Below are 567,224 nucleotides of genomic sequence, written 5' to 3'. Positions count from 1 at the left end.
AGCCGCTAAAGCTTATGGGTAAAGTAACCGCTGTTGTGTTTATAGTGTTATAGTTAAAGTTAGGATTTAGGTAATATTGTAACTTTGGTGAAAACTGTAATGTGTGTAATGTGTTCTTCTGACGTGTCTAGAAGGGCCATTACGATAATTAGTTTATTAAACAAAGACTTAAATGTTGCAGCACTCTCAAAGATGTAAACCGAAGGCAAATGTGGATGTTTAAATACAAAATCATATGTCAATTATTGTATCTATAAATAAAAGCACAAAGCTGAAGAGCCTTCTCTGATTATAAAAATAATTTTTCTTAACTCTTAATAATATTATACAGATTTTACTGTACTTAACAGACTTAACAGATTTTAGGGTGCAACTCTGATTTTAAATATTAAAGATTTAAAGAGTCTAATGCAAAAGTCATTCTCCGATCATTTCAAGGGTCACTCCTATTTACACCAGTTTCTGTAATGGTGCACAAGGCATTGTGCTATAAATTTGTTTCCATTATGTAGAATTAAAAAAAGGTCTGCTGTGTGTCTGCAATGAGAATCAACTGGGAGACTCATTAGTTGACTACAGAACAGTACCTAAAAATACCTTAAAATGACAGCATTATTTTCTACACCATCACTGTAGGACATCACCATGCACTGTCACGCTCCACTTCCCTGTCAGCCATCAGCGTCCTAACCCTCCCCCTAGCACTGAACAGTCGCTTTAGTCAGCTCACTAAGCTCTGGGCTTTTCTTCATTTTTTTTTAGAAAAGATCAGATATTTTATTTTGCTCATTGCCCTGTGTTTTTATTTTATAACCAGCTCAACTAAACATGAGGCTCTGCTTAAACTTGGATTGGTCTGATGGGTAAGTTCTTAAACTTCCTTGCAGAAATGCCTGTTTTAGTTGTTAATTTAATCTGATTTCAAAGCTGATTCTACTTGATTCCAGGTCCTTGTTTTTGATGTTCAGTACTAAATAAATGGAGTTAGATTAAATGAAAATGAAAACATGAAATGTTCAAATGACAAAATGTTCTTTACTCTTTTGGATTGACTGGACATTATGGCTGCTGAACATTGACAACATCTTCGTCAGCTTTTGCCCAGTGTTTCCTATTTAGTGGGTTTGATAAGTGTTTCCTTACCTGCAGCTCAGTCTGCACATGTTGTCGTTGTTGCTATGTGGACAGTCATTGACAAAATAACAATAAACATAAGATGCAAGTTTAGATCTTAGAAGAAGACACTTTAGAGTGTTGGCATGTCTATAAAATGTGTAAAAGTCAGTCAGATACTTCCAAAGGTGAAAGAAGGAAAGTCTGTGTCCTGTGACTGATGGATGACTGACACACGCCTGCTTGTTTTACAGGTGCAGCTAAAGGTGCACTGGGTGGGAATGGCTGTAGAATGAACACAGGAGACAGTGACAGTCATAAGGAAGTGACTTCATGTTATGATATGCGACATACTTTTATGTTACCATGTTTGGGTTTCTCAGGAATTTGTTATTATCAAATTAAGTACAGGATCCGTTCATATTCCCAACATGTTTCAGTGTTTAGATTACTGTAAATATACTCCATTTCATCTGCTAGTCTGCTCAGCTTGTATCACAGAGCTTCTATCACTCCACATTTCTATCCACATTTCTGCTTCCAGGGCCGGTCCTGGCCAAGTTGGCACCCTAGGCGAGATCATGATTTTCTACTTACCATCTCTCCACCCCCCTCCCAGCTTGTGATCGCAAACGTGATTTTGCATATGGGAGCACAATTGTCTCAGTGCTCTACGGGAAATCATGATTTTGCACCCTTCTCCTCCGCTCTTGGCACATTTACGCACGTTTTCTCTGAAGGCTTAGAGCCCCCCAGCAGGTGGTGCCCTAGGCGACCGTCTAGATCGCCTATGCCCAGAGCAGTCCCTGGCAAGTGATCTGGTCCAGCTTAGCGTGCTGGTACGACTCCTCCACCAGCTGATTCTAAAAAAACACTTCATGCTTTATTCTTGTCTTGCTTTTTAAAAGTCTTGACTCTCTTTCTCTCTGTCACATACATGTAACAACTGCCCCTTTGCGCCCCGCTTGAGGCGCTTTTTTGTTTTCCTCCACACCCTTTTTGTTTCTCTTTTCCTGTGTGTTGTCAGGGCTATTGTGTAATTTGAGTCACCTGTGTATTGAGTATTTAAGCCCTGCTTTTATTTTCAGTTTTACTGGTGTGTTGTGGCTGTAAGCTAGGAATCTATGCCCAAGTTACAGTCTAATTTAAAGAAAGGAGTTTTGTTTCATTTTTTTAAAACCTGTCCTTTGTCACCTGTGAAGGCTTGTGGTTTCACGGTTCATGTTTAGGATTTAGTTGCCTGTGGTAGTGGAGCGTGTTTAGTTTAGCCTGTTAGGATACAGTGCAGTTTCAAATTTAGTTCTCATTTGTTCAGTGTTTCTTTTGTGTTCCAGGTTTAGAGTTATTCTGCCCGTAAGTACGGAGCGTGTCTATTTAGAGAGTGACCTTAGTTAGCCGTTGACCTGCATCGCAGTGATTTTTAGTTCTTACATTTTATGTTAGAACTTTAATCCTGTCCTGCAGTGAGATTATGTTTATATTTAATACCAATATGACCATACATCAGCATTTAAATAACGTTGCCCCATCAATGTTGATTCAACTTTCAAACTCTAAACATAATCCAATGGTCATTCAACCATAATTATGACGCTGCTTCAGCGTTGAAATGCTGCTGGGACAGTTGAATCAAACAGCCCACATGAATATCACCAGCCACACCAATAAAAGTGGGTTTCATTTCCTCACATCCTTGTGTCTGAAACATTAAAGTCCTTTCGTTTACACCAGACCTTCCTGAGACTTGAATAGTGCAATAGTAAAATTCCCACTCCAAGAACCAAATGCTTGATGACCCCCCCAGGCAGGCACAGGTCAGACACGAGAGGTGAGTACAATACCAAAACGGCAGGCGAAGAATCGTGGTCAGGCAGGCGAGGTCGGTAACAAGCAGAAGCAACAATCAAGGCAGACAAGGATCAGGCAGGCTCAGAATCGGAGGTCAGAACTGGGAACACGGTACACGACAAGGCAGAACTAGAAAACGCTGGAAAGTGGTGATCTCACGCAACAATCTGGCAACTGGAGTCTGTGAGGGGTGGATGCTATATACCGGTGTGATTAGTTAACTGCTAACAGGTGTGTCATGATCCGGGGACTGAACTGAGAAAACAGGAAGTATACAAAATAAAACAGGAAGTCCTTTCAGTATGAGGGGCGGGTGACAAGCCCGGATGTGACAGTACCCCCCCCCCCAGGGCGTCTACCACGGCGCCCACGGGAAGTCCCCCCCCCGACCAGGGCGGGCGGAGGGCGGATCAGGAGGAGGGACCGGATCCTGGCGCTGTCCTCGTCGCCGCCTCAGCCTCCCGGCGGAGCCCTTCCGGGGCGGGAGCCTCCGGATGTGCCCGATGGAAGTCCCGGATGAGCGAGCGGTCCAGGATGTCCCGAGCCGGGACCCAGGACCTCTCGTCCGCCCCGTAGCCTTCCCAGTCGACCAGGTATTGGAAACCGCGGCCCCGGCGCCTGCAGTCGAGAAGGTCCCGCACCGAGTAGACCGGGTGGCCGCCCACCACCCGGGGCGGAGGTGGAGGCTGGGACGGAGGAACCAGAGGACAGGAGCGGTGGGGCTTGAGTCGGCTGACGTGGAAGGTAGGATGCACTTTCATGGACCTGGGCAACGAGAGTCTCACGGCCACGGGGTTAATCACTTGAGCGATGCTATACGGACCAATGAACCGTGGAGTCAACTTACGTGGAGATCCCGAGAGCCGCAGGTCCTTCGTGGACAGCCAGACCTGGTCGCCCACTTCATACGTGGGTCCCGGAGATCTCTTGCGGTCTGCTGCCTCCTTGTAGCGGGCCTGGGCCTGGAGCATCGTCCTCCGGGCCCTGAGCCACGTCTGTCGACACCGCCGTAACAACGCATGGGCCGAGGGGACGTGGACCTCCTTTTCTAAGGACGGGAACATAGGGGGCTGGAAGCCATAAGCACACTGGAAGGGAGTCAAACCCGTGGAGGCGCAAGGCAGGGTGTTGTGGGCGAACTCGACCCATATCAACTTCCGGGACCACGTCCCGGGACTTTTTGATGCCAACAATCGTAGTCCCACCTCCAACTGTTGGTTGGCCCTCTCCGTCTGGCTGTTGGTCTCCGGGTGGTATCCAGAGGAGAGGCTGACCTCTGCCCCCAGAAGTGTGCAGAACTCCCTCCAGAAACGGGACACGAACTGGGGACCCCGGTCCGACACAATGTCCTGCGGAAATCCATGTAGGCGGAAGACATGGTCCAGCATGGCTTGGGCCGTCTGCCTGGCTGAGGGAAGTCTGGGCAGAGGAATGAAATGTGCGCACTTCGAGAACCGGTCCACTACGGTCATGACGACCGTGTTACCTGCCGAGGGTGGTAGCTCGGTGACGAAATCCAGCGCCACGTGCGACCACGGCCGATGTGGGACTGGCAGCGGTCGCAGGAGGCCGGCGGGTCGCTGGTGGGACGGTTTATTCATCGAGCATGTGGGACATCCGGCCACGTACTCCCGGACGTCCGATTTCATGGATGGCCACCAAAACCGCTTGCCCACCCTGAACGTGGTGCGGGGTGCCCCGGGGTGGCAGCTGATGGCAGACGCGTGGGCCCAATGGATCACCTCCCCTCTAAGACCTGGGGGAACAAACAGACGGTTGGGGGGACATGCAGGAGGTCTGGGGAGACCCTGGGTGGCCTCCTGGACCCGTCTCTCCACCGGCCACGTAACTGCCCCCACCAGGCACCCCGCCGGTAGGATGTGCTCCGGCTCCACCGGGGTGTCCAGGTGATCATGAAGCCGGGAGAGAGCGTCTGGTTTCGTGTTCTTCGAGCCTGGGCGATATGACAGGTGGAAATGGAAGCGGCTGAAGAACAGCGCCCAGCGGGCCTGGCGGGAGTTCAGCCTCTTTGCGGTCTTTATGTATTCCAGATTTTTGTGGTCGGTGTAGACCAAGAAAGGCTGCGCCGCTCCCTCCAGCCAGTGCCTCCACTCCTCCAGTGCCGTCTTAACCGCTAGCAGCTCCCGGTTCCCGATATCATAGTTCCGTTCTGCGGGGGATAATTTGCGGGACATGAATGCGCAGGGATGTAGCCTACCTCCGGCTGGGTCGCGCTGGGAGAGCACCGCTCCTACCCCCGAATCCGAGGCGTCGACCTCCACCACAAACTGGCATTCTGGGTCCGGCATACGAAGCACAGGAGCGGTGGTGAAACTCTGTTTAAGGTGCTGGAAGGCCGACTCTGCTTCTTCCGACCACTGGAACGGAGCCTTCAGAGAGGTGAGTCTGTGCAAGGGAGCTGCGATACTACTGAACCGCCGGATGAAGCGGCGGTAGAAATTGGCGAACCCGAGGAAGCGCTGCACGTCCCTCCGACATTGGGGCGTCGGCCAACCCTCTACTGCCTTGGTTTTGGCCGGGTCCATCTGGATCCGGCCCTGTGACACGATGAAACCCAGAAATGACACTGTGCTGACGTGAAACTCACACTTTTCGGCTTTTACGAAGAGCCTATGTTCCAAAAGTTTCTTGAGGACCTGGCGGACGTGACCCTGGTGCTCCTCCTCAGTACTAGAAAAAATCAAGATATCGTCAAGATACACAAAAGCAAATCTGTTAATCATTTGGCCCAACACTTCATTAACAAATGACTGGAAGACGGCGGGAGCGTTGGTGAGGCCGAACGGCATCACCAGGTACTCATAGTGGCCGTTCGGGGTGTTGAATGCCGTCTTCCACTCGTCCCCTTCTCTGATGCGAACCAAGTGGTATGCGTTCCGTAGATCCAATTTTGTGAACCACTTGGCTCCCGACAGTAATTCGAACGCAGAGTGGAGGAGGGGGAGAGGGTACGAGTCCCTAATGGTAATGTCATTTAGGCCTCGATAGTCTATGCATGGTCGGAGTGTGCCATCCTTTTTCCCCACAAAGAAAAACCCGGCCCCCGCTGGGGAGGAGGATGGCCGGATGATGCCTGTAGCCAACGCTGAGTCCAGATACTCCTTCATCGCCTGCCTTTCGGCCGGAGCCAGCTGGAACAGTCTCCCCTTGGGGGGGTTGGAGCCGGGCCGTAGGTTGATGGCACAGTCGTGGGTCCTGTGGGGTGGCAAGGACATGGCCTTGGACTTACTGAAAACCGCAGCGAGGTCATGGTAGCAGGACGGCACTCCGGTCAGGTCCACTTCTTCCTGACCACTCCCGGTTGGTGGCTCCTCCGCCTTCACCGAGGGATGAAAACAAGTGCCCCTGCAGTCCGTGTCCCACTCGCTTACCTCCCCGCTTCTCCAGTCCAGCCTGGGGTTGTGCCGGCGCAGCCACGTGTGGCCCAACACCACCGGGTGGTAGCATGCCTCCACCACCAAGAAATGGATGCGTTCCGTGTGTCCGTCAGCAAACTCCATGGTGACGGCCTCTGTGTGGTGGGTCACCTTCCATAGTTTGCGGCCGTCCAATGCTGTGGTTTCCACCGGCGTCGCGAGCGGGGAGGTGGCGACGCCCATCCTCTCCACCAACCTGGCGTCCATCAGGCTAGCATCGGCCCCTGAATCGATGAGGACCGCCTGCTGGAGGGAATGGGAGCTGGTCGAGAGCGTGACTGTAGGCAGTGAGCGTGCGGAGGCGCTACCAAACATGGCTCGGCTCACCACGATCCTCCGTGCTCGTGGTGAGCCAGGTCTTTTAGCGGACATTTATTAGCGAAATGCCCGTGCTGTCCACAGTACAAACATAGTCCCTGGGAGCGGCGTCGTCGTTTCTCTGACTCCGTGAGACGCGCGCGTCCCAGCTGCATGGGTTCTTCTGGTGATGGCGGTGTACCTGAGCTCCGCGAGGGAGAACCTCCGTCGGTGAAACACTGACCTCTGGTGGTGACTTCCGCTTTTCCACGGTGCTCTCGCTCGCTGCTTCCCAGCCGCCGGTCGATCTGGATGGCCAGCGAGATCAGTGCATTCAGGTCGTTCGGCAGGTCCCGAGCCGCTAGACAGTCCTTCACACGCCGAGAGAGGCCGCGGATGAACACATCGCTCAAGGCGGTCGCGTCCCACCCGGCCTCCGCCGCCAGGGTCCTAAACTCGATCGCGTACTTGGCCGTGGTCCTCCCTCCTTGCCGAATGTTCACGAGTTTTTGTGCTGCTTCTCTTCCAGGCGTGATCTCCTGGAAGATCTGCTTCAACGCCGTTGAAAAGGCTCTGAAAGACGACATGCAGATCGACCCGTTCTGCCATTCCGCCGTTGCCCACGCCTCCGCTTCTCCGGTCAGGTGCGAAACCGCGTACGCCACCTTAGCTCTCTCGGTGGGAAACGCGGGAGCGTGTAGTTCATAGTGGATCTCACACTGTGTGAGAAATGCCCGGCAGTCGCCTGACTCACCGGAAAAGCGGGTTGGCGCGCCGAGGCGTGCGTCGGGTGCCGGAGGGAGAGCCGGCAGAGTCGCCGCGGGTGCGCTTGCCGCTGCGGTCGCTGAAACCTGGATCGGCGCGGTGTCATCGGCGTTTCCTGACGCGAGGCGACCCACCGCCTCCACGAGTCCCGCCACTGCGTTCTCCTGACGGCGGGCGCACTCCGCCAGATTCAGGAGCGCCGCGTTGGTCTTTTCCTCCTGCTCGCTGAGCCGTTGCTCCTGGGCGGCGAGCGCAGCGCGGAGGTTCTCGATGCTGGCTGGGTCCATTTCTGGCCAGATTGTTCTGTCAGGGCGGCGTAGATGACGGACCCACATGCACAGCACAAGACGAGGTTTACTGGTGTAACAGAATGACGTTTATTCCACAATGCAGAATCAAAATCCAGGCAGGGTCATACACGGGAGATCTAGCCGGTTAAACAGGATCAGGCAGAGGCGTAGTCAGGGACAGGCACAGGTCAGACACGAGAGGTGAGTACAATACCAAAACGGCAGGCGAAGAATCGTGGTCAGGCAGGCGAGGTCGGTAACAAGCAGAAGCAACAATCAAGGCAGACAAGGATCAGGCAGGCTCAGAATCGGAGGTCAGAACTGGGAACACGGTACACGACAAGGCAGAACTAGAAAACGCTGGAAAGTGGTGATCTCACGCAACAATCTGGCAACTGGAGTCTGTGAGGGGTGGATGCTATATACCGGTGTGATTAGTTAACTGCTAACAGGTGTGTCATGATCCGGGGACTGAACTGAGAAAACAGGAAGTATACAAAATAAAACAGGAAGTCCTTTCAGTATGAGGGGCGGGTGACAAGCCCGGATGTGACACAATGGCTATATTAAATCTATGAATCTATTCTGATGAGTATAATCGTAGTTATCTATTTCATAGTCAACAAATGAAAGCAGAGAGAAGTTTCCTTAGTAGCTGGTGTCTTTTATTTTCAACAGGAGACCTGTTAAACCAACACTGAGTCTGAGTGAGGTTCTGACTCCTGTTCATCTGCATTTAGTATTATTAATACACATCAAAGATTTTCTAAAAATTATTAGTGGTTGAATTAAAAAAAATTTCTGCATGAGCAAACTATGCTCATACATGGTGATCATTTATTGTTAAAGGTAAATTAAGCACTTTAATGTGAGGCTGAGCTGCTCTCTTCTACTAGTTGGACAAAGAAAGATCAGAAACATTCAATCAACAATTTTCATTCAACAATCATCTGTGAACATCTGGACGCTTCTTACTAATTCAACTCAGTCGTTTTTCTCTGATGTCACAGTTTGTCACATCGAACTGAAACTTCCTGATATTCACTATAAAACAACTTCACGACGAGTCATCAAAATTTGATCCTGGAATAATCAGAACTTCCATCTTTTTAAGGATGGCAGAAGGAAGACGTTCACAAGGAATCATTTAGAACTAGTTTAGAAAAAAAACAGTATTAATACATGAATCTGAAGCGAGACAGACGTGAACAGACAGAACTATATTCAACACTAACGTTTCTCTGACAGAATCAAACTCTTACTACGACACATCTCACAAAGACACTGAGGAACCAGGATGCAAGAACCTAAACCCAGGATAAAGAGGTTCAGTGAATGTGGTGTTGAAGGTGTGAAGGTGGATCAGTTTGTCAGAGGAGACTCTGTAGAAGGACAGAGAACCAGCAGGACAGTCCACATACACTGATACTCTGTCAGACACAGAGGAGGAGATGAATGTAAATGTGTTATTGTGTCTGACAGCAGAACGACCATCAGAGCAGATCAAACTCCAGGACTGATCATTAAATCCAAACCCACAGTAATCACAGTTTCCTTTCCTACTGATTCCTCTGTAACTCACTGATATATGAACCCTTCCTCTCCACTCAACCTCCCAGTAACAGCGACCAGTCAGACCATTACTACACAGCAGCTGAGGACAGACGTTAAATCTGTCTGGATGATCAGGATACGACTGATCCTCCTCCACACATGTCACCTTCCTGTTGTTGTCAGACAGTTGTAGTTTCCCGTTCACTGTGTTTGTGTCGATGGTGAGTTGACAGAAATCTGATGGAGAGAACAAGACACAATCCAGCTGCAGTTATTGATCTATCATCAGTTTGATGATGACTCATGAAAGTTTGAAGATGGTTGAATGTTGAATGATCTCAGTAAAAACACACTTACACTTGCTCAGACCTGGTGTCAACCATCGGACTCCACCAGGCTCCACCCTGAAAGGAGGAGGGGGTCAGAGACATGCAGACATGGACATTACATGGCTCTAACACACACATTGTTGTAGGATTGTGTTCAGATGGAGGCTTGTTTGTAGGGATGGACATTCAGCAACAACTAAAGAGTTGGATGCTTATCTTGGAACCTACAAAGCAGGAGGTGACGTGGAGAAAAGCTTTGACTTCTCTATTTCACTTCATTCACTTTTGGTGTCAGACACCTGCTTTCAGTCTCACTCTGTCACCACCAAACTGATGTGACACCACAGGAAGCAAAGTCTGAATGTGTTTATGATCACACACTCCAAGGTTGGGTTCTAAGTTCATAAACCCCCACATCCTTACTTCGTCCTCCATCAGACACTGTGTGTAGTTGTGTCCATACCTGAGAGTGTCCAGTCTCCAGTGTGGATCCGTGACTCCAGCAGACAGCAGCTCCACTCCTGAGTCTCCTGGATGATTGTAGCTCAGGTCCAGCTCTCTCAGATGGGAGGGGTTGGAGCTCAGAGCTGAGGCCAGAGAGACACAAGCTTCCTCTGAGAGCAGACAGCCTGACAGCCTGAACACACACAATGTTAAAGCACACTTACATACTACAGTTTGGATTAGAGGCACATTTGATCATCTACAGTGGAGAGAAACACTAAGAACTGTTTCACAGGTTCCTGCTTAAAATGTGATCCGATCATCGGCAACGTGACAATGAGAGTCTGGAAACTGGAGTCAGACACTGACAAACCAGGAGAACAACCAGTAAAACAAAGATGGAGGAGTTTAAATCATCTCACATCTCATTTAATATGTGATTAAAGAGTTTACACAGAAATGTAAAGTGTTTACTGATCCTTCACAGTTTAGACTTACTGCCTGTTTAATAACTCGGTTCTGTAGTTTGAGCTCATTAAAGGACTTTATGGACATCATGAGTGTTCTGTACATTTCTTAGATGATCTTTAGCTTCATGAATCCTGACCTGAGAGTCTCCAGTCGACAGTGAGGACTCTTCAGTCCAGCAGACAGTAGCTTCACTCCTGAATCCTGCAGGTTGTTGTTACTCAGGTCCAGTTCTCTCAGACTAGATGACTGAGGGCTGAGAACTGAGGACAGAGCTTCACAGCTTCTCTCTGACAGGTCACACACACTCAGTCTGAAAGATGAAGATGTGGGTTAAGAAAAACCATTTAGTGTCTCATGGTGTCGTCATGATTTCCTCAAGAACACATTTGTGTCTATATTGTGATTCATTGGTTTGTTCAATGTCGTCTTGATGGAGACAGAACCAACAATATGATCCTGACTAAAATGTTCTTGTCTAAACACCAGTAATTGTCAGGCTTCCTCACCAGCAGAGAACAGAGACACTTACTCCACACACGCTTTAGTGTCTCAAAGTGTCAAAGTGTCTCAATAGAATCCAAGCTTTCAGTGACCTTTGACCTTCTTCACTCCTCTGGAACAGCTGTGCTTTCTGCTGCAGGTGACGGTGGTTCTGTGGTGCTGCTAGGATTCATTTCCTCTTCTCTGCTGCTCCTCCAAGCAAACATCACCCAAGCAAACCAAGCAAACATCATCTGTGGTGTTTGATGATCATTAATGACCTTCACTCAACTATTTAGTTTGTGTGTCCTGTTCTAAAGCTGCTGCTGAGTCTCTTCTGCAGATTCTCTGTAGCTGCTTTATACAAGGGTCTTCATTTAGTCTCAGTAAGTTTAAAGAGTCACAGTCAAACATCTTCAAACATTTAAATCACATTTTCTCATTTAAACCATCGTCAACACTTACTGACTTTTTACTGCCTTCCTTTCAGTCATTGAAAAGTGAATTGTGAGTCAAAAGTGATCAGTTCTGACGGGGATTTGACCTCATGATAAACCTGCTACAGTTCACATCATATTAAGTTCACACAGAACTAAAACATGGAGTCTGACCTTAGAATCTCCAGTCCACAGTGATGACTCTCCAGAAAACCACACAGCTGCTTCACTCCTGAATCCTGCAGGTCGTTGTAGCTCAGGTCCAGTTGTGTCAGATGTGACTGGCTGGATTTCAGAGCTGAACCCAGTGAATCACAGCTGATCTCTGACAAACTGCAGCCACTCAATCTGAACAAAGAATCAAAGATGTGGATCAAAGCATTAATAATGAGTCAGATTTGTCCTGATCACTGATGTTTAGTCTAAAATGAGCAGAGTGACTTTGTGCTTGTGTTGTTTTGTCGTCATGATCTCAGCTTCTACACATCATCCACATGTCAGCACAACATTCATACACCTGTTGATGTCAGCAATGATTCACAAGCTGCTGCTGGAACCAATAGAAAACCAGACATTTTGGATCAAAGACTTTATCTGGTTCCTTTGATTCATCGTCTTCTCTCTAAATCTGAACTATTCTGTGTTGTCTGATGGAAAATTTTCAGACTAATGTTTGGATCAAACTCCAAACTGACCACTACTGATGAAGTGACTCATCTTGAAAACTGATCCCAGTCAGATGGATATTCTCTTCTCTGGTCCTACATGGAACCTAGAACCTTCTCTAGTATTATGTCTGCAGCCTCATCTTCATGCTCCTGTTTCCTGCTTGTGTCTCTACAAAGTGACATCATTGTCTGACAGGAAGCATCACACACACACACACACACACACACACACACACACACACACACACACACACACACACACACACACACACACACACACACACACACACACACAGGTTGAAGTGTCGCCTGTTGATGGAGACGAATCAGACGCCACTAAATATTCTTCAAACATGTCATTATGCTGAGTCTCTGCTGCTCTGTCAAAAGATAAAGGTGTCACAAACTTCTGTTCATGAGCTTAGACTTTATAGAGTCACGATAAACAATCAATCATTCCTGCAGGTTTCTGTCACATACATTCAAAAATATAATGATGCCTAAAAGTTGAACTCTATGTAATTTTATTATATGTTACATTTCCATGTAATTTTATCACAAATAAAATATAGTAAGAGGTGACATTTAAGGTAAGGTTTTTCAGCCAGGTAAGGGTTATGTCAATAAATAAAGGATTACATGCAATGAATGCAATTCTACACATAAACCTTATGTTTTTATTAAAATTCTGATTCCACAAACCAGCAACCTTCTGCTTCCCAGGCTACTAATACTAAAAGCACTAAACCACCAGAGGACTACTCATATTTTCAAAACATGATATATAAATATAATTTAAATAAATTTGGTTGATTATTTTTGGACACTGGAAACATACATTATAAACATACTTCAAAATTTTACAGTTAGTACTCTATTGCTTTTGCAAAAGCAATAAAGCTTTTGAGAAGCAGAAGGTTGTCAGTTCAAGCCCAGTTCACTCCAAGGCAATCAATGAACTATATCTCATCTTATTTTACCATAAACTAATAAAATAGTTAACGTTACTATGATATTTCTCATTACCTGTATATTAGGTATTTCAACAAAAAACACAAGTTTTGTGTGTAAAATTGCATTAACGTAATGTAATCTAATGACAGAAACTACTGACCAACCTGTTTAATAGATTTCAAGTGAAGGTTATTTTATTTTATTTTATTTTATTTATTTTTACACATAGTATATGTTTGAGCATATTTGAGTTATGTTTATTTCAAAATACTTAACCATTTGAAATACAATTTTTTATGTGTATAATACTTTAAAACTATAAATATGTTTTATTAGGGGCAAGAATCATTCTTTTGAGTGTATGAGTCTCTTTTCATTCTAGATTCAAGTAACGAGCTGAAAAACATGAACCAGGGAAAAACACTGACCTTAGAGTTTCCAGTCGACAGTGAGGAGTCACCAGTCCAGCACACAGAACCTCCACTGAGTCCTCCAGGTTGTTGTTACTCAGGTCCAGATGTGTCAGATGTGACTGGTTGGACTTTAGAGCTGAGGCCACAACTTCACAGTGAATCTTTGTGAGTTCACAGCCAGAAAGTCTGTGATAACAGAAAATATAAGGTCTATAAATGTGAAGTGACTTCATGAATGTTGATGCTGAAGCAGCTGTAGCTCAGTTGGTCTCATCCATCACAAAGTGTGTGGTGTGAACCTTATGTCAACATGATCGATGTGATGAAGAACAGATAGTTTGGACAGAAGCGTCTGTCACATCACTGCAATATCAATATGTCCAGTTGTGGTGACAGGAAGCTGTGATGTGTTTAATGTGATGGAGGCTGTAGATGCTCCCATATCAACTGGATGTGTTGCGCCGCCCCTGTTTCTTCTTAATGCCTCCTATTGAACCAATGCTAGAACCAGTAGATCTGAAGCTTCTATTGGTTCTAAAGCAGAGTTCAGATGTGACAGGTCAAAGGCCAGCATGTCCCCTGAACCTAGTAACAGAAGCTTCTCCTTTAGAGGAAAACACCAGACTGAAACCTTTCAAGTCAGAGCAAACACATGATGGTGGAGACAGTTTCATTCAGACACTCAGAGTCCAAGAATTTGTCTCTTCATTCACTTTGTAGTTTTCTCCCAGAGAACCTGACCTGGGAGGTTTCAGTCTGCTGCTTTTTTCTGGGGAGGACTGACCTTTGACCTCACACTTGTTTCCATGGCGTCTGATGAGAAGTTGCTTTTTATCTGGTTGGTTTGTTCCAGCAGAGACTCAGCTGTAAACACACAGACTGTAGCTGCTAAAGCAGTAACTCAGCACATGTGTTCTGTTCTGATCACATCAGGCTGAGCAGGTAGAAAAGAGACAAATGAGCTGAAAAACATCCCAACAACAAGCAGAACCATTTCAGTGTGGAGCTCTGTTGGTTCCACCAGATCCCAAAGATTAGAACCAACGTGTGTCTGGACAGAACCAGAAGAACCAAAGACAGATCATAAAAACATGTTGCAGATGCTTCATCCACTAAAAAAAACCTGACCGTCAGCTGTGATCAAACATCAACTGTCAAAAGCTTTTAGCAGAAACTCTTCAGCGCTAAAAGGTCTTTGTTGGATTTGACTTAAAGCTCCATCAAGCAAAGAAAGACAGAAGATCCTGATGTTCACTAAATGAACAGCTGCTTTGATCTGATCTTTAACAAAGACGTTTTCTAGGGACCAGTAGTTAGTAGTATGTTTTGACTTTGTGAACTTTTAGATTCTGTGTGTGAAGTTTTTCTCTTTAATACTGAGGCTTCCGCTTCATTTTGCTGTATAATATTAATGATCACATTATCACATGTTGGACTTACTGAGCCTTTCTGCAGTTCCTCAGAGCTGGGATCAGTCTCAATCTTCCCTCCCATGATGTGTTGTATTTCATCAGGTCCAACTCATCCAGAACCTCCTCTGACATCTGCAGCATGTAGGCCAGAGCTGAGCACTGGATGTCAGAGAGTTCGTTCTCTGATCTGTTTTCTGACTTCAGGAACTCTTGGATCTGCTGATGGACTGAGTGGTCGTTCATCTCCATCAGACAGTGGAAGATGTTGATGCTTCTCTCTGGAAAGATTCTATCACCGTTCATTTCCTTCAGCTTATTGATGATTGTCTGGATGGTTTCTGGGCTGATCTCTGTGTGACCCAGCAAGCCTCCTAAGATTCTCTGGTTGGACTCCAGACAGAGGCCATGAAGGAAGCGAACAAACAGATCCAGGTGACCAGTTTGACTGTGGAGGGATTTAGAGGTGGTTCTACGCAGGACAACATCCAAAGATGAATAATCATCATCATACCAGTCTTTCCTCAAAAACTCCTTCAGTTCCTCCATCTTCCCTTCTGTGTAACAGTGCATCATGTGAACAGCAGCCAGAAACTCCTGAACGCTCAGATGAACAAAACAGTAGACTGTTTTCTGGAAGATCACACTCTCTCTCCTGAAGATCTCAGTACAGACTCCTGAGTGAACCAAGGCCTCTGTGACGTCTAGACCACACTGCTCCAGGTCTTCTTGGTAGAACATGGTGTTTCCTTCCTCCAGATGTTTGAACGCCAGTCTTCCCAGCTTCAGGAGAACTTCCCTGTCAGCCTCCGTCAGCTCCTGTGGACTGGTCTCATGTCCCTCATGGTACTTGTTCCTCTTCCTCTTGGTCTGGACCAGCAGGAAGTGTGAGTACAGGTCTGTCAGGGTCTTTGGCAGCTCTTTCTTCTGCTCTGTAGTAAACATGTGCTCCAGAACCGTAGCAGTGATCCAGCAGAACACTGGGATCTGACACATGATGTGGAGGCTCCTGGACGTCTTGACGTGTGAGATGATTCTGCTGGACAGCTCCTCGTGGCTGAATCTCCTCCTGAAGAACTCGTCCTTCTGGGCGTCGGTGAAGCCTCGTACTTCTGTGACCCTGTCCACACACGTAGGAGGGATCTGATGGGCCGCTGCGGGTCGGGACGTGATCCAGACCAGAGCGGAGGGAAGCAGGTTCCCTTGGATTAGGTTGGTCAGCAGCACGTTGACCGATGACTTGTGTGTGACGTCAGACACAACCTTCCTGTGGCTGAAGTCCAGTGAGAGTCTGCTTTCATCCAGGCCGTCAAAGATGAACAGAAGCTTCAGGACAGTGAGCTGCTCTGCTGGGACCTTCTGGAGCGTTGGATGGAAAACATGGAGCAGCGTGAGAAGACTGTGCTGCTGATCTTTGATCAGGTTCAGCTCCCTGAACGACAGCAGAACCAGAATACTGAGGTCTGGGTTTTCCCGGCCCCCGGCCCAGTCCAGAGTGAACTTCTGTACCGAGAAGGTTTTTCCAACGCCAGCGACGCCGTTGGTCAGAACCAGTCTGATGGGTCTGTGTGGGTCAGAGGAGGCTTTAAAGATGTTGTGGACCTTGATGGGAGTCTCATGGAGGGTCTTCTTCTTGGAAGCTGTCTCCAGCTGCCTCACCTCATGTTGGGTGTTCACCTCTTCACTCTGTCCCTCTGTGATGTAGAGCTCAGTGTAGATGCTGGTGAGGAGGACTCCACTTCCTGTTTTACCTCCTTCAGTCACACGTTCACATCTGCTCCTCAGACTGAGCTTATGTTCATCTAAAGCCTCCTGCAGCACAGCATCTACTGAAAGAAGAAGAAACAAGTAGAGACTGAACTAAAAACCCCACTTCTTATGTTTATGACCCACAAACAATTCAGTGATTTAGAAAATGTGGGAATTTGACATCATAAAACACATGTTAAGTCTTACTTTGGACAGTGCTGGTCTGACAGCTCGTCAGAGGTCCAGATCTGGTTCTGGGTCGTTTTCCACAATGTGGACAGGAGGAGTCACCTGATGGTACACACTGGTCCCAGTATGAGGTGAAGCACTGTCTGCAGAGCCAGTGTCCACAGCTTCTAGAGACTGGATCCTTCAGAACCTCCTGAAACACAGCACAGCAGGACGGCTGCTCCTCCACCGGAACACAGCTCCTCCTGGTTCAGAACCAAACTGATGAGTCCAACACTGTAGAAGCTCAGATGGTCCAGAGACCAGGAAACGTGACCTACTGCTCCGTCTGAACTGAACTAAAAGTATAGTCTGGTTCCTCTGGCTTCAACTCTCCTGCTGCACAAACACTAATCTGCTGCTTTTCTTTCTCACAGTTACTGATCTGCTGGGATTTATACACACTCATCACTTCCCGCAGTTACTTCACAATAAAAGCCTCCACTACAGACAGCAGCCTCTGTCCTCTCCTGTTCTAATACTGAGCTTGGCTGAGTCAGGTCTGAACTGACGTTAGAACGATTCTAAAGACTGTGGCAGAGCAGCATCTGACACATGGAACAGTGCTGTCACAGGTTCTGGTCCAGACGGTTCCTTCCTTAGGTTTCATTTCTCTACTGTCGACTGTCAAATGAAAGAAAAATGCAGAACAAACACTGTGGAAAAGAGAAGTGGCCTGTCTCTTTTTGTCCACAGATAATGTGTTAATAGTGATGTGAAGATTCTGTTGATGTGTAAATTCTAACATGGAGGTTATGAGGTTTTACCACCATCAGTAGTTGGAGGATAGAAAACCCAGACTAAGATCCATGTCAGTCCGAAACAGTCTCTGCATCATGAGTAGAAATCTATAAACACAATATTTTGTCTTCATCTTCCATCAGGTCAGTTTAGTAGAAACTGCCTCTTACTTTTTGTTGACTCCAGGTTCATTACTGAAGTCAATAGACTTATGTTTTGACCAGTCACTCTTCACAGACAGACAGCTGGGTCCTGGAGGTTCTGCTTCTTCTCTCTGGATTTGCTCTCTGCAAACACACATTTTCATTCATATCACATCAGTCACTGATTAATTCTCTGAACATAGTAATTTCTATGGCTCTGAACACAAACTACTACTGCTGCAGATCATCAGGATGTTTCACACTTTGAATCAGTTTTCAGATCAGATTCCAGCTGTTCTCTGTGGTCTATAGCTGTCTGAGACCCAACAAATCATTTCTCTGTGTGTCATCAATCCTTACATTGTTCATCCTAATGATGACGTCTGCACACTTGAAGTTCATTCAGAAGAACATAAACATCCTGGATGATCACGGTCGGGTCAGTTTATAATGTCAGAGAATAAACTAACAATGATTTATATCAGTGAGTTCGGAACAGTTCTTACTTTGTGTCTGAGACTCCAGGTTCAGGACTGAATGATGAAGGCTCACATCTAGACCACTCATTCTTTATAGACACACATCTGGATCCTGGAGACTCTGCTCCATCCACTTCCTCCACAAAAACACTCATCATCTGAAAAAAAAACACACATCCAGAGCTAAACACCTGCTGTGACTTGTATTAGAGTGAATCTGAGTCGCGGCATCTCAAACACCTCAAACAGTGCGTGCAAACCCCGCCCACATGTAACCTGGAAACCTTCGTTTATAGTGTGAAATAACTTCAGCTACTTAGTAAAGTTAGCTAACTAATTCTCCACCGGTGCCACAGAAATTTTCCATTCAAACCTACTTAACTGCTTATTAATGGTGTTTAAGAAGGAACAGCAGTTTGAAGCGGCCACGCTGGCTTCGACTTCAGGTTTCTTTTCTGAAGTCAGATGTGGGCGGAGCTGTGCGCACTGTTTGAGGTGTTTGAGGGGTGGAGTCTACTTGCACATTCATGAATATTCAGTCTTACACTCGGCGAACATTTAACATTTACATTGAACATTTAAAATTTAAATTTATAATTTACACCTAAATGTAACATTTACATTCAACATTTATATTTAACATTTACATTTCTATTTAACCTTTACATTTATATTTAACATTTACATTTAGACTTTTGCAGATGTAACTAAACGTGAGAAAACATGTGCCATTTCGTTAAATGTGGGAAAACTAGTCAGAATAGAATAGAATAGAATAGAATAGAATAGAATAGAATAGAATAGAATGCCTTTATTAGTCCCACAGCGGGGAAATTCCCATCAGCAGCCAGGTTACCCGGCGCTAGGTGCCCCTTTTACATTTGGCACCACATAGTTGGTGGTCACCAGTTACTGTCTTTACTGGAAAACTCAGAACACAGACAGGAAAACAGAAAACTACCACATTTCTGGACCTTATTCAGTCTGAGTGGTCAGTACCACCGACTATGAACTCAGAACCAGAACCAGGACTAATAACAACCAGAGCCAGACCCTGAACACCATCAACTCCTCACATATGGTTCTTATCTGTGTTCATTGACAAAAGTAGATCATGTCCTCTTCCTCTACATTAACAAACAGACTCAGTAACATTGACATTGTTAAAAACTCACCTTCTCAACCTTTCCTAATTCTTCTTGGTGTTTAATTGTTTTGCCCTAATTCTGTTCGCTCTAAATGAGGAAGTTAAAGTTAGTCCCGCTTTCAGTTTCACTGGCCCCTCCCCCGCTTTACCGCGCCATGACGTCACGAGTCTTTTATTAAACTAGAGGTTGATGTGTGGACCTTTAACGATGTTCAGCACTTGAACTAAGCAATATTTTATTGTAAACATGTGTCAGTGTCTCTTTCAACTCCCCAGTTATATAATAAAGGCAAAACTCCCTCGTAGCTGCACGTCACACAAACTTTCCTCTGCTGCTATAAACCTATGCCTCAATGACTGACATTGTCCGCCAGAGGGCGGCATTTATATCAAAACACCATCAAGTTTCCCTGAAGTCCGAGAGTCAGTAAGACAAAGCAAGGAGGATGACTAATGTACACATCTCCACACACACATGGCTACAGGGTTGCGATGGTGCATGCAGTCTGATCGGGCTACACAGACGTTCCACTGTAGTCGGACAGAGGGGTTAAAAGACAGAAACAACTTTAGGATCGGAGGCTCTTTGCATCACCCCTTCGTGGTGTACTGTATGCACTGATCTCCCCAGCTGGTTTTTGGTTTGTTGATGTGCATGATCAACATCCATGTTTTTGATTTGCTTTCCCCATCATTTTTATTTTCCTTTATTTTTATAATGAATCACACAAAAGACCACTCTCTCATCTGTCTCTTTATGGGAAATTTCCACCTCAATTTCTGGAGAGAAGTGCTGATGCTGGTGGTGTTATGGATCTTCCATTTACTGTCAGAGAGCAGTAGCAGGGTTTGGATTCCTATTAGGAAACCAGGGAAGGATCTATCATGTCCTGTAAACTAGAGGCCAACAGCTCTGACATCACATTTAAGTTAGATAAAGGACAGAATGATCACTGACAGACTGACATGTTACCTAAAAACAACCTTTTCAGAGGAATGCAAATGAATGAATGAAATGCCACCAGAGATCCATCCTACTGGTGGCCATCAGCCTGTACAACTCCTTCTCTCTCTGTAAGGGTTAATGCAATAACATGTATAATAAATCTTTTGCTAGTAATTAGATGTATTAGACAATAGTAATTAAACTTGATGTGAGTGTGTGTAGATGTGTTACCATTCTTTTTTAAATCTCCCGTCCTTCATGTGTGTTGTAATGGAAGATTTTGCCTTTGTGCTATATCTTATCCAACACAGTCGTCATGTGCTGGTTTCGGCAATACTGAACATTCTTACACAAACAACTTATCTCTTGCGCCCTGTCGTACATCAAGTCTAAACATCTGAGGTTCCATTTGACTGACTAGTAATTTATGATATATGTTAGTCTTTTACACTCTGGCTCCATCCTATCTGACTCCCCACCAGACCCAAGGCTGTTAAAGCGAATGCATCTTGTCTTGGAAGCTCGGTGTTCCTTCCTTTGGATAACAAGACATGATGATGCAGAAGTGAGAAAGCAAACATTCTCACTCACAGCGAGATAATGACTCAACCTCAGTCAATTACTCCACTATCTAGCCAGTTCCGGTTTTATTTGGTAACTACTTCCTGTTTAGCTCCCATATCCAGTCTGACCAGCTTTACTTCCGGCCCTTGTTAACCCCATCTGCTTGATCTTCAAAACGCCTACCACCTGGTCCGCATTCGTAAGGGCAACGAATGGAAGACAGCTTTCAACACCCCTACCGGTCATTACGAATATCTTGTCATGCCTTTCGGCTTCACCAATGCTCCAGCAACTTTCCAAGCCATGGTAAACGACATCCTGAGTCCCATGATAAATAGGTTTGTGTTTGTGTACCTGGACGACATCTTGTTTTTTTCCCAAGACGAAGAAGAGCATAAGAGTCATGTCCGTCAGGTGCTGAAGAAACTCCTAGAACATAACCTGTATGTTAAAGCTGATAGTGGAGACGTGAAATGTGAGTTTCACGTCTCCACTATCTCCTTCCTGGGTTTCATCATGTCCCCCAAAGAAATCCAGATGGATCCAGCCAAGACCGAGGCCGTAGCAAATTGGCCACAACCGCAGTGATGTGCAATGTTTCCTTGGTTTTGCAAACTTCTACCGTCGTTTTATCCATCGGTTCAGCATGATCGCATCACCTCTTCACGCTTTGACTTCATCCCGAGTTACCTTTCAGTGGACGCCAGAGGCCGAGGCCGCCTTCCAGCAGCTCAAGGCAGCCTTCACCACAGCACCCATCCTTTGGATGCCGGACCCTCGTAGGCAGTTTGTGGTGGAAGTGGATGCCTCGGACTATGGAGTCGGAGCAGTCCTGTCCCAGCGAACCACAGAAGGTGGTCGATTACATCCTTGTGCTTTCTTGTCCAGGAAACTGTCCCCTTCCGAGCGAAATTACGACATCGGAGATAAGGAACTTCTGGCGGTCAAGGTGGCCCTGCAGGAGTGGAGTCACTGGCTGGAGGTGGCAGAACAACCTTTCCACGTATTTACCAACCACAAGAACTTGGAATACCTTAACACCGCCAAACGCCTGAACTCCCGCCAAGCCCGGTGGTCGCTATTCTTCGCCCGATTTAACTTTCACCTGTCATATCGCCCCGGATTGAAAAATGCCAAACCCGAAGCCTTGTCCCGTATTCATGAAGCCGAATCCAAAGCACAAGAGCCCACCACCATCCTTCCCGCGTCATGCCTTGTAGGGGCAGTTACTTGGTCCATACAGGGCAGACTCCAAGAAGCCACGAGGGGTCTGCCAGTTCTACCAGCCTGTCCACCTAATTGGCTGTTCGTCCCTCCGGAGCTTCGGGGGGAGGTAGTCCACTGGGCCCACACATCCTCGTTCAGTTGCCATCCTGGGGTCCAGCGGACTGCCTTCGTCATCGGCCGCCGCTTCTGGTGCCCGTCGGTAATTAAAGATGTCCGAGAATATGTAACCGCCTGCCCTGTCTGTTCAACCCACAAACCCTCTCACAGGCCACCTCCTGGGTTCTTTCAGCCGCTTCCCATCCCGCATCGTCCTTGGTCTCACATCGCCCTGGATTTCGTGACCGGACTTCCCCCATCCAGAGGCAACACCGTCGTACTCACAGTAATTGACAGATTTTTCTCACCCACTTTGTACCCCTTCCGAAACTGCCCACAGCCAAGCAAACCGCCCAAGCAGTTCTGGAGCACATCTTTCGGCTGCATGGGTTCCCAAAAGACGTCATCAAAAACCATCTTTTACTCAAGTATCGCTGTGCATTTGGGTCCTTCCACCATTGTGCCATTGTGACAAATAAGGTGGCACAAACAATTCCACTGCTGCAGAGAGACATTCCACCAGAGCCAGAGAAAGGGGTTAAAAGGCAGAGACAACTTGAGGATCGTGGGCTCTTTGCATCACACCTTCGTGGTGTGCGCACTGATCTCCCCAGCTGGTTTTTGGTTTGTTGATGTGCACGATCAACATCCATGCTTTTTATTTGCTTTCCCCATTATTTTTATTTTCTTTATTATTTCAATAAATCGCACAAAAGAACAACTCTCTCATCTGCTTCTTTATGGAAAATTTCCACCACAGTGTACCTCCATCTGTGACAATAATCAAAGTTTGCATATAATTTCCCTCTGGGATTAGTAAAGTTTTTTGAATCTTGAATCTTGAAAATAGTAATATTCTTGTTTAATAAGGTGTAATCCTTCTCGAGCAAGAAGAACTCTGTCCCAAGTCAAAATGAAACACAAAAACATCCTACAAAAAGGTAAGATTTGATTACACAATTACATGATCCATGTATTAAACATGTTTAACATATTCTTTCTCTTTTTTTTTTTTTTGTTTTTTTTTTTGTTCTGTCCAGCAGTTTAGCAAGCAGCATATATTACGCTGAATGCCATATTGTGATAGACAGCTTTGCTTTAACAAGAAGAGTATATATAATATACTGTATATACTCTTCCTGATTTATGGTTTATTTAATGCTTTATTTACCTAATCCAAAATGTGTGTGATGTTGCTGTGTTGGTGGACAGGTTAGGTTTCTGCTTTAGGGAGTGTATGCGGGAGGGGGGGGGGGGGGTTAAGGGGTGCAACCAGCTGCTGAAACCAAGCAAATCTGTTAAGTAAACAATCGGAGCAAAAAAAAAAAGAAGCAGGGATGTACCTTAGGCTAACACATTCATAACTGAACAACTTTTGTACTGTGGTTTACCTTGGAGATTAATACTAATACCAATAATAGTGCTAAGGTATGTGCACATACTCATACAAACATATACATATAATATACATACATATGTGCATTATTATACATATCCCATACTACAAATTCCTTATTCACACATTATTGATATTGGTAGTGATAAGTACCAATAATACTTACAGTTGGATTTGGAAAGTGTCCCACTACAAGGTTAGTAAGGCTGTAGCTTAATATTATTCACCCAAAGGATGAGGCAGACGTTGGTGCATGAACAATGCCACTTGTGGAAGCCAGGGTGATGTGAGGGGCTCGGCCACTACGCCCATCCAGCAAGCAGAGGAAGGAATCCCAGCAGCCAGGGAGCCCACACACCTTCAGTTCCAGGAGGGCAGGTGTTGCGACCCAAGCCGCCCACACAGCAGCCACAGAGACAGCACCCGAGGTCAGAGTGGGCCACCGGGGGTCAACGCTGTCCGCCCCATGAGAACCAGGGGCAAACACTCCCCCCGGCAGGAAGGTCGGCCTGAAAGAGTAGAGCCCGAGGACCCACGATCCGTAGGGAGCCCGCCAGAAGATGCCCCCGCGCCCAGAGTGGGGCCTGCCCCCAGTCTACCACCCCCATACGAGCGGAGCGGGGCCTACCCCATCGGCCTGACCTCATCCCCTGGCGCCACAGCGGCCTGCAGAACAAGGCCAGCAATTGGTGGGGGTCGGCAGAAAAAAGACCACCCAGGCAGACGATTATCGTACCCCGGGCGGAAAACCGGACCCCCCACACTTCAACCGCACCACACGCATACCAACTCACACAAACACAGAAGCATACACCCACCCACATGTGCAACACACATCATCACATCAACACACACACCATAGACTCTCTCACAACAAACTAGTCAATCATACGTGAACCAATGCACTCTCAGATACATTCTCGCACCCACACCATTCGCTTGATCACATTCGTGGGGAGGGTAGGTCTCCGGCCTGCCGTCCATGTGGCCCCAGGCAGGGACCGCAGCTCCTCCCGAGCCTCGCCCAACCCCTCCAACCCGGGGGAGGCAGAGGGCATCAGAAAAAGGTACCCCAGAACCCTGCAACCCAGCTTGGACGTGAGTGTGTGGAACTAAAGTGCACTGAAGGTGGGTGACACCTCCAGGAGCACAACCGCTGGCTGACGGTGTGTCCCCCGGACAGTGCGCCGCCTCGCCCTAAATGTCTTTTTGCAGTTAAAACTGGGTGGTGATCTCTCCACCAGGGCCAGTGGGCGAGGCCACAACTGGCCTCAGCCCCAGGCCCCAGTGGAACATATTCTTTCTCTAATGTAGCTAATAGAAAGCGTCGGTCGCGTTGCAGCTGCTGGGCCGGGTTCAGATACTCCAAGGGTGTCCCGGAACGGCAGAGAGAGGACTCAAATGCTCAGTGCAGACGCAGCAGACAGAGGGAGTAAGTAAAAGGGCTTTAATGCGGGAATCGTAGTCTCAAAACAGTCCGGGTCATACACTTGAAAACATGAAGGCATAGGCACAGAAGGAGCAGGCTAGGTCACTTACAGAAGACAGGCACGGGTCGGTAACAGAATTCACAAAAATATAGAAAAAGAAAAACAAACTTGTGGCGAAAAGGCCAAAATATTGCAGTATATTCATAGGAAAAGACTCAGCCGGAATATTCTTTTAATCTCACAAGTTCAATGTCAATAAAAAAAGAGAGATAATTCCAGGTAGACTGTCAATGGTTGACTGTTTCTGTTCAAAACATCCAGCTATTTAAAAAGGTTTTAATACAATAACAGAAGATATTGATATAAGCAGTTGTAACAAATTGAAATTGAGTAGAGAAGGCAAGCTGTTAAAGGAAATATGTCAAGAAGCTAACCTGAGAGATGCATGTATTAATCCCTATAGCCCCTAATTCCCTAAATATGACGTAAAGACGAAGACTAGAATTGACAGGATATATGTCTCATCAGACCTCATAGTTAAAAACTACAAAACTATACTGAACAACCTATCTGATCATCTTCTGGTTTCAACAACTGTGTTCTTTGATCAATGTATCAAAAAGCTCTTGAAAAAAACTGAAACAGGAAATACATAAATTGATCCAAACAAAATCTGATATAAAACTTAAAATAAAGAAAGCAAGACTTCTTCAAATGCCTGGAATGAAATAAACAGAAAAATACACATTAAAATAAAATTTGTACTCTTTATTTTAATGTAAATTCTGAGTATGTTTAATACTCTTTGATGATTATATAAAAAGCATGTTTTCAAATTTGAAAACACAGCTAGAGAATACAACAATGAACTTCTATTTAAAATCTGCAAACAAGCAAACGTGGACAACAGGGCAAATTTTAAAATATATTTAGCTTGTGTAGGACAGAAAACACTGGAAAGTTGTGGAATTTTTTGATCAGATTAGAAACAAGAATACTGTTAAAATACGGGAGGAAAGACAGAAAAGAGAAGCAAATCTGTGCCACAGCCTATACAAGTATAGAAACTGATGATCATAATACGAAATTATTAGTAAACACCCTCCCATCTGTTTACCTGTCTAGCTGGGGAAATTACCACTCATGGAGTAACTGAATCAAAAGTCGTGGTCCTGATGGTTTACCGACAGAATTTTATCAACTCCACATTTCGGGAGGTCCTAACCTTCCTATGACAGTTATTAACGAGGGACTGAATCAAGGTCCTATGGGCTCGAGGTTTAATGACGAGATCACGTGTCTTGATATTTAAAAAAGGGGAAGAGTGTGATGTGGACAATTATAGGCAGTTGACCAAACAGAATAAGTTATCCAAAATCATACTGAATAACATTTAAGATAATTATAAAGAACAAACGTATGTTCAATATAAGCATATTAAGAGAAACAATCCATAAACCAGAAGACCTTTTACATCTTTTGCTTAGATCAAAGAAAAGTCTAGAGACTATTTATGGGCCACAGGGGAGGCGTGTAACTAATGATTCAATGCTTAGAGAATCCCACGTTAATACAGAAATAAAAATTAAGCACAAGCACCTGAGCAACAGGTCTGTTGTTCTTCAGTTCAGTGTGTGGCTCTTAAAAGAGCCTTTGTGTTTTCTGGTGCTCGTAGCAGCGTCTACTTGGAGCTGGTGTACTTGGTCACCGCCTTGGTGCCCTCGGACACGGCGTGCTTGGCCAGCTCCCCGGGCAGCAGCAGCCTGACGGCGGTCTGGATCTCCCTGGAGGTGATGGTGGAGCGCTTGTTGTAGTGCGCCAGGCGGGAGGCTTCGCCGGCGATGCGCTCGAAGATGTCGCTGACGAACGAGTTCATGATGCTCATGGCCTTGGAGGAGATGCCGGTGTCGGGGTGGACCTGCTTCAGCACCTTGTACACGTAGATGGCGTAGCTCTCCTTGCGGGTCTTCCTCTTCTTCTTGCCGCCTTTAGCGGCGGTCTTGGTCACGGCTTTCTTGGAGCCCTTTTTGGGCGCAGCCTTGGCGGGTTCAGGCATCGTTGACGCAGTTAGGTAATGAATCGATGTGCTGCGTAAAACTAGAGCGGCTCTTCTTATACAGACTGTATGCAAACTCGGCTGTGTGGTCCCCGTGCCGTGATTGGCTGAGCTCATTTGTGGGCGAGTGCAGTTTCATGGAAACAACAGATAGCGCTGAATAAACCATATTGTACAGCTGCTAGGAACGCCGTTATTTGTAGAAAACCTGCAGTTCCACTTGAATAATTTATAAATGCAAAACGACCTAGATATAAAACACAATAGCAAATCTAGCACGTCTTCCTTTTTTCTTTTAACTCAGAAACAACCTAGAAAGAGGAGGATGGTGATTAGTATGATTTATTGCTGACATAACCGGATTAAGATAAGATAACATAGACCTTTATTAGTCCCACAATGGGAAAATTTCCATGTTGCAGCAGCAGTACAAACCAAGAGCGGAATCAAAATTACATACAATTTCAGTAAAATTAAAAATGTATCCTATACTGTATATACCCACATGCAGACTGAGGTGATGGGTAATTCCACCATGGATTGACCAGATATTGCACAAGGTAAAAGTTTGCCCAAACATTTGTATGGTGACCACAGTATAAGGTGACAATTGTAGCAACAATTACAATAATGAACAGTGATTAACTAGGAGCAGTTTAGGTTGTAAGTCTTACAGCTGCAGGTAGAATCAACCTACGATGACGCTCCTTCAGACACTTAGGATGTATCAGTCTGTCACTGAAGGAGCTGCATAGTAATGACACCGTTTCATACAGTGGGTGGGCATCGTTCTCCATCATGGATGATAGCTTACATGTAGTTACCATCCTCCTTTCTCCCACCCCCTGCACTGAATCAAGAGGCAGCCCCAGAACGGCCTTCCTGACCAGCTTCTCCAGTCGCCTCCTGTCTGCTGCTGAGATGCTGCTGCACCAGCAGACCACTCCATAAACGATGGCTGATGCCACCACAGAGATATTAAAGGGTTATATTATAAAAGAGTTATACTGATATATTGTTATAATTACACAAAACCTGATCTTAAGGCTGTATAATAATATTATCTTATATCTAATTATATGTAACAGCTGATAGTAACAGAAGTGGAGCCCCTTTTTATTTTTATTTTTTTTCTGCATTTGGGATAAACGTGGGCTGCACCCCCTCTCTGTCATGACTCTGGTAGAAGAGGTGGGTGCTTCATGTACCACAAGATGTGTTAACACTAGCTGTTGTACTAGTTGTACAAAGCAAGCGAACTTCAGTTATGCGTTTATGTCTGGTGCATGTAGGTGCAGGAGAGAGGGCGTGTTTCCACCCTGGTGTGGGTTGTGTTTTATTTGTTTGTCAGAATAAGCTGGACAACGCAGAAAGCCACCGGTCACATATGGATGCATGCATGTATGAGTGCATGTGTGATGTTTTTTTACTTGGTTGTATTGTGGATGAAATTTGTTATAATAGATGTGCTACTTGAATATTGTTAAAAATTGATTTTATGTTAATTGTACCCACCGTAACCAATGTCAGACAGGTTTTATACAGAATATACGTTTTTTGAAAATTTAAGGGGTGCAAACAGCTGCTGAAACCAAGCAAATCTCTTAAGTAAACAATCGGAGCAAAATAAATAAGAAGCAGGGATGTACCTTAGGCTAACATATTCATAACTAAACAACTGTTACTGTACTGTGGTTTACCTTGGAGATTAATACTAATACCAATGATGGTGTTAAGGTGTGTGCACATACTCATACAAACATATATACATGCATTGTTATACATATCCCATACTACTTAATAGAAGTTGACATACAACACCACAATTTCCATATCATACATTATTGATATTGGTAGTGATAAGTATCAGTAATAAGTACACCGTTTTTTATACTGTAGCTCAAACAAGGAAGCAGCTCACAGCAGAGTGAGTGGCTCTTAAAAGAGCCTTTGGTTGTGGTGGTTGTTTCGTGTTTAGCTTCCGAAGCCGTACAGAGTGCGTCCCTGCCTCTTCAGGGCGTAGACCACGTCCATGGCGGTCACCGTCTTCCTCTTGGCGTGTTCGGTGTAGGTCACGGCGTCACGGATCACGTTCTCCAGGAAAACCTTGAGCACGCCGCGAGTCTCCTCGTAGATCAGACCCGAGATACGCTTGACTCCACCTCGGCGAGCCAGACGGCGGATCGCGGGCTTGGTGATGCCCTGGATGTTATCACGGAGAACTTTACGGTGACGCTTGGCGCCTCCCTTACCGAGTCCTTTTCCGCCTTTGCCCCGACCACTCATGGTTGATCACTGACTACGAGCTGGTAGAATGAAGGCGTTGGAGGGGAGTCTGGTTTATATTCACGGTGTGAGGACGTGAGTGGAGACAGGGGCGGGAGGCGTTTCATTCGATACGGTCTGTTAAAGTTTACGTCAACGTCAATGTGCGTCACCCGATGGTCTTTCATTTTCCTATAATATAATAATCAAAAGATTATTTGATCAAAACACTCAATAAAATAAAACTCACAATAAAAAACACAATAATACTGTGATGAACACCTCATGTGAGCCATGTGGGCTCATAGTATAGAAAAATGTACATGCCAATTAATAATCATAACTAACTCATTATTTTATGATTGTTAAATGTTACGTTAACCACTAAAGTTGTCTTGAAGTGTGATTTTTTCCGCAGAGCATGAACACTACTAAAAGATACAATTGTTATTTAGTTTTATAATAATTTATATCTCTTTGAATGCAACAGGACGCAGCTTTTGTCAGAGTTACAGGTGAACATTTTTCGTATTTCATTGTGTTTGACATTTTTTTAAATCATTAAGTGTTTAACACAATGCCAAATGCTCTAAAATGACTCAGATGTACTTTGTAGGAAATGGGGATACAAGAAATTTACTGTGTGTCGTCATCGTTATGTTCATAATGTATGAGACACTCACCAGATCTAAAACTCTTTCAGTGGATCATCGCTACTTTATAGTCAAACTTTAGAAAAGAAGATGTACAACTGTACTAATACAAACAATAACAGACAGTGAGCTGATTATAATGCAAATATTAAATCAAATAGTTCAAAGTGGTTGAGACATTAAAAGTATAGCTGAATATATCTATAAAAGAAAAATGACAAAGCTGAAAATCTTTCTGTGGATGGGTAAAAATGGTTTTAAATTCTAATAGCATTAACATCTAGAGTAAATAAAAAAAGCTGAAAATTTTAACAGTATAATGCAGTGGCTGAAAATACAAAATAAAAGCAGAAATATTGCTAATAATAAGATTTTAATGGTTGCTTTCATACTGAAAGGATCTGAAGTGTGTGTTGGTAATTAACAACCTATTAACAAAGGTAGAAATAGTGATATTTAAACTAAAGATCTATTTATTTTGAAATGATTTAGAGGAAGTGTGTGTGCTAAATTACTAAAAAAATCAGTGCAATGAACTCATCAGCAGCATAGAGCTGCTGTGCACACTGAGCAGTAGGTGTTGGACCTGTCCGTCAAACTGTTTTGAGCTGCACAGTTAGTCAATTGGCATAGCTTAGCTCTCGCTAAATATTTATTTTATTAAGCAAAGACAGAGTCATAGAAGGTCTTTAGGAGTGGTCCCTGGACTCCAAAAGACCTCAGTCTCCTTAACAGATATAGTCTGTTCTGTCCTTTTTTATACAGTGCGCCTGTATTGTGTGACCAGTCCAGTTTATTGTTGAGGTGAACACCCACGTACTGTACTTGTAAGAGTCCACTCTCTCAATGTCCCTTCCCCGGATGTTCACCGGTGTTAGTGCAGAGTGTGTGCGCCTGCGAAAGTCTACCACCAGCTCCTTGGTTTTCCCTGCATTAATCTGGAGGTAGTTCCGCTGGCACCAGTCCACAAAGTTCTGAATCAGTTCTCTGTACTCTCTGCCATTGTCATCTGTAATCAAGCCGACAATGGCAGAGTCATCTGAGAACTTCTGCGGGTGACAGGATTCTGAGCTGGACATGAAGTCTGCGGTGTAGACAGTGAACAGAAACGGAGCCAGAACTGTTCCCTGTGGGGCTCCTGTGTTGCAGACGAGCATGTCAGACTCAGAGTGGCGAGCCCTCACATACTGCAGTCGGTTCGAGAGGTAGTCCAGCATCCATGCAGACAGATGTTGGTCCATCCCCATGTGCACCAACTTGTTCCTCAGCAGCAATGGTTGGATAGTGTTGAAAGCACTGGAGAAGTCAAAGAATATGATTCTCACAGAGCTCCCAGCCTGCTCCAGGTGTGACAGAGCGCTGTTCAGGAGGAAGATGACAGCATCCTCAACTCCGATACAGGGCTGGTAGGCGAACTGCTGCTCTTTGGTACTGGTACCACGCAGGATGTCTTCCACAGCTGTGGCATCTTTTCAATTCAGTTGCTTAAAACAGAGGCAAAACCAAGATATACAGAAAGAAAGAGCGTCTAATTACAATTTAACTGTTTAACATTTAGGTAGCTTTTCACTAAATATGGGTCATAAACACAGGGAACTTATTTCAGTTATGAACACTGATTAAGATTAGTTCAGTTACTGTCAGGGGACGCTCGGATGAGGACCCAAATGCACAGCGTACACAGGTTGACGGTGAACAAAAGGTGGTTTATTCCGGTTAAGCAGAGACGACGTCAGGGACAGGCAAGGTTCATACACGAGAGAAATCTAATACCAGAATCATCGAGCGTCAGATCGTGGTCAGGCAGGCAAGGTCGGTAACAGGCGGGTACAACACCAGGGCAGACAGAACAGACAGGGATAAGGCAGGCTCAGAGTCAACAGTCCAGAAACAAGGTACGTAACACACGGCCGGATAGGATCAAGGAAACTGGGAGCTATGACGGGTACACACAAACAACGATCTGGCGGGGAACTGAGGACACAGGTGGTGGTTAAATACAACGTGACTCGATTACTGATGACGTGCAGGTGTGAATAATGACCGGGTGAAACAAGAACAGCTGTGACGTGACATAAACCGGAAGTGAAGCTAGAACACAAAACAGAGACCGGGAGATTACCAAAATAAAACAGGAACTACTGTACTAAAACGGGACAACAAGAAACAAAACCCCAGATCGTGACAGTTACAAGTATAATTAGGTGTAATTAGGGGTTGAAATCATATCTTCAGTAAAGGTACATATTCAATAATAAGATCTGTGGATGGGAACATGTCTCCAGTCGAGGTAGTGATGGAGGAAATTCAGAAATGCTCACACAAATGGAGCAAGCGGACACATGAATCCACGTCGCCCTGGCCTCAAAGGGGACATTTGATCTGAGGCAGTGTGCAGAGATACAGTGTTTTATAAAAACCTATAAGATAAAAGACAAATCTGTAAAGCGAGGCCTTAAACGGGAAAGAGAAAATGCAGTTTTGCAATTGTTTATAAATTGTGCAAAAATGATGAGCAAAAAGACGGCTCAATGTTGTAATAATCAATTTAATCAGATCTCTATAATTAAGTCTCTTTCAGATCCGTCCCAGATGGATGCAGAAGAAACAAAACCTGGAAGGACAAAGAAACCAGTTCACCCAGTAGCTGATCCTGAAGGGACAGACAGGGCAGTGGAAAGGGATGAGTTATTAGAACTGCTCGACATTTATTTAAAAACAGAGAAAATCTCAATTGGAAATTCCTGCAGTGAAAGTGATCTGCGTGACAGAGCAGTTAGATCACTGTGGGCTGGGTCAGATGAGGAATTAGTGTGTGTGGGTGACGAACGGGTAAATGAGGTTTATAATGGACTTCCTTTGCTGGTCAAAGGGGCAAAGTGTCAAAATAACTGACCATGTGATTCATGCTGTTGAGCTGCGTCAGAAGCAGGCAAAGGAGGCAGTGAAAGAAGCAACACGCCAGCAGCAGCAAAAAGAGGGGGAGAAAAGAGAGACGAGGATGGTCTCTGCTCAACCAGCCAGCGTGCCTCAGACCCCACATACACCACCAGGCATGGCCACACCTCAGGTGATGTACATTCTACCAGGAGGGTGGACAAGACGACCTCCTGTGAGGAGGGTTCCCTGCAGACGAAGGCAGAGGAACAGGAGGCAGCCACAAAGGAGGCGTGAGATGCTACTGCTGTGGGAAGACTGGTCACGTAAGAAGCCATTGCTTTGATAGGCTACGAGGCTCACGAGGAGTGCCTAGACCAAAGGGGTCCGCTGATCAATGTGGAGGCCACTCAACTGGTTACTAGAGAGGACCAGACCCCTGCAGGATTCATGAACTTTGTTGATGGGCACCATCAAAAGCCAAAAAGCCAGAGGCCTCTGAATCTGTGACTTCACCTTGCTGCATACGTTAGTACTTTAAGACTCGGACAAATATCTAAAATTTGGAAACAAAATAAACAAGTCGAGATGGTGAGAATGACTTAGTCCTTAAACCTGCCAAAAGATTCAAAAATTAAAAATATGCCAATTTTACTAGGCAAGGAAAAGACAAAGGTATAGAGAATATTTCAAGATAAAGTTCCCAATTCAATCACTCTGCTGACAAATGCTCCACCTGATGCTCAGTGGTTGATGGTGTTTAAAACAATGTGTTTGTGAAGTATGTGGATGAAGAGACTGTGTTCACCAGACTTTGAGACGGGCCTCATTTCATCTCTCCAACTAACACTAACTGTAGACAGTTGTCTCATGATATTGGTAATGACTCATTCACATTATTGATTTGAAGAGGTAAGAAAGTTTCACTAGACAAGCTTCAACACTGTAGGAAGTGCCTCCTCCTCAGCTAAAAAGGGAATTTGAGGAGAGTGTAAATGTTTCCCTCATACAGTAAACAGCAGTTTGATCCCTACAGTATGTAAGCTAGTATAACGCATCATGCTCTCATGTGTAACAGAAAACATTAAACTTTAAGGTGACTAAAACCAGGTGTGCCTTTTACTGCTACTGTGCCAGTTCTCCAACAGATAGAAAAACCAAACCATTCAGAACCTGCAAGATGTAACTGTTGCAACAACGCTTAGCCTTCTATAGTATACGGATTGTGGCGCTGCGAGCAGCTACAGTTCACTACACTACACTTAGTACTTGCACAATACGTCTACGGTTTAAGTGGGGCTGCAGTTTTAATGATCACCTTGACATGTTTTATGGAATGACGTTCCTTTTAGTTCTTATCATCACTATCATTAACATATTCCAACAGAGCAGAAGACACATTTAGCAAATGTGTGAACCAGGTCCCAGTTCATTTTTTCTTTCCATCCTTTTGCTAAACAGTTAACATAGAGGTCATCAGTCTGCAGGCCTTAAACAAATGTGACAGGGCTGTGGTGTTTTTTACAGCATGGAAGGAGAAGGTCTGGGGAAGAGACTGAGTAGCAACAATGAGGGGTGAAGTAAACAGGGTTGACTGTATGTGGGTTTATATGGACTTTCTTTAATAAGTTACAATACTTCAGTTATCGTCCACAGCTGTTTTGTTATCACTAGAGATTCTGATAGTCACAGGGGAATTATCATTAGATGTAGCAGTAATTGTGGGGTTGTTTGTATTTCTAGGTTTACAGCTTTGCTCTTCCAACAGTTCACTAGGTTGTATTATTGTCCATGTGTCACTTCTGAAAGGTTGTGAGGATGCAGCTTATTTAGTCTGCGTTAATTTTTTCATAAAGGCACTTGATGCATGCATCCGCAACACTTCTTGAATTCAATAAGGTTTTCTACATCGCCGTGATTCTGTGTTTGTAATCGGGTTAGTTTCTGTCGTTGTAGTATATACTGAAGCTTAATCCTTCTTGTTCAACTTTCAACTGACATCCTTAATTTCACTCAGTTTTATTCATGGTTTGGTGATATAGTCCCCGGTAAGGAGGACATTTATCTGTCCATTAAGGGGGAAAGTCCACAGCTTATGGGGGAAATGCAGAGAGTGGATGGGTTCATGTGTGTCCTCATTTACTGGGGTTAAAAAGTTTGCTTGGACTGGGTTTGCAGAGTCTGGTGTTGCCTAATCATGTTTTTCCGAGCTGTTCTTAAGGAAACATTCAAAATGTCACGCCGACCTGGGAAAAGAGCTAGGAGGTCGATGGTGGTAGGATCCGGTAACTAAACAGATAACACGGCCAATTGCCAGGACTTTGTTGAAAAACGTTTTGATTATTGCTTGTGGGGTCCTTAGTAACTGAGGTTAAAGAGTTTGTTTTTGAGTAACTGGGGTTAAAGAATTTGTTTTTGAGTTTCAGAAGGTTTGTTCTTGAAAGAACATCTGCAGCTAGTGTCAAGCTGACCCTGGTCCATGGCCAAAGAAGTTCGGGGGAGTTCTAGAGTGTTCTGGGAACACTGGAATAACACAGTCTATTGCCAATCCTAGCCACGTAGACTGGTTTCTCTTGAGTAAACGTCTAGACTTCACGCCTTATTTGGACATGAGGAGAGAGCTGATTAAAACAGGTCCATTTTTTTGAGAGTGCACTTCTACTAATGTTTATAACATAAAACATTAACATAAAATAATAAACATATCACATTGATAAAATTTACAAAATTTTGGTTCCTAATGACCGAGATGCTCTACATGTTTTAGTCTTAATCTTTAGCTTTGCGATAAAAGGCATACAGTAGTAGATGCATGGTGGCTCCATGGTTGCCTAGTGTTAAATGGCTTAGAAGGCTTCAGCTTTGGTTCTCCCTGATTAGGAAATGTTTCTACTGTTTCTACGCCTAATATGTTTTCTGTTAATATGACGTGTGGTTGGCTTAGGGCCTATTGCTCCGTTTTTCTCTTAGGTATAATATAATTTGTATGATCACTTAGATGTGTCTTATCCCAACTTGATGAACTTAGTCGATGGAGGCAAGTGTATGTTTGAGCTGATGCAAAATTTGACTTGGTGTGTAAATTGCTTGCACTACAGAAGTATGTAAGAAGTATGATCTTACAACGGGACTCATAGTGGAGTGAGAGGAAAAGAGATGGTAGCATGGTGTGTGAGGGAGGAAAGGAGTTAAGGGAAATCAAGGAATGAATGAAAAGTAAAGTGTAAATGTGACAATGACAAGAAAGGGATGAAAAAGTACTGTGAACCTTGCATTTGAGTGTGTAGCTTTAAAAAAAAAATGCATAAACGCATAAACTAACATTGCATGAAGCTTCGCTCGACAGAATAGTGTTTTGCTAGACAGAATAGGGGGTAATGCATTAACCAAGTTTCTATATGAAACAGATAATTAACATACGCAGGAGTGCTGTGCTGTTCCATTGCAGGAAAGAAGAGGACCAAGAAGATCAGACTCCGGATCACCGATGGGCCCTGAGTGACACTGCTGACTCATTTAGCAGAACAAGGTCACAGGCTAGCCTTTCTAAATTATAGTTCTCATAGAGCAAGAGTCACTCTCTTAGCTCACGTGCACGATAAAAAACCCTGAGCTCATGACATTGACATGACTGACTGATATATGCTTTACGGACTGACCATGACACGTGTCAATGATATTTTATTGTTGTTGATGTTATATAATGAGGGTTTAACCATTTTCATTCTGCATCTCAGTGTGTTGTTGTACACAGGACGCTCAAATTAACAACTTAAACCATTCTCTTTAGGTGGAGCAGCAGTGGAGAAACTGTGTCAGCATAAACATCTCACTCAAACTGATTTTCCTTTCTAATTGATTTCTCTCCTACCCTTAACCTCCATCCACAGGTTATCAGTATCAGAGGAGGGTGTGTCTTATGACCTGCTACGACCGTGGGTTTTTATATTCTCTGGTCTTTTGATTTCTACAGCGACGACCTGAAACAAAAAGCAAGCTATTCCTCAAGCTGTTCTTTCAGCCTAACTCTAACCCTAGCTCTGTAGGATGGTTTATGCTGCACTATGGTGCAGATCTTTCTGCCTCCCAGCTATCAGCTCTCAGGTCACAGCTGGAGCACCAGTCTGAGGGGGACAGAGGATGGTGCAGCAGAAGTGTGCTGGAGCCCTGAACGGTCCAGAAATGAGGGACTCTGTGTTCAACGTGAAGGCGAGCTGGGCCAACTGGGTCGCTAGCAGAAAGGCAGGCCATCAGATGAGGTTCTGAAGACAACCTAGAGGGTGCACTGCCACAGCTTCCAGTTCAACCGTGACGGACGAAGGAAGAGCCGATGGAGCCGAAAGGGCCGATGGAGAGTCCAATTATTCCAATTCCAGCTACACCAAGAATTCTCACCCACCTAATATTATGGGGCTGCGCTGACCAACACGGCTATAGGGTGTGGGCAGAGCGCCGCCCTTAGCTGCATTGTTGATATACACAGATGATTGAATTTGCACGTGCATGAGCTGAAGATGCAGATGCTGGACGACGTGGGAGCACAGACCTTTATGATTGACTGTGGCAGCGTGTGAGGATCACCTGTAGGAGCTGAAAGAAGAGCTTAGGTGTTCTATTTACTATAGAATCTTTAACTTTGCTTTGTCATCTTAATGTTGAAGTTAAGTTTGTCAGGGACTCGGGCAGGCGGCGGACCCACATGCACAGCACGGAGTCGAGAGTATAATCAACAAAAGGTTTATTATCCAAAGGCACGGTCAGACGGTCCAGGTCATACACAAAATGGCTCGGCAAAAATACAGGCAGGGAACAGGCAAAACTCACGGTAAGTAGATAATCCCAGGTCGGGCAGGATACACGATGCAGACAGGAACAAAACACGAGGAACACGAACATTCAGGGGACTCAGGAAACTAGGGACGCTCAACTCAGGGATTCACAAGAAACACGGGACGCTCAACTAACAATCTGGCAAGTGACTACGGGAACAGGAGGTGACTAAATACACGGGTGAGTGATTACTGATGCAGTGCAGGTGAGGATAACGACCGGGTGAAACAAGAACAGCTGTGACGTGACATAACCCGGAAGTGAAGCTAGAACACAAAACAGAGACCGGGAGACTACCAAAATAAAACAGGAAACGGAACCTGGAACCAAAATAAGACAAGGAATCAACTAGAACAAAAACACAGATCATGACAAGAACAAAAACACAGATCATGACAGTACCCCCCCCCCCTATGGCGCCTTCCACGGCGCCCACGGAAGCCCCCCCCCCCCGAACCAGGGCGGGCGGAGGGTGGTCCCAGGAGGAGGGACCGAATCCCAACCCCTCAAGGCAAACGAGCAGGGTGGGTGGAGGGAGGACCGGAGGAGGGCCAAAACAAGAGTCCACACGAAAAACCCCAAAGTCCATGAACAGGAAAAACAAAAAAAAAGTCCAGGGATTCCGTCACGGAGGGTGACGGCATGGCGAGATCCTGCTCAGCAGCCGCTGAGCCAGGGTAGCACTCTTAGTGCCCTTGGGCTGGACCGATGTCCCCGGGAGCCACCCCGAATGGCAACGTCCTCCAGGCGGACGCTGATCCGATGGGCTGAGGAGTCGAGGCGGGCGTCGCCGCAGGAGGCAGCGCCATCCGGGCAGCAGGAGGCGCCGAGGGCGAGGCCACTCGTCCGGCGGCCGGGGCAAGGACGAGGCAGGGGCCAGCGGCGTCCTCTTTGGACCACCGCGACGAGAGACAGGAACCGATGCAGGTGCGGCCGGAGCCGGGCCGCCAGGAACCGATGCAGGTGCGGCCGGAGCCGGGCCGCCAGGAACCGATGCAGGTGCGGCCGGAGCCGGGACGGGAGCGACCCCCTCCTGGAGGTCGGCAGGGACTACGGCGGGAGCGACCCCCTCCTGGAGGTCGGCAGGGACTACGGCGGGAGCGACCCCCTCCTGGAGGTCGGCAGGAACTACGGCGGGAGCGACCCCCTCCTGGAGGTCGGCAGGAACTACGACGGGAGCGACCCCCTCCTGGAGGTCGGCAGGAACTACGACGGGAGCGACCCCCTCCTGGAGGTCGGCAGGAACTACGACGGGAGCGACCCCCTCCTGGAGGTCGGCAGGAACTACGACGGGAGCGACCCCCTCCTGGAGGTCGGCAGGAACTACGACGGGAGCGACCCCCTCCTGGAGGTCGGCAGGAACTACGACGGGAGCGACCCCCTCCTGGAGGTCGGCAGGAACTACGACGGGAGCGACCCCCTCCTGGAGGTCGGCAGGAACTACGACGGGAGCGACCCCCTCCTGGAGGTCGGCAGGAACTACGACGGGAGCGACCCCCTCCTGGAGGTCGGCAGGAACTGCGACGGGAGCGACCCCCTCCTGGAGGTCGACAGGAACTGCGACGGGCGCGACCCCCTCCTGGGGGTCCGCCGGGACTGCGACGGGCGCGACCCCCTCCTGGGGATCCGCCGGGACTGCGGCTGGCGCGACCTCCTCCTGGAGGCGCGCAGGAACTGCGGCTGGCGCGACCTCCTCCTGGAGGTGCGCAGGAACTGCGGCTGGCGCGACCTCCTCCTGGAGGTGCGCAGGAACTGCGGCTGACGCGGCCTCCTCCTGGAGGTGCGCAGGAACTGCGGCTGACGCGACCTCCTCCTGGAGGTGCGCAGGAACTGCGGCTGACGCGACCTCCTCCTGGAGGTGCGCAGGAACTGCGGCTGGCGCGACCTCCTCCTGGAGGTGCGCAGGAACTGCGGCTGGCGCGACCTCCTCCTGGAGGTGCGCAAGAACTGCGGCTGACGCGACCTCCTCCTGGAGGTGCGCAGGAACTACGGCTAGCGCGACCTCCTCCTGGAGGTGCGCAGGAACTGCGGCTGACGCGACCTCCTCCTGGAGGTGCGCAGGAACTGCAACTGGCGCGACCCCCTCCTGGAGGTGCGCAGGAACTGCGACTGGCGCGACCCCCTCCTGGAGGTGCGCAGGAACTGCGACTGGCGCGACCTCCTCCTGGAGGTGCGCAGGAACTGCGACTGGCGCGACCTCCTCCTGGAGGTGCGCAGGAACTGCAACTGGCGCGACCTCCTCCCGGAGGCGCGCAGGAACTGCCACAGGTGCTGCCTCCTCCTGGAGGCCGGCGGGCGCTGCGGCTCCAAGGGTGACGGGGACTGGAACGACCGCTACAGGGCCGACAGGAACGGGGGCTGGAACGACCGCTACAGGGCCGACAGGAACGGGGTCAGAGACAGGGGTGACCTCTACTTGGCCTACGGGAACGCCCTCAACTTGGCCTACGGGAACGCCCTCTACTTGGCCTACGGGAACGCCCTCTACTTGGCCTACGGGAACGCCCTCTACTTGGCCTACGGGAACGCCCTCTACTTGGCCTACGGGAACAGGAACTGGAACGACCTCGACATGGCCGACAGGGACAGGAACTGGAACGGCCTCGACATGGCCGACAGGGACAGGAACTGGAACGACCTCAACATGGCCGACAGGAACTGGAACTGGAACGACCTCAACATGGCCGACAGGAACTGGAACGACCTCGACTTGGTCGACAAGGACAGGAACTGGAACGACCTCGACATGGCCGACAGGGACAGGAACTAGAACGACCTCGACATGGCCGACAGGGACTGGAACGGCCGCAACATGGCCGACAGGGGCTGGAACGGCCGCAACATGGCCGCCAGGGACTGGAACGGCCTCTACTTGGCCGACAGGAACTAGAGCGGCGTCCTCCTCTGAGGAGCCGACAGGAACTGGAACTAGAACGGCCTCAATATGGCCGACGGGAACAGGAACGGCGTCCTCCTCTGAGGAGCCGACAGGAACTAGAACGGCCGCAACATGGCCGACAGGGCCTGGAACGGCCGCAACATGGCCGACAGGGACTGGAACGACGTCAACTCCGGAGCTGGCATGACAGCTTACAGCTGCCGAGCTCGACGGGGAAGACGTCGGGCCTGATTGGGAGGGGCTAACAATCGTCAGACGGACGGTGCCCTCTGACGGGGACAAGGACGGAACTGGGGTCTGGGCAACACACGACTGATCTGGGGTCTGGGCGACACACGGCTGATCTGGGGTCTGGGCGACACACGGCTGATCTGGGGTCTGGGCGACACACGGCTGATCTGGGGTCTGGGCGACACACGGCTGATCTGGGGTCTGGGCGACACACGGCTGATCTGGGGTCTGGGCGACACACGGCTGATCTGGGGTCTGGGCGACACACGGCTGATCTGGGGTCTGGGCGACACACGGCTGAACTGGGGTCTGGGCTAGGTTCGACTGGGCTGGGACCTGGAGGCGACAGGGCTGCACCAGGGCATGAGCATGGCGAGGCTGAACTGACTGAGAGGTGGGACATGAAGCGGCCGCTGGCTGCAGGCCCGGGAGCTGTAGGGCCTCACGCAGGGCAGGCTCCCTCAGGACGAGAGCGGCTGCTTCCGTGAACAGTTGTTCTCTCGCGCCCGGGTCTGCTGCCGAATCGGCGGTGTTCATGAGGTGGGCGAAGAGAAACGCCACCGGAGGAGAGCAGAGGAGGTGGACCCGTCGGGCGACGCTGTCTGGGATGCCCGCTATCAGAGAGACACAGTCAGTCAGAGAATCAAGGGACTCCTCTGTCGGAGAAGGAGACTGCTCGGTCCCCATGACCGAGACCGCGGGACCCGGAATCCTGGAACCGCGCCGCCGCCGGCGCCGTCCGGAGCAGCTGCGACTGTCCGTCGTTTGGGGCGCTGGGAGCGGTGTGGACCGGACCTCTGTACCGGGACCCGCATGGTGAAACGGGACCGCGGCGTCTGGAGCTTGGGCTGGAGACTGGGGAAAACATGACTGAACTGGAGTCTGGGCAGCGCGCGGCTGAACTGGAGACTGAGCAGCGCGCGGCTGAACTGGAGACTGAGCAGCGCGCGGCTGAACTGGAGACTGAGCAGCGCGCGGCTGAACTGGAGACTGAGCAGCGCGCGGCTGAACTGGAGACTGAGCAGCGCGCGGCTGAACTGGAGACTGAGCAGCGCGCGGCTGAACTGGAGACTGAGCAGCGCGCGTCTGAACTGGGGACTGAGCAGCGCGCGGCTGAACTGGAGACTGAGCAGCGCGCGGCTGAACTGGAGACTGAGGACCGCGTGAGAGCAGAAAATCCTCCCAGGGGAACAACCATGGAGCTGGGCAGGTCGGTGCAGGCACGACGATCCGACGAGGCGGAGAGGAGGAAACCGAAACCATCGGCGGTGCGACCGGCGCCGGCGTGGTGCAGCGCGCGTCGCTTAATTCGTCAAGCTTCATACTTCCGCGGGAGAGTATATTCGCCGTAAAAACAAGGAAAAAAAAACAGTCACTGACCTGACCGGAGGCTAAGTGCTGGCTGGGTCCAAGTTTGGCCAGATTGTTCTGTCAGGGACTCGGGCAGGCGGCGGACCCACATGCACAGCACGGAGTCGAGAGTATAATCAACAAAAGGTTTATTATCCAAAGGCACGGTCAGACGGTCCAGGTCATACACAAAATGGCTCGGCAAAAATACAGGCAGGGAACAGGCAAAACTCACGGTAAGTAGATAATCCCAGGTCGGGCAGGATACACGATGCAGACAGGAACAAAACACGAGGAACACGAACATTCAGGGGACTCAGGAAACTAGGGACGCTCAACTCAGGGATTCACAAGAAACACGGGACGCTCAACTAACAATCTGGCAAGTGACTACGGGAACAGGAGGTGACTAAATACACGGGTGAGTGATTACTGATGCAGTGCAGGTGAGGATAACGACCGGGTGAAACAAGAACAGCTGTGACGTGACATAACCCGGAAGTGAAGCTAGAACACAAAACAGAGACCGGGAGACTACCAAAATAAAACAGGAAACGAAACCTGGAACCAAAATAAGACAAGGAATCAACTAGAACAAAAACACAGATCATGACAAGAACAAAAACACAGATCATGACAAAGTTCATGTCTATTTAATATAATGCAGTATGATGAGTTAAAGAGGAGTTGTCTTTGCCTCTCGCTTTCAAGGTTGATGGGCATTAAAATGCCCATGAGGAGGGAAAGGAGGGGATTTGTAGTATATTTTATATCATCAGGTATCATATCATATATTATTATATAGGTAGTCAACAAATCTGTTCTGCACCATGTTAAGGTGCAGTGACTGTTCTATAACCCTTGTATTTTGGCAGAGTTACTGTCTAAGGAATGTCTGGGAAACACTCCAGGAAACAGACATTTACTTTTGAGTAAACACTTATTGTTGGCCAGTGGTATCAGGCCAGAAGTTAGAACGAAACCAGATGTCTAGCTGACGTAGGATCAGGGTCTATAAGTTTGTGCCTCAGCCTTAGAGGGGCAGAGCCCCACAGACCGATGGACGACTTGCTGTCATGGACGTTGGGGTTCTCAGGCTTCACGCTCCTGGAGGAGACCAGGCGACTTCTCATCGCTGCTCTGTCCTTTCTTACTTGTTGATAATATTATGTCACCACTTATAATAAATCTGAGATGTATCTGTTTAAACGTTAATGTAGTGGTGGTTTGAGTTTGTCCATTTCAATGTGGCAGCTGTAAATTTACTACACATTTAATGAGCATCCAGCTCACTTGAACATTGTCTACACCTGTTTGAGACCAGTACAACCAGTAAGAAGCTGTTTCAACGTTGTCAAAAAGTGACTCATGCCAATATCTTTTAACAAGAAGCTTATTTCTGCCTCATTTTAACTATATTATATTATATTAACAGAAAAAGCTCTTCTTGTTCATATTAACACATTCAAATTAACTTGATTGCTGTCTGTACCTGTCTAAGACCAGTACAACCAGTAAGAAGCTTTTTTTACGTTTTCAAAAAGTGATTCATGTCAATATCTTATCACAAGAAGCTTATTTCTGTTTCAATTTAACTATGTTATATTATATTAACTGAAAAAGCTTCTTACTGGTTGTACTGGTCTCAGAGAGGTACAGAGAGTGGTGAAGTGAACTGGATGTTTATTAAATCTGTTAATATATAACCAAGAAGCGATTGATGAAGTTAAAATGAGGAAGAAATAGGCTTTTTATTAAAAATATTGGCATAAATGACTTTTTGGCAATGTGGAAACAGCATTTTACTGGTTGTACCGGTCATTTTCCACACCTGCAGCTCATTCAGTAATCAGTCACCTTGGATTTAAGAACCACCTCTCACCCCAGTACCTTGCCAAATTGTTGCGTGCATTCACCATCATCCAGCGTTTTTGTTCTTGTCCCGACCCCTGTTTCCGATCTTGTTTTGCTTACCGTTACCGAGCCTTGCCTGATCCCTGCCTGCATCGTCTGCTGAACCTGTCTGGTAATTACCCTGCCTGTTTTATGACTATGATTCTGCCTCATCCTGATAGGTACTGCTATCTCTGCCAACACATGAACCCTGTCTGTCCACGTGTCAGGGCGGCGTAGATGACGGACCCACATGCACAGCACAATACGAGGTTTTCTGGTGTTAAAGAGTGTCGTTTTATTCCAATATGCAGAGTCAAATCCAGGCACGGTCATACACAGGAGGTCAAGCAGGTTAAATGGGATCAAGCAGAGACGTAGTCAGGAGCAGGCACAGATCGGATACGAGAGGTGAGTACAATACCAAACGTCAGGCGTTGAATTGTGGTCGGGCAGGCAAGGTCGGTAACAGGCAGTAGCAACAATCAAGGCAGACAAGGATCAGGCAGGCTCAGAGTCGGAGGTCAGAACTAGAAACACGGTACACAACAGGGCTAAACTAGGAACGCTGGAAAGTGGTGATCTCACGCAACAATCTGGCAACTGGAGTCTGTGAGGGGTGGATGCTATATACCGGTGTGATTAGTTAACTGCTAACAGGTGTGTTGCACAATCCGGGGACTGAACTGAGAGAACAGGAAGTATACAAAATAAAACAGGAAGTCCTTTCAGTGTAAAGGGTGGGTGTAAACGCCCGGACGTGACAGTACCCCCCCCCCCAGGGCGTCTACCACGGCGCCCACGGAGAGCCCCCCGACCAGGGCGGGCGGAGGGTGGATCAGGAGGAGGGACCGGATCCTTCCGCTGTCCCTGTCGCCGCCCCGGCGTCCCGGCGGAGCCCGTCCGGGGCGGGGGCCTCCGGATGCGCCCGATGGAAGTCCCGGATGAGCGAGCGGTCCAGGATGTCTCGGGCCGGGACCCAGGACCTCTCGTCCGCCCCGTAGCCTTCCCAGTCGACCAGGTATTGGAACCCGCGGCCCCGGCGCCTGCAGTCGAGAAGGTCCCGCACCGAGTAGACCGGGTGGCCATCCACCACCCGGGGCGGAGGTGGAGGCTGGGACGGAGGGACCAGAGGACAGGGCGTGAGCCGGCTGACGTGGAAGGTAGGATGCACTTTCATGGACCTGGGCAACGAGAGTCTCACGGCCACGGGGTTAATCACTTGAGCGATGCTATACTGACCGATGAACCGTGGAGTCAACTTACGTGGAGATCCCGAGAGCCGCAGGTCCTTCGTGGACCGCCAGACCTGGTCGCCCACTTCATACGTGGGTCCCGGGGACCTCTTGCGGTCTGCTGCCTCCTTGTAGCGGGTCTGGGCCTGGAGCATCGTCCTCCGGGCTCTGAGCCAAGTCTGTCGACACCGCCGTAACAAAGCATGGGCCGAGGGGACGTGGACCTCCTTTTCTAAGGACGGAAACATAGGGGGCTGGAAGCCATAAGCACACTGGAAAGGTGTCAAACCCGTGGAGGCGCAAGGCAGGGTGTTGTGGGCGAACTTGACCCATATCAACTTCCGGGACCACGTCCTGGGGCTCTTCGATGCCAACAATCGTAGTCCCACCTCCAACTGTTGGTTGGCCCTCTCCGTCTGGCCGTTGGTCTCCGGGTGGTATCCGGAGGAGAGGCTGACCTCTGCCCCCAGAAGTGAGCAGAACTCCCTCCAGAAACGGGACACGAACTGGGGTCCACGGTCCGACACAATGTCCTGCGGAAATCCATGTAGGCGGAAGACGTGGTCCAACATGGCTTAGGCCGTCTGCCTGGCTGAGGGGAGTCTGGGCAGAGGAATGAAATGCGCGCACTTAGAGAACCGGTCCACTACGGTCATGACGACCCGGTTACCTGCCGAGGGTGGTAACCCGGTGTCGAAATCCAGCGCCACGTGCGACCACGGCCGATGTGGGACTGGCAACGGTCTCAGGAGGCCGGTGGGTCGCTGGTGGGACGGTTTATGCATCGAGCATGTGGGACATCCGGCCACGTACTCCCGGACGTCCGATTTCATGGATGGCCACCGGAACCGTTTGCCCACCCTGCCCCCACCAGGCACCCTGCCGGCAGGATGTGCTCCGGTTCCACCGGGGCGTCTAGATGGTCATGGAGCCGGGAGAGAGCGTCCGGTTTCGTATTCTTCGAGCCTGGGCGGTATGACAGGTGGAAATGGAAGCGGCTGAAGAACAGCGCCCAGCGGGCCTGGCGGGAGTTTAGCCTCTTCGCGGTCTTGATGTATTCAAGATTTTTGTGGTCGGTGTAGACCAAGAAAGGCTGCGCCGCTCCCTCCAGCCAGTGCCGCCACTCCTCCAGCGCTGTCTTAACAGCTAGCAGCTCCCGGTTCCCGATATCATAGTTCCGTTCCGCGGGAGATAATTTGCGGGACATAAATGCACAGGGATGTAGCCTACCTCCGGCTGGGTCGCGCTGGGAGAGCACCGCTCCTACCCCCGAATCCGAGGCGTCGACCTCCACCACGAACTGGCACTCTGGATCCGGCATGCGAAGCACGGGAGCGGTGGTGAAACTCTGTTTAAGGTGCTGGAAGGCCGACTCTGCTTCTTCCGACCACTGGAACGGAACCTTCAGAGAGGTGAGTCTGTGCAGGGGGGCTACGATACTGCTGAACCGCCGGATGAAGCGGCGGTAGAAGTTGGCAAACCCGAGGAAGCGCTGCACATCCCTCCGACATTGGGGCGTCGGCCAATCTTCTACCGCCTTGGTTTTAGCCGGGTCCATTTGGATCCGGCCCTGTGACACGATGAAACCCAGAAATGACACGGTGCTGACATGAAACTCACACTTCTCGGCTTTTACGAAGAGCCGATGTTCCAAAAGTTTCTTTAGGACCTGGCGGACATGACTCTGGTGTTCCTCCTCAGTACTAGAAAAAAATCAAGATGTCGTCAAGATACACAAATGCAAATCTGTTAATCATTTGGCCCAATACTTCGTTAACAAATGACTGGAAGACGGCGGGGGCGTTGGTGAGGCAGAACGGCATCACCAGGTACTCATAGTGGCCGTTCGGGGTGTTGAATGCCGTCTTCCACTCGTCCCCTTCTCTGATGCGGACCAAGTGGTATGCGTTCCGTAGATCCAATTTTGTGAACCACTTGGCTCCCGACAGTAGCTCAAACGCAGAGTGGAGGAGGGGAAGAGGGTACGAGTCCCGAATGGTAATGTCGTTGAGGCCTCGATAGTCAATACATGGTCGGAGTGTGCCATCCTTCTTTCCCAAGAAGAAAAACCCGGCCCCCGCTGGAGAGGAAGATGGCCGGATGATGCCCGTAGCCAACGCTGAGTCCAGATACTCCTTCATCGCCTGTCTTTCGGCTGGAGCCAGCTGGAATAGTCTCCCCTTGGGGGGGTTGGAACCGGGCCGTAGGTTTATGGCACAGTCGTGGGTCCTGTGGGGTGGCAGGGACATGGCCTTGGACTTGCTGAATACCGCGACGAGGTCATGGTAGCAGGACTCCGGTCAGATCCACTTTTTCCTGACCAGTCCCGGTCGGTGGCTCCTCCGTCTTCACCAAGGGCTGAAAACAAGTGCTCTTACAGTCCATATCCCACTTGCTTACCTCCCCGCTTCTCCAGTCCAGCCTGGGGTTGTGCCGGCGCAACCACGTATGGCCCAACACCACCGGGTGGTAGCATGCCTCCACCACCAAGAAGTGGATGCGTTCCATGTGGCCGTCTGCGAACTCCATGGTGACGGCCTCTGTGTGGTGGGTCACCTTCCATAGTTTGCGGCCGTCCAGTGCTGTGGTTTCCACCGGCGCCGCGAGCGGGGAGATGGCGACGCCCATCCTCTCCACCAACCTGGCGTCCATCAGGCTGGCATCGGCCCCTGAATCGATGAGGACCGCCTGCTGGAGAGAATGAGAGCTGGACGAGAGCGTGACTGTAGGCAGTGAACGGGCGGAGGCGCTACCAAACATGGTTCGGCTCACCACGATCCTCCGTGCTCGTGGTGAGCCAGGTCTTTTAGCGGACATTTATTGGCGAAATGTCCGTGCTGTCCACAATACAAACATAACCCCTGGGAGCGGCGGTGTCGTTTCTCTGACTCAGTGAGACGCGCGCGTCCCAGCTGCATGGGTTCCTCTGGTGGTGGCGGCGTACCTGAGCCCCGCGAGGGGGAACCTCCGTCGGTGAAACACTGACCTCTGGTGGAGACTTCCGCCTTTCCACGGTGCTCTCGTTCGCTGCTTCCCAGTCGTCGGTCGATCTGGATGGCCAGCGATATCAATGCATTCAAGTCGCTCGGCAGATCCCGAGCCGCTAGACAGTCCTTCACGCGCCGTGAGAGGCCGCGGATGAACCCATCGCCCAAGGCGGTCGCGTCCCACCCGGCCTCCGCCACCAGGGTCCTAAACTCGATCGCGTACTTGGCCGTGGTCCTCCCTCCTTGCCGAATGTTCACGAGTCTCTGCCCCGCTTCCCTTCCAGGCGTGATCTCCTGGAAGATCTGCTTCAACGCCGTTGAAAAAGCTCTAAAAGACGACATGCAGGTTGAACCGTTCTGCCATTCTGCCGTTGCCCACGCCTCCGCTTCCCGGTCAGGTGCGAAACCGCGTACGCCACCTTAGCTCTCTCGGTGGGAAACGCGGGAGCGTGTAGTTCATAGTGGATCTCACATTGTGTGAGAAATGCCCGGCAGTCGCCCGACTCACCGGAAAAACGGGTTGGCGCACCGAGGCGTGCGTCGGGTGCCGGAGGGAGAGTCGGCGGAGTCGCCGCGGGTGCACTTGCCGCTGCGGTCGCTGAAACCTGGATCGGCGCGGTGCCATCGGAGTTTCCTGACGCGAGGCGGCCCACCGCCTCCACGAGTCTCGCCACTGCGTTCTCCTGACGGCGGGCGCACTCCGCCAGATTCTGGAGCGCGGAGTTGGTCCTTTCCTCCTGCTCGCTGAGCCGTTGCTCCTGGGCGGCGAGCGCAGCGCGGAGGTTCTCGATGCTGGCTGGGTCCATTTCTGGCCAGATTGTTCTGTCAGGGCGGCGTAGATGACGGACCCACATGCACAGCACAATACGAGGTTTTCTGGTGTTAAAGAGTGTCGTTTTATTCCAATATGCAGAGTCGAATCCAGGCAGGGTCATACACAGGAGGTCAAGCAGGGTAAATGGGATCAAGCAGAGACGTAGTCAGGAGTAGGCACAGATCGGATACGAGAGGTGAGTACAATACCAAACGTCAGGCGTTGAATCGTGGTCGGGCAGGCAAGGTCGGTAACAGGCAGTAGCAACAATCAAGGCAGACAAGGATCAGGCAGGCTCAGAGTCGGAGGTCAGAACTAGAAACACGGTACACAACAGGGCTAAACTAGGAACGCTGGAAAGTGGTGATCTCACGCAACAATCTGGCAACTGGAGTCTGTGAGGGGTGGATGCTATATACCGGTGTGACACCAGCGTTCTAACCCTCCCCCAGCACTGAACAGTCGCTTTAGTCAGCTCACTAAACTCTGGTCTTTTCTTCATTTGTTTTTAGAAAATATCAGATATTTTATTTTGCTTATTGCTCTGTGTGCTTTTATTTTATATCCAGCTCAACTAAACATGAGGCTTTGCTCAAACTTTGATGGTTCTGATGGGTAAATTCTTAAACTTCCTTGCAGAAATGCCCATTTTAGTTGTTAATTTAATCTGATTTCAAATCTGATTCTACATGATTCCAGGTCCTTGTTTTTGATGTTCAGTGTTAAATAAATGGAATTAGATTAAATGAAAATGAAAACATGAAATGTACAAATGACAAAATGTTCTTTACTCTTTTGGATTGACTGGACATTATGGCTGCTGAACACTGACAACATCATCGTCAATTTTTGCCCAGTGTCTCCTATTTGGTGGGTTTGATGAGTGTTTCCTTACCTGCAGTTACAATCAGTCTGCACATGTTGTCGTTGCTGCTATGTGGACAGTCATTGACAAAATAACAACAAACATAAGATGCAAGTTTGTATCTTAGAAGAAGACACTTTAGAGTGTTGGTGTGTCTATAAAATGTGTAAAAGTCAGTCAGATACTTCCAAAGGTAAGAGAAGTAGAGTTTGTGTCCTGTGACTGATGGATGACTGACACACGTCACTTTCTCATTGCATTTGACATTTATTTATTTTGATTATCTGCTGCTGGCTTTTGCATTTTACAGTTATACTAGTCATGTAAAGTTATAAAAAGGTTGACAAAATACTGATAAATTAATGTTGACATGTGGTTGAAATAATGTCAGGTCGTTTTTGTAACAGTGATATAAAATTGAGAAAGGCACAAAAAAAACCTGAACTGAAATTTAAAAAATTATGTAAAAATGACAGATTTTAAACATAACGTCGATCAAAAATAAATCAACGTAAATGTAACATTGATGAATGACCATACATCAGCATTTAAATAACGTTCCCCCATCAACGTTGATTCAACATTCAAAATCTAAACATAATCCAATGGTCAGTCAACCATAATTATGACGCTGCCTCAGTGTTGAAATGCTGCTGGGACAGTTGAGTCAAACAGCCCACATGAATATCACCAGCCACACCAATAAATGTGGCTTTCATTTCCTCACATCCTTGTGTCTGGAACATTAAAGTCCTTTTGTTACCACCAGACCTTCCTGAGACTTGAATAGTGCAAAAGTAAAATTTCCACTCCAAGAACCAAATGCTTGATGACGCCCCAGGAACAAGCTACAGACAAAAGGCACATAATACTGTCATCACACTTTAGACAAACTGTGTCTTTATGATAGAATTATGTGCTATATGCTGTGATTTTATGACATTATTATTTCAGTAGACTGTGGGCGGCATGGTGGTGCAGTGTGTGTGTGTGTGTGTGTGTGTGAAAGTGTGTGGCTCCAGCCCCCCCCGTGACCCGAATAGTAACAAGCGGTATGGCGGTAATGGATGTATGGATCCTGGAATGTGAAGGTTCAACAATGACTCTATTGAAACTATGAATCTATTCTGATGAATATAATCATAGTTATCTATTTCATAGGCAACAAATGAAAGCAGAGAGAAGTTTCCTTAGCGGTTGGTGTCTTTTATTTTCCACAGGAGACCTGTTAAACCAACACTAAGTCTGAGTGAGGTTCTGACTCCTGTTCATCTGCATTTAGTATTATTAATACACATCAAAGATTTTCTAAAAAATATTAGTGGTTGAATTTAAAACATTTGTCTGCATGAGCAAACTATGCTCATACACAGGTGATCATTTATTGTTAAAGGTAAATTAAGCACTTTAATGTGAGGCTGAGCTGCTCTCTTCTACTAGTGGGACAAAGAAAGATCAGAAACATTCAATCAACAATTTTCATTCAACAATCATCTGTGAACATTTGGAAGCTTCTTACTAATTCAACTCAGTCATTTTTCTCTGATGTCACAGTTTGTCACATCGAACTGAAACTTCTTGATATTCACTGGAAAACAACTTCACAACAAGTCATCAACATTTGATTCTGGAATAATCAGAGCTTCCATCTTTTAAAGGACGGCAGAAGGAATCATTTTTTTAGAAAAAAATAGTATTAATACATGAATCTGAAGCGAGACAGACGTGAACAGACTGAACTATGTTCAACACTGACGTTTCTCTGACAGAATCAAACTCTCACTACGACACATCTCACAAAGACACTGAGGAACCAGGATGCAAGAACCTAAACCCAGGATAAAGAGGTTCAGTGAATGTGGTGTTAAAGGTGTGAAGGTGGATCAGTTTGTCAGAGGAGCCTCTGTAGAAGGACAGACAACCAGCAGGACAGTCCACATACACTGATACTCTGTCAGACACAGAGGAGGAGATGAATGTAAATGTGTTATTGTGTCTGACAGCAGATCGATCATCAGAGCAGATCAGACTCCAGGACTGATCATTAAATCCAAACCCACAGTAATCACAGTTTCCTTTCCTACTGATTCCTCTGTAACTCACTGATATATGAACCCTTTCTCTCCACTCAACCTCCCAGTAACAGCGACCAGTCAGACCATTACTACACAGCAGCTGATGACATTGGTCAAATCTGTCTGGATGATCAGCATATGATTGATCCTCCTTCACACGTGTCACCTTCCTGTTGTTGTCAGACAGTCGTAGTTTCCTGTTCATTGTGTTTGTGTCGATGGTGAGTTGACAGTAATCTGATGGAGAGAACAAGACACAATCCAGCTGCAGTTATTGATCTATCATCAGTTTTAAGATGACTCATGAAAGTTTGAAGATGGTTGAATGTTGAATGATCTCAGTAAAAACACACTTACACTTGCTCAGACCTGGTGTCAACCATCGGACTCCACCAGGCTCCACCCTGAAAGGAGGAGGGGGTCAGAGACATGCAGACATGGACATTACATGGCTCTCACACACACATTGTTGTAGGATTGTGTTCAGATGGAGGCTTGTATGTAGGGATGGACATTCATCAACAACTAAGGAGTTGGATCCTTATCTTGGAATCTACGGAGCAGGAGGTGAGGTGGAGAAAATCTTTGACTTCTCTATTTCACTTCATCACTTTTGGTGTCAGACACCTGCTTTCAGTCTCACTCTATCACCACCAAACTAATGTGGCACCACAGGAAGCAAAGTCTGAATGTGTTTATTATCACACACTCAAAGGTTGGGTTCTAAGTTCATCTAAGTTCAAGCTCCACATCCCTACTTGTTCCTCCACCACACACAGTGCGTAGTTGTGTCCATACCTGAGAGTGTCCAGTCTCCAGTGTGGATCCTTGACTCCAGCAGACAGCAGCTCCACTCCTGAGTCTCCTGGATGATTGTAGCTCAGGTCCAGCTCTCTCAGATGGGAGGGGTTGGAGCTCAGAGCTGAGGCCAGAGAGACACAAGCTTCCTCTGAGAGCAGACAGCCTGACAGCCTGAACACACACAATGTTAAAGCACACTTACATAATACAGTTTGGATTAAAGGCACATTTGATCATTTACAGTGGAGAGAAACACTAAGAACTGTTTAATAGGTTCCTGCTTGAAATGTGATCTGATCATCAGCAACATGACAATGAGAGTCTGGAAACTGGAGTCAGATACTGACAAACAGGGTGAACAACCAACAAAACAAAGATTGAGGCGTTTAAATCATTTCATATCTCATTTACTGTAATATATGTGATTAAACAGAAATGTGAAGAGTTTATTGATCCTCCACAGTTTAGACTTACTGCCTGTTTAATAACTTGGTTCTGTAGTTTGAGCACATTAAAAGGACTTTACAGGCAATGTGAGTGAATGTGAGTGAGTGTTGTGCACATTTCTTAGATGATCGTTAGCATCCTGAATCCTGACCTGAGAGTCTCCAGTCGACAGTGAGGACTCTTCAGTCCAGCAGACAGTAGCTTCACTCCTGAATCCTGCAGGTTGTTGTTACTCAGGTCCAGTTCTCTCAGACTAGAGAACTGAGAGCTGAGAACTGAGGACAGAGCTTCACAGCTTCTCTCTGACAGGTCACACAGACTCAGTCTGAAAGATGAAGATGTGGGTTAAGATGGAAATTAAATCATTCAGTGTCTCATGGTGTTGTCATGATTTCCTCAAGAACACATTTGTGTCTTTATTGTGATTCATTGGTTTGTTCAATGTCGTCTTGATGGAGACAGAACCAACAATATGATCCTGACTGAAATGTTCTTGTCTAAACTCCAGTAATCGTCAGGCTTCGTCACCAGCAGAGAACAGAGGCACTGACTCCACGCATGCTTTAGTGTCTCAAAGTGTCAAAGTGTCTCAATAGAATCCAAGCTTTCAGTGACTGTTAGGGAAATTGTTAGTTTCCTTTGTAAATCTTAAATAAAGCAGACACAATCAGTTGAGACCTTCTTCAGGATTTTACCTGCAAGGAGTGAGCAGTTTACAGCAAAGGCAACTTCCTCTCACTTTTCACACCCTAAATGGTCGTTCACCATGTCCTCTAAACCTTTTTCTGTCACGTCCTCTCTGTCCACTGATCTTGCCAATAGCATTCTTCACTGTATACAACACACATTGTTGCTTTTGCTTCATTTCATTAATTTGTATTCAATATCTGAACATAGACTGTTAGTTTCATACATCACATAAAGTATTTTAACAATAAGGAATTATAACAATTCAATTTTTTCAATTCAATTCAATTCATGACGAATGCCTTTATATTTATATTTAAGCACATCAATTATATTATTATTGTTCTATTATAGGTTATTTTTTATATTAATTAATTAGCAATTATTAAATTATATCTATTATATATTTTCTATTATATTTCTATCATTCTATTAATATTTTTTATGTCTTCACTTAATTTGCTCCATAGTTTTACACCACTTTAGTGTTTACTTTTAATTCAAAATCTTGTTGTGCATATAGCATGAATTTTTATCTGGTCCCTTGAATTAAATTCCCCATCTCTTTCTTTAAACAGTTTCAGTTATCACAGTTATTTTATCCATCAAATTTTTAAAATTTCCATCAAATCCAAATTTCTTTTTCCACTGTGGTAAGATTTATATATATTATTACAGTCAACTGAGAACGTCTTTTAAACATGTATTTGGAATCACCTTCAAGGTTTTCACCCTTAGTGTTCTTTAATTTGCTTCACTACGAGGATTGAGATCAACGATCAGTCACAGTGTTCACAGAGATCATCGACTGTGCCAGGCTTCTACAGGAACTAGTTTCCTGTCGACACAGCTGTCTCAGTAAACCAACCTCTCAATTTTGATCTCAATCAGACACACAACACAAAAGGTCGCTGAGACTTCCTCTAAGAAGTTAAAATTCACTTAGAGACCGACAAACAATAACACTTATTTATATAGTCTTATTTACTTCAACTGATCACAGAGTTTACGTTGACACCGTTAGGTTTCCACTCTGGAAATCCACTGCTTCAATCAGACAAACTAACATTAATCTATTTTACGAGGACCCCGTCCTCTTTTACCTCTTGACCCCGTCACGGAACTTTTCTGAAGACCCAGTCTTCTTTTACCTCGTGAGCCACTCACGGAATTTAAGATTCCTTAGGATTTACTCTTTTCATACTCGCCTGATCTGTGTCCTGGCCCTGGTTCAGGATCCCGTCACCTCGCCTCGTCGGACCACCAGCCGATGTCTGACCTGGGCAGGAATTCACCTCCCAGGATTTTCTGCAGGTTCCAAACCTGGCTGTGCACAGACTTCAGTCGCCGACTCGATGTCCCGGCAAAGCGAGGATTTTGGGATCGTGCCCCCAATTATGTTAGGGAAATTGTTAGTTCCCTTTCTAAATCTTAAATAAAGCAGACACAATCAGTTGAGACCTTCTTCAGGATTTTACTTGCAAGGAGTGAGAGGAAGTTGCCTTTGCTGTAAACTGCTCCTTGCAAGTAAAATCCTGAAGAAGGTCTCAACTGATTGTGGCTGCTTTATTTAAGATTTACAAAGGGAACTAACAATTTCCCTAACAGTGACCTTAGACATTCTTCACTCCTCTGGAACAGCTGTGCTTTCTCCTTTCTGGTGGTTCTGTGATGCTGCTAGGATTCATTTCCTCTTCTCTGCTCCTCCTCCAAGCAAACATCACCCAAGCAAACCAAGCAAACATCATGTGTGGTGTTTGATGATCATTAATGAGCTTCACTCATTTAGTTCTGTGTGTCCTGTTCTGAAGCAGCTGCTGAGTCTCTCTTGCTTCTATCTGCGCCAAGCGGATTCTCTGTAGCTGCTTTATACAAGGGTCTTCACTTAGTCACAGTCAGTTTAAAGAGTCACAGTCAAACATCTTCAAACATTTAAATCACATTTTCTCATTTAAACCATCGTCAACACTTACTGACTTTTTTACTTCCTTCCTTTCAGTCATTGAAAAGTCAATTGTGAGTCAAATGTGATCAGTCCTGACGGGGATTTGATCTCATGATAAACCTGCTACAGTTCACATCACATTAAGTTCACACAGAACTAAAACATGGAGTCTGACCTCAGAGTCTCCAGTCCACAGTGATGACTCTCCAGAAAACCACACAGCTGCTTCACTCCTGAATCCTGCAGGTTGTTGTGGCTCAGGTCCAGTTGTGTCAGATGTGACAGGTTGGACTTCAGAGCTGAGACCAGAGAATCACAGCTGATCTCTGACAAACTGCAGCCACTCAATCTGAACAAAGAATCAAAGATGTGGATCAAAGCATTAATAATGAGTCAGATTTGTCCTGATCACTGATGTTTAGTCTAAAATGAGCAGAGTGACTTTGTACTTGTGTTGTTGTGTCATCGTCATCTCAGCTTCTACACATCATCCACATGTCAACACAACATTCATACACCTGTTGATGTCAGCACTGATTCACAAGCTGCTGCTGGAACAAGTAGAAAACCAGACATTTTGGATCAAAGACTACATCTGGTTCCTTTCATTCATCGTCTTCTCTCTAAATCTGAACTATTCTGTGTTGTCTGATGGAAAATGTTCTGACCACTATTGATGAAGTGACTCATCTTTAGAACTGATCCCAGTCAGATTGATGTTCTCTCCTTTGGTTCTACATGGAACCTAGAACCTTCTATAGCAACATATCTGCAGCCTCATATTCATGCTCCTGTTTCCTGCTTGTGTCTCTACAAAGTGACATCATTGTCTGACAGGACGCATCACACACACACGCACAGGTTGAAGTGTCGCCTGTTGATGGAGACGAATCAGACGCCACTAAAAATTCTTCAAACATGTCATTATGCTGAGTCTCTGCTGCTGTGTCACACTGTGTCTGTGTCACAAAGATAAAGGTGTCACAAACTTCTGTTCATGAGCTTTGTAGACTTTATAGAGTCACAATAAACACCAGTTCATTCCTGCAGGTTTCTGTCACATACTGTACACTCAAAAATACAATAATGCCTAAAAGTTAAACTTTATGTAATTTTATTACATGTTACTTTTCCATGTAATTTTATCACAAATAAAATATAGTAAGAGGTGACATTTAAGGTAAGGTTTTTCAGCCAGGTGAGGGTTATGCCAATAAATAAAGGATTACATGCAATGAATGCAATTCTACACATAAACGTTATGTTTTTATTAAAATTCTGATTCCAGAAACCAGCAACCTTCTGCTTCCCAGGCTAATACTAAAGCACTAAGTCACCAGAGGACTACTCATATTTTTAAAACATGATATATAAATATAATTTTAAATAAATGAGGTTGATTATTTATGGACACTGAAAACATACATAATAAACATACTTCAAAATTTTACAGTTAGTACTCTATTGCTTTTGCAAAAGCAATAAAGCTTTTGAGAAGCAGAAAGTTGTCAGTTCAAGCCCAGTTCCCTCCAAGGCAATCAATAAACTATATCTTATCTTATTTTACCATAAGCTAATGACATAGTTAACTTTAATATGATATTTCTCATTACCTGTGTAGCAATCCACGTCTGAACTGAGGTAACCTGACCTACATGTGAACTTAACTCCCTCATTGAAGAGCCTCTACGACCTTCCCAGTCCCCAGAGATAAGGGACCCTGAATCTTTCTCCACCACAGGAGACTGGCTTCTATCACAACAGGCACCAATTGGCGCCAACATCTGAAATGTCCATATCAAAGAACCGTGAGTCCACTTTGTTGATCTACCTGTAAATCTCTCAGGATTCCACCTCTGCTTATCCTTCCAAAAGGACAGGCTGTCACATTTATCACTGAGAAGCTGTCTCTCCCAGAACTGGGACCACCAGCCATAAGATGTGGAATGTGCTCATTAAGAGGACCAGAGGCTTCATTTGGACACACGTTCTGGTTCAGATGCACCAGAACTTTCAACTTTCATAAAACTGATGCCATGGTATTCTGTGGACAAAATGTTTTCATTTGGTATTAGATTGGTTTCTGTGTGATGTTTAATGCCTGATCTACAGATTTGCCAGGAAATTCCTAAAGTCACGAAGGGATTCCAACTTATCACCACGCTTTCCTTTGTGTGAAGGCACAAAGTTGAAATACTGATACTCACCTTCTTTACTTATTTTAATCTGTGCAACATACGCATAGACTATGTCCACCAGCTACAATTAGGTATCCTCATTATTATATTACATTTTTAAGTGTTACAATTGTTTAATTAGTAATGTCTAGATTAAGCCATTTATAATTTAATTTTGCTTGCATTTATTATTTGTGTATGTTTTAGTGTTTATTTGGTGTTACATAAGACAAGACCAGTCATCATGAATAACATTTCATTTGTTCATTCGTTTTAAGGGACCAGGTATAAAACTTTAATTATCTATGCATTTAATATTGCTGTTTAACCATTCTGACTTCCCTGCTTATTTGAGTGTCAAAGTGATCGTTACATGCATACTGTGTTATGGTGTGATGGAACTTTGAGCTTGATGAAAGTAGTTATCCCAGCACCGCCCTGCAGTGACCACTGCCCCAGGGGTATTTAAACCAGTGACACCCTAAGCGATTTTCCTCTATCTTCTTCAAACTTCTTTCACCTTATCTTTTGCGTCGCATTACTTTTGGTTAATTTTCCTTTGTTCTTAAATTTTGTAAACATAAGTTAAAATTAGAAACACGAACGAAAAATGAATTTTGTAACGTTAGAAAGTCATCAAAAAGAAACTCTGCGAAACTGAAACTATCACAAACAGTCCTTAATTGACTCGTTATTTTTGATCGAACTAATTAAATTAGATTCCAGCCCGTTTGCTTTTTGGGCTAGTTTTAGTAGCGCTGACGCTTTGAAACACCTTGGAAAGTCCAGTCTGGCTGACTGTTACTTTGCTGAACCCGAGCCGTCCTCATCACCGCGGGCGACGATTCCTGGCCCAGAGGCCGTGGCACCTAGACCAGAGAGGGCACGCCTGCTCAACCAACCAGTAACGGGAGACGCTGTACAGCGGCTACAGCTCCAAACTAAGGCAAGACGAACATCTCTAATCTTCTGAGAAGTCTGGTGTTTCTCAAAGCGCTAACATTGAACATTCCAAATTCATTAGTTATCCTTAGATTTGAACTAGTTAGAGACAAATAATCTTTTCGCTTGATCAAAGCCATCACACACTCAGGTCTTGACCATTCTTTGTGTTTTCACTCATTGATTCATTCACTGTCGATCATCTCATTCTGATTGCTTTCTAATTTTCTGTTCTGTTATTTGATTATTTCTATATTACGTTATTCATATATCCAGTAGTGTTAGATTAATGAAACGTTAAAAAGAATCTGGTTTTGTGTGCATTGTTCTTCAGATATAAGCAGAGGTCACTGAACCGCGACAAGAATTCACGGCATAAGAGACTGATTTGGTTTTATCACAAGAAAGTGGTTATAGTTGTTCATAACTGGTAACTCATTGAATTGACGTCTGGCGTTGACTAGATCGATACAAGCGTGGTTTCAGCTTTAAAACAAACCTGGTGCCCCAACTTCGAGGAATATTAATGTTTCTGCATTAATATCAAACTATTAATAATTTGAATCCGCTACACCTGTATATTAGGTATTTCAACAAAACACAAGCTTTATGTGTAAAATTGCATTAACGTAAAGTAATCTAATGACAGAAACTACTGACCAAACTGTTTAATAGATTTCAAGTAAAGGTTATTTTATTTTATTTTATTTATTTTTACACAGTATATGTTTGAGCATATTTGAGTTGGGTTTATTTCAAAATACATAACCATTTAAAAATAACATTTTTTATGTGTATAATAGTTTAAAACTATAAATGTGTTTTATTAGGGGCAAGAATTATTCTTTTAAGTGCATGAGTCTCTTTTCATTCTAGATTCAAGTAAAGAGCTGAAAAACATGAACCAGTGAAAAAGACTGACCTCAGAGTCTCCAGTCGACAGTGAGGACACTCCAATCCAACACACAGAACCTTCAATGAGTCCTGCAGGTTGTTGCTACTCAGGTCCAGATGTGTCAGATGTGACGGGTTGGACTTCAGAGCTGAGGCAACAACTTCATAGTGAGTCTCTATGAGTCCACAGCCAGAAAGTCTGTGATGACAGAAAATATAAGTCTATAAATGTGAAGTGACTTTATGAATGTTGATGCTGAAGCAGCTGTAGCTCAGTTGGTCTCATCCATCACAAAGTGTGTGGTGTGAACCTTATGTCAACATGATCGATGTGATAAAGAACAGATAGTTTGGACAGAAGCGTCTGTCACATCACTGCAATGTCAATATGTCCAGTTGTGGTGACAGGAAGCTGTGATGTGTTTAATGTGATGGAGGCTGTACAGTAGATGCTTCCATATCAACTGGATGTGTTGCGCCGCCTCCGTTTCCTCTTCATGCCTCCTATTAAACCAACACTAGAACCAGTAGATCGGAAGCTTCTATTGGTTCGAATGCAGAGTTCAGATGTGACAGGTCAAAGACCCAGCACTGTCCCTAGTGACAAAAGCTTCTCCCTTAAAGGAAAACACCAGACTGGAACCTTTCAAATCAGAGTAAACACATGATGGTGACAGTTTCATTCAGTCACTCAGAGTCCAAGAATTTGTCTCTTCATTCACTTTGTAGTTTTCTCCCAGAGAACCTGACCTGGGAGGTTTCAGTCTGCTGCTTTTCTCTGGGGAGGACTGACCTTTGACCTCACACTTGTTTCCATGGCGTCTGATGAGAATTTGCTTTTTATCTGGTTGGTTTGTTCCAGCAGAGACTCAGCTGTAAACACACACAGACTGTAGCTGCTGATTCAGTAACTCAGCACATGTGTTCTGTTCTGATCACACCAGGCTGAGCTGATAGAAAAGAAACAAATGAGCTGGAAAACATCCCAACAACAAGCAGAACCACATGAAGACATTTCAGTGTGGAGCTCTGTTTGTTCCACCAGATCCCAAAGATTAGAACCAACGTGTGTCTGGACAGAACCAGAAGAACCAAAGACAGATCATAAAAAAAAAACATGTTCCTGATGCTTCATTCACTAAAAGAAACGACCGTCAGCTGTGATCACACGTCAACTGTCAAAAGCTTTTAGCAGAAAGTGTTCAGAGCTAAAGGTTCTTTGTTGGATTCGACTTAAAGATGTTTACTAACTTTACAGCTGCTTTGATCTGATCTTCAACAAAGACATTTTCTAGGAACCAGTAGTTAGTAGTATGTTTTCACTCTGTGAACTTTTAGATTCTGTGTGTGAAGTGTTTCTCTTTAACACTGAGGCTTCCACTTCATGTTGCTGTATAATATTAACGATCACATTAATGTTGGACTTACTGAGCCTTTCTGCAGTTCCTCACAGCTGGGCTCAGTCTCAGTCGTCCCTCCCAGGTTGTATTGTATTTCATCAGTTCCAACTCATCCAGAACCTCCTCTGACATCTGCAGCATGTAGGCCAGAGCTGAGCACTGGATGTCAGAGAGTTCCTTCTCTGATCTGTTCTCTGACTTCATGAACTCTTGAATCTGCTGATGGACTGAGTGGTCGTTCATCTCCATCAGACAGTGGAAGATGTTGATGCTTCTGTCTGGAGATATTCTATCACCGTTCATTTCCTTCAGCTTGTTGATGATTGTCTGGATGGTTTCTGGGCTGATCTCTGTGTGACCCAGCAAGCCTCCTAAGATTCTCTGGTTGGACTCCAGACAGAGGCCATGAAGGAAGCGAACAAACAGATCCAGGTGACCAGTTTGACTGTGGAGGGATTTAGAAGTAGTTCTATGCAGGAAAACATCCAAAGATGAATAATCATCATCATACCCGTCTTTCCTCAAAAATTCCTTCAGTTCCTCCATCTTTCCTTCTGTGTAACAGTGCATCATGTGAACAGCAGCCAGAAACTCCTGAACGCTCAGATGAACAAAACAGTAGACTGTTTTCTGGAAGATCACACTCTCTCTCCTGAAGATCTCTGTACAGACTCCTGAGTGAACCAAGGCCTCTGTGACGTCTAGACCACACTGCTCCAAGTCGTCTTGGTAGAACATGATGGTTCCTTCCTCCAGATGTTTGAACGCTAGCCTCGCGAGCTTCAGGAGAACTTCCCTGTCAGCCTTCGTCAGCTCCTGTGGACTGGTTTCACATCCCTCATGGTACTTGTTCCTCTTCCTCTGTGTCTGGACCAACAGGAAGTGTGAGTACAGGTCCGTCAGGGTCTTGGGCAGCTCTCCCTTCTGCTCTGTAGTCAACATGTGCTCCAGAACCGTAGCAGTGATCCAACAGAACACTGGGATCTGACACATGATGTGGAGGCTCCTGGACGTCTTGACGTGTGAGATGATTCTGCTGGACAGCTGCTCGTGGCTGGATCTCCTCCTGAAGAACTCGTCCTTCTGGGCGTCGGTGAAGCCTCGTACTTCTGTGACCCTGTCCACACACGTAGGAGGGATCTGATGGGCTGCTGCGGGTCGGGAAGTGATCCAGACCAGAGCCGAGGGAAGCAGGTTCCCCTGGATGAGGTTGGTCAGCAGCACCTTGACGGATGATGTGTGTGTGACGTCAGACACAAGCTCCCTGTGGCTGAAGTCCAGTGAGAGTCTGCTTTCATCCAGGCCGTCAAAGATGAACAGAAGCTTCAGGACAGCAAGATGTTCTGCTGGGACCTTCTGGAGCGTTGGATGGAAAACATGGAGCAGCGTGAGAAGACTGTGCTGCTTATCTCTGATCAGGTTCAGCTCCCTGAACGACAGCAGAACCAAAATACTGACGTCTGGGTTTTCCCGGCCCTCGGCCCAGTCCAGAGTGAACTTCTGCACCGAGAAGGTTTTTCCAACGCCAGCGACGCCGTTGGTCAGAACCAGTCTGATAGGTCCGTGTGGGAGAGAGGAGGCTTTAAAGATGTCGTGGACCTTGATGGGAGTGTCATGGAGGGTCATCTTCTTGGAAGCTGTCTCCAGCTGCCTCACCTCATGTTGGGTGTTCACCTCTTCACTCGGTCCCTCTGTGATGTAGAGCTCAGTGTAGATGCTGGTGAGGAGGACTCCACTTCCTGTTTCACCTCCTTCAGTCACACGTTCACATCTGCTCCTCAGACTGATCTTATGTTCATCTAAAGCCTCCTGCAGCACAGCATCTAATGAAAGAAGAAGAAACAAGGAGAAACTGAACTTAAAAACCAACTTTTTATGTTTATGACCCACAAACAATTCAGTGATTTAGAAAATGTGGGATTTTGACATCATCAAACACATTCAGTCTTACTTTGGACAGTGCTGGTCTGACGGCCTGTCAGAGGTCCAGATCTGGTTTGGGGGCGTTCCCCACAATGTGGACAGGAAGAGTCACCTGATGGTACACACTGGTCACAGTATGAGGTGAAGCACTGTCTGCAGAGCCAGTGTCCACAGCTGCTAGAGACTGGATCCTTCAGAGCCTCCTGAAACACAGCACAGCAGGACGGCTGCTCCTCCACAGGAACACGGCTCCTCCTAGTTCAGAACCAAACTGATGAGTCCAACACTGGAGAAGCTCAGATGATCCAGAGACCAGGAATCGTGACCTACTGCTCCGTCTGAACTCAGTATAATCTGGTTCCTTTGGCTTCAACTCTCCTGCTGCACAAACACTAATCTGCTGCTTTTCCTTTCACACATATCACAGTTACTGATCTGCTGGGATTCATTCACACTCATCACTTCCCGCAGCTCCTTCACAATAAAAGCCTCCCCTACAGACAGCAGCTTCTGTCCTCTCCTGTTCTACTATTGAGCTTGTCTGAGTCAGGTCTGAACTGACGTTAGAATGGTTCTAAAGACTGTGGTAAAGAAGCATCTGACACATGGAACAGTGCTGTCACAGGTTCTGGTCCAGACGGTTCCTTCCTTAGGTTTTATTTCTCTACTGTCGACTGTCAAATGAAAGAGAAATGCAGAACAAACACTGTGGAAAAGAGAAGTGGCCTGTCTCTTTTTGTCCACAGATAATGTGTTAATAGTAATGTGAAGATTCTGTTGATGTGTAAAGTCTAACATGGAGGTTATGAGGTTTTACCACCATCAGTAGTTGGAGGAATGAAAACCCAGACTAAGATCCATGTCAGTCCGAAACATTCTCTGCATCATCAGCAGAAATCTATAAACACAACATTTTGTCTTCATCTTCCATCAGGTCAGTTTAGTAGAAACTGTCTCTTACTTTGTGTCTGAGGCTCCAGGTTCATTACTGAATTCGTTAAGCGGCTCTTTGGACCGATTACTTTTCACAGAGAGACAGCTGGGTCCTGGAGGTTCTGCTTCTTCTCTCTGGTTCTGCTCTCTGCAAACACACGTTTTCATTCATATCACATCAGTCACTGATCAATTCTCTGAACATAGTAATTTCTATGGCTCTGAATACAAACTACTACTGCTGCAGATCATCAGGATGTTTCACACTTTGAATCAGTTCTCAGATCAGATTCCAGCTGTTCTCTGTGGTCTATAGCTGTCTGAGACCCAACAAATCATTTCTCTGTGTGTCATCAGTCCTTACAGTTTTCATCTTAATGATCATGTCTGCACACTTGAAGTTCATTCAGAAGAACATAAACATCCTGGATGACCACAGTCGGGTTCATATATAAACTCATAGTCAGTTTATAACATCAGAGAATAAACTAATGATGATTTATATTAGTGAGTTCGGAACAGTTCTTACTTTGTGTCTGAGACTCCAGGTTTAGGACTAAATGATGAAGGCTCACATGTAGACCACTCCTTCTTTATAGACACACATCTGGATCCTGGAGACTCTGCTCCGTCCTCTTCCTCCACAAAAACACTCATCATCTGAAAAAAACACAGATCCAGAGCTAAACACCTGCTGTGACTTGTATTAGAGTGAATCTGAGTCCAGCTTCTCAAACACCTCAAACAGAACGCGTAAACCCCGCCCACATCTGACCTGGAAACCTGAAGTTTATAGTGTGGAAGTAACTTCGGCTAGCTAAAGTTAACTAACTAATTCTCCACCGGTGCCACAGAAATATTCCATTCAAACTACTTAACTGCTCATTAATGGTGTTTGAGACGGAACAGCAGTTTGAAGCGGCCATGCTGGCTTCGACTTCAGGTTTCTTTCCAGTATTGTTGTCCACCAATCCAGAGTCGGATGTGGGCGGAGCTGTGCGCACTGTTTGAGGTGTTTGAGGGGCGGAGTCTACTTGCACATTCATGAATATTCAGTCTTACACTTGGCGAACATTTAACATTTACATTGAACATTTAAAAATCACATTTAACATTTACACTTAAATTTAACATTTACATTGAACATTTAAATCTAACATTTACATTTCTATTTAACCTTTACATTTACATTTAACATTTACATTTAGACTTTTGCAGATGTAACTAAATGTGAGAAAACATGTGTCATTTAGTTAAATGTTGGAAAACTAGTTATAGGTGCTCCTTTTACATTCGGCACCCCATAGTTTACATCAGTTTGTTTAAATCCTGTAGTGACGGAAAAGCCAACGAGCTGCTTCCTGCTTCCAACAGAGAGCGACCGGCTGGTCACCAGTTACTGTCTTTACTGGAAAACTCAGAACACAGACAGGAAAGCGGAAAACTACCACATTTCTGGACCTTATTCAGTCTGAGTGGTCAGTACCACCGATTGTGAACTCAGAACCAGAACCAGGACTAATAACAACCAGAGCCAGACCCTGAACACCATCAACTCCTCACAAATGGCTCTTATCTGTGTTCGTTGACAGAAGTAGATGGTATCCTCTACATTAACAAACAGACTCAGTAACATTAATGTTGTTAAACACTCACCTCCTCAACTTTTCTGATTCTTCTTGGTGTTTAATTGTCTTTGTTTTCGTTCTGTTCGCTCTAATTGAGGAAGTTAAAGTTAGTCCCGCTTTCAGTTTCACTGGCCCCTCCCCCGCTTTACCGCGCCATGACGTCACGAGTTTTTTATTAAACTAGATGTTGATGTGTGGACCTTTAACGATGTTCAGCACTTGAACTAAGCAATATTTCAATGTAAACATGTGTCAGTGTCTCTTTCAACTCCCCAGTTATACAATAAAGGCAAAACTTCCTCGTAGCTGCATGTCACACAAACTTTCCTCTGCAGCTATAAACCCATGCGTCAAAGACTGACATTGTCCACCAGAGGGCGGCGTTTATACCAAAACACCATCAAGTTTCCCTGAAGTCCAAAAGTCAGTAAGACAAAGCAAGGAGGATGACTAATGTAAACATCCCCACACACACGAACAGAAACAACTTGAGGATGGTGGGCTCTTTGCATCACATCTTCGTGGCGTACTGTATGCACTGATCTCCCCAGCTGGTTTTTGGTTTGTTGATGTGAACAATCAACATCCATGTCTTTGATTTGCTTATTATTAGCATTATTTTTATTTTCCTTTATTTTTTATAATAAATCACACAAAAGACAACTCTCTCGTCTGCCTCTTAATGGGAAATTTCCACCACAATTTCAGTGAGAGAAGTGCTGATGCTGGTGGTGTTATGGATCTTCCATTCACTGTCAAGAACAGACAAGAGCAGTAGCAGGGTTTGGATAGAAGGAAGCAGAGATTATTCCTATTAGGAAACCAGGGAAGGATCTATCATGACTTGTAAACTAGAGGCCAACAGCTCTGACATCACATTTAAGTTAGATAAAGGACAGAATGATCACTGACAGACTGACATGTTACCTAAAAACAGAGGAGTCCCCTTTTCAGAGGAATGCAAATGAATGAATGAAATGCCACCAGAGATCCTTCCTACTGGTGGCCATCAGCCTGTACAACTCATCTTCTCTCTGTAAGGGTCAATGCAATAACATGTATAATAAAACTTTAGCTATCAATTAGATGTAATTAGACAATAGTAATCAGACATGATGTGAGTGTGTGCAGATGTGTGTACCTCCATCTGTGACAGCAATCAAAGTTTGCATATAATTTCCCTCTGGGATTAATAAAGTTTTTTGAATCTTAAATCTTGAAAATAGTAATATTCTTGTTTAATAAGGTGTAATCCTTCTCGAGCTAGAAGAACTCTGTCCCAAGTCAAGATGAACACAAAAACATCCTACGAAAAGGTAAGATTTGATTACACAATTACATGATCCATGTATTAAACATGTTTAACATATTCCTTCTCTAATGTAGCTAAAAGAAAGAGGGCAGAGGCTCGTCAGACAGGTGGGGGCACCACCACCTCCCCTCACCCCATCTGAGGAGCTGGCTCTGTCCCTGAATAATAGTATATATAATAGTAATAACTAGCAGATAGGAAAAATATATCAATACGTGGCCTTATGACCCTCTCGTGTTGGAAAAAAACTCTAATAAGCTGAGCCTCCACGTCCACAGGCTCATCAAACTTACCCAAAAACATAACCTGCTCCGGAGCAGATTACTTCCGTTTTTGGAACCAAAAGCTACTACAGCATTCATTCTAGTATGTCCTTTGTGTATCAGTTCTGGATCTTGTTTTTGACCATGCCTTGCCTGCTCCCTGTCGGTGCTGCCTTGGACTCTGCCTTGTGATTGAACTATGCCTGTAGATTGACTGCCGTTGCCTGACCCCTGTCTGTACCGTTGCCTGTATCAAAGCTATTCTGTGTACCAACCTCTGCCTGTCTGACCAAGAGCCTGCATTAAATCTTCACAACACTAACTATGTCTGTGTGTGCTGTGCGTTTGGGTCCTTCACCCTGACAAGAGGTAGTTAATGTGGTTGAGAAACGGTCACATTCAGAATCAGAATCAGAATCAAAGTTTAATGACCAACTTTGCACAGGATAACCAAGGAATTGTATTTGGTCTGACTCCGTCTTTTGTTCCCTCAGAAAAAAAACACAATTAAATAGAATTTTAAATATAGTTTTGAAAAACAAATAATAAACAATGAGAAAAACTGTGGCTTGCTATGTGACATTCCACGTGGTTGAAAGTGGTTATTGCACATATACTGTTAAATGAGCGGCTTCTGACGTTATCACGCCATTCAATTGTCATTATCAGTGGTTATCAGCCCATACGTATGAGCCAATAGGTGCCCATCTACCTGCTGGCAGCGGTGAATAGGTGCAGTAGGTTGCTGTCATTGATCCATAAGGTTGATCACGGCTCGGGTGATTTAACCAGCAGAGTCAGTAGGGGGCGCTGTTGAGCGGTTGTTGTTCCGACGGGAGGATCGAAGTTTTTGATTTTGATTTATTAGCGAGCATAACTTAGCAAGTAGTTAGCGGTATTGTGTTAGCTAACTGTAACCTGAACCCCCCCCACCCGTTATCCAGCCCTAACCCTAACCACAATAACCTCTAAAGCTGCTTAACATAGCAACTTAGCTAGCTATTAGCTGTTCGCGAGGAGGCAGAGCAGGCACCTTGCTTATCAGCGCATTCGCCCATACGAATGCGCTGATAAGTTCTGATCAGCCCATTCGTTATGGCTGATAACATCCGAAGCGGGTGGTTAAATTACACTGAGTCATTTCTGTATGTATCCGGTAGAGTTCAGCTCAAAAACAACCTGGGGGAAAAAGATGACTCTGTGTCTGCTGGCTCTGGTGGCTATGGCCCTGCCAGAAGAGAGGAGTTTAAACAGTTTGTGTGCAGGGTGTGTGAGGTCAGCAGTGACGCTGACAGCCTGTTTCCTGAGACTGGCCCGGTACAGATGTTCAATTGAAGGAAACTCAGTACCACAGAGTGATGGAGGTGCAGAGGACAGACTGAATGATGGCCGTGTAGAAGATGGTCAGCAGCTCCTGGGGCAGGTTGAACTTCCTGAGCGGTCTCAGGAAGCTCATCCATCTTATTTGCCAGGGAACGCACGTTAGCCAGGTGTATTGACGGGAGCGGTGTGCACGAGCCTCGCTGTCTTAGTCTAACGAGCACACCCGAGTGTGCTGCGGAGTTGGAGTTTCTCCAGACGGCTCCAAGGATCCAACCACAGGACGAACATCCAGCTCTAAAGGCATCTGTCAACAGAAGATCATCATCAGCTTTGTCCTTGTCACAAGCTGGAGATCAGCTTACCATCTGCTGACTTCAAAGTTTTACATGTGCATTAGTGTTTGTGTGACAGACGCAGGGAGAGAATCTTATTTAGTTAATTTAACCAAGTCAATATTTTTATAGAAATCCATTTGTTCAGCTCATGAAAAGACAGCAGCACACTGACAGGTGTGGTGGAAATTTTGGAATAAAGGCCGATGAGAGAGTCTTCCTTTTTGCGCGATTTATTGAAATAATAAAGAAAATGACAAAGAATGAGAAAAGCAAATCAAATAGCCAGCTGGGGAGATCAGAACATACACCACGGAGGTATAATGCTGAGATCACCCCGTTCTCAGGTTGTCTCTGCCTTTTAACCCTTCTCCTGGGGCTTGGTGGAATCTCCTTATCACACTGTGGGTGAAGATGTTTACATTCTCACTCCTGCATCCTGGGTGCCATGCTATCAGGAGGGAAGGGACACAGAGAATGCACACGGTTTACGGCCTTGGGTCTGGTGAGGGATCGGATAGAAAGGAGCCAGAGACCAGGGGTAAAAGGCAGACACAGACCATAAACAATCGGTCAGTCAAACACAACATTAGATGTCAGCACTTAATGTGCGACAGAACCTTGAGAGGGAGATAGATTGTTTGTCTAAGAATGTTCAGTGCTGAGTCTAATCAAGTACAGAGCACATGGTTGCTATACAGAGTCAGAAAAGAACACAAGAAGCATAAAAGTACAATTTTCCATTACACAGGACAGATAAGTTACAGTATTAAACACTGCGCATCCATCACTGGTTTCACCAGTGGGGAAACCAGCATTAAGTGCTCCCACCTCCTGTGTGCTTCAGCTTGATCTCTAGTCTTCCCTCACTCTGACTGACTCAGCTGTTTCCTGCCAAGTTTAAGATTCAGTTACAGTGTAACCACCAGCTTGGTTGTTGACTGATTCATGAGAACTGCTTTACCTGGGGGTGGATTGTTCCTCTGCTCTTTGGTCGTGTCACTATCCTCTGGTGGAGGTGAAACAGTTGGACAGTGTTACAATGCCCTGCTTCAAACAGGGAAGTGGTCACCAGGTTACACAGTCACTCCTTAATATGTAACACTGGTGATCAGTGGTTTAGAGTTTTATACTACCTCTTCTATCTACAACTCTCAAGTTGTTTCTGCCTTTTAACCTCTCTGTCCGACTATGGTGGAACGTCTGTGTAGTCCAATCAGACTACATGCACCATCTCATCCCTGTCGCTGTGTGTGGAGATGTTTACATTCTTACACCTGCACCACTGGCGTCTGACTATCAGAGGAAGGAGCACTACAGTAAGTCTCAACAGACAGAGACACAACTCCCCGGCCTTGGGTTTAGGAGCTAGAGTCCAGAGTCTATCAGGCAGAGACAAGCATTGAACAACGTAGGTGAAATGTCAAATACATAAAACAAATGTAAGACAAAACATAAGATATTAATTGCAGAACATAAGTCATAAATAATATAATAATAAACATTTTTTTCCCATAACACTCCCCCCTTTTGAATACACATGAATCAAACACTAAGAAGAAAAATTGTCAAACATCGCATTTTGTGATAGTAAAAGACTCTTGCAAATGACAAAATGAGTCACTGTGTACACTTACAGGCCCCACCATCCCAGTCCACCTGTGCACCCACTTCACTCCACTCTATATAGTTTGTTGATAACTTCATTTTAACTAATCTTTAATTGAACTAATCAAATACCATGTCATGTTGTATGCTGTACTGTCACCATGTCCTGTTGTATGTTGTACTGTTTGTACTTTTTCTTATGCTGAGATGCATTACCTGCCAACACCAAGTCAAGTTCCTCGTTCTGTAACGTGAGCTCTACAGAACCTGGCAATTAAGCTTTTCTGATTCTGATTCTGATGTTAAGCCAGAGGCTTCTTGGGCTGTGTTTCAGTCCTGTCCTCTTACATGACTTCCTGTTTTCAGTTTCCTGCCATTGTTGTGGTTCATGCTTGAACCTGTTGCAGTGGGTCTGTTCATGCTGTTACTTTGTGACTCTTGTTTGACGTACTGTATTGCTTTCTGTCAGGTCCTGTGTTTGCTCTCCGTGTTTTTCTGGTGAGTCTGTCCTACGTTTATTTATGTAGTTACCATATCTCTCTACGTTGTCATACAGTATGTTCCTCTGTTCAAGCTACTTGTAGATGTTACATTGTCCTCTGGCTGTGTCATTTTATTAATTACTCCTGTCTGTCATGCTATGTGTAATTAGCTGCTAGCTTCAGTTTCCTCTGCCTGTAACTTATAATAATTTTGAGTTTGCTGTAGTGTCTGTGGTTCTCTTGCGTTCAGTGAGTTTCTATTGGCCTAGCGTATGGAGCCTTTGAATGTCCCTTTTTGTGTCAGCCATTAGTAGCTGAACTCTCTCTTGTGTTTTTGGTGAAATTTATAACAGATAGTGGCTCGCTCGTTCTCTACCACCTTGGGAGGTGTTTCCCACTTTGACCTTGGGGTTTCCAGTCCATACTCTGCGCAGATGTTCCTGTATACTATGCCAGCCACTTGGTTATGGCGTCCCATGTATGGTTTCCCTGCCAGCATCTTACACCCTGCAGTTAGGTGCTGGACCGTTTCAGGGGCCTCTTTGCACAGTCTACACCTTGGGTCTTGTCTGGTGTGGTAGATCTGGGCTTCTATGGCTCTGGTGCTCAGGGCCTGCTGCTGTGCGGCCAGGATGAGTGCCTCTGTGCTGTCCTTCAGCCCGGCCCTTTCAAACCATTGGTAGGATTTGTTGAGATCAGCCACTTATAGTTATTTATAGCTACAGTTATATTCCGGTGGTACATCCCATGTAGGGGCTTGTCCTCCCATGATGGTCCCTCTTCCAGCATCTCATCCTCTGTTCTCCACTGCCTGAGACATTCACTCAGCACGTCATCTGTCAGGGCCTTATCCTTGATGTACTTGTGGATCTTGGATGTTTCATCCTCGATAGTGGCTCTCACACTCACTAGTCCTCGGCCTTCTTCCTTGCAGTTAGCGTATAGTCTCAGGGTGCTGGATTTGGGGTGGAACCCTCCATGCATGGTGAGGAGCTTTCGCGTCTTAACATCTGTGGTCTGTATCTCTTCCTTTGGCCACCTTATTATTCCCGCAGGGTATCTGATCACTAGCAGGGCGTAGCTGTTTATTGCCCGGTATTTGTTCTTGCCATTGAGCTGGCTTCTTAGGACTTGCCTTACTCGTTGGAGGTATTTGGCTGTTGCCGCATTCCTTGTTGCCTGTTCAAGGTTGCTGTTCACCTGTGGTATTCCAAGGTACTTGTAGTTGTCCTCATTGTTTGCTATTGTTCCTTCTGGGAGTGAGACCCCTTCTGTGTGGATTACCTTGCCTCTCTTTGTCACCATCCTCCCACATTTCTCGATTCCGAATGACATCCCGATGTCCGAGCTGTAGATCCTGGTGGTGTGGATCAGCGAGTCGATGTCTCGCTCACTCTTGGCGTACAGCTTGATGTCATCCATGTAGAGGAGGTGACTTATGGTGGCCCCGTTCTGGAGTCGATATCCATAGCCAGTCTTGTTTATTATTTGGCTGAGGGGGTTCAGACCTATGCAGAACAGCAGTGGGGACAGTGCATCTCATTGGTATATGCCACATTTGATGGATACTTGGGCAAGTGGCTTTCTGTTGGCTTCAAGGGTGGTTCTCCAGAACCTCATCGAGTTTGCAATGAAGGCCCTTAGAGTTCTATTGATGTTGTACAGCTCCAAGCATTCAGTGATCCATGTGTGTGGCATTGAGTCATAGGCTTTCTTGTATTCGATCCAGGCTGTGCACAGGTTGGTGTGTCGCACTCTGCAGTCTTGGGTGACTGTTCTGTCAACCAGGAGTTGGTGTTTGGCTCCTCTGGTATCCTTACCAATGCCCTTCTGTGCTTCGCTCATGTATTGACCCATGTGCCCACTTATCTTAGCTGCGATGATGCCTGACATGAGCTTCCATGTTGTGGAGAGACAGGTTATTGGCCGGTAGTTGGATGGGACTGTATCCTTTGAGGGTTCCTTCATTATCAGGATTGTTCGCACTTCGGTTAGCAATTCAGGGTGGGTCCCATCCCTTAGCAGCTGGTTCATTTGTGCTGCCAGGCGCTCATGGATTGCAGTGAGCTTCTTTAGCCAGTAGGCGTTGATCATGTCAGGGCCAGGTGCTGTCCAGTTTTTCATACCTGAGACTCTTTGTTGGATGTCTGCCACTGTGATAGTCACTGGATTCTGTTCAGAGAGGTTTCTGTGGTCTTCCCTCAGATCCACCAGCCACTGTGCATCGCTGTTGTGTGATGCCTCCCTCTCCCATATACCTTTCCAGTATTATTCAGTTTCCAGCCTTGGTGGGTCTGCTCTGCTGTTATTACCCTGCCATTGAGAGTACACTTTCACAGGTTGTGTTGCGATCAGCCGGTTTATTTGTCTGGCTTCGTTGTCTCTGGTGTATCTCTTTAGGCGGCTGGCCAAGGCTTGTAGCCTTTGCTTAGCAGTTTCGAGTGCTTCAGGTATGGGCATCTGGCTGTACCTCTTGGGCATCGGTCTTTTCATTCCACCTCTCTGGGCCTCTGTCATTTGGCTCACTTACCTCCGAGCTGCCTTGAATTTTGCCTCCAACCTTTGTTTCCATGGTGGGTATTGTTTCTCATGGCTCCCATGGTTGCTCTTATAGCCAAGCTCCTCTGGGATCACTGATGCTGCAGCGTATATCAGCTCATTGGTTTCTGTGATTGTTGTGGTAGGGATCGCTCTCAATGCTGCATTCACCCCTTCCATGAGACTTTCTGATGGTACTTCACTTAGCCGTTGTAGTTGGCTTCGAGGTTGCCTGTTCAATCTCGCCATGATCTTATGTTTTAGGTCAGTCGCTGCCTCGCTTAGCGTGTCTGTGCTCATTGGGGCTTCGTACCCAATTTCCGGTTGGGGAGATGGTGAAACCTCCCCTCTGACCTGGCGTCCTGGCTCCCCCTTGCCGTAGCATTTGTGTTGTATCTCGTCAATGTCAAGTTGTGATAGCAGTTGCCGTTTGTAGATGTTAGAACACTGAGCTACTAGTTGCTTCGCTGTCAGCCTTGAATGTGGGTTTCTCTGTTCCCATTCACCACACATTCTTTGCGTGTAACCCCTCTGACTAGGGTTACTTGAGAAGTAGCATTCCAACAGAGCCTTGTTCTCGCATCTTAGCCATTTCTTTCTTGTTTCAGCAGCCCACTTCTCGTCAAGGTGCTCTATTATTAAATATTATTAAACTATTATTATTATTATTATTATTATTATTATTATTATTATTATTATTATTATTATTATTATTATTATTATTATATAATTATATTATATTATATTATTATTATTAATATTATTATAAAGCACTTCACATATGTGGGCAAATTTCAAACTCCAGTTAGGTGTTGGGGAACTAGAGCACCTTGACGAGAAGTGGGCTACTGGAACAAGAAAGAAATGGCTAAGATGCGAGAACAAGTATAAGTAATAATAATAATAATAATAATTGGGCCAGTGCCCTTAAAAATGTCTGCGCATGGCCCTGCATGTAACAGCACCTAGGGAGCTAGAGGTGAGGTGTCTTGCTCAAGGACACACGTAGAGCCAAGGCAGGGATTGAACTGGGGACCTGTCAGTTTCAAGTAGAGCATGGGCCTTGGAACCGAAACGTTCCCGATTCCCTAGAATAAAGGTGATATGAGATTTGTCCCATGGCTCAATAGTACAATGAAAAGGAAAAGGAAAAGAAAACATTAACCAGGACATTGTGACTGTGGAGTAAAGGAAACGTTGAAGCACTTTGGACACTGCTACATTAAAGTTCATTCTGCATTGATTGTCCTCTTCGACCCTTCCTGTCCGACAGCATCAGGAAGATCAGACGCTGCTCCTTCAAACACGTGGGATTCTTGATGGAGCTGTTCAGAAGGGACACTGTGACATACAGGAAGTTTGTGTAGCTTGGCCACCATCCTGCTCTCTTCCACCTCCTGAACCGAATCCAGGCATGTCCCCAAACGGTCTGTGCAGCTAAATGCACCAGACAACAGGAAGTGATCATTATTCTAAAGTAACAAAAGGACATCTGCGTCTGGAAAACTACTGTATGACAGAGGAAGAAACAGAAAACAGCCATTTAATAGTGTAAAATGGGACAAATTTAAATTGATTTTTTATTAGGATTCCCAAATGTGGTCACATTTTAACAATGTCACAAACTCCTTCATCGCAGAGCTGTTCACACAGCAGTAAACTAACCAGACAGATTGTTTTCAAGTAAACATTATCATCATTTCTCTGAAGCCTGTGCAATAATGATCGAGTGCTAATAATCAATAACGTCATTAACAGAGAAGTTATTAGATTCTGGTTGGGTTTGACATTTCTGCAGTCAAAGTAACTTTAGTTCTGTGTTTATTGGAAGTGAACATGAAAGCTCAGCACTGAGCAGGTCCAGTGTCTGATGCCAGTGGTTTTAGTTTGCTTTACCATCGCTCTGCTGTGGCAGGTTCAGACTGAGGAAGCACACACACATTCATGGAGAGATAACAAACTTTTGGAGTGAATTCATAAGATTGTTATAAACTTCCTTTAACTACGTATAAACCTTGTAATACATCTACTTACATCTTTAATACAGTAATAGTGAACTTATACAGAACAAAATAAACTGACTTCATAAACCACTGACATATCACATTTTAAAAATAACTTAACCAATATAATAAAAAAAAAAATTAAGAAATCAAATAATTATATACTGACTAAACAAAACCCTTGTCGTGTATGGGTCGTAACTCGTCCATCCCCTATGGTTTCCTGCCTTGTTTGGTGAGATCTTGATGATTTGTAGAACGAAACCACCTGACGCTGAGTTCAGACTGACTACGCTTTAATGTTGTCACGTGACGTCTTGCAGTTTTTCCCTACCATCTACTATCCACTACCTCAGTCTCAGCTCAACTGCTAACATCTAATCTAATGGCTATTTAAAGTCATCATCATCATTCTACCTACATGTAAACATACAATGATACAATAATTACAACACACAAATTTATGCTATGTTCAGGATTAGAATGATGTTTTTTTTATTTGAAGAATAAATATTCTCTTATTTTCAAGGCAAATGATACACTTATACACTTTTTAAATAACTTCATGCACCAATAAATTCATTGAATATGATTCAGGGGATCATCTCCATGGTTACAACTCAACTTTGGTAAACAAGATACATTATGGTTTTAAAACAGAGAGTCATTGACAATGAAACTTCAAAATCTAAGAAGACATAGAACTGTGGACAAATGCAAATCTCTCCCATGGCATTTACTGGACATGTGAATATGCTCTTGTTTTCTTGTTTTAGTCAAATTATTAAGTCTGCAAAGTAATTTAGATATTGTTGGAATCCTCACTGTTAAGCGCATCACAATTATATTCTAATGGTTGGTGTTTTTATTATTAAGATGATTGCTGGGATTGAAGGTGATACTAGTGCTATTCAAAATCCATGGTAATAATATCTTGTCTTTTAATTGAAAATGATAGCTATTATGATGTTGATGAGTATGTGATATTGTACTGATAATGTGCATTTTTATTTATTGAATTGTTTACTGTTGTTTGGAAATTTTGTGTATTAATTTCGTTATTTCAATAAAGTTGTGTAAAGCAAACCCAAAAGGACAAGCAGACACAAAGTGTGCTACACACATAACCAGAAGACAAATACACGCACATGGGGGAGCCCCAGCACTAAGCAGGCTGCTACACAAGTAGTGATACTGTAGCGGTCCAGGAGTAGACCCACCTACCCAGGATTATGGGTGTAACTGGGATCAGGGTTACCAGTGTTTGTGTGTTTTGTAGTTATGTGTGTCAGTGCCCTGTGGCCTGTGTGGAGGATATGTGTGAGTGATCTTATGGTGCTGAGGTGCATTTAAGTGTCAGTCGGTGGAGATGTTTGAAAGTTGAGTCATGTTAACTGAATTCCTGTTATGTTCAAACAAGGCCTTTGTCATTCAGATGGAGACACACTGCTGAAACTTATGGTGTGTGAGTGTGGGAATTTAATTTAGTTATAACTAGGTATATGCGTCTGTGTTTGTGTGAGTTGGTATGCGTGTGGTGCGGTTGAAGTGTGGGGGGTCCGGTTTTTCGCCCGGGGTACGATGATCGTCTGCCTGGGTGGTCTCTTTTCTGCTGACCCCACCAATTGCTGGCCTTGTGCTGCAGGCCGCTGTAGCGCCAGGGGATGAGGTCGGGCCGATGGGGTAGGCCCCGCTCCGCCCGTGTGGGGGTGGTGGACTGGGGGCGGGCCCCACTCTGGGCGCGGGGGCATCTTCTGGCGGGCTCCCTACGGACCGTGGGTCCTCGGGCTCTACTCTTTCAGGCCGACCCTCCCGCCGGGGGGAGTGTTTGCCCCTGGTTCTCATGGGGCGGACAGCGTTGACCCCCGGTGGCCCACTCTGGCTTCGGGTGCTGTCTCTGTGGCTGCTGCAGCTCTGCCTGGGGGGCTCTGTGTGGGCGGCTTGGGTCGCAACACCTGCCCTCCTGGAACTGAAGGTGTGTGGGCTCCCTGGCTGCTGGGATTCCTTCCTCCGCTTGCTGGATGGGCGTAGTGGCCGAGCCCCTCACATCACCCTGGCTTCCACAAGTGGCATTGTTCATGCACCAACGTCTGCCTCACCCTTTGGGTGAATAATGTTAAGCTACAGCCTTACTAACCTTGTAGTGGGACACTTTCCAAATCCAACTGTAAGTATTATTGATACTTATCATTACCAATATCAATAATGTGTGAATGTGGAATTTGTGGTGTTGTATGTCATGACTTTTATTAAGTAGTATGGGATATGTATAATAATGCACATATGTATGTATATTGTATGTATATGTTTGTATTAGTATGTGCACATACCTTAGCACTATTATTGGTATTAGTATTAATCTCCGCGGTAAACCACAGTACAAAAATTGTTTAGTTATGAATGTGTTAGCCTAAGGTACATCCATGCTTCTTATTTATTTTTTTTTAATTTTTTTTATTTTTTTTGCTCCGATTGTTTACTTAACAGATTTGCTTGGTTTCAGCAGCTGGTTGCACCCCTTACCCCCCCTCCCCCCACCCTCCCGCATACACACCCTAAAGCAGAAACCTAACCTGTCCACCAACACAGCAACATCACACACATTTTGGATTAGCTAAATAAACCATTAAATAAACCATAATTCAGGAAGAGTATATATATTCTATATATACTCTTCTTGTTAAAGCAAAGCTGTCCATCACAATATGGCATTCAGCGTAATATATGCTGCTTGCTAAACTGCTGGACAGAACAAAAAAAAAAAAAAAAAAAAAAAGAATATGATTGTACAGACCATATTAGTAATGACATATTTTTTTGCCTACACAGGATGATGAAGATTTCAGGAGGAATAACCAGCTGCTCAACTAGAATCAATTCAGTCAATGAACTGAATGACCAATTTTTATCTGTGCAAATGTTGCCGTTACTCCAGTGGTTTGTCAGAACAGCTGACATACACGATAATGCAATATGGCTGACCTTTGACCCAGACAGAGGAGATTATGGCTCACATCATTATGGCAACTATGAAGGCTTGTCGGCACAATCTTGTCATGGATACAGTTACTACACTCTAATAATAATATTAGAGTGTAGAGTGTAATATTAATAATAGTAATATTTATCAAGACAGCCCTGTGAAACTTCCTAGAAATGTGGTCAATCACTACAGAAATCGTAATGGAAGAAACCGGGTGTGGATCATAGTTGGCATCAGAGGTCTGAATCCAGGACGGCAAGCACAGAGGATAGACCGATTGTACATAACACAGCTTTATGAAGGTTCTGCAGATGATGGAACAAGTTATGATCCAGAACATACCTACAAGATCTCTACCAAGTTCTTAAGACAGATGAGAGACAACGAGAGGTCACGGACACATTTAAAAGAGCAGTTGAAGAAGCAGTTACCAAGACACACTTCACAGTCCATCAAGTACGGGAACCACCGGCAGTGGAGGGTCTTGAAAGCTGTGATCAAAATCTCTCTTTTTATTTCACTCGTCTTTTTTTATTGTAATCATTTCAGCAATTTTGCCACAACCAAAAAGCAGATAGCATTAAATATAGAGAAGCATTGTTCAAAACCAAACCCAGATAATGCCAGCGCTTCAAGGGATATGGATCAACTATAAACAAATTAAATGTCAATAAAATCAGACAGGTAAAATTATATTGGCTCATTTTTATATATAATATATATAAACAAAATATAATATACTGTAGGCAACGTCATTGTAAAATACATTGTTGTAAATAAAAGAAAGCATTATTCTGATCTACTGTTTTCATAGTGGATGCTCGTCCTGCTGGGACCATGGGACCTTCTGGTGCAGCCTTAGTCACCTGTAGTGTCTTGAGTGAGAAAAAGCCTCACCCTGCACATGGTCTTGAATACTATCACTGGCTGCTGGCACCTGCTGTCAATCAGGCCAATCGGCTTCTCCTTCGTCTCATCATATTATCGCCTCAAAGCTGCTCTACAGACCAAAGTGACCCATTCTGTCATGATGAATCTTGTAGACATACATTGACAGCATTTATTTAAAATTAGTTTACAACTGTGTGTTTGCGCCTGTATCTAAAACTGGTTTATGATGTTAGTTTGAGTTAATGAATGACATTGCAACTATACTACTACTTCTTCTTCTTCCCTGTTTTCATCCTCTGTCCCACTTGTAGCGGATTCAAATTATTAATAGTTTGATATTAATGCAGAAACATTAATATATATTTCGATGCTGGGGCACCAGGTTTGTTTTAAAGCTGAAACCACGCTTGTATCAATCTAGCCAACGCCAGATGTCAATTCAATGAGTTATCAGTTATGAACAACAACAACAACTTTCTTGTGACAAAACCGAATCAGTCTCTTATGCCGTAAATTCTTGTCGCAGTTCAGTGACCTCTGCTTAAATCTGAAGAACAATGCACACAAAACTGGATTCCTTTTAATGTTTTATTAATCTAACACTACTGGATATATAAATAACATAATATGGAAATACTCAAATAAACAGCACAGGAAATGAGATCAGAACGATCAGAATGAGATGATGAACAGTGGATGAATCAATGAGTGAAAACACAAAGAATGGTCAAGATCTGAGTGTGTGATAGCTTTGATCAAGCGAAAAGATTATTTGTCTCTAACTAGTTCAAATCTAAGGATAACTAATGAATTTGGAATGTTCAATGTTAGCGCTTTGAGAAACACCAGACTTCTCAGAAGATTAGAGATGTTCGTCTTGCCTTAGTTTGGAGCTGTAGCCGCTGTACAGCGTCTCCCGTTACCGGTTGGTTGAGCAGGCGTGCCCTCTCTGGTCCAGGTGCCACGGCCTCTGGGCCAGGAATCGTCGCCCGCGGTGATGGCGGCTCGGGGTCAGCGAAGTAACAGTCAGCCAGACTGGACTTTCCAAGGTGTTTCAAAGCGTCAGCGCTACTAAAACTAGCCCAAAAGGGAAACGGGCTGGAATCTAATTTAATTAGTTCGATCAAAAATAGCGAGTCAATTAAGGACTGGTTGTAATAGTTTCAGTTTTGCAGAGTTTCTTGTTGACTTTCTAACGTTACAAATTTCGTTGTTCGTTCGTTTTTCTAAGTTTAACTTAGGTTTACAAAATTTAAGAACAAAGAAAAATTAAAGAAAAGTAATGCAACGCAAAAAGAAAAGGTGAAAGAAGTTTAAAGATAGAGGGAAATTCGATTCCACTAGGGTGTCACTGGTTTAAATACCCCTGGGGCAGTGGTCACTGCAGGGCGGAGAATTTAGTTCAACCAGTGGTGAAGAGTTCCACCTCTTCAGATCAGGAATTAAACTATTTGATTTGGATTGCTCCTAAATCTGGGATAACTAAGCTTTCCTCTTTTCATCAAGCTCAAAGTTCCATCACACCACAACACAATACACGTGTAACGATCACTCAAATAAGTAGAGAATTCAGAATGGTTAAACAGCAATATTAAATGCATAGAATATTAATGTCTTATATGTGGTCCCTTACAACGCTGTAACAAATGAAATGTTATTCATGATGACTGGTCTTGTCTTATGTAACACCCAGTAAACACTAAAACATACACGAATAATAAATGCAAGCAAAATGAAATTATAAATGACCTAATCTGGGCATTACTAATTAAACAACTGTAACACTTAAAAACGTAATACAATAATGAGGATACCTAATTGTAGCTGGTGGACATAGTCTATGTGTATGTTGCACAGATTAAAAGAAGTAAAGAAGGTGAGTATCTGTATTTCAACTTTGTGCCTACACACAAAGGAAAGCATGGTAATAAGCTGAAGTCTTTTTGTGACTTTAGGAATTTCCTGGCAAATCTGTAGATCAGGCATTAAACATCTCACAGAAACCAATCTAATATCAAATGAAAACATTTTGTCCACAGAATACAATGGCATCTGTTTCATGGAAGTTGAAAGTTCTGGTGCAACTGAACCAAAACTTGTGTCCAAATGAAGTCTTTTGTTCTTTTGATGAGCACATTCCACATTTTATGGCTGGTGGTCCCAGTTCTGGGAGAGGCAGCTTCTCAGTGATAAATGTGACAGCCTGTCCTTTTGGCATGATAAGCAGAGGTGGAATCCTGTGAGATTTACAGGTAGATCAATAAAGTGGACTCATGGTTCTTTGATATGGAGATTTGAGATGTTGGCACCAATTGGTGTCTGTGGTGATAGAAACCAGTTTCCTGTGGTGAAGAAAGATTCAGGGTCCCTTATCTCTGGGGACTGGAGAGGACGTAGAGGCTCTTCAATGAGGGAGTTAAGTTCACATGTAGGTCAGGTTACAGTACCTCAGTCCAGACGTGGATTGCTACACACTGTAACATGTCACCAGTCTTTTCTGTGTGTTATTAGTTGTGTGTTATTAGTTATCACTCCATTGGTGTTCCTGATGGAGGATCAGATCATATACAGTACCTGAATTCTATCAGTGTGCCTGGAGTCATGCTGAATGTGTCGTGTCCGACACTAAAGCCTTTAAATTTTGTATTCCAATCTGACTGAGCTTTTTATAAATCCAATAGGTGTAAATTATCCTTTATTGAGATAATAAAATTCTAAATATATAAATTCCAGAGATTAAATGGTAAATCCCAAAAAGAAGAAAAATGAACTAAATGCACAGTAGTAAGGTTCCAGAAAATTAGTAACTTCCCAAAGAGGTGAAGAGATAAAACTCCCAAAGTGTGGAAAATAAACTAAGTCCAAAGCAAGATCCTAAAATTATTCTAAGTCCCAGTAGCCAGATCCCAAAATTATCTCAAAAAAATGACTAAGTCCAGAGCAATAAGATCCAGGGTCGACAAAGCGTTTATTCCACAGAAAAGTGACAGAAGACAAGACAGACTGAGGATTTGTGGTCACAACATCACCTTATATACCTGTTGCTCACGGGGTGGGATTCAGCTCCCCAGAGGTTAGATCATCATCTTGACCTTTTAGGGTGTTTTTTGACCATTATTTTATTATATTTTTACCCAATCATAATCCCAAACAAAGTGAAGACACTTGTTGCTCTGCCCTTTTCTCCCCGGGCGGGGCAGCTCCCCTCCAAACCTTCACTTTCCCAAGGTCAGGTTACTGTAGGTCAGGAGCTTGCAGCAGAAGCTGCACTCCTCCCACCTGCCTTATCTAGGTCAGTAAAACACACTGTAGTTTTTAATGGTCTTGGTGGTACTACACTTCTGTTGCATAACAGGGTCTCCTCCTTACACACATGACCCCGTGAGTGCTATTATCCACACCTGCCACAGTGGGTGCTGTTGGGTGCTGTTGTAGTACAGCAGGTGCCATATTATAGCCATATTAGGTAACGACTTCATTAACCTGCATGGTATTTGGGTTGGAACACTGATATAACAGCTCTTTATAACTTCAGTGTTATTTCAGGATCATTAGAGTCGTCCGCTGTGTAAACAACAATCCTCTTAAATTTATTTAGTTATTATAGTGGGAAATTATTTTATTAAGTGGATGCTGCAACAATCAATATTTTACACATCGCTCTTAAGTGGGCGACTGTTATTTAGATATGTCAACATTTTTGAGGATTACATCTGCTCCTGTTCTTCCTGTTGATGACTGGTGTAGCGTCCACAAGTAAACAAATCCACATTCTACATATTGGACAGGAGCTGTTGTTAACTCTTGTATTAAAACGTTGTTTTTTGGTCAAACACTCTCCCTAACCATTCCCCAAGTGCAAGAGAAGAGAAATGCTTTAAATCCTAATGGAATCACACTATGTTATCAGTAACAGACTGTCTCCATAGTTCTTACCAAAGACAGACACACCAGAACCTTCAGGTGTCGTGAAACTGACAAGTGGACAATACAGTAGTGGACAATATGCAATTGATGTGACTTTGAATTCTGTACGATGAGCTTTCATGAACTTAAAGGTTTCCAGATTCACCACATTCCTTGTCGTCTTTCTTATAAAGTTAAAATAAAGTTGTTGTGCTTTTCTGGTAATTCTGTACACCATCCATATCTACTTATGTCCTCAGGTAAGGACCCATAGGCATGACACTGTACTTGTGTTATGATTTCATGTATCTCAACACTACAATATGTTTGATTGATAATATCCAGATTAAACCATTCCTACTAAAAAGTTTTTATTATTGTTACTTGTATGTCCTTCAAAGTATGTTACTAGATAGTGACAAAACAATTTATTATGTAATACTATTTCAGTTGCTGCAGCATCATCAGAACTCTATCTGAAACTTGAATACTCATATGTATTTGATTTTCATTGTTTATGCATTCTTAATCTTCATATTGATTAAAACGTCAGAATAATCGTTACATGTTTATTTTGTTATGGTGTGGTGGAACTTTAAGCTTGTTGAAAAGAGGAAAGTATGGCTTAGTCCAAATTTAGAATAATTCTAAATAGTTAGATAGTTTGATAAATTGATAGGTAGAACTTCTTCCTCAAGGTCTGCACCCATCCCCCTCCTCTTAATTAGCGTGCGCTTTCAGCAACAGAGTAATCTGTAGATGAAGCGCTTGGTTTACATTACATAACCCTAACAGGTAGATAGGTACCAGTAAGTGCTTCATCCACAAATTTCTCTGTTGCTAACAGGTGATCCACGTGATTTCTCAGACCAAGCTTTCTGCCCGTGTCTTTGGTATCAGTGACATCTTGAGAGATTCTGCAGCAACACTGGGCGTCTGTCTCCTCGTAGATGGTGTTGTCCAACGAGAAGCACAGTGATTCTGCACTGAAATCCAAGTCTGTCTGACAACTGCATTACATATCAGGCTGTTTAAAAGCATTGTTAAAGTAAACGTGTTTATTGTGGCCTGATAAACAATCACACAGAATCACAACGGTAGCGTTACAAGAACATACCTACCTTAACTCCAGCTGCATCATAACATGCTACATGAACGTCTGTCACACAATGAATGAGTATGAGCCGTCATGTCTGTCTGATCAATATATATAAATATAATTAAAGTCATGGAGCTTTGAGGATCTGCTGTGCCACCGTCAAAGGACTGTGACAACGTCCTTGTTCATTAGCCAATCAGAGGGTTGAGGCAAATTAAGGTCACGTTATTTTACTTGTAAATGAAGCGACGATTTGTGCGTAATTTTAATGCCCCAAATTATAAGTGTAAACATGGTATAGCCCACATGTGTTGAGCTCCGGTCCTCGAGGGTCAGTGTCCCTGCTGGTTTTCTAGCTCTCTTTGCTGATTACTTTGATCAGGTGATTAGGGTTTGATCATCCCTGGTATAGCAACACTAAGTCTACAAGTACAAATCTGATTACGCACGCACAGATCGCGTTACGCATGCACAGATTGGTTTATTCACGCACAGACTTGAGTACGGACGCACACATCTGGTTACACACGCACAAATCGGTTTACGCACGCTCAAATCCAATCTGACCCTAATTTGACTCCATACTGTACATCTAGAGAAAGCTGCAGACCGGTCTGGTAGTGGACCCTGAGCTGAGCCATGCCAGCTTTGTGGAACAAACATTAAAGGCAGTTTGCATCGGAGCCATCGACTGGACACGTCGCTATTAAAGTACCATCAAAAGATTAAACATGAGTCTACAGGGAACATTTTTATTTAATCAATGTACAAATAATTTGTGACATACAAATGCAGCTACAGTCAGTGATGCTGTAGCGAGGTGCCTGGTTTAACGATAATCCATTCATTGGAAAAGACTGAAAGCTGGTACCAGATCGGTGGCTTTTTGGACAATAAGTAATTTAACAGCCTTAGTATTGCTTCTTGTTGCACATAGAACCTGTGCACTCATAATAATCATCCTGTCTACGGCGTCAACACTAGTCGGTGGTTTAATGTAAACTTCCTAATACTTGCTGAACACAGTGTGAGGAGGTTGGTTCGTCTTCTCCTTCACCTCCGCCTGGTTTGGTGGTAAACTTTGCTAAACGTCTTCCTTTAAGTCAGACCACTTAAATTTTTTAATTTCTGTTACTGTGCGGAACCTGCAGCAATAATACCTGCATGCACGGTCCCGCTCAGCGTACTGCACAGACAAAGTAAATTAATTAACATATTTATATGGAGGCGTGTCATGGGCGGAGTCTGCTCAATTCTATATTATTTGGAATGTACAAAGGAAACAGCCATAACATGCACTTAGTAGTGATTGATACATATCTACTTATTCATTTTTCTGTATTTGAACTTATCCCAAGTTTAGTAGGAAATCTTTGCAAGTATTGCCTAGATTGAGGCCCCTGCTCTCCTGCAATCCACTGTTGCAGCAAACAGTTGTCCAGGCTTACTGAAAATAACTTTGAGCAACTTTAAAAGCCCACGCTCTCTGAGGCTGTTGCCTTGATTTCCTCTGTTCTCCCTGTTTTCTCCTCCCTTGTTCTCTCTCTTTCCGTTTGTCTTTTATCCCGTGGTACATTGAACACATCATGAAATAATAGACAATTAAATATATCTGGGTCTTTCTTTCTTATAAGAAGACAATAAACTCCTCCACAAAACGTTTTAACATTTCCAATGCATTTTTAAATTTTTATAACAAAGCTATGAAACCAATTATTATGGCAAAAATACATCCTTGTATAGAAAAGAAAACAATATTCCTTTTAACTCTTATTCATGCAGAATCAGATTCAGACCAGATTCCAACAGGATTTTATTTTGTGAGCACCAAATCAATCTTATGTCGCAAATTCTTCTTACTGTTTAAGGGACCTCTGACATTCTCTGAAAAATAATGAACACAGAACCAGAACATTTGTGTTTTATTATTCTACTGCTACTACAGGATATATAAAAATATAAATATTTGCAAATAAAAATTAATGAACAACAAACATAAGATAACCAGCATAAACATATAAGTGAATGTTAATATCTAAGAGGGTGATGAAAAAACCTCAAAGTAACCTCAAAAGTAACCTCAAAGTAAAAGGCAACTCATCGCATGTTTTTTTTGGCAAGTTGAGAGGATTTGAACTGGGCATCAGCAGCTCAATATGCTAACCAGTTCGCATCAAAGTAAAAAAAGTAAAAAAAAAAAAAAAAGAAAAGAAAAAAAATGGTGAAATTCAGGATGCCTCACTATCAGAGCTAGAGTGGACACTAGAATTCTCAATGAATTAAAAAGAGATGTTTGGCCTTGCTTGTTCTGTTGCTGTAGGTCGGTTTTTAGCGTCAATTGGCACAGTCAGGCTGCAGTAGCCTGGACTTTTATATCAAGGTGTCGTCCCACACAGGCCTGAGTCATGTTGGTGGATCAGTTGGTTGTGCCATTAATCAGCGCTGCTAACCAGCCAAAAAGGAAAAACTGTCTCGATAAAGAAAGTTTGACACGTCATGAGAATTAGAGGAAAACTAACAAATGTAAGAAGAAGCTGGGACACATCTAAAACAAAGTTTTCATTGATCAAATTATCCTGTTATAATTTCAGATGCTTTTCTCTTTTCATGAAGTTCCATCACAAAAAAACAACAACGTACTATGATTAGTCTATCATTTAAATCAATGTAAAGGTTGAAATTATTACACAAAATCAAAAACATGTGGTTATCAAAAGGTCGAAAATGGCATGTTTATTTTAACTTTCTCAAGTAAGAAAAGAGGACATGAGGAATGCGACCGTGGGACACTTGTTGCTTCCACCAAAGGATGGCATCGTCATTCCACATTACTCAATCTTGTCCCTGGGCGCTGCACTATGGCTGCCCATTGCTCCCCTAGGGGATGGGTTAGATGCATCAATTAGTAAACAACATGAAAACATTTGATAAGATAAAACTTTATTAGTGTATATCAAAAAATGTTTTTGTGAAATTAAATGTCTCACTAGTTTCCTTTTTCCCTCCTGACTGATTGTTTTGAGACTTCCCCTCACTTTGAACCTTCTTCTTGTGTAACGTTTGTGTTTCTCCTGCTTGGGTTTGATGCTGACATCATCATCATCAACAATATTAATTTCCTTGAATTCATTGACAGGTGAGAGCAGAATATTACTATACATCTGCTGACCAACGAGTCAAATGAAGTTACTTATTGAGAGAACGCTTTTCCAAAGTTAATATCAGAAACGCTTCTCTCCAGTGTAAACACATTTGTGTATCAGTAAACTTCTTCTGTTAGTAAATGATTTTCCACACTGTTGACATGAGTAAGGTTTCTCTCCAGTGTGCCTACGTTGGTGTGTCCGTAAAGAACTGAGTACAGAGAACGCTTTTCCACACTGTTCACAAGAGTAAGGTTTCTCCCCGGTGTGAATACGTTGGTGTACATGCAAATCATTGATAAAAGAGAAAGCTTTTTCACAATATTCACACGAGTGATGCTTCACTCTAGTGTGAACACGTTGGTGTCTCAATAACTCACTGATCAAACAGAACCCTTTTCCACACTCTGCACATGTGTGAGGTTTCTCACAAGCGCGATCACGTTGGTGTATCCGTAAAGCACTGAGCAGAGAAAACGCTCTTCCACACTGTTCACATGAGTAAGGTTTCTCTCCAGTGTGAACACGTTGATGTTTTAGCAGGTAACGGATCCGAGAGAATGCTTTTCCACACTGTTCACACCAGTGATGTTTCTCTCCAGTGTGAACACGTTGATGTTGCCGCAAGTTACCCATCTCAGCGAACCCTTTTCCACACTGTTCACATGAGTAAGGTTTCTCTCCAGTGTGAATACGTTGGTGTCTTTCTAAAAGACTCCTGCTAGAAAATGCTTTTCTACACTGTTCACATGAGTGACGTTTCACTCTAGCGTGAACACGCTGGTGTTTCAGGAAAAGACTCTTGCTTGAAAATGCTTTTCCACAGTGTTCACATGAGTGAGATTTCTCTCTTGTGTGAATTTGTTGGTGTTTCAGTAAACTACGTCTGCTAGAAAATCCTTTTCCACACTGTTCACACCAATAGGGTTTCTTTCCAGTGTGAACACGTTGATGTGCCTGCACGGCACTGATCCAATCGAATGCTTTCCCACACTGTTGACATGAGTAAGGTTTCTCTCCAGTGTGAACATGTTGGTGTTCCAGTAAAAGACTCCTGCTAGAAAATGCTTTTCCACACTGTTCACACGAGTGAGGTTTTTCTCCAGTGTGAACACGTTGGTGTCCCAGTAAGTGACTGAGGCAAGAGAATGCTTTTCCACACTTTTCACAGGAATAAGGTTTCTCTCCAGTGTGAACACGTTTGTGTCTCAAGAAACGACTCCTGCTTAAAAATGCTTTTCCACACTGTTCACATGAGTGACTTTTCTCTCCAGTGTGAACAGGACAGTGGATTTTCAAATGCTTTGGTTGGCGGAAAGCTTCTCCATATTCGGTGCAGGTGCATGGCCTTTCTTCTGTATGAATTAGCTGATGGATCTTTAGGCTACTTCTTGCATTAAAGGTATTGCCACACTTGTCACAGCTGTATGGTTTCTCTCCAAAATTAACCATCTGATGATTTTTTAACTTTGATGGTCTGGTGAAGGCTTGGTCATTTTGCCGATAGAGATACAGCCTTGAAGCCCTTCTTCCTCTGTATTCCTAAAGTGACAGATATAGAAAATTAAAAAAAAAAAATTAAAATCATGAAAAAATTAAATCATCATGGCACAAATAGCTACAATACCAAAAGGCAGCAAGGTCTCGCAGAACCTCGTGCTTTTGATTATACTGTGACATGTTTATTATGTGTTGCTGCTCTGTGTCACTGGGACATAATCTGTGATCGGCTGGAACACTCTAGCCATCACAAACACAGAGCAAAGGTGACACAGGATGAAATATTTCCAAACCGCAGGAAAACAAAAAATGGATCTCAATTTAAAGTGGGGCTGCTGCAGTGACACAGACCAGGTTTGAGTATGAAGTACAGCTGTAGCTAATGATTACCGATCCTCCAATTCATCTATTGAGGAGTTTTTGTTAGTTCAATTAACTTTTTTCACACAACCGCAATCAGAATTTGTATACCAAATTAAAAAGCCATTTTTCAGTTTCTTTTCATGTGTCCTAACAGTGGGACAAAAATGTTGTCTTTGCATTGTGTGTAACAGGATGTGACACTAACCCGTGTAATAAAATATGAATATGTCAAAAAAAAAATCAAATCTAAACTAATACAGCTTTTATTTGGCAAAGACATGATATCAATTGAGGCCAATTTAATTTGATGAACAGTTTACTTTTAGGCCTGTAAAATTGTTAAATTAAAAAGGTGTTTATTTTGTCATAATGCCACTTCCTGTATTTCTTTGCTGTGTACTGTATATAACCTTGATAAAGCGGAGTCTGTGAAATGTGCTCTATACATGAAGCTGCCTTGTTTTTGCCTATTGTGTTTAGTCATTTCCGTGTGCTTTTTAGTGTATGCAGCTTACTGATCCTCTGTGCTTGGTTTACAGACACAACCTTATTCTTGGCAGAGTTTATGTACTGTATAATCAAGATTTTCTCTGTCTGAGATTACGCTGTTAAAAGGATCATTACATGACTAAATACAACTTTATTAAAGCAGTGAAGGCGATACACTAAATTCTACATCAATAATATATTGTATAACAATATTTAAAAATTTTACACATGCACTCACATGTCTATACAAAACAATGATACCTAGCTTAAAAACAATATTAACCAAGATTACACTGACAATCATAAATCAATAATTTTATTGTTAGCTATCACCTTCATAATAGCTTTAACATACTTATAAAACCTTGATTCACACAGTGGTGGCTTCCAATGGAGGCCTGCTTTTTTTCTTTTTCATAAACAGGGACAGTGAAAATTGACACACATTAACAATAATTTCAGGTTTGTGTTATTGGAAAAATTGTTTCTTTCTAATTCTATGCAATTATTATATGTTTTATGACTAATGTATTATGCAATTAATATCCTATGTTTTGTCTTACTTCTGTTTTATGTATTTGACATTTCATCTACGTTGTTCAATGGTTGTCTCTACCTGATAGTCTCTGGAATCTAGCTCCCAAACCCAAGGCCGGGGAGTTGTGTCTCTGTCTGTTGAGACTTAGCACTTCTTCCTTGGACAGCCAGACCACACGCACGCGCACGCGCACGCACACACACACGCGCACGCACGCGCGCACACACGCGCGCACGCGCGCACACACGCGCACACACGCACACACGCGCACACACGCACACACACACGCGCAGACACACGCGCACACACAGGCGCACACACACGCGCACACACACGCGCGCACACACACGCGCACACGGTGTTACTAAAGACACTACTAAGCTACTGAAAGATTGGATGCTACAGGCCACAAAGCGAGCCTGTCTAAAAAGTTATTAAATACTAATGGCTTAGATACAGCACCACCTTGCTTAACATGCTGAACATTACTGTCAAGAGGTGCGATGTGCTTAACCCAGCCTTCCACTCCCTGATGATGGCGAGCCTCACAACTGTGTTGATGGCTCCGCATCTAGAGACCCTGCTTCAGGCCAATGTCAGGTTGGGTATGCAGTCTGCACTCCTCATGCCGTCTTGAAGTCTGGCGCTTTGCTAAGACACTACTCTGCTCAGGCTGGAGAGTTGATCGTGTTGACTGAAGGTAGTAATTAGCAAAAGGAGAGTCTGTTACCATCTACAGACTCCACAGATGCTTTTGGTGTCACACTTGGTGCTCTGTGGAAGCATAGGAAGCTTTTGAAGTCAGATTGCAAACCTTTCTTACATCCCGATAAGTATGCTGCTTTGTTGTTCTGCTGCGTACAGCTAATGCTGTTTGTAACTGTCCAACTTACACCATCAGTGAAGACTTTGTTTTGGCTGACATGCAGCTGTAGACACTGCTGCGAAGGTCGCTGCCCAGCAACCCCTCCCTCTCCTGATCCCTGAACACTTTTTCCCCAAAATTCAGATTTCCCAACAGGTGAAAACAGGCAACAGGACCATTACACACCATCCAACCAGGGGACTGGGTGATTGTTAAGGAGTTTAGGAAGAAGCACTGGGACTCCAAACGGTGGTGAGGCCCCTTCCAGGTCCTTCTGACGACCCACACGGCTGTGAGGACCCTGACAGAGGGTCTACACCGCACGGAAAACCCACTAAAAGTGAGAAGACGTGAGATGGACGACCTTCGCTGTGCTCACACACGCACTGAGGAAAGGCTACATTGACTGTTCAGCTAAAGGTGTGAGCCAAGCGCCGCCTGAAGCTGCGCTGGTGAATCACACTATCAGACCATACATCTACACACACGAGAAAGTTGTAACACAATTTAGTTAATCTCCCTGATCTCAAACCAGAGGCTTCCTCTCCAGCAGACTAGAACAATCACACAGAACCTCTAGATCCGTCCTTGTTTCTTTGGGCATGTTATGATATTTTTTACTAGTTAACGCATCAGAACTGACCTGTTTATCTTCGGGTCTAGCTCCGATGTAGCTCCGATGGTCCTGATTAGAGTTCTGTTCATTTATTCTAACTCTGTGGTAGTTGTGGTCGCTAATATTTGGATATTGGGGCTGTTCTTTAATGTCGCTCTTGATGTGGTTCTGGTCGCTGATATCCGGATCTTGGGTTTCCTCTTTAATGTCGCTCTTGATGATGATCTGGTCATAGTTCATAACATCCGAGTCCTGTTTCTCCTGCTTCACACCACAGCTCCAGTGTTGCTGGTCTACAAATTCCGGGTCTAACTTCTCCTCCTTTACCTCGTGCCTGTACGGATCCTGGTTGGTAAACTCGTGGCCCTCGTCCTCTTTAATTCTGACGTTTAACTGACTCGGGTTCATCAAAACCCACTCTTGTTTTTCTTCTTTTATTTCCTTCTCGATCGTGCCTTTGTCTGAAGCCGCCATGTTGCGTCTTTTATGTTCTCGCCACAATCTCGCGGTAACCGGATGCTCGCTTTTTTAAACTTTATTGATCAAAGAGCAGTATATCAGTGAACAAAGCAGAAAGATGACATGTTAAACTCTATCGTAACAACACGACAGCAATAATGCCTCATTTAAAATGTTGTAAATATTGTTAAACAGATTACACTACACGTGTGTTATTCAATCTGTTGATCACAAACATGCCTTTTACCAATTTAATCTGTTTTGTTTGTACTTTAGAAGTTACAGATGTCTGTTCTGCTCCTGTTTTCTTAGGTCCTTCTTTTACCAGGTCCAGGGTCCGTGCTGCTGCAGAATCAACCGCTCTGTTGAGCCAAACTTCACTGATGCAAAAGTGAGACCATTTTAGTAGTTTGATAGTTAGTATGATCTGTATGCATGTACATACGCTGTGTTTCAAAAAAAAGTTGTTGCTAAATTCACCTGTTTTTTATTATTATTTTTTTATTTATTTATTATTATTTTTTTTTGTTCTGTCCAACAATTTAGCAAGTAGCATATATTACGCTGAATGCCATATTGTGATGGACAGCTTTGCTTTAACAAGAAGAGTATATATAGAATATATATACTCTTCCTGATTTATGGTTTATTTAATGGTTTATTTAGCTAATCCAAAATGTGTGTGATGTTGCTGTGTTGGTGGACAGGTTAGGTTTCTGCTTTAGGGTGTGTATGCGGGAGGGTGGGGGGAGGGGGGGTAAGGGGTGCAACCAGCTGCTGAAACCAAGCAAATCTGTTAAGTAAACAATCGGAGCAAAAAAATAAAAAAAAAATAAAAAATAAATAAATAAATAAGAAGCATGGATGTACCTTAGGCTAACACATTCATAACTAAACAATTTTTGTACTGTGGTTTACCTTGGAGATTAATACTAATACCAATAATAGTGCTAAGGTATGTGCACATACTAATACAAACATATACATACAATATACATACATATGTGCATTATTATACATATCCCATACTACTTAATAAAAGTCATGACATACAACACCACAAATTCCACATTCACACATTATTGATATTGGTAATGATAAGTATCAATAATACTTACAGTTGGATTTGGAAAGTGTCCCACTACAAGGTTAGTAAGGCTGTAGCTTAACATTATTCACCCAAAGGGTGAGGCAGACGTTGGTGCATGAACAATGCCACTTGTGGAAGCCAGGGTGATGTGAGGGGCTCGGCCACTACGCCCATCCAGCAAGCGGAGGAAGGAATCCCAGCAGCCAGGGAGCCCACACACCTTCAGTTCCAGGAGGGCAGGTGTTGCGACCCAAGCCGCCCACACAGAGCCCCCCAGGCAGAGCTGCAGCAGCCACAGAGACAGCACCCGAAGCCAGAGTGGGCCACCGGGGGTCAACGCTGTCCGCCCCATGAGAACCAGGGGCAAACACTCCCCCCGGCGGGAGGGTCGGCCTGAAAGAGTAGAGCCCGAGGACCCACGGTCCGTAGGGAGCCCGCCAGAAGATGCCCCCGCGCCCAGAGTGGGACCCGCCCCCAGTCCACCACCCCCACACGGGCGGAGCGGGGCCTACCCCATCGGCCCGACCTCATCCCCTGGCGCTACAGCGGCCTGCAGCACAAGGCCAGCAATTGGTGGGGTCAGCAGAAAAGAGACCACCCAGGCAGACGATCATCGTACCCCGGGCGAAAAACCAGACCCCCCACACTTCAACCGCACCACACGCATACCAACTCACACAGACGCATATACCCACCCACATGTGCAACACACATCATCACATCAACACACACACACACCATAAACTCTCTCACAACAAACTAGTCAATCATTCGTGAACCAATGCACTCTCAGATACATTCTCCCAACCACACCATTCGCTTGATCACATTCGTGGGGAGGGTAGGTCTCCGGCCCGCCGTCCATGTGGCCCCAGGCAGGGACCGCAGCTCCTCCCGAGCCCCGACCAACCCCCCCAACCCGGGGGAGGCAGAGGGCAGTAGAAAAAGGTACCCCAGAACCCTGCAACCCAGCTTGGACGTGAGTGTGTGGAACTAAAGTGCACTGAAGGTGGGTGACACCTCCAGGAGCACAACCGCTGGCTGACGGTGTGTCCCCCGGACAGTGCCCCCCCTCGCCCTAAATGTCTTTTTGCAGTTAAAACTGGGTGGTGATCTCTCCATCAGGGCCAGTGGCCGAGGCCACAACTGGCCTCAGCCCCAGGCCCCAGTGAAAGAGCCCACCCCCGGCCCTAAATGTATGTGTATGTAGCTAAGTATGAGGAACTTTGGGAGATACCCAATTCTCCGGGGGGTCCAGCAGACAGAGCCATCAATGGGAAGTCTACTGGCCCCCCCGGAAGGAGCCCCCAGATTCCTGGACAAGTGTGTATGACTAATGCAATTAAAACTGCAGAGCATCCCACTTGGAAGGGACGGAACCACTTCCCAGTAGCCCCGGTCCCTCCATCAGCAGGACGCCCCTTGCAGACCTAAGTGGATGAATGCGGAGAAATGTAGTTGGGAAGCAGAGCACCAGGGTCCGCAGAGCCAGGTTCCCGACTGGCTCTGCTACCTATCCCACCACCCCCCACAACCCCCAGCCAGGAAGGGACAGCCGAGACCCAGGGACCACAGTACTACTGCCCAGGCGCCACACACAGCACAGCCAGAGCCATCCTCACCCTTCTTTCACACTTACCCATTCTCTCGCTCAAGTATGCCCATGCTCGCCCCGTGTAGTGTGACACTCAAACCCACACACATACTCTGCGGTTGTGCATTGAGGGCCAGCCTCCGCCCAGGGCCCAATGAAGGTTCTAGCCTGAGTAGTCCGCCAACCCCCCCTGCAACAGGCCCGAGCAGTTACCAGAGGGCGTCGGACCGCTAGGGCAGGCAGCGCCCCACCCGAGCAGGGGCAGCGCCCCAGGGGAGAGACACCCCTCCGGGCACAGGCAGGCACCCCCAGAGGGAGTCCCCCGGACGCAGGTTACCCAGGTCTCCACCCCCAGGTCCGCCCCCGCACACCGGCAGGGAGGCCCGCCTCCGGCTCCCCGGAGACAGGCACACGCCAACCCTCGAAATGGTCCCACCCCGGCACAGGGCCGCCGGTCCCAGCAGCCACCACACCCCCGCCGCAGGGGACCCATGCGGCCAGCCCAGAGTCCACCAACCCGTTGTCCCGGTTCCTTAGGCAGGCAGGCACCACCAACCACTAGTCACCCCCCCACCACTGTGCCAGACATGACGCAGCACCCGAGCCCCACGCATCCTTACCTGGAAATGGAATCAATCAGAGTATAGTTTTGGTCATTGATTTGATGAAGCAGACAATGTGTCTAAGGTGGTATGATCTAACAAGCTGTTCAGGTATTGAGTAAGTAATGCTTAATTTTTTTTTAGTTTTCCAGTTCATGAGGATGATTTTCTTTGCGACACAGAGGGCAGAAAGAAGTGTGTGTGATGAGTTTGTCTCTAGATCAAGCCCACTTAGATCTCCTAGAAGACAAAGTGCAGGGGCTGCTGGGATTGGACAGCTTAACTGGGTTGACAGGTGTTCACATACTCTTTGCCAAAATTGCTGCACAGGTGAGCATGACCAGAATGCATGTAGAATTCTATCTGCTGTGTTATCTGTACAGTGAGGGCAAATATTTGAGTTTGTGAGACCCATTTGGAACATCCTTTGTCCTGTATAGTGAGTTCTATGAAGAATTTTGTATTGTATTAGTTGTAAATTTGTATTTTTTGTCATTCTGAATAAATTAGAGCATATGTTATTCCAGAACGTGTAATTAGTGGTGATATTGAGATCAGCTTCCCATTTAGAGATCGGAAGGCTCACTCTCTGGTCTACATTGGAAATTAAGATATAGATTTTGGATACTGTCCTTTTCCCTGATATATCAATAAATCGCTCTATTACTGGTGGTGGTTGCATGTGGATGGCAGTATTCTTACTTTTTGCATTAAGTATTGACTTTAGTTGTTGGTATTCTAAGAAATTGGCACTAGTGATTTCATAGTGAGACACTAGTTCTTCAAAAGAGGTAAACTTGTCTCTTGTGAAAACATGTTTCAGATGTGTTATCCCTTTGATATGCCAAGTTGGAAAGTGTATTGCCTTTTTGTTTTGTATGATGTCTGGATTGTTCCAGAGAGGCGTGTTTTGGCAAAGAGTAAGCAAACACCCATTAATTTTAAGAAACTCCCACCAGGCTTGCAGAGATGCTTTTATGCTAATGTTCTGGTAACAACTATGATGTTTGATTTTGGTGCTGATAAAGGGCAGATCTGCAACTTTAATATTTCCACAAAATGTTTGTTCAATGTCTATCCAGGAGGAGTCTGCTGGCATGGGTTTTATCCATTTGTGGACATGGTTCAGTCTATTGGCAAGAAAATAGTGGTGGAAGTTAGGTAGTTCTAGGCCGCCGCAGCGTCTGGATTTTTGAAGAGTTTTTAAACTAATTCGTGGTGGCTTGGTTTTCCACAAAAACTGTGAGATGTAGGAGTCTAATGTCTTAAACCACGCCTGGGCTGGCTGAGTTGGAATCATTGAAAATATGTAATTAATTTTTGGCAGGATCATCATTTTTATGGTGGCAATTCTTCCCATAAGTGAAATGGGTAAGGACTGCCATCTTTTGAGGTTGGCTTCTATTTGTTTTAATAATGGATTGTAGTTTAGATCAATAAGCTCTGATAGCCTAGACGACAATTCAATGCCCAAGTATTTAATGTTCCCTGAATGGAGTGTGGTAGAGGAGATGTTAGTCACCTTAAGGTTAAGTGGTAGCACTATAGATTTGGTCCAGTTAATAGAGTACTCTGAAAGTCCTGAGAATTCATCTATGAGGCTGATAGTTGTAGGAAGAGACGTCTGTGGCTCAAGGAGAAACAGTAACACATCGTCAGCATATAAACTTATTTTATGATTTACTGATTTGGTCGATATTCCAGTAATTCCTTCATGCTGTCTTATTGCTGCGGCTAGAGGTTCAATAAATATTGCAAATAGTGATGGGGACAGTGGGCAGCCCTGTCTTGTCCCTCTATGCAGATTAAACCTTGGTGAGATCTGGTTGTTTGTTCTGACTGCAGCGTTTGCTGAGTTGTATAATATTTGGATCCAGTCTATGAATGTTTCCCCAATGCCGAATTTGTGCAGAGTGGCTAAAAGAAACTTCCAGTTTACTCTATCGAAAGCTTTTTCTGCATCTAAGGAGACGATGGCTGTCTCTAGTTTATGGATGGTGACATAATCAATTAAATTAATTAGTCTGTTCATATTGTTTGTTGACTGTTTACCTTTAATGAAGCCTGTTTGATTAGAGTGAATTATATATGGAGTGATTTTTTCTAATCTTCTAGCAAGTGCTTTACACACTATTTTTAGATCTACATTTATTAGTGAAATTGGTCTATAACTCGATGGGAGTGTAGGGTCTTTTCCTGGTTTTTGGAGCAGGCTTATGAAGGCAGAATTCATATTTGTGGGTAATGAATGTTGTTGTTTAATTTCAGCTAACATTTTGTAAAAGCTGGGTGCCAGCATGGACCAGAACTCTTTATAAAATTCAGTTGGGAATCCATCTGGTCCTGGAGCTTTTTTATTGGGCATCTCCTGCAGAGCTTCATGTAGTTCTGCCAAAGATAACAATGAGTCTAGAGTTGTAGATTGTTCTTCATTTAGCTTTGGCAGTTCTAGTTTATTCAGAAACGCCTCTATGGCTGAGGTGGGTGGATCTATTTGGGACGTATATAACTCTTGGTAAAAGTTTTTAAAAGGTATCATTTATTTCATGGGGATCACGAGTAATGTTGCCTTCCTTATTAGTTATTGAATGGATGATTTGTTTCTCTTTATTATTTTTTAATTGGTTAGCTAGAAATTTACCACATTTATTAGCATGGTCAAAGTTCTCCCAGCGTAATTGGTCTATCTGAAACTGAGTTTTGCAATCAATTATATTATTTAATTTCAGCTTTAGATTCTTTAGGTCTTCTAGGACATCATTGGTTGGAGAGGCTGCATATTTAATCTCTAGAGATTTTATTTTTTGCTCTAGTTCTAATTCAAGTAACATGTCCTTTTTTTTCTTGTGTGATGAATATGAAATAATTCTACCGCGCATAACTGCCTTCCCAGTCTCCCAAAGAACACAGGGTGAGATTTCCGGTGTATCGTTGATTTCTATAAAGGTTTTCCATTCTCTCCTGACATAACTGATGAAGTCTTGATCATTGAGTAATGATGTATTAAACCTCCAATTCCTGGTTGATGGTGTGGCTGTCTTAATCAACGAAATGGACATTGGTGCATGATCACTGATTGTGATAGAGTGAATATTGGTGTCAGAGACATCTTGTAAGACTGAGTTATTTACTAAAATATAATCTATACGGGAGTGACAGTGGTGAACTGGTGAGAAAAAGGTATATTCCCTGGATGTAGGATGAAGAGAACGCCATGTGTCACAGAGACCAAAGTCATCCATGTACTGTTTTAAGGTCTGTACTGATTGCCAGTTCCTGTTGCTCACAGCTTTGCTTAGCCTGTCCAACTCTGGGTTAAATACTAAATTAAAGTCCCCTCCTACTATAAGTTTGGAACCAGAGTGAGCAGACAGTGATGTGAAGAAGCTGTGAAAGAAAGAGGGGTCGTGAGCATTAGGGCCATACACATTAGCTATGCAATATTCAATGTTTCCTATCAAGATATTAATGATTATATATCTCCCTTCTGGATCTATAATGGTATCGTTATGCGTAAATTTAATCTTTTTATTTATCAGGATGGCGACCCCTCTTTGTTTAGAATTGTAACCGGCTAAGTAAGCATGTGGGAACTCTGCTGATGCCAGAGTGTAATTTATAATTTTGGGAATATGAGTTTCCTGTAGTAAAACAATGTCTGCTTGTAGGGTTTTCAAATGGTTAAATATTTTAAATCGTTTCTCCTTCTTATTGATTCCACGTACATTCCAAGTCACAATCTTCAGTGGTGTCATATCTTACCTGACTGCTGTGGATCACTAGTCTTGTGTGTATGTAGTGTGACAGACTTTAGGTGTGTGGCTAACCTTAAGTACCTGTGTATTCTGAGTTGTGTGTTATCTATGTATGTGCACGTGTTTCCCCTGTGCAGTAGATGTTTGTGTGTGGCTGCTGGAGGGCTACATAGCTGGCTGACTACGTGGAAGAAGAATAGAGAAAAGAAGGATGTAGACAGTGTGGAGTGAAAGTAGGTGAAGGAAAAAGAGTAAAGGGAAGGAAAATTAAAGTGAAAGGAAAGTGAGTGATTACGTATGGTGAGCGCTTTGCAAAGTGAGTGAGTGAGTGACATTAGAATGACAGTAAACATTTACATGAAACATCTGCGAGAGAACGAGTTTGAATACTGGATGTAAAGTTATAACACATATTTGCATTGCATCTATTATTTTTTTAACAAACCTTATACATTAAACCATTGTTTTTACATACCACCTGCTAGTAGAGCCACGGAGTTGCTTCCCGGTCCCGGTAGAGCTCTCCGTTGACGTACAGTTTGTCGACGCTGATGACAGCCCTGCAGCCTTCTGCCATGAACCTCTTACGGATGGGGAACAGTCGGCGGCGGCGGTCGAGGATCTCCTTGGGGAACTGGTCGTTGACGCTGTAGTCGGTTCCCTTCAGCTGTCTGCCCCGGCTCTTAACCAGTTCTTTCTGCTTAAAGTCATGAAACTTGGCAACGATGGGTCGGGGGCGCTGGCCATCCGGTCGTCTTCCTCCAAGTCTATGCGAACGGTGGAACGCCATCTTGTCGACAACTTCCGCTGGAATCTTCATCTGTTCTTTAATGAAGTTTTTAATTGTGGTTTCCGTGTTTTCCTCCGCCTGTTCTGGAATCCCCGAGAACACCAGGTTGTCCCTCATGCTGCGGGCCTGCAGATCGATGATGCCTTCTTTTATCTTTTTATTTTCGGCCGCTAGCTGAGCCACATCCTCCGTCAGGGACTGCACTGTTCCTTTCAGGGCCTCGTTCTCGGTGGCGAGAGAAATCACCTGCTGCTGGCTAAATTCCAGGGAGTCGCGGAGGGCCATAAACTCTTTGTGGAGGAGTTCCACTAGCGCCAGACGTGCGTCGAAACTTGATATTTTTTTCTCGATTGACTCCAGGATGTCCGTGATGTTTTTATCCGCCGAGCTAGCTCCAGGTGACTCAGGTGAGTCAGACGGACGGGAACGCTTGTTGGGAGCCGTCTCCTTTTTCCCCATTACCAGACGCTCGAAGCACTCGTTGATGTACTCGAAACTTTCTTCGGTGTTATCCAGAATGGTAGGGTGGTTGGTTATTTTCCGTAAAATAAGGTAGTTATTTATATAAATTGGCGGATAGTTTGTCGCGCTGTTGTTTACTACCGGTGTCGCGCCGCCTTGTTGAATTTCTCGTGCTGTTCTCGCAGAGTCTCGCGTTCTCTCACAGCATCGCGTTTTTTATTATAACCAACATGTACAGTGACTTATAGGAGCTTCTTCTTCTTCTTGTTTAATGGTATTTGGCAAATTTATTGGATTACCGTCACCTTCTGGCGGTAAACGCCAACCCTCAAAAAATCATTTTTTTCGTTAGTAAGAGAAATCGCAAGCGCAGATGCATCTCTGGAAGTTGTATCACATGGGGAGGCGAGCTGTGGTGCAGCTTGCATGAGGGCCTTGCTAGCAGTCCCCCTCTCAGCAGCCACTGATAACCATACAGCAGCGGCTCTGAGCTGAAGTTAACACCAACAAAAGAGAGATTATTCATAATATCTGTAGATGTAACCTGCACTCCATCTGGAGTGGAAATTATTGAAATACCTAATCTTACATACTGTAAGATCTCTTCCTCATAGTTTCACTGGGCATAAGTTTTAAAGCAAAAATAAATGTCTTGCCATCAGGGGCTGCAGAAGACAGTGAACAGTAAGTTTTTTTCTTCAATAGTCTAGTAAGTACAGTAATTATTATTACTCTTCTAGTTAGTTAGTCTTCTTCCCCTTTTAAAAGTCATTAATAGTCTGTTTCAGCCTTTTTAGTCTTTTTTTCTGTCTGTTTTCCTATAGTATGTGTGCCTCCCTTAGTCACAACGCGAAGGCTGGAGTTCCTTTTACAGATGTTTAATTGATAAATGCATCTTAACATTTATCAACGTCACCGTAGAACTAGATAAATGAGACGAATACAACAACGTCAGTCAAACATACAATTAAACGTGACACACGTGTATTAAATAAAAGAACAAAGCACATTCACGTACCACTTTGCCTACTTGTACACTAAGAAAGGGGTATAGACTTCAAATTCCTCTAGTGGACGGCCTTATTTACGTGCAGAACACTTGAAGACCTTTTGCGACAACTTATCGCTTCTTTCTCTTAGCGTGGGCCACAAACCAGGAAGTGATATCCGAAAGGTAAAATGGGAATAAAATAAAAACACAACCAACCTTGAAAACAATCAATCTTAATCAATAAAATAAAGAACAGTATTAAATCACAATAAACATTAAAAACAATAACCAAAAGTATGAAATATACAAATTAACGTAATCACGTTATTCAGCAATCAGCGATTGTCCAATGCACGAGCGCCACCTAATGGAAACAGATAGCAACTCAGACAATTAAAAATAAACTTTGAGGCAGCAACTACAGTCTGTTTTATTCTTTTCTTTTATAGTCTGGCCAGAAAAACCTATAGTGTACACGATTCTATTTTAGAAAAAAATGTTTCAAATTGAAATAGTTTGAACCCATCAGACTGTGAAGCAGCAGTTGTCATTTAGCTGTTTGTTATTTTTTTTGAAGAAAAAGTGAGAGTTGGAGAGAGAGAGACTGAAGAGCATCAACAAGTTATAATTATTGTGGTGTGAAAGGTTGTCAACTTATTCACTGACTGTCCGAACGGGGCCAATTGTTTTTTTTACTGCATTGAGGAACAGACTGGGCGCGGTAAGAGAATTTTACCGACGATGGTAGAGGAGCTAGCTTAGCTGCATCGTGCTATCTGCTGTTAGGACACGATTGCACGTGAGGAGAATCTGCTGCGCCAGCACCCGAGTGAAGCGTCTGTATGCGACCACAGACGCTTGATGGACGTCTCAGAAACTGCCAGTTAAAGGAGCCTGGTCTCAAGACTGTCGCAGGATCTTCTTCCTGGCATTGGAAAAGAGGAACATAGGTTTGAAAGCGAGAGTGGACGTCGCTCAGGATACCAGGAACAGTGAGTAGCCATCAAACCGCAACAAACCACATGAGCTCCAGCATTTTTAACATGTGTGTTTATTATTTAAAAAAAAAAACATCAGAGGGGAAATATTGTGTACAGTAAACTTTTGCAACAATTGCATTCTTTTATTTCAATCTGTCGTTTGTGTGTTCTCTGTTAAACTAATGTGTGATGTATTGTATAGATTAAACAGAAAATGGAGCCACATGTTTTCTGTGAAGCTACAAAGTAACTACACAGGCCTCTCAACACTTTAGCCAGAGTCGTCTCTTACTTGCTATTGGTTATTTTTACATTTAGTAGAACCTCTACTAATTCTGCTCCTGTGCTGTGGTGGAAATTTTCCATAAAGAAGTAGATGAGAGAGTTGTCCTTTTGTGCGATTTATTAAAATAATAAAGAAAGGATAAAATAAAAATAATGGGGAAAGCAAATAAAAAGCATGGATGTTGATCGTGCACATCAACAAACCAAAAACCAGCTGGGGAGATCAGTGCACACACCACGGAGGTGTGATGCAAAGAGCCCACAATCCTCAAGTTGCTTCTGCCTTTTAACCTTTTTCCCTGGACCTGGTGGAATCTCCTTATCACACTGTGGGTGAAGATGTTCATATTACACAGGGAATAAACAAAGCTACAGCCTTGGGTCTGGTGAGGCATCAGACAGAAAGGAGCCAGAGCCCAGGGTTAAAAGGCAGACTCAGGCCATGAACAATCGGTCATCTTGAGAGGGAGATAGATTGTCTGTCTGAGAATGCTCAGTTCTGGGTCTAATCAACAAGTACAGAATGCATGGTCACTATGCAGAGTCAGAAATGAACCCAAAAGCATTAAAGTACAATTTTTCCATTACATTTCCCCCCTTTTGATTACACATTAATCAAACATTAAAAGAAAAAAAATTGTCAATCGTGGCATTCTATAGTAATAAAGCATTCTTTAAAAATGATTCGTTAAATGTTTTGCTTATAAAAATGTAAATGGCGTAGGGATAAAAGATTGTGAGCTGTTTTTGTGGGTAGTTATACTAGAATAACCCTTGTGTATGAGCTTTGGAAAGACAGGGACATAAGCCTATAATTGATTCCAATCAGTTCATGTTCAATCATCCTGAATAAAGGTACAGCATGTTTTACCAAACTTGACACAAACACTTCCCATCTTTGTTAACAACATCTCTAAGGCCATTCTATTCTGCCATGTTGTCTTCGCTATGTGGGGCAATTGTTCCGTCATGGTCATCAGGTCTCTAATGGCACAAACTAAGCATGATCGATTTGTGGGTGACTCCGGTGTGCGGTGTATAAGAGTGTCTTCGGTTGATGCGAATGTCAGAGTGACCACGCATATTGCTGTCATCGTCGATATGACAATCATTTTTATCTTGTGTCGTCTGGTGGATGTCATTTTGCGTCAGTGGAAGATAAAATTTGTGTGAAAGTGTGAATCAAGTAGAAAACAACTCTAGATATGCTTGTCGTAAGATGTTTTCGTTCAAAAATAGTGGATAAAATCACAGAGAGGCATACATGTAAATCAACCACACAATTTAGAGCAAATATTAAAGTAACATATCAAAATCAACAGGGTCACAATCAATGTCTTCTTCTTCCTGTTGAACAGTAGCGTTAGATTGTTTCCAACCTGTTTGTTGACACCTTGACAGTTCGTTGGGGTTCTTCAGGTTGTGATCAGCTGATCACAGAGACACTTGGGATTCGTTATCACCTCCAGGTTTCCTCCCAATGTCGTCTGAGTCACTGTCACTCCCGTGATGTGAAGAGTCTACACGTCGTCCAGCGTCGGCAACTCAAGGCTGCTCGTGTGTGTGTTTTCTCAGGAGCGTGTGTGTAGATGTATGGTCTGATAGTGTGATTCACCGGCGCAGCTTCAGGCGGCGCTTGGCTCGCACCTTCAGCTGAACGGTCAACGCAGCCTCGCCTCAGTGCGTGTGTGAGCACAGCGAGGGTCGTCCTTCTCAATTCTTTTCGACAGTGGTGGTTTTCTCGTGTGGTGTAGATGGAGATGGAGGGTCGTCTGTCGGATCCGGGACCTTCCTGCAGTGGCTGGAGTGGATCCAAGTCGCTCTTTCTGCGATCTTCACAGCCGTGTTGGTCGTCAGAAGGACTTGGAAGGGACCTTGCCACCGCTTTGAGTTCCAGTGCTTCCTGCGAAGCTCCTTAATGATCACCCAGTCTCCTGGTTGAAATATGTGCAGTGGTTCTGTCGCCTGTTTGGGCAGAGCCGCTTTCACCTGTTTGGAGATTTGGGACAGAACAGAGGATAAGTTCTTACAGTACTGTAGCATTGCGTCTTCGCACATTTCAGTAGGTGGTAAAATCCTAGTCTCAGTCTCAGGGTGGAGTCCCATCATAGGAGGTCTACCAAATAGAATCTCATACGGGCTGAGGTTTGTTCTCATCCTTCTCCTCATTCTCATGTATGAGAGCACAATGGGAAGAGCCTGAGTCCACTTGAGACCAGTCTCTGAGCAGCATTTAGCCAGTTTGTTTTTCAAAGTGCCATTCTCTCTCTCTACCGCCCCTCCGCTTTGGGGGTGGTAAGAGCAGTGATTTCTGATGTCGATGTTCAGAAACTTTCCCACTTCCTCGAGGGCTTGGTTTGCAAAGTGTGAGCTGTTGTCACTGCTGATTTTAGATGGAATTCCCCATCTGGGAATTATTTCTGTCAGCAAGGCTTTGGTAACTGCATGGCTGTTAGCATGTTTAGCTGGGAAGGCCTCCACCCATTTTGACCACATATCAACAATCACTAAACAATACTTTTTACCTTCTGCTGGCGTTAGTTCGATGAAGTCCAGCATTAAATGGTCAAATGCCTGTTCCGGTGGTGGATGAGCTGCCAGTGGTTTGGCAGTCGTCTTACCTGGGTTGTGTTGGGCGCATGTCATACATGCTTCACAGTATTTTTGCGCATAGATTGAAAATCCCTTAGTGTACCAATGTTTTGTAAGAGCATCTAACATTCCCCCCTTTGATACATGGTCTAATCCATGTGTCAACTTCGCGAAATGAGGGAAAAAGTGTTTAGGTAGGCAAGGTTTGCCGTCGGGCCCATACCAAACGCCATGGCTACTGGTGGCGCCATTCGTCAGCCAGAGCTTGCGTTCCTGTGGGGTAGAGAACGTCTGAAGATCAGGGAGAGCAGAGGGAGGAGAGGGAGGTTGGGTAGAGGTGGAGGATAAGAGGCAGGGAGCAAAGGGAAGGGGAAGTCGGGCAGCTGCCTTTGCAGCAGCATCAGCGCGTGCGTTTCCAGCAGAAATGGGATCAGTGCCCCCAGTGTGTGCAGGGCACTTACATACAGCAATTGCAGCTGGTAACAGAATTGCGTCGAGCAGATCAGCAACCTTATCATGATGCAAGATAGGTTTGCCATCAGATTTCAAAAACTTTGTGTTTCCACAGAGCACCAAAGTCGTGTGTGACGCCAAAAGCGTATCTGGAGTCTGTGTAGATAGTAACAGACTTCCCTTCAGCCAATTTACAGGCTTCGGTCAGTGCAATCAACTCCGCAGCCTGAGCAGAGTAATGTCCTGGTAAAGCGCCAGACTGTAAAACAGTATGAGAGGTGCAGACTGCATATCCAACCTGACAGTGGCCCGAAGCAGGGTCTCTAGAGGCGGAGCCATCAACAAAGAGAACGAGGTCACAGTTAGGAATTGGCACCTCCGATAGATCTGGGCGCGGAGTGCAGACCTGGTTCAAGACCGAAACACAGTTGTGAGGCTCGCCATCGTCAGGGCCTGGAAACAAAGTGGCTGGGTTAAGCACATTGCACCTTTTGACACTAATGTTTGGCATTTCCAGTAAGATGGTGTTGTATCTAAGCCATCGGGCTGTAGAAAGATGTGATGTTTTCTGTTCCAAAAGGATCAAAGACACGGCATGAGGAACCAGCAGGGTGACATCAGAATAGCCAACAATGTCACGTGATGCCAGCACGGCTTTCTCTGCCGCAGCCACTGCTCGGAGGCATCGTGGGAGCCCCGCAGCGACTGGGTCAAGCTTAGCAGAGAAATAGGCTACAGGGCGTGGACGCCCTCCGTGATCCTGTAGAAGGACAGAGGTCATACAACCTGATTTCTCATCCACTGTTTGGGTGAAAGGTTGCATAGGGTCAGGCAGACCTAAAGTAGGAGCCGACTGAAGAGCAAGTTTGAGGTCGGTGAACGCCTGTTCAGCCTCAGATGTCCACGTGAGGCGGGTCGTGGATGCAGAAGACGTCTGCATCAGAGCTCTAAGCGGAGCCTCCAAGACGGCGCAGTTAGGAATGAAATTCCTGCAATAAGAGCACATGCCTAAAAAGGACATAAGCTGTTTGTATGTGCACGGTTTAGGCAGGTTCTGAATAGCTTCAGCTCTTTTAGGTGAAATGGATTTCCCTTCAGCGGTGATGATGTGACCTAGGAAGGTAACTTCCGTCTGCACAAACTGTAATTTAGACAGACTTGCTTTGTGTCCTGCACCATGCAGGTGTTTTAGCAGCTTGATCGTGTCTGCTGCGCAAGTTTCCTGATCCTCAGTGCAGATCATCAAGTCGTCAACGTACTGCAGCAGGGCGGTGCCTGGGGACAAGACAAGATCATCCAGGCTGTCTTTCAGTGCCATATTGTAAATTGTAGGGCTTTCTGAATACCCCTGGCACAGTCTGGTAAAGGTGTATGACTTTCCGTTGAATTCAAAAGCGAACCAGAATTGGCTGTCTTTGTGGACGGGCACGCTGAAAAAGGCATTGGCCAAATCAATTACTGAAAAAAATTTAGCCTTGGGCGGAACCTGAGAAAGAATGGTGTAGGGGTTCGGTACCGTAGGCGCATGTGGTTGGACCGCCGCATTTACTGCTTGCAGATCCTGGACAAACCTCCATTCTGTTGGCTGTCCTTTGTCTCTGATTTTCTTAACTGGGAAGAGTGGAGTCCTCACTGGAGAGTTGTCACATGGGACGATGACTCCTGCTTTCAACAGAGAGTTAAACACCGGTGTTTCCTTCAATTCCTTCAATTGCTTCTCTCTTTAAAGGGTATTGCTGTTTGCATGGTCTGTAGTCAGATTTAGGCGTGATGACCACTGGGTCACACCCTTTGATCAAACCTACATCATATTTGTGTGTGGCCCACAGGGAAGCTGGAACTTCCTGTAAGGCTGGATACTGCGTCAGAGCGTCCTCCGACAAAAACACGTGGTGTGGAGTGTGTGTGGAATGTTGAGGTACCAAGTGCACTGTACGCTGCGCATGAAAGCTAGACTGAAAAAGTTTTTTGTAAGCATGCAAAGTAGGTGAATACATCACATTTGGGTCGGAAGTCGTTTGCCAGTCTCCTTCCCGTTGACATCTGTCCACGAAAGGACCCAAGTCCTGCCATCTGTCTCCGTCATGTTTTGACAGAAGGACATGTGGATCTGTAGAATAAGCATCAACAAATCTCTCTTGTTCGTTAGTGAGAGAAATCGCAAGCGCAGACCTATGTTCATCCCAAAATAGAGAGGTTGAGGTCAGTTTGTCCGCATGTGTGCGTAACCATGATTTTTCAAACTTCTCATCAGGACCAGTGGACACATGTGCTGTACAAGACAGGTCAGATGCGTCTCTAAAGGTCGTATTCTGTGAGGAAACAAGCTGTTGAGCAGCCTGTATGAGGGCCTCAGTTACAGCCTCTCCCTTCAGCAGCCACTGATAAGAGTAGAGCAGCGGCTCTGAGCTGAAATTAACACAAACAAAGGAATAATTATTCACATTGTCCGTGGTTGTGACCTGCACTCCCTCCGGATTGGAAATCAGTGAAATACCTAAACTACACATGAGATCTCTTCCTAATAAATTTACTGGGCATAAGTTTGAAAGCAAAAATGAGTGTCTTGCCGTCTGATGTCGTGCAAGACAGAGGAACAGTAAGTTTTTCTTTAATAGTCTGGTACGTACAGTAATTATTATTACTTCTCTCTAATAGTCGTCTTCCCTTTAATAGTCATTTATAGTCTGTTTCAGTCAGTTTCAGTCTTCCTATAGTCTGGTTTTGTTTTTGTTTTCCTACAGTCTGGCCAGACAAACCTATATTGTGCACAAATATTTTTAGAAACATGAAGGATTTTATTACTGAATTTGTTGCAAATTAAAATAGCTTAAACCCATCAGACTGTAAAGTCATGCAGCAGTTGTCATTTAGCTGTTTGTCATCATTTTAAAATCACTCTGGGATTTTTTTTTTTTTTTTTTGAGCAAAAAGCGATTCTTCATTGCGAGCAGATAAGCATGAACATGAATTTGAGCGTGTATCAGCTGTAAGCGTGTTACTTCATTGCGTGTATGAATGTGTGTGTTTGTGTTTGCGGTACCGTCTTGTACGTCACGTGAAAAGGAACCGTCACCTTCCTCCTTCCCCAACCATCAGTCTGATGTGAGCGCCAGTGGGTGAAGCCTTTCAATGGGACAGTTGTTCCTCGATGACAGACCTTTCCTGGATCCTCGGATGCAGCTCTTTTGGGCCGATCACGTCTGAAGCCTCTCCTGTTGTTTCAACCAGTGTCTGTGTCAGAGCACGTCTTCTCTGCTGTTGCTCTGTCCTTGTTTTCCTTTGCTGATTGTCATAAGCAGGTGTCTGTGTCAGACACACACGCTTGTAAGACAGTTTCACGGCCTCTGAAGCTTCAGACACAGTCTTTAATGCTGGTGCAGGGCTTGTAGTAGCTGGTTCATCTGATGAGCCCAGAACGTGATGGCTGCAGACGTTGTGGGAGTCGCTGAGGCGTCTATGCTGTGGTCTGTGTCCTCCAGCTGCTGTGGTGTCAGAGCTTCAACCCTGTTCTGGTTGTTGGTTGGCGCTTCTTCTCCTTCGGTTCTTCTGCTGATGGTGGGAAAGGAGTCCAGATCTGGATTTACCCTCATCGCGCTCAGCTCTGCAAAAGGATACAAAGCAGAAACAGTGGGAGCGCTCTGTTTCTTATCATGTTGTGTGTGTGTATGTGTGTATAGTGGCGGTGTGTGAGCTTCCACAGAGTTGTTATCTTTTCTGCCAGCTACGTCACCACTCTCGTCCTTTCTCCCTCCTTTTGGCATTTCTCTTTTTGGCATTTCAGTCTTTCCCTGCGTTCTGATTCTTTAACCCAAATTTCAAGGCATCTGTTGTTTAATTCAATTTCTTCTAGGGTTTTAACTTTGATCGTTCTACTTTTACGGAGCTGTTTCTCCTTCTCTTCTAATTTTTCTTTTAAAGCGCATATGTCCTTCACACTGAGAGAACCACCTTCTTGAAACCCATAATGTTTTGTCCAGTCGTGAAGACATGACACGCACTCATCACCATATTTACGTCTCATTAATTTTGTAATGCTGCAGTCTGGTGGTGGAGACTTAGATCGCCCCGAACCCATCTTTCAGAGTCCCGGCGGTTTCCTGCCTTAGATTTTTATGTGTTCCGGCCGGAACCTTTTTTCAAAATTTCTCTTCCACGGACGTCTCCGTAGAAAGGGAACCGCTCAGATCAGCGACAGGGTTCTCGGAAGTGGTCCCTCACCGTCAGGCCCCTCTAAGACCCGGGTCCCTCGTATCTCAAAACCACTTCCCCCTGCAAACGCGCTCCGTATTTCAGAAGCCGTCTTTTATTTCCTGTCCACTCCCTTTGGACTGCGCTCAGATCTGCACACTGGTCTGTATCCTCAGTACAGACAAAACAAGCTCGGTCCCACGAGCCAACCCTTAGCAACCACCGTCTCGGCCACCAGGGCAGACTTTGACCTAATTAATTTTACCCGAATATTGAATTTAAAATTTAAAAAAAATATATATTATTTTTGGATGTTTTCAGCCAAATAGTCGGTTTAGAAATATTATTATCTCTAGTCCTAGTTATATTTTTCTTTTGTCGTTGTTTGTTTTAGTCTAGTTGGGGATTCTTAGAATTAATTGTTATTTGCCTTACTTTCCCTAAACCAAATGATCAGAGCCAAGTAAACCCCGAATAACTGAAACCAATTTCGAACCCGTTTCTTTTTTTTTTTTTTCAACAAGTCGCAACAAAACGGAATCTCTCTCACCGGACCGGGTAGAGGTTGCATTTTGTGTTCGTTGGATCTCGTCAGAGGCGATCCAGACGGGTGAGCAGTCCTCCCACTCAGAACAGCTGTAGAGGTTTGGAGGCTGAGCGACCCTAGTCCTCAGGACTATCGTCCCTGATCACACCGTCCAGACGACCTGCCGCGGGATCCTGTTCGTAGACGCCAATTTCTGTGGTGGAAATTTTCCATAAAGAAGTAGATGAGAGAGTTGTCCTTTTGTGCGATTTATTAAAATAATAAAGAAAGGATAAAATAAAAATAATGGGGAAAGCAAATAAAAAGCATGGATGTTGATCGTGCACATCAACAAACCAAAAACCAGCTGGGGAGATCAGTGCACACACCACGGAGGTGTGATGCAAAGAGCCCACGATCCTCAAGTTGCTTCTGCCTTTTAACCTTTTTCCCTGGACCTGGTGGAATCTCCTTATCACACTGTGGGTGAAGATGTACATATTACACAGGGAATAAACAAGGCTACAGCCTTGGGTCTGGTGAGGCATCAGACAGAAAGGAGCCAGAGCCCAGGGTTAAAAGGCAGACTCAGGCCATGAACAATCGGTCACCTTGAGAGGGAGATAGATTGTCTGTCTGAGAATGCTCAGTTCTGGGTCTAATCAACAAGTACAGAATGCATGGTCACTATGCAGAGTCAGAAATGAACCCAAAAGCATTAAAGTACAATTTTTCCATTACAGTGCATATACTGTAGTTTGTCAGGTTTAGAGGTCAACAGAAACCCCTTCCTGTGCAAAGAGATAACCGAAGGAGTGTGGACGGGGGACTACACATGAATTAGGATCAATTGAGCAAAGATTTTGGATTAATTGAGCGTCAATGTGGTGTAAGCATGTTTCTTCATTGCGTGAGTGGGAATGCAAGTGTGTTTGTTTGCGGTAATGTCTTCATCATGTGAAAAGGAACTGCACCTTCCTCCTTCCCCAACCATCAGTCTGATGTGAGCACGCATGCACATGAAGCCTGACATAACAAGGGACAGTTCTTCTTCTAATGCCCTTCCTGACCACAGCCATGACAGATGTTTCCTGGATGCAGCTTATTGGGCCAATCACGTCTGAAGCCTATCCTGTTGTTTCAACCAGTGTCTGTGTCAGAGCACGTCTTCTCAGATGGAGCTCACTCTGCTGTTTCTCTTTCCTTGTTTTCCTTTGCTGAAGATTATCTTGTGTGTGTGTGTGTGTGTGTGTGTGTGTGTGTGTGTGTGTGTGAGTTCGTTGGATCTCGTCAGAGGTGATCCAGACGGGTAAGCAGTCCTCCCAGCTCTGAATGTCTGTAGAGGTTTGGAGGCTGAATGACCCTAGTCCTCAGGACTATCGCCCCCTCACACCGTCCAGACGACCTGCAGCGGATCCTGTTCCATGTGGTCAAAAATGTGGTGGAAATTTCCCATAAACAAGCAGATGAGAGAGTTGACTTTTGTGTGATTTATTATAAAAAATAAAGGATAATGAAAATAATGGGGAAAGCAAATCAAAAGCATGGATGTTGATTAGGCACATGAACAAACCAGAAACCATTTGGGGACATCAGAACATACAGTACACCATTGAGGAAGATCATGCAGAGACAACCATTGAGCAATCTCCTGTAGGTGAAATGTCAAAGACATAAAACAGATGTAAGACAAAACATAGGATATTAATTACAGAACATAAGTCATAAATCACATAATAACCACATTAAATAAGGAAGAAAATATTTTTCCATTTCAGCATTTAGTAACATTAGTGTTACTGAGTCTGTTTGTTAATGTTCACCAGTGGTGATGGTATCTGCTCATGCTGCAAGTAGCTTTGTGTTTTATCTGATACTTTAGTCCACAACTGCAACAATCAAAGGAGTCTTACAAAGACAACGTTCATTAAAAACTTCCTAGAGGCAAAGACAAAAAGTTAAACTGACTGGGGGAAGCTGGTTCTTGGAATGAGGCAGGAACAGGGAGGAAGGAGGAAGGAGGAAGGAGGGCAGGCTTTCTCAATAAGGGACATTTTATTCAGTGGAGCTGTTTCCTCATTAGTTGTTCTTGTGTCTCAGTTAACAGCTCCTCTACATTGGTTACATTGTGTTAGCAACATTTTTTGGTGACATTTATTTTCTGCAAGAATTTGATGTGAAGTGTAGAATGTTTAATTGGTGACTAGTATCAGATGCTGCAAAAATAATCAGACAAGCTTCTCATACATGAATTATAGCAAAAGAAACAATGAACTGAAAGTAGCAGGAGCAGGTTTATGATCACACTGATGAGACGTCAGACATCAACCAGTCCAGTTGTTGGTTCAACCTGATTCTTTAACCAGAGCAGATCCATCACATGTGAACAGAGCGAGCAACAGAAGGATTCCAACTGAGCAAACAAAGGAAGATTCTCCACCTTGTTTCCATCTTTTTTGAGTGTTGTGGAGAACAGAACAACTCGGGGGGATGAGACATTCATCCAGGGACTGAAGGTTGTTAGTTCACATGATGTAGTTTATGGAAAAGAGCAGTGTCATAGTCTGTACGTTTGTGTGCACTTTCCTGTGTTTATTTTGACATTTCCTGTTTTGCTTCTTCTGGCTTTAAGTTCCCGTTTTACTTTTTTAGTCACATGTTCTGTCAACTGTTTTCAGTTTAGTAATTATCTCAGTGTATTTAGTTCCCAGTTTGTACCTCAGTTCTCTGCTAGATCGTAGCGTGAAGTTACCTGTATCCAGTGTTTCATCCTCAGTCTCAGCTCATGTAAGAACCTGTTTTTGTTATCATACCCGTCTTTGCCTGTGCCCTGTTCCTGCTTTTGCCTGTGTGCTGGATTTCCCGTTGCCTGTATGATCCTGATTTTTGTCTGCTGTTCTGCGAATTTGTTCTTTTATTAAACGGACACTCAATTGATTTCTGTCTCCGGCTGTGCATGTGGGTTCCATGTGAGTCTGTTTGTTAACGTGGAGGAAGAAGACATACGATTCACTTCTTTCAAACAAATACTGACAAGAACCGGATATGAGGAGTTGATGGGGTTAAGGGTCTGGCTCTGGTTGTTATTTGTCCTGGTTCTGGTTCTGAGCACACAGTCGGTGGTATTGACCGCTCAGACCGCTTTTCCTGTTTTCTTGAGTTTTCCAGTGACCACATTAACTGGGGACCGACTGGTCGCTCGTGGTTCAGCTGTTGGAAGCAGGAAGCAGCTCGTTGGCTTCTCCGTCACTACAGTATCTAAACAAACTGAGGTAAACAGTGTTTGGAGCCAAACTAGAATCAGTCCGAAGCTGTTTGAACGTTGCTCCTGTTGTAGTTACAAAGGAAGCAGCTGAAATTAAACCAGGACTGAGGAGCTCTGCTCGTGAACTGATCCCATCTGTAACACATCACTAATTAACCTATTGTGCATCACTACGTAAGTTGAACTCTTATTTTTTCTGCTGATGTAGAAGCATCTGAACCAGCGACGGATCAGCTTCTGTTTTAGCTTGTGAGCACAGTGGCTGTATTTAAAGAGCTTCACTGCCTGATACTGTTTGTCACATGATGGAAAACTAGAGAAGCAAAGTGTTCAACATGAGTCAGTGACTTTAAAAGCACAACATGAAACTCAAGAATTCGATCCATCCAACATCAGACTCCTATTAAACAAAGGCACAAAGTCAGTGTGTGAGACTCTGGACTCAGATTCACTTTAATACAAGTCACAGCAGGTGTTTAGCTCTGGATCTGTGGCTTTTTCAGATAATGAGTGTTTGGGTGGAGGAAGAGGACAGTGCGGAGTCTCCAGGATCCAGATATGTGTCTATGAAGAATGACTGGTCCAGATGTAAGCCTCCATCATTCAGTCCTGAACCTGGAGCCCCAGACACAAAGTAAGAACTGATCCAAACTGACTGTACAAATTTCTATATGAATCTGACTGTGATTGTCCAAAAGTGTATGATGATCATTGTTAATTTATTCTCAGGAATTACTGTATCTTTTAGATTCATCTCTGATTTTGATTTTAAACTGACTCATCCAGGATGTTCCTTTTCTTCTGTATGAACTTCATGTGTGTAGATGTGAATATTGAGCTGAACAATTTTGTTTTCATTTCTACTTAATCTTCTACTAAAAAAGAAATAATTAATGACACAGAATTATTCGCTTCTTCTTTGTCTCAATGTCTCTGACAGCTGTCAGTCACAGAGAACAGCTGTTTTCTGATCTGAGAACTCTGAGATAAAGTGTGAAACATTATGATGGTCTGCAGCAGCAGTAGTAGTTTGTGTGCCATAGAAATTACTATGTTCAGAGAATTGATCAGTGACTGATGTGATTTGAATGAAAACATGTGTTTGCAGAGGTCAGAACCAGAGACAAAGCGCAGAACCTCCAGAACCGAGTTGTCTGTCTATGAAGAGTGACTGGTCCAGATCATCTCCTCTGAACTTCAGTAGTGAACCTGGAGCCTCAGACACAAAGTAACAGCCAGTTTCTACTGAACTGACCTGATGGAGGATGAAGACAAAATATGTGTTCATAGATTTCTATTGATGATGTGGATATTGTTTCAGACTGAGAAAGACGGACTTTGTTTGTTAATCACTAAAATAACTTCACACCTAGTCAAAACTACCAAGCATTTTATGTTTATTTTACATACTTATGTACTCCAGTAAGGTGTGTAGACCGTATGATTGTGTTAGAATTACAGGAGCCACAATAGTTTGATCGCTAATGTCCAGATTCATTCATGACAGATCTCCTAGTTGTTATTTGAATGTGTTTATACAATGTGTTATTAGGTAGTAGACCATTTCATCATGTAAGAATAGATTAATTGTACTGGTATTTTAAGAACTACATATGAGACTTTCATAATCACATGTATAGTCCAACTATACCACTGGGAGCTGACTAGTACAACCAGTCTGATCCCAGCAGACTCCCTGTTCCAACACCTCAGCATTGATCGGTGATGGAGGCAGAGATATACATTGTTCAGAGCTGAGACTGAAACAACTGACTGACAGTAAACCTTCACCACTACAGGGAGGCTCTGACTCACTGCTCACATCCAACATCACTTCATGGACCTTTACCTTGTGTGTGTCTCTGTGTGGACTCATTCTTTATGGTTCCTCCACAGAGTGAACCAGCAGAGCTCAGAGGTTCCTAGTGCTCAGTCTGTCCAGCAGCACCAAACACACATGGACTCCATATTTATGGTCTGTACATGTACAACTACAATTGTTCATCTGTTGTGTTCAATCACCTCCATGCTGCACTTTAGTTGGATCAGGTCATTCATGTAGTTTCTGTTCCAGCTGCTTGAAGAAAACATTGTCACATTTGTGAAGAAGGAGCTGAAGAAGATCCAGCAGGTTCTGATTCCAGATTACCCAGAATGCTTAGAGAGTCACAGGGAGGAGGAGTTGGATGGTGAGGATGAAGAGCAGAGGAGGAGCAGCAGCAGAGATGCGTTTCTGAAGATCACAGTGAACTTCCTGAAGAGGATGAAGCAGGAGGAGCTGGCTGACTGTCTGCAGAGCAGTAAGAGGATTTATCTCAACATTTAACATCAGAGACACAATCACACATTTGCTGATGTGTTGGAGGTTACGTTAATTAAATGTGAACCAGAATTTAATAATCATTGTTTGTTCAGGAACTTCAGCTGCAGTTTGTCGGCGTCAGCATAAATCTCATCTGAAGCAGAAGTTCCAGTGTGTCTTTGAAGGCATCGCTGAAGCAGGAAACCCAACCCTTCTAAACCAGATCTACACCGAACTCTACATCACAGAGGAAGGGGTTGGAGAGGTCAACGATGAACATGAGGTGAGACACATTGAAACAGCCTCCAGGAAACTAGACAGAGCAGAAACAAGCATCAGAGCAGAAGATGTCTTTAAAGGCTCAGCTGGAAGAGATGGCGCCATCAGAACAGTGATGACAAAGGGAGTGGCTGGCATTGGGAAAACAGTCCTAACACAGAAGTTCACTCTGGACTGGGCTGAAAACAAAGTCAACCAGGACATACACTTCACATTTCCATTCACCTTCAGAGAGCTGAATGTGCTGAAAAAGCGAAGGTTCAGCTTGGTGGAACTTGTTCACCACTTCTTCACTGAAACCAAAGCAGCAGGAATCTGCAGCTTTGAACATTTCCAGGTTGTTTTCATCTTGGACGGACTGGATGAGTGTCGACTTCCTCTGGACTTCAACAACACTAAAACCCTGACTGATGTCACAGAGTCCACCTCAGTGGATGTGCTGCTGACAAACCTGATCAGGGGGAACCTGCTTCCCTCTGCTCGCCTCTGGATCACCACACGACCTGCAGCAGCCAATCAGATCCCTCCTGGGTGCGTTGACATGGTGACGGAGGTCAGAGGGTTCACTGACCCACAGAAGGATGAGTACTTCAGGAAGAGATTCAGAGATGAGCAGCAGGCCACAACCATTATCTCCCACATCAAGACCTCACGAAGCCTCCACATTATGTGCCACATCCCAGTCTTCTGCTGGATCACTGCTACGGTTCTGGAGGATGTGTTGAAAAGCAGAGAGGGAGGAGAGCTGCCCAAGACCCTGACGGAGATGTACATTCATTTTCTTCTGGTTCAGACCAAGGTGAAGAACATCAAGTATGATGGAGGAGCTGAGACAGATCCACACTGGAATAAAAAGAGCAGGAAGATGATCGAGTCTCTGGGAAAAGTGGCTTTTGAGGAGCTGCAAAAAGGAAACCTGATCTTCTATGAGTCAGATCTGACAGAGTGTGGCATCGATATCAGAGCAGCCTCAGTTTACTCAGGAGTGTTCACACAGGTCTTTAAAGAGGAGAGAAGACTGTACCAGGACAAGGTGTTCTGCTTCATCCATCTGAGTGTTTAGGAGTTTCTGGCTGCTCTTCACGTCCATCTGACCTTCATCAACTCTGGAATCAATCTGATGTCACAACAACAACCAGCATCCAGGTCTAAACGGTTTAGAAATAAGGAACATGAATGTACACAGTTTTACCATGATGCTGTGGACAAGGCCTTACAGAGTCCAAATGGACACCTGGACCTGTTCCTTCGGTTCCTCCTGGGTCTTTCGCTGCAGACAAATCAGACTCTCCTACAAGGTCTGATGACACAGTCAGGAAGTAGTTTACAAACCAGTGAGGAAACAGTTCAGTACATCAAGAGGAAGATCTCAGAGTCTCCCTCTGCAGAGAAAAGCATCAACCTGTTCCACTGTCTGAATGAACTGAATGATTGTTCTCTAGTGAAGCAGATCCAACAGAACCTGAGATCAGGACATCTCTCCACTGATGAACTGTCTCCTGCTCAGTGGTCAGCTCTAGTCTTCATTTTACTGTCTTCAGACAAAAACCTTGATTTGTTTGACCTGAAGGATTTCTCTGCTTCAGAGGAGGCTCTTCTGAGGCTGCTGCCTGTGGTCAAAGCCTCCAACAATGCTCTGTAAATATATGAATATATAAAGGTTATATTTGTTTATGTTACAATTATTAATTCTGTTCTATGATTGAATAAGAGAGACATATTTTTCATCACAATAGATTAAGTGGCTGTAAGCTGTCAAAGAGAAGCTGTGAAGCTCTGTCCTCAGTTCTCAGCTCTCAGTCCTCTAGTCTGAGAGAACTGGACCTGAGTAACAACAACCTGCAGGATTCAGGAGTGAAGCTACTGTCTGTTGGACTGAAGAGTCCTCATTGTCGACTGGAGACTCTCAGGTCAGGATTCATGAAGCTAAACACTCACTCACATTATCTGTAAAGTCCTTTTTTAATGAGCTCAAACTACAAAACCAAGTTAATTAATCAGGAAGTAAGTCTAAACTGTGAATGATCAATAAACTCTTCCCATTTCTTTTCAATCAAATTTATTAAACCAGATGCAATGATCTAAACTCCTCCATCTTTGTTTTACTGGTCGTTCACCAGGTTTGTCAGTGTCTGACTCCAGTTTCCAGACTCTCATTGTCACGTTGCTGATGATCAGATCACATTTCAAGCAGGAACCTGTTAAACAGTTCTTAGTGTTTCTCTCCACTGTAGATGACTCTCAGGTGTTTTTCCTCTTTTTCAGCTCATCACTTCAAACTCCACTTGAATCTTGAATGAAAAGAGACTTGTGTTAGAAACCTGCAGGAATAATTGAACAGTTTGTTGTGGCTCTATAAAATCTATGAAGCTCACGAACAGAAGTTTGTGACGTCTTTTTCTTTAAATGTGAAAGTAGCAGAGACTCAGAGTAAATTATGTCTCCTTAGTGACGTCTGATTCATCTCCATCAACAGTCTACTCTTCAACCTGTGTGTGATGCTTGCTGTCAGAAAATGATGTCACTTTGTAGAGACACAAGCAGGGAACAGGAGCATGAATATGAGGCTGCAGACATGTTACTAGAGAAGGTTCTAGGTTCCATGTAGAACCAGAGAAGAGAAGATCCATCTGACTGGGATCAGTTCTAAAGATGATTCACTTCATCAATAATGGTCAGTTTGGAGTTTAATCCAAACATTAGTCTGAACATTTTCCATCAGACGACACAGTATAGTCCAAATTTAGGGAGAGAAGACGGAGAATGAAAGGAACCAGATGAAGTCTTTGATCCAACATGTCTGGTTTTCTACTGGTTTCAGCAGCAGCTTGTGAATCAGTGCTGACATCAACAGGTGTATGAATTTTGTGCTGACATGTGGATGATGTGTAAAAGCTGAGATCATGACAACACAATAACAGAACACAAGTCACCCATTTTAGACTGAACATCAGTGATCTGAACAAATCTGGCTCATTATTAATGCTTTTGATCCACATCTTTGATTCTTTATACAGATTGAGTGGCTGCAGTTTGTCACAGATCAGCTGTGATTCTGTGGTCTCAGCCCTGAAGTCCAACCCAACACATCTGACACAACTGGACCTGAGTAACAACGACCTGCAGGATTCAGGAGTGAAGCAGCTGTGTGGTTTTCTGGAGAGTTGTAACTGTCGACTGAAGACTCTGAGGTCAGACTCTATGTTTTAGTTCTGTAGGAGCTTAATGTGATGTGAACTGTAGCAAGTTTATCATGAGTCAAATCACCGTCAGGACTGATCACATTCAATTGTTCAATGACTGAAATGAAGGAAGTCATTTAAACTAATCCATTTCTCCTTGTATGTTCGAATATGTTTACATTCTCACACCTGCACCACTGGCATCTGAGTATCAGGGAAGATTGAGTGTCAGACAGACAGAGAGACAGTGCCCCCCCGTGTGTGCAGGGCACTTACAAACAGCAATAGCTGTAGGTAACAGAATAGCGTCCAGCAAATAAGCAACCTTGTCGTGATGTAAGATAGGTTCGCAATCAGACTTCCACAGAGTCATGTGTGACGCCAAAAGCATATCTGGAGTCTGTGTAGATGGTAACAGACTTTCCCTCTGCCAGCACTAGTCCATGGTCAGTGTACTAACTTCTTACTTCAGAGATGGCATCTTCCACCATGGGCAAGCTGATTTCTGGAGCTACTGGTGTGTTGCTCCTCAAGGTACGGACACTGGTAGTTACAGAGGCAGCACTCGTAGTGGTGGTTGGTGCAGGGGCAGAGCTTGTAATGTTGACTGAGAGATAAAGCCGAAAGGTGAGGTGGACCAGAAATCGCCAACTACAGGATTTGGTGAGGCACCTACACTGCCATCCACATTCTCTGACTGCTTTAATCCCGATGTTGCAGCTTCTGGTAACAGAGGTTGGTCAAGCTGTTCATTAGGCAGTCGATGTTGGTCAGGCGCTTCACCCTGCTCGGCTCTCCTGAGGTAGAAGTAGTCCAGATCGGGATTCACCTTTACCGCGCTCAGCTCTGCAAAAGGATACAAAGCAGAAACAGTGGGAGCGCTCTGTTTCTCATTGTGTGTGTGTGTGTGTGTGTGTGTGTGTGTGTGTGTGTGTGTGTGTGGCGGCGGTGTGCAGACTTCCACAGAGTCGTTAGCTTTTCTGCCAGCTACGTCAGCACCGTCATCCTTTTTTCCTCCTAGTCCTTTATGGCATCTTAATCTTTCTCTACATTCTGATTCATTGGCAGAAATCTCAAGACATTTGTTGTTTAATTCAAGTTCCTCTAAGGTTTTAACTTTGATTGTTTTGTTTTTAATGAACTGTTTCTCCTTCTCCTTTAATTTTTCTTTTAAAACACACTGAGTGTTCCACCTTTTTGAAACCCATATTGTTTCATCCAGTTGTGAAGACATGACATGCACTAGTTACCATATTTACACCTCAATATTTTCATAATGCTACTGTCTGGTGGTGAATACTTATTGCCCAGAACCCGTCTTTCAGAGTTCAGCGGTTTCCTGTCTTCGATTCTTTTGTGTTCCAGCCGGAACTTTCTCAAACTTCCTTTTTATCAGACGTCTCTGTATAAAGGGAACCAACCAGATCTTGAGTTTTGCCTGACGCAAGACCTGGGTCCCTCGTATCTTGAAAAACCTTCACTCTGCAAACACGTGCCGTCTTTCTGAACCGTCTTTTATAGTCAGTCCCCCACTCACGGTGTGAACCACGTGCAGATCAAAAACCTTGTGGGTCCTCTCAGTACAGATGAAAACTCGGTTCCATGAGCAACTGTCGTCTCACCACCCAGAACAGACTTTGACTTAATTTATTATTTATTTCAACTGAATATTAGAATTGATTGTTGTTCCTATTTTTTCTCTATGGAAACCCAAAAAAACAGAACCAAAGTACCCCTTTTTTTCCTCAATGAATCACAGCAAAAAGAAATGATTTGGAAATTGAGTTCGATAGATCTTGTCAGAGGTTATCCAAACGGGGTGAGCAGTCCTCCCAACTCTGAACGACTGTAGAGCTTTGGAGGCTGAGTGAACCTAGTCCTCACGACTATCGTCCCTGTTCACGCCATCCTGATGACCTGCAGCGAAGATTCTGTTTGTGACGCCAAAGATGTCATGAAAATTTGTAATAAAAGGCAGATGAGTCGTCTTTTGTGAAATTTATTGTAATAACAGAAAAAAATAAAAGATAATGGGAAAAGCAAATCAAAAACCAGCTGGGGAGAGCAAAACATACACCACAGAGGTATAATGCAGAGATCACACAATCCCCAAGTTGTCTTCGCCTTTAAACCCCTCTGTCCTACTAGGGTGAAATGTCTGTCTAATCCAATCAAATTGCATGCACCATCTCATCCCTGTCACCGTGTGGGTGTTGACATTCTCACACATGCACCACATGCATTACAGTATCAGGCAAGACGGAGCGCTAAGTCTCAACCCACAGACACAACTCCCTGGCCTTGGGCTTATGAGTCCAGAGTCTATTAGGCAGAGACAACCATTGAACAATCTAAATGAAAAGTTAAGTGCATAAAACATATGAAAGACAAAACATAGGATAACATAAACCATAACCCAAAATGAAAATAGGAAAGAAACAATTTTTCCCATAACAGAGAAAATCAAGATGACACCATGAGACACTGAATGGTTTCAACTGACTTTGTTTTCTTCTGTTTCATTAGTTACTGCTTCATTTACTATTTATTCAGATTGAGTCACTGCGGTTTGTCAGAGATCAGCTGTGATTCTCTAGTCTCAGCTCTGAAGTCCAACCTGACACATCTGACACAATTGGACTTGAGCTACAACAACCTGCAGGATTCAGGAGTGAAGGAGCTGTGTGGTTTTCTGGAGTGTCCTCACTGTCGACTGGAGACTCTGAGGTCAGTTTTAGTTCTGTGTGAACCTAATTCATGTTATTGACAGTTGTCTTCAGGTGGCTGTTGAGTTGACACATGACAGAGCAGGAGGGGAAACCTCTGCTCAGCAGAACTAAACTGTTGCTGTACCAACTTAAATAACTACATGGTCTGAGAGATGAAGCCACATCCAGGTGAATGACACTATCTGAGCTGTGAGATCCACTAACCACACATTTAACATGTGATGAGAAAGTTTCTTCTATCTCTGTTCACTGTCTAAACAAAGACACAGAGAAACTGGAGATTGAGGCTTCGACCATTAAGAGATGAAACATTGAAGTTTGTGTTTATCAGAGTTTAAACAGGAACATTTCAGTCAGGATCATATTGATGGTTCTGTCTCTATCAAGACAACATGAAACAAACCATCCCTTCATCTTCTACCGCTTATTATGCAATTTCGAGCCAATCACAGCTGTCTTTGGTTGAGCTGTCTCAACCATCACACACACACACACACTCACATTAAGAGCAATTCAGAGTGACCAATTGCACTAATACCTGTTTTTGGACCGTGGGAGGAACCCACTTGAAAGAATAGTAATTGAAACAAGGCCCTTCCCGCTGTGAGGCAACAGTGCTACCCACTGCACCACCAGAGGCACAGTGTGTAAAGACACAAATGTGTTGTTGAGAAAACCATGACACCGTGAGACATTGAATGGTTTCATTTCCATCTTAACCCACATCTTCATCTTTCAGACTGAGTGTGTGTGACCTGTCAGAGAGAAGCTGTGAAGCTCTGTCCTCAGTTCTCAGCTCTCAGTCCTCTAGTCTGAGAGAACTGGACCTGAGTAACAACAACCTGCAGGATTCAGGAGTAAAGCTACTGTCTGCTGGACTGAAGAGTCCTCACTGTCGACTGGAGACTCTCAGGTCAGGATTCATGAAGCTAAAGATCATCTACGAAATGTGCACAACACTCACACTCACATTGTCTGTAACGTCTTTTAATGAGCTCAAAGTACAGAACCAAGTTATTTAACTGTGGAGGATCAATAAACTCTTCTCATTTCTGTGTAAGCTTTTTAATCACATATTAAATGGGATGTGAACTGATTTCAACTCCTCCATCTTTGTTTTACTGGTTGTTACCTAGGTTTGTCAATATCTGACTCCAGTTTCCAGACTCTCATTGTCACGTTGCTGATGATCAGATCACATTTCAAGCAGGAACCTGTTAACAGTTCTTAGTGGTTCTCTCCACTGTAGATGATCAAATGTGCCTCTAATCCAAACTGTAGTATGTAAGTGTGCTTTAACATTGTGTGTGTTCAGGCTGTCAGGCTGTCTGCTCTCAGAGGAAGCTTGTGTCTCTCTGGCCTCAGCTCTGAGCTCCAACCCCTCCCATCTGAGAGAGCTGGACCTGAGCTACAATCATCCAGGAGACTCAGGAGTGGAGCTGCTGTCTGCTGGAGTCAAGGATCCACACTGGAGACTGGACACTCTCAGGTATGGACACAACTACACACAGTGTCTGATGGAGGACCAAGTAGGATGTGGGGGTTTATGAACTTAGAACCCAACCTTGGAGTGTGTGATCATAAACACATTCAGACTTTGCTTCCTGTGGTGTCACATCAGTTTGGTGGTGACAGAGTGAGACTGAAAGCAGGTGTCTGACACCAAAAGTGATGAAGTGAAATGTCAAAGCTTTTCTCCATGTCACCTCCTGCTCTATAGTTTCCCGGATAAGGATCCAACTCCTTAGTTGTTGCTGAATGTCCATCTCTACACACAAACCTCCATCTGAACACAATCCTACAACAATGTGCGTGTGAGAGCCATGTAATGTCCATGTCTGCATGTCTCTGACCCCCTCCTCCTTTCAGGGTGGAGCCTGGTGGAGTCCGATGGTTGACACCAGGTCTGAGCAAGTGTAAGTGTGTTTTTACTGAGATCAGCAACATTCAACCATCTTCAAACTGTCATGAGTCATCATCAAACTGATGATAGATCAATTGCTGGATTGTGTCTTGTTCTCTCCATCAGATTTCTGTCAACTCACCATTGACACAAACACAGTGAACAGGAAAGTACAACTTTCTGACAAACACAGGAAGGTGACACGTGTGGAGGAGGATCAGTCATATCCTGATCATCCAGACAGATTTGACTGGTGGGCTCAGCTGCTGTGTAGTAATGGTCTGACTGGTCGCTATTACTGGGAAGTTGAGTGGAGAGGATACATTTATATATCAGTGAGTTACAGTGGGATCAGAAGAAAAGGAGTCAGTGAAGGATGTTTGTTTGGACACAACGATCAGTCCTGGAGTCTATACTGCTCTAATGGTAGTTACTCTGTCAGACACAATAACATAGTAACACCCATCTCCTCTTCTGTGTCTCACAGAGTATCAGTGTATGTGGACTGTCCTGCTGGTTCTCTGTCCTTCTACAGAGTCTCCTCTGACAAACTGATTCACATTCACACCTTCAACACCACATTCACCGAACCTCTTTATCCTGGATTTGGGATCTTGTATCCTGGTTCTTCAGTGTCTCTGTGTGATGTGCCGTAGTGAGAGTTTGATCCTGTCACAGAAACATTGTCACTGTTAAACATAGTTCAGTCTGTTCACGTTTGTCTCGTTTTTCAGATTCATGTATTAAACCAGTTTCTTTCTAAACCAGTTCTAAATCATTCCTTGGGAACTTCTTCCTCTTCTGTCCTTTACAGATGGAAGCTCTGATTATTCCAGGATCAAATGTTGATGACTTTTGAAGTTGTTTTCCAGTGAATATAAGGATGTTTCAGTTCAAAATGACAAACTGTGACAGCAGAGAAGAATCACTTTGCTAAATTAGTGAGCAGCCTCCAGATGTTCACAGATGATCGTTGAATGAAAACTGTTGATTGAATCTTTGATTGTTTTCTGTCTCTATAGTAGAAGGGACCAGCAGGAACTCACATTAAAGTGCTTAATTTACCTTTAACAATAAATGATCACGTTATAATCACAATATATAAATGCCCATCACTTTAAACTATGATAACATGAGGCATAACAGATTCAGAGATTCATGATGAATCTCCACATTCTGTATATACTGAAATAATAATGTAATAAAATCTCACCACGTCTGATTCAGGGTGTTTCTAATTCACTTTCCTCTGACACAGTCGTAATTAATGTTGAATCTATGTTAAAGTATTTTCTATTGTGATAGAATCCAATGTGTAGTGTTATTTGTTTGATGTGTCATGAAACATTGCATTCAGCATAAAATGATCAAATCTATGAACACTATTCTTTGTATGTTACATGTTTCACTGAGTTGTTACATTTTGACTCTTTAGCAACAATGGAGATATTAAGTGAGGCACAAAGAGAGATTTCAGAACTACACTCTCAGGGCAACTGCACTTTTTCCTGTGTACTTCTCTTCTTGCAAGAATAAACCAACACAAAAACAACTTTGATTAGTAATTCATCAGTTCCCAGCCTTTTTTGCCTCTACAATCTGGTGTCAGAACTGGGATCCGCCGGTGGTCATAAGAGGGGTTTGCTGACAAAAAAAAAAAAAAGTGAGACGGGGGCCAAAGGCTTCACCTCTGATCTCCATCTGACTGATCCTGCAAACTCCATCCATCCATCCATCCATTTTCATCCGCTTATCCGGGGCCGGGTCGCGGGGGCAGCAGTCTAAGCAGAGCGTTCCAGACTTCCCTCTCCCCGGACACTTCCTCCAGCTCTTCCGGTGGGACCCCAAGACGTTCCCAGGCCAGCCGAGAGACGTAGTCTCTCCAGCGAGTCCTAGGTCTTCCTCGGGGCCTCCTACCGGTGGGACATGCCCGGAACACCTCCCCAGGGAGGCGTCCAGGAGGCATCCGAACTAGATGCCCGAGCCACCTCAGCTGGCTCCTCTCGATGTGGAGGAGCAGCGACTCTACTCAGAGCTCCTCCCGGGTGACAGAGCTCCTCACCCTATCTCTAAGGGAGCGCCCAGCCACCCTGCGGAGGAAACTCATTTCAGCCGCTTGTATCCGTGACCTTGCCCTTTCGGTCATGACCCAAAGCTCATGACCATAGGTGAGGGTAGGAACGTAGATTGACTGGTAAATTGAGAGCTTTGCCTTTCGGCTCAGCTCCCTCTTCACCACGACGGACCGATACACCGACCGCATTACTGCGGCCGCACCGATCCGTCTGTCAAACTCACGCTCCTTCCTTCCCTCACTCATGAACAAGACCCCAAGATACTTAAACTCCTCCACTTGAGGCAGGAACTCTTCTCCAACCTGGAGAGAGCAAACCACCTTTTTCCGGTCGAGAACCATGGCCTCAGATTTGGAGGAACTGATTCTCATCCCAGCCGCTTCACACTCAGCTGCAAACCGCACCAGCGCACGCTGGAGGTCCTGGCCTGATGAAGCCAACAGGACAACATCATCTGCAAAAAGCAGAGATGCTATCCTGTGGTCCCCAAACCAGACCCCCTCCGGCCCCTGGCTGCGCCTAGAAATTCTGTCCATAAAAATTATGCAAACTCAAAACTTCATTAAAAGGGAACCTTTTAATGAACAACATTTGCAACATTTGAAGTATTATCACATGATAAATTGTTTTATCACTATTTAGCACCAAACAATAAGAACATACAGAATTAACAATCCCAATAAATTGCCTTGGCCTTGATATTAACAATCTAACACATTGTAGTGTAAGTTACCTGTTATCATAACACAAACATAATGTTTATGGATCTGAACTGACAGCAGTTTATGGATCTGACTGCTTGTTTTGAGACTTCCCCTCACTTTCAACTTTCTTCTTGTGTAACGTTTTTGTTTCTCCTGCTCGGGTTTGATACTGACATCATCATCATTGGTATTAGTTTCCTTGGATTCATTGACATGTGAGAGTAGAATATTACTATACTTCTGCTGACCAACAAGTCAAATGAAGTTACCTAATTGAGAGAACGCTTTTCCAAAGTTCATATCAGAAACGCTTCTCTCCAGTGTAAACACATTTGTGTCTCAGTAAACCTCTCCTGGTAAGAAATTCTCTTCCACACTGTTGACATGACTGAAGTTTCACTTCAGTATTAATACATTGGTGTGCCCGTAAAGCAATGAGGTAACAGAACGCTTTTCCACATTGTTCACATGAGTAAGGTTTCTCTCCAGTGTGAACACGTTTGTGTGAGAGCAAGTTACCCCTGTGACAGAAAGCTTTTCCACACTGTTCACATGAGTAAGGCTTCTCTCCAGTGTGAACATATTGGTGTCTCAATAACTGACTGATCAAAGAGAACGCTTTTCCACACTGTGCACATGTGTGGGGTTTCTCTTCAATGTGAATACGTTTGTGTGTCTGTAAACTGTTGAGCTGAGAGAAGGCTTTCCCACACTGTTCACATGAGTAAGGTTTCTCTCCAGTGTGAACAAGTTGATGTGAGAGCAAGTTACCCCTGTGATAAAAAGCTTTTCCACACTGTTCACATGAGTGAGGCTTCTTTCTAGTGTGAACACGTTGGTGTATCAATAATCCATTTAGCCCACGGAACGATTTTCCACACTGTGCACATGTGTGGGGTTTCTCTCCTGTGTGAATCTGTTGGTGTGTCCGTAAAGTACTGCGTTGAGAGAACGCTTCTCCGCAATGTTCACATGAGTGAGGTTTCTCTCCAGTGTGAACATATTGATGTTTTCGCAAATAACGGACATCAGAAAACCCTTTTCCACACTGTTCACACCAGTGAGATTTCTCTCCAGTGTGAACACGTTGATGTGCCTGCAAGTTACTCATCTGAGAGAACGATTTTCCACACTGTTCACATGAGTAAGGTTTCTGTTCAGTGTGAACATATTTGTGTCTTTGTAAAAAACTCGGGCTAGAAAATGCTTTTCCACACTGTTCACATGAGTGACGTTTCTCTCCAGTATGAACACGTTGGTGTCTCAGGAAAAGACTCCTGCTTGAAAATGCTTTTCCACAGTGTTCACATGAGTGAGGTTTCTCTCTTGTGTGAATATATTTGTGTCTCAGTAAACTTTTTCTGCTAGAAAATGCTTTTCCACACTGTTCACACCAGTGAGGTTTCTCTCCGGTGTGAACATGATGATGTTGCCGCAAACTACTGATCCAAGCGAATGCCTTCCCACACTGTTCACATGAGTAAGGTTTCTCTCCTCTTCTCGTGTGAACATATTGGTGTCTCAGTAAAAAACTCCTGCTAGAAAATACTTTTCGACATTGTTCACATGAGTGACGTTTCTCTCCAGTGTGAACAGGACAGTGAATTTTGAAATGCTTTGGCTGGTGAAAGGCTTCTCCATATTCGGTGCAGGTGCACGGCCTTTCTTCTATATGAATTAGCTGATGGGTCTTTAGGCTACTTCTTGCAGTGAAGGTATTGCCACACTTGTCACAGCTGTATGGTTTCTCTCCAGAATTAACCTTCTGATGATTTTTTAACTTTGATGGTCTGGTGAAGGCTTGGTCATGTTGCCGATAAAGATACAGCCTTGAAGCCCTTCTTCCTCTGTGTTTCTAAAGTGACAGATATAGAAAGGGAAAAATTTAATCATCATGGCACAAATAGCTACAATACCAAAAGACAGCAAGGTCACGCACCTCTTGCTTCAGATTATACTGTGACATGTTTATGTGTTGCTGATCTGTGGCACTGGACATGATCTCTGATCGGCTGGGACACACTAGCCATCACAAACACAAAAAAAGCCATTTTTCATTTTCTTTTCATACGTGTATGAACAGTGGGACAAAAATGTGGTCTTTGCATTGTGTGTAACAGGAGGTGGTGCGTGTGATAAAATATCAATATGTCCTAAAAAAATCTAATCTAAACTAATATGGCTTTCATTTGGCAAAGACATGATATCAATTGAGGATAATTTAATTTGATGAACAGTTTAGTTTCAGGCCTGTAAAATTGTTAAATTAAAGGTGCTTTTATTTTGTCATGATGCCACTTCCTGTATTTATTTACTGTGTATATAACCTTGATATAGTATCTGTGAAATGTGCTCTATACATGAAGCTGCCTTGTTTTTGCCTATTGTGTTTAGTCATTTCCGTGTGCTTTGTTGTGTCTGCAGCTCACTGATTCTCTGTGCTTGGTTTACAGACACAAGCTTATTCTTGGCAGAGTTTATGTACTGTATAATCAAGATCTTCGTAGTCTGAGACTAAATACAACTTCAATAAAGCAGTAAAGGCGATACACAAAATTCCACATCAATTATATATAGGATATTGCGGCTGTTCGCAACACAACCTGCGAAAGTGTACTCTCAATGGCAGGGTAATAACAGCAGAGCAGACCCACCAAGGCTGGAAACTGAACAGTACTGGAAAGGTATATGGGAGAGGGAGGCGTCACACAACAGTGATGCACAGTGGCTGGTGGACCTGAGGGAACACCACAGCAACCTCCCTGAACAGAATCCAGTGACTATCACAGTGGCAGACATCCAACAAAGAGTCTCAGGTATGAAAAACTGGACAGCACCTGGCCCTGACATGATCCACGCCTACTGGCTAAAGAAGCTCACTGCAAGGCAGCCCAAATGAACCAGCTGCTAAGGGATGGGACTCACCCTGAATGGCTAACCGAAGGGCGAACAATCCTGATAATGAAGGATCCCTCAAAGGGTACAGTCCCATCCAACTACCGGCCAATAAACTGTCTCTCCAAAACATGGAAGCTCATGTCAGGCATCATCGCAGCTAAGATAAGTGGGCACATGAGCCAATACATGAGCGAAGCACAGAAGGGCATTGGTAAGGATACCAGAGGAGCCAAACACCAACTCCTGGTTTACAGAACAGTCGCCCAAGACTGCAGAGTGCGACACACCAACCTGTGCACAGCCTGGATCGACAACAAGAAAGCCTATGACTCAATGCCACACACATGGATCACTGAATGCTTGGAGCTGTACAACACCAACAGAACTCTAAGGGCCTTTATTGCAAACTCGATGAGGTTGTGGAGAACTACCCTTGAAGCCAATGGGAAGCCGCTTGCCCAAGTATCCATCAAATGTGGCATATACCAAGGAGATGCACTGTCCCCACTGCTGTTCTGCATAGGTCTGAACCCCCTCAGCCAAATAATAAACAAGACTGGCTATGGATACCGCCTCCGGAATGGGGCCACCATAAGTCACCTCCTCTACATGGATGACATCAAGCTGTACGCCAAGAGTGAGCGAGACATCGACTCGCTGATCCACACCACAAGGATCTACAGCTCGGACATCGGGATGTCATTCGGGCTCGAGAAATGTGGGAGGATGGTGACAAAGAGAGGCAAGGTAATCCACACAGAAGGGGTCTCACTCCCACAAGGAACAATAGCAGACATTGAGGACAATTACAAGTACCTTGGAATACCACAGGCGAACGGCAACCTTGAACAGGCAACAAGGAATGCGGCAACAGCCAAATACCTCCAACGAGTAAGGCAAGTCCTAAGAAGCCAGCTCAATGGCAAGAACAAATCCCGGGCAATAAACAGCTACGCCCTGCCAGTGATCAGATACCCTGCGGGAATAATAAGGTGGCCAAAGGAAGAGATACAGACCACAGATGTTAAGACACGAAAGCTCCTCACCATGCATGGAGCGTTCCACCCCAAATCCAGCACCCTGAGACTATACGCTAGCCGCAAGGAAGGAGGCCGAGGACTAGTGAACATGAGAGCCACTATCCGGGATGAAACATCCAAGATCCATAAGTACATCAAGGATAAGGCCCCAACAGATGACGTGCTGAGTGAATGTCTCAGGCAGTGGGGAACAGAGGATGAGATGCTGGAAGAGGGACCATCATGGGAGGACAAGCCCTTACACGAGATGTACCACCGGAACATAACTGAAGTGGCTGATCTCAACAAATCCTACAAATGGCTTGAAAGGGCCGGGCTGAAGGACAGCACAGAGGCACTTATCCTGGCTGCACAGGAGCAGGCCCTGAGCAACAGAGCCATAGAGGCCCAGATCTACCACACCAGACAAGACCCAAGGTGTAGACTGTGCAAAGAGGCCCCTGAGACGGTCCAGCACATAACTGCAAGGTGTAAGATGCTGGCAGGGAAAGCATACAAGGAACGCCATAACCAAGTGGCTGGCATAGTATACAGGAACATCTGTGCGGAGTATGAACTGGAAACCCCAAGGTCAAAGTGGGAAACACCTCCCAAGGTGGTAGAGAACGAGCGAGCCAAGATCCTGTGGGACTTCCAGATCCAGACTGACAGAATGGTAATGGCGAACCAACCAGACATTGTGGTGGTGGACAAAGAGCAGAGGAAAGCCATCCGTGGTGGATGTGGCAATACCAAGCGATGGCAACATCAGGAAAAAGGAACATGAGAAACTAGAGAAATACCAAGGGCTCAGAGAAGAACTGGAGAAGGCTTGGAAGGTGAAGGCCACAGTGGTGCCTGTGGTGATCGGAGCACTGGGGGCCGTGACCCCCAAGCTGGAGGAGTGGCTACAACAGATCCCTGGAAAAACATCTGAAATCTCAGTCCAGAAAAGTGCAGTCCTAGGAACAGCAAGGATACTGCGCAGAACCCTCAAGCTCCCTGGCCTCTGGTAGAGGACCCGAGCTTGGAAAGTGGATGAGACCACCCGCGGAGGGTGAGAATAGAGTGTGTGTATATGCACTCACATACATGTCTATACAAAACAATGATACTTAGTTTAAAAACAATATTATCCAAGATTACACTGACATTATCAATACTTTTATTGTTAGCTATCAACTTCATAATAGTTTTAACATACTAATAAAACCACATAGTTGTTGATTCACATAGTGGTGGCCTCCAATGGAGGCCTCCTTTTTTTCGTTTTCATAAACAGGGACAGTGAAAATTTCCACACATCAACAATAATGTCAGGTTTGTCAGGACCCCTTCTGTCATCCACCTCCTGCACCGTGTTACTTAATGTAGCTGCATTTGCGAAACAACACCTAAACTATCCACCAATATATATAATTTCTACTTAACCCTTAAAAAACAATTAATTACTATCTTGGCACTCTACTTAGAGTGACAAGATAATAGAAACTACTTTTCCCCATGACGATACTGTCAAATCAAGTTTTGTTGTTCATGTTATTCAAACAGCCCCAATAAAGCTATCCCAACAAATCAGAGTCACTTGGCAACTCAGCAGATAAAAATATCACTGACAGCCTGGAGTTTCGATGCGTGTCTGGCGTCACTGAAGATTTTCAGGGATTTTTAAAAGAGTTCCATTCCCTCCATGAGTCCCTGGTATTTAGGCCCTGAAGACACGGCCAAGTTGGCGCCCTAGGCAACATCATGATTTTGCGCCCTCTACTGTAGTCACGACTACACGCCCCCCGGTTCGCGATCGTGACTATGCGAGCTATTTGTAAGAAGATATATGCATAGATGTATGTGTATGACTATATTTATGTTTGAGTGGATCCACACGCCTTAATATTATTACAGGTATCAACATTGAATTAACAGTCAATAACATTACAGCAGTGATTTAGTTAAGAATGTGTAACTGTATTTATATATTTATTGATTTGAGCCTGTTAATATTATGTTGCTTTGCTTTATTGATTTGTTCGGTTTTAGCAGCTGGTTGTGCTCTCTCACTTCTGAAATATAAATGGAGTGGCTTTACTTTATTGATTTGTTCGGTTTCAGCAGCTGGTTGTGCTCTCTCACTTCTGAAATATAAATGGAGTGGCTTTGCAACAACTGTGAATGTCCTTGAGTGGCCAAGCCAAAGCCCATATGTAAATACCATTGAACATCTATGGAGAGATCTGAAAATGGCTGTACACCATCGCTTCCTATCCAACCTGATAGAGCTGATGAGAGGTACTTCAAAGAGGAATGGGCAACACTTAAAGAAGAAGAAGAAGAAGAAGAAGAAGAAGAAGAAGAAGAAGAAGAACACCTGTATTCTAATACAACATACAGCAATCCTTACAGGGGTCACTCCGTCTCACTAGTTTCAGTTAGGGTGCCAACAGTTACTCATTATTGTCCATTACCCATAAAGCACTGCACTGAAAATCTGCATATATTAGTGAATGCTGTAATGTTGAATTTATTCCTCAAGAAATGCTGAAACAATAAAGCAAATAGCTGAAAGTGGTTAAGACATTAAAAATATAGATAAATATCTCTATGTAAGAAAACGAACAAAGCTGAAAGTGCTTTTTTAAAGGATTTTAAAGTAAGGGTGAATGCTAAATTACTAAAAAAAATCAAATAGTGTAATGAACTTATTAGTAATATGCATTAAGTTTCTGTGGACACTGAGCATTACGAGTTTGACCTGTAATGGAGCTGGTTCCCCAAAGACAGGAACCTCCACAGCTGACCCCTAATCTCACATCACTCACTCACTTTAAATCACAACTTAAAACATCTGTTTAGGCTCTTACTTTATGATTTAAGCTGCTCTTATGCAGCTTAAAGTTCACTTTGTGACAGGTCCCACTTGTGTGTTTGTTGACTTGTTGTTGACTGTTGTTTGTTGAGTTATGTGTACGACTAGAAATTTAGCCCAGTACTAAACCCCATCACACAGAACCTCTAGACCCCTCCTTGTTTCTTTGGGCTTGTTATGATCCTTTTTACTAGTTAACGCATCAGAACTGACCTGTTTGTCTTGGGGTCCAGTGGGGTCGTAGCTCCGATGATCCTCGTTCCAGCTCTGCTCATTTATTCCGCCACTGTGGTAGTTGTGGTCGCTAATATTCAGATCTTGGGTTTCCTCTTTTATGTCGCACTTGACGTAGTTCTTGTCGCTAATATCGGGATCTTGGGATTCCTCTTTAATGTCGCTCTTGATGGGGTTCTGGTCGCTGATATCCGGATCTTGGGTTTCCTCTTTTATGTCGCACTTGACGTAGTTCTTGTCGCTAATATCGGGATCTTGGGTTTCCTCTTTAATGTCGCTCTTGACGGGGTTCTGGTCGCTGATATCCGGATCTTGGGTTTCCTCTTTAATGTCGCTATTGATGTGGTTCTGGTCGCTGATATCCGGATCTTGTGTTTCCTCTTTAATGTCGCTCTTGATGTGGTTCTGGTCGCTGATATCCGGATCTTGGGTTTCCTCTTTAATGTCGCTCTTGATGATGATCTGGTCATAGTTCATAACATCCGAGTCCTGGTTCTCCTGCTTCACACCACAGCTCCAGTCTTGCTCGTCTACAAATTCCGGGTCTAACTTCTCCTCCTTTACCTCGTGCCTGTACGGATCCTGGTTGGTAAACTTGTGGCCCTCGTCCTCTTTAATTCTGGCGTTTAACTGACTCGGGTCCATCAAAACCGAATCTTGTTTTTCTTCTTTTATTTCCTTCTCGATCATGTCTTTGTCTAAAGCCGCCATGTTGCCGTTTTTTTAGTTCTCGTCACAGTCTCGCGGTAACCAGACGCCCGTTTTTTTTAACTTTATTGATCATAGACCGCTCAATCAGTGAACTAAGCAGAAAGACGACATGTTAAACTCCTTCGTAACAACACGTCAGCAATAATACCTCATTTAAAATATTGTAAATATTGTAAAACAGATTACATTACATTGTTATTTAATATCTAGTCGACCTGTTCACAAACATGTCTTTTACCCATTTAATCTGTTTTGTTTGTACTTTTTGTACTACAGACACAATAACATAGTAACATCCATCTCCTCCTCTGTGTCTCACAGAGTATCAGTTTATGTGGACTGTGCTGCTGGTTCTCTGTCCTTCTACAGAGTCTCCTCTGACAAACTGATCCAGCTTCACACCTTTAACACCACATTCACTGAACCACTTTATCATGGGTTTGGGTTTGATTCCTGTTCTCTTGGTTCCTCTGTGTTGTAGTGAGAGTTTGATCCTGTCAGAAAAACGTTGTCACTGTTGAACATAGTTCAGTCTGTTCACGTCTGTTTCGTTTTCAGATTCATGTATTAAACCAGTTTCTTTCTGAACCAGTTCTAAATGATTCATTGTGAATTTCTTCCTCTTCCGTCCTTTAAAGATGGAAGCTCTGATTATACCAGGATCAAATGTTAATGACTTGTTGTGAGCAGCAGCTCAGCCTAAAAAAATGCTTCATTTACCTTTAACAACATATGATTACATGTTATAATCACAGTATATAAATCTCCATCACTTTGAACTACGATTATATTTTAACAGTCATCATGATGTAACATGAGTCATATTAGATTCACATGATGTCACATGATGAACCTCATCATTATGTATATACTGAAATAATAATGTCATAAAATCTCACTACGTAAGGTTCAAAGTGTTTCTGATTGACTTTCCTCTGACACAGTTGAATCATTTTAGAACCGTGTTCTGACCCAGTTTCCAGCTGCTCTTTCTCTTCTCCTGCTTTGGTGTAAGTGTCCATCAGTCTGACATGAGTGACTCCCAGCTGGGTTCAGCTGTTCCTACTTCTCTCTCAGGCTCATTATCCTCATCACATTCACCCATCAACTGAAGCTGTTGCTGTTTTTCCATGTTGATTTATCTGCTGGAGAGATTCTTTCCTGGGAGGCTCCCTCACGTTGCTTCTTCTCTGATGGACACAAACTCTCTTTTCTCATTCCATCTATTTCTCTGTGTCCTGAATCCTCCTTTGGTTCCAGTTTGACCTCTGAGGCCTGTTCTTTCTCCTTATGTCTTGTCTCCAGCTCTGATCTTCCTCATCCTCCTGTTTTAGGCTTTACCACCAACTTATGTTTCTCTGAGCTCATCACAAACAAATGTTTGTTGAACTGTGACTCATTGTGAAACAGAAACATCAGCTGTGTTAATGTTACTACAGATCCTGTATGAATCCTTGGTGAGTGTGTGATGTAGTACAAGACATTGCAGCACCTTGTGTGTGAATTCTTGATCACGTGTGTTTCTAAGTATGAGCATAGTTTGACTATGCAGGCAAATGTTTTTATTCAATCCGTCATATCTCATATGTGTTTACTTATAATGACCAGTTTAATATATTCATTGTTCTGCCCCAACATTGTGTTGCATTTACTAATTGTTGTGTCTCATTATTGACTGTGGTCAAACACCGTCATCTAGTGGTTTGTGTAGAAATCAGCCTGTAACTGTCAAATAGAGGAAACGGCCCAACTGTGGCATGTGAGCTCTGGAAGTGGAAAGTCCGCTGTGTCTTCATGACTCAGAAAAAAATCTGTCAGCGTTCATAGGAGTGTTTTGTTCACTTCATGATTTATTTGTATTTGCTCCATGTTGATTTGGTGCGAGCTAACGACACGTTAGCATGTTAGGCTACATGTCTGCTATTTGCTAAATCATAAGCACATGCAAACAAAGACCAATGTTTATTTGTCTTTATTATGTTTTGTTACAGTTTTGAACAGTAAAACGCACCACAACACAAACACCCCCACTTTCTGTGGCTTGGACTTCAGGGACCGGCCAGAGCTTTGCACTGGTCTCCCTTCCTCAGCCACACAGTCCAGAAGCTGTGGTTTGGGAACAACTTCATTTTACTTTTCCTGCAGACTGATTCACTGGCGACTCCCAGGTCCCATTCATGCCACGGCATCTGAGTAAATAACAATTGTATAAATAAATAAATTAAATTAAATAATATAAAGTACAAGAATAATAAATGTATACAAGTTCCACTTCTACCAAGGTTTTACTATTTATTTTACTATTAAACCATAAATCTATAAAAGAGGTGGCATTGGTGATATACAGTCATATTTTTATGCACCCTGTGACAATACCCTGTACTCTATGTCATGTTTAATTAGAGGAAAAAGACAAAACTGTTTAAAATCTGCAGTGACTGACACTGGCTGTCTAAATACCTGGTTCTGCCTAGAACGGAGGAACACTGGCGTACGCTCCTACAGAGCAACAGTGACTCTGAGCTCCTCCTCTGAAGCCGAGTAAACTAAACCCTACACAAGGTAATCTAAAAGTTTATGGTCAAGACTAGTGAGGCTGAAACAGGGAGGGAGGACCCATACGCAACGACCACAACCACAAGTTACTGTTTCTTACATTTGTGTACATTTATTAAAACGTTGGACACCAGAACTTAATCAACAGAGCACACAGGACTATGTGGCATCAAGATGAACTAACATACACACACAAGGAGAAAACTAATGCTTTAAATGATATTGTATTGATCCTGCAGTATCCTACTGTTATGCTTGTAAATAGTTCAGTATGTGTGTTCTCCTTTAAGGGCTGGGCCAGGTGTGTTTTGGGAAGGGGGGGGGTCTCTTGAGGGCTGTTGTTGTGAAGGTGGCACGTGAAGCAGAAGCTGCACGGCAGGTTAGCAGATTGCTATTTGTTATTTTGCTGTGGAGTTGTTGGCGTGGTCACGGCCGACAGTCACTGTTTTGGTTGTTTTATTAAAGCGGACATTCTTGCAAGTAAAGGAGGAAATGATTGATGGTGATTATGAGGGAGTGTCGAAGCATGAGGAAAGATTTGATTTGTGTTCCGGAGCATGTCGTACACAGGAGAAAGATGGCTAGGAGCCTAGCTCTTCACCGTTCAGACTGATCACCCTGAACTCCAGTGCTTAATGCCCTGAAGAACCAGAAGGACCGATTGCACGCTGGCTGGAGGAGCTGGCGCCATACGTCTTCAGGGTGGAGGACAGGGCTGGAGCTCGCCATGCCAACACAGACACAATGTCCCAACGCCCCTGTGCTCCTGACAGATGTCAATATTGTGAAAGGAAGGAGATCCGGGAGGTGGAGCTCCAAGGTAAAGAGGGGCAGAGTTCCATTCCTGACAGCGAGAGGCTGTTCACGTTTATAGAGTGACACAAGTGGTTGACTCGACTGAATGGAGAATGCAGCAGAGACAGGATGCTGACCTACAACCAGTGCTGCAGTGGGTGGAGTCAGGTCAAAAGCCGCAGGGGAGTGAAGTTGCTGGCTACTCACCTGCCACTAAGGGACTGGTTGCCAAGTTTGAAGCCCTCCGGATGAAGGATGGGGTGCTTTAGAGATCCTCAAATGACTCTGCAACAGGAGAGGAAGGATGCCAGGTGGTGGTCACCAGAGCACTGAGAAAGTCTGTGCTGAGAGCCTGTCATGGAGCGACAGGGAAGGGCATTTTCACGTAGGCCTCTTACATTTTACAAATGCACTTGTATCCTGGGGAGTGACTGGTTTTGAAGAACTCCCTCCAGGAATTCCTTCAGCCCCTGCTTTCTATTGTTCAGGCTGAGGGCCATCTCCTCTGCATGCGTCAGTGCAGGTCCTCCACCAGTTGTTCTAGCCTCTGCCTTCTTTCTGTTGGCTGAGTAGAAGTCAAAAAATTTGATCTGATGGACCGGAGCCTCTTGCCAGAGGGGAGGGGCCGAAAGTGTTCATGTCCTGGGTGAGAGGGGTCGGCTACAATTCTGACTGCCCGTCTCCGGGTCCTGGAGATGTGCAGCTCCTGGAGAGACAGGAGGTGGCAACCGGTCATCTTCTCCTCAGAGTGGATGACACTCACTGCAGCTTGGCCTTGTCTCTGGCTGTGGCTGCAGCGACCAGACTGTGATGGAGGACGTGAGGAGGGATTCGATGATGGCAGTGTCGAAGTTTACCAACAACAAACTTCTTCAGTTGCCTCAGGAAGTACATCCTCTGCTGAGCCTTCTTAGTGATGGAGCTGATGTTCTGCTTCCACTTGAGGTCCTGGCTAATGATGGTGCCCAGGAAGCGGAAGGACTCCTCAGAGTTCACCGGGGTATCACAGGATGACTGTGGGAGGGGGGCCGGGTCCTTCCTGAAGTCCACTGTCATCTCCACTGTCTTTAGAGCACTGAGCTCCAGGTTAGCGCTAAACCATGACACCAGACTGGCTATCTCACTTCTGTAGGCCGACTCATCACCATCAGAGAGGAGGTTGATGAGAGTGCTGTCCTGTGTCCGGTGTTTCCTGCAGTGCACTGAATTTATGTTGTGTTATTTACTTACCTGGGTTACTTTGTTTTCCCTTGCTCTGTCTGAGTGTAGTTGGTCCATTTTCCAACTTGCCAGTTTGTTTTAGCTCAGTGAAATATCACTTTAATAAACAGTCTGGTAGAATTCCATAAATTAAGAGCCCAGTGAAGCAAATAGCTGACAAAGAAAAAAGCTTCTTGGTGAGAATCTAGTAGCAAACACACTCACCAGCATAGTGTTGATCACAGGTATGTTACTACCAGTACTGGTATTACACTGCAGTTCTTGGTTTTCACTTTATCCCACAAGACATTGGGTTTCGCACTTTGGGGTCCTGACTTCTGTCACTGACCTGTCTTCACTACAGTGCTGCATGCCTGCAAACGTGATTGAGGCTGTTCACTCAGAAGACAAAGTGGATCATTCAGAGTCAAAGTGTATTCATATTCAAAGTAACAGTATTAAATCACCATAGTAGTAGCCTGCAACTGTCACGCATCAGAGCAGTGAAGGACCCAAATGCACACCACAACACGCAGATATGATTTAATGCAGATGCTGGTCCGACAGAAAGATGGATAAACATGAAGGCAGGCAACAGTACAGACAGGGATCTGGCAAAAGGTAATCAGTTCTCCAAGCAAAGGTCCAGTAATCAGGCAGAGTCCAAAACGGTACAGACAAGGAGCAGGCAAGACACGGTCAAAAACATGATCCAGGGTCAGTGTGTCAGGACTCGAAGCAGGCGGCGGACCCACATGCACAGCACGGAGGCGCGATGATAGTAAAACACGGGTTTATTTGATAAGGCAGAGTCAGGCGGTCCAGGTCATACACAAAAGGGCTCGGCAAAAGTACAGGCAGGGATAAGGCAAACTCACGGTCAGATAGTTAGTCCAGGTTCTTTTACAGGCGGCGGTACAAACAAGGATCAGGCAGGATACACGGTCAAGACAATACAGGAACAAAACACGAGGGTCACGGAACACGGAACACGAAACACGGGAACAAGGAAACTCAGGGAACTCAGGAAACTCGACAATCTGGCAAGGGACTATGGGAACAGGAGGTGACTAAATACACAGGTGAGTGATTAACTGATTACAGACAGGTGTGGGTAATGAACTAGGGAGTGAACAACTGAACTGATAACAGGAAGTTAACAAAATAAAACAGGACATGGCGTGACAGCCGGAAACAACTAGAAACAAAACCCAAATCATGACAGTACCCCCCCCCTATGGCGCCTTCCACGGCGCCCACGGAAGCCCCCCCCCCCAAACCAGGGCGGGCGGAGGGTGGTCCCAGGAGGAGGGACCGAATCCCAACCCCTCAAGGCAAACGAGCAGGGTGGGACCTCCTCCTGGAGGCGCGCAGGGACTGCAGCTGGCGGGACCTCCTCCTGGAGGCGCGCAGGGACTGCAGCTGGCGGGACCTCCTCCTGGAGGCGCGCAGGGACTGCAGCTGGCGCGACCTCCTCCTGGAGGCGTGCAGGGACTGCAGCTGGCGCCGCCTCCTCCTGGAGGCGCGCAGGGACTGCAGCTGGCGCCGCCTCCTCCTGGAGGCGCGCAGGGACTGCAGCTGGCGCCGCCTCCTCCTGGAGGCGCGCAGGAACTGCAGCAGGCGCCGCCTCCTCCTGGAGGGTGGCAGGGACTGGAACGACCTCTCTTGGGCCGACAGGAACGAGGACTGGAACGACCGCCACAGGGCCGACAGGAACGGGGACTGGAACGACCGCCACAGGGCCGACAGGGACGGGGACTGGAACGACCGCCACAGGGCCGACAGGGACGGGGACTGGAACGACCGCCACAGGGCCGACAGGGACGGGAACGACCGCCACAGGGCCGACAGGGACGGGAACGACCGCCACAGGGCCGACAGGGACGGGAACGACCGCCACAGGGCCGACAGGGACGGGAACGACCGCCACAGGGCCGACAGGGACGGGAACGACCGCCACATGGCCGACAGGGACGGGAACGACCGCCACATGGCCGACAGGGACGGGAACGACCGCCACATGGCCGACAGGGACGGGAACGACCGCCACATGGCCGACAGGGACGGGAACGACCGCCACATGGCCGACAGGGTCGGGAACGACCGCCACATGGCCGACAGGGACGGGAACGACCTCAACATGGCCGACAGGGACGGGAACGACCTCAACATGGCCGACAGGGACGGGAACGACCTCAACATGGCCGACAGGGACGGGAACGACCTCAACATGGCCGACAGGGACGGGAACGACCTCAACATGGCCGACAGGGACGGGGAACGACCTCAACATGGCCGACAGGGACGGGAACGACCTCAACATGGCCGACAGGGACGGGAACGACCTCAACATGGCCGACAGGGACGGGAACGACCTCAACTTGGCCGACAGGGACGGGAACGACCTCAACATGGCCGACAGGGACGGGAACGACCTCAACATGGCCGACAGGGACGGGAACGACCTCAACATGGCCGACAGGGACGGGAACGACCTCAACATGGCCGACAGGGACGGGAACGACCTCAACATGGCCGACAGGGACGGGAACGACCTCAACTTGCCGACAGGACGGGAACGACCTCAACATGGCCGACAGGGACGGGAACGACCTCAACTGGCCGACAGGGACGGGAACGACCTCAACTTGGCCGACAGGGACGGGAACGACCTCAACTTGGCCGACAGGGACGGGAACGACCTCAACTTGGCCGACAGGGACGGGAACGACCTCAACTTGGCCGACAGGGACGGGAACGACCTCAACTTGGCCGACAGGGACGGGAACGACCTCAACTTGGCCGACAGGGACGGGGAACGACCTCAACTTGGCCGACAGGAACGGGAACGACCTCAACTTGGCCGACAGGGACGGGAACGACCTCACCTGGCCGACAGGGACGGGAACGACCTCAACTTGGCCGACAGGGACGGGAACGACCTCAACTTGGCCGACAGGGACGGGAACGACCTCAACTTGGCCGACAGGGACGGGAACGACCTCAACTTGGCCGACAGGGACAGGAACGACCTCAACTTGGCCGACAGGGACAGGAACGACCTCAACTTGGCCGACAGGAACGACCTCAACTTGGCCGACAGGAACGACCTCAACTTGGCCGACAGGAACGACCTCAACTTGGCCGACAGGAACGACCTCAACTTGGCCGACAGGAACAGGAACGACCTCAACTTGGCCGACAGGAACAGGAACGGGGACTGGAACGGCCGCAACATGGCCGACAGGAACGGCCTCAACATGGCCGACAGGAAGAGGAACAGGGACTGGAACGGCGTCCTTACTAGAGCCGGCGGCGCTGCTCTCAGGCTCCTCACAGGAGCCGGCGGCGCTGCCCTCAGGCTCCTCACAGGAGCCGGCAGGGACCGAAACGGCGTCCTTACTGGAGCCGACGGGGACAAGAACGACCCCTAACGGGTCGACAGGAACTGGGACGGCGTCCCCTCCGGAGCCGGCATGACTGCTTACAGCTGCCGAGCTCGACGGAGTAGACGTCGGGCCTGATTGGGTGGGGCTAACACTCGACAGACGGACGGTGCCCTCTGGCTGGAACAAGGCCTGAGCGTGACTGGACTGGACTGGGACAGGAACGTGACTCGACTGGACCTGAGCGTGACTCGACTGAACTGGGGCCTGGACGTGACCGGACTGGACTGGAACGTGACTCGGCGGGGCTGGGGCCTGGACGTGACCGGACTGGACTGGACCGTGACTCGGCGGGGCTGGAACCTGGACTGGGCTCGACTGGGCTGGAACATGGACTGGGCTCGACTGGGCTCGACTGGACTGGGATCTGGACTGGGCTCGACTGGACTGGGATCTGGACTGGGATCTGGACTGGGATCTGGACTGGGCTCGACTGGGCTGGGGCTGGAACCTGAACGTGACAGGGCTGCACTAGAGCATGAGCGTGGCGAGGCTGAACGGCGACTGGGGACTGGGCAAAACACGGCTGAACTGGGGACTGGGCAAAACACGGCTGAACTGGGGACTGGGCAAAACACGGCTGAACTGGGGACTGGGCAAAACACGGCTGAACTGGGGACTGAGCAAAGCACGGCTGAACTGGGGACTGGGCAAAGCACGGCTGAACTGGGGACTGGGCAAAGCACGGCTGAACTGGGGACTGGGCAAAGCACGGCTGAACTGGGGACTGGGCAAAGCACGGCTGAACTGGGGACTGGGCAAAGCACGGCTGAGCTGGGGACTGGGCAAGGCACGGCTGAGCTGGGGACTGGGCAAGGCACGACTGAGCTGGAGACTGGGCAAGGCACGACTGAGCTGGAGACTGGGCAAGGCACGACTGAGCTGGAGACTGGGCAAGGCACGACTGAGCTGGAGACTGGGCAAAGCACGACTGAGCTGGAGACTGGGCAAGGCACGACTGAGCTGGAGACTGGGCAAGGCACGACTGAGCTGGAGACTGGGCAAGGCACGACTGAGCTAGAGACTGGGCAAGGCACGACTGAGCTGGAGACTGGGCAAGGCACGACTGAGTGGAGACTGGGCAGGCCGACTGAGCTGGAGACTGGGCAAGGCACGACTGAGCTGGAGACTGGGCAAGGCACGACTGAGCTGGAGACTGGCAAGGCACGACTGAGCTGGAGACTGGGCAAGGCACGACTGAGCTGGAGACTGGGCAAGGCACGACTGAGCTGGAGACTGGGGCAAGGCACGACTGAGCTGGAGACTGGGCAAGGCACGACTGAGCTGGAGACTGGGCAAGGCACGGCTGAGCTGGAGACTGGGCAAGGCACGACTGAGCTGGAGACTGGGCAAGGCACGACTGAGCTGGAGACTGGGCAAGGCACGACTGAGCTGGAGACTGGGCAAGGCACGACTGAGCTGGAGACTGGGCAAGGCACGACTGAGCTGGAGACCTGGGCAAGGCACGACTGAGCTGGAGACTGGGCAAGGCACGACTGAGCTGGAGACTGGGCAAGGCACGACTGAGCTGGAGACTGGGCAAGGCACGACTGAGCTGGAGACTGGGCAAGGCACGACTGAGCTGGAGACTGGGCAAGGCACGACTGAGCTGGGAGACTGGGCAAAGCACGACTGAGCTGGAGACTGGGCAAAGCACGACTGAGCTGGAGACTGGGCAAAACACGGCTGAACTGGGGACTGGGCAAAACACGGCTGAACTGGGGACTGGGCAAAACACGGCTGAACTGGGGACTGGGCAAAGCACGGCTGAGCTGGAGACTGGGCAAGGCACGGCTGAGCTGGAGACTGGGCAAGGCACGACTGAGCTGGAGACTGGGCAAGGCACGACTGAGCTGGAGACTGGGCAAGGCACGACTGAGCTGGAGACTGGGCAAGGCACGACTGGAGCTGGAGACTGGGCAAGGCACGACTGAGTGGAGATGGGCAAGGCACGACTGAGCTGGAGACTGGGCAAGGCACGACTGAGCTGGAGACTGGGCAAGGCACGATGAGCTGGAGACTGGGCAAGGCACTGACTGAAGCTGGAGACTGGGCAAGGCACGGCTGAGCTGGAGACTGGGCAAGGCACGACTGAGCTGGAGACTGGGCAAGGCACGACTGAGCTGGAGACTGGGCAAGGCACGACTGAGCTGGAGACTGGGCAAGGCACGACTGAGCTGGAGACTGGGCAAGGCACGACTGGAGCTGGAGACTGGGCAAGGCACGACTGAGCTGGAGACTGGGCAAGGCACGACTGAGCTGGAGACTGGGCAAGGCACGACTGAGCTGGAGACTGGGCAAGGCACGACTGAGCTGGAGACTGGGCAAGGCACGACTGAGCTGGAGACTGGGCAAGGCACGACTGAGCTGGAGACTGGGCAAGGCACGACTGAGCTGGAGGACTGGGCAAGGCACGACTGAGCTGGAGACTGGGCAAGGCACGACTGAGCTGGAGACTGGGCAAGGCACGACTGAGCTGGAGACTGGGCAAGGCACGACTGAGCTGGAGACTGGGGCAAGGCACGACTGAGCTGGAGACTGGGCAAGGCACGACTGAGCTGGAGACTGGGCAAGGCACGACTGAGCTGGAGACTGGGCAAGGCACGACTGAGCTGGAGACTGGCAAGGCACGGACTGAGCTGGAGAATGGGCAAGGCACGACTGAGCTGGAGACTGGGCAAGGCACGACTGAGCTGGAGACTGGGCAAGGCACTGACTGAGCTGGAGACTGGGCAAGGCATGACTGAGCTGGAGACTGGGCAAGGCACGACTGAGCTGGAGACTGGGCAAGGCACGACTGAGCTGGAGACTGGGCAAGGCACGACTGAGCTGGAGACTGGGCAAGGCACGACTGAGCTGGAGACTGGGCAAGGCACGACTGAGCTGGAGACTGGGCAAGGCACGACTGAGCTGGAGACTGGGCAAGGCACGACTGAGCTGGAGACTGGGCAAGGCACGACTGAGCTGGAGACTGGGCAAAGCACGACTGAGCTGGAGACTGGGCAAAGCACGACTGAGCTGGAGACTGGGCAAAGCACGACTGAGCTGGAGACTGGGCAAAGCACGACTGAACTGGGGACTGGGCAAAGCACGGCTGAACTGGGGACTGGGCAAAACACGGCTGAACTGGGGACTGGGCAAAACACGGCTGAACTGGGGACTGGGCAAGGCACGGCTGAACTGGGGACTGGGCAAGGCACGGCTGAACTGGGGACTGGGCAAGGCACGACTGAGCTGGAGACTGGGCAAGGCACGACTGAGCTGGAGACTGGGCAAGGCACGACTGAGCTGGAGACTGGGCAAGGCACGACTGAGCTGGAGACTGGGCAAGGCACGACTGAGCTGGAGACTGGGCAAGGCACGACTGAGCTGGAGACTGGGCAAGGCACGACTGAGCTGGAGACTGGGCAAGGCACGACTGAGCTGGAGACTGGGCAAGGCACGACTGAGCTGGAGCTGGGCAAGGCACGACTGAGCTGGAGACTGGGCAAGGCACGACTGAGCTGGAGACTGGGCAAGGCACGACTGAGCTGGAGACTGGGCAAGGCACGACTGAGCTGGAGGACTGGGCAAGGCACGACTGAGCTGGAGACTGGGCAAGGCACGGACTGAGCTGGAGACTGGGCAAGGCACGACTGAGCTGGAGACTGGGCAAGGCACGACTGAGCTGGAGACTGGGCAAGGCACGACTGAGCTGGAGACTGGGCAAGGCACGACTGAGCTGGAGACTGGCAAGGCACGACTGAGCTGGAGACTGGGCAAGGCACGACTGAGCTGGAGACTGGGCAAGGCACGACTGAGCTGGAGACTGGGCAAGGCACGACTGAGCTGGAGACTGGGCAAGGCACGACTGAGCTGGAGACTGGGCAAGGCACGACTGAGCTGGAGACTGGGCAAGGCACGACTGAGCTGGAGACTGGGCAAGGCACGACTGAGCTGGAGACTGGGCAAGGCACGACTGAGCTGGAGACTGGGGCAAGGCACGACTGAGCTGGAGACTGGGCAAGGCACGACTGAGCTGGAGACTGGGCCAAGGCACGACTGAGCTGGAGACTGGGCAAGGCACGACTGAGCTGGAGACTGGGCAAGGCAACGACTGAGCTGGAGACTGGCAAGGCACGACTGAGCTGGACTGGGCAAGGCACGACTGAGCTGGAGACTGGGCAAAGCACGACTGAGCTGGAGACTGGGCAAAGCACGACTGAGCTGGAGACTGGGCAAGGCACGACTGAGCTGGAGACTGGGCAAGGCACGACTGAGCTGGAGACTGGGCAAGGCACGACTGAGCTGGAGACTGGGCAAGGCACGACTGAGCTGGAGACTGGGCAAGGCACGACTGAGCTGGAGACTGGGCAAGGCACGACTGAGCTGGAGACTGGGCAAGGCACGACTGAGCTGGAGACTGGGCAAAGCACGACTGAGCTGGAGACTGGGCAAAGCACGACTGAGCTGGAGACTGGGCAAAGCACGACTGAGCTGGAGACTGGGCAAAGCACGACTGAGCTGGAGACTGGGCAAAGCACGACTGAGCTGGAGACTGGGCAAAGCACGACTGAGCTGGAGACTGGGCTAAACACGACTGAGCTGGAGACTGGGCAAAGCACGACTGAGCTGGAGACTGGGCAAAGCACGACTGAGCTGGAGACTGAACAGCGCGCGGCTGGACTGGAGACTGAACAGCGCGCGGCTGGACTGGAGACTGAACAGCGCGCGGCTGGACTGGAGACTGAACAGCGCGCGGCTGGGCTGGAGACGGGGGACTGCGTGAGTGCAGGAAATCCTCCCAGCGGAACAAACATGGAGCTGGGCAGGTCGGTGCAGACACGACGGTCCGACGGGGCTGGGAGGAGGAAACCGAAACCATCGGCGGTGCGACCGGCGCTGGCGTGGTGCGGAGTGCGTCGCTTAGCTCATCGAACCTTGCGCACAATCGCTCATAGAGGCGACGAACACTGGGGCGCTCTAACACGCTGTCCTCGTCCTCCAAAGTCAATATCGCCACCTCCACGGCGCTGCGCTGGTTTTCCGGGTTACGCGCTCGTCGGTAATCCTCCGCGAGGATTTTAAAATAAGTCTGTAGATCGCTTGGTAGCTCGGCGCAGGTAAACTCCATGCTACCTCGGGTGAATAATTCTCGCCGTTAAAAAAAAAAAGGCAAGGAAAAACAGTCACTGACCTGACCGGAGGCTGAGTGCTGGCTGGGTCCAAGTTTGGCCAGATTGTTCTGTCAGGACTCAAAGGAGGCGGCGGATCCACATGCACAGCACGGAGGCGCAATGATAGTAAAACACGGGTTTATTTGATAAGGCAGAGTCAGGCGGTCCAGGTCATACACAAAAGGGCTCGGCAAAAGTACAGGCAGGGATAAGGCAAACTCACGGTCAGATAGTTAGTCCAGGTTCTTTTACAGGCGGCGGTACAAACGAGGATCAGGCAGGATACACGGTCAAGACAATACAGGAACAAAACACGAGGGTCACGGAACACGAAACACGGGAACAAGGCAACTCAGGGAACTCAGGAAACTCGACAATCTGGCAAGGGACTATGGGAACAGGAGGTGACTAAATACACAGGTGAGTGATTAACTGATTACAGACAGGTGTGGGTAATGAACTAGGGAGTGAACAACTGAACTGATAACAGGAAGTTAACAAAATAAAACAGGACATGGCGTGACAGCCGGAAACAACTAGAAACAAAACCCAAATCATGACACAGTGCACAGTAGAGATGTCCAACTTGAGACCTCCCACTCAACTCAGCATCGATCTTTTGAAGTGGAAGTGTCATCAAGTAGAATCTTGAGCACGTTCCAAATCACGTGACCAATGAGAGCGAGAGGTGTTGATACATCACGTGACGGCCGAGCGGCTTATCTGCAGTTTGAACGGACTGGTTGTTTCAATATGTCAGAGCTTTATTAACGTGGCAAGCGGCTCAGAGATGATCTACAGTATAAGCTGATAGATGATCTATAAGATAGACAAGTTTCACATTACAGATAGCACAGCACGAGAGTCAGAATTTGAATAAAGCTGGTTTTAATGGCATCAATTCTATTACAGCAGGCAAAAGTGTGGTCAGGCAGGCAACGGTCAAAATAGTAAATCCAGAACAGGCATGCAGGGTCAGGAAACAAGGACAGGTACGAGGTCATGCACTGGTAGAGATGTCCAACTCGAGACCTCCCACTTGACTCAGCGTTGATGGTTTGAAGCGGAAGTGTCGTCAAGCAGAATCTCGAGCGCGTTCCAAATCACGTGACCAATGAGAGCGAGAGGCGTTGATACGTCACGTGACTGCCAAGCGGCTTATCTGCAGTTTGAACGGCCTGGTTGTTTCAATACGTCAGAGCTTTATAAACCCGTCAAGCGGTCCGGAGATGATCTATAAGATGATAGATGATCTATAACATAGACAAGTTTCACATTACAGATATCTGTAATATATTTATGACAAGTTCAAAATGTAATTAAAGACTAAAACAAAATTTTGACAAGTCGCAATTCCAATATGATATCCTTATTAGTCAGACATCAGTGCCGTGCAAACGGCTCTTCTCCAAAGCTGGAGAGGTGGTGAGAATGTGATAAAGTCACGTTCTGTGGAAAAATAAAATGAATTGATTTTGATTTAACTAAATGACAAACATGTCTCCTCAATGTAGTAATAAACAGAGTTGCAGAAGCACCAAATGCAGCTCTAATAACATCAGACTAGCAAACATATTTACCATATCAAGGCTACTTATACATTATTATCCACAGAGAAACACAATTACACACCTTTGATTAAATCACTTTTATTTGACAATAAAACATTGACTGTGATCCTGAACAACCACGTATCAGTGAGGGTTTGATGGTCAGTCTGCTCTGATGCAGTTCTCACGCGCAACCAGCAGATGCCAATGTTCTGTGTCAAATGGTGTCGAGCAATGTGTCGATTTCAGCCCAACTGTGTCATAGTTGCTCAGTGGTTCATGAGGATTCGATCTCTATGCACTGAATGGCAACCAAAACAAGACGCTGGAAAGTGGTGACAACATGCAACAATCTGGCAACTGGAACATGACGTGATGAAATCTGACCCTCAAATACAACACTAATAGGTAAGTGGATGCAGCTGGTGAGATAACATGACTGAAACATAAAGCTACACAGAACTAGACAGACAGGAACTAAACCGGAAGTAGTCAAAATAAAACGGAACTAGACAGCACACAATCTGTGACACGTGATGTATGTTCTGATGTCCCCAGCTGGCTTTTTGATTTGCTTTTCTCATTGTCTTTTATTTTTCCCCGTTATTACAATAAATTACAAAAAAAGACAAGTCTCCCATCAGCCTCTTTAATTAGAAATTTCCACGACAACAAAGATAGAAATGAAGAGACATTAAGTCCACTTCACAGACACACCACTGCTGAGTGTTACACAACATTCAGAGAATGGCTGTCACAACAGACCTGAGAATGGAAAAAATGCAAATAGCAGAAACAGAAGTGAAAAAACTTTTTTGAGACAAAAAAGTGATGCTGAGTTGTACGTAGTGAAAACCGTAAATAACAGTCTGTCAGACTCAGGGTTAGAAGTCAGGTGTGTCCATTATCCCAGTGTCTGAACAAAGCACTCACATGTTTTGTTATTGTAGAGATCCACATTACATACTGAACAAACTAATGTTAAATAGATACCTTGCCTCTGTTCTGTTCATAGTATGTGGTATAAGTGAGGATGTGGATTTATGCTTCTATAAACTTTGTCGCCACGCCCCTGGGAGGTAGTAGGTCATAGGTCAGGATGTGTTTAGGCTTTTATTTCACAGATCCAGACTTGCTCCACTTCTGCACCTCAGGGAAACCATCTGTTAAACTCCTCAAGTATGCAGACGACATGACCGTCGTGGGCTGATCCAGGACGGTCATGAGTCAGCATACAGACGGGAGGTGGAGCAGCTGGTTCAGTGGTCTTGTCAGAACCGGCTGGAGCTGAACACGCTCAAGACTGTGGCAATAGCGGTGGACTTTAGGAAGAACCGCCTGGCCCCCCTCAGCATCCACAATAAAAGTGTCTATCGTGGACTCAGGTTCCTATGGTCCACAATCTCCCAGGACCTGAAGTGGTCCCCTCACATAGACACTGTCAGCAAAAAAGTTTTCTGCACTTTCTGAGACAACTCAGGAGGTTCAACGTGTCCCAGGAGCTGCTGACCATCTTCTACTCAGCCATCATCCAGTCTGTCGTCATCACTGTGTGGTTTGTTTCAGCCACCAAACAGAACAGACACAGACTGAGAGTGGTCCGGTCAGCGAAAAAGATCACTGGGACTGAGCTTCCTTCTATTGAGCACCTGGACTGGGCTAGATTCAACAAACAGGCAGCAAACATCACTGCTGACCTCACACACCCCGCACACAAACTAGCTTCCCTTCTGGCAGGTGTGACAAAGCCATAGCCACCAGAACCACCAGAACCAGCAGACACAGAGTCAGCTTCTTTCCCCAGGCTGTTTCTGAGCTCAACTCTACCGGTCACACAAAACAATGATTCAATGACTCTTACAAACATAACATACTATAGGACTAGACTGATGCTTTCATTCCACACATCCACACATCAGCTTCACTTGTGTTTTTTGTGTTGCAGACATTCAGGAGAATGGTATCTGTCCGTGTCATTGTCTCGGAGCTGAATATCTGATGATGTTTCGCGTAAAGCAGAGAGGAGGGGCCAGACAGTCAACGTTACCTCGAGCTGCCAGGCCCCTCGTGTCCCAGCATGATTGGTAATGGAACAGGCCCGTAAGGGAAGCTCTGCCACATACCAACATTTTCATTCACACTTTGCATCAGTTTACGTGTTCATCTGCAGGTCAATGAAGGAACATAAATCATCACATTTGTGACAGATCTTAGTATTTATTTCTCCTGCTGAAGTCGCTGTTTGAGCTGCATGCCATGTTGGCAGGCGTCGCTGTGACTGAGCATGTGCACAAACCAGCAGCCGCTGCATGTCTCACTGAGACTGAAGCTCCACACCTCTCTGAACTGCTTCACCTTCTGACCTTCATAAACATTCTGCTGAAGCTGACCTGGGTTATGATTGTACATATTTAACATGTACACACTGTTTAACCCTCATGCAGCCTTCGAGGGGGTTGGACTGACCCCACGAAGCCCCTCCCCGCCGCAGGGCCCACAGTGGCTCGGGTCAACCTCATCGTTACTGGGCAGAACCAGTACCGTTTCAGACTGGACTCAGAGATAGAGGCAGGAAACAGGGCAGACAAATGAGATGTAGAGTCTGTGTAATGTGATTCATGTGTGACTCCTATTAACCACGTTCCTCAGACCTGAAACACGAAGCAGCAGCTGGTGATGAACACAACAAAAATAATGCATTAATAGTAATAAATAAAGTAAAATGTAGGAATCATATGGGCGTGGTCTTTTTCAGCTTCACCTAGTTCGTATCAAAGCCAGGCGCAGGAAGACCTGACTCTGAGCATCAAGCGCTGCAGTGTCATGATCCCGATCTGGATCATCTGGTTCTGTCTGAGTCATGCTTCTTGCAGCTGCAGGTATCAACGTGCATTAGAATGTGAAAGTTTGAGTGGCAGACACTCGCTTTGCAACATCAAGACGTTTATTGCTGGGAATCTGGAAAAAGTCCTAAAGAACGACGGAAAGTTTAACTGAAACCAGTAAAAAAAAAACACTACCTGTGTTTATAAACCTGATTAATAAAACAGAACAGAATCAAAACAGTTCTACGGGTCTATGCTGGGCTGCATCAAGCTCAGTCCACGTACAACCAGAGCCAGCACCTCCAGCAGTACTCCTACTGGGAGCTCTGGTCTGTCCCACTGCTCACTCAGCTCTGTCAGCATTTGGGGGCTGCAACAGAGGAGCTGGGCTGCCCAGCGAAGCTCCCCCTCTTCCTGCAGGGGAGGAGGCAGCAGCTCTGCCAGCTGGATCTGACCGTCCACCTGCAGAAAGAAACACATGTGGTCAGTATGACACTGGTACCAGCGTCCTCCGTTATGGAGCGTGTGCTGAGACCAACCAGCTGGTTGAGAATGGTCAGGACGTCAGGATGGCAGCGGATCAAACGAGCAGGAACATCATCTGGTAGAGCTGCGAGTCAGACACAACAGGTTCTAAAGACTCGGTTCTGGTCACACGGCTGGTTAATGATGCTAGGAAAACTCACTGTTCATGGCGCTGATCAGCAAGTGAGCTGCGTCTCTCTGAGAGGTGGAGGCACCGGACGCTTCAAGAAGGTCCATGAACAATGAGACGGGCTGACATTTTGTATTACATGGTTCTGTGGCATCCTGATCCAGCTGGGGAAGGACAGGAGGAACGTCATGACCCGTTCCAGTGAGTGTCAGAACTCTTATGACCACAGCCGTACCGTTTGTTCCAGCAAAGCCAGAGCTCGTCTGTCCTCCAAAAGCTCGCTCATCGTTTTCAGCAAGTCCGAACGGGTCGACGCAGGAAGATCCTCCAGCGGCTGCAGCACACGTCCCTTCATCTGGATCTCTGCAGGAAACAGGACTAGCTCCTACTTGAAGCCCACTCAGACCTCAAACGCTACAAAAGTCTGCAGACATATTGGTTCTACATCTGACCAGAACCAGAATCCAAAACTAAACCCAAAGCCCACTGATGCTTTCATGCATTTACGTTTCATAGAGAGTAAAGATATTTTCTGAAGCAGCAGATGGTTCCAAACCAACCTCTGTTCACCTGAGGTAGAGTTGGACCGGGTCCCTCCTCCTCCCCATCCTGGCTGAAGTTCCACCATCCTGACCAAGTTTGGATTCAGTTATTACAGAGTTCAGATGTTTTTGCTTATTGTGATGAAACACTTCGTACCTTTGTTGTATTGTTTCAGTTTCCTGGTTCTTGGTGGAATTCCTGAACAAAAAAAGAAAGTATTTACAGAAACAGAATCTGCCTCCATTTGGACCTACTTTAATTAGAGACAGATTTTTGGCATTGACGCTGTGCAGAACACACGCAAACTCGCACAGATACAGGGGTTCTGACCCAGAGTCCCGTCCTCCGTGCTGATCTGCATCAGGCCATAAGCCAGCGTAGATTCCTGTGGCACGGTGAAAGTTGTCTCCTCCTCCTTAGTGTCCTGATGAAACCAACAGAAGCAGATCAGAACCACCGAGTCATCCTCGTTCAGATTACAGATCCAGATTGTAACACTCACCAACACGTTGAGCTTAAAGAAACTTTTGAAGTTTGTGGAGACGGAGGCGTGCTGTCCCACTTTCCCACAGAACTCCACACTGCTGCTGTTGTAGACAATCTGGTAGACGAACATCAGCTTCTCACATTTCTTCACCTTCAGCATTTCTACACTTTTCTTCTTGAGCTTCCTGAGAAGAAGCACAAAGAGCCTTTTTGTCACAATAAGACAAGTGTAGAACAAAGATACACGTTTCCTGGGTGGCTCATACTCGGATCAGAACCGGCACCATAACCCAAACTGATCAGCTCCTCATCAGCATCGTCTCCTGGACTTTGGTTCTGAAAACCTACTTGTTGCTGCAGTTTTTCCTCAGGTGTTCAATGTTCACGGTCTTTTTCTTCAAGCTGAAAGTTGACGCTTTGTCCACAACGTCTAAGCTGTGACTCACTTTGGCTTCGGCCTCGTTACAGTATATTGTGCAGCTGCGCAGTGACTCGAGTATCTGCCCGTGTGGTTTTTAAAATTCTCCGTCAAAACATCCTCCGTGTAATCTGCAGGTGAGAGAATTCGGATCATAACGTCCACAGTTTGAAAGACTCAACACTATTAAATTAGTATCAAACTTGTGTTTAACCAGCTGCTACCACATGGACCTGCTTTGATGTAGAAGTACTGACCCGGGGGCACGTCGGCCTCGTCCTCCAGAAGGTCCAGCAGGGTCTGGTCAATGATGGTGTATGTCACAACCGGCCAGAACCGCTTCTGTTTGACTTTGACCAGCGTCAGCATCTTGATGGTTTCGTTGATGTTCTCATTGTAGATGAGGTCGCCTTCGGCTCCCAGACTTTTCACCACGGCTCTAGTTCTAGCTGAAAACATCTGGACACAGCATACCACCAGATTCTACAGTCAAAGCTGAGTCAACACCGTAAAAGTCAGTGAAGCTCAGCGCAGGCGAGTGCAAAACTCAAATCCCTCTTATCCTGTGTCTGTGCTGCTATAATCAGTCAAACTAAGGAGAAGCTGGTCTCTGACCAGCAGCCAGCGTCTGTACGAGGCAGAGGTTCGACCCGAACTGTTTAATGAGCCTAAGAACGCAAACAAGGTCTTACCGTTCAGATGAGTCGGTTCTAGCAGTGTGAGGTGGTTGTGCCTCTGTCTCAGCCTCAGAAGACGGGTTTTGACTTGTAGATCAGGAAAGTCCTGGCATTGGTACACGTTGGTTGGAACAGGACTCGATGCTTGAACCACAAACGATCAGATGCTGAAGAGCTTTACTTGTACTTTCCCCACAGCACCCGCACTGAGCTGCTAGACAAATAAAACCGTAGATGCAAGTGGTTTGCTCGTCTCGTTTTTATGGAGTTCCTCATAGTATTATATAGTAACTAAATCTAACTATAGATGCCATGCTATTTTGTTCAGCAGAACCAATAGGCTGATGCGAATGGTGGGAAGGTGGCAGGCCGGGGTCTGATCTGACCTAAGTTTTATTTTATTTATTTTATTTATTTTCTCAGGCAACATACCTCCATCAAAATCACCAAGTAAGGAATCCTCCACCCAGGAATCGTCTTACCTGAGAACTTGGGACTGGCTCCCTGACCTAGAAAATCCTCCAACCTGGGAATTTCTGCAACCTGGGGAATCTTATAACTTGTGTTTGTGTGGGCTTTTACAGGCAAATCAGCACTACCCAAACGTAGCTTAGACTAAAAATATTCATAATTTCCACTCACACACACACACACACACACACACACACACACACACACACACACACACACACACACACACACACACACACACACACACACACACACACACACACACACGTCAAAAGCAAATGCTCCCATTGTTTCTGCTCTCTATCCTAATGCAGAACTGAGCGCGGTGGCAGTGTGCATTCCTATGTCTGCATGCCTCATCTGTGCCCTGTGAGCGGGTGTTTTTCCAAAGCAGGAGAAATATTGTGCAAAAAAAGAAATCACTTGAGTGAGACCTGCCACGGTGCAGAAACCGTTGTTTTTAAATAAAAACTCCCCTAAACCATCATAACCACCACCATAAACAAAGTCACTGGCCATACTGTACCTCAAAGTTACAAGTTTCAGTCACTGTCCATACCCCCACCCCCTCACCTCACTGTAAATAATCATTTCATTTTCATCATTTCCAAATAATCATTTGCCATACTGTCAGTGTGTGCGCACATGTGTTTATACTGCCAGCATAATGCCATCGCTAAAATATACATGTTTTGCATACTACATATTATGCTGACAGTTTTATTCACTGTCTCAAAGACAGTGAAGTCCCTGTTGTTACCTCTGCCTGTGTTTTGGATGTTTTCTTTCTCATGTTCTTTCTGTTTGGAACCTGGCTTCATCGAGAACCGATGAGGTGTTTGTACCTGTCTGAGCCTGTGTGACTCAACCTAAGGAATGTGAATTTCTCAGTCTCAGAATCAGGTAACAGATGTCAGCGTCTGTCTCTAGGTGTGTACAGCAGTTTCAGAAACACAAACACTTCATGGTGTGTGTCACATGCAATGAAGCGGAGAGTGTCAATCTGTCACTATCACTAAGTACAGACTACACATACTGTACTGTGTCAAAAAAAATGATCAACAAACCTTAACCCTCATGCCGCCTTTGGTACAATTTTGGCATTCTAAAACTTAAACAACTTCAGACCAGCCCAAAACTAAAACTGATTTTAACCCTTCAAATGTCAGTTGTCCTATGTGAAGTACTGCTTATTTTTCAAAAACACACTAAATAGTGGGGGGGGGATTCGGTGGTAATTTGACACATGACTTCGAAACAAGTCACATATCATTCGGCCTCTAACGATTTATTTAGAGACAATGATTGTTCGCTTATGCAAACCTTAGGACATTAAGGTCTGTGTAAGTTTGATGTCTCCACCAAAGTAAAAGCTGAGGTACCTAGAGAACGGCTTTTTTTTAAAAAAGAAAACATATGGAGTCAAATAAGGGTTACATTAGATTTGTGCGTGCGTAAACTGATTTGTGCGTGCGTAAACCAAACTGTGCGTGGGTAAACCAATCTGTGCGTGCGTAATCAAATGTGTGCCTGTGTAACCAGATTTGTACTTGTAGACTTGATGGGGCTATACCATGCTTACACTTATAATTTTGGGTGTTAAAATTACACACAAATCGTGGGCACAGGTACTTGTTAGCGTGCGCTCTCAGCGACAGAATAACCTGTGGATGAAGCGCTTGGTTTACATTACATAACCCTAAAAGGTAGGTAGGTACCAGTAGGCTCTTCATCCACAGACTACTCTTTCACCAACAGGTGGCTAACGTAAAATGGTGTTCCAGATAAAAGGATGACCACCTGAACTGATGACCAACTTCCAGTGAGTTGTTTTTTCTGGGTGACATCCTGTTAGCTGTCCCTGTCAATGCCTTGGTTTATGTTACCTCTGTTAGAGCGTGCACTCTCCGTGACAGAGTGATCTATGGAAGGAGCGTAGAGTTTAACTTGTGTTTTGTGTTGTGTTTTTTGTGAACAATTAGGAGCGCTTGTCGTTTTCCGACTTATCTGTTACCTGCTGGCAGGCGCTGTCTACAACTACAAATTTGGTTACGCACGCACAAATCGGTTTACGTGCGCAAAGATCGGTTTACGCACACACAAATCTAATCTGACCCTAATTTGACTCCATATATCTTGCCTGCTCCCTCAATTCTGGTCCTGGACACTTTTTTGAAGCACTGAAACTTGTGTCAAAAAAACTTTCGTTACTCAAAGCTTTTCAATACAGTCACATCATCATTTAGTGACATCTGGTGGCCAAAAAATACATATTGAAGCTTGAAGTTATTGCACTTATGGATCTTGGATGTTTCATCCTGGATAGTGGCTCTCATGCTCACTAGTCCTCGGCCTCCTTCCTTGCGGCTGGCGTACAGTCTCAGGGTGCTGGATTTGGGGTGGAACCCTCCATGCATGGTGAGGAGCTTTCGTGTCTTGACATCTGTGGTCTGTATCTCTTCCTTTGGCCACCTTAACATTCCCGCAGGGTATCTGATCACTGGCAGGGCGTAGCTGTTTATTGCCTCGGATTTGTTCTTGCCATTGAGCTGGCTTCTTAGGACTTGTCTTACTCGTTGGAGGTATTTGGCTGTTGCCGCATTCCTTGTTGCCTGTTTAAGGTTGCCGTTTTCCTGTGGTATTCCAAAGTACTTGTAATTGTCCTCAATGTCTGCTATTGTTCCTTCTGGGAGTGAGACCCCTTCTGTGTGGATTACCTTGCCTCTCTTTGTCACCATCCTCCCACATTTCTCAAGCCCGAATGACATCCCGATGTCCGAGCTGTAGATCCTTGTGGTGTGGATCAGCGAGTCGATGTCTCGCTCACTCTTGACGTACAGCTTGATGTCATCCATGTAGAGGAGGTGACTTATGGTGGCTCCATTTCGGAGTCGGTATCCATAGCCAGTCTTGTTTATTATTTGGTTGAGAGGGTTCAGACCAATGCAGAACAGCAGTGGGGACAGTGCATCTCTTTGGTATATGCCGCATTTGATGGATACTTGGGCAAGTGGCTTTCCATTGGCTTCAAGGGTGGTTCTCCACAACCTCATTGAGTTTGCAATGAAGGCCCTTAGAGTTCTATTGATGTTGTACAGCTCCAAGCATTCAGTGATCCATGTGTGTGGCATTGAGTCATAGGTTTTCTTGTAGTCGATCCAGGCTGTGCACAGGTTGGTGTGTCGCACTCTGCAGTCTTGGGCGACTGTTCTGTCAACCAGGAGCTGGTGTTTGGCTCCTCTGGTATCCTTACCAATGCAATTCTGTGCTTCGCTCATGTATTGACCCATGTGCCCACTTATCTTAGCTGCGATGATGCCTGACATGAGCTTCCATGTTGTGGAGAGGCAGGTTATTGGCCGATAGTTGGATGGGACTGCACCCTTTGAGGGATCCTTCATTATCAGGATCGTTCACCCTTTGGTTAGCTATTCAGGGTGAGTCCCATCCCTTAGCAGCTGGTTCATTTGTGCTGCCAGGCGCTCATGGATTGCAGTGAACTTCTTTAGCCAGTAGGCGTGGATCATGTCAGGGCCGGGTGCTTTCTAGTTTTTCATACCTGAGACTCTTTGTTGGATGTCTGCCACTGTGATAGTCACTGGATTCTGTTCAGGGAGGTTGCTGTGGTCTTCCCTCAGATCCACCAGCGACTGTGCATCACTGTTGTGTGACGCCTCCCTCTCCCATATACGTTTCCAGTACAGTTCAGTTTCCAGCCTTGGTGGGTCTGCTCTGCTGTTATTACCCTGCCATTGAAAGTACTGGCTTTGTTGTTTCTGGTGTATCTCTTTAGGCGGCTGGCCAAGGCTTGTAGCCTTTGCTTGCTTGCTTCAGGTATGGGCATCTGGCTGTACCTGTACCTTGGGCATCGGTCTTTTCATTGCACCTCTCTGCGCCTCTGTTATTTTGCTCACTTCCCTCCGAGCTGCCTTGATTTTTGCCTGCAACCTTCGTTTCCATGGTCGTTATTGTTTCTCATGGCTCCCATGGTTGCTCTTATAGCCAAGCACATCTAGGATCCCTGATGCTGAATCATATCATCATATATCAGCTCATTGGTTTCTGAGATTGTTAGATAGAATGCCTTTATTAGTCCCACAGCGGGGAAATTCCCATCAGGAGCCAGCTTGACCGGCGCTAGTCCGACAGTGGAAGCAATTGCAGTACAAACAATAAAAAAACACACGCACATACAGTGGCACACAGTACAAGTGGAAACCTTGCTGGAATTTTTTCATGGGTTCATCAGGACAGATAGATAAGGTCAGAGAGCAGACAGTGACACTGTAAGGTGGGGTGGGAGGGTGTGTTTCTGCATCAGTGTAGTGAGGTGTTGTTTATAGAAGTATGACCGAGGCCGACCAAGATGTTTACAGGTCAGTCCAACAGTTGTCCTTGAAGGGAGTCACAACAGGGGAAGAGGATAGATAGAGGCACAGCTGGTGAGCTAGATTGGACCCGGGAAGGGAGGGGTGAGGGAGAAGGGACAGAGTAATACACAGCCAATTCTAATACATTTTAACAATCCATGACTAATTTGTCTAGATCAATACTCCAATCGGTCAAAACTCAGTGCTTCATCGCCTCTTGTGGGACCATGGGTCACCCGTGACATCTCCTCAAGTATGTCAGACAAGGCTGTCAATACTCCAATCGGTCAAAACTCAGTGCTTCATCGCCTCTTGTGGGACCATGGGTCACCCGTGACATCTCCTCAAGTATGTCAGACAAGGCTGTCACCCTATTCACCAAGTGTTCAGTCTGTCTGCAGATGTTATCCCTCAGTCTCTTGTCTGAACATGCTGAGATCTTATTAGTCAGTCCTGCAATCCGGGCATTCGAACGAGCTGAGATGTTACTGATCAGTCCCTCAATCCGGGTCATCCTCCGATGCAAATCATCCGAACGAGCTGAGATGTTAATTGTCAGTCCTTCAATCCCGGCCAACCTCTGGTGTAATTCCGTCAGCAGAGTAACCATGGCCCCCATCGGCATTTGCAGCTCCACGGCCAGTGGACACGTCAATGAGCCGGCCATAGATTTTCCAATCTTTCCAATCTTCCGATAAAACAGGGCACCACCAAAGCCAATTATGAGTCATCCTGTTATCCAAGTCCAAAATATGAATAGATCCTCTGCATCCTCGATGGACAGAGGCTCCAGACACACGGGGCACCAGGAATCCCACGCGTCCCGCACGTAGCCGGAGGCAAAAGTCCCCCAGGGGCAGAGTGGTTCTCCCGGAGATTCTTTCCTTTTTGAAAACATTTTGTCCAATGCGCTGAGTGACCAGTTGATTAGCTCCATGTTCAAAAATGTAATTCCAGAATAGCAGATCAGGGTGCTCAGAAAAAGACAAGACAAGGACACTGCAAGCAAAAGCAGAGTGTGAGCAGAGAGAAAACACGTTTGCACTCCTCGAGAGGCGGAAGTAGAAGTTGTTGTTGTGGTAGGGATCGCTCTCAATGCTGCATTCACATCTTCTATTAAACTTTTTGATGGTACTTCACTTAGCTGTTGTAGTTGTCTTTTCGGGGTTGCCTGCTTCGCTGCCTCGCTTAGCGTGTCTGTGCTCATTGGGGCTTCGTACACAATTTCCGGTTGGGGAGATGGTGAAATCTCCCCTCTGACCTGGTGTCCTGGCTCCCCCTTGCTGTAGCATTTGTGTTGTACCTTGTCAATCTCAAGTTGTGATAGCAGTTGCCGTTTGTGGATGTTGGAACACTGACCTACTAGTTGCTTCGCCGTCAGCCTTGAATGTGGGTTTCTCCGTTCCCATTCACTGCACATTCTTTGCATGTAACCCCTCTGACTAGGGTTACTTGAGTAGTAGCATTCCAACAGAGCCTTGTTCTCGCATCTCAGCCATTTCTTTCTTGAAGAAACCAACTGAAGTAAACATCTGCGCAGAGTATGGACTGGAGACCCCAAGGTCAAAGTGGGAACCACCTCCCAAGGTGGTAGAGAACGAGCGAGCCAAGATCCTGTGGGACTTCCATATACAGACGGACAGAATGGTAATGGCGAACCAACCAGACATTGTGGTGGTGGACAAAGAGCAGAGGAAAGCCGTGGTGGTGGATGTGGCAATACCATATGAGACATATGAGAACATGAGAAACTAAAGAAATACCAAGGGCTCAGAGAAGAACTGGAGAAGTCTTGAAAGATCGTAACACTGGGGGCAGTGACCCCCCAAATTGGAGGAGTGGCTACAACAGATCCCTGGAAAAACATCCGACATCTCAGTCCAGAAAAGTGCAGTCCTAGGAACAGCAAGGATACTGCACAGAACCCTCAAGCTCCCTGGCCTCTGGTAGAGGACCCGAGCTTGGAAAGTGAATGAGGCCACCCGCGGAGGGTGAGAATAGAGTGGTATATACATATATATACATATAAAGTTACAATATGGTAATATATTACAATATGGTAATATATTATTATTCATTAAGAATGACTGAGTCTGATCACAGAGATCTCAGAGGGAGGAGTCATGAAGTCATGAATTGATGGCCACAAGAAGAAAAGACTTCCTAACTCCATCCCTACAATGTCACTTGCTTTACTGATGAGTTTGTTGAGTCTGTTCCTGTCTGCAGCTCTCAGTCTACTGCTCCAGCACACAGCAGTAAACAGAATAGCACCGGTAACCACAGACTCATAAAACAACCTTAGCATGGTTTGTCAGATATTGAAGCACCTGAGCTTCTGGTCACATTCCCATTGTTAATGTGGATTTAATGATATGTTGCTGGTTTCTTGTTGATGTTCTCTCTGCTCCTTTGGGGATAAATAAAGAAAAAAGACACTTCCATGTTTTAGTTGCTTTCAGAATGAATCCAGAGACTCAGCTATTGTTTCTGTTGTTACCTTCTTACAAGCTGATGATTAAACACATTAAAGTTGATGATGAGGTCACTATCAGGTTTGGTTACACCTTCTCCCAGGCTCCAGACTGGAGGTGGGAGCTCCTGAACAGCAGATTTATGGTTCGGCCCACGGCTCAGTCCTTCTGTCAGCTCAGCCCCAGTGTTTGTAACTTCTGCTGGAGTTCATGTTTCCGGCTTTCCTCCTACACGTACCTCTTGTTTGTGTTGTTTATAAGGACATTATTTTCTGTATGTGCTGTCGCTAATTAATGATTTGATTCACCTGTGTCTTGTATGGTATTTAAGCCCCGTCTTTGTTTTCATTCGAGGTTGGGGTGCCTTTGTTTGTGTCTGTGTCTTGCCCCAAGCATTCCAATGGCTACTATGCTACTATACTATTAAAGCAGGAACAAAGCTCCTTATCTTTCCTGTCAGTGCGTTGTTGTCTTTACATGAGTTGAACAAATGGATGTTAACATTCTTTAGAGTTTGACAGGAAATAATGTTTGACCGTTGTCATGTTGTAGTTAATGAAGCAGCTCAAAGACAATGAGGACTGAGTGAATCTGCTCCCATGTGTTATTAATAAAATATTAAAGGTCAAACCTCTGGATTTTGTCTGTAGAGCCTTGTTTGAATTAAACAGATGTTACTATAAAAATATTGACTAGGTTAAATTCTCTCCCTGCGTCTGTCACACAGCCACTAATATGCACATGTAAAACTCTGAAGTCAGCAGATGGAGAGTTGATCTCCAGCTTGTGACAAGGACGAAGCTACTGATGATCTTCTGTTGACAGATGCTTGTAGAGCTGGATGTTCTTCCTGGGGTTGGATCCTTGGAGCCGTCTGGAGAAACGTGATCCAGGTCCAGTGTTTGAATCACCTCAGCCTGATTCTGTCAGAAGATTATTCTAACATTTATATACTTGCAGAAAGAACCATGGTGGAGTTACTTTCACTGACTCTAGCAGAGAATGATGTTGGGGGACCTCATCTGTATAATCTGTTATTAACAGAATATTATTAAGGTCCCATATGCTCAGACAAAGGAGGCACTGCGGCCTGCATGTAAAGTCTTCATCCTGATAGTAGTGAGTGAAAACGAAAAGATTTCAAAATTGAGCGCCAAAACCAGGCGCCAAGCTGGGGACCCATACCTGGCTCCCCCGCCGAGACGCCCAAACTCCCGTTGATACAAGCGACAAACGGAGGAGGAACTTGGACGTCAGCCATCCTGATTGGACCAAACAATAGGACTGGCGTTACCGAAAACACGGTTATAAAAGCTGCCGTGACCAAAGACTCGTCCCGTCCCCCTTGTCTTCTCGCCTTCGAGTCCACTGCAGATCTTTCTTCTCTCCGTCCACCTGGAGCTTCCCTCTGCACCGGCACGCCTGGAGCCTCCACCGCAGCCAGCAGCTGAACCAACGTGGACATCGTCACAGAGAACGGGCCTGATCACCCATCTACTTCCAACCATCTGGCAGGAAACCACCAGCTTAACCGCCTCCCCGCTGCCGCCTCCGCTGATCACGATGCGATCACCGCGACGCACACCTGGACCGGACCGGACCGCAATAGCGCAAGCACGCACTCACGCACGCAACGCCGGATCTTCTCACCAGGATTAAGCAGTTAGGCAGAGGCATTCTTAGGTCTGAGCAGAGTAGAACTCTTAGGGGATCAGTAATTGTTTCATTGTTGTGTTGTTTCCTTTTCCGGAACACGCGACCTGATCACTGTGTATTTCCGTGATCACTTGACTGTAACGCTGTTATAGATCTGCGTGAATCTAAGAGATGCACATCAAAGTGTTGTAATCTGTGATTGTGCTATCTTAAGTGCTTTATTGTGGTACTGTGCGGTGCTCTGTTTCTGCTGCGACCACGCCAACTGCACGTTTCAACCACTGCATGCTTCCGTGATCACGTGACTATATCACCGAATATAGCCCCACCTGTTCGTGAGACCGCAAGCCTTATTCACGCTAGTCCCACTTCAAACTCCTACACGCATTTTTCCCTGTGAGTGCCAGACAGGCGCGCTCCATTCAAAGGGTTCACCGAACACGCGCGCAGCTGTGCCACCTCACCACGCCCCTAAAGGGGGGCGCTCTCTCCCTCCTCCTTCACTCACTCACTCACTCACTCACTCACTCACTCACTCACTCACTCACTCACTCACTCACACACACACCTCTTATCTCAGGTAATGCACATACACATACAGTACGTCCAGACGAACACACCATAGGATTAAATTAAATTAAAATTTTGCTGAGTTATTCAAGATAGTATTGATACTAGAGTTAATATTGATTGCTTAATAAAGCGTTCATAATATAATTGGTCATTGTCTGTGATTATTTGTATATGGTTTTACAGCACTGGTAAATTGAGTCGACTATGGTACGGAGTTCACCCTTCAACTAACTTAAATACAATTGAGACTGTATTGGCTTTTCCAAATTGGTTATTGGTCCCTGGTAATAGGGTGGTGCCCTGTAAATTAAGTAATTATTAATTCAATTAATAATTATTAAATCAATAATAGTTAAGTGTTTCACTTGCCAAACTATAGACCTTTGTCATATAGTTATAGATTTAAGATAATAACCAAAATTTAAACATAATTGGTGTCTCCACTCAGGTGCTATAAATCCAATTATTATAATTTGTGCTCCTCGCATATCCCCAACATAATTGGTGCAAACCTGTGAGGTTAATCAAACTCAGCCCTTTCTGAGACTAGGTGGTGTTGCTAATTCACTTGGCACTACCACAACCCTCGCACTGCCCCAACAATGTTCTCTGGTGCTGCTCCATGGACAACATTTCCTCTTTGACTTCTCGCTCTCCCAGTCGGCTCCTCTGCTCCTTCCTACATTTAGTAAGAATAAAACCACACTCACAAGAACTTCAGTAGTTTTACTTGCTCTATTGTTTTTGTGAAACCCCCACTTCGCTGATTTTTTTTCCTCCTCCTGGTGAACATTAGTGTTTTGATTTTTCTCACTGAACCTTTAAATCCCCGTGAATGTGACCGTTCCTCAACCACATTCACTGCCTCTTGTATCTTTTGTTTAAAACGTCTCATGTTTCTTTCTCTTTTCTGTAGGGCTTCATCAAATAAACAAGAATCAGTTTATATAAAAACCTCATATATCCAGATAGAAAGGCTTCTCTCCAGAACTCCAGCATGGGCTGTTCTAGTCATCCTTCTGCCTTTGTCTTACTGACTGTCGGACTTCAGGGAAACTTGATTGTGTTTTGGTATAAACGTCGCCATCTGGTGGACAATGTTAGTCATTGACGCATGAGTTCATAGCAGAGGAAGGTTTGTGTGACGTGCAGCGACGAGAGAGTTTTGCCTTTTATTATATAACTAAAAGGTTGAAGGAAACACTGAACATTTCACCACACTGAGATACTGTTTAGTTCAAGTGTTGAACAGGCGTTGAATCTTCAGACATCAACGTGTGGTTTAAGCAAGGTCTCCTGACGTCATGACGTCGTAAAGAAGGGGAGGAGCCAGTGAAACAAAACGGGACTAAGTTTAACCTCCTGATTTAGAGAGAACAGAGCAGAAGGAGCGAATATAACACCAAGAAGAATAAAAGCTGAGGTGAGTGTATAACAACATTACTGTTACTGAGTCTCTGTGTTAGGCGGAAGTGGAGAGACGCGAGGGAGCAATTAGGGTTATGCGGTTTGATGGAGAGGTTGGAGTAAATAAAAGTGACGAAATGTTTGCGAAACAAGATTGGAGAGATAATGTATGCAAGGATACTGAGTGATTGCAATCTGTTAATTCGGGTTAGGATTTTCAACTTCTCCATCTGTTGATGGAGAAGGTGAAAGTTACAGAGGTGGTTAGAGTGGGGGAGAAGCAAGAGAGGGGTGTGGTGATAAATGGCATCCCAGTGGGGGTCAGTATGGATGTACTGGTGGAGCAGTTCCACGTTAAGCAGAAGAATGTAATTGGGGCTAGGAGAATGAGAAGAGGGGTGGGAAGACGGGAAACAGAGCTGGTGGTGGAGCTGCCTCTGGATGTGTCTATTGGTTTTGTTAAGCGTTCAGTAAGACACTTGTTCTAAATCCAGTGAGATGTTATAACTCAGGGGTTTGGACACATGGCATTGGCCTGTAAGAGAAGGAAGAGGTGTGAAGGTGAACATGATTATGGGGAGTGTGGTTAAGGGTGGAGCCAAGTGCTGCAACTGTGGAGGAAAGTACAGCGTAGCGTTCCAGCGTTGTGAGGTTTTAAAAAAGGAAGTCAGAGTGCAGCAGGTTAGGAAGTATGTATGACACATGTATGACACATGCAGAGGCGGTAAGATGAATAATGTAGTAATGTGAGTAATGGAGATGAGTAATGTAGAGATCATGAGAAGGGAAAGACTTGAGAGAAGACTGAGAAAATGAAGCAGGAGGAGGAAAAGAGGGAGTGGGTTAAGAAGAAGAAGTTGGTGACTTTCAAAGCGAGAGTCAATGATACATCTGACGTGAAAAAGATAGATAAAATACAGATTATTGTTAAGGCTGCAGTTCACCATCTGGGAATTACCGGGTAAAGTGGGAGGAAGTGAGGGATGAATTTCGTGAGCAGGCGAGTCAGGAGGTACTGGCTCCAGGGCGTCAGGGGTAGGGCTATAACTAGTGGAGTGTTGGAAGGTGTTTGGTAGTGCACAGGGATGGATTTGGAGTTGCTGTTAGGTGGAAGGAGATAGGACAAAAAGCGGTGATTGAGTTTAGTGGACACAGGGTTAAAGGGTAGATTAAAGTTTATTTTCTGCATTGTTATGAATCTTGCAAAATCTAATACAGTAGGTGGCGGTACTGCACTACTAAGTTTGCCAGCCGCCAATACACAACAAAAAGAAGTCTCTATGTTAATGTAGAGGAAAAAAGAGACACGACGTACCACCGACTGAGTTCACAGTCGGTGGCTCTGACTAACTGAGGTCTAGAAATGTGGTGGTTTTCTGATTTTCTGTCAGTGTTCTGAGTTTTCCAGTGAACACTGGTGACCGACCAGTCGCTCGTCATTCAGCTGTTGGAAGCAGGAAGCAGCTCGTTGGCTTCTCTGCCACTACAGGATCTAAATAAACTGATGTAAACAGTGTTTGGAGTTAAACTAGAATCAGTCTGAAGCTGTTTGAACATTGCTCCTTTTTGTAGTTATGAAAACAGCTGAAATCAAACCAGGGGCCCGTTTCAAGAAGGAGGTTTAACAAACTCTGAGTTAAAACGAAACTCTGAGTTGATTTACTCTGAGTTTGCAAACCTGGAGTTTTCGGTTCCAGAACAGATGAAAAGAGTTGGTTTAAGCAACTCTGAGTTGTCTGACTCAGAGTTAAGCGTGTGCACCGCGACGATACAAAGCCCTGATCAATGGAGTGAAGATATTACGAGTCACCATGGCAACAGGACAACAAATGGATATGTTACGTCAAGCATATAGCGACTACGAGCCTATAATCCGTAGAAAAGGCAACATGGCTGCAGCGGCGAAAGAGAAAGAATTAGCTTGGAAGAAAATAGCTCCTCGAGTCAATGCGTAAGTTTACATTTTAATCATACAGCGTAACTAATTACTAAATAATTTTAGTATTGTTGTTATATTTCACTTGTAAAGTAAGGACTTTTTCACTCATCTAAGGCGTTACTTCAGTAATTGCATGAAATACCGACGTTTGTATGAATTAAAAGTGCAGTGTTATGTCTATGCATTTTTAAAATTCCTGTTGTGGTTGATGTGGGATTTGTAAAGTAATGATAATTCAATAATCCAATACGTTTTATGGAGAGCAAGTATTACATTAATCTAATTAGGTTTTTAAAAGTTACCCAAAACACGTAATAATATAAGAAATGTTTTTATGTAGGCGCAATCCTGCAGACATAAAGGAACGTGGCTAAAAATGGAATGTAAAAACATAATTCAAACAGGTATAAGGTACCATCATGTCATGGGTGTAGACTACCTGACTTTACAATATTTGATATATTAAATAACTAACAGGCATGCAGAGTATAGCAGTGCAGCAGCATTTTCAACATGGCTGTAATGTTTTCACAGTTAAACATTTGACTTCTACTCAGCCAACAGAAAGAAGGCAGAGGCTAGAACAACTGGTGGAGGACCTGCACCTCGCAGGAGGAGGTCAGTCACATTTGCTGCACAGATGCACACGGTTCAGTGATGTTCAGTAAATGCCAGAGTTCAATTCTGTAAGAGTAATGAGGAACATGTCATGTCAATTTGTCATGTAACTCTAAATCTTCTGTATTTTAAGTTATCGGTTATTGAGTTGTATAAACTAAATCTCAAGGAAATGTTATACTTGTATCACAAGATTGAGAAGCCAGATCTAGAAATTGAAATTCCCAAACACAAGCTGGAGATGAGTGTATAGTTAAAGGTGAATTGTATGAATTATTGGAAGAATCATAAAATCTAACATTTGCCTTTGTATTTGTAGGAAAGGAAAAAAAAACAAATAAATTATGATTTACATCTATTCAGTTTCTTTTATTGGTGGTGGTGGGGATGGTTGATTAAGACATTAAAGCAAATCTGTCCATCCACTCTGCAGATTACTGTAATGGAAGGAGTCTCCTCAGGGTCTTGTATTTGTAGGGCAGGGTGTTGCTCCTCTCTAATAATTGCAATAATGTGGAGAACAACACATGTCACATTAATGTCACAGGCCTCTCAGGTGTTTCCCTGAGGTGACGTAGACAATGAAGACGTGCTTTCAACAGGCCTATGGTCATTTCCACCCGGGCTCTTGTTCTGCAGGGCCACATTAAAGCGCTGCTGGGGGCCTGCTTCAGGTTCTGGGTCAGGCGTCAGTATTGTGCGCCTTCATGGGTAACCCCTATCTCCAGCAGAAACCTGTCAATCTCTCCTAGAAGAAAGTTCACATTACTTTAGTGCTGCATAGAAGTGTTCCTGTGAGTGTGAGTGCATGCATTGAAATAAGTGTATAGGACATACATGTACTTACCACAGTGCAGCCTGTTACTTAGGGTTGACTCACTATATATTCATGAGTTCACGTTTATGATATGTGCAGCATCACATATGATCTTGGTGATGTAAACAATGTAATGTCAGTTACAGTGACCATTAGAAAGAGTAGTCAGTGTACCTGCACATTTATCAGTTTATTTCAGATCACAGCAAGATATTATTAACTGATCATCATTCATTCATTCAAACTCAACGTCGTGTGAATTAATACAGCGTCCTCATCTACAGCATCCTCTAGAAACGGACATTTTGGTCTCTGCGCGAAGGAAACAGGTGAAATCTATGAATGAACTGAAAGATTAAAACAAGGTATTTAAACACTGTTCACTTTAAAAAGAGGCGGAGACCGAAGGAAACTCTGGGTTTCCCGAATAAAACCTGCTCGCGACCAGGTTAGGTTCACAGAGTAAGTTGCCATAGTAACTGACTCTGAGTTTCGGTTACCCTCGCTTCTTGAAACGGGCTTAAACTTACCCCGCTTACGGGTTTAAGTAACCCCGCTTTCTGAAACCGAAAACTCTGAGTTTTCCTCATTTCGGGGTTAACAAACTCAGAGTTTCCACAAAACCACCTTCTTGAAACGGGCCCATTACTGAGGAGCTCTGCTCCTGAGGGAAACAAACTTTGTTCTACCTTGTTTTGGACAATGATGAGAGACAGTGACTCTCAGCCTGTGAGACCTGCTCAGAACCACAATCTGGAAAATAAGAAGCTGATCAGCCACTAAAAGGCAACGTGGACTCTGTTCAGACTGATGATGATCATTCAGTGTCTGATGGACAGGAACTCAAAGCTGAGACCAGATGGTTGATGTAAAACTAACTGATAATCTAAAAAATAATCAAGATGACATCACTGTGGCCAATATTTTCTGCATATTTTCATTAGGCAGTCGGGATGACATCAGAGAAGCTGTTAAACATTCTAGAACACTTGAAAGATGAGGAATTCTCTAAATTCAACTGGTTCCTGCAGCCTGAAAGCCCGGATGACAGACCAATTAAAAGGAGACGAGTGGAAGGATTCACAGCCATTAAAACAAGTCGACTGGAACACGCATCACGATGTGACACCGTGGATGTGATGGTGCAGACATACGGACCTCATGGAGCAGTGGATTTGACCCGGAAGGTTCTAGAGAAGATCAGCAGGAACGACCTGGTGCAGAGTTTGTCTGACAGCAGCTCAAAACCAGACGGTGAGTCACACAAGTAACTCATTCAGTTGCTGGATCTTAAAGAAACATGTGGACTGATGAATGTACTGTAGGATCACACTGACCTGGGAACAGCAGCACCAATGGTTCCTCTGAGAACTGAACACAACATTCAGCAGATCAGATGTTTGTATTTAACACAGATTTAACTAAAGTGACTTCGTTCCAGTTTCTATTTTTTTGCTGGTTGTAGAAGCAGCATCAGGAGCAGTTTAGTGATCCACTACTCGCCTAATGATCCTTAAAAGCAGGAACTAACAGGCTGAATCTGTGTCTCTGTCAGTGGATGTCAGTGATGCTGGGGAGACGTCAGATACCAGACCACCTTCCTCCTCTCGGGTTCCTCTTCCTCAGACTGAAGGTGAAGCTGCTGGTTCCTCTGATAACCAAATCCAAGCATGTGAAGCACTAAATGAGTTCCTCGGTCAAACATTTTCTCACATTTGCTGGTTCTAGTCTAATCTTTTATTTGGGTCAAAGTTTTCTCGTCACTAGTTCTACTGTCTCAGGCTGTTCCCTTGTGTCCACTAACACAAAGACCTGAATCAGTGAACAAGACACCTCACACTTTGTCTTCTTTGTGTGATGTTGGACCCAGATGTGATGGTTCCAGTACCAGAGCCACGGCCCATCACATATTACCAGCAGAGGCTTCAATCAAACCTCGAAGACGAGTTTCTGTGTGTGAAACCAGGCTGGTCAGAAGTCGACCAACGTCTGGATGACATCTACACAGAGCTGTACATCACAGCTGGGCTGGATTCACATATCAACACACAGCATGAGGTCCAACAGGTTGAGACGACACAGCAGAAGCAAAGATCAGCAGAGGAGCCAGTGAAGCCCAGTGACCTGTTCAAACATCCCCCTGGTAAATACAGACGCATCAGAACAGTGTTGACCAATGGAATCGCTGGAATCGGAAAAACGGTCCTTGTGAACAAGTTTGTGTTGGACTGGACCCAACAAAGGTCCAGTCAGGACGTGCATCTGATTTTCCCCTTCACCTTCCGTCGTCTGAATCCACTGAAGGGACAGAAGTTTAGTTTGTCAGAGCTCATTCATGAATGTATCCCAGAAACTGTTTCCATCAGTCTGGAGGCTCTGAATTACATCTTTACACATCTACAGTCATCAGGAAACAACAACTATGACAAGAGCAGGTTTAAACTTCTGTTTGTGTTGGATGGACTGGACGAGAGTCGCCTCCAACTGGACTGTAGCACCAGTAAGAAGGAGACGGGTCGAGGTAAAGTAACAGAGTCCACCTCAGTGGACGAGCTGCTGACAAACCTCATCAGAGGAAAACTACTAAGCTCTGCTCGCATCTGGATCACCACACGACCTGCAGCAGCCAATCAGATTCATGGAGACTTTGTTGACGTGGTGACGGAGGTCAGAGGGTTCACTGACCCACAGAAGGAGGAGTACTTCAGGAAGAGATTCACAGATGAGGAGCAGAGCAACAGAATCATCTCCCACATCAAGACGGCCCGAAGCCTCCACATCATGTGCCATATCCCAGTCTTCTGCTGGATCACTGCTACGGTTCTGGAGGATCTGCTGGAAACCAGAGAGGGAGGAGAGCTGCCCAAGACCCTGACGGAGATGTACGCAGAGTTCCTGGGTTTCAGATGGATCAGACTAAAGAAAAGTACGAACCAGAACAGAGCAGCAACTACATCAAGTCATTAGCTAAACTGGCTTTTAAGCAGCTGCTAAAGGGAAACTTAATCTTCTATGAGGAAGATCTGAAAGACAGTGGCATCGATGTCAATGGAGCCTCAGTGTGTTCAGGAGTGTTCACAGAGATCTTTAAACAGGAGCGAAGGAGGAAAGCCAAGAACAAGATGTTCAGCTTTGTTCATCTGAGCGTTCAGGAGTTTCTGGCTGCTGTTCACATGATGCTCTGTTACACCAACGGGAAGATGGAGGAGCTGGAGAACTTCCTAGGAACCTCCAATGCTGCTCTGGATGTTGTCCTGAGTGAAACCATGTATAAATCCCTCCAGAGTCCAAGTGGCCACCTTGACCTGTTTGTTCGCTTCCTTCATGGCCTCTGTCTGGAGTCCAACCAGAGAATCTTAGGAGGTTTGCTGGGTCACACAGAGAACAGTCCAGAAACCATCCAGATAATCATTAAGAACCTGAAGGAGATGAACAGTGATAGAATCTCTCCAGACAGAAGCATCAACATCTTTCACTGTTTGATGGAGATGAACGACCACTCAGTACATCAGCAAATCCAAGAGTTCCTGAAGTCAGAGAACAGATCAGAGAAGGAACTCTCTGAGATCCAGTGCTCAGCTCTGGCCTACATGCTGCAGATGTCAGAGGAGGTTCTGGATGAGTTGGACCTGAACCAGTACAACACATCAGAGGAGGGACAATGGAGACTGATCCCAGCTGTGAGGAACTGCAGAAGGTTTAAGTAAGTCCAACATTAATGTGATCATTATTATTCTACAGCATAAAGCTGAAGCCTCAGTGTTAAAGAGAAACACTTCACACACAATCTCTAAAGGTTCACAGAGTGAAAACATCAACTACTGGTTCCTAGAAAACGTTGATCAAAGCAGCTGTAAACTTGGTGAACATCAGGAGCTTTAAGTCAAATCCAACAGAGTCTGTGAAGAGTTTCTGCTAAAAGCCTTTGACAGTTGACTTGTGATCACAGCTGATGGTCGCTTTTTCAGTGGAAGAAGCGTCTGTTTCTGTGATCTGTCTTTGGTTCTTCTGGTTCTGTCCAGACACACTTTGGTTCTAATCTCTGGGTGTCAGAACACACGGAGGAGGACCCAAATGCATAGCGCACAGACGTGATGAAGAAGGAGTCAGGGTTTATTTAGCACAATCGTAGTGAATCAGTCCAGGTAATACACGGAGAGGCACGGTCTTTAAGCACAGGCAAGGAGCAGACAATATTAGGTCCAGCAGGCAGGCAAAGGTTTGGTACACAAGGAAGCACAGCGACGATACAGGTAAGGACTAGACAAACTCACGGGTCAGGAGCAAGCAGGATCAAAAACAAGAGACGATACTAGGACGCTGGATAGAAGTGCTAGGACTTGACAATCTGGCAGCTAGAGTGTGTGAGAGGTGGAGACTAAATACTGGTGTGATTACTAATTACGGACAGGTGTGGGTAATGAGAACCGATGATGACAAAACAGCTGAGGTGAGACGTGAACAGGAAGTACTATCAAAGTAAAAACAGGAAGTGACACAGAACGTGACACTGGGATCTGGTGGAACCAACATAGCTTCACACTTTGACGAATGAGACCAACTGAGCTACAGCTGCTTCAGCATCAACATTCATGATGTCACTTCACATTTATAGACCTTATATTTTCTGTTATCACAGACTTTCTGGCTGTGAACTCAAAGTGACTCACTGTGAAGTTGTGGCCTCAGCTCTGAAGTCCAACCCGTCACATCTGACACATCTGGACCTGAGCTACAACGACCTGCAGGATTCAGTGGAGGTTCTGTGTGCTGGGCTGGAGAATCTTTACTGTCGACTGGAGACTCTGAGGTCAGTGTTTTTCCTGGTTCATGTTTTTCAGCTTGTTACTTGAATCTAGAATGAAAAGAGACTCATATTTGTCAGAAACCTGCAGGAATGATTGACAGTTTGTTGTGACGCTATAAGGTCTATGAAGCTCATGAACAGATGTTTGTGACGTGATGAAGTCTTTGATCCAACACGCTGGTTTTCTACTGGTTCCAGCAGCAGCTTGTGAATCAGTGCTGACATTAGCAGGTGTATGAATGTTGTGCTGACATGTGGATGATGTGTAGAAGCTGAGATCATGATAACACAACAACACAAGCACAAAGTCACTCTGCTCATTTCAGACTAAACATCAGTGATCAGGACAAATCTGACTCATTATTAATGCTTTGATCCACATCTTTGATTCTTTATTCAGATTGAGTGGCTGCAGTTTATCACAGATCGGCTGTAAATCTCTGATCTCAGCTCTGAAGTCCAACCCGTCATATCTGACAAAACTGGACATGAGTAACAACGACCTGCAGGATTCAGGAGTGAATCAGCTGTGTGGTTTTCTGAAGAGTCGTTACTGTCAACTGGAGACTTTGAGGTTAGATTCCATGTTAATTAATATGTTCATGTTATTGACAATTGTCTTCAGATGATTGTTGAGTTGAACATGTTCTCAGTGAGTGTGAGACACATGACAGAGCAGGAGGAGAAACCTCTGCTCAGCAGAACCAAACTGTTGCTACACCAACTTTTTCTTTAAATCACTACATGGTCTGAGAAGATGAAGCCATATCCAGGTGAATGACAGCATCTGTGCTGTGAGATCCACTAACCACACATTTAACATGTGATGAGAAAGTTCCTCCTCTGTTTCTGTCCAGTGTCTGAACCCAGACACAGAGCAACTGGAGGTTGAAACTTTGAGACGAGATATTGAAGTTTGTGTTTATAAGAGTTTAGACAAGAACATTTCAGTCATATTGTTGGTTCTGTCTCCATCAAGACGACATGGAAAAAAACCAATGAGTCACAATAAAGACACAAATGTGTTGTTGAGAAAATCATGACGACACCATGAGACACTGAATGGTTTCATTTCCATCTTAACCCACATATTCATCTTTTAGACTGAGTGTGTGTGACCTGTCAGAGAGAAGCTGTGAAGCTCTGTCCTCAGTTCTCAGCCCTCAGTCCTCTAGTCTGAGAGAACTGGACCTGAGTAACAACAACCTGCAAGATTCAGGAGTGAAGCTACTGTCTGCTGGACTGAAGAGTCCTCACTGTCGACTGGAGACTCTCAGGTCAGGATTCATGTAGCTAAAGATGATCTAAGAAATGTGCAGAACACTCACACTCACATTTTCTAAAGTCTTTTAATAAACTCAAACTATAGAACCAAGTGTTCAACAGGCAGTAAGTCTAAACTGTGGAGGATCAATAAACTCTTTACATTTCTATGTAAACTCTTTTAATCACACATTAAATGAGATGTGAAATGATTTCAACTCCTCCATTTTTGTTTTACTGGTTGTTCACCAGGTTTGTCAGTGTCTGACTCCAGTTTCCAGAATCTCATGGTCACGTTGCTGATGATCAGATCATGTTTCAAGCAGGAACCTATTAAACAGTTCTTAGTGCTCTGATCTGTAGATAATCAAATGTGCCTTTAATCCAAACTGTAGTATGTAAGTGTGTTTTAACATTGTGTGTGTTCAGGCTGTCAGGCTGTCTGCTCTCAGAGGAAGCTTGTGTCTCTTTGGCCTCAGCTCTGAGCTCCAACCCCTCCCATCTGAGAGAGCTGGACCTGAGCTACAATCATCCAGGAGACTCAGGAGTGGAGCTGCTGTCTGCTGGAGTCAAGGATCTACACTGGAGACTGGACACTCTCAGGTATGGACACAATTACACACAGTGTCTGATGGAGGACCAAGTAGGGATGTGGAGCTTTAGAATCAGAATCACAATGAGCTTTATTGCAAGGTCCTGTAGAGTGCACTTTACAGAACTAGGAACTTGTCTTGTTGTTGGCACACCCAGGCAGCCATTTATGGCACCACATCTCTGCTGACTGTGGAAGCAAGTTGCAGTACAAAACAATACAAAACAAAAACACGTACACACAATAGCACACTGTACAAGGGGAAATCTTGATGGAATATTTCTTGGATACATCAGGACAGATAGATAAGGTGGTACAGTCGTGCGGCTTTGCCGCAATCAGCTTCCATTTGCAGCGCGGTATAACCTTGTTTTAACCGCGTTGAAGCGTGTGTTACGTATTTTTGGCCTATATGTGGCAATGAGCCCCCACACTGGCCCCTATGACGCCGTACTAAGACCATGTTATATAGGCCCACGTAGAGTAACGTTACAATGTCTTGGTGGTGTAATGGTTAGTTATTGTTTAACAGTCTTGACCCGTCAGTTTTTTTGTCTCGGGTTCAAATCTGGGTGGAAGCAGAAGTTGTAATTACTGAACAATCAGCGTTGATATTTCATTTTTATATTTTGGCCTAAAAGATAATAACAAATGACTACTAGGGCTGGCTGCCTGTATTATTAAGCAGACTATTGTAGTATTTAGTATAGTAGTATTTCCAAGTTATGGCAGTTCAAAACCGAAATAAGCAGCTGTACTGTATGCTTAGACAGACGTAGTGCGCGCTCCCACGTACAGCGTTCGATTTTATTATGACATTATTCCTGCGGGAGAATCAGATGTCGCAAATAAATCTGAGCAATTCTGGATTTTGCTGACTTTGACAGCTTCGGTAAATAAATATGTTTTACGAAGCGTCCACAGTCTGTGGCGTTCTCGTGTGCTCTGGGAGAGCGTTCTACAGACTAGGTGCAGCTGAGCGAATTGTCCGATCTCCTCTTGAGTTTTGTCTTTGGCTAAATAAGTGTAAAACAGTTCTTATTACTTGTGCAGAATCAATATAAGCAGATAACACAACTTGCTGCACTAATGAGTTGGAGATCTGCTGACTCCCAGGGTTCTGACATACCATAGAGAGAGTTTAATACAATTTATTTATTTTTATTATATAATATCTTCTACAAGTTAGCATTGGTAGCCTGCCAGCCTTGTGTGAAATACTATAAGAAGAGCGTTTGGAGCCCCAAAGCTCCCATGGAGCTTTTTCTTTGTCTCGGAGCTAAAGTATTTCACATCTATTGGCCGAGTGGTGACAATATGTTAATGTCTCTGTGCCAATACGGAGTAGGGGGAAGGGATGTAAAGTTTGCTTTAACGACTTAACCAACATCAGACGCCGTGTTTTTCTGCAGATATTGTGATTAATGTCATTTTGGTAAAATGTTGGAGCTTTCGTTTAAAGTGGTTTATGCTGCAAAGCAGAAGTTATTTTCGTTTTCATCTAGTATAACCGTTAACATTTGGAAACACACTGTGTGTCTCTTCTCTTAATGTGTTTTCCCGTTTTTATGTTTTTTCCTCAAAACGAGAAAAAGGGGAAACGGCTTCAAATCCGATTCAGGGTCTAGTTTTGAAAACACTGTTTTCAGCTTGTTTATTTGTGTTTAACACGGTGCCGTGATTAAATTCAATTTTTCGCAACTTAACCAGAAAAAGGCTTGATTTCAGCCGATGTTGTCTGGAAAGGAAAATATAAATCCATTACTTACTGTAAGTTGCCCTTTAGCACCAGCTTCCTATCGTTGTTGTACAGTGTTTCAAAGTAAGAGTCTCACTTTCTTGCGTGTTCAGACACATTAACAGGTATTCTGATTCTAAAACGCTCTAAAATGACTGGTTTTCTCGTTTTCCCAGCTTTTATTCTGGAGGGGGAAATCAAACTGTCACAACGTACTGTACACAGACAGTTTTCTCGTTTCTCTTTATAAAAGTGACAAACGGCATTTAATCAAAGCATTGTTTTAAAAATGAATAAACAAGCTGAAAACAATGTTTTCAAAACCAGACAAATAGATTTGAAGCCGTTTCCTGTTTTCTCGTTTTGAGGAAAAAAACGGAAAACGAGAAAATGACTCGTTTTCCCAGCTTTTACTCTGGTGGGGAAATCAAACTTAGAATGTACACAGACCCGACACACCCGACAGTACTTAAACAGGAGGACATACTGTATAAAGACAGCAGAAACTTCAGGAATTGACAACAAACACTAGCGCGCATTAACAACTTGATCCAAGTCATCTGCCTATGAATAAGCGACTCCTCAGCACCAAATCGTTGGAACGTCACATCACTGTCTGCTTCAGACGGTGACACCACTTTCCCGATTCTCATACATGCGAATTTCTGTTTAAGCTCTATCTGGACACATCATCTGTCATTCGGGCTCTTACGTTTCATTCAAAGTCAGAGCAAACTATAGGTCATTGCAGTCTGAGTAAATTTTAAGAGTTTGGTTTCTCCACCAACTTAAAAGCTGCTATAACGAGAGAACAACTTATTTTTTGTTCTCTGCTTTTTTCTCAAAACAAAAAATCAGCTTTAAATCCAACTCCGTGCCTTGTGTCGAAAAAACAACAATACTTAAATTCCGTTTGTCGCTCGTTTTAAGAGAAACGAAAATCCAGTTTGTTTTGTATTTTTTCTTCAGATATACATATAAAATACATTTATAACACACATTGATGAATAAATATAGATTCCTACTGTATATGATGTTATTATACTTATATTGTCGTATTGGATTGGCTGGAGGAGGGACTGTGTCTCTTGGCTGGCCTGGGAACTGTGTAAAGACATCAGCAGCTTCGGCAATCGACAACAAAACTAGCGCGCGCTAGTGAGCAAAGACTCATAATAATCTATAATATTTAAAAATGAACTACTCTACATTTAATAATACAATAATATGAAGGAACAGAATAATACACAGCCAAGTTTAGTAACATTTTAACCATCCATGACTAATTTGTCCAGATGAATCGTTCAAATGGTCAGACCTCAGGGCTTCAGCACCTCTTGAGAGTCCAGGGGGTCCCAGTGACATCTCCTCAAGCCTGTCAGACAAGGCTGTCGCCATACTAACCAAGTGTTTAGTCTGTCTGCAGGCATTATTCGTCTGTCTCTTGTCTCCCTCCAAACAGGCTGACATGTTATTTGTCAGTCCATCAGTCCAGCCGTCCACTGGTGTAATTCAGCCGAGTATCCCTGGACCCCAGGGCCATTTGTAACTCCACGGCCGATGGACGTGCCAATGAGCCGGATGCAGATTTTCCAATCTTCTGATAAACCAGGGCACCACCAAGGTCAATCATGAGTAGCCCTGTTATCAAAGTCCATAATATGAATAGATCCTCTGCATCCTTGATGGACAGTGCCTCCAGACACACGGCACTAGGAATCTCACGCGTCCCACATGTAACCAGAGGCAAAAGTCCCTGAGGGGCAGAGCGGTTCTCCCAGTGATTCCTTTTTTTGTGAAAACATTTTATCCAATGGGCTGAGTGAACAGTTGATTAGGTCCATGGTCAAATAGATAATTAGATAGATATTTCAGAAAAGCAGATCAGGAAGCTCAGAAGAGACAGGACAAGGACACTGCAAGCAAAAGCAGAGTGCGAGCAAAAAACACATCTAGACTCCTCAAGGGGTGGAAGTAGAAGATCTTATGAACTTAGAACCCAACATTGGAGTGTTTGATCATAAACACATTCAGACTTTGCTTCCTGAGGTGTCACACTAGTTTGGTGGTGACAGAGTTAGACTGAAAGCAGGTGTCTGACACCAAAAGTGATGAAGTGAAACAGAGTCAAAAGCTTTTCTCCACGTCACCTCTTGCTCCGTAGATTCCAGGATAAGGATCAAACTCCTTAGTTGTTGCTGAATGTCCATCCCTACATACAAGCCTCCATCTGAACACAATCTTACAACAATGTGTGTGAGAGCCATGTAATGTCCATGTCTGCATGTCTCTGACCCCCTCCTCCTTTCAGGGTGGAGCCTGGTGGAGTCCGATGGTTGACACCAGGTCTGAGCAAGTGTGAGTGTGTTTTTACTGAGATCAGCAACATTCAACCATCTTCAAACTAGATCAATAACTGCAGCTGGATTGTGTTTTGTTCTCTCCATCAGATTTCTGTCAACTCACCATCGACACAAACACAATGAACAGGAAACTACGACTGTCTGACAACAACAGAAAGGTGACACGTGTGGAGGAAGATCATTCATATCCTGATCATCCAGACAGATTTGACCAGTGTTCTCAGCTGCTGTGTAGTAATGGTCTGACTGGTCGCTGTTACTGGACAGTTGAGTGGAGAGAAGAGGTTGAAATATCAGCAAGTTACAAAGGAATCAGTAGGAAAGGAGACAGTGGAGACTGTGTGTTTGGATTCAATGATCAGTCCTGGAGTCTGAGCTGCTCAGACGGTGGTTACTTTGTCAGACACAACAACATAGTAACATTCATCTCCTCCTCTGTGTCTGACAGAGTATCAGTGTATGTGGACTGTCCTGCTGGTTCTCTGTCCTTCTACAGTGTCTCCTCTGACAAACTGATCCACCTTCACACCTTCAACACCACATTCACTGAACCTCTTTATCCCGGGTTTGGGTTCTTGTATCCTGGTTCCTCAGTGTCTCTGTGTGATGTGTTGTAGTGAGAGTTTGATCCTGTCACAGAAACGTTGTTACTGTTGAACATAGTTCAGTCTGTTTATCTTGTTTTCAGATTCATGTATTAAACCAGTTTCTTTCTGAACCAGCTCTAAATTATTCCTTGTGAACTTCTTCCTCTTCAGTATTGGGTGAGATCTCTATCTTTAATCAAGAGCGTAGTTTTTCTAGAGTGCACTTACTAGCGATTTAATGTTAAGATTTTGTCATGCTTGATCTCAAAACCCTTCCTTCGCTTTAAAATTGTCTCTGCTCGTGCTCAGATTCACTCTGCTCGCGTTCAAATCTGTATTTGCACTCTCAGATTTCCAGCGCTCACGCTCAAATCCTCTCTGTTCTTGCTGCTCACTCTCAATTCGTCTCACGCTTGCTCTCGCTTCTACGACCCGAAATAATCCTATTAAAAGTCACAAGCTAATAGCAGGCCAGGGCTGCTGACCAATGACATGATGCTTACTTTTCCCATGCGGAAGAGAAGCAAAGTGACTTTAGAACAAGTGTTTCAGAGTCCGTGTATTAAAAAAAGTCAACTTTATTGTCAATTTCTACGATATGTTTTGTTTTAGATCTACAGATCTCTGACCCCTGGTATTATGATCCTATGATGCTTTCTTTTGCAGATGTAATAGAGAATTACACATTTACGTATCTCCCCATTTCACATGTGTTTATTTATAATGACCATGTTAATATACTTCTCCCCCAACATTGTGTTGCATTCACTAATTCTTATGTCTCATTATTTGTCTGTGGTCAAACACCGCTATCTAGTGGTTCGTGTGAAAATCAGCCTGTAACTGTCTAATAGAGGAAACGGCCCAACTGTGGCATGTGGGTAGTGAGTAGTTTTCTAGTTTTCCGTTTTTTCCTCAAAACGGGAAAAGGCTTTAAATCTGTTTGTCTGGTTTTGAAAACACCGTTCTAAGCTCATGTATTCGTTTTTAACACACTGCTTTGATTAAAGGGTCATATCATGCAAAATCCACCTTTTAGACATTTCGGAGTTTTCCTAAGACTATATGGGTCACATTTACACACACTGAACACGGTAGAAGTGCATTTCCTCCTATTTTTACATTTTGAGACTTTATCCAAGGTGGCACGGTGGTGCGGTGGGTAGTGCCATTGCATCACAGTGAGAAGGTTCGATTCCCGGAGTAGGGCCTGGTTCCTTTCTGTGTGGAGTTTGCACGTTCTTACCGTGTTTGCGTGGGTTCTCTCTGGGTTCTCCGGCTTCCTCCCACAGTCCAAAGACGTGCATTAGGTTTATTCCATTTCCGTAGGTCTAAGTGTGTGTTGCCCTGCAATGGACTGGCGACCTGTCCGGGGTGTACCCCGCCTCTTGCCCATAGCCAGCTGGGATTGGCTCCATCACCCCCGCGGCCCCACATATGTGATTCAGCGGTTTGAAACATGGATGGATGGATAGACTTTGGAGACAGACCTCGTCCTACTCTGAAACCGTTAACCCCCTGTCGTCACAGAAGCAGGAAGTCCTCCCTGCAAATCCTGAACCACCACCCCCTTGATGATACATAACCAAAACTGGACATTTCCCCCCTCTCATTCACCGTGAACAGACGAGCATGGCAGCGTCCAAGTCCTCCCATAGAAAGTGTTTATGTGTGTTTTAACCAACACCAAAGTCTATTCACTTTACCAAGGGATCAACAAGTGAGGACTTTGTGGGTCACTTTTATTTTAAACGGACGGGTGCCAGAAACACTGCCTCAGCATTTATACGTATGTGCATTTCAAGCGAGGGTGTGTACAATGCTGGATTTATTTTTTGTTTCACGGCTCCTGTTGGAAAAAAAGGATCTATTCCTACACTCCGTCATCCACTCACTGACGTAAGTACATGCTTGATACTTATAATGTTTTAAAATGTTAGTTTGTCTGTATAAACCTATGTGTGAGGCAAGTTAGTAGCTAGCTATGCTAATGGCTACAGCCAGTTGACAGAGCCTTTGTCTCCTTCAAATGTGTTTATGTGGGCTCCTGCAGCCACACACCTTTGTGGAGAAAAGCTAATAGCTATCGTCCTACAGGCAGGGAGAGGTGGGTCTAGCTTTTGGGCTTTTTTTGTAATCGCATACAACTGGGGGGAGCAGCCGATCGCTATCGGCCTTCGAGCGGCTACAGGCAGGGAGCGGTGGATCTAGCTCGCTGTAGCAAGTACGTGCTTGATCCTTGTGATGTCTTAATATGTTAGTTGGTCTGTTTAAAATGTAGTAACCCACATGTGAGACAAGCTTATAGCTAGCGTTGCTAACGGCTACAGCGAGTCAACCGAGCCTTTGTCCCTTTTTAAATGTGCTACTCTGAGTTGGCGCAATCACACACCTGTGTGGGGAACAGCTAATAGCTATGGGCATTTGATCGGTGACAGGCAGCGAGTGGTGGATCGAGCTTTTGTCCCGTTGACATGTGCTGCCGCTCCTATTTGTGTGTTGCGTTAGCCGCTAGCATGCCGTTAGGCCTTTGCACTTTAGAGCTACAGCTGGTCAATCGCTACAATAACAAATTGCAGATGAACGCGGTTATCTTTGTCATTACCCCGTCCTGTGTCACAGCCTAAATCAACTTGTGATTATGATTACGGGTTATGTCATTGTTCTATCAAATTCTAACACGATTAGTTGGAATGGTAACTGTGTTGTGTTGCGCCCCTAAAGCGGGGAGAAATTGTTACTCACGAGTAACAAGCATGTTTCCTCACTGGTGTCTTTACTCGATTGATTGTGCATAAACTTACACATACAACATACATGTAACAGTAAACGAAATAAATGAGTTAAACCATAACATTGTTTCTGTAACTATTACCAAATGGGGGCTAACCGCTAGCGCACTTAGGCCCCACACGCCACGTTGCTCAATTAAATGACTCCTCCGGAAGACCCGTGCATATTACTATATCTTAGTCCATGTCACGTATGTTTGGCACTTATCATTCTGCTTTTTTTTGTAAGGCCACACGCCTTCAACCTACCTAAAGTGGGGAGAAATTGTTAGTCACGAGTATCAAGCAATGTTTCCTCACTGGTGTCTTTACTCGATTGAGGAAAGCAGCGCGATGTTCCCAGATATGTGGGAGGAGACCCGACCAATCGATTTCAGGTCAATAGATTAAAGCAATTGCCTGGATGATCTACTTATTATTGGGTCTCACTCGTCACACAAGTGTAATGGGAAAAAAATTGTGCCTATGTGCTTTCTTATCCAATACAGTCATCATGTGCTGTTATGGTGCAATACTCAACGTTCTTACACAAACAACTAATCTCTTGCGCCCTGTCGTACATCAAGTTTAAACATCTGATATTCCATTTGAATATGGTTAATAGTTTATGATATATGTTTGTCTTTTGCATCTGGCTTCATCCTATCTGACTCTCCACCAGACCCAAGGCTGGTGGGGAGTCCGAATGCACCTTGTCTTCGAAGCTCGGTGTTCCTTCCTTTTGGATAACAAGACACTGATGCAGAAGTGAAAATGTAAACATTCTCACTCATGGCGAGATAAGGTGACACAAACAATTCTATTGGTGCAGAGAGACAGAAAGGAGTTAAAAGGCAGAAACAACTTGAGGATCGTGGACTCGTTGCATTATACCTTCGTGGTGTATGGACTGATCTCCCCTGCTGGTTTTTGGTTTGTTGATGTGCCTAATCAACATCCATGTTTTTGATTTGCTTTCCCCATTATTTTTTATTTTCCTTTTATTGTTATAATAAATCTCACAAAAAGACAACTCTCTCATCTGCCTCCTAATGGGAAATTTCCACCACAGCAAGCTTAGTTGCTAATTAGTCACATCTCTACAATAACTGCTGCTTATCTGGTCAGTTACCTATAGCTTGTGTACCATAGCCATTATAATTGTAGGACCATTACAATTTACAGTAAATGTAACATTGTCTTTTCTATACTGTAAGGGGTCACATCCCAGTTACCCACATGCAAGGAGGTGGTCAAACAGAGAAATCACTGCAGACTGTTGGTACACAAACATCTGCTGCCCAGCTCAGGAGTGAAGGTATGTACATTTGTATGTCCCAACAGTAAGATAGGCAATAAAAGATTTTAATTTTAATAGGTATAGACTGTTTAGATTTTATATTTGAATTGTAAGAACTGTTTATCTGTTGTTTTAGCACAGGCAGGCCTGTCCTCTTGTTTGGTTTAATTTTTTGTCTGGTATTGTTACATTAGAGAAGGTTTTGACCTACATAATACTGAATATATGTAGATTTTGATCTACATAATACTGAACACTACTTCCACCTCTTGAGGAGTGCAGATGTGTTTTCTCTCTGCTCACACTCTGCTTTTGCTTGCAGTGTCCTTGTCCTGTCTTTTCTGAGCACCCTGATCTGCTATTGTGGAATTTTTGAACATGGAGCTAATCAACTGGTCATTTAGCGCATTGGACAAAATGTTGGGACGCGTGGGATTCCTGGTGCCCCGTGTGTCTGGAGTCTCTGTCCATCAAGGATGCGGAGGTTCTATTCAACTACAACCAAAGACACTTCAATACAACAACAACAGCAACTTAATCAGCTTCAACAGAGAGATGGAGAGAACAGCAAAGAATCTACGAAAAGCAGATGTCGATTAGGCGGAAAACAACGAAAGATGTTGAACCAGATGAAGAGAACAGCAAAGAGTCAGAAACAGTAGACATGAGAGAGACAAATGATGGGGAGGACACAACATCTGGTTCAGGAGGTGCTGGAACGAATCAGACCAACATCCAAACAGGAGACTGCTTTAGCATTTAAGGGTTTTCAACCTTTTTACATCTATCTAAGATAAGCATAAAACATCTGAAATCAATAAAATGTTGTAAAATGGCTTGTGTTGCAGCATCATACTTTGTACTTAGATTTGTCTCATCAAGTATACTTTTTTGCTTTATTCTGTAAAACATGACTTGTTCAATAAACCTCATTCTGTTCATTGAGCTTTGTCTTCATGTACTCTGGAATGAACGACGATTAATGATGTTTAGCTCTGCTGATAGACACTGACTCAGTGTTAATAACTTCAACATTTATTCCTTTTTTCAGTTGACACCATCTCATTACATCATATCTCAATCATATATAACACCATTATGTCTTATATTGTATTTTTATGTATTGTACTCTATTCTCACCCTCCGCGGGTGGTCTCATCCACTTTCCAAGCTCGGGTCCTCTACCAGAGGCCAGGGAGCTTGAGGGTTCTGCGCAGTATCCTTGCTGTTCCTAGGACTGCACTTTTCTGGACTGAGATTTCGGATGTTTTTCCAGGGATCTGTCGTAGCCACTCCTCCAGTTTGGGGGTCACAGCCCCTAGTGCTCCGATCACCACAGGCATCACTGTGGCCTTCACCTTCCAAGCCTTCTCCAGTTCTTCTCTGAGCCCTTGGTATTTCTCTAGTTTCTCATGTTCCTTTTTCCTGATGTTGCCATCGCTTGGTATTGCCACATCCACCACTACGGCTTTCCTCTGCTCTTTATCCACCACCACAATGTCTGGTTGGTTCGCCATTACCATTCTGTCAGTCTGTATCTGGAAGTCCCACAGGATCTTGGCTCGCTTGTTCTCTACCACCTTGGGAGGTGTTTCCCACTTTGACTTTGGGGTTTCCAGTCCATACTCCGCGCAGATGTTCCTGTATACTATGCCAGCCACTTGGTTATGGCGTTCCATGTATGCTTTGCCTGCCAGCATCTTACACCCTGCAGTTATGTGCTGGACCGTCTCTGGGGCCTCTTTGCACAGTCTACACCTTGGGTCTTGTCTGGTGTGGTAGATCTGGGCCTCTATGGCTCTGGTGCTCAGGGCCTGCTCCTGTGCAGCCAGGATGAGTGCCTCTGTGCTGTCCTTCAGCCCAGCCCTTTCAAGCCATTGGTAGGATTTGTTGAGATCAGCCACTTCAGTTATGTTCCGGGGGTACATCCCGTGCAAGGGCTTGTCCTCCCATGATGGTCCCTCTTCCAGCATCTTATCCTCTGTTCTCCACTGCCTGAGACATTCACTCAGCACGTCATCTGTTGGGGCCTTATCCTTGATGTACTTATGGATCTTGGATGTTTCATCCTGGATAGTGGCTCTCACGCTCACTAGTCCTCGGCCTCCTTCCTTGCGGCTAGCGTACAGTCTCAGGGTGCTGGATTTGGGGTGGAACCCTCCATGCATGGTGAGGAGCTTTCGTGTCTTAACATCTGTGGTCTGTATCTCTTCCTTTGGCCACCTTATTATTCCCGCAGGGTATCTGATCACTGGCAGGGCGTAGCTGTTTATTGCCCGGGATTTGTTCTTGCCATTGAGCTGGCTTCTTAGGACTTGCCTTACTCGTTGGAGGTATTTGGCTGTTGCCGCATTCCTTGTTGCCTGTTCAAGGTTGCCGTTTGCCTGTGGTATTCCAAGGTACTTGTAATTGTCCTCAATGTCTGCTATTGTTCCTTCTGGGAGTGAGACCCCTTCTGTGTGGATTACCTTGCCTCTCTTTGTCACCATCCTCCCACATTTCTCGAGCCCGAATGACATCCCGATGTCTGAGCTGTAGATCCTTGTGGTGTGGATCAGCGAGTCGATGTCTCGCTCACTCTTGGCGTACAGCTTGATGTCATCCATGTAGAGGAGGTGACTTATGGTGGCCCCGTTCCGGAGTCGGTATCCATAGCCAGTCTTGTTTATTATTTGGCTGAGGGGGTTCAGACCTATGCAGAACAGCAGTGGGGACAGTGCATCTCCTTGGTATATGCCACATTTGATGGATACTTGGGCAAGTGGCTTCCCATTGGCTTCAAGGGTGGTTCTCCACAACCTCATCGAGTTTGCAATGAAGGCCCTTAGAGTTCTGTTGATGTTGTACAGCTCCAAGCATTCAGTGATCCATGTGTGTGGCATTGAGTCATAGGCTTTCTTGTAGTCGATCCAGGCTGTGCACAGGTTGGTGTGTCGCATTCTGCAGTCTTGGGCGACTGTTCTGTCTACCAGGAGTTGGTGTTTGGCTCCTCTGGTATCCTTACCAATGCCCTTCTGTGCTTCGCTCATGTATTGACTCATGTGCCCACTTATCTTAGCTGCGATGATGCCTGACATGAGCTTCCATGTTGTGGAGAGACAGGTTATTGGCCGGTAGTTGGATGGGACTGTACCCTTTTGAGGGATCCTTCATTATCAGGATTGTTCGCCCTTCGGTTGTACGCCAAGAGTGAGCGAGACATCGACTCGCTGATCCACACCACCAGGATCTACAGCTCGGACATCGGGATGTCATTCGGACTCGAGAAATGTGGGAGGATGGTGACAAAGAGAGGCAAGGTAATCCACACAGAAGGGGTCTCACTCCCAGAAGGAACAATAGTAGACATTGAGGACAATTACAAGTACCTTGGAATACCACAGGCAAACGGCAACCTTGAACAGGCAACAAGGAATGCGGCAACAGCCAAATACTTCCAACGAGTAAGGCAAGTCCTAAGAAGCCAGCTCAATGGCAAGAACAAATCTCGGGCAATAAACAGCTACGCCCTGCCAGTGATCAGATACCCTGCGGGAATAATAAGGTGGCCAAAGGAAGAGATACAGACCACAGATGTTAAGACACGAAAGCTCCTCACCATGCATGGAGGGTTCCACCCCAAATCCAGCACCCTGAGACTGTACGCTAGCCGCAAGGAAGGAGGCCGAGGACTAGTGAGCTTGAGAGCCACTATCCAGGATGAAACATCCAAGATCCATAAGTACATCAAGGATAAGGCCCCAACAGATGACGTGCTGAGTGAATGTCTCAGGCAGTGGAGAACAGAGGATGAGATGCTGGAAGAGGGACCATCATGGGAGGACAAGCCCTTGCACGGGATGTACCACCGGAACATAACTGAAGTGGCTGATCTCAACAAATCCTACCAATGGCTTGAAAGGGCTGGGCTGAAGGACAGCACAGAGGCACTCATCCTGGCCGCACAGGAGCAGGCCCTGAGCACCAGAGCCATAGAGGCCCAGATCTACCACACCGGACAAGACCCAAGGTGTAGACTGTGCAAAGAGGCCCCAGAGACGGTCCAGCACATAACTGCAGGGTGTAAGATGCTGGCAGGCAAAGCATACATGGAACGCCATAACCAAGTGGCTGGCATAGTATACAGGAACATCTGCGCGGAGTATGGACTGGAAACCCCAAGGTCAAAGTGGGAAACACCTCCCAAGGTGGTAGAGAACGAGCGAGCCAAGATCCTGTGGGACTTCCAGATACAGACTGACAGAATGGTAATGGCGAACCAACCAGACATTGTGGTGGTGGATAAAGAGCAGAGGAAAGCCGTAGTGGTGGATGTGGCAATACCAAGCGATGGCAACATCAGGAAAAAGGAACATGAGAAACTAGAGAAATACCAAGGGCTCAGAGAAGAACTGGAGAAGGCTTGGAAGGTGAAGGCCACAGTGGTGCCTGAAGTGATCGGAGCACTTTGGGCTGTGACCCCCAAACTGGAGGAGTGGCTACGACAGATCCCTGGAATAACATCCGAAATCTCAGTCCAGAAAAGTGCAGTCCTAGGAACAGCAAGGATACTGCGCAGAACCCTCAAGCTCCCTGGCCTCTGGTAGAGGACCCGAGCTTGGAAAGTGGATGAGACCACCCGCGGAGGGTGAGAATAGAGTGGTATACACAATATAATATGTTTGTTTATTGTCATATGCCCCAGTGTTCCCATATAACAGAATGCTCTTTCATCCTCGCAGGCTCCATGTGTCCTATATGTCACACACCACAAATCCTGCTAACGCTAAGGAAGCAGTGACATATGAACATAATATAATGTGTTTTGACTTTAGTCTGGAGAGTGATCAGCATTTTTGCCTGACTCTTGTCTGTACTGCTGCCTTCATCTATGTATCGACCTTTGCTTGCCTGACCACAAGTCTTATTAAACTCTCTGAACTCAAGCCTAGTCTGTGCTGTGCACTTGAGTCCCACACCACACCACATTCCTGACAATATGAAGCAGAAGTTTTTCGTAATCACACTGTAACGTGGTTCAGACACTGTACATCCATTACTCAGTGGTTCATACAGGACAGTTCACCTTGGTGGCTTTGTAGCTCAGTTGGTAGAGCATTGGCCTAGGTAAGCATAAGGTCCCAGGTTGAAGCCCACCAGAGCACCAAGTGTTTCCTTGAGTAAGGCACTTCGCACCAGCTCTTCAGGCGCCATCTATGGCTGCCACTCTCCCCCAGGGGATGTCTTAAATGCAGAGAACAAATTTCATTGTGGCATTCTAACTTCTAACTCTAATTTTTGTTCTTTTTTTTTAATGTGACTTATGCAGATCAGGACACAGTATATGTTCCCTCCACCTGTTGTACAATACCAAACATCTAAAATGAACTGTCATTGTGGATGCTCTGTTGTAAAGAACAACCAATAAACAGCAGAAGATGCAGAGTCGCTAGAATGTTACAACCAGTTTTAGTCTGCGACTTAATACAAGCAGTAATACAATTTGCAAAAATGTGCAACAAAATTTAACACTGATGTTCTATGTACAGAGAAAACAGGGAACACAAAAGTAACGAAGAACAACAACCAACTTGAACAGAACAAGGACAATAGCACCTCCAACAGCTACAGGGCTGGATTAAGATAAGATAAAATAAAACTTTATTCATCCCACAATGGGGAAATTATTTTATCTGCAGCAGCAAGGAGACAGCTGAAAAGTATAGTCGTATGGATGAACAGTAAAAAGAACGGACAGCAGCAGTATTAACTATACAACGAAAAAATTAAAAAATTAAAAACGTAATCAAGTAAAACAAGTAAAATCAAGTAAAATTTTCATATTGGACCATGACCTCAAGTGTGAAGCCCAGGACAGAGCCTGTTTTGTGAACCAGCTTGATCAGTCTCTTCCTGTCTCTGCCTATACTGTCCTGACCTGGTTCAGTGTGAGGCAGAGGAGGGTGGGCGGTGGCTGGTCTGGAGCTGTGGGTTGTTAGGGGGATGGGGGGGGGGGTCCTATTGTTGTGTTCGGAGGAGAGGCAGAGTCAAATCTATTGAAGAACTGATTTAACTCATTTGCCCAGGCTTAGTCACTTGACCATTTCCAGCCTCACCGTGGCCTGAGATGTGTTTCCGTCCCCTCCATACATCATGGATGTTGTTCTGCTCTAGACGATGCTCCAACTTCTTTCTGTAGCTGTCCTTGCAACTCCTAATTTTATATTTTAAGTCCCTCTGCACTCCTGCTCAGCTCCACCCTGTCCCCTGAGAGAAAGGTCCTCTTCTTCTGATTTAGTAGGGCTTTCAGCCCAGGGGTCACCCAGGGCTTGTTATTAGAACCACACTGTATTGTATTTTAGTTGGCACAGTGTTTTTCACACAAAAATTTATAGTGTCTGTTATGCAGTGTGATGCTGTCAATGTCCTCCCTGTGTGGACTACAGAGACCTCAGTCCACATCTTCACAGTTTTAACCTGTGGTGTCTGTTGTTTAACCACTGGAGTGTAAGCAGGAGAGAGATGAACCAGGTTATGGTCAGAGCGTCCTCTGACCAGCGTCCAAAGGGGAGAGGGGTGGAAGTATATGCCTTTTTGACGTTGGCATATAGAAGGTCCAGAGTTTTATTGTCCCTTGTGTGGCAGTTCCCATACTAGGTGAAGTTAGACAGGGCGGCGGAGAGGGGGGTACAGAGCGCAGGAGGTTTGGCACAAGCTGAAAGAGAGCAAATCAGATTCTTTAAAATAAAGAATATAATTCTGTTATGTAGAGAAGTAGAACTATAATAGAACTATAACAAACGTAAGCTTCCATGGCACTTGTTGGATTTGTAAATATTTAATATTAACATTTGTACTTTCTCTGATTTTAATTTCACTATTCATAGTATTGCCACCACTACATGCATTACAATTGTATTTTTTTTAATAATTATTAAGATGTTATTTAATGGTAAAAAATAGTATGTTACGGTAATCTCAATATTGCCCTGCCTTCCTTTAAAAATGTGATTGAGTGTATATGGATGTTAGTATATATATATGAGTGCACATGTGAAATGTTCATATATCATTTGTATATTGCAGATGTGGAATGTTATGTATTTGATGTGCTATTCTGAGTGTATTGAAAAAGTAAGGCATTAGGTTGAAGCAAACAGCCATGAACACAAAGGCAGAGCAGACATACCAACATTCACCAAGACATGGGTTATATCATGTGAACTTTAAAAATGTTTGGAAGCTACAATTGTGTATTTTAATGGTGACGGTTTATTAACAGTTTCTGGTTTATTGACGAGGTGATGTTAGTCTTTTTCTGCTTTCTTTGATTGACATGATTCACCTTTTCCAACATATTCCAGGTCCAGGTGTAGTCAGTAATTCTGTTATAATACTTTCACAGTCCTCTGCCTGATCATCTCACCATTTGCGGGAACAATACATTAAATACATTTAACAGGCACAGCTGAATTTAATGCATCACGCATTATGTGGTTCAGCTGCCTGTGATTATACACTTTGCCACTAGGTGGCCTTGTGTGCACATAAGTTTTCTAGAGATGAACCATTTTTGAACTGTTTGGCTCAGTAGTTCAATGCCTGTGTGTGGCTTCATCTCACCATCACTAATAACTCGTAACAATGACAACTATCACCCAAACACGTAAAAAACCTCAGAAACAGATCTATTTTCCTTTAGTTCAGTGTGTGGCTCTTAAAAGAGCCTTTGTGTTTTCTGGTGCTCGTAGCAGCGTCTACTTGGAGCTGGTGTACTTGGTCACCGCCTTGGTGCCCTCGGACACGGCGTGCTTGGCCAGCTCCCCGGGCAGCAGCAGCCTGACGGCGGTCTGGATCTCCCTGGAGGTGATGGTGGAGCGCTTGTTGTAGTGCGCCAGGCGGGAGGCTTCGCCGGCGATGCGCTCGAAGATGTCGCTGACGAACGAGTTCATGATGCTCATGGCCTTGGAGGAGATGCCGGTGTCGGGGTGGACCTGCTTCAGCACCTTGTACACGTAGATGGCGTAGCTCTCCTTGCGGGTCTTCCTCTTCTTCTTGCCGCCTTTAGCGGCGGTCTTGGTCACGGCTTTCTTGGAGCCCTTCTTGGGCGCAGCCTTGGCGGGTTCAGGCATCGTTGACGCAGTTAGATAACAAATCAATGTGATGCGTAACACTAGAGCGGCCCTTCTTATACAGACTGTATGCAAACTCGGCTGTGTAGTCCCCGTGCCGTGATTGGCTGAGCTCATCTGTGGGCGAGTTCAGTTTCCGTGGAAACAACAGACTGGGCAGTTGACTTCCTTTCATGGAGGAATTTAGCATCATTGTCTTTATATTGTATATTGATTATACGTTTGACCACAACTGTTAGAGTAAAATAAATAATATTAGTATGATACCGTTTAATTTATCCACCTACAGCAAAGAACTGAATGAACAGCTGCTAAAAACCATTTTATTTGTAGAAAACCTGCATCTCCACTTGAATCATGGATTTATAAACGCAAAAAGACCTACATACAAAACAATCAGACCTGGCACCTCTTCCTTTGGTCTTTTACCTCAGAAATAACTTAGAAAGAGGAGGAGGATTAGTATGATGTATTGCTAAATCCTAATACACAAACCTACTGTACAGATTCACCCACAGTTATCTGACCTACTAGTGTACACAGTGAAGTCCTCCACTGGATCCCTCCTTGAACAGTAGCTGCTTTGGTTTGTGTTGCCTTCTTCTCTCGTAAATGTGGCATCACAGCTCCCCATGAAATATGCTTCTTTTATAGAGAAGGGTCTCGGTCCAAATGACAAACATGTGTATGCTAATATATCATGTTGTAGGACTAGTGGCCAATGCTTGATGTAGGAACCTGTGGCTTTGTCTTTCTGTTCTCATACGAACATTTTTCCCTTTTGGGTCAGTAATAAACTGAGGCTGTTCTGTAACTTAATTCAGGCAGAGATTCTCTACAGAAAACGCTTTAAATTTGAGACTGGTGAATTTGACTCACATCAGTTAGGAATCAAACCTAAACATTAAACACGATGAGCACCGCTGCAATTCAAAAAGTGCCCTTGCTTCAAGATGTAGATGTACTGTAGTTTAAACCAGGAAGTAGCTCATAACAGAGTGTGTGGCTCTTAAAAGAGCCGTTGGATGTTGCTGTTCGGGGCAGTTTAGGCTTCCGAAGCTGTGCAGAGTCCCTGCCTCTTCAGGGCATAGACCACGTCCATGGCGGTCACCGTCTTCCTCTTGGCGTGTTCGGTGTAGTCAATGTCAAGTCAACGTCATTGTGCGTCATCCAATGGCCTTTCATTTTCAAATAATCTTTTGATTATTTGATCAAAACACTCAATAAAAACATATCAATAATACTGTGATACATGTAAAAACGTCCTGTCATTAATTGTGTCCTTTCTGAAAAGCCACTTTAAGCTTCATGTGGGCTCATAGTATAGAAAAATGTACATGCCAGTTACTAATCATAACTCATTATTTTATGATTGTTAAATGTTACATTAACCACTGAAGAGCATGAACACTACTAAAAGATACAATTGTTATTTAGTTTTTTATTAATTTATATTTCCTTGAATGCAACAGGACAAGGCTTTGGTCAGTTACAGGAGAACATTTTTCATATTTCATTGTGTTTGACATTTTTCGAAATCATTAAGTGTTTAACGCGATGCCAAATGCTCTAAAATGACTCAGATGTACTTTGTAGGAAATGGGAATACAAGAAATTTACTGTGGATCGTCATCATCATGTTCATAATGTATGAGACACTGGAAGAGAAATGGTCACCAGAACATCTGGAACTCATCGCTACTTTAGAAAAAAAGTAACACGTTACTAAAACAAACATTACACAGTGCAAAGATAGGGAGAAGACAGAAATAAATCCCCTCTCTATAGTGAAAGTGTGTAGTAGGCCAGTAATTATGACGGTGTTGCTGCTTCCTTTGTTATCAGTTATTATTGTGATTTTCCATTTTTGTGTGATGATGGATGTGCTTGTATGTTGTGAAACTTAATGCAGTAAAAGTAATAAAGTCACAACACACTCTGCTTTACTGCGTCTTCCCGCTGTTGAACAGGATTTGCTCTCCAGTTGAAGTGTTGGCTCTGAAAAGAGCCTTTGTGTCAGAACCGTTGTGGACCGAGCCGCTCACTTCTTCTTGGCCGCGGTCTTCTTGGCTTTGGGCTTCGCTGCCTTCTTGGCCGGAGCCTTCTTGGCAGCAGCGGCCTTCTTCACCACCTTCTTGGGGCTTTTTGCTGCCTTCTTGGGGCTCTTTGCCGTCTTCTTCGGGCTCTTTGCCGTCTTCTTCGGGCTCTTGGCCGCCTTCTTGGCCGCTGCGGGCTTCTTCGCCTTCTTCGGGGACTTCTTAGCGACCACCGGCTTCTTTGCTGCCGCTGCTTTGGGCTTCTTAGCGGCTGCGGGCTTCTTGGCTGCGGGAGCAGGCTTCTTGGCCGCTGTCTTCTTGGGCTTGGTGTCGGTCTTCTTGTTGATCTTGAAGGAGCCGGACGCGCCGGTTCCCTTGGTCTGGATCAGGATTTCTTTACTGACTAGGTTCTTGATAGCGATCTTGACCCGAGAATTGTTCTTCTCTACGTCGTAGCCTCCGGCAGCCAGAGCCTTCTTCAGGGCGACAATGGACACGCCGGTCCGCTCCTTGGACTCGGATACGGCTTTAACGATCAGCTCGCCCACGCTGGGGCCGCTCTTCTTGGGCTTGGTGGCCTTCTTTTTTGCGGCTTTGGCTGGAGCTGGAGCTGGAGCTTCTTCTGCCATTTTGTCAAAGTAGCTTCCTCCTCACGATACTAGAGTCAGAGTGTAAAGAATCCCGATCAGGAGGCGGCCCATAAACACAACATGAGAACCGTGGAGACTCAGTCGGCTCGAGCTCCTCTGGGCGCTGTGACATCGGGACACTTGTGTTTTCTCTGCACCGATTAAACCGCTAAAAGTCACCAAGAGAGAAGCGCTGAATGCGGACAGTGAAGGGAGCCGACAGCGGACACGTGTGTCTTCATGGCCAGATCGTGTGGAGCTCGGTCGGTGGCTGCGTTCCGTCTGTGAAGCCTTCAGAACGTCCGGAGCAGCGCTACTCTGATCATTTCTGTCCTAAATTTACTGAAACCGGATCGAACCACCACCAGAACCGTTTTCCTGCTGCTCCACATGTTCGTCCAGAGAGTGAAAGTCGAACCAGCATCAGTCGAAGGTCGTGTTGAAATAAACGGAAGTTTTTGTTGTGGCAGCAAACACACCAAACCCATGAGGACGATGAGTTTGACGAAGGTTTGTCTGTGCTTTGTTTGTGATGTTGTATTGTTGTTGTCACCTGTGTGTGCAGTCCTTATGTAAGATTTATCTTTTTGTTGTCGTTTGTGTAATTTCTGTTTGTTTATTCAGCTTTTAGCCTTTCGTGTTAGCTGCTTTGTCCTGTCATGCAGTGATTATTAGTTAATGTTTTGTCTTTATTATTTGTGCTCCTTATTAAATGTATTTATTAACATATGTGTGGTATGAGTTTGACGTCCTCCATAGTTGAGTTAATGTCTGGCCTCAGATCCAGGTTGAGCAGGCCTTGGTTAATGGGGTTATATTCCCAGGTTAAAGGTCCAATCAGCCTCAGCTGCTGACGTGCATCAAGTTTGTGAGCAGCGCACCTATTTGTAACACATGTGAACAAATATCAACACAGAGATTTGTAACACAATAACAAACTTTAGATGTGGTGATATCATTCAATACAAACACTGTACAAAGGTGTAAAAACTGAGGATAGTTTAGAATAAGGAGCTCAGAACAGGAGAAACCGTTGGCTGATGAGTGAGAGGAACTTCCAGTCAGGACTGTGATTTCATGGAGCCACAATGTATCAACTAGTCAGTGTCCCATGATGCATTGTGATGAAGATGAGTCTCAGCAGCGTCTGCTAATTGACTGTCACAGGGTCCAGAAGGTCTGGAACGTGCTGAAAGTCCTGAATTTAGAAATGACTTGCAGCTTGATAATAAGACACTGGAATAGACATGGATGCACGGTTAACAGTTAAACTCTGTAAAGAAGATGTATAATAGTATTAAAACAAACTAAAATATACAACAATGGACATGAATAAATCCTTGCACTGACAATGCAAATGAACTGACTCTATTTATTTATTATTGGTATGATACTATGACTAATAGTTAGAACTAAATTCAATTCCCACACTCACACACCATAAGTTTCAGCAGTGTGTCTCCATCTGAATGACAAAGGCCTTGTTTGAACACAACAGGAATGCAGTTAACATGACTCAACTCTCAATCATCTCTACCGACTGACACTTAAATGCACCTCAGCACCATAAGATCACTCACAGATATCCTCCACACAGGCCACGAGGCACCTACACACAAAACAAAACACACAAACACTGGTAACCCTGATCCCAGTTACACCCATAATCCTGGGTAGGTGGGTCTACTCCTGGACCGCTACAGTATCACTACTTGTGTAGCAGCCTGCTTAGTGCTGGGGCTCCCCCATGTGTGTGTACTTGTCCTCTGGTTATGTGTGTAGCACACTTTGTGTCTGTTTGTCCTTTTGGGTTTGCTTTATACAACTTTATTGAAATAACGAAATAATACACAAAATTTCCAAACAACAGTAAACAATTCAATAAAGAAAAATGCTCATTATCAGTACAATATCACATACTCATCAACATCATAATAGCTATAATTTTCAATTAAAAGACAAGATATTATTACCATGGATTTTGAATAGCACTAGTATCACCTTCAATACCAGCAATCATCTTAATAATAAAAATACCAACCATTAGAATATAACTATGATGCGCTTAACAGTGAGGATGCCACAATATCTAAATTACTTTGCAGACTTAATAAGAATTTGACTAAAACAAGAGAAAAAGAGCACATTCACATATCCAATAAATGCCATGGGAGAGATTTGCTGTTGTCTTTTTACAACTTCTGATTCACATGGTTTTGTTAAATGTTTATGTTGAATAAGTTCACGATATTTAAACGTCGTTATAATGTTATACATTATCTTCCTGGTGCTTTGGGTTTGCCTCACTCTGGCAAGGGACATGCGTTTGCCGTTCATCGTCAAATTCATCTATAATTCATCTCATATTGGAAAATAAGGTGTATTTTTTATTTAATGTAATAATAAAGTGAAAGTGTATTAATAAAATAATTAATTTTAAAAGGTTTTCACTTGATCTTTCTGAATTCAGATTAAATTCCAAAGTGACTCTTTACTAATCATATTTTATGCAGGTTAAATTTCGTATTTATTCGACAGAACTTTCCTATTTAAACAAAACCACCTCAGTGTGTTGACCCCAGCAACACTTCTAGACCCCAGATTTAAATCACTCTGCAGTTCCTCCAAGTGCAATGAGGCCGTCAGTAGACTGCAGTCAGAACAGCAGCTGTCTGCACCCACTTCAGGCATGTTATTCAGCATTATTTGTTTCTTGTTGTTTGGAAATGGTGTACTAAAATGGCAGTGTGTTGTTTCTAGATAACCTTTGGCAAGATCTCCTCATTGCAGTGGGCAGAGAGACCAAATTTGTTTAAAAAAAAAACAAAAAAAGGCATCTTCATTCACAACATGTTCACTTAGATTTTTACGTTATGATACATGTCCACTTTTTCGACTGTATCTAAAAATATAAATTTTAAATGTAAATGAAGATATGAAATAATACTATATAACATACAACAGCTTAAATTATATTATTGTATATATTAAGTCATCAAATCAGTGTCAGATGAGTCTGTCAACTAGGTTGCCTGTAGGGAGTTTTATTGTCCAGCAGGTGTCAGTATTCAGTGACACAGTATCAATACAATATCAACACAGTTTTGCAATGTGTCGAAACGTTTCATGACGCCTCATCTACCCATCACTAGTAACAACAACAAATACGCTGTACACAAAAGAAGGCTTTGTTCTTTAGGTTGTGTGCGTGGCTCTTAAAAGAGCCGTTTTTGTGGATCACAGCTGATCCAGGTCTACTTCGCTTTGCCGGCGGGTTTCTCCGTCTTCTTGGGCAGCAGCACCGCCTGGATGTTGGGCAGGACGCCGCCCTGGGCGATGGTGACTCCGCCCAGCAGCTTGTTGAGCTCCTCGTCGTTGCGGACAGCCAGCTGCAGGTGGCGGGGGATGATCCTGGTCTTCTTGTTGTCGCGGGCAGCGTTTCCAGCCAACTCCAGGATCTCAGCGGTCAAGACCGACCTGCGCTTCCAGAGCTCTGCCGTCATGGCTCTGCAGGAGGCCAGCGAGGCTTATCTGGTCGGTCTGTTCGAGGACACCAACCTGTGCGCCATCCACGCCAAGAGGGTCACCATCATGCCCAAAGACATCCAGCTGGCCCGGCGCATCCGCGGGGAGAGAGCTTGAACTGTCCGCTCCATAACAAACACAAAGGCTCTTTTAAGAGCCGCTACTTCCACTGAAGACGATCCTGTGTCATTACAAACAAGCGCGTTATTTATTCCTATAAAACCGCCTCCTAAAACTACAGCCACGTTTTTATCAGGTAAATCGTAGCCTATTTTTTCACTTTGCGCATAAACCAATAAAACAAATTGTTTTTGAGTGAGTCATGTCCAGATGTAGATGTTTTTATTGAAGTCTGCTGCCTTTCCTTTACATTAAACCATAATTTGATGTATTTATCTCTTAACCTCTCAATATAGCAAAATCGTTTTTTTGTAATAGTTTCTGTAAAATAGTTTGTATTAAAGACTAATTTAAACAACTAGTATTTGAGTTACATACTCATGATGTAGATGGTTTTGCCTGCTGCCACTATCACTATATTTAGTTATGCCAATATTTAGTGATCCCACAAGTTTCCCATTTAGTATACAGTCTTTGACAGTTTAAACAATTCAAAAAGAGTCAGATTATTCACATGTTCACCATGAGTTTTGTGTGTGGCCCCATTAACAATAAAAGTTAATGCTATTGACTTTTTTTAAGCGTGCTCTTATTTTATAAACTATGTAGTAGTAGTGGTTCTTCAGGTACTTCACGAGTAGAAGAACTGCTTCCAACAACAGAAATAGTTGTATTATGTTCACGTAGGTTTTATAGTATGTGTTTAGTAGTGAAAGTATGGTCCCACATTTAATACCACCAAATCTTGGTCTCCCCTTAGTTTATTCCAACAATTTTTTTTAGCTTCAGTAATTCTAAAAATAGAACGCAAATGCAGCAAAAAGATAAATGCTGGCAGAAAAAACATAAACACTGGCATGGTGTAAAAATTGCAAACTCTCACAACCAAGGACTTCTACATGTTTATGTCTATTGCTGTTTTCACTAGCCTTGTGCCTTTACATCACAGGTCAGATTACTGGAGGCAGCAGTTTCCATTTACCTTGTCTTTTTCCAAAGTAAGAAGATGTCACACAGCCGCTTTGAAGCCATCATGCGGTTTCTTCATCTAAGTGACCCTGATGAGGATGAAGAAAGTGAGAAAAAAAGGAACTGTGGTGGGCACGACAGGCTTTTCAAAATAAAGCCACTCTACACTGAGATGATAAATGCCTGCAAGGCTACTTTCCAGCCTTCAAAAATATTCCAATTAATGAGCGGATGGTGGGAAGAGAGTTACCAATGAATGACTTGCTGTTTTTGAACTGGAAGTACTCTAAACAGAGGACGATGTGTTCCACAGTCCATGAGGCTCCATGTAGCAGACAATCGGGAGGAAAGTGGAGAAGTTTGGACGAATAAATGCATCCCTGCTCCAGACTCCATTCCGGACCACAATAAGATCATGGGTGGTGTAGATTTGTCTGATGAACTCCTGGGTTTTCACACCATCTGCCATAAAACCGGAAAGTGTTATAAATCTTTGATCTTTCCAATTTATGGATGTTTCTGTGGGTTGTCAGAGCATATGCAGAGGTTTCCTGGAGACACGTCTTTGTGTCTAAACAGCTCTCACGTTTTCGACCTCTCAGTTCTCTCTGCAGAAAGAGCAAACCGGATGGGTTTGGACACGGCTTCTCTGTTTTAGTTTGGTTATTTTATTTATTATATGTAATAAATTTACAATTATTGAATTGAATTTTAAAGTTGTGTTTGTTTAAATTATCTTAAGAAGTAGATAAGATGAGATAACACAAACTGGAGGAGGCTGGTGTGGACCTCCATCTGACAGAGTGGATTATGGACTATCTCACAAACAGGCCTCAGTTTGTGAGAGCCAGGGACTGTGTGTCTGACACTGACTTGCAGTGTGGGGGCCCCACAGGGGACTGTACTGGCCCCCTTCCTCCTCACCCTCTACACGTCAGACTTCAGACACAACACGGACAGCTGTGTTCTGCAAAAGTTCTCTGATGACTCTGCGATCGTCGGACTGATCACACATGATGACGATGCAGAGTACAGAGGACTCACTCAGAACTTTGTGGACTGGTGCGAGCGGAACCACCTCCTGATCAATGCAGGAAAAACAAAGGATTGTGGTAGGTTTCCGCAGACAGCAGTCTGCTGTCATCCCACCGATGCACATCCAGGAAAAGGGACATTGAGAGAGTGGACTCTTACAAGTACCTGGGAGTGCATCTGAACAATGAACTGGACTGGACTCATAACATGGATGCACTGTACAGGAGGCGTCAGACAGACTCTACCTGCTGAGGATACTGCGGTCTTTTGGAGTGAGGGTGTCACTCCTGAAGACCTTCTATGACTCTGTGGTGGCATCAGCCATCCTGTACGTGTGGTCTGCTGGAGGAGCAGCATCACAGTGAGTAACAGGATGGACAGGGTCATCAAGAAGTCCAGCTCTGTCCTGGGCTGCACTCTGGACACAGTGCAGGAGGTGGGTGAGAGAAGGGTCCTGGCTAAACTCACATCCATCATGGACCAGGACTCACTGTCTGCTCTGGAGCATCTTTAGTGACAGACTGATCCACCCTCGCTGTGTGATCCTTCCAACCTGCTGCTGTCAGACTGTACAATCAGAACTGTTAACTACCTCTCACTACATTCACTCACCCACTGCATCAGTGGTTATGTAATATTCTCTGTACAATATTTGTGCAAACTCTGTGCATTATGATATATATGTTCTATATTTACACAATGTGCTGCAAATGTTTCTGTGCAACATTTGTTACTCACTTGTGTGTTACAGCATCGCTGTCTGTGACGTTACTCAGAATCACAGACACGTCTCTATCTGTCATCGTTGGATCTCTGCGCTTCGCTCGACCATGAAAAGAAGGAAGGTGGTAGTCATCATATCTCTGATTGTTGTTGGAAGAGTGGTCTCATGTCCAGGTTCTGCTTTCACCTCTGTTTAAGAATAAATACAGCAAAAGTTAAAAAAAAAACACATTTTTAGAAAACTCTGTGTGTGTGTGTCTTAGGAATATGTTGTCTTCATCAGCAAAAGTCAACGAGTCACAATTCATCAGACCGGTTTTACTGGTTAGTGAAATTATTTTTAATTTTACTCAGGAGCAGAATGAAGCTGGCCGACCTGCAGCGCTGTAAAAAAAGTGTTTGTGTCTGAGAAACAAAAGTGAAAAAGTCAGAACACGGAAGGACTTTACAGTTTGAGGTCAACAAGTTAGTACTGTGCTGAAATATAATTAAAACCCAACAATGACACTTAATTGCCACCACAGATTGGGTGGTCACTGGACTCTACCTACTCTACCTAACACCATTTGTCACACATGAGTGTTTTAAAGATATATACTCACTGCTGTTAGACTTGACAACTCAACAGTCTGACACTGCATGCAGATTCAGTCACTTCATCCTGGACACTTAATAACTGTACAATATGTGTGAGATGTAAATCCGTTATATGTTCTTTTATAAGTTGCATTAGTGTCGGACAACTGTACACGCAGGGTGTTATGGGAAAACTTTTTATTCTTTATTCTATGAGGTTATTATATAATTAATAGCTTATGTTCTGCAATTAATATCTTATGTTTTGTCTTACATCTGTTTTATGTATTTGACATTTGACCTACATTGTTCAATGCTTGTCTCTGCCTGATAGACTCTGGACTCTAGCTCCCAAACCCAAGGCCGGGGAGTTGTGTCTCTGTCTGTTGAGACTTACTGTAGTGCTCCTTCCTCTGATAGTCAGATGCCAGTGGTGCAGGTGTGAAAATGTAAACATCTTCACACACACACGGCGACAGGGATGAGATGGTGCATGTAGTCTGATTGGGCTACACAGATGTTCCACCATAGTCGGACAGAGAGGTTAAAAGGCAGAAGCAACTTTTTTTTTGTTTTGTTCTGTCCAGCAGTTTAGCAAGCAGCATATATTACGCTGAATGCCATATTGTGATGGACAGCTTTGCTTTAACAAGAAGATTATATAAAGAATATATATAATCTTCCTGATTTATGGTTTATTTAATGGTTTATTTAGCTAATCCAAAATGTGTGTGATGTTGCTGTGTTGGTGGACAGGTTAGGTTTCTGCTTTAGGGTGTGTATGCGGCGAGGGTAGCCGGGGGGGGGGGGGGGGGGGGGGTGGCTAAGGGGTGCAACCAGCTGCTGAAACCAAGCAAATCTGTTAAGTAAACAATCGGAGCAAAAAAAAATAAAAAAAAAAATAAATAAGAAGCAAGGATGTACCTTAGGCTAACACATTCATAACTAAACAACTTTTGTACTGTGGTTTACCTTGGAGATTAATACTAATACCAATAATAGTGCTAAGGTATGTGCACATACTAATACAAACATATACATACAATATACATACACATGTGCATTGTTATACATATCCCATACTACTTAATAAAAGTCATGACATACAACACCACAAATTCCATATTCACACATTATTCATATTGGTAGTGATAAGTATTAATAATACTTACAGTTGGATTTGGAAAGTGTCCCACTACAAGGTTAGTAAGGCTGTAGCTTAACATTATTCACCCAAAGGGTGAGGCAGACGTTGGTGCATGAACAATGCCACTTGTGGAAGCCAGGGTGATGTGAGGGGCTCCGCCACAACGCCCATCCAACAAGCAGAGGAAGGAAGCCCACAGAGCCCCCCCAGGCAGAGCTGCAGCAGCCACAGAGACAGCACCCGAGGCCAGAGTGGGCCACCGGGGGTCAACGCTGTCCGCCCCATGAGAACCAGGGGCAAACACTCCCCCTGGCGGGAGGGTCGGCCTGAAAGAGTAGAGCCCGAGGACCCACGGTCCGTAGGGAGCCCGCCAGAAGATGCCCCCACGTCCAGAGTGGGGCCCGCCCCCAGTTCACCACCCCCACATGGGCGGAGCGGGGCCTACCCCATCGGCCCGACCTCATCCCCTGGCGCCACCGCGACCTGCAGCACAAGGCCAGCAATTGGTGGGGGTCGGCAGAAAAGAGACCACCCAGGCAGACGATCATCGTACCCCAGGTGGAAAACCGGACCCCCCACACTTCAACCGCACCACACGCATACATACTCACACAAACACAGACGCATACACCCACCCACACGTCACATCAACACACACACACCATAAACTCTCTCACAACAAACTAGTCAATCATACGTGAACCAATGCACTCTCAGATACATTCTCTCTGTCAAGGACTCGGGCAGGCGGCGGACCCACATGCACAGCACGAAGGCAGGATTATGATCAAACACGGGTTTATTATCCAAGGCAAGGTCAGGCGGTCCAGGTCATACACAAGGGCTCGGCAAAAGTACAGACAGGGATCAGGCAAAAACTCACGGTCAGTAGTTAGTCCAGGGTCAGGCAGGATACACAGTGCAAACAGGAATAAAACACGAGAAACACGAACACTCAGGGAACTCAGGAAACTAGGGACGCTCAACTCAACAATCTGGCAGGGAACTAAGGACACAGGTGGTGACTAAATACACAGGTGAGTGATTAACTGATTACAGACAGGTGTGGTGACTGAACTAGGGAGTGAGCACTGAACTGGCAACGGGAAGTCTACAAAATAAAACAGGAAGTAGTGTTACACAGGACATGGCGTGAAACATGATAAGCAGGACATGGCGTGAAACAGGAAACAACTAGAAACAAAAACACAGATCATGACAGTACCCCCCCCCCTATGGCGCCTTCCACGGCGCCCACGGAAACCCCCCCCCCCAAACCAGGGCGGGCGGAGGGTGGTCCCAGGAGGAGGGACCGAATCCCAACCCCTCAAGGCAGACGAGCAGGGTGGGTGGAGGGAGGACCGGAGGAGGGCCAAAACAAGAGTCCACATGACACTACAAAAGTCCATGACCAGGAAAAACAAAGAACAAGTCTCATAATCAAAGAAAACTGCATTGGTTGTCCATGAGGTAAGTCCAGGGTGCATTAACAACAACAACAACAACGACGTCTCGCTGCTCCCTCTTAAGGCGGGTGGAGACGCGGCGAGATCCTGCCCAGCCGCCGCTGAGGCAGAGGGGCACACCCAGTGCCCTTGGGCTGGGCCAGCGTCCACGGGGATCCCCCCGAACGGCGATGTCCTCCTGGCGGACGCTGATCCAGGCGGTTGAGGAGTCGAGGCGGACGGCGCCGCAGGAGGCAGCGCCATCCCAGCAGCAGGATGCGCCGAGGGCGAGGCCACCAGTCCGGCAGCAGAGGCAGAGACGAGGCAGGAACCCGAGACGAAGACAGACGTGGAGACGAGGCAGGAACCAGCGGCGAAGACAGACGTAGAGACGTCCTCCTTGGACCACCGCGCCGAGAGACAGGAACCGACGGCGTCCTCCTTGGACCACCGCGACGAGAGACAGGAACCGGCGGCGTCCTCCTTGGACCACCGCGACGAGGGACAGGAACCGGCGGCGTCCTCCTTGGACCACCGCGACGAGAGACAGGAACCGGCGGCGTCCTCCTTGGACCACCGCGACGAGAGGCAGGAACCAGCGGCGTCCTCCTTGGACCGCCGCGACGAGAGACCTGAACCAGCGGCGTCCTCCTTGGACCGCCGCGACGAGAGACATGAACCAGCGGCGTCCTCCTTGGACCGCCGCGACGAGAGACAGGAACCAGCGGCGTCCTCCTTGGACCGCCGCGACGAGAGACAGGTGTAGGTGCGGCCGGAGCCGGGCCGCCAGGGACCGGTGCAGGTGCGGCCGGAGCCGAGCCGCCAGGAACCGGTGCAGGTGCGGCCGGAGCCGAGCCGCCAGGAACCGGTGCAGGTGCGGCCGGAGCCGAGCCGCCAGGAACCGGTGCAGGAGGTGCGCAGGAACTGCGGCTGGCGCGACCTCCTCCTGGAGGTGCGCAGGAACTGCGGCTGGCGCGACCTCCTCCTGGAGGTGCGCAGGAACTGCGGCTGGCGCGACCTCCTCCTGGAGGTGCGCAGGAACTGCGGCTGGCGCGACCTCCTCCTGGAGGTGCGCAGGAACTGCGGCTGGCGCGACCTCCTCCTGGAGGTGCGCAGGAACTGCGGCTGGCGCGACCTCCTCCTGGAGGTGCGCAGGAACTGCGGCTGGCGCGACCTCCTCCTGGAGGTGCGCAGGAACTGCAGCTGGCGCGACCTCCTCCTGGAGGTGCGCAGGAACTGCAACTGGCGCGACCTCCTCCTGGAGGTGCGCAGGAACTGCAGCAGGCGCGACCTCCTCCTGGAGGTGCGCAGGAACTGCAGCAGGCGCGACCTCCTCCTGGAGGTGCGCAGGAACTGCAGCAGGCGTGACCTCCTCCTGGAGGTGCGCAGGAACTGCAGCAGGCGCTGCCTCCTCCTGGAGGCCGGCGGGCGCTGCGGCTCCGGGGGTGAGAGGGACTGGAACGACCTCTCTCGGGCCGACAGGAACGGGGACTGGAACGACCGCTACAGGGCCGACAGGAACGGGGCCTGGGGCGACCTCTACTTGGTCGACGGGAACGGAACCAGAGACAGGAACGCCCTCTACTTGGCCGACGGGAACGGAACCAGAGACAGGAACGCCCTCAACTTGGCCGACGGGAACGGAACCAGAGACAGGAACGCCCTCAACTTGGCCGACGGGAACGCCCTCAACTTGGCCGACGGGAACGCCCTCAACTTGGCCGACGGGAACGCCCTCATCTTGGCCGACGGGAACGCCCTCATCTTGGCCGACGGGAACGCCCTCAACTTGGCCGACAGGGACAGGAACTGGAACGACCTCAACTTGACCGACAGGGACAGGAACTGGAACGACCTCAACTTGGCCGACAGGGACAGGAACTGGAACGACCTCAACTTGGCCGACAGGGACAGGAACTGGAACGACCTCAACTTGGCCGACAGGGACAGGAACTGGAACGACCTCAACTTGGCCGACAGGGACAGGAACTGGAACGACCTCAACTTGGCCGACAGGGACAGGAACTGGAACGACCTCAACTTGGCCGACAGGGACAGGAACTGGAACGACCTCAACTTGGCCGACAGGGACAGGAACTGGAACGACCTCAACTTGGCCGACAGGGACAGGAACTGGAACGACCTCAACTTGGCCGACAGGGACTGGAACGACCTCAACTTGGCCGACAGGGACTGGAACGACCTCAACTTGGCCGACAGGAACAGGAACGACCTCTACTTGGCCGACAGGAACAGGAACGACCTCTACTTGGCCGACAGGAACAGGAACAGGAACTGGAACGACCTCTACTTGGCCGACAGGAACTGGAACAGGAACTGGAACGACCCCTAACGGGCCGACAGGGACTGGAACGGCGTCAACTCCGGAGCTGGCATGACAGCTTACAGTTGCCGAGCTCGACGGGGAAGACGTCGGGCCTGATTGGGTGGGACTAACAGTCGTCAGACGGACGGTGCCCTCTGACTGGGACAAGGACTGAGCGTGACTGGGCTGGACTGGGACGTGACTCGACTGGACCTGAGCGTGACCGGACTGAACGTGACTCAACTGAACTGGGATCTGGACTGGGCTCGACTGGACTGGGGCCTGGAGACGACAGGGCTGCACCAGGGCATGAGCATGGCGAGGCTGAACTGACTGAGAGGTGGGACATGAAGCGGCCGCTGGCTGCAGGCCCGGGAGCTGCAGGGCCTCACGCAGGACAGGCTCCCTCAGGGCGAGAGCGGCTGCTTCCTTGAACAATTGTTCTCTCGCGCCCTGGTCTGCTGCCGAATCGGCGGTGTTCATGAGGTGGGCGAAGAGAAACGCAACTGGAGGAGAGCAGAGGAGGTGGACCCGTCGGGCGACGCAGTCTGGGATGCCTGTGATCGGAGGGACACAGACAGTCGGAGACTCAAGGGGCTCCTCTGTCGGAGAAGGAGGCTGCTCGGTCCCCATGACCGAGACCGCGGGACCCGGAATCCGGGAACCACGCCGCCGCCGTCGCCGTCCGGAGCAGCTGCGACTGTCAGTCGTTTGAGGCGCTGGGAGCGGTGTGGACCGGACCTCTGTACCGGGATCTGCATGGTGAAACGAGGCCGCGGCGTCTGGAACTTGAGCTGGAGACTGGGCAAAACACGACTGAGCTGGAGACTGAACAGCGCGCGGCTGGACTGGAGACTGAGCAGCGCGCGGCTGGACTGGAGACCGAACAGCGCGCGGCTGGACTGGAGACCGAAGAGCGCGCGGCTGGGCTGGAGACTGGGGACTGCGTGAGAGCAGGAAATCCTCCCAGGGGAACAACCATGGAGCTGGGCAGGTTGGTGCAGGCACGACGATCCGACGAGGCGGAGAGGAGGAAACCGAAACCATCGGCGGTGCGACCGGCGCTGGCGTGGTGCAGCGCGCGTCGCTTAATTCATCAAACTTCGCGCACAGTCGCTCATAGAGGCGATGAACGCTGGGGTGATCTAACGCGGTGTCATCGTCCTCCAGCATCAATATCGCCACCTCCACGGCGATGCGCTGGTTCTCCGGGTTAATCGCCCGTCGGTAATCCTCCGCGAGTATTTCAAGATAAACACGTAAGTCGCTGGGTAGCTCGGCGCAGGTGAACTCCATGCTCCCTCGGGAGATTTAATGTTCGCCGTAAAAAACAAGAGGGAAAAAAAAAACAGTCACTGACCTGACCGGAGGCTAAGTGCTGGCTGGGTCCAAGTTTGGCCAGATTGTTCTGTCAAGGACTCGGGCAGGCGGCGGACCCACATGCACAGCACGAAGGCAGGATTATGATCAAACACGGGTTTATTATCCAAGGCAAGGTCAGGCGGTCCAGGTCATACACAAGGGCTCGGCAAAAGTACAGACAGGGATCAGGCAAAAACTCACGGTCAGTAGTTAGTCCAGGGTCAGGCAGGATACACAGTGCAAACAGGAATAAAACACGAGAAACACGAACACTCAGGGAACTCAGGAAACTAGGGACGCTCAACTCAACAATCTGGCAGGGAACTAAGGACACAGGTGGTGACTAAATACACAGGTGAGTGATTAACTGATTACAGACAGGTGTGGTGACTGAACTAGGGAGTGAGCACTGAACTGGCAACGGGAAGTCTACAAAATAAAACAGGAAGTAGTGTTACACAGGACATGGCGTGAAACATGATAAGCAGGACATGGCGTGAAACAGGAAACAACTAGAAACAAAAACACAGATCATGACACTCGCACCCACACCATTCGCTTGATCACATTCGTGGAGGCAGAAGCAACTTGAGGATCGTGGGCTCTTTGCATCACACCTTCGTGGTGTTTGCACTGATCTCCCCAGCTGCTTTTTGGTTTGTTGATGTGCACAATCAGCATCCATGTTTTTCATTTGCTTTCCCCATTATTTTTATTTTCCATATATTTTTATAATAAATCAAACAAAAGACAACTCTCTCATCTGCGTCTTCATAGGAAATTTCCACCGCACAGGGTAAATAATAAACACAGGTAAAGCAGGAAAACTGGATGGATTTAATTTGTCTAAAACAGGGAGGGACGTACATGTGAGGTAATGAGAGGTACAAAAGCACATGCAGTGTCGTTCCTCCTTCTATACCAAGCAACATACTTCAGTAGGTGAGTACAACATACAACTAATGTTCAGTAGAAGTCGGTCGGATAATAGTTCATATCATGAAGTAGTACATGTACCTAGGGTGTATCTGTATATCTGCCACTATCACTATCTGACAAAATTACTTTGTGTCCTTTTTTATTGTCATATACATATTGTAATATGTATATATGTAATATGAAGACTGCTGTCTTCCTGTTGACTAGAACACTTTTACAGTTGCTATATTTAGCAACTGTCAATAGTGGTTGCATTCATGGTTTCGTACATCTTTGTAGCTGAGTCATTGCTGTGCTTTCAAAGTGAGAAGACACTAAATTAAAAGGTGGTTACTCATTACTTAAGTCTTGTGATTTAAAGTTATTAGGGGATGTGTTGATATCATACGACTGGAAGTGTACAGTGCATATTGTCCAGTGTAAGGGTTGTTTCACTGCAACCAAGAGGAAACAAACCTGTGGATTAACTTTACTGCATCACTTTCATTTATATGAAGAATTAAGAAATCTAAAATAACTATCTGATTAAATAATGTCACACTGTGAGCAAAATAATAATTACATTTGTCTTGTCTGAATTCAGTTGAAGAATGTCTTTATGTGTGTGTAACCTAAAGTCGTGGCCAAAAGTTTTGAGAATGACACAAATATTAGTTTTCACAAAGTTACCTGATAAACTGCTTTTAGATCTTTGTTTCAGTTGTTTCTGTGATGTACTGAAATATAACATTGTGGAGTATATGAAAATTGCTCTTATAAAAACTTATTATAATACAATATTTATGTAATTCTCAAAACCTTTGGCCACGACTGTGTATTTAATCAATTACTTTTACTGCATAACCACTTCTCTACTGTTCAGATCTGGTGTTGCATTTATCTCAAGAATAACTAAACATGATTCAGCTGACCAGAAGATGCAAATAAGTTTTGACTGTGAAAATTATTACCAAAAACAAACAGTCCTCATCTAAACATTCTCAGATAAACTCAATGAATACTGATGAACCAAAAAACAAAATAATTTATTCATGTAACACTTGTTTTAACAATGGCTTGTTCTTTGGTTAAAGAACTATCTATAGCTCATTTAAACATAAATGGTCTCAGAAAAAAGACCCAGCCAGAACATTTTTCACATTTTAACACTTCAACAGATACATGTGCTGGCTCTTAGTGAAACCAAGTTAAACTCTTGTAGCAATGATCTAAAGATCAATGGTTACAAATTGTACAGAAAGGATAGAGAGGGCAAACGTGGAGGAGGGGTACCTCTCTATATTCAAAACAAAATTCAAGTTCATGAGCGGAAAGACCTAGAGTCTGATGTGGAGATCATCTGGGCTGAGATTCACTTGCTTGATGCTAAACCAATCTTAGTAGGTTGTTGTTACAGACCGCCGAGAGCCAGTCAGAGGTTTCTGGATCAAATCAGGGATTTAATTAAAACTATATCCAAAGAAAAAAAAAGTGTTTTCTTACTGGGGGATTTCAATATAAATTGCCTTTCAAACTCTTCAAAGTCCATTTTCTCAAAACAGTGTCTGAAACAAATCATTGAGATTCCTACTAGAGTGGATAAGAAACATTATACAATCACGTGTATCGATCACATCCATACAAATGTTCCAGAGCTTTGCTTTAATTTGACCTCAACAATCATTTACTTTAGTGATCATAACCTCATATCCTTCACTGTAAATATAATGGACAAAACTAACAGGAGTCTGACAGGCAACGAACTGAAAGATTTCTAAGATGTAATACAGAGAGTTTTTACACCAATTGAGACTGAAATGGTCGAAAATATTTTATCAGCACTCCCTGACAATAATTCAGATCTGATAAATGACGCCTCTATCAGAAGGCGCAAAGCTGAGGCGATATGTGAGATAATCAACAAATGCTTAAGTACTGCTGTGTTTCCAGCTCAGTGGACACAGAGGAAGACAGATTGCAACAACAGACCTGTCAACTTGCTTTCAGTCCTAAGCAGTATTACTGTGGACATTATGTTCAGTCAGATTAAACAGCACTTTATAAATAACAAGTTGTTTATGAGCATCAGTTCGCTCACAGACCAGGTTGTTCAACAGAAACTTTTCTGGAATATTTGACAGACCTGTGGTACCCAGAACTGCACAAGCATAAATCAGTAGGAGCTGTGAAATTAGATTTCAGTAATGCCTTCAGGATCATCTCTCATGATTTGCTGCTTAGCAAATTAAAACATAGGTATCAATTTTCAGAATTAGCTTGTTCTATGATTAAACATTACCTGTTTTGGAGTAAACAAACTATGTACTACAGTGATTATCTATCAAGTGACAAAGACTGTGGCTTAATACAAGGAAGCAGCCTCAGTCGTCTGCTCTTCTGTATATATACTGATACTTTTCCTGAAATTTTACAAAGGGCTGAGATTGTGATGTATGCTGATAATGTGTTGGTCTATTACTCAGATCGTAATATCGATGAGTTATTTAGAGTGTTACAAGATGATTTAGAAGCTCTGTGTGACCTCATTCCTCATTTTTCATTGATGGGAGCCACACTTACAGAAAAGCTGCGCTGTACGACGTCCTCTGTGTCACATTGGTACTGCACTGTCAAAGCGCATGAAGCCACACACACAAACAAACAAGTTAGGAGATTTAGACCATATTGAGACATCCAGGGCTAATATTTTAAAACCAGAATCAAGCAAAATTGAGGACCTTTAAAGGAATGTGGATTACATTATAATTTATGCACCATATGATTTGATAGGTACTATTACTACATATTTTGTTATTATTATATTTCAGCAGAAGCTGACTGAACTAGGCCAGCTGGACTTACGCTGCCACCACATCAGTCTACAACAAGGTCACACAGCTGTGAATGGCTTGAGAGGAAAGAAGATGATACACGACTAAGCCTGAACTCTGGGAGATGAAAGCTATGTTTCCGAAGACTGTTTTTTATATATTTCTAAATTAATCAGTTACCACCAGTTACAAACTGTGACAAATTAAAAATCAACCTGTAAATATGAGTGGTTCTGTCATCATACAGGTGTACATTGGCATATTTGGATGTTTTAGTAAGAATTATTTACCTTTTGTTGAATAATGTAAACACTTAACTAAATTATTTGTTCCATGACCTTTGTTTCTGGGACAAATTGTGCTGTACAGAACATCAGACTGTCCGTCCTGGAAGAGGGATCCCTCCTCTGTTGCTCTTCCTGAGGTTTCTTCCATTTTTTTCCTGGTAAAGGTTTTTCTGGGAGTTTTCCTCATCCGAGTCGAGGGTCCAAGGACAGAGGATGTTGCTGTAGAGCAGCTGGCGAAGTTTGTTTGCACTTTGTGCAAGTAATTTTAAAGGATTTGGTTTAATAATAGTTTAAAAATACTTAAGCTAGTAGGACTCATGCCTGTGGAAAACGTTTTTCTGTTGTGATTCTGTCCAGAATGTTCTAGGAGATCACATGTAAACGTTGAGTAAACATCTAGAATTTGTTCATGCCTTATTGCAACAAAGGCTGATAGCCATGGTGTTTAAAAGTGGACCACGGTGGCTGAGTTTCAGGGTGTATGCTGGAGTCAGCATTTGTGCTGCCTCTTCAACCTCTCACAAGAATCCCTTATGTAAGAAGGACTCATCCAGGTGGTCTTCTTCTGCTGCCTCCTCTCTATCTTTTATTGTGATTATTGGTTTATCATATGTAATAAATTGACAACTATTGATTTGAACTTCAAAACTGTGTCTGCTTGAATTTTCTAAAGAGGTTGATATCCTGAACCTACTACAAAATCATTGGCAGCTAAAGGAGCATCAGAACCAGCAGCAGTTCAGTAAATGCCTCCTGCTGCATCTGTGTCTCTGCTGCTGTTTCACCTGTCAGTCACTGGATCAGTGAGGAACCATTGGTGGAGAAAATCCTCCTGCTGCATAAATATGTAGTCGGTAGCATTCAGCGTTTAGCCCATGTGACTTTATGTTAGCACGTCTCTGGCTGCCAGACGCCTCCTTAAACAACACAACAGACCCTGCACCGACAAGCTGAGGATGAGAAGAGCAATAATTATATAAGCTGATATTTGCCACCAGTCTGTGAGCAGTTCGGACTTAGCAGGAATGTATGTCCTGCAGCCATGTGAGGATCAGGACGCATCGCAACAAATGGTTTAGAAAACCAGTTAATGTCACTTTACGGGGGAAAGTGAAATATAGTATATATATAGAAATATAGTATGGAATAACAGCATAACAACGGACAGCAGCGGTATTAACTCTACAAGGAAAAAAAATAAAAAAACATAATCAAATAAGTAAAATCAAGTAAAATATTTTGTAAAAAAAATCAAGCAATAATTTTCATATTGCACGGCAAATGATAATATAACCAGCAACTACCACAAGTATAAAAACAAGGATAGAACAGCAGCTAAAACAGACAACAAACAGCAACAACGAGTGGAATTGAATAAACTGTTTACTGTAGGTACAGTGTTCTGTTGTACATTCTGATGGCTGTGGGGAGGAATGACCTGCGGTAGCGCTGTTTCCTGCACTGTGGATGTAACAGTTTAGTGCTGAAGGAGCTGCTCAGAGCCTCTACAGTGGTGCAGGGGGTGGAGGGGTTCTCCATGACAGATGTTAGTTTGACCAACATCCTTCTGTCCACCACCTCCTCCATGGACTCCAGTGTGCAGTCTAGAACAGAGCTTTCTGAACCTGCTTGTTGAGTCTCTTCCTGTCTCTGCCTGTACTGCCCCCCCAGCACACAACTCCATACAGGACTACTGAGGCCACCACAGTGTCATAGAAAGTCCTTAGCAGCTGTCTGCACACACCAAAGGACCTCAGTCTCCTCAGCAGGTGGAGGTGACTCTGGCCCTTCTTATACAGAGCATCATCTGTGTTGTCCAGTTTATTGTTGAGGTGAACACCCAGGTATTTAACAGTGTCCACAGTCTCAATGTCTGAGTCACCGGTGTGTGTGGTGGAGGGGGCCTTCTGAAGTCAGGCACAAACTCCTTTTCTTTCCCGGTGTTAAGGATCAGGTGGTTACTCTCACACCAGCCCACACAGAGATGACTTGTACTACTGCTCATTCCCCCCAATACACAGTCGACAATGGCACTGTCGTCTGAACACTTCTGCAGGTGACAGTGTTGGGAGTTGTATTTAAAATCTGATGTATACAGTGTGAACAGAAAAGGGGGAGCACCGTCTCCTGAGGTGCACCCGTGCTGCAGACTACCACATCAGACACACAGTCTCTCAAACTGTGGCCTGTCTGTGCGGTAGATGATAGTCCAAGCAGCCATATGTGGGTCCACACCTGCCGCCCCCAGCTTCCTCCTCTGCAGTGATGGTGTTAAAAGCACTGGAGAAGTCAAAGCACATGACCCTCACAGTGCTCCCAGGAGACTCCAGGTGAGACAGGGCCCGATGATGCAGGTAGATGATGGCATCATGCACCCGATGCCTGGTTGATAAGCAAACTGTAACACAGCAGGCTGCAGATGCATTAGCGTCGTTACGTCGTCCAGCCTGTTGAAGAGAGAGCGGACGTCTCCCATAATGACGGATGGTACGTATGGCTTGTACCTCCGTTTCCTCTCCGTGTGCCTAACTCCAGCTCTGCAGCAGTGTCGCTTCCTCCGTATCTCCGCTGGAATCTCTGGCTTTGTGAAGAAACTCAGGTTTAGAGCTAACAGCTGGTTCCAAGTGTAAACAATGGAGCAGCGTCCTAAATGGTCCCCCGATGCTGCCTCAAAAAGTTGGCAAAAAATAATCCAACAAAGTGCAAAAGTAATTAAGTAAAGTGCAAAGTACCCTTTGCTGCACGACTCCATACAGATTTATATAAAACAACAAGGAAAGATAAAAAAACGCAAAGAAAAGGACACAAAAGGACAGGGCCTGCTGCCACACGTGCGGAGCCATCTTGATCTAAATGTAGTTAGTCAGACTTTACTGTAAAGGAATTAAATTTCAATTCAATTTTATGTTTATAGCACTAAATCACAACAGATTTATCTCAAGGCACTTTACAAGGTAAGATTTAAGACCTTACACAACTAAACCCAACAAATCTCACATACAGTACAACAAGCCTTTAATTGGAATTAATTACAATTTCAACAATCAAGGATGCTTTATTGTGATTGAACATGAGCCACGAAAAACAAAAAATTTCTACTCGAGGCTTCGGTAGGGTAAACAATATAAAAGATAGTAAAAGCATAATATTTTAAGAAAGTTACCTAAGCGTTTAGAACCATTAGTTTAAAAATAGAGTAAAAGCAATAAATAAAAAGCGACCTAATTCAAATATGTATAATTTCTCTAGATATCATACATTATTCTAGAGGACATTAATAATCCTAGTTGCAGCATTTCAGCCAATTTTCAGTAAAAACAAACAACAACAAAAACATTAATAAAATGTTTTAAAGACAGCAGCATGTGCGTGATAATGTTTACAATACGAACTGCATCGGGATAAAAACTGACCTTCAGTCTTTTTGCTTTTGCCTTAATGCTTCTCGGCCTCCTGCCTGAAGGGAGGGGGGTAAACAGTTCATGTGCCAGGTGCGTGGTGTTGTAAAAGAAAACATTGTTCCTTTGTGCTTTTTCTTATCAAACACAGTCATTATGTGCTGGTTAGGCGCAATACTGAACATTCTTACACAAACAACTAATATCTTGCGCCCTGTCATACATCAAGTCTAAACATCTGATGTTCCATTTGACTGACTAATAATTTATGATATATGTTTGTCTTTTACATCTGGCTCCATCCTATCTGACTCCCCACCAGACCCAAGGCTGTAAAACCGAATGCATCTTGTCTTAGAAGCTTGGTGTTAAACTAAATCATAATAAAACCCAAGGAGTTTGGATCGGACCAGAGTACAATAAAACAAACATTAACGTCCAGATTTAAGAAGAAATAAACATATTGGGCTTCACCATCTGTAACAACAGATGCAGTGAAAGAAACTGGGAAAACAAGCTGAGTGAGAAGAATACACCAATTCAAAAATTAATATAATTAAAGCATTCATCCTCTCCAAACTCCTGTTCTTAGCTAACCTCGTCCCCCCACATAAAGCAATAATGAAAAGAAATCAATAAGCAATGTGTGAATCTGACCTGAGAAACAACAAGAGAAGTCATTACGAGAGAACTGTTGTTTAAAAGCACCAAATATGGAGGACTAGGTGCCATGGACTTGGAAGTAAAGTCATTTATAACCTTTGTTAAAATGTTTCTGTTGCCATCTCCAATAACTCCTCCTGGCTCGGAGACTCATCCATGTGGCACAAAGGGATGGGCAGAGCTCACAGCGGCCCCTTTTACAAACTGCTCTATGGAGATTTTATTGCTTCACATAGACATCATCTCTATGGTCACTGTTCGACTCTGGAAAACAAGGTGCAAAATGTTTATAAATCAAACTGTAATTGATATGACAGTTATAAAACAAACACTCCAAGAATTAAGGAGACAAAGAACTATAACAAAGGCAGAGCAGACACACCAACATTCACCAAGACATCGGTTATATCATGTGAACTTTAAAAATGTTTGGAAGCTACAATCGTGTACTTTAATGATGACAGTTTATTAACGGTTTCTGGTTTATTGACACGAGTTGATATTGTTTGTCAGAATTTTTCTGCTTTCTTTGATTTACATGATTCACCTTTACCAACATATTCAACTTCTGCTCTGTGAGTAAGAGTCCAGGTTTAGTCAGTAATAGTTATATGAATACTTTAAATATACAATACATTAAATATAATAATTATGGACTTTCGGTCATACACTTTGTGATTCATAGCCATTTCTAACAAACATTACAGGCACTGTTCAATTCAATGAATCACGCATTGTGGTTCAGATACAGCTGCCTGTGATTATACACTAGGTGGCCTTGTGTGCACATGAAGCTTTCTAGAGATAAACTAGTTCTCGAACTATTTGGCTCAAGTGGTTTAATGCCTCATGTGGCTTCATCTCACCATCACTAGTAACATGTAACCATGACAATCACGTAAACAACCTCAGCAACAGGTCTAATGTTCTTCAGTTCAGTGTGTGGCTCTTAAAAGAGCCTTTGTGTTTTCTGGTGCTCGTAGCAGCGTCTACTTGGAGCTGGTGTACTTGGTCACCGCCTTGGTGCCCTCGGACACGGCGTGCTTGGCCAGCTCCCCGGGCAGCAGCAGCCTGACGGCGGTCTGGATCTCCCTGGAGGTGATGGTGGAGCGCTTGTTGTAGTGCGCCAGGCGGGAGGCTTCGCCGGCGATGCGCTCGAAGATGTCGCTGACGAACGAGTTCATGATGCTCATGGCCTTGGAGGAGATGCCGGTGTCGGGGTGGACCTGCTTCAGCACCTTGTACACGTAGATGGCGTAGCTCTCCTTGCGGGTCTTCCTCTTCTTCTTGCCGCCTTTAGCGGCGGTCTTGGTCACGGCTTTCTTGGAGCCCTTCTTGGGCGCAGCCTTGGCGGGTTCAGGCATCGTTGACGCAGTTAGGTAACAAAAGAATGTGCTGTTAGGAACTAGAGCGGCTCTTTTTATACAGACTGTATGCAAACTAGGCTGTGTGCTCCCCATGCCGTGATTGGCTGAGCTCATCCGTGGGCGAGTTCAATTTCCGAGGAAACAAGAGACTGGGCAGCTGACTTCCTTTCATAGAAGAATTTAGCATCATTGTCTTTACCTTGTATAGTGATTATACGTTTGACCACAACTGTTAGAGTAAAATAAATATTAGTATGATTCCGTTTAATTTATCCACCTACTGCAAAGAATTGAATGAACCATATTGTACAGCTGCTAGAAGGATTTTTATTTTTAGAAAACCTGCAGCTCTGTAGGACCTACATAGAAAACAATAGCACCTGGCACCTCTTCCTTTGGTCTTTTACCTCTGAAATAACTTAGAAAGAGGAGGAGGAGGATTAGTATGATGTATTGCTGATTCTAAGACACAAAGCTACTGTACAGATTCACCCAGTTATCTACCTACTTGGTTTGTGCTGCCTCCTTTGTAAATGTGGCATCGCAGCTCCTCACATAGAGAAGGGTCTCCGTCCAAATGACAAATGTATGTATGCTGATATATCATGTTGTACAACTAGTGGCCAATGCTTGTTGTAGGAACCTGTGGCTTTATCCAGTTTTTGTATTGTTACTTTGTTTCTGGTCCCTTCTTTCAGCATTTCTGTTCTCATACCAACATTTTTCCCTTTTGGGTCAGTAATAAACTGAGGCTTCTGTAACTTAAGTCAGGCAGAGATTGTGTACAGAAAACACTTTAAATTTGAGACCAGTCAATAAAACTCACGCCAGTTATGACACAAAGCTATAAATTAAATTGCTATATATACACACACAATGAGCACCGCTGCACTTCAAGAGTAACCTTGTCTCAAAATGATGTACACCGTTTCTTATACTGTAGTTCAAACCAGGAAGTAGCTCATAGCGGAGTGTGTGGCTCTTAAAAGAGCCTTTGGTTTTTGGTGGTTGTTTAGGGTTTAGCTTCCGAAGCCGTACAGAGTGCGTCCCTGCCTCTTCAGGGCGTAGACCACGTCCATGGCGGTCACCGTCTTCCTCTTGGCGTGTTCGGTGTAGGTCACGGCGTCACGGATCACGTTCTCCAGGAAAACCTTGAGCACGCCGCGAGTCTCCTCGTAGATCAGACCCGAGATACGCTTGACTCCACCTCGGCGAGCCAGACGGCGGATCGCGGGCTTGGTGATGCCCTGGATGTTATCACGGAGAACTTTACGGTGACGCTTGGCGCCTCCCTTACCGAGTCCTTTTCCACCTTTGCCCCGCCCACTCATGGTTAATCACTGACTACGAGCTGTTAGAATGAGGACGATGGCGGAGAGTCTGGTTTATATTCACGATGTGAGGACGTGAGTGGAGACAGGGGCGGGAGGCGTTTCATTCGATACAGTCTGTTAAAGTCAACGTCAATGTGCGTCACCCGATGGTCTTTCATTTTGAAATAATCTTTTGATTATTTTATCAAAACACTCAATAAAATAAAACTCACAATAAAATACACAATAATACTGTGATAAACACCTCCTGTCATTAATTGTGTCCTTTCTAAAAAGCCACTTTAAGCTTCATGTGGGCTCATAGTATAGAAAAATGTACATGCCAATAACTCATCATAACTAACTCATTAATTTTTGATTGTTAAATGTTACATTAACCACTGAAGTTGTCTTAAAGTGTGTTTTTTCCAGAGCATGAACACTACTAAAAGATAAAATGGTTATTTAGTTTTATATTAATTTGTATCTCTTTGAATGCAACAGGACGAAAAATGAATTTCAATGTTTGACATTTTTGAAATCATCAAGTGTTTAACGCGATGCCAAATGCTCTAAAATGACTCAGATGTACTTTGTAGGAAACGGGGATATAAGAAATTTACTGTGGATCGTCATCATCACGTTCATAATGTATGAGACACTGGAAAAGAAATGGTCACCAGAACATCTGGAACTCATCACTACTTTAGAAAATAAATAACACGGTACTAAAACATCATTACACAGTGCAAATACAGAGAGAGATAGGGAGAAGACAGAAATAAATCCCCTCTCTATAGTTAAAGTGTGTAGTAGGCCAGTAATTATGACGGTGTTGCTGCTTCCTTTGTTTTTATTGTTATTATTGTGATTTTCCATTCTTGGATAATGTGATGATGGATGTGCTTGTATGTTGTGAAACTTAATGCAGGAAAAGTCACAACACAGTTTGCTTTACTGCGTCTTCCCGCTGTTGAACAGGATTTGCTCTCCAGTTGAAGTGTTGGCTCTGAAAAGAGCCTTTGTGTCAGAACCGTTGTGGACCGAGCCGCTCACTTCTTGGCCGCGGTCTTCTTGGCTTTGGGCTTCGCTGCCTTCTTGGCCGGAGCCTTCTTGGCAGCAGCGGCCTTCTTCACCACCTTCTTGGGGCTTTTTGCTGCCTTCTTGGGGCTCTTTGCCGTCTTCTTCGGGCTCTTGGCCGCCTTCTTGGCCGCTGCGGGCTTCTTCGCCTTCTTCGGGGACTTCTTAGCGGCCGCCGGCTTCTTTGCCGCCGCTGCTTTGGGCTTCTTAGCGGCTGCGGGTTTCTTGGCTGCGGGAGCAGGCTTCTTGGCCGCTGTCTTCTTGGGCTTGGTGTCGGTCTTCTTGTTGATCTTGAAGGAGCCGGACGCGCCGGTTCCCTTGGTCTGGATCAGGATTTCTTTACTGACCAGGTTCTTGATAGCGATCTTGACCCGAGAATTGTTCTTCTCTACGTCGTAGCCTCCGGCAGCCAGAGCCTTCTTCAGGGCGACAATGGACACGCCGGTCCGCTCCTTGGACTCGGATACGGCTTTAACGATCAGCTCGCCCACGCTGGGGCCGCTCTTCTTGGGCTTGGTGGCCTTCTTTTTTGCGGCTTTGGCCGGTGCTGGAGCTGGAGCTTCTTCTGCCATTTTGTCAAAGTAGCTTCCTCCTCACGATACTAGAGTCAGAGTGTAAAGAATCCCGATCAGGAGGCGGCCCATAAACACAACATGAGAACCGTGGAGACTCAGTCGGCCCGAGCTCATCTGGGCGCTGTGACATCGGGACACTTGTGTTTTCTCTGTACCGATTAAACCGCTAAAAGTCACCGAGAGAGAAGCGCTGAAGGCGGACAGTGAAGGGAGCCGACAGCGGACACGTGTGTCTTCATGTCCAGATCGTGTGGAGCTCGGTCGGTGGCTGCGTTCCGTCTATGGAGCCTTCAGAACTCAGCTACTTCGCGTCCGGAGCAGCGCTACTCTGATCATTTCTGTCCTAAATTCACTGAAACTGGATCGAACCACCACCAGAACCGTTTTCCTGCTGCTCCACATGTTGGTTCAGAGAGTGAAAGTCGAACCAGCATCAGTCGAAGGTCGTGTTGAAATAAACGGAAGCTTTTGTTGTGGCAGCAAACACACGATACTCATGAGGACGATGAGTTTGACGAAGGTTTGTCTGTGCCTGTTTGTGATGTATTGTTGTTGTCACCTGTGTGTGCAGTCCTTATGTAAGATTTATCTTTTTGTTGTCGTTTGTGTAATTTCTGTTTGTTTATTCAGCTTTTAGCCTTTCGTGTTAGCTGCTTTGTCCTGTCATGCAGTGATTATTAGTTAATGTTTTGTCTTTATTATTTGTGCTCCTTATTAAATGTATTTATTAACACATGTGTGGTATGAGTTTGACGTCCTCCATAGTTGAGTTAATGTCTGGCCTCAGATCCAGGTTGAGCAGGCCTTGGTCAATGGGGTTATATTCCCAGGTTAAAGGTCCAATCAGCCTCAGCTGCTGAAGTGCGTCACGTTTATAGGTGTATTTGTAACACATGTGAACAAATATCAACACGGATCAACACATTTATAACACAATAACAAACTTTAGATGTGTCCCATGATTCATTGTGATGAAGATGAGACTCAGCAGCGTCTGCTAATTGACTGTCACAGGGTCCAGGAAGTCTGGAATGTGCTGAAAGTCCTGAATTTAGAAATGACTTGCAGCTTGATAATAAGACACTGGAATAGACATGGATGCACGGTTAACAGTTAAACTCTAAAGAAAATGTATAATAGTATTAAAACAAACTAAAATATACTACAATGGACATGAATAAATCCTTGCACTGACAATGCAAATTAACTGACTCTATTTATTATTGGTATGATACTATGACTAATAGTTAGAACTAAATTCAATTCCCACACTCACACACCATAAGTTTCAGCAGTGTGTCTCCATCTGAATGACAAAGGCCTTGTTTGAACACAACAGGAATGCAGTTAACATGACTCAACTCTCAATCATCTCTACCGACTGACACTTAAATGCACCTCAGCACCATAAGATCACTCACACATATCCTCCACACAGGCCACAGGGCACTGACACACATAACTACAAAACACACAAACACTGGTAACCCTGATCCCAGTTACACCCATAATCCTGGGTAGGTGGGTCTACTCCTGGACCGCTACAGTATCACTACTTGTGTAGCAGCCTGCTTAGTGCTGGGGCTCCCCCATGTGTGTGTATTTGTCTTCTGGTTATGTGTGTAGCACACTTTATGTCTGCTTGTCCTTTTGGGTTTGCTTTATACAACTTTATTGAAATAACAAAATTAATACAAAAAATTTCCAAACAAAAGTAAACAATTCAATAAATAAAAATGCTCATTATCAGTACAATATCACATACTCATCAACATCATAATAGCTATCATATTCAATTAGAAGACAATATATTATTACCATTGATTTCAAATAGCAGTAGAATCACCTTTAATCCCAGCAATCATGTTCATAATAAAAATACCAACCATTAGAATATAATTATTATGCGCTTAACAGTGAGGATGCCACGATATCTAAATTACTTTGCAGACTTTATAAGAATTTGACTAAAACAAGAGAAAAAGAGCATATTCACATGTCCAGTAAATGCCATGGAGAGATTTGCGTTTGTCCACAGTTCTATGTCTTCTTAGATTTTGAAGTGTCATTTGTCAATAACTGTCTGTTTTAAAACCATAATGTATCTTGTTTACCAAAGTCGAGTTGTAACCATGGAGATGATCCCCTGGAATGGTTCAGCTTTTTGTGGAGTCCATGTCTCTTCCAGTATCCCACACAGAACAGAGTTATAACTTATTTCAAAGTCTGGACCCAGGCCTTTCAGCCTAAACCGGACCTCCTGTGCTCGATAGCAGTCAATTAGGAGATGTTGCTGGGTTTCATCCTCGTCGCAGTAGATCATGGGACACTGCTTTGTTTTCACGTAGCAGCTCCAAGATACCACGGCCCTGACAGGGAGCCTCCCTGTGCTAATCAACCAGCTCTTATCCTTTCAGAAGGTTTCTTATCCTGCAATATTTTTACAACTCTTGATTCACTTGGTTTTGTTAAATGTTTATGTTGAATTAGTTCACGATATTTAAACGTCATTATGCTGTTATACCTTTACTTCCTGGTGCTTTGTGTTTGCCTCACTCTGGCAAGGCACATGCACACATGAACTGGAACCATGTCATATTATTCTGTGTAAAGTTTAGCACTTCACCTGTTAGTAACAACATTATCATCACAGTAGTTTGAGAACTACTGCCAATCATTTATTTTGAGGTCTTTGGGTGTAGATCTACATGCTCATGTATTGACTGTAAGCTTTCACGTACTGCGTTCAAAATCACTGACGTTAACAATTGTGAGTTTGAGCAGTGAGTCGGTGACGTGTGGTGAGTTTAGCTTCATGTTCTTACTGACTCATGCGTCCCCAAGCACTTGACAATCAAAGAAAACATTACAAAGTTTCACTCATATCAAAGTAATGTGTCATCTCTAAATACGCCGTACGTAAATGAAGGCTTTGTTCTTTAGGTTGTGTGCGTGGCTCTTAAAAGAGCCGTTTTTGTGGATCACAGCTGATCCAGGTCTACTTTGCTTTGCCGGCGGGTTTCTCCGTCTTCTTGGGCAGCAGCACCGCCTGGATGTTGGGCAGGACGCCGCCCTGGGCGATGGTGACTCCGCCCAGCAGCTTGTTGAGCTCCTCGTCGTTGCGGACAGCCAGCTGCAGGTGGCGGGGGATGATCCTGGTCTTCTTGTTGTCGCGGGCAGCGTTTCCAGCCAACTCCAGGATCTCAGCGGTCAGATACTCTAGAACAGCCGCCAAGTAGACGGGAGCTCCGGCACCGACGCGCTCCGCATAGTTTCCTTTACGCAGCAGCCTGTGGACACGACCCACGGGGAACTGGAGTCCAGCTCTGGAGGAGCGGGTTTTAGCCTTAGCTCTGGCTTTGCCTCCGGTTTTTCCTCTTCCGGACATTATATTCGATGTTTGTCTCAAACTTGTGTACGAATGAATGCCTCCAGCAGCCGGAACCCTCCTTTATATGTCCGACAGAGCGGGACGCGTCCTGCCTCGCCAACCGGTGAAAAGGCTCCGCAGAGGGCGGCCGCTCTGAGTGTTGGCGGACTTTTTTAAATACTTTCCTCCAATCAGCGGTGGAGGTTCAGGCGGGAGGCGCTCCTTCAGGCGGAGCCGAATCTCCGGAGGGACCGTCTGCCAATCACGAGCCGCAACGTCACTCGTTCGCGTCCGATCTCACACTTTAAGAGCACCAGTTCTTCACTTTATCCCTCATTATTCTGCAGTTCTAAAGAGGAGCTTAGGAATAAAATGGCTAGAACTAAACAAACCGCTCGTAAATCCACCGGAGGCAAAGCTCCTAGGAAGCAGCTGGCCACCAAGGCTGCGCGTAAGAGCGCCCCGGCCACCGGCGGCGTTAAGAAGCCTCACCGCTACAGGCCCGGTACCGTGGCTCTCAGAGAGATTCGTCGCTACCAGAAGTCCACCGAGTTGCTGATCCGTAAACTGCCCTTCCAGCGCCTGGTCAGGGAGATCGCCCAGGACTTCAAGACCGACCTGCGCTTCCAGAGCTCTGCCGTCATGGCTCTGCAGGAGGCCAGCGAGGCTTATCTGGTCGGTCTGTTCGAGGACACCAACCTGTGCGCCATCCACGCCAAGAGGGTCACCATCATGCCCAAAGACATCCAGCTGGCCCGGCGCATCCGCGGGGAGAGGGCTTGAGCTGTCCGCTCCATAACAAACACAAAGGCTCTTTTAAGAGCCGCTACATCCACTGAAGACGATCCTGTGTCATTACAAACAAGCGCGTTATTTATTCCTATGAAACCGCCTCCTAAAAATCTACAGCCACCTTATCAGTTAAATCATAGTCTTTTGTTTTTTTCGCTTTACGCATAAACCAATAGATAATTGTTTTTAAGCGAGTCATGTCCTGATGTAGATGTTTTTATTGAACTCCAACCAACAGAACAGTCACTCAGCTTAACCAGACTATTAAAAGATATGGGAATACACTGTAAAATGAGAAGTCATGGAGAATGACGCAATGTGTATGCGATCATATTTATTTGTATGCGAGTCGTTGCGCTTCATTTAAATTTGAGCCCTGTAGTGCATTGGAGGCTTCTAATAGACGCTGCGCCACCTGATGGTTAAAATGAGACTAGCTTCCTGAGTATTTTCAGCCGGCTGCAGGATTAAAAATATTACTCGGCGACATAACCATACTGCAGTGAAAACGCTAGTCACTGACTTGATACCACTGTAAAATCGCAGGCTGAACTCAACGCAATGTAAATAAAAGTATTACAAGCCTCTCTGCATGTTCTCTACAGCCGCCACCCCTTCTTAGTCTTAGTTATTGCATAGAGACTGTGTCTGCTCCCCGACCACCTAAACTATACAAGTCACAAATCAAAGAGGAGTGACTTACCAGAATTTAATAAACATCGAAACAGTTCCTCTTACAGAACAAAGTAACAGTAAGTTAATAAAGTGTGGTTTATTAAATATCAGATCTCTCTCATCTAAATCCTTTTTAATAAATGACTTGATACGTGACCATCACATAGATCTGTTCTGTCTCACTGAAACCTGGCTGCAGCAGGATGAATATGTTACTTTAAATGAGTCGACTCTATGAGTCACATCAACTATCATGTTCCAAGAAGTACAGGTAGAGGTGGAGGAGTAGCAGCAGTTTATAAATCAGATTTATTAATTACTCCTAAACCTAAACATAGTTATAACTCATTTGAGAGCCTCACTCTGAGCCTTTCTCACCCAGACTCTAAAACTCAGAAGTGTTTTGTATTGTTTACCGTCTGCCTGCTCTATAGAGTTCTTAACTGAATTCTCTGAATTCTTATCTGACTTAGTCCTTAGCACAGATAAAGTCATTGTAGTGGGAGACTTTAACATTCATGTAGATGTTGACAGCAACTGTCTCAGCACTGCTTTTAACTCCTTAATAGACTCTATTGGTTTTACACAGCAGGTAAATGAACCCACTCATCGTTTTAACCACACCCTAGATCTTGTCCTGACATATGGGGTTGAAATTGATAATTTAATAGTTCTTCCCCAAAACCCTCTGTTATCTGACCATTTCTTATTAACTTTTGAATTTAGCACAACTGACCCTATAACAGCTGGAAAGAAATGTTACTATAGCAGATGTTTATCTGACAACGCTGTTGCCAGATTCAAGCAGATGATTCAATCATCTTTTGCCTCAATGTCTTGTAGATACACAGAGAACAGTCACCTTAATCCTTATGAACAGGTTGACTGTCTTGTAGATGATGCTGCAGCTTCTCTACGTGCAATGTTAGACACAGTGGCTCCTCTGAAGAAATAGACAGTGAATCAGAGGAGGTTAGCTCCGTGGTATAACTCAGAGATCCGCAGCCTAAAGCACAGGACTAGACAACTAGAAGGACAATGGCGTTCCAACAAAATAAATGTAAACTGCATTGCATGGAAGGACAGTATAATGAAATATAAAAAAAGCACTTTGTGCTGCTAGAAAAACATATTATTCCTCCCTAATTGAGGAAAACAAAAACAACCCCAGGTTGCTTTTCAGCACTGTAGCCAGGCTGACAAAGAGTCATAGCTGTATTGAGTCTCTCCCCTTAAATCAAAGCAGCAATGACTTTATGAACTACTAATAAAATTATCGTCATTAGAACAAACATTCAGCAGCGACCTCTTCCAAATGACAGAAAGCACTGTCTAGATCCATCAACTTTAAATTTACCAAATCCTCTGTCTTACCTAGACAGCTTCTTCCCCATAACTCATATGGAGTTAGCTCAATAATCAACTCTTCCAAGTCCTCTACTTGTCTTTTAGATCCAATCCCAACCAGATTACTCAAAGAAGTTCTACCTTTAATCAGCTCGTCCACATTAAACCAAATCAACCAATCTTTACATTTAGGCTATGTACCACACGCTTTTAAGGTGGGTGTAGTCAAACCTCTATTGAAAAAAACAACCCTGGACCCTGGGAGAGACCCAGGATTTAGAAAACATCATAGCACAGAAACAGCTCTGGTTAGAGTCACTAATGATCTTCTATTAGCTTCAGACAATGGTCTAGTTTCTGTCCTTGTCCTGTTAGATCTTAGTGCTGCATTTGATACAATTGATCATAACATTCTATTACAGACACTAGAACATAGAATCTGGATTAGAGGAACAGCATTGGAGTGGTTTAAGTCCTATTTGTTGAACAGATTCCAGTTTGTTCATGTTAATATTATTATTACTATATTACTATAATTAAATATAGCTAAAATAAGAAGCATCCTCTCTCAGAGCGATGCAGAGAAACTGATTCATGCATTTGTTACCTCTAGGCTGGACTACTGTAACTCCTTACTCATAGGATGTCCTAACAGCTCCTTAAACAGCCTACAGCTTATTCAGAATGCTGCAGCCAGAGTTCTGACAGGACTTAGGCTGGCTGCCTGTAAAATGTAGGATAGAATTTAAAATTCTCCTACTCACCTACAAAGTACTCAATGATAAAGCTCCTTCTTATCTTAAAGACCTCATAGTTCCTTATGCTCCCAGCAGAACACTTTGTTCTCAGAGCGCTGGGCTACTTGTGGTTCCTAGAGTGTTTAAATGTAGAACAGGGGGCAGAGCTTTTAGCTACCAAGCTCCTCTCCTCTGGAACCAGCTCCCTCTTCAGGTTTGAGAAGCTGACGCACTCTCCACCTTTAAGATTAGGCTTAAAACCTTCCTTTTTGATAAAGCTTATAGTTAGAGATGGTTCAGGTCACTGGCAATTATTGTATTATATTATTATTGTATTTTATAGTATAGTATATATAGTATTATAGTCACAGGAACCATCTCTTAGTTAAGCTGCAATAGACATAGACTGCTGGGGGACTTAATTTATGCACTGAGCTCCTCTGTTTCCTTCTACCTCCTCTGTCCAATAACCTCTCATCATTGTCCCATGTTTAACTAACCTTGTCTCTTTCTCTCCAGTAGTTGTGCTTCTCCCCCTGAATTGAATTGAATTAAGAAAGAGTTGCATAGCAATACCACTGAAAAGGAATCTCAACCAACAGAACAGTCACTCATCTTAACCCCCAGACTATTTAAAGATGTGTGAATACACAGTAAAATGACTAGTCATGTAGAATGACCCAATGTGTATGCAATCATATTTATTTGAAAGCGAGTCGTTGCGCTTCATTTAAATTTGAGCACTGTTGTGCATTGGAGGCTTCTAATAGACGCTGCGCCACCTGGTGGTTAAAATGAGACTAGCTTCCTGAGTTTTTTCAGCCGGCTGCAGGATTAAAAATATAAGTCGGCGACATAACCATACTGCAGTGAAAACGCTAGTCACTTTAAACTGCTACCACTGTAAAATCGCAGGCTGAACTCAGCGCAATGTAAATAAAAGTATGACTGAACATGAAAACACAGATATAGAGATCTGTGTGTTCACGGTTTGGTAGGAAAATGGCTCAGATTCATTTGCAACATCTGAATTTTCCACAGGAAAAATATAGGCCCTCAATGTAGCAGAGCTGTCTGTAACGACACACCCCAGCTTCAGCGCATCCAGTTGTCTCTTAATGACACATAGAAACGCCAGCTCTAACTGAAACTCTTTCCCTTTACTTTAAAAATTGACATATTTCCTCACAATCTGAATTTATTAGTAATGTGTTTATCAATGTGTTTGTGACATTATTACTTTTCTGATTGCGCTAAAACTGACAGAGAAAACTCATGAGGGGAGGCTGGACAGGTCTGCGCCTCATCCAGAAGGGGGCGCTGCTACCACCCTTTAACACAGGGCATCCCCACAAATGGGTTTCTCTTTTCTAAAAAGACTTACTGAATGACATTATCCTAATGAAGAGAATACCTGTACAACTGATTAAAGCAGTATATAAAGTTTTGAAAACAATATAAAACTTCACTGAGGGTCAAAATTGAACATTTACACCTTATACTTTAGAATGAGTATGAATTGTGAAAAATACTTTGAGGTTCTCTTACTACTATTAAAGATATGTTACTTTAAGACCAAATATGTTCTTTTAGGTGAGATAGGAATGATAATAAAATGTAAAATGTGACCAGTAGTAATACTGACAACATTCTGACAATTAAATAGTGAAAATACACTCTTTAAAGGTATTATGTTTGTAAAATCTGCCTCCAGAGGACTTTGTGCCTCACCAGCCATGAACCTCACCGCACGCCTCTGAGAGATACCAACGTTGTCTTTTCAGAAATTAAAATCAAAAGACTGCTCTCACTAAGTCTCAAACTTGGGGAAAAAAACTTTGAAGGTACACACCTTAACCACTATAGTATCCAGGATTCATAGAAACAGTATCATCAACTGATTTATTGTTTTAGCACCGCATGGCAGGAGTGTCTGATGCCTTCCCCTACAGTTACGTAATAATATTTACCACCTTGGCTGCTCCAGCCAGTGACTATTGAGAACATCCTGATACACTTTTTAAATTGCAGCAAAAAAACACTGTCGACAGCGAACACAGACGGCTACATTCAACACCATGTCTGCATCGGCTTGCCTGCCACAAATCGAATGCTGCAGTTGGGAACACGCACCACTGAAGAAAGTCCAGTCTGTCTAAGTATGTAGCTGCGTATTTCAATTCTAAACTGGCCTAACTAGTAAATACTTAAAAATACTGTTGTACTAGATACTATAATCGTCTGCTCCCACTGAGTCTCCAACCCAGGAGAAAATGTTTGTACATGTTAACCACTATGCTGTCCAAGACAGAATTTCTACATGAGCCTATATAACACAGTTATACTACAGCATTGTAGGTCCAGAGTGGGAGCCGGTCGCCATCTACAGGCCAAAAAGTCGTGACACACACTCCTGCAGGCTGAAAATTAGGCGATAACGCAGGAGAAATGGAGACAAATTACAGTAGAGAACTTTTGGGGTGCTATGATTGTACCTGCAGCATCGGGCCCTGTCTCACCTGGAGTTCACTGAGAGCACTGTGAGAGATGTTTTTTGCTTTCTCCAGTGCTTTCAACACCATCCAGCCATCACTGCTGAGGAGGAAGCTGGAGGTGGCAGGCATGGACCACCATCTGCAGCAACTCCTACCACTGTCACTTGCAGAAGTTCTCAGATGACAGTGCTGAGCACGACTGACTTTGTGGGCTGGTGTGAGAACAACCACCTAATCTTAAACACTGGCAAAACAAAGAAGCTAGTTTCTTACTTCAGGTCCCCTCCACCACACACACCGGTGAACATCCAGGGCTCAGACATAACATCTAAACAATAAACTGGCCTGGCTAAAAACAACAGGTGCTCTGTATTAGAAGGGCCAGAGACACCTCCACCTACTGAGGAGACTGAGATCCTTTGGTGTGTGCAGACAGCTGCTAAGGACTTTCTATGACACTGTGGTGGCCTCAGTAGTCCTGTATGGAGTCGTCTGCTGGGTGGGGGGCAGTACAGGCAGAGACAGGAAGAGACTCAACTAGCAGGTTCAGAAAGCTCATTTCATTTTCATTTCTTGTGCTTGTGTAATTAAAAAAAAAATCTTGAGTAGAATAGAATAGGTAATACTGCTCTCTATTTCTATGCTCTCTTTGTCTATTTGTCTTAGTTAATGTCTCCTACTGCTGAAGACAAAAGGACTGCCCCATCGTAGGATTAATAAAGTTTATCTAATCTGATCTAATCTGATGTTGTCTGTATGTTCATTCCAGAGCAGTTTACAACACAGCTGGAGCTGGAAACTGTTCTCAACGTTCAGACTGACATGTTACCTGTGTAATAATAAAGAAATATTGTTTTCTCATTTTTTTTAACTGGAATAGTAATCAACTGTCCATTAAACTGAAGAGGGCACTTACGCCACAAATGTGCCTGAAAATAACATGCCTTAAAAAAAGTACAAGAAAAGGAGAAGTATTTACTGTTACAGATTCCTTCACCCTTGTTTTATTTTCACTCTGGCTGTCGAGCGTCGAGCTTTAGTGAATTTCCTCCATTTAAAGGTAATGTGACATTGCTGTAGTGAATCTTGATCATAGCTTTCACACCAACTGATAGTTTGTTTCGCTACAAGAGGAACTGAACACGTGATCCAATGGGACTTAATTCCTCTTTTTACATGTACTAATACAGAATATAGAGTTGTGACATCTGTGGGACAAATAAAAACAGATTCTATAAATATACTTTAGGTCGCATGACATGGACGTTATTGAAAGGTAACTCCTTTGGGATATTTCCTGTCAGCAGCGAATGATTTGCATGGTTGTTACTGGTTTTAAGTTTTTACAACGGATGCTCTTTCTGACACAACCCCTCTATTTATCCGGGCACAGAAGTCATTGGCTTGCAACTGCAATTCATATCTGTGACCTGGGCAGCACAACGCTAACGCTAACCCTGCACTAAACGGCCGGTACATGGAAGTTGTTAATATATAATTATAAATAGCCTTCAGTAAAAAGCAAGTGAGCTTCAGGGAGCAGACACTGGTCCTCAGTAGATGCAATGGGACAGAGGGTCTGTAAACCTGGATCAGGTCTCAGGTAAGAAGGAGCTGCTGATCTGATCTTTCTGCATGTAAGTTTTCATGGTATAATATGTAGCGGATTCAAATTAATATTTTAATATTAATGTAGAAACATTAATATTCCTCGAAGTGGAGGCACCAGGTTTGTTGAGTTGAGCAGGCGTGCCCTCTCTGATCCAGGTCCCACGGCCTCTGGGTTAGGAATCGTCGATGACGGCTCGGGGTCAGCAAAGTTACAGTCAGGCAGGTTGAACTTTACAAGGTGTTTAAAAACATCAGCACTACTTAAACTAGCCAAAAAGGGAAACGGGCTGAAATCAGATTTAATTAGTTAAATTTAAAAGTCAACTAAGGACTGTTTGTAAATTGCGTATTGTCTTGAGATGACTTTCTAAAGTAACAAAATGTTACTGGGGGGTGTTTTCCAACCATTACTGTGTTTTACCATGTCTGTGCCTCAGACAAACATTCCAGAAACCTGCTTATTTCATAGAAACACCCAGACATTTACCAGGTGAACACTCTGACTCTGGAAGACAACAATGAGCCACATCGTCTGATTCTGTCACAACTTTTACTCAGTGTTTAGAGTTTGAACACGTACAGTACTTGCAGAAACAACCATGGCGGAGTTACGTTCACTGACTCTAGCAGAAAATGTTCTCTGGTGCTGCTCCGTGGACAACATTTCCTCTTTGACTTCTCACTCCCAGTCGGCTCCTTGGCTCTTTCCTATATTTAATAATGAAACCACACTCCACCACATCACAAGAACTTCAGTAGTTTTACATGCTCTATTGTTTGTTCGTACATTTAAACCTCCACTCCACTGATTTCTTTCCTCTTCCTGGTGAATATTAGAGTTTTGGTTTTTCTCACTGAACCTTTAAATGCCCATGAATGTAACCGTTCCACAACCACATTCACTGCCTCTTGTGCCTTTGTTTAATACGTCTGATGTTTCTTCCTCTTTTCTGCAGCGCTCCATCAAACAAACAAGAATCGGTTTATATAAAAACCTAATTTATCCAGATAGAAACAGTAGTGGATTAATGCCACCAACCTGAGGGAACATTATCTACCAGATACTTTACAGACACAGACTTCCACCTCTGACCTGAATAAATGTGTTAATAACAAATCTTTGTTCTTCCTGAAATCTCTATTGTCTTTACTTTAATCACGAGTCCCTCCTTCCAAACCATCATTTATACAACTTTCTCACTGCCATTACTGATTCCTTCTATCAAACATACACTCGGGTCCATGGAGGCTCTGTCTCCTGATTCCTCTGATAACGGGACAGACTTCCCTTTGTTTCCAGGTAACATGTCAGTCTGTCAGGGATCGTTCTGTCCTTTATCTGACTTAGATGTGACGTTAGAGCTGTTGGCCTCTAGTTTACAAGTCATGATGGATTCTTCCCTGGTTTCCTAATAAGAATAATCTCTGCTTCCTTCCATCCAAACCCTGATACTGCTCTTGTCATTTATTGACAGTTAATGAAGGATCCATAACACCAGCAGCATCAGCACTTCTCTCCAGAACTCCAGCATGGGCTGTTCTAGTAATAACAACATTTACTGTTACTGAGTCTCTGTGTTGGGCGGAAGTGGAGAGACGACATTCAGACTGATTATGATCATTCAGGGCATCATGATCATGATGGGCAGGAACTCAAAGCTGAGACCAGATGGTTGATGTAAAACTGATAATCTAAGGAATAATCAACATAACATCACTGTGGCCAATAATTTTCTTTATCAGGGAGTCGGGATGACATCGGAGAAGCTGTTAAACATTCTAGAAGACTTGAAAGATGAGTATTTCTCTAAATTCAACTGGTTCCTGCAGCAGCATGGAAGCCTGGAAGGATTCGAAGCCATTAAAAAAAGGCGCCTGGAACACGCATCACGATTTGACACAGTGGATGTGATGGTGCAGGCATACAAAGAACATGGAGCAGTGGAGGTGACCAGAAATGTTCTAAAGAAGATCAGAAGGAACGACCTGGTGCAGAGTTTGTCTGACAGCAGCTCAAAACCAAGAGGTGAGTCACACAAGTAACTCATCCAGTTACTGGACCTTAAAGAAACATGTTGACTGATGAATGTACTGTAGGATCACACTGACCTGGGAAGTCAGTCAGATCAGATGTTTGTATTTAACACAGATTTACCTAAAGTGACTTTGTCCTTTTTCTAGTTTGTTGCTGGATGTAGAAGCAGCATCAGGAGCAGTTCAGTGATCCACCACTCATCTGTTTCTCTGTCAGTGGATGTCAGTGATGCTGGGGAGACGTCAGAGACCAGACCACCTTCCTCCTCTCAGGCTCCTCTTCCTCAGACTGAAGGTGAAGCTGCTGGTTCCTCTGATAACCAAATCCAAGCGTGTGAAGCAGTAAATGAGTTCCTCGGTCAAACATTTTCTCACGTTTGCGGGTTCTGGTCTAATCTTCTTTTATTTGGGTCAAAGTTCTTCTCGTCACTAGTTCTACTGTTTCAGGCTGTTTTATTATGTTTACTAACACAAAGACCTGAATCAGTGAACAAGACATTTGTTGACACCTCACACTTTGTCTTCTTTGTGTGATGTTGGACCCAGATGTGATGGTTCCAGTACCAGAGCCACAGCCCATCACATATTACCAGCAGACGCTTCAATCAAACCTCCAAGACAAGTTTCGTTGTATGAAAGAAGGCTGGTCAGATGACAAACAACGTCTGGATGACATCTACACAGAGCTGTACATCACAGCTGGGCCGGACACATCAACACACATCAACACACAACATGAGGTTCGACAGGTTGAGATCACACAGCAGAAGCAAAGTTCAGCAGAGGAGCCAGTGAAGCCCAGTGACCTGTTCAAACATCCCCCTGGTAAATACAGACCCATCAGAACAGTGTTGACCAATGGAATCGCTGGTATTGGAAAAACGGTCCTTGTGCACAAGTTTGTGTTAGACTGGACCCAAAAAAGGTCCAATCGAGATGTGCATCTGATTTTCCCCTTCACCTTCCGTCAGCTGAATCTGCTAAAGGGACAGAAGTTTAGTTTGTCAGAGCTCATTCATGAATGTATCCCAGAAACTGTGTCCATCAGTCTGGAGGCTCTGAATTACATCTTTAAACATCTACCGTCATCAGGAAACAGCAACTATGACAAGGGCAGGTTTAAACTTCTGTTTGTGTTTGATGGACGGTTCGGCTCACCGCTATTCTCCGCGCTTATGGGGTGCCAAATTTAAAAGTAGAACCTATAACTAGTTTTCTCACATTTAACTAAATGACACAACATGTTTTCTCACATTTAGTTAAATGTGCAAAAGTCTAAATGTAAATGTTAAATATAAATGTAAATGTTAAATATAAATGTAAATGTTAAATGTTAAATCTAAATGTTAAATGTTAAATGTAAATGTTAAATGTTAAATGTAAATGTTAAATGTTAAATGTTAAATGTAAATGTTAAATGTTAAATGTTAAATGTTAAATGTTAAATGTTAAATGTAAATGTTAAATGTTAAATCTAAATGTTAAATGTAAATGTTAAATGTTGGCCGAGTGTAAAACTGAATATTCATGAATGGGCAAGTAGACTCCATCCCTACCCTCAAACAGCGCTGGTCTCAGATCAGAGACGCGAACTCAAACACGACATGTGTGTCACTGTTTCCTGCACTGTGGAAGTAACAGCCTAGTGCTGAAGGAGCTGCTCAGAGCCTCTATAGTGGTGCAGGGGGTGGAGGGGTTCTCCATAACAGATGTTAGTTTGACCAACATCCTTCTGTCCACCACCTCCTCCATGGACTCCAGTGTGCAGTCTAGGACAGAGCTTTCTGAACCTGCTTGTTCAGTCTCTTCCTGTGTCTACCTGAACTGCCCCCCCCAGCACACAACTCCATACAGGACTACTGAGGCCACCACAGTGTCATAGAAAGTCCATAGCAGCTGTTTGCCCACACCAAAGGATCTCAGTCTCCTCAGCAGGTGGAGGTGACTCTGGCCCTTCTTATAGAGAGCGTCCGTTTTGTTTGACCAGTCCTGTTTATTGTGGAGGTGAACACTCATGTATTTAAATGAGTCCACAGTCACAATGTCTGAGCCCTGGAGGATCACTGATGTGGTGGAGGGGTTGTTATGGGAAAAATTGTCGCTTCTTTATTTCTATGTCTCTTCCTTACTTCTATGCAGTTATTATATGATTTATGACTTATGTTCTGCAATTAATATCTTATGTTTTGTCTTACTGTATGCATTTGACATTTCACCTAGACTGTTCAATGGTTGTCTCTGCCTGATAGACTCTCAACTCTAGCTCCCAAACCCAAGGTCGGGGAGTTGTGTCTCTGTCTGTTGAGACTTGGTGCTCCTTTCTCACAGATAGTTGGACGTCAGCGATGCAGGTGTGAGAATGTAAATATCTTCACACACACTGCGACAGGAAGGAGATGGTGCATGTAATTTGATTGGGTTAGAAAGACATTCCACCCTAGTCGGACAGAGAGGCTAAAAGGCAGAAGCAACTTGAGGATCGTGGGCTCTTTGCATCACACCTTCGTGGTGTGTGCACTGATCTCCCCAGCTGGTTTTTGGTTTGTTGATGTGCACGATCAACATCCATGCTTTTTATTTGCTTTCCCCATTATTTTTATTTTCTTTATTATTTCAATAAATCGCACAAAAGGACAACTCTCTCTCATCTACTTATTTATGGAAAATTTCCACCACAGGGGTTCTAACATGGCGTAACAATGGCACTGTCATCTGAGAGGTCCTGTACGTGACAGTGGTGGGAGTTGAACAGCGATGTTGTTCTGCTCCAGACACTGCTCCAACTTTCAGCTCAGGGGTCACCCAGGGCTTGTTATTGGAACCACACTGTATTGTATTTTAGTTGGCACAGTGTTTTCCACACAAAAATTTATGGTGTCTGTTATGCAGTGTGTGACACTGTCAATGTCCTCCCTATGTGGACTACAAAGACCTCAGTCCATATCTTCACAGTTTTAACCTGTGGTGTCTGTTGTTTAACCACTGGAGTGTAAGCAGGAGAAAGATGAACCAGGTTATGGTCAGAGCGTCCTAAAAAGGGGAGAGGGGAGGAAGAATATGCCTTTTTGACGTTGGCATATAGAAGGTCCAGAGTTTTATTGTCCCTTGTGTGGCAGTTCCCATACTAGGTGAAATTAGACAAGGCGGCGGAGAGGGGGGTGTGGGTTTTTATGATGGGATCTGTGTCTGATATTTAAAAAACGGTGAGGAGTGTGACGTGGATAATTAAAGACACTTGACCATCATGAACACAGACTATAAAATACTATCCAAAATCATGATGATTAGACTGAACAATGTTTTAGACAAAATTAGAGAGAAATAACAAACATGTGCAATTAAAGGGAGGATGATGTGGGACAATTTGAGCATATTAAGAGAAACAATCCATAAACCAGAAGAATAGAAGAGCTTTTACATCTTAGGCTTGGATCAAAGAAAAGCTTTTGATTATATATCTAGAGACTATCTATGGGACACAATGGTGGCATGTGGCTTCTCTGAAGTCTTCATAAAGATGATTCAATGCTTAAATAGAGAATCCCACATCAGAGTGAAAGTTAATGAAGCCCTAACAGACAGCTTTAAGGGGCAGAGAGGAGTGACGCAGGGCTGCGCTCTACGTGTTAGCCATCAGTCCGTTAATCCATGAGATCAACAACCACAGGAACATCACTAACAGGTACGTCGACAACGCACAGAGGGAAAGGAAAGTCAGTAAGAGAGAACTGTTGTTTAAAAGAACCAAATATGGAGGACTATGTGCCATGGACTTGAAAGCAAAGTTATTTATAACCTTTGTTAAAATGTTTCTGTTGCCATCTCCAATAACTCCTCCTGGCTCGGAGACTCATCCATGTGGCACAAAGGGATGGGCAGAGCTCGCAGCGGCCCCTTTTACAAACTGCTCTATGGAGATTTTATTGTTTAACATAGACATCTGAACTTTTCCGGGATTCGAAGTACCAACAAGGAAATCTATAACACTATAATAAAATAAAAATATGGTAAACAAATAGTATAACCATAACTATAGTATAAACATTTACCTACTTTACTGAACGCAGACGTCATCAGGAATGTTCAGGACAAGGATCTCTCACAGAAAAACAGAGACACTCGCTGGCTGATGAGTGTGGGAAGACTCCCAGTCAGAGCTGTGGTCTCATGGAGCTGTTACGTAAAGACCACACTGCCCCATGATTCACTGGACGGATGAGACTGAAAATTGTGCCTTTGTGCTATTTCTTATCCAACACACTCGTCATGTGCTGGTTAGGTGCAATACTGAACTGAACATTCTTACACAAACAAATAATCTCTTGTGCCCTGACGTACATCAAGTCTAAACATCTGATGTTCCATTTGACTGACTAATAATTTATGATATATGTTTGTCTTGTACACCCGGACTCTGGCTCCATTCTATCTGACTCCCCACCAGACCCAAGGCTGTTAAAGCGAATGCATCTTGTCTTGAAAGCTCGGTGTTCCTTCCTTTGGATAACAAGACATGACGATGCAGAAGTGAGAAAGCAAACATTCTCACTCACAGCGAGATAAGGAGGCACAAACAATTCCATTGCTGCAGAGAGACATTCCACCAGAGCCAGAGAAAGGGGTTAAAAGGCAGAAGCAACTTGAGGATCTTTGCATCACACCTTCGTGGTGTGTGCACTGATCTCCTCAGCTGGTTTTTGGTTTCTTGATGTGCACGATCAGCATCCATGTTTTTGATTTGCTTTCCCCATTATTTGTCATTTTCTTTATTATTTCAATAAATCGCACAAAAGGACAACTCTCTCATCTGCCTTTATTCCAAAATTTCCACCACAGAGACTCAGCAGCATTTTCTAATTGACTGGTACAGAGCGCAGGAGGTTTGGCACAGGCAGAAAGGCCTGATTTTGGGTTTTAAAATAAATAAAGAGCGAATTATATTCTTTATTTTAAAGAATATAATCCTGTTTTGTACAGGATACTGGAAGAAAGATGGACTCCTAAACAATCTGAACTCTTCCAGTGCATCATCTCCATGGTCACTGTTCGACTCTGGAAAACAAGGTGCATAATGTTTATAAATCAAACCGTAATTGATAGTGACACAGTTATAAAACAAACACTCCAAGAATTAAGGAGACAAAGAACGATAACAAACGTAAGCTTCCATGGCACTTGTTGGATTTGTAAATATTTAATCTTAATGTTTGTTCTTGTCTGATTTTAATTTCACTATTCTTAGTATTGCCACCACTACATGCAATATAATTTTATTGTTTAATTATTATTAAGATGTTATTTAATGGTAAAAATATTATGTTACTGTAATTCTTAATCTCAATTAATATTGCCTTGCCTTCTTTTAAGAATGTAATATTGTATTATTGAGATATTGAGTGTATATGGATGTTAGAATGTATATATATGAGTGCACATGTGAAGTATTTATATATTAGTTGTATATTGCAGAAGTGGAATGTTATGTATTTAATGTGCTTTTTTGTATAAAGTTGTATTTAAAAAGTAACTACATGTTAGGTTGAAGCCAACAGCCATGAACACAAAGGCAGAGCAGACACACATTCACTAAGGCATCAGTTACATCATGTGAACTTTAAAAAATTGGTTGGAAGCTACAATTGTGTATTTTAATGATGATGACGATTCATTAACTGTTTCTGGTTCAGTGACACAGGAATTGAAGTTGATCTTTTGTTGTTTGTCAGACCTGTCCTTCTTTCTTTAATTTACATGATTCACTATTTCCAACATATTCAGCTGCTGCTGAGAGACGGGGTTTAGTCAGTAATTCTGTAATGAATGTGTGGATTTTTTGGCAACTCCATGAACATGCAGTTATTAACTTTCTTCAGGAACAGATATAAACGAACTGCATTGACTCTTTCTTAAATCAAACACTCACCCATGTATTTGTGCTACATGCACGTTTCCGCGTTGCGCGCTTAAGCGCCTGTTTTATTTAGAGGAGGAGCTGAAAATTATGACGCGTGAAGCCTCCACGTGACTGATTCAGGAAGCGGTTCGGGTTGTGCCGCCAGTTTTGACAGCGAAATAAACTCCTCAAACTCCATTCAAGATGTTAATTAGCGTTGATACAGTTTAGAGTCAGTTGAGTGGAGTGAGGACAGGAGGAGTTGTGATAGAATGGAGCCAGCGATGAAAAGGAGGATTTCCCGTGTGGGAAATTTTTGTTTCTGAACAAAAATTAATAACTTTCCTGTCCTGTAAATAATTGGCCAAGTTACACAAGCACAACCTTTGCCCACAAGCACTTTCACTGTCCTCTTTCTGAAAATGACGTGGTCATAATCAGGCAAACAGCTTAACCTGCCATATTGTGATATTATTTGGAACAATACATTAAAATATGTTCATGGACTTGTGATTTATGTATAATAATATGTATTTGGTTAAACACTTTGTGATTCATAGTCCTTTTCAAGAGACATAACAGGCACAATTCAATTCAATGCATCACGCATGATGTGGTTCAGATACAGCTGCCTGTGATTACACACTTCGCCACTAGGTGGCTTCCTGTGCACATGAAGCTTTCCAGAGATTGAACCGTATTTGGCTGAAGTGGTTATATGCCTCAGCTCACAATTACTAATAATGTAACCATGACAACACGTAAAAAAAACCTGACAACAGGTCTATTGTTCTTCAGTTCAGTGTGTGGCTCTTAAAAGAGCCGTTGAGTCAGGTGCTCGTAGCAGCGTCTACTTGGAGCTGGTGTACTTGGTCACCGCCTTGGTGCCCTCGGACACCGCGTGCTTGGCCAGCTCCCCGGGCAGCAGCAGCCTGACGGCGGTCTGGATCTCCCTGGAGGTGATGGTGGAGCGCTTGTTGTAGTGCGCCAGGCGGGAGGCTTCGCCGGCGATGCGCTCGAAGATGTCGCTGACGAACGAGTTCATGATGCTCATGGCCTTGGAGGAGATGCCGGTGTCGGGGTGAACCTGCTTCAGCACCTTGTACACGTAGATGGCGTAGCTCTCCTTGCGGGTCTTCCTCTTCTTCTTGCCGCCTTTAGCGGCGGTCTTGGTCACGGCTTTCTTGGAGCCCTTCTTGGGCGCAGCCTTGGCTGGTTCAGGCATTGTTGACGCAGTATGGTAACAATTGAATGTGCTGTGTGGAACTAGAGCTGCTATTCTTATACAGACTGTATGCAAACTCGGCTGTGTGCTCCCCATGCCGTGATTGGCTGAGTTCATCCGTGGACGAGTTCAGTTTCCGTGGAAACAAGTGACTGGGCAGTTGACTTCCTTTTTATAGAAGAATTTAACGTCATTGTCTTTATATTGTATATTGATTATACGTTTGAACACAACTGTTAGAGTAAAATAAATATTAGTATGATACCGTTTAATTTATCCACCTACTGCAAAGAATTGAATGAACTATATTGTACAGCTGCTAGAAGGATTTTTATTTTTAGAAAACCTGCAGCTCTGTAGGACCTACATAGAAAACAATAGCACCTGGCACCTCTTCCTTTGGTCTTTTACCTCAGAAATAACTTAGAAAGAGGAGGAGGAGGATTAGTATGATGTATTGCTGATCCTAGGACACAAATCTACTGTACAGATTCACCCACAGTTATCTGACCTACTTGGTTTGTGCTGCCTTCTTTGTAAATGTGACATCACAGCTCCTCACAAAACATGCTTCTTACATAGAGAAGGGTCTCCGTCCAAATGACAAATGTATGTATGCTGATATATCATCATGTACAACTAGTGGCCAATGCTTGATGTAGGAACCTGTGGCTTCGTCCAGTTTGTCTGTTGTAATCTAGAGCCTCACTTCTGTAACTTAAATTAGGCAGACATTTCGTACACAAAATGATCCTCAAAAGGATCCACAAAAGGATCCTCAACATCACGTCATCACATCACATCAGAACATCTGGAACTCTTTCAGTGGATCATCGCTACTTCATAGTGAAACTTTAGAAAAGAAGTAACACGGTACTAAAACAAACAATAAGACAATAAGAGCGAATACAGAGAGATAGGGAGAAGACAGAAATAAATCCCCTCTCTATAGTTAAAGTGTGTAGTAGGCCAGTAATTATGACGGTGTTGCTGCTTCCTTTGTTTTTATTGTTATTATTGTGATTTTCCATTTTTGGATGATGTGATGATGGATGTGCTTGTATGTTGTGAAACTTAATACAGTAAAAGTCACAACACCTTCTGCTTTACTACGTCTTCCCGCTGTTGAACAGGATTTGCTCTCCAGTTGAAGTGTTGGCTCTGAAAAGAGCCTTTGTGTCAGAACCGTTGTGGACCGAGCCGCTCACTTCTTCTTGGCCGCGGTCTTCTTGGCTTTGGGCTTCGCTGCCTTCTTGGCCGGAGCCTTCTTGGCAGCAGCGGCCTTCTTCACCACCTTCTTGGGGCTTTTTGCTGCCTTCTTGGGGCTCTTTGCCGTCTTCTTCGGGCTCTTGGCCGCCTTCTTGGCCGCTGCGGGCTTCTTCGCCTTCTTCGGGGACTTCTTAGCGGCCGCCGGCTTCTTTGCTGCCGCTGCTTTGGGCTTCTTAGCGGCTGCGGGTTTCTTGGCTGCGGGCTTCTTGGCTGCGGGAGCAGGCTTCTTGGCCGCTGTCTTCTTGGGCTTGGTGTCGGTCTTCTTGTTGATCTTAAAGGAGCCGGACGCGCCGGTTCCCTTGGTCTGGATCAGGATTTCTTTACTGACCAGGTTCTTGATAGCGATCTTGACCCGAGAATTGTTCTTCTCTACGTCGTAGCCTCCGGCAGCCAGAGCCTTCTTCAGGGCGACAATGGACACGCCGGACCGCTCCTTGGACTCGGATACGGCTTTAACGATCAGCTCGCCCACGCTGGGGCCGCTCTTCTTGGGTTTGGTGGCCTTCTTTTTTGCGGCTTTGGCTGGAGCTGGAGCTTCTTCTGCCATTTTGTCAAAGTAGCTTCCTCCTCACGATGCCAGAGTCAGAGTGTAAAGAATCTCGATCAGGAGGCGGCCATTAAACACAACATGAGAACCGTGGAGACTCAGTCGGCTCGAGCTCCTCTGGGCGCTGTGACATCGGGACACTTGTGTTTTCTCTGTACCGATTAACCCGCTAAAAGTCACCGAGAGAGAAGCGCTGAAGGCGGACAGTGAAGGGAGCCGACAGCGGACACGTGTGTCTTCATGTCCAGATCGTGTGGAGCTCGGTCGGTGGCTGCGTTCCGTCTGTGGAGCCTTCAGAACTCAGCTACTTCGCGTCCGGAGCAGCGCTACCCTGATCATTTCTGTCCTAAATTCACTGAAACTGGATCGAACCACCACCAGAACCGTTTTCCTGCTGCTCCACATGTTGGTCCAGAGAGTGAAAGTCGAACCAGCATCAGTCGAAGGTCGTGTTGAAATAAACGGAAGCTTTTGTTGTGGCAGCAAACACACGAAACTCATGAGGACGATGAGTTTGACGAAGGTTTGTCTGTGCCTGTTTGTGATGTTGTATTGTTGTTGTCACCTGTGTGTGTAATTTCTGTTTGTTTATTCAGCTTTTAGCCTTTCGTGTTAGCTGCTTTGTCCTGTCATGCAGTGATTATTAGTTAATGTTTTGTCTTTATTATTTGTGCTCCTTATTAAATGTATTTGTTAACACATGTGTGGAGTTTGACGTCCTCCATAGTTGAGTTAATGTCTGGCCTCAGATCCAGGTTGAGCAGGCCTTGGTCAATGGGGTTATATTCCCAGGTTAAAGGTCCAATCAGCCTCAGCTGCTGACGTGCGTCACGTTTATAGGTGTATTTGTAACACATGTGAACAAATATCAACACAGAGATTTATAACACAATAACAAACTTTAGATGTGGTGATATCATTCAATACAAACACTGTACAAAGGTGTAAAAACTGAGGATAGTTTAGAATAAGGAGCTCAGAACAGGAGAAACCGTTGGCTGATGAGTGAGAGGAACTTCCAGTCAGGACTGTGATTTCATGGAGCCACAATGTATCAACTAGTCAGTGTCCCATGATGCATTGTGATGAAGATGAGTCTCAGCAGCGTCTGCTAATTGACTGTCACAGGGTCCAGGAAGTCTGGAACATGCTGAAAGTCCTGAATTTAGAAATGACTTGCAGCTTGATAATAAGACACTGGAATAGACATGGATGCACAGTTAACAGTTAAACTCTGTAAAGAAGATGTATAATAGTATTAAAACAAACTAAAATATACAACAATGGACATGAATAAATCCTTGCACTGACAATGCAAATGAACTGACTATATTTATTTATTATTGGTATGATACTATGACTAATAGTTATAACTAAATTCAATTCCCACACTCACACACCATAAGTTTCAGCAGTGTGTCTCCATCTGAATGACAAAGGCCTTGTTTGATTACAACAGGAATTCAGTTAACATGACTCAACTTTCAAACATCTATGCCGACTGACACTTAAATGCACCTCAGCACCATAAGATCACTCACACATATCCTCCACACAGGCCACAGGGCACTGACACACAAAACAAAACACACAAACACTGGTAACCCTGATCCCAGTTACACCCATAATCCTGGGTAGGTGGGTCTACTCCTGGACCGCTACAGTATCACTACTTGTGTAGCAGCCTGCTTAGTGCTGGGGCTCCCCCATGTGTGTGTATTTGTCCTCTGGTTATGTGTGTAGCACACTTTGTGTCTGTTTGTCCTTTTGGGTTTGCTTTATACAACTTTATTGAAATAACGAAATAATACACAAAATTTCCAAACAACAGTAAACAATTCAATAAAGAAAAATGCTCATTATCAGTACAATATCACATACTCATCAACATCATAATAGCTATCATTTTCAATTAAAAGACAAGATATTATTACCATGGATTTTGAATAGCACTAGTATTACCTTCAATCCCAGCAATCATCTTAATAATAAAAATACCAACCATGAGAATATAATTATGATGCGCTTAACAGTGAGGATGCCACGATATCTAAATTACTTTGCAGACTTTATAAGAATTTGACTAAAACAAGAGAAAAAGAGCATATTCACATGTCCAGTAAATGCCATGGAGAGATTTGCGTTTGTCCACAGTTCTATGTCTTCTTAGATTTTGAAGTGTCATTATCAATAACTGTCTGTTTTAAAACCATAATGTATCTTGTTTACCAAAGTCGAGTTGTTACCATGGAGATGATCCCCTGGAATGGTTCAGCTTTTTGTGGAGTCCATGTCTTTTCCAGTATCCCACACAGAACAGAGTTATAACTTATTTCAAAGTCTGGACCCAGGCCTTTCAGCCTAAACCGGACCTCCTGCGCTCGATAGCAGTCAATTAGGAGATGTTGCTGGGTTTCATCCTTGTCGCAGTAGATCATGGGACACTGCTTTGTTTTCACGTAGCAGCTCCAAGATACCACGGCCCTGACAGGGAGCCTCCCTGTGCTAATCAACCAGCTCTTATCCTTTCAGAAGGTTTCTTATCCTGCAATATTTTTACAACTTCTGATTCACGTGGTTTTATTAAATTTTACTATTGAATAAATCAACCATATTTAAACTTTGTTATACTGGTATACATTTACTTCCTGGTGCTTTGGGTTTGCCTCACTCTGGCAAGGCACATGCACACATGTGATCTGCTCTGGAACAGAATAAGGTGGAGAGAAGTTCAGAACTGACATGTAATTTTATTCTGTGTAACGTTTAGCGCTACACCTGGATCACTATTAGTTATAACATTATCATCAAAGTAGTTTGAGAACCAAATACAGCCGATCATTTATTTTTAGGTTTTCTGTCTTTGGGTGTAGGCGTACATGCTCATGTATTGATTGTAAGCTTTTACATACTGCGTGTAAAATGACTACTGACGTTAACAACTGTGAGTTTGAGCAGTGAGTCGGTGACGTGTAATTGTGTTTAGCTTCATGTTCTTCCAGACTCATGCGTCCCCAAAGCAGTGCAAAGAAAACAATAAGCAAAGAAAAAGATTTAAGTGAAGCCTTGTAACGTTAAGTCTTCCAAGTAGTGAATGTGTCATCTCTAAATACGCTGTACTTAAATGAAGGCTTTGTTCTTTAGGTTGTGTGCGTGGCTCTTAAAAGAGCCGTTTTTGTGGATCACAGCTGATCCAGGTCTACTTTGCTTTGCCGGCGGGTTTCTCCGTCTTCTTGGGCAGCAGCACCGCCTGGATGTTGGGCAGGACGCCGCCCTGGGCGATGGTGACTCCGCCCAGCAGCTTGTTGAGCTCCTCGTCGTTGCGGACAGCCAGCTGCAGGTGGCGGGGGATGATCCTGGTCTTCTTGTTGTCGCGGGCAGCGTTTCCAGCCAACTCCAGGATCTCAGCGGTCAGATACTCTAGAACAGCCGCCAAGTAGACAGGAGCTCCGGCACCGACGCGCTCCGCATAGTTTCCTTTACGCAGCAGCCTGTGGACACGACCCACGGGGAACTGGAGTCCAGCTCTGGAGGAGCGGGTTTTAGCCTTAGCTCTGGCTTTGCCCCCGGTTTTTCCTCTTCCGGACATTATATTCGAGTTGTCTCAAACTTGTGTACGAATGAATGCCTCCAGCAGCCGGAACCCTCCTTTATATGTCCGACAGAGCGGGACGCGTCCTGCCTCACCAACCGGTGAAAAGGCTCCGCAGAGGGCGGCCGCTCTGAGTCTTGGCGGACTTTTTTAAATACTTTCCTCCAATCAGCGGAGGAGGTTCAGGCGGGAGGCGCTCCTTCAGGCGGAGCCGAAATCCCTGAGGGGCCGTCTGCCAATCAGGAGCCGCAACGTCACTCGTTCGCGTCCGACCTCACACTTTAAGAGCACCAGTTTCTCACTTTATGCCTCATTATTCTGCTGTTCAGAAGAAGAGCGTTGGAACAAAATGGCCAGAACTAAACAAACCGCACGTAAATCCACCGGAGGCAAAGCTCCCAGGAAGCAGCTGGCCACCAAGGCTGCGCGTAAGAGCGCCCCGGCCACCGGCGGCGTTAAGAAGCCTCACCGCTACAGGCCCGGTACCGTGGCTCTGAGAGAGATTCGTCGCTACCAGAAGTCCACCGAGCTCCTGATCCGTAAACTGCCCTTCCAGCGCCTGGTCAGGGAGATCGCCCAGGACTTCAAGACCGACCTGCGCTTCCAGAGCTCTGCCGTCATGGCTCTGCAGGAGGCCAGCGAGGCTTATCTGGTCGGTCTGTTCGAGGACACCAACCTGTGCGCCATCCACGCCAAGAGGGTCACCATCATGCCCAAAGACATCCAGCTGGCCCGGCGCATCCGCGGGGAGAGGGCTTGAACTGTCCGCTCCATAACAAACATAAAGGCTCTTTTCAGAGCCGCTACATCCACTAAAGACGATCCTGTGTCATTACAAACAAGCACGTTATTTATCCTATAAAACCGCCTCCTAAAAATCTACAGCCACGTTTTTATCCGTTAAATCGTAGTCTTATTTTTTTCGCTCTAAGCTTAAACCAATAAAACAAATTGTTAGAGTGAGTCATGTCATAATTTAGATATTTTTATTGAAATCTGCCTTTCCTTTACATTAAACCATAATCTGATGTATTTATCTCTTAACCTCTCAATATAGCAAATAGTTTGTGTTAAAGACTAATTTAAACAACTAGTATTTGCCTGCTGCCACTATCACTACATTTAGTTATTTGTAGACAATGTTTTTATTTATTGTTTCAACATGTGATCCCACGTTTTTCCCATTTAGTATACAGTCTTTGACAGTTTGAATCATGTTTTTCCAAGAGTCAGATTATTCACATGTTCACCATGAGTTTTGGGTGTGGCCCCATTAACAATAACAGTTAATGCTACTGACTTTTTTTAAGCGTGCTCTTATTCTATAAACTATAGTAGTAGTGGTTCTTCAGGTACTTCACGAGTAGATGTTGAGTTTAATAAAAGCCCAGCAGAAGTCCCCCACCCCACTACACCTTCGACAACCTGCTAGCCAGCCTTTTCTGAAGGTAGAGCGCCCCCCCCCCCTTTAATGAAGCACTGCATGAGGTGTTGGACGGCCAAGAGGAGACCCTGCAGTTTAAGGTGTGAGGTTCCTCTCCTCAAAGAAGAACTGCTTCCAACAGCAGAAATAGTTGTATTATGTTTACGTAGGTTTTATAGTATGCATTTAGTAGTGAAAGTATGGTCCCACATTTAATACCACCAAATCTTGGTCTCCCCTCAGTTTATTCCAACAATTTTTCTCAGCTTCAGTAATTCTAAAAATAGAACACAAATGCAAATGCAGAAAAAACATAAACACTGGCATGGTGTAAAAATGGCAAACTCTCACAACCAAGGACTTCTACATGTTTATGTCTATTGCTGTTTTCACTAGCCTTGTGCCTTTACATCACAGGTCAGATTACTGGAGGCAGCAGTTTCCATTTACCTTGTCTTTTTCCAAAGTAAGAAGATGTCACACAGCCGCTTTGAAGCCATCATGCGGTTTCTTCATCTAAGTGACCCTGATGAGGATGAAGAAAGTGAGAAAAAAAGGAACTGTGGTGGGCACGACAGGCTTTTCAAAATAAAGCCACTCTACACTGAGATGATAAATGCCTGCAAGGCTACTTTCCAGCCTTCAAAAATATTCCAATTAATGAGCGGATGGTGGGAAGAGAGTTACCAATGAATGAATTGCTGTTTTTGAACTGGAAGGATTTTAACAGAGGACGATGTGTTCCACAGTCCATGAGGCTCCATGTAGCAGACAATCGGGAGGAAAGTGAAGGCTGGTGTTTGGACGAATAAACGCATCCCTGCTCCAGACTCCATTCTGGACCACAATAAGATCATGGGTGGTGTAGATTTGTCTGATGAACTCCTGGGTTTTCACACCATCTGCCATAAAACCGGAAAGTGTTATAAATCTTTGTTTTTCCAATTTATGGATGTTTCTGTGGGTTGTCAGAGCGTATGCAGAGGTTTCCTGGAGACACGTCTTTGTGTCTAAACAGCTCTGACGTTTTCGACCTCTCAGTTCTCTCTGCAGAAAGAGCAAACCGGATGGGTTTGGACACGGCTTCTCTGTTTTAGTTTGGTTATATTATTTATTATATGTAATAAATTTACAATTATTGAATTGAATTTTAAAGTTGTGTCTGTTTAAATTATCTTAAGAAGTAGATAAGATAAGATAACACAAACTGGAGGAGGCTGGTGTGGACCTCCATCTGACAGAGTGGATTATGGACTATCTCACAAACAGGCCTCAGTTTGTGAGAGTCAGGGACTGTGTGTCTGACACTCTGACCTGCAGTGTGGGGGCCCCACAGGGGACTGTACTGGCCCCTTCCTCCTCACCTTCTACACGTCAGACTTCAGACACAGCTGTGTTCTGCAAAAGTTCTCTGATGACTCTGCGATCGTCGGACTGATCACACATGATGACGATGCAGAGTACAGAGGACTCACTCAGAACTTTGTGGACTGGTGCGAGCGGAACCACCTCCTGATCAATGCAGGAAAAAACAAAGGATTGTGGTGGGTTTCCGCAGACAGCAGTCTGCTGTCATCCCACCGATGCACATCCAGGAAAAGGGACATTGAGAGAGTGGACTCTTACAAGTACCTGTGTGTGCATCTGAACAATGAACTGGACTGGACTCATAACATGGATGCACTGTACAGGAAGGGTCAGAGCAGACTCTACCTGCTGAGGAGACTGCGGTCTTTTGGAGTGAGGGTGTCACTCCTGAAGACCTTCTATGACTCTGTGGTGGCATCAGCCATCCTGTACGTGTGGTCTGCTGGAGGAGCAGCATCACAGTGAAGGACAGGATGGACAGGGTCATCAAGAAGTCCAGCTCTGTCCTGGGCTGCACTCTGGACACGGTGCAGGAGGTGGGTGAGAGAAGGGTCCTGGCTAAACTCACATCCATCATGGACCAGGACTCACTGTCTGCTCTGGAGCAGCTTTAGTGACAGACTGATCCACCCTCGCTGTGTGATCCTTCCAACCTGCTGCTGTCAGACTGTACAATCCGAACTGTTAACTACCTCTCACTACATTCACTCACCCACTGCATCAGTGGTTATGTAATATTCTCTGTACAATATTTGTGCAAACTCTGTGCATTATGATATATATATTCTATATTTACACAATGTGCTACAAATGTTTCTGTGCAACATTTGTTACTCACTTGTGTGTTACAGCATCGCTGTCTGTGACGTTACTCAGAATCACAGACACGTCTCTATCTGTCATCGTTGGATCTCTGCGCTTCGCTCGACCAAGAAAAGAAGGAAGGTGGTAGTCATCATATCTCTGATTGTTGTTGGAAGAGTGGTCTCATGTCCAGGTTCTGCATTCACCTCTGTTTAAGAATAAATACATCCAACCATCCATTTTCTAAACCACTTACTCCCTAGTGCGGGGTCACGGGGGTGCTGGAGCCTATCCCAGCTCACACCTATGGGCAATGGAGAGAAGACAATCAACCTAATGCTGTGGGAGGAAGCTGGAGAACCCGGCCACGAACCCACCCACCAGGGCCTCCTCCGGGAATCGAACCCAGAACCTTCTTGCTGTGAGGCGACGGTGCTACCCACCGCACCACCGTGCCACTCAATAAATACAGCAAAAGTTAAAAAAAAACACATTTTTAGAAAACTTTCTGTGTGTGTGTCTTAGGAATATGTTGTCTTCATCAGCAAAAGTCAACGAGTCACAATTCACCAGACCGGTTTTACTGGTTAGTGAAATTATTTTTAATTTTACTCGACCTGCAGCGCTGTAAAAAAGTGTTTGTGTCTGAGAAACAAAAGTGAAAATGTCAGAACACGGAAGGACTTTACAGTTTGAGGTCAACAAGTTAATACTGTGCTGAAATATAATTAAAACCCAACAATGACACTCACAGATTGGGTGGTCACTGGACTCTACCTACTCTACTCTAACACCATTCGTCACACATGAGTGTTTTAAAGAAACAAAAAAAGCAATCTCATAAAAGCACAAACTAATTCACTGACAACAAGGCTCGATGTGCAAAATTACACAAAACAAGACAAAGAATAAAACTGTGGTTACCAAGACATCACCTGAACACATCAAAGCTTCAGCCTGATAATAAGTTGCTCTTGTTGATGGGTTTGTTCAAAGAAGTGGTACTGCAGATCTATTATACTCACTGCTGTTAGACTTGACAACTCAACAGTCTGACACTGCATGCAGATTCAGTCACTTCATCCTGGACACTTAATAACTGTACAATATGTGTGAGATGTAAATCCCTTATACGTTCTTTTATAAGTCGCATTAGTGTTGGACAACTGTACACGCAGGTTGTTATGGGAAAACTTTTTATTCTTTATTCTATGAGGTTATTATATGATTAATAGCTTATGTTCTGCAATTAATATCTTATGTTTTGTCTTCCATCTGTTTTATGTATTTGACATTTCACCTACATTGTTCAATGGTTGTCTCTGCCTGATAGACTCTGGACTCTAGCTCCCAAACCCAAGGCCGGGGAGTTGTGTCTCTGTCTGTTGAGACTTACTGTAGTGCTCCTTCCTCTCTGATAGTCAGACGCCAGTGGTGCAGGTGTGAAAATGTAAACATCTCCACACACACGGCGACAGGGATGAGATGGTGCATGTAGTCTGATCGGGCTACACAGATGTTCCACCGTAGTCAGACAGAGAGGTTAAAAGGCAGAAGCAACTTGAGGATCGTGGGCTCTTTGCATCACACTTTCGTGGTGTGTGCACTGATCTCCCCAGCTGCTTTTTGGTTTGTTGATGTGCACAATCAGCATCCATGTTTTTCATTTGCTTTCCCCATTATTTTTATTTTCCATATATTTTTATAATAAATCAAACAAAAGACAACTCTCTCATCTGCGTCTTCATAGGAAATTTCCACCGCACAGGGTAAATAATAAACACAGGTAAGGCAGGAAAACTGGATGGATTTAATTTGTCTAAAACAGGGAGGGGCGTACATGTGAGGTAATGAGAGGTACAAAAGCACATGCAGTGTCGTTCCTCCTTCTATACCAAGCAACATACTTCAGTAGGTGAGTACAACATACAACTAATGTTCAGTAGAAGTCGGTCGGATAATAGTTCATATCATGAAGTAGTACATGTACCTAGGGTGTATCTGTATATCTGCCACTATCACTATCTGACAAAATTACTTTGTGTCCTTTTTTATTGTCATATACATATTGTAATATGTATATATGTAATATGAAGACTGCTGTCTTCCTGTTGACTAGAACACTTTTACAGTTGCTATATTTAGCAACTGTCAATAATGGTTGCATTCCACTGATGGGTGTCATGGTTTCGTACATCTTTGTAGCTGAGTCATTGCTGATTATTAGGGGATGTGTTGATATCATATCATCATATTTTAAGTGTACAGTGCATATTGTCCAGTGTAAGGGTTGTGTCACTGCAACCAAGAGTAAACAAACCTGTGGATTAACTTTACTGCATCACTTTCATTTATATGAAGAATTAAGAAATCTAAAATAACTATCTGATTAAATAATGTCACGCTGTGAGCAAAAAAATAATTACATTTGTCTTGTCGGAATTCAGTTGAAGAATGTCTTTATGTGTGTGTAACCTACAGTCGTGGCCAAAAGTTTTGAGAATGACACAAATATTAATTTTCACAAAGTTTGCTGATAAACTGCTTTTAGATCTTTGTTTCAGTTATTCAGTCTGTGATGTACTTAAATATAACATTTTGGAGTATATGAAAATTGCTCTTATAAAAACTTAAGCAGCAACTTTTCTAATTTCCAATATTTATGTAATTCTTAAAACCTTTGGCCACAACTGTGTATTTAATCAATTCCTTTTACTGCTGTGGTGGAAATTTTGCAATAAAGGCAGATGAGAGAGAGTTGTCCTTTTGTGCGATTTATTGAAATAATAAAGAAAATAACAAGTAATGAGGAAAGCAAATAAAAAGCCAGCTGGGGAGATCAGAACATACACCACGGAGGTATAATGCAAAGATCACCCCGTTCTGAGGTTGTCTCTGCCTTTTAACCTCTCTCCCGGGACCTGGTGGAATCTTCCTATCACACTGTGGGTGAAGATGTTTACATTACACAGGGAATACACAAGGTCTACAGCCTCGGGTCTGGTGAGGCATCAGATAGAAAGGAGCCAGAGACCAGGGGTAAAAGGCAGACACAAGCCATAAACAATCGGTCAGTCAAACACAACATTAGATGTCAGCACTTAATGTGCGACAGAACCTTGAGAGGAAGATAGATTGTTTGTCTAATAATGTTCCGTTCTGGGTCTAATCAACAAGTACAGAATGCATGGTTATTATACAGAGTCAGAAATGAACACAAGAGCATTAAAGTACAATTTTTCCATTACAACTGCATAACCACTTCTCTACTGTTCAGATCTTGTGTTGCATTTATCTCAAGAATAACTAAACATGATTCAGCTGACCAGAAGATGCAAATAAGTTTTGACTGTGAAAATTATTACCAACTATCTTAATATTGTTAATTAGTGAAAATGAATGATACAAACATATAGTAGTAGGGTGTTTAATTCTTATCTTATTTAGAAATGTGGATAAGTATTTGCACAATGAAGGGTCCAAAAATGGAATGGGTTTGAATATATAAGTTTGAGAATTACTTAACAAATTGGAACATTTTAAAATGATTCATCAAACACTATGTTATGCACTAACTAACTAACTAACACCTATTGTCTCTTTGATTTTATAGAGAAAGACGTGGACAATTCAGGGATCAGACAAGCTTCTCTTCTGCACATCAAAGAGGAGAGTAAACAGTCCTCATCTAAACATTCTCAGATAAGACTCAATGAATACTGATGAACCAAAAAACAAAATAATTTATTCATGTAACATTTGTTTTAACAATGGCTTGTTCTTTGGTTAAATAACTATCTGTAGCTCATTTAAACATAAATGGTCTCAGAAATAATAGCCAGAACATTTTTCACATTTTAACACTTCAACAGATACATGTGCTGGCTCTTAGTGAAACCAAGTTAAACTCTTGTAGCAATAATCTAAAGATCGATGGTTACAAATTGTACAGAAAGGATAGAGAGGGCAAACGTGGAGGAGGGGTAGCTCTCTATATTCAAAACAAAATTCAAGTTCATGAGCGGAAAGTCCTAGAGTCTGATGTGGAGATCATCTGGGCTGAGATTCACTTGCTTGATGCTAAACCAATCTTAGTAGGTTGACTACACTAAGGAATTACAATTTACGTCAGGACCCTTCCTTTTTCCACCAATTCAGACCGAAATGGTCGAGTACTGCTGTGTTTCCAGCTCAGTGGACACAGAGGAAGACAGATTGCAACAACAGACCTGTCAACTGGCTTTCAGTCCTAAACAGTATTACTGTGGACATTATGTTCAGTCAGATTAAACAGCACTTTATAAATAACAAGTTGTTTATGAGCATCAGTTCGCTCACAGACCAGGTTGTTCAACAGAAACTTTTCTGGAATATTTGACAGACCTGTGGTACCCAGAACTGCACAAGCATAAATCAGTAGGAGCTGTGAAATTAGATTTCAGTAATGCCTTCAGGCTCATCTCTAATGATTTGCTGCTTAGCAAATTAAAACATAGGTATCAATTTTCAGAATTAGCTTGTTCTATGATTAGACATTACCTGTTCTGGAGTAAACAAACTATGTACTACAGTGATTATCTATCAAGTGACAAAGACCGTGGCTTAATACAAGGAAGCAGCCTCAGTCGTCTGCTCTTCTGTTTATATACTTGTAACCCAGCGCAAAAGTAGAAATAGAAATATAATAATTGTAAAATAAAAGTAAGTGGCATAATAAACAAGATGAGGCAAATAAGAAATTGGGACAAGACACATTGTTAATGGGTTTACAAAATAAAAGAAAAGGGGTATATTGTTATACAATGTTTGTGGTTAAAATGTAAGTTTAGTATGTAAATGTGAAATAATAAGTATGTTTGTTTATGTTGTTAACCTCCAACTTTTTGAAGTTTAGTGTTAATGTTGCTAAGGGAATAATGCAGGATTTTATTTCGGCGATCGGGTTTTGTAAAAAAAAAAACTACGAAGAAGCAGGAGAAAAAAAAGTGAACGGGAGCAGACTGGAGACGGTAGGAGCGCGCGGTAGGGAAAGCTCGAAGAATATGCACCTCTCGCTTAAAAATGTTAAAGTGGAAGACTGTCAGTAAGAGAGTCTGAAGGTGCAAAGAACTGAGCGGTAAAGGAGGCAAACTTCAGCACGAAGTTGCGCAGACTATCGCCAGGACCTCTTGTCAGAGCGACGAGTGGGAAGGAGCAACTGCAGTCAAGTGAGCCGTCGTTCGTTCATCCGTCGTTCAGCCAGCCGCGCTTCAGAAACGTCTTGCGCCCGTATTACGCGCTTTACAGCAGAGCACAAAACACGCTCGTCGCGACTTCCTTTTCATAGCGAGACGTCTGGTTTGTTCAAAATTTGGAAAACTACGAAACAAATATTAATATAATATAATATTGCATACATAGAAAAACTGTCGCCTAATAAAGATCTGTGTACTTTTACTGTAAAATTAAGCACTTATTAGTATTTAAAAATACCATGTCATACTCTGAAACTTTTATAATTAATAACTTAACTTTGGTGCATAGTTCCAGGCCCAGACCACTTTCCCCTTGTTCTACTAGATGTGTACTATCACCCCACAAAAATTGATGTATTTTTACTGTATAGTTTAGGATTTAGCAGTACTTGAAAGTACTATGTCATACTGTAATACAGTCAACTTTGATAATCAATAACTTGACTTTGGTGCATAGTTCCAGGCCCAGACCACTTTCCTCTTGTTCTACTAGAGGTGTACTATTACCCCACAAAGATTCGTGTATTTTTACTGTATAGTTTTGGATTTATTAGTATTCAAAACTACCAGTTCATACTGTAACTGTATGGGCCGTATAGTCAACTTTAATGATCAATAACTTGACTTTGGTGCATAGTTCCAGGCCCAGACCACTTTCCCCTTATTCTACTAGATGTGTACTATTACCCCACAAAGATTCGTGTATTTTTACTGTATAGTTTTGGATTTATTAGTATTCAAAACTACCAGTTCATACTGTAACTGTATAGGCCGTATAGTCAACTTTAATGATCAATAACTTGACTTTGGTTTATAGTTCCAGGCCCAGACCACTTTCCTCTTGTTCTACTAGAGGTGTACTATTACCCCACAAAGATTCGTGTATTTTTACTGTATAGTTTTGGATTTATTAGTATTCAAAACTACCAGTTCATACTGTAACTGTATGGGCCGTATAGTCAACTTTAATGATCAATAACTTGACTTTGGTGCATAGTTCCAGGCCCAGACCACTTTCCCCTTATTCTACTAGATGTGTACTATTACCCCACAAAGATTCGTGTATTTTTACTGTATAGTTTTGGATTTATTAGTATTCAAAACTACCAGTTCATACTGTAACTGTATAGGCCGTATAGTCAACTTTAATGATCAATAACTTGACTTTGGTTTATAGTTCCAGGCCCAGACCACTTTCCTCTTGTTCTACTAGAGGTGTACTATTACCCCACAAAGATTCGTGTATTTTTACTGTATAGTTTTGGATTTATTAGTATTCAAAACTACCAGTTCATACTGTAACTGTATGGGCCGTATAGTCAACTTTAATGATCAATAACTTGACTTTGGTGCATAGTTCCAGGCTCAGACCACTTTCCTCTTGTTCTACTAGAGGTGTACTATCACCACACAAAGATTCGTGTATTTTTACTGTATAGTTTTGGATTTATTAGTATTCAAAACTTCCAGGTCATACTGTAATACTCTATGGGCCTTATATTCAACTATGATGATGAATAACTTGACTTTATTGCATAATGCCAGGCCCAGATTATGTCACTTTTCATATAAAAAACTGTGAGTGAGGCTAAGCACACACACATTAAATCCTTTTATTACCATCTGTTAGGACTCCAAAGTGTGACTTTTAGTATTGAAACTAAATGTTTAATGTTTAATATAAAGTCATGGAACAGTCAAAAACTGAATATTTATGTGTGAAACATACATTAACGTGGTGGAGGAGTTTGTGTGCCTGAATGACCCCGGGAGCTATGTTGTTGGGGGCTAAATGCCCCTGGTAGGGTCTCCCAAGGCAAACAGGTCCTGGGCTGGGCTGAACTGGAGGAAGTGTCCGGAGAGAGGGAAGTTTGGAGTTTGCTTAGACTGTTGCCCCCGCGACCCGCCCCCAGAAAAAGCGGTTGAAAATGGATGGATACTGAAATCGTTATTGGTTCTCATTGAACCATTTCCCATGTCTGGAGTTTGTTTTATCAAAGTTATTGCCGTCTCTGTTCTTACACATTGTAATATCTAGTTTTGAACACTAAAATGTAAATACAAAATGTATATAACCAAATCTTCAGGATTAGATTTAATGCAATTATTCTCTCTTCACAATACAGACTTAAAACAATAAAAAAGAAAGTTACACACTACACTGTTTGTAGTGCAGTACTTATTGGTTTTATGCTTGACTGTAAGGGCCATATTTCAGCATACCTTGGTACTACTAAAATCCTAAACTATACAGTAAAAGTACACAGATCTTTGTGGGGTGATAGTACATCTGTAGTAGATCAGGGGGAATGTGGTCTGAGCCTGGAACTATGCACCAAAGTCAAGTTATTGATCATCAAAGTTGACTGTATTACAGTATGACATAGTACTTTCAAGTACTGCTAAATCCTAAACTATACTGTAAAAATACACAAATCTTTGTGTGGTGATAGCACATCACTAGTAGAATAGGGAGAAAGTGGTCTAAGCCTGGAACTATGCACCAAAGTCAAGTTATTAATCATGAAAGTTGACTGTATTACAGTATGACATGGTAGTTTTGAATACTAATAAATTCAAAACTATACAGTAAAAATACAAGAATCTTTGTGTGGTGATAGTACACTTCTAGTAGAACAAAGGGAAAGTGGTCTGAGACTAGAACTATGCACCAAATTAAAGTTATTGATCATTAAAGTTGACTATACGGCCTATACAGTTACAGTATGACTTGGTAGTTGTGAATACTAATAAATCCTAAACTATACAGTAAAAATACACGAATCTTTGTGTGATGATAGTACACATCTAGCAGAAATAGGAGAAAGTTGTCTGGGCCTGGAACTATGCACCAAAGTCAAGTTATTTATCATTAAAGTTGACTATACGGCCCATACAGTTACAGTATGAACTGGTAGTTTTGAATACTAATAAATCCTAAACTATACAGTAAATATACACAAATCTTTGTGGGGTAATAGTACACCTCTAGTAGAACAAGAGGAAAGTGGTCTGAGCCTGGAACTATGCACCAAAGTCAAGTTATTGATTATCAAAGTTGACTGTATTACAGTATGACATAGTACCTCTAAGTACTGCTAAATCCTAAACTATACAGTAAAAATACATGAATCTTTGTGTGGTGATAGTACACATCTAGTAGAACAAGGGGAAAGTGGTCTGGGCCTGGAACTATGCACCAAAGTCAAGTTATTGATTATCAAAGTTGACTGTATTACAGTATGACATAGTACTTTCAAGTACTGCTAAATCCTAAACTATACAGTAAAAATACATGAATCTTTGTGTGGTGATAGTACACATCTAGTAGAACAAGGGGAAAGTGGTCTGGGCCTGGAACTATGCACCAAAGTTAAGTTATTAATTATAAAAGTTTCACAGTATGACATGGTAGTTTTAAATACTAATAAATGCTTAATTTTACAGTAAAAGTATACAGATCTTCATTAGGCGACAGTTTTTCTATATATGCAATATTTTGTTTCGTATTTTTCAATATTTTGAACAGACCAGACGTGTCGCTATGAAAAGAGAAAGTCGCGACGAGCGTGTTTTGTGCTCTGCTGTAAAGCGCGTAATAAGGGCGCAAGACGTTTCTGAAGCGCGGCTGGCTGAACGACGGATGAACGAACGACGGCTCACTTGACCGCAGTGAAGGAGCAGCACGTGGAGACGGGAGCAGCTAGCTAACCCAGCTGGACCAGCTTCTCTTCAGCGGCACAGAGTTGGACACCTGCAACATCCGGGTAGGAGGCAGCGGTCAGCGTCCTGCTGGACGATCGTGAGGAGGATTAAGGTATGGACTTGTTTTATTTATTGCTCGGACGTGAGTGAATCGGCCATTACGTTTTGGGTCTCAACGCTCACGAGCCACGCATCAGGCCTGCAACGGTTTGGTTTTCAGTTTAATATGGTTTAAGTGGACTTTGAAATTAATTGCATATTTGTGGCACTGTTATGTAAGTGTACTTTATGTTGTGCGTAAGATTTTGCACTGACAGGGTTAAGTTGTTATTAATTTACTTTATTTAATGTACAATTAAAGGGGGAAATTATATTTTTCTACAGTTATGTTCCTTGGTGGTTTGTGGTAAACAACTGTGCCTTAAGAAGTCAAGAGCTTAAATTACTACTGAAATTATCCAGGACTAAACAAGTACTAAATTCAATATGTATAGTAAAACTGTAAAATAAAACATGTAAAATAGGAACTCAGGGCCCTTTCTACTCCAAGACACAGTAGATGGGCTACATATATACTTTAACTCCCTTCTCACCCCACGCGGGTGGTCTCATCCACTTTCCAAGCTCGGGTCCTCTACCAGAGGCCAGGGAGCTTGAGGGTTCTGCGCAGTATCCTTGCTGTTCCTAGGACTGCACTTTTCTGGACTGAGATTTCGGATGTTTTTCCAGGGATCTGTTGTAGCCACTCCTCCAGTTTGGGGGTCACTGCCCCCAGTGCTCCGATCACCACAGGTACCACTGTGGCCTCCACCTTCCAAGCCTTCTCCAGTTCTTCTCTGAGCCCTTGGTATTTCTCTAGTTTCTCGTGTTCCTTTTTCCTGATGTTGCCATCGCTTGGTATTGCCACATCCACCACTACGGCTTTCCCCTGCTCTTTATCCACCACCACAATGTCTGGTTGGTTCGCCATTACCATTCTGTCAGTCTGTATCTGGAAGTCCCACAGGATCTTGGCTCGCTCGTTCTCTACCACCTTGGGAGGTGTTTCCCACTTTGACCTTGGGGTTTCCAGTCCATACTCTGCGCAGATGTTCTGTATACTATGCCAGCCACTTAGTTATGGCGTTCCAAGTATGCTTTCCCTGCCAGCATCTTACACCCTGCAGTTATGTGCTGGACCGTCTCAGGGGCCTCTTTGCACAGTCTACACCTTGGGTCTTGTCTGGTGTGGTAGATCCTCTATGGCTCTGGTGCTCAGGGCCTGCTCCTGTGCAGCCAGGATGAGTGCCTCTGTGCTGTCCTTCAGCCTAGCCCTTTCAAGCCATTGGTAGGATTTGTTGAGATCAGCCACTTCAGTTATGTTCCAGTGGTATATCACGTGTAAGGGCTTGTCCTCCCATGATGGTCCCTCTTCCAGCATCTCATCCTCTGTTCTCCACTGCCTGAGACATTCACTCAGCACGTCATCTGTTGGGGCCTTATCCTTGATGTACTTATGGATCTTGGATGTTTCATCCTGGATAGTGGCTCTCACGCTCACTAGTCCTCGGCCTCCTTCCTTGCGGCTAGCGTACAGTCTCAGGGTGCTGGATTTGGGGTGGAACCCTCCATGCATGGTGAGGAGCTTTCATGTCTTAACATCTGTGGTCTGTATCTCTTCCTTTGGCCACCTTAATATTCCCGCAGGGTATCTGATCACTGGCAGGGCGTAGCTGTTTATTGCCTGGGATTTGTTCTTGCCATTGAGCTGGCTCCTTAGGACTTGCCTTACTCGTTGGAGGTATTTGGCTGTTGCCGCATTCCTTGTTGCCTGTTCAAGGTTGTTGTTTGCCTGTGGTATTCCAAGGTACTTGTAATTGTCCTCAATGTCTGCTATTGTTCCTTCTGGGAGTGAGACCCCTTCTGTGTGGATTACCTTGCCTCTCTTTGTCACCATCCTCCCACATTTCTCGAGCCCGAATGACATCCCGATGTCTGAGCTGTAGATCCTGGTGGTGTGGATCAGCGAGTCGATGTCTCGCTCATTCTTAGCATACAGCTTGATGTCCTCCATGTAGAGGAGGTGACTTATGGTGGCCCCGTTCCGGAGTCGGTATCCATAGCCAGTCTTGTTTATTATTTGGCTGAGGGGGTTCAGACCTATGCAGAACAGCAGTGGGGACAGTGCATCTCCTTGGTATATGCCACATTTGATGGATACTTGGGCAAGTGGCTTCCCATTGTCTTCAAGGGTGGTTCTCCACACCCTCATCGAGTTTGCAATGAAGGCCCTTAGAGTTCTGTTGATGTTGTACAGCTCCAAGCATTCAGTGATCCATGTGTGTGGCATTGAGTCATAGGCTTTCTTGTAGTCGATCCAGGCTGTGCACAGGTTGGTGTGTCGCACTCTGCAGTCTTGGGCGACTGTTCTGTTGTTATTACCCTGCCATTGAGAGTACACTTTCGCAGGTTGTGTTGCGAACAGCCGGTTTATTCGTCTGGCTTCGTTGTCTCTGGTGTATCTCTTTAGGCGGCTGGCCAAGGCTTGTAGCCTTTGCTTGGCAGTTTTGAGTGTTTCAGGTATGGGCATCTGGCTGTACCTCTTGGGCATCGGTCTTTTCATTGCTCCTCTCTGGGCCTCTGTCATTTGGCTCTCTTCCCTCCGAGCTGCCTTGATTTTTGAAACAATATCAATTGATTTTTGATGTTTGAAACAATAGCATTGTTTCTCATGGCTCCCATGGTTGCTCTTATACCCAAGCACCTCTAGTATCACTGATGCTGAAGCATATTTCAGCTCATTGGTTTCTGTTATTGTTGTGGTAGGGATCGCTCTCAATGCTGCATTCACATCTTCCATGAGACTTTCTGATGGTACTTCACTTAGTCGTTGTAGTGGGGTTCGGGGTTGCCTGCTCAATCTCGCCATGATCTTATCTTTCAGGTCAGTCGCTGCCTCGCTTAGCGTATCTTCGTACCCAATTTCCGGTTGGGGAGATGGTGAAACCTCCCCTCTGACCTGGCGTCCTGGCTCCCCCTTGCCGTAGCATTTGCGTTGTATCTCGTCAATCTCAAGTTGTGAAGCAGTTGCCATTTGTGGATGTTGGAACACTGAGCTACTAGTTGCTTCGCCGTCTTGAATGTGGGTTTCTCCGTTCCCATTCACCGCACATTCTTTGCATGTAACCTCTCTGACTAGGGTTACTTGAGTAGTAGCATTCCAACAGAGCCTTGTTCTCGCATCTCAGCCATTTCTTTCTTGTTCCAGTAGCCCACTTCTCGCCAAGGTGCTCTGGTTCCCCAACACCTGACGCAGACCTTGTTAGACCTGAGCCGGTATCTCATGTGGTTCATTGTCTCTCATGATATGAGGTAGGCGGTAGCTTGAAGGGTCTTGCCCAAGGACCCACACTGGATGCTTATTCGCCCTAACAGGGATTCGACCCGGGAACCCCCCACATGCAAGTCCTGCAATCGGGCTGGGCTGGGCTGGGCTGGGCATCTATCATAAGAATGACTGAGTTTGATCACAGAAATCTCAGAGGGAGGAGTCATGAAGATTGATGGCCACAGGAAGAAAAGACTTCCTAACTTCATCCCTAAAATGTCACTTGCTTTACTGAGGAGTTTGTTGAGTCTGTTCCTGTCTGCAGCTCTCAGTCTACTGCTCCAGCAGACAGCAGTAAACAGAATAGCACCGGTAACCACAGACTCATAAAACAACCTTAGCATGGTTTGTCAGATATTGAAGGACCTGAGCTTCTGGTCACATTCCCATTGTTAATGTGGATTTAATGATATGTTGCTGGTTTCTTGTAGTTGTTCTCTCTGCTCCTTTGGGGATAAATAAAGAAAAAAGACACTTCCATGTTTTAGTTGCTTTCAGAATGAATCCAGAGACTCAGCTGTTGTTTCTGTTGTTACCTTCTTACAAGCTGATGATTTAACACATTAAAGTTGATGATGAGTTCACTATCAGGGTTGGTTACACCTTCTCCTTGTCTGAGCCTTGTTTGAATTTAACAGATGTTGCTATAAAAATATTGACTAGGTTAAATTAACTAAATGAGTGGAATTCTCTCCCTGCGTCTGTCACACAACCACTAATATGCACATGTAAAACCCTGAAGTCAACAGATGGTGAGTTGATCTCCAGCTTGTGACAAGGACGAAGCTGATGATGATCTTCTGTTGACAGATGCTTGTAGAGCTGAATGTTCTTCCTGTGGTTGGATCCTTGGAGCCGTCTCGAGAAACGTGATCCAGGTCCAGTGTTTGAATCACCTCAGCCTGATTCTGTCAGAAGATTATTCTAACATTTATATACTTGCAGAAAGAACCATGGTGGAGTTACTTTCACTGACTCTAGCAGAGAATGATGTTGCGGGACCTCATCTGTATAATCTGTTAATAACAGAATCATTATTAGGTTCTCACATGCTCAGACAAAGGAGGCACTGCGGCCTGCATGTAAAGTCTTCATCCTGATAGTAGTGAGTGAAAACGAAAAGATTTCAAAATTGAGCGCCAAAACCAGGCGCCAAGCTGGGGAACCATACCTTGCTCCCCCGCTAAGACGTCAGGACTCCCCGCGGCGACGGAGGAGGAACTTGGAATACAGCCATCCTGATTGGACCAAACAATAGGACAGGCATTACCGAAGACACGGTTATAAAAGCTGCCGTGACCAAGACTCGTCCCTTGTTCTCTCTGTCCCTTGTCCCGTCCCCCTTGTCTTCTCGCCTTCGAGTCCATTGCAGACCTTTCTTCTCTCCGTCCACCTGGAGCTTCCCTCTGCCTCGGCACGCCTGGAGCCTCCACCGCAGCCAACAGCTGAACCAACGTGGACATCGTCACAGAGAACGGGCCTGATCACCCATCTACTTCCAACCATCTGGCAGGAAACCACCAGCTTAACCGCCTCACTCGCCGCCACATTAGCTGATCACGACGTGGGGGCACACACACACACACACACACACACACAAACACACACACACACACACACACACACACACACACACACACACACACACACACACCTCTTATCTCAGTTAAAGTGCATACACATACAGTACTTACAGAAGAACCCACCATAAGATTAGGTTGTAATTTGCAGAGTTATTCAAGATAGTGGAGTTAATATTAATTGTTTAATAAAGCGTTCATAATTTAATTGGTCGTTGTCTGTGATTATTTGTATATTGTTTTACAGCACTGGTGAATTGCGTCGGCTATAGTACGGAATTCATCCTTCAACCAATTTAAATACAATTGAGACTGTATTGGCTATTAAAAATTGGTTATTGGTCCCTGGCAACAGGGTGGTGCCCCGTAAATTAAGTAATTATTATTTCAATTAATAATTATTAAATCAATAATAGTTAAGTGTTGCACTTACCAAACTATAGACCTTTGTCATATAGTTATAGATTTAAGATAATAACCAAAATTTGTGAATCTAAATTATAAACATAATTGGCATTTTGGAGCTATAAATCCAATTATTATAATTTGTGCTCCTCACACATACCTTTCTGAGACTAGGTGGTGTTGCTAACTTACTTGGCACTACCACAACCCTCACACTGCCCCAACAATGTTCTCTGGTGCTGCTCCATGGACAACATTTCCTCTTTGACTTCTCGCTCTCCCAGTCGGCTCCTCTGCTCCTTCCTTTTACTTGCTCTATTGTTTTTGTGAAACCCCCACTTCACTGATTTCTTTCCTCTTCCTGGTGAATATTAGAGTTTTAGTTTTTCCTACTGAACCTTTAAATTGCCATCAATGTGATTGTTCTTCAACCACATTCAGTGCCTCATGTGTCTTTTGTTTAATACGTCTGATGTTTCTTCCTCTATTCTGCAGCGCTCCATCAAATAAACAAGAATCAGTTTATATAAAAACCTCATTTATCCAGATAGAAACAGTAGTGGACTAATGCCACCAACCTGAGGGAACATTATCTACCAGATACTTTACAGACACAGTCTTCCACCTCTGACCTGAATAAATGTGTTAATAACAAATCTTTGTTCTTCCTGAAATTCCTGTTGTCTTTACTTTATTCACAAGTCCCTCCATCCAAACTATGATGCTCTTTCTCTACTGCCATAACTGATTCCTTCTATCAAACATACACTCGGGTCCATGGAGCCTCTGTCTCCTGAATCCTCTGACAAGGGGACAGACTTCCCTTTGTTTCCAGGTAACATGTCAGTCTGTCAGTGATCGTTCTGTCCTTTATCTGACTTAGATTTGACGTTAGAGCTGTTGGCCTCTAGTTTACAAGTCATAATGGATTCTTCCCTGGTTTCCTAATAAGAATAATCTCTGCTTCCTTCCATCCAAACCCTGATACTGCTCTTGTCATTTATTGACAGTTAATGAAGGATCCACCAGCATCAGCACTTCTCTCCAGAACTCCAGCATGGGCTGTTCTAGTCATCCTTCTGCCTTTGTCTTACTTACTATTTGGACTTCAGGGAAACTTGATTGTGTTTTGGTATAAACGTCGCCATCTGGTGGACAACGACAGTCATTGACGCATGAGTTCATAGCAGAGGAGAGTTTGTGTGACGTGCAGCTACGAGGGAGTTTTGCCTTTTATTATATAACTGAAAGGTTGAAGGAGACACTAAACATTTTCACAGTGAGATATTGTTTAGTTCAAGTGTTGAACAGACGTTGAATGTTCAAACATTAACGTTTGGTTTAATCTAGGGCTCCTGACGTCTTGACGTCGTAAAGAAGGGGAGGAGCCAGTGAAACAAAGCGGGACTAAGTTTAACTTCCTGATTTAGAGAGAACAGAGCAGAAGGAGCGTATTAAACACCAAGAAGAATAAAAGTTGAGGGGGTGAGTGTATAACAACATTACTGTTAATGAGTCTCTGTGTTAGGTGGAAGTGGAGAGGCGAGGGAGCAATTAGGGTTGTTATGCGGTTTGATGGAGAGGTTGGAGTAAATAAAAGTGACGAAATGTTTGGGAAAAAGATTGCAGAGATAATGTATGCGAGGGTACTGATTGATGGCAATCTGTTAATTCGGGTTAGGACTTTCAAAAGTGGGGGAGAAGCAAGAGAGGGGATGTAAAGGGGTGATAAATGGCATCCCAGTGGGGGTCAGTATGGATGTACTGGTGGAGCAGTTCCACGTTAAGCAGAAGAATGTAATTGGGGCTAGGAGAATGAGAAGAGGGGTGGGAAGACGGGAAACAGAGCTGGTGGTGGAGCTGCCTCTGGATGTGTCTATTGGTTTTGTTAAGTATTCAGTAAGACACTTTGTTCTAAATCCAGTGAGATGTTATAACTCAGGAGTTTGGACACATGGCATTGGCCTGTAAGAGAAGGAAGAGGTGTGAAGGTGAACATGATTATGGGGAGTGTGGTTAAGGGTGGAGCCAAAGTGCTGCAACTGTGGAGGAAAGCACAGCGTAGCGTTCCAGCGTTGTGAGGTTTTAAAAGAGGAAGTCAGAGTGCAGCAGGTTAGGAAGTATGTATGAAACATGTATGACACATGCAGAGGCGGTAAGATGAATAATGTAATGTGAGTAATGGAGATGAGTAATGTAGAGATCATGAGAAGGGAAAGATTTGAGAGAAGACTGAGAAAAGGAAGCAGGAGGAGAGGGAATGTGTTAAGAAGAAGAAGTTGGTGACTTTCATAGTGGGAGTCAATGATACATTTGACGTCAAATCAAAGACAGATAAAATACAGATTATTGTTAAGGCTGCAGTTCACCATCTGGGCATGACCGGGTAAAGTAGGAGGAAGTGAGGGATGAATTTAGTAGAATTTAGCAGGTGAGTCAGGAGGTAGGGCTACAACTAGTGGAGTGTGGGAAGCTGTTTGGTAGTGTACAGGGATGGATTTGGAGATGCTGTTAGGTGGAAGGAGATAGGACACAGAGCGGAAATGTGGTGGTTTTCTGCTTTCCTGTCGGTGTTAACTGGTGACCGACCGGTCGCTCGTCGTTCAGCTGTTGGAAGTAGGAAGCAGCTTGTTGGTTTCTCTGTCAGTACAGTATCTAAACAAACTGATGTAAACAGTGTTTGGAGTTAAACTATAATCAGTCTGATGCTGTTTGACCGTTGATCCTGTTGTAGTTATGGAAGCAGCTGAAATCAAACCAGGACTGAGAAGCTCTGCTCCCGAGGGAAACAAACTTTGTTCTACTTTGTTTTGGACAATGATGACACATCGACTCTGAACCTGTGAGACCTGTTTAGAACCCAAATCTGGAAAATAAGAAGCTGATCAGCCACTAAAAGGCAACATGGACTCTTTTCACACTGATGATCATCATTCAATGTCTGATGGACAGGAACTTAAAGCTGAGACCAGACGGCTGATGTAAAACTAACTGATAATCTAAGAAATTATCAAGATAACATCACTGTGGCCAATATTCTCTGTCTTTATCAGGGAGTCATGATGACATCAGAGAAGCTGTTAAACATTCTAGAAGACTTGAAAGATGAGGAATTCTCTAAATTCAACTGGTTCCTGCAGCAGCCTGGAAGCCTGGAAGGATTCACAACCATTAAAGCAAGTCGACTGGAACACGCATCACCATGTGACACAGTGGATGTGATGGTGCAGACGTACAGACCTTGTGGAGCAGTGGAGGTGACCCGGAAGGTTTTAGAGAAGATCAGCAGGAACGACCTGGTGCAGAGTTTGTCTGACAGCAGCTCAGAACCAGGAGGTGAGTCACACAAGTAACTCATTCAGTTGCTGGATCTTAAAGAAACATGTTGACTGATGAATGTACTGTAGGATCACACTGACCTGGGAAGAGCAGCACCAACGGTTCCTCTGAGAACTGAACCCAACTTTAAGCAGATCAGATGTTTGTGTTTAACACAGATTCAACGGAAGTGACTTTGTTCCAGTTTCTAGTTCTTAGCTGGATGTAGAAGCAGCATCAGGAGCAGTTCAGTGATCCACCACTCACCTAATGATCCTTAACAGCAGGAACTAACAGGCTGAATCTGTGTCTCTGTCAGTGGATGTCAGTGATGCTGGGAAGAAGTCAGAGACCAGACCACCTTCCTCTCCTCAGACTCCTCTTCCTCAGACTGAAGGTGAAGCTGATGGTTCCTCTGATAACCAAATCCAAGCATGTGAGTTCCTCTGTCAAACATTTTCTCACGTTTGACCCAAATAAAAGAAGATTAGACCAGAACCAGCAAAGGTTGTTTCATTATGTTCACTAACACAGACCTGAATCAATGAACAAGACATTTATTGACACCTCACACTTTGTCTTTGTGTGATGTTGGACCTAGATGTGATGGTTCCAGTACTAGAGCCACGGCCCATCACATATTACCAGCAGATGCTTCAATCAAACCTTCAAGACAAGTTTCTGTGTATGAGAGAAGGTTGGTCAGATAACGACCAACTTCTGGATGACATCTACACAGAGCTGTACATCACAGCTGGGCTGGATTCACACATCAACACACAGCATGAGGTCCAACAGGTTGAGACAACACAGCAGAAGCAAAGATCAGCAGAGGAGCCAGTGAAGCCCAGTGACCTGTTCAAACATCTCCCTGGTAAATACAGACGCATTAGAACAGTGTTGACCAATGGAATCGCTGGGATTGGAAAAACGGTCCTTGTGAACAAGTTTGTGTTGGACTGGACCCAACAAATGTCCAATCAAGACGTGCATCTAATTTTCCCCTTCACCTTCCGACGGCTGAATCCACTGAATCAATGAACAAGACATTTATTGACACCTCACACTTTGTCTTTGTGTGATGTTGGACCTAGATGTGATGGTTCCAGTACTAGAGCCACGGCCCATCACATATTACCAGCAGATGCTTCAATCAAACCTTCAAGACAAGTTTCTGTGTATGAGAGAAGGTTGGTCAGATAACGACCAACTTCTGGATGACATCTACACAGAGCTGTACATCACAGCTGGGCTGGATTCACACATCAACACACAGCATGAGGTCCAACAGGTTGAGACAACACAGCAGAAGCAAAGATCAGCAGAGGAGCCAGTGAAGCCCAGTGACCTGTTCAAACATCTCCCTGGTAAATACAGACGCATTAGAACAGTGTTGACCAATGGAATCGCTGGGATTGGAAAAACGGTCCTTGTGAACAAGTTTGTGTTGGACTGGACCCAACAAATGTCCAATCAAGACGTGCATCTAATTTTCCCCTTCACCTTCCGTCGGCTGAATCCACTGAAGGGACAGAAGTTTAGTTTGTCAGAGCTCATTCATGAATGTATCCCAGAAACTGAGTCCATCAGTCTTGGGGCTCTGAATTACATCTTTACACATCTACAGTCATCAGGAAACAGCAACTATGACAAGAGCAGGTTTAAACTTCTGTTTGTGTTGGATGGACTGGACGAGAGTCGCCTCCAACTGGACTGTAGCACCAGTGAGAAGGAGACGGGTCAACGTGACGTCACAGAGTCCACCTCTGTGGATGAGCTGCTGACAAAACTCATCAGAGGAAAACTACTACGCTCTGCTCGCATCTGGATCACCACACGACCTGCAGCAGCCAATCAGATTCATAGAGACTTTGTCGACGTGGTGACGGAAGTCAGAGGGTTCACTGACCCACAGAAGGAGGAGTACTTTAGGAAAAGATTCACAGATGAGGAGCAGAGCAACAGAATCATGTCCCACATCAAGACGGCACGAAGCCTCCACATCATGTGCCACATCCCAGTCTTCTGCTGGATCACTGCTACGGTTCTGGAGAATCTGCTGGAAACCAAAGAGGGAGAAGAGCTGCCCAAGACCCTGACGGAGATGTACGCAGAGTTCCTGGGGTTTCAGATGGATCGGACTAAAGACAAGTACGGACCAGAACAGAGCAGCAACTACATCAAGTCATTAGCTAAACTGGCTTTTAAGCAGCTGCTTAAGAGAAAATTAATCTTCTATGAGGGAGATCTGAAAGAGAGTGGCATCGATGTCAGTGGAGCCTCAGTGTGTTCAGGAGTGTTCACAGAGATCTTTAAACAGGAGCGAAGGAGGAAAGCCAAGAACAAGATGTTCAGCTTTGTTCATCTAAGCGTTCAGGAGTTTCTGGCTGCTGTTCACATGATGCTCTGTTACACCAACGGGAAGATGGAGGAGCTGGAGAACTTCCTAGGAACCTCCAATGCTGCTCTGGATGTTGTCCTGAGTATAACCATGAAGAAATCCCTCCAGAATCCAAGTGGCCATCTGGACCTGTTTGTTCGCTTCCTTCATGGCCTCTGTCTGGAGTCCAACCAGAGAATCTTAGGAGGTTTGCTGGGTCACACCGAGAACAGTCCAGAAACCATCCAGACAATCATCAACAACCTGAAGATGATGGGCAGTCACTCTCCAGACAGAAACATCAACATCTTCAACTGTCTGATGGAGATGAACGACCACTCAGTCCATCAGCAGATTCAAGAGTTCCTGAAGTCAGAGAACAGATCAGAGAAGGAACTCTCTGGGATCCAGTGCTCAGCTCTGGCCTACATGCTGCAGATGTCAGAGGAGGTTCTGGATGAGTTGGACCTGAACCAGTACAACACATCAAAAGAGGGGCGACTGAGACTGATCCCAGCTGTGAGGAACTGCAAAAAGGCTCAGTAAGTCCAACGTTAATGTGATCATTAATATTCTACAGCAACATTAAGCTGAAGCCTCAGTGTTAAAGATAAACACTTCATACACAGGATCTAAAGGTTCAGTGAAAACATCAGCTACTGGTTCCTAGAACACCTCTTTGTTGAGGATCAGATCAAAGCAGCTGTAAAGTTAGTGAACATTTGGATCTTGTGTCTTTCTTTGCTTGATGGAGTTTTAAGTCAAGTCCAACAGAGAAACTTTAGCTCTGAAGAGTTTCTGCTAAAAACTTTTGACAGTTGACATGTAATCATAGCTGATGGTCGTTTCTTTCAGTGGATGAAGCATCTGCAACATATTTCTATGATCTGTCTTTATGTTTTTTGGTTCTGTCCAGAGACGTGTTGGTTCTAATCTTTGGGACCTGGTGGAACCAACAGAGCTTCTTACTTTGTTATGGATGAGACCAACTGAGCTGCAGCTGCTTCAGCATCAACATTCATGAAGTCACTTCACATTTATAGACTTTATATTTTCTGTCATCACAGACTTTCTGGCTGTGGACTCACAAAGACTCACTGTGAAGTTGTGGCCTCAGCTCTGAAGTCCAACTTGTCACATCTGGCACATCTGGAGCTGAGTAGCAATGACCTGCAGGACTCAGTGGAGGTTCTGTGTGCTGGACTGGAGAGTCCTCACTGTCGACTGGAGACTCTGAGGTCAGTGTTTTTCATGGTTCATGTTTTTCAGCTTGTCGCTGAAGGAACTTGATGAAGTCTTTGATCCAACACCTCTGGTTTTCTAGTGGTTCCAGCAGCAACTTGTGAATCAGTGCTGACATCAACAGGTGCATGAATGTTGTGCTGACATGTGGATGATGTGTAGAAGCTGAGATCATGATGACACAACAACACAAGCACAAAGTCACTGCTCATTTTAGACTAAACATCAGTGATCAGGACAAATCTGACTCATTATTATTGCTTTGATCCACATCTTTGATTCTTTATTTAGATTGAGTGGCTGCAGTTTGTCAGAGTTCAGCTGTGATTCTCTGATCTCAGCTCTGAAGTCCAACCCGTCACATCTAACAAAACTCGACCTGAGTAACAACGACCTGCAGGATTCAGGAGTGAAGCAGCTGTGTGGTTTTCTGGAGAGTCATCACTGTGGACTGGAGACTCTGAGGTCAGACTCCGTTTTAGTTTTGTGTAAGTTTAATGTGTTCATGTTATCGACCGTTGTCTTCAGATGATTGTTCAGATGAACATGTTCTCAGTGAGTGAGACACATGACAGAGCAGGAGAAGAAACCTCTGCTCAGCAGAACCAAACTGTTGGTGCAACTTTCTCTTTAAATCACTACATGGTCTGAGAAGATGAAGCCACATCCAGGTGAATGACAGCATCTGAGCTGTGAGATCCACTAACCACAAACATGTGATGAGAAAGTTCCTCCTCTGTCTCTGTTCAGTGTCTGAACTCAGACACAGAGAAACTGGAGGTTGAAGCTTTGACGATTAAGAGACGAGACATTGAAGTTTTATCAGAGTTTAGACAAGAACGTTTCAGTCGGGATCATATTGTTAGTTCTATCTCCAACAAGACAACATAGGACAAACTAATGAATCACAATAAAGACACAAAGATGTTTTTGTCATGACAACACCATGAGACACTGAATGGTTTCATTTCCATCTTAACCCACATCTTCATCTTTCAGACTGAGTGTGTGTGACCTGTTAGAGCGAAGCTGTGAAGCTCTGTCCTCAGTTCTCAGCTCTCAGTCCTCTTGTCTGGGAGAACTGGACCTGAGTAACAACAACCTGCAGGATTCAGGAGTGAAGCTACTGTCTGCTGGACTGAAGAGTCCTCACTGTCGACTGGAGACTCTCAGGTCAGGATTCATGAAGCTAAAGATCATCTAAGAAATGTGCACAACACTCACATTCTCTGTAAAGTCCATTTATTTAGCTAAACTACAACTATAATAACAAAACCAACTCATTAAACAGGCAGCAAGTCTAAACTGTGGAGGATCAATAAACTCTTTACATTTCTGTTTAATCACATATAATAAATGAGGTGTGAAATGATATAAACTCCTTCATCTTTGTTTTGTTTACCAGGTTTGTCATTATCTGACTCCAGTTTCCAGACTCTCATTCTCATGTTGCTGATGATTAGATCCCATTTCAAGCAGGAACCTGTTAAACAGTTCTTAGAGTTTCTCTCTACTGTAGATGATCATATGTGCCTCTTTCCAAACTGTAGCATGTAAGTGTGCTTTAACATTGTGTGTTCAGGCTGTCAGGCTGTCTGCTCTCAGAGGAAGCTTGTGTCTCTCTGGCCTCAGCTCTGAGCTCCAACCCCTCCCATCTGAGAGAGCTGGACCTGAGCTACAATCATCCAGGAGACTCAGGAGTGGAGCTGCTGTCTGCTGGAGTCAAAGATCCACACTGGAGACTGGACACTCTCAGGTATGGACACAACTACACACAGTGTCTGGTGGAGGAGCAAATAGGGATGTGGAGCTTTAGAATCAGACAGGTCCTGTAGAGTGCACTTTACAGAACTAGGAACTTGTCTTGGTGTTAGGAAACCTTGCTGGAATTTTTTCTTGGATACATCAGGACAGAAAGATAAGGTCGGAGAGCAGACAGTGAGACTGTAAGGTAGGGGGTGTGTTGTTTATAGAACCTTGACCGACGCCGACCAAGTCCGAGCCAGTCCAACAGTTGTCCTTGAAGGGAGACACAATAAGAGAAAGAGGATAGATGTTACAAACACCCCCAAGACCAGACAGGACGGAACCCAAAAGCAGTAACAGGCAAGGATGGCAGAATACAAAACGATATTTATTATACTACACAAAACAGAGGGTCACTACAGAGTAGGAAAAGGGTTCATAAACTAAACTGAGGCGCACTGCGAAGCAGGGCCAAACAAACTAGACAGAGGAATAATACAAAACAGAAGCCACTACCAAACAAAACTAGGACACAATAGGTCGCTGCACTGAGTAGCCAAATTAGGAGTAACAGGGATAATGAAATAGTCCTCCAGTTAATGATGTTCCCGGAAGGAAACAGCTGCTCAGTGCCGCTCTTTGAGATTGGGAGGAGACTCACAACAATAGAGGCACAGCTAGTGAGCTAGATTGGACCCGGGAAGGGAGGGTGAAAGGGAGAAAGGACAGAATAATACACAGCCAAGTCTAGTAACATTTTAAATGGTCAGAACTCAGGGCTTCAGCACCTCTTGAGGGTCCAGGGGGTCCCTGTGACATCTCCTCAAGCCTGTCAGACAAGGCTGTCGCCATAGTAACCAAGTGTTCAGTCTGTCTGCAGGCGTTATCCGTCTGTCTCTTGTCTTCCTCCAAACGGGTTGACATGTTATTTGTCAGTCCATCAGTCCGGCCGTCCACTGGTGTAATTCCATCTGCCAAGTATCCCTGGACCCCAGGGCCATTTGTAACAAATACTGTAAGTTTCCAATCTTCCGATAAAGCAGGACACCACCAAGGTCAAACATGAGTAGCCCTGTTATCAAAGTCCAAAATATGAATAGATCCTCTGCGTCCTTGATGGACAGTGTCTCCAGACACACAGGGCACCAGGAATCCCACGCATCCCACACGTAACCAGAGGCAAAAGTCCTTGAGGGGCAGAGCGGCTCCCTGTGATTCTTTTTGTGTGGAAACATTTTATCCAAGGCGCTGAGTGACCAGTTGATTAGCTCCATGTTCAAACAATAGATATTCCAGAATAGCAGATCAGGGAGCTTAGAAGAGTGGGAGCAGAGAGAAAAGACGTCTGCACTCCTCAAGGGGCGGAAGTAGAAGATCTTATGAACTTAGAACCCAACCTTGGAGTGTGTGATTATAAACACATTCAGACTTTGCTTCCTGTGGTGTCACATTAGTTTGGTGGTAACAGAGAGACTGAAAGCAGGTGTCTGACAAGTGAAATGGAGAAGTCAAAGCATTTCTCCACGTCACCCCCTGCTCCATAGATTCCAAGATAAGGATCCAACTCCTTAGTTGTTGCTGAATGTCCATCACTACATACAAGCCTCCATCTGAACACAATCCTACAACAATGTGTGCGAGAGCCATGTAATGTCCATGTCTGCATGTCTCTGACCCCCTCCTCCTTTCAGGGTGGAGCCTGGTGGAGTCCGATGGTTGACACCAGGTCTGAGCAAGTGTAAGTGTGTTTTTACTGAGATCAGCAACATTCAACCATCTTCAAACTGTCACGAGTCATCATCAAACTGATGATAGATCAGTAACTGCAGCTGGATTGTGTCTTGTTCTCTCCATCAGATTTCTGTCAACTCACCATCGACACAAACACAGTGAACGGGAAACTACAACTGTCTGACAACAACAGGAAGGTGGCACTAGTGAAGGAGGATCAGTCATATCCTGATCATCCAGACAGATTTGACCTGTGGCCTCAGCTGCTGTGTAGTAATGGTCTGACTGGTCGCTGTTATTCGGAGGTTGAATGGAGAGGAGACGTTGAAATATCAGTGAGTTACAGAGGAATCGAAAGGAAAGGAGGCAGTGGAGACTGTGTGTTTGTACGCAACAATCTGTCCTGGAGTCTGATCTGCTCTGATGATGGTTACTCTGTCAAACACAACAACATAGTAACATTCATCTCCTCCTCTGTGTCTCACAGAGTATCAGTGTATGTGGACTGTCCTGCTGGGTCTCTGTCCTTCTACAGAGTCTCCTCTGACAAACTGATCCACCTTCACACCTTCAACACCACATTCACTGAACCTCTTTATCCTGGGTTTCTGCTCTATTCTCCTGGTTCCTCAGTGTCTCTGTGTGATGTGTCGTAGTGAGAGTTTGATCCTGTCATAGAAACGTTATTACTGTGGAACATAGTTCAGTCTGTTCATGTCTGTCTTGTTTCAGATTCATGTATTAAACCAGGTTCTTTCTGAAAGAGTTTCTCAATGATTCTTTGTGAACTTCTTCCTCTTCCGTCCTTTAAATGTGGAAGCTCTGGTATGGGTGTGAGTATATATCTGAGAGTGCATGGGTTTCTCGTATGATTGACTAGTTGTTTGTGTCTGTGTGAGTGTGTATGCGTGTGGTGCAGTTGGTGTGGGTGTCCGTTTCCTGCTCGCGGTTGTGGTGGAAATTTCCCATAAGGAGGCAGATGAGAGCGTTGTCTTGAGATTTATTTTAAAAATGATGGGGAAAGCAAATCAAAAACATGGATGTTGATCGTGCACATCAACAACATCAAGAGCAGCTGGGGAGATCAGTGCACACACCACGAAGGTGTGATGCCAAGAGGCCACAATCCTCAAGTCGTCTCTGCCTTTTAACCCCTTTCTCTGGCCCCGGTGGAATGTCTCTCCGGGGGCCGTTTCAAGAAGGAGGATTCACAAACTGAACTCTGAGTTGACTGTTGACTTACACTGAGTTTGCAAACCTGGACTTTTCGGTTTCAGAAGAGGTGAAAAGAGTTTGTTTAAGCAACTCTGAGTTGATTGACTCAGAGTTAAGCGTGTGCACCGTGACGATACAAAGCCCTGATCAATGGAGTGAAGATATTAGTGTCAGGGCGGCGTAGATGACGGACCCACATGCACAGCACAAGACGAGGTTTACTGGTGTTACAGAATGACGTTTATTCCACAATGCAGAATCAAATCCAGGCAGGGTCATACACAGGAGGTCTAGCCGGTTAAACAGGATCAGGCAGAAGCGTAGTCAGGGACAGGCACAGGTCAGACACGAGAGGTGAGTACAATACCAAAACGGCAGGCGAAGAATCGTGGTCAGGCAGGCGAGGTCGGTAACAAGCAGAAGCAACAATCAAGGCAGACAAGGATCAGGCAGGCTCAGAATCGGAGGTCAGAACTGGAAACACGGTACACAACAAGGCAGAACTAGAAACGCTGGAAAGTGGTGATCTCACGCAACAATCTGGCAACTGGAGTCTGTGATGGGTGAATGCTAAATACCGGTGTTGATTAGTAAACTGCTAACAGGTGTGCTGAGTGATCCGGGGACTGAACGGAGAAACAGGAAGTATACAAAATAAAACCGGAAGTCCTTTCCGTGTGAAGGGCGGGTGACAAGCCCGGATGTGACAATTAGGAGTCACCATGGCAACAGCACAACAAAAGAGGTCCGGAAATGGATATAATACCTCAAGCAAATAGCGACTACAAGCCTATACTCCGTAGAAAAAGCAACACGGCTGCAGCGGCAAAAGAGAAAGAATTAGCTTGGAAGAAAAGAAAAGCTGCTCGAGTCAATGCATAAGTTTATACTTTAATCATACAGTGTTCAGTGTAAACAATTACTAAATGGTTACTAAAAAGTTAGTATTGTTATATTTCACTTGTAAAGTAAAGACTTGTAAAGTAATTTTTCACTCATCTAAGGAGTTACTTCAGTAACTGCATAAAATACCAAAGTTTGTATGAATTAAAAGTACAGTGTTATGTCTATGCGTTTTTAAAATTCCTGTTGTGGTTGATGTTTAAAGTAATAATAATTCAATAATCCAATACGTTTTATGGAGAGCATGTCGTGGAAATTTGTAATAAAAGGCAGATGAGAGAGTTGTCTTCTGTGAAATCTATTGTAATAAGAGAGAAAAATAAAAATAATGGGAAAAGCAAATCAAAAGCCAGCTGGGGAGATCAGAACATACACCACGAAGGTATAATGCAAAGATCACACAATCCTCAAGTTGCTTCTGCCTTTTAGCCTCTCTGTCCGACTAGGGTCAAATGTCTGTCTAACCCAATCAAAATACATGCACCATCTCCTCCCTGTCGCTGTGTGTGTGAAGATGTTTACATTCTCACACCTGCATCACTGACGTCCAACTACAGTATCTGTGAGAAAGGAGCACCAAGTCTCAACAGACAGAGAGACACATCTCCCCGGCCTTGGGTTTGGGAGCTAGAGTTGAGAGTCTATCAGGCAAAGAAAACCATTGAACAATCTAGGTGAAATGCCAAATGCATACAGTAAGACAAAACATAAGCTATTAAATGCAAAACATAAATTAAAAATCATATAATAACTGCATAGAAGTAGGGAAGAAACTATTTTTCCCACAACAGAGCAGTTATTATTAGCAATTATATACATTAATCTAATTAGGTTTTTAAAAGTTACCCAAAACTCATCTAATAATATAGTTTAGTTTCAATTTTTATGTATTATGTACATATTAAATAACTAAATAGCATGCAGAGTATAGCTGTGCAACAGTATTTTCAACAGCACTGTCGCCTCACAGCAAGAAGGTTCTGGGTTCGATTCCCGGAGGCGACCCTGGTGCCTTTCTGTGTGGAGTTTGCACGTTCTCCCCGTGTTTGCGTGGGTTCTCTCCGGGTTCTCCGGCTTCCTCCCACAGTCCAAAGACGTGCATTAGGTTGATTGGCTTCTCTCCATTGCCCGTAGGTGTGAGTGTGTGAGTGAATGGTTGTCTGTCTATGTGTTGCCCTGCGATGGACTGGCGACCCGTCCAGGGTGTACCCTGCCTCTCGCCCATAGCTAGCTGGGATAGGCTCCAGCACCCCCGTGACCCCGCACTAGGGAGTAAGCGGTTAAGAAAATGGATGGATGGATGGATGATTTCTGATGTTTGTGTTGCGTAGCCTAAATGACGTAACTTGATCTCCAAGTATAGGGACATTATTATCTCCCCTCTGCCCTAGAGTGTGGAGGAACAGCAGGAGGAGGGTTCATCACACTCTGCTGCACAGATGGACACAGTTAAGTGATGTTCAGTAAACGCCAGAGTTTAATTCTGTAAAAGTAAGGAGGAACTATGTCATGTAACTCTAAGTCTTCTGTATTTTCAGTTACCGGTTAAGGAGTTGCAAAAACTAAATCCGCCAGATTGAAAAGACAGATCTATAAACTGAAATTCTCAAACAAAAGCTGGAGGTGAGTGTATAGGTTAAGGTTAATTGTATGAATTATTGGAAGAATCATAAAATCTAACAATTACCTTTGTATTTGTAGGAAATGTAGAAAACCAAATTAATTATGATTTGCATTTATTCAGTTTCTTTTATTGGTGGTGGTGATGGTGATGGTTGATTAAGACATTACGGCAAATCACATCTCTGACTGTCCATTCACTCTGCAGATTACCGTGATGTAAGGAGTCCTCCTCAGGGTCTTGTATTTGTAGGGCAGGGTGTTGCTCCCCTCTAATAATTGCAATAATGTGGAGAACAACACATGCCACTGGTACACTGACCACATTACTGCAGCCGCCGCACCAATCCATCTGTCAATCTCAAGCTCCTTCCCGAGTATGTAACACCCACAGTGAGGTTGGATCAGTCTGTTGCTGAATCTGCTCTCCAGGGCACACACTGTTTCCTGCAGTGGGTTAGAGTCATTCAGAACTTATCAGATGCTTCCCAGGTCATGAGGGAAGCAAAGTCTGGGAAACTCAAATACGCCTTCACGTGTTTAGTTTGTAATGGTAAAATTAGTTTTATTGCCGCTTCCCCATGAAAACCGATGCTTTGTGTTGCATATAAATCTACACCTTAAACAGTTAGTAACAAAAATTATTATTAGACACAAGTTTCACCATATTGACTTCAGTGAGATCAATCACATTGCGTTAAAACATTAAAGGACTCCACCAGTTACACCACACAGGTTAGTACAGTATTTTCCTTTTTCTACTCTTTCTTTCACTTAGCCTTCATTGACAGCTCCATGGGAGCAGCAGGCTGCAGGAGTCTTGATGGGTACAAAGCGTGCATTAAGCTGTGGCAGAATGGGTCAACGCTGTGCCTGAAATGCAGGATGGAGGAGCATGTGTACACTGAGGATTTGTCTGCAGCCCATAAGAGTTGTTGAAATGAAAAATTTGTAAGTTAGTGTTTGTTATCATGCAGTACCAGTCACCTGTTTTTCTTTTAAAAATATTTTTTTGTATTCAGAAAAAATAAATGTTTGAAACTGTGTATTTCATGGTTCAGAATGCTGGACAACACACTGTCACGTTTTCTGAGATGGCGGACCCACATGCACAGCACAGGAGGCAGACAGGTACTGTAGGTTTGAGGGTTTAATTGCAATCTCTACAGGCGAGGTTCGGTACACAACGTCAATCGGCGAAAACAGTGCTCTCCTCCACTAAGGTGTTCTATTACTTGGACCATGTCTCTACCAGACCACAACAGCCACCTGTTGCTATGAATGATGAGTTTACAATTATGGTTTTACTTATCTATGTGTAGACATAGAGAGGCCACATGTTGTCTGAGCAGCTTCATAGTCAACTGTAGAAGTCATATTTAAGACTTGAACAGCAAGCCTGTAACTGAATCATAGCTTAATAACAAGCTCTCACATCTGTTGGCTTGAGGTTCATAAATGTCAGCAAACTCTTATTCTCTCCTGAAATTGACATGTGTTGATAAAACAATATTTGTACGAGCCACTGAGTGTCATGGTTTCAGTGTCATGTCAGGCACTTATGCTCTTTTCCGGTTTTATTTTGTCAACTTCCTGTTTTGGTCCTGTTCGGCTCTGATTTCCTCCGGTTTTAAGTGCCAGTCATGTGACCTCTCAGCTGTTTTCCATTACTCATCTCGTCTTGTATTTAATCACCGTCTCTACCATAGCCCATTGCCAGATTGTTTGATCACCTCACTGTTTGACGCTCTAGGGTTCTTGTCTTGTAATTCCAGCTGTGTATTAGTTTTGGATTGTGTTTTGACCTTGCCTTGCCTACCTTCTGTCTGTACTGTCACCTGGATTTTGCTAACCTGTGTACTGACCTTTGCCTGTCCGACAACATCCAACATACCACTCAATATCACGTCCTGTCTGTGCCGTGCGTTTGGATCCTCCCTCGTGTGATCGCTGACATTGAGAAAGCATCTGTATTGGATAGCGTTGGATAGCGATAGCTGCCTAAGTGGCCTTTAAGGTTATGAATGTGGTAAACAGCCAGTAAAATATTTGACCTTGTAACCAGAGTTATGTGCATTGGTCTTATAAACGTTTGTGGGTCATCCCCCAAATGAGCCACAGAACCTATCCCCCACTCCCGTACTTCTACTATTGACCCTGTGGTCTGACCTGGTGACAGTCTGTTTCAACCTGTTCACCAACCTGTTCATCTGTGTCTTCCAGCTAGATCGATACAGCTGTGCATATATAAACATAAATGGATGGTGTAATGTGCAGAACAATGTTTATGAACAAGGTCTGCCAGTTTTAGAACTGGAGGAGCTGTTAATTTGTATACAACGTACTGGCAACACATCGCTTGGTTGTTTGGGTCAGCTGTGTAAAGTAGTCAGGACCACAGATCCCAGTAAGTCCAATACACTTAGATTGTAACGAGACCCCCCCCCCCCAACACACACACACGCAAAGTTTGATCTAACGATACACACGTTAATGTCAAACGCGCGGCCTAAGAATACGAGACTCCTATTTTGAAACCCAGTGAAATGAAGACAGGAAGTTGGTGCTCATGCGCAAATTAAGTAATGGATTTATATTTTCCTTTCCAGACCATATCGACTAAAATCAAGCCGGTTTCTGGTTAATTTGTCCAGAAGATGACATAGAAAACATTCTCGTTTCTCTTAATAAACCACCCTGTTAAAAACCAATAAACTAGCTGAAAATACATTTTTCAAAAACGGACAAAGAAATTGATTTGCCATGCTTTCAAAAACAGACAAAGAAATTGATTTGCCATGCTTTTGTTTAGGTGGGGAAATCAAATTGTAAAAACGTATGTGGACCCTTTAATAGTCCCACAGTGGGGAAATTCCACCTCACAACAGCATAGGCACAGTAAAGACATACAACAACAATCAAACCAAATTGGGGTGGTTTGGCAGAATACAATACAACACTGTGGGCAGAGTGGAGTACTGGGTAGGGTTATTGTATATTATATGTAGTATAAAATATGAATAGTATGTGGTTTGAATGACACCTGCTGCATCACCTTAGTGCATCATAATAAAAGGATTTTCAGCTGAATCATCTGTTTGTGTCATCTTTATATTTGCTGTATTTGCTGTCAAAAAAGCAAGTGTCTGTGAGCTGACCTCAGAGCAGCTAACTCACCTACACTCATTGAATACACTGAGTGATGTGAGTCTTGTTACAGCTTCACTTCACCAACTGACAGCTCCAGTGTTTGTGTCTGACTCCAGCTCAGGAGCTTCTGTCGGTACCGCTGTAAGGATCCTTCTTGTTTCTCAGTGAACATCAATGTGTTTCTGTGGAACCATTTACCAACCAAAGCCAAAACCAAACTAACTTTCCAATGCTTCAGTTCTTTCAGTGTATGTTGATGTTCACTTACACACACTAATGAAATTGATTGTAGAGTCTGGAGCTGCTGCTTTTTATCAGTGAGTCAGACTGAAAATGCTCTGCTGGTCCTGTATCAGTTCAAGCAGTGCAGGGCCCTTCATGAACAATAAGCGCCACTGATGTCTCAGCTGTGAGTAAACACAGACTGCTTTTTCTTCAGACCCTTCAGACAGTTCATTCACCTTCTCTCTTCTCCGCTGTCCTTAAAAATTGTCGTATTTGTCAAGTCTAAACATCTGATGTTCCATTTGACTGACTAATAATTTATGATATATGTTTGTCTTTTACACCCGGACTCTGGCTCCATCCTATCTGACTCCACACCAGACCCAAGGCTGTTAAAGCGAATGCATTTTGTCTTGGAAGTTCGGTGTTCCTTCATTTGGATAACAAGACATGATGATGCAGAAGTGAGAAAGCAAACATTCTAACTCACAGCGAGATAAGGTGACGCAAACAATTCCATTGCTGCAGAGAGACATTCCACCAGAGCCAGAGAAAGGGGTTAAAAGGCAGAAGCAACTTGAGGATCGTGGGCTCTTTGCATCACACCTTCGTGGTGTGTGCATTGATCTCCCCAGCTGGTTTTTGGTTTCTTGATGTGCACGATCAACATCCATGCTTTTTATTTGCTTTCCCCATTATTTTTATTTTCTTTATTATTTCAATAAATCGCACAAAAGGACAACTCTCTCATCTGCTTCTTTATGGAAAATTTCCACCACAGAAATTGGCGTCTACGAACAGGATCCTGCGGCAGGTCGTCTGGACGGTGTGACCAGGGACGATAGTCCTGAGGACTAGGGTCGCTCAGCCTCCAAACCTCTACAGCTGTTCTGAGTGGGAGGACTGCTTACCCGTCTGGATTACCTCTGACGAGATCCAACGAACACAAAATCCAACCTCTACTCGGCCCGGTGAGAGAGGTTTCGTTTTGTCGCGACTTATCAAAGAGAAAAAAAAAAAAAAAAAGAAAACGGGTTTGAAATTGGTTTCAGGTATTCGGGGTTTACTTGGCTCTGATCATTTGGTTTAGGGAAAGTAAGGCAAATAACAATTAATTCTAAAGCATCCCCTACTAGACTAAAACATAAAAGAAAACATAATTAGGACTAGAGATGATAATATTTCTAAAACGACTATTTGGCTGAAAACATCCAAAATATAATATTAGGGAAAAAAATTATGATTTTAAAATTTAATATTCTGGTAAAATTAATTAGATCAAAGTCTGCCCTGGTGGCCGAGACAGTGGTTGCTAAGGGTTGGCTCGTGGGACCGAGCTTGTTTTTGTCTGTACTGAGGATACAGACCAGTGTGCAGATCTGAGCGCAGTCCAAAGGGTGTGGACAAGGAAATAAAAGACGGCTTCTGAAATACGGAGCGCGTTTGCAGGGGGAAGTGGTTTTGAGATACGAGGGACCCGGGTCTTGGAGGGGCCTGACGGTGAGGGACCACTTCCGAGAACCCTGTCGCTGATCTGAGCGGTTCCCTTTCTACGGAAACGTCCGTGGAAGAGAAATTTGGAAAAAAGGTTCCGGCCGGAACACAAAAAAGTCTAAGGCAGAAAACCGCCGGGACTCTGAAAGATGGGTTCGGGGCCATCTAAGTCTCCACCACCAGACTGCAGCATTACAAAAGTAAAAAGTAATTAAAATTAAAAGTAAATATGGTTATTAGTGCGTTTCATGTTTCCACGAGTGGGAAACTGATTATGGGTTCAAAAAAAGAATCACTTAGTGTAAAAGACATATGCACCCTTAAAAGAAAAGTTAGATACAAAAGATGAGATTTGAAAAAGCAAAACTATCAAAACTAAAGCCCTAAAAGAAACAAAAGAGTGATGAAAGTAACAGAAAAAAGGAGATAACAACTCTGGGGAAGAATTGTTTGCACTCTGCCACACCACACACCACACACCACACACACACACACACACATCATGTCAAGAGCAAATGCTCCCATTCTTTCTGCTCTCTATTCTAATGCAGAACCGAGCGCGATGAGGGTAAATCCGGATCTGGACTCCTTTCCCACCATCAGCAGAAGAACCGAAGGAGAAGAAGCGCCTGACCAACAACCAGAACAGGGTGGAAGCTCTGACACCACAGCAGCTGGAGGACACAGACCACAGTATGGACGCCTCACAGACTCCCACAACGTCTGCAGCCATCACGTTCTGGGCTCATCAGATGAACCAGCTACTACAAGCGTGTGTGTCTGACACAGACACCTGCTTATGACAATCAGCAAAGGAAAACAAGGACAGAGCAACAGCAGAGAAGACGTGCTCTGACACAGACACTGGTTGAAACAACAGGAGAGGCTTCAGACGTGATCGGCCCAATAGAGCTGCATCTGAGGATCCAGGAAAGGTCTGTCATCGAGGAACAAGTGTCCCATTGAAAGGCTTCACCCACTGGCGCTCACATCAAACTGATGGTTGGGGAAGGAGGAAGGTGACGGTTCCTTTTCACGTGACGTAGAAGACAGTACCGCAAACACACACACACATTTCCACACACGCAATGAAGAAACACGCTTACAGCTGATACACGCTCAATTTCATGTTTATGCTTATCTGCTTGCAATGAAGAATCGCTTTTTGCTCAAAAAAAAAATCCCACAGAGTGATTTTAAAATGATGACAAACAGCTAAATGACAACTGCTGCATGACTCTACAGTCTGATGGGTTTAAACTATTTCAATTTGCAACAAATTCAGTAATAAAATCCTCCATGTTTCTAAAAAGATTTGTGCACACTATAGGTTTGTTTGGCCAGACTATAGAAAAACAAAAATAAAACCAGACTATAGAAAAACAAAAAAAGACTATAGGAAGACTGAAACAGACTATTAATGACTATTAAAGGGAAGACGACTATTAGAGAGAAGTAATAATAATTACTGTACGTACCAGACTATTAAAGAAGAACTTATTCTTTCACTGTCTCGTGCAACATCTGACAGCAAGACACCTTGAGATTAATTTTTGCTTTCAAACTTATGCGCCATCCCTGAATCTCCTATTCGATCTAGACGCAAATGTACAATTAAAGATCCGAAAGTATGAGATCTATCTTAAGATTATATGAAACAGAACCCCATCGGAAACCTATGGCTATCATACATTAATTGTCTTTATTACATTACAATCGAATGGCCGTAGACACGTTGTTAGCAGAGAAAAGAGGCGTTTATGTTATGTTTGGAGAGGCATGTTGTACTTACATCCTGTTCGTGACGCCAATTTCTGTGGTGGAAATTTTCCATAAAGAAGCAGATGAGAGAGTTGTCCTTTTGTGCGATTTATTGAAATAATAAAGAAAATAAAAATAATGGGGAAAGCAAATAAAAAGCATGGATGTTGATCGTGCACATCAAGAAACCAAAAACCAGCTGGGGAAATCAGTGCACACACCACGAAGGTGTGATGCAAAGAGCCCACGATCCTCAAGTTGCTTCTGCCTTTTAACCCCTTTCTCTGGCTCTGGTGGAATGTCTCTCTGCAGCAATGGAATTGTTCGTGCCACTTTATCTCGCTGTGAGTGAGAATGTTTGCTTTCTCACTTCTGCATCATCATGTCTTGTTATCCAAATGAAGGAACACCGAGCTTCCAAGACAAAATGCATTCGCTTTACCAGCCTTGGGTCTGGTGGGGAGTCAGATAGGATGGAGCCAGAGTCCGGGTGTAAAAGACAAACATATATCATAAATTATTAGTCAGTCAAATGGAACATCAGATGTTTAGACTTGATGTACGTCAGCACAAGAGATTAGTTGTTTGTGTAAGAATGTTCAGTATTGCACCTAACCAGCACATGACGAGTGTGTTGGATAAGAAACAGCACAAAGGCAAAATTTTTCCATTACAGATACACCTCCTCCAGCACTCAGTTGCCAGATTGTCAAGTCTTAGTACCACATTCCAGCGTTCTCGTATAGTCATCTTGTTTTCTGATCACGTCCGTCATTGACCTCTGATTCCTGCCTGTTCCATGTCTGTACCTTCGCCTTGGATCCAGTGGTATTATTCTGACCGTCTGACCTCGGGTTTTTGCCTAGCCCTAGTCTGTACCTCTGCCGTGTTAACCTGTGTACCAAACCCCTGCATGTTTCCCGGACCTGATCTTGCCTGCCTCTTTTGTGCCTTTAAACTGAGCCTTCACGTGTATGACCTGGATCGCCTGACTACGTTTTGAGCAATAAACGCTTTCTGTTATCCACACACCTTGTCCGCACTGTGCATGTGGGTCTGAGCACCCAATGTGTGTATGGGTTAAATGCAAAGAAAACAATTTCTCTAAGGATATAAATAAAGTATGTCTTATCTTATCTTCAGGTCCCAGTGAGTTCCCACATGCTTTACTTACTACTTATGGTAAAGGTCTGCACCTTTGTACCTGAGGCTCAAAGTGCTTGCAATATGTGCAGGGACTGTGCTGAGCAGCTCTGTAAGATAGTCGCACACACCTATACAACCTGAGCCTGAGTCTGGAGACGGTCCCTGAGATGTGGACAATCTCCTGTGTGGTCTCGTTCCCTAAAACACTAAGGAAACAAAGCACTACAGACCAGTAGTGTACGCGAGTATTGTTTTGTTTCATTAATTATTCAGTAATATTGTTGTATAAGAAGAGCTATGAAACCAGGGCTTTCACTACGTGAAGTCTCCCTTTCTACCAAAAATTAGGCTGCAGTGGTTTAGTGAAGCAAACACACAGAGCAAAATTTCCTGCAACAACAATTATCTTTTTCTCTGCTGCTACTTTTTCTCACTAATGGCATTCAGTTAAATGACTCGTTAGACAGAACCAGAGACAGCCGGCAACCAGAATGTTTCTAAAACCAAAATATCCAGCCGTTCCTTAGCTGTAACTTGATGACACGTTTTAAGCTTCCAGATCGTCCAGATTCCTTAACCCAGCTTCCAGATCTCCTCTCTTAACCACCATTACTTGCGCAATACCACTCCCATCACCCACCTCTGGACTGCAGCTTGTTATAGCTGGAAGCTTCGGGCTCAGTAAACATTAACTGCTTCTCATGTACAACAGATGAGAGCAGACAACGGCAGAAGAAGGAGAAAAAACGCTGCCATCAAGCCGCTGTTTGCAGAAAGACAGAAAGAGAAAAGTGCTCACATGCTGTGAGGTTAGAGACAGAACAAACACGTTATATATTAAAAATTTCTGTTGATATCTGTTTGGCGGCGATAGTGAGTTCATATAAATCATCATAAGGATAAATTATTTTACATGTAATGGCTTAAAAGAAAAATAGAAACACTGATGTTTATGCAGTCACTGAAAGATGTGGCATAAGTATAAGAACCGGGTCCGATCACTGGGGATCCAATCTGCTCACAACCTGTCAACGAGCCTTGGGTCTGCTCCTTCACCTCCACCTTAGTTATGAGGTCAGTGAGTTCACTTCCTGTCTCAGTCAGTTTATTATTACTGAGCTGCTCTAACATCAGTCTGCTTCTCACTGATGATGCCCTGATTCAGAGCCCAGTCCTGCCTCACTTGACTCAACCAGCTGCCTTTAAACAACAAACCCAGTTTGAACGCAACATTTATTGTTATTCACACTGAACTGCGTTTTTACAGCGTGTCCTGCTTCCTGTTGCTTCTTACAAATAGCGGTTTTGTTTCCTTCATGCTCAGTTCACCACTGTCAGTAAAACACTGTTTAAACCACAGCATGACTTCTGCTGAATTAGACAGTTTCTCTCTTCACCACCACATGCTACAATCACTAACATTTATCTCCAACAATGAAATCTCAGCTTTGAGTCAGTCATGGAACAAGATGTCTCTTATTGTGAAAATCTGCTCTGGTTTCCTGCTTCCGCTCTAGGTAACAGTTCACCTGTGTCAGGTGTGAAGAGAGTCGTCTTCTCCTACTGTGGAAAACACCTGTAAGTTTGCTTTGTTTGATTCTTTCCCTTTGTCTGGATCTTTAGTTTGTGTTTCCTGGAGTAGAAGGTTTTTAGCAGTTGTTTGTCTCGTATTGTTGAAATGTAAATTATATTTATTCATGGAACACATCAGTGATATTTTCTTGTTTTCACACTGACAGTAATAAAATCCTGTCAGACATTAACTGACTTACTATGTATAGAAAGTTAAACATTTGTGTCGTCAGTAGATTTGAATTAAAATTTCAAACATTCATGTTTAACTTTTGACATCAGGAAGAATATTTTATGTAAATTTTCTATCTCATTGAGTTTCTTATTTTTCCTGTTTTCCATCTTCTTGCTTTATGAATCTACTGGTGTGTGTATGTGACACTGTTGTTGGACTCTGACCAGGGTTTCAGAGTCTCAGCTGACAAAGTGATTTCAGATTAGTTAAAACCTTATTGGTGTACAAGGTTCATCTCTTTGTTACATATTAATCAGCTCATGCACACTGATGTGTTGTTATAGATGAAGCAGTTCAGTTCATACACTCACAAAATCAGCTCCAGCTTTTACTCACCAGACTTCACATTAGTTGAACTGTTGTTCTCAGGTGGAGGTATGCATCCGTCGGAATAGATTTGTTTGTGCTCCGTTGTTTTGCCAGACGTTTTCTCTGCGCCGTGTAAAGGTGAATCAGGCCGGCATCTCTGAAGCTTCGACAGTCAGTTTAGTCAGTTTAGTCTAGGTGTGCAGTAGGTATTTACACATGAATACATAACCGTGGGGGGAAAGGCTCCCCCATTCATTTAAAACAATGAAATGATGGAGGTGTTGCAAGTAAACGGAAGAAACGCTATTGGTCCAGCAAATCTGTGAGTAATCACAAAATAAACCACATGTTCGCAACTGATGTGAAATCTATGTTTGAGGACATAAAACTATATCCACCACAGAAAGCTCTGCTGTAAGCAGTGACATTATTGATCTAAGCCTCACTCCTGCAGTTTTGAGCAGACACAGTAAACATGTAGGAACCAACATGTTGCTGCAATCTTTATTAATAAATATTGAGTTAAATGAATATTGCATATACACCTAAAACAATAATCAGGCCTAAAACCTGGACTTTATGTAATTTTATTACATGTAAATTTTCCACGTAATTTTATCACATACCAGTAAAGACTAGGTAAGAAGTGACATTTAATGCAAAGCCTTTTAGTCAGGTTAGGGTTATGCCATTAAATAAATGATTACATGCAGTTAATGCAATTTTACACATAACTTACATGAAATAACATCACAAAGTCACACATCATTGATGCTGGTTTTTCAGCTCTCTCTGCTGATTACCTTGATCAGGTGTGTCAGTTGGCTTTTCCAGCTTGTCATTAACGAACACACCTGGTCAAGGTAATCAGTAGGAGCTGGCGCAGAGAGAGGTGGAGAGCAGGGCAGCTGCCTTTGTCGGCATCTTTGACACCCCTGACTTAGGGAAATTGAATTGTGTTCTCTCACTGGAGATGAGCAGCCACATATGGTCATCCCCATAAGTCATATGGTGTGATCAACTGGGTTTGAACTTGCAACTTCCTGTTTCCCAGGCTAACGCTCTACCCACCCACTGAGCCACCAGAGGACTGGAGCCACCATGTGTACAGTAGAAAAACACAATATAAATATAAAAGTATAATTGTATAAGGTTGATTGGTTATTTACAAACACTTAGACAATAGAGTATCAACTCCTTCAACATTGGCATAAGTAGTGCTCAGGTGGCTTAGTTGGTAAAGCTTTAGTCTGAAAAGCAGAAGCTTGTCAGTTCAAGCTCATATTGCTCCAACAGAAAAAGGAAAAACTTTCCAAGAGATAGATATTTCTCATAACCATAAACTGATGAAGTAGTTCATGTTAATAAGAAAATTATTATGGTCAGTAGGGTTTTGCAATTATATATTATTATATTAGATTTCAAGTAAGATTTTTTTTATCTTTTTTTGCAAATAAGTTGTCTTCGTCTTTTAACTCCTCTATCCTACTAGGGTGGAATGTCTGTCTAATCTAATCAAATTGCATGCGCCATCTCTTCCCTGTCGCTGTGTGTGTGCAAATGTTTACAATCTCACACCTACACCACTGGCATCTGAGTATCAGGGAAGACAGAGCGCTAAGTCTCAACAGAGAGAGAGAGAGAGACAACCACTGAACAATCTAAATGACACGTCAAGTTCGTAAAACATGTGAAAGACAAAACATAAATCATAACCCAAATGAGAATAGGAAAGAAACAAATTAGCCATGATTATTATGGAAGAAGCCCAAAACATGTTTTTTTTTCCAGCAGTTTAACAAGCAGCATGTATTAGGCTGAATGCCATATTGTGATGGACAGATTTGCTTTTACAAGAGGAGTATATAGGAAATATATATACTGCCCCCAGACAGGCTCTTGCAGCTAGATGTTTGGGGTCACGTTCCTAAAAAAAAGATTCTGTGATCCAAAGTTCTGTAACGCTCCACTGTGCTTTTGATTATGTACTTCTCAAAAAACTGTCTGTCCATAATCCCCTCAAAAATAATTATCCGTCCTGGTCCCCACCTTGAAATCATACCCAAAACTTGAAGTTTAAGGGGATGTTTAGGTTGCGGTTTTGAAATTAAGTGTCCTTTCCTTGTGAAGCTAATTCTTGCAAAGTGCTCCAGTCTAACAGTCGTTTTATCAGTAAACAGCACATTGTGAAACAGTTTGCGGTTTTCAATCCACTGTCCAGCCTGTCTCAGTCATGCTTCTTTGTTTTGTTCACGTATCATGGGAGGAAACTCTGTTTTGTTGAACTTCCATCCCATCTTTTTGCGTGCGTAGCATATGGAGCTCTGACTGACGTTTCCATAATCTCCATAATCTGACTGCAGGATCCTTTGCACATCTCTGGCCACTAATTCGTTATTCTTTCAAGTGAGGTCATCCAAGGCAGCCATAAAATGGCTAGAAAGACAAAAAGCACGCATGTAAATCGAAGTTTTCTAATGCTAAACACACATTTCACGTTATTTGTGTATTAACCACAAAAAGACATTTCACTTACCTCAACATTTTTCTCGGACGCCCACGCCTTATAGTGCCGCCTTATGGTCCGCTCGGACACGTAGGGCGTGTCTCTAGCCTTACGCATTGACTCTAGCGGATGCAAGATGAGCCCTGATCTCACGGAGAGTCTTCCCTGCCCCACGCCGAACGCGGACATCTTCAGAATGTGCTTTCGAAATCTTGGTCATTGTCTTACCTTTAACAACAAAGTAGCAACGACCAACAACCGATTGCACAATGCAGAAGCTAAAATCACTCAAAAATGTTCTGGGATTTATACAGCACCGCGCCGTGGAGGAAATAGTGACGTAGGGGCAAGGTTAGATCACTTGATCACCTGGTTAAGGTGAGCGACGCCTCGCACCACCCAAACACAAGACATATAAAAATAGCTAATTTTTCTCCGCAAATCATGCTTGGACCTCAACACGTCTACAGATCCCTGGACAGATGGATTCACAAACCTTCTATGGAAAAACCACCAGACCCAAAGGTACATATCAGCCATACTTACTTAAGTGCATGTATAAAATACAGCTGTATTTTCATTATTATTCTGTAATTTAATGTTTTTTTTTTTTTGTCTTTCTGCATTCCCAGCGGGCTGCATCTGCTGCAAAAGTCCCCTCAAAAATCCAGCTTGTGAAAAGAAAATCTGTACGTTTTATATATTATTTCTGTTATCCGTATTTCACTGAAGTTGATCATCTAGCGTGACATTCTATAATTATATGCTAATGTGTGTTCTTTTAATTGATAGGGCGCCATCTGTGTCGCAGAGAGGTCTACAGCCTCCATGTCAATGCATCACAGTTTGGTGGCAGAGCCACAGGCCATGATGCAGATGATGCTCGAGCAAAGATGCACCTGTGACCATCGCCAGAGCAGGAGGCGACTTTGGAATGACAGCCATCCTAAAGATGACTTTCCTGTCCTTCAGCTCTCATTGTCACCCATGACATTTGTGAAGCTCAAGGCAACAGATGAACAACCATGACTAGTCTGTAACAGTTGGGTCTGTGTTGTCTTGCTGTTAGTGAATGTGAGAGCTTGTTTTTAAGATACTGTGTGATCCAGTTAAACACCAGCCTACTTGGTGATCACAAACAAATATTACTTTGACAATTGACTATAAAGCTGCTCAGGACAACATGTGGTCACTAGATCTCTACACATAGATGAGCAAAACCCTATGAACTCCTCATTCATAGGAATGTTGTCATGTGGCTTTTGTGGTCTGGTAGAGACACGGTCCAAGTAATAGAACACCTTAGTGGAGTAGAGCACTGGGAGAGAGAAGGTTGATAGTGGTTACAGTGTGTCAGAGTGAAATACACAGTTCCAAACAACAGCTTTTTATTGTATTTTTTCAGAATACAAAAAACAATTCTTAAAAAAATAAAAACAGATTATGGTACTGCATGATAATAAAACACTAACTTACTGTACAGTTAGTGGCAGGTTACACACAATGAGGCTGTACTTCATACTCTGTACTCCGCAGAACAACATCTGTGATGTGATGGAGAGGACTGAAACACATCTCAGGCCACGGTGAGGCTGGAAATGGTCGCCAGGTCACGGGTCACACTAGTCACTTTGAACTGCTACCACTGTAAAATCGAGTGCTGAAGTTGCACAATGTACGTAAATAAAAGTACGACTGCACATAGAAAGACAGTGATAGAGATCTGCATGTTAACGGTTTGGTAGGAAAATGGCTCAGATTTATTTGCAACATCTGAATTTCCCGCAGGAACAATTTAAGCCCTCAATACACCAGAGCTGTCTGTAACGACACGCCAACACATCTACAGTTCCCCTACAGTTCCGTATTAATATTTCCCACCTTGGCTGCTAATAGTTAATACAGAACTGATCTGATCTGATCTGATCTGATCCTGTCTGTATGTTCATTCCAGAGCAGTTTACAACACGGCTGGAGCTGAAAACTGTTCTCAATGTTCAGAATGACATGTTACCTGTTGTTTACAGTTTACAATAAAGTGAAATTTTGCTTTCTTATTTATTTTAACCTGAATAGTAATCAACTGCCCATTGAACTGAAGAGGGCACTAATGCCACAAATGTGTCTAAAAATAACATGCCTAAAAATCAAAGTACAAGAAAAGGAGAAGTATTTACTGTTACAGATTCCTTCACCCTTGTTTTATTTTCACTTTGGCTGTCGACTGTTGAGCTTGAATGAATTTCCTCCGTTTAAAGGTAATGTGACATTGCTGTAGTGAATCTTGATCATAGCTTTCACACCAACTGATTTGTTTCGCTACAAATCTGCGGCACACATCTTAACCTTAGAATGTGATGTGATGATGAAAAGACATTCTCCTCCTTGTTGTGTTAACTAGAGTCAAAGCAGAAAAGTTCTTTAATTTTTAGTTGTTAAACTGATGGGGGAAATATTGAAGGCGGGTATTTGTAACAGTTTTTTTCTATTATTTATTTGTACACTGTTTAGTTTTATTTGTTAGTTTTCAGTTTGTTTGTGACGCAGCAGAACGTAGAAAGAGGAACTGAACATGTATCCAATGGGACTCAATTCCTCTTTTTACATGTACTAATACTGAATATAGAGTTGTGACATCTGTGGGACAAATTAAAACAAACTCTATAAATATACTGTAGGTCACATGACATGGATGTTATTGAAACGTAACTCCTTTGAGATATTTCCTGTCAGGAGCCGCCACAGCGAATGATTTGCATGGTTGTTATTGGTTTTAAGTTTTCACAATGAATGCTCTTCCTGACACAACACCTCTATTTATCCGGGCACAGAAGTCACTGGCTTGCAACTGCAATTCATATCTGTGACCTGGGCAGCGCAACACTAACGCTAACCCTGCACTAAATGGCCGGTACATGGAAGTTGTTGATATATAATTATAAATAGCCTTCAATAAAAAGCAAGTGAGCTTCAGAGAGCAGTCGCTGGTCCTCAGTAGACACTGGTCCTCAGTAGATGCAATTGGACAGAGGGTCTGTAAACCTGGATCAGGTCTCGGGTAAGAAGGGGCTGCTGAGCTGATCCTTCTGCATGCAAGTTTTTGTGGTATAATGTGAATGATTAACAGTTCATATCCGGTAGGTGTTGGTGAGGTCTTTGTGGTTTTTACATTGACTTTTGTTATAGTTGTGATGTAAAATGTTGTGGTGTTTTTGTTTTGATTTACTGTCCCACTGCTTTTCATTGTTGTTTGTTAGGTGTTTTAACCAGGCTAATGAATTTTAAGACTATAGATTAAAGTAGAATGAAAAACACCTATTTATTTCATCTTTTGTCTTGTGAAGCTGCAGTAAACCAGTGTCATTAGAAGCAACAGTAGAGGTAGAGCAGCTGATATTGTTATAGGACTAATGATGAAATTATTTGAACTACTGTAGTGTGCTGATGAATGATTTGTGTTTCTTCTCCACATAAAGGTGGAAAGTGTAAATCCAGCAGCATGAATCAATGTGAGGACAGAGAGGAGGGAGCCCCTCCCTCTAAAACTAGAAGAACGGAGAGAAAGAAGCAAGCTCAGAGGTGATGATTCTGTCTCCAAGACACAGACAAATCACTGATTTACTGTTACTGTCCATTTAGGACATGAGTGAGAGTCACTGTAGATGTTTTTCTATCAGGTCTCATCAGGGACAAGGATGTTCTGGAACTGGACCCAGCTGTGTGTCCTTCAAGAGTGACAGCTCAAAGGACCATCTAATTAATTTCAAAGGCCAACCTGTATCAGAGTCACAGTGAGTTGTTGTCACTTTGAATCATTCAAAAAAATCTTATATAAACTTTCTCTTATGATAAACATTTGTGTTGTTTCCATTTCTTGATTTGGTTGATTTGTGATTGAAGTGTTGATGTGAAGGAGAAGCTTTCTTCATTCTGATCATTGATCAAATCTCCATCCAGCCACTAGCTGCTCTGATCCTGTAGAGGGTCTCAGGGGCTGCTCCTCTTCTAATGAAGTGCTCACGTCAGAGGAACTGATCATATCTGATCAAATCTGTTTATTGACGTCTCTACATTAAGGTTTTGGTCAAATGTTTTAAGGCTTCTGCACTTGTAGCAGTAAATTGTTACTGGAGACTTCAGTTGTGATGTTGTTGGCAGTGGAGATGACTGTTTTCCCCAGTGTCGGCACCAGTCCTGACGTCCAACAATGAATGAATGTAGGAAGTAGTTAAATGATCCTAGTTCAACATATTCCCACTGGCAGCTGTCCAGTACAACCAGTCTGATCCCAGCAGACTCCTTGTTCCAACACCTCAGCCTTGATTAATGATGGAGGCAGCGATATACATTGTTCAGAGCTGAGACTGAAACAACTGACTGACAGTAAACCTTCACCACTACAGGGAGTCTCTGACTCACTGCTCACATCCAACATCACTTCATTGGCCCTTTACCTTGTGTGTGTCTCTGTGTGGACTCATTCTTCATGGTTCCTCCACAGAGTGGACCAGCAGAGCTCAGAGGTTCCTAGTGCTCAGTCTGTCCAGCAGCACCAAACACAACTGGACTCCATATTTATGGTCTGTACATGTACAACTACTATTGTTCATCTGTTGTGTTCAATCATCTCGATGCTGCACTTTTTAAACCAGTGGATTATCACTGTGTCCAACATGGATCTGATGTTTGGCTCCATGGTTTTAGTTGGATCAGGTCATTCATGTAGTTTCTGTTCCAGCTGCTGGAGGAAAACATTGTCATGTTTGTGAAGAAGGAGCTGAAGAAGATCCAGAAGGTTCTGAGTCCAGATTACCCAGAATGCTCAGAGAGTCAGAGGGAGGTTGAGGAGGAGTTGGATAGTGAGGATGAGGAGCAGAGGAGGAGCAGCAGAGATGCATTTTTGAAGATCACAGTGAACTTCCTAAAGAGGATGAAGCAGGAGGAGCTGGCTGACTGTCTGCAGAGCAGTAAGAGGATTTATCTCCACATTTAACATTAGAGACTCAATCACATATGTGTGTGATGTGTTGAAGGTTAAGTTTGTTAATTATGGAATATAATGTAATAATCACAGTTCATTTATTCAGGATCTCCTGCTGCAGCTAGTCATCAACTTAAATCTCGCCTGAAGAAGAAGTTCCAGTGTGTGTTTGAAGGCATCGCTAAAGCAGGAACCCCAACCCTTCTAAACCAGATCTACACAGAACTCCACATCACAGAGGGAGGGACTGGAGAGGTCAACGATGAACATGAGGTCAGACAAATTGAAACAGCCTCCAGGAAACCAGACAGAGCAGAGACAAGCATCAGACCAGAAGACGTCTTCAAAGGCTCAGCTGGAAGAGATGGAGCCATCAGAACAGTGATGACAAAGGGAGTGGCTGGCATTGGGAAAACAGTCCTAACACAGAAGTTCACTCTGGACTGGGCTGAAAACAAAGTCAACCAGGACATACACTTCACATTTCCATTCACCTTCAGAGAGCTGAATGTGCTGAAAAAGCAAAAGTTCAGCTTGGTGGAACTTGTTCACCACTTCTTCAAAGAGACCAGAGAAGCAGGAATCTGCAGGTTTAAGCAGTTTCAGGTTGTTTTCATCTTGGACGGACTGGATGAGTGTCGACTTCCTCTAGACTTCAACAACACTAAAACCCTGACTGACGTCACAGAGTCCACCTCAGTGGATGTGCTGCTGACAAACCTGATCAGGGGAAACCTGCTTCCCTCTGCTCGCCTCTGGATCACCACACGACCTGCAGCAGCCAATCAGATCCCTTCTACGTGCATTGACATGGTGACGGAGGTCAGAGGGTTCACTGACCCACAGAAGGACGAGTACTTCAGGAAGAGATTCAGCGATGAGCAGCAGGCCACAAAAATCATTTCCCACATCAAGACGTCACGAAGCCTCCACGTCATGTGCCACATCCCAGTCTTCTGCTGGATCACTGCTACGGTTCTGGAGGATGTGTTGAAAAGCAGAGAGGGAGGAGAGCTGCCCAAGAACCTGACTGAGATGTATATACACTTCCTTGTGGTTCAGACCAAGGTGAAGAGCATCAAGTATGATGGAGGAGCTGAGGCAGATCCACACTGGAATAGAAAGAGCAGGAAGATGATCGAGTCTCTGGGAAAAGTGGCTTTTGAGGAGCTGCAAAAAAGAAACCTGATCTTCTATGAGTCAAACCTGACAACGAGTGGCATCGATATCAGAGCAGCCTCAGTTTACTCAGGAGTGTTCACACAGGTCTTTAAAGAGGAGAGAGGACTGTACCAGGACAAGACGTTCTGCTTCATCCATCTGAGTGTTCAGGAGTTTCTGGCTGCTCTTCACGTCCATCTGACCTTCATCAACTCTGGAATCAATCTGATGTCACAACAACAACCAGCATCCAGGTCTAAACGGTTTAGAAATAAGGAACATGAATGTACACAGTTCTACCATGACGCTGTGGACAAGGCCTTACAGAGTCCAAATGGACACCTGGACCTGTTCCTTCGGTTCCTCCTGGGTCTTTCACTGCAGGCAAATCAGTCTCTCCTACAAAGTCTGATAACACAGAAAGGACATAGTTTACAAATCAATGAGGAAATAGTTCAGTATATCAAGAAGAAGATCTCAGACTCTCCATCTGCAGAGAAAAGCATTAATCTGTTCCACTGTCTGAATGAACTGAATGATTGTTCTCTAGTGGAGCAGATCCAACAGAACCTGAGATCAGGACGTCTCTCCACTGATGAACTGTCTCCTGCTCAGTGGTCAGCTCTAGTCTTCATCTTACTGTCTTCAGACAAAAACCTTGATCTGTTTGACCTGAAGAAATTCTCTGCTTCAGACGAGGCTCTTCTGAGGCTGCTGCCTGTGGTCAGAGCCTCCAACAAAGCTCTGTAAGTAAATGAAAATTACATTTTTTTTATTTAATTACAGTGGGTACGGAAAATATTTAAACTCTCTTAGTTTTTACTTTTTGTTATATTGCAACCATTTATTAAAAATGAAAGTTCATTTTTTCCTCAATGTACTCACAGCACCCCATATTGACAGAAAAACACAGAATTGTTGACATTTTTGCATTTAAAAAGAAAAACTAAACTGTTACATAGCCATAATTATTCAGACCCTGTGCTCAGTATTTAGATAGGGAATGATGCAGTATTTCCCCACCTGGATTTGGTCCTTTGCCATTACTCCTTGCAGATCCTCTGCAGTTCTGTCAGGTTGGATGGTAAACGTTGGTGGATAGCCATTTTCAGGTCCCTTCAGAGATGCTCAATGAGGTTTAAATCAGGGCTTAGAGTTGCTGTGAAGCCACTCCTTCATTATTTCAGATTTTCTTAGGGTCATTGTCTTGTCATTCATCTTCAATTGCAAACAGTCGTCCTGTGTCTGCAGCCCCCACAGCATGATGCTGTCACCACTATGCTTCAGTACTGGGACTGAAGCATAACGTTTAGAATTAAAGGGGAATGATTATACAAAATCCACTTTTTAGACATTCTGGAGCGTTCCTATGACTCTTTGGGTCACCTTTACATACACTGCATCCTGCATCAGAAACAAATCTACAAAATAACCGAGACATGGTCTGTTTACCCTACTTCCATCAGGTATTTCCACTGCAAGGCCCTGCAAAAGCTTCTGTCTTCAAAACCCCAGACTTCTCAACTCACTCAGTAACCTATACATTGCATACATTGCATTAAAAGATGAGTAAAGATAACAGTTTTTTCCAGCTTTGGAGTACTGGTTGCCAATCAAGTTAGCTTTGATTGTTACATATTTCACTGAACTCTGTTTTTATGAGGGGAAAACACTTTTATTCAGGAAATCATAGTATTAAAATTACATGTTTTTCTCTTTCTAATATGGTAAACTATAAAAGATGAGCCAACCATAATAAAAAAAGCATGTGTAAATATAAATTAAAAATTCAATTGTTTAAACACATTCCTTCTCAAATGGTAAATGACTTATTCCACAGGTGGTCTAAATCCAACATACATTGAGTGTTTTATTTTTCGGGAAACTCTGCCTTGATCTACAAACCATGCATGAAGAGATGACAACTCAGATTTCTCACCCCAGGAATCACCAGCACCAGCTCACTAGCCTCTGTAAGCTAGATACCTGTAACAACTTCAGATACAGAGAGATGTTACTGTCAGGTTTATCAAAAATGATCAAAAAACATTTCTAAAAAATTACTAAAAGCATTAAAAATATGTTTGGTCAATATCTAATTCGAACCAATTCTTTGTTTGTTCCCAGGTAGGTCATGCAGTGATTCGCCTGAATATATATCCACAATTTTTTAAAAACATTATATCAGAGCAGCAACACAAGCAGCTCAAATGTACTGTAATGTACAGTAAGTCGTGTTATGAATATTTAATCTGCACAGGCTATTTAGCAAACAAGTTCTCTTACTGAATACTTTACAAAACCAAACTCTACTCTGTCAGTCTTCTAACACCAATTACATTCTTCTGCTTAATTTGTAAATGATCCATTAGTAGTTCCATACTGACTCTTACTAGTATGCCACTTATCACCCCCTTACACCCCCTCGCTTGCTCCCCCCCCCACTTTAACCACCTTTGTAATGACCACCTTCTCCACTGTCCTCAAGTCCATTGTGTCAGTACCACGGAGATGCCGGACCCACATGCACAGCTTCAGACGAGGTTTTAGGTTTAAAAGGAACAGGCTTTATTCGTTTACAGGCAAGGTCAGTTTAGGCAGGGTCATACGAATCAAAAACAAGCAAGGTTGTTACCAGGTAGACTCGCCTAAGGCACAGACTTTGGAGTCTGGATTATGGAGGCCACTCTTCTCATAGGGGTGTTCTCACTTTGGTTCCACCCCCTCACCACACTAACTTATCTACAATCATGTTCCCCTCCACATAGTGCACACCTTTTCTTCCTTCCTTTTCTTACAGACCTTTGATATGTGTCCAAACTGTTGACAATGGTAACATCTCACTGGATTTGGAACAAACTCTCTCACTAAATACTTTACAAAACCAAACTCTACTACACCAATTACATTCTTCTGCTTGATGTGTAAATGATCCATTAGTACATCCAAGTTAAATACAGAGTGTCACAGCAAAGGGTCTGAATACCTTGACCATGTGATATTTCAGTTATTATTATTCATGTATTATGTTTTAAATATTTTTAATATATATTTTTTTCTCTGCTTACTAGACTGAATGTGTGTAACTTGTCAGAGAGAAGCTGTGAAGCTCTGTCATCAGTTCTCAGCTCTCAGTCCTCTAGTCTGAGAGAACTGGACCTGAGTAACAACAACCTGCAGGATTCAGGAATGAAGCTACTGTCTGCTGGACTGAAGAGTCCTCACTGTCGACTGGAGACTCTCAGGTCAGGCTTCATTAACTTATATACATTCTTTGTAGCTTGTCAACATGATCTTGTCAGATATCTGAACAAAATGTTTTCTGACTATATATAAGGAGACTGTAATTCTCACACTATAGAGCGCACCTAAGTTTAAGATGCACACTAGGGATGGCCGCATCGCTTCATAAGCCCCACAAGAGATGTTGCAAATTTAAACTGCAACGATTGAACTTACAAAATTAAACAGCCCCACAATTACTTTGTCATACACTTTAAGTCTTTCTTTCACTGTTTCATCAACTGTTCCCTCATAGCGGACAGAGCTGCTGAGGGAGTGTCCTGACAGGCGTTTTCGTCTCTGTTTCTTTGGGGTGGTGATTGTTTTAGCTTATGTTGAGTGCAGCAACTCCTGTGTGGTGTAAGAATAGAGGGAAACGTCTTTACAATATCATTTGGTGAACTAGCCATTTATTTAAGGCAGAAAGAATCCACTTTGTCGACTCTGACAAGGTGATGTGGTGAGCAAGTCAATCGCATATGCGTGCTTCCTTAAAAACATGTATGTAACACTGGTAGCAAGAGTCACAACGCAGGCCTCAACAGCTTTAAAGATCCATGCACACGCTTTTTTCATGCTCCACATTGCTAAAGAATTGGACCTTGATGTCTCAGTAAGGTGTCTGTAACTTTTCATGCCAAAAAGCGCTGTAGACCGCCCACACGGCCCGTCTGAAAATGTGTGTTTTTAGCTCTCGTCCACAACGCTCTATTTTTGGGAGTGTGTCGGAAGCTAAACTGATCGCCACACCCCTTTAAGGAAGCGCATAGCCGTGGGAATCAAACGTCATGGTCACTGAATCCATTGTAACAGTGACACTGGCTGACTCGTCCTCGTAGTGGAGTTCAACCATACGTTTGATCCAAAATCTGACTCTGAAGTTGAATGGGAGGCTGTTGAAGTGGTTACACTTCGACTGGTGCAAGGTACGTCTAACTGGCAGATTCACGTTTAATTTAATTTGATTTATATAATACGCAACTTGATTAGCTGCTAATGCTAATACTAATGGTTGCAAATTAGCAGCCTGAATTAATACAACAGAATATTCATAACACGACTACAGCTTGTTTGGGAGCATAGCTTGATAAACTAATATAAACTAATTTTTACATGTTTTTTTATTTCTCGTTCTGCTGCTGTGTGAAAATATTTTTTCTATAATGGGATCTTCAGCTGCAGCTTATATTTTGCCATATTTGTCTGTAATTAAGTGCCAATGTTGGAACAGTGAATGCCTACAGAGGCATGGTGTGACAGCAAATATTGCTTTCAAGATATTGCATGTCTTTATTACTTTTATTAATAAATTAAAATTTCGATAAATCTTACCTCAAGACGCCTGAACTAGTTGCCAAACCTACTGTCATGTATGGTTGATGATCCAGGACTGGAGCCAGTATGATTGAATGTGTATTCATTACAGAACACATTTAATATACAGTATATCAGACAATTACACATGCATGGAATAAATCAGTATCTCAGAAATTCATAAAAAACTTTAGAACATTTTACTATTTACAGATTAATCATAATGTACCTGGGAACTCTGTTTGTAAACCATAGTTTTGTTTCTAAATATATATTGACCTAATATTTTTTTAAATTGCTTTTAGTAAGGTGTATGATATATCAAGTGATAATATATAACAAATAGAAATTATTGTTTTTTACCTGTTGTTGTAGGTATCTAGCCTAGAAGTCTTGTCAGCTGGTGCTGGGGACTTCTAGGGCTAAGAGTCCAAGTCATCCCACCTTCCCTGGTCTGGATCAGGGCAGTGTTTCCTGAGGGACAAGGCACCTATGTTGGACTTAGACCACCTGTGAAATACCTAAATTATTGTTTTTTTTGGCAATACCTCAATAAAAGCTGAAATATTATAAAACATTTGTCTGTTTTCCCTCATTAGGTATATACATACAAAAATAGTTCAGTGAAACAGCAATAGTCAAAGCCAACTTTATTTTTAACCAATGCACCAGCACTATAATGCTGGATAAGTTACCATCACAGTTCAATTTGCAGACCACAAAATGAACGGGTAGGATTCATAGTTATGTTAAGTGTTGTGAGTCTCCTCCCAACCTCAGAGGGCGGCACTGAGTAACTGTTTTCTTCCGGGAACATCATTAACTGGGGGACTATTTAAGTGGAGGATGGAGACTCCTCCAGTTGTCAGTGCGTTATGGTGGACTCTCTGTTTGCATCTGGCTTCCTGCATGACGGTTGTTTTTTTGTTTAGTGTGGATTGTAAACAGCCCTACTACTCCTAATTTGGCTACTCAGTGCAGCGACCTATTGTGTCCTGATTTTGTTTGATAGTTACTTCTGTTTAGTATTATTCCTCTGTTTAGTTAGTCTGGTCCTGCTTCGCAGTGCGCCTCAGTTTAGTTCATGAACCTTTTTCCTACTCTGTAGTGACCCTCTGTTTTGTGTAGTATAATAAATATCGTTTTGTATTCTGCCATCCTCGCCTGTTACTGCTTTTGGGTTCCGTCCTGTCTGGTCTTGGGGGTGTTTGTAACAGAAAGCATAGTTTCTGGAGTGGAACAGGTACAGTCATGAGCAGTTGGCTGGGGAGATGTGAGGATCTTTTTTGTCTTCACATGTTGGAAGACATCAGAAGCAGTGCAGCTGCTGTACAGATGGAGGATGCAGCTGTTTTCCTTGACACCACTCTAGAAGGTATAAAGAATAGAATAGCAGATTAATGAAATGACCAGTATTTCCTATGTATCTCACAACATTTACAGATCTAAACAATAAATAGAGGTAGTTAGATCAGTTTTAATGTTAATGTTTGGAGCAGACAAGTTTTCAACTTATTTTATAGTGCTGGTTTGTTAAAGATTAACATGACATTAATGACCTCCTTTCTTTCAGGTTGCTCAAATTCCGCTCAGAGGGCCGGTAGGACAGGGATGTTTACAAGGTCCTATTGAAGATGGTCACATCACATTTTCCACATAATCTGCACCATAACACTAGAGTTACAAATTACCCGTCAACAGACTAAAATATCAAAATAAGTTGACCAACTGCATACAGAGTAAATACATAGACAATAATATAGATCATATTATGAACTACTAAAATGTGAAATGCAAAATCTCTGTCAAATAAAACTGCATATTGGCCAACAAATGATTATACTGTTGTTAAATGCGGCTACCTTGTCTTCTACAAGGTAGCCGCGTGTCAGTTTGAGAAGCAACCTCCTCGCGTTCGGTAGCTGGCATGTGTCAGTCTGTATATAAAAAATATGTCACGTTTACAGATAAAGTAGCTGACTAGACAACACACATGTTAGACTTGGATAGAACCTGCCATAACCCAAATTCACGGGTCTACTCGGGCTACAACATACACACGACAGGCTCGGTAGTAATTAGAAACACAGCTGACTCTCACAACTTACTAGCGCTAGCCGCTAACGCCAGCCGCTAACGCTGCGCTACTATCGCGCTAGCAGCTATAATGTGAGCTGAGTAAATGACCTCAGTACCAAATATCACACGATTCGAACCGGACAAATGCTGGAGAGGCTTGGACTCATCAAAATTGCGTGGTAACGCAACGGTTCTAGCAATTAGCATTCCTTACACAGGAGGGAAGCAACATTATAAACAGAGAAACTTCTGGAGTACATACATCAAATAAGTATCAAGCATGTACTTATGTTTGGGGAAGCAGCAAGTGGGCGCTTCTTCAACCTGAGTGACTTCTTCTTCTTTTGTCTTTTAAATGGCGAGTGGCAACCTACAGAAAGGCGCATTAGCGCCACCTCCTATGGTAGACTGCGCAGTGAGTGACTTATTCTTTTGTCTGTGCCTGGAGAGACTGAAACGAAATGTTTCAGGTACATTTAGGGGTCCAGGTTTGTCTGGGGGGGGCGAAGCTGGTTCTGTGATTGGTCAGCGCAAATGCAGACGTATCGAGGCCACCAAATTTAAACAAAGGTTCTTGAACCGGATTGGATAAACTCTCAAAAATGTGAAATAAGTAGGGGGCGTACTTCTAACACACCAGGAGTGTCTTAATATGACCCAGGGAGTGGAAAAAACGTACCAGAATGTCCAAAAAGTGAATTTTGCATGTGCATGGACCTTTTAAGTCGGATGTGCAAGGTGTACACAGCTCGGCAGCATGAAGCTTATAAGCCGGTAAAAATCCACAAATTAGCTACAGAATTGTTTAAGACACTGGGTTTAAAGTGCTGGAAAGAAATAGGAAATTACGGTAAACAAAGAACAAATCTTGATTGTAGAATAAATCTATAAACTGCTTAACATTATTTTCTATCCTTTTTCAGTCAAAACAGGAAAACTCAGGTTGCTTGGCAACGGCGCTGGCGGAGTCAGCTGCTGGTTGTTCTTCAAACTCTTTTTACTAACTTTTATAGTTAAATTGTCTCTACAATTTGTGTTTTTCTGTATGTATTGTTTACAAAGCCCAACTCCACAGGAATCAGTAGTTTATTTTCTCAGCTTTGGATTAACCTTTTTTTGCAACAATGTGTATCGGACCACACGCACGTTGTGTTTCCCAGAGACAGACACATTTTCCCGGAGGAGGACACGCAGATGCTATCACGCTGGTAGGAAACTTTAGGACTGCTTTAGACCTGCCCCCCCCCCCCCCTCCATGATCATGGGGAACGTTAAATCGATCTCTGACAAGCTCAAAACTGACAAGCTTGTCGCGCTCATAAGACATCAACCAATAAAGACAGAGCAGCATCATGTTGCTCATGGAGACGTGGCTGACCCCACACATGCCTGACTCGGCTGTTTCTCTGGATAACTTTCATCTGCCACATGCGGACAGAACAATGGAAAGAGGAAAGGAAGAGACCTGGCTGTGTTTGTTAATGTGCGATGGTGCAAACCTGGACACTTTACAGTTATAAAGCTATGTATATGTATATATATATACACTATACTATACTATACGACTATACTGATTGAACTATCCTGCCTGCATATTATATATATATAAAAACTCCCTGCTCACCCCACGCGGGTGGTCACATCCACTTTCCAAGCTCGGGTCCTCTACCAGAGGCCAGGAAGCTTGAGGGTTCTGCGCAGTATCCTTGCTGTTCCTAGGACTGCACTTTTCTGGACTGAGATGTCGGATGTTATTCCAGGGATCTGTTGTAGCCATTCCTCCAATTTGGGGGTCACTGCCCCCAGTGCTCCAATCACCACAGGCACCACTGTGGCCTTCACCTTCCAAGCCTTCTCCAGTTCTTCTCTGAGCCCTTGGTATTTCTCTAGTTTCTCATGTTCCTTTTTCCTGATGTTGCCATCGCTTGGTATTGCCACATCCACCACTACGGCTTTCCTCTGCTCTTTATCCACCACCACAATGTCTGGTTGGTTCGCCATTACCATTCTGTCAGTCTGGATCTGGAAGTCCCACAGGATCTTGGCTCGCTCGTTCTCTACCACCTTGGGAGGTGTTTCCCACTTTGACCTTGGGGTTTCCAGTCCATACTCTGTGCAGATGTTCCTGTATACTATGCCAGCCACTTGGTTATGGCGTTCCATGTATGCTTTCCCTGCCAGCATCTTACACCCTGCAGTTATGTGCTGGACCGTCTCAGGGGCACAGTCTACACCTTGGGTCTTGTCTGGTGTGGTAGATCTGGGCCTCTATGGCTCTGGTGCTCAGGGCCTGCTCCTGTGCAGCCAGGATGAGTGCCTCTGTGCTGTCCTTCAGCCCAGCCCTTTCAAGCCATTGGTAGGATTTGTTGAGATCAGCCACTTCAGTTATGTTCCGGTGGTACATCCCGTGTAAGGGCTTGTCCTCCCATCATTCAATTCAATTCAATTCAATTCAATTTTATTTATATAGCGCCAAATCACAACAAAGTTATTTCAAGGCACTTTACAAAGTAAGGTTTAAAACCTCACACAACTAAACCCAACAAATCCCACATACAGCAAGCATTTAATTTGACAGCAACAGTGGAGAGGAAAAACTCCCTCTCTAACGAGGAAGAAACCTCCAGCAGAACCAGACTGGATGTGGGCGGCCATCTGCTTCGACCGGTTGGGGTGAGAGGATAGAGAGATAGAAAAGCACAGCAACAAGCAACAACAAGCAACAACAGAGCATAGGCAGGATGGTAGGACCAGGGACTGGACGCAGGCAGAATGGTTGGATCCGCAGCAACCCATCACAGACACCAAACTTTGAGTCCAATGATACCTGTAGGTGAGGACAGAGAGGGAGAAAGAGTGGGGGTGGGGGGGGAGGGGAGAGGAGAGAAGCACAACTACTGGACAGAAAGAGACAAGGTTAGTTAAACATGGGACAATGATGGGAGGTTATGGGACAGAGGAGGTAGAAGGAAACAGAGGAGCTCAGTGTATAAATTAAGTCCCCCAGCAGTCTATGTCTATTGCAGCTTAACTAAGAGATGGTTCCTGTGACTAACAATAATTGCCAGTGACCTGAACCATCTCTAACTATAAGCTTTATCAAAGAGGAAGGTTTTAAGCCTAATCTTAAAGGTGGAGAGTGTGTCAGCTTCTCGAACCTGAAGAGGGAGCTGGTTCCAGAGGAGAGGAGCTTGGTAGCTAAAAGCTCTGCCCCCTGTTCTACATTTAAACACTCTAGGAACCACAAGTAGCCCAGCGCTCTGAGAACGAAGTGTTCTGCTGGGAGCATAAGGAACTATAAGGTCTTTAAGATAAGAAGGAGCTTTATCATTGAGTACTTTGTATGTGAGTAGGATAATTTTAAATTCTATCCTACATTTTACAGGCAGCTGTCATGATTCATGTTACGTGTCACATCCTGTTTTATTTTGTTAACCTCCTGTCACGCTCCGGTTCTCATCATCCACACCTGTTGCTAATTAGTAATCAGCACCTGTACTTAACCTCCACCTCTCACCCACACCAGTCGCCAGATTGTTAGTTCATGTACTCTTTCCAGCATTCTATCGTAGCCATTCGTGTTTTGACCGTGACCGCCTCGACCATTGATTCTTGCCTGAACCCTGTTGATCCCGCAACCTGTGAAAGACCTGTGCCTGATAATCTGACCGTGAGTTTTTGCCTGATCCTTGTCTGTACTGTCGCCAAGTCTGCTCGTGTACCGAACCCTGCCTGGACCTTGATTCTGAGATTGCCTGCTCCTTTGTATATTGCCTACTGGAACGTACTGTGTTTGACCTGGACTGCCTGACTCTGATTCACCGAATAAACCTGCACTTAATCACATCTGTGTTTCTGCGCCGTGCATGTGGGTCCGACACCTGCCCAAGCCTGACAGAACAATCTGGCCAGAAATGGACTCCGCCGGTGCAGAGAACCTCCGTGCTCAGCTCACGGCTCAGGAGCAGCGCGCAGCAGAGCAGGAGGAGAAAACCAACGCCGCTCTCCAGAGATTGGCCGAGTGTGTTTTGCGACAGGAGACGGCGATGGCAGGATTAACTGAGGCAATGAATCGCCTGACCCAGAGCTCGACGGGAGAGACGAGACCGACCCCGAGCGCCACTGCCGCGGCAGCGCCCCTGGCAGCAGCGGCTCCCATGGCCGTCGCTCCAGACGCCAGACTAGGCGCCCCGCTACGGTTCTCTGGTGAGTCAGGAGACTGTCGAGCATTTCTCACACAGTGTGAGATTCATTTTGAACTGCATTCACCCGCGTTTCCCTCGGAGCGCGCTCGGGTGGCGTACGCTATTTCGCACCTGACGGGGGACGCGGAAGCATGGGCGACAGCGGAGTGGCAAAACGGCTCTTCCTGCGTGTGCACCTTCGCCGCCTTCGCCACCGCATTGAAACAGATCTTCCAGGAAGTCACCCCGGGACGCGAAGCGGCTCAGCGGCTGGTTAATATTCGACAGGGCGGCAGACCGACGGCGAAGTACGCAATCGAGTTCCGCACGCTAGCCGCAGAAGCCGGCTGGGACGCCATCGCACTGGGTGATGTATTTATCCGCGGACTCTCTCGGCGGGTCAAGGACTGCTTGGCAGCGAGGGATTTGCCCAGCAGTTTGGACGCTCTGATCGCCCTGGCGATACAAATTGACCGCAGGCTGGGGAGCAACGAACGGGAGCACCACCGAGAGGAAAGCCTGCGGGAGAACCGTCGACTTCGCACCACGAGCCCCAGGAGGGGGCAGCGTGAGCCTGGCGGTCAGTCCGTTCCTCGGAACCCGGAAGTGGGACCGCAGCCAGAGGAACCGATGCAGATCGGCCGCGCACGGCTGTCAGAGGAGGAGAAGCGACGCCGACGCTCCCATGGACTGTGTTTGTATTGCGGTCAGGCCGGGCATCTTGCCCTGCGCTGTCCACTAAAAGACATGGCTCATCGCTAGCACGGAGGGTAGCGGTGAGCCGAACAATTTTAGGTAGCGCCTCCGCTCGGTCATTGCCTACGGTAACACTAGTCTCCAGTACCCGATCCGTCCAGCAGGCGGTCCTCATTGACTCCGGAGCTGATGCCAGTCTGATGGACGCCGGACTGGTGGAGCGACTGGGCATCGCGGCCATCCCCTTGGCGTCTCCCGTGGAAACGGCCGCGCTGGACGGACGACGGCTCTGGAGAGTCACGCATCGAACTGAACCGGTAATAATGACTTTTTCTGACACGCACACCGAGAAAATCACGTTTTTGGTCGTGGAGTCGTGCTACCACCCGGTGGTACTGGGCCACACGTGGTTGAGGCTACACAACCCCACACTGGATTGGCGCAAGGGGGAGGTGAGCCGATGGGATTCAGACTGTATGAACACTTGCTTTCAGCCCGCAGTCTCCCAACAGGCACCTGCAGGGGCGACGGCGACAATCGGTGAGGAGATCGAGCAGGCCGATCTGACGGGAGTCCCCGATTGCTACCACGACCTTCGCGCTGTGTTTAGCAAGGTCCGTGCGACCTCCCTTCCGCCCCACCGAAAGCATGACTGCGCGATCAACCTGCGCCCAGGGACCACGCCTCCCAAGGGGAGGTTGTATCAGCTTTCTCCCAAGGAAACCCGGGCCATGAAGGAATATCTGGACTCCGCGCTGGCCTCGGGTATCATTCGTCCCTCATCCTCTCCTGCAGGCGCAGGTTTCTTCTTTGTGGGGAAGAAGGACGGTTCCCTGCGGCCCTGCATTGATTACCGGGGCCTCAATGACATCACTGTAAGAGACTCCTACCCTCTTCCCTTATTATCCTCCGCGTTCGAGTTGCTAGCAGGAGCTACTCACTTTACCAAGTTGGACCTCCGTAACGCCTACCACCTGGTTCGGATCCGTGAGGGGGACGAATGGAAGACGGCCTTCAATACCCCGAATGGACACTATGAGTACCTCGTCATGCCCTTTGGTCTGACCAACGCGCCAGCGGTCTTCCAGGCGTTTGTAAATGAGGTACTCGGCCCCATGATAAATGACTTTGTCTTTGTATACCTTGATGATATCCTGGTCTTTTCCCGCTCCGAGGAGGAGCACATTGCTCATGTCCGCCAGGTCCTCAGGAAATTACTGGAACACCGACTATATGTTAAGGCAGAAAAGTGTGAGTTCCATGCGGACCAGGTCTCGTTTTTAGGATTTATCGTCAGCAGGGACAAGATCGAAATGGACCCAGCCAAGACCCAGGCAGTTCAGGAGTGGCCGGTCCCACAGAGCAGGAAGGAGGTGCAGCGCTTCCTAGGATTTGCCAACTTTTACAGAAAGTTCATCAGGAGGTTCAGCAGCATTGCCGCTCCATTGCACGCACTAACCTCATGTAAGACTGCTTTTCAGTGGACAGGCGAGGCAGAGGAGGCGTTTCAACGTTTGAAACGCAGTTTCGTCACGGCACCCGTGCTGCGGATGCCCGACCCACAGCGGCAGTTCGTGGTGGAGGTCGACGCGTCCAACTCCGGAGTCGGGGCCGTGCTGTCCCAGAGGGATCCCACGGACGGTAGGATCCACCCATGTGCCTTCATGTCCCGCAAGCTATCTCCCGCGGAGCGGAATTACGACATCGGGGACCGAGAACTGCTCGCGGTAAAGGTATCCCTAGAGGAGTGGAGACACTGGCTGGAGGGGGCAGACCAGCCTTTCCTAGTATATACAGATCATAAGAACCTTGAGTACCTGAGAACGGCGAAGCGGCTGAACTCACGCCAGGCCCGATGGGCACTGTTCTTCAGTCGCTTCAATTTTCACTTGTCGTACCGTCCTGGATCCAAGAATGTGAAACCTGACGTTCTGTCTCGTCTGCATGACGCGCAGCAGGAACCAGCAGAACCTGAGTCCATCCTACCGCCGGGATGTCTGGTGGGGGCAGTCACCTGGTCGGTGGAGCGTCGGGTACGGGAGGCCAACCGCGACCGTCCAGTCCCACGCGGCGTCCCGCCCAACCGGCTGTTCGTGCCACCCGACCTCAGGGGAGAGGTCATCCAGTGGGCTCACGCCTCACTAGTAAGTGGACACCCCGGGGTGGCTGGCACTCTGTTTAGGCTGGGGGAGAGGTTCTGGTGGCCGACGGTGAAGAAGGACGTCCGGGAATACGTCGCCGCATGCCCCACGTGTGCCATGGGCAAGGCGTCGCATCAGCGACCGGCCGGTCTGCTGCGTCCTCTACCGGTACCGCACCGCCCCTGGTCACACCTAGCCCTGGATTTCGTCACCGGCCTACCACCCTCCCAGGGGAAGACAGTCGTCATGACGGTGGTAGACCGCTTCTCCAGGTTAGCCCACTTTATATCCCTACCCAAGTTGCCGTCAGCCAAGGCTACGGCTCAAGCCATGCTCGAGCATGTTTTTAAACTCCACGGCTTCCCCTCAGACATTGTGTCGGACCGAGGGCCCCAGTTCGTCTCGCGATTTTGGCGAGAGTTCTGTTCTCTCCTAGGGGCGGAGGTTAGCTTATCGTCAGGGTACCACCCCGAGTCCAATGGACAGGCCGAACGGGCCAATCAGCAGTTGGAGGTAGGATTGCGGCTCCTCGCCTCCAGAAACCCGGGGTCATGGGCCAGCAAACTCGTGTGGGTGGAGTTCGCCCACAACACGCTGCCCTGCGCCTCCACCGGACTGACCCCGTTTCAGTGCGCCTATGGGTTCCAGCCGCCATTATTTCCGGCTTCGGAGGAAGAGGTCCGCGTCCCGTCGGCGCACGCCCTGGTCCAGCGTTGCCGTCGCACATGGTTGCAGGCACGGCGCACCATGTTGCGGGCACGGGACCAGTACAAGCGGGCGGCCGACCGTAAGCGGATACCGGGTCCAGAATACAAGGTGGGCGATCAGGTCTGGTTGTCCACCAGAGACCTCAGGTTGCAGGCCCAGACCCGTAAGTTGACTCCGAAATTCATTGGTCCATATACGATATCGCAAATTATTAATCCTGTTTCTGTGAGGCTCTCATTGCCCAGGACAATGAAGATCCACCCCACATTCCACATCAGCCGCCTCAAACCCTATCGATCGTGTCCCATGGTTCCTCCACATCAACCGCCTCCTCCTCCTCGGATCGTGGACGGAGGGCCTGTCTACACGGTTCGGGACCTCCGCGACTGCAGACGTCGGGGGCGGGGCTTCCAGTATCTGGTCGACTGGGAGGGCTACGGGCCGGACGAACGCTCTTGGGTGCCGGCCCGGGACATACTGGACAAGTCCCTTATCAGAGACTTTCATGCAGCACATCCTGAGGCCCCGTCCCCGGACGGGATGGGGCACCACAGCCACGGTTCTGCAGACGAGGAGGATTCCGGCGCTGGACCCTCCTCCTGATGTCCTCCCTCCTCCCACCCTGCTTCGTCGCCCGGGCGAGGGGGGGAGATTCGAGCCCTCCTCCTGGTTCCTCCCTCCACCCGCCCTGGGCGGAGGGGGGAGGGGCTCGTTGGCGCCGTGGAAGACGCCATAGGGGGGGGGGGTACTGTCATGATTCATGTTACGTGTCACATCCTGTTTTATTTTGTTAACCTCCTGTCACGCTCCGGTTCTCATCATCCACACCTGTTGCTAATTAGTAATCAGCACCTGTACTTAACCTCCACCTCTCACCCACACCAGTCGCCAGATTGTTAGTTCATGTACTCTTTCCAGCATTCTATCGTAGCCATTCGTGTTTTGACCGTGACCGCCTCGACCATTGATTCTTGCCTGAACCCTGTTGATCCCGCAACCTGTGAAAGACCTGTGCCTGATAATCTGACCGTGAGTTTTTGCCTGATCCTTGTCTGTACTGTCGCCAAGTCTGCTCGTGTACCGAACCCTGCCTGGACCTTGATTCTGAGATTGCCTGCTCCTTTGTATATTGCCTACTGGAACGTACTGTGTTTGACCTGGACTGCCTGACTCTGATTCACCGAATAAACCTGCACTTAATCACATCTGTGTTTCTGCGCCGTGCATGTGGGTCCGACACCTGCCCAAGCCTGACAGCAGCCAGTGCAGAGAAGCTAATGTAGGAGAAATGTGATCTCTCTTTCTAAGTCCTGTCAGAACTCTGGCTGCAGCATTTTGAATGAGCTGTAGGCTTTTTAAGGAGCTGTTAGGACATCCTATGAGTAAGGAGTTACAGTAGTCCAGCCTAGAGGTAACAAATGCATGGATCAGTTTCTCTGCATCGCTCTGAGAGAGGATGCTTCTGATTTTAACTATATTTCTAAGGTGGAAGTAGGCGGTTCTGGAGATTTGTTTAATGTATGATGTAAAAGAGAGATCCTGGTCAAACATGACAGCAAGGTTCCTCACAGTAGAATCTGAAGCTAATGTTATGCCATCCAGGGTGGCTATCTGACTCAATAGTGTCTCTCTCAGATTTTTAGGCCCAACAATAAGAATCTCGGTTTTATCTGAGTTTAGTTGAAGGAAGTTTTGGGACATCCAGGATTTGATGTCTTTTAAACAACCCTGAATTTTGACTAGTTGATCTGTTTCATTTGGTTCCAAGGACATGTATAGCTGAGTATCATCTGCGTAAAAATGAAAATTAATAGAATGCTTTCTAATAATCTCACCTAGAGGAGACATGTATAGGCTAAACAGAATTGGACCCAGCACAGAACCCTGTGGAACTCCATAGCTAATCCTTGTGCGTGTGGAGAATTTATCATTAACATGAACAAACTGGAATCTGTTCAACAAATAGGATTTAAACCATCCCAATGCTGTTCCATTAATCCAGATTCTATGTTCTAGTGTCTGTAATAGAATGTTATGATCAATTGTATCAAATGCAGCACTAAGATCTAACAGGACAAGGACAGAAACTAGACCATTGTCCGAAGCTAATAGAAGATCATTAGTGACTCTAATCAGAGCTGTTTCTGTGCTATGATGTTTTCTAAATCCTGACTGAAAAACTTCGTACAGGTTATTCCCACTAAGGTGGTCAGATAATTGTTTAGCCACGATTTTTTCCAGAATCTTGGAAATAAAGGGTAAATTTGAAATGGGCCTATAGTTGGCTAGTTGTCCAGGGTCAAGGGTTGTTTTTTTCAATAGAGGTTTGACCACAGCCACCTTAAAAGCCTGTGGTACATAGCCTAGTTGTAAAGATTGGTTGATTTGATTTAATAAGGATGAGCTGATTAAAGGTAGAACTTCTTTGAGTAATCTGGTTGGGATTGGATCTAAAAGACAAGTGGACGACTTGGAAGAGTTAATTATTGAGGTTAACTCCATATGAGTTATGGGGGAGAAGCTGTCTAGGTAAGACAGAGGATTTAATAAATTTAAAGTTGATGGGTCTAGACAGTGCTTTCTGTCATTTGGAAGAAGTCGCTGCTGAATGTTTTTTCTAATGATGATAATTTTATTAGTAAAGTAGTTCATAAAGTCATTGCTGCTGAGATTTAAGGGGATAGTAGACTCAATACAGCTATGACTCTTTGTCAGCCTGGCTACAGTGCTGAAAAGAAACCTGGGGTTGTTTTTGTTTTCCTCAATTAGGGAGGAATAATATGTTTTTCTAGCAGCACAAAGTGCTTTTTTATATTTCATTAGACTGTCCTTCCATGCAATGCAGTTTACATTTATTTTGTTGGAACGCCACTGTCTTTCTAGTTGTCTAGTCCTTTGCTTTAGGCTGCGGATGTCTGAGTTATACCACGGAGCTAACCTCCTCTGATTTACTGTCTTCTTCTTCAGAGGAGCCTCTGTGTCTAACATTGTACGTAGAGAAGCTGCAGCATCATCTACAAGACAGTCAACCTGTTCATAAGGATTAAGGTGACTGTTCTCTGTGTATCTACAAGACATTGAGGCAAAAGATGATGGAATCATCTGCTTGAATCTGGCAACAGCATTGTCAGATAAACATCTGCTATAGTAACATTTCTTTCCAGCTGTTATAGGGTCAGTTGTACTAAATTCAAAAGTTAATAAGAAATGGTCAGATAACAGAGGGTTTTGGGGAAGAACTATTAAATTATCAATTTCAACCCCATATGTCAGGACAAGATCTAGGGTGTGGTTAAAACGATGAGTGGGTTCATTTACCTGCTGTGTAAAACCAATAGTGTCTATTAAGGAGTTAAAAGCAGTGCTGAGACAGTTGCTGTCAACATCTACATGAATGTTAAAGTCTCCCACTACAATGACTTTATCTGTGCTAAGAACTAAGTCAGATAAGAATTCAGAGAATTCAGTTAAGAACTCTGAATATGGAGCAGGAGGACGGTAAACAATACAAAATACAACTGGCTTCTGAGTTTTAGAGTCTGGGTGAAAAAGGCTCAGAGTGAGGCTCTCAAATGAGTTATAACTATGTTTAGGTTTAGGAGTAATTAATAAATCTGATTTATAAATGGCTGCTACTCCTCCACCTCTACCTGTACATCTTGGAACATGATAGTTGATGTGACTCATTGGAGTCGACTCATTTAAAGTAACATATTCATCCTGCTGCAGCCAGGTTTCAGTGAGACAGAACAGATCTATGTGATGGTCACTTATCAAGTCATTTATTAAAAAGGATTTAGATGAGAGAGATCTGATATTTAATAAACCACACTTCATTAGCTTACCATTACTTTGTTCTGTAAGAGGAACTGTTTTGATGTTTATTAAATTCTGGTAAGTCACTCCTCTTTGATTTGTTTGTGACTTGTATAGTTTAGGTGGTCGAGAAGCAGACACAGTCTCTATGCGATAACTAAGACTAAGAGTGGGTCGCGGCTGTAGAGAACATGCAGAGAGGCGTGTAAGACTGCGACTCTGCGTCCTGGGCTCCACTCTGAGTTGTCACGGAGTGGGGGGACTAAGCAACATGGCCATATTACTAGAAAGCAGAGAGGCTCCGTTCAACGTGGGATGGACGCCGTCTCTTCTAATCAGCCCAGGTTTTCCCCAAAAAGTGCTCCAATTAGCCACAAAGCCCACATCGTTTGCAGGACACCACCTAGACAACCAGCGGTGAAGCATGGTCCCTCTTCCAGCATCTCATCCTCTGTTCTCCACTGCCTGAGACATTCACTCAGCACGTCATCTGTCGAGGCCTTATCCTTGATGTACTTATGGATCTTGGATGTTTCATCCTGGATAGTGGCTCTCACGCTCACTAGTCCTTGGCCTCCTTCCTTGCGGCTAGCGTACAGTCTCAGGGTGCTGGATTTGGGGTGGAACCCTCCATGCATGGTGAGGAGCTTTCGTGTCTTAACATCTGTGGTCTGTATCTCTTCCTTTGGCCACCTTATTATTCCCGCAGGGTATCTGATCACTGGCAGGGCATAGCTGTTTATTGCCTGGGATTTGTTCTTGCCATTGAGCTGGCTTCTTAGGACTTGCCTTACTCGTTGGAGGTATTTGGCTGTTGCCGCATTCCTTGTTGCCTGTTCAAGGTTTGCCGTTTGCCTGTGGTATTCCAAGGTACTTGTAATTGTCCTCAATGTCTGCTATTGTTCCTTCTGGGAGTGAGACCCCTTCTGTGTGGATTACCTTGCCTCTCTTTGTCACCATCCTCCCACATTTTTCGAGCCCGAATGACATCCCGATGTCCGAGCTGTAGATCCTGGTGGTGTGGATCAGTGAGTCGATGTCTCGCTCACTCTTGGCGTACAGCTTGATGTCATCCATGTAGAGGAGGTGACTTATGGTGGCCCCGTTCCGGAGTCGGTATCCATAGCCAGTCTTGTTTATTATTTGGCTGAGGGGGTTTAGACCTATGCAGAACAGCAGTGGGGACAGTGCATCTCCTTGGTATATGCCACATTTGATGAATACTTGGGCAAGTGGCTTCCCATTGGCTTCAAGGGTGGTTCTCCACAACCTCATCGAGTTTGCAATGAAGGCCCTTAGAGTTCTGTTGATGTTGTACAGCTCCAAGCATTCAGTGATCCATGTGTGTGGCATTGAGTCATAGGCTTTCTTGTAGTCGATCCAGGCTGTGCACAGGTTGGTGTGTCGCGTTCTGCAGTCTTGGGCGACTGTTCTGTCTACCAGGAGTTGGTGTTTGGCTCCTCTGGTATCCTTACTAATGCCCTTCTGTGCTTCGCTCATGTATTGACCCATGTGCCCACTTATCTTAGCTGCGATGATGCCTGACATGAGCTTCCATGTTGTGGGGAGACAGGTTATTGGCCGGTAGTTGGATGGGACTGCACCCTTTGAGGGATCCTTCATTATCAGGATCGTTCGCCCTTCGGTTAGCCATTCAGGGTGAGTCCCATCCTTTAGCAGCTGGTTCATTTGGGCTGCCAGGCGCTCGTGGATTGCAGTGAGCTTCTTTAGCCAGTAGGCGTGGATCATGTCAGGGCCAGGTGCTGTCCAGTTTTTCATACCTGAGACTCTTTGTTGGATGTCTGCCACTGTGATAGTCACTGGGTTCTGTTCAGGGAGGTTGCTGTGGTCTTCCCTCAGATCCACCAGCCACTGTGCATCACTGTTGTGTGATGCCTCCCTTTCCCATATACCCTTCCAGTACTGTTCAGTTTCCAGCCTTAATCTCGCCATGATCTTATCTTTCAGGTCAGTCGCTGCCTCGCTCAGCGTATCTGTGCTCATTGGGGCTTCGTACCCAATTTCCGGTTGGGGAGATGGTGAAACCTCCCCTCTGACCTGGCGTCCTGGCTCCCCCTTGCCGTAGCATTTGTGTTGTATCTCGTCAATCTCAAGTTGTGATAGCAGTTGCCGTTTGTGGATGTTGGAACACTGAGCTACTAGTTGCTTCGCAGTCAGTCTTGAATGTGGGTTTCTCCGTTCCCATTCGCCACACATTCTTTTCATGTAACCCCTCTGACTAGGGTTACTTGAGTAGTAGCATTCCAACAGTTCTCTGTTCTCGCATCTCAGCCATTTCTTTCTTGTTCCAGTAGCCCATTTCTCGTCAAGGTGCTCTGGTTCCCCAACACCTGATGCAGACCTTGCCCAAGTATCCATCAAATGTGGCATATACCAAGGAGATGCACTGTCCCCACTGCTGTTCTGCATAGGTCTGAACCCCCTCAGCCAAATAATAAACAAGACTGGCTATGGATACCGACTCCGGAACGGGGCCACCATAAGTCACCTCCTCTCCTGTGTAACGGACTACATAAACTTCTGCTGTGAAAACACTGTTCCCACCAGGCGGGTTCGGTGTTTCACCAACAGCAAGCCATGGGTCACCCCTGATATTAAAGCTCTGCTAAAGGAGAAGAAGAGAGCATTTAAATCAGGGGACAGGGGGGAGCTGAGGAGGGTGCAGAAGGAGCTGAGGAGGAAAATCCGTGAGGGGAAGTCCAGCTACAGGAGGAAGATGGAGAAGCAGAACAATGTCAGTGAGGTGTGGAGAAGCCTTAAAACCATCTCAGGCTTCAAAGCTCCACACCCACAGGCTGAGGGGGACCTGAGCTGGGTCAACGAGCTGAACTCACACTTTAATAGGTTTGACCAAGCACCCACTCACTACTCCCAGCAGCTGCCTCCAAACCTTTTGTCACGTCATACCACTGGATTACCAGCCCCCACAGCCCTTCACACCTTTACACAAAGCCCTCTACCCTCAGCCCTGACGACTGGTGACTCATCCCAACCACACCCCCTCACTTCACACCACACTGAGTCACTTCCTCAACCCCTCACTTCACACCACACTAAGACACTCCCTCCACCCCTATCCTTCTCCAGCACCCAGGTGAGAAGTGAGCTCAGGAAGATCAAGGCCAGGAAAGCAGCTGGACCAGACGGCATCAGCTCCAGACTCCTTAAGTCCTGTGCAGGCGAACTGTGTGGAGTTATGGAGCATGTCTTCAACCTGAGCCTCAAGCCGGGGGTTGGTACCACAGCTCTGGAAGACCTCCTGCGTGGTACCAGTGCCCAAGACACCGCACGCCAAAGACCCCAGCAGCTTCAGACCAGTGGCTCTGACATCACACCTGATGAAGACACTGGAGAGACTGGTCCTGGGTAACCTCCGCTCTGCGGTGGGAACCTACCTGGACCCGCTGCAGTTCGCCTACCGACACGGCATAGGAGTAGACGACGCTGTCATCTTCCTCCTACATCGAGCCCTTTCCCACCTAGAGAAGCCCGGCAGCACTGTGAGGATCATGTTCTTTGACTTCTCCAGTGCCTTCAACACCATCCAGCCGATGCTTCTGAAACACAAACTGGAGGAGGCTGGTGTGGACCTTCATCTGACGGAGTGGATTATGGACTATCTCACAAACAGGCCTCAGTTTGTGAGAGCCAGGGACTGTGTGTCTGACACTCTGACCTGCAGTGTGGGGGCCCCACAGGGGACTGTACTGGCCCCCTTCCTTTTCACCCTCTACACGTCAGACTTCAGACACAACACGGACAGCTGTGTTCTGCAGAAGTTCTCTGATGACTCTGCGATCGTCGGACTGATCACCGATGATGACGATGCAGAGTACAGAGGACTCACTCAGAACTTTGTGGACTGGTGCCAGCGGAACCACCTCCTGGTCAATGCAGGGAAAACGAAGGAGATGGTGGTGGATTTCCGCAGACAGCAGCCTGCTGTCATACCACCGATGCACATCCAGGGAAGGGACATTGAGAGAGTGGACTCTTTCAAGTACCTGGGAGTGCATCTGAACAATAAACTGGACTGGACTCATAACACGGATGCACTGTACAGGAAGGGTCAGAGCAGACTCTACCTGCTGAGGAGACTGCGGTCTTTTGGAGTGAAGGGGCCACTCCTGAAGACCTTCTATGACTCTGTGGTGGCATCAGCCATCCTGTACGGGGTGGTCTGCTGGGGCAGCAGCATCACAGCGAGGGACAGGAAGAGACTGGACAGGATCATCAGAAAGTCCAGCTCTGTCCTGGGCTGCACTCTGGACACGGTGCAGGAGGTGGGTGAGAGAAGGGTCCTGGCTAAACTGACATCCATCATGGACCAGGTCTCTCACCCACTGGAGGACTCACTGTCTGCTCTGCAGAGCAGCTTCAGTAGCAGACTGATCCACCCTCGCTGTGTGAAGGAGAGATATCGTAGATCCTTCCTACCTGCTGCTGTCAGACTGTACAATCAGAACTGTTGACCACATCCCACCACAGTCACTCACCCACTGCATCAGTGGTTTATATAGCAACCTGCTCTGCACAATATTTGTGTAAATCTGTGAACAATCATGTATATTGTTACCGGTACAAATCTTATACCCATTACTGTGCAATAACCCTGCAATGACCTCATACTCACTCTAACTGTACTGTACTGCTTTGTACTGTGCCAACACAAACTGTTCTGTACCTGTATTCTTGCTCATCTGTACTGCTGTTGTGAGAGGTAATTTCCCCACTGCGGGACTATTAAAGGTTTTCTTATTCTTATTCTTATTCTCTACATGGATGAAATCAAGCTGTACGCCAAGAGTGAGCGAGACATCGACTCGCTGATCCACACCACCAGGATCTACAGCTTGGACATCGGGATATCATTCGGACTCGAAAAATGTGGGAGGATGGTGACAAAGAGAGGCAAGGTAATCCACACAGAAGGGGTCTCACTCCCAGAAAGAAGAATAGCAGACATTAAGGACAATTACAAGTACCTTGGAATACCACAGGCAAACGGCAACCTTGAACAGGCAACAAGGAATGCGGCAACAGCCAAATACCTCCAACGAGTAAGGCAAGTCCTAAGAAGCCAGCTCAATGGCAAGAACAAATCCCGGGCAATAAACAGCTACGCTCTGCCAGTGATCAGATACCCTGCGGGAATAATAAGGTGGCCAAAGGAAGAGATACAGACCACAGATGTTAAGACACGAAAGCTCCTCACCATGCATGGAGGGTTCCACCCCAAATCCAGCACCCTGAGACTGTACGCTAGCCGCAAGGAAGGAGGCCGAGGACTAGTGAGCGTGAGAGCCACTATCCAGGATGAAACATCCAAGATCCATAAGTACATCAAGGATAAGGCCCCGACAGATGACGTGCTGAGTGAATGTCTCAGGCAGTGGAGAACAGAGGATGAGATGCTGGAAGAGGGACCATCATGGGAGGACAAGCCCTTGCACGGGATGTACCACCGGAACATAACTGAAGTGGCTGATCTCAACAAATCCTACCAATGGCTTGAAAGGGCTGGGCTGAAGGACAGCACAGAGGCACTCATCCTGGCTGCACAGGAGCAGGCCCTGAGCACCAGAGCCATAGAGGCCCAGATCTACCACACCAGACAAGACCCAAGGTGTAGACTGTGCAAAGAGGCCCCAGAGACGGTCCAGCACATAACTGCAGGGTGTAAGATGCTGGCAGGCAAAGCATACATGGAACGCCATAACCAAGTGGCTGGCATAGTATACAGAACATCTGCGCAGAGTATGGACTGGAAACCCCAAGGTCAAAGTGGGGAAACACCTCAACCCTACCAAGGTGGTAGAGAACGAGCGAGCCAAGATCCTGTGGGACTTCCAGATCCAGACTGACAGAATGGTAATGGCGAACCAACCAGACATTGTGGTGGTGGATAAAGAGCAGAGGAAAGCCGTAGTGGTGGATGTGACAATACCAAGCGATGGCAACATCAGGAAAAAGGAACATGAGAAACTAGAGAAATACCAAGGGCTCAGAGAAGAACTGGAGAAGGCTTGGAAGGTGAAGGCCACAGTGGTGCCTGTGGTTGGAGGAATGGCTACAACAGATCCCTGGAAAAACATCCGAAATCTCAGTCCAGAAAAGTGCAGTCCTAGGAACAGCAAGGATACTGCGCAGAACCCTCAAGCTTCCTGGCCTCTGGTAGAGGACCCGAGCTTGGAAAGAGGATGAGACCACCCACGGAGGGTGAGAATAGAGTGTGTGTGTGTGTATGTATATATATATATATATATATATATATATATATATATATGACTTGGATACGGGGGGGGGTCCGCAGGACTTGGATACATGGGGGGGGTCCGAACCCCGGGTTAGGGCAAATAAGCGAATAAGCATCCAGTGTGGGTCCTTGGGCATGGGGAACCAGAGCACCTTGGCGAGAATTGGGCTACTGGAACAAGAAAGAAATGGCTGAGATGCGAGAATAAGGCTCGAATCATAGGGCGGAGTGAGTGAGCATCCAGTGTGGGAGAGGTGCAATGAAAAGACCGATGCCCAAGAGGTACAGCCAGAGGCTACAAGCCTTGGCAAGCCGGTGCTGGTGGAACTGAGGGAAGACATAAAACATCGTCATATAGCCTGTTGTAGAACAATCACTTTACCAAGTGTCAGCTGGCCTAGTGGTTAAGGAGTGTGGCTGTAATTTTTTTCTTCCTGGGTTCGAGTCTCAGCAGGAGCACTCTTTTCAATTTTAATTATTGGAAAAACAGTGTCTCATCATTATCATTTGACCCACGAGATAACATCGTTGTAATATTTAGTGCATGGATCCCCAAGACTACGAACCACTGGTCGCCTGTGGGGGACAGTTATAGTATTTAGTATAGTTATGTACGTAAGTAAGTTATGGCAAATTACGGCAGTTTAAAACCAAAAATAAGAAGCTGAGCGGTGCGCCCTCCCGCGTGCAGCGTTCAATTTGTGGCAGACAAGCTACTGTAACCCTGATTTCTCCCTGTTGGTACGCGCTACAATTTTCTTTACGTTTTATTCTTCTTTAGTGCACCACACGGGAAGACAGTACGGCACATCTACACTTTTTTCTTTATGCCGCTCTTACTCAACGCGCGTCACCTTTTTCCTGTCCCCCGTCAACAAGGGCAGGTAGGAGCTAATGTTAATTACAAATAAAATCACAGTAGCTGAAATGCCACGTTTCCCAAACATAAAATAAAAAAAATAAAAAGGAATACTAACTAATGTTACACTTGTCAGGAACACGCTGAGGAGGACCCATATGCACAGCGACGACACAACGTGAGGCTTCAGAGGATTTATTGTGTCTCTGGGTCGGATATGGGGTGCCAAATGTAAAAGGAGCACCTATAACTAGTTTTCTCACATTTAACTAAATGACACAACATGTTTTCTCACATTTAGTTAAATGTGCAAAAGTCTAAATGTAAATGTTAAATATAAATGTAAATGTTAAATGTTAAATCTAAATGTTAAATCTAAATGTAAATGTTAAATGTAAATGATCGAACTGAATATTTAAGTAGACTCCACCCCCTATTATCCTAGATCAGTGACGCGGACTCAAACACGTCAAACAGTACGCATAGCTCCACCCACATCTGACTCTGGATCGGTGCACGAAAATACTGAAGAGAAGCCTGAAGTCGAAGCCATCATGGCCGCCAGCTCCGACTCCCTCCCGTTGGGGGAGATTGAAGGGGCTGTAACGGCAGGTGTGCGGGCTGAGGCTCTGCTTCAAACTGCTGTTCTGTCGTAAACACCATTAATGAGGAGTTAAGTAGGTCTAAATAGAATATTTCTGTGGCGCCGGTGGAGAATTAGTTGGCTAACTATACTAGCTAGCCGAAGTTACGTCCAGGCTAAAAACAAAAGTTTCCAGATCAGATGTGGGCGGGGTTTGCGCGCACTGTTTGAGGTTATTGAGTTCGCGTCTCTGATCTGAGACCAGCGCTGTTTGAGGGTAGGGGTAGAGTCTACTTGCCCATTCATGAATATTCAGTTTACACTCGGCGAACATTTAACATTTACATTTAACATTTACATTTAACATTTAACATTTAACATTTAACATTTAACATTTACATTTAACATTTACATTTAACATTTACATTTAGACTTTTGCAAATTTAACTAAATGTGAGAAAACATGTGTCATTTAGTTAAATGTGAGAAAACTAGTTATAGGTGCTCCTTTTACATTTGGCACCACATAGTCGGACAGGCAGAGGTCGGTACACGGGTAGGTCAAAGGCAGCAGTACAGACAAGGACAAGGCAGGCGGATGTCAGAGACAGGCAAGGGTCAGAACTCACACAGGCAGACAGGATAATCACAGGCTGGGCTGGAGACGTGGTCAGGTACAAAACAGGATCAAAAGCACGGCAAGGTAACGGTTACCCCGCTGAATGGGTGAGTGAGCCAACGATCTGGCAACTGGAGATTGCGTGAGGTGGAGACTATATACTGCTACTGATTATTGACAGGTGTGTGCAATGAGGACCGGTGGTGACAGGGAAAACACAGCTGTGGTGTGACATGAACAGGAAGTCCTTCAAAGTAAAAGCGGAACTAGAACTGGAACATGACAAGATGGAAAAAAATCAGACCTTTCAAAATAAAACTGGAAACAAAAACCCAGATCGTGACAACACTACTACAATTTAAAAAAGTGAATAAGGATGATCTAGATCAGGGGTCGGCCACTGGTAACACCCACGTTTTCAATGGGGGAAAAAAAAGGGCGGCAATGGAGGGCGGCAATATTATATAATTTGAGAGCATTCAACATTTGTTTTTTAATTCACAGAAGACATAAATGTCAGGGCTCAAAGGTTTAACATTTTATATTTTATTTACAGAAGATCGTAGCAAATAACAGCATACCTATTCAGTCCTTGTTTTCTTTTATATGGAATACGAGCAACGATCAAACTTATGTGTCATATTACGCCTTGTAAAAATATAAAAACTGTTCAGATCGTTTACAGATGATAAAACATTGTCAAGGCATCGACAAGGACAGCTAACTCGCTTTTCCCTGCTTAGACAGCTGCTGTAACTGAGAGCAACCCGTGCGGCATCACCAGTCAATCTGGAAACACATTCATTGGTTAGGACGCTTTAAGGTGTGTGAACTAGGGAGGAGACGGCAGCAGCGACTGAAGAGCGACTGAATAGAGTTGATGTCTTTCCCCGCTGCCAGGCGCATTCATTTGATAATGCACGTAGCTTGGCTGACAGTTCAGTTGAAAAACACACTGAATCTTTATCAAACCGTCCCTGAATAACATCTATGAACTGCAGTTTCTTCCTTGATTATCCATGATTATTATGGAAGATGCGCAAAACATTGCCGGTCCAAATTGTGCAATTAATACTGTGTTTACAATGAAGGTGATAAATAATAATTATAGTATTTTCAATTTAAAATGCACTGCATATTTTAAACAAATGTCGAAGTGCTACAAATAAATTAGACCAGAAAGCTAAGATAAATACATACGTTTACGTTTATGTAGAACAAACTACTTGCTGCAATAATGAGTCTTAGACCTGCAGCTGATCACGCCGCCCAATGCTGCCCAGTCTCCTACGGAGCTTTGTCCTGGAGCTGAAGTATTTCTCACCTGCTGATCGAGTGGCAGCAACACATTTGCATGTCTAGGCGCCTCTACGGAGGAGGGGGAAGGGGTGTGAAGTTTACCTTTGCGACTGTGAGCAAACATGAGACAAACAAAGGCTTGGTCGAACTCAGATCCAAGTCATCTGAGTATGAAACACATCACATATCATTCGATCTCGTGTGTCATTTGAGCGGTAGTCTGGAGCTCTCTGCTAAGACTGCTGCCTCGCGGGGCATCCAGGGATAAGCTTCGATTAAAAGTTAAAAGCAGAGTTTTTTGTTTTTCGTTTTTCTCTAAACGAAAAAACAGTTTTAAATCAAATTCCGTGTGTTTTTGTTAAAAATATTTTTGCTCAGTTTATTGGTTTGTAAGGCGGTGCTTTTATTCAAATCTGTTTGCCGCCCATAGCAAGAGAAAAGAGAAGTCGGTGAAGGCGGATGGATTGCCGCTCATCACAAGAGAAACGAAAACGCCGGAAAAGGGGCTGGATGGACGGATGGGAAATGAAAATGTTCAAACGTGCACGGGCCGATTAAGTAATCTCAAGTAATATCAGGAATAAGTAATCTCAAAAACTCCAGTTCCGTGTCTTTTGGTAAAAAACAAATATTTTTGCCTGGTTTATTGGTTTGTAAAGCGGTGCTTTGAGTAAAATCCGCTCATCGCAATGAAAACTGTTGAAATGTACGCTGATTACGATTGATCTCAGCCACTCAGTTACAATGAAACACGCAGTCAAAACAAGTCAAACTGCAGTTCTGCAGACACAGAGTAAACGGTACGAACAAACATGTTGTAACGCGTCGCTGTAGATCTGCTGATTTCTGGCGTCCTGTCAAAGTTACGATCGACAACTGCTGTAAATCAAATTCCTATGATTATTTACATAAAATCTACGACTATTAGAAAACATTCATTAACAAGTTGTGGAAGTTTAAAACTAAGTAAGTGGCTGTAATCGCAAATGGACTGCGCTCTACGTCTTTACTTGGCCATGCGCATTCAAATTATATAAAATAAACCGCGACCCATAATCATGGAATTATGTGAAGCCAATATGTTTTATCAGATGTTAGAGCGGTAGGTGTGTACATATTCTTAAGAGATGCCTGCTATCTAGCATGCCTGGATTGTTTTACTCCCCTCATGAACCTAAAGGGCAGTCAAAACTCTGCGAAGGTATACCTGACATCCCAACTCAGGTGTGAATTGCTCCCTTTGTTACGTAAAAGGGCCACCACAGGGGGGAGCTGGGAGCTGTGGTGGGGGGAACTGACCGACTTCAACAAAACTTGTGTGAACCTCTGTTTCACTTTGCCATCTCAGAGAGACATCAACACACCCGAGGTGCTTTCTTTTGGGACATTTGTTAATAAAAAAAAACATTTTTACACAAATGCAAATAATAAGAGGCATGTGACCCAACCAAAAACACACACTAAATAAACATGACAACAGAAAACCCTGGAAGCAGCGGATGAATAAGTAAAAATTAATAATACAAAGTGAGTAAATACATTTCAATTACTTACTGCTCTTTTCAGAGCAAAAAAATATAGTTTCATCATTAGAGCCCAGGCCAGGGAACAAACCATCAACCTTTCAATCTCAAGACAAGCGCTCTACCAAGTGAGCTATGAAGCTAGCTGTTGTGGTTAAATTCATCTACATGCATTGAATACAAGTGGGCGCGCGCTCCTTTCTGTAACAGAAAAACACAGGAGCAGACCTGCAACTTTTTTCCTTTTATGTCTTTTTTTTCACAGTGAAACATACAATAATTTTTACTGACAGAGTCTGAACTCCAATGTGGCCCATTCCAGTACTTGAGAGAAGCAGCTTCACTCGCTCTGTGGGTGAGCAGACTCATTTACATGCATTGAATACAAGTGGGCGCGCTCTCCTTTCTGTAACAGAAACACACAGGAACACACAAGATTTTGTGCTTCCTTCTGACAGACCTCAGACCTATTGGGCCTTATTTGGGCCTATTGGGCCCCAAAGTACCAGTGTTTTTGCTGTGTGTTTCCATGTCTTCATGAGAGGACCACAGCACAGCCTGTGACAGGGCTGGTGAACACAGGCTCACACAAAATTCTGTGCTTCCTTCTGACAGAACTCAGACCTATTGGGCCTTATTTGGGCCTATTGGGCCCCACAGTACCAGTGTTGGTTCTGTGTGTTTTCATGTCTTCATGAAAGGACCACAGCACAGCCTGTGGCAGGGCTGATGAACACAGGCTCACACACAAGATTCCGTGCTTCCTTTTGACAGACCTCAGACCTATTGGGCCTTATTTGGGCCCCACAGTACCAGTGTTGGTTCTGTGTGTTTTCATGTCTCCATGAGAGGACCACAGCCTCTGTCAGGCCTGTGTCAGGACTGAGAAACACAGACTCACACAGGTTTTGTTGAAGTGGCTTAGCGTGCCTCCCCCCTGTGGTGCGCAGGTAACGGGCCGTTAGTAGAACAATGGCCGCCGATCAGGTAAGGCAGCGTACGAATTGACTGCCTCGTAGGTAGTCCTCCCAAAGTGAGAGTTGGCTGCTCCGTAGGCAGTCTAGTGTTAAAGACACGAAAAAGCTGAGGAGAATGAAAACAAGAACGTTCTGCTGCTGTGGCGCAGGTCTGTTCTAAACCACACAGAACAAATATAACTTTGCAGTGAACAGAAAATAACTAAGCCATCAACGGGCAAAGTTGTTGCCCTTCATACTCCCCACATTTGAGCACACAACAGATACTTAATAGTAAAAACTTAATAGTAAAATAGAACTGGTGTAATATATGTGTTACAGGTAGAAATGAACAGTCCGACCTGAGTTAAGCTGTAGTGCTTTGTAGGGTTCTAATCAACGCTGCGCCACCTGGTGGTTGAAACGAGACTAACGTCCTGATTTTTTTCAGCCGACTGTAGGATTAAAAATCTTTAGTCAGCGACGCACTCGCTGCACCGTGGCAACGCGACGGTACTGCAGTAAAAACGCTAGTCACTTTGAACCTCTACCACTATATGTACCCGGGTGTTTACCTAAACTACAAGCTTAACTGGACTACCAACACAGACTACTTGCCCTTCCTGTACAGTACAGGAAGGGCAAGTCTCCCAAGGAGACTGAGGTCATTTGAATAAAGGGAATACTCCTTAGGACCTTTTATGATTTTGTGGCTTCATCGGCCATCCTGTACGGTGTGGTCTGCTGGAACAGCAACATCACAGAGAGGGAGAGGAAGAAGCTGGACAAGGTCATTAAGAAGTCAAGCTCTATCCTGGGCTGCACTCTGGAGTCGGTGAGAGAGGTGGAAGCCAGAAGGGTTCTGGCAAAACTTAAATCTATGCTGGACCACAGGTCTTACCCACTGCAAGACACATTGTCTGTCCTGGAGAGCAGATGCAGAGACAGACTGATCCACCCTTGCTGTGGGAAGGAGAGATTCCACGTCTTCCAGGTCTTTCCCTTGCTTCTGTCAGACTTTATAATAAACAATAATAATATAGTGCACATTTCCACCACACTGCCACATGCACACTACATTACCAGGGCAATTACAACAGTCACTTTAATACCTCAGTCACTTTATTTCATTGTCACGTACTGTATACATAATGTTGACAACCTGTGGAGTTCTCACCCTGTTTTTTGCCTTTACCAATTGTAGCAACTATCTACACCTTACATAGTCGCTGCTGATGACAGCGGGTCCTGGCAATAAATGATGTCATAGACATAATGCGTTGCAGCAGGTTTAAGTTTATTGTCCATACACAATTAACTTCTTGACTTCTTACAGTAGCTTTAGAGTGGCATAGCGGTAAAACATACCATTGTCATACACCTGGGCACGTTACTTTAGTAGCGTTCCAAGTCACCTACCATTGACTTCGCCCCCACATCACCCTGCACTGCCAAATAAGAAGCAACAACATTAATAAAACAGTATGGTAAAGATAATATTGGCTCCTACAACAATTGTGTTTCTACAGTAATGTTTTCTGTATTATTTGTCATGGCAATTTCCCCATCATCCGGCAATAAAGCTTTTTTAAACGTAGTTGTTTGTTTTGCACAGTCTGAAATCAGTTTTGTCACTACAAACGAACTACAAACTAAAATACTTATTGAAAACGTTTTTATGTGAAAGCTTGAACCAACCTACTTTACATTTAGTTTATTTCACTCCAGGTTTGACTCTGTTGTGGAAAAAAAATACCACGAAAGCTCCTGACGACTCAATGAAAAGAAGAATTCAAAAAGTTGTCTTTGTGAATTTACTTCTGCATATGCATGTAGAAAAATAAAAAAAAGGAAAAGAATAGGTAAAAGAAAAGAAAGGCACCCGGGTGGAGAAAACAAGTTGATGCTCACACAAAGTGCACACCAAGGTTCTTTGAAAACTTCTTCCTCCTGTCCCGAGTTTTAAAGCCTACAGATAACACAAAACCTCCACACATGAGCTCAAACCTCAGGACAATTTGCCAAGTCTACATGAGCAAAGGTGACAAAAGAGGAAGGCCTCACTCAAGGAGCATTCTGTTCCTTGTCTAAGTCGAACACTACATCACAGAGTCATGAAGTCAGACAGTCAGACACTGTCTCACAGAGTGATCAAATTAGAACTAGGCCTTCTGCTCAAAAGATAACTGAGGACCCCTCTTGCTCAGAGGCTTGCAGCAATATACTTGAACAATACATAGAATGTTTAAGGATGTATATGATCAACACTTATGAATATGAACATGAATCAAAAACAAACGGATCATTATTAAGGCATTAATAATGAAAATGATCGACATTAAGGGATAAAATAAAATTTCCATCACAACTCTGACTCTGTTAGTGACGTCAGAGGTGGTATGTAATTGTTATTTGTATAAAAAACATCCAGCCTTTTCTGTGTTGTTGTGTTGGCAGGCTGTCAGGTTGTCTGGTCTCAGAGGAAGGTTGTGCATCTCTGGCCTCAGCTCTGAGCTCCAACCCCTCCCATCTGAGAGAGCTGGACCTGAGCTACAATCATCTAGGAGACTCAGGAGTGGAGCTGCTGTCTGCTGGAGTCAAGAATCCACACTGGAGACTGGACACTCTCACGTATGTACACAACTACGCACAGTGTCTGGTGGAGGACCAAGTAGGGATGTGGAGCTTTATGAACTTAGAACCTAACCTTGGACTGTGTGGTAATAAACACATTCAGACTTTGCTTCCTGTGGTGTTACATTACTTTGGTGGTGACAGAGTGAGATTGAAAGCAGATGTCTGACACCAAAAGTGATGAAGTGAAACAGAGGAGTCAAAGCTCCAGGATAAGGATCCAACTCCTTAGTTGTTGCTGAATGTCCATCCCTACATACAAGCCTCCATCTGAACACAATCCTACAACAATATGTGTGTGAGAGCCATGTAATGTCCATGTCTGCATGTCTCTGACCCCCTCCTCCTTTCAGGGTGGAGCCTGGTGGAGTCCGATGGTTGAGACCAGGTCTGAGAAAGTGTAAGTGTGTTTTTACTAAGATCAGCAACATTCAACGATCTTCAAACTGTCATGAGTCATCATCAAAGTGATGATAGATCAAAAACTGCAGCTGGATTGTATCTTGTTCTCTCCATCAGATTTCTGTCAACTCACCATCGACACAAATACATTGAATATGAAGCTACAACTGTCAGAAAACAACAGGAAGGTGTCATATGTGGAGGAGGATGAGTCATATCCTGATCATCTAGACAGATTTAACTACTGGCCTCAGCTGCTGTGTAGTAATGGTCTGACTGGTCGCTTTTACTGGGAGGTTGAATGGGAAGGAAGAGTTCGTATATCAATGAGTTACAGAGGAATTAGAAGGAAAGATGGCAGTAGAGACTGTGTGTTTGGATACAACGATCAGTCCTGGAGTCTGATCTGCTCTAAGGATGTTGGTTACTCTGTCTGTCACAGTAACATAGAAACATTCATCTCCTCCTCTGTGTCTAACAGAGTATCAGTGTATGTGGACTGTCTTGCTGGTTCTCTGTCCTTCTACAAAGTCTCCTCTGACAAACTGATCCACCTTCACACCTTCAACACCACATTCACTGAACCTCTTTATGCTGGATTTTGGTTTGGAGTCTGGTCTCATGGTTCCTCAGTGTCTCTGTGTGATGTGTCGTAATGAGAGTTAGATCTTAGATTGATTAATTAAACCAGTTCCTGATGATTCCTATTAAAAAACCTTAATAGCCCCACAGTGAAAAAGTGGGAAATTACTTCACACAACAGCAAGTACAGATTAGAGAGTATACAGCGACAGAACAGTTTGTGTTGGCACAGGACATCGTAGTACAGTACAGGTAGAGTGAGTATGAGGTCTTTGGAAGGGTTATTGCACAGTAATTAATATAAATGTTGATGAATTGTGAGTTGATTTCTAGTGAATATCAGGATGTGTGCCTGTAATGGGATAATTGGGGTAATGTGTTCTTTTCCCATTCTGTATATTAACCATGTGTGCCGTTGATTAGGCTCAGCACTGAACATTTTTATACAAACAATCTCTCTCCCTCTCAAGGTTCAGTTGCACATCAAGTGCTGACATCTAATGCTCTGTTTAACTGACTGATCCCTCACCAGACCCAAGGCCGTAAACCTAGTGCATCTTGTCTTTAAAGCTCGATGTCCCTTCCTTTTGATAACAAGACACAGAGGATGCAGGAGTGAGAATGCAAACATTTTCACCCACGGTGAGATAAGGAGATGCAAGTGATGTGATTGGTCCAGAGAGAGATTCCCCCGGGCCCTGGGAGAAGGGTTAAAAGGCAGAGACAACCTGAGAACGTAATCTCAGCATTATACCCCTGCGGTGTATGTTCTGATCTTCCAAGCTGGCTTTGATTCCATTTCTTCATTTTTCATTTTCTTTATTATTTCAATAAAACGCACAAAAGGACAACTCTCTCATCTGCCTTTATTCCACAAATTTCCAGCACAGTGCTTTTCGGGGCCACACCATTCAGGACAAAAAACAAAGCAGTACAAAATAAAATATACATATAAAACGATTTAAAAATATTTAAAACCACAAAAGGAAATGCAATAATCTAAAAAAAGCTATCTTTAATAGGTGTGAGGTTAAAGTGGCCTCCATCAGTCCAATCTCACCTGATCTTGGAATATGCAGGGTTGGGCCTGGTTAGTAGTTGGAAGGGAGACCACTTTGGAATCCCAGGTGCTGTAAGTCTTTTTCACTACTCTTTTACCAAGCACTGACTGCTCTTGCTCCTCATTTTTTCCACTGCATATTTGAACAAGTGCAGGGGGAGCAGTTTTAGACCACCGCGACGAGAGCCAGGAACCAGCGGCGTCCTCCTTGGACCACCGCGACGAGAGCCAGGAACCAGCGGCGTCCTCCTTGGACCACCGCGACGAGAGACAGGAACCGAAGCAGATGCGGTCAGCGCCGGACCACCAGGAATCAAAGCAGATGCGGTCGGAGCCGGACCGCCAGGAACCGATGCAGGTGCGGCGGGAGCTGCGACGGGAACGACCTCCTCCTGGGGGTCGACAGGAACTGCGGCGGACGCGACCCCCTCCTGGAGGTCCGCCGGGACTGCGGCGGGCGCGACCCCCTCCTGGAGGTCCGCCGGGACTGCGGCGGGCGCGACCCCCTCCTGGAGGTCCGCCGGGACTGCGGCGGGCGCGACCCCCTCCTGGGAGTCCGCCTGGACTGCGGCTGGCGCGACCCCCTCCTGGAGGTGCGCCGGGACTGCGGCTGGCGCGACCCCCTCCCTGAGGTGGCGCGACCCCCTCCTGGAGGTGCGCAGGAACTGCGGCTGGCGCGACCCCCTCCTGGAGGTGCGCAGGAACTGCGGCTGGCGCGACCCCCTCCTGGAGGTGCGCAGGAACTGCGGCTGGCGCGACCCCCTCCTGGAGGTGCGCAGGAACTGCGGCTGGCGCGACCCCCTCCTGGAGGTGCGCAGGAACTGCGGCTGGCGCGACCCCCTCCTGGAGGTGCGCAGGAACTGCGGCTGGCGCGACCCCCTCCTGGAGGTGCGCAGGAACTGCGGCTGGCGCGACCCCCCCCTGGAGGTGCGCAGGAACTGCGGCTGGCGCGACCTCCTCCTGGAGGTGCGCAGGAACTGCGGCTGGCGCGACCTCCTCCTGGAGGTGCGCAGGAACTGCGGCTGGCGCGACCTCCTCCTGGAGGTGCGCAGGAACTGCGGCTGGCGCGACCCCCTCCTGGAGGTGCGCAGGAGCTGCGGCTGGCGCGACCTCCTCCTGGAGGTGCGCAGGAACTGCGGCTGGCGCGACCTCCTCCTGGAGGTGCGCAGGAACTGCGGCTGGCGCGACCTCCTCCTGGAGGTGCGCAGGAACTGCGGCTGGCGCGACCCCCTCCTGGAGGTGCGCAGGAACTGCGGCTGGCGCGACCCCCTCCTGGGGGTCCGCCGGAACTGCAGCTGGCGCGACCTCCTCCTGGAGGTGCGCAGGAACTGCGGCTGGCGCGACCTCCTCCTGGAGGTGCGCAGGAACTGCGGCTGGCGCGACCTCCTCCTGGAGGTGCGCAGGAACTGCGGCTGGCGCGACCCCCTCCTGGAGGTGCGCAGGAGCTGCGGCTGGCGCGACCTCCTCCTGGAGGTGCGCAGGAACTGCGGCTGGCGCGACCTCCTCCTGGAGGTGCGCAGGAACTGCGGCTGGCGCGACCTCCTCCTGGAGGTGCGCAGGAACTGCGGCTGGCGCGACCCCCTCCTGGAGGTGCGCAGGAACTGCGGCTGGCGCGACCCCCTCCTGGGGGTCCGCCGGAACTGCAGCTGGCGCGACCTCCTCCTGGAGGTGCGCAGGAACTGCAGCTGGCGCGACCTCCTCCTGGAGGTGCGCAGGAACTGCAGCAGGCGCTGCCTCCTCCTGGAGGCCGGCGGGCGTTGCGGCTCCGAGGGTGAGAGGGACTGGAACGACCTCTCTCGGGCCGACAGGAACGGGGACTGGAACGACCGCTACAGGGCCGACAGGAACGGGGACTGTAACGACCGCTACAGGGCCGACAGGAACGAGGCCGACCTCTACTTGGCCTACGGGGGCGACCTCTACTTGGCCTACGGGAACGCCCTCTACTTGGCCTACGGGAACGCCCTCTACTTGGCCTACGGGAACGCCCTCAACTTGGCCTACGGGAACGCCCTCAACTTGGCCTACGGGAACGCCCTCAACTTGGCCGACAGGGGCAGGAACTGGAACGACCTCAACTGGGCCGACAGGGACAGGAACTGGAACGACCTCAACTGGGCCGACAGGGACAGGAACTGGAACGACCTCAACTGGGCCGACAGGGACAGGAACGACCTCAACATGGCCGACAGGAACAGGAACGACCTCAACATGGCCGACAGGGGCAGGAACGACCTCAACATGGCCGACAGGGGCAGGAACGACCTCAACATGGCCGACAGGGGCAGGAACGACCTCAACATGGCCGACAGGGGCAGGAACGGCATCTACTTGGCCGACAGGAACAGGAACGGCATCCACTTGGCCGACAGGAACAGGAACTGGAACGGCATCTACTTGGCCGACAGGAACAGGAACGGCCGCAACATGGCCGACAGGGACTGGAACGGCCGCAACATGGCCGACAGGGACTGGAACGGCCGCAACATGGCCGACAGGGACTGGAACGGCCGCAACATGGCCGACAGGGACTGGAACGGCCGCAACATGGCCGACAGGGACTGGAACGGCCGCAACATGGCCGACAGGGACTGGAACGGCCGCAACATGGCCGACAGGGACTGGAACGGCCGCAACATGGCCGACAGGGACTGGAACGGCCGCAACATGGCCGACAGGGACTGGAACGGCCGCAACATGGCCGACAGGGACTGGAACGGCCGCAACATGGCCGACAGGGACTGGAACGGCCGCAACATGGCCGACAGGGACTGGAACGGCGTCCCCTCCGGAGCTGGCATGACAGCTTACAGCTGCCGAGCTCGACGGGGGAGACGTCGGGCCTGATTGGGTGGAACTAACAGTTGTCAGACGGACGGTGCCCTCTGACTGGGACAAGGACTGAGCGTGACTGGACCGGGCTGGGGTCTGGGCAACACACGGCTGAACTGGGGTCTGGGCAACACACGGCTGAACTGGGGTCTGGGCAACACACGGCTGAACTGGGGTCTGGGCAACACACGGCTGAACTGGGGTCTGGGCAACACACGGCTGAGCTGGGGTCTGGGCAACACACGGCTGAGCTGGGGTCTGGGCAACACACGGCTGAACTGGAGTCTGGGCAACACACGACTGAGCTGGAGACTGAGCAGCGCGCGGCTGAGCTGGAGACTGAGCAGCGCGCGGCTGAACTGGAGACTGAGCAGCGCGCGGCTGAACTGGAGACTGAGCAGCGCGCGGCTGAACTGGAGACTGAGCAGCGCGCGGCTGAACTGGAGACTGAGCAGCGCGCGGCTGAACTGGAGACTGAGCAGCGCGCGGCTGAACTGGAGACTGAGCAGCGCGCGGCTGAACTGGAGGCTGAGCAGCGCGCGGCTGAACTGGAGGCTGAGCAGCGCGCGGCTGAACTGGAGGCTGAGCAGCGCGCGGCTGAACTGGAGGCTGAGCAGCGCGCGGCTGAACTGGAGGCTGAGCAGCGCGCGGCTGAACTGGAGACTGAGCAGCGCGCGGCTGAACTGGAGACTGAGCAGCGCGCGGCTGAACTGGAGACTGAGCAGCGCGCGGCTGAACTGGAGACTGAGCAGCGCGCGGCTGAACTGGAGACTGAGCAGCGCGCGGCTGAACTGGAGACTGAGCAGCGCGCGGCTGAACTGGAGACTGAGCGCCGCGTGGGAGCAGGAAATCCTCCCAGGGAAACAACCAGGGAGCTGGGCAGGTTGGTGCAGGCACGACGATCCGACGGGGCGGGGAGGAGGAAACCGAAACCATCGGCGGTGCGACTGGCGCTGGCGTGGTACAGAGCGCGTCGCTTAACTCGTCAAACTTCGCGCACAGTCGCTCATAGAGGCGATGAACACTGGGGTGATCTAACGCGGTGTCATCGTCCTCCAGCGTCACTATTGCCACCTCCACGGCGCTGCGCTGATCCTCCGGGTTACTAGCCCGTCGGTAATCCTCCGCGAGGATCTTGAAATAATTATGTAGGTCGCTGGGTAGCTCGGCGCAGGTAAATTCCATGCTCCCTCGGGAGATTTAATGTTCGCCGTAAAAAAAAACAAGAGGAAAAAAAAACAGTCACTGACCTGACCGGAGGCTAAGTGCTGGCTGGGTCCAAGTTTGGCCAGATTGTTCTGTCAGGGCAGGCGGCGGACCCACATGCACAGCACGGAGGCAGGATTATGATCAAAAAGAAGTTTATTTTCCAAAACACGGTCAGGCGGTCCAGGTCATACACGGGAGGGTTTAAAGCAGTAACAAGGGGAGCAGGCAATCTCGAGTCCAATGTCCAGGCAGGGTTCGTACACAAAAAGGCTCAGCAAAAGTACAGGCAGGGATGAGACAAAAACTCACGGTCAGATGATAATCCAGGGTCGGGCAGGACACACGGTACAAACAGGAACAAAACACGAGAGACACGAACACTCAGGGAACTCAGGAACCTAGGGACGCTCAACTCAACAATCTGGCAAGTGACTACGGGAACAGGAGGTGACTAAATACACAGGTGAGTAATTAACTGATACAGTGCAGGTGAGGATAACGATCAGGTGGAGCAGGGACAGCTGTGACAAGACAAAAACCGGAAGTAAAGCTAAAGCAGGAACAGAAACCAGGAGACTACCAAAATAAAACAGGAAGTAGTGTTACACAGGACATGGCGTGAAACATGATAAGCAGGACATGGCGTGAAACAGGAAACAACTAGAAACAAAAACACAGATCATGACAAGAAACAAATCATTCATTCAATAACTAATAAGAAAGGCAATATTACTCATGATCCCCATGAAATAAATGATACCTTTAAAAACTTTTACCAAGAGTTATATATGTTTCCAAATAGATCCAGCCACCTCAGCCATAGAGGAGATTCTGAATAAACTAGAACTGCCAAAATTAAAGGAAGAACAAACCACAACTCTAGACTCATTGTTATCTTTGGCAAAACTACATGAAGCTCTGCAGGAGATGCCAAAAAAAAAAGCTCCAGGACCAGATGGATTCCCAACTGAATTTTATAAGGAGTTCGGGTCATGCTGTCACCCAGCTTTTACAAAATGGTAGTTGAAATTAAACAACAGCATTCATTACCCACAAATATGAATTCTGCCGTCATAAGCCTGCTCCAAAAACCAGGAAAAGACCCTACACTCCCATCAAGTTATAGACCAGTTTCACTAATAAATGTAGATCTAAAAATAGTATGTAAAGCACTTGCTAGAAGATTAGAACAAATCACTCCATATATAATTCACTCTGATCAAACAGGCTTCATTAAAGGTAGACAGTCAACAAACAACAGATTCATCAACTTAATTGATTATGTCACCACCCATAAACTAGAGTCAGCTATCTTCTCCTTAGATGCAGAAAAAGCTTTTGATAGAGTAAACTGGAACTTTCTTTTAGCCACTCTTCACAAATTCGGCATTGGGAAATCATTTATAGACTGGATCCAAATATTATACAGCTCAGCAAACACCACAGTCAGAACCAACAACCAGATCTTACCAAGGTTTAATCTGCATAGAGGGACAAGACAGGGCTGCCCACTTTATCCATCACTATTTGCAATATTTATTGAACCTGTAGCCGCAGCAATAAGACAGCATGAAGGAATTACTGGAATATCGACTAAATCAGTAAACCATAAAATAAGTTTATATGCTGACGATGTGTTACTGTTTCTCCTGGAGCCACAGACGTCTCTTCCTACAACTATCAGCCTCATAGATGAATTCTCAGGATTTTCAGAATACTCTATTAACTGGACCAAATCTATAGTACTACCACTTAACCTTAAGGTGACTAACATCTCTTCTACCACACTCCATTCAGGGAACATTAAATACTTGGGCCTTGAATTGTCGTCTAGGCTATCAGAGCTTATTGATGATATTATTGATTGATATTACTGATGAAAATGATGATTCTGCCAAAAATTAATTACATATTCTCAATTATTCCAGCTCAGCCAGCCCAGGTGTGGTTTAAGACATTAGACTCATACTGTCACAGTTTCGGTCTGGTTCCTGTTTTATTTTGAAAGGACTTCCTGCTCTGCTCACATCACATCACAGCCACGCCACTGTCATGTTTTAGTTACAGTTCCTGTCCCAGGCGGAGGTCGTTCCAGCCTCAGCTCCTGTCGGCCTCCAGGCGGAGGTCATTCCAGCCTCAGCTCCTGTCGGCCTCCAGGCGGAGGTCATTCCAGCCTCAGCTCCTGTTGGCCTCCAGGCGGAGGTCGTTCCTGATTTAGCTCCTGTCGGCCTCCAAGGGGGGTTAGTTCAGCCCTCAGACGTTCCTGAAGGGGTCGCCCCCCCATTCCGTCCCAGTGAGTCCGGGTTGGTTCAGGCCGGTCCGGAGCCTGGGGTTACAGTTCCTGTTTTACTTTGAAGGACTTCCTGTCTCATTCATGTCACACCTGTTTCCCATGCAATCCCCCGTTCCTCACGCACACCTGTCAGCAATCATTTAATCACCACCAGTATTTAGAGACCACCACACACACCAGTCAGATGCCAGATTGTTACGCGTGTACACACCACCTGCCAGCATTCCTGTATAGCTTACCTTGTTTTTTGATCCTGCCTGAACCTGACTTCTGATTCCTGCCTGCTCCTTGTCTGCACCTACATTCTGGAAAAGACTGGTAAAGTACCTGACTGCCTGACCACGAGATAGCCTGCTCCTTACCTGTACCTCTGCCGTGCTCATTTGTTATTGAAACCTTGCCTGTCCCCTGAACTGAGTTTGCCTGCTCCCTTTGTGACTTTACCTGAGACCAACTGTGTTTGCTCTAACCTGAACTTTACTCAGCCTGTGCATAATAAATCCCTTTACTCTTATCTGCAACTGTCTGAGCTGTGCATGTGGGTCTGTCATATCAGAATCCCCTGACACATACATCTCACAGTTTTTGTGGAAAACCAAGCCACCACAAATTAGTTTAAAAACTCTTAAAAAAACAGACGCTGCGGCGGCCTAGAACTACCTAACTTCCACCACTATTTTCTTGCCAACAGACAGAACCATGTCCACAAATGGATAAAACCCATGCCAGCAGACTCCTGGATAGACATTGAACAAACATTTTGTGGAAATATTAAAGTTGCAGATCTACCATTTATCAGCACCAAAAACAAACACCATAGTTGTTACCAGAGCATTAGCATAAAAGCATCTCTGACAACCTGGTTGGATTTTCTTTAAATTAATGGGTCTTTGCTTACTCTTTGCCAAAACACACCTCTCTGGAACAATCCAGACATCATACAAAACAAAAAGGCAATACACTTTCCAACTTGGCATATCAAAGGGATAACACATCTGAAACATGTTTTCACAAGAGGCAAGTTTACCTCTTTCAAAGAATTAGTGTCCCACTATGAAATCACTAGTGCCAATTGGAGTGGAGGCGGGCCTCCCTGCCAGTGTGCGGGGGCGAACCTGGGGGTGGAGACCTGGGTGACCTGTGTCGGGGGGGGCCCCTCTGGGGGTGTCTGCCTGTGCCTGGACTGCTGCCCCTGCTCGAGTGAGGCGCTGCCTGCCCTAGCGTAGCCCTCTGGTAACTGCTCGGGCCTGTTGCGGAGGGGTTGGCAGACTACTCGGGCTGCGGCCTTCATTGGGCCCTGGGCGGAGGTTGGCCCTCATTGCACAACCGCAGAGTATGTGTGTAGGTTTAAGTGTAGCACTACACGGGGCGAGCATGGGCATACTTGAGCGAGAGAATGGGTAAGTGTGAAAGAAGGGTGAGGATGGCTCTGGCTGTGCTGCGTGTGGCGCCTGGGCAGTAGTACTGCGGTCCCTGGGTCTCGGCTGTCTCTTCCTGGCTGGGGGTTGTGGGGGGTGGTGGGATGGGTAGCAGAGCCAGTCGGGAACCTGGCTCTGCGGACCCTGGTGCTCTGCTTCCCAACTACCATTCTCCACATTCATCCACTTAGGTCTGCAAGGGGCGTCCTGCTGATGGAGGGACCAGGGCTACCGGAAAGTGGTTCCATCCCTCCCAAGTGGGATGCTCTGCAGTTTTATTTGCATTAGTCATACACCCTCCGGGGGGGCAGTGGATGGAGCCTTCACATTGATGGCTCTGTCTGCTGGACCCCTCGGAGAATTGGCAATTTCCCAAAGTTCTTTATACTTAGCCACATACACATACGTTTAGGGCCGGGGGTGGGCTCTTTCTCTGTGGCCTGGGGCTGAGGCCAGTTGTGGCCTCGCCCACTCGTCCAAGCTGGGTTGCAGGATTCTGGGTTGCCTTTTCTACTGTCCTCTGCCTCTCCCGGGTTAGGGGGGTTGGGTGGGGCTCGGGAGGACCTGCTTTGGGCCACACGGGCAGCAGGCCTGAGACCTACCCTCCCCACAAATGAGATCAAGCAAATGGTGTGGATGCGAGAATGTATCGGAGAGTGCATGGGTTCACGTATGATTGATTAGTTTGTTGTGAGAGTGTGTGTGTGTGTGTGTGTGTGTGTGTGTGTGTGTGTGTGTGTGTGTGTGTGTGTGTGTGTGTGTGTGTGTGTGTGTGTGTGTGTGCTTCTGTGTTTGTGCGAGTATGTATGCGTGTGGTGCGGTTGGAGTGTGGGGGGTTCGATTTTCCACCCGGGGTACGTGGATCGTCTGCCTGGGTGGTCTCTTTTCTGCTGAGCCCCACCGATTGCTGGCCTTGTGCTGCAGGCCCGGTGTGGTGCCAGGGGATGTGGATGTGCAGCCGATGGGGTAGGCCCCGCTCCACTCGTGTAGGGGTGGTGGACTGTGGGTGGGCCCCACTCTGGGCGCAGGGGCATCTCCTAGCGGGCTCCCTTTAGACCGTGGGTCCTTTGGGCTCCACTCTTTCAGGCCAACCCTCCAACCGGGGGGAGTGTTTGCCCCTGGTTCTCATGGGGTGGACAGCATTGACCCACGGTGACCCACTCTGACCTCGGGTGCTGTCTTTGTGGCTGCTGCAGCTCTGCCGAGGGTCTCTGTGTGGGCGGCTTGGGTTACAGCACCTGCCCTCCTGGAACTGAAGGTGTGTGGGCTCCCTGGCTGCTAGGATTCTCTCCTCTGCTCATTGGATGGGTGTAGTGGCCAAGCTCCTCACATTACCCTGGCTTCCACAAGTGGTATTGTTCATGCACCAACGTCTGTTGTTAAGCTATAGCTTTACTAACCTTTTGGAGGGACATTCAACACCTGAGCTGATAAAAAGGCTTTCCAAACCCAACTGTAAGCATTACTGATACTTTATCTCTACCAATGTCAATAATGTGTGAATATGGAAATTGTGACGTTATATGTCATGACTATTTAAGTAGTATGGGATATGTATAACAATGCATATGTGTATGTATATGATATGTATATGTTTGTATGGGTATGTGCACATACCTTAACACTATTATTGGTGTTAGTAATAGTCTCCAAGGTAAACCACAGTACAACAGTTGTTTAGTTATGAATGTGTTATAAGGTACATCCCTGCCTGTTTATTTTGCACCGATTGTTTACCTAACAGATTTGCTTGGTTTGAGCAGCTGGGCTGGAGCCTGCATGTGACAAGACTGGACTAGAACCTGAGCGAGACTTGACTTGACTGGAACCTGAGCACGACATGACTGGACTGGAACCTGAGCGCGACAAGGCTGGACTGGAACCTGAACGCGACAAGGCTGGACTGGAACCTGAGCGTGACATGGCTGATCTGAAACCTGAGCGTGACATGGCTGATCTGAAACCTGAGCGTGACATGACTGATCTAAAACCTGAGCATGACATGGCTGATCTGGAACCTGAGCGTGACATGAGTGACCTGACAGAGGCGCAGGAACTGATGTGGCTGCTGGCTGGGCCTCACACAGGGCAGGTTTGAACAGTATTTCCTTTGTGCCCTGGTCAGCTGTTTTAGGACACGCAGCCGAACAGACGGGGGAGGGACAAAAAAAGGGAAAAAAAAACAGTCACTGACCTGGACGGAGACTGGGCACTGGCTGGGTCCAAGTCTGGCCAGATTGTTCTGTCAGGCTACGGCAGGTGAAGGACCCACATGCAGAGTGCAACCGAGGTGAACAGTTAACAAACAGTCTTTATTTTACACGTAGTTAGGGCAATCCAGGTCATACACGATGGTTCTCAGGTAAAGGCACAAAGGGAGCAGGCAAAACTCGGTTCCGGGGACAGGCAAGGTTTCAGCAACTAGTGAGCTCGGCAGAGGTACAGACAGTGAGTAGACAAAATCGTGGTCAGACAGTCAGGAACGTTACCAAGATCTCCAGGCGTAGGTACAGACAGGGTGTAGGCAAGAATCGGCGGTCAGGTACAGACAGGATCATGCAACAAGGTAGCTATACTGGAAACGCTAGAAAGTGGTACGGAAACTCGACAATCTGGCGACTGGCTATGGTAAGTACTGGTGCTTATATACTGAGGGCTGATTGCTAAATTATTTACAGGTGTGCATGGTGAACCCGGAGTGACATAAACAGCTGTGACATGAAAAAGCTGGAAGTCCTTCAACATACATGTAAAACAGGAAATGGAAACTGGAACCAAGACATGACAACATGGATGAAAACTAAGTCCTTTCAAAATAAAACTGAAAACAAAACCAAAACCTGACAGTCAGACATACACGCTTGTTTGACAGTTTCACGGCCTCTGAAGCTTCAGACACAGTCCTTTCATGCTGGTGCAGGACTTGTAGTAGCTGGTGAGTGCAAAGAATTCTTCAATCACCACAAAGAAATCTCTCTCACCGAGCCGAGCCAAGTTAAGATTTGAGTTTGAATTTGAGTTCGTGGATCTTGTCAGAGGCGATCCAGACGGGTGAACAGTCCTCCCAGCTCTGAATGTCTGTAGAGGTTTGGAGGCTGAGCGACCCTAGTCCTCAGGACTATGGTCCCTGGTCCAGACGGCCTGCACTGGATCCTGTTCGTGGACGCCAAAACTGTGGTGGAAATTTCCCATGAAGAGGCAGATGAGAGAGTTGTCTTTTGTGTAATTTATTATAAAATAAAGGAAAATAAAAATAATGAGGAAAGCAAATCAAAAACATAGATGTTGATCGTGCACATCAACAAACCAAAAACCAGCTGGGGAGATCAGTGCACACACTACGAAGGTGTGATGTAAAGAGCCCACGATCCTCAAGTTGCTTCTGCCTTTTAACCCCTTTCTCTGTCCGACTACAGTGGAACGCCCGTGTAGCCCAATCAGACTGCATGTACCATCTCATCACTGTCGCCGTGTGTGTGGAGATGTTTACATTTTCACACCTGCATTACTGGCGTCTGACTATCAGAGATGAAGAAGCGCTAAGTCTCAACAGACAGAGACACAACTCCCCGGCCTTGGGTTTGGGAGCTAGAGTCCAGAGTCTATCAGGTAGAGACAACCATTGAACAATGTAGGTGAAATGTGAAATACATAAGATATTAATTGCAAAAGATAAGTCATAAATCACACAACAACTGCATAGAATAAGGAAGGAACAATTTTTTCAGAGACAGAGACTTAATGATGGCAGATCCTTGAGCTGCTCTGAATGGGTCTATTGTTGGGTGGGTGAAATTGTCCTGATTGCAGGGTTTACTGATGGAGAGAGGGAGTGGGCGTGGTCCAAAGCAGGAACATGGAGGTGAGAGAGAGACTGACAGCCCAGGGGTCATAATATCCTTCACGTCCCCTGAAGGCCCCGTTTGCACTGCCTGTGCCCTGGTTAATGCAGCTCCCACTCAGTCCAGCACCTGATGTCAGACAGAGGACTGGCAGCCGGGGAGCAGCCAGAACCGATCAAGACAAAGACAGAACCTAATGTGTTGTAAACGGCTCTGAGCCTGTGTTTGAAGCTGACTGTTGCATTGTGTCAAACCAAGCCTGGCTAGTTGTAGTTGTCCGTCTTCTGTCTGGTGCTTCTGTTTAACATGTGCATTCATTCTCAGCCCAGGGGAGTCGGACACTGAGGCGCTGTCAAGTCCAGTTCAGGTTTTTTATACATATAAAGTATAAATAAATTATAAAATAAGTTTAGACCATACACAAGTCAAACATTTCACTTCTTGACACTAAAACAGGTCTCAAAATGATGCCATTGAGGGCCACTGCCCTGCTGGTTTTCCATCTCTCCTATTGACCAGGTGTGTTCAGTCAATGACAAGCTGATCAAGGTAATCAGCAGAAAGTTAACCCCTCCACCCCCTGCACCACACTGTAGAGGCTCTGAGCAGCTCCTTCAGCAAGACTGTTACATCCACATCATTGGATGTCATTCCTCCCCACAGCCGTCAGAATGTACAACATATCACTGCAGTGATATACAACATCTAACACATTGTGTAACCACACCTTGTCTCTGTTGTGTTTGTGCAGTGCCTTCACCATTTCATCAGTCATTGTTTTTGATTTTGTGAATTGTGTGAATATTTTCGTTTTTGCCTCACTCTTGCACAGCGTATTATTGTCTAATGTTTAAATATTAATGCATGTATTACTGTTGCCTATGCACATTTAATACTGTTTGTTGTTTGCTTTTCCTTTTTGTCCTGTCAATTGCTGCTGAAAACACAAACATTTTTCCATTGTGGGATGAATAAAGTCATATCTTCCTTCTCTGTTTGGTAATGTTTTTTTACAGTAATAAACTGTGATCTGGATCCAGGTGTAAAGGCTGCTGCAGTGTTTTATGATTGAGGAGGTGTCTGACAACAGACTCAAAGTTGAGACATCACATAATAATAGCAGGAAAGAATGAAAGGCTGCAGCTCTGAGAGTTAATGAATGAAGTGAACCCTGCTGTTGAGTCAAACCAGGAAAGGCCAAGTTACAGCTGATCAGACACAAGCTCATATTTATCTATCGACTCTGATTGTGTGGCAACAGGTGAGAAATGATCTTGAACTTTATTTTGACTGTAACATTCATAATTAAAAATGTTTGACAGCTTATCAAACTCTTAATAGTTTTTGCTGGGCCGGTGGTTGTAATTTTCATTTCAGCTCTTTCAGATGGACACAATGTTCAGATCTCAACCTGCTTCAGTCAACGCAGGAAAACTTCACTGTGCTTTTGTCTTTTTGCTCCTAACACTGACTTAAGCATGTAATGAATCAGTAATGACTCTTTGTCTTCAAACTAGCTAAGATGCTCTTGACTTTTCACATAAAAGTATTATGAACATTACTAGGATAGTTCATGTACTTTTTTCTGCATAATCACTAGTTCGCTCCTGTATATAAAGACAAATGTGTAAATTAGTTAGTTGTTATTTATTGATAGGTGAAGTTTGATTCAATTTAACATCACATTCTGTGTTTTGTCATTTAAGATGATTTCTTCCCTTAAAGTACATTCACCTGCTCCAACCATCATTGTTGTTGTTCTTGTACTTGTGGTTGTTGGATGGAGGTGGAGACACAAGTCCAGTAAGTCACTCACTCGTCATCTGAACCACTTTGAGATAATTGTAGATTGTTTTTATTCTCAATGGATTAAATATTATCTCATGGTGAAACTGATCAGCTGCATTAAAGGTAGAAACAAACAGGTTTTAATAATTTATTGTTAGTTGACATTTTCATTTGGGAAAAAAATGGTTTAGCAGAATTATTTAAAACAAAGATTTTACAAAATGACATTGTTTCTATACACAAACATCCCCATACTGAATTTGTGTTCATGGTTAAATTAAAATTATTTATAACATACAGTAATATATGATTTAGTATAATTAATGCTTTTGCATTCAGGTAAGAAGAAAAAACAATGATGAAGAATCACAAGGAAAAAGAAAAGAAGACAAAATATGTTCTAGTCCAGAAGAAGCAAGTTTATTAGAAAATGAAAAGAAGCAGAAATGAAAATTATACAAATGAAGGTCGACATCCGAACATCATATGATCCCAATGGAGACAAGAGGAATAAATGAAGCTGATGAAAGCGTACAACAAGACAACGTCACATCAGGAGAGAAGACAGTGAAGAGGAGAGAGAGACTTTGTCCTGATACAGAACATGAAGACGAGACGAACACAACGTCTGGTCCAGTAAAGCTTCAGCTGATGAGAACAAATACAGTGTCAACAACAGAGACACACACAGTTCAGGAAGTGGATAACAGAATCTCACTGTGGAAAGAAAGAAGAAACACATGAAGATCATCCAGAGGAGAAAGAAACCAGACATGGAGAGAAGGAAACAGGTCCTATGACTGATGAAACATCAAAACTGAAGGATGAGAACAGACAAAACCTGAAGATTAATGAAGGAGGAAATGGGGGGAAATGATCACAAGGAAAAACAAAAAAACATCTGTAGGTATCAAACCAGCAGCTAAGAATGAAGCTGATGGAAACAAACAATCAACTGAATCAACCAAAAATACTGTTTACCCCAAGAGAACTGCACCATTGACACCAACTACAACCAAAGACACTTCACTATACTGTAACAACAACAGCAACTGAATCAACTTCAACACAGAGAGATGGAGAGAACAACAAAGGGTCAGAAACAGTAGACATGAGAGAGACAAATGATGGGGAGGACACAACATCTGGTTCAGGAGGTGCTGAAACCGGACAGAACCCACGCGAACACTAGGAGAACTCCACATAGAAAAGGCACCCTGTCCGCCTCTGGGAATAGAACCCAGGACCTTAAGGGTTTTATGAATCTTTTTACATTTATCTAAGATTAGCATTAAAACATCTCAAAATCAATAAAATGTTGTAAAATGGCTTGTGTTGCAGCATCATTCTTTGTATTTAGAATTGTCTCATCAACTTTATCCTTTTTTGCTTTATTCTGTAAAACATGACTTGTTCAATAAACCCACTATTCTTTGAGCTTTGTCTTCATGTACTCTGGAATTCACCACGATCACTGATGTTCAGCTCTGCTGATAGACACTGACTCAGTGTTAATAACTTCAACATTTATTCCTTTTTTCTCCACATTAAACCATTTTGACCAGTTGACACAATCTCATTATATCATATCTCAATCATATCTCATACTATTATGTCTTATATTGTGTCTCAAGGTGAGTAAAACAAACCAACAGCTTCTTAGATGGTTAATGGGACGTTTATATGTGTCAGGAATCAGACTCTCAGCCATGTTTGTCACCATTTCTTGTCTTATTTTGCCAACTTCCGTTTTAGTTCCTGTTGGTCTAGTTCTGTGTAGCTTTATGTTTCAGTCATGTGATCTCTCAGCTATTTCCCACCATCTCTACCATAGGCCATTGCCAGATTGTTTGTCCATCTACCCCTGTTAACTCTCCAGCGGCATGATCTAGTAAGCCTGTGTTCTAGTTCTTGTTTTTGACCCTGCCTTGCCTGCTCCCTCGAGTCTGGTCGTGGACACTTTTTTGAAGCCCTAAAGCTTGTGTCGAAAAAGGGTTCATTACTCGAAACTTTTCATTGCAGTGACATCATCATTTAGTGACATCTGGTGGCCAAAAACATATATTGAAGCTTGAAGTTAATGCAATGAACCCGCTCCATTATGGTTTCAAACTCAAGTTGAAGGCTTCTTATTAATACCATTTGACATTTACATTTGATAGCATTGTGACGCTTTGAGCAAAATACACTTATGTGAAAATGAACTTTCCTTGTGTAAACATCTTTTTATGTGATTTTGTGGTGCTTGTGTCTTCTTGATATTAAAAAGTGCCTTCTTGATATTAAAAAATAATGTGTACATATATCTATAGATATAGATATATAGATATAGATAGATATAGATATAGATATAGATATAGATATAGATATATAGAGATATATAGATATAGGTATAGGACATAAAGTTATTTAATTTGTTTTTTATATAGAAATAGAATTTGTTCAATAGTACGAGGGCTGAAACTGCAATCAATTCAGTTCAAGTGTTCCCATAAAACTTCCTCGCAGGCTCCATGTGTCTCATATGTCACTTCCATTGAAATAAAATCGCCACCTAAACACACCACAAATCCTGCTAACGCTTCTCCTCCTCAAAGATTTGAAGCACAAATGGAAGTGGATGGACGTCACTAATCACATGATTTTTGCCAAATGAATCAAGCATTGGCACAGTGTTTCTGAAACGCTGTGTTGTTTTTTTTGATGCACGCTCCATCACCACTGGACTCTGCCTAATGTGTTTTGACCTTAGCCTGGAAAGTGAGCAGCATTTTTGCCTGACCCTTGTCTGTACTACTGCCTTCATCTATGTATCGACCTTTGCTTGCCTGACCATGAACCTTATTAAACTCTCTGAACTCTAGCCTAGTCCACACCACATTCCTGACAATATGAAGCAGACGTTTTAGTCATCACACTGTAACGTGGTTCAGACACTGTACATCCATTACTCAGTGGTTCATACAGGACAGTTCACCTTGGTGGCTTTGTAGCTCAGTTGGTAGAGCATTGGCCTAGGTAAGCATAAGGTCCCAGGTTGAAGCCCATCAGAGCACCAAGTGTGTCCTTGAGTAAGGCACTTTGCACTAGCTCCTCAGGCGCCTTCCATGGATGCCCACCCCTCCCCCAGGGGATGTCTTAAATGCAGAGAACAAATTTTATTGTGGCATTCTAACTCCTAACTCTAATTTTTGTTCTTTTTTCTTAATGCGACTTATGCAGATCAGGACACAGTAAATTTTCCTTCCACACGTTGTACAATACCAAACATCTGAAATGAACTGTCATTGTTATTGTCACAACTGCAGCGTGGACATTTGCACAATGGTCATTTCCTGTTTTATTTTAGTATTACTTCCGGGCTTTGTTGGTCTTCAATGTCAGGTGCTAACTTTACTTCCGGTTGATTTTCACATCACCTGTCGGCAATAGACAATCAGCTCAAGTATTTAACCACCAGTACTCACCTCAGACCTCCGCCAGATCGTCAGTTCACGTTTGCATGTCTTGACCAGCATTCTTGGATTCCTGTTGTTGTTTTTGAGCTCGTTCTGCTACCGATCTTGCCTCTAGCCCAGCCTCCCACAACCTTGTGCCGTAAGTCTGACCACCACCTGTATTTTGACCTCGCCTTTGCCTACTCCCTGTCGGAGCCTGTTTGCTGCCACAACGTGTACTGACCTCTGCCTGTCCGACCAAAAGCTTAAATAAATCCTCCGATCTCTTACGTCGTGTCTGCGCTGTGCGTTTGGGTCCTCCACTGTGTGTTTCCTGACAGAACAATCTGGCCAACCTCGGACCCAGACAGCCGTAAGCAGACGAGCGTTTTTTGGGTTTTGTTTTTCTTCTCCTGGTTTTCTTTTTTTAGGGAGCGCTTTTTTTTTCGCGCAATGCCTTTTACCTGCCCCCGGATTACCGGAGGATCTCGCGAAGGAATACGCGGAGGCTTCCAGCGTAAAGGCACGGCTCCGCGTGGTGAAGATCGCGGTGGAGATCCTCGAGGAGGAACACTGGTGGCTTCACTACCCGGGAGTAGGGGCGCTGCTCGCCAGGCTCCAGGCGCTGCGGGCAGATCTGAGACGTGCGCGGCGCGCAAATCTGAAACGCACGCGGTGTGCGGCGTCCGCCCGCGATTCATCGGTTGCTCCTGCCACGGAACCACCGTCTGCTCCTGCCACGGAACCACCGTCTGCTCCCGCCACGGAACCACCGTCTGCTCCCGCCACGGAACCACAGTCTGCTCCCGCCACGGAACCACCGTCTGCTCCCGCCACAGAACCACTGTCTGCTCCAGTACCGCAGCCCGACCCAGTCCCAGAACCGCAGCCCAACTACCCCACTCTCGCAATCCTGTCCAGCAGCACTATAGAGTGGCTTCAACTTTATTTCTCGCCCCCGATCATGTTTCGCCTAAAGGAGCTCCTTGACACCGGTACCTCAGCAACCGACCCCCAGACCCAGACGGATGCCCGTGAAGAGGTGGTGGCACTTCTTCGGAGGATTCCTGTCCTTAGGGAGGCACTGGAGAATACAACACCGCAGCCTGCCCCAGTACTGCAGTCGGCTCAGCCTCGTCACGCTCCGGTTCCAGCTCAGCCTCGTCACTCTCAGGACCCAGACCAGTCAGGCCCGACGTCTACTCAGTCGAGCTCGGCAGCTGCAAGTAGCCCTGCCAGCTCCGGAGAGGACGCCGTCCCGATCCCTGTTGGCTCAAGTGAGGAGTCACAAGCGGCGTCAGCCCCTGTGCTCCAGGCTACAGGCCCCTTTTCCTGTCGGTCTGGGGAGAGACAGCACTGCCGGCTCCAGTGAGGAGTCCGAGGGCAGCATTGCCGGCTCCAGTGAGGACGCCGCTCCAATCCCCGTCGACCCGGTAGAGGTGACGGGGACTGGAGCGGCGGGAGCTTAGTTAACTAAAAATCAGGACAAAAGGTTAGGAACAAAACGTACATCAACCCAAAATACTGCTAATGCAGGAACAGGAACTAACACCAAGACATTAACCAAAACCCTAAAGCATGACATGACCCTAAACACAGCACACAGGTAAAGGTGATCAACAGAATAGCAATGACCTCGTCAGGGAAAGAGAGGAGAAAACAAAGAAGACCAACATGAACAGACACCAAACAGAACATGGACAATAGCACCTCCAACAGCTAGAGGGCTGGATTAAGATAAGACAAGATAAAACTTTATTCAACCCACAATGGGGAAATTCTTTTATCTGCAGCAGCAAGGAGACAGTTGAAAAGTACAGTATGAACGAACAGTAAAAAGAACGGACAGCAGCAGTATTACCTATACAACAAAATAAAAAAAACAAATCAAAACATAATCAAGTAAAACAAGTAAAACAAGTAAAATCAAGTAAAATTTTCATATTGCACAGCAAATGATAATTTAACCAGGGAATATAACTGAGTATAAAACAACAATAGAACAACAGCAACAACAATTTAAAAATACACTGTGTTGGTACATTATGTGTGTCACTGTAGTGCCTGCGGTAGCGCTGCTTCCTGCACTGTGGGTGTAACAGTCTGGTGCCGAAGGAGCTGCTCAGAGCCTCTACAGTGGTGCAGGGGGTGGAGGGTTCTCCATGATGGATGTTAGTTTACAGCATCCTTCTGTCCACCACCTCCTCCATGGACTCCAGTGTGCAGTCTAGGACAGAGCCTGTTTTCTGAACCAGCTTGTTGAGTCTCTTCCTGTCTCTGCCTGTGCTCCCCCCCCCCCCCCCAGCACACAACTCCATACAGGACTACTGAGGCCACCACAGTGTCATAGAAAGTCCTTAGCAGCTGTCTGCACACACCAAAGGACCTTAGTCTCCTCAGCAGGTGGAGGTGACTCTGGCCCTTCTTATACAGAGCGTCCGTTTTGTTTGACCAGTCCTGTTTATTGTGGAGGCGAACACTCATGTATTTAAATGAGTCCACAGTCACAATGTCTGAGCCCTGGATGATCACTGATGTGGTGGAGGGGTTCTCACACCAGCCCAAAAAGTCAGAGATGTCCCCCCTTTACTCTTGCTCGCCCCAACACACATCCAACAATGGCACTGTCATGTGAGAACTCCTGTTTGTGACAGTAGTGGGAGTTGTACAGCGATGTGTACAGCGTGAACAGAAAAGGGGAGAGCAGTGTCCAATCCTCTTAATGGCCTTCATCAGGTGGGAGGTTAAGGCGATAGGTCTGAAGTGGTTTGGCTCCTTAGGACAGGGTACATTTGGAACCGGAACCAGACAGGAAGTCCCCCAGAGTACTGGTACTCTCTCCAGGCTCAGGCTCAGATTGAATATGGAGAGAACCACCTCAATGGGCTGGTCTGCACACTCCTTGAAGTCCCATGGTTGTGTTCGGAGAAGTGGACTGTGTGGTGCTGAGGTGTGAACAGCTGCAGGTGTGAAGAGGGGGCTGTGTAGATGGAGACTGGGGGCTGGACAGAGCAAAATCTTCAAATCTATTGAAGAACTGATTAACTAATTTGCCCAGGCCTAGTGACCCGTGGCCTAGCGACCATTTCCGGGCCTCACCGTGGCCTGGGATGGGTTTCATGGATGTTGTTCTGCTCCAGACACTGCTCCAACTTCTTTCTATAGCTGTCCTTGCAACTCCTGATTTTATATTTTAACTCCTTCTGCACTCCTGCACAGTTCCTCCTTGTTCCCCTAGAGAAAGGCCCTCTTCTTCTCATTTAGTAGGGCTTTCGGCTAACCCAGGGCTTGTTATTGTAAACACTGTGTATTGTATTTTAGTTGGAAAAGTGTTTTCCACACAAAAATGTATAGTGTCTGTTATGCAGTGTGTGATGCTGTGAATGTTCTCCCTATGTGGACTACAGAGACCTCAGTCCACATCTTCACCCGATCTTTTTGACCTGTGGTTTGTGTTGTTAAACCACTGGAGTGTAAGCAGGAGAGAGATGAACCAGGTTATGGTCAGAGCGTCCTAAATAGGGGAGATGGGTGGAAGTATATGCCTTTTTGACGTTGGCATATAGAAGGTCCAGAGTTTTATTTATTTCCCTTGTGAGGCAGTTACCATACTAGGTGAAGTTAGACAGGGCGGCGGAGAGGGGGGTGCGGGTTTTTATGATGGGATCTGTGTCTGATATTTAAAAAAGGTAAAGAGTGTGACGTGGATAATTAAAGACACTTGACCATCATGAACACAGACTATAAAATACTATCCAAAATCATGATGATTAGACTGAACAATGTTTTAGACAAAATTAGAGAGAAAGAACAAACATGCAATTAAAGGCAGGATGATGTGGGACAATTTGAGCATATTAAGAGAAACAATCCATAAACCAAAAGAAGAAAGACCTTTTACATCTTAGGCTTGGATCAAAGAAAAGATAAGAAGATAAGATAAGATAAGAAAACCTTTAATAGTCCCGCAGTGGGGAAATTACTTCTCACAACACAGTACAGATGAGCCAGAGTACAGCTACAGAACAGTTTGTGTTGGCACAGTACAAAGCAGTACAGTACAGTTGGAGTGAGTATGAGGTCATTGCAGGGTTAATGCACAGTAATGGGTATAAGATTTGTACCGGTAACAATATACACGAGCAATATACAAAAGCTTTTGATTATATATGTAGAGACTATCTATGGGCCACAATGGAGGCGTATAGCTTCTCTGAAGTCTTCATAAAGATGATTCAATGCTTAAATAGAGAATCCCACATCAGAGTGAATGTTAATGAAGCCCTAACAGACAGCTTTGAGGTGCAGAGAGGAGTGACGCAGGGCTGCGCTCTACGTGTTAGCCATCAGGCCGTTAATCCATGAGATCAACAACCACAGGAACATCACTAACAGGTACGTCGACAACGCACAGAGGGAAAGGGAAGTCAGTAAGAGAGAACTGTTGTTTAAAAGAACCAAATATGGAAGACTATGTGCCATGGACTTGAAAGTAAAGTTATTTATAACCTTTGTTAAAATGTTTCTGTTGCCATCTCCAATAACTCCTCCTGGCTCGGAGACTCATCCATGTGGCACAAAGGGATGGGCAGAGCTCACAGCGGCCCCTTTTACAAACTGCTCTATGGAGATTTTATTGCTTCACGTAGACATCCGAACTTTTCAGGGATTCGAAGTACCAGCAAGGAAATCTATAACACGATAATAAAACATAAATATGGTGAAAAAATAGCATAAACATTTACCTACTTGAGGGAACGCAGACGTCATCAGGAATGTTCAGGACAAGGATCTCTCACAGAAAAACAGAGACACTCGCTGGCTGATAAATGTGGGAAGACTCCCAGTCAGAGCTGTGGTCTCATGGAGCTGTTATGTAAAGACCACACTGCCCCATGATTCACTGGACGGATGAGACTGAAAATTGTGCCTTTGTGCTATTTCTTATCCAACACACTCGTCATGTGCTGGTTAGGTGCAATACTGAACTGAACATTCTTACACAAACAACTAATCTCTTGTGCCCTGTCGTACATCAAGTCTAAACATCTGATGTTCCATTTGACTGACTAATAATTTATGATATATGTTTGTCTTGTACACCCGGACTCTGGCTCCATTCTATCTGACTCCCCACCAGACCCAAGGCTGGTAAAGCGAATGCATCTTGTCTTGGAAACTCGGTGTTCCTTCCTTTTTAAGACATGACGATGCAGAAGTGAGAAAGCAAACATTCTCACTCACAGTGAGATAAGGTGGCACAAACAATTCTATTGCTGCAGAGAGACATTCCACCAGAACCAGAGAAAGGGGTTAAAAGGCAGAGACAACTTGAGGATCTTTGCATCACACCTTCGTGGTGTGTGCACTGATCTCCCCAGCTGGTTTTTGGTTTGTTGATGTGCACGATCAGCATCCATGTTTTTGATTTGCTTTCCCCATTATTTGTCATTTTCTTTATTATTTCAATAAATCGCACTAAAGGACAACTCTCTCATCTGCCTTTATTCCAAAATTTCCACCACAGAGACTCAGCAGCATTTTCTAATTGACTGGTACAGAGCGCAGGAGGTTTGGCACAGGCTGAAAGGCCTGATTTTGGGTTTTAAAATAAATAAAGAGCGAATTATATTCTTTATTTTAAAGAATATAATCCTGTTTTGTACAGGATACTGGAAGAAAGATGGACTCCTAAACAATCTGAACTCTTCCAGTGGATCATCTCCATGGTCACTGTTCGACTCTGGAAAACAAGGTGCAAAATGTTTATAAATCAAACCGTAATTGATAGTGACACAGTTATAAAACAAACACTCCAAGAATTAAGGAGACAAAGAACAATAACAAACGTAAGCTTCCATGGCACTTGTTGGATTTGTAAATATTTAATCTTAATGTTTGTTCTTTGTCTGATTTTAATTTCACTATTCTTACTGTAGTATTGCCACCACTACATGCAATATAATTTTATTGTTTAATTATTATTAAGATGTTATTTAATGGTAAAGATATTATGTTACTGTAATTCTTAATCTCAATTAATATTGCCTTGCCTTCTTTTAAGAATGTAATATTGTATTATTGAGATATTGAGTGTATATGGATGTTAGAATGTATATATATGAGTGCACATGTGAAGTGTTTATATATTAGTTGTATATTGCAGAAGTGGAATGTTATGTATTTAATGTGCTATTTTGTATAAAGTTGTATTTAAAAAGTAACTACATGTTAGGTTGAAGCCAACAGCCATGAACACAAAGGCAGAGCAGACACACATTCACTAAGGCATCAGTTACATCATGTGAACTTTAAAAAATTGGTTGGAAGCTACAATTGTGTATTTTAATGATGATGACGGTTCATTAACTGTTTCTGGTTCAGTGACACAGGAATTGATGTTGATCTTTTGTTGTTTGTCAGACTTGTTCTTCTTTCTTTAATTTACATGATTCACTATTTCCAACATATTCAGCTGCTGACGGGGTTTAGTCAGTGATTCTGTAATGAATGTGTGGATTTTTTGGCAACTCCATGAACATGCAGTTATTAACTTTCTTCAGGAACAGATATAAACGAACTGCATTGACTCTTTCTTAAATCAAATACTCACCCATGTATTTGTGCTACATGCACGTTTCTGCGTTGCGCGCTTAAGCGCCTGTTTTATTTAGAGGAGGAGCTGAAAATTATGACGCGTGAAGCCTCCACGTGACTGATTCAGGAAGCGGTTCGGGTTGTGCCGCCAGTTTTGAAAGCGAAATAAACTCCTCAAACTCCATTCAAGATGTTAATTAGCGTTGATACAGTTTAGAGTCAGTTGAGTGGAGTGAGGACAGGAGGAGTGGTGATAGAATGGAGCCAGCGATGAAAAGGAGGATTTCCCGTGTGGGAATTTTTTGTTTCTGAACAAAAATGAATAACTTTCCTCTGTCCTGTAAATAATTGGCCAAGTTACACAAGCATAACCTTTGCCCACAAGCACTTTCACTGTCCTCTTTCTGAAAATGACGTGGTCATAATCAGGCAAACAGCTTAACCTGCCATATTGTGATATTTTGAACAATACATTAAAATATGTTCATGGACTTGTGATTTATGTATAATAATATGTATTTGGTTAAACACTTTGTGATTCATAGTCCTTAACATAACAGACATGACAGGCACAGTTCAATTCAATGCATCACGCATGATGTGGTTCAGATACAGCTGCCTGTGATTACACACTTCGCCACTAGGTGGCTTCCTGTGCACATGAAGCTTTCTAGAGATTGAACCGTATTTGGCTGAAGTGGTTATATGCCTCAGCTCACAATTACTAATAAAATGTAACCATGACAACAATCCCCAAACACGTAAAAAAAAACCTGAGCAACAGGTATATTGTTCTTCAGTTCAGTGTGTGGCTCTTAAAAGAGCCGTTGTGTTTTCTGGTGCTCGTAGCAGCGTCTACTTGGAGCTGGTGTACTTGGTCACCGCCTTGGTGCCCTCGGACACCGCGTGCTTGGCCAGCTCCCCGGGCAGCAGCAGCCTGACGGCGGTCTGGATCTCCCTGGAGGTGATGGTGGAGCGCTTGTTGTAGTGCGCCAGGCGGGAGGCTTCGCCGGCGATGCGCTCGAAGATGTCGCTGACGAACGAGTTCATGATGCTCATGGCCTTGGAGGAGATGCCGGTGTCGGGGTGGACCTGCTTCAGCACCTTGTACACGTAGATGGCGTAGCTCTCCTTGCGGGTCTTCCTCTTCTTCTTGCCGCCTTTAGCGGCGGTCTTGGTCACGGCCTTCTTGGAGCCCTTCTTGGGCGCAGCCTTGGCGGGTTCAGGCATGGTTGTCGCAGTTAGATAACAAATCAATGTGATGCGTAACACTTGAGCGGCCCTTCTTATACAGACTGTATGCAAACTCGGCTGTGTGGTCCCCATGCCGTGATTGGTTGAGCTCATCTGTGGGCGAGTGCAGTTTCCGTGGAAGCAACAGACTGGGCAGCTGACTTCCTTTCATAGAAGAATTTAGCATCATTGTCTTTACCTTGTATATTGATTATACGTTTGACCACAACTGTTAGAGTAAAATAAATATTAGTATGATTCCGTTTAATTTATCTACATACATCAAATAACTGAATGAAACATATTGCACAGCCTCTAGAAGCATCTTTATTTGTAGAAAACCTGCAGCTCCACTTGAATCATGGATTTATAAACGCAAAAAGACCTACATACAAAACAATATCAGACCTGGCACCTCTTCCTTTGGTCTTTTACCTCAAAGTTATCTGACCTACTTGGTTTGTGCTGCCTTCTTTGTAAATGTGGCATCACAGCTCCTCATGAAACATGCTTCTTACATAAAGGGTCTCCGTCCAGATGACAAATGTTTGTATGCTGATATATCATGTAAGGCCAATGCTAATGCCAATGTAGGAATCTGTGGCTTCTTCCAGTTTGTCTGTTGCAATCTCGAGCCTCACTTCTGTAACTTAAATCAAACAGACATTTCGTACAGAAAATGCTTTAAGCTTGAGACTGGTCAATTTGACTCAAATCAGTTAGGAATTAAACCTAAACATTAAACACCATGAGCACCGCTGCACCCAAGTACCCTTGTCTCAAGCTGAAGTATAACATTTCTTACACTGTAGTTCAAACCAGGAAGTAGCTCATAGCGGAGTGTGTGGCTCTTAAAAGAGCCTTTGGTTGTGGTGGTTGTTTCGAGTTTAGCTTCCGAAGCCGTACAGAGTGCGTCCCTGCCTCTTCAGGGCGTAGACCACGTCCATGGCGGTCACCGTCTTCCTCTTGGCGTGTTCGGTGTAGGTCACGGCGTCACGGATCACGTTCTCCAGGAAAACCTTGAGCACGCCGCGAGTCTCCTCGTAGATCAGACCCGAGATACGCTTGACTCCACCTCGGCGAGCCAGACGGCGGATCGCGGGCTTGGTGATGCCCTGGATGTTATCACGGAGAACTTTACGGTGGCGCTTGGCGCCTCCCTTACCGAGTCCTTTTCCTCCTTTGCCGCGCCCACTCATGGTTGATCACTGACTACGAGCTGTTAGAATGAGGACGCTGGAAGAGAGACTGGTTTATATTCACGGTGTGAGGACGTGAGTGGAGACAGGGGCGGGAGGCGTTTCATTCGATACAGTCTGTTAAAGTTTACGTCAACGTCAATGTGCGTCACCCGATGGTCTTTCATTTTGAAATAATATTTGATTATTTGATCAAAACACTCAATAAAATAAAACTCACAATAAAATACACAATAATACTGTGATAAACACCTCCTGTCATTAATTGTGTCCTTTCTGAAAAGCCACTTTAAGCTTCATGTGGGCTCATAGTATAGAAAAATGTACATGCCAATAACTCATCATAACTAACTCATTATTTTTTGATTGTTAAATGTTACATTAACCACTGAAGTTGTCTTAAAGTGTGTTTTTTTCCAGAGCATGAACACTACTAAAAGATACAATTGTTATTTAGTTTTATATTAATTTGTATCTCTTTGAATGCAACAGGACGCAAAATGTATTTCAGTGTTTGACATTTTTCGAAATCATTAAGTGTTTAACGCGATGCCAAATGCTCTAAAATGACTCAGATGTACTTTGTAGGAAATGGGGATATAAGAAATTTACTGTGGATCCTCAACATCACGTCATCACATCACATCAGAACATCTGGAACTCTTTCAGTGGATCATCGCTACTTCATAGTGAAACTTTAGAAAAGAAGTAACACGGTACTAAAACAAACAATAAGACAATAAGAGCGAATACAGAGAGATAGGGAGAAGACAGAAATAAATCCCCTCTCTATAGTTAAAGTGTGTAGTAGGCCAGTAATTATGACGGTGTTGCTGCTTCCTTTGTTTTTATTGTTATTATTGTGATTTTCCATTTTTGGATGATGTGATGATGGATGTGCTTGTATGTTGTGAAACTTAATGCAGTAAAAGTCACAACACCTTCTGCTTTACTGCGTCTTCCCGCTGTTGAACAGGATTTGCTCTCCAGTTGAAGTGTTGGCTCTGAAAAGAGCCTTTGTGTCAGAACCGTTGTGGACCGAGCCGCTCACTTCTTCTTGGCCGCGGTCTTCTTGGCTTTGGGCTTCGCTGCCTTCTTGGCCGGAGCCTTCTTGGCAGCAGCGGCCTTCTTCACCACCTTCTTGGGGCTTTTTGCTGCCTTCTTGGGGCTCTTTGCCGTCTTCTTCGGGCTCTTGGCCGCTGCGGGCTTCTTCGCCTTCTTCGGGGACTTCTTAGCGGCCGCCGGCTTCTTTGCTGCCGCTGCTTTGGGCTTCTTAGCGGCTGCGGGTTTCTTGGCTGCGGGCTTCTTGGCCGCTGTCTTCTTGGGCTTGGTGTCGGTCTTCTTGTTGATCTTGAAGGAGCCGGACGCGCCGGTTCCCTTGGTCTGGATCAGGATTTCTTTACTGACCAGGTTCTTGATAGCGATCTTGACCCGAGAATTGTTCTTCTCTACGTCGTAGCCTCCGGCAGCCAGAGCCTTCTTCAGGGCGACAATGGACACGCCGGTCCGCTCCTTGGACTCGGATACGGCTTTAACGATCAGCTCGCCCACGCTGGGGCCGCTCTTCTTGGGCTTGGTGGCCTTCTTTTTTGCGGCTTTGGCCGGTGCTGGAGCTGGAGCTTCTTCTGCCATTTTGTCAAAGTAGCTTCCTCCTCACGATACTAGAGTCAGAGTGTAAAGAATCCCGATCAGGAGGCGGCCCATAAACACAACATGAAAACCGTGGAGACTGAGTCGGCTCGAGCTCCTCTGGGCGCTGTGACATCGGCACACTTGTGTTTTCTCTGCACCGATTAAACCGCTAAAAGTCACCAAGAGAGAAGCGCTGAATGCGGACAGTGAAGGGAGCCGACAGCGGACACGTGTGTCTTCATGTCCAGATCGTGTGGAGCTCGGTCGGTGGCTGCGTTCCGTCTGTGGAGCCTTCTGAACTCAGCTACTTCGCGTCCGGAACAGCGCTACTCTGATCGTTTCTGTCATAAATTCACTGAAACTGGATCGAACCACCACCAGAACCCTTTTACTGCTGCTCCACATGTTCGTTCAGAGAGTGAAAGTCGAACCAGCATCAGTCGAAGGTCGTGTTGAAATAAACGGAAGCTTTTGTTGTGGCAGCAAACACACGAAACTTATGAGGACGATGAGTTTGACGAAGGTTTGTCTGTGCCTGTTTGTGATGTTGTATTGTTGTCACCTGTGTGTGCAGTCCTTATGTAAGATTTATCTTTTTGTTGTCTTTGGGTTTGTGTAATTTCTGTTTGTTTATTCAGCTTTTAGCCTTTCGTGTTAGCTGCTTTGTCCTGTCATGCAGTGATTATTAGTTAATGTTTTGTCTTTATTATTTGTGCTCCTTATTAAATGTATTTGTTAACACATGTGTGGTATGAGTTTGACGTCCTCCATAGTTGAGTTAATGTCTGGCCTCAGATCCAGGTTGAGCAGGCCTTGGTCAATGGGGTTATATTCCCAGGTTAAAGGTCCAATCAGCCTCAGCTGCTGAAGTGCGTCACGTTTATAGGTGTATTTGTAACACATGTGAACAAATATCAACACGGATCAACACATTTATAACACAATAACAAACTTTAGATTTGGTGATATCATTCAATACAAACACTGTACAAAGGTGTAAAAACTGAGGATAGTTTAGAATAAACAGCTCAGAACAGGAGAAACCGTTGGCTGATGAGTGAGAGGAACTTCCAGTCAGGACTGTGATTTCATGGAGCCACAATGTATCAACTAGTCAGTGTCCCATGATGCATTGTGATGAAGATGAGTCTCAGCAGCGTCTGCTAATTGACTGTCACAGGGTCCAGGAAGTCTGGAACATGCTGAAAGTCCTGAATTTAGAAATGACTTGCAGCTTGATAATAAGACACTGGAATAGACATGGATGCACAGTTAACAGTTAAACTCTGTAAAGAAGATGTATAATAGTATTAAAACAAACTAAAATATACAACAATGGACATGAATAAATCCTTGCACTGACAATGCAAATGATCTGACTATATTTATTTATTATTGGTATGATACTATGACTAATAGTTATAACTAAATTCAATTCCCACACTCACACACCATAAGTTTCAGCAGTGTGTCTCCATCTGAATGACAAAGGCCTTGTTTGAACACAACAGGAATTCAGTTAACATGACTCAACTTTCAAACATCTCCACCGACTGACACTTAAATGCACCTCAGCACCATAAGATCACTCACACATATCCTCCACACAGGCCACAGGGTACTGACACACAAAACAAAACACACAAACACTGGTAACCCTGATCCCAGTTACACCCATAATCCTGGGTAGGTGGGTCTACTCCTGGACCGCTACAGTATCACTACTTGTGTAGCAGCCTGCTTAGTGCTGGGGCTCCCCCATGTGTGTGTATTTGTCTTCTGGTTATGTGTGTAGCACACTTTGTGTCTGTTTGTCCTTTTGGGTTTGCTTTATACAACTTTATTGAAATAACGAAATAATACACAAAATTTCCAAACAACAGTAAACAATTCAATAAATAAAAATGCACATTATCAGTACAATATCAAATACTCATCAACATCATAATAGCTATCATTTTCAATTAAAAGACAAGATATTATTACCATGGATTTTGAATAGCACTAGTATCACCTTCAATCCCAGTAATCATCGTCATAATAAAAATACCAACCATTAGAATATAATTATGATGCGCTTAACAGTGAGGATTCCAACAATATTTAAATTACTTTGCAGACCTAAGAATTTGACTAAAACAAGAAAAAAAGAGCATATTCACATGTCCAGTAAATGCCATGGAGAGATTTGCGTTTGTCCACAGTTCTATGTCTTCTTAGATTTTGAAGTGTCATTTGTCAATAACTGTCTGTTTTAAACCATAATGTATCTTGTTTACCAAAGTCGAGTTGTAACCATGGAGATGATCCCCTGGAATGGTTCAGCTTTTTGTGGAGTCCATGTCTCTTCCAGTATCCCACACAGAACAGAGTTATAACTTATTTTAAAGTCTGGACCCAGGCCTTTCAGCCTAAACCGGACCTCCTGCGCTCGATAGCAGTCAATTAGGAGATGTTGCTGGGTGTCATCCTCGTCGCAGTAGATCATGGGACACTGCTTTGTTTTCACGTAGCAGCTCCAAGATACCACGGCCCTGACAGGGAGCCTCCCTGTGCTAATCAACCAGCTCTTATCCTTTCAGAAGGTTTCTTATCCTGCAATATTTTTACAACTTCTGATTCACATGGTTTTGTTTATGTTGAATAAGTTCACGATATTTAAACGTCGTTATGCTGTTATAACTTTACTTCCTGGTGCTTTGTGTTTGCCTCACTCTGGCAAGGCACATGCAAACATGAACTGGAACCATGTCATATTATTCTGTGTAAAGTTTAGCACTTCACCTGTTAGTAACAACATTATCATCACAGTAGTTTGAGAACTACTGCCAATCAGTTATTTTGAGGCTGTCTGTCTTTGGGTGTAGACGTACATGCTCATGTATTGACTGTAAGCTTTCACATACTGAGTGTAAAATCACTGACATTAACAACTATGTGAGTTTGAGCAGTGAGTCGGTGACGTGTGATGAGCTTAGCTTCATGTTCTTACTGACTCATGCGTCCCTAAAGCATTGGACGATAAGCAAAGTAAACGTTACAAAGTTTCACTCACATCTTTAAGTAATAAAGTAGTGTATGGGGTGCCAAATGTAAAAGGACCACCTATAACTAGTTTATAGGTGCTACTAGAGCTGGCGGCCATGATGGCTTCGACTTCAAGCTTCTCTCCAGTATTTTCGTGCAGGGTCAGATGTGGGCGGAGCTATGCGTACTGTTTGACGTGTTTGAGTTCGCGTCTCTGATCTGAGACCAGCGCTGTTTGAGGGTAGGGATGGAGTCTACTTGCCCATTCATGAATATTCAGTTTTACACTCGGCCAACATTTAACTTTTACATTTAACATTTAGATTTAACATTTACATTTATATTTACCATTTACATTTAGACTTTTGCGCATTTAACTAAATGTGAGAAAATATGTTGTGTCATTTAGTTAAATGTGAGAAAACTAGTTATAGGTTCTACTTTTACATTTCGCACCCCATAGTAGTGACTGTGTCATCTACAAATACGCTGTACGTAAATGAAGGCTTTGTTCTTTAGGTTGTGTGCGTGGCTCTTAAAAGAGCCGTTTTGTGGATCACAGCTGATCCAGGTCTACTTTGCTTTGCCGGCGGGTTTCTCCGTCTTCTTGGGCAGCAGCACCGCCTGGATGTTGGGCAGGACGCCGCCCTGGGCGATGGTGACTCCGCCCAGCAGCTTGTTGAGCTCCTCGTCGTTGCGGACAGCCAGCTGCAGGTGGCGGGGGATGATCCTGGTCTTCTTGTTGTCGCGGGCAGCGTTTCCAGCCAACTCCAGGATCTCAGCGGTCAGATACTCTAGAACAGCCGCCAAGTAGACGGGAGCTCCGGCACCGACGCGCTCCGCATAGTTTCCTTTCCGCAGCAACCTGTGGACACGACCCACGGGGAACTGGAGTCCAGCTCTGGAGGAGCGGGTTTTAGCCTTAGCTCTGGCTTTGCCTCCGGTTTTTCCTCTTCCGGACATTATATTGGGCGTTTGTTTCAAACTTGTGTACGAATGAATGCCTCCAGCAGCCGGAACCCTCCTTTATATGTCCGACAGAGCGGGACGCGTCCTGCCTCGCCAACCGGTGAAAAGGCTCCGCAGAGGGTGGCCGCTCTGAGTCTTGGCGGACTTTTTTAAATACTTTCCTCCAATCAGCGAAGGAGGTTCAGGCGGGAGGCGCTCCTTCAGGCGGAGCCGAATTCCCGGAGGGGCCGTCTGCCAATCAGGAGCAGCAACGTCACTCGTTCGCGTCCGACCTCACACTTTAAGAGCACCAGTTCTTCACTTTATCCCTCATTATTCTGCAGTTCTAAAGAGGAGCTTAGGAATAAAATGGCTAGAACTAAACAAACCGCTCGTAAATCCACCGGAGGGAAAGCTCCTAGGAAGCAGCTGGCCACCAAGGCTGCGCGTAAGAGCGCCCCGGCCACCGGCGGCGTTAAGAAGCCTCACCGCTACAGGCCCGGTACCGTGGCTCTCAGAGAGATTCGTCGCTACCAGAAGTCCACCGAGTTGCTGATCCGTAAACTGCCCTTCCAGCGCCTGGTCAGGGAGATCGCCCAGGACTTCAAGACCGACCTGCGCTTCCAGAGCTCTGCCGTCATGGCTCTGCAGGAGGCCAGCGAGGCTTATCTGGTCGGTCTGTTCGAGGACACCAACCTGTGCGCCATCCACGCCAAGAGGGTCACCATCATGCCCAAAGACATCCAGCTGGCCCGGCGCATCCGCGGGGAGAGGGCTTGAGCTGTCCGCTCCATAACAAACACAAAGGCTCTTTTAAGAGCCGCTACATCCACTAAAGACGATCCTGTGTCATTACAAACAAGCGCATAATTTATTTCTATGAAACCTCTGCTGTCTGCTGCCTTTCCTTTACAATAAACCATAATTTGATGGATTTATCTCTTAACCTCTCAATATAGCAAAATCGTTGTTTTTTGTAATAGTTTCTGTTAAATAGTTTGTATTAAAGACTAATTTAAACAACTAGTATTTGAGTTACATACTCATGATGTAGATGGTTTTGCCTGCTGCCCCTATCACTATATTTAGTTATACCAATATTTAGTGATCCCACAAGTTTCCCATTTAATACACAGTCTTTGACAATTTAAACCATGTTTTTCCAAGAGTCAGATTATTCACATGTTCACCATGAGTTTTGTGTGTGGCCCCATTAACAATAACTGTTAATGCTACTGACTTTTTTTAAGCGTGCTCTTATTTTATAAACTATGTAGTAGTAGTGGTTCTTCAGGTACTTCACGAGTAGAAGAACTGCTTCCAACAACAGAAATAGTTGTATTATGTTTACGTAGGTTTTATAGTATGTGTTTAGTAGTGAAAGTATGGTCCCACATTTAATACCACCAAATCTTGGTCTCCCCTCAGTTTATTTCAACAATTTTTCTCAGCTTCAGTAATTTTAAAAATAGAACACAAATGCAAATGCAGCAAAAGCATAAACACTGGCATGGTGTAAAAATGGCAAACTCTCACAACCAAGGACTTCTACATGTTTATGTCTATTGCTGTTTTCACTAGCCTTGTGCCTTTACATCACAGGTCAGATTACTGGAGGCAGCAGTTTCCATTTACCTTGTCTTTTTCTTAAGTAAGAAGATGTCACACAGCCGCTTTGAAGCCATCATGCGGTTTGTTCATCTAAGTGACCCTGATGAGGATAAAGAAAGTGAGAAAAAAAGGAATTGTGGTGGGCACGACAGGCTTTTCAAAATAAAGCCACTCTACACTGAGATGATAAATGCCTGCAAGGCTACTTTCCAGCCTTCAAAAATATTCCAATTAATGAGCGGATGGTGGGAAGAGAGTTACCAATGAATGAATTGCTGTTTTTGAACTGGAAGGATTTTAACAGAGGACGATGTGTTCCACAGTCCATGAGGCTCCATGTAGCAGACAATCGGGAGGAAAGTGAAGGCTGGTGTTTGGACGAATAAATGCATCCCTGCTCCAGACTTCATTCCGGACCACAATAAGATCATGGGTGGTGTAGATTTGTCTGATGAACTCCTGGGTTTTCACACCATCTGCCATAAAACCATAAAGTGTTATAAATCTTTGTTTTTCCAATTTATGGATGTTTCTGTGGGTTGTCAGAGCGTATGCAGAGGTTTCCTGGAGACACGTCTTTGTGTCTAAACAGCTCTGACGTTTTCAACCTCTCAGTTCTCTCTGCAGAAAGAGCAAACCGGATGGGTTTGGACACGGCTTCTCTGTTTTAGTTTGGTTATTTTATTTATTATATGTAATAAATTTACAATTATTGAATTGAATTTTAAAGTTGTGTCTGTTTAAATTATCTTAAGAAGTAGATAAGATGAGATAACACAAACTGGAGGAGGCTGGTGTGGACCTCCATCTGACAGAGTGGATTATGGACTATCTCACAAACAGGCCTCAGTTTGTGAGAGTCAGGGACTGTGTGTCTGACACTCTGACCTGCAGTGTGGGGGCCCCACAGGGGACTGTACTGGCCCCTTCCTCCTCACCTTCTATACGTCAGACTTCAGACACAACACGGACAGCTGTGTTCTGCAAAAGTTCTCTGATGACTCTGCGATCGTCGGACTGATCACACATGATGACGATGCAGAGTACAGAGGACTCACTCAGAACTTTGTGGACTGGTGCGAGCGGAACCACCTCCTGATCAATGCAGGAAAAACAAAGGATTGTGGTGGGTTTCCGCAGACAGCAGTCTGCTGTCATCCCACCGATGCACATCCAGGAAAAGAGACATTGAGAGAGTGGACTCTTTCAAATACCTGGGTGTACATCTGAACAATAAACTGGACTGGACTCACACAGATGCACTGTACAGGAGGCGTCAGACAGACTCTACCTGCTGAGGAGACTGCGGTCTTTTGGAGTGAGGGGGCCACTCCTGAAGACCTTCTATGACTCTGTGGTGGCATCAGCCATCCTGTACGTGTGGTCTGCTGGAGGAGCAGCATCACAGTGAGTAACAGGATGGACAGGGTCATCCAGAAGTCCAGCTCTGTCCTGGGCTGCACTCTGGACACAGTGCAGGAGGTGGGTGAGAGAAGGGTCCTGGCTAAACTCACATCCATCATGGACCAGGACTCTCACCCACTGGAGGACTCACTGTCTGCTCTGGAGAGCAGCTTCAGTAGCAGACTGATCCACCCTCGCTGTGTGAAGGAGAGATATCGTAGATCCTTCCTACCTGCTGCTATCAGACTGTACAATCAGAACTGTTAACTATCTCTCACTACATTCACTCACCCACTGCATCAGTGGTTATGTAATATTCTCTGTACAATATTTGTGCAAACTCTATGCATTATGATATATATGTTCTATATTTACACAATGTGCTACAAATGTTTCTGTGCAACATTTGTTACTCACTTGTGTGTTACAGCATCGCTGTCTGTGACGTTACTCAGAATCACAGACACGTCTCTATCTGTCATTGTTGGATCTCTGCTCATCGCTCAACCATGAAAAGAAGGAAGATGGTAGTCATCATATCTCTGATTGTTGTTGGAAGAGTGGTCTCATGTCCAGGTTCTGCATTCACCTCTGTTTAAAAATAAATACAGCAAAAGTTAAAAAAAAAACACATTTTTAGAAAACTCTCTGTGTGTGTCTTAGGAATATGTTGTCTGCATCAGCAAAAGTCGACGAGTCACAATTCATCAGACCGGTTTTACTGGTTAGTGAAATTATTTTTAATTTTACTCAGGAGCAGAATGAAGCTGGCCGACCTGCAGCACTGTAAAAAAGTGTTTGTGTCTGAGAAACAAAAGTGAAAATGTCAGAACACGGAAGGACTTTACAGTTTGAGGTCAACAAGTTAATACTGTGCTGAAATATAATTAAAACCCAACAATGACACTCACAGATTGGGTGGTCACTGGACTCTACCTACTCTACCTCACACCATTTGTCACACATGAGTGTTTTAAAGAAAAAACTATCTCATAAAAGCACAAACTAATTCACTGACAACAAGGCTCGATGTGCAAAATTACACAAAACAAGACAAAGAATAAAACTGTGGTTACCAAGACATCACCTGAACACATCAAAGCTTCAGCCTGATAATAAGTTGCTCTTGTTGATGGGTTTGTTCAAAGAAGTGGTACTGCAGATCTATTATACTCACTGCTGTTAGACTTGACAACTCAACAGTCTGCAACTGCCTGCAGATTCAGTCACTTCATCCTGGACACTTAATAACTGTACAATATGTGTGAGATGTAAATCCGTTATATGTTCTTTTATAAGTTGCATTAGTGTCGGACAACTGTACACGCAGGTTGTTATGGGAAAACTTTTTATTCTTTATTCAATGAGGTTATTATATGATTAATAGCTTATGTTCTGCAATTAATATCTTATGTTTTGTCTTACATCTGTTTTATGTATTTGACATTTCATCTACATTGTTCAATGGTTGTCTCTGCCTGATAGACTCTGGACTCTAGCTCCCAAACCCAAGGCCAGGGAGTTGTGTCTCTGTCTGTTGAGACTTAGAGACTTAGACGCTAGTGGTGCAGGTGTGAAAATGTAAACATCTCCACACACACGGCGACAGGGATGAGATGGTGCATGCAGTCTGATCGGGCTACACAGACGTTCCACCGTAGTCGGACAGAGAGGTTAAAAGGCAGAAGCAACTTGAGGATCGTGGGCTCTTTGCATCACATTTTCGTGGTGTGTGCACTGATCTCCCCAGCTGCTTTTTGGTTTGTTGATGTGCACAATCAGCATCCATGTTTTTCATTTGCTTTCCCCATTATTTTTATTTTCCATATATTTTTATAATAAATCAAACAAAAGACAACTCTCTCATCTGCGTCTTCATAGGAAATTTCCACCGCACAGGGTAAATAATAAACACAGGTAAGGCAGGAAAACTGGATGGATTAGTTTGTCTAAAACAGGGAGGGGCGTACATGTGAGGTAATGAGAGGTACAAAAGCACATGCAGTGTCGTTCCTCCTTCTATACCAAGCAACATACTTCAGTAGGTGAGTACAACATACAACTAATGTTCAGTAGAAGTCGGTCGGATAATAGTTCATATCATGAAGTAGTACATGTACCTAGGGTGTATCTGTATATCTGCCACTATCACTATCTGACAAAATTACTTTGTGTCCTTTTTTATTGTCATATACATATTGTAATATGTATATATGTAATATGAAGACTGCTGTCTTCCTGTTGACTAGAACACTTTTACAGTTGCTATATTTAGCAACTGTCAATAGTGGTTGCATTCATGGTTTCGTACATCTTTGTAGCTGAGTCATTGCTGTGCTTTCAAAGTGAGAAGACACTAAATTAAAAGGTGGTTACTCATTACTTAAGTCTTGTGATTTAAAGTTATTAGGGGATGTGTTGATATCATACGACTGGAAGTGTACAGTGCATATTGTCCAGTGTAAGGGTTGTTTCACTGCAACCAAGAGGAAACAAACCTGTGGATTAACTTTACTGCATCACTTTCATTTATATGTACTGAAATATAACATTGTGGAGTATATGAAAATTGCTCTTATAAAAACGTATTATAATACAATATTTATGTAATTCTCAAAACCTTTGGCCACGACTGTGTATTTAATCAATTACTTTTACTGCATAACCACTTCTCTACTGTTCAGATCTGGTGTTGCATTTATCTCAAGAATAACTAAACATGATTCAGCTGACCAGAAGATGCAAATAAGTTTTGACTGTGAAAATTATTACCAAAAACAAACAGTCCTCATCTAAACATTCTCAGATAAAACTCAATGAATACTGATGAACCAAAAAACAAAATAATTTATTCATGTAACACTTGTTTTAACAATGGCTTGTTCTTTGGTTAAAGAACTATCTATAGCTCATTTAAACATAAATGGTCTCAGAAAAAAGACCCAGAACATTTTTCACATTTTAACACTTCAACATGTGCTGGCTCTTAGTGAAACCAAGTTAAACTCTTGTAGCAATGATCTAAAGATCGATGGTTACAAATTGTACAGAAAGGATAGAGAGGGCAAACGTGGAGGAGGGGTACCTCTCTATATTCAAAACAAAATTCAAGTTCATGAGCGGAAAGTCCTAGAGTCTGATGTGGAGATCATCTGGGCTGAGATTCACTTGCTTGATGCTAAACCAATCTTAGTAGGTTGTTGTTACAGACCGCCGAGAGCCAGTCAGAGGTTTCTGGATCAAATCAGGGATTTAATTAAAACTATATCCAAAGAAAAAAAAAGTGTTTTCTTACTGGGGGATTTCAATATAAATTGCCTTTCAAACTCTTCAAAGTCCATTTTCTCAAAACAGTGTCTGAAACAAATCATTGAGATTCCTACTAGAGTGGATAAGAAACATTATACAATCACGTGTATCGATCACATCTATACAAATGTTCCAGAGCTTTGCTTTAATTTGACCTCAACAATCATTTACTTTAGTGATCATAACCTCATATCCTTCACTGTAAATATAATGGACAAAACTAACAGGAGTCTGACAGGCAACGAACTGAAAGATTTCCAAGATGTAATACAGAGAGTTTTTACACCAATTCAGACTGAAATGGTCGAAAATATTTTATCAGCACTCCCTGACAATAATTCAGATCTGATAAATGACGCCTCTATCAGAAGGCGCAAAGCTGAGGCGATATGTGAGATAATCAACAAATGCTTAAGTACTGCTGTGTTTCCAGCTCAGTGGACACAGAGGAAGACAGATTGCAACAACAGACCTGTTAACTTGCTTTCAGTCCTAAACAGTATTACTGTGGACATTATGTTCAGTCAGATTAAACAGCACTTTATAAATAACAAGTTGTTTATGAGCATCAGTTCGCTCACAGACCAGGTTGTTCAACAGAAACTTTTCTGGAATATTTGACAGACCTGTGGTACCCAGAACTGCACAAGCATAAATCAGTAGGAGCTGTGAAATTAGATTTCAGTAATGCCTTCAGCATCATCTCTCATGATTTGCTGCTTAGCAAATTAAAACATAGGTATCAATTTTCAGAATTAGCTTGTTCTATGATTAAACATTACCTGTTCTGGAGTAAACAAACTATGTACTACAGTGATTCTCTATCAAGTGACAAAGACCGTGGCTTAATACAAGGAAGCAGCCTTAGTCGTCTGCTCTTCTGTATATATACTGATACTTTTTCTGAAATTTTACAAAGGGCTGAGATTGTGATGTATGCTGATAATGTGTTGGTCTATTACTCAGATCGTAATAAAAGTCACTTCCAGTTCTGTTTCATCCATGTGTTCCACTGCCTTGACTGGCCTGCTTCTTACCTGTACCTTTGCTGAATGCTCTTTCTTTGTGCTGAACTTCTGCCTGTCTACCGACCAAGATTACTGAATTAAACCTCATTATCATTCATCTGCCTGTCTCTGAGCCATGCATGTGGGTCCACCATATGTGAGATTGTGACAAGAAATGGTTCATCAACCCTCCACTGTGTGTGTGGATTTTCTCCTTCCACAGACAACAACATCCAGGTTGACTGGAGATGCTATAGTGTACAGTGGGTGTGAGTGCCAGAGTGAGTGTGTACAGTATATACATGGCCCTGTGATGCATGGACCACCTGGCCTCTCAACTGCCCATCAGGAATAGACTCCTGGATCCCCTTACAAAGCAGTAGAAAATGAGCCTGGGTGACTGACTGATGGAAAAACTGGTTTTGGTTTAGTTGATAAGATAAGATAAGATTTGATGACGATGGGGAAGTGTTTTTTGTCTGCAGCAGCAAGGAGACATTAAACAGTACAGCAGTATGGAATGACAGCATAACAACGGACAGCAGCGGTATTAACTATACAAAAAAATAAAAAAACATAATCAAATAAGTAAAATCAAGTAAAATATTTTGTAAAAAAAATCAAGCAATAATTTTCATATTGCACGGCAAATGATAATATAACCAGCAACTACCACAAGTATAAAAACAAGGATAGAACAGCAGCAAAAACAGACAACAAACAGCAACAACGAGTGGAATTGAATAAACTTATACAGAGCGTCGTCTGTGTTGTCCAGTTTACTGTTGAGGTGAACACCCAGGTATTTAACAGTGTCCACAGTCTCAATGTCTGAGTCCTGGATGTTCATCAGTGTGTGTGGTGGAGGGGGCCTTCTGAAGTCAGGCACAAACTCCTTTGCTTTCCCGGTGTTAAGGATCAGGTGGTTACTCTCACACCAGCCCACACAGAGATGACTTGTACTTCTGCTCATTCCCCCCAATACACAGTCGACAATGGCACTGTCGTCTGAACACTTGTGCAGGTGACAGTGGTGGGAGTTGTATTTAAAATCTGATGCATACAGTGTGGACAGAAAAGGGGGAGCACCGTCTCCTGAGGTGCACCCGTGCTGCAGACTACCACATCAGACACACAGTCTCTCAAACTGTGGCCTGTCTGTGAGGTAGATGACAGTCCAAGCAGCCATATGTGGGTCCACACCTGCCGCCCCCAGCTTCCTCCTCTGCAGTGATGGTGTTAAAAGCACTGGAGAAGTCAAAGCACATGACCCTCACAGTGCTCCCAGGAGACTCCAGGTGAGACAGGGCCCGATGATGCAGGTAGATGATGGCATCATGCACCCGATGCCTGGTTGATAAGCGAACTGTAACACAGCAGGCTGCTCTCTCGCGCTGCAGATGCATTAGCGTCGTTACGTCGTCCAGCCTGTTGAAGAGAGAGCGGACGTCTCCCATAATGACGGATGGTACGTATGGCTTGTACCTCCGTTTCCTCTCCGTGTGCCTAACTTCAGCTCTGCAGCAGTGTCGCTTCCTCCGTATCTCCGCTGGAATCTCTGGCTTTGTGAAGAAACTCAGGTTTAGAGCTAACAGCTGGTTCCAAGTGTAAACAATGGAGCAGCGTCCTAAAGGGTCCCCCGATGCTGCCTCAAAAAGTTGGCAAAAAATAATCCAACAAAGTGCAAAAGTAATTAAGTAAAGTGCAAAGTACCCTTTGCTGCACGACTCCATACAGATTTATATAAAACAACAAGGAAAGATAAAAAAACGCAAAGAAAAGGACACAAAAGGACAGGGCCTGCTGCCACACGTGCGGAGCCATCTTGATCTAAATGTAGTTAGTCAGACTTTACTGTAAAGGAATTAAATTTCAATTCAATTTTATGTTTATAGCACTAAATCACAACAGATTTATCTCAAGGCACTTTACAAGGTAAGATTTAAGACCTTACACAACTAAACCCAACAAATCTCACATACAGTACAACAAGCCTTTAATTGGAATTAATTACAATTTCAACAATCAAGGACGCTTTATTGTGATTGAACATGAGCCACGAAGAACAAAACATTTCTACTCGAGGCTTCGGTAGGGTAAACAATATAAAAGATAGTAAAAGCATAATATTTTAAGAAAGTTACCTAAGTAAAAGCAATAAATAAAAAGCGACCTAATTCAAATATGTATAATTTCTCTAGATATCATACATTATTCTAGAGGACATTAATAATCCTAGTTGCAGCATTTCAGCCAATTTTCAGTAAAAACAAACAACAACAAAAACATTAATAAAATGTTTTAAAGACAGCAGCATGTGTGTGATAATGTTTACAATACGAACTGCATCAGGATAAAAACTGACCTTCAGTCTTTTTGCTTTTGCCTTAATGCTTCTCGACCTCCTGCCTGAAGGGAGGAGAGTAAACAGTTCATGTGCCAGGTGCGTGGTGTTGTAAAAGAAAACATTGTTCCTTTGTGCTTTTTCTTATCAAACACAGTCATTATGTGCTGGTTAGGTGCAATACTGAACATTCTTACACAAACAACTTATCTCTTGCGCCCTGTCGTACATCAAGTCTAAACATCTGATGTTCCATTTGACTGACTAATAATTTATGATATATGTTTGTCTTTTACATCTGGCTCCATCCTATCTGACTCCCCACCAGACCCAAGGCTGTAAAACCGAATGCATCTTGTCTTAGAAGCTTGGTGTTCCTTCCTTTTGTTAAAGCCTTTGTTGTTATAAAAAAACCCAGAAAGAATTAGACTCGTTATTAAAAGATCTAGAATTATATGAACACTCCTCAGCAGGAGCAAAACTAAATCATAATAAAACCCAAGGAGTTTGGATCGGAACAGAGTACAATAAAACAAACATTAACGTCCAGATTTAAGAAGAAATAAACATATTGGGCTTCACCATCTGTAACAACAGATGCAGTGAAAGAAACTGGGAAAACAAGCTGAGTGAGAAGAATACACCAATTCAAAAATTAATATAATTAAAGCATTCATCCTCTCCAAACTCCTGTTCTTAGCTAACCTCCTCCCCCCACATGAAGCAATAATGAAAAGAAATCAATAAGCAATGTGTGAATCTGACCTGAGAAACAACAAGAGAAGTCATTACGAGAGAACTGTTGTTTAAAAGCACCAAATATGGAGGACTAGGTGCCATGGACTTGGAAGTAAAGTCATTTATAACCTTTGTTAAAATGTTTCTGTTGCCATCTCCAATAACTCCTCCTGGCTCGGAGACTCATCCATGTGGCACAAAGGGATGGGCAGAGCTCACAGCGGCCCCTTTTACAAACTGCTCTATGGAGATTTTATTGCTTCACATAGACATCATCTCTATGGTCACTGTTCGACTCTGGGAAACAAGGTGCAAAATGTTTATAAATCAAACTGTAATTGATATGACAGTTATAAAACAAACACTCCAAGAATTAAGGAGACAAAGAACAATAACAAAGGCAGAGCAGACACACCAACATTCACCAAGACATCGGTTATATCATGTGAACTTTAAAAATGTTTGGAAGCTACAATCGTGTACTTTAATGATGACGGTTTATTAACGGTTTCTAGTTTATTGACACGAGTTGATATTGTTTGTCAGAATTTTTCTGCTTTCTTTGATTTACATGATTCACCTTTACCAACATATTCAACTTCTGCTCTGTGAGTAAGAGTCCAGGTTTAGTCAGTAATAGTTATATGAATACTTTAAATATACAATACATTAAATATAATAATTATGGACTTTCGGTCATACACTTTGTGATTCATAGCCATTTCTAACAAACATTACAGGCACTGTTCAATTCAATGAATCACGCATTGTGGTTCAGATACAGCTGCCTGTGATTATACACTAGGTGGCCTTGTGTGCACATGAAGCTTTCTAGAGATGAACTAGTTCTCGAACTATTTGGCTCAAGTGGTTTAATGCCTCATGTGGCTTCATCTCACCATCACTAGTAACATGTAACCATGACAATCACGTAAACAACCTCAGCAACAGGTCTAATGTTCTTCAGTTCAGTGTGTGGCTCTTAAAAGAGCCTTTGTGTTTTCTGGTGCTCGTAGCAGCGTCTACTTGGAGCTGGTGTACTTGGTCACCGCCTTGGTGCCCTCGGACACCGCGTGCTTGGCCAGCTCCCCGGGCAGCAGCAGCCTGACGGCGGTCTGGATCTCCCTGGAGGTGATGGTGGAGCGCTTGTTGTAGTGCGCCAGGCGGGAGGCTTCGCCGGCGATGCGCTCGAAGATGTCGCTGACGAACGAGTTCATGATGCTCATGGCCTTGGAGGAGATACCGGTGTCGGGGTGGACCTGCTTCAGCACCTTGTACACGTAGATGGCGTAGCTCTCCTTGCGGGTCTTCCTCTTCTTCTTGCCGCCTTTAGCGGCGGTCTTGGTCACGGCTTTCTTGGAGCCCTTCTTGGGCGCAGCCTTGGCGGGTTCAGGCATCGTTGACGCAATTAGATAACGAATCAATGTGCTGCGTAGGACTAGAGCGGCTTTTCTTATACAGACTGTATGCAAACTCGGCTGTGTGATACCCGTGCCGTGATTGGCTGAGCTCATCTGTGGGCGAGTTCAGTTTCCGTGGAAACAAGAGACTGGGCAGTTGACTTCCTTTCATAGAGGAATTTAGCGTCATTGTCTTTATATTGTATATTGATTATCCGTTTGAACACAACTGTTAGAGTAAAATAAATATTAGTATGATACCGTTTAATTTATCCACTTACTGCAAAGAACTGAATGAACCATATTGTACAGCTGCTAGAAGGATTTTTATTTTTAGAAAACCTGCAGCTCCACTTGAATCATGGATTTATAAACACAAAAAGACCTACATACAAAACAATCAGACCTGGCACCTCTTCCTTTGGTCTTTTACCTCAGAAATAACTTAAGAGGAGGAGGAGGATTAGTATGATGTATTGCTGATTCTAAGACACAAATCTACTGTACAGATTCACCCACAGTTATCTGACCTACTTGGTTTGTGCTGCCTTCTTTGTAAATGTGGTATCGCAGCTCCTCACAAAACATGCTTCTTACATAGAGAAGGGTCTCCGTCCAAATGACAAATGTTTGTATGCTGATATATCATCATGTACAACTAGTGGCCAATGCTTGTTGTAGGAACCTGTGGCTTTATCCAGTTTTTGTATTGTTACTTTGTTTCTGGTCCCTTCTTTCAGCATTTCTGTTCTCATACCAACATTTTTCCCTTTTGGGTCAGTAATAAACTGAGGCTTCTGTAACTTAAGTCAGGCAGGGATTGTGTACAGAAAACATTTTAAATTTGAGACCAGTCAATATGACTCACGCCAGTTATGACACAAAGCTATAAATTAAATTGCTATATACACACACACACAATGAGCACCGCTGCACTTCAAGAGTAACCTTGTCTCAAAATGATGTACACCGTTTCTTATACTGTAGTTCAAACCAGGAAGTAGCTCATAGCGGAGTGTGTGGCTCTTAAAAGAGCCTTTGGTTTTGGTGGTTGTTTAGGGTTTAGCTTCCGAAGCCGTACAGGGTGCGTCCCTGTCTCTTCAGGGCGTAGACCACGTCCATGGCGGTCACCGTCTTCCTCTTGGCGTGTTCGGTGTAGGTCACGGCGTCACGGATCACGTTCTCCAGGAAAACCTTGAGCACGCCGCGAGTCTCCTCGTAGATCAAACCCGAGATACGCTTGACTCCACCTCGGCGAGCCAGACGGCGGATCGCGGGCTTGGTGATGCCCTGGATGTTATCACGGAGAACTTTACGGTGACGCTTGGCGCCTCCCTTACCGAGTCCTTTTCCACCTTTGCCCCGCCCACTCATGGTTGATCACTGACTACGAGCTGTTAGAATGAGGACGATGGCGGAGAGTCTGGTTTATATTCACGATGTGAGGACGTGAGTGGAGACAGGGGCGGGAGGCGTTACAGTCTGTTAAAGTCAACGTCAATGTGCGTCACCCGATGGTCTTTCATTTTGAAATAATCTTTTGATTATTTTATCAAAACACTCAATAAAATAAAACTCACAATAAAATACACAATAATACTGTGATAAACACCTCCTGTCATTAATTGTGTCCTTTCTAAAAAGCCACTTTAAGCTTCATGTGGGCTCATAGTATAGAAAAATGTACATGCCAATAACTCATCATAACTAACTCATTAATTTTTGATTGTTAAATGTTACATTAACCACTGAAGTTGTCTTAAAGTGTGTTTTTTCCAGAGCATGAACACTACTAAAAGATAAAATGGTTATTTAGTTTTATATTAATTTGTATCTCTTTGAATGCAACAGGACGAAAAATGAATTTCAATGTTTGACATTTTTCGAAATCATCAAGTGTTTAACGCGATGCCAAATGCTCTAAAATGACTCAGATGTACTTTGTAGGAAACGGGGATATAAGAAATTTACTGTGGATCGTCATCATCACGTTCATAATGTATGAGACACTGGAAGAGAAATGGTCACCAGAACATCTGGAACTCATCGCTACTTTAGAAAATAAATAACACGGTACTAAAACATCATTACACAGTGCAAATACAGAGAGAGATATGGAGAAGACAGAAATAAATCCCCTCTCTATAGTTAAAGTGTGTAGTAGGCCAGTAATTATGACGGTGTTGCTGCTTCCTTTGTTATCAGTTATTATTGTGATTTTCCATTTTTGGATATTGTGTTGATGGATGTTCTTGTATGTTGTGAAACTTAATGCAGTAAAAGTAATAAAGTCACAACACACTCTGCTTTACTGCGTCTTCCCGCTGTTGAACAGGATTTGCTCTCCAGTTGAAGTGTTGGCTCTGAAAAGAGCCTTTGTGTCAGAACCGTTGTGGACCGAGCCGCTCACTTCTTCTTGGCCGCGGTCTTCTTGGCTTTGGGCTTCGCTGCCTTCTTGGCCGGAGCCTTCTTGGCAGCAGCGGCCTTCTTCACCACCTTCTTGGGGCTTTTTGCTGCCTTCTTGGGGCTCTTTGCCGTCTTCTTCGGGCCCTTGGCCGCCTTCTTGGCCGCTGCGGGCTTCTTCGCCTTCTTCGGGGACTTCTTAGCGGCCGCCGGCTTCTTTGCTGCCGCTGCTTTGGGCTTTTTAGCGGCTGCGGGTTTCTTGGCTGCGGGAGCAGGCTTCTTGGCCGCTGTCTTCTTGGGCTTGGTGTCGGTCTTCTTGTTGATCTTGAAGGAGCCGGACGCGCCGGTTCCCTTGGTCTGGATCAGGATTTCTTTACTGACCAGGTTCTTGATAGCGATCTTGACCCGAGAATTGTTCTTCTCTACGTCGTAGCCTCCGGCAGCCAGAGCCTTCTTCAGGGCGACAATGGACACGCCGGTCCGCTCCTTGGACTCGGATACGGCTTTAACGATCAGCTCGCCCACGCTGGGGCCGCTCTTCTTGGGTTTGGTGGCCTTCTTTTTTGCGGCTTTGACCGGAGCTGGAGCTGGCGCTTCTTCTGCCATTTTCTCAAAGTAGCTTCCTCCTCACGATACTAGAGTCAGGGTGTAAAGAATCCTTACAGGAGGCGGCCCATAAACACAACATGAGAACCGTGGAGACTCAGTCGGCTCGAGCTCATCTGGGCGCTGTGACATCGGGACACTTGTGTTTTCTCTGTACCGATTAAACCGCTTAAAAGTCACCGAGAGTGAAGCGCTGAAGGCGGACAGTGAAGGGAGCCGACAACGGACACGTGTGTCTTCATGTCCAGATCGTGTGGAGCTCGGTCGGTGGCTGCGTTCCGTCTGTGAAGCCTTCAGAACTCAGCTACTTCGCGTCCGGAGCAGCGCTACTCTGATCATTTCTGTCATAAATTCACTGAAACTGGATCGAACCACCACCAGAACCCTTTTACTGCTGCTCCACATGTTGGTTCAGAGAGTGAAAGTCGAACCAGCATCAGTCGAAGGTCGTGTTGAAATAAACGGAAGCTTTTGTTGTGGCAGCAAACACACGATACTCATGAAGACGATGAGTTTGACGAAGGTTTGTCTGTGCTTTGTTTGTGATGTTGTATTGTTGTTGTCACCTGTGTGTGCAGTCCTTATGTAAGATTTATCTTTTTGTTGTCGTTTGTGTAATTTCTGTTTGTTTATTCAGCTTTTAGCCTTTCGTGTTAGCTGCTTTGTCCTGTCATGCAGTGATTATTAGTTAATGTTTTGTCTTTATTATTTGTGCCCCTTATTAAATGTATTTATTAACACATGTGTGGAGTTTGACGTCCTCCATAGTTGAGTTAATGTCTGGCCTCAGATCCAGGTTGAGCAGGCCTTGGTTAATGGGGTTATATTCCCAGGTTAAAGGTCCAATCAGCCTCAGCTGCTGAAGTGCGTCACGTTTATAGGTGTATTTGTAACACATGTGAACAAATATCAACACGGATCAACACATTTATAACACAATAACAAACTTTAGATGTGGTGATATTATTCAATACAAACACTGTACAAAGGTGTAAAAACTGAGGATAGTTTAGAATAAGGAGCTCAGAACAGGAGAAACCGTTGGCTGATGAGTGAGAGGAACTTCCAGTCAGGACTGTGATTTCATGGAGCCACAATGTATCAACTAGTCAGTGTCCCATGATGCATTGTGATGAAGATGAGTCTCAGCAGCGTCTGCTAATTGACTGTCACAGGGTCCAGGAAGTCTGGAACATGCTGAAAGTCCTGAATTTAGAAATGACTTGCAGCTTGATAATAAGACACTGGAATAGACATGGATGCACAGTTAACAGTTAAACTCTAAAGAAAATGTATAATAGTATTAAAACAAACTAAAATATACCACAATGGACATGAATAAATCCTTGCACTGACAATGCAAATGAACTGACTCTATTTATTTATTATTGGTATGATACTATGACTAATAGTTATAACTAAATTAAATTCCCACACTCACACACCATAAGTTTCAGCAGTGTGTCTCCATCTGAATGACAAAGGCCTTGTTTGAACATAACAGGAATTCAGTTAACATGACTCAACTTTCAAACATCTCTACCGACACTTAAATGCACCTCAGCACCATAAGATCACTCACACATATCCTCCACACAGGCCACAGGGCACTTACACACATAACTACAAAACACACAAACACTGGTTACCCTGATCCCAGTTACACCCATAATCCTGGGTAGGTGGGTCTACTCCTGGACCAGAACAGTATCACTACTTGTGTAGCAGCCTGCTTAGTGCTGGGGCTCCCCCATGTGTGTGTATTTGTCTTCTGGTTATGTGTGTAGCACACTTTATGTCTGCTTGTCCTTTTGGGTTTGCTTTATACAACTTTATTGAAATAACAAAATTAATACAAAAAATTTCCAAACAACAGTAAACAATTCAATAAATAAAAATGCACATTATCAGTACAATATCAAATACTCGTCAACATCATAATAGCTATCATATTCAATTAGAAGACAATATATTATTACCATTGATTTCAAATAGCAGTAGAATCACCTTTAATCCCAGCAATCATGTTCATAATAAAAATACCAACCATTAGAATATAATTATGATGCGCTTAACAGTGAGGATTCCAACAATATTTAAATTACTTTGCAGACTTAAGAATTTGACTAAAACAAGAAAACAAGAGCATATTCACATGTCCAGTAAATGCCATGGAGAGATTTGCGTTTGTCCACAGTTCTATGTCTTCTTAGATTTTGAAGTGTCATTTGTCAATAACTGTCTGTTTTAAAACCATAATGTATCTTGTTTACCAAAGTCGAGTTGTAACCATGGAGATGATCCCCTGGAATGGTTCAGCTTTTTGTGGAGTCCATGTCTCTTCCAGTATCCCACACAGAACAGAGTTATAACTTATTTTAAAGTCTGGACCCAGGCCTTTCAGCCTAAACCGGACCTCCTGCGCTCGATAGCAGTCAATTAGGAGATGTTGCTGGGTGTCATCCTCGTCGCAGTAGATCATGGGACACTGCTTTGTTTTCACGTAGCAGCTCCAAGATACCACGGCCCTGACAGGGAGCCTCCCTGTGCTAATCAACCAGCTCTTATCCTTTCAGAAGGTTTCTTATCCTGCAATATTTTTACAACTTCTGATTCACATGGTTTTGTTTATGTTGAATAAGTTCATGATATTTAAACGTCGTTATGCTGTTATACCTTTACTTCCTGGTGCTTTGTGTTTGCCTCACTCTGGCAAGGCACATGCAAACATGAACTGGAACCATGTCATATTATTCTGTGTAAAGTTTAGCACTTCACCTGTTAGTAAAAACATTATCATCACAGTAGTTTGAGAACTACTGCCAATCATTTATTTTGAGGTCTTTGGGTGTAGATGTACATGCTCATGTGTTGACTGTAAGCTTTCACATACTGCGTTCAAAATCAATGACGTTAACAATTGAGTTTGAGCAGTGAGTCGGTGACGTGTGATGAGCTTAGCTTCATGTTCTTACTGACTCATGCGTCCCTAAAGCAGTGGACGATAAGCAAAGTAAACGTTACAAAGTTTCACTCACATCTTTAATTTAAGTAGTGATCGTGTCATCTACAAATACGCTGTACACAAAAGAAGGCTTTGTTCTTTAGGTTGTGTGCGTGGCTCTTAAAAGAGCCGTTTTTGTGGATCACAGCTGATCCAGGTCTACTTCGCTTTGCCGGCGGGTTTCTCCGTCTTCTTGGGCAGCAGCACCGCCTGGATGTTGGGCAGGACGCCGCCCTGGGCGATGGTGACTCCGCCCAGCAGCTTGTTGAGCTCCTCGTCGTTGCGGACAGCCAGCTGCAGGTGGCGGGGGATGATCCTGGTCTTCTTGTTGTCGCGGGCAGCGTTTCCAGCCAACTCCAGGATCTCAGCGGTCAGATACTCTAGAACAGCCGCCAAGTAGACGGGGGCTCCGGCACCGACGCGCTCCGCATAGTTTCCTTTACGCAGCAGCCTGTGGACACGACCCACGGGGAACTGGAGTCCAGCTCTGGAGGAGCGGGTTTTAGCCTTAGCTCTGGCTTTGCCTCCAGTTTTTCCTCTTCCGGACATTATATTCGATGTTTGTCTCAAACTTGTGTACGAATGAATGCCTCCAGCAGCCGGAACCCTCCTTTATATGTCCGACAGAGCGGGACGCTGTCGCCTCACCAACCGGTGAAAAGGCTCCGCAGAGGGCGGCCGCTCTGAGTGTTGGCGGACTTTTTTAAATACTTTCCTCCAATCAGCGGTGGAGGTTCAGGCGGGAGGCGCTCCTTCAGGCGGAGCCGAATTCCCTGAGGGACCGTCTGCCAATCACGAGCCGCAACGTCACTCGTTCGCGTCCGACCTCACACTTTAAGAGCACCAGTTCTTCACTTTATGCCTCATTATTCTGCAGTTCTAAAGAGGAGCTTAGGAATAAAATGGCCAGAACTAAACAAACCGCTCGTAAATCCACCGGAGGGAAAGCTCCTAGGAAGCAGCTGGCCACCAAGGCTGCGCGTAAGAGCGCCCCGGCCACCGGCGGCGTCAAGAAGCCTCACCGCTACAGGCCCGGTACCGTGGCTCTCAGAGAGATTCGTCGCTACCAGAAGTCCACCGAGCTCCTGATCCGTAAACTGCCCTTCCAGCGCCTGGTCAGGGAGATCGCCCAGGACTTCAAGACCGACCTGCGCTTCCAGAGCTCTGCCGTCATGGCTCTGCAGGAGGCCAGCGAGGCTTATCTGGTCGGTCTGTTCGAGGACACCAACCTGTGCGCCATCCACGCCAAGAGGGTCACCATCATGCCCAAAGACATCCAGCTGGCCCGGCGCATCCGCGGGGAGAGGGCTTGAACTGTCCGCTCCATAGCACAAAACACAAAGGCTCTTTTAAGAGCCGCTACATCCACTAAAGACGATCCTGTGTCATGACAAACAAGCGCGTTATTTATTCCTATGAAACCGCCTCCTAAAAATCTACAGCCACCTTATCCGTTAAATCATAGTCCTTTATTTTTTTCGCTTTACGCATAAACCAATAGATAATTGTTTTTAAGCGAGTCATGTCCTGATGTAGATGTTTTTATTGAACTCTCAACCAACAGAACAGTCACTCAGCTTAACCAGACTATTAAAAGATATGGGAATACACTGTAAAATGAGAAGTCATGGAGAACTGGAAAAAGTAATTTCTCGAGAAATTACGTGGGAGAGCTGATCTGCTGCCGCAACGATGACAAACGCTGATTAAGCTGCTGACGTCAAAAAGTTGACTACGGCAAAACGATGAAAACGAGAAAACGTTGACAAAGATTAAGACGATGACAAAAGATGATGATTAAAAAGATGACCAAGGTCATACTATGACAATATTAAAGAGATGACAATGATTCAAAAGTTAACCACGGTTAAAAGATGTCGAAGATTAAAAGGTTGACCAATGTGCATTGTTGACAATCATAAATAAGCTGACTATCTTTTTGATTTGAAGAAAGTATTTGTAAATAATTACCTAACTGTGTAATATTTTAATAACTAGTAGAAATTTACCAGTCAGAAACAAAAATCTTGCCATTTAAGGTAATAAATTACATTGGTGCTTTTATTTTGAAAGGATTTAGACGTTGTGTGTGGGCGATTACTAAACTATAAAATAGTCATTAGATAGTCATAATTTATCATTCAATAGCAAGAATTGCCCTATTAAAGCAAAAGATTTAGATTTAGCCCTTTCAGAATAAAAGCACCCTAATAAGTTTGAGTGGTTATTTACTGAACTCTAAAGTAGTCCTATTAACGATTGGTAAGTATTCAGAACCACACATTTTTTTAATCAATCTTGCCATTAAAGGTAATAAATTGTAATTGGTGCTTTTATTTTGAAAGGATTTAGAGGAAATGTGTGGGGGTAATAGCGTAACTGTAAATTAGTCTTTAATTACCCATTCAAAGGCAAAAACAGTGCAGTTAAAGCTAATAATTGGCATTGGTGCTTTTATTTTGAAAGGATGTAGAGGAAGCACGTGTGGGTAATTACTAAACTGTTAATCTATCTTTAAATAGTCATAATTACCCATCTAAAAGTTGAAATATTGCTATTAAAGCTAATTATTTGGCTTGGTGCTTTTATTTTGAAAGTATTTAGAGGAAGTGTGTGCTTAATTACTACACAATCCAATAGTGTAGTTGAGTAATCAGTAATAAGCATGGAACTGCTGTCTACACTGAGCATCAGGAGTTTGACCTGTCAGTGAAATCTGCAGCTGCGCCGTCGCCATGGAGACGAAAGGCGGGAAAATCAGGCTCACTCTGCTCTGTAAAAGCAGAGTTTCAACCTGTATAAACAGGCTTGTTCCAGCTAAACCATAATAGTTATCACAAAGATTATTTCATTTTTCGAGTCCCAAGACTTCAATGAGCAAATGGTGTGAATTTTATGTTTGAGGACAAACGTTTGTAGCCACAGTCGCAATTTCAAAATATGTCTCCTCCTTGTTTTTCTCCAGACGTCTGCCAAAAATTATCTATGTCTAAGTCTATGGGAGAATTTCAGGATCTCTCTGTGCTTTGAGGTCGATAGCGACTAAAGTATAGGTCTGAGGGTATAGCCAGACACATCATTAGAAAGAAGACAAGTATGACTACGATTTAGTGAAATAATTACGTTCATAGAGTAGAAATTGTGGCTGTAGCGACGAGTTAAAGACCGAAGTTCTGTCTTTAAAAAGCGCACCCTCGCACTCTGGCTGTGACATCACGCACTCTAAATGACCCACTACACACTAATGGAAAAGCTGAAAATTTAACAAAAACCACACCATATTTAAACGCTCACTAGTCGAAAAGTATAGAAGATACGACAACGCTGATTTACGAGGAGAAAGTTGAGCGATGATGGACGCTTTTGAAGTTGAAATGACGTTTCTACGCCAAAGTATGACGATGATAGACGCTGATGAAAAGAGGGAAGTTGACAAAAGGTTTAACGATGATTCCCATAGACGACCATTATAAAAATACGATGAAAAAAGTTGAATAACGTTAAAAGTTGAAAAGCTGAAAACATAAAAAGTAATAGCCCACATCTCCTAAAGATGACACACGTTTAGAAAGTTGAACGACGATTCTACGATGAAGCGTTAAAAAGTAGATAGCAATCAAAAAAAGGGCGGAATAAGTAGAAGAAGAATAATAACTAGAAAAAGCATTTCCATAAGAAAATGCACAGTGAATGCTTCCAAGCTGAAAATATTCCTGAAGAGTTGCTGAAAGTAACTGAAACATTTAAAACAGATGAAATAGCTCAATCATGTAAAGCATAGTTGAATGTATCTAAGGAGAAATAGGAATTGATTAAACAGTGCTGAATATTTGCAGAAGAAGCTGAAGTAGTTGAATTTCATATGGAGGAAACACGAAAAAGATTTGCTGAAATTAACAAACTGCTGAAAATCAATTAATAATTTGTTGAATTATAGCCAAATGTATCAAAATGGCTAAATATTGTAATTAAATAGTTTTGATTTCAAGAGCTGAATGAGTAGCTTAACGTTTTAGAAATATTTAATACGGCTTAAATTTGCTTCAGAACAAGTATTTGGATTTAAATTGATAAAAGTTAAAGCTTTGAAGGAAGTGTGTGCAGATAATTGCTGAATAGTAGAATAGTTTCATTAACTGGTTATAATTAACTAGTCAAATTCACAAATGTGATATTTAGGCTAAATAATTAGATTGGTGCTTTTATTTTGAAAGTAATTTGAGGAAGTGTGTGTCCTAAATTGGTAAACTGGGAAAAGCGCTCATTAAGTTGTCCTAAATAACAAAAAAGCAGTCAAAAGCATAAATTAAAAAGGTTTAGAGCTTAGTTAGTTGCACTAAAAGTTTAGTATTCTTATTTTGAAATGACTTACAGGAAGCTTGTGTGAGTAATTTAAATTGTTTCATTAACTAGTCATAATAAACCAGTAATAACTGGTATAGACTTATTGCTGATTTACAATTGACCATTCAAAAGCAGAATTTATTCTATCAAAGCAAAAAAATTGGTTTAATGCTTTTATTTTAAAATGATTTAGAGATGTATGTGTTTATAGCTAAACTTTAAAATAGTCTCATTACTTGTCACAATTACCTATTCAAAAACAGAGTTTATGCTATTAAAACTAAAAATTTGGATTGGTACTTTTATTTTGAAAGGATATCGAGGACACCTGTGCAGGCAATTTCTAAACATTAAGATTGTCTTATCATCTAGTAACAATACACCAGCTGAACGCAGAAATATTGCCCTTTTTAGCTAAAGATCTGGAATGGGGCTTTTATTTTGAAAGGATTTGGAGAAACTGTGTGTGCAGTATTTTAGTCTAAATAAATAGTCATGATAAACCTGTTGAAAGCAGAAATATTGCTATCTTTAGCTAAAAATCAGGATTTGGGCTTTTATTTTGAAAGGATGTGGAGAAGCTGTGTGTGCTTAATAGCTAAACTGTAAAACAGTCACAATAACCAGTCACGATTACCCATTCAAAAGTATAAATAGTCCTATTAAAGCTAAAAATTCGGATTGGTGCTTTTATTTTGAAAAATATGGTAAAGGCCTGTGCAGGTATTTGCTAAACAGTATATTAGTCTAAATAACTAGTCATAATACACCTGTTGAAAGCAGAACTATTGTTATCTTTAGCTAAAAATCAGGATTGGGGCTTTTATTTTGAAAGGATGTAGAGGGGCTGTGTGTGCTTAATAGCTAAACTGTAAAACAGTCACACTAACCAGTCATGATTACCCATTCAAAAGCACAAATAGTGCTATTAAAGCTAGAAATCTGGATTGGTGCTTTTATTTTGAAAGGATTTAGAGGTTGTGTGTGAGTAATTACTAAACTATAAAATAGTCATTAGACAGTCATAATATGTCATTCAATAGCAAGAATTGCCCTATTAAAGAAAAAAAAATTAGGTTAAGCCCTTTCAGAATAAAATCACCCTAATAAGTGTGAGTGGTTATTTGCTGAACTCTAAAGTGTCTCATTAACGATTGGTAAGTATTCAGAACCAGAAATGTTCTAATCAATCTTGCCATTAAAGGTAATAAATTGTAATTGGTGCTTTTATTTTGAAAGGATTTAGAGGAAACGTGTGGGGGTAATAGCATAACTGTCAATTAGTCTTTAAATAATCATAATTAACCATTCAAAGGCAAAAATGGTGCAGTTAAAGCTAATAATTGGCATTGGTGCTTTTATTTTGAAAGGATGTAGAGGAAGCATGTGTGGGTAATTACTAAACTGTTAATCTATCTTTAAATAGTCATAATTACCCATCTAAAAGCAGAAATATTGCTATTAAAGCTAAATATTTGGCTTGGTGCTTTTATTTTGAAAGGATTTAGAGGAAGTGTGTGCTTAATTACTATACAATCCAATAGTGTAGATGAGTAACCAGTAATAAGCATGGAACTGCTGTCTACACTGAGCATCAGGAGTTTGACCTGTCAGTGAAATCTGCAGCTGCGCCGTCGCCATGGAGACGAAAGGCGGGAAAATCAGGCTCACTCTGCTCTGTAAAAGCAGAGTTTCACCCTGTATAAACAGGCTTGTTCCAGCTAAACCATAATAGATATCACAAAAATTATTTCATTTTACGAGTCCCAAGTCTTCAATGAGCAAATGGTGTGAATTTTATGTTTGAGGACAAATGTTTGTAGCTGCAGTCGCAATTTCAAAATACTTCTCCTCTTGTTTTTCTCCCCAGACGTCTGCCGAAAATTATCATTAGAGTCTATGGGAGAATTTCGGGATCTCTCTGCGCTTTGAGGTTGATAGCGACTAAAGTATAGGTCTGAGAGTAAAGCCAGACACATCATTAGAAAGAAGACAAGTATGACTACGATTTAGTGAAATAATTACGTTGATAGAGGGAAAATTGTGTCCGTAGTGACGAGTTAAAGACAGAAGTTCTTTCTTAAAAAAACGTCCCCTTGCACTCTGGCTGTGACATCACGCACTCTAAATAACCCAATACACACTAATGGAAAAGATGAAAATTGACCAAAAACCACCCAATATTTAAACTGCTATAAATCAGAAACTATTAAAGATATTTAAACGATTTCTGGAAGATTAATAGTTGAATAGTTGAAGATTATTTTGTAGTTTAAATGGTGTCTGTAGCTTAAAGTATGCGGAAGTAGTTAAAGCTGAAAGTAGACAAAGCTGAAGAGAATTTGAAAAGTTGTTCCCATTCATTTCAATGGGAAAAAAAAGTTAAAAAAAAGCTTAATAACTTGAAAAATATGAAACATATGAATGAGAAAAGTAATAGCACACTTCTCCTTAAAAAGCTGAACATTTTGATATTGGAATCGTTTCTGTAGCTGAAAGTATGCGGGACTAGTTAGATGCAGAAAAACGGGGGGAAGAAAAATAATAATAACTAGAAAAAGCATTTCCACAAGAAAATGCACAGTGAATGCTTCCAAGCTGAAAATATTCCTGAAGAGTTGCTGAAAGTAACTGAAACATTTAAAACTGATGAAATAGCTCAATCATGTAAAGCATAGTTGAATGTATCTAAGGAGAAATAGGAATTGATTAAACAGTGCTGAATATTTGCAGAAGAAGCTGAAGTAGTTCAATTTCATATGGAGGAAACACAAAAAAGATTTGCTGAAATTAACAAACTGCTGAAAATCAATTAATTAATTTGTTGAAATATAGCCAAATATATCAAAATGGCTAAATATTGTAATTAAATAGTTTTAATTTCAAGAGCTGAATGAGTAGCTAAACGTTTTGGAAATATTGATTACGGCTTAAATTTGCTTCAGAACAAGTATTTGGATTTGAATTGATAAAAGTTGAAGCTTTGAAGGAAGTGTGTGCAGATAATTGCTGAACAGTAAAATAGTTTCATTAACTGGTTATAATTAACTAGTCAAATTCACAAACGCGACATTTAGGCTAAATAATTAGATTGGTGCTTTTATTTTGAAAGTAATTTGAGGAAGTGTGTGTCCTAACTTGGTAAACTGGAAAAAGCGCTCATTAAGTTGTCCTAAATAACAAAAAAGCAGTCAAAAGCAGAAATCAAAAAGGTTTAGAGCTTAGTTAGTTGCACTAAAAGTTTAGTATTCTTATTTTGAAATGACTTACAGGGAGCTTGTGTGAGTAATTGTTAAATTGTTTCATTAACTAGTAATAATAAACCAGTAATTACTGGTATAGACTTATTGCTGAATTTGAATTGACCATTCAAAAGCAGAATTTATTCAAGTAAAGCAAAAAAAATGGTTTAATGCTTTTATTTTAAAACGATTTAGAGATGTGTGTGTTTTTAGCTAAACTTTAAAATAGTCTCATTACTTGTCACAATTAACCATTCAAAAACAGAGTTTATGCTATTAAAGCTAAAAATTTGGATTGGTACTTTTATTTTGAAAGGATATTGAGGACACCTGAGCAGGCAATTTCTAAACATGAAGATTGTCTTATCATCTAGTAACAATACACCAGCTGAACGCAGAAATATTGCCCTTTTTAGCTAAAGATCTGGAATGGGGCTTTTATTTTGAAAGGATTTGGAGAAACTGTGTGTGCAGTATTTTAGTCTAAATAAATAGTCATGATAAACCTGTTGAAAGCAGAAATATTGCTATCTTTAGCTAAAAATCGGGATTTGGGCTTTTATTTTGAAAGGATGTGGAGAAGCTGTGTGTGCTTAATAGCTAAACTGTAAAACAGTCACAATAACCAGTCACGATTACCCATTCAAAAGTATAGATAGTCCTATTAAAGCTAAAAATTCGGATTGGTGCTTTTATTTTGAAAAATATGGTAAAGGCCTGTGCAGGTATTTGCTAAACAGTATATTAGTCTAAATAACTAGTCATAATACACCTGTTGAAAGCAGAACTATTGTTATCTTTAGCTAAAAATCAGGATTGGGGCTTTTATTTTGAAAGGATGTAGAGGGGCTGTGTGTGCTTAATAGCTAAACTGTAAAACAGTCACACTAACCAGTCATGATTACCCATTCAAAAGCACAAATAGTGCTATTAAAGCTAGAAATCTGGATTGGTGCTTTTATTCTGAAAGGATTTAGAGATTGTGTGTGAGTAATTACTAAACTATAAAATAGTCATTAGACAGTCATAATATGTCATTCAATAGCAAGAATTGCCCAATTAAAGAAAAAAAAATTAGGTTAAGCCCTTTCAGAATAAAATCACCCTAATAAGTGTGAGTGGTTATTTGCTGAACTCTAAAGTGTCTCATTAACGATTGGTAAGTATTCAGAACCAGAAATGTTCTAATCAATCTTGCCATTAAAAGAAGTAAATTGTAATTGGTGCTTTTATTTTGAAAGGATTTAGAGGAAACGTGTGGGGGTAATAGCATAACTGTCAATTAGTCTTTAAATAATCATAATTAACCATTCAAAGGCAAAAACGGTGCAGTTAAAGCTAATAAATTGCATTGGTGCTTTTATTTTGAAAGGACATAGAGGTAGCATGTGTGGGTAATTACTAAACTGTTAATCTATCTTTAAATAATCATATTTACCCATATAAAAGCAGAAATGTTGGTATTAAAGCTAATTATTTGGCTTGGTGCTTTTATTTTGAAAGGATTAAGAGGAAGTGTGTGCTTAATTACTACACAAAACAATAGTGTAGTTGAGTAATCGGTAATACGCATGGAACTGCTGTCTACACTGAGCATCAGGAGTTTGACCTGTCAGTGAAATCTGCAGCTGCGCCGTCGCCATGGAGACGAAAGGCGGGAAAATCAGGCTCACTCTGCTCTGTAAAAGCAGAGTTTCACCCTGAATAAACAGGCTTGTTCCAGCTAAACCATAATAGTTATCACAAAAATTATTTCATTTTACGAGTCCCAAGTCTTCAATGAGCAAATGGTGTAAATTTTATGTTTGAGGACAAATGTTTGTAGCTGCAGTCGCAATTTCAAAATACTTCTCCTCTTGTTTTTCTCCCCAGACGTCTGCCGAAAATTATCATTAGAGTCTATGGGAGAAATCCAGGATCTCTCTGCGCTTTGAGGTTGATAGCGACTAAAGTATAGGTCTGAGAGTAAAGCCAGACACATCATTAGAAAGAAGACAAGTATGACTACGATTTAGTGAAATAATTACGTTGATAGAGGGAAAATTGTGTCCGTAGTGACGAGTTAAAGACAGAAGTTCTATCTTAAAAAAACGTCCCCTCGCACTCTGGCTGTGACATCACGCACTCTAAATAACCCAATACACACTAATGGAAAAGATGAAAATTGACCAAAAACCACCCAATATTTAAACTGCTATAAATCAGAAACTATTAAAGATATTTAAACGATTTCTGGAAGATTAATAGTTGAATAGTTGAAGATTATTTTGTAGTTTAAATGGTGTCTGTAGCTTAAAGTATGCGGAAGTAGTTAAAGCTGAAAGTAGACAAAGCTGAAGAGAATTTGAAAAGTTGTTCCCATTCATTTCAATGGGAAAAAAATATGAAACATATGAATGAGAAAAGTAATAGCACACTTCTCCTTAAAAAGCTGAACATTTTGATATTGGAATCGTTTCTGTAGCTGAAAGTATGCGGGACTAGTTAGATGCAGAAAAACGGGGGGAAGAATAATAATAATAATAATAATAATAATAATAATAATAATAATAATAATAATAATAATAATAATAATAATAATAATAATAATAAAGCTTAGAAAAACAATACAGTGAATGCTTTGCAGCATTCACTGTGATAAAGCTTAGAAAAACAATACAGTGAATGCTTTGCAGCATTCACTGTGATAATAATAATAAAGCTTAGAAAAACAATACAGTGAATGCTTTGCAGCATTCACTGTGATAAAGCTTAGAAAAACAATACAGTGAATGCTTTGCAGCATTCACTGTGATAATAATAATAAAGCTTAGAAAAACAATACAGTGAATGCTTTGCAGCATTCACTGTGATAAAGCTTAGAAAAACAATACAGTGAATGCTTTGCAGCATTCACTGTGATAATAAAGCTTAGAAAAACAATACAGTGAATGCTTTGCAGCATTCACTGTGATAATAATAAAGACCGAAGATAACAATAGTGTGAGAGCTGTTCAGCTCTCCCACTAATAATAACTAGAAAAAGTAATTTCTCGAGTAATTACGTGGGAGAGCTGATCTGCTGCCGCAACGATGACAAACACTGATTAAGCTGCTGACGTCAAAAAAGTTGACTACGTCCAAAAGTTCACTACGGCAAAGCGATGAAAACGAGAAAACGTTGACAAAGAATAAAACGATGACAAAAGATGGCGATTAAAAAGATGACCAATGTCATACTAGGACAAGATTAAAATATGACAATGATTCAAAAGTTGACCAAGGTAAAAAATATATCACAGATTAAAAGTTGACCTGAGTGCATTGTTGACAATCATAAATAAGCTGACTAGCTTTTTAATTTGAAGAAAGTATTTGTAAATAATTACCTGTGTAATAGTTTAATAACTAGTAAAAATTTACCAGTCAGAATCAAATATCTTGCCATTTAGGGTAATAAATTACATTGGTGCTTTTATTTTGAAGGGATTTAGAGGTTGTGTGTGAGTTATTACTAAACTATAAAATAGTCATTAGATAGTCATAATTTATCATTCAATAGCAAGAATAGCCCTATTAAAGCAAAAGATTTAGATTAAGCCCTTTCAGAATAAAAGCACCCTAATAAGTGTGAGTGGTTATTTACTGAACTCTAAAGTAGTCTCATTAACGATTGGTAAGTATTCAGAACCAGAAATTTTCTAATCAATCTTGCCATTAAAGGTAATAAATTGTAATTGGTGCTTTTATTTTGAAAGGATTTAGAGGAAATGTGTGGGGGTAATAGCGTAGCTGTCAATTAGTCTTTAAATAATCATATTAACCCATTCAAAGGCAAAAACAGTGCAGTTAAAGCTAATAATTGGCATTGGTGCTTTTATTTTGAAAGGATGTAGAGGAAGCATGTGTGGGTAATTACTAAACTGTTAATCTATCTTTAAAAAGTCATATTTACCCATCTAAAAGCAGAAATACTGCTATTAAAGCTAATTATTTGGCTTGGTGCTTTTATTTTGAAAGGATTTAGAGGAAGTGCGTGCTTAATTACTACACAATCCAATAGTGTAGTTGACTAATCAGTAACAAGCATGGAACTGCTCTGTACACTGAGCATCAGCAGTTTGACCTGTCAGTCAAATCTGCAGCTGCGCCGTCGCCATGGAGACGAAAGGCGGGAAAATCAGGCTCACTCTGCTCTGTAAAAGCAGAGTTTCACCCTGTATAAACAGGCTCGTTCCAGCTAAAGCATAATAGTTATCACAAAAATTATTTCATTTTACGAGTCCCAAGGCTTCAATGAGCAAATGGTGTGAATTTTATGTTTAAGGACAAAAGCTTGTAGCCACAGTGGCAATTTCAAAATATGTCTCCTCTGTTTTTCTCCCCAGACGTCTGCCAAAAATTATCATTAGAGTCTATGGGAGAATTTCAGGATGTCTCTGCGCTTTGAGGTTGATAGCGACTAAAGTATAGGTCTGAGGGTATATCCAGACACATCATTAGAAAGAAGACAAGCATGACTACGATTTAGTGAAGTAATTACGTTGATAGAGTAAAATTTGTGGCTGTAGTGACAAGTTAAAGACAGAAGTTCTGTCTTAAAAAAGCGCACCTTCTCACTGTAGCTGTGACATCACGCACTCTAACTGACCCAATACACACTAATGGAAAAGCTGAAAATTTAACAAAAACCACACGATATTTAAACGCTCACAAGTCGAAAAGTAAAGAAGATACAAAGACGCTGATTTACACTAATAAAGTTGAAAGATGATAGACGCTCTTGAAGTTAAAATGACGTTTCTACGCCAAAGTATGACGATGATAGACGCTGATGAAAAGAGGGAAGTTGACAAAAAGTTGAACGATGATTCCCATAGACGACCATTATAAAAAAACGATGAAAAAAGTTGAATAACATTAAAAGTTGAAAAGCTGAAAACATAAAAAGTAATAGCCCACATCTCCTAAAGATGACACATGTTTAGAAAGTTGAACGACGATTCTACGATGAAGCGTTAAAAAGTAGATAGCAATCAAAAAAAGGGCGGAATAAGTAGAAGAAGAATAATAATAACTAGAAAAAGTAATTTCTCGAGAAATTACGTGGGAGAGCTGATCTGCTGCCGCAGCGATGACAAACGCTGATTAAGCTGCTGACGTCAAAAAGTTGACTACGGCAAAAAGATGAAAACGTTGAAAACGAGAAAACGTTGACAAAGATTAAAGCGATGACAAAAGATGGCGATTAAAAAGATGATGATTAAAAAGATGACCAAGGTCATACTATGACAATATTAAAGAGATGACAATGATTCAAAAGTTGACCACGGTTAAAAGATGTCAAAGATTAAAAAGTTGACCAAGGGGCATTGTTGACAATCATAAATAAGCTGACTATCTTTTTGATTTGAAGAAAGTATTGGTAAATAATTACCTAACTGTGTAATATTTTAATAACTAGTAGAAATTTACCAGTCAGAAACAAAAATCTTGCCATTTAAGGTAATAAATACATTGGTGCTTTTATTTTGAAAGGATTTAGAGGTTGTGTGTGGGCGATTACTAAACTATAAAATAGTCATTAGATAATCATAATTTATCATTCAATAGCAAGAATAGCCCTATTAAAGCAAAAGATTTAGATTCAGCCCTTTCAGAATAAAAGCACCCTAATAAGTTTGAGTGGCTATTTACTGAACTCTAAAGTAGTCCCATTAACGATTGGTAAGTATTCAGAACCACAAATTTTTTAATCAATCTTGCCATTAAAGGTAATAAATTGTAATTGGTGCTTTTATTTTGAAAGGATTAGAGGAAATGTGTGGGGGTAATAGCGTAACTGTCAATTAGTCTTTAATTACCCATTCAAAAAGCAAAAACAGTGCAGTTAAAGCTAATAATTGGCATTGGTGCTTTTATTTTGAAAGGATGTAGAGGAAGCACGTGTGGGTAATTACTAAACTGTTAATCTATCTTTAAATAGCCATAATTACCCATCTAAAAGTTGAAATATTGCTATTAAAGCTAATTATTTGGCTTGGTGCTTTTATTTTGAAAGGATTTAGAGGAAGTGTGTGCTTAATTACTACACAATCCAATAGTGTAGTTGAGTAATCAGTAATAAGCATGGAACTGCTGTCTACACTGAGCATCAGCAGTTTGACCTGTCAGTAAAATCTGCAGCTGCGCCGTCGCCATGGAGACGAAAGGCGGGAAAATCAGGCTCACTCTGCTCTGTAAAAACAGAGTTTCACCCTGTATAAACAGGCTTGTTCCAGCTAAACCAAGATAGTTATCACAAAAATTATTTCATTTTACGAGTCCCAAGGCTTCAATGAGCAAATGGTGTGAATTTTATGTTTGAGGATAAAAGCTTGTAGCCACAGTGGCAATTTCAAAATATGTCTCCTCTGTTTTTTCTCCCCAGACGTCTGCCGAAAATTATCATTAGAGTCTATGGGAGAATTTCGGGATCTCTCTGCGCTTTAAGGTTGATAGCGACTAAAGTATAGGTCTGAGGGTATATCCAGACACATCATTAGAAAGAAGACAAGTATGACTACGATTTAGTGAAGTAATTATGTTGATAGAGTAAAATTGTGGCTGTAGTGACGAGTTAGAGACAGAAGTTCTGTCTTTAAAAAGCGCACCCTCGCACTCTGGCTGTGACATCACGCACTCTAAATGACCCAATACACACTAATGGAAAAGCTGAAAATTTAACAAAAACCACACCATATTTAAACGCTCACTAGTCGAAAAGTATAGAAGATACGACAACGCTGATTTACGAGGAGAAAGTTGAGCGATGATGGACGCTTTTGAAGTTGAAATGACGTTTTCTACGCTAAAGTATGACGATGATAGACGCTGATGAAAAGAGGGAAGTTGACAAAAAGTTTAACGATGATTCCCATAGACGACCATTATAAAAAACGATGAAAAAAGTTGAATAACGTTAAAAGTTGAAAAAGCTGAAAACATAAAAAGTAATAGCCCACATCTCCTAAAGATGACACACGTTTAGAAAGTTGAACGACGATTCTACGATGAAGCGTTAAAAAGTAGATAGCAATCAAAAAAAGGGCGGAATAAGTAGAAGAAGAATAATAATAACTAGAAAAAGTAATTTCTCGAGAAATTACGTGGGAGAGCTGATCTGCTGCCGCAACGATGACAAACGCTGATTAAGCTGCTGACGTCAAAAAAGTTGACTGCGTCCAAAAGTTGACTACGGCAAAGCGATGAAAACGAGAAAACGTTGACAAAGAATAAAACGATGACAAAAGATGGCGATTAAAAAGATGACCAATGTCATACTAGGACAAGATTAAAATATGACAATGATTCAAAAGTTGACCAAGGTAAAAAAATATATCACAGATTAAAAAGTTGACCAGAGTGCATTGTTGACAATCATAAATAAGCTGACTAGCTTTTTAATTTGAAGAAAGTATTTGTAAATAATTACCTGTGTAATAGTTTAATAACTAGTAAAAATTTACCAGTCAGAAACAAAAATCTTGCCATTTAAGGTAATAAATTACATTGGTGCTTTTATTTTGAAAGGATTTAGAGGTTGTGTGTGGGCGATTACTAAACTATAAAATAGTCATTAGATAGTCATAATTTATCATTCAATAGCAAGAATAGCCCTATTAAAGCAAAAGATTTAGATTTAGCCCTTTCAGAATAAAGCACCTTAATAGGTTTGAGTGGCTATTTACTGAACTCTAAAGTAGTCTCTATAACGATTGGCAAGTATTCAGAACCACAAATTTTCTAATCAATCTTGCCATTAAAGGTAATAAATTGTAATTGGTGCTTTTATTTTGAAAGGATTTAGAGGAAATGTGTGGGGGTAATAGCGTAACTGTCAATTAGTCTTTAAATAATCATAATTACCCATTCAAAGGCAAAAACAGCGCAGTTAAAGCTAATAATTGACATTGGTGCTTTTACTTTGAAAGGATGTAGAGGAAGCATGTGTGGGTAATTACTAAACTGTTAATCTATCTTTAAATCGTCATAATTACCCATCTAAAAGCAGAAATATTGCTATTAAAGATAATTATTTGGCTTGGTGCTTTTATTTTGAAAGGATTTAGAGGAAGTGCGTGCTTAATCATTACACAATCCAATAGTGTGGTTGACTAATCAGTAACAAGCATGGAACTGCTCTGTACACTGAGCATCAGCAGTTTGACCTGTCAGTCAAATCTGCAGCTGCGCCGTCGCCATGGAGACAAAAGGCGGGAAAATCAGGCTCATTCTGCTCTGTAAAAAGCAGAGTTTCACCCTGTATAAACAGGCTTGTTCCAGCTAAACCATAATAGTTATCACAAAGATTATTTCATTTTTCGAGTCCCAAGGCTTCAATGAGCAAATGGTGTGAATTTTATGTTTGAGGACAAACGTTTGTAGCCACAGTCGCAATTTCAAAATATGTCTCCTCCTTGTTTTTCTCCAGACGTCTGCCAAAAATTATCATTAGAGTCTATGGGAGAATTTCAGGATCTCTCTGTGCTTTGAGGTCGATAGCGACTAAAGTATAAGTCTGAGGGTAAAGCCAGACACATCATTAGAAAGAAGACAAGTATGACTACGATTTAGTGAAATAATTACGTTCATAGAGTAGAAATTGTGGCTGTAGCGACAAGTTAAAGACCGAAGTTCTGTCTTTAAAAAGCGCACCCTCGCACTCTGGCTGTGACATCACGCACTCTAAATGACCCAATACACACTAATGGAAAAGCTGAAAATTTAACAAAAACCACACCATATTTAAACGCTCACTAGTCGAAAAGTATAGAAGATACGACAACGCTGATTTACGAGGAGAAAGTTGAGCGATGATTGACGCTTTTGAAGTTGAAATGACGTTTCTACGCCAAAGTATGACGATGATAGACGCTGATGAAAAGAGGGAAGTTGACAAAAAGTTTAACGATGATTCCCATAGACAACCATTATAAAAAAACGATGAAAAAAGTTGAATAACGTTAAAAGTTGAAAAGCTGAAAACATAAAAGTAATAGCCCACATCTCCTAAAGATGACACACGTTTAGAAAGTTGAACGACGATTCTACGATGAAGCGTTAAAAAGTAGATAGCAATCAAAAAAAGGGCGGAATAAGTAGAAGAAGAATAACTAGAAAAAGTAATTTCTCGAGAAATTACGTGGGAGAGCTGATCTGCTGCCGCAACGATGACAAACGCTGATTAAGCTGCTGACGTCAAAAAAGTTGACTACGTCCAAAAGTTGACTACGGCAAAGCGATGAAAACGAGAAAACGTTGACAAAGAATAAAACGATGACAAAAGATGGCGATTAAAAAGATGACCAATGTCATAATAGGACAAGATTAAAATATGACAATGATTCAAAAGTTGACCAAGGTAAAAAAATATATCACAGATTAAAAAGTTGACCAGAGTGCATTGTTGACAATCATAAATAAGCTGACTAGCTTTTTAATTTGAAGAAAGTATTTGTAAATAATTACCTGTGTAATAGTTTAATAACTAGTAAAAATTTACCAGTCAGAAACAAAAATCTTGCCATTTAAGGTAATAAATTACATTGGTGCTTTTATTTTGAAAGGATTTAGAGGTTGGGTGTGGGCGATTACTAAACTATAAAATAGTCATTAGATAATCATAATTTATCATTCAATAGCAAGAATAGCCCTATTAAAGCAAAAGATTTAGATTTAGCCCTTTCAGAATAAAAGCACCCTAATAAGTTTGAGTGGCTATTTACTGAACTCTAAAGTAGTCTCTATAACGATTGGCAAGTATTTAGAACCACAAATTTTCTAATCAATCTTGCCATTAAAGGTAATAAATTGTAATTGGTGCTTTTATTTTGAAAGGATTTAGAGGAAATGTGTGGGGGTAATAGCGTAACTGTCAATTAGTCTTTAAATAATCATAATTACCCATTCAAAGGCAAAAACATTGCAGTTAAAGCTAATAATTGGCATTGGTGCTTTTATTTTGAAAGGATTTAGAGGAAGCATGTGTGGGTAATTACTAAACTTTTAATCTATCTTTAAAAAGTCATAATTACCCATCTAAAAGCAGAAATACTGCTATTAAAGCTAATTATTTGGCTTGGTGCTTTTATTTTGAAAGGATTTAGAGGAAGTGCGTGCTTAATCACTACACAATCCAATAGTGTGGTTGACTAATCAATAACAAGCATGGAACTGCTCTGTACACTGAGCATCAGCAGTTTGACCTGTCAGTCAAATCTGCAGCTGCGCCGTCGCCATGGAGACAAAAGGCGGGAAAATCAGGCTCATTCTGCTCTGTAAAAAGCAGAGTTTCACCCTGTATAAACAGGCTTGTTCCAGCTAAACCATAATAGTTATCACAAAGATTATTTCATTTTTCGAGTCCCAAGGCTTCAATGAGCAAATGGTGTGAATTTTATGTTTGAGGACAAACGTTTGTAGCCACAGTCGCAATTTCAAAATATGTCTCCTCCTTGTTTTTCTCCAGACGTCTGCCAAAAATTATCATTAGAGTCTATGGGAGAATTTCAGGATCTCTCTGTGCTTTGAGGTCGATAGCGACTAAAGTATAAGTCTGAGGGTAAAGCCAGACACATCATTAGAAAGAAGACAAGTATGACTACGATTTAGTGAAATAATTACGTTCATAGAGTAAAAATTGTGACTGTAGTGACGAGTTAGAGACAGAAGTTCTGTCTTAAAAAAGCGCACCTTCTCACTGTAGCTGTGACATCACGCACTCTAAATGACCCAATACACACTAATGGAAAAGCTGAAAATTTAACAAAAACCACACCATATTTAAACGCTCACTAGTCGAAAAGTATAGAAGATACGACAACGCTGATTTACGAGGAGAAAGTTGAGCGATGATGGACGCTTTTGAAGTTGAAATGACGTTTCTACGCCAAAGTATGACAATGATAGACGCTGATGAAAAGAGGGAAGTTGACAAAAAGTTTAACGATGATTCCCATAGACGACCATTATAAAAAAACGATGAAAAAAGTTGAATAATGTTAAAAGTTGAAAAGCTGAAAACATAAAAAGTAATAGCCCACATCTCCTAAAGATGACACACGTTTAGAAAGTTGAACGACGATTCTACGATGAAGCGTTAAAAAGTAGATAGCAATCAAAAAAAGGGCGGAATAAGTAGAAGAAGAATAATAATAATAATAAAGACCGAAGATAACAATAGTGTGAGAGCTGTTCAGCTCTCCCACTAATAATTACCTAACCGTGTAATAGTTTAATAACTAGTAGAAATTTACCAGTCAGAAAAAAAAAATTGCCATTTAAGGTAATGAATTACATTGGTGCTTTTATTTTGAAAGGATTTAGAGGTTGTGTGTGGGCGATTACTAAACTATAAAATAGTCATTAGATAGTCATAATTTATCATTCAATAGCAAGAATAGCCCTATTAAAGCAAAAGATTTAGATTTAGCCCTTTCAGAATAAAAGCACCCTAATAAGTTTGAGTGGCTATTTACTGAACTCTAAAGTAGTCTCATTAACGATTGGTAAGTATTCAGAACCACAAATTTTCTAATCAATCTTGCCATTAAAGGTAATAAATTGTAATGGGTGCTTTTATTTTGAAAGGATTTAGAGGAAATGTGTGGGGGTAATAGCGTAACTGTCAATTAGTCTTTAAATAATCATAATTAACCATTCAAAGGCAAAAACGGTGCCATTAAAGCTAATAATTGGCATTGGTGCTTTTATTTTGAAAGGATGTAGAGGAAGCACGTGTGGGTAATTACTAAACTGTTAATCTATCTTTAAATAGTCATAATTACCCATCTAAAAGCAGAAATGTTGGTATTAAAGCTAATTATTTGGCTTGGTGCTTTTATTTTGAAAGGATTTAGAGGAAGTGTGTGCTTAATTACTACACAATCCAATAGTGTAGTTGAGTAATCAGTAATAAGCATGTAACTGCTGTCTACACTGAGCATCAGCAGTTTGACCTGTCAGTCAAATCTGCAGCTGCGCCGTCGCCATGGAGACAAAAGGCGGGAAAATCAGGCTCACTCTGCTCTGTAAAAGCAGAGTTTCACCCTGTATAAACAGGCTTGTTCCAGCTAAACCATAATAGTTATCACAAAGATTATTTCATTTTTCGAGTCCCAAGGCTTCAATGAGCAAATGGTGTGAATTTTATGTTTGAGGACAAACGTTTGTAGCCACAGTCGCAATTTCAAAATATGTCTCCTCCTTGTTTTTCTCCAGACGTCTGCCAAAAATTATCATTAGAGTCTATGGGAGAATTTCAGGATCTCTCTGTGCTTTGAGGTCGATAGCGACTAAAGTATAAGTCTGAGGGTAAAGCCAGACACATCATTAGAAAGAAGACAAGTATGACTACGATTTAGTGAAATAATTACGTTCATAGAGTAAAAATTGTGGCTGTAGTGACGAGTTAGAGACAGAAGTTCTGTCTTAAAAAAGCGCACCTTCTCACTGTAGCTGTGACATCACGCACTCTAAATGACCCAATACACACTAATGGAAAAGCTGAAAATTTAACAAAAACCACACCATATTTAAACGCTCACTAGTCGAAAAGTATAGAAGATACGACAACGATGATTTACGAGGAGAAAGTTGAGCAATGATGGACGCTTTTGAAGTTGAAATGACGTTTCTACGCCAAAGTATGACAATGATAGACGCTGATGAAAAGAGGGAAGTTGACAAAAAGTTTAACGATGATTCCCATAGACGACCATTATAAAAAAACGATGAAAAAAGTTGAATAACGTTAAAAGTTGAAAAGCTGAAAACATAAAAAGTAATAGCCCACATCTCCTAAAGATGACACACGTTTAGAAAGTTGAACGACAATTCTACGATGAAGCGTTAAAAAGTAGATAGCAATCAAAAAAAGGGCGGAATAAGTAGAAGAATAATAATAATAATAATAAAGACCGAAGATAACAATAGTGTGAGAGCTGTTCAGCTCTCCCACTAATAATAATAAAGACCGAAGATAACAATAGTGTGAGAGCTGTTCAGCTCTCCCACTAATAAAGACCGAAGATAACAATAGTGTGAGAGCTGTTCAGCTCTCCCACTAATAAAGACCGAAGATAACAATAGTGTGAGAGCTGTTCAGCTCTCCCACTAATAAAGACCGAAGATAACAATAGTGTGAGAGCTGTTCAGCTCTCCCACTAATAATAAAGACCGAAGATAACAATAGTGTGAGAGCTGTTCAGCTCTCCCACTAATAAAGACCGAAGATAACAATAGTGTGAGAGCTGTTCAGCTCTCCCACTAATGACGCAATGTGTATGCGATCATATTTATTTGTATGCGAGTCGTTGCGCTTCATTTAAATTTGAGCCCTGTTGTGCATTGGAGGCTTCTAATTGACGCTGCGCCACCTGGTGGTTAAAACGAGACTACCTTCTTGAGTATTTTCAGCCGGCTGCAGGATTAAAAATATTACTCGGCGACATAACCATACTGCAGTGAAAACGCTAGTCACTGACTTGATACCACTGTAAAATTGCAGGCTGAACTCAACGCAATGTAAATAAAAGTATTACAAGCCTCTCTGCATGTTCTCTACAGCCGCCACCCACTCCTAGTCTTAGTTATCGCATAGAGACTGTGTCTGCTCCCCGACCACCTAAACTATACAAGTCACAAATCAAAGAGGAGTGACTTACCAGAATTTAATAAACATCAAAACAGTTCCTCTTACAGAACAACGTAACAGTAGGTTAATAAAGTGTGGTTTATTAAATATCAGATCTCTCTCATCTAAATCCTTTTTAATAAATGACTTGATAAGTGACCATCACATAAATCTGTTCTGTCTCACTGAAACCTGGCTGCAGCAGGATGAATATGTTACTTTAAATGAGTCGACTCTATGAGTCACATCAACTATCATGTTCCAAGATGTACAGGTAGAGGTGGAGGAGTAGCAGCAGTTTATAAATCAGATTTATTAATTACTCCTAAACCTAAACATAGTTATAACTCATTTGAGAGCCTTACTCTGAGCCTTTCTCACCCAGACTCTAAAACTCAGAAGTGTTTTGTATTGTTTACCGTCTGCCTGCTCTATAGAGTTCTTAACTGAATTCTCTGAATTCTTATCTGACTTAGTCCTTAGCACAGATAAAGTCATTGTAGTGGGAGACTTTAACATTCATGTAGATGTTGACAGCAACTGTCTCAGCACTGCTTTTAACTCCTTAATAGACACTATTGGTTTTACACAGCATGTAAATGAACCCACTCATCGTTTTAACCACACCCTCGATCTTGTCCTGACATATGGGGTTGAAATTGATAATTTAATAGTTCTTCCCCAAAACCCTCTGTTATCTGACCATTTCTTATTAACTTTTGAATTTAGCACAACTGACCCTATAACAGCTGGAAAGAAATGTTACTATAGCAGATGTTTATCTGACAACGCTGTTGCCAGATTCAAGCAGATGATTCATTCATCTTTTGCCTCAATGTCTTGTAGATACACAGAGAACAGTCACCTTAATCCTTATGAACAGGTTGACTGTCTTGTAGATGATGCTGCAGCTTCTCTACGTGCAATGTTAGACACAGTGGCTCCTCTGAAGAAATAGACAGTGAATCAGAGGAGGTTAGCTCCGTGGTATAACTCAGAGATCCGCAGCCTAAAGCACAGGACTAGACAACTAGAAGGACAATGGCGTTCCAACAAAATAAATGTAAACTGCATTGCATGGAAGGACAGTATAATGAAATATAAAAAAAGCACTTTGTGCTGCTAGAAAAACATATTATTCCTCCCTAATTGAGGAAAACAAAAACAACCCCAGGTTGCTTTTCAGCACTGTAGCCAGGCTGACTAAGAGCCATAGCTGTATTGAGTCTACTATCCCCTTAAATCAAAGCAGCAATGACTTTATGAACTACTAATAAAATTATCGTCATTAGAACAAACATTCAGCAGCGACCTCTTCCAAATGACAGAAAGCACTGTCTAGATCCATCAACTTTAAATTTACCAAATCCTCTGTCTTACCTAGACAGCTTCTTCCCCATAACTCATATGGAGTTACCTCAATAATCAACTCTTCCAAGTCCTCTACTTGTCTTTTAGATCCAATCCCAACCAGATTACTCAAAGAAGTTCTACCTTTAATCAGCTCGTCCACATTAAACCAAATCAACCAATCTTTACATTTAGGCTATGTACCACACGCTTTTAAGGTGGCTGTAGTCAAACCTCTATTGAAAAAAACAACCCTGGACCCTGGGAGAGACCCAGGATTTAGAAAACATCATAGCACAGAAACAGCTCTGGTTAGAGTCACTAATGATCTTCTATTAGCTTCGGACAATGGTCTAGTTTCTGTCCTTGTTCTGTTAGATCTTAGTGCTGCATTTGATACAATTGATAATAACATTCTATTACACACACTAGAACATAGAATCGGGATTAAAGGAACAGCATTGGGATGGTTTAAATCCTATTTGTTGAACAGATTCCAGTTTGTTCATGTTAATGAGAAATTTTCCACATGCACAAGGATTAGCTATGGAGTACCACAGGGTTCTGTGCTGGGTCCAATTTTGTTTAGCCTATACATGTCTCCTCTAGGTGAGATTATTAGAAAGCATTCTATTAATTTTCATTGTTATGCAGATGATACTCAGCTATATATGTCCTTGGAACCAAATGAAACAGACCAACTAGTCAAAATTCAGGGTGTTTAAAAGACATCAAATCCTGGATGTCCCAAAACGTCCTTCAACTAAACTCAGATAAAACCGAGATTCTTATTGTTGGGCCTAAAAATCTGAGAGAGACACTATTGAGTCAGATAGCCACCCTGGATGGCATAACATTAGTTTCAGATTCTACTGTGAGGAACCTTGGTGTCATCTGTGACCAGGATCTCTCTTTTACATCATACATTAAACAAATCTCCAAAACCGCCTACTTCAATCTTATAAATATAGTTAAAATCAGAAGCATCCACTCTCAGAGCAATGCAGAGAAACTGATCCATGCATTTGTTACCTCTAGGCTGGACTACTGTAACTGCTTACTCATAGGATGTCCTAACAGCTCCTTAAAAAGCCTACAGCTTTTTCAAAATGCTGCAGCCAGAGTTCTGACAGGACTTAGAAAGAGAGATCACATTTCTCCTACACTAGCTTCTCTGCACTGGCTGCCTGTAAAATGTAGGATAGAATTTAAAATTCTCCTGCTCACCTACAAAGTACTCAATGATAAAGCTCCTTCCTATCTTAAAGACCTCATAGTTACTTATGCTCCCAGCAGAACGCTTCGTTCTCAGAGCGCTGGGCTACTTCTGGTTCCTAGAGTCTTTAAATGTAGAACGAGAGGCAGAGCTTTTAGCTACCAAGCTCCTCTCCTCTGGAACCAGCTCCCTCTTTTCAGGTTTGAGAAGCTGACACACTCTCCACCTTCTCTCTCTCTCTCTCTCTCTCTCTCTCTCTCTCTCTCTCTCTCTCTCTCTCTCTCTCTCTCTCTCTCTCTTTCTCTCTCCCACTCTCGGTATCATTGGACTAAGTTTGGTGTCTGTGATGGGCAGCTGCAGATCCAACCATCCTGCCTGTATCCAGTCCCAACTGTCCTGTCTGTGCTCTGTTGTTGCTTGTTGTTGCTTGTTGTTGTTGTTGTGCTTTTCTCTCTCTATCCCCTCACCCCAACCGGTCGAGGCAGATGGCCGCCCACATCCAGCCTGGTTCTGCTGGAGGTTTCTTCCTCGTTAGAGAGGGAGTTTTTCCTCTCCACTGTTGCTTTCAAATTAAATGTTTGCTGTATGTGGGATTTGTTGGGTTTAGTTGTGTGAGGTCTTAAACCTTACTTTGTAAAGTGCCTTGAGATAACTTTGTTGTGATATGGCGCTATATAAATAAATAAAATTGAATTGAAAATTGAATTGAAATGAACTGTCTACTGTGAACTAGCACCGCCGCCTCACAGCAAGAAGGTTCTGGGTTTGATTCCCGGAGGCGGCCCTGGTGCCTTTCTGTGTTCTCCCCGTGCTTGCGTGGGTTCTCTCCGGGTTCTCCGGCTTCCTCCCACAGTCCAAAGACGTGCATTAGGTTGATTGGACTCTCTCCATTGCCCGTAGGTGTGAGTGTGTGTGTGAATGGTTGTCTGTCTATGTGTTGCCCTGCGATGGACTGGCGACCCGTCCAGGGTGTACCCTGCCTCTCGCCCATAGCCAGCTGGGTTAGACTCCAGCACCCCCGCATTAGGGAATAAGCGGTTTGGAAAATGGATGGATGGATGAACTGTCATTGTTATGACTCTAAACACAGCACACAGGTGAAGGTGATCAACAGAATAATATTGACCCTGTCAGGGAAAGACAGGACCAACAAAGAGGACCAACATGAACAGACAGCAAACAGAACATGGACAATAGCACCTCCAACAGCTAGAGGGCTGGATTAAGATAAAACAAGATAAAACTTTATTCATCCCACAATGGGGAAATTCTTTTATCTGCAGCAGCAAGGAGACAGTTGAAAAGTATAGTCGTATGGATGAACAGTAAAAAGAACGGACAGCAGCAGTATTAACCATACAACAAAAAATTAAATAAAATTAAAACGTAATCAAGTAAAACAAGTAAAATAGAGTAAAATTTTCATATTTCACGGCAAATGATAATATAACCAGGGAATATAACTGAGTATAAAACAACAATAGAACAACAGCAACAACAATTGAAAAATACAGTGTTGGTACATTATGTGTGTCACTGTTTCCTGCACTGTGGATGTAACAGCCTAGTGCTGAAGGAGCTGCTCAGAGCCTCTACAGTGGTGCAGGGGGTGGAGGGGTTCTCCATAACAGATGTTAGTTTGACCAACATCCTTCTGTCCACCACCTCCTCCATGGACTCCAGTGTGCAGTCTAGAACAGAGCTTTCTGAACCTGCTTGTTCAGTCTCTTCCTGTGTCTACCTGAACTGCCCCCCAGCACACGACTCCATACAGGACTACTGAGGCCACCACAGTGTCATAGAAAGTCCTTAGCAGCTGTCTGCCCACACCAAATGATCTCGGTCTCCTCAGCAGGTGGAGGTGACTCTGGCCCTTCTTATACAGAGCGTCCATTTTGTTTGACCAGTCCTGTTTATTGTGGAGGCGAACACTCATGTATTTCCAGCCTCACCGTGGCCTGGGATGGGTTTCATGGATGTTGTTCTGCTCCAGACACTGCTCCAACTTCTTTCTATAGCTGTCCTTGCAACTCCTGATTTTATATTTTATATAAAATCAGAAAAAAATATATTTTTTCTGCACTCCTGCACAGTTCCTCCTTGTTCCTCTGAGTGAAAGGCCCTCTTTTTCTCATTTAGTAGGACTTTCAGCTCAGGGGTCACCCAGGGCTTGTTATTGGAACCACACTGTATTGTATTTTAGTTGGCACAGTGTTTTCCACACAAAAATTTATAGTATCTGTTATGCCGTGTGTGACACTGTCAATGTCCTCCCTATGTGGACTACAGAGACCTCAGTCCATATCTTCACAGTTTTAACCTGTGGTGTCTGTTGTTTAACCACTGGAGTGTAAGCAGGAGAAAGATGAACCAGGTTATGGTCAGAGCGTCCTAAAAAGGGGAGAGGGGTGGAAGAATATGCCTTTTTGACGTTGGCATATAGAAGGTCCAGAGGGTCCCTTGTGTGGCAGTTCCCATACTAGGTGAAATTAGACAGGGTGGCGGAGAGGGGGGTGCGGGTTTTTATGATGGGATCTGTGTCTGATATTTAAAAAAGGTAAAGAGTGTGACGTGGATAATTAAAGACACTTGACCCTCATGAACACAGACTATAAAATACTATCCAAAATCATGATGAATAGACTGAATAATGTTTTAGATAAAATTAGAGAGAAATAACAAACATGTGCAATTAAAGGGAGGATGATGTGGGACAATTTGAGCATATTAAGAGAAACAATCCATAAACCAGCAGAATAGAAGAGCTTTTACATCTTAGGCTTAGATCAAAGAAAAGCTTTTGATTAAATATCTAGAGACTATCTATGGGACACAATGGTGGCATGTGGCTTCTCTGAAGTCTTCATAAAGATGATTCAATGCTTAAATAGAGAATCCCACATCAGAGTGAAAGTTAATGAAGCCCTAACAGACAGCTTTGAGGTGCAGAGAGGAGTGACGCATGGCTGCGCTCTACGTGTTAGCCATCAGTCCGTTAATCCATGAGATCAACAACCACAGGAACATCACTAACAGGTACGTCGACAACCATCTGTAACAACAGATGGTGAATTTTCCCAAAAATGGGAAATTAAAAAACACCAATTACAAATCAAGAATTAATATAATCAAAACTTTCATCCTCTCTAAATTTCTGTTCTAAACTAACATCCTCCCCCCATAAAAATCAATAAGCAATGTGTGAAGCTGATCTGGGGAACAACAAGGGAAGTTATTTATAACCTTTGTTAAAATGTTTCTGTTGCCATCTCCAATAACTCCTCCTGGCTCGGAGACTCATCCATGTGGCACAAAGGGATGGGCAGAGCTCGCAGCGGCCCCTTTTACAAACTGCTCTATGGAGATTTTATTGTTTAACATAGACATCTGAACTTTTCCGGGATTCGAAGTACCAACAAGGAAATCTATAACACTATAATAAAATAAAAATATGGTAAACAAATAGTATAACCATAACTATAGTATAAACATTTACCTACTTGAGGGAACGCAGATGTCATCAGGAATGTTCAGGACAAGAAACTCTCAGAGAAAAACAGAGACACCCGCTGGCTGATGAGTGTGGGAAGACTCTCAGTCAGAGCTGTGGTCTCATGGAGCTGTTATGTAAAGACCACACTGCCCCATGATTCACTGGACGGATGAGACTGAAAATTGTGCCTTTGTGCTATTTCTTATCCAACACACTCGTCATGTGCTGGTTAGGTGCAATACTGAACTGAACATTCTTACACAAACAAATAATCTCTTGCGCCCTGTCGTACATCAAGTCTAAACATCTGATGTTCCATTTGACTGACTAATAGTTCATGATATATGTTTGTCTTTTACACCCGGACTCTGGCTCCATTCTATCTGACTCCACACCAGACCCAAGGCTGGTAAAGCGAATGCATCTTGTCTTGAAAGCTCAGTGTTCCTTCCTTTGGATAACAAGACATGACGATGCAGAAGTGAGAAAGCAAACATTCTCACTCACAGCGAGATAAGATGGCGCAAACAATTCCATTGCTGCAGAGAGACATTCCACCAGAGCCAGAGAAAGGGGTTAAAAGGCAGAAGCAACTTGAGGATCGTGGGCTCTTTGCATCACACCTTCGTGGTGTGTGCACTGATCTCCCCAGCTGGTTTTTGGTTTGTTGATGTGCACGATCAGCATCCATGTTTTTGATTTGCTTTCCCCATTATTTGTCATTTTCTTTATTATTTCAATAAATCGCACAAAAGGACAACTCTCTCATCTGCCTTTATTCCAAAATTTCCACCACAGAGACTCAGCAGCATTTTCTAATTGACTGGTACAGAGCGCAGGAGGTTTGGCACAGGCTTAAGGGCCTGATTTTGGGTTTTAAAATAAATAAAGAGCGAATTATATTCTTTATTTTAAAGAATATAATCCTGTTTTGTACAGGATACTGGAAGAAAGATGGACTCCTAAACAATCTGAACTCTTCCAGTGCATCATCTCCATGGTCACTGTTCGACTCTGGAAAACAAGGTGCATAATGTTTATAAATCAAACCGTAATTGATAGTGACACAGTTATAAAACAAACACTCCAAGAATTAAGGAGACAAAGAACAATAACAAACGTAAGCTTCCATGGCACTTGTTGGATTTGTAAATATTTAATCTTAATGTTTGTTCTTTGTCTGATTTTAATTTCCCTATTCTTAGTATTGCCACCACTACATGCAATATAATTTTATTGTTTAATTATTATTAAGATGTTATTTAATGGTAAAAATATTATGTTACTGTAATTCTTAATCTCAATTAATATTGCCTTGCCTTCTTTTAAGAATGTAAAATTGTATTATTGAGATATTGAGTGTATATGGATGTTAGAATGTATATATATGAGTGCACATGTGAAGTATTTATATATTAGTTGTATATTGCAGAAGTGGAATGTTATGTATTTAATGTGCTTTTTTGTATAAAGTTGTATTTAAAAAGTAACTACATGTTAGGTTGAAGCCAACAGCCATGAACACAAAGGCAGAGCAGACACACATTCACTAAGGCATCAGTTACATCATGTGAACTTTAAAAAATTGGTTGGAAGCTACAATTGTGTATTTTAATGATGATGACGGTTCATTAACTGTTTCTGGTTCAGTGACACAGGAATTGATGTTGATCTTTTGTTGTTTGTCAGACTTGTTCTTCTTTCTTTAATTTACATGATTCACTATTTCCAACATATTCAGCTGCTGACGGGGTTTAGTCAGTGATTCTGTAATGAATGTGTGGATTTTTTTGGCAACTCTATGAACATGCAGTTATTAACTTTCTTCAGGAACAGATATAAACGAACTGCATTGACTCTTTCTTAAATCAAATACTCACCCATGTATTTGTGCTACATGCACGTTTCCGCGTTGCGCGCTTAAGCGCCTGTTTTATTTAGAGGAGGAGCTGAAAATTATGACGCGTGAAGCCTCCACGTGACTGATTCAGGAAGCGGTTCGGGTTGTGCCGCCAGTTTTGAAAGCGAAATAAACTCCTCAAACTCCATTCAAGATGTTAATTAGCGTTGATACAGTTTAGAGTCAGTTGAGTGGAGTGAGGACAGGAGGAGTTGTGATAGAATGGAGCCAGCGATGAAAAGGAGGATTTCCCGTGTGGGGATTTTTTGTTTCTGAACAAAAATGAATAACTTTCCTCTGTCCTGTAAATAATTGGCCAAGTTACACAAGCATAACACTTTCACTGTCCTCTTTCTGAAAATGACGTGGTCATAATCAGGCAAACAGCTTAACCTGCCATATTGTGATAATATTTGGAACAATACATTAAAATATGTTCATGGACTTGTGATTTATGTATAATAATATGTATTTGTATCACTTTGTGATTCATAGTCCTTTTCAAGAGACATAACAGGCACAGTTCAATTCAATGCATCACGCATGATGTGGTTCAGATACAGCTGCCTGTGATTACACACTTCGCCACTAGGTGGCTTCCTGTGCACATGAAGCTTTCCAGAGATTGAACCGTATTTGGCTGAAGTGGTTATATGCCTCAGCTCACAATTACTAATAATGTAACCATGACAACAATCCCCAAACACGTAAAAAAAAAACTGACAACAGGTCTATTGTTCTTCAGTTCAGTGTGTGGCTCTTAAAAGAGCCTTTGTGTTTTCTGGTGCTCGTAGCAGCGTCTACTTGGAGCTGGTGTACTTGGTCACCGCCTTGGTGCCCTCGGACACCGCGTGCTTGGCCAGCTCCCCGGGCAGCAGCAGCCTGACGGCGGTCTGGATCTCCCTGGAGGTGATGGTGGAGCGCTTGTTGTAGTGCGCCAGGCGGGAGGCTTCGCCGGCGATGCGCTCGAAGATGTCGCTGACGAACGAGTTCATGATGCTCATGGCCTTGGAGGAGATACCGGTGTCGGGGTGGACCTGCTTCAGCACCTTGTACACGTAGATGGCGTAGCTCTCCTTGCGGGTCTTCCTCTTCTTCTTGCCGCCTTTAGCGGCGGTCTTGGTCACGGCTTTCTTGGAGCCCTTCTTGGGCGCAGCCTTGGCGGGTTCAGGCATTGTTGACGCAGTTTTGTAACAAATGAATGTGCTGTGTGGAACTAGAGCTGCTATTCTTATACAGACTGAATGCAAACTCGGCTGTGTGCTCCCCATGCCGTGATTGGCTGAGCTCATCCGCGGGCGAGTTCAGTTTCCGTGGAAACAAGAGACTGGGCAGTTGACTTCCTTTCATAGAGGAATTTAGCGTCATTGTCTTTATATTGTATATTGATTATACGTTTGAACACAACTGTTAGAGTAAAATAAATATTAGTATGATACCGTTTAATTTATCCACTCACTGCAAAGAACTGAATGAACCATATTGTACAGCTGCTAGAAGGATTTTTATTTTTAGAAAACCTGCAGCTCCACTTGAATCATGGATTTATAAACACAAAAAGACCTACATACAAAACAGAAAACATCAGACCTGGCACCTCTTCCTTTGGTCTTTTACCTCAGGAATAACTTAGAAAGAGGAGGAGGATTAGTATTATGTATTGCTGATCCTAGGACACAAATCTACTGTACAGATTCATTCACAGTTATCTGACCTACTTGGTTTGTGCTGCCTTCTTTGTAAATGTGACATCACAGCTCCTCATGAAATATGCTTCTTACATAGAGAAGGGTCTCCGTCCAGATGACGAATGTATGTATGCTGATATATCATCATGTACAACTAGTGGCCAATGCTTGATGTAGGAACCTGTGGCTTTTTCTGTATGGTTACTTTGTATCTGGTCCCTTCTTTCAGCATTTCTGTTCTTAGACCAACATTTTTCCCTTTTGGGTCAGTAATAAACTGAGGCTTCTGTAACTTAAGTCAAGCAGAGATTCTGTACAGAAAACGCTTTAAATTTGAGACCAGTCAATTTGATTCACATCAGTTAGGAATGATACCTAAACATTAAACACGATGAGCACCGCTACACTTGTCTCAAGATGAAGTATAACATTTCTTACACTGTAGTTCAAACGAGGAAGCAGCTCATAGCGGAGTGAGTGGCTCTTAAAAGAGCCTTTGGTTGTTTCGAGTTTAGCTTCCGAAGCCGTACAGAGTGCGTCCCTGCCTCTTCAGGGCGTAGACCACGTCCATGGCGGTCACCGTCTTCCTCTTGGCGTGTTCGGTGTAAGTCACGGCGTCACGGATCACGTTCTCCAGGAAAACTTTGAGCACGCCGCGAGTCTCCTCGTAGATCAAACCCGAGATACGCTTGACTCCACCTCGGCGAGCCAGACGGCGGATCGCGGGCTTGGTGATGCCCTGGATGTTATCACGGAGAACTTTACGGTGACGCTTGGCGCCTCCCTTACCGAGTCCTTTTCCGCCTTTGCCCCGCCCACTCATGGTTAATCACTGACTACCAGCTGGTAGAATGAAGATGGTAGCGGAGAGTCTGGTTTATATTCACGGTGTGAGGACGTGAGTGGAGACAGGGGCGGGAGCCGTTTCATTCGATAAAGTCTGTTAAAGTTTACGTCAACGTCAATGTGCGTCACCCGATGGTCTTTCTTTATGAAATAATCTTTTGATTATTTGATCAAAACACTCAATAGCACATTTGAATACAACATAACATATCAATAGTAATCTAATACATGTAAAAACCTATCGTCATTAATTGTGTCCTTTCTGAAAAGCCACTGTAAGCTTCATGTGGGCTCATAAGTATAGAAAAATGTACATGCCAATTACTAATCATAACTAACTCATTATTCTTTTCCACAGAGCATGAACACTAATTAAATATACAATTGTTATTTAGTTTTATATTAATTTGTATCTCTTTGAATGCAACAGGATGCAAAATGTATTTCAGTGTTTGACATTTTTCGAAATCATTAAGTGTTTAACGCGATGCCAAAAGCGCTAAAATGACTCAGATGTACTTTGTAGGAAATGGGGACACAATAAATTTACTGTGGATCGTCATCATCACGTTCATAATGTATGAGACCCTGGAAGAGAAATGGTCACCAGAACATCTGGAACTCATCGCTACTTTAGAAAAAAAGTAACACGGTACTAAAACAAACATTACACAGTGCAAATACAGAGAGAGATAGGGAGAAGACAGAAATAAATCCCCTCTCTATAGTTAAAGTGTGTAGTAGGTCAGTAATTATGACGGTGTTGCTGCTTCCTTTGTTTTTATTGTTATTATTGTGATTTTCCATTTTTGGATAATGTGATGATGGATGTGCTTGTATGTTGTGAAACTTAATGCAGTAAAAGTAATAAAGTCACAACACACTCTGCTTTACTGCGTCTTCCCGCTGTTGAACAGGATTTGCTCTCCAGTTGAAGTGTTGGCTCTGAAAAGAGCCTTTGTGTCAGAACAGTTGTGGACCGAGCCGCTCACTTCTTCTTGGCCGCGGTCTTCTTGGCTTTGGGCTTCGCTGCCTTCTTGGCCGGAGCCTTCTTGGCAGCAGCGGCCTTCTTCACCACCTTCTTGGGGCTTTTTGCTGCCTTCTTGGGGCTCTTTGCCGTCTTCTTCGGGCTCTTTGCCGTCTTCTTCGGGCTCTTGGCCGCCTTCTTGGCCGCTGCGGGCTTCTTCGCCTTCTTCGGGGACTTCTTAGCGGCCGCCGGCTTCTTTGCTGCCGCTGCTTTGGGCTTCTTAGCGGCTGCGGGCTTCTTGGCTGCGGGAGCTGGCTTCTTGGCCGCTGTCTTCTTGGGCTTGGTGTCGGTCTTCTTGTTGATCTTGAAGGAGCCGGACGCGCCGGTTCCCTTGGTCTGGATCAGGATTTCTTTACTGACCAGGTTCTTGATAGCGATCTTGACCCGAGAATTGTTCTTCTCTACGTCGTAGCCTCCGGCAGCCAGAGCCTTCTTCAGGGCGACAATGGACACGCCGGTCCGCTCCTTGGACTCGGATACGGCTTTAACGATCAGCTCGCGCACGCTGGGGCCGCTCTTCTTGGGTTTGGTGGCCTTCTTTTTTGCGGCTTTGGCCGGTGCTGGAGCTGGAGCTTCTTCTGCCATTTTGTCAAAGTAGCTTCCTCCTCACGATACTAGAGTCAGAGTGTAAAGAATCCTGACCAGGAGGCGGCCCATAAACACAACATGAGAACCGTGGAGACTCAGTCGGCTCGAGCTCATCTGGGCGCTGTGACATCGGGACACTTGTGTTTTCTCTGTACCGATTAAACCGCTAAAAGTCACCGAGAGAGAAGCGCTGAAGGCGGACAGTGAAGGGAGCCGACAACGGACACGTGTGTCTTCATGTCCAGATCGTGTGGAGCTCGGTCGGTGGCTGCGTTCCGTCTGTGGAGCCTTCAGAACTCAGCTACTTCGCGTCCGGAGCAGCGCTACTCTGATCATTTCTGTCCTAAATTCACTGAAACTGGATCGAACCACCACCAGAACCGTTTTCCTGCTGCTCCACATGTTCGTTCAGAGAGTGAAAGTCGAACCAGCATCAGTCAAAGGTCGTGTTGAAATAAACGGAAGCTTTTGTTGTGGCAGCAAACACACGATACTCATGAAGACGATGAGTTTGACGAAGGTTTGTCTGTGCTTTGTTTGTGATGTTGTATTGTTGTTGTCACCTGTGTGTGCAGTATTTATGTTAGATTTGTCTTCCTGCCTTTGCAGTGATTTTGGGTTTGTGTAATTTCTGTTTGTTTATTCAGCTTTTAGCCTTTCGTGTTAGCTGCTTTGTCCTGTCATGCAGTGATTATTAGTTAATGTTTTGTCTTTATTATTTGTGCTCCTTATTAAATGTATTTATTAACACATGTGTGGTATGAGTTTGACCTCCTCCATAGTTGAGTTAATGTCTGGCCTCAGATCCAGGTTGAGCAGGCCTTGGTCAATGGGGCTATATTCCCATGTTAAAGGTCCAATCAGCCTCAGCTGCTGAAGTGCGTCACGTTTGTAGGTGTATTTGTAACACATGTGAACAAATATCAACACGGATCAACACATTTATAACACAATAACAAACTTTAGATGTGGTGATATTATTCAATACAAACACTGTACAAAGGTGTAAAAACTGAGGATAGTTTAGAATAAGGAGCTCAGAACAGGAGAAACCGTTGGCTGATGAGTGAGAGGAACTTCCAGTCAGGACTGTGATTTCATGGAGCCACAATGTATCAACTAGTCAGTGTCCCATGATGCATTGTGATGAAGATGAGTCTCAGCAGCGTCTGCTAATTGACTGTCACAGGGTCCAGGAAGTCTGGAACATGCTGAAAGTCCTGAATTTAGAAATGACTTGCAGCTTGATAATAAGACACTGGAATAGACATGGATGCACAGTTAACAGTTAAACTCTGTAAAGAAGATGTATAATAGTATTAAAACAAACTAAAATATACAACAATGGACATGAATAAATCCTTGCACTGACAATGCAAATGAACTGACTCTATTTATTTATTATTGGTATGATACTATGACTAATAGTTAGAACTAAATTCAATTCCCACACTCACACACCATAAGTTTCAGCAGTGTGTCTCCATCTGAATGACAAAGGCCTTGTTTGAACACAACAGGAATTCAGTTAACATGACTCAACTTTCAAACATCTCCACCGACTGACACTTAAATGCACCTCAGCACCATAAGATCACTCACACATATCCTCCACACAGGCCACAGGGCACTGACACACAAAACAAAACACACAAACACTGGTAACCCTGATCCCAGTTACACCCATAATCCTGGGTAGGTGGGTCTACTCCTGGACCGCTACAGTATCACTACTTGTGTAGCAGCCTGCTTAGTGCTGGGGCTCCCCCATGTGTGTGTATTTGTCTTCTGGTTATGTGTGTAGCACACTTTATGTCCGTTTGTCCTTTTGGGTTTGCTTTATACAACTTTATTGAAATAACAAAATTAATACACAAAATTTCCAAACAACAGTAAACAATTCAATAAATAAAAATGCACATTATCAGTACAATATCACATACTCATCAACATCATAATAGCTACAATTTTCAATTAAAAGACAAGATATTATTACCATGGATTTTGAATAGCACTAGTATTACCTTCAATCTCAGCAATCATCTTCATAATAAAAATACCAACCATTAGAATATAATTATAATGCGCTTAACAGTGATGATGCCACGATATCTAAATTACTTTGCAGACCTAATAAGAATTTGACTAAAACAAGAGAAAAAGAGCATATTCACATGTCCAGTAAATGCCATGGAGAGATTTGCGTTTGTCCACAGTTCTATGTCTTCTTAGATTTTGAAGTGTCATTATCAATAACTGTCTGTTTTAAAACCATAATGTATCTTGTTTACCAAAGTCGAGTTGTAACCATGGAGATGATCCCCTGGAATGGTTCAGCTTTTTGTGGAGTCCATGTCTCTTCCAGTATCCCACACAGAACAGAGTTATAACTTATTTCAAAGTCTGGACCCAGGCCTTTCAGCCTAAACCGGACCTCCTGCGCTCGATAGCAGTCAATTAGGAGATGTTGCTGGGTTTCATCCTCGTCGCAGTAGATCATGGGACACTGCTTTGTTTTCACGTAGCAGCTCCAAGATACCACGGCCCTGACAGGGAGCCTCCCTGTGCTAATCAACCAGCTCTTATCCTTTCAGAAGGTTTCTTATCCTGCAATATTTTTACAACTTCTGATTCACATGGTTTTGTTTATGTTGAATAAGTTCACGATATTTAAACGTCGTTATGCTGTTATAACTTTACTTCCTGGTGCTTTGTGTTTGCCTCACTCTGGCAAGGCACATGCAAACATGAACTGGAACCATGTCATATTATTCTGTGTAAAGTTTAGCACTTCACCTGTTAGTAACAACATTATCATCACAGTAGTTTGAGAACTACTGCCAATCAGTTATTTTGAGGCTGTCTGTCTTTGGGTGTAGACGTACATGCTCATGTATTGACTGTAAGCTTTCACATACTGAGTGTAAAATCACTGACATTAACAACTATGTGAGTTTGAGCAGTGAGTCGGTGACGTGTGATGAGCTTAGCTTCATGTTCTTACTGACTCATGAGCGTTGGAACAAAATGGCCAGAACTAAACAAACCGCACGTAAATCCACCGGAGGCAAAGCTCCCAGGAAGCAGCTGGCCACCAAGGCTGCCCGTAAGAGCGCCCCGGCCACCGGCGGCGTTAAGAAGCCTCACCGCTACAGGCCCGGTACCGTGGCTCTCAGAGAGATTCGTCGCTACCAGAAGTCCACCGAGCTCCTGATCCGTAAACTGCCCTTCCAGCGCCTGGTCAGGGAGATCGCCCAGGACTTCAAGACCGACCTGCGCTTCCAGAGCTCTGCCGTCATGGCTCTGCAGGAGGCCAGCGAGGCTTATCTGGTCGGTCTGTTCGAGGACACCAACCTGTGCGCCATCCACGCCAAGAGGGTCACCATCATGCCCAAAGACATCCAGCTGGCCCGGCGCATCCGCGGGGAGAGGGCTTGAACTGTCCGCTCCATAACAAACATAAAGGCTCTTTTCAGAGCCGCTACTTCCACTGAAGACGATCCTGTGTCATTACAAACAAGCACGTTATTTATTTCTATGAAATCGCTTACTAAAGATCTACAGCCAAGTTTTTTTTCCGTTAAATCGTAGTGTTTTATTTTTGTTTGCTTTACGCATAAACCAATAAGACCAGTTATTTTGAGTGAGTCGTGTCACATAAATGATTAAAGACTAATTTAAAAGACTAATATTTGAATATGTGAGTTACATACGTACTTTACATCTACATGATCTAGATGTTTTTGCCTGCTGCCACTATCACTATATTTAGTTATACAATATCGATTTGCAGACAATGTTTTTATTGTTTCAACATGTGATCCCACGAGTTTCCCATTTAGTATACAGTCTTTGACTGTTTAAATCACTTGTTTTTTCCAAAAGTCAGATTATTCACATGTTCACCATGAGTTTTGCGTGTGGCCCCATTAACAATAAAAGTTAATGCTATTGACTTTTTCTAGGCGTGCTCTTATTCTATAAACTATAGTAGTAGTGGTTCTTCAGGTACTTCACGAGTAGATGTTGAGTTTAATAAAAGCCCAGCAGAAGTCCCCCACCCCCACCCCCCTACACCTTCGACAACCTGCTAGCCAGCCTTTTCTGAAGGTAGAACTGCTTCCAACAGCAGAAATAGTTGTATTATGTTTACGTAGGTTTTATAGTATGCGTTTAGTAGTGAAAGTATTTATCATTCTTTCACATTGGTGTTTACAGTAATGAGGCACCATCTGCTTTATCTGCCTCTCTCTGCAAGATTCTGCTCCAGCTGCAAAAAAGGCTGGAAACAAGAAGCAAAATATAAAAAAGGACACTTCCACTGAGGCTGAAGAGGACAGATGGCATGATCGAGAGAAGGATATCGCTCCTGACAGTATGAGGTTCATGACAGTTAGAAGCCCTGGTCCCACATTTAATACCACCAAATCTTGGTCTCCCCTCAGTTTATTCCAACAATTTTTCTCAGCTTCAGTAATTCTAAAAATAGAACACAAATGCAGCAAAAAGATAAACGCTGGCATGGGGTAATAATGGCAAACTCTCACAACCAAGGACTTCTACATGTTTATGTCTATTGCTGTTTTCACTAGCCTTGTGCCTTTACATCACAGGTCAGATTACTGGAGGCAGCAGTTTCCATTTACCTTGTCTTTTTCCTAAGTAACATGTCACACAGCCGCTTTGAAGCCATCATGCAGTTTCTTCATCTAAGTGACCCTGATGAGGATGAAGAAAGTGAGAAAAAAAGGAACTGTGGTGGGCACGACAGGCTTTTCAAAATAAAGCCACTCTACACTGAGATGATAAATGCCTGCAAGGCTACTTTCCAGCCTTCAAAAATATTCCAATTAATGAGCGGATGGTGGGAAGAGAGTTACCAATGAATGAATTGCTGTTTTTGAACTGGAAGGACTTTAAACAGAGGACGATGTGTTCCACAGTCCATGAAGCTTCATGAAGCAGACAATCGGGAGGAAAGTGAAGGCTGGTGTTTGGACGAATAAACGCATCCCTGCTCCAGACTCCATTCTGGACCACAATAAGATCATGGGTGGTGTAGATTTGTCTGATGAACTCCTGGGTTTTCACACCATCTGCCATAAAACCATAAAGTGTTATAAATCTTTGTTTTTCCAATTTATGGATGTTTCTGTGGTGAACGGTTACATTTTACACAAGGAGCTGTTAAAGCACACAGGATGAGAAACAACTCCTCCTTCACATAGCTTTGAGGGAGCGGCTCGTGCAGGAGATGTTGGACTTTGTTGAAAGTCTAGCAGACGCACCCCCTGCAACACCTGCCACTACTTGCATGCCATCCTTTTATGCAAGTACTGATACGCAACATCAACATCATAATAGCAATCATACTCAATTAAAAGTCAGATATTATTACCAAGGATTTCAAATAGCACTAGTGTCACCTTTTTAACCATCTGCCTCGACCGGTTGGGGTGAGGGGATAGAGAGAAGCACAGCAACAACAACAAGTAACAACAGCAATAACAGAGCACAGGCAGGATGGTTGGACCAGAGACTGGACACTGGTCCAACCATCCTGCCTGAGACTGGACACATGCAGAATGATTGGACTAAACACAGGCACAGGCACATGATACCTGTAGGTGAGGACAGGGTGGAGGAGAGAGAGAGAGAGAGAGAGAGAGAGAGAGAGAGAGCGGGGGAGAAGCACAACTACTGGAGAGAAAGAGACAAGGTTAGTTGAACATAGAACAATGATGGGAGGTTATTGGGTAGAAGAGGTAGAAGGAAACAGAGGAGCTCAGTGTATAAATTAAGTCCCCCAGCAGTCTGTGTCTATTGCAGCTTAACTAAGAGATGGTTCCTGTGACTAACAATCATTGCCAGTGACCTGAACCATCTCTAACTATAAGCTTTATCAAAAAGGAAGGTTTTAAGCCTGATCTTAAAGGTGGAGAGTGTGTCAGCTTCTCGAACCTGAAGAGGGAGCTGGTTGCAGAGGAGAGGAGCTTTGTAGCCAAAAGCTCTGCCTCCCGTTCTACATTTACAGAATAACAGAATTTCCAGAACATGCAATGGCTCCAGCCATTTTCCCCTCTTGGAAGGGGAAGTAGCTCTCTTTACCTCCATCTGGGGTACAAAATCCATGGTGGAGCGACAAACCGGATATAGAAGTTCTGGCTCCTAGATCCTGGCAGAACTCTCTACTCTCTATCGGTACTAAAGAAAGCTGGCAGCTCCTTACTGTTTCAGAAAAGGGAAGACTAACAACTGTCTTGATTCCACTGAGAACGCTGGTGCTTCCCCAAAGCACTGTCTTTATTGTTATTCCACTCAGTATATATGCAATGCACAGGCTACAAGCTACCGAGGAAGAGATTCAGTAAACGTTTTTTTAAACTTTACATCCATCAGACACAAGATGTGAAGCAGAAAGTAACACGTCCTCACTCTGGTCAGGAGTGAGCATGTGTGAGCAGGAAGCTAGCTGTGCTAGTATGAATCATGTAGTGATGGGTATATGAGGCGTCATAAAGTGTATGGCTACTGTGTTACTGAATACTGATACCTGCTGGTCCTTAAAATCCCTACAGGCATCTAGTTGACAGACTCAGCTTACATTGATTTGATGACATAGTATATACAATAATATAATTTAAGTCATTGTATTTTATATAGTTTTATTTCATTTTCATTTTCATATTTTTGGAAAAAGTCAATAAATAATGTGAACATGTATCATAACATGAAAATCTAAGTGAACGTGTTGTAAATGAGACAGGATGCTTGAGAAAGGGGACTCTAGTGCAAGATAGAGCATTTTCATCATCGGGATGACCTTTGACCCTGACACTCACCTCTCTTCAGACACCTTCACTGAAGCTTGATGGACAGGAGCAAGTGTTTCTCCTATGATGGTATACTCATCAGCTGTAAGTGGAGTGAAATCTGTTTTTAGAGAGGCCGGAGATACTCACACTAGTTCCCTCTCATTATGTAGCCTCGACAGCTTTTCATATGTTAATCATATGTTCATATGTTCATCTGTTCCAGCATGTTCAGGGTTGTTCGTCCCATCTGTTGATGCACTCGACCAATTACGTCGTCGCACACTTTCTGGGTCTTTCTTTCGCTGTTTCGATGATGTTTTCTTCTTAGCGGAGGGAACTACTGTGGGTCGTGCCTTGTTTGACAGGCTTTTCTGTTTCGACTTCTTTAAGGTGGTGGTTGTTCACAGGTTTATTGGGCGCAGCAACTCCTGTGTGGTTTGCGCGTAAGAATAAGTGAAAGATCTTTACAATTTCTTTTGGGGAACTAGCCGTTTGTTTAAGGCAGAAAGAAGAATCCACTCCTCTGTGACAAATCAAACACATGCAGACTCTTGAAGAGCTTTAACGTAACACCAGAATTAAGTGAGAAAGGTCGCAGCTTATAGTCCGGATATTATGGTTCTTCATATTGACACTTAACATCCATCCATCCATCCATTTTCTAAACCGCTTACTCCCTAATGCGGGGTCGTGGGGGGGCTGGAGTCTAACCCAGCTGGCTATGGGCGAGAGGCAGGGTACACCCTGGACGGGTCGCCAGTCCATCGCAGGGCAACACATAGACAGACAACCATTCACTCACACACTCACACCTACGGGCAATGGAGAGAAGCCAATCAACCTAATGGGAGGAAGCCGGAGAACCCGGAGAGAACCCATGCAAACACGGGGAGAACGTGCAAACTCCACACTGAAAGACACCAGGGCCGCCTCCGGGAAGCGAACCCACCAGTGTTTCCAGCCTTTAATCTCAGACCCAAACATCCTTATATTGAGCACTACCCAGAACTAACAAAGTGTTTCGGACCTCTGGTTCACCTATGGACCATGAGGTTTGAGGGGAAATAGAATTTTTTTAAAAGGGTTCAAACCTTCTTCAGACTTCATACAAAGACAGATAGCCAAAACATACACAGAGTACCTCTGTCTCCTTCGGCCACGAGAGGACTGCTTCAGGAGTCCCTGGTAGTCGAGAGGGTACCTTCTTGGGGGTCCGGGCTGGTCCCCGCTGGCCTGGGATCCTGTGTCTTAAGCTCTTCTGTGTGCTGGTGTCTTTCCCAGAGGGCCTGGTGGTGCTCGGTTAGGCACGGCTGCCCTCGCTCTTGGCGGTCCAGTCTCATAGGTGGCCGCGCTACTCCTGGTTCCGGTGACCTCTACTTCTGGAGGACATCGTCACACCCCGTGGGGCTCGGGAGTCGGCTGTTTTCGGTGCCAGAGCCCACTGCTCACTGCTCACCACTGGAGTCTGGTGGTGCTCTCCCGGCCCAGTGGCTTCTAGGTCTCGCCTCGCTGCAGCTTCGTCCTCCTTGAGAGGATGAGTGGACTTTGTTGTTCAGTATATAGCCACCAGTACGTTCCTTTGTTCCCTGCCAGATTGTAAGTTTCGTTCGGTTCCAGCATTCTGTATTTCCTGCCTGCTAGTTTGTTCTGCCTGTCTGACCATGTCGAGCCTGGATCATCCCTGATGGTACCGTATAGCCATAATCAGTAATTGTTTTGACTAGTTTGCCTGTTTCTGACCTTCCGCCTGCCTGACATTTTTGTACTTTCTGCTTAGATGGTTCTGAACTCTGTCTGTACCTGATCTTTGAAAATATTAAACCTCCACTATCTGAGCCTGCGAGTCTCCTAAAGCCGTACGTGTGGGTCTGCCATCTTCGTTCACACCGATCTCGTGACACACGGTGCACACACTTTTTGGTCAGTTTATATATTATTAACAATTTAAGTAAATAAAGAAAATGTATGACAAAAAATGAACTACTTTTGGTCACATGTAATGAATATGTAAAGTTAAACAATTAAAAATTGTTTATTTAACGTTAAAAAGTCAATAAAATCAGTTAAACCTACATAAATAAAGGATTCATCACAAGATGAAGTTATGCTTACTTTAGTTTTTTGAGTTTCAACAATTTGTTTGAGTCCTATTAACCTATTGTCAGGTTTTACAGTGTGGTTAAACAACAGAAACTTTCCTGTTTTTTCCTGTATTTGTAATTTCTCAAAGGACATGACACACAGCAGCTCAAATCTTTTCCATATAATTAATTTAATATTGTTGCAAAAATCAATGTCTAATGTATATCTTCAGACTACGCTATGAATATCAGGACCATTATTTAATTATTATATTCTGATAGGCTTGGGTGTTAAACTGAACAATGGCTGTCAAAGCCTGTAATAATGTAACCAGTAAGTATTTTCGAGTCTCAGTAACATCACACTCATCTATTCATCGACAGCAGCCAACTGCTGACAACAACCTGAGCAGGTTTTGAGCTACCTAATCTATAATGCTGTTCTGGCAGATATTGTGGCTGCTGTTGTGGCTGCCACAACATCTAAAGACACGAAAATGCTGAGATGAATGAAAACAAAAGGTTTTGCTGCTGTGGTGCAGGTCTGTCTTAAATTAGACAGAGCTTTCCGAACTTTGCAATGAACAGAAATAACTACTAAAACTAATAACTAAATAATAAGACATCAATTATGTTGTTACGTAAGACAACTCAGAGTGAAGCCCAGGACGCAGAGTCGCAGTCTTACACACCTCTCTGCATGTTCTCTACAGCCGTGACCCACTCTTAGTCTTAGTTATCGCATAGAGACTGTCTGCTCCCCGACCACCTAAACTATACAAGTCACAAACAAATCAAAGAGGAGTGACTTACCAGAATTTAATAAACAAAACAGTTCCTCTTACAGAACAAAGTAACAGTAAGTTAATAAAGTGTGGTTTATTAAATATCAGATCTCTCTCATCTAAATCCTTTTTAATAAATGACTTGATAAGTGACCATCACATAGATCTGTTCTGTCTCACTGAAACCTGGCTGCAGCAGGATGAATATGTTACTTTAGATGAGTCGACTCCAATGAGTCACATAAACTATAATGTTCCTAGAAGTACAGGTAGAGGTGGAGGAGTAGCAGCCCTTTATAAATCAGATTTATTAATTACTCCTAAACCTAAACATAGTTATAACTAATTTGAGAGCCTCACTCTGAGCCTGTCTCACCCAGACTCTAAAAATCAGAAGCCAGTTGTGTTTTGTATTGTTTACCGTCCGCCTGCTCTATAGAGTTCTTAACTGAATTCTCGGAATTCCTATCTGACTTAGTCCTTAGCACAGATAAAGTCATTGTAGTGGGAGACTTTAACATTCATGTAGATGTTGACAGCAACTGTCTCAGCACTGCTTTTAACTCCTTAATAGACACTATTGGTTTTACACAGCATGTAAATGAACCCACTCATCGTTTTAACCATACCCTCGATCTTGTCCTGACATATGGGGTTGAAATTGATAATTTAATAGTTCTTCCCCAAAACCCTCTGTTATCTGACCATTTCTTATTAACTTTTGAATTTAGCTCAATTGACCCTACAATAGCTGGAAAGAAATGTTACTATAGCAGATGTTTATCTGACAACGCTGTTGCCAGATTCAAGCAGATGATTACATCATCTTTTGTCTCAATGTCTTGTAGATACACAGAGAACAGTCACCTTAACCCTTATGAACAGGTTGACTGTCTTGTAGATGATGCTGCAGCTTCTCTACGTACAATGTTAGACACAGTGGCTCCTCTGAAGAAGAAGACAGTGAATCAGAGGAGGTTAGCTCCGTGGTATAACTCAGAGATCCGCAGCCTAAAGCAAAGGACTAGACAACTAGAAAGACAATGGCGTTCCAACAAAATAAACGTAAACTGCATTGCATGGAAGGACAGTCTAATGAAATATAAAAAAGCACTTTGTGCTGCTAGAAAAACATATTATTCCTCCCTAATTGAGGAAAACAAAAACAACCCCAGGTTGCTTTTCAGCACTGTAGCTAGGCTGACAAAGAGTCATAGCTGTGTTGAGTCTACTATCCCCTTAAATCTCAGCAGCAATGACTTTATGAACTACTTTACTAATAAAATTATCATCATTAGAAAAAACATTCAGCAGCGACTTCTTCCAAACGACAGAAAGCACTGTCTAGATCCATCAACTTTAAATATTCCAAATCCTCTGTCTTACCTAGACAGCTTCTTCCCCATAACTCATATGGAGTTAACCTCAATAATCAACTCTTCCAAGTCATCCACTTGTCTTTTAGATCCAATCCCAACCAGATTACTCAAAGAAGTTCTACCTTTAATCAGCTCGTCCATATTAAATCAAATCAACCAATCTTTACATTTAGGCTATGTACCACAGGCTTTTAAGGTGGCTGTGGTCAAACCTCTATTGAAACAAACAACCCTTGACCCTGGACAACTAGCCAACTATAGGCCCATTTCAAATTTACCCTTTATTTCCAAGATTCTAGAAAAAATCGTGGCTAAACAATTATCTGACCACCTGAGTGGGAATAACCTGTACGAAGATTTTCAGTCAGGATTTAGAAAACATCATAGCACAGAAACAGCTCTGGTTAGAGTCACTAATGATCTTCTATTAGCTTCAGACAATGGTCTAGTTTCTGTCCTTGTCCTGTTAGATCTTAGTGCTGCATTTGATACAATTGATCATAACATTCTATTACAGACACTAAACCATAGAATCGGGATTAAAGGAACAGCATTGGGGTGGTTTAAATCCTATTTGTTGAACAGATTCCAGTTTGTTCATGTTAATATTATTATTACTATATTACTATAATTAAATATAGCTAAAATAAGAAGCATCCTCTCTCAGAGCGATGCAGAGAAACTGATTCATGCATTTGTTACCTCTAGGCTGGACTACTGTAACTGCTTACTCATAGGATGTCCTAACAGCTCCTTAAACAGCCTACAGCTTATTCAAAATGCTGCAGCCAGAGTTCTGACAGGACTTAGGCTGGCTGCCTGTAAAATGTAGGATAGAATTTAAAATTCTCCTACTCACCTACAAAGTACTCAATGATAAAGCTCCTTCTTATCTTAAAGACCTCATAGTTCCTTATGCTCCCAGCAGAACACTTCGTTCTCAGAGCGCTGGGCTACTTGTGGTTCCTAGAGTGTTTAAATGTAGAACAGGGGGCAGAGCTTTTAGCTACCAAGCTCCTCTCCTCTGGAACCAGCTCCCTCTTCAGGTTTGAGAAGCTGACGCACTCTCCACCTTTAAGATTAGGCTTAAAACCTTCCTTTTTGTTAAAGCTTATAGTTAGAGATGGTTCAGGTCACTGGCAATTATTGTATTATATTATTATTGTATTTTATAGTATAGTATATATAGTATTATAGTCACAGGAACCATCTCTTAGTTAAGTTGCAATAGACATAGACTGCTGGGGGACTTAATTTATACACTGAGCTCCTCTGTTTCCTTCTACCTCCTCTGTCCAATAACCTCTCATCATTGTCCCATGTTTAACTAACCTTGTCTCTTTCTCTCCAGTAGTTGTGCTTCTCTCCCTGAATTGAATTGAATTAAGAAAGAGTTGCATCGCAATACCACTGAAAAGGAATCTCAACCAACAGAACAGTCACTCATCTTAACCCCCAGACTATTTAAAGATGTGTGAATACACAGTAAAATGACTAGTCATGTAGAATGACCCAATGTGTATGCAATCATATTTATTTGAAAGCGAGTCGTTGCGCTTCATTTAAATTTGAGCACTGTAGTGCATTGGAGGCTTCTAATAGACGCTGCGCCACCTGGTGGTTAAAATGAGACTAGCTTCCTGAGTTTTTTCAGCCGGCTGCAGGATTAAAAATATAAGTCGGCGACATAACCATACTGCAGTGAAAACGCTAGTAACTTTAAACTGCTACCACTGTAAAATCGCAGGCTGAACTCAGCGCAATGTAAATAAAAGTATGACTGAACATGAAAACACAGATATAGAGATCTGTGTGTTCACGGTTTGGTAGGAAAATGGCTCAGATTCATTTGCAACATCTGAATTTTCCACAGGAAAAATATAGGCCCTCAATGTAGCAGAGCTGTCTGTAACGACACGCCCCAGCTTCAGCGCATCCAGTTGTCTCTTAATGACACACAGAAACGCCAGCTCTAACTGAAACTCTTTCCCTTTACTTTAAAAATTGACATATTTCCTCACAATCTGAATTTATTAGTAATGTGTTTATCAATGTGTTTGTGACATTATTACTTTTCTGATTGCGCTAAAACTGACAGAGAAAACTCATGAGGGGAGGCTGGACAGGTCTGCGCCTCATCCAGAAGGGGGCGCTGCTACCACCCTTTAACACAGGGCATCCCCACAAATGGGTTTCTCTTTTCTAAAAAGACTTACTGAATGACATTATCCTAATGAAGAGAATACCTGTACAACTGATTAAAGCAGTATATAAAGTTTTGAAAACAATATAAAACTTCACTGAGGGTCAAATTTGAACATTTACACCTTATACTTTAGAATGAGTATGAATTGTGAAAAATACTTTGAGGTTCTCTTACTACTATTAAAGATATGTTACTTTAAGACCAAATATGTTCTTTTAGGTGAGATAGGAATGATAATAAAATGTAAAATGTGACCAGTAGTAATACTGACAACATTCTGACAATTAAATAGTGAAAATACACTCTTTAAAGGTATTATGTTTGTAAAATCTGCCTCCAGAGGACTTTGTGCCTCACCAGCCATGAACCTCACCGCACGCCTCTGAGAGATACCAACGTTGTCTTTTCAGAAATTAAAATCAAAAGACTGCTCTCACTAAGTCTCAAACTTGGGGAAAAAAACTTTGAAGGTACACACCTTAACCACTATAGTATCCAGGATTCATAGAAACAGTATCATCAACTGATTTATTGTTTTAGCACCGCATGGCAGGAGTGTCTGATGCCTTCCCCTACAGTTACGTAATAATATTTACCACCTTGGCTGCTCCAGCCAGTGACTATTGAGAACATCCTGATACACTTTATAAATTGCAGCAAAAAAACACTGTCGACAGCGAACACAGATGGCTACATTCAACACCATGTCTGCATCGGCTTGCCTGCCACAAATCGAATGCTGCAGTTGGGAACACGCACCACTGAAGAAAGTCCGGTCTGTCTAAGTATGTAGCTGCGTATTTCAATTCTAAACTGGCCTAACTAGTAAATACTTAAAAATACTGTTGTACTAGATACTATAATCGTCTGCTCCCACTGAGTCTCCAACCCAGGAGAAAATGTTTGTACATGTTAACCACTATGCTGTCCAAGACAGAATTTCTTCATGAGCCTATATAACACAGTTACACTACAGCATTGTAGGTCCAGAGTGGGAGCCGGTCGCCATCTACAGGCCAAAAAGTCGTGACACGCAGTCCTACATGCTGAAAATTAGGCGATAACGCAGGAGAAATGGAAACAAATTACAGTAGAGAACTTTTGGGGTGCTATGATTGTACCTGCAGCATCGGGCCCTGTCTCACCTAGAGTCCACTGGGAGCACTGTGAGAGATGTTTTTTTGATTTCTCCAGTGCTTTCAACACCATCCAGCCATCACTGCTGAGGAGGAAGCTGGAGGTGGCAGGCATGGACCACCATCTGCAGCATGGGGGGCACCTCAGGGGATGGTGCTCTCCCCCTTTTCTGTTCACACTGTACACATCCGACTTTAAATACAACTCCTACCACTGTCACTTGCAGAAGTTCTCAGATGACAGTGCTGAGCATGACTGACTTTGTGGGCTGGTGTGAGAACAACCACCTAATCTTAAACACTGGCAAAACAAAGAAGCTAGTTTCTTACTTCAGGTCCCCTCCACCACACACACCGGTGAACATCCAGGGCTCAGACATAACATCTAAACAATAAACTGGCCTGGCTAAAAACAACAGGTGCTCTGTATTAGAAGGGCCAGAGACACCTCCACCTGCTGAGGAGACTGAGATCCTTTGGTGTGTGCAGACAGCTGCTAAGGACTTTCTATGACACTGTGGTGGCCTCAGTAGTCCTGTATGGAGTCGTCTGCTGGGTGGGGGGCAGTTCAGGCAGAGACAGGAAGAGACTCAACTAGCAGGTTCAGAAAGCTCATTTCATTTTTATTTCTTGTGCTTGTGTAATTAAAAAAAAAATCTTGAGTAGAACAGAATAGGTAATACTGCTGTCTATTTCTATGCTCTCTTTGTCTTAGTTGTGCCTGAAAATAACATGCCTTAAAAAAAGTACAAGAAAAGGAGAAGTATTTACTGTTACAGATTCCTTCACCCTTGTTTTATTTTCACTCTGGCTGTCGAGCGTCGAGCTTGAGTGAATTTCCTCCATTTAAAGGTAATGTGACATTGCTGTAGTGAATCTTGATCATAGCTTTCACACCAACTGATAGTTTGTTTCGCTACAAATCTTCCGCACACATCTTAACCTTAGAATGTGATAAAAAGACATTCTCCTCCTTGTTATGTTAACTAGAGTCAAAGTAGAAAAGTTCTTTAATGTTTAGTAGTTAAACTGATGGGGGAAATATTAAAGGCGGGTATTTGTATTTTTGTTTTTTTTTTCTATTATTTATTTGTACACTGATTAGTTTTATTTGTTAGTAAGAGGAACTGAACACGTGATCCAATGGGACTTAATTCCTCTTTTTACATGTACTAATACAGAATATAGAGTTGTGACATCTGTGGGACAAATAAAAACAGATTCTATAAATATACTTTAGGTCGCATGACATGGACGTTATTGAAACATAACTCCTTTGGGATATTTCCTGTCAGCAGTGAATAATTCGCATGGTTGTTACTGGTTTTAAGTTTTTACAACGGATGCTCTTTCTGACACAACCCCTCTATTTATCCGGGCACAGAAGTCATTGGCTTGCAACTGCAATTCATATCTGTGACCTGGGCAGCGCAACGCTAACGCTAACCCTGCACTAAACGGCCGGTACATGGAAGTTGTTAATATATAATTATAAATAGCCTTCAGTAAAAAGCAAGTGAGCTTCAGGGAGCAGACACTGGTCCTCAGTAGATGCAATGGGACAGAGGGTCTGTAAACCTGGATCAGGTCTCAGGTAAGAAGGAGCTGCTGATCTGATCTTTCTGCGTGTAAGTTTTCATGGTATAATATGTAGCGGATTCAAATTAATATTTTAATATTAATGTAGAAACATTAATATTCCTCGAAGTTGAGGCACCAGGTTTGTTGAGTTGAGCAGGCGTGCCCTCTCTGATCTAGGTCCCACGGCCTCTGGGTTAGGAATCGTCGATGACGGCTCGGGGTCAGCAAAGTTACAGTCAGGCAGGTTGAACTTTACAAGGTGTTTAAAAACATCAGCACTACTTAAACTAGCCAAAAAGGGAAACGGGCTGAAATCAGATTTAATTAGTTAAATTTAAAAGTCAACTAAGGACTGTTTGTAATTTGCGTATTGTCTTGAGATGACTTTCTAAAGTAACAAAATGTTACTGGGGGGTGTTTTCCAACCATTACTGTGTTTTACCATGTCTGTGCCTCAGACAAACATTCCAGAAACCTGCTTATTTCATAGAAACACCCAGACATTTACCAGGTGAACACTCTGACTCTGGAAGACAACGATGAGCCACATCGTCTAATTCTGTCACAACTTTTACTCAGTGTTTAGAGTTTGAACACGTACAGTACTTGCAGAAACAACCATGGTGGAGTTACGTTCACTGACTCTAGCAGAAAATGTTCTCTGGTGCTGCTCCGTGGACAACATTTCCTCTTTGACTTCTCACTCCCAGTCGGCTCCTCGGCTCTTTCCTACATTTAATAATGAAACCACACTCCACCACATCACAAGAACTTCAGTAGTTTTACATGCTCTATTGTTTGTTCGTACATTGAAACCTCCACTCCACTGATTTCTTTCCTCTTCCTGGTGAATATTAGAGTTTTGGTTTTTCTCACTAAACCTTTAAATGCCCATGAATGTAACCGTTCCACAACCACATTCACTGCCTCTTGTGTCTTTTGTTTAATACGTCTGATGTTTCTTCCTCTTTTCTGCAGCGCTCCATCAAACAAACAAGAATCAGTTTATATAAAAACCTAATTTATCCAGATAGAAACAGTAGTGGATTAATGCCACCAACCTGAGGGAACATTATCTACCAGATACTTTACAGACACAGACTTCCACCTCTGACCTGAATAAATGTGTTAATAACAAATCTTTGTTCTTCCTGAAATCTCTATTGTCTTTACTTTAATCACGAGTCCCTCCTTCCAAACCATCATTTATACAACTTTCTCACTGCCATAACTGATTCCTTCTATCAAACATACACTCGGGTCCATGGAGGCTCTGTCTCCTGATTCCTCTGATAACGGGACAGACTTCCCTTTGTTTCCAGGTAATGTCAGTCTGTCAGTGATCATTCTGTCCTTTATCTGACTTAGATGTGATGTCAGAGCTGTTGGTCTCTAGTTTACAAGTCATGATGGATTCTTCCCTGGTTTCCTAATAAGAATAATCTCTGCTTCCTTCCATCCAAACCCTGCTACTGCTCTTGTCATTTATTGACAGTTAATGAAGGATCCATAACACCAGCAGCATCAGCACTTCTCTCCAGAACTCCAGCATGGGCTGTTCTAGTAATAACAACATTTACTGTTACTGAGTCTCTGTGTCAGGCGGAAGTGGAGAGACGACATTCAGACTCATGATAATCATTCAGGGCATCATGATCATGATGGGCAGGAACTCAAAGCTGAGACCAGATGGTTGATGTAAAACTAATAATCTAAGGAATAATCAACATAACATCACTGTGGCCAATAATTTTCTTTATCAGGGAGTCGGGATGACATCAGAGAAGCTGTTAAACATTCTAGAAGACTTGAAAGATGAGGATTTCTCTAAATTCAACTGGTTCCTGCGGCAGCCTGGAAGCCTGGAAGGATTCGAAGCCATTAAAAAAAGGCGCCTGGAACACGCATCACGATTTGACACAGTGGATGTGATGGTGCAGGCATACAAAGATCATGGAGCAGTGGAGGTGACCAGAAATGTTCTAAAGAAGATCAGAAGGAACGACCTGGTGCAGAGTTTGTCTGACAGCAGCTCAGAATCAGGAGGTGAGTCACACAAGTAACTCATCCAGTTACTGGACCTTAAAGAAACATGTTGACTGATGAATGTACTGTAGGATCACACTGACCTGGGAAGTCAGTCAGATCAGATGTTTGTATTTAACACAGATTTACCTAAAGTGACCTTGTCCTTTTTCTAGTTTGTTGCTGGATGTAGAAGCAGCATCAGGAGCAGTTTAGTGATCCACTACTCACCTAATGATCCTTAAAAGCAGGAACTAACAGGCTGAATCTGTGTCTCTGTCAGTGGATGTCAGTGATGCTGGGGAGACGTCAGAGACCAGACCAACTTCCTCCTCTCAGGCTCCTCTTCCTCAGACTGAAGGTGAAGCTGCTGCTTCCTCTGATAACCAAATCCAAGCGTGTGAAGCAGTAAATGAGTTCCTCGGTCAAACATTTTCTCACGTTTGCGGGTTCTGGTCTAATCTTCTTTTATTTGGGTCAAAGTTCTTCTCGTCACTAGTTCTACTGTTTCAGGCTGTTTTATTATGTTTACTAACACAAAGACCTGAATCAGTGAACAAGACATTTGTTGACACCTCACACTTTGTCTTCTTTGTGTGATGTTGGACCCAGATGTGATGGTTCCAGTACCAGAGCCACAGCCCATCACATATTACCAGCAGACGCTTCAATCAAACCTCCAAGACAAGTTTCTTTGTATGAAAGAAGGCTGGTCAGATGACAAACAACGTCTGGATGACATCTACACAGAGCTGTACATCACAGCTGGGCCGGACACATCAACACACATCAACACACAACATGAGGTCCGACAGGTTGAGATCACACAGCAGAAGCAAAGTTCAGCAGAGGAGCCAGTGAAGCCCAGTGACCTGTTCAAACATCCCCCTGGTAAATACAGACGCATCAGAACAGTGTTGACCAATGGAATCGCTGGGATTGGAAAAACGGTCCTTGTGAACAAGTTTGTGTTAGACTGGACCCAAAAAAGGTCCAATCGAGATGTGCATCTGATTTTCCCCTTCACCTTCCGTCAGCTGAATCTGCTAAAGGGACAGAAGTTTAGTTTGTCAGAGCTCATTCATGAATGTATCCCAGAAACTGTGTCCATCAGTCTGGAGGCTCTGAATTACATCTTTAAACATCTACCGTCATCAGGAAACAGCAACTATGACAAGGGCAGGTTTAAACTTCTGTTTGTGTTTGATGGACGGTTCGGCTCACCGCTATTCTCCGCGCTTATGGGGTGCCAAATGTAAAAGTAGAACCTATAACTAGTTTTCTCACATTTAACTAAATGACACAACATGTTTTCTCACATTTAGTTAAATGTGCAAAAGTCTAAATGTAAATGTTAAATATAAATGTAAATGTTAAATATAAATGTAAATGTTAAATGTTAAATCTAAATTTAAATGTTAAATCTAAATGTTAAATGTAAATGCTAAATGTTAAATGTTAAATGTTAAATGTTAAATGTAAATGTTAAATGTTAAATGTTAAATGTTAAATGTAAATGTTAAATGTTAAATGTAAATGTAAATGTTAAATGTTAAATCTAAGTGTTAAATGTTAAATGTAAATGTTAAATGTTGGCCGAGTGTAAAACTGAATATTCATAAATGGGCAAGTAGACTCCATCCCTACCCTCAAACAGCGCTGGTCTCAGATCAGAGACGCGAACTCAAACACGACATGTGTGTCACTGTTTCCTGCACTGTGGAAGTAACAGCCTAGTGCTGAAGGAGCTGCTCAGAGCCTCTACAGTGGTGCAGGGGGTGGAGGGGTTCTCCATGACGGATGTTCATTCCAACATCCTTCTGTCCACCACCTCCTCCATGGACTCCAGTGTGCAGTCTAGGACAGAGCTTTCTGAACCTGCTTGTTCAGTCTCTTCCTGTGTCTACCTGAACTGCCCCCCAGCACACGACTCCATACAGGACTACTGAGGCCACCACAGTGTCATAGAAATCCTTAGCAGCTGTCTGCCCACACCAAATGATCTCGGTCTCCTCAGCAGGTGGAGGTGACTCTGACCCTTCTTATACAGAGCGTCCATTTTGTTTGACCAGTCCTGTTTATTGTGGAGGTGAACACTCATGTATTTAAATGAGTCCACAGTCACAATGTCTGAGCCCTGGAGGATCACTGATGTGGTTGAGGGGTTCTAACATGGCGTAACAATGGCACTGTCATCTGAGAGGTCCTGTACGTGACAGTGGTGGGAGTTGAACAGCGATGTTGTTCTGCTCCAGACACTGCTCCAACTTTCAGCTCAGGGGTCACCCAGGGCTTGTTATTGGAACCACACTGTATTGTATTTTAGTTGGCACAGTGTTTTCCACACAAAATTTTATGGTGTCTGTTATGCAGTGTGTGACACTGTCAATGTCCTCCCTATGTGGACTACAAAGACCTCAGTCCATATCTTCACAGTTTTAACCTGTGGTGTCTGTTGTTTAACCACTGGAGTGTAAGCAGGAGAGAGATGAACCAGGTTATGGTCAGAGCGTCCTAAAAAGGGGAGAGGGGTGGAAGTATATGCCTTTTTGACGTTGGCATATAGAAGGTCCAGAGGGTCCCTTGTGTTCCCATACAGAAATTAGACAGGGTGGCGGAGAGGGGGGTGTGGGTTTTTATGATGGGATCTGTGCCTGATATTTAAAAAAAGGTGAGGAGTGTGACGTGGATAATTAAAGACACTTGACCATCATGAACACAGACTATAAAATACTATCCAAAATCATGATGATTAGACTGAACAATGTTTTAGACAAAATTAGAGAGAAATAACAAACATGTGCAATTAAAGGGAGGATGATGTGGGACAATTTGAGCATATTAAGAGAAACAATCCATAAACCAGCAGAATAGAAGAGCTTTTACATCTTAGGCTTAGATCAAAGAAAAGCTTTTGATTAAATATCTAGAGACTATCTATGGGACACAATGGAGGCATGTGGCTTCTCTGAAGTCTTCATAAAGATGATTCAATGCTTAAATAGAGAATCCCACATCAGAGTGAAAGTTAATGAAGCCCTAACAGACAGCTTTAAGGTGCAGAGAGGAGTGACGCAGGGCTGCACTCTACGTGTTAGCCATCAGTCCGTTAATTCATGAGATCAACAACCACAGGAACATCACTAACAGGTACGTCGACAACGCACAGAGGAGCAGCCCTCGCTTACGCTGACGACCTCTGTGTTGTTATAAAAGACCCAAAAGAACTAGACTCGTTATTAAAATATCTAGAATTATATGAACAAAAGGAGCAAAACTAAATCATAATAAAATCGAAGGATTTTGGATCGGAGCAGAGTATAATAAACCAATCATTAACATCCAGATTAAAGAAGAAATGAACATATTGGACTTCACCATCTGTAACAACAGATGTAGTGAAAGAAACTGGGAAAACAAGGTGAGTGTGATGTAAAAAATGGGAAAATAAAAAACACCAATTACAAATCAAGAATTAATGTAATCAAAACTTTCGTCCTCTCTAAACTTCTGTTCTAAACTAACATCCTCCCCCCATAAAAATCAATAAGCAATGTGTGAAGCTGATCTGGGGAACAACAAGGGAAGTTATTTATAACCTTTGTTAAAATGTTTCTGTTCCTCTCCAATAACTCCTCCTGGCTCGGAGACTCATCCATGTGGCACAAAGGGATGGGCAGAGCTCGCAGCGGCCCCTTTTACAAACTGCTCTATGGAGATTTTATTGCTTCACGTAGACATCCGAACTTTTCAGGGATTCGAAGTACCAGCAAGGAAATCTATAACACGATAATAAAATATAAATATGGTGAAAAAATAGTATAAACATTTACCTACTTGAGGGAACGCAGACGTCATCGGGAATGTTCAGAACAAGGATCTCTCACAGAAAAACAGAGACACTCGCTGGCTGATGAGTGTGGGAAGACTCCCAGTCAGAGCTGTGGTCTCATGGAGCTGTTATGTAAAGACCACACTGCCCCATGATTCACTGGACGGATGAGACTGAAAATTGTGCCTTTGTACTATTTCTTATCCAACACAGTCGTCATGTGCTGGTTAGGTGCAATACTGAACTGAACATTCTTACACAAACAAATAATCTCTTGTGCCCTGACGTACATCAAGTCTAAACATCTGATGTTCCATTTGACTGAATAATACTTTATGATATATGTTTGTCTTTTACATCTGGCTCCATCCTATCTGACTCCCCACCAGACCCAAGGCTGTAAAACCGAATGCATCTTGTCTTGAAAGCTCGGTGTTCCTTCCTTTGGATAACAAGACATGACGATGCAGAAGTGAGAAAGCAAACATTCTCACTCACAGCGAGATAAGGTGGCGCAAACAATTCCATTGCTGCAGAGAGACATTCCACCAGAGCCAGAGAAAGGGGTTAAAAGGCAGAAGCAACTTGAGGATCGTGGGCTCTTTGCATCACACCTTCGTGGTGTGTGCACTGATCTCCCCAGCTGGTTTTTGGTTTGTTGATGTGCACGATCAGCATCCATGTTTTTGATTTGCTTTCCCCATTATTTGTCATTTTCTTTATTATTTCAATAAATCGCACAAAAGGACAACTCTCTCATCTGCCTTTATTCCAAAATTTCCACCACAGAGACTCAGCAGCATTTTCTAATTGACTGGTACAGAGCGCAGGAGGTTTGGCACAGGCAGAAAGGCCTGATTTTGGGTTTTAAAATAAATAAAGAGCGAATTATATTCTTTATTTTAAAGAATATAATCCTGTTTTGTACAGGATACTGGAAGAAAGATGGACTCCTAAACAATCTGAACTCTTCCAGTGGATAATCTCCATGGTCACTGTTCAACTCTGGAAAACAAGGTGCATAATGTTTATAAATCAAACCGTAATTGATAGTGACACAGTTATAAAACAAACACTCCAAGAATTAAGGAGACAAAGAACAATAACAAACGTAAGCTTCCATGGCACTTGTTGGATTTGTAAATATTTAATCTTAATGTTTGTTTTTTGTCTGATTTTAATTTCCCTATTCTTAGTATTGCCACCACTACATGCAATATAATTTTATTGTTTAATTATTATTAAGATGTTATTTAATGGTAAAAATATTATGTTACTGTAATTCTTAATTTCAATTAATATGGCCTTGCCTTCTTTTAAGAATGTAATATTGTATTATTGAGATATTGAGTGTATATGGATGTTAGAATGTATTAAAAAGTGTGCACATGTGAAGTGTTTATATATTTCTTCTTTCTTTAATTTACATGATTCACTATTTCCAACATATTCAGCTGCTGCTGAGAGACGGGGTTTAGTCAGTGATTCTGTAATGAATGTGTGGATTTTTTGGCAACTCCATGAACATGCAGTTATTAACTTTCTTCAGGAACAGATATAAACGAACTGCATTGACTCTTTCTTAAATCAAATACTCACCCATGTATTTGTGCTACATGCACGTTTCCGCGTTGCGCGCTTAAGCGCCTGTTTTATTTAGAGGAGGAGCTGAAAATTATGACACGTGAAGCCTCCACGTGACTGATTCAGGAAGCGGTTCGGGTTGTGCCGCCAGTTTTGACAGCGAAATAAACTCCTCAAACTCCATTCAAGATGTTAATTAGCGTTGATACAGTTTAGAGTCAGTTGAGTGGAGTGAGGACAGGAGGAGTTGTGATAGAATGGAGCCAGCGATGAAAAGGAGGATTTCCCGTGTGGGAATTTTTTGTTTCTGAACAAAAATGAATAACTTTACTCTGTCCTGTAAATAATTGGCCAAGTTACACAAGCATAACCTTGTCCTTTCACTGTCCTCTTTCTGAAAATGACGTGGTCATAATCAGGCAAACAGCTTAACCTGCCATATTGTGATATTATTTGAAACAATACATTAAAATATGTTCATGGACTTGTGATTTATGTATATGTATTTGGTTAAACACTTTGTGATTCATAGTCCTTTTCAAGAGACATAACAGGCACAATTCAATTCAATGCATCACGCATGATGTGGTTCAGATACAGCTGCCTGTGATTACACACTTCGCCACTAGGTGGCTTCCTGTGCACATGAAGCTTTCCAGAGATTGAACCGTATTTGGCTGAAGTGGTTATATGCCTCAGCTCACAATTACTAATAATGTAATCATGACAACAATCCCCAAACACGTAAAACAAACCTGACAACAGGTCTATAGTTCTTCAGTTCAGTGTGTGGCTCTGAAAAGAGCCTTTGTGTTTTCTGGTGCTCGTAGCAGCGTCTACTTGGAGCTGGTGTACTTGGTCACCGCCTTGGTGCCCTCGGACACCGCGTGCTTGGCCAGCTCCCCGGGCAGCAGCAGCCTGACGGCGGTCTGGATCTCCCTGGAGGTGATGGTGGAGCGCTTGTTGTAGTGCGCCAGGCGGGAGGCTTCGCCGGCGATGCGCTCGAAGATGTCGCTGACGAACGAGTTCATGATGCTCATGGCCTTGGAGGAGATGCCGGTGTCGGGGTGGACCTGCTTCAGCACCTTGTACACGTAGATGGCGTAGCTCTCCTTGCGGGTCTTCCTCTTCTTCTTGCCGCCTTTAGCGGCGGTCTTGGTCACGGCTTTCTTGGAGCCCTTCTTGGGCGCAGCCTTGGCGGGTTCAGGCATCGTTGACGCAGATAGATAACAAATCAATGTGCTGCGTAGAACTAGAGCGGCTCTTCTTATACAGACTGTATGCAAACTCGGCTGTGTGCTCCCCGTGCCGTGATTGGCTGAGCTCATCTGTGGGCGAGTTCAGTTTCCGAGGAAACAAGAGACTGGGCAGTTGACTTCCTTTCATAGAAGAATTTAGCGTCATTGTCTTTATATTGTATATTGATTATACGTTTGAACACAACTGTTAGAGTAAAATAAATATTAGTACGATACCGTTTAATTTATCCACTTACTGCAAAGAACTGAATGAACCATATTGTACAGCTGCTAGAAGGATTTTTATTTTTAGAAAACCTGCAGCTCCACTTGAATCATGGATTTATAAACACAAAAAGACCTACATACAAAACAATCAGACCTGGCACCTCTTCCTTTGGTCTTTTACCTCAGAAATAACTTAAGAGGAGGAGGAGGATTAGTATGATGTATTGCTGATTCTAAGACACAAAGCTACTGTACAGATTCACCCACAGTTATATGACCTACTTGGTTTGTGTGCTGTCTCCTTTGTAAATGTGGCATCACAGCTCCTCACAAAACATGCTTCTTACATAGAGAAGGGTCTCCGTCCAAATGACAAATGTGTGTATGCTGATATATCATCATGTTGTACAACTAGTGGCCAATGCTTGATGTAGGAACCTGTGGCTTTTTTGTATTGTTACTTTGTTTCTGGTCCCTTCTTTCAGCATTTCTGTTCTTAGACCAACATTTTTCCCTTTTGGGTCAGTAATAAACTGAGGCTTCTGTAACTTAAGTCAAGAAGAGATTCTGTACAGAAAACACTTTAAATTTGAGACCAGTCAATATGACTCACGCCAGTTAGGACACAAAGCAATATGATAAATTACTATATATACACACACACAATGAGCACCGCTTTAAGAGTACCCTTGTCTCAAAATGACGTACACCGTTTCTTATACTGTAGTTCAAACCAGGAAGTAGCTCATAGCGGAGTGTGTGGCTCTTAAAAGAGCCTTTGGTTGTGGTGGTTGTTTCGAGTTTAGCTTCCGAAGCCGTACAGAGTGCGTCCCTGCCTCTTCAGGGCGTAGACCACGTCCATGGCGGTCACCGTCTTCCTCTTGGCGTGTTCGGTGTAGGTCACGGCGTCACGGATCACGTTCTCCAGGAAAACCTTGAGCACGCCGCGAGTCTCCTCGTAGATCAGACCCGAGATACGCTTGACTCCACCTCGGCGAGCCAGACGGCGGATCGCGGGCTTGGTGATGCCCTGGATGTTATCACGGAGAACTTTACGGTGGCGCTTGGCGCCTCCCTTACCGAGTCCTTTTCCGCCTTTGCCCCTACCACTCATTGTTGATCCCTGACTACGAGCTGTTAGAATGAGGACGCTGGAGGAGAGTCTGGTTTATATTCACGATGTGAGGACGTGAGTGGAGACAGGGGCGAGAGGCGTTTCATTCGATACAGTCTGTTAAAGTCAACGTCAATGTGCGTCACCCGATGGTCTTTCATTTTGAAATAATCTTTTGATTACTTGATCAAAAAACTCAATAAAATAAAACTCACAGTAAAATACACAATAATACTGTGATAAACACCTCCTGTCATTAATTGTGTTCTTTCTGAAAAGCCACTTTAAGCTTTATGTGGGCTCATAGTATAGAAAATGTACATGCCAATAACTCATCATAACTAACTCATTATTTTTTGATTGTTAAGTGTTACATTAACCACTGAAGTTGTCTTAAAGTGTGTTTTTTTCCAGAGCATGAACACTACTAAAAGATACAATTGTTATTTAGTTTTATATTAATTTGTATCTCTTTGAATGCAACAGGACGAAAAATGTATTTCAATGTTTGACATTTTTCGAAATCATTAAGTGTTTAACGCGATGCCAAATGCTCTAAAATGACTCAGATGTACTTTGTAGGAAATGGGGATATAAGAAATTTACTGTGGATCGTCATCATCACGTTCATAATGTATGAAACACTGGAAGAGAAATGGTCACCAGAACATCTGGAACTCATCGCTACTTTAGAAAATAAGTAACACGGTACTAAAACATCATTACACAGTGCAAATACAGAGAGAGATAGGGAGAAGACAGAAAAAAATCCCCTCAATATAGTTAAAGTGTGTAGTAGGCCAGTAATTATGACGGTGTTGCTGCTTCCTTTGCTTTTATTGTTATTATTGTGAATTTCCATTTTTGGATATTGTGTTGATGGATGTTCTTGTATGTTGTGAAACTTAATGCAGTAAAAGTAAAAGTCACAACACACTCTGCTTTACTGCGTCTTCCCGCTGTTGAACAGGATTTGCTCTCCAGTCGAAGTGTTGGCTCTGAAAAGAGCCTTTGTGTCAGAACCGTTGTGGACCGAGCCGCTCACTTCTTCTTGGCCGCGGTCTTCTTGGCTTTGGGCTTCGCTGCCTTCTTGGCCGGAGCCTTCTTGGCAGCAGCGGCCTTCTTCACCACCTTCTTGGGGCTTTTTGCTGCCTTCTTGGGGCTCTTTGCCGTCTTCTTCGGGCTCTTTGCCGTCTTCTTCGGGCTCTTGGCCGCCTTCTTGGCCGCTGCGGGCTTCTTCGCCTTCTTCGGGGACTTCTTAGCGGCCGCCGGCTTCTTTGCTGCCGCTGCTTTGGGCTTCTTAGCGGCTGCGGGTTTCTTGGCTGCGGGCTTCTTGGCTGCGGGAGCAGGCTTCTTGGCCGCTGTCTTCTTGGGCTTGGTGTCGGTCTTCTTGTTGATCTTGAAGGAGCCGGACGCGCCGGTTCCCTTGGTCTGGATCAGGATTTCTTTACTGACTAGGTTCTTGATAGCGATCTTGACCCGAGAATTGTTCTTCTCTACGTCGTAGCCTCCGGCAGCCAGAGCCTTCTTCAGGGCGACAATGGACACGCCGGTCCGCTCCTTGGACTCGGATACGGCTTTAACGATCAGCTCGCCCACGCTGGGGCCGCTCTTCTTGGGCTTGGTGGCCTTCTTTTTTGCGGCTTTGGCCGGTGCTGGAGCTGGAGCTTCTTCTGCCATTTTGTCAAAGTAGCTTCCTCCTCACGATACTAGAGTCAGAGTGTAAAGAATCCCGATCAGGAGGCGGCCCATAAACACAACATGAGAACCGTGGAGACTCAGTCGGCCCGAGCTCATCTGGGCGCTGTGACATCGGGACACTTGTGTTTTCTCTGTACCGATTAAACCGCTAAAAGTCACCGAGAGAGAAGCGCTGAAGGCGGACAGTGAAGGGAGCCGACAGCGGACACGTGTGTCTTCATGTCCAGATCGTGTGGAGCTCGGTCGGTGGCTGCGTTCCGTCTATGGAGCCTTCAGAACTCAGCTACTTCGCGTCCGGAGCAGCGCTACTCTGATCATTTCTGTCCTAAATTCACTGAAACTGGATCGAACCACCACCAGAACCGTTTTCCTGCTGCTCCACATGTTGGTTCAGAGAGTGAAAGTCGAACCAGCATCAGTCGAAGGTCGTGTTGAAATAAACGGAAGTTTTTGTTGTGGCAGCAAACACACGATACTCATGAAGACGATGAGTTTGACGAAGGTTTGTCTGTGCTTTGTTTGTGATGTTGTATTGTTGTTGTCACCTGTGTGTGCAGTCCTTATGTAAGATTTATCTTTTTGTTGTCTTTGGGTTTGTGTAATTTCTGTTTGTTTATTCAGCTTTTAGCCTTTCGTGTTAGCTGCTTTGTCCTGTCATGCAGTGATTATTAGTTAATGTTTTGTCTTTATTATTTGTGCCCCTTATTAAATGTATTTATTAACACATGTGTGGTATGAGTTTGACGTCCTCCATAGTTGAGTTAATGTCTGGCCTCAGATCCAGGTTGAGCAGGCCTTGGTTAATGGGGTTATATTCCCAGGTTAAAGGTCCAATCAGCCTCAGCTGCTGACGTGCATCAAGTTTGTGAGCAGCGCACCTATTTGTAACACATGTGAACAAATATCAACACAGAGATTTATAACACAATAACAAACTTTAGATGTGGTGATATCATTCAATACAAACACTGTACAAAGGTGTAAAAACTGAGGATAGTTTAGAATAAGGAGCTCAGAACAGGAGAAACCGTTGGCTGATGAGTGAGAGGAACTTCCAGTCAGGACTGTGATTTCATGGAGCCACAATGTATCAACTAGTCAGTGTCCCATGATGCATTGTGATGAAGATGAGTCTCAGCAGCTTCTGCTAATTGACTGTCACAGGGTCCAGAAGGTCTGGAACGTGCTGAAAGTCCTGAATTTAGAAATGACTTGCAGCTTGATAATAAGACACTGGAATAGACATGGATGCACGGTTAACAGTTAAACTCTAAAGAAAATGTATAATAGTATTAAAACAAACTAAAATATACAACACTGGACATGAATAAATCCTTGCACTGACAATGCAAATGAACTGACTATATTTATTTATTATTGGTATGATACTATGACTAATAGTTATAACTAAATTCAATTCCCACACTCACACACCATAAGTTTCAGCAGTGTGTCTCCATCTGAATGACAAAGGCCTTGTTTGAACATAACAGGAATTCAGATAACATGACTCAACTTTCAAACATCTTCATCGACTGACACTTAAATGCACCTCAGCACCATAAGATCACTCACACATATCCTCCACACAGGCCACAGGGCACTGACACACTAAAACTACAAAACACACAAACACTGGTAACCCTGATCCCAGTTACACCCATAATCCTGGGTAGGTGGGTCTACTCCTGGACCAGAACAGTATCACTACTTGTGTAGCAGCCTGCTTAGTGCTGGGGCTCCCCCATGTGTGTGTATTTGTCTTCTGGTTATGTGTGTAGCACACTTTATGTCTGTTTGTCCTTTTGGGTTTGCTTTATACAACTTTATTGAAATAACAAAATTAATACACAAAATTTCCAAACAACAGTAAACAATTCAATAAATAAAAATGCACATTATCAGTACAATATCACATACTCATCAACATCATAATAGCTACAATTTTCAATTAAAAGACAAGATATTATTACCATGGATTTTGAATAGCAGTAGTATTACCTTCAATCTCAGCAATCATCTTCATAATAAAAATACCAACCATTAGAATATAATTATAATGCGCTTAACAGTGATGATGCCACGATATCTAAATTACTTTGCAGACCTAATAAGAATTTGACTAAAACAAGAGAAAAAGAGCATATTCACATGTCCAGTAAATGCCATGGAGAGATTTGCGTTTGTCCACAGTTCTATGTCTTCTTAGATTTTGAAGTGTCATTATCAATAACTGTCTGTTTTAAAACCATAATGTATCTTGTTTACCAAAGTCGAGTTGTAACCATGGAGATGATCCCCTGGAATGGTTCAGCTTTTTGTGGAGTCCATGTCTCTTCCAGTATCCCACACAGAACAGAGTTATAACTTATTTCAAAGTCTGGACCCAGGCCTTTCAGCCTAAACCGGACCTCCTGCGCTCGATAGCAGTCAATTAGGAGATGTTGCTGGGTTTCATCCTTGTCGCAGTAGATCATGGGACACTGCTTTGTTTTCACGTAGCAGCTCCAAGATACCACGGCCCTGACAGGGAGCCTCCCTGTGCTAATCAACCAGCTCTTATCCTTTCAGAAGGTTTCTTATCCTGCAATATTTTTACAACTTCTGATTCACATGGTTTTGTTTATGTTGAATAAGTTCACGATATTTAAACGTCGTTATGCTGTTATACCTTTACTTCCTGGTGCTTTGTGTTTGCCTCACTCTGGCAAGGCACATGAACTGGAACCATGTCATATTATTCTGTGTAAAGTTTAGCACTTCACCTGTTCGTAACAACATTATCATCACAGTAGTTTGAGAACTACTGCCAATCATTTATTTTGAGGTCTTTGGGTGTAGATGTACATGCTCATGTATTGACTGTAAGCTTTCACATACTGAGATGAGACACTGATGAGTCTAGCTTCATGTTCTTACTGACTCATGCGTCCCTAAAGCAGTGGACGATAAGCAAAGTAAACGTTACAAAGTTTCAGTCACATCTTTAATTAATTCAAGTATTGATTGTGTCATCTACAAATACGCTGTACGTAAATGAAGGCTTTGTTCTTTAGGTTGTGTGCGTGGCTCTTAAAAGAGCCGTTTTTGTGGATCACAGCTGATTCAGGTCTACTTCGCTTTGCCGGCGGGTTTCTCCGTCTTCTTGGGCAGCAGCACCGCCTGGATGTTGGGCAGGACGCCGCCCTGGGCGATGGTGACTCCGCCCAACAGCTTGTTGAGCTCCTCGTCGTTGCGGACAGCCAGCTGCAGGTGGCGGGGGATGATCCTGGTCTTCAAGACCGACCTGCGCTTCCAGAGCTCTGCCGTCATGGCTCTGCAGGAGGCCAGCGAGGCTTATCTGGTCGGTCTGTTCGAGGACACCAACCTGTGCGCCATCCACGCCAAGAGGGTCACCATCATGCCCAAAGACATCCAGCTGGCCCGGCGCATCCGCGGGGAGAGGGCTTGAACTGTCCGCTCCATAACAAACACAAAGGCTCTTTTAAGAGCCGCTACATCCACTAAAGACGATCCTGTGTCATTACAAACAAGCGCGTTATTTATTCCTATGAAACCCCCTCCTAAAAATCTACAGCCACGTTTTTATCAGGTAAATCGTAGCCTTTTTTGTTCGCTTTGCGCATAAACCAATCAAATTGTTTTTGAGTGAGTCATGTCCAGATGTAGATGTTTTTATTGACGTCTGCTGCCTTTCCTTTACATTAAACCATAATTTGATGTATTTATCTCTTAACCTCTCAATATAGCAAAATCGTTTTTTTGTAATAGTTTCTGTAAAATAGTTTGTATTAAAGACTAATTTAAACAACTAGTATTTGAGTGAGTTACATACTCATGATGTAGATGGTTTTGCCTGCTGCCACTATCACTATATTTAGTTATGCCAATATTTAGTGATCCCACAAGTTTCCCATTTAGTATACAGTCTTTGACAGTTTAAATCATGTTTTTCCAAGAGTCAGATTATTCACATGTTCACCATGAGTTTTGTGTGTGGCCCCATTAACAATAAAAGTTAATGCTATTGACTTTTTTCAAGCGTGCTCTTATTTTATAAACTATGTAGTAGTAGTGGTTCTTCAGGTACTTCACGAGTAGAAGAACTGCTTCCAACAACAGAAATAGTTGTATTATGTTCACGAAGGTTTTATAGTATGTGTTTAGTAGTGAAAGTATGGTCCCACATTTAATACCACCAAATCTTGGTCTCCCCTCAGTTTATTCCAATAATTTTTTTTAGCTTCAGTAATTCTAAAAATAGAACGCAAATGCAGCAAAAAGATAAATGCTGGCATGGTGTAAAAATTGCAAACTCTCACAACCAAGGACTTCTACATGTTTATGTCTATTGCTGTTTTCACTAGCCTTGTGCCTTTACATCACAGGTCAGATTACTGGAGGTTTCCATTTACCTTGTCTTTTTCCTAAGTAAGAAGATGTCACACAGCCGCTTTGAAGCCATCATGCAGTTTCTTCATCTAAGTGACCCTGATGAGGATGAAGAAAGTGAGAAAAAAAGGAACTGTGGTGGGCACGACAGGCTTTTCAAAATAAAGCCACTCTACACTGAGATGATAAATGCCTGCAAGGCTACTTTCCAGCCTTCAAAAATATTCCAATTAATGAGCGGATGGTGGGACGAGAGTTACCAATGAATGAATTGCTGTTTTTGAACTGGAAGGACTTTAAACAGAGGACGATGTGTTCCACAGTCCATGAAGCTTCATGAAGCAGACAATCGGGAGGAAAGTGAAGGCTGGTGTTTGGACGAATAAACGCATCCCTGCTCCAGACTCCATTCTGGACCACAATAAGATCATGGGTGGTGTAGATTTGTCTGATGAACTCCTGGGTTTTCACACCATCTGCCATAAAACCGGAAAGTGTTATAAATCTTTGTTTTTCCAATTTATGGATGTTTCTGTGGGTTGTCAGAGCGTATGCAGATGTTTCCTGGAGACACGTCTTTGTGTCTAAACAGCTCTCACGTTTTCGACCTCTCAGTTCTCTCTGCAGAAAGAGCAAACCGGATGGGTTTGGACACGGCTTCTCTGTTTTAGTTTGGTTATTTTATTTATTATATGTAATAAATTTACAATTATTGAATTGAATTTTAAAGTTGTGTTTGTTTAAATTATCTTAAGAAGTAGATAAGATGAGATAACACAAACTGGAGGAGGCTGGGCAGCTAACCCAGCTGGACCAGCTTCTCTTCAGCGGCACAGAGTTGGACACCTGCAACATCCGGGTAGGAGGCAGCGGTCAGCGTCCTGCTGGACGATCGTGAGGAGGATTAAGGTATGGACTTGTTTTATTTATTGCTCGGACGTGAGTGAATCGGCCATTACGTTTTGGGTCTCAACGCTCACGAGCCACGCATCAGGCCTGCAACGGTTTGGTTTTCAGTTTAATATGGTTTAAGTGGACTTTGAAATTAATTGCATATTTGTGGCACTGTTATGTAAGTGTACTTTATGTTGTGCGTAATATTTTGCACTGACAGGGTTAAGTTGTTATTAATTTACTTTATTTAATGTACAATTAAAGGGGGAAATTATATTTTTCTACAGTTATGTTCCTTGGTGGTTTGTGGTAAACAACTGTGCCTTAAGAAGTCAAGAGCTTAAATTACTACTGAAATTATCCAGGACTAAACAAGTACTAAATTCAATATGTATAGTAAAACTGTAAAATAAAACATGTAAAATAGGAACTCAGGGCCCTTTCTACTCCAAGACACAGTAGACGGGCTACATATATACTTTAACTCCCTTCTCACCCCACGCGGGTGGTCTCATCCACTTTCCAAGCTCAGGTCCTCTACCAGAGGCCAGGAAGCTTGAGGGTTCTGCGCAGTATCCTTGCTGTTCCTAGGACTGCACTTTTCTGGACTGAGATTTCGGATGTTTTTCCAGGGATCTGTTGTAGCCATTCCTCCAATTTGGGGGTCACAGCCCCCAGTGCTCCGATCACCACAGGTACCACTGTGGCCTTCACCTTCCAAGCCTTCTCCAGTTCTTCTCTGAGCCCTTGGTATTTCTCTAGTTTCTCGTGTTCCTTTTTCCTGATGTTGCCATCGCTTGGTATTGCCACATCCACCACTACGGCTTTCCTCTGCTCTTTATCCACCACCACAATGTCTGGTTGGTTCGCCATTACCATTCTGTCAGTCTGGATCTGGAAGTCCCACAGGATCTTGGCTCGCTCGTTCTCTACCACCTTGGGAGGTGTTTCCCACTTTGACCTTGGGGTTTCCAGTCCATACTCTGCACAGATGTTCCTGTATACTATGCCAGCCACTTGGTTATGGCGTTCCATGTATGGTTTCCCTGCCAGCATCTTACACCCTGCAGTTATGTGCTGGATCGTCTCAGGGGCCTCTTTGCACAGTCTACACCTTGGGTCTTGTCTGGTGTGGTAGATCTGGGCCTCTATGGCTCTGGTGCTCAGGGCCTGCTCCTGTGCAGCCAGGATGAGTGCCTCTGTGCTGTCCTTCAGCCCAGCCCTTTCAAGCCATTGGTAGGATTTGTTGAGATCAGCCACTTCAGTTATGTTCCAGTGGTACATCACGTGTAAGGGCTTGTCCTCCCATGATGGTCCCTCTTCCAGCATCTCATCCTCTGTTCTCCACTGCCTGAGACATTCACTCAGCACGTCATCTGTCGGGGCCTTATCCTTGATGTACTTATGGATCTCGGGTGTTTTATCCTGGATAGTGGCTCTCACGCTCACTAGTCCTCGGCCTCCTTCCTTGCGGCTAGCGTACAGTCTCAGGGTGCTGGATTTGGGGTGGAACCCTCCATGCATGGTGAGGAGCTTTCGTGTCTTAACATCTGTGGTCTGTATCTCTTCCTTTGGCCACCTTAATATTCCCGCAGGGTATCTGATCACTAGCAGGGCGTAGCTGTTTATTGCCTGGGATTTGTTCTTGCCATTGAGCTGGCTCCTTAGGACTTGCCTTACTCGTTGGAGGTATTTGGCTGTTGCCACATTCCTTGTTGCCTGTTCAAGGTTGTTGTTTGCCTGTGGTATTCCAAGGTACTTGTAATTGTCCTCAATGTCTGCTATTGTTCCTTCTGGGAGTGAGACCCCTTCTGTGTGGATTACCTTGCCTCTCTTTGTCACCATCCTCCCACATTACTCGAGCCCGAATGACATCTCGATGTCTGAGCTGTAGATCCTTGTGGTGTGGATCAGCGAGTCGATGTCTCGCTCACTCTTGGCGTACAGCTTGATGTCCTCCATGTAGAGGAGGTGACTTATGGTGGCCCCGTTCCGGAGTCGGTATCCATAGCCAGTCTTGTTTATTATTTGGCTGAGGGGGTTCAGACCTATGCAGAACAGCAGTGGGGACAGTGCATCTCCTTGGTATATGCCACATTTGATGGATACTTGGGCAAGTGGCTTCCCATTGGCTTCAAGGGTGGTTCTCCACAACCTCATCGAGTTTGCAATGAAGGCCCTTAGAGTTCTGTTGATGTTGTACAACTCCAAGCATTCAGTGATCCATGTGTGTGGCATTGAGTCATAGGCTTTCTTGTAGTCGATCCAGGCTGTGCACAGGTTGGTGTGTCGCACTCTGCAGTCTGTTGTGACTGACTGTTCTGTTGTTATTACCCTGCCATTGAGAGTACACTTTCGCAGGTTGTGTTGCGAACAGCCGGTTTATTCGTCTGGCTTCGTTGTCTCTGGTGTATCTCTTTAGGCGGCTGGCCAAGGCTTGTAGCCTTTGCTTGGCAGTTTTGAGTGTTTCAGGTATGGGCATCTGGCCTTACCTCTTGGGCATCGGTCTTTTCATTGCTCCTCTCTGGGCCTCTGTCATTTGGCTCTCTTCCCTCCGAGCTGCCTTGATTTTTGAAAAAATATCAATTGATTTTTGATGTTTGAAACAATAGTATTGTTTCTCATGGCTCCCATGGTTGCTCTTATACCCAAGCACCTCTAGTATCACTGATGCTGAAGCATATATCTGTTATTGTTGTGGTAGGGATCGCTCTCAATGCTGCATTCACATCTTCCATGAGACTTTCTGATGGTACTTCACTTAGTCGTTGTAGTGAGGTTCGGGGTTGCCTGCTCAATCTCGCCATGATCTTATCTTTCAGGTCAGTCGATGCCTCGCTTAGCGTATCTTCGTACCCAATTTCCGGTTGGGGAGATGGTGAAACCTCCCCTCTGACCTGGCGTCCTGGCTCCCCCTTGCCGTAGCATTTGTGTTGTATCTCGTCAATATCAAGTTGTGAAGCAGTTGCCATTTGTGGATGTTGGAACACTGAGCTACTAGTTGCTTCGCCGTCTTGAATGTGGGTTTCTCCGTTCCCATTCGCCGCACATTCTTTGCATGTAACCCCTCTGACTAGGGTTACTTGAGTAGTAGCATACCAACAGAGCCTTGTTCTCGCATTTCAGCCATTTCTTTCTTGTTCCAGTAGCCCACTTCTCGCCAAGGTGCTCTGGTTCCCCAACACCTGACGCAGACCTTGTTAGACCGGGCAAAGTCTGAGCCGGTATCTCATGTGGTTCATTGTCTCTCATGATATGAGGTAGGCGGTAGCTTGAAGGGTCTTGCCCAAGGACCCACACTGGATGCTTATTCGCCCTAACAGGGATTCGACCCGGGAACCCCCCACATGCAAGTCCTGCAATCGGGCTGGGCTGGGCTGGGCTGGGCATCTATCATAAGAATGACTGAGTTTGATCACAGAAATCTCAGAGGGAGGAGTCATGAAGATTGATGGCCACAGGAAGAAAAGACTTCCTAACTTCATCCCTAAAATGTCACTTGCTTTACTGAGGAGTTTGTTGAGTCTGTTCCTGTCTGCAGCTCTCAGTCTACTGCTCCAGCACACAGAAGTAAACAGAATAGCACCGGTAACCACAGACTCATAAAACAACCTTAGCATGGTTCGTCAGATATTGAAGGACCTGAGCTTCTGGTCACATTTCCCATTGTTAATGTGGATTTAATGATGTGTTGCTGGTTTCTTGTAGTTGTTCTCTCTGCTCCTTTGGGGATAAATAAAGAAAAAAGACACTTCCATGTTTTAGTTGCTTTCAGAATGAATCCAGAGACTCAGCTGTTGTTTCTTTTGTTACCTTCTTACAAGCTGATGATTTAACACATTAAAGTTGATGATGAGTTCACTATCAGGGTTGGTTACACCTTCTCCTTGTTTGAGCCTTGTTTGAATTTAACAGATGTTGCTATAAAAATATTGACTAGGTTAAATTAACTAAATGAGTGGAATTCTCTCCCTGCGTCTGTCACACAACCACTAATATGCACATGTAAAACCCTGAAGTCAACAGATGGTGAGTTGATCTCCAGCTTGTGAGAAGGACGAAGCTGATGATGATCTTCTGTTGACAGATGCTTGTAGAGCTGAATGTTCTTCCTGTGGTTGGATCCTTGGAGCCGTTTCGAGAAACGTGATCCAGGTCCAGTGTTTGAATCACCTCAGCCTGATTCTGTCAGAAGATTATTCTAACATTTATATACTTGCAGAAAGAACCGTGGTGGAGTTACTTTCACTGACTCTAGCAGAGAATAATGTTGCGGGACCTCATCTGTATAATCTGTTAATAACAGAATCATTATTAGGTTCTCACATGCTCAGACAAAGGAGGCACTGCGGCCTGCATGTAAAGTCTTCATCCTGATAGTAGTGAGTGAAAACGAAAAGATTTCAAAATTGAGCGCCAAAACCAGGCGCCAAGCTGGGGAACCATACCTTGCTCCCCCGCTAAGACGTCAGGACTCCCCGCGGCGACGGAGGAGGAACTTGGAATACAGCCATCCTGATTGGACCAAACAATAGGACAGGCATTACCGAAGACACGGTTATAAAAGCTGCCGTGACCAAGACTCGTCCCTTGTTCTCTCTGTCCCTTGTCCTGTCCCCCTTGTCTTCTCGCCTTCGAGTCCATTGCAGACCTTTCTTCTCTCCGTCCACCTGGAGCTTCCACCGCAGCCAGCAGCTGAACCAACGTGGACATCGTCACAGAGAACGGGCCTGATCACCCATCTACTTCCAGCCACCCGGCAGGAAACCGCCAGCTTAACCGCCTCACTCGCCGCCACATCAGCCGATCACGACGTGGGGGCACACACACACACACACACACACACACACACACACACACACACACACACACACACACACACACACACACACACACACACACACACACACACACACCTCTTATCTCAGTTAAAGTGCATACACATACAGTACTTACAGAAGAACCCACCATAAGATTAGGTTGTAATTTGCAGAGTTATTCAAGATAGTGGAGTTAATATTAATTGTTTAATAAAGCGTTCATAATTTAATTGGTCGTTGTCTGTGATTATTTGTATATTGTTTTACAGCACTGGTGAATTGCGTTGGCTATAGTACGGAATTCATCCTTCAACCAATTTAAATACAATTGAGACTGTATTGGCTATTAAAAATTGGTTATTGGTCCATGGCAACAGGGTGGTGCCCCGTAAATTAAGTAATTATTATTTCAATTAATAATTATTAAATCAATAATAGTTAAGTGTTGCACTTACCAAACTATAGACCTTTGTCATATAGTTATAGATTTAAGATAATAACCAAAATTTGTGAATCTAAATTATAAACATAATTGGCATTTTGGAGCTATAAATCCAATTATTATAATTTGTGCTCCTCGAATATCCCCAACATAATTGGTGCAAACCTGTGAGGTTAATCAAACTCAGACCTTTCTGAGACTAGGTGGTGTTGCTAACTTACTTGGCACTACCACAACCCTCACACTGCCCCAACATCTCTGGTGCTGCTCCATGGACAACATTTCCTCTTTGACTTCTCGCTCTCCCAGTCGGCTCCTCTGCTCCTTCCTACATTTAGTAAGAATAAAACCACACTCACAAGAACTTCAGTAGTTTTACTTGCTCTATTGTTTTTGTGAAACCCCCACTTCACTGATTTCTTTCCTCTTCCTGGTGAATATTAGAGTTTTAGTTTTTCCTACTGAACCTTTAAATTGCCATGAATGTGATCGTTCTTCAACCACATTCAGTGCCTCATGTGTCTTTTGTTTAATACGTCTGATGTTTCTTCCTCTATTCTGCAGCGCTCCATCAAATAAACAAGAATCAGTTTATATAAAAACCTTATTTATCCAGATAGAAACAGTAGTGGACTAATGCCACCAACCTGAGGGAACATTATCTACCAGATACTTTACAGACACAGTCTTCCACCTCTGACCTGAAAAAATGTGTTAATAACAAATCTTTGTTCTTCCTGAAATTCCTGTTGTCTTTACTTTATTCACAAGTCCCTCCATCCAAACTATGATGCTCTTTCTCTACTGCCATAACTGATTCCTTCTATCAAACATGGTCCATGGAGCCTCTGTCTCCTGAATCCTCTGACAAGGGGACAGACTTCCCTTTGTTTCCAGGTAACATGTCAGTCTGTCAGTGATCATTCTGTACTTTATCTGACTTAGATGTGATATTAGAGCTGTTGGCCTCTAGTTTACAAGTCATAATGGATTCTTCCCTGGTTTCCTAATAAGAATAATCTCTGCTTCCTTCCATCCAAACCCTGCTACTGCTCTTATCATTTATTGACAGTTAATGAAGGATCCACCAGCATCAGCACTTCTCTCCAGAACTCCAGCATGGGCTGTTCTAGTCATCCTTCTGCCTTTGTCTTACTGACTATTTGGACTTCAGGGAAACTTGATTGTGTTTTGGTATAAACGTCGCTATCTGGTGGACAATGTCAGTCATTGACGCATGAGTTCATAGCAGAGGAGAGTTTGTGTGACGTGCAGCTACGAGGGAGTTTTGCCTTTTATTATATAACTGAAAGGTTGAAGGAGACACTAAACATTTTCACAGTGAGATATTGTTTAGTTCAAGTGTTGAACAGACGTTGAATGTTCAAACATTAACGTTTGGTTTAATCTAGGGCTCCTGACGTCTTGACGTCGTAAAGAAGGGGAGGAGCCAGTGAAACAAAGCGGGACTAAGTTTAACTTCCTGATTTATAGAGAACAGAGCAGAAGGAGCGTATTAAACACCAAGAAGAATAAAAGTTGAGGGGGTGAGTGTATAACAACATTACTGTTAATGAGTCTCTGTGTTAGGTGGAAGTGGAGAGGCGAGGGAGCAATTAGGGTTGTTATGCGGTTTGATGGAGAGGTTGGAGTAAATAAAAGTGACGAAATGTTTGCCAAACAAGATTGCAGAGATAATGTATGCGAGGGTACTGATTGATGTTAGGGTTAGGACTTTCAAAAGTGGGGGAGAAGCAAGAGAGGGGATGTAAAGGGGTGATAAATGGCATCCCAGTGGGGGTCAGTATGGATGTACTGGTGGAGCAGTTCCACGTTAAGCAGAAGAATGTAATTGGGGCTAGGAGAATGAGAAGAGGGGTGGGAAGACGGGAAACAGAGCTGGTGGTGGAGCTGCCTCTGGATGTGTCTATTGGTTTTGTTAAGCGTTCAGTAAGACACTTTGTTCTAAATCCAGTGAGATGTTATAACTCAGGGGTTTGGACACATGGCATTGGCCTGTAAGAGAAGGAAGAGGTGTGAAGGTGAACATGATTATGGGGAGTGTGGTTAAGGGTGGAGCCAAAGTGCTGCAACTGTGGAGGAAAGCACAGCGTAGCGTTCCAGCGTTGTGAGGTTTTAAAAAAGGAAGTCAGAGTGCAGCAGGTTAGGAAGTATGTATGACACATGTATGACACATGCAGAGGCGGTAAGATGAATAATGTAATGTGAGTAATGGAGATGAGTAATGTAGAGATCATGAGAAGGGAAAGATTTGAGAGAAGACTGAGAAAAGGAAGCAGGAGGAGAGGGAATGTGTTAAGAAGAAGAAGTTGGTGACTTTCATAGTGGGAGTCAATGATACATTTGACGTCAAATCAAAGACAGATAAAATACAGATTATTGTTAAGGCTGCAGTTCACCATCTGGGCATGACCGGGTAAAGTGGGAGGAAGTGAGGGATGAATTTAGTAGAATTTAGCAGGTGAGTCAGGAGGTAGGGCTACAACTAGTGGAGTGTGGGAAGCTGTTTGGTAGTGCACAGGGATGGATTTGGAGATGCTGTTAGGTGGAAGGAGATAGGACACAGAGCGGAAATGTGGTGGTTTTCTGCTTTCCTGTCGGTGTTAACTGGTGACCGACCGGTCGCTCGTCGTTCAGCTGTTGGAAGTAGGAAGCAGCTTGTTGGTTTCTCTGTCAGTACAGTAGCTAAACAAACTGATGTATACAGTGTTTGGAGTTAAACTATAATCAGTCTGATGCTGTTTGACCGTTGATCCTGTTGTAGTTATGGAAGCAGTTGAAATCAAACCAGGACTGAGAAGCTCTGCTCCCGAGGGAAACAAACTTTGTTCTACTTTGTTTTGGACAATGATGAGACACATCGACTCTGAACCTGTGAGACCTGTTTAGAACCAAAATCTGGAAAATAAGAAGCTGATCAGCCACTAAAAGGCAACATGGACTCTTTTCACACTGATGATCATCATTCAATGTCTGATGGACAGGAACTTAAAGCTGAGACCAGACGGCTGATGTAAAACTAACTGATAATCTAAGAAATAATCAAGATAACATCACTGTGGCCAATATTCTCTGTCTTTATCAGGGAGTCATGATGACATCAGAGAAGCTGTTAAACATTCTAGAAGACTTGAAAGATGAGGAATTCTCTAAATTCAACTGGTTCCTGCAGCAGCCTGGAAGCCTGGAAGGATTCACAACCATTAAAGCAAGTCGACTGGAACACGCATCACCATGTGACACAGTGGATGTGATGGTGCAGACGTACAGACCTCGTGGAGCAGTGGAGGTGACCCGGAAGGTTTTAGAGAAGATCAGCAGGAACGACCTGGTGCAGAGTTTGTCTGACAGCAGCTCAGAATCAGGAGGTGAGTCACACAAGTAACTCATTCAGTTGCTGGATCTTAAAGAAACATGTGGACTGATGAATGTACTGTAGGATCACACTGACCTGGGAAGAGCAGCACCAACGGTTCCTCTGAGAACTGAACCCAACTTTAAGCAGATCAGATGTTTGTGTTTAACACAGATTCAACGGAAGTGACTTTGTTCCAGTTTCTAGTTCTTAGCTGGATGTAGAAGCAGCATCAGGAGCACTTCAGTGATCCACCACTCACCTAATGATCCTTGACAGCAGGAACTAACAGGCTGAATCTGTGTCTCTGTCAGTGGATGTCAGTGATGCTGGGAAGAAGTCAGAGACCAGACCACCTTCCTCTCCTCAGACTCCTCTTCCTCAGACTGAAGGTGAAGCTGATGGTTCCTCTGATAACCAAATCCAAGCATGTGAGTTCCTCTGTCAAACATTTTCTCAGGTTTGACCCAAATAAAAGAAGATTAGACCAGAACCAGCAAAGGTTGTTTCATTATGTTCACTAACACAAAGACCTGAATCAATGAACAAGACATTTATTGACACCTCACACTTTGTCTTTGTGTGATGTTGGACCTAGATGTGATGGTTCCAGTACTAGAGCCACGGCCCATCACATATTACCAGCAGATGCTTCAATCAAACCTTCAAGACAAGTTTCTGTGTATGAGAGAAGGTTGGTCAGATAACGACCAACTTCTGGATGACATCTACACAGAGCTGTACATCACAGCTGGGCTGGATTCACACATCAACACACAGCATGAGGTCCAACAGGTTGAGACGACACAGCAGAAGCAAAGATCAGCAGAGGAGCCAGTGAAGCCCAGTGACCTGTTCAAACATCTCCCTGGTAAATACAGACGCATTAGAACAGTGTTGACCAATGGAATCGCTGGGATTGGAAAAACGGTCCTTGTGAACAAGTTTGTGTTGGACTGGACCCAACAAATGTCCAATCAAGACGTGCATCTAATTTTCCCCTTCACCTTCCGTCGGCTGAATCCACTGAAGGGACAGAAGTTTAGTTTGTCAGAGCTCATTCATGAATGTATCCCAGAAACTGAGTCCATCAGTCTTGGGGCTCTGAATTACATCTTTACACATCTACAGTCATCAGGAAACAGCAACTATGACAAGAGTAGGTTTAAACTTCTGTTTGTGTTTGATGGACTGGACGAGAGTCGCCTCCAACTGGACTGTAGCACCAGTGAGAAGGAGACGGGTCAACGTGACGTCACAGAGTCCACCTCAGTGGATGAGCTGCTGACAAACCTCATCAGAGGAAAACTACTACGCTCTGCTCGCATCTGGATCACCACACGACCTGCAGCAGCCAATCAGATTCATAGAGACTTTGTCGACGTGGTGACGGAGGTCAGAGGGTTCACTGACCCACAGAAGGAGGAGTTTTTCAGGAAGAGATTCACAGATGAGGAGCAGAGCAACAGAATCATGTCCCACATCAAGACGGCACGAAGCCTCCACATCATGTGCCACATCCCAGTCTTCTGCTGGATCACTGCTACGGTTCTGGAGAATCTGCTGGAAACCAAAGAGGGAGAAGAGCTGCCCAAGACCCTGACGGAGGTGTACGCAGAGTTCCTGGGGTTTCAGATGGATCGGACTAAAGACAAGTACGGACCAGAACAGAGCAGCAACTACATCAAGTCATTAGCTAAACTGGCTTTTAAGCAGCTGCTTAAGGGAAACTTAATCTTCTATGAGGGAGATCTGAAAGAGAGTGGCATCGATGTCAGTGGAGCCTCAGTGTGTTCAGGAGTGTTCACAGAGATCTTTAAACAGGAGCGAAGGAGGAAAGCCAAGAACAAGATGTTCAGCTTTGTTCATCTGAGCGTTCAGGAGTTTCTGGCTGCTGTTCACATGATGCTCTGTTACACCAACGGGAAGATGGAGGAGCTGGAGAACTTCCTAGGAACCTCCAATGCTGCTCTGGATGTTGTCCTGAGTATAACCATGAAGAAATCCCTCCAGAATCCAAGTGGCCATCTGGACCTGTTTGTTCGCTTCCTTCATGGCCTCTGTCTGGAGTCCAACCAGACAATCTTAGGAGGTTTGCTGGGTCACACCGAGAACAGTCCAGAAACCATCCAGACAATCATCAACAACCTGAAGATGATGGGCAGTCACTCTCCAGACAGAAACATCAACATCTTCAACTGTCTGATGGAGATAAACGACCACTCAGTCCATCAGCAGATCCAAGAGTTCCTGAAATCAGAGAACAGATCAGAGAAGGAACTCTCTGGGATCCAGTGCTCAGCTCTGGCCTACATGCTGCAGATGTCAGAGGAGGTTCTGGATGAGTTGGACCTGAACCAGTACAACACATCAAAAGAGGGGCGACTGAGACTGATCCCAGCTGTGAGGAACTGCAAAAAGGCTCAGTAAGTTCAACGTTAATGTGATCATTAATATTCTACAGCAACATTAAGCTGAAGCCTCAGTGTTAAAGATAAACACTTCATACACAGGATCTAAAGGTTCAGTGAAAACATCAGCTACTGGTTCCTAGAACACCTCTTTGTTGAGGATCAGATCAAAGCAGCTGTAAAGTTAGTGAACATTTGGATCTTGTGTCTTTCTTTGCTTGATGGAGTTTTAAGTCAAGTCCAACAGAGAAACTTTAGCTCTGAAGAGTTTCTGCTAAAAACTTTTGACAGTTGACATGTGATCATAGCTGATGGTCGTTTCTTTCAGTGGATGAAGCATCTGCAACATATTTCTATGATCTGTCTTTATGTTTTTTGGTTCTGTCCAGACACATGTTGGTTCTAATCTTTGGGACCTGGTGGAACCAACAGAGCTTCTTACTTTGTTATGGATGAGACCAACTGAGCTGCAGCTGCTTCAGCTATAACATTCATTAAGTCACTTCACATTTATAGACTTTATATTTTCTGTCATCACAGACTTTCTGGCTGTGGACTCACAAAGACTCACTGTGAAGTTGTGGCCTCAGCTCTGAAGTCCAACTTGTCACATCTGGCACATCTGGAGCTGAGTAGCAATGACCTGCAGGACTCAGTGGAGGTTCTGTGTGCTGGACTGGAGAGTCCTCACTGTCGACTGGAGACTCTGAGGTCAGTGTTTTTCATGGTTCATGTTTTTCAGCTTGTCGCTGAAGGAACTTGAAGTCTTTGATCCAACACCTCTGGTTTTCTAGTGGTTCCAGCAGCAACTTGTGAATCAGTGCTGACATCAACAGGTGCATGAATGTTGTGCTGACATGTGGATGATGTGTAGAAGCTGAGATCATGATGACACAACAACACAAGCACAAAGTCACTGCTCATTTTAGACTAAACATCAGTGATCAGGACAAATCTGACTCATTATTATTGCTTTGATCCACATCTTTGATTCTTTATTTAGATTGAGTGGCTGCAGTTTGTCAGAGTTCAGCTGTGATTCTCTGATCTCAGCTCTGAAGTCCAACCCGTCACATCTAACAAAACTCGACCTGAGTAACAACGACCTGCAGGATTCAGGAGTGAAGCAGCTGTGTAGTTTTCTGGAGAGTCATCACTGTCGACTGGAGACTCTGAGGTCAGACTCCCTGTTTTAGTTTTGTGTAAGTTTAATGTGTTCATGTTATCGACCGTTGTCTTCAGATGATTGTTCAGATGAACATGTTCTCAGTGAGTGAGACACATGACAGAGCAGGAGAAGAAACCTCTGCTCAGCAGAACCAAACTGTTGGTGCAACTTTCTCTTTAAATCACTACATGGTCTGAGAAGATGAAGCCACATCCAGGTGAATGACAGCATCTGAGCTGTGAGATCCACTAACAACAAACATGTGATGAGAAACTTCCTCCTCTGTCTCTGTTCAGTGTCTGAACTCAGACACAGAGAAACTGGAGGTTGAAGCTTTGACCATTAAGAGACGAGGCATTGAAGTTTTATCAGAGTTTAGACAAGAACGTTTCAGTCGGGATCATATTGTTAGTTCTATCTCCAACAAGACAACATGGGACAAACTAATGAATCACAATAAAGACACAAAGGTGTTTTTGTCATGACAACACCATGAGACACTGAATGGTTTCATTTCCATCTTAACCCACATCTTCATCTTTCAGACTGAGTGTGTGTGACCTGTTAGAGCGAAGCTGTGAAGCTCTGTCCTCAGTTCTCAGCTCTCAGTCCTCTTGTCTGGGAGAACTGGACCTGAGTAACAACAACCTGCAGGATTCAGGAGTGAAGCTACTGTCTGCTGGACTGAAGAGTCCTCACTGTCGACTGGAGACTCTCAGGTCAGGATTCATGAAGCTAAAGATCATCTAAGAAATGTGCACAACACTCACATTCTCTGTAAAGTCCATTTATTTAGCTAAACTACAACTATAATAACAAAACCAACTCATTAAACAGGCAGCAAGTCTAAACTGTGGAGGATCAATAAACTCTTTACATTTCTGTTTAATCACATATAATAAATGAGGTGTGAAATGATATAAACTCCTTCATCTTTGTTTTGTTCACCAGGTTTGTCATTATCTGACTCCAGTTTCCAGACTCTCATTCTCATGTTGCTTATGATTAGATCCCATTTCAAGCAGGAACCTGTTAAACAGTTCTTAGAGTTTCTCTCCACTGTAGATGATCAAATGTGCCTCTTTCCAAACTGTAGCATGTAAGTGTGCTTTAACATTGTGTGTGTTCAGGCTGTCAGGCTGTCTGCTCTCAAAGGAAGCTTGTGTCTCTCTGGCCTCAGCTCTGAGCTCCAACCCCTCCCATCTGAGAGAGCTGGACCTGAGCTACAATCATCCAGGAGACTCAGGAGTGGAGCTGCTGTCTGCTGGAGTCAAAGATCCACACTGGAGACTGGACACTCTCAGGTATGGACACAACTACACACAGTGTCTGGTGGAGGAGCAAATAGGGATGTGGAGCTTTAGAATCAGACAGGTCCTGTAGAGTGCACTTTACAGAACTAGGAACTTGTCTTGGTGTTAGGAAACCTTGCTGGAATTTTTTCTTGGATACATCAGGACAGAAAGATAAGGTCGGAGAGCAGACAGTGAGACTGTAAGGTAGGGGGGGTGTATCTACATCAGTATAGTGAAGTGTTGTTTATAGAACCTTGACCGACGCCGACCAAGTCCGAGCCAGTCCAACAGTTGTCCTTGAAGGGAGACACAATAAGAGAAAGAGGATAGATGTTACAAACACCCCCAAGACCAGACAGGACGGAACCCAAAAGCAGTAACAGGCGAGGATGGCAGAATACAAAACGATATTTATTATAATACACAAAACAGAGGGTCACTACAGAGTAGGAAAAAGGTTCATAAACTAAACTGAGGCGCACTGCGAAGCAGGGCCAAACAAACTAGACAGAGGAATAATACAAAACAGAAGCCACTACCAAACAAAACTAGGACACAATAGGTCGCTGCACTGAGTAGCCAAATTAGGAGTAACAGGGCTGTTCACGATCCAAACTAAACACAAAAACCAACCGTCATACAGGAAGCTAGATGCAAACTGAGAGTCCACCACAACACACTGACAACTGGAGGAGTCTCCATCCTCCAATTAAATAGTCCTCCAGTTAATGATGTTCCCGGAAGGAAACAGCTGCTTAGTGCCGCTCTCTGAGATTGGGAGGAGACTCACAACAATAGAGGCACAGCTAGTGAGCTAGATTGGACCCGGGAAGGGAGGGTGAAAGGGAGAAAGGACAGAATAATACACAGCCAAGTCTAGTAACATTTTAAATGGTCAGAACTCAGGGCTTCAGCACCTCTTGAGGGTCCAGGGGGTCCCTGTGACATCTCCTCAAGCCTGTCAGACAAGGCTGTCGCCATAGTAACCAAGTGTTCAGTCTGTCTGCAGGCATTATCCGTCTGTCTCTTGTCTCCCTCCAAACAGGCTGACATGTTATTTGTCAGTCCATCAGTCCAGCCGTCCACTGGTGTAATTCAGCCGAGTATCCCTGGACCCCAGGGCCATTTGTAACTCCACGGCCAGTGGACGTGCCAATGAGCCAGACGCAGATTTTCCAATCTTCCGATAAAGCAGGGCACCACCAAGGTCAATCATGAGTAGCCCTCTTATCAAAGTCCAAAATATGAATAGATCCTCTGCGTCCTCGATGGACAGTGTCTCCAGACACACAGGGCACCGGGAATCCCACGCGTCCCACACGTAACCAAAGGCAAAAGTCCTTGAGGGGCAGAGCGGCTCCCTGTGATTCTTTTTGTGTGGAAACATTTTATCCAAGGCGCTGAGTGACCAGTTGATTAGCTCCATGTTCAAACAATAGATATTCCAGAATAGCAGATCAGGGAGCTTAGAAGAGTGGGAGCAGAGAGAAAAGATGTCTGCACTCCTCAAGGGGCGGAAGTAGAAGATCTTATGAACTTAGAACCCAACCTTGGAGTGTGACATCATAAACACATTCAGCCTTTGCTTTCTGTGGCGTCACATTAGTTTGGTGGTGACAGAGTGAGACTGAAAGCAGGTGTCTGACAAGTGAAATGGAGAAGTCAAAGCATTTCTCCACGTCACCCCCTGCTCCATAGATTCCAAGATAAGGATCCAACTCCTTAGTTGTTGCTGAATGTCCATCCCTACATACAAGCCTCCATCTGAACACAATCCTACAACAATGTGTGTGTGAGAGCCATGTAATGTTCATGTCTGCATGTCTCTGACCCCCTCCTCCTTTCAGGGTGGAGCCTGGTGGAGTCCAATGGTTGACACCAGGTCTGAGCAAGTGTAAGTGTGTTTTTACTGAGATCAGCAACATTCAACCATCTTCAAACTGTCACGAGTCATCATCAAACTGATGATAGATCAGTAACTGCAGCTGGATTGTGTCTTGTTCTCTTCATCAGATTTCTGTCAACTCACCATCGACACAAACACAGTGAACGGGAAACTACAACTGTCTGACAACAACAGGAAGGTGACATGGGTGAAGGAGGATCAGTCATACCCTGATCATCCAGACAGATTTGACCTGTGGCCTCAGCTGCTGTGTAGTAATGGTCTGACTGGTCGCTGTTATTCGGAGGTTGAATGGAGAGGAGACGTTGAAATATCAGTGAGTTACAGAGGAATCGAAAGGAAAGGAGGCAGTGGAGACTGTGTGTTTGGACGCAACAATCTGTCCTGGAGTCTGATCTGCTCTGATGATGGTTACTCTGTCAAACACAACAACATAGTAACATTCATCTCCTCCTCTGTGTCTCACAGAGTATCAGTGTATGTGGACTGTCCTGCTGGTTCTCTGTCCTTCTACAGAGTCTCCTCTGACAAACTGATCCACCTTCACACCTTCAACACCACATTCACTGAACCTCTTTATCCTGGGTTTCTGCTCTATTCTCCTGGTTCCTCAGTGTCTCTGTGTGATGTGTCGTAGTGAGAGTTTGATCCTGTCATAGAAACGTTATTACTGTGGAACATAGTTCAGTCTGTTCATGTCTGTCTTGTTTCAGATTCATGTATTAAACCAGGTTCTTTCTGAAAGAGTTTCTCAATGATTCTTTGTGAACTTCTTCCTCTTCCGTCCTTTAAATGTGGAAGCTCTGGTATGGGTGTGAGTATATATCTGAGAGTGCATGGGTTTCTCGTATGATTGACTAGTTGTTTGTGTCTGTGTGAGTGTGTATGCGTGTGGTGCAGTTGGTGTGGGTGTCCGTTTCCTGCTCGCGGTTGTGGTGGAAATTTCCCATAAGGAGGCAGATGAGAGAGTTGTCTTGAGATTTATTTTAAAAATGATGGGGAAAGCAAATCAAAAACATGGATGTTGATCGTGCACATCAACAACATCAAGAGCAGCTGGGGAGATCAGTGCACACACCACGAAGGTGTGATGCCAAGAGGCCACAATCCTCAAGTCGTCTCTGCCTTTTAACCCCTTTCTCTGGCCCCGGTGGAATGTCTCTCCGGGGGCCGTTTCAAGAAGGAGGTTTCACAAACTGAACTCTGAGTTGACTGTTGACTTACACTGAGTTTGCAAACCTGGACTTTTCGGTTTCAGAAGAGGTGAAAAGAGTTTGTTTAAGCAACTCTGAGTTGATTGACTCAGAGTTAAGCGTGTGCACCGTGACGATACAAAGCCCTGATCAATGGAGTGAAGATATTAGGAGTCACCATGGCAACAGCACAACAAAAGAGGTCCAGAAATGGATATGATACCTCAAGCAAATAGCGACTACAAGCCTATACTCCGTAGAAAAAGCAACACGGCTGCAGCGGCAAAAGAGAAAGAATTAGCTTGGAAGAAAAGAAAAGCTGCTCGAGTCAATGCATAAGTTTATACTTTAATCATACAGTGTTCAGTGTAAACAATTACTAAATGGTTACTAAAAAGTTAGTATTGTTATATTTCACTTGTAAAGTAAAGACTTGTAAAGTAATTTTTCACTCATCTAAGGAGTTACTTCAGTAACTGCATAAAATACCAAAGTTTGTATGAATTAAAAGTACAGTGTTATGTCTATGCGTTTTTAAAATTCCTGTTGTGGTTGATGTTTAAAGTAATAATAATTCAATAATCCAATACGTTTTATGGAGAGCATGTCGTGGAAATTTGTAATAAAAGGCAGATGAGAGAGTTGTCTTTTGTGAAATCTATTGTAATAACAGAGAAAAATAAAAATAATGGGAAAAGCAAATCAAAAGCCAGCTGGGGAGATCAGAACATACACCACGAAGGTATAATGCAAAGATCACACAATCCTCAAGTTGCTTCTGCCTTTTAGCCTCTCTGTCCGACTAGGGTCGAATGTCTGTCTAACCCAATCAAAATACATGCACCATCTCCTCTCTGTCGCTGTGTGTGTGAAGATGTTTACATTCTCACACCTGCATCACTGACGTCCAACTACAGTATCTGTGAGAAAGGAGCACCAAGTCTCAACAGACAGAGAGACACATCTCCCCGGCCTTGGGTTTGGGAGCTAGAGTTGAGAGTCTATCAGGCAAAGAAAACCATTGAACAATCTAGGTGAAATGCCAAATGCATACAGTAAGACAAAACATAAGCTATTAAATGCAAAACATAAATCATAAATCATATAATAACTGCATAGAAGTAGGGAAGAAACTATTTTTCCCACAACAGAGCAGTTATTATTAGCAATTATATACATTAATCTAATTAGGTTTTTAAAAGTTACCCAAAACTCATCTAATAATATAGTTTAGTTTCAATTTTTATGTATTATGTACATATTAAATAACTAAATAGCATGCAGAGTATAGCTGTGCAACAGTATTTTCAACAGCACTGTCGCCTCACAGCAAGAAGGTTCTGGGTTCGATTCCCGGAGGCGGTCCTGGTGCCTTTCTGTGTGGAGTTTGCACGTTCTCCCTGTGTTTGCGTGGGTTCTCTCCGGGTTCTCCGGCTTCCTCCCACAGTCCAAAGACGTGCATTAGGTTGATTGGCTTCTCTCCATTGCCCGTAGGTGTGAGTGTGTGAGTGAATGGTTGTCTGTCTATGTGTTGCCCTGCGATGGACTGGCGACCTGTCCAGGGTGTACCCTGCCTCTCGCCCATAGCTAGCTGGGATAGGCTCCAGCACCCCCGTGACCCCGCACTAGGGAGTAAGCGGTTAAGAAAATGGATGGATGGATGGATGATTTCTGATGTTTGTGTTGCGTAGCCTAAATGACGTAACTTGATCTCCAAGTATAGGGACATTATTATCTCCCCTCTGCCCTAGAGTGTGGAAGAACAGCAGGAGGAGGGTTCATCACACTCTGCTGCACAGATGGACACAGTTCAGTGATGTTCAGTAAACGCCAGAGTTTAATTCTGTAAAAGTAAGGAGGAACTATGTCATGTAACTCTAAATCTTCTGTATTTTCAGTTACCGGTTAAGGAGTTGCAAAAACTAAATCCGCCAGATTGAAAAGACAGATCTATAAACTGAAATTCTCAAACAAAAGCTGGAGGTGAGTGTATAGGTTAAGGTTAATTGTATGAATTATTGGAAGAATCATAAAATCTAACAATTACCTTTGTATTTGTTGGAAATGTAGAAAACCAAATTAATTATGATTTGCATTTATTCAGTTTCTTTTATTGGTGGTGGTGATGGTGATGGTTGATTAAGACATTACGGCAAATCACATCTCTGACTGTCCACTGCAGATTACCGTGATGTAAGGAGTCCTCCTCAGGGTCTTGTATTTGTAGGGCAGGGTGTTGCTCCCCTCTAATAATTGCAATAATGTGGAGAACAACACATGCCACTGGTAAACTGACCACATTACTGCAGCCGCCGCACCAATCCGTCTGTCAATCTCACGCTCCTTCCCGAGTATGTAACACCCACAGTGAGGTTGGATCAGTCTGTTGCTGAATCTGCTCTCCAGGGCACACACTGTTTCCTGCAGTGGGTTAGAGTCATTCAGAACTTATCAGATGCTTCCCAGGTCATAAGGGAAGCAAAGTCTGGGAAACTCAAATACGCCTTCACGTGTTTAGTTTGTAATGGTAAAATTAGTTTTATTGCCACTTCCCCATGAAAACCGATGCTTTGTGTTGCATATAAATCTACACCTTAAACAGTTAGTAACAAAAATTATTATTAGACACAAGTTTCACCATATTGACTTCAGTGAGATCAATCACATTGCGTTAAAACATTAAAGGACTCCACCAGTTACACCACACAGGTTAGTACAGTAATTTCCTTTTTCTACTCTTTCTTTCACTTAGCCTTCATTGACAGCTCCATGGGAGCAGCAGGCTGCAGGAGTCTTGTTGGGTACAAAGCGTGCATTAAGCTGTGGCAGAATGGGTCAACGCTGTGCCTGAAATGCAGGATGGAGGAGCATGTGTACACTGAGGATTTGTCTGCAGCCCATAAGAGTTGTTGAAATGAAAAATTTGTAAGTTAGTGTTTGTTATCATGCAGTACCATCACCTGTTTTTCTTTTAAAAATATTTTTTTGTATTCAGAAAAAATAAATGTTTGAAACTAGGAATTTCATGGTTCACAATGCTGGACAACACACTGTCACGTTTTCTGAGATGGCGGACCCACATGCACAGCACAGGAGGCAGACAGGTACTGTAGGTTTGAGGGTTTAATTGCAATCTCTACAGGCGAGGTTCGGTACACAACGTCAATCGGCGAAAACAGTGCTCTCCTCCACTAAGGTGTTCTATTACTTGGACCATGTCTCTACCAGACCACAACAGCCACCTGTTGCTATGAATGATGAGTTTACAATCATGGTTTTACTTATCTATGTGTAGACATATAGAGGCCACATGTTGTCTGAGCAGCTTCATAGTCAACTGTAGAAGTCATATTTAAGACTTGAACAGCAAGCCTGTAACTGAATCATAGCTTAATAACAAGCTCTCACATCTGTTGGCTTGAGGTTCATAAATGTCAGCAAACTCTTATTCTCTCCTGAAATTGACATGTGTTGATAAAACAATATTTGTACGAGCCACTGAGTGTCATGGTTTCAGTGTCATGTCAGGCACTTATGCTCTTTTCCGGTTTTATTTTGTCAACTTCCTGTTTTGGTCCTGTTCGGCTCTGATTTCCTCCGGTTTTAAGTGCCAGTCATGTGACCTCTCAGCTGTTTTCCATTACTCATCTCGTCTTGTATTTAATCACCGTCTCTACCATAGCCCATTGCCAGATTGTTTGATCACCTCACTGTTTGACGCTCTAGGGTTCTTGTCTTGTAATTCCAGCTGTGTATTAGTTTTGGATTGTGTTTTGACCTTGCCTTGCCTACCTTCTGTCTGTACTGTCACCTGGATTTTGCTAACCTGTGTACTGACCTTTGCCTGTCCGACAACATCCAACATACCACTCAATATCACGTCCTGTCTGTGCCGTGCGTTTGGATCCTCCCTCGTGTGATCGCTGACATTGAGAAAGCATCTGTATTGGATAGCGTTGGATAGCGATAGCTGGCTAAGTGGCCTTTAAGGTTATGAATGTGGTAAACAGCCAGTAAAATATTTGACCTTGTAACCAGAGTTATGTGCATTGGTCTTATAAACGTTTGTGGGTCATCCCCCAAATGAGCCACAGAACCTATCCCCCACTCCCGTACTTCTACTATTGACCCTGTGGTCTGACCTGGTGACAGTCTGTTTCAACCTGTTCACCAACCTGTTCATCTGTGTCTTCCAGCTAGATCGATACAGCTGTGCATATATAAACATAAATGGATGGTGTAATGTGCAGAACAATGTTTATGAACAAGGTCTGCCAGTTTTAGAACTGGAGGAGCTGTTAATTTGTATACAACGTACTGGCAACACATCGCTTGGTTGTTTGGGTCAGCTGTGTAAAGTAGTCAGGACCACAGATCCCAGTAAGTCCAATACACTTAGATTGTAACGAGACCCCCCCCCCCCCCAACACACACACACGCAAAGTTTGATCTAACGATACACACGTTAATGTCAAACGCGCGGCCTAAGAATACGAGACTCCTATTTTGAAACCCAGTGAAATGAAGACAGGAAGTTGGTGCTCATGCGCAAATTAAGTAATGGATTTATATTTTCCTTTCCAGACCATATCGACTAAAATCAAGCCGGTTTCTGGTTAATTTGTCCAGAAGATGACATAGAAAACATTCTCGTTTCTCTTGATAAACCACCCTGTTAAAAACCAATAAACTAGCTGAAAATACATTTTTCAAAAACGGACAAAGAAATTGATTTGCCATGCTTTCAAAAACAGACAAAGAAATTGATTTGCCATGCTTTTGTTTAGGTGGGGAAATCAAATTGTAAAAACGTATGTGGACCCTTTAATAGTCCCACAGTGGGGAAATTCCACCTCACAACAGCATAGGCACAGTAAAGACATACAACAACAATCAAACCAAATTGGGGTGGTTTGGCAGAATACAATACAACACTGTGGGCAGAGTGGAGTACTGGGTAGGGTTATTGTATATTATATGTAGTATAAAATATGAATAGTATGTGGTTTGAATGACACCTGCTGCATCACCTTAGTGCATCATAATAAAAGGATTTTCAGCTGAATCATCTGTTTGTGTCATCTTTATATTTGCTGTATTTGCTGTCAAAAAAGCAAGTGTCTGTGAGCTGACCTCAGAGCAGCTAACTCACCTACACTCATTGAATACACTGAGTGATGTGAGTCTTGTTACAGCTTCACTTCACCAACTGACAGCTCCAGTGTTTGTGTCTGACTCCAGCTCAGGAGCTTCTGTCGGTACCGCTGTAAGGATCCTTCTTGTTTCTCAGTGAACATCAATGTGTTTCTGTGGAACCATTTACCAACCAAAGCCAAAACCAAACTAACTTTCCAATGCTTCAGTTCTTTCAGTGTATGTTGATGTTCACTTACACACACTAATGAAATTGATTGTAGAGTCTGGAGCTGCTGCTTTTTATCAGTGAGTCAGACTGAAAATGCTCTGCTGGTCCTGTATCAGTTCAAGCAGTGCAGGGCCCTTCATGAACAATAAGCGCCACTGATGTCTCAGCTGTGAGTAAACACAGACTGCTTTTTCTTCAGACCCTTCAGACAGTTCATTCACCTTCTCTCTTCTCCGCTTTCCTTAAAAATTGTCGTATTTGTCAAGTCTAAACATCTGATGTTCCATTTGACTGACTAATAATTTATGATAATAAAAGGCAGAAGCAACTTGAGGATCGTGGGCTCTTTGCATCACACCTTCGTGGTGTGTGCATTGATCTCCCCAGCTGGTTTTTGGTTTGTTGATGTGCACGATCAGCATCCATGTTTTTGATTTGCTTTCCCCATTATTTTTATTTTCTTTATTATTTCAATAAATCGCACAAAAGGACAACTCTCTCATCTGCTTCTTTATGGAAAATTTCCACCACAGAAATTGGCGTCTACGAACAGGATCCTGCGGCAGGTCGTCTGGACGGTGTGACCAGGGACGATAGTCCTGAGGACTAGGGTCGCTCAGCCTCCAAACCTCTACAGACATTCGAGATGGGAGGACTACTCACCCATCTGGATTACCTCTGACGAGATCCAACGAACACAAAATCCAACCTCTACTCGGCCCGGTGAGAGAGGTTTCGTTTTGTCGCGACTTATCGAAGAGAAAAAAAAAAAAAAAAAGAAAACGGGTTTGAAATTGGTTTCAGGTATTCGGGGTTTACTTGGCTCTGATCATTTGGTTTAGGGAAAGTAAGGCAAATAACAATTAATTCTAAAGCATCCCCTACTACACTAAAACATAAAAGAAAACATAATTAGGACTAGAGATGATAATATTTCTAAAACGACTATTTGGCTGAAAACATCCAAAATATAATATTAGGGAAAAAAATTATGATTTTAAAATTTAATATTCTGGTAAAATTAATTAGATCAAAGTCTGCCCTGGTGGCCGAGACGGTGGTTGCTAAGGGTTGGCTCGTGGGACCGAGCTTGTTTTTGTCTGTACTGAGGATACAGACCAGTGTGCAGATCTGAGCGCAGTCCAAAGGGTGTGGACAAGGAAATAAAAGACGGCTTCTGAAATACGGAGCGCGTTTGCAGGGGGAAGTGGTTTTGAGATACGAGGGACCCGGGTCTTAGAGGGGCCTGACGGTGCGGGACCACTTCCGAGAACCCTGTCGCTGATCTGAGCGGTTCCCTTTCTACGGAAACGTCCGTGGAAGAGAAATTTGGAAAAAAGGTTCCGGCCGGAACACAAAAAAGTCTAAGGCAGAAAACCGCCGGGACTCTGAAAGATGGGTTCGGGGCGATCTAAGTCTCCACCACCAGACTGCAGCATTACAAAAGTAAAAAGTAATTAAAATTAAAAGTAAATATGGTTATTAGTGCGTTTCATGTTTCCACGAGTGGGAAACTGATTATGGGTTCAAAAGAAGAATCACTTAGTGTAAAAGACATATGCACCTTTAAAAGAAAAGTTAGATACAAAAGATGAGATTTTAAAAAGCAAAACTATCAAAACTAAAGCCCTAAAAGAAACAAAAGAGTGATGAAAGTAACAGAAAAAAGGAGATAACAACTCTGGGGAAGAATTGTTTGCACTCTGCCACACACACACACACACACACACACACACACACACACACACACACACACACACACACACACACACACACACACACACACACACACACACACACATATCATGTCAAGAGCAAATGCTCCCATTCTTTCTGCTCTCTATTCTAATGCAGAACTGAGCGCGATGAGGGTAAATCCGGATCTGGACTCCTTTCCCACCGTCAGCAGAAGAACCGAAGGAGAAGAAGCGCCAACCAACAACCAGAACAGGGTGGAAGCTCTGACACCACAGCAGCTGGAGGACACAGACCACAGCATGGACGCCTCACAGACTCCCACAACGTCTGCAGCCATCACATCCTGTGCTCATCAGATGAACCAGCTACTACAAGCATGTGTGTCTGACACAGACACCTGCTTATGACAATCAGCAAAGGAAAACAAGGACAGAGCAACAGCAGAGAAGACGTGCTCTGACACAGACACTGGTTGAAACAACAGGAGAGGCTTCAGACGTGATCGGCCCAATAGAGCTGCATCTGAGGATCCAGGAAAGGTCTGTCATCGAGGAACAACTGTCCCATTGAAAGGCTTCACCCACTGGCGCTCACATCAGACTGATGGTTGGGGAAGGAGGAAGGTGACGGTTCCTTTTCACGTGACGTACAAGACGGTACCGCAAACATACACACACACATTTCCACGCACGCAATGAAGAAACACGCTTACAGCTGATACACGCTCAATTTCATGTTTATGCTTATCTGCTCGCAATGAAGAATCGCTTTTTGCTCAAAAAAAAAAAAATCCCACAGAGTGATTTTAAAATGATGACAAACAGCTAAATGACAACTGCTGCATGACTCTACAGTCTGATGGGTTTAAACTATTTCAATTTGCAACAAATTCAGTAATAAAATCCTCCATGTTTCTAAAAAGATTTGTGCACACTATAGGTTTGTCTGGCCAGACTATAGGAAAACAAAAATAAAACCAGACTATAGAAAAACAAAAAACAGACTATAGGAAGACTGAAACAGACTATTAATGACTATTAAAGGGAAGACGACTATTAGAGAGAAGTAATAATAATTACTGTACGTACCAGACTATTAAAGAAGAACTTATTCTTTCACTGGCTCGTGCAACATCTGACAGCAAGACACCTTGAGATTAATTTTTGCTTTCAAACTTATGCGCCATCATTCTGGTTAAATCCCTGAATCTCCTATTCGATCTAGACGCAAATGTACAATTAAAGATCCGAAAGTATGAGATCTATCTTAAGATTATATGAAACAGAACCCCATCGGAAACCTATGGCTATCATACATTAATTGTCTTTATTACATTACAATCGAATGGCCGTAGACATGTTGTTAGCAGAGAAAAGAGGCGTTTATGATATGTTTGGAGAGGCATGTTGTACTTACATCCTGTTTGTGACGCCAATTTCTGTGGTGGAAATTTTCCATAAAGAAGCAGATGAGAGAGTTGTCCTTTTGTGCGATTTATTGAAATAATAAAGAAAATAAAAATAATGGGGAAAGCAAATAAAAAGCATGGATGTTGATCGTGCACATCAACAAACCAAAAACCAGCTGGGGAGATCAGTGCACACACCACGAAGGTGTGATGCAAAGAGCCCACGATCCTCAAGTTGCTTCTGCCTTTTAACCCCTTTTTCTGGCTCTGGTGGAATGTCTCTCTGCAGCAATGGAATTGTTTGCGCCATCTTATCTCGCTGTGAGTGAGAATGTTTGCTTTCTCACTTCTGCATCGTCATGTCTTGTTATCCAAAGGAAGGAACACCGAGCTTCCAAGACAAGATGCATTCGCTTTAACAGCCTTGGGTCTGGTGGGGAGTCAGATAGGATGGAGCCAGAGTCCGGGTGTAAAAGACAAACATATATCATAAATTATTAGTCAGTCAAATGGAACATCAGATGTTTAGACTTGATGTACGTCAGCAAAAGAGATTAGTTGTTTGTGTAAGAATGTTCAGTATTGCACCTAACCAGCACATGACGAGTGTGTTGGATAAGAAACAGCACAAAGGCAAAATTTTTCCATTACAGATACACCTCCTCCAGCACTCAGTTGCCAGATTGTCAAGTCTTAGTACCACATTCCAGCGTTCTCGTATAGTCATCTTGTTTTCTGATCACGTCCGTCATTGACCTCTGATTCCTGCCTGTTCCATGTCTGTACCTTCGCCTTGGATCCAGTGGTATTATTCTGACCGTCTGACCTCGGGTTTTTGCCTAGCCCTAGTCTGTCCCTCTGCCGTGTTAACCTGTGTACCAAACCCCTGCATGTTTCCCGGACCTGATCTTGCCTGCCTCTTTTGTGCCTTTAAACTGAGCCTTCACGTGTATGACCTGGATCGCCTGACTACGTTTTGAGCAATAAACGCTTTCTGTTATCCACACACCTTGTCCGCACTGTGCATGTGGGTCTGAGCACCCAATGTGTGTATGGGTTAAATGCAAAGAAAACAATTTCTCTAAGGATATAAATAAAGTATGTCTTATCTTATCTTCAGGTCCCAGTGAGTTCCCACATGTTTTACTTACTACTTATGGTAAAGGTCTGCACCTTTGTACCTGAGGCTCAAAGTGCTTGCAATATGTGCAGGGACTGTGCTGAGCAGCTCTGTAAGATAGTCACACACACCTATACAACCTGAGCCTGAGTCTGGAGACGGTCCCTGAGATGTGGACAATCTCCTGTGTGGTCTCGTTCCCTAAAACACTAAGGAAACAAAGCACTACAGACCAGTAGTGTACGCGAGTATTGTTTTGTTTCATTAATTATTCAGTAATATTGTTGTATAAGAAGAGCTATGAAACCAGGGCTTTCACTACGTGAAGTCTCCCTTTCTACTAAAAATTAGGCTGCAGTGGTTTAGTGAAGCAAACACACAGAGCAAAATTTCCTGCAACAACAATTATCTTTTTCTCTGCTGCTACTTTTTCTCACTAATGGCATTCAGTTAAATGACTCGTTAGACAGAACCAGAGACAGCCGGCAACCAGAATGTTTCTAAAACCAAAATATCCAGCCGTTCCTTAGCTGTAACTTGATGACACGTTTTAAGCTTCCAGATCGTCCAGATTCCTTAACCCAGCTTCCAGATCTCCTCTCTGAACCACCATTACTTGCGCAATACCACTCCCATCAGCCACCTCTGGACTGCAGCTTGTTATAGCTGGAAGCTTCGGGCTCAGTAAACATTAACTGCTTCTCATGTACAACAGATGAGAGCAGACAACGGCAGAAGAAGGAGAAAAAACGCTGCCATCAAGCCGCTGTTTGCAGAAAGAGAAAAGTGCTCACATGCTGTGAGGTTAGAGACAGAACAAACAGGTTATATATTAAAAATTTCTGCTGATATCTGTTTGGCGGCGATAGTGAGTTCATATAAATCATCATAAGGATAAATTATTTTACATGTAATGGCTTAAAAGAAAAATAGAAACACTGATGTTTATGCAGTCACTGACAGATGTGGCATAAGTATAAGAACCAGGTCCGATCACTGGGGATCCAATCTGCTCACAACCTGTCAACGAGCCTTGGGTCTGCTCCTTCACCTCCACCTTAGTTATGAGGTCAGTGAGTTCACTTCCTGTCTCAGTCAGTTTATTATTACTGAGCTGCTCTAACATCAGTCTGCTTCTCACTGATGATGCCCTGATTCAGAGCCCAGTCCTGCCTCACTTGACTCAACCAGCTGCCTTTAAACAACAAACCCAGTTTGAACGCAACATTTATTGTTATTCACACTGTGAACTGGGTTTTCACAGCGTGTCCTGCTTCCTGTTGCTTCTTACAAATAGCGGTTTTGTTTCCTTTATGCTCAGTTCACCACTGTCAGTAAAACACTGTTTAAACCACAGCATGACTTCTGCTGAATTAGACAGTTTCTCTCTTCACCACCACATGCTACTATCACTAACATTTATCACCAACAATGAAATCCCAGCTTTGAGTCAGTCATGGAACAAGATGTCTCTTATTGTGAAAATCTGCTCTGGTTTCCTGCTTCCGCTCCAGGTAACAGTTCACCTGTGTCAGGTGTGAAGAGAGTCGTCTTCTCCTACTGTGGAAAACACCTGTAAGTTTGCTTTGTTTGATTCTTTCCCTTTGTCTGGATCTTTAGTTTGTGTTTCCTGGTGTAGAAGGTTTGTAGCAGTTGTTTGTCTCGTATTGTTGAAATGTAAATTATATTTATTCATGGAACACATCAGTGATATTTTCTTGTTTTCACACTGACAGTAATAAAATCCTGTCAGACATTAACTGACTTACTATGTATAGAAAGTTAAACATTTGTGTCGTCAGTAGATCTGAATTAAAATTTCAAACATTCATGTTTAACTTTTGACATCAGGAAGAATATTTTATGTAAATTTTCTATCTTATTGAGTTTCTTATTTTTCCTGTTTTCCATCTTCTTGCTTTATGAATCTACTGGTGTGTGTATGTGACACTGTTGTTGGACTCTGACCAGGGTTTCAGAGTCTCAGCTGACAAAGTGATTTCAGATTAGTTAAAACCTTATTGGTGTACAAGGTTCATCTCTTTGTTACATATTAATCAGCTCATGCACACTGATGTTTTGTTATAGATGAAGCAGTTCAGTTCATACACTCACAAAATCAGCTCCAGCTTTTACTCACCAGACTTCACATTAGTTGAACTGTTGTTCTCAGGTGGAGGTATGCATCCGTCGGAATAGATTTGTTTGTGCTCCGTTGTTTTGCCAGACGTTTAGTGCCTGTAGTCCCTGTTACAGGATTGTTTGACTGAGAAAAATCCAACCGAGGTTGTCTCCGCACCGTGTAAAGGTGAATCAGGCCGGCATCTCTGAAGCTTCGACAGTCAGTTTAGTCAGTTTAGTCTAGGTGTGCAGTAGGTATTTACACATGAATACATAACCGTGGGGGGAAAGGCTCCCCCATTCATTTAAAACAATGAAATGATGGAGGTGTTGCAAGTAAACGGAAGAAACGCTATTGGTCCAGCAAATCTGTGAGTAATCACAAAATAAACCACATGTTCGCAACTGATGTGAAATCTATGTTTGAGAACATAAAACTATATCCACCACAGAAAGCTCTGCTGTAAGCAGTGACATTACTGATCTAAGCCTCACTCCTGCAGTTTTGAGCAGACACAGTAAACATGTAGGAACCAACATGTTGCTGCAATCTTTATTAATAAATATTTTGAGTTAAATGAATATTGCATATACACTCAAAACAATAATCAGGCCTAAAACCTGGACTTTATGTAATTTTATTATTTATGTAAATTTTCCACTTAATTTTATCACATACCAGTAAAGACTAGGTAAGAAGTGACATTTAATGCAAAACCTTTTAGTCAGGTTAGGGTTATGCCATTAAATAAATGATTACATGCAGTTAATGCAATTTTACACATAACTTACATAAAATAACATCACAAAGTCACACATCATTGATGCTGTTTTTTCAGCTCTCTCTGCTGATTACCTTGATCAGGTGTGTCAGTTGGCTTTTCCAGCTTGTCATTAACGAACACACCTGGTCAAGGTAATCAGTAGGAGCTGGCGCAGAGAGAGGTGGAGAGCAGGGCAGCTGCCTTCGTCGGCATCTTTGACACCCCTGACTTAGGGAAATTGAATTGTGTTCTCTCACTGGAGATGAGCAGCCACATATGGTCATCCCCATAAGTCATATGGTGTGATCAACTGGGTTTGAACTTGCAACTTCCTGTTTCCCAGGCTAACGCTCTACCCACCCACTGAGCCACCAGAGGACTGGAGCCACCATGTGTACAGTAGAAAAACACAATATAAATATAAAAGTATAATTGTATAAGGTTGATTGGTTATTTACAAACACTTAGACAATAGAGTATCAACTCCTTCAACATTGCCATAAGTAGTGCTCAGGTGGCTTAGTTGGTAAAGCTTTAGTCTGAAAAGCAGAAGCTTGTCAGTTCAAGCTCATATTGCTCCAACAGAAAAAGAAAAACTTTCCAAGAGATAGATATTTCTCATAACCATAAACTGATGAAGTAGTTCATGTTAATAAGAAAATTATTATGGTCAGTAGGGTTGTGCAATTATATATTATTATATTAGATTTCAAGTAAGATTATTTGATCTTTTTTTTGCGAATAAGTTGTCTTCGCCTTTTAACTCCTCTATCCTACTAGGGTGGAATGTCTGTCTAATCTAATCAAATTGCATGCGCCATCTCTTCCCTGTCGCTGTGTGTGTGCAAATGTTTACAATCTCACAACTACACCACTGGCATCTGAGTATCAGGGAAGACAGAGCGCTAAGTCTCAACAGAGAGAGAGAGAGAGAGACAACCACTGAACAATCTAAATGACACGTCAAGTTCGTAAAACATGTGAAAGACAAAACATAAATCATAACCCAAATGAGAATAGGAAAGAAACAAATTAGCCATGATTATTATGGAAGAAGCCCAAAACATAATTTTTTTCCAGCAGTTTAACAAGCAGCATGTATTAGGCTGAATGCCATATTGTGATGGACAGATTTGCTTTTACAAGAGGAGTATATAGGAAATATATATACTGCCCCCAGACAGGCTCTTGCAGCTAGATGTTTGGGGTCACGTTCCTAAAAAAAAGATTCTGTGATCCAAAGTTCTGTAAGGCTCCACTGTGCTTTTGATTATATACTTCTCAAAAAACTGTCTGTCCATAATCCCCTCAAAAATAATGATCCGTCCTGGTCCCCACCTTGAAATCATACCCAAAACTTGAAGTTTAAGGTGATGTTTAGGTTGCGGTTTTGAAATTAAGTGTCCTTTCTTTGTGCAGCTAATTCTTGCAAAGTGCTCCAGTGTAACAGTCGTTTCATCAGTAAACAGCAAATTGTGAAACAGTTTGCGGTTTTCAATCCACTGTCCAGCCTGTCTCAGTCATGCTTCTTTGTTTTGTTCACGTATCATGGGAGGAAACTCTGTTTTGTTGAACTTCCATCCCATCTTTTTGCGTGCGTAGCATATGGAGCTCTGACTGACGTTTCCATAATCTCTGACTGCAGGATCCTTTGCACATCTCTGGCCACTAATTCGTTATTCTTTCAAGTGAGGTCATCCAAGGCAGCCATAAAATGGCTAGAAAGACAAAAAGCACGCATGTAAATCGAAGTTTTCTAATGCTAAACACACATTTCACGTTATTTGTGTATTAACCACAAAAAGACATTTCACTTACCTCAACATTTTTCTCGGACGCCCACGCCTTATAGTGCCGCCTTATGGTCCGCTCGGACACGTAGGGCGTGTCTCTAGCCTTACGCATTGACTCTAGCGGATGCAAGATGAGCCCTGATCTCACGGAGAGTCTTCCCTGCCCCACGCCGAACGCGGACATCTTCAGAATGTGCTTTCGAAATCTTGGTCATTGTCTTACCTTTAACAACAAAGTAGCAACGACCAACAACCGATTGCACAATGCAGAAGCTAAAATCACTCAAAAATGTTCTGGGATTTATACAGCACCGCGCCGTGGAGGAAATAGTGACGTAGGGGCAAGGTTAGATCACTTGATCACCTGGTTAAGGTGAGCGACGCCTCGCACCACCCAAACACAAGACATATAAAAATAGCTAATTTTCCTCCGCAAATCATGCTTGGACCTCAACACGTCTACAGATCCCTGGACAGATGGATTCACAAACCTTCTATGGAAAAACCACCAGACCCAAAGGTACATATCAGCCATACTTACTTAAGTGCATGTATAAAATACAGCTGTATTTTCATTATTATTCTGTAATTTAATGTTTTGGGTTTTTTTGTCTTTCTGCATTCCCAGCGGGCTGCATCTGCTGCAAAAGTCCCCTCAAAAATCCGGCTTGTGAAAAGAAAATCTGTACGTTTTATATATTATTTCTGTTATCCGTATTTCACTGAAGTTGATCATCTAGCGTGACATTCTATAATTATATGCTAATGTGTGTTCTTTTAATTGATAGGGTGCCATCTGTGTAGCAGAGAGGTCTACAGCCTCCATGTCAATGCATCACAGTTTGGTGGCAGAGCCACAGGCCATGATGCAGATGATGCTCGAGCAAAGGTGCACCTGTGACCATCGCCAGAGCAGGAGGCGACTTTGGAATGACAGCCATCCTAAAGATGACTTTCCTGTCCTTCAGCTCTCATTGTCACCCATGACATTTGTGAAGCTCAAGGCAACAGATGAACAACCATGACTAGTCTGTAACAGTTGGGTCTGTGTTGTCTTGCTGTTAGTGAATGTGAGAGCTTGTTTTTAAGATACTGTGTGATCCAGTTAAACACCAGCCTACTTGGTGATCACAAACAAATATTACTTTGACAATTGACTATAAAGCTGCTCAGGACAACATGTGGTCACTAGATCTCTACACATAGATGAGCAAAACCCTATGAACTCCTCATTCATAGGAATGTTGTCATGTGGCTTTTGTGGTCTGGTAGAGACACGGTCCAAGTAATAGAACACCTTAGTGGAGTAGAGCACTGGGAGAGAGAAGGTTGATAGTGGTTACAGTGTGTCAGAGTGAAATACACAGTTCCAAACAACAACTTTTTATTGTATTTTTTCAGAATACAAAAAACAATTCTTAAAAAAATAAAAACAGATTATGGTACTGCATGATAATAAAACACTAACTTACTGTACAGTTAGTGGCAGGTTACACACAATGAGGCTGTACTTCGTACTCTGTACTCCGCAGAACAACATCTGTGATGTGATGGAGAGGACTGAAACACATCTCAGGCCACGGTGAGGCTGGAAATGGTCGCCAGGTCACGGGTCACACTAGTCACTTTGAACTGCTACCACTGTAAAATCGAGTGCTGAAGTTGCACAATGTACGTAAATAAAAGTACGACTGCACATAGAAAGACAGTGATAGAGATCTGCATGTTAACGGTTTGGTAGGAAAATGGCTCAGATTTATTTGCAACATCTGAATTTCCCGCAGGAACAATTTAAGCCCTCAATACACCAGAGCTGTCTGTAACAACACGCCAACACATCTACAGTTCCCCTACAGTTCCGTATTAATATTTCCCACCTTGGCTGCTAATAGTTAATACAGAACTGATCTGATCTGATCTGATCTGATCCTGTCTGTATGTTCATTCCAGAGCAGTTTACAACACGGCTGGAGCTGAAAACTGTTCTCAATGTTCAGAATGACATGTTACCTGTTGTTTACAGTTTACAATAAAGTGAAATTTTGCTTTCTTATTTATTTTAACCTGAATAGTAATCAACTGCCCATTGAACTGAAGAGGGCACTAATGCCACAAATGTGCCTAAAAATAACATGCCTAAAAATCAAAGTACAAGAAAAGGAGAAGTATTTACTGTTACAGATTCCTTCACCCTTGTTTTATTTTCACTTTAGCTGTCGACTGTTGAGCTTGAATGAATTTCCTCCGTTTAAAGGTAATGTGACATTGCTGTAGTGAATCTTGATCATAGCTTTCACACCAACTGATTTGTTTCGCTACAAATCTGCGGCACACATCTTAACCTTAGAATGTGATGTGATGATGAAAAGACATTCTCCTCCTTGTTGTGTTAACTAGAGTCAAAGCAGAAAAGTTCTTTAATTTTTAGTTGTTAAACTGATGGGGGAAATATTGAAGGCGGGTATTTGTAACAGTTTTTTTCTATTATTTATTTGTACACTGTTTAGTTTTATTTGTTAGTTTTCAGTTTGTTTGTGACGCAGCAGAACGTAGAAAGAGGAACTGAACATGTATCCAATGGGACTCAATTCCTCTTTTTACATGTACTAATACTGAATATAGAGTTGTGACATCTGTGGGACAAATTAAAACAAACTCTATAAATATACTGTACGTCACATGACATGGATGTTATTGAAACGTAACTCCTTTGAGATATTTCCTGTCAGGAGCCGCCACAGCGAATGATTTGCATGGTTGTTATTGGTTTTAAGTTTTCACAATGAATGCTCTTCCTGACACAACACCTCTATTTATCCGGGCACAGAAGTCACTGGCTTGCAACTGCAATTCATATCTGTGACCTGGGCAGCGCAACACTAACGCTAACCCTGCACTAAATGGCCGGTACATGGAAGTTGTTGATATATAATTATAAATAGCCTTCAATAAAAAGCAAGTGAGCTTCAGAGAGCAGTCGCTGGTGCAATTGGACAGAGGGTCTGTAAACCTGGATCAGGTCTCGGGTAAGAAGGGGCTGCTGAGCTGATCCTTCTGCATGCAAGTTTTTGTGGTATAATGTGAATGATTAACAGTTCATATCCGGTAGGTGTTGGTGAGGTCTTTGTGGTTTTTACATTGACTTTTGTTATAGTTGTGATGTAAAATGTTGTGGTGTTTTTGTTTTGATTTACTGTCCCACTGCTTTTCATTGTTGTTTGTTAGGTGTTTTAACCAGGCTAATGAATTTTAAGACTATAGATTAAAGTAGAATGAAAAACACCTATTTATTTCATCTTTTGTCTTGTGAAGCTGCAGTAAACCAGTGTCATTAGAAGCAACAGTAGAGGTAGAGCAGCTGATATTGTTATAGGACTAATGATGAAATTATTTGAACTACTGTAGTGTGCTGATGAATGATTTGTGTTTCTTCTCCACATAAAGGTGGAAAGTGTAAATCCAGCAGCATGAATCAATGTGAGGACAGAGAGGAGGGAGCCCCTCCCTCTAAAACTAGAAGAACGGAGAGAAAGAAGCAAGCTCAGAGGTGATGATTCTGTCTCCAAGACACAGACAAATCACTGATTTACTGTTACTGTCCATTTAGGACATGAGTGAGAGTCACTGTAGATGTTTTTCTATCAGGTCTCATCAGGGACAAGGATGTTCTGGACCCGAACTCAGCTGTGTGTCCTTCAAGAGTGACAGGTCAAAGAAACATCTAATTCATTTCAAAGGCCAACCTGTATCAGAGTCACAGTAAGTTTTTGTCACTTTGAATCATTAAAAAAAATCTTTATAAACTTTCTCTTATGATAAACATTTGTGTTGTTTCTATTTCTTGATTTGGTTGATTTGTGGTTGAAGTGTTGATGTGAAGGAGAAGCTTTCTTCATTCTGATCATTGATCAAATCTCTATCCAGCCACTAGCTGCTCTGATCCTGTAGAGGGTCTCAGGGGCTGCTCCTCTTCTAATGAAGTGCTCACGTCAGAGGAACTGATCATATCTGATCAAATCTGTTTATTGACGTCTCTACATTAAGGTTTTGGTCAAATGTTTTAAGGCTTCTGCACTTGTAGCAGTAAATTGTTACTGGAGACTTCAGTTGTGATGTTGTTGGCAGTGGAGATGACTGTTTTCCCCAGTGTCGGCACCAGTCCTGACGTCCAACAATGAATGAATGTAGGAAGTAGTTAAATGATCCTAGTTCAACATATTCCCACTGGCAGCTGTCCAGTACAACCAGTCTGATCCCAGCAGACTCCTTGTTCCAACACCTCAGCCTTGATTAATGATGGAGGCAGCGATATACATTGTTCAGAGCTGAGACTGAAACAACTGACTGACAGTAAACCTTCACCACTACAGGGAGTCTCTGACTCACTGCTCACATCCAACATCACTTCATTGGCCCTTTACCTTGTGTGTGTCTCTGTGTGGACTCATTCTTCATGGTTCCTCCACAGAGTGGACCAGCAGAGCTCAGAGGTTCCTAGTGCTCAGTCTGTCCAGCAGCACCAAACACAGCTGGACTCCATATTTATGGTCTGTACATGTACAACTACTATTGTTCATCTGTTGTGTTCAATCATCTCGATGCTGCACTTTTTAAACCAGTGGATTATCACTGTGTCCAACATGGATCTGATGTTTGGCTCCATGGTTTTAGTTGGATCAGGTCATTCATGTAGTTTCTGTTCCAGCTGCTGGAGGAAAACATTGTCATGTTTGTGAAGAAGGAGCTGAAGAAGATCCAGAAGGTTCTGAGTCCAGATTACCCAGAATGCTCAGAGAGTCAGAGGGAGGTTGAGGAGGAGTTGGATAGTGAGGATGAGGAGCAGAGGAGGAGCAGCAGAGATGCATTTTTGAAGATCACAGTGAACTTCCTAAAGAGGATGAAGCAGGAGGAGCTGGCTGACTGTCTGCAGAGCAGTAAGAGGATTTATCTCCACATTTAACATTAGAGACTCAATCACATATGTGTGTGATGTGTTGAAGGTTAAGTTTGTTAATTATGGAATATAATGTAATAATCACAGTTCATTTATTCAGGATCTCCTGCTGCAGCTAGTCATCAACTTAAATCTCGCCTGAAGAAGAAGTTCCAGTGTGTGTTTGAAGGCATCGCTAAAGCAGGAACCCCAACCCTTCTAAACCAGATCTACACAGAACTCCACATCACAGAGGGAGGAACTGGAGAGGTCAACGATGAACATGAGGTCAGACAAATTGAAACAGCCTCCAGGAAACCAGACAGAGCAGAGACAAGCATCAGACCAGAAGACGTCTTCAAAGGCTCAGCTGGAAGAGATGGAGCCATCAGAACAGTGATGACAAAGGGAGTGGCTGGCATTGGGAAAACAGTCCTAACACAGAAGTTCACTCTGGACTGGGCTGAAAACAAAGTCAACCAGGACATACACTTCACATTTCCATTCACCTTCAGAGAGCTGAATGTGCTAAAAAAGGAAAGGTTCAGCTTGGTGGAACTTGTTCACCACTTCTTCAAAGAGACCAGAGAAGCAGGAATCTGCAGGTTTAAGCAGTTTCAGGTTGTTTTCATCTTGGACGGACTGGATGAGTGTCGACTTCCTCTAGACTTCAACAACACTAAAACCCTGACTGACGTCACAGAGTCCACCTCAGTGGATGTGCTGCTGACAAACCTGATCAGGGGAAACCTGCTTCCCTCTGCTCGCCTCTGGATCACCACACGACCTGCAGCAGCCAATCAGATCCCTTCTACGTGCATTGACATGGTGACGGAGGTCAGAGGGTTCACTGACCCACAGAAGGACGAGTACTTCAGGAAGAGATTCAGCGATGAGCAGCAGGCCACAAAAATCATTTCCCACATCAAGACGTCACGAAGCCTCCACGTCATGTGCCACATCCCAGTCTTCTGCTGGATCACTGCTACGGTTCTGGAGGATGTGTTGAAAAGCAGAGAGGGAGGAGAGCTGCCCAAGAACCTGACTGAGATGTATATACACTTCCTTGTGGTTCAGACCAAGGTGAAGAACATCAAGTATGATGGAGGAGCTGAGGCAGATCCACACTGGAATAGAAAGAGCAGGAAGATGATCGAGTCTCTGGGAAAAGTGGCTTTTGAGGAGCTGCAAAAAAGAAACCTGATCTTCTATGAGTCAAACCTGACAACGAGTGGCATCGATATCAGAGCAGCCTCAGTTTACTCAGGAGTGTTCACACAGGTCTTTAAAGAGGAGAGAGGACTGTACCAGGACAAGACGTTCTGCTTCATCCATCTGAGTGTTCAGGAGTTTCTGGCTGCTCTTCACGTCCATCTGACCTTCATCAACTCTGGAATCAATCTGATGTCACAACAACAACCAGCATCCAGGTCTAAACGGTTTAGAAATAAGGAACATGAATGTACACAGTTCTACCATGACGCTGTGGACAAGGCCTTACAGAGTCCAAATGGACACCTGGACCTGTTCCTTCGGTTCCTCCTGGGTCTTTCACTGCAGGCAAATCAGTCTCTCCTACAAAGTCTGATAACACAGAAAGGACATAGTTTACAAATCAATGAGGAAATAGTTCAGTATATCAAGAAGAAGATCTCAGACTCTCCATCTGCAGAGAAAAGCATTAATCTGTTCCACTGTCTGAATGAACTGAATGATTGTTCTCTAGTGGAGCAGATCCAACAGAACCTGAGATCAGGACGTCTCTCCACTGATGAACTGTCTCCTGCTCAGTGGTCAGCTCTAGTCTTCATCTTACTGTCTTCAGACAAAAACCTTGATCTGTTTGACCTGAAGAAATTCTCTGCTTCAGACGAGGCTCTTCTGAGGCTGCTGCCTGTGGTCAGAGCCTCCAACAAAGCTCTGTAAGTAAATGAAAATTACATTTTTTTTATTTAATTACAGTGGGTACGGAAAATATTTAAACTCTCTTAGTTTTTACTTTTTGTTATATTGCAACCATTTATTAAAAATGAAAGTTCATTTTTTCCTCAATGTACTCACAGCACCTCATATTGACAGAAAAACACAGAATTGTTGACATTTTTGCATTTAAAAAGAAAAACTAAACTGTTACATAGGCATAATTATTCAGACCCTGTGCTCAGTATTTAGATAGGGAATGATGCAGTATTTCCCCACCTGGATTTGGTCCTTTGCCATTACTCCTTGCAGATCCTCTGCAGTTCTGTCAGGTTGGATGGTAAACGTTGGTGGATAGCCATTTTCAGGTCCCTTCAGAGATGCTCAATGAGGTTTAAATCAGGGCTTAGAGTTGCTGTGAAGCCACTCCTTCATTATTTCAGATTTTCTTAGGGTCATTGTCTTGTCATTCATCTTCAATTGCAAACAGTCGTCCTGTGTCTGCAGCCCCCACAGCATGATGCTGTCACCACTATGCTTCAGTACTGGGACTGAAGCATAACGTTTAGAATTAAAGGGGAATGATTATACAAAATCCACTTTTTAGACATTCTGGAGCGTTCCTATGACTCTTTGGGTCACCTTTACATACACTGCATCCTGCATCAGAAACAAATCTACAAAATAACCGAGACATGGTCTGTTTACCCTACTTCCATCAGGTATTTCCACTGCAAGGCCCTGCAAAAGCTTCTGTCTTCAAAACCCCAGACTTCTCAACTCACTCAGTAACCTATACATTGCATACATTGCATTAAAAGATGAGTAAAGATAACAGTTTTTTCCAGCTTTGGAGTACTGGTTGCCAATCAAGTTAGCTTTGATTGTTACATATTTCACTGAACTCTGTTTTTATGAGGGGAAAACACTTTTATTCAGGAAATCATAGTATTAAAATTACATGTTTTTCTCTTTCTAATATGGTAAACTATAAAAGATGAGCCAACCATAATAAAAAAGCATGTGTAAATATAAATTAAAAATTCAATTGTTTAAACACATTCCTTCTCAAATGGTAAATGACTTATTCCACAGGTGGTCTAAATCCAACATACATTGAGTGTTTTATTTTTCGGGAAACTCTGCCTTGATCTACAAACCACGCATGAAGAGATGACAACTCAGATTTCTCACCCCAGGAATCACCAGCACCAGCTCACTAGCCTCTGTAAGCTAGATACCTGTAACAACTTCAGATACAGAGAGATGTTACTGTCAGGTTTATCAAAAATGATCAAAAAACATTTCTAAAAAATTACTAAAAGCATTAAAAATATGTTTGGTCAATATCTAATTCGAACCAATTCTTTGTTTGTTCCCAGGTAGGTCATGCAGTGATTGGCCTGAATATATATCCACAATTTTTTAAAAACATTATATCAGAGCAGCAACACAAGCAGCTCAAATGTACTGTAATGTACAGTAAGTCGTGTTATGAATATTTAATCTGCACAGGCTATTTAGCAAACAAGTTCTCTTACTGAATACTTTACAAAACCAAACTCTACTCTTTCCTACCACCTTGTCAGTCTTCTAACACCAATTACATTCTTCTGCTTAATTTGTAAATGATCCATTAGTAGTTCCATACTGACTCTTACTAGTATGCCACTTATCACCCCCTTACACCCCCTCGCTTGCTCCCCCCCCACTTTAACCACCTTTGTAATGACCCCATTCTCCACTGTCCTCAAGTCCATTGTGTCAGTACCACGGAGATGCCGGACCCACATGCACAGCTTCAGACGAGGTTTTAGGTTTAAAAGGAACAGGCTTTATTCGTTTACAGGCAAGGTCAGTTTAGGCAGGGTCATACGAATCAAAAACAAGCAAGGTTGTTACCAGGTAGACTCGCCTAAGGCACAGACTTTGGAGTCTGGATTATGGAGGCCACTCTTCTCATAGGGGTGTTCTCACTTTGGTTCCACCCCCTCACCACACTAACTTATCTACAATCATGTTCCCCTCCACATAGTGCACACCTTTTCTTCCTTCCTTTTCTTACAGACCTTTGATATGTGTCCAAACTGTTGACAATGGTAACATCTCACTGGATTTGGAACAAACTCTCTCACTAAATACTTTACAAAACCAAACTCTACTACACCAATTACATTCTTCTGCTTGATGTGTAAATGATCCATTAGTACATCCAAGTTAAATACAGAGTGTCACAGCAAAGGGTCTGAATACCTTGACCATGTGATATTTCAGTTATTATTATTCATGTATTATGTTTTAAATATTTTTAATATATATTTTTTTCTCTGCTTACTAGACTGAATGTGTGTAACTTGTCAGAGAGAAGCTGTGAAGCTCTGTCATCAGTTCTCAGCTCTCAGTCCTCTAGTCTGAGAGAACTGGACCTGAGTAACAACAACCTGCAGGATTCAGGAATGAAGCTACTGTCTGCTGGACTGAAGAGTCCTCACTGTCGACTGGAGACTCTCAGGTCAGGCTTCATTAACTTATATACATTCTTTGTAGCTTGTCAACATGATCTTGTCAGATATCTGAACAAAATGTTTTCTGACTATATATAAGGAGACTGTAATTCTCACACTATAGAGCGCACCTAGGTTTAAGATGCACACTAGGGATGGCCGCATCGCTTCATAAGCCCCACAAGAGATGTTGCAAATTTAAACTGCAACGATTGAACTTACAAAATTAAACAGCCCCACAATTACTTTGTCATACACTTTAAGTCTTTCTTTCACTGTTTCATCAACTGTTCCCTCATAGCGGACAGAGCTGCTGAGGGAGTGTCCTGACAGGCGTTTTCGTCTCTGTTTCTTTGGGGTGGTGATTGTTTTAGCTTATGTTGAGTGCAGCAACTCCTGTGTGGTGTAAGAATAGAGGGAAACGTCTTTACAATATCATTTGGTGAACTAGCCATTTATTTAAGGCAGAAAGAATCCACTTTGTCGACTCTGACAAGGTGATGTGGTGAGCAAGTCAATCGCATATGCGTGCTTCCTTAAAAACATGTATGTAACACTGGTAGCAGTCACAACGCAGGCCTCAACAGCTTTAAAGATCCATGCACACGCTTTTTTCATGCTCCACATTGCTAAAGAATTGGACCTTGATGTCTCAGTAAGGTGTCTGTAACTTTTCATGCCAAAAAGCGCTGTAGACCGCCCACACGGCCCGTCTGAAAATGTGTGTTTTTAGCTCTCGTCCACAACGCTCTATTTTTGGGAGTGTGTCAGAAGCTAAACTGATCGCCACACCCCTTTAAGGAAGCGCATAGCCGTGGGAATCAAACGTCATGGTCACTGAATCCATTGTAACAGTGACACTGGCTGACTCGTCCTCGTAGTGGAGTTCAACCATACGTTTGATCCAAAATCTGACTCTGAAGTTGAATGGGAGGCTGTTGAAGTGGTTACACTTCGACTGGCGCAAGGTACGTCTAACTGGCAGATTCACGTTTAATTTAATTTGATTTATATAATACGCAACTTGATTAGCTGCTAATGCTAATACTAATGGTTGCAAATTAGCAGCCTGAATTAATACAACAGAATATTCATAACACGACTACAGCTTGTTTGGGAGCATAGCTTGATAAACTAATATAAACTAATTTTTACATGTTTTTTTATTTCTCGTTCTGCTGCTGTGTGAAAATATTTTTTCTATAATGGGATCTTCAGCTGCAGCTTATATTTTGCCATATTTGTCTGTAATTAAGTGCCAATGTTGGATCAGTGAATGCCTACAGAGGCATGGTGTGACAGCAAATATTGCTTTCAAGATATTGCATGTCTTTATTACTTTTATTAATAAATTAAAATTTCGATAAATCTTACCTCAAGACGCCTGAACTAGTTGCCAAACCTACTGTCATGTATGGTTGATGATCCAGGACTGGAGCCAGTATGATTGAATGTGTATTCATTACAGAACACATTTAATATACAGTATATCAGACAATTACACATGCATGGAATAAATCAGTATCTCAGAAATTCATAAAAAACTTTAGAACATTTTACTATTTACAGATTAATCATAATGTACCTGGGAACTCTGTTTGTAAACCATAGTTTTGTTTCTAAATATATATTGACCTAATATTTTTTTTAATTGCTTTTAGTAAGGTGTATGATATATCAAGTGATAATATATAACAAATAGAAATTATTGTTTTTTTTAGTAATATATCTGTGTGTATCTCAAGTTGTTGCAGGTATCTAGCCTAGAAGTCTTGTCAGCTGGTGCTGGGGACTTCTAGGGCGAAGAGTCCAAGTCATCCCACCTTCCCTGGTCTGGATCAGGGCAGTGTTTCCTGAGGGACAAGGCACCTATGTTGGACTTAGACCACCTGTGAAATACCTAAATTATTGTTTTTTTTGGCAATACCTCAATAAAAGCTGAAATATTCTAAAACATTTGTCTGTTTTCCCTCATTAGGTATATACATACAAAAATAGTTCAGTGAAACAGCAATAGTCAAAGCCAACTTTATTTTTAACCAATGCACCAGCACTATAATGCTGGATAAGTTACCATCACAGTTCAATTTGCAGACCACAAAATGAACGGGTAGGATTCATAGTTATGTTGAAAGTGTTGTGAGTCTCCTCCCAACCTCAGAGGGCGGCACTGAGTAACTGTTTTCTTCCGGGAACATCATTAACTGGGGGACTATTTAAGTGGAGGATGGAGACTCCTCCAGTTGTCAGTGCGTTATGGTGGACTCTCTGTTTGCATCTGGCTTCCTGCATGACGGTTGTTTTTTTGTTTAGTGTGGATTGTAAACAGCCCTACTACTCCTAATTTGGCTACTCAGTGCAGCGACCTATTGTGTCCTGATTTTGTTTGGTAGTTACTTCTGTTTAGTATTATTCCTCTGTTTAGTTAGTCTGGTCCTGCTTCACAGTGCGCCTCAGTTTAGTTTATGAACCTTTTTCCTACTCTGTAGTGACCCTCTGTTTTGTGTAGTATAATAAATATCGTTTTGTATTCTGCCATCCTCGCCTGTTACTGCTTTTGGGTTCCGTCCTGTCTGGTCTTGGGGGTGTTTGTAACAGAAAGCATAGTTTCTGGAGTGGAACAGGTACAGTCATGAGCAGTTGGCTGGGGAGATGTGAGGATCTTTTTTGTCTTCACATGTTGGAAGACATCAGAAGCGGTGCAGCTGCTGTACAGATGGAGGATGCAGCTGTTTTCCTTGACACCACTCTAGAAGGTATAAAGAATAGAATAGCAGATTAATGAAATGACCAGTATTTCCTATGTATCTCACAACATTTACAGATCTAAACAATAAATAGAGGTAGTTAGATCAGTTTTAATGTTAATGTTTGGAGCAGACAAGTTTTCAACTTATTTTATAGTGCTGGTTTGTTAAAGATTAACATGACATTAATGACCTCCTTTCTATCAGGTTGCTCAAATTCCGCTCAGAGGGCCGGTAGGACAGGGATGTTTACAAGGTCCTATTGAAGATGGTCACATCACATTTTCCACATAATCTGCACCATAACACTAGAGTTACAAATTACCCGTCAACAGACTAAAATATCAAAATAAGTTGACCAACTGCATACAGAGTAAATACATAGACAATAATATAGATCATATTATGAACTACTGAAATGTGAAATGCAAAATCTCTGTCAAATAAAACTGCATATTGGCCAACAAATGATTATACTGTTGTTAAATGCGGCTACCTTGTCTTCTACAAGGTAGCCGCGTGTCAGTTTGAGAAGCAACCTCCTCGCGTTCGGTAGCTGGCATGTGTCAGTCTGTATATAAAAAATATGTCACGTTTACAGATAAAGTAGCTGACTAGACAACACACATGTTAGACTTGGATAGAACCTGCCATAACCCAAATTCACGGGTCTACTCGGGCTACAACATACACACGACAGGCTCGGTAGTAATTAGAAACACAGCTGACTCTCACAACTTACTAGCGCTAGCCGCTAACGCCAGCCGCTAACGCCAGCCGCTAACGCTGCGCTACTATCGCGCTAGCAGCTATAATGTGAGCTGAGTAAATGACCTCAGTACCAAATATCACACGATTCGAACCGGAGAAATGCTGGAGAGGCTTGGACTCATCAAAATTGCGTGGTAACGCAACGGTTCTAGCAATTAGCATTCCTTACACAGGAGGGAAGCAACATTATAAACAGAGAAACTTCTGGAGTACATACATCAAATAAGTATCAAGCATGTACTTATGTTTGGGGAAGCAGCAAGTGGGCGCTTCTTCAACCTGAGTGACTTCTTCTTCTTTTGTCTTTTAAATGGCGAGTGGCAACCTACAGAAAGGCGCATTAGCGCCACCTCCTATGGTAGACTGTGCAGTGAGTGACTTATTCTTTTGTCTGTGCCTGGAGAGACTGAAACGAAATGTTTCAGGTACATTTAGGGGTCCAGGTTTGTCTGGGGGGGGCGAAGCTGGTTCTGTGATTGGTCAGCGCAAATGCAGACGTATCGAGGCCACCAAATTTAAACAAAGGTTCTTGAACTGGATTGGATAAACTCTCAAAAATGTGAAATAAGTAGGGGGCGTACTTCTAACACACCAGGAGTGTCTTAATATGACCCAGGGAGTGGAAAAAACGTACCAGAATGTCCAAAAAGTGAATTTTGCATGTGCATGGACCTTTTAAGTCGGATGTGCAAGGTGTACACAGCTCGGCAGCATGAAGCTTATAAGCCGGTAAAAATCCACAAATTAGCTACAGAATTGTTTAAGACACTGGGTTTAAAGTGCTGGAAAGAAATAGGAAATTACGGTAAACAAAGAACAAATCTTGATTGTAGAATAAATCTATAAACTGCTTAACATTATTTTCTATCCTTTTTCAGTCAAAACAGGAAAACTCAGGTTGCTTGGCAACGGCGCTGGCGGAGTCAGCTGCTGGTTGTTCTTCAAACTCTTTTTACTAACTTTTATAGTTAAATTGTCTCTACAATTTGTGTTTTTCTGTATGTATTGTTTACAAAGCCCAACTCCACAGGAATCAGTAGTTTATTTTCTCAGCTTTGGATTAACCTTTTTTTGCAACAATGTGTATCGGACCACACGCACGTTGTGTTTCCCAGAGACAGACACATTTTCCCGGAGGAGGACACGCAGATGCTATCACGCTGGTAGGAAACTTTAGGACTGCTTTAGACCTGCCCCCCCCCCCCCCCCCCTCCATGATCATGGGGAACGTTAAATCGATCTCTGACAAGCTCAAAACTGACAAGCTTGTCGCGCTCATAAGACATCAACCAATAAAGACAGAGCAGCATCATGTTGCTCATGGAGACGTGGCTGACCCCACACATGCCTGACTCGGCTGTTTCTCTGGATAACTTTCATCTGCCACATGCGGACAGAACAATGGAAAGAGGAAAGGAAGAGACCTGGCTGTGTTTGTTAATGTGCGATGGTGCAAACCTGGACACTTTACAGTTATAAAGCTATGTATATGTATATATATATACACTATACTATACTATACGACTATACTGATTGAACTATCCTGCCTGCATATTATATATATATAAAAACTCCCTGCTCACCCCACGTGGGTGGTCACATCCACTTTCCAAGCTCGGGTCCTCTACCAGAGGCCAGGAAGCTTGAGGGTTCTGCGCAGTATCCTTGCTGTTCCTAGGACTGCACTTTTCTGGACTGAGATGTCGGATGTTATTCCAGGGATCTGTTGTAGCCATTCCTCCAATTTGGGGGTCACTGCCCCCAGTGCTCCAATCACCACAGGCACCACTGTGGCCTTCACCTTCCAAGCCTTCTCCAGTTCTTCTCTGAGCCCTTGGTATTTCTCTAGTTTCTCATGTTCCTTTTTCCTGATGTTGCCATCGCTTGGTATTGCCACATCCACCACTACGGCTTTCCTCTGCTCTTTATCCACCACCACAATGTCTGGTTGGTTCGCCATTACCATTCTGTCAGTCTGGATCTGGAAGTCCCACAGGATCTTGGCTCGCTCGTTCTCTACCACCTTGGGAGGTGTTTCCCACTTTGACCTTGGGGTTTCCAGTCCATACTCTGTGCAGATGTTCCTGTATACTATGCCAGCCACTTGGTTATGGCGTTCCATGTATGCTTTCCCTGCCAGCATCTTACACCCTGCAGTTATGTGCTGGACCGTCTCAGGGGCACAGTCTACACCTTGGGTCTTGTCTGGTGTGGTAGATCTGGGCCTCTATGGCTCTGGTGCTCAGGGCCTGCTCCTGTGCAGCCAGGATGAGTGCCTCTGTGCTGTCCTTCAGCCCAGCCCTTTCAAGCCATTGGTAGGATTTGTTGAGATCAGCCACTTCAGTTATGTTCCGGTGGTACATCCCGTGTAAGGGCTTGTCCTCCCATCATTCAATTCAATTCAATTCAATTAAATTTTATTTATATAGCGCCAAATCACAACAAAGTTATTTCAAGGCACTTTACAAAGTAAGGTTTAAAACCTCACACAACTAAACCCAACAAATCCCACATACAGCAAGCATTTAATTTGACAGCAACAGTGGAGAGGAAAAACTCCCTCTCTAACGAGGAAGAAACCTCCAGCAGAACCAGACTGGATGTGGGCGGCCATCTGCCTCGACCGGTTGGGGTGAGAGGATAGAGAGATAGAAAAGCACAGCAACAAGCAACAACAAGCAACAACAGAGCATAGGCAGGATGGTAGGACCAGGGACTGGACGCAGGCAGAATGGTTGGATCCGCAGCTGCCCATTACAGACACCAAACTTTGAGTCCAATGATACCTGTAGGTGAGGACAGAGAGGGAGAAAGAGTGGGGGGGGGGGGGGGGGGGGGGGGGGGGGGGAGGAGAGAAGCACAACTACTGGACAGAAAGAGACAAGGTTAGTTAAACATGGGACAATGATGGGAGGTTATGGGACAGAGGAGGTAGAAGGAAACAGAGGAGCTCAGTGTATAAATTAAGTCCCCCAGCAGTCTATGTCTATTGCAGCTTAACTAAGAGATGGTTCCTGTGACTAACAATAATTGCCAGTGACCCGAACCATCTCTAACTATAAGCTTTATCAAAGAGGAAGGTTTTAAGCCTAATCTTAAAGGTGGAGAGTGTGTCAGCTTCTCGAACCTGAAGAGGGAGCTGGTTCCAGAGGAGAGGAGCTTGGTAGCTAAAAGCTCTGCCCCCTGTTCTACATTTAAACACTCTAGGAACCACAAGTAGCCCAGCGCTCTGAGAACGAAGTGTTCTGCTGGGAGCATAAGGAACTATAAGGTCTTTAAGATAAGAAGGAGCTTTATCATTGAGTACTTTGTATGTGAGTAGGATAATTTTAAATTCTATCCTACATTTTACAGGCAGCCAGTGCAGAGAAGCTAATGTAGGAGAAATGTGATCTCTCTTTCTAAGTCCTGTCAGAACTCTGGCTGCAGCATTTTGAATGAGCTGTAGGCTTTTTAAGGAGCTGTTAGGACATCCTATGAGTAAGGAGTTACAGTAGTCCAGCCTAGAGGTAACAAATGCATGGATCAGTTTCTCTGCATCGCTCTGAGAGAGGATGCTTCTGATTTTAACTATATTTCTAAGGTGGAAGTAGGCGGTTCTGGAGATTTGTTTAATGTATGATGTAAAAGAGAGATCCTGGTCAAACATGACACCAAGGTTCCTCACAGTAGAATCTGAAGCTAATGTTATGCCATCCAGGGTGGCTATCTGACTCAATAGTGTCTCTCTCAGATTTTTAGGCCCAACAATAAGAATCTCGGTTTTATCTGAGTTTAGTTGAAGGAAGTTTTGGGACATCCAGGATTTGATGTCTTTTAAACAACCCTGAATTTTGACTAGTTGATCTGTTTCATTTGGTTCCAAGGACATGTATAGCTGAGTATCATCTGCGTAAAAATGAAAATTAATAGAATGCTTTCTAATAATCTCACCTAGAGGAGACATGTATAGGCTAAACAGAATTGGACCCAGCACAGAACCCTGTGGAACTCCATAGCTAATCCTTGTGCGTGTGGAGAATTTATCATTAACATGAACAAACTGGAATCTGTTCAACAAATAGGATTTAAACCATCCCAATGCTGTTCCATTAATCCCGATTCTATGTTCTAGTGTCTGTAATAGAATGTTATGATCAATTGTATCAAATGCAGCACTAAGATCTAACAGGACAAGGACAGAAACTAGACCATTGTCCGAAGCTAATAGAAGATCATTAGTGACTCTAACCAGAGCTGTTTCTGTGCTATGATGTTTTCTAAATCCTGACTGAAAAACTTCGTACAGGTTATTCCCACTAAGGTGGTCAGATAATTGTTTAGCCACGATTTTTTCCAGAATCTTGGAAATAAAGGGTAAATTTGAAATGGGCCTATAGTTGGCTAGTTGTCCAGGGTCAAGGGTTGGTTTTTTCAATAGAGGTTTGACCACAGCCACCTTAAAAGCCTGTGGTACATAGCCTAGTTGTAAAGATTGGTTGATTTGATTTAATAAGGATGAGCTGATTAAAGGTAGAACTTCTTTGAGTAATCTGGTTGGGATTGGATCTAAAAGACAAGTGGACGACTTGGCAGAGTTAATTATTGAGGTTAACTCCATATGAGTTATGGGGGAGAAGCTGTCTAGGTAAGACAGAGGATTTAATAAATTTAAAGTTGATGGGTCTAGACAGTGCTTTCTGTCATTTGGAAGAAGTCGCTGCTGAATGTTTTTTCTAATGATGATAATTTTATTAGTAAAGTAGTTCATAAAGTCATTGCTGCTGAGATTTAAGGGGATGGTAGACTCAATACAGCTATGACTCTTTGTCAGCCTGGCTATAGTGCTGAAAAGAAACCTGGGGTTGTTTTTGTTTTCCTCAATTAGGGAGGAATAATATGTTTTTCTAGCAGCACAAAGTGCTTTTTTATATTTCATTAGACTGTCCTTCCATGCAATGCAGTTTACATTTATTTTGTTGGAACGCCACTGTCTTTCTAGTTGTCTAGTCCTTTGCTTTAGGCTGCGGATGTCTGAGTTATACCACGGAGCTAACCTCCTCTGATTTACTGTCTTCTTCTTCAGAGGAGCCACTGTGTCTAACATTGTACGTAGAGAAGCTGCAGCATCATCTACAAGACAGTCAACCTGTTCATAAGGATTAAGGTGACTGTTCTCTGTGTATCTACAAGACATTGAGGCAAAAGATGATGGAATCATCTGCTTGAATCTGGCAACAGCATTGTCAGATAAACATCTGCTATAGTAACATTTCTTTCCAGCTGTTATAGGGTCAGTTGTACTAAATTCAAAAGTTAATAAGAAATGGTCAGATAACAGAGGGTTTTGGGGAAGAACTATTAAATTATCGATTTCAACCCCATATGTCAGGACAAGATCTAGGGTGTGGTTAAAACGATGAGTGGGTTCATTTACCTGCTGTGTAAAACCAATAGTGTCTATTAAGGAGTTAAAAGCAGTGCTGAGACAGTTGCTGTCAACATCTACATGAATGTTAAAGTCTCCCACTACAATGACTTTATCTGTGCTAAGAACTAAGTCAGATAAGAATTCAGAGAATTCAGTTAAGAACTCTGAATATGGAGCAGGAAGACGGTAAACAATACAAAATACAACTGGCTTCTGAGTTTTAGAGTCTGGGTGAGAAAGGCTCAGAGTGAGGCTCTCAAATGAGTTATAACTATGTTTAGGTTTAGGAGTAATTAATAAATCTGATTTATAAATGGCTGCTACTCCTCCACCTCTACCTGTACATTTTGGAACATGATAGTTGATGTGACTCATTGGAGTCGACTCATTTAAAGTAACATATTCATCCTGCTGCAGCCAGGTTTCAGTGAGACAGAACAGATCTATGTGATGGTCACTTATCAAGTCATTTATTAAAAAGGATTTAGATGAGAGAGATCTGATATTTAATAAACCACACTTCATTAGCTTACCATTACTTTGTTCTGTAAGAGGAACTGTTTTGATGTTTATTAAATTCTGGTAAGTCACTCCTCTTTGATTTGTTTGTGACTTGTATAGTTTAGGTGGTCGAGAAGCAGACACAGTCTCTATGCGATAACTAAGACTAAGAGTGGGTCGCGGCTGTAGAGAACATGCAGAGAGGCGTGTAAGACTGCAACTCTGCGTCCTGGGCTCCACTCTGAGTTGTCACGGAGTGGGGGGACTAAGCAACATGGCCATATTACTAGAAAGCAGAGAGGCTCCGTTCAACGTGGGATGGACGCCGTCTCTTCTAATCAGCCCAGGTTTTCCCCAAAAAGTGCTCCAATTAGCCACAAAGCCCACATCGTTTGCAGGACACCACCTAGACAACCAGCGGTGGAGCATGGTCCCTCTTCCAGCATCTCATCCTCTGTTCTCCACTGCCTGAGACATTCACTCAGCACGTCATCTGTCGAGGCCTTATCCTTGATGTACTTATGGATCTTGGATGTTTCATCCTGGATAGTGGCTCTCACGCTCACTAGTCCTCGGCCTCCTTCCTTGCGGCTAGCGTACAGTCTCAGGGTGCTGGATTTGGGGTGGAACCCTCCATGCATGGTGAGGAGCTTTCGTGTCTTAACATCTGTGGTCTGTATCTCTTCCTTTGGCCACCTTATTATTCCCGCAGGGTATCTGATCACTGGCAGGGCATAGCTGTTTATTGCCTGGGATTTGTTCTTGCCATTGAGCTGGCTTCTTAGGACTTGCCTTACTCGTTGGAGGTATTTGGCTGTTGCCGCATTCCTTGTTGCCTGTTCAAGGTTGCCGTTTGCCTGTGGTATTCCAAGGTACTTGTAATTGTCCTCAATGTCTGCTATTGTTCCTTCTGGGAGTGAGACCCCTTCTGTGTGGGTTACCTTGCCTCTCTTTGTCACCATCCTCCCACATTTTTCGAGCCCGAATGACATCCCGATGTCCGAGCTGTAGATCCTGGTGGACAGTGCATCTCCTTGGTATATGCCACATTTGATGAATACTTGGGCAAGTGGCTTCCCATTGGCTTCAAGGGTGGTTCTCCACAACCTCATCGAGTTTGCAATGAAGGCCCTTAGAGTTCTGTTGATGTTGTACAGCTCCAAGCATTCAGTGATCCATGTGTGTGGCATTGAGTCATAGGCTTTCTTGTAGTCGATCCAGGCTGTGCACAGGTTGGTGTGTCGCGTTCTGCAGTCTTGGGCGACTGTTCTGTCTACCAGGAGTTGGTGTTTGGCTCCTCTGGTATCCTTACTAATGCCCTTCTGTGCTTCGCTCATGTATTGACCCATGTGCCCACTTATCTTAGCTGCGATGATGCCTGACATGAGCTTCCATGTTGTGGGGAGACAGGTTATTGGCCGGTAGTTGGATGGGACTGCACCCTTTGAGGGATCCTTCATTATCAGGATCGTTCGCCCTTCGGTTAGCCATTCAGGGTGAGTCCCATCCTTTAGCAGCTGGTTCATTTGGGCTGCCAGGCGCTCGTGGATTGCAGTGAGCTTCTTTAGCCAGTAGGCGTGGATCATGTCAGGGCCAGGTGCTGTCCAGTTTTTCATACCTGAGACTCTTTGTTGGATGTCTGCCACTGTGATAGTCACTGGGTTCTGTTCAGGGAGGTTGCTGTGGTCTTCCCTCAGATCCACCAGCCACTGTGCATCACTGTTGTGTGATGCCTCCCTTTCCCATATACCCTTCCAGTACTGTTCAGTTTCCAGCCTTAATCTCGCCATGATCTTATCTTTCAGGTCAGTCGCTGCCTCGCTCAGCGTATCTGTGCTCATTGGGGCTTCGTACCCAATTTCCGGTTGGGGAGATGGTGAAACCTCCCCTCTGACCTGGCGTCCTGGCTCCCCCTTGCCGTAGCATTTGTGTTGTATCTCGTCAATCTCAAGTTGTGATAGCAGTTGCCGTTTGTGGATGTTGGAACACTGAGCTACTAGTTGCTTCGCAGTCAGTCTTGAATGTGGGTTTCTCCGTTCTCATTCGCCACACATTCTTTTCATGTAACCCCTCTGACTAGGGTTACTTGAGTAGTAGCATTCCAACAGTTCTCTGTTCTCGCATCTCAGCCATTTCTTTCTTGTTCCAGTAGCCCATTTCTCGTCAAGGTGCTCTGGTTCCCCAACACCTGATGCAGACCTTGCCCAAGTATCCATCAAATGTGGCATATACCAAGGAGATGCACTGTCCCCACTGCTGTTCTGCATAGGTCTGAACCCCCTCAGCCAAATAATAAACAAGACTGGCTATGGATACCGACTCCGGAACGGGGCCACCATAAGTCACCTCCTCTCCTGTGTAACGGACTACATAAACTTCTGCTGTGAAAACACTGTTCCCACCAGGCGGGTTCGGTGTTTCACCAACAGCAAGCCATGGGTCACCCCTGATATTAAAGCTCTGCTAAAGGAGAAGAAGAGAGCATTTAAATCAGGGGACAGGGAGGAGCTGAGGAGGGTGCAGAAGGAGCTGAGGAGGAAAATCCGTGAGGGGAAGTCCAGCTACAGGAGGAAGATGGAGAAGCAGAACAATGTCAGTGAGGTGTGGAGAAGCCTTAAAACCATCTCAGGCTTCAAAGCTCCACACCCACAGGCTGAGGGGGACCTGAGCTGGGTCAACGAGCTGAACTCACACTTTAATAGGTTTGACCAAGCACCCAGTCACACCTCCCAGCAGCTGCCTCCGAACCTCTTGTCACCTCATACCACTGGATTACCAGCCCCCACAGCCCTTCACACCTTTACACAAAGCCCTCTACCCTCAGCCCTGACGACTGGTGACTCATCCCAACCACACCCCCTCACTTCACACCACACTGAGTCACTTCCTCAACCCCTCACTTCACACCACACTAAGACACTCCCTCCACCCCTATCCTTCTCCAGCACCCAGGTGAGAAGTGAGCTCAGGAAGATCAAGGCCAGGAAAGCAGCTGGACCAGACGGCATCAGCTCCAGACTCCTTAAGTCCTGTGCAGGCGAACTGTGTGGAGTTATGGAGCATGTCTTCAACCTGAGCCTCAAGCTGAGGGTGGTACCACAGCTCTGGAAGACCTCCTGCGTGGTACCAGTGCCCAAGACACCGCACGCCAAAGACCCCAGCAGCTTCAGACCAGTGGCTCTGACATCACACCTGATGAAGACACTGGAGAGACTGGTCCTGGGTAACCTCCGTTCTGCGGTGGGAACCTACCTGGACCCGCTGCAGTTCGCCTACCGACACGGCATAGGAGTAGACGACGCTGTCATCTTCCTCCTACATCGAGCCCTTTCCCACCTAGAGAAGCCCGGCAGCACTGTGAGGATCATGTTCTTTGACTTCTCCAGTGCCTTCAACACCATCCAGCCGATGCTTCTGAAACACAAACTGGAGGAGGCTGGTGTGGACCTTCATCTGACGGAGTGGATTATGGACTATCTCACAAACAGGCCTCAGTTTGTGAGAGCCAGGGACTGTGTGTCTGACACTCTGACCTGCAGTGTGGGGGCCCCACAGGGGACTGTACTGGCCCCCTTCCTTTTCACCCTCTACACGTCAGACTTCAGACACAACACGGACAGCTGTGTTCTGCAGAAGTTCTCTGATGACTCTGCGATCGTCGGACTGATCACCGATGATGACGATGCAGAGTACAGAGGACTCACTCAGAACTTTGTGGACTGGTGCCAGCGGAACCACCTCCTGATCAATGCAGGGAAAACGAAGGAGATGGTGGTGGATTTCCGCAGACAGCAGCCTGCTGTCATACCACCGATGCACATCCAGGGAAGGGACATTGAGAGAGTGGACTCTTTCAAGTACCTGGGAGTGCATCTGAACAATAAACTGGACTGGACTCATAACACGGATGCACTGTACAGGAAGGGTCAGAGCAGACTCTACCTGCTGAGGAGACTGCGGTCTTTTGGAGTGAAGGGGCCACTCCTGAAGACCTTCTATGACTCTGTGGTGGCATCAGCCATCCTGTACGGGGTGGTCTGCTGGGGCAGCAGCATCACAGCGAGGGACAGGAAGAGACTGGACAGGATCATCAGAAAGTCCAGCTCTGTCCTGGGCTGCACTCTGGACACGGTGCAGGAGGTGGGTGAGAGAAGGGTCCTGGCTAAACTGACATCCATCATGGACCAGGTCTCTCACCCACTGGAGGACTCACTGTCTGCTCTGCAGAGCAGCTTCAGTAGCAGACTGATCCACCCTCGCTGTGTGAAGGAGAGATATCGTAGATCCTTCCTACCTGCTGCTGTCAGACTGTACAATCAGAACTGTTGACCACATCCCACCACAGTCACTCACCCACTGCATCAGTGGTTTATATAGCAACCTGCTCTGCACAATATTTGTGTAAATCTGTGAACAATCATGTATATTGTTACCGGTACAAATCTTATACCCATTACTGTGCAATAACCCTGCAATGACCTCATACTCACTCTAACTGTACTGTACTGCTTTGTACTGTGCCAACACAAACTGTTCTGTACCTGTATTCTTGCTCATCTGTACTGCTGTTGTGAGAGGTAATTTCCCCACTGCGGGACTATTAAAGGTTTTCTTATTCTTATTCTTATTCTCTACATGGATGACATCAAGCTGTACGCCAAGAGTGAGCGAGACATCGACTCGCTGATCCACACCACCAGGATCTACAGCTTGGACATCGGGATATCATTCGGACTCGAAAAATGTGGGAGGATGGTGACAAAGAGAGGCAAGGTAATCCACACAGAAGGGGTCTCACTCCCAGAAAGAAGAATAGCAGACATTAAGGACAATTACAAGTACCTTGGAATACCACAGGCAAACGGCAACCTTGAACAGGCAACAAGGAATGCGGCAACAGCCAAATACCTCCAAAGAGTAAGGCAAGTCCTAAGAAGCCAGCTCAATGGCAAGAACAAATCCCGGGCAATAAACAGCTACGCTCTGCCAGTGATCAGATACCCTGCGGGAATAATAAGGTGGCCAAAGGAAGAGATACAGACCACAGATGTTAAGACACGAAAGCTCCTCACCATGCATGGAGGGTTCCACCCCAAATCCAGCACCCTGAGACTGTACGCTAGCCGCAAGGAAGGAGGCCGAGGACTAGTGAGCGTGAGAGCCACTATCCAGGATGAAACATCCAAGATCCATAAGTACATCAAGGATAAGGCCCCGACAGATGACGTGCTGAGTGAATGTCTCAGGCAGTGGAGAACAGAGGATGAGATGCTGGAAGAGGGACCATCATGGGAGGACAAGCCCTTGCACGGGATGTACCACCGGAACATAACTGAAGTGGCTGATCTCAACAAATCCTACCAATGGCTTGAAAGGGCTGGGCTGAAGGACAGCACAGAGGCACTCATCCTGGCTGCACAGGAGCAGGCCCTGAGCACCAGAGCCATAGAGGCCCAGATCTACCACACCAGACAAGACCCAAGGTGTAGACTGTGCAAAGAGGCCCCAGAGACGGTCCAGCACATAACTGCAGGGTGTAAGATGCTGGCAGGCAAAGCATACATGGAACGCCATAACCAAGTGGCTGGCATAGTATACAGAACATCTGCGCAGAGTATGGACTGGAAACCCCAAGGTCAAAGTGGGGAAACACCTCAACCCTACCAAGGTGGTAGAGAACGAGCGAGCCAAGATCCTGTGGGACTTCCAGATCCAGACTGACAGAATGGTAATGGCGAACCAACCAGACATTGTGGTGGTGGATAAAGAGCAGAGGAAAGCCGTAGTGGTGGATGTGACAATACCAAGCGATGGCAACATCAGGAAAAAGGAACATGAGAAACTAGAGAAATACCAAGGGCTCAGAGAAGAACTGGAGAAGGCTTGGAAGGTGAAGGCCACAGTGGTGCCTGTGGTTGGAGGAATGGCTACAACAGATCCCTGGAAAAACATCCGAAATCTCAGTCCAGAAAAGTGCAGTCCTAGGAACAGCAAAGATACTGCGCAGAACCCTCAAGCTTCCTGGCCTCTGGTAGAGGACCCGAGCTTGGAAAGTGGATGAGACCACCCGCGGAGGGTGAGAATAGAGTGTGTATATATATATATATATATATATATATATATATATATATATATATATATATATATATATATATATATATATATATATATATATATATATATGACTTGGATACGGGGGGGGGTCCGCAGGACTTGGATACATGGGGGGGGTCCGAACCCCGGGTTAGGGCGAATAAGCGAATAAGCATCCAGTGTGGGTCCTTGGGCATGGGGAACCAGAGCACCTTGGCGAGAATTGGGCTACTGGAACAAGAAAAAAATGGCTGAGATGCGAGAACAAGGCTCGAATCATAGGGCGGAGTGAGTGAGCATCCAGTGTGGGAGAGGTGCAATGAAAAGACCGATGCCCAAGAGGTACAGCCAGAGGCTACAAGCCTTGGCAAGCCGGTGCTGGTGGAACTGAGGGAAGACATAAAACATCGTCATATAGCCTGTTGTAGAACAATCACTTTACCAAGTGTCAGCTGGCCTAGTGGTTAAGGAGTGTGGCTGTAATTTTTTTCTTCCTGGGTTCGAGTCTCAGCAGGAGCACTCTTTTCAATTTTAATTATTGGAAAAACAGTGTCTCATCATTATCATTTGACCCACGAGATAACATCGTTGTAATATTTAGTGCATGGATCCCCAAGACTACGAACCACTGGTCGCCTGTGGGGGACAGTTATAGTATTTAGTATAGTTATGTACGTAAGTAAGTTATGGCAAATTACGGCAGTTTAAAACCAAAAATAAGAAGCTGAGCGGTGCGCCCTCCCGCGTGCAGCGTTCAATTTGTGGCAGACAAGCTACTGTAACCCTGATTTCTCCCTGTTGGTACGCGCTACAATTTTCTTTACGTTTTATTCTTCTTTAGTGCACCACACGGGAAGACAGTACGGCACATCTACACTTTTTTCTTTATGCCGCTCTTACTCAACGCGCGTCACCTTTTTCCTGTCCCCCGTCAACAAGGGCAGGTAGGAGCTAATGTTAATTACAAATAAAATCACAGTAGCTGAAATGCCACGTTTCCCAAACATAAAATAAAAAAAATAAAAAGGAATACTAACTAATGTTACACTTGTCAGGAACACGCTGAGGAGGACCCATATGCACAGCGACGACACGACGTGAGGCTTCAGAGGATTTATTGTGTCTCTGGGTCGGATATGGGGTGCCAAATGTAAAAGGAGCACCTATAACTAGTTTTCTCACATTTAACTAAATGACACAACATGTTTTCTCACATTTAGTTAAATGTGCAAAAGTCTAAATGTAAATGTTAAATTTAAATGTAAATGTTAAATGTTAAATCTAAATGTAAATGTTAAATGTAAATGATCGAACTGAATATTTAAGTAGACTCGACCCCCTATTATCCTAGATCAGTGACGCGGACTCAAACACGTCAAACAGTACGCATAGCTCCACCCACATCTGACTCTGGATCGGTGCACGAAAATACTGAAGAGAAGCCTGAAGTCGAAGCCATCATGGCCGCCAGCTCCGACTCCCTCCCGTTGGGGGAGATTGAAGGGGCTGTAACGGCAGGTGTGCGGGCTGAGGCTCTGCTTCAAACTGCTGTTCTGTCGTAAACACCATTAATGAGGAGTTAAGTAGGTCTAAATAGAATATTTCTGTGGCGCCGGTGGAGAATTAGTTGGCTAACTATACTAGCTAGCCGAAGTTACGTCCAGGCTAATAACAAAAGTTTCCAGATCAGATGTGGGCGGGGTTTGCGCGCACTGTTTGAGGTTATTGAGTTCGCGTCTCTGATCTGAGACCAGCGCTGTTTGAGGGTAGGGTAGAGTCTACTTGCCCATTCATGAATATTCAGTTTACACTCGGCGAACATTTAACATTTACATTTAACATTTACATTTAACATTTAACATTTACATTTAACATTTACATTTAACATTTACATTTAGACTTTTGCAAATTTAACTAAATGTGAGAAAACATGTGTCATTTAGTTAAATGTGAGAAAACTAGTTATAGGTGCTCCTTTTACATTTGGCACCACATAGTCGGACAGGCAGAGGTCGGTACACGGGTAGGTCAAAGGCAGCAGTACAGACAAGGACAAGGCAGGCGGATGTCAGAGACAGGCAAGGGTCAGAACTCACACAGGCAGACAGGATAATCACAGGCTGGGCTGGAGACGTGGTCAGGTACAAAACAGGATCAAAAGCACGGCAAGGTAACGGTTACCCCGCTGAATGGGTGAGTGAGCCAACGATCTGGCAACTGGAGATTGCGTGAGATGGAGACTATATACTGCTACTGATTATTGACAGGTGTGTGCAATGAGGACCGGTGGTGACAGGGAAAACACAGCTGTGGTGTGACATGAACAGGAAGTCCTTCAAAGTAAAAGCGGAACTAGAACTGGAACATGACAAGATGGAAAAAAATCAGACCTTTCAAAATAAAACTGGAAACAAAAACCCAGATCGTGACAACACTACTACAATTTAAAAAAGTGAATAAGGATGATCTAGATCAGGGGTCGGCCACTGGTAACACCCACGTTTTCAATGGGGAAAAAAAAGGGCGGCAATGGAGGGCGGCAATATTATATAATTTGAGAGCATTCAACATTTGTTTTTTAATTCACAGAAGACATAAATGTCAGGGCTCAAAGGTTTAACATTTTATATTTTATTGACAGAAGATCGTAGCAAATAACAGCATACCTATTCAGTCCTTGTTTTCTTTTATATGGAATACGAGCAACGATCAAACTTATGTGTCATATTACGCCTTGTAAAAATATAAAAACTGTTCAGATCGTTTACAGATGATAAAACATTGTCAAGGCATCGACAAGGACAGCTAACTCACTTTTCCCTGCTTAGACAGCTGCTGTAACTGAGAGCAACCCGTGCGGCATCACCAGTCAATCTGGAAACACATTCATTGGTTAGGACGCTTTAAGGTGTGTGAACTAGGGAGGAGACGGCAGCAGCGACTGAAGAGCGACTGAATAGAGTTGATGTCTTCCCCGCTGCCAGGCGCATTCATTTGATAATGCACGTAGCTTGGCTGACAGTTCAGTTGAAAAACACACTGAATCTTTATCAAACCGTCCCTGAATAACATCTATGAACTGCAGTTTCTTCCTTGATTATCCATGATTATTATGGAAGATGCGCAAAACATTGCCGGTCCAAATTGTGCAATTAATACTGTGTTTACAATGAAGGTGATAAATAATAATTATAGTATTTTCAATTTAAAATGCACTGCATATTTTAAACAAATGTCGAAGTGCTACAAATAAATTAGACCAGAAAGCTAAGATAAATACATACGTTTACGTTTATGTAGAACAAACTACTTGCTGCAATAATGAGTCTTAGACCTGCAGCTGATCACGCCGCCCAATGCTGCCCAGTCTCCTACGGAGCTTTGTCCTGGAGCTGAAGTATTTCTCACCTGCTGATCGAGTGGCAGCAACACATTTGCATGTCTAGGCGCCTCTACGGAGGAGGGGGAAGGGGTGTGAAGTTTACCTTTGCGACTGTGAGCAAACATGAGACAAACAAAGGCTTGGTCGAACTCAGATCCAAGTCATCTGAGTATGAAACACATCACATATCATTCGATCTCGTGTGTCATTTGAGCGGTAGTCTGGAGCTCTCTGCTAAGACTGCTGCCCCGCGGGGCATCCAGGGATAAGCTTCGATTAAAAGTTAAAAGCAGAGTTTTTTGTTTTTTGTTTTTCTCTAAACGAAAAAACAGTTTTAAATCAAATTCCGTGTGTTTTTGTTAAAAATATTTTTGCTCAGTTTATTGGTTTGTAAGGCGGTGCTTTTATTCAAATCTGTTTGCCGCCCATAGCAAGAGAAAAGAGAAGTCGGTGAAGGCGGATGGATTGCCGCTCATCACAAGAGAAACGAAAACGCCGGAAAAGGGGCTGGATGGACGGATGGGAAATGAAAATGTTCAAACGTGCACGGGCCGATTAAGTAATCTCAAGTAATATCAGGAATAAGTAATCTCAAAAACTCCAGTTCCGTGTCTTTTGGTAAAAAAACAAATATTTTTGCCTGGTTTATTGGTTTGTAAAGCGGTGCTTTGAGTAAAATCCGCTCATCGCAATGAAAACTGTTGAAATGTACGCTGATTACGATTGATCTCAGCCACTCAGTTACAATGAAACACGCAGTCAAAACAAGTCAAACTGCAGTTCTGCAGACACAGAGTAAACGGTACGAACAAACATGTTGTAACGCGTCGCTGTAGATCTGCTGATTTCTGGCGTCCTGTCAAAGTTACGATCGACAACTGCTGTAAATCAAATTCCTATGATTATTTACATAAAATCTACGACTATTAGAAAACATTCATTAACAAGTTGTGAAAGTTTAAAACTAAGTAAGTGGCTGTAATCGCAAATGGACTGCGCTCTACGTCTTTACTTGGCCATGCGCATTCAAATTATATAAAATAAACCGCGACCCATAATCATGGAATTATGTGAAGCCAATATGTTTTATCAGATGTTAGAGCGGTAGGTGTGTACATATTCTTAAGAGATGCCTGCTATCTAGCATGCCTGGATTGTTTTACTCCCCTCATGAACCTAAAGGGCAGTCAAAACTCTGCGAAGGTATACCTGACATCCCAACTCAGGTGTGAATTGCTCCCTTTGTTACGTAAAAGGGCCACCACAGGGGGGAGCTGGGAGCTGTGGTGGGGGGAACTGACCGACTTCAACAAAACTTGTGTGAACCTCTGTTTCACTTTGCCATCTCAGAGAGACATCAACACACCCGAGGTGCTTTCTTTTAGGACATTTGTTAATAAAAAAAAACATTTTTACACAAATGCAAATAATAAGAGGCATGTGACCCAACCAAAAACACACACTAAATAAACATGACAACAGAAAACCCTGGAAGCAGCGGATGAATAAGTAAAAATTAATAATACAAAGTGAGTAAATACATTTCAATTACTTACTGCTCTTTTCAGAGCAAAAAAATATAGTTTCATCATTAGAGCCCAGGCCAGGGATCAAACCATCAACCTTTCAATCTCAAGACAAGCGCTCTACCAAGTGAGCTATGAAGCTAGCTGTTGTGGTTAAATTCATCTACATGCATTGAATACAAGTGGGCGCGCGCTCCTTTCTGTAACAGAAACACACAGGAGCAGACCTGCAACTTTTTTCCTTTTATGTCTTTTTTTTCACAGTGAAACATACAATAATTTTTACTGACAGAGTCTGAACTCCAATGTGGCCCATTCCAGTACTTGAGAGAAGCAGCTTCACTCGCTCTGTGGGTGAGCAGACTCATTTACATGCATTGAATACAAGTGGGCGCGCTCTCCTTTCTGTAACAGAAACACACAGGAACACACAAGATTTTGTGCTTCCTTCTGACAGACCTCAGACCTATTGGGCCTTATTTGGGCCTATTGGGCCCCAAAGTACCAGTGTTTTTGCTGTGTGTTTCCATGTCTTCATGAGAGGACCACAGCACAGCCTGTGACAGGGCTGGTGAACACAGGCTCACACAAAATTCTGTGCTTCCTTCTGACAGAACTCAGACCTATTGGGCCTTATTTGGGCCTATTGGGCCCCACAGTACCAGTGTTGGTTCTGTGTGTTTTCATGTCTTCATGAAAGGACCACAGCACAGCCTGTGGCAGGGCTGATGAACACAGGCTCACACACAAGATTCCGTGCTTCCTTTTGACAGACCTCAGACCTATTGGGCCTTATTTGGGCCCCACAGTACCAGTGTTGGTTCTGTGTGTTTTCATGTCTCCATGAGAGGACCACAGCCTCTGTCAGGCCTGTGTCAGGACTGAGAAACACAGACTCACACAGGTTTTGTTGAAGTGGCTTAGCGTGCCTCCCCCCTGTGGTGCGCAGGTAACGGGCCGTTAGTAGAACAATGGCCGCCGATCAGGTAAGGCAGCGTACGAATTGACTGCCTCGTAGGTAGTCCTCCCAATCTGAGAGTTGGCTGCTCCGTAGGCAGTCTAGTGTTAAAGACACGAAAAAGCTGAGGAGAATGAAAACAAGAACGTTCTGCTGCTGTGGCGCAGGTCTGTTCTAAACCACACAGAACAAATATAACTTTGCAGTGAACAGAAAATAACTAAGCCATCAACGGGCAAAGTTGTTGCCCTTCATACTCCCCACATTTGAGCACACAACAGATACTTAATAGTAAAAACTTAATAGTAAAATAGAACTGGTGTAATATATGTGTTACAGGTAGAAATGAACAGTCCGACCTGAGTTAAGCTGTAGTGCTTTGTAGGGTTCTAATCAACGCTGCGCCACCTGGTGGTTGAAACGAGACTAACGTCCTGATTTTTTTCAGCCGACTGTAGGATTAAAAATCTTTAGTCAGCGACGCACTCGCTGCACCGTGGCAACGCGACGTTACTGCAGTATAAACGCTAGTCACTTTGAACCTCTACCACTATATGTACCTGGGTGTTTACCTAAACTACAAGCTTAACTGGACTACCAACACAGACTACTTGCCCTTCCTGTACAGTACAGGAAGGGCAAGTCTCCCAAGGAGACTGAGGTCATTTGAATAAAGGGAATACTCCTTAGGACCTTTTATGATTTTGTGGCTTCATCGGCCATCCTGTACGGTGTGGTCTGCTGGAACAGCAACATCACAGAGAGGGAGAGGAAGAAGCTGGACAAGGTCATTAAGAAGTCAAGCTCTATCCTGGGCTGCACTCTGGAGTCGGTGAGAGAGGTGGAAGCCAGAAGGGTTCTGGCAAAACTTAAATCTATGCTGGACCACAGGTCTTACCCACTGCAAGACACATTGTCTGTCCTGGAGAGCAGATGCAGAGACAGACTGATCCACCCTTGCTGTGGGAAGGAGAGATTCCACAGGTCTTTCCCTTGCTTCTGTCAGACTTTATAATAAACAATAATAATATAGTGCACATTTCCACCACACTGCCACATGCACACTACATTACCAGGGCAATTACAACAGTCACTTTAATACCTCAGTCACTTTATTTCATTGTCACGTACTGTATACATAATGTTGACAACCTGTGGAGTTCTCACCCTGTTTTTTGCCTTTACCAATTGTAGCAACTATCTACACCTTACATAGTCGCTGCTGATGACAGCGGGTCCTGGCAATAAATGATGTCATAGACATAATGCGTTGCAGCAGGTTTAAGTTTATTGTCCATACACAATTAACTTCTTGACTTCTTACAGTAGCTTTAGAGTGGCATAGCGGTAAAACATACCATTGTCATACACCTGGGCACGTTACTTTAGTAGCGTTCCAAGTCACCTACCATTGACTTCGCCCCCACATCACCCTGCACTGCCAAATAAGAAGCAACAACATTAATAAAACAGTATGGTAAAGATAATATTGGCTCCTACAACAATTGTGTTTCTACAGTAATGTTTTCTGTATTATTTGTCATGGCAATTTCCCCATCATCCGGCAATAAAGCTTTTTTAAACGTAGTTGTTTGTTTTGCACAGTCTGAAATCAGTTTTGTCACTACAAACGAACTACAAACTAAAATACTTATTGAAAACGTTTTATGTGAAAGCTTGAACCAACCTACTTTACATTTAGTTTATTTCACTCCAGGTTTGACTCTGTTGTGGAAAAAAAATACCACGAAAGCTCCTGACGACTCAATGAAAAGAAGAATTCAAAAAGTTGTCTTTGTGAATTTACTTCTGCATATGCATGTAGAAAAATAAAAAAAGGGAAAGAATAGGTAAAAGAAAAGAAAGGCACCCGGGTGGAGAAAACAAGTTGATGCTCACACAAAGTGCACACCAAGGTTCTTTGAAAACTTCTTCCTCCTGTCCCGAGTTTTAAAGCCTACAGATAACACAAAACCTCCACACATGAGCTCAAACCTCAGGACAATTTGCCAAGTCTACATGAGCAAAGGTGACAAAAGAGGAAGGCCTCACTCAAGGAGCATTCTGTTCCTTGTCTAAGTCGAACACTACATCACAGAGTCATGAAGTCAGACAGTCAGACACTGTCTCACAGAGTGATCAAATTAGAACTAGGCCTTCTGCTCAAAAGATAACTGAGGGCCCCTCTTGCTCAGAGGCTTGCAGCAATATACTTGAACAATACATAGAATGTTTAAGGATGTATATGATCAACACTTATGAATATGAACATGAATCAAAAACAAACGGATCATTATTAAGGCATTAATAATGAAAATAATCGACATTAAGGGATAAAATAAAATTTCCATCACAACTCTGACTCTGTTAGTGACGTCAGAGGTGGTATGTAATTGTTATTTGTATAAAAAACATCCAGCCTTTTCTGTGTTGTTGTGTTGGCAGGCTGTCAGGTTGTCTGGTCTCAGAGGAAGGTTGTGCATCTCTGGCCTCAGCTCTGAGCTCCAACCCCTCCCATCTGAGAGAGCTGGACCTGAGCTACAATCATCTTGGAGACTCAGGAGTGGAGCTGCTGTCTGCTGGAGTCAAGAATCCACACTGGAGACTGGACACTCTCACGTATGTACACAACTACGCACAGTGTCTGGTGGAGGACCAAGTAGGGATGTGGAGCTTTATGAACTTAGAACCTAACCTTGGACTGTGTGGTAATAAACACATTCAGACTTTGCTTCCTGTGGTGTTACATTACTTTGGTGGTGACAGAGTGAGATTGAAAGCAGATGTCTGACACCAAAAGTGATGAAGTGAAACAGAGGAGTCAAAGCTCCAGGATAAGGATCCAACTCCTTAGTTGTTGCTGAATGTCCATCCCTACATACAAGCCTCCATCTGAACACAATCCTACAACAATATGTGTGTGAGAGCCATGTAATGTCCATGTCTGCATGCCTCTGACCCCCTCCTCCTTTCAGGGTGGAGCCTGGTGGAGTCCGATGGTTGAGACCAGGTCTGAGAAAGTGTAAGTGTTTTTACTAAGATCAGCAACATTCAACGATCTTCAAACTGTCATGAGTCATCATCAAAGTGATGATAGATCAAAAACTGCAGCTGGATTGTATCTTGTTCTCTCCATCAGATTTCTGTCAACTCACCATCGACACAAATACATTGAATATGAAGCTACAACTGTCAGACAACAACAGGAAGGTGTCATATGTGGAGGAGGATGAGTCATATCCTGATCATCTAGACAGATTTAACTACTGGCCTCAGCTGCTGTGTAGTAATGGTCTGACTGGTCGCTTTTACTGGGAGGTTGAATGGGAAGGAAGAGTTCGTATATCAATGAGTTACAGAGGAATTAGAAGGAAAGATGGCAGTAGAGACTGTGTGTTTGGATACAACGATCAGTCCTGGAGTCTGATCTGCTCTAAGGATGTTGGTTACTCTGTCTGTCACAGTAACATAGAAACATTCATCTCCTCCTCTGTGTCTAACAGAGTATCAGTGTATGTGGACTGTCTTGCTGGTTCTCTGTCCTTCTACAAAGTCTCCTCTGACAAACTGATCCACCTTCACACCTTCAACACCACATTCACTGAACCTCTTTATGCTGGATTTTGGTTTGGAGTCTGGTCTCATGGTTCCTCAGTGTCTCTGTGTGATGTGTCGTAATGAGAGTTAGATCTTAGATTCATTAATTAAACCAGTTCCTGATGATTCCTATTAAAAAACCTTAATAGCCCCACAGTGAAAAAGTGGGAAAGTACTTCACACAACAGCAAGTACAGATTAGAGAGTATACAGCGACAGAACAGTTTGTGTTGGCACAGGACATCGTAGTACAGTACAGGTAGAGTGAGTATGAGGTCTTTGGAAGGGTTATTGCACAGTAATTAATATGAATGTTGATGAATTGTGAGTTGATTTCTAGTGAATATCAGGATGTGTGCCTGTAATGGGATAATTGGGGTAATGTGTTCTTTTCCCATTCTGTATATTAACCATGTGTGCCGTTGATTAGGCTCAGCACTGAACATTTTTATACAAACAATCTCTCTCCCTCTCAAGGTTCAGTTGCACATCAAGTGCTGACATCTAATGCTCTGTTTAACTGACTGATCCCTCACCAGACCCAAGGCCGTAAACCTAGTGCATCTTGTCTTTAAAGCTCGATGTCCCTTCCTTTTGATAACAAGACACAGAGGATGCAGGAGTGAGAATGCAAACATTTTCACCCACGGTGAGATAAGGAGATGCAAGTGATGTGATTGGTCCAGAGAGAGATTCCCCCGGGCCCTGGGAGAAGGGTTAAAAGGCAGAGACAACCTGAGAACGTAATCTCAGCATTATACCCCTGCGGTGTATGTTCTGATCTTCCAAGCTGGCTTTGATTCCATTTCTTCATTTTTCATTTTCTTTATTATTTCAATAAAACGCACAAAAGGACAACTCTCTCATCTGCCTTTATTCCACAAATTTCCAGCACAGTGCTTTTCGGGGCCACACCATTCAGGACAAAAAACAAAGCAGTACAAAATAAAATATACATATAAAACGATTTAAAAATATTTAAAACCACAAAAGGAAATGCAATAATCTAAAAAAAGCTATCTTTAATAGGTGTGAGGTTAAAGTGGCCTCCATCAGTCCAATCTCACCTGATCTTGGAATATGCAGGGTTGGGCCTGGTTAGTAGTTGGAAGGGAGACCACTTTGGAATCCCAGGTGCTGTAAGTCTTTTTCACTACTCTTTTACCAAGCACTGACTGCTCTTGCTCCTCATTTTTTCCACTGCATATTTGAACAAGTGCAGGGGGAGCAGTTTTAGAGACGCGATGCTGTGAGAGAACGCGAGACTCTGCGAGAACAGCACAAGAAATTCAACAAGGCGATGCAACACCAACAGTAAACAACAGCGCAATAAACTATCCACCAATAAATATATATAAATAACTACTTCAATCTACCGAAAACAATCAACCATCTTACCGTTCTGGATAACACCGAAGAAAGTTTCGAGATCATCGACGAGTGCTTCGAGCATCTGGTAATGGGGAAAAGAGACACGGCTCCAAACAAAAGATCCTGTCTATCTAACTCACCTGAGTCACCTGCTCTGTAGATAAAAACATCACAGACATCCTGGAGTCCATAGAAAAAAAAAACTAGCAAGTTTCGACGCACGTCGGTGTGAGTCTGTGTTCATCAGCCCTAAAGCTATGCTGTGGTCCTCTCATGGAGAAATGAAAACACACAGCACCAACCTTGCTACTGTGGGACCCAATAGGTCTGAAGTCTGTCAAAAGGCAGCACAAAATTTCATGTGCTCCTGTGTGTTTCTGTTACAGAAAGGAGAGCGTGCCCACTTGTACTCAATGCATGTAAATGAATTTAACAACAGGTCAGCCAGAGTGGCTGGGCTTTACAAAAGGAGCTATTCACACTTGAGTTAGGATGTCAGGTACACCTTCGCATTCATTTGACTGCCCTCTCAGTTTTTGAGGGGGGAAAGAAAAATCAAGGCATGCATCCCATCCATAAAAAGTTCATGGCGGAAGGCTGCAGGGCTGTCAAAAGCGTAGACAAACCGTACGTCAACTGAGAGCTCTACTTACTTTACTAAAAGAAACTCATATTCCCAAAACTATAGATTACACTCTGGCATCAGCAGAGTTCCCACATGCTTACTTAGCCGGTTACAATTCCAAACAAAGAGGGGTCGCCATCCTGATAAATAAAAAGATTAACTTTATTCATAATGATACCATTGTAGATCCAGAAGGGAGATATTTACTCATTAATATCTTGATAGGAAACATTGAATATTGCATAGCTAATGTGTATGGTCCTAATGATGACGACCCCTCTTTCTTTCACAGCTTCTTCACATCACTGTCTGCTCACTCTGGTTCCAAACTTATACAGTAGTAGGAGGGGACTTTAATTTAGTATTTAACCCAGAGTTGGACAGGCTAAGCCATGCTGTGAGCAACAGGAACTGGCAATCAGTACAGACCTTAAAACAGTACATGGATATCTTTGGTCTCTGTGACACATGGCGTTCTCTTCATCCTACATCCAGGGAATATACCTTCTTCTCGCAAGTTCACCATTCTCACTCTTGTATAGATTATATTTTAGTAAATACCAATACACCAATATTCACTCTATCACAATGAGTGATCATGCACCAATGTCCATTTTGTTGATTAGCCAGTCACACCATCAACCAGGAATTGAAGGTTTAATACATCACTCAATAATCAAGACTTCATCAGTTATGTCAGCAGAGAATGGACAACCTTTATAGAAATCAACGATACACCAGGAACCTCACCCTGTGTTATTTGGGAAACTGGGAAGGCAGTTATGCGTGGTAGAATAATTTCATATTCATCGCAGAAGAAAAAAAAGAACATGCTACTTGAATTAAATCTAGAAAAAAATCTCTAGAGATTAAATATGCTGCCTCTCCAACCAATGATGTCCTAGAAGACCTAAGGAATCTAAAGATGAAATTAAATAATATAATTGATTGCAAAACTCAGTTTCAGATAGATCAGTTACGCTGGGAGAACTTTCACCATGCTAACAAATGTGGTAAATTTTTAGCTAACCAATTAAAAAATAATAAAGAGAAACAAATCATTCATTCAATAACTAATAAGAAAGGCAATATTACTCATGATCCCCATGAAATAAATGATACCTTTAAAAACTTTTACCAAGAGTTATATATGTTTCCAAATAGATCCAGCCACCTCAGCCATAGAGGAGATTCTGAATAAACTAGAACTGCCAAAATTAAAGGAAGAACAAACCACAACTCTAGACTCATTGTTATCTTTGGCAAAACTACATGAAGCTCTGCAGGAGATGCCAAAAAAAAAGCTCCAGGACCAGATGGATTCCCAACTGAATTTTATAAGGAGTTCGGGTCATGCTGTCACCCAGCTTTTACAAAATGGTAGTTGAAATTAAACAACAGCATTCATTACCCACAAATATGAATTCTGCCGTCATAAGCCTGCTCCAAAAACCAGGAAAAGACCCTACACTCCCATCAAGTTATAGACCAGTTTCACTAATAAATGTAGATCTAAAAATAGTATGTAAAGCACTTGCTAGAAGATTAGAACAAATCACTCCATATATAATTCACTCTGATCAAACAGGCTTCATTAAAGGTAGACAGTCAACAAACAATATCAACAGATTCATCAACTTAATTGATTATGTCACCACCCATAAACTAGAGTCAGCTATCTTCTCCTTAGATGCAGAAAAAGCTTTTGATAGAGTAAACTGGAACTTTCTTTTAGCCACTCTTCACAAATTCGGCATTGGGAAATCATTTATAGACTGGATCCAAATATTATACAGCTCAGCAAACACCACAGTCAGAACCAACAACCAGATCTTACCAAGGTTTAATCTGCATAGAGGGACAAGACAGGGCTGCCCACTTTATCCATCACTATTTGCAATATTTATTGAACCTGTAGCCGCAGCAATAAGACAGCATGAAGGAATTACTGGAATATCGACTAAATCAGTAAACCATAAAATAAGTTTATATGCTGACGATGTGTTACTGTTTCTCCTGGAGCCACAGACGTCTCTTCCTACAACTATCAGCCTCATAGATGAATTCTCAGGATTTTCAGAATACTCTATTAACTGGACCAAATCTATAGTACTACCACTTAACCTTAAGGTGACTAACATCTCTTCTACCACACTCCATTCAGGGAACATTAAATACTTGGGCCTTGAATTGTCGTCTAGGCTATCAGAGCTTATTGATGATATTATTGATTGATATTACTGATGAAAATGATGATTCTGCCAAAAATTAATTACATATTCTCAATTATTCCAGCTCAGCCAGCCCAGGTGTGGTTTAAGACATTAGACTCATACTGTCACAGTTTCGGTCTGGTTCCTGTTTTATTTTGAAAGGACTTCCTGCTCTGCTCACATCACATCACAGCCACGCCACTGTCATGTTTTAGTTACAGTTCCTGTCCCAGGCGGAGGTCGTTCCAGCCTCAGCTTCTGTCGGCCTCCAGGCGGAGGTCATTCCAGCCTCAGCTCCTGTCGGCCTCCAGGCGGAGGTCATTCCAGCCTCAGCTCCTGTTGGCATCCAGGCGGAGGTCGTTCCTGATTTAGCTCCTGTCGGCCTCCAAGGGGGGTTAGTTCAGCCCTCAGACGTTCCTGAAGGGGTCGCCCCCCCATTCCGTCCCAGTGAGTCCGGGTTGGTTCAGGCCGGTCCGGAGCCTGGGGTTACAGTTCCTGTTTTACTTTGAAGGACTTCCTGTCTCATTCATGTCACACCTGTTTCCCATGCAATCCCCCGTTCCTCACGCACACCTGTCAGCAATCATTTAATCAACACCAGTATTTAGAGACCACCACACACACCAGTCAGATGCCAGATTGTTACGCGTGTACACACCACCTGCCAGCATTCCTGTATAGCTTACCTTGTTTTTTGATCCTGCCTGAACCTGACTTCTGATTCCTGCCTGCTCCTTGTCTGCACCTACATTCTGGAAAAGACTGGTAAAGTACCTGACTGCCTGACCACGAGATAGCCTGCTCCTTACCTGTACCTCTGCCGTGCTCATTTGTTATTGAAACCTTGCCTGTCCCCTGAACTGAGTTTGCCTGCTCCCTTTGTGACTTTACCTGAGACTAACTGTTTTTGCTCTAACCTGAACTTTACTCAGCCTGTGCATAATAAATCCCTTTACTCTTATCTGCAACTGTCTGAGCTGTGCATGTGGGTCTGTCATATCAGAATCCCCTGACACATACATCTCACAGTTTTTGTGGAAAACCAAGCCACCACAAATTAGTTTAAAAACTCTTAAAAAAACAGACGCTGCGGCGGCCTAGAACTACCTAACTTCCACCACTATTTTCTTGCCAACAGACAGAACCATGTCCACAAATGGATAAAACCCATGCCAGCAGACTCCTGGATAGACATTGAACAAACATTTTGTGGAAATATTAAAGTTGCAGATCTACCATTTATCAGCACCAAAAACAAACACCATAGTTGTTACCAGAGCATTAGCATAAAAGCATCTCTGACAACCTGGTTGGATTTTCTTTAAATTAATGGGTCTTTGCTTACTCTTTGCCAAAACACACCTCTCTGGAACAATCCAGACATCATACAAAACAAAAAGGCAATACACTTTCCAACTTGGCATATCAAAGGGATAACACATCTGAAACATGTTTTCACAAGAGGCAAGTTTACCTCTTTCAAAGAATTAGTGTCCCACTATGAAATCACTAGTGCCAATTGGAGTGGAGGCGGGCCTCCCTGCCAGTGTGCGGGGGCGAACCTGGGGGTGGAGACCTGGGTGACCTGTGTCGGGGGGGGGGCCCTCTGGGGGTGTCTGCCTGTGCCTGGACTGCTGCCCCTGCTCGAGTGAGGCGCTGCCTGCCCTAGCGTAGCCCTCTGGTAACTGCTCGGGCCTGTTGCGGAGGGGTTGGCAGACTACTCGGGCTGCGGCCTTCATTGGGCCCTGGGCGGAGGTTGGCCCTCATTGCACAACCGCAGAGTATGTGTGTAGGTTTAAGTGTAGCACTACACGGGGCGAGCATGGGCATACTTGAGCGAGAGAATGGGTAAGTGTGAAAGAAGGGTGAGGATGGCTCTGGCTGTGCTGCGTGTGGCGCCTGGGCAGTAGTACTGCGGTCCCTGGGTCTCGGCTGTCTCTTCCTGGCTGGGGGTTGTGGGGGGTGGTGGAATGGGTAGCAGAGCCAGTCGGGAACCTGGCTCTGCGGACCCTGGTGCTCTGCTTCCCAACTACCATTCTCCACATTCATCCACTTAGGTCTGCAAGGGGCGTCCTGCTGATGGAGGGACCAGGGCTACCGGAAAGTGGTTCCATCCCTCCCAAGTGGGATGCTCTGCAGTTTTATTTGCATTAGTCATACACCCTCCGGGGGGGCAGTGGATGGAGCCTTCACATTGATGGCTCTGTCTGCTGGACCCCTCGGAGAATTGGCAATTTCCCAAAGTTCTTTATACTTAGCCACATACACATACATTTAGGGCCGGGGGTGGGCTCTTTCTCTGTGGCCTGGGGCTGAGGCCAGTTGTGGCCTCGCCCACTCGTCCAAGCTGGGTTGCAGGATTCTGGGTTGCCTTTTCTACTGTCCTCTGCCTCTCCCGGGTTAGGGGGGTTGGGTGGGGCTCGGGAGGACCTGCTTTGGGCCACACGGGCAGCAGGCCTGAGATCTACCCTCCCCACAAATGAGATCAAGCAAATGGTGTGGATGCGAGAATGTATCGGAGAGTGCATGGGTTCACGTATGATTGATTAGTTTGTTGTGAGAGTGTGTGTGTGTGTGTGTGTGTGTGTGTGTGTGTGTGTGTGTGTGTGTGTGTGTGTGTGTGTGTGTGTGTGTGCTTCTGTGTTTGTGCGAGTATGTATGCGTGTGGTGCGGTTGGAGTGTGGGGGGTTCGATTTTCCACCCGGGGTACGTGGATCGTCTGCCTGGGTGGTCTCTTTTCTGCTGAGCCCCACCGATTGCTGGCCTTGTGCTGCAGGCCCGGTGTGGTGCCAGGGGATGTGGATGTGCAGCCGATGGGGTAGGCCCCGCTCCACTCGTGTAGGGGTGGTGGACTGTGGGTGGGCCCCACTCTGGGCGCAGGGGCATCTCCTAGCGGGCTCCCTTTAGACCGTGGGTCCTTTGGGCTCCACTCTTTCAGGCCAACCCTCCAACCGGGGGGAGTGTTTGCCCCTGGTTCTCATGGGGTGGACAGCATTGACCCACGGTGACCCACTCTGACCTCGGGTGCTGTCTTTGTGGCTGCTGCAGCTCTGCCGAGGGTCTCTGTGTGGGCGGCTTGGGTTACAACACCTGCCCTCCTGGAACTGAAGGTGTGTGGGCTCCCTGGCTGCTAGGATTCTCTCCTCTGCTCATTGGATGGGTGTAGTGGCCAAGCTCCTCACATCACCCTGGCTTCCACAAGTGGCATTGTTCATGCACCAACGTCTGTTGTTAAGCTATAGCTTTACTAACCTTTTGGAGGGACACTCAACACCTGAGCTGATAAAAAGGCTTTCCAAACCCAACTGTAAGCATTACTGATACTTATCACTACCAATGTCAATAATGTGTGAATATGGAAATTGTGACGTTATATGTCATGACTATTTAAGTAGTATGGGATATGTATAACAATGCATATGTGTATGTATATGATATGTATATGTTTGTATGGGTATGTGCACATACCTTAACACTATTATTGGTGTTAGTAATAGTCTCCAAGGTAAACCACAGTACAACAGTTGTTTAGTTATGAATGTGTTATAAGGTACATCCCTGCCTGTTTATTTTGCACCGATTGTTTACCTAACAGATTTGCTTGGTTTGAGCAGCTGGGCTGGAGCCTGCATGTGACAAGACTGGACTAGAACCTGAGCGAGACTTGACTTGACTGGAACCTGAGCACGACATGACTGGACTGGAACCTGAGCGCGACAAGGCTGGACTGGAACCTGAACGCGACAAGGCTGGACTGGAACCTGAGCGTGACATGGCTGATCTGAAACCTGAGCGTGACATGGCTGATCTGAAACCTGAGCGTGACATGACTGATCTAAAACCTGAGCATGACATGGCTGATCTGGAACCTGAGCGTGACATGAGTGACCTGACAGAGGCGCAGGAACTGATGTGGCTGCTGGCTGGGCCTCACACAGGGCAGGTTTGAACAGGATTTCCTTTGTGCCCTGGTCAGCTGTTTTAGGACACGCAGCCGAACAGACGGGGGAGGGACAAAAAAAGGGAAAAAAAACAGTCACTGACCTGGACGGAGACTGGGCACTGGCTGGGTCCAAGTCTGGCCAGATTGTTCTGTCAGGCTACGGCAGGTGAAGGACCCACATGCAGAGTGCAACCGAGGTGAACAGTTAACAAACAGTCTTTATTTTACACGTAGTTAGGGCAATCCAGGTCATACACGATGGTTCTCAGGTAAAGGCACAAAGGGAGCAGGCAAAACTCGGTTCCGGGGACAGGCAAGGTTTCAGCAACTAGTGAGCTCGGCAGAGGTACAGACAGTGAGTAGACAAAATCGTGGTCAGACAGTCAGGAACGTTACCAAGATCTCCAGGCGTAGGTACAGACAGGGTGTAGGCAAGAATCGGCGGTCAGGTACAGACAGGATCATGCAACAAGGTAGCTATACTGGAAACGCTAGAAAGTGGTACGGAAACTCGACAATCTGGCGACTGGCTATGGTAAGTACTGGTGCTTATATACTGAGGGCTGATTGCTAAATTATTTACAGGTGTGCATGGTGAACCCGGAGTGACATAAACAGCTGTGACATGAAAAAGCTGGAAGTCCTTCAACATACATGTAAAACAGGAAATGGAAACTGGAACCAAGACATGACAACATGGATGAAAACTAAGTCCTTTCAAAATAAAACTGAAAACAAAACCAAAACCTGACAGTCAGACATACACGCTTGTTTGACAGTTTCACGGCCTCTGAAGCTTCAGACACAGTCCTTTCATGCTGGTGCAGGACTTGTAGTAGCTGGTGAGTGCAAAGAATTCTTCAATCACCACAAAGAAATCTCTCTCACCGAGCCGAGCCAAGTTAAGATTTGAGTTTGAATTTGAGTTCGTGGATCTTGTCAGAGGCGATCCAGACGGGTGAGCAGTCCTCCCAGCTCTGAATGTCTGTAGAGGTTTGGAGGCTGAGCGACCCTAGTCCTCAGGACTATCGTCCCTGGTCCAGACGGCCTGCACTGGATCCTGTTCGTGGACGCCAAAACTGTGGTGGAAATTTCCCATGAAGAGGCAGATGAGAGAGTTGTCTTTTGTGTAATTTATTATAAAATAAAGGAAAATAAAAATAATGAGGAAAGCAAATCAAAAACATAGATGTTGATCGTGCACATCAACAAACCAAAAACCAGCTGGGGAGATCAGTGCACACACTACGAAGGTGTGATGTAAAGAGCCCACGATCCTCAAGTTGCTTCTGCCTTTTAACCCCTTTCTCTGTCCGACTACAGTGGAACGCCCGTGTAGCCCAATCAGACTGCATGTACCATCTCATCACTGTCGCCGTGTGTGTGGAGATGTTTACATTTTCACACCTGCATTACTGGCGTCTGACTATCAGAGATGAAGAAGCGCTAAGTCTCAACAGACAGAGACACAACTCCCCGGCCTTGGGTTTGGGAGAGTCCAGAGTCTATCAGGTAGAGACAACCAGTGAACAATGTAGGTGAAATGTGAAATACATAAGATATTAATTGCAAAAGATAAGTCATAAATCACACAACAACTGCATAGAATAAGGAAGGAACAATTTTTTCAGAGACAGAGACTTAATGATGGCAGATCCTTGAGCTGCTCTGAATGGGTCTATTGTTGGGTGGGTGAAATTGTCCTGATTGCAGGGTTTACTGATGGAGAGAGGGAGTGGGCGTGGTCCAAAGCAGGAACATGGAGGTGAGAGAGAGACTGACAGCCCAGGGGTCATGATATCCTTCACGTCCCCTGAAGGCCCCGTTTGCACTGCCTGTGCCCTGGTTAATGCAGCTCCCACTCAGTCCAGCACCTGATGTCAGACAGAGGACTGGCAGCCGGGGAGCAGCCAGAACCGATCAAGACAAAGACAGAACATAATGTGTTGTAAACTGCTCTGAGCCTGTGTTTGAAGCTGACTGTTGCATTGTGTCAAACCAAGCCTGGCTAGTTGTAGTTGTCCGTCTTCTGTCTGGTGCTTCTGTTTAACATGTGCATTCATTCTCAGCCCAGGGGAGTCGGACACTGAGGCGCTGTCAAGTCCAGTTCAGGTTTTTTATACATAAAGTATAAATAAATTATAAAATAAGTTTAGACCATACACAAGTCAAACATTTCACTTCTTGACACTAAAACAGGTCTCAAAATGATGCCATTGAGGGCCACTGCCCTGCTGGTTTTCCATCTCTCCTATTGACCAGGTGTGTTCAGTCAATGACAAGCTGATCAAGGTAATCAGCAGAAAGTTAACCCCTCCACCCCCTGCACCACACTGTAGAGGCTCTGAGCAGCTCCTTCAGCAAGACTGTTACATCCACATCATTGGATGTCATTCCTCCCCACAGCCGTCAGAATGTACAACATATCACTGCAGTGATATACAACATGTAACACATTGTGTAACCACACCTTGTCTCTGTTGTGTTTGTGCAGTGCCTTCACCATTTCATCAGTCATTGTTTTTGATTTTGTGAATTGTGTGAATATTTTCGTTTTTGCCTCACTCTTGCACAGCGTATTATTGTCTAATGTTTAAATATTAATGCATGTATTACTGTTGCCTATGCACATTTAATACTGTTTGTTGTTTGCTTTTCCTTTTTGTCCTGTCAATTGCTGCTGAAAACACAAACATTTTTCCATTGTGGGATGAATAAAGTCATATCTTCCTTCTCTGTTTGGTAATGTTTTTTTACAGTAATAAACTGTGATCTGGATCCAGGTGTAAAGGCTGCTGCAGTGTTTTATGATTGAGGAGGTGTCTGACAACAGACTCAAAGTTGAGACATCACATAATAATAGCAGGAAAGAATGAAAGGCTGCAGCTCTGAGAGTTAATGAATGAAGTGAACCCTGCTGTTTAGTCAAACCAGGACAAGGCCAAGTTACAGCTGATCAGACACAAGCTCATATTTATCTATCGACTCTGATTGTGTGGCAACAGGTGAAAAAATGATCTTGAACTTTATTTTAACTGTAACATTCATAATTAAAAATGTTTGACAGCTTATCAAACTCTTAATAGTTTTTGCTGGGCCGGTGGTTGTAATTTTCATTTCAGCTCTTTCAGATGGACACAATGTTCAGATCTCAACCTGCTTCAGTCAACGCAGGAAAACTTCACTGTGCTTTTGTCTTTTTGCTCCTAACACTGACTTAAGCATGTAATGAATCAGTAATGACTCTTTGTCTTCAAACTAGCTAAGATGCTCTTGACTTTTCACATAAAAGTATTATGAACATTACTAGGATAGTTCATGTACTTTCTTCTGCATAATCACTAGTTCGCTCCTGTATATAAAGACAAATGTGTAAATTAGTTAGTTGTTATTTATTGATAGGTGAAGTTTGATTCAATTTAACATCACATTCTGTGTTTTGTCATTTAAGATGATTTCTTCCCTTAAAGTACATTCACCTGCTCCAACCATCATTGTTGTTGTTCTTGTACTTGTGGTTGTTGGATGGAGGTGGAGACACAAGTCCAGTAAGTCACTCACTCGTCATCTGAACCACTTTGAGATAATTGTAGATTGTTTTTATTCTCAATGGATTAAATATTATCTCACGGTGAAACTGATCAGCTGCATTAAAGGTAGAAACAAACAGGTTTTAATAATTTATTGTTAGTTGACATTTTCATTTGGGAAAAAAATGGTTTAGCAGAATTATTTAAAACAAAGATTTTACAAAATGACATTGTTTCTATACACAAACATCCCCATACTGAATTTGTGTTCATGGTTAAATTAAAATTATTTATAACATACAGTAATATATGATTTAGTATAATTAATGCTTTTGCATTCAGGTAAGAAGAAAAAACAATGATGAAGAATCACAAGGAAAAAGAAAAGAAGACAAAATATGTTCTAGTCCAGAAGAAGCAAGTTTATTAGAAAATGAAAAGAAGCAGAAATGAAAATTATACAAATGAAGGTCGACATCCGAACATCATATGATCCCAATGGAGACAAGAGGAATAAATGAAGCTGATGAAAGCGTACAACAAGACAACGTCACATCAGGAGAGAAGACAGTGAAGAGGAGAGAGAGACTTTGTCCTGATACAGAACATGAAGACGAGACGAACACAACGTCTGGTCCAGTGAAGGCTTCAGCTGATGAGAACAAATACAGTGTCAACAACAGAGACACACACAGTTCAGGAAGTGGATAACAGAATCTCACTGTGGAAAGAAAGAAGAAACACATGAAGATCATCCAGAGGAGAAAGAAACCAGACATGGAGAGAAGGAAACAGGTCCTATGACTGATGAAACATCAAACTGAAGGATGAGAACAGACAAAACCTGAAGATTAATGAAGGAGGAAATGGGGGGAAATGATCACAAGGAAAAACAAAAAAACATCTGTAGGTATCAAACCAGCAGCTAAGAATGAAGCTGATGGAAACAAACAATCAACTGAATCAACCAAAAATACTGTTTACCCCAAGAGAACTGCACCATTGACACCAACTACAACCAAAGACACTTCACTATACTGTAACAACAACAGCAACTGAATCAACTTCAACACAGAGAGATGGAGAGAACAACAAAGGGTCAGAAACAGTAGACATGAGAGAGACAAATGATGGGGAGGACACAACATCTGGTTCAGGAGGTGCTGAAACCGGACAGAACCCACGCGAACACTAGGAGAACTCCACATAGAAAAGGCACCCTGTCCGCCTCTGGGAATAGAACCCAGGACCTTAAGGGTTTTATGAACCTTTTTACATTTATCTAAGATTAGCATTAAAACATCTCAAAATCAATAAAATGTTGTAAAATGGCTTGTGTTGCAGCATCATTCTTTGTATTTAGAATTGTCTCATCAACTTTATCCTTTTTTGCTTTATTCTGTAAAACATGACTTGTTCAATAAACCCACTATTCTTTGAGCTTTGTCTTCATGTACTCTGGAATTCACCACGATGACTGATGTTCAGCTCTGCTGATAGACACTGACTCAGTGTTAATAACTTCAACATTTATTCCTTTTTTCTCCACATTAAACCATTTTGACCAGTTGACACAATCTCATTATATCATATCTCAATCATATCTCATACTATTATGTCTTATATTGTGTCTCAAGGTGAGTAAAACAAACCAACAGCTTCTTAGATGGTTAATGGGACGTTTATGTGTCAGGAATCAGACTCTCAGCCATGTTTGTCACCATTTCTTGTCTTATTTTGCCAACTTCCGTTTTAGTTCCTGTTGGTCTAGTTCTGTGTAGCTTTATGTTTCAGTCATGTGATCTCTCAGCTATTTCCCACCATCTCTACCATAGGCCATTGCCAGATTGTTTGTCCATCTACCCCTGTTAACTCTCCAGCGGCATGATCTAGTAAGCCTGTGTTCTAGTTCTTGTTTTTGACCCTGCCTTGCCTGCTCCCTCGAGTCTGGTCGTGGACACTTTTTTGAAGCCCTAAAGCTTGTGTCGAAAAAGGGTTCATTACTCGAAACTTTTCATTGCAGTGACATCATCATTTAGTGACATCTGGTGGCCAAAAACATATATTGAAGCTTGAAGTTAATGCAATGAACCCGCTCCATTATGGTTTCAAACTCAAGTTGAAGGCTTCTTATTAATACCATTTGACATTTACATTTGATAGCATTGTGATGCTTTGAGCAAAATACACTTATGTGAAAATGAACTTTCCTTGTGTAAACATCTTTTTATGTGATTTTGTGGTGCTTGTGTCTTCTTGATATTAAAAAGTGCCTTCTTGATATTAAAAAATAATGTGTACATATATCTATAGATATAGATATATAGATATAGATAGATATAGATATAGATATAGATATAGATATAGATATAGATATAGATATAGATATATAGAGATATATAGATATAGGTATAGGACATAAAGTTATTTAATTTGGTTTTTATATAGAAATAGAATTTGTTCAATAGTACGAGGGCTGAAACTGCAATCAATTCAGTTCAAGTGTTCCCATAAAACTTCCTCGCAGGCTCCATGTGTCTCATATGTCACTTCCATTGAAATAAAATCGCCACCTAAACACACCACAAATCCTGCTAACGCTTCTCCTCCTCAAAGATTTGAAGCACAAATGGAAGTGGATGGACGTCACTAATCACATGATTTTTGCCAAATGAATCAAGCATTGGCACAGTGTTTCTGAAACGCTGTGTTGTTTTTTTTGATGCACGCTCCATCACCACTGGACTCTGCCTAATGTGTTTTGACCTTAGCCTGGAAAGTGAGCAGCATTTTTGCCTGACCCTTGTCTGTACTACTGCCTTCATCTATGTATCGACCTTTGCTTGCCTGACCATGAACCTTATTAAACTCTCTGAACTCTAGCCTAGTCCACACCACATTCCTGACAATATGAAGCAGACGTTTTAGTCATCACACTGTAACGTGGTTCAGACACTGTACATCCATTACTCAGTGGTTCATACAGGACAGTTCACCTTGGTGGCTTTGTAGCTCAGTTGGTAGAGCATTGGCCTAGGTAAGCATAAGGTCCCAGGTTGAAGCCCATCAGAGCACCAAGTGTGTCCTTGAGTAAGGCACTTTGCACTAGCTCCTCAGGCGCCTTCCATGGATGCCCACCCCTCCCCCAGGGGATGTCTTAAATGCAGAGAACAAATTTTATTGTGGCATTCTAACTCCTAACTCTAATTTTTGTTCTTTTTTCTTAATGCGACTTATGCAGATCAGGACACAGTAAATTTTCCTTCCACACGTTGTACAATACCAAACATCTGAAATGAACTGTCATTGTTATTGTCACAACTGCAGCGTGGACATTTGCACAATGGTCATTTCCTGTTTTATTTTAGTATTACTTCCGGGCTTTGTTGGTCTTCAATGTCAGGTGCTAACTTTACTTCCGGTTGATTTTCACATCACCTGTCGGCAATAGACAATCAGCTCAAGTATTTAACCACCAGTACTCACCTCAGACCTCCGCCAGATCGTCAGTTCACGTTTGCATGTCTTGACCAGCATTTTTGGATTCCTGTTGTTGTTTTTGAGCTCGTTCTGCTACCGATCTTGCCTCTAGCCCAGCCTCCCACAACCTTGTGCCGTAAGTCTGACCACCACCTGTATTTTGACCTCGCCTTTGCCTACTCCCTGTCGGAGCCTGTTTGCTGCCACAACGTGTACTGACCTCTGCCTGTCCGACCAAGAGCTTAAATAAATCCTCCGATCTCTTACGTCGTGTCTGCGCTGTGCGTTTGGGTCCTCCACTGTGTGTTTCCTGACTGAACAATCTGGCCAACCTCGGACCCAGCCAGCCGTAAGCAGACGAGCGTTTTTTGGGTTTTGTTTTTCTTCTCCTGGTTTTCTTTTTTTAGGGAGCGCATTTTTTTTTCGCGCAATGCCTTTTACCTGCCCCCGGATTACCGGAGGATCTCGCGAAGGAATACGCGGAGGCTTCCAGCGTAAAGGCACGGCTCCGCGTGGTGAAGATCGCGGTGGAGATCCTCGAGGAGGAACACTGGTGGCTTCACTACCCGGGAGTAGGGGCGCTGCTCGCCAGGCTCCAGGCGCTGCGGGCAGATCTGAGACGTGCGCGGTGTGCGGCGTCCGCCCGCGATTCATCGGTTGTTCCTGCCACAGAACCACAGTCTGCTCCTGCCACAGAACCACAGTCTGCTCCTGCCACAGAACCACAGTCTGCTCCTGCTACAGAACCACAGTCTGCTCTTGCCACGGAACCACCGTCTGCTCTTGCCACGGAACCACCGTCTGCTCCCGCCACAGAACCACTGTCTGCTCCAGTACCGCAGCCCGACCCAGTCCCAGAACCGCAGCCCAACTACCCCACTCTCGCAATCCTGTCCAGCAGCACTATAGAGTGGCTTCAACTTTATTTCTCGCCCCCGATCATGTTTCGCCTAAAGGAGCTCCTTGACACCGGTACCTCAGCAACCGACCCCCAGACCCAGACGGATGCCCGTGAAGAGGTGGTGGCACTTCTTCGGAGGATTCCTGTCCTTAGGGAGGCACTGGAGAATACAACACCGCAGCCTGCCCCAGTACTGCAGTCGGCTCAGCCTCGTCACGCTCCGGTTCCAGCTCAGCCTCGTCACTCTCAGGACCCAGACCAGTCAGGCCCGACGTCTACTCAGTCGAGCTCGGCAGCTGCAAGTAGCCCTGCCAGCTCCGGAGAGGACGCCGTCCCGATCCCTGTTGGCTCAAGTGAGGAGTCACAAGCGGCGTCAGCCCCTGTGCTCCAGCCTGAGTCAGCCCCTGTGCTCCAGGCTACAGGCCCCTTTTCCTGTCGGTCTGGGGAGAGACAGCACTGCCGGCTCCAGTGAGGAGTCCGAGGGCAGCACTGCCGGCTCCAGTGAGGAGTCCGAGGGCAGCACTGCCGGCTCCAGTGAGGAGTCCGAGGGCAGCACTGCCGGCTCCAGTGAGGAGTCCGAGGGCAGCACTGCCGGCTCCAGTGAGGACGCCGCTCCAGTCCCCGTCGACCCGGTAGAGGTGACGGGGACTGCAGCGGCGGGAGCTTAGTTAACTAAAAATCAGGACAAAAGGTTAGGAACAAAACGTACATCAACCCAAAATACTGCTAATGCAGGAACAGGAACTAACACCAAGACATTAACCAAAACCCTAAAGCATGACATGACCCTAAACACAGCACACAGGTGAAGGTGATCAACAGAATAGCAATGACCTCATCAGGGAAAGAGAGGAGAAAACAAAGAAGACCAACATGAACAGACACCAAACAGAACATGGACAATAGCACCTCCAACAGCTAGAGGGCTGGATTAAGATAAGACAAGATAAAACTTTATTCAACCCACAATGGGGAAATTCTTTTATCTGCAGCAGCAAGGAGACAGTTGAAAAGTACAGTATGAACGAACAGTAAAAAGAACGGACAGCAGCAGTATTAACTATACAACAAAATAAAAAAAACAAATCAAAACATAATCAAGTAAAACAAGTAAAACAAGTAAAATCAAGTAAAATTTTCATATTGCACAGCAAATGATAATTTAACCAGGGAATATAACTGAGTATAAAACAACAATAGAACAACAGCAACAACAATTTAAAAATACACTGTGTTGGTACATTATGTGTGTCACTGTAGTGCCTGCGGTAGCGCTGCTTCCTGCACTGTGGGTGTAACAGTCTGGTGCCGAAGGAGCTGCTCAGAGCCTCTATAGTGGTGCAGGGGGTGGGAGGAGTTCTCCATAACAGATGTTAGTTTGACCAACATCCTTCTGTCCACCACCTCCTCCATGGACTCCAGTGTGCAGTCTAGGACAGAGCTTTCTGAACCTGCTTGTTGAGTCTCTTCCTGTCTCTGCCTGTGCTCCCCCCCCCCCCAGCACACAACTCCATACAGGACTACTGAGGCCACCACAGTGTCATAGAAAGTCCTTAGCAGCTGTCTGCACACACCAAAGGACCTTAGTCTCCTCAGCAGGTGGAGGTGACTCTGGCCCTTCTTATACAGAGCGTCCGTTTTGTTTGACCAGTCCTGTTTATTGTGGAGGCGAACACTCATGTATTTAAATGAGTCCACAGTCACAATGTCTGAGCCCTGGATGATCACCGATGTGGTGGAGGGGTTCTCACACAAGCCCAAAAAGTCAGAGATGTCCCCCCTTTACTCTTGCTCGCCCCAACACACATCCAACAATGGCACTGTCATGTGAGAACTCCTGTTTGTGACAGTAGTGGGAGTTGTACAGCGATGTGTACAGCGTGAACAGAAAAGGGGAGAGCAGTGTCCAATCCTCTTAATGGCCTTCATCAGGTGGGAGGTTAAGGCGATAGGTCTGAAGTGGTTTGGCTCCTTAGGACAGGGTACATTTGGAACCGGAACCAGACAGGAAGTCCCCCAGAGTACTGGTACTCTCTCCAGGCTCAGGCTCAGATTGAATATGGAGAGAACCACCTCAATGGGCTGGTCTGCACACTCCTTGAAGTCCCATGGTTGTGTTCGGAGAAGTGGACTGTGTGGTGCTGAGGTGTGAACAGCTGCAGGTGTGAAGAGGGAGCTGTGTGGATGGAGACTGGGGGCTGGACAGAGCAAAATCTTCAAATCTATTGAAGAACTGATTAACTAATTTGCCCAGGCCTAGTGACCCGTGGCCTAGCGACCATTTCCGGGCCTCACCGTGGCCTGGGATGGGTTTCATGGATGTTGTTCTGCTCCAGACACTGCTCCAACTTCTTTCTATAGCTGTCCTTGCAACTCCTGATTTTATATTTTAACTCCTTCTGCACTCCTGCACAGTTCCTCCTTGTTCCCCTAGAGAAAGGCCCTCTTCTTCTCATTTAGTAGGGCTTTCAGCTAACCCAGGGCTTGTTATTGTAAACACTGTGTATTGTATTTTAGTTGGAAAAGTGTTTTCCACACAAAAATGTATAGTGTCTGTTATGCAGTGTGTGATGCTGTCAATGTCCTCCCTATGTGGACTACAGAGACCTCAGTCCACATCTTCACCCGATCTTTTTGACCTGTGGTTTGTGTTGTTAAACCACTGGAGTGTAAGCAGGAGAGAGATGAACCAGGTTATGGTCAGAGCGTCCTAAATAGGGGAGAGGGGTGGAAGTATATGCCTTTTTGACGTTGGCATATAGAAGGTCCAGAATTTTATTTATTTCCCTTGTGTGGCAGTTCCCATACTAGGTGAAGTTAGACAGGGCGGCGGAGAGGGGGGTGCGGGTTTTTATGATGGGATCTGTGTCTGATATTTAAAAAAGGTAAGGAGTGTGACGTGGATAATTAAAGACACTTGACCATCATGAACACAGACTATAAAATACTATCCAAAATCATGATGATTAGACTGAACAATGTTTTAGACAAAATTAGAGAGAAAGAACAAACATGCAATTAAAGGCAGGATGATGTGGGACAATTTGAGCATATTAAGAGAAACAATCCATAAACCAAAAGAAGAAAGACCTTTTACATCTTAGGCTTGGATCAAAGAAAAGATAAGAAGATAAGATAAGATAAGATAAGAAAACCTTTAATAGTCCCGCAGTGGGGAAATTACTTCTCACAACACAGTACAGATGAGCCAGAGTACAGCTACAGAACAGTTTGTGTTGGCACAGTACAAAGCAGTACAGTACAGTTGGAGTGAGTATGAGGTCATTGCAGGGTTAATGCACAGTAATGGGTATAAGATTTGTACCGGTAACAATATACACGAGCAATATACAAAAGCTTTTGATTATATATGTAGAGACTATCTATGGGCCACAATGGAGGCGTATAGCTTCTCTGAAGTCTTCATAAAGATGATTCAATGCTTAAATAGAGAATCCCACATCAGAGTGAATGTTAATGAAGCCCTAACAGACAGCTTTGAGGTGCAGAGAGGAGTGACGCAGGGCTGCACTCTACGTGTTAGCCATCAGGCCGTTAATCCATGAGATCAACAACCACAGGAACATCACTAACAGGTACGTCGACAACGCACAGAGGGAAAGGGAAGTCAGTAAGAGAGAACTGTTGTTTAAAAGAACCAAATATGGAAGACTATGTGCCATGGACTTGAAAGTAAAGTTATTTATAACCTTTGTTAAAATGTTTCTGTTGCCATCTCCAATAACTCCTCCTGGCTCGGAGACTCATCCATGTGGCACAAAGGGATGGGCAGAGCTCGTAGCGGCCCCTTTTACAAACTGCTCTATGGAGATTTTATTGCTTCACGTAGACATCCGAACTTTTCAGGGATTCGAAGTACCAGCAAGGAAATCTATAACACGAAACATAAATATGGTGAAAAAATAGTATAAACATTTACCTACTTGAGGGAACGCAGACGTCATCAGGAATGTTCAGGACAAGGATCTCTCACAGAAAAACAGAGACACTCGCTGGCTGATGAGTGTGGGAAGACTCCCAGTCAGAGCTGTGGTCTCATGGAGCTGTTATGTAAAGACCACACTGCCCCATGATTCACTGGACGGATGAGACTGAAAATTGTGCCTTTGTGCTATTTCTTATCCAACACACTCGTCATGTGCTGGTTAGGTGCAATACTGAACTGAACATTCTTACACAAACAAATAATCTCTTGCGCCCTGTCGTACATCAAGTCTAAACATCTGATGTTCCATTTGACTGACTAATAGTTCATGATATATGTTTGTCTTTTACACCCGGACTCTGGCTCCATTCTATCTGACTCCACACCAGACCCAAGGCTGGTAAAGCGAATGCATCTTGTCTTGGAAGCTCGGTGTTCCTTCCTTTGGATAACAAGACATGACGATGCAGAAGTGAGAAAGCAAACATTCTCACTCACAGCGAGATAAGGTGGCACAAACAATTCTATTGCTGCAGAGAGACATTCCACCAGAGCCAGAGAAAGGGGTTAAAAGGCAGAAGCAACTTGAGGATCGTGGGCTCTTTGCATCACACCTTCGTGGTGTGTGCACTGATCTCCCCAGCTGGTTTTTGGTTTGTTGATGTGCACGATCAGCATCCATGTTTTTGATTTGCTTTCCCCATTATTTGTCATTTTCTTTATTATTTCAATAAATCGCACAAAAGGACAACTCTCTCATCTGCCTTTATTCCAAAATTTCCACCACAGAGACTCAGCAGCATTTTCTAATTGACTGGTACAGAGCGCAGGAGGTTTGGCACAGGCAGAAAGGCCTGATTCATTCAGGCATTCAATTGATAAATTCAATTCCCACACTCACACACCATAAGTTTCAGCAGTGTGTCTCCATCTGAATGACAAAGGCCTTGTTTGAACACAACAGGAATTCAGTTAACATGACTCAACTTTCAAACATCTCCACCGACTGACACTTAAATGCACCTCAGCACCATAAGATCACTCACACATATCCTCCACACAGGCCACAGGGCACTGACACACAAAACAAAACACACAAACACTGGTAACCCTGATCCCAGTTACACCCATAATCCTGGGTAGGTGGGTCTACTCCTGGACCGCTACAGTATCACTACTTGTATAGCAGCCTGCTTAGTGCTGGGGCTCCCCCATGTGTGTGTATTTGTCTTCTGGTTATGTGTGTAGCACACTTTGTGTCTGTTTGTCCTTTTGGGTTTGCTTTATACAACTTTATTGAAATAACGAAATAATACACAAAATTTCCAAACAACAGTAAACAATTCAATAAATAAAAATGCACATTATCAGTACAATATCAAATACTCATCAACATCATAATAGCTATCATTTTCAATTAAAAGACAAGATATTATTACCATGGATTTTGAATAGCACTAGTATCACCTTCAATCCCAGTAATCATCGTCATAATAAAAATACCAACCATTAGAATATAATTATGATGCGCTTAACAGTGAGGATTCCAACAATATTTAAATTACTTTGCAGACCTAAGAATTTGACTAAAACAACAAAAAAAGAGCATATTCACATGTCCAGTAAATGCCATGGAGAGATTTGCGTTTGTCCACAGTTCTGTCTTCTTAGATTTTGAAGTGTCATTTGTCAATAACTGTCTGTTTTAAACCATAATGTATCTTGTTTACCAAAGTCGAGTTGTAACCATGGAGATGATCCCCTGGAATGGTTCAGCTTTTTGTGGAGACCATGTCTCTTCCAGTATCCCACACAGAACAGAGTTATAACTTATTTCAAAGTCTGGACCCAGGCCTTTCAGCCTAAACCGGACCTCCTGCGCTCGATAGCAGTCAATTAGGAGATGTTGCTGGGTTTCATCCTCGTCGCAGTAGATCATGGGACACTGTGGGACACTTTGTTTTCACGTAGCAGCTCCAAGATACCACGGCCCTGACAGGGAGCCTCCCTGTGCTAATCAACCAGCTCTTATCCTTTCAGAAGGTTTCTTATCCTGCAATATTTTTACAACTTCTGATTCACATGGTTTTGTTAAATGTTTATGTTGAATAAGTTCACGATATTTAAACGTTGTTATGCTGTTATACATTTACTTCCTGGTGCTTTGGGTTTGTCTCACTCTGGCAAGGCACATGCACTGGAATTATGTCATTTTATTCTGCGTAAAGTTTAGCACTACACCTGTTAGTAACAACATTATCATCACAGTAGTTTGAGAACTACTGCCAATCAGTTATTTTGAGGCTGTCTGTCTTTGGGTGTAGACGTACATGCTCATGTATTGACTGTAAGCTTTCACATACTGAGTGTAAAATCACTGACATTAACAACTATGTGAGTTTGAGCAGTGAGTCGGTGACGTGTGATGAGCTTAGCTTCATGTTCTTACTGACTCATGCGTCCCTAAAGCATTGGACGATAAGCATAGAAAACGTTACAAAGTTTCACTCACATCTTTAAGTAATAAAGTAGTGTATGGGGTGCCAAATGTAAAAGGACCACCTATAACTAGTTTATAGGTGCTACTAGAGCTGGCGGCCATGATGGCTTCGACTTCAAGCTTCTCTCCAGTATTTTCGTGCACCGATCCAGGGTCAGATGTGGGCGGAGCTATGCGTACTGTTTGACGTGTTTGAGTTCGCGTCTCTGATCTGAGACGAGCGCTGTTTGAGGGTAGGGATGGAGTCTACTTGCCCATTCATGAATATTCAGTTTTACACTCGGCCAACATTTAACTTTTACATTTAACATTTAGATTTAACATTTTACATTTAACATTTACATTTATATTTACCGTTTACATTTAGACTTTCGCGCATTTAACTAAATGTGAGAAAATATGTTGTGTCATTTAGTTAAATGTGAGAAAACTAGTTATAGGTTCTACTTTTACATTTCGCACCCCATAGTAGTGACTGTGTCATCTACAAATACGCTGTACGTAAATGAAGGCTTTGTTCTTTAGGTTGTGTGCGTGGCTCTTAAAAGAGCCGTTTTGTGGATCACAGCTGATCCAGGTCTACTTTGCCTTCCCAGCGGGCTTCTCCGTCTTCTTGGGCAGCAGCACCGCCTGGATGTTGGGCAGGACGCCGCCCTGGGCGATGGTGACTCCGCCCAGCAGCTTGTTGAGCTCCTCGTCGTTGCGGACAGCCAGCTGCAGGTGGCGGGGGATGATCCTGGTCTTCTTGTTGTCGCGGGCAGCGTTTCCAGCCAACTCCAGGATCTCAGCGGTCAGATACTCTAGAACAGCCGCCAAGTAGACAGGAGCTCCGGCACCGACGCGCTCCGCATAGTTTCCTTTACGCAGCAGCCTGTGGACACGACCCACGGGGAACTGGAGTCCAGCTCTGGAGGAGCGGGTTTTAGCCTTAGCTCTGGCTTTGCCTCCGGTTTTTCCTCTTCCGGACATTATATTGGGCGTTTGTTTCAAACTTGTGTACGAATAAATGCCTCCAGTAGCCGGAACCCTCCTTTATATGTCCGACAGAGCGGGACGCGTCCTGCCTCGCCAACCGGTGAAAAGGCTCCGCAGAGGGCGGCCGCTCTGAGTCTTGGCGGACTTTTTTAAATACTTTCCTCCAATCAGCGAAGGAGGTTCAGGCGGGAGGCGCTCCTTCAGGCGGAGCCGAATTCCCGGAGGGGCCGTCTGCCAATCACGAGCCGCAACGTCACTCGTTCGCGTCCGACCTCACACTTTAAGAGCACCAGTTCTTCACTTTGTGCCCTATTATTCTGCTGTTCAGAAGTAGAGTGTAGTAACAAAATGGCTAGAACCAAACAAACCGCCCGTAAATCCACCGGAGGCAAAGCTCCCAGGAAGCAGCTGGCCACCAAGGCTGCGCGTAAGAGCGCCCCGGCCACCGGCGGCGTCAAGAAGCCTCACCGCTACAGGCCCGGTACCGTGGCTCTGAGAGAGATCCGTCGCTACCAGAAGTCCACCGAGCTGCTGATCCGTAAACTGCCCTTCCAGCGCCTGGTCAGGGAGATCGCCCAGGACTTCAAGACCGACCTGCGCTTCCAGAGCTCTGCCGTCATGGCTCTGCAGGAGGCCAGCGAGGCTTATCTGGTCGGTCTGTTCGAGGACACCAACCTGTGCGCCATCCACGCCAAGAGGGTCACCATCATGCCCAAAGACATCCAGCTGGCCCGGCGCATCCGCGGGGAGAGGGCTTGAGCTGTCCGCTCCATAACAAACACAAAGGCTCTTTTAAGAGCCGCTACATCCACTAAAGACGATCCTGTGTCATTACAAACAAGCGCATAATTTATTTCTAAGAAACCTCTGCTGTTTGCTGCCTTTCCTTTACAATAAACCATAATTTGATGGATTTATCTCTTAACCTCTCAATATAGCAAAATCGTTGTTTTTTATTGTTTTTAATAGTTTCTGTTAAATAGTTTGTATTAAAGACTAATTTAAACAACTAGTATTTGAGTGAGTTACATACTCATGATGTAGATGGTTTTGCCTGCTGCCCCTATCACTATATTTAGTTATACCAATATTTAGTGATCCCACAAGTTTCCCATTTAATACACAGTCTTTGACAGTTTAAACCATGTTTTTCCAAGAGTCAGATTATTCACATGTTCACCATGAGTTTTGTGTGTGGCCCCATTAACAATAACTGTTAATGCTACTGACTTTTTTTAAGTGTGCTCTTATTTTATAAACTATGTAGTAGTAGTGGTTCTTCAGGTACTTCACGAGTAGAAGAACTGCTTCCAACAACAGAAATAGTTGTATTATGTTTACGTAGGTTTTATAGTATGTGTTTAGTAGTGAAAGTATGGTCCCACATTTAATACCACCAAATCTTGGTCTCCCCTCAGTTTATTTCAACAATTTTTCTCAGCTTCAGTAATTTTAAAAATAGAACACAAATGCAAATGCAGCAAAAGCATAAACACTGGCATGGTGTAAAAATGGCAAACTCTCACAACCAAGGACTTCTACATGTTTATGTCTATTGCTGTTTTCACTAGCCTTGTGCCTTTACATCACAGGTCAGATTACTGGAGGCAGCAGTTTCCATTTACCTTGTCTTTTTCTTAAGTAAGAAGATGTCACACAGCCGCTTTGAAGCCATCATGCGGTTTGTTCATCTAAGTGACCCTGATGAGGATGAAGAAAGTGAGAAAAAAGAGTTACCAATAAATGACTTGCTGTTTTTGAACTGGAAGGATTTTAACAGAGGACGATGTGTTCCACAGTCCATGAGGCTCCATGTAGCAGACAATTGGGAGGAAAGTGAAGGCTGGTGTTTGGACGAATAAACGCATCCCTGCTCCAGACTCCATTCTGGACCACAATAAGATCATGGGTGGTGTAGATTTGTCTGATGAACTCCTGGGTTTTCACACCATCTGCCATAAAACCATAAAGTGTTATAAATCTTTGTTTTTCCAATTTATGGATGTTTCTGTGGGTTGTCAGAGCGTATGCAGAGGTTTCCTGGAGACACGTCTTTGTGTCTAAACAGCTCTGACGTTTTCAACCTCTCAGTTCTCTCTGCAGAAAGAGCAAACCGGATGGGTTTGGACACGGCTTCTCTGTTTTAGTTTGGTTATTTTATTTATTATATGTAATAAATTTACAATTATTGAATTGAATTTTAAAGTTGTGTCTGTTTAAATTATCTTAAGAAGTAGATAAGATGAGATAACACAAACTGGAGGAGGCTGGTGTGGACCTCCATCTGACAGAGTGGATTATGGACTATCTCACAAACAGGCCTCAGTTTGTGAGAGCCAGGGACTGTGTGTCTGACACTCTGACCTGCAGTGTGGGGGCCCCACAGGGGACTGTACTGGCCCCCTTCCTTTTCACCCTCTACACGTCAGACTTCAGACACAACACGGACAGCTGTGTTCTGCAAAAGTTCTCTGATGACTCTGCGATCGTCGGACTGATCACACATGATGACGATGCAGAGTACAGAGGACTCACTCAGAACTTTGTGGACTGGTGCGAGCGGAACCACCTCCTGATCAATGCAGGAAAAACAAAGGATTGTGGTGGGTTTCCGCAGACAGCAGTCTGCTGTCATCCCACCGATGCACATCCAGGAAAAGAGACATTGAGAGAGTGGACTCTTACAAGTACCTGTGTGTACATCTGAACAATGAACTGGACTGGACTCATAACATGGATGCACTGTACAGGAAGGGTCAGAGCAGACTCTACCTGCTGAGGAGACTGCGGTCTTTTGGAGTGAAGGGGCCACTCCTGAAGACCTTCTATGACTCTGTGGTGGCATCAGCCATCCTGTACGTGTGGTCTGCTGGAGGAGCAGCATCACAGTGAGGGACAGGATGGACAGGGTCATCAAGAAGTCCAGCTCTGTCCTGGGCTGCACTCTGGACACAGTGCAGGAGGTGGGTGAGAGAAGGGTCCTGGCTAAACTCACATCCATCATGGACCAGGACTCTCACCCACTGGAGGACTCACTGTCTGCTCTGGAGAGCAGCTTCAGTAGCAGACTGATCCACCCTCGCTGTGTGAAGGAGAGATATCGTAGATCCTTCCTACCTGCTGCTATCAGACTGTACAATCAGAACTGTTAACTATCTCTCACTACATTCACTCACCCACTGCATCAGTGGTTATGTAATATTCTCTGTACAATATTTGTGCAAACTCTATGCATTATGATATATATGTTCTATATTTACACAATGTGCTACAAATGTTTCTGTGCAACATTTGTTACTCACTTGCGTGTTACAGCATCGCTGTCTGTGACGTTACTCAGAATCACAGACACGTCTCTATCTGTCATCGTTGGATCTCTGCTCATCGCTCAACCATGAAAAGAAGGAAGGTGGTAGTCATCATATCTCTGATTGTTGTTGGAAGAGTGGTCTCATGTCCAGGTTCTGCATTCACCTCTGTTTAAGAATAAATACAGCAAAAGTTAAAAAAAAAACACATTTTTAGAAAACTCTCTGTGTGTGTCTTAGGAATATGTTGTCTTCATCAGCAAAAGTCGACGAGTCACAATTCATCAGACCGGTTTTACTGGTTAGTGAAATTATTTTTAATTTTACTCAGGAGCAGAATGAAGCTGGCCGACCTGCAGCACTGTAAAAAAGTGTTTGTGTCTGAGAAACAAAAGTGAAAATGTCAGAACACGGAAGGGCTTTACAGTTTGAGGTCAACAAGTTAATACTGTGCTGAAATATAATTAAAACCCAACAATGACACTCACAGATTGGGTGGTCACTGGACTCTACCTACTCTACCTAACACCATTTGTCACACATGAGTGTTTTAAAGAAAAAACTATCTCATAAAAGCACAAACTAATTCACTGACAACAAGGCTCGATGTGCAAAATTACACAAAACAAGACAAAGAATAAAACTGTGGTTACCAAGACATCACCTGAACACATCAAAGCTTCAGCCTGATAATAAGTTGCTCTTGTTGATGGGTTTGTTCAAAGAAGTGGTACTGCAGATTTATTATACTCACTGCTGTTAGACTTGACAACTCAACAGTCTGACACTGCATGCAGATTCAGTCACTTCATCCTGGACACTTAATAACTGTACAATATGTGTGAGATGTAAATCCGTTATATGTTCTTTTATAAGTTGCATTAGTGTCGGACAACTGTACACGCAGGGTGTTATGGGAAAACTTTTTATTCTTTATTCTATGAGGTTATTATATGATTAATAGCTTATGTTCTGCAATTAATATCTTATGTTTTGTCTTACATCTGTTTTATGTATTTGACATTTCACCTACATTGTTCAATGGTTGTCTCTGCCTGATGGACTCTGGACTCTAGCTCCCAAACCCAAGGCCGGGGAGTTGTGTCTCTGTCTGTTGAGACTTAGAGACTTAGACGCTAGTGGTGCAGGTGTGAAAATGTAAACATCTCCACACACACAGCGACAGGGATGAGATGGTGCATGTAGTCTGATCGGGCTACACAGACGTTCCACCGTAGTCGGACAGAGAGGTTAAAAGGCAGAAGCAACTTGAGGATCGTGGGCTCTTTGCATCACACCTTCGTGGTGTTTGCACTGATCTCCCCAGCTGCTTTTTGGTTTGTTGATGTGCACAATCAGCATCCATGTTTTTCATTTGCTTTCCCCATTATTTTTATTTTCCATATATTTTTATAATAAATCAAACAAAAGACAACTCTCTCATCTGCGTCTTCATAGGAAATTTCCACCGCACAGGGTAAATAATAAACACAGGTAAAGCAGGAAAACTGGATGGATTTAATTTGTCTAAAACAGGGTAGGGCGTACATGTGAGGTAATGAGAGGTACAAAAGCACATGCAGTGTCGTTCCTCCTTCTATACCAAGCAACATACTTCAGTAGGTGAGTACAACATACAACTAACGTTTAGTAGAAGTCGGTCGGATAATAGTTCATAACATGAAGTAGTACATGTACCTAGGGTGTATCTGTATATCTGCCACTATCACTATCTGACAAAATTACTTTGTGTCCTTTTTTATTGTCATATACATATTGTAATATGTATATATGTAATATGAAGACTGCTGTCTTCCTGTTGACTAGAACACTTTTACAGTTGCTATATTTAGCAACTGTCAATAGTGGTTGCATTCATGGTTTCGTACATCTTTGTAGCTGAGTCATTGCTGTGCTTTCAAAGTGAGAAGACACTAAATTAAAAGGTGGTTACTCATTACTTAAGTCTTGTGATTTAAAGTTATTAGGGGATGTGTTGATATCATACGACTGGAAGTGTACAGTGCATATTGTCCAGTGTAAGGGTTGTTTCACTGCAACCAAGAGGAAACAAACCTGTGGATTAACTTTACTGCATCACTTTCATTTATATGTACTGAAATATAACATTGTGGAGTATATGAAAATTGCTCTTATAAAAACGTATTATAATACAATATTTATGTAATTCTCAAAACCTTTGGCCACGACTGTGTATTTAATCAATTACTTTTACTGCATAACCACTTCTCTACTGTTCAGATCTGGTGTTGCATTTATCTCAAGAATAACTAAACATGATTCAGCTGACCAGAAGATGCAAATAAGTTTTGACTGTGAAAATTATTACCAACTATCCTATTATTGTTAATTAGTGAAAATAAATGATATAAACATATAGTAGTAGGGTGTTTAATCCTTATCTTATTTAGAAAGGTGGATAAGTATTTGTCCAATGAAAGATGCAAAAATGGAATGGGTTTGAATATATCAGTTTGAGAATTACTTAACAATTTAGAACATTCTCCAATGATTCATCAAACACCATGTTATGCACTAACACCTATTGTCTCTGTGATTTTATAGAGAGAGAAGTGGACAATTCAGGGATCAGACTTGCTTCTCTTCTGCACATCAAAGAGGAGAGTAAACAGTCCTCATCTAAACATTCTCAGATAAGACTCAATGAATACTGATGAACCAAAAAACAAAATAATTTATTCATGTAACACTTGTTTTAACAATGGCTTGTTCTTTGGTTAAAGAACTATCTATAGCTCATTTAAACATAAATGGTCTCAGAAAAAAGACCCAGAACATTTTTCACATTTTAACACTTCAACAGATACATGTGCTGGCTCTTAGTGAAACCAAGTTAAACTCTTGTAGCAATGATCTAAAGATCGATGGTTACAAATTGTACAGAAAGGATAGAGAGGGCAAACGTGGAGGAGGGGTACCTCTCTATATTCAAAACAAAATTCAAGTTCATGAGCGGAAAGTCCTAGAGTCTGATGTGGAGATCATCTGGGCTGAGATTCACTTGCTTGATGCTAAACCAATCTTAGTAGGTTGTTGTTACAGACCGCCGAGAGCCAGTCAGAGGTTTCTGGATCAAATCAGGGATTTAATTAAAACTATATCCAAAGAAAAAAAAAGTGTTTTCTTACTGGGGGATTTCAATATAAATTGCCTTTCAAACTCTTCAAAGTCCATTTTCTCAAAACAGTGTCTGAAACAAATCATTGAGATTCCTACTAGAGTGGATAAGAAACATTATACAATCACGTGTATCGATCACATCTATACAAATGTTCCAGAGCTTTGCTTTAATTTGACCTCAACAATCATTTACTTTAGTGATCATAACCTCATATCCTTCACTGTAAATATAATGGACAAAACTAACAGGAGTCTGACAGGCAACGAACTGAAAGATTTCCAAGATGTAATACAGAGAGTTTTTACACCAATTCAGACTGAAATGGTCGAAAATATTTTATCAGCACTCCCTGACAATAATTCAGATCTGATAAATGACGCCTCTATCAGAAGGCGCAAAGCTGAGGCGATATGTGAGATAATCAACAAATGCTTAAGTACTGCTGTGTTTCCAGCTCAGTGGACACAGAGGAAGACAGATTGCAACAACAGACCTGTTAACTTGCTTTCAGTCCTAAACAGTATTACTGTGGACATTATGTTCAGTCAGATTAAACAGCACTTTATAAATAACAAGTTGTTTATGAGCATCAGTTCGCTCACAGACCAGGTTGTTCAACAGAAACTTTTCTGGAATATTTGACAGACCTGTGGTACCCAGAACTGCACAAGCATAAATCAGTAGGAGCTGTGAAATTAGATTTCAGTAATGCCTTCAGGATCATCTCTCATGATTTGCTGCTTAGCAAATTAAAACATAGGTATCAATTTTCAGAATTAGCTTGTTCTATGATTAAACATTACCTGTTCTGGAGTAAACAAACTATGTACTACAGTGATTATCTATCAAGTGACAAAGACCGTGGCTTAATACAAGGAAGCAGCCTCAGTCGTCTGCTCTTCTGTATATATACTGATACTTTTTCTGAAATTTTACAAAGGGCTGAGATTGTGATGTATGCTGATAATGTGTTGGTCTATTACTCAGATCGTAATAAAAGTCACTTCCAGTTCTGTTTCATCCATGTGTTCCACTGCCTTGACTGGCCTGCTTCTTACCTGTACCTTTGCTGAATGCTCTTTCTTTGTGCTGAACTTCTGCCTGTCTACCGACCAAGATTACTGAATTAAACCTCATTATCATTCATCTGCCTGTCTCTGAGCCATGCATGTGGGTCCACCATATGTGAGATTGTGACAAGAAATGGTTCATCAACCCTCCACTGTGTGTGTGGATTTTCTCCTTCCACAGACAACAACATCCAGGTTGACTGCAGATGCTATAGTGTACAGTGGGTGTGAGTGCCAGAGTGAGTGTGTACAGTATATACATGGCCCTGTGATGCATGGACCACCTGGCCTCTCAACTGCCCATCAGGAATAGACTCCTGGATCCCCTTACAAAGCAGTAGAAAATGAGACTGGGTGACTGACTGATGGAAAAACTGGTTTTGGTTTAGTTGATAAGATAAGATAAGATTTGATGACGATGGGGAAGTGTTTTTTGTCTGCAGCAGCAAGGAGACATTAAACAGTACAGCAGTATGGAATAACAGCATAACAACGGACAGCAGCGGTATTAACTATACAAAAAAATAAAAAAACATAATCAAATAAGTAAAATCAAGTAAAATATTTTGTAAAAAAAATCAAGCAATAATTTTCATATTGCACGGCAAATGATAATATAACCAGCAACTACCACAAGTATAAAAACAAGGATAGAACAGCAGCAAAAACAGACAACAAACAGCAACAACGAGTGGAATTGAATAAACTTATACAGAGCGTCGTCTGTGTTGTCCAGTTTACTGTTGAGGTGAACACCCAGGTATTTAACAGTGTCCACAGTCTCAATGTCTGAGTCCTGGATGTTCATCAGTGTGTGTGGTGGAGGGGGCCTTCTGAAGTCAGGCACAAACTCCTTTGCTTTCCCGGTGTTAAGGATCAGGTGGTTACTCTCACACCAGCCCACACAGAGATGACTTGTACTTCTGCTCATTCCCCCCAATACACAGTCGACAATGGCACTGTCGTCTGAACACTTGTGCAGGTGACAGTGGTGGGAGTTGTATTTAAAATCTGATGTATACAGTGTGGACAGAAAAGGGGGAGCACCGTCTCCTGAGGTGCACCCGTGCTGCAGACTACCACATCAGACACACAGTCTCTCAAACTGTGGCCTGTCTGTGAGGTAGATGATAGTCCAAGCAGCCATATGTTGGTCCACGCCTGCCGCCCCCAGCTTCCTCCTCTGCAGTGATGGTGTTAAAAGCACTGGAGAAGTCAAAGCACATGACCCTCACAGTGCTCCCAGGAGACTCCAGGTGAGACAGGGCCCGATGATGCAGGTAGATGATGGCATCATGCACCCCGATGCCTGGCTGATAAGCGAACTGTAACACAGCAGGCTGCTCTCTCGCGCTGCAGATGCATTAGCGTCGTTACGTCGTCCAGCCTGTTGAAGAGAGAGCGGACGTCTCCCATAATGACGGATGGTACGTATGGCTTGTACCTCCGTTTCCTCTCCGTGTGCCTAACTCCAGCTCTGCAGCAGTGTCGCTTCCTCCGTATCTCCGCTGGAATCTCTGGCTTTTTGAAGAAACTCAGGTTTAGAGCTAACAGCTGGTCCCAAGTGTAAACAATGGAGCAGCGTCCTAAAGGGTCCCCCGAGGCTGGCTCAAAAAGTTGGCAAAAAATAATCAAACAAAATGCAAAAGTAATTAAGTAAAGTGCAAAGTACCCTTTGCTGCACGACTCCATACAGATTTATATAAAACAACAAGGAAAGATAAAAAAACGCAAAGAAAAGGACACAAAAGGACAGGGCCTGCTGCTACACGTGCGGAGCCATCTTGATCTAAATGTAGTTAGTCAGACTTTACTGTAAAGGAATTAAATTTCAATTCAATTTTATGTTTATAGCACTAAATCACAACAGATTTATCTCAAGGCACTTTACAAGGTAAGATTTAAGACCTTACACATCTAAACCCAAAAAATCTCACATACAGTACAACAAGCCTTTAATTGGAATTAATTACAATTTCAACAATCAAGGACGCTTTATTGTGATTGAACATGAGCCACGAAGAACAAAACATTTCTACTCGAGGCTTCGGTAGGGTAAACAATATAAAAGATAGTAAAAGCATAATATTTTAAGAAAGTTACCTAAGCGTTTGGAAACATTAGTTTAAAAATGGAGTAAAAGCAATAAATAAAAAGCGACCTAATTCAAATATGTATAATTTCTCTAGATATCATACATTATTCTAGAGGACATTAATAATCCTAGTTGCAGCATTTCAGCCAATTTTCAGTAAAAACAAACAACAACAAAAACATTAATAAAATGTTTTAAAGACAGCAGCATGTGTGTGATAATGTTTACAATACGAACTGCATCAGGATAAAAACTGACCTTCAGTCTTTTTGCTTTTGCCTTAATGCTTCTCGACCTCCTGCCTGAAGGGAGGAGAGTAAACAGTTCATGTGCCAGGTGCGTGGTGTTGTAAAAGAAAACATTGTTCCTTTGTGCTTTTTCTTATCAAACACAGTCATTATGTGCTGGTTAGGTGCAATACTGAACATTCTTACACAAACAACTTATCTCTTGCGCCCTGTCGTACATCAAGTCTAAACATCTGATGTTCCATTTGACTGACTAATAATTTATGATATATGTTTGTCTTTTACATCTGGCTCCATCCTATCTGACTCCCCACCAGACCCAAGGCTGTAAAACCGAATGCATCTTGTCTTAGAAGCTTGGTGTTCCTTCCTTTTGTTAAAGCCTTTGTTGTTATAAAAAAAAACAGAAAGAATTAGACTCGTTATTAAAAGATCTAGAATTATATGAACACTCCTCAGCAGGAGCAAAACTAAATCATAATAAAACCCAAGGAGTTTGGATCGGAACAGAGTACAATAAAACAAACATTAACGTCCAGATTTAAGAAGAAATAAACATATTGGGCTTCACCATCTGTAACAACAGATGCAGTGAAAGAAACTGGGAAAACAAGCTGAGTGAGAAGAATACACCAATTCAAAAATTAATATAATTAAAGCATTCATCCTCTCCAAACTCCTGTTCTTAGCTAACCTCCTCCCCCCACATGAAGCAATAATGAAAAGAAATCAATAAGCAATGTGTGAATCTGACCTGAGAAACAACAAGAGAAGTCATTACGAGAGAACTGTTGTTTAAAAGCACCAAATATGGAGGACTAGGTGCCATGGACTTGGAAGTAAAGTCATTTATAACCTTTGTTAAAATGTTTCTGTTGCCATCTCCAATAACTCCTCCTGGCTCGGAGACTCATCCATGTGGCACAAAAGGATGGGCAGAGCTCGCAGCGGCCCCTTTTACAAACTGCTCTATGGAGATTTTATTGCTTCACATAGACATCATCTTCATGGTCACTGTTCGACTCTGGAAAACAAGGTGCAAAATGTTTATAAATCAAACTGTAATTGATATGACACAGTTATAAAACAAACACTCCAAGAATTAAGGAGACAAAGAACTATAACAAAGGCAGAGCAGACACACCAACATTCACAAAGACATGGGTTATATCATGTGAACTTTAAAAATGTTTGGAAGCTACAATCGTGTACTTTAATGATGACGGTTTATTAACGGTTTCTAGTTTATTGACACGAGTTGATATTGTTTGTCAGAATTTTTCTGCTTTCTTTGATTTACATGATTCACCTTTACCAACATATTCAACTTCTGCTCTGTGAGTAAGAGTCCAGGTTTAGTCAGTAATAGTTATATGAATACTTTAAATATACAATACATTAAATATAATAATTATGGACTTTCGGTCATACACTTTGTGATTCATAGCCATTTCTAACAAACTTTACAGCCACAGTTCAATTCAATGCATCACGCATTTTGTGGTTCAGATACAGCTGCCTGTGATTATACACTAGGTGGCTTCGTGTGCACATGAAGCTTTCTAGAGATGAACTAGTTCTCGAACTATTTGGCTCAAGTGGTTTAATGCCTCATGTGGCTTCATCTCACCATCACTAGTAACATGTAACCATGACAATCACGTAAACAACCTCAGCAACAGGTCTAATGTTCTTCAGTTCAGTGTGTGGCTCTTAAAAGAGCCTTTGTGTTTTCTGGTGCTCGTAGCAGCGTCTACTTGGAGCTGGTGTACTTGGTCACCGCCTTGGTGCCCTCGGACACCGCGTGCTTGGCCAGCTCCCCGGGCAGCAGCAGCCTGACGGCGGTCTGGATCTCCCTGGAGGTGATGGTGGAGCGCTTGTTGTAGTGCGCCAGGCGGGAGGCTTCGCCGGCGATGCGCTCGAAGATGTCGCTGACGAACGAGTTCATGATGCTCATGGCCTTGGAGGAGATGCCGGTGTCGGGGTGGACCTGCTTCAGCACCTTGTACACGTAGATGGCGTAGCTCTCCTTGCGGGTCTTCCTCTTCTTCTTGCCGCCTTTAGCGGCGGTCTTGGTCACGGCTTTCTTGGAGCCCTTCTTGGGCGCAGCCTTGGCGGGTTCAGGCATCGTTGACGCAATTAGATAACGAATCAATGTGCTGCGTAGAACTAGAGCGGCTCTTCTTATACAGACTGTATGCAAACTCGGCTGTGTGATACCCGTGCCGTGATTGGCTGAGCTCATCTGTGGGCGAGTTCAGTTTCCGTGGAAACAAGAGACTGGGCAGTTGACTTCCTTTCATAGAGGAATTTAGCGTCATTGTCTTTATATTGTATATTGATTATACGTTTGAACACAACTGTTAGAGTAAAATAAATATTAGTATGATACCGTTAAATTTATCCACTTACTGCAAAGAACTGAATGAACCATATTGTACAGCTGCTAGAAGGATTTTTATTTTTAGAAAACCTGCAGCTCCACTTGAATCATGGATTTATAAACACAAAAAGACCTACATACAAAACAATCAGACCTGGCACCTCTTCCTTTGGTCTTTTACCTCAGAAATAACTTAAGAGGAGGAGGAGGATTAGTATGATGTATTGCTGATTCTAAGACGCAAAGCTACTGTACAGATTCACCCACAGTTATATGACCTACTTGGTTTGTGCTGCCTTCTTTGTAAATGTGATATCGCAGCTGTTAGAATGAGGACGATGGCGGAGAGTCTGGTTTATATTCACGATGTGAGGACGTGAGTGGAGACAGGGGCGGGAGGCGTTTCATTCGATACAGTCTGTTAAAGTCAACGTCAATGTGCGTCACCCGATGGTCTTTCATTTTGAAATAATCTTTTGATTATTTTATCAAAACACTCAATAAAATAAAACTCACAATAAAATACACAATAATACTGTGATAAACACCTCCTGTCATTAATTGTGTCCTTTCTAAAAAGCCACTTTAAGCTTCATGTGGGCTCATAGTATAGAAAAATGTACATGCCAATAACTCATCATAACTAACTCATTAATTTTTGATTGTTAAATGTTACATTAACCACTGAAGTTGTCTTAAAGTGTGTTTTTTCCAGAGCATGAACACTACTACTAAGATAAAATGGTTATTTAGTTTTATATTAATTTGTATCTCTTTGAATGCAACAGGACGAAAAATGAATTTCAATGTTTGACATTTTTCGAAATCATCAAGTGTTTAACGCGATGCCAAATGCTCTAAAATGACTCAGATGTACTTTGTAGGAAACGGGGATATAAGAAATTTACTGTGGATCGTCATCATCACGTTCATAATGTATGAGACACTGGAAGAGAAATGGTCACCAGAACATCTGGAACTCATCGCTACTTTAGAAAATAAATAACACGGTACTAAAACATCATTACACAGTGCAAATACAGAGAGAGATAGGGAGAAGACAGAAATAAATCCCCTCTCTATAGTACTACACCTACTAAGTGTGTAGTAGGCCAGTAATTATGACGGTGTTGCTGCTTCCTTTGTTATCAGTTATTATTGTGATTTTCCATTTTTGTTTGATGATGGATGTGCTTGTATGTTGTGAAACTTAATGCAGTAAAAGTAATAAAGTCACAACACTCTGCTTTACTGCGTCTTCCCGCTGTTGAACAGGATTTGCTCTCCAGGTGAAGTGTTGGCTCTGAAAAGAGCCTTTGTGTCAGAACCGTTGTGGACCGAGCCGCTCACTTCTTCTTGGCCGCGGTCTTCTTGGCTTTGGGCTTCGCTGCCTTCTTGGCCGGAGCCTTCTTGGCAACAGCGGCCTTCTTCACCACCTTCTTGGGGCTTTTTGCTGCCTTCTTGGGGCTTTTTGCCGCCTTCTTGGGGCTCTTTGCCGTCTTCTTGGCCGCTGCGGGCTTCTTCGCCTTCTTCGGGGACTTCTTAGCGGCCGCCGGCTTCTTTGCTGCCGCTGCTTTGGGCTTTTTAGCGGCTGCGGGTTTCTTGGCTGCGGGAGCAGGCTTCTTGGCCGCTGTCTTCTTGGGCTTGGTGTCGGTCTTCTTGTTGATCTTGAAGGAGCCGGACGCGCCGGTTCCCTTGGTCTGGATCAGGATTTCTTTACTGACCAGGTTCTTGATAGCGATCTTGACCCGAGAATTGTTCTTCTCTACGTCGTAGCCTCCGGCAGCCAGAGCCTTCTTCAGGGCGACAATGGACACGCCGGTCCGCTCCTTGGACTCGGATACGGCTTTAACGATCAGCTCGCCCACGCTGGGGCCGCTCTTCTTGGGTTTGGTGGCCTTCTTTTTTGCGGCTTTGGCCGGAGCTGGAGCTGGAGCTTCTTCTGCCATTTTGTCAAAGTAGCTTCCTCCTCACGATGCCAGAGTCAGAGTGTAAAGAATCCCGATCAGGAGGCGGCCCATAAACACAACATGAGAACCGTGGAGACTCAGTCGGCTCGAGCTCCTCTGGGCGCTGTGACATCGGGAAACTTGTGTTTTCTCTGCACCGATTAAACCGCTCAAAGTCACCGAGAGAGAAGCGCTGAAGGCGGACAGTGAAGGGAGCCGACAACGGACACGTGTGTCTTCATGTCCAGATCGTGTGGAGCTCGGTCGGTGGCTGCGTTCCGTCTGTGGAGCCTTCAGAACTCAGCTACTTCGCGTCCGGAGCAGCGCTACTCTGATCATTTCTGTCATAAATTCACTGAAACTGGATCGAACCACCACCAGAACCCTTTTACTGCTGCTCCACATGTTGGTTCAGAGAGTGAAAGTCGAACCAGCATCAGTCGAAGGTCGTGTTGAAATAAACGGAAGCTTTTGTTGTGGCAGCAAACACACGATACTCATGAAGACGATGAGTTTGACGAAGGTTTGTCTGTGCTTTGTTTGTGATGTTGTATTGTTGTTGTCACGTGTGTGTGCAGTCCTTATGTAAGATTTATCTTTTTGTTGTCGTTTGTGTAATTTCTGTTTGTTTATTCAGCTTTTAGCCTTTCGTGTTAGCTGCTTTGTCCTGTCATGCAGTGATTATTAGTTAATGTTTTGTCTTTATTATTTGTGCCCCTTATTAAATGTATTTATTAACACGCGTGGTATGAGTTTGACGTCCTCCATAGTTGAGTTAATGTCTGGCCTCAGATCCAGGTTGAGCAGGCCTTGGTTAATGGGGTTATATTCCCAGGTTAAAGGTCCAATCAGCCTCAGCTGCTGAAGTGCGTCACGTTTGTAGGTGTATTTGTAACACATGTGAACAAATATCAACACGGATCAACACATTTATAACACAATAACAAACTTTAGATGTGGTGATATTATTCAATACAAACACTGTACAAAGGTGTAAAAACTGAGGATAGTTTAGAATAAGGAGCTCAGAACAGGAGAAACCGTTGGCTGATGAGTGAGAGGAACTTCCAGTCAGGACTGTGATTTCATGGAGCCACAATGTATCAACTAGTCAGTGTCCCATGATCCATTGTGATGAAGATAAGTCTCAGCAGCGTCTGCTAATTGACTGTCACAAGGTACAGGAAGTCTGGAACATGCTGAAAGTCCTGAATTTAGAAATGACTTGCAGCTTGATAATAAGACACTGGAATAGACATGGATGCACAGTTAACAGTTAAACTCTGTAAAGAACACGTATAATAGTATTAAAACAAACTAAAATATACAACAATGGACATGAATAAATCCTTGCACTGACAATGCAAATGATCTGACTATATTTATTTATTATTGGTATGATACTATGACTAATAGTTAGAACTAAATTCAATTCCCACACTCACACACCATAAGTTTCAGCAGTGTGTCTCCATCTGAATGACAAAGGCCTTGTTTGAACACAACAGGAATTCAGTTAACATGACTCAACTTTCAAACATCTCCACCGACTGACACTTAAATGCACCTCAGCACCATAAGATCACTCACACATATCCTCCACACAGGCCACGAGGCACTTACACACATAACTACAAAACACACAAACACTGGTAACCCTGATCCCAGTTACACCCATAATCCTGGGTAGGTGGGTCTACTCCTGGACCGCTACAGTATCACTACTTGTATAGCAGCCTGCTTAGTGCTGGGGCTCCCCCATGTGTGTGTACTTGTCCTCTGGTTATGTGTGTAGCACACTTTATGTCCGTTTGTCCTTTTGGGTTTGCTTTATACAACTTTATTGAAATAACGAAATAATACACAAAATTTCCAAACAACAGTAAACAATTCAATAAATAAAAATGCACATTATCAGTACAATATCACATACTCATCAACATCATAATAGCTACAATTTTCAATTAAAAGACAAGATATTATTATCATGGATTTTGAATAGCACTAGTATCACCTTCAATCTCAGCAATCATCTTCATAATAAAAATACCAACCATTAGAATATAATTATAATGCGCTTAACAGTGATGATGCCACGATATCTAAATTACTTTGCAGACCTAATAAGAATTTGACTAAAACAAGAGAAAAAGAGCATATTCACATGTCCAGTAAATGCCATGGAGAGATTTGCGTTTGTCCACAGTTCTATGTCTTCTTAGATTTTGAAGTGTCATTATCAATAACTGTCTGTTTTAAAACCATAATGTATCTTGTTTACCAAAGTCGAGTTGTAACCATGGAGATGATCCCCTGGAATGGTTCAGCTTTTTGTGGAGTCCATGTCTCTTCCAGTATCCCACACAGAACAGAGTTATAACTTATTTCAAAGTCTGGACCCAGGCCTTTCAGCCTAAACCGGACCTCCTGCGCTCGATAGCAGTCAATTAGGAGATGTTGCTGGGTTTCATCCTCGTCGCAGTAGATCATGGGACACTGCTTTGTTTTCACGTAGCAGCTCCAAGATACCACGGCCCTGACAGGGAGCCTCCCTGTGCTAATCAACCAGCTCTTATCCTTTCAGAAGGTTTCTTATCCTGCAATATTTTTACAACTTCTGATTCACATGGTTTTGTTTATGTTGAATAAGTTCACGATATTTAAACGTCGTTATGCTGTTATACCTTTACTTCCTGGTGCTTTGTGTTTGCCTCACTCTGGCAAGGCACATGCAAACATAAACTGGAACCATGTCATATTATTCTGTGTAAAGTTTAGCACTTCACCTGTTAGTAACAACATTATCATCACAGTAGTTTGAGAACTACTGCCAATCATTTATTTTGAGGTCTTTGGGTGTAGATGTACATGCTCATGTATTGACTGTAAGCTTTCACATACTGCGTTCAAAATCAATGACGTTAACAATTGAGTTTGAGCAGTGAGTCGGTGACGTGTGATGAGCTTAGCTTCATGTTCTTACTGACTCATGCGTCCCTAAAGCAGTGGACGATAAGCAAAGTAAACGTTACAAAGTTTCAGTCACATCTTTAATTAATTCAAGTATTGATTGTGTCATCTACAAATACGCTGTACGTAAATGAAGGCTTTGCTCTTTAGGTTGTGTGCGTGGCTCTTAAAAGAGCCGTTTTTGTGGATCACAGCTGATCCAGGTCTACTTCGCTTTGCCGGCGGGTTTCTCCGTCTTCTTGGGCAGCAGCACCGCCTGGATGTTGGGCAGGACGCCGCCCTGGGCGATGGTGACTCCGCCCAGCAGCTTGTTGAGCTCCTCGTCGTTGCGGACAGCCAGCTGCAGGTGGCGGGGGATGATCCTGGTCTTCTTGTTGTCGCGGGCAGCGTTTCCAGCCAACTCCAGGATCTCAGCGGTCAGATACTCTAGAACAGCCGCCAAGTAGACGGGAGCTCCGGCACCGACGCGCTCCGCATAGTTTCCTTTACGCAGCAGCCTGTGGACACGACCCACGGGGAACTGGAGTCCAGCTCTGGAGGAGCGGGTTTTAGCCTTAGCTCTGGCTTTGCCTCCGGTTTTTCCTCTTCCGGACATTATATTCGATGTTTGTCTCAAACTTGTGTACGAATGAATGCCTCCAGCAGCCGGAACCATCCTTTATATGTCCGACAGAGCGGGACGCTGTCGCCTCGCCAACCGGTGAAAAGGCTCCGCAGAGGGCGGCCGCTTTGAGTGTTGGCGGACTTTTTTAAATACTTTCCTCCAATCAGCGGTGGACGTTCAGGCGGGAGGCGCTCCTTCAGGCGGAGCCGAATTCCCGGAGGGGCCGTCTGCCAATCACGAGCCGCAACGTCACTCGTTCGCGTCCGATCTCACATTTTAAGAGCACCAGTTCTTCACTTTATGCCTCATTATTCTGCTGTTCAGAAGAAGAGCGTTGGAACAAAATGGCCAGAACTAAACAAACCGCACGTAAATCCACCGGAGGCAAAGCTCCCAGGAAGCAGCTGGCCACCAAGGCTGCGCGTAAGAGCGCCCCGGCCACCGGCGGCGTTAAGAAGCCTCACCGCTACAGGCCCGGTACCGTGGCTCTCCGAGAGATTCGTCGCTACCAGAAGTCCACCGAGCTGCTGATCCGTAAACTGCCCTTCCAGCGCCTGGTCAGGGAGATCGCCCAGGACTTCAAGACCGACCTGCGCTTCCAGAGCTCTGCCGTCATGGCTCTGCAGGAGGCCAGCGAGGCTTATCTGGTCGGTCTGTTCGAGGACACCAACCTGTGCGCCATCCACGCCAAGAGGGTCACCATCATGCCCAAAGACATCCAGCTGGCCCGGCGCATCCGCGGGGAGAGGGCTTGAGATGTCCGCTCCATAACAAACACAAAGGCTCTTTTAAGAGCCGCTACATCCACTGAAGACGATCCTGTGTCATTACAAACAAGCACGTTATTTATTTCTATGAAATCGCTTACTAAAGATCTACAGCCAAGTTTTTTTTCCGTTAAATCGTAGTGTTTTATTTTTGTTTGCTTTACGCATAAACCAATAAGACCAGTTATTTTGAGTGAGTCGTGTCACATAAATGATTAAAGACTAATTTAAAAGACTAATATTTGAATATGTGAGTTACATACGTACTTTACATCTACATGATCTAGATGTTTTTGCCTGCTGCCACTATCACTATATTTAGTTATACAATATGTATTTGCAGACAATGTTTTATTGTTTCAACATGTGATCCCACGAGTTTCCCATTTAGTATACAGTCTTTGACTGTTTAAATCACTTGTTTTTTCCAAGAGTCAGATTATTCACATGTTCACCATGAGTTTTGCGTGTGGCCCCATTAACAATAAAAGTTAATGCTATTGACTTTTTCTAGGCGTGCTCTTATTCTATAAACTATAGTAGTAGTGGTTCTTCAGGTACTTCACGAGTAGATGTTGAGTTTAATAAAAGCCCAGCAGAAGTCCCCCACCCCACTACACCTTCGACAACCTGCTAGCCAGCCTTTTCTGAAGGTAGAGCGCCCCCCCTCCCTTTAATGAAGCACTGCATGAGGTGTTGGACGACCAAGAGGAGACCCTGCAGTTTAAGGTGTGAGGTTCCTCTCCTCAAAGAAGAACTGCTTCCAACAGCAGAAATAGTTGTATTATGTTTACGTAGGTTTTATAGTATGATAAAGTATTTATCATTCTTTCACATTGGTGTTTACAGTAATGAGGCACCATCTGCTTTATCTGCCTCTCTCTGCAAGATTCTGCTCCAGCTGCAAAAAAGGCTGGAAACAAGAAGCAAAATATAAAAAAGGACACTTCCACTGAGGCTGAAGAGGACAGATGGCATGATCGAGAGAAGGATATCGCTCCTGACAGTATGAGGTTCATGACAGTTAGAAGCCCTGGTCCCACATTTAATACCACCAAATCTTGGTCTCCCCTCAGTTTATTCCAACAATTTTTCTCAGCTTCAGTAATTCTAAAAATAGAACACAAATGCAGCAAAAAGATAAACGCTGGCATGGGGTAATAATGGCAAACTCTCACAACCAAGGACTTCTACATGTTTATGTCTATTGCTGTTTTCACTAGCCTTGTGCCTTTACATCACAGGTCAGATTACTGGAGGCAGCAGTTTCCATTTACCTTGTCTTTTTCCTAAGTAACATGTCACACAGCCGCTTTGAAGCCATCATGCAGTTTCTTCATCTAAGTGACCCTGATGAGGATGAAGAAAGTGAGAAAAAAAGGAACTGTGGTGGGCACGACAGGCTTTTCAAAATAAAGCCACTCTACACTGAGATGATAAATGCCTGCAAGGCTACTTTCCAGCCTTCAAAAATATTCCAATTAATGAGCGGATGGTGGGAAGAGAGTTACCAATGAATGAATTGCTGTTTTTGAACTGGAAGTACTCTAAACAGGGGACAATGTGTTCCACAATCCATGAAGCAGACAATCGGGAGGAAAGTGAAGGCTGGTGTTTGGACGAATAAACGCATCCCTGCTCCAGACTCCATTCTGGACCACAATAAGATCATGGGTGGTGTAGATTTGTCTGATGAACTCCTGGGTTTTCACACCATCTGCCATAAAACCATAAAGTGTTATAAATCTTTGTTTTTCCAATTTATGGATGTTTCTGTGGTGAACGGTTACATTTTACACAAGGAGCTGTTAAAGCACACAGGACGAGAAACAACTCCTCCTTCACATAGCTTTGAGGGAGCGGCTCGTGCAGGAGATGTTGGACTTTGTTGAAAGTCTAGCAGACGCACCCCCTGCAACACCTGCCACTACTTGCATGCCATCCTTTTATGCAAGTACTGATACGCAACATCAACATCATAATAGCAATCATACTCAATTAAAAGTCAGATATTATTACCAAGGATTTCAAATAGCACTAGTGTCACCTTTTTAACCATCTGCCTCGACCGGTTGGGGTGAGGGGATAGAGAGAAGCACAGCAACAACAACAAGTAACAACAGCAATAACAGAGCACAGGCAGGATGGTTGGACCAGAGACTGGACACTGGTCCAACCATCCTGCCTGAGACTGGACACATGCAGAATGGTTGGACTAAACACAGGCACAGGCACATGATACCTGTAGGTGAGGACAGGGTGGAGGAGAGAGAGAGAGAGAGAGAGAGAGAGAGAGAGAGAGAGAGAGAGCGGGGGAGAAGCACAACTACTGGAGAGAAAGAGACGAGGTTAGTTGAACATAGAACAATGATGGGAGGTTATTGGGTAGAAGAGGTAGAAGGAAACAGAGGAGCTCAGTGTATAAATTAAGTCCCCCAGCAGTCTATGTCTATTGCAGCTTAACTAAGAGATGGTTCCTGTGACTAACAATCATTGCCAGTGACCTGAACCATCTCTAACTATAAGCTTTATCAAAAAGGAAGGTTTTAAGCCTGATCTTAAAGGTGGACAGTGTGTCAGCTTCTCGAACCTGAAGAGGGAGCTGGTTGCAGAGGAGAAGAGCTTGGTAGCTAAAAGCTCTGCGTCCCGTTCTACATTTACAGAATAACAGAATTTCCAGAACATGCAATGGCTCCAGCCATTTTCCCCTCTTGGAAGGGGAAGTAGCTCTCTTTACCTCCATCTGGGGTACAAAATCCATGGTGGAGCGACAAACCGGATATAGAAGTTCTGGCTCCTAGATCCTGGCAGAACTCTCTACTCTCTATCGGTACTAAAGAAAGCTGGCAGCTCCTTACTGTTTCAGAAAAGGGAAGACTAACAACTCTCTTGATTCCACTGAGAACGCTGGTGCTTCCCCAAAGCACTGTCTTTATTGTTATTCCACTCAGTATATATGCAATGCACAGGCTACAAGCTACCGAGGAAGAGATTCAGTAAACGTTTTTTTAAACTTTACATCCATCAGACACAAGATGTGAAGCAGAAAGTAACACGTCCTCACTCTGGTCAGGAGTGAGCATGTGTGAGCAGGAAGCTAGCTGTGGTAGTATGAATCATGTAGTGATGGGTATATGAGGCGTCATAAAGTGTATGGCTACTGTGTTACTGAATACTGATACCTGCTGGTCCTTAAAATCCCTACAGGCATCTAGTTGACAGACTCAGCTTACATTGATTTGATGACATAGTATATACAATAATATAATTTAAGTCATTGTATTTTATATAGTTTTATTTCATTTTCATATTTTTGGAAAAAGTCAATAAATAATGTGAACATGTATCATAACATGAAAATCTAAGTGAACGTGTTGTAAATGAGACAGGATGCTTGAGAAAGGGGACTCTAGTGCAAGATAGAGCATTTTCATCATCGGGATGACCTTTGACCCTGACACTCACCTCTCTTCAGACACCTTCACTGAAGCTTGATGGACAGGAGCAAGTGTTTCTCCTATGATGGTATACTCATCAGCTGTAAGTGGAGTGAAATCTGTTTTTAGAGAGGCCGGAGATACTCACACTAGTTCCCTCTCATTATGTAGCCTCGACAGCTTTTCATATGTTAATCATATGTTCATATGTTCATCTGTTCCAGCATGTTCAGGGTTGTTCGTCCCATCTGTTGATGCACTGGACCAATTACGTCGTCGCACACTTTCTGGGTCTTTCTTTCGCTGTTTCGATGATGTTTTCTTCTTAGCGGAGGGAACTACTGTGGGTCGTGCCTTGTTTGACAGGCTTTTCTGTTTCGACTTCTTTAAGGTGGTGGTTGTTCACAGGTTTATTGGGCGCAGCAACTCCTGTGTGGTTTGCGCGTAAGAATAAGTGAAAGATCTTTACAATTTCTTTTGGGGAACTAGCCGTTTGTTTAAGGCAGAAAGAAGAATCCACTCCTCTGTGACAAATCAAACACATGCAGACTCTTGAAGAGCTTTAACGTAACACCAGAATTAAGTGAGAAAGGTCGCAGCTTATAGTCCGGATATTATGGTTCTTCATATTGACACTTAACATCCATCCATCCATCCATTTTCTAAACCGCTTACTCCCTAATGCGGGGTCGTGGGGGGGCTGGAGTCTAACCCAGCTGGCTATGGGCGAGAGGCAGGGTACACCCTGGACGGGTCGCCAGTCCATCGCAGGGCAACACATAGACAGACAACCATTCACTCACACACTCACACCTACGGGCAATGGAGAGAAGCCAATCAACCTAATGGGAGGAAGCCGGAGAACCCGGAGAGAACCCATGCAAACACGGGGAGAACGTGCAAACTCCACACTGAAAGACACCAGGGCCGCCTCCGGGAAGCGAACCCACCAGTGTTTCCAGCCTTTAATCTCAGACCCAAACATCCTTATATTGAGCACTACCCAGAACTAACAAAGTGTTTCGGACCTCTGGTTCACCTATGGACCATGAGGTTTGAGGGGAAATAGAATTTTTTTAAAAGGGTTCAAACCTTCTTCAGACTTCATACAAAGACAGATAGCCAAAACATACACAGAGTACCTCTGTCTCCTTCGGCCACGAGAGGACTGCTTCAGGAGTCCCTGGTAGTCGAGAGGGTACCTTCTTGGGGGTCCGGGCTGGTCCCCGCTGGCCTGGGATCCTGTGTCTTAAGCTCTTCTGTGTGCTGGTGTCTTTCCCAGAGGGCCTGGTGGTGCTCGGTTAGGCACGGCTGCCCTCGCTCTTGGCGGTCCAGTCTCATAGGTGGCCGCGCTACTCCTGGTTCCGGTGACCTCTACTTCTGGAGGACATCGTCACACCCCGTGGGGCTCGGGAGTCGGCTGTTTTCGATGCCAGAGCCCACTGCTCACCACTGGAGTCTGGTGGTGCTCTCCCGGCCCGGCGGCTTCTTGGTCTCGCCTCGCCGCAGCTTCGTCCTCCTTGAGAGGATGAGTGGACTTTGTTGTTCAGTATATAGCCACCAGTACGTTCCTTTGTTCCCTGCCAGATTGTAAGTTTCGTTCGGTTCCAGCATCCTGTATTTCCTGCCTGCTAGTTTGTTCTGCCTGTCTGACCATGTCGAGCCTGGATCATCCCTGATGGTACCGTATAGCCTTAATCAGTAATTGTTTTGACTAGTTTGCCTGTTTCTGACCTTCCGCCTGCCGGACATTTTTGTACTTTCTGCTTAGATGGTTCTGAACTCTGTCTGTACCTGTTCATTGAAAACAACAAACTACAACAAACTAACGCTGTGCATGTGGGCCTGCCATCTTCGTTCACACCGATCTCGTGACACACGGTGCACACACTTTTTGGTCAGTTTTTTTTATTTATTAACATTTTAAGTAAAAGAAAATGTATCACAAAAAATGAACTACTTTTGGTCACATTTAATGAATATGTAAAGTTAAACAATTAAAAATTGTTTTTTTTAACGTTAAAAAGTCAATAAAATCAGTTAAACCGACATAAATAAAGGATTCATCACAAGATGAAGTTATGCTTACTTTAGTTTTTGGAGTTTCAACAATTTGTTTGAGTCCTATTAACCTACAGTATTGTCAGGTTTTACAGTGTGGTTAAACAACAGAAACTTTCCTGTTTTTTCCTGTTGTTGTAATTTCTCACAGGACATGGCACACAGCAGCTCAAATCTTTTCCATATAATTAATTTAATATTGTTGCAAAAATCAATGTCTAATGTATATCTTCAGACTACGCTATGAATATCAGGACCATTGTTTAATTATTATATTCTGATAGGCTTGGGTGTTAAACTGAACAATGGCTGTCAAAGCCTGTAATAATGTAATCAGTAAGTATTTTCGAGTCTCAGTAACATCACACTCATCTATTCATCGACAGCAGCCAACTGCTGACAACAACCTGAGCAGGTTTTGAGCTACCTAATCTATAATGCTGTTCTGACAGATATTGTGGCTGCTGTTGTGGCTGCCACAGCATCTAAAGACACGAAAATGCTGAGATGAATGAAAACAAAAGGTTTTGCTGCTGTGGTGCAGGTCTGTCTTAAATTAGACAGCTTTCAGAACTTTGCAATGAACAGAAATAACTACTAAAACTAATAACTAAATAATAAGACATCAATTATGTTGTTCAGTAAGACAACTCAGAGTGAAGCCCAGGACGCAGAGTCGCAGTCTTACACACCTCTCTGCATGTTCTCTACAGCCGCCACCCACTCCTAGTCTTAGTTATCGCATAGAGACTGTGTCTGCTCCCCGACCACCTAAACTATACAAGTCACAAATCAAAGAGGAGTGACTTACCAAAATTTAACAAATATCGAAACAGTTCCTCTAACAGAACAAAGTAACAGTAAGTTAATAAAGTGTGGTTTATTAAATATCAGATCTCTCTCATCTAAATCCTTTTTAATAAATGACTTGATAAGTGACCATCACATAGATCTGTTCTGTCTCACTGAAACCTGGCTGCAGCAGGATGAATATGTTACTTTAAATGAGTCGACTCTATGAGTCACATCAACTATCATGTTCCAAGATGTACAGGTAGAGGTGGAGGAGTAGCAGCCATTTATAAATCAGATTTATTAATTACTCCTAAACCTAAACATAGTTATAACTCATTTGAGAGCCTCTCTCTGTGTCACAGTCTCTGGCTCGGTTCCTTGTTTTATTTTGGTTCCAGTTTCCATTTCCGGTTTTATTTTGGTAGCACGCCCGGGTTCTGTTTCTGTCCCTGCTTTACTTCCTGTTTATGTCTTGTCACAGCTGTCCCGGTCATTATCCACACCTGCACGTTATCAGTAATCAGTCACTTTGTATTTAACCACCACCTGTTTCCCTAGCTCTTTGTCAGATCGTTGTTTGTGTGTCACCGTTGTTCCCAGTCATTGATCCTGTCCGGCCGTGTTTTCATGTACCCTGTTTTGACCGTTGACTCTGAGCCTGCCTATTCCTGCCTGTCTTGTCTGCCCTGATCTTTTGCTCTGCACGTTACCGACCTTGTTTGCCTGCCTGACCACGATTCTCCGCCTGACGACTTGGTACTGTATACCTGGCTTTCGTGTATGAACCTTGCCTGTCCCTGACGCTGTCTCTGCCTAACCGGAATAAACCACCCTTTGATCACCGTCATCCTGTGTTACGCTGTGCATTTGGGTCCTCATCCGAGCGTTCCTGACACTCTGAGCCTTTCTCACCCAGACTCTAAAACTCAGAAGCCAGTTGTGTTTTGTATTGTTTACCGGCCGCCTGCTCTATAGAGTTCTTAACTGAATTCTCTGAATTCTTATCTGACTTAGTTCTTAGCACAGATAAAGTCATTGTAGTGGGAGACTTTAACATTGTAGATGTTGACAGTAACTGTCTCAGCACTGCTTTATACTCCTTAATAGACACTATTGGTTTTACACAGCAGGTAAATGAACCCACTAATCTTTTTAACCACACCCTCGATCTTGTCCTGACATATTGGGTTGAAATTGATAATTTAATAGTTCTTCCCCAAAACCCTCTGTTATCTGACCATTTCCAATTAACTTTTGAATTTAGCACAATTGACCCTACAATAGCTGGAAAGAAATGTTACTATAGCAGATGTTTATCTGACAATGCTGTTGCCAGATTCAAGCAGATGATTCCATCATCTTTTGCCTCAATGTCTTGTAGATACACAGAGAACAGTCACCTTAATCCTTATGAACAGGTTGACTGTCTTGTAGATGATGCTGCAGCTTCTCTACGTACAATGTTAGACACAGTGGCTCCTCTGAAGAAGAAGACAGTGAATCAGAGGAGGTTAGCTCCGTGGTATAACTCAGACATCCGCAGCCTAAAGCAAAGGACTAGACAACTAGAAAGACAGTGGCGTTCCAACAAAATAAATGTAAACGGTATTGCATGGAAGGACAGTCTAATAAAATATAAAAAAGCACTTTGTGCTGCTAGAAAAACATATTACATATTGTTTAATATTATTTAATATTGTTTAATATTATTATTAAACATATTATTCCTCCCTAATTTAGCTACCAAGCTGCTCTCCTCTGCAACCAGCTCCCTCTTCAGGTTCGAGAAGCTGACACACTCTCCACCTTTAAGATTAGGCTTAAAACCTTCCTTTTTGATAAAGCTTATAGTTAGAGATGGTTCAGGTCACTGGCAATTATTGTATTATATTATTATTGTATTTTATAGTATAGTATATATAGTATTATAGTCACAGGAACCATCTCTTAGTTAAGCTGCAATAGACATAGACTGCTGGGGGACTTAATTTATACAGAGCTCCTCTGTTTCCTTCTACCTCCTCTGTCCAATAACCTCTCATCATTGTCCCATGTTTAACTAACCTTGTCTCTTTCTCTCCAGTAGTTGTGCTTCTCCACCCCCCCCCCCCCCTCCCCCACTCTCTCTCCCTCTCAGTTCTCACCTACAGGTATCATAGGACTCAAAGTTTGGTGTCTGTGATGGGCAGCTGCGGATCCAACCATCCTGCTTGTATCCAGTCCCTGGTCCAACCTTCCTGCCTGTGCTCTGTTGTTGCTTGTTGTTGTTGCTGTGCTTTTCTCTCTCTCTATCCTCTCACCCCAACCGGTCAAGGCAAATGGCCGCCCACATCCAGCCTGGTTCTGCTGGAGGTTTCTTCCTTGTTAGAGAGGAAGTTTTTCCTCTCCACTGTTGCTGTCAAATTAAATGCTTGCTGTATGTGGGATTTGTTGGGTTTAGTTGTGTGAGGTTTTAAACCTTACTTTGTAAAGTGCCTTGAAATAACTTTGTTGTGATTTGGCGCTATATAAATAAAATTGAATTGAATTGAATTGAATTGAATTGAATCGTTCTCCTCCTGCTCGCTCAACACTGGGGTCTCAACACTGGCTGGGTCCATTTCTGGCCAGATTGTTCTGTCAGGCTTAGACAGAGATCAGACCCACGTGCACAGTGCAGACACACGGAGTAGATGGTAAAGTCAAAGTTTAATCTAAAATCGTGGTACAGACGGTCCAGGTCATACACAGAATATCTCATGCAGTAGTACAGGACGAGCAGGCTGAATCAGGTTCAGGGACAGACAAGAGTCCGATAACAGAAACAGAAACGGCAACGCAGAGCCGAGGGGGATTTATGACTTATGTTGTGCAATTATCCTATGTTTTGTCTTACATCTGTTTTATGTTAGGGCGACAGTGATGAGATGGTGCATGCAGTCTGATTGGGCCACACAGACGTTCCACTATAGTCAGACAGAGAGGTTAAAAGGCAGAAGCAACTTGAGGATCATGGGCTCTTTGCATCACACCTCCGTGGTGTGTGCACTGATCTCCCCAGCTGTTTTTTGGTAATTTGATGTGCACAATCAACATCCATGTTTTTGATTTGCTTTCCCCATTATTTTTATTTTCCTTTGTTTTTATAAATAATCACACAAGAGAAAACTCTCTCATCTGCCTCATGGGAAATTTCCACCACAGTTTTGGCGTCTACGAACAGGATCCGCTGCAGGTCGTCTGGACGCTGTGACCAGGAACCCTAGTCCTGAGGACTAGGGTCGCTCAGCCTCCAAACCTCTACAGACATTCAGAGCTGGGAGGACTGCTCACCCGTCTGGATCGCCTCTGATTAGATCCAACAAACTCAAATTCAAACTCAAATCTTAACTTGGCTCGGCCGTGAGAGAGATTTCTTTGTGGTGATTGATTTGATTTGGATAGAAAACAAAAGAGTGGAACTTTGATTTTTAATTTGGCTGAAATATTTAAATTGGTTGAAAAAAAATCTTCTGTTTGGTTGAAACACTAATTTTGATTAGGAAAATTGATTAGATAAAAATAATAATATAAAATAATGATAGTTTCTTAATTGGGTCATCATCTGCTCTTGGTGGTGAGACGATGGTTTCTAAGGGTTGGCTCGTGGAACCGAGCTTTCGTTTGTTCTGAGGGTACAGACCAGTGTGCAGATCTGAGCACATTTCACACCGAGAGTGTGCAAGTAAAAATGAGAAATCAGGTTGTACGACTTCTGTTCTTTTGTCCTGTAGCCTATTTTCCTGCTTCAACCAGCTGCTGCTGAACTTCCACGGTGTCTATGAACAGTGGCTGCAGCAGAGGAAGCCGCACGTGACATTGCTGGCTGCTCTGACGTCACCTGTAAACTAGCAGAAGGCGAGTCTGTTACCATCTACAGACTCCACAGATGCTTTTGAAGTCACACTTTGAAGCTCTGTGGAAGCATACAGTAGGAAGCTTTTGAAGTCTGATTGCAAACCTATCTTACAAGGTTGCTGCTTTGCTGGATGTTGTTCTGCTGCCTGTTTGTAACTCACACTATCAGTGACGACTTTGTTTCTGCCGACATACAGCTGCAAACACTGCTACGAAGGTGCTGCCCGGTAACCCCTCCCTCTCCTCATCCTTGTTGTCTCTTCTGATCCTCATTTCCTCTCCAACTCTCTCTACCCTCTCCTTCCCCATCTCTCCCTGTGCTTTAAACCTTTTTTACCTCACAGGAACGCAGACTCTGGCAGACAAATGGTTCCGCCTCTCTCTTGCGCCCTGTCGTACATCAAGTTTAAACATCTGATGTTTGTTTTGGCTGACTAATAGTTTATGATATATGTTTGTCTTTTACACCCAGACTCTGGCTCCATCCTATCTGATTCCTCACCAGACCCAAGGCTGTAAAACTGAATGCATCTTGTCTACGAAGCTTGTTGTTCCTTCCTTTTGATAATAAGACGTGATGATGCAAAAGTGAGAATGTAAATGTATTGTATTTATATTCCTCTATTTTTATAATAAATCACACAAAAGACCACTCCCTCCTCTGCTTCTTTATGGGAAATTTCCACCACAGTGGTTTTCTCTGAGTGTTGTTTTCTTTGTGAAAAAACGTTGTCCAATGCGCTGAGTGACCAGTTGATTAGCTCCATGCTGAAAACGTTTTCCGGGTGCTCAGAAGAACAGAGACACAGGCACCACCAAGCAAGTAAAGGAGGGAGCAGAGAGAAAACACAGCAATTCAAATGTTCAGTCAATAACAGACATGTTTGAGTTTCGTCCACTTGGTCATTGACTCACAGCAGCGAATGTGGAGCCTCAGCTGTAGTTAGTGCATATAGACAGCAGATGGCGCTGTAACACAAATGAGCAACTATGTCGCTGTTCATGTCGTCAAACCCACAAGGAGACAGCTGGGTTGTCACAAAACAATCAATGATTCACGGCTTTTATCAGCAGGAGACAAAACTATACTTTCTCTAACACGATGGGTCCAGTTTGGACGTTGAAGGTCCAGTGATCAAAGTCTAGTACATTCAAAGCCTCGTGAAGTCGTGAACTCGTAATGAGGGGGAGGAGCCGGTGCAACCGAAAGCGCGCACTTATTCTAACTTCTGACTCCATTAGACAGAACCGAGCAGAAGAAGGAAAGAGGTGAGCGCTCAACAACATTACTGTTACTGAGTCTGTTTGTTCTGTTAATGTAGAGGAAGAGGAGACATTTGTGACAAACTAACACTGACAAGAACCGGATGTGTGGAGGACTGCGGTCAAGTGAGCCGTCGTTCGTTCATCCGTCGTTCAGCCAGCCGCGCTTCAGAAACGTCTTGCGCCCG

General features: G+C 43.9%; 50 protein-coding genes and 3 long non-coding RNA genes across 70 annotated transcripts; 18 read left to right on the top strand and 35 right to left on the bottom strand.

Moving 5' to 3' along the window:
* Positions 1-8,393: 8,393 nt before the first annotated feature.
* Positions 8,394-19,535, bottom strand: LOC114862676 (NACHT, LRR and PYD domains-containing protein 12-like). Of its 2 annotated transcripts, none has more exons than XM_029163247.3 (11): positions 19,425-19,535; positions 18,277-18,407; positions 17,798-17,914; positions 16,866-17,092; positions 14,941-16,738; positions 13,516-13,686; positions 11,640-11,813; positions 10,685-10,858; positions 10,097-10,270; positions 9,662-9,708; positions 8,394-9,541 (listed from the first exon to the last, which is right to left on the bottom strand). In XM_029163247.3, exons 2-11 carry the CDS (start codon positions 18,405-18,407, stop codon positions 9,024-9,026), a joined length of 3,531 nt encoding a protein of 1,176 aa, XP_029019080.3. In that variant the 5' UTR covers positions 19,425-19,535; the 3' UTR covers positions 8,394-9,023. The 2 variants fall into 2 exon arrangements, with proteins under 2 accessions (XP_029019080.3, XP_055367687.1); XM_055511712.1 differs by having other exon boundaries at positions 14,941-16,735.
* A 7,151-nt stretch (positions 19,536-26,686) lies between these two features.
* Positions 26,687-27,149, bottom strand: LOC114863126 (histone H2B 1/2). Its single transcript, XM_029163972.3, has one exon. The coding sequence runs from the start codon at positions 27,109-27,111 to the stop codon at positions 26,737-26,739; it is 375 nt and encodes a 124-aa protein (XP_029019805.1). The 5' UTR covers positions 27,112-27,149; the 3' UTR covers positions 26,687-26,736.
* Positions 27,150-27,473: 324 nt separating this feature from the next.
* On the bottom strand, positions 27,474-29,436 carry LOC114863131 (histone H4). The gene has a single exon (XM_055511939.1). It carries the CDS (start codon positions 29,395-29,397, stop codon positions 29,086-29,088), a length of 312 nt encoding a protein of 103 aa, XP_055367914.1. The 5' UTR covers positions 29,398-29,436; the 3' UTR covers positions 27,474-29,085.
* Positions 29,437-51,403: 21,967 nt separating this feature from the next.
* LOC114863094 (NACHT, LRR and PYD domains-containing protein 12-like) lies at positions 51,404-66,005 on the bottom strand. 5 transcript variants are annotated; one of them, XM_055511936.1, is made up of 12 exons: positions 65,891-66,005; positions 64,764-64,894; positions 64,263-64,382; positions 63,330-63,556; positions 61,407-63,201; positions 60,007-60,177; positions 56,141-56,314; positions 53,597-53,658; positions 53,485-53,513; positions 52,884-53,057; positions 52,443-52,489; positions 52,131-52,322 (listed from the first exon to the last, which is right to left on the bottom strand). In XM_055511936.1, the coding sequence occupies exons 2-12, from the start codon at positions 64,892-64,894 to the stop codon at positions 52,265-52,267; spliced, it is 2,988 nt and encodes a 995-aa protein (XP_055367911.1). In that variant the 5' UTR covers positions 65,891-66,005; the 3' UTR covers positions 52,131-52,264. The 5 variants fall into 5 exon arrangements, with proteins under 5 accessions (XP_055367909.1, XP_029019769.3, XP_055367910.1 ...); XM_055511934.1 differs by having other exon boundaries at positions 51,404-52,322; positions 53,485-53,658; XM_055511937.1 differs by lacking the exon at positions 56,141-56,314.
* A 19,335-nt stretch (positions 66,006-85,340) lies between these two features.
* Positions 85,341-92,692, bottom strand: LOC114863097 (zinc finger protein 260-like). Its single transcript, XM_029163940.3, has 2 exons — positions 92,144-92,692; positions 85,341-89,287 (listed from the first exon to the last, which is right to left on the bottom strand). The coding sequence occupies exons 1-2, from the start codon at positions 92,588-92,590 to the stop codon at positions 87,824-87,826; spliced, it is 1,911 nt and encodes a 636-aa protein (XP_029019773.1). The 5' UTR covers positions 92,591-92,692; the 3' UTR covers positions 85,341-87,823.
* Positions 92,693-112,897: 20,205 nt separating this feature from the next.
* LOC114863089 (NACHT, LRR and PYD domains-containing protein 12-like) lies at positions 112,898-126,098 on the top strand. The gene is given in 14 exon segments (XM_055511933.1): positions 112,898-113,673; positions 114,055-114,158; positions 114,655-114,785; positions 115,260-115,379; positions 116,048-116,126; positions 116,226-116,451; positions 116,567-118,370; positions 118,469-118,642; positions 119,750-119,923; positions 122,468-122,641; positions 123,383-123,556; positions 123,959-124,132; positions 124,513-124,559; positions 124,673-126,098. Coding segments are annotated over 12 exon segments (3,804 nt in total). The 5' UTR covers positions 112,898-113,673; positions 114,055-114,158; positions 114,655-114,657; the 3' UTR covers positions 125,203-126,098.
* Positions 126,099-126,834: 736 nt separating this feature from the next.
* On the bottom strand, positions 126,835-135,094 carry LOC114863096 (zinc finger protein OZF-like). Of its 2 annotated transcripts, XM_041072111.2 has the most exons (3): positions 134,319-134,459; positions 129,265-129,347; positions 126,835-129,180 (listed from the first exon to the last, which is right to left on the bottom strand). In XM_041072111.2, exons 2-3 carry the CDS (start codon positions 129,322-129,324, stop codon positions 127,627-127,629), a joined length of 1,614 nt encoding a protein of 537 aa, XP_040928045.1. In that variant the 5' UTR covers positions 129,325-129,347; positions 134,319-134,459; the 3' UTR covers positions 126,835-127,626. The 2 variants fall into 2 exon arrangements, with proteins under 2 accessions (XP_040928045.1, XP_029019771.1); XM_029163938.3 differs by lacking the exon at positions 129,265-129,347 and having other exon boundaries at positions 126,837-129,180; positions 134,319-135,094.
* A 15,294-nt stretch (positions 135,095-150,388) lies between these two features.
* LOC114863098 (uncharacterized) lies at positions 150,389-155,518 on the bottom strand. Of its 2 annotated transcripts, XR_003787108.3 has the most exons (12): positions 155,373-155,518; positions 154,938-155,139; positions 154,709-154,811; positions 154,279-154,447; positions 154,107-154,200; positions 153,933-153,974; positions 153,794-153,862; positions 153,469-153,596; positions 153,265-153,397; positions 153,118-153,188; positions 152,515-153,040; positions 150,389-152,423 (listed from the first exon to the last, which is right to left on the bottom strand). XR_003787108.3 is itself a non-coding variant. In XM_029163941.3 (11 exons), the coding sequence occupies exons 2-11, from the start codon at positions 155,137-155,139 to the stop codon at positions 152,822-152,824; spliced, it is 1,230 nt and encodes a 409-aa protein (XP_029019774.1). In that variant the 5' UTR covers positions 155,373-155,518; the 3' UTR covers positions 150,389-152,821. The 2 variants fall into 2 exon arrangements, 1 of the variants encoding a protein (XP_029019774.1); XM_029163941.3 differs by having other exon boundaries at positions 150,389-153,040.
* A 12,788-nt stretch (positions 155,519-168,306) lies between these two features.
* On the top strand, positions 168,307-186,253 carry LOC114862732 (NACHT, LRR and PYD domains-containing protein 12-like). The gene is given in 13 exon segments (XM_055511938.1): positions 168,307-168,651; positions 168,782-168,865; positions 170,627-170,936; positions 171,238-171,315; positions 171,553-172,578; positions 172,581-173,385; positions 174,322-174,492; positions 174,890-175,063; positions 175,593-175,766; positions 176,182-176,355; positions 180,394-180,440; positions 180,533-185,121; positions 185,426-186,253. Coding segments are annotated over 10 exon segments (3,480 nt in total). The 5' UTR covers positions 168,307-168,651; positions 168,782-168,865; positions 170,627-170,635; the 3' UTR covers positions 181,063-185,121; positions 185,426-186,253.
* Positions 186,254-192,168: 5,915 nt separating this feature from the next.
* On the bottom strand, positions 192,169-193,254 carry LOC114863109 (histone H2B 1/2). The gene has a single exon (XM_029163954.3). It carries the CDS (start codon positions 193,212-193,214, stop codon positions 192,840-192,842), a length of 375 nt encoding a protein of 124 aa, XP_029019787.2. The 5' UTR covers positions 193,215-193,254; the 3' UTR covers positions 192,169-192,839.
* A 1,392-nt stretch (positions 193,255-194,646) lies between these two features.
* LOC114863103 (histone H1-like) lies at positions 194,647-196,025 on the bottom strand. Its single transcript, XM_029163948.3, has one exon. It carries the CDS (start codon positions 195,877-195,879, stop codon positions 195,256-195,258), a length of 624 nt encoding a protein of 207 aa, XP_029019781.1. The 5' UTR covers positions 195,880-196,025; the 3' UTR covers positions 194,647-195,255.
* Positions 196,026-199,087: 3,062 nt separating this feature from the next.
* Positions 199,088-199,382, bottom strand: LOC114863117 (histone H2A-like). Its single transcript, XM_029163962.3, has one exon. The coding sequence runs from the start codon at positions 199,380-199,382 to the stop codon at positions 199,134-199,136; it is 249 nt and encodes an 82-aa protein (XP_029019795.2). The 3' UTR covers positions 199,088-199,133.
* An 18,269-nt stretch (positions 199,383-217,651) lies between these two features.
* LOC114863111 (histone H2B 1/2) lies at positions 217,652-218,613 on the bottom strand. Its single transcript, XM_029163955.3, has one exon. It carries the CDS (start codon positions 218,566-218,568, stop codon positions 218,194-218,196), a length of 375 nt encoding a protein of 124 aa, XP_029019788.1. The 5' UTR covers positions 218,569-218,613; the 3' UTR covers positions 217,652-218,193.
* A 295-nt stretch (positions 218,614-218,908) lies between these two features.
* LOC114863130 (histone H4) lies at positions 218,909-219,916 on the bottom strand. Its single transcript, XM_041072112.2, has one exon. The coding sequence runs from the start codon at positions 219,900-219,902 to the stop codon at positions 219,591-219,593; it is 312 nt and encodes a 103-aa protein (XP_040928046.1). The 5' UTR covers positions 219,903-219,916; the 3' UTR covers positions 218,909-219,590.
* Positions 219,917-220,714: 798 nt separating this feature from the next.
* Positions 220,715-221,873, bottom strand: LOC114863107 (histone H1-like). The gene has a single exon (XM_029163952.3). The coding sequence runs from the start codon at positions 221,534-221,536 to the stop codon at positions 220,937-220,939; it is 600 nt and encodes a 199-aa protein (XP_029019785.1). The 5' UTR covers positions 221,537-221,873; the 3' UTR covers positions 220,715-220,936.
* Positions 221,874-223,165: 1,292 nt separating this feature from the next.
* LOC129604613 (histone H2A-like) lies at positions 223,166-224,985 on the bottom strand. The gene has a single exon (XM_055511829.1). It carries the CDS (start codon positions 224,925-224,927, stop codon positions 224,538-224,540), a length of 390 nt encoding a protein of 129 aa, XP_055367804.1. The 5' UTR covers positions 224,928-224,985; the 3' UTR covers positions 223,166-224,537.
* Positions 224,986-225,251: 266 nt separating this feature from the next.
* LOC114863136 (histone H3) lies at positions 225,252-226,768 on the top strand. Its single transcript, XM_029163984.3, has one exon. It carries the CDS (start codon positions 225,282-225,284, stop codon positions 225,690-225,692), a length of 411 nt encoding a protein of 136 aa, XP_029019817.1. The 5' UTR covers positions 225,252-225,281; the 3' UTR covers positions 225,693-226,768.
* Positions 226,769-232,024: 5,256 nt separating this feature from the next.
* LOC129604611 (NACHT, LRR and PYD domains-containing protein 3-like) lies at positions 232,025-237,237 on the top strand. Of its 2 annotated transcripts, none has more exons than XR_008695646.1 (3): positions 232,025-234,592; positions 234,748-234,895; positions 235,147-237,237. XR_008695646.1 is itself a non-coding variant. In XM_055511824.1 (3 exons), exons 1-3 carry the CDS (start codon positions 234,319-234,321, stop codon positions 235,791-235,793), a joined length of 999 nt encoding a protein of 332 aa, XP_055367799.1. In that variant the 5' UTR covers positions 232,025-234,318; the 3' UTR covers positions 235,794-237,237. The 2 variants fall into 2 exon arrangements, 1 of the variants encoding a protein (XP_055367799.1); XM_055511824.1 differs by having other exon boundaries at positions 234,818-234,895.
* Positions 237,238-240,987: 3,750 nt separating this feature from the next.
* LOC114863129 (histone H2B 1/2) lies at positions 240,988-241,969 on the bottom strand. The gene has a single exon (XM_029163976.3). The coding sequence runs from the start codon at positions 241,833-241,835 to the stop codon at positions 241,344-241,346; it is 492 nt and encodes a 163-aa protein (XP_029019809.2). The 5' UTR covers positions 241,836-241,969; the 3' UTR covers positions 240,988-241,343.
* Positions 241,970-242,087: 118 nt separating this feature from the next.
* Positions 242,088-243,978, bottom strand: LOC114863104 (histone H1-like). Its single transcript, XM_029163949.3, has one exon. The coding sequence runs from the start codon at positions 243,532-243,534 to the stop codon at positions 242,923-242,925; it is 612 nt and encodes a 203-aa protein (XP_029019782.1). The 5' UTR covers positions 243,535-243,978; the 3' UTR covers positions 242,088-242,922.
* Positions 243,979-244,049: 71 nt separating this feature from the next.
* Positions 244,050-247,245, bottom strand: LOC114863118 (histone H2A-like). Its single transcript, XM_055511828.1, has one exon. It carries the CDS (start codon positions 247,121-247,123, stop codon positions 246,734-246,736), a length of 390 nt encoding a protein of 129 aa, XP_055367803.1. The 5' UTR covers positions 247,124-247,245; the 3' UTR covers positions 244,050-246,733.
* Positions 247,246-247,427: 182 nt separating this feature from the next.
* LOC114863114 (histone H3) lies at positions 247,428-248,106 on the top strand. The gene has a single exon (XM_029163959.3). It carries the CDS (start codon positions 247,476-247,478, stop codon positions 247,884-247,886), a length of 411 nt encoding a protein of 136 aa, XP_029019792.1. The 5' UTR covers positions 247,428-247,475; the 3' UTR covers positions 247,887-248,106.
* A 17,085-nt stretch (positions 248,107-265,191) lies between these two features.
* Positions 265,192-277,826, top strand: LOC114863093 (NACHT, LRR and PYD domains-containing protein 3-like). Its single transcript, XM_055511830.1, has 10 exons — positions 265,192-266,497; positions 268,066-268,361; positions 269,023-269,027; positions 269,425-271,252; positions 271,778-271,948; positions 272,244-272,417; positions 272,952-273,125; positions 273,535-273,708; positions 275,390-275,436; positions 275,556-277,826. The coding sequence occupies exons 2-10, from the start codon at positions 268,072-268,074 to the stop codon at positions 276,083-276,085; spliced, it is 3,393 nt and encodes a 1,130-aa protein (XP_055367805.1). The 5' UTR covers positions 265,192-266,497; positions 268,066-268,071; the 3' UTR covers positions 276,086-277,826.
* Positions 277,827-282,840: 5,014 nt separating this feature from the next.
* LOC114863091 (NLR family CARD domain-containing protein 3-like) lies at positions 282,841-332,122 on the top strand. 7 transcript variants are annotated; one of them, XM_055511822.1, is made up of 10 exons: positions 293,515-293,823; positions 295,042-295,144; positions 295,243-295,356; positions 296,067-296,145; positions 296,304-296,532; positions 296,653-298,453; positions 300,779-300,952; positions 330,501-330,674; positions 331,031-331,077; positions 331,197-332,122. In XM_055511822.1, the coding sequence occupies exons 1-10, from the start codon at positions 293,559-293,561 to the stop codon at positions 331,733-331,735; spliced, it is 3,525 nt and encodes a 1,174-aa protein (XP_055367797.1). In that variant the 5' UTR covers positions 293,515-293,558; the 3' UTR covers positions 331,736-332,122. The 7 variants fall into 7 exon arrangements, with proteins under 7 accessions (XP_055367794.1, XP_055367793.1, XP_055367795.1 ...); XM_055511819.1 differs by lacking the exons at positions 293,515-293,823; positions 331,197-332,122 and adding exons at positions 282,841-283,513; positions 284,588-288,521 and having other exon boundaries at positions 330,501-331,035; XM_055511818.1 differs by lacking the exons at positions 293,515-293,823; positions 331,197-332,122 and adding exons at positions 284,534-286,141; positions 288,461-288,521 and having other exon boundaries at positions 330,501-331,035.
* Positions 332,123-344,554: 12,432 nt separating this feature from the next.
* On the top strand, positions 344,555-347,343 carry LOC121202434 (uncharacterized). Its single transcript, XR_005898026.2, has 3 exons — positions 344,555-345,576; positions 346,022-346,118; positions 346,443-347,343. It is a non-coding gene; the product is annotated as an uncharacterized LOC121202434 (long non-coding RNA).
* Positions 347,344-356,942: 9,599 nt separating this feature from the next.
* Positions 356,943-357,382, bottom strand: LOC114863125 (histone H2B 1/2). Its single transcript, XM_029163971.3, has one exon. It carries the CDS (start codon positions 357,365-357,367, stop codon positions 356,993-356,995), a length of 375 nt encoding a protein of 124 aa, XP_029019804.1. The 5' UTR covers positions 357,368-357,382; the 3' UTR covers positions 356,943-356,992.
* Positions 357,383-358,166: 784 nt separating this feature from the next.
* Positions 358,167-358,606, bottom strand: LOC114863133 (histone H4). Its single transcript, XM_029163980.3, has one exon. The coding sequence runs from the start codon at positions 358,567-358,569 to the stop codon at positions 358,258-358,260; it is 312 nt and encodes a 103-aa protein (XP_029019813.1). The 5' UTR covers positions 358,570-358,606; the 3' UTR covers positions 358,167-358,257.
* Positions 358,607-359,212: 606 nt separating this feature from the next.
* On the bottom strand, positions 359,213-360,274 carry LOC114863108 (histone H1-like). Its single transcript, XM_029163953.3, has one exon. The coding sequence runs from the start codon at positions 360,199-360,201 to the stop codon at positions 359,617-359,619; it is 585 nt and encodes a 194-aa protein (XP_029019786.1). The 5' UTR covers positions 360,202-360,274; the 3' UTR covers positions 359,213-359,616.
* A 3,421-nt stretch (positions 360,275-363,695) lies between these two features.
* LOC114863120 (histone H2A-like) lies at positions 363,696-364,220 on the bottom strand. Its single transcript, XM_029163965.3, has one exon. The coding sequence runs from the start codon at positions 364,189-364,191 to the stop codon at positions 363,802-363,804; it is 390 nt and encodes a 129-aa protein (XP_029019798.1). The 5' UTR covers positions 364,192-364,220; the 3' UTR covers positions 363,696-363,801.
* Positions 364,221-364,539: 319 nt separating this feature from the next.
* On the top strand, positions 364,540-366,509 carry LOC114863137 (histone H3). The gene has a single exon (XM_029163985.3). It carries the CDS (start codon positions 364,546-364,548, stop codon positions 364,954-364,956), a length of 411 nt encoding a protein of 136 aa, XP_029019818.1. The 5' UTR covers positions 364,540-364,545; the 3' UTR covers positions 364,957-366,509.
* A 9,052-nt stretch (positions 366,510-375,561) lies between these two features.
* LOC114863127 (histone H2B 1/2) lies at positions 375,562-375,998 on the bottom strand. The gene has a single exon (XM_029163973.3). The coding sequence runs from the start codon at positions 375,984-375,986 to the stop codon at positions 375,612-375,614; it is 375 nt and encodes a 124-aa protein (XP_029019806.1). The 5' UTR covers positions 375,987-375,998; the 3' UTR covers positions 375,562-375,611.
* A 904-nt stretch (positions 375,999-376,902) lies between these two features.
* Positions 376,903-377,422, bottom strand: LOC114863134 (histone H4). The gene has a single exon (XM_029163982.3). It carries the CDS (start codon positions 377,361-377,363, stop codon positions 377,052-377,054), a length of 312 nt encoding a protein of 103 aa, XP_029019815.1. The 5' UTR covers positions 377,364-377,422; the 3' UTR covers positions 376,903-377,051.
* Positions 377,423-378,067: 645 nt separating this feature from the next.
* Positions 378,068-378,998, bottom strand: LOC114863106 (histone H1-like). Its single transcript, XM_029163951.3, has one exon. The coding sequence runs from the start codon at positions 378,996-378,998 to the stop codon at positions 378,396-378,398; it is 603 nt and encodes a 200-aa protein (XP_029019784.1). The 3' UTR covers positions 378,068-378,395.
* A 3,117-nt stretch (positions 378,999-382,115) lies between these two features.
* On the bottom strand, positions 382,116-382,560 carry LOC114863121 (histone H2A-like). Its single transcript, XM_029163967.3, has one exon. It carries the CDS (start codon positions 382,549-382,551, stop codon positions 382,162-382,164), a length of 390 nt encoding a protein of 129 aa, XP_029019800.1. The 5' UTR covers positions 382,552-382,560; the 3' UTR covers positions 382,116-382,161.
* A 307-nt stretch (positions 382,561-382,867) lies between these two features.
* On the top strand, positions 382,868-383,420 carry LOC114863115 (histone H3). The gene has a single exon (XM_029163960.3). It carries the CDS (start codon positions 382,905-382,907, stop codon positions 383,313-383,315), a length of 411 nt encoding a protein of 136 aa, XP_029019793.1. The 5' UTR covers positions 382,868-382,904; the 3' UTR covers positions 383,316-383,420.
* Positions 383,421-411,951: 28,531 nt separating this feature from the next.
* LOC114863128 (histone H2B 1/2) lies at positions 411,952-412,388 on the bottom strand. Its single transcript, XM_029163975.3, has one exon. It carries the CDS (start codon positions 412,374-412,376, stop codon positions 412,002-412,004), a length of 375 nt encoding a protein of 124 aa, XP_029019808.1. The 5' UTR covers positions 412,377-412,388; the 3' UTR covers positions 411,952-412,001.
* Positions 412,389-413,393: 1,005 nt separating this feature from the next.
* On the bottom strand, positions 413,394-413,723 carry LOC114863135 (histone H4). Its single transcript, XM_029163983.3, has one exon. The coding sequence runs from the start codon at positions 413,710-413,712 to the stop codon at positions 413,401-413,403; it is 312 nt and encodes a 103-aa protein (XP_029019816.1). The 5' UTR covers positions 413,713-413,723; the 3' UTR covers positions 413,394-413,400.
* An 881-nt stretch (positions 413,724-414,604) lies between these two features.
* On the bottom strand, positions 414,605-415,381 carry LOC114863102 (histone H1-like). The gene has a single exon (XM_029163945.3). It carries the CDS (start codon positions 415,345-415,347, stop codon positions 414,724-414,726), a length of 624 nt encoding a protein of 207 aa, XP_029019778.1. The 5' UTR covers positions 415,348-415,381; the 3' UTR covers positions 414,605-414,723.
* Positions 415,382-418,368: 2,987 nt separating this feature from the next.
* LOC114863113 (histone H3) lies at positions 418,369-418,889 on the top strand. Its single transcript, XM_029163957.3, has one exon. It carries the CDS (start codon positions 418,378-418,380, stop codon positions 418,786-418,788), a length of 411 nt encoding a protein of 136 aa, XP_029019790.1. The 5' UTR covers positions 418,369-418,377; the 3' UTR covers positions 418,789-418,889.
* A 13,871-nt stretch (positions 418,890-432,760) lies between these two features.
* LOC129604612 (NACHT, LRR and PYD domains-containing protein 3-like) lies at positions 432,761-435,265 on the top strand. Its single transcript, XM_055511825.1, has 3 exons — positions 432,761-433,379; positions 433,642-433,719; positions 433,971-435,265. The coding sequence occupies exons 1-3, from the start codon at positions 433,106-433,108 to the stop codon at positions 434,615-434,617; spliced, it is 999 nt and encodes a 332-aa protein (XP_055367800.1). The 5' UTR covers positions 432,761-433,105; the 3' UTR covers positions 434,618-435,265.
* A 3,995-nt stretch (positions 435,266-439,260) lies between these two features.
* LOC114863124 (histone H2B 1/2) lies at positions 439,261-440,009 on the bottom strand. The gene has a single exon (XM_029163970.3). The coding sequence runs from the start codon at positions 439,983-439,985 to the stop codon at positions 439,611-439,613; it is 375 nt and encodes a 124-aa protein (XP_029019803.1). The 5' UTR covers positions 439,986-440,009; the 3' UTR covers positions 439,261-439,610.
* A 912-nt stretch (positions 440,010-440,921) lies between these two features.
* On the bottom strand, positions 440,922-441,387 carry LOC114863132 (histone H4). The gene has a single exon (XM_029163979.3). The coding sequence runs from the start codon at positions 441,352-441,354 to the stop codon at positions 441,043-441,045; it is 312 nt and encodes a 103-aa protein (XP_029019812.1). The 5' UTR covers positions 441,355-441,387; the 3' UTR covers positions 440,922-441,042.
* Positions 441,388-441,946: 559 nt separating this feature from the next.
* On the bottom strand, positions 441,947-443,781 carry LOC114863099 (histone H1-like). Its single transcript, XM_029163943.3, has one exon. The coding sequence runs from the start codon at positions 443,032-443,034 to the stop codon at positions 442,396-442,398; it is 639 nt and encodes a 212-aa protein (XP_029019776.1). The 5' UTR covers positions 443,035-443,781; the 3' UTR covers positions 441,947-442,395.
* An 11,072-nt stretch (positions 443,782-454,853) lies between these two features.
* On the top strand, positions 454,854-465,591 carry LOC114863088 (NACHT, LRR and PYD domains-containing protein 12-like). Its single transcript, XM_029163930.3, has 10 exons — positions 454,854-455,150; positions 456,710-456,992; positions 457,294-457,410; positions 457,578-459,405; positions 459,931-460,101; positions 460,394-460,567; positions 461,104-461,277; positions 461,689-461,862; positions 463,701-463,747; positions 463,867-465,591. Exons 2-10 carry the CDS (start codon positions 456,716-456,718, stop codon positions 464,394-464,396), a joined length of 3,492 nt encoding a protein of 1,163 aa, XP_029019763.1. The 5' UTR covers positions 454,854-455,150; positions 456,710-456,715; the 3' UTR covers positions 464,397-465,591.
* A 5,045-nt stretch (positions 465,592-470,636) lies between these two features.
* LOC129604598 (uncharacterized) lies at positions 470,637-472,116 on the top strand. The gene is made up of 2 exons (XR_008695627.1): positions 470,637-471,049; positions 471,097-472,116. It is a non-coding gene; the product is annotated as an uncharacterized LOC129604598 (long non-coding RNA).
* A 1,135-nt stretch (positions 472,117-473,251) lies between these two features.
* On the top strand, positions 473,252-514,031 carry LOC114863092 (NLR family CARD domain-containing protein 3-like). 3 transcript variants are annotated; one of them, XM_055511721.1, is made up of 10 exons: positions 481,165-481,475; positions 482,666-482,768; positions 482,867-482,980; positions 483,690-483,768; positions 483,927-484,155; positions 484,276-486,076; positions 488,413-488,586; positions 512,412-512,585; positions 512,942-512,988; positions 513,106-514,031. In XM_055511721.1, the coding sequence occupies exons 1-10, from the start codon at positions 481,211-481,213 to the stop codon at positions 513,642-513,644; spliced, it is 3,525 nt and encodes a 1,174-aa protein (XP_055367696.1). In that variant the 5' UTR covers positions 481,165-481,210; the 3' UTR covers positions 513,645-514,031. The 3 variants fall into 3 exon arrangements, with proteins under 3 accessions (XP_029019766.2, XP_055367696.1, XP_055367695.1); XM_029163933.2 differs by lacking the exons at positions 481,165-481,475; positions 512,942-512,988; positions 513,106-514,031 and adding exons at positions 473,252-473,744; positions 476,058-476,118 and having other exon boundaries at positions 512,412-512,900; XM_055511720.1 differs by lacking the exons at positions 481,165-481,475; positions 512,942-512,988; positions 513,106-514,031 and adding an exon at positions 482,447-482,570 and having other exon boundaries at positions 512,412-512,900.
* A 10,623-nt stretch (positions 514,032-524,654) lies between these two features.
* On the top strand, positions 524,655-526,685 carry LOC129604597 (uncharacterized). 2 transcript variants are annotated; one of them, XR_008695626.1, is made up of 3 exons: positions 524,655-524,720; positions 525,167-525,263; positions 525,588-526,685. It is a non-coding gene; the product is annotated as an uncharacterized LOC129604597 (long non-coding RNA). The 2 variants fall into 2 exon arrangements; XR_008695625.1 differs by lacking the exon at positions 524,655-524,720 and having other exon boundaries at positions 524,736-525,263.
* A 9,900-nt stretch (positions 526,686-536,585) lies between these two features.
* On the bottom strand, positions 536,586-537,062 carry LOC114863122 (histone H2A-like). The gene has a single exon (XM_029163968.3). The coding sequence runs from the start codon at positions 537,039-537,041 to the stop codon at positions 536,652-536,654; it is 390 nt and encodes a 129-aa protein (XP_029019801.1). The 5' UTR covers positions 537,042-537,062; the 3' UTR covers positions 536,586-536,651.
* Positions 537,063-537,348: 286 nt separating this feature from the next.
* Positions 537,349-537,898, top strand: LOC114863112 (histone H3). Its single transcript, XM_029163956.3, has one exon. It carries the CDS (start codon positions 537,396-537,398, stop codon positions 537,804-537,806), a length of 411 nt encoding a protein of 136 aa, XP_029019789.1. The 5' UTR covers positions 537,349-537,395; the 3' UTR covers positions 537,807-537,898.
* A 10,736-nt stretch (positions 537,899-548,634) lies between these two features.
* On the bottom strand, positions 548,635-549,094 carry LOC114863123 (histone H2B 1/2). Its single transcript, XM_029163969.3, has one exon. It carries the CDS (start codon positions 549,057-549,059, stop codon positions 548,685-548,687), a length of 375 nt encoding a protein of 124 aa, XP_029019802.1. The 5' UTR covers positions 549,060-549,094; the 3' UTR covers positions 548,635-548,684.
* Positions 549,095-550,609: 1,515 nt separating this feature from the next.
* Positions 550,610-551,577, bottom strand: LOC114863105 (histone H1-like). Its single transcript, XM_029163950.3, has one exon. The coding sequence runs from the start codon at positions 551,261-551,263 to the stop codon at positions 550,661-550,663; it is 603 nt and encodes a 200-aa protein (XP_029019783.1). The 5' UTR covers positions 551,264-551,577; the 3' UTR covers positions 550,610-550,660.
* Positions 551,578-554,301: 2,724 nt separating this feature from the next.
* Positions 554,302-554,863, bottom strand: LOC114863119 (histone H2A-like). Its single transcript, XM_029163964.3, has one exon. The coding sequence runs from the start codon at positions 554,826-554,828 to the stop codon at positions 554,439-554,441; it is 390 nt and encodes a 129-aa protein (XP_029019797.1). The 5' UTR covers positions 554,829-554,863; the 3' UTR covers positions 554,302-554,438.
* Positions 554,864-555,123: 260 nt separating this feature from the next.
* Positions 555,124-555,952, top strand: LOC114850894 (histone H3). The gene has a single exon (XM_029142469.3). The coding sequence runs from the start codon at positions 555,182-555,184 to the stop codon at positions 555,590-555,592; it is 411 nt and encodes a 136-aa protein (XP_028998302.1). The 5' UTR covers positions 555,124-555,181; the 3' UTR covers positions 555,593-555,952.
* The last annotated feature ends 11,272 nt before the right edge of the window (positions 555,953-567,224 follow it).

This window comes from Betta splendens, chromosome 9, assembly GCF_900634795.4.
Source record: "Betta splendens chromosome 9, fBetSpl5.4, whole genome shotgun sequence".
NCBI lineage: Eukaryota > Metazoa > Chordata > Actinopteri > Anabantiformes > Osphronemidae > Betta > Betta splendens.
The sequence above is the reverse complement of the archived record's forward strand: the minus strand, read 5'-3'. Positions and strand labels throughout refer to the sequence as shown.

Coding starts and splice junctions, on each gene's coding strand:
- LOC114862676 (XM_029163247.3), bottom strand. CDS start 18,407: ATGATGAGTGTTTTTGTGGAGGAAGTGGATGGAGCAGAGTCTCCAGGA. Junction 17,915..18,276: donor CCTGGAGTCTCAGACACAAA/GTAAGAACTGTT, acceptor GTGTGTTTGCAG/AGAGCAAATCCAGAGAGAAG. Junction 11,814..13,515: donor TGTCGACTGGAAACTCTAAG/GTCAGTGTTTTT, acceptor TTCTTTGTTCAG/ATTGAGTGGCTGCAGTTTGT.
- LOC114863126 (XM_029163972.3), bottom strand. CDS start 27,111: ATGCCTGAACCCGCCAAGGCTGCGCCCAAAAAGGGCTCCAAGAAAGCC.
- LOC114863131 (XM_055511939.1), bottom strand. CDS start 29,397: ATGAGTGGTCGGGGCAAAGGCGGAAAAGGACTCGGTAAGGGAGGCGCC.
- LOC114863094 (XM_055511934.1), bottom strand. CDS start 64,894: ATGATGAGTGTTTTTGTGGAGGAAGAGGACGGAGCAGAGTCTCCAGGA. Junction 64,383..64,763: donor CCTGGAGTCTCAGACACAAA/GTAAGAACTGTT, acceptor GTGTGTTTGCAG/AGAGCAGAACCAGAGAGAAG. Junction 63,202..63,329: donor TCAGACCAGCACTGTCCAAA/GTAAGACTGAAT, acceptor TTCTTTCATTAG/ATGCTGTGCTGCAGGAGGCT.
- LOC114863097 (XM_029163940.3), bottom strand. CDS start 92,590: ATGGCGGCTTCAGACAAAGGCACGATCGAGAAGGAAATAAAAGAAGAA. Junction 89,288..92,143: donor CTAGACCCGAAGATAAACAG/GTCAGTTCTGAT, acceptor CTGTCACTTTAG/GAATACAGAGGAAGAAGGGC.
- LOC114863096 (XM_029163938.3), bottom strand. CDS start 135,050: ATGGCGGCTTTAGACAAAGACATGATCGAGAAGGAAATAAAAGAAGAA. Junction 129,181..134,318: donor CTGGACCCCAAGACAAACAG/GTCAGTTCTGAT, acceptor CTGTCACTTTAG/AAACACAGAGGAAGAAGGGC.
- LOC114863098 (XM_029163941.3), bottom strand. CDS start 155,139: ATGTTTTCAGCTAGAACTAGAGCCGTGGTGAAAAGTCTGGGAGCCGAA. Junction 154,812..154,937: donor CGAGGCCGACGTGCCCCCGG/GTCAGTACTTCT, acceptor TCTCACCTGCAG/ATTACACGGAGGATGTTTTG. Junction 153,041..153,117: donor TGACCATTCTCAACCAGCTG/GTTGGTCTCAGC, acceptor TTCTTTCTGCAG/GTGGACGGTCAGATCCAGCT.
- LOC114863109 (XM_029163954.3), bottom strand. CDS start 193,214: ATGCCTGAACCCGCCAAGGCTGCGCCCAAGAAGGGCTCCAAGAAAGCC.
- LOC114863103 (XM_029163948.3), bottom strand. CDS start 195,879: ATGGCAGAAGAAGCTCCAGCTCCAGCTCCAGCCAAAGCCGCAAAAAAG.
- LOC114863117 (XM_029163962.3), bottom strand. CDS start 199,382: ATGACGGCAGAGCTCTGGAAGCGCAGGTCGGTCTTGACCGCTGAGATC.
- LOC114863111 (XM_029163955.3), bottom strand. CDS start 218,568: ATGCCTGAACCCGCCAAGGCTGCGCCCAAGAAGGGCTCCAAGAAAGCC.
- LOC114863130 (XM_041072112.2), bottom strand. CDS start 219,902: ATGAGTGGGCGGGGCAAAGGTGGAAAAGGACTCGGTAAGGGAGGCGCC.
- LOC114863107 (XM_029163952.3), bottom strand. CDS start 221,536: ATGGCAGAAGAAGCTCCAGCTCCAGCACCGGCCAAAGCCGCAAAAAAG.
- LOC129604613 (XM_055511829.1), bottom strand. CDS start 224,927: ATGTCCGGAAGAGGAAAAACCGGAGGCAAAGCCAGAGCTAAGGCTAAA.
- LOC114863136 (XM_029163984.3), top strand. CDS start 225,282: ATGGCTAGAACTAAACAAACCGCTCGTAAATCCACCGGAGGCAAAGCT.
- LOC129604611 (XM_055511824.1), top strand. CDS start 234,319: ATGACATCGGAGAAGCTGTTAAACATTCTAGAAGACTTGAAAGATGAG. Junction 234,593..234,817: donor CAGCAGCTCAAAACCAAGAG/GTGAGTCACACA, acceptor TTTCTCTGTCAG/TGGATGTCAGTGATGCTGGG. Junction 234,896..235,146: donor TCCTCTTCCTCAGACTGAAG/GTGAAGCTGCTG, acceptor TGTTGGACCCAG/ATGTGATGGTTCCAGTACCA.
- LOC114863129 (XM_029163976.3), bottom strand. CDS start 241,835: ATGAACTCAGCCAATCACGGCATGGGGAGCACACAGCCGAGTTTGCAT.
- LOC114863104 (XM_029163949.3), bottom strand. CDS start 243,534: ATGGCAGAAGAAGCTCCAGCTCCAGCCAAAGCCGCAAAAAAGAAGGCC.
- LOC114863118 (XM_055511828.1), bottom strand. CDS start 247,123: ATGTCCGGAAGAGGAAAAACCGGGGGCAAAGCCAGAGCTAAGGCTAAA.
- LOC114863114 (XM_029163959.3), top strand. CDS start 247,476: ATGGCCAGAACTAAACAAACCGCACGTAAATCCACCGGAGGCAAAGCT.
- LOC114863093 (XM_055511830.1), top strand. CDS start 268,072: ATGATGACATCAGAGAAGCTGTTAAACATTCTAGAAGACTTGAAAGAT. Junction 271,949..272,243: donor TGTCGACTGGAGACTCTGAG/GTCAGTGTTTTT, acceptor TTCTTTATTTAG/ATTGAGTGGCTGCAGTTTGT. Junction 273,126..273,534: donor TGTCGACTGGAGACTCTCAG/GTCAGGATTCAT, acceptor TTGTGTGTTCAG/GCTGTCAGGCTGTCTGCTCT.
- LOC114863091 (XM_055511822.1), top strand. CDS start 293,559: ATGTTCAGAATGACATGTTACCTGTTGTTTACAGTTTACAATAAAGTG. Junction 295,145..295,242: donor AGAAAGAAGCAAGCTCAGAG/GTGATGATTCTG, acceptor TTTTTCTATCAG/GTCTCATCAGGGACAAGGAT. Junction 295,357..296,066: donor CAACCTGTATCAGAGTCACA/GTGAGTTGTTGT, acceptor GTTCCTCCACAG/AGTGGACCAGCAGAGCTCAG.
- LOC114863125 (XM_029163971.3), bottom strand. CDS start 357,367: ATGCCTGAACCCGCCAAGGCTGCGCCCAAGAAGGGCTCCAAGAAGGCC.
- LOC114863133 (XM_029163980.3), bottom strand. CDS start 358,569: ATGAGTGGGCGCGGCAAAGGAGGAAAAGGACTCGGTAAGGGAGGCGCC.
- LOC114863108 (XM_029163953.3), bottom strand. CDS start 360,201: ATGGCAGAAGAAGCTCCAGCTCCAGCACCGGCCAAAGCCGCAAAAAAG.
- LOC114863120 (XM_029163965.3), bottom strand. CDS start 364,191: ATGTCCGGAAGAGGAAAAACCGGAGGCAAAGCCAGAGCTAAGGCTAAA.
- LOC114863137 (XM_029163985.3), top strand. CDS start 364,546: ATGGCTAGAACTAAACAAACCGCTCGTAAATCCACCGGAGGGAAAGCT.
- LOC114863127 (XM_029163973.3), bottom strand. CDS start 375,986: ATGCCTGAACCCGCCAAGGCTGCGCCCAAGAAGGGCTCCAAGAAAGCC.
- LOC114863134 (XM_029163982.3), bottom strand. CDS start 377,363: ATGAGTGGGCGGGGCAAAGGTGGAAAAGGACTCGGTAAGGGAGGCGCC.
- LOC114863106 (XM_029163951.3), bottom strand. CDS start 378,998: ATGGCAGAAGAAGCGCCAGCTCCAGCTCCGGTCAAAGCCGCAAAAAAG.
- LOC114863121 (XM_029163967.3), bottom strand. CDS start 382,551: ATGTCCGGAAGAGGAAAAACTGGAGGCAAAGCCAGAGCTAAGGCTAAA.
- LOC114863115 (XM_029163960.3), top strand. CDS start 382,905: ATGGCCAGAACTAAACAAACCGCTCGTAAATCCACCGGAGGGAAAGCT.
- LOC114863128 (XM_029163975.3), bottom strand. CDS start 412,376: ATGCCTGAACCCGCCAAGGCTGCGCCCAAGAAGGGCTCCAAGAAAGCC.
- LOC114863135 (XM_029163983.3), bottom strand. CDS start 413,712: ATGAGTGGGCGGGGCAAAGGCGGAAAAGGACTCGGTAAGGGAGGCGCC.
- LOC114863102 (XM_029163945.3), bottom strand. CDS start 415,347: ATGGCAGAAGAAGCTCCAGCTCCAGCACCGGCCAAAGCCGCAAAAAAG.
- LOC114863113 (XM_029163957.3), top strand. CDS start 418,378: ATGGCCAGAACTAAACAAACCGCACGTAAATCCACCGGAGGCAAAGCT.
- LOC129604612 (XM_055511825.1), top strand. CDS start 433,106: ATGACATCAGAGAAGCTGTTAAACATTCTAGAAGACTTGAAAGATGAG. Junction 433,380..433,641: donor CAGCAGCTCAGAATCAGGAG/GTGAGTCACACA, acceptor TGTCTCTGTCAG/TGGATGTCAGTGATGCTGGG. Junction 433,720..433,970: donor TCCTCTTCCTCAGACTGAAG/GTGAAGCTGCTG, acceptor TGTTGGACCCAG/ATGTGATGGTTCCAGTACCA.
- LOC114863124 (XM_029163970.3), bottom strand. CDS start 439,985: ATGCCTGAACCCGCCAAGGCTGCGCCCAAGAAGGGCTCCAAGAAAGCC.
- LOC114863132 (XM_029163979.3), bottom strand. CDS start 441,354: ATGAGTGGTAGGGGCAAAGGCGGAAAAGGACTCGGTAAGGGAGGCGCC.
- LOC114863099 (XM_029163943.3), bottom strand. CDS start 443,034: ATGGCAGAAGAAGCTCCAGCTCCAGCACCGGCCAAAGCCGCAAAAAAG.
- LOC114863088 (XM_029163930.3), top strand. CDS start 456,716: ATGATGACATCAGAGAAGCTGTTAAACATTCTAGAAGACTTGAAAGAT. Junction 457,411..457,577: donor TGATAACCAAATCCAAGCAT/GTGAGTTCCTCT, acceptor TGTTGGACCTAG/ATGTGATGGTTCCAGTACTA. Junction 461,278..461,688: donor TGTCGACTGGAGACTCTCAG/GTCAGGATTCAT, acceptor GTGTGTGTTCAG/GCTGTCAGGCTGTCTGCTCT.
- LOC114863092 (XM_055511721.1), top strand. CDS start 481,211: ATGTTCAGAATGACATGTTACCTGTTGTTTACAGTTTACAATAAAGTG. Junction 482,981..483,689: donor CAACCTGTATCAGAGTCACA/GTAAGTTTTTGT, acceptor GTTCCTCCACAG/AGTGGACCAGCAGAGCTCAG. Junction 483,769..483,926: donor AGCTGGACTCCATATTTATG/GTCTGTACATGT, acceptor TTTCTGTTCCAG/CTGCTGGAGGAAAACATTGT.
- LOC114863122 (XM_029163968.3), bottom strand. CDS start 537,041: ATGTCCGGAAGAGGAAAAACCGGAGGCAAAGCCAGAGCTAAGGCTAAA.
- LOC114863112 (XM_029163956.3), top strand. CDS start 537,396: ATGGCTAGAACCAAACAAACCGCCCGTAAATCCACCGGAGGCAAAGCT.
- LOC114863123 (XM_029163969.3), bottom strand. CDS start 549,059: ATGCCTGAACCCGCCAAGGCTGCGCCCAAGAAGGGCTCCAAGAAAGCC.
- LOC114863105 (XM_029163950.3), bottom strand. CDS start 551,263: ATGGCAGAAGAAGCTCCAGCTCCAGCTCCGGCCAAAGCCGCAAAAAAG.
- LOC114863119 (XM_029163964.3), bottom strand. CDS start 554,828: ATGTCCGGAAGAGGAAAAACCGGAGGCAAAGCCAGAGCTAAGGCTAAA.
- LOC114850894 (XM_029142469.3), top strand. CDS start 555,182: ATGGCCAGAACTAAACAAACCGCACGTAAATCCACCGGAGGCAAAGCT.